General features: G+C 40.4%; 21 protein-coding genes and 4 long non-coding RNA genes across 39 annotated transcripts; 16 read left to right on the top strand and 9 right to left on the bottom strand.

Moving 5' to 3' along the window:
* Window positions 1-48,770: 48,770 nt before the first annotated feature.
* tmx1 (thioredoxin-related transmembrane protein 1) lies at window positions 48,771-59,637 on the bottom strand. Its single transcript, XM_049595689.1, has 8 exons — window positions 59,368-59,637; window positions 58,873-58,988; window positions 56,580-56,625; window positions 55,378-55,506; window positions 54,900-54,945; window positions 52,729-52,830; window positions 52,543-52,609; window positions 48,771-52,433 (listed from the first exon to the last, which is right to left on the bottom strand). Exons 1-8 carry the CDS (start codon window positions 59,568-59,570, stop codon window positions 52,186-52,188), a joined length of 957 nt encoding a protein of 318 aa, XP_049451646.1. The 5' UTR covers window positions 59,571-59,637; the 3' UTR covers window positions 48,771-52,185.
* Window positions 59,504-63,508, top strand: LOC125900605 (uncharacterized). Its single transcript, XR_007450866.1, has 3 exons — window positions 59,504-59,634; window positions 62,176-62,245; window positions 63,421-63,508. It is a non-coding gene; the product is annotated as an uncharacterized LOC125900605 (long non-coding RNA).
* Window positions 63,509-71,148: 7,640 nt separating this feature from the next.
* On the top strand, window positions 71,149-82,941 carry LOC125900606 (uncharacterized). The gene is made up of 3 exons (XR_007450867.1): window positions 71,149-71,308; window positions 82,694-82,764; window positions 82,849-82,941. It is a non-coding gene; the product is annotated as an uncharacterized LOC125900606 (long non-coding RNA).
* A 24,029-nt stretch (window positions 82,942-106,970) lies between these two features.
* Window positions 106,971-165,628, top strand: trim9 (tripartite motif containing 9). 2 transcript variants are annotated; one of them, XM_049595676.1, is made up of 11 exons: window positions 106,971-107,942; window positions 128,609-128,704; window positions 130,909-131,031; window positions 143,093-143,203; window positions 145,431-145,584; window positions 146,971-147,116; window positions 152,762-152,900; window positions 156,655-156,693; window positions 158,715-159,018; window positions 159,827-159,989; window positions 161,009-165,628. In XM_049595676.1, the coding sequence occupies exons 1-11, from the start codon at window positions 107,106-107,108 to the stop codon at window positions 161,084-161,086; spliced, it is 2,190 nt and encodes a 729-aa protein (XP_049451633.1). In that variant the 5' UTR covers window positions 106,971-107,105; the 3' UTR covers window positions 161,087-165,628. The 2 variants fall into 2 exon arrangements, with proteins under 2 accessions (XP_049451633.1, XP_049451634.1); XM_049595677.1 differs by lacking the exon at window positions 156,655-156,693.
* Window positions 165,629-167,762: 2,134 nt separating this feature from the next.
* pygl (phosphorylase, glycogen, liver) lies at window positions 167,763-184,903 on the top strand. Its single transcript, XM_049595923.1, has 20 exons — window positions 167,763-168,075; window positions 168,782-168,883; window positions 168,997-169,075; window positions 169,523-169,626; window positions 170,372-170,503; window positions 171,698-171,809; window positions 172,056-172,138; window positions 172,269-172,406; window positions 173,300-173,392; window positions 173,728-173,874; window positions 173,981-174,144; window positions 175,749-175,863; window positions 176,093-176,194; window positions 176,675-176,822; window positions 178,978-179,036; window positions 179,153-179,294; window positions 179,464-179,671; window positions 179,756-179,890; window positions 182,632-182,698; window positions 183,484-184,903. Exons 1-20 carry the CDS (start codon window positions 167,833-167,835, stop codon window positions 183,670-183,672), a joined length of 2,562 nt encoding a protein of 853 aa, XP_049451880.1. The 5' UTR covers window positions 167,763-167,832; the 3' UTR covers window positions 183,673-184,903.
* Window positions 184,904-188,515: 3,612 nt separating this feature from the next.
* LOC125901218 (lysophosphatidylserine lipase ABHD12-like) lies at window positions 188,516-199,589 on the bottom strand. Its single transcript, XM_049596775.1, has 12 exons — window positions 199,487-199,589; window positions 197,652-197,754; window positions 197,406-197,525; window positions 197,192-197,222; window positions 197,056-197,101; window positions 195,263-195,389; window positions 195,120-195,157; window positions 194,679-194,758; window positions 190,566-190,648; window positions 189,238-189,316; window positions 189,019-189,152; window positions 188,516-188,837 (listed from the first exon to the last, which is right to left on the bottom strand). Exons 1-12 carry the CDS (start codon window positions 199,587-199,589, stop codon window positions 188,816-188,818), a joined length of 966 nt encoding a protein of 321 aa, XP_049452732.1. The 3' UTR covers window positions 188,516-188,815.
* Window positions 199,590-201,307: 1,718 nt separating this feature from the next.
* Window positions 201,308-207,738, bottom strand: LOC125901391 (lysophosphatidylserine lipase ABHD12-like). Its single transcript, XM_049597080.1, has 12 exons — window positions 207,409-207,738; window positions 205,812-205,914; window positions 205,473-205,592; window positions 205,258-205,288; window positions 205,128-205,173; window positions 204,043-204,169; window positions 203,892-203,929; window positions 203,628-203,707; window positions 202,453-202,535; window positions 202,160-202,238; window positions 201,920-202,053; window positions 201,308-201,808 (listed from the first exon to the last, which is right to left on the bottom strand). The coding sequence occupies exons 1-12, from the start codon at window positions 207,509-207,511 to the stop codon at window positions 201,781-201,783; spliced, it is 972 nt and encodes a 323-aa protein (XP_049453037.1). The 5' UTR covers window positions 207,512-207,738; the 3' UTR covers window positions 201,308-201,780.
* Window positions 207,739-211,124: 3,386 nt separating this feature from the next.
* Window positions 211,125-246,255, top strand: nin (ninein (GSK3B interacting protein)). 3 transcript variants are annotated; one of them, XM_049596932.1, is made up of 29 exons: window positions 211,125-211,801; window positions 216,212-216,424; window positions 217,376-217,469; window positions 219,766-219,941; window positions 222,955-223,000; window positions 223,089-223,264; window positions 223,653-223,799; window positions 224,244-224,411; window positions 225,013-225,149; window positions 225,350-225,490; window positions 225,895-226,069; window positions 226,242-226,352; window positions 226,499-226,588; window positions 226,724-226,859; window positions 227,027-227,148; window positions 227,604-228,418; window positions 228,485-228,727; window positions 233,273-233,371; window positions 233,471-233,540; window positions 234,396-234,563; window positions 234,652-234,768; window positions 235,055-235,168; window positions 235,883-236,029; window positions 236,214-236,393; window positions 236,505-236,639; window positions 236,750-236,851; window positions 238,027-238,119; window positions 243,210-243,323; window positions 245,248-246,255. In XM_049596932.1, the coding sequence occupies exons 2-29, from the start codon at window positions 216,233-216,235 to the stop codon at window positions 245,461-245,463; spliced, it is 4,524 nt and encodes a 1,507-aa protein (XP_049452889.1). In that variant the 5' UTR covers window positions 211,125-211,801; window positions 216,212-216,232; the 3' UTR covers window positions 245,464-246,255. The 3 variants fall into 3 exon arrangements, with proteins under 3 accessions (XP_049452889.1, XP_049452888.1, XP_049452890.1); XM_049596931.1 differs by having other exon boundaries at window positions 227,604-228,727; XM_049596933.1 differs by lacking the exons at window positions 243,210-243,323; window positions 245,248-246,255 and adding an exon at window positions 241,082-241,873 and having other exon boundaries at window positions 227,604-228,727.
* Window positions 246,256-248,257: 2,002 nt separating this feature from the next.
* On the top strand, window positions 248,258-258,445 carry sav1 (salvador family WW domain containing protein 1). The gene is made up of 5 exons (XM_049596800.1): window positions 248,258-248,685; window positions 251,138-251,632; window positions 254,195-254,465; window positions 255,486-255,641; window positions 257,606-258,445. The coding sequence occupies exons 1-5, from the start codon at window positions 248,592-248,594 to the stop codon at window positions 257,817-257,819; spliced, it is 1,230 nt and encodes a 409-aa protein (XP_049452757.1). The 5' UTR covers window positions 248,258-248,591; the 3' UTR covers window positions 257,820-258,445.
* Window positions 258,446-262,371: 3,926 nt separating this feature from the next.
* On the bottom strand, window positions 262,372-279,000 carry atl1 (atlastin GTPase 1). Of its 2 annotated transcripts, none has more exons than XM_049596990.1 (14): window positions 278,484-279,000; window positions 276,640-276,890; window positions 274,276-274,410; window positions 273,564-273,668; window positions 271,535-271,585; window positions 271,223-271,279; window positions 270,845-270,937; window positions 270,558-270,696; window positions 268,808-268,935; window positions 267,006-267,062; window positions 266,815-266,886; window positions 266,295-266,726; window positions 265,588-265,602; window positions 262,372-263,406 (listed from the first exon to the last, which is right to left on the bottom strand). In XM_049596990.1, the coding sequence occupies exons 1-14, from the start codon at window positions 278,521-278,523 to the stop codon at window positions 263,290-263,292; spliced, it is 1,692 nt and encodes a 563-aa protein (XP_049452947.1). In that variant the 5' UTR covers window positions 278,524-279,000; the 3' UTR covers window positions 262,372-263,289. The 2 variants fall into 2 exon arrangements, with proteins under 2 accessions (XP_049452947.1, XP_049452948.1); XM_049596991.1 differs by having other exon boundaries at window positions 278,490-278,998.
* LOC125901336 (uncharacterized) lies at window positions 268,867-276,722 on the top strand. The gene is made up of 3 exons (XR_007450968.1): window positions 268,867-268,963; window positions 274,303-274,433; window positions 276,584-276,722. It is a non-coding gene; the product is annotated as an uncharacterized LOC125901336 (long non-coding RNA).
* Window positions 279,001-281,938: 2,938 nt separating the features above from the next.
* On the top strand, window positions 281,939-324,870 carry map4k5 (mitogen-activated protein kinase kinase kinase kinase 5). 4 transcript variants are annotated; one of them, XM_049595609.1, is made up of 35 exons: window positions 281,939-282,376; window positions 282,804-283,036; window positions 289,542-289,599; window positions 295,416-295,506; window positions 296,502-296,566; window positions 296,728-296,783; window positions 296,865-296,912; window positions 298,915-298,957; window positions 299,065-299,137; window positions 299,616-299,747; window positions 299,964-300,026; window positions 300,147-300,228; window positions 301,680-301,796; window positions 302,704-302,782; window positions 303,499-303,570; window positions 303,925-303,951; window positions 306,274-306,332; window positions 306,483-306,550; window positions 308,891-308,935; window positions 309,037-309,079; window positions 309,212-309,425; window positions 310,463-310,548; window positions 310,956-310,997; window positions 311,238-311,322; window positions 311,407-311,486; window positions 312,535-312,595; window positions 313,428-313,542; window positions 315,411-315,469; window positions 315,758-315,861; window positions 318,209-318,386; window positions 318,900-318,968; window positions 319,073-319,165; window positions 319,404-319,474; window positions 321,006-321,061; window positions 323,881-324,870. In XM_049595609.1, the coding sequence occupies exons 2-35, from the start codon at window positions 282,929-282,931 to the stop codon at window positions 323,966-323,968; spliced, it is 2,730 nt and encodes a 909-aa protein (XP_049451566.1). In that variant the 5' UTR covers window positions 281,939-282,376; window positions 282,804-282,928; the 3' UTR covers window positions 323,969-324,870. The 4 variants fall into 4 exon arrangements, with proteins under 4 accessions (XP_049451566.1, XP_049451568.1, XP_049451567.1 ...); XM_049595611.1 differs by lacking the exon at window positions 303,499-303,570; XM_049595610.1 differs by lacking the exon at window positions 303,925-303,951.
* A 566-nt stretch (window positions 324,871-325,436) lies between these two features.
* On the top strand, window positions 325,437-342,760 carry cdkl1 (cyclin-dependent kinase-like 1 (CDC2-related kinase)). Of its 2 annotated transcripts, XM_049596005.1 has the most exons (11): window positions 325,437-325,584; window positions 329,205-329,339; window positions 331,306-331,538; window positions 334,206-334,327; window positions 338,540-338,612; window positions 338,981-339,071; window positions 339,908-340,108; window positions 341,261-341,343; window positions 341,578-341,634; window positions 341,934-342,095; window positions 342,323-342,760. In XM_049596005.1, the coding sequence occupies exons 3-11, from the start codon at window positions 331,371-331,373 to the stop codon at window positions 342,422-342,424; spliced, it is 1,059 nt and encodes a 352-aa protein (XP_049451962.1). In that variant the 5' UTR covers window positions 325,437-325,584; window positions 329,205-329,339; window positions 331,306-331,370; the 3' UTR covers window positions 342,425-342,760. The 2 variants fall into 2 exon arrangements, with proteins under 2 accessions (XP_049451962.1, XP_049451961.1); XM_049596004.1 differs by lacking the exon at window positions 325,437-325,584 and having other exon boundaries at window positions 329,179-329,339.
* A 144-nt stretch (window positions 342,761-342,904) lies between these two features.
* On the bottom strand, window positions 342,905-350,379 carry dmac2l (distal membrane arm assembly component 2 like). Its single transcript, XM_049596006.1, has 5 exons — window positions 350,321-350,379; window positions 350,094-350,190; window positions 347,907-348,115; window positions 345,045-345,216; window positions 342,905-344,928 (listed from the first exon to the last, which is right to left on the bottom strand). Exons 2-5 carry the CDS (start codon window positions 350,186-350,188, stop codon window positions 344,814-344,816), a joined length of 591 nt encoding a protein of 196 aa, XP_049451963.1. The 5' UTR covers window positions 350,189-350,190; window positions 350,321-350,379; the 3' UTR covers window positions 342,905-344,813.
* Window positions 350,380-350,457: 78 nt separating this feature from the next.
* Window positions 350,458-362,636, top strand: l2hgdh (L-2-hydroxyglutarate dehydrogenase). Its single transcript, XM_049596457.1, has 10 exons — window positions 350,458-350,679; window positions 352,274-352,389; window positions 354,332-354,483; window positions 354,605-354,736; window positions 354,817-354,979; window positions 358,418-358,452; window positions 358,531-358,698; window positions 360,841-360,998; window positions 361,097-361,228; window positions 361,353-362,636. Exons 1-10 carry the CDS (start codon window positions 350,594-350,596, stop codon window positions 361,546-361,548), a joined length of 1,338 nt encoding a protein of 445 aa, XP_049452414.1. The 5' UTR covers window positions 350,458-350,593; the 3' UTR covers window positions 361,549-362,636.
* A 2,402-nt stretch (window positions 362,637-365,038) lies between these two features.
* sos2 (son of sevenless homolog 2 (Drosophila)) lies at window positions 365,039-418,727 on the top strand. The gene is made up of 23 exons (XM_049595495.1): window positions 365,039-365,940; window positions 386,281-386,406; window positions 386,589-386,720; window positions 387,131-387,295; window positions 387,413-387,619; window positions 394,126-394,269; window positions 396,042-396,152; window positions 403,608-403,706; window positions 403,978-404,105; window positions 404,369-405,024; window positions 405,154-405,235; window positions 405,372-405,494; window positions 408,549-408,661; window positions 409,261-409,483; window positions 409,634-409,753; window positions 409,856-410,018; window positions 412,236-412,353; window positions 412,500-412,672; window positions 412,764-412,880; window positions 414,018-414,282; window positions 414,639-414,680; window positions 414,866-414,969; window positions 415,580-418,727. Exons 1-23 carry the CDS (start codon window positions 365,857-365,859, stop codon window positions 416,081-416,083), a joined length of 3,999 nt encoding a protein of 1,332 aa, XP_049451452.1. The 5' UTR covers window positions 365,039-365,856; the 3' UTR covers window positions 416,084-418,727.
* Window positions 418,728-420,613: 1,886 nt separating this feature from the next.
* LOC125900481 (uncharacterized) lies at window positions 420,614-427,128 on the bottom strand. Its single transcript, XM_049595508.1, has 11 exons — window positions 427,014-427,128; window positions 426,529-426,668; window positions 425,789-425,909; window positions 425,478-425,616; window positions 425,305-425,400; window positions 425,120-425,209; window positions 423,758-423,903; window positions 423,507-423,608; window positions 422,466-423,138; window positions 421,094-421,197; window positions 420,614-420,962 (listed from the first exon to the last, which is right to left on the bottom strand). Exons 1-11 carry the CDS (start codon window positions 427,097-427,099, stop codon window positions 420,860-420,862), a joined length of 1,800 nt encoding a protein of 599 aa, XP_049451465.1. The 5' UTR covers window positions 427,100-427,128; the 3' UTR covers window positions 420,614-420,859.
* cdkn3 (cyclin-dependent kinase inhibitor 3) lies at window positions 426,594-436,418 on the top strand. Of its 3 annotated transcripts, none has more exons than XM_049595514.1 (10): window positions 426,594-426,704; window positions 427,079-427,134; window positions 427,245-427,349; window positions 431,264-431,360; window positions 431,495-431,550; window positions 431,653-431,697; window positions 431,917-432,139; window positions 433,324-433,355; window positions 433,532-433,635; window positions 435,124-436,418. In XM_049595514.1, exons 3-10 carry the CDS (start codon window positions 427,253-427,255, stop codon window positions 435,211-435,213), a joined length of 744 nt encoding a protein of 247 aa, XP_049451471.1. In that variant the 5' UTR covers window positions 426,594-426,704; window positions 427,079-427,134; window positions 427,245-427,252; the 3' UTR covers window positions 435,214-436,418. The 3 variants fall into 3 exon arrangements, with proteins under 3 accessions (XP_049451471.1, XP_049451472.1, XP_049451473.1); XM_049595515.1 differs by lacking the exon at window positions 426,594-426,704 and adding an exon at window positions 426,717-426,764; XM_049595516.1 differs by lacking the exons at window positions 426,594-426,704; window positions 427,079-427,134; window positions 427,245-427,349 and adding an exon at window positions 429,522-429,617.
* A 135-nt stretch (window positions 436,419-436,553) lies between these two features.
* cnih1 (cornichon family AMPA receptor auxiliary protein 1) lies at window positions 436,554-444,210 on the bottom strand. The gene is made up of 5 exons (XM_049595521.1): window positions 444,026-444,210; window positions 442,064-442,132; window positions 439,394-439,506; window positions 439,133-439,276; window positions 436,554-437,992 (listed from the first exon to the last, which is right to left on the bottom strand). Exons 1-5 carry the CDS (start codon window positions 444,104-444,106, stop codon window positions 437,965-437,967), a joined length of 435 nt encoding a protein of 144 aa, XP_049451478.1. The 5' UTR covers window positions 444,107-444,210; the 3' UTR covers window positions 436,554-437,964.
* Window positions 444,211-446,450: 2,240 nt separating this feature from the next.
* Window positions 446,451-459,604, bottom strand: gmfb (glia maturation factor, beta). The gene is made up of 7 exons (XM_049595522.1): window positions 459,515-459,604; window positions 454,773-454,869; window positions 453,182-453,231; window positions 452,269-452,318; window positions 451,867-451,949; window positions 451,695-451,768; window positions 446,451-450,343 (listed from the first exon to the last, which is right to left on the bottom strand). Exons 1-7 carry the CDS (start codon window positions 459,515-459,517, stop codon window positions 450,272-450,274), a joined length of 429 nt encoding a protein of 142 aa, XP_049451479.1. The 5' UTR covers window positions 459,518-459,604; the 3' UTR covers window positions 446,451-450,271.
* Window positions 459,605-462,384: 2,780 nt separating this feature from the next.
* Window positions 462,385-468,620, top strand: lgals3a (lectin, galactoside binding soluble 3a). Of its 2 annotated transcripts, XM_049595509.1 has the most exons (6): window positions 462,385-462,549; window positions 462,963-462,980; window positions 463,070-463,798; window positions 465,064-465,152; window positions 465,347-465,503; window positions 467,598-468,620. In XM_049595509.1, the coding sequence occupies exons 2-6, from the start codon at window positions 462,966-462,968 to the stop codon at window positions 467,751-467,753; spliced, it is 1,146 nt and encodes a 381-aa protein (XP_049451466.1). In that variant the 5' UTR covers window positions 462,385-462,549; window positions 462,963-462,965; the 3' UTR covers window positions 467,754-468,620. The 2 variants fall into 2 exon arrangements, with proteins under 2 accessions (XP_049451466.1, XP_049451468.1); XM_049595511.1 differs by lacking the exons at window positions 465,064-465,152; window positions 465,347-465,503; window positions 467,598-468,620 and adding an exon at window positions 464,248-464,980 and having other exon boundaries at window positions 462,386-462,549.
* Window positions 468,621-470,030: 1,410 nt separating this feature from the next.
* On the bottom strand, window positions 470,031-471,873 carry LOC125900492 (uncharacterized). Its single transcript, XR_007450860.1, has 3 exons — window positions 471,738-471,873; window positions 471,075-471,163; window positions 470,031-470,799 (listed from the first exon to the last, which is right to left on the bottom strand). It is a non-coding gene; the product is annotated as an uncharacterized LOC125900492 (long non-coding RNA).
* On the top strand, window positions 471,150-484,086 carry LOC125900487 (synaptojanin 2 binding protein). Its single transcript, XM_049595520.1, has 4 exons — window positions 471,150-471,340; window positions 471,932-472,068; window positions 475,116-475,211; window positions 481,006-484,086. The coding sequence occupies exons 1-4, from the start codon at window positions 471,277-471,279 to the stop codon at window positions 481,147-481,149; spliced, it is 441 nt and encodes a 146-aa protein (XP_049451477.1). The 5' UTR covers window positions 471,150-471,276; the 3' UTR covers window positions 481,150-484,086.
* A 989-nt stretch (window positions 484,087-485,075) lies between these two features.
* LOC125900485 (deubiquitinase DESI2) lies at window positions 485,076-503,276 on the top strand. Of its 3 annotated transcripts, XM_049595518.1 has the most exons (6): window positions 485,076-485,113; window positions 486,649-487,654; window positions 494,440-494,512; window positions 497,369-497,462; window positions 497,560-497,701; window positions 499,045-503,276. In XM_049595518.1, exons 2-6 carry the CDS (start codon window positions 487,616-487,618, stop codon window positions 499,282-499,284), a joined length of 588 nt encoding a protein of 195 aa, XP_049451475.1. In that variant the 5' UTR covers window positions 485,076-485,113; window positions 486,649-487,615; the 3' UTR covers window positions 499,285-503,276. The 3 variants fall into 3 exon arrangements, with proteins under 3 accessions (XP_049451475.1, XP_049451474.1, XP_049451476.1); XM_049595517.1 differs by lacking the exon at window positions 485,076-485,113 and having other exon boundaries at window positions 486,345-487,654; XM_049595519.1 differs by lacking the exons at window positions 485,076-485,113; window positions 486,649-487,654; window positions 494,440-494,512 and adding an exon at window positions 495,427-495,434.
* Window positions 503,277-504,293: 1,017 nt separating this feature from the next.
* On the top strand, window positions 504,294-512,063 carry srsf5a (serine and arginine rich splicing factor 5a). 2 transcript variants are annotated; one of them, XM_049595513.1, is made up of 8 exons: window positions 504,294-504,450; window positions 505,835-505,969; window positions 506,056-506,126; window positions 507,077-507,202; window positions 508,115-508,184; window positions 509,646-509,719; window positions 509,813-509,920; window positions 510,969-512,063. In XM_049595513.1, the coding sequence occupies exons 2-8, from the start codon at window positions 505,844-505,846 to the stop codon at window positions 511,267-511,269; spliced, it is 876 nt and encodes a 291-aa protein (XP_049451470.1). In that variant the 5' UTR covers window positions 504,294-504,450; window positions 505,835-505,843; the 3' UTR covers window positions 511,270-512,063. The 2 variants fall into 2 exon arrangements, with proteins under 2 accessions (XP_049451470.1, XP_049451469.1); XM_049595512.1 differs by having other exon boundaries at window positions 508,106-508,184.
* Window positions 512,064-518,104: the final 6,041 nt, after the last annotated feature.

Genomic DNA, 518,104 nt, shown 5'->3' with positions numbered 1-518,104 from the left:
ATAGCAGAACAAAATATTTCACCTTCTCAAGTTCATATGGCATACTTGTTGGCAAACAGTTGCCTGTTTACACCAGGGATGTATTACTAAGTGGTCATGGAAAACGAATGAATGAATGAATCAGAATGTAACCGGTTCCATGTTGGTAGAAAAGGGGTATGAGGGAAATATCTGGCTCTTAAGTGACTAAAATGCTCCACTTTGTTGACTAGCTAGTTGCTAACAGTGCGTGTTGGTCAAATAGCATTATTAGATTCTTGTCTTTGGCTGAAAACAGCTGCCTGCTGCTTCTGGAAACGACACTGATGAGTGCAGTGAGACTGACCGAAAGTTGTAGGAGCAAGAGGATGAAAGACGCTAAAACACTCCGAAGAGCGATGGGGAACTGCAGAGTCAGGTGACAGTTTTCTGTGGCTACATATATAACTACCATAGGTGTAGTAGTTAGTAGTGTGAAATGTGTGTAATCTGGATATTATCACTCATATTTCAGGTTATGAAAACAGCCATTTCATTGAGTATAATCCTGAAGCTATCACTGATGTTTTGCCTTTAGTGGTTAAATTTAACTGGTGATCTTTTCATTCAAGAATTTCTAAGGTAATCATTAAAAGACAGAGTTAAGGAGACGGTGATCTGAGGGACGTGTTCAGGTCAAAGATGAAAAGAAGAGACTGTGTTTTTTTCTATTCACATTACACTACATACGTCATGCATCAGAGCAGATCTGACACTTCCAGCTCTGGTGTGAATCTGTCTCGTTCTGTCTCATTCCCATCTGTCCCGTTGTCTTCCACAGCATCAAGCAAAGCTGACATGATCTGCACAGTATCAAAAAAGAAGCTTGAATCCTGTCATGTCGTCTTCCTATCATAACTCACTTACGCTGAGCAGAGAGCACAGGGTCACGGCTGGGGTACAATGACAGAAGATGTCAAGCGTCTCTCAGGGCACATCATCCTTGAGCAGCCGAGCTTTTATTATCTGTGCTGAGTCTAAATCAGAGTCCTTGACTGTATCCTGTAAACTAAAAACTTTAGTATAATGCAATCTGCACTACGGGACAAAACAGGATGAAATAGAGGACGTGTTTGGTAAATAGACAAATGAGCTGTGGAGAGAATGCTGTGTTGTGTTGAGGAAAAGGAAAGGGGCAAACTAAAGCAAATATTTACCCTCGCTGGAGAGGTGTTTGGGTTTCGGGCACCTCGTCCAAAGTCCAGAAACTTAACTTCCCCAAACTGTGTCTGCCAGTCGAAACCGAAACAGGCAATACCAGCGAGTGCAAACATAAATCCCTCAAAGTGAGAAGTGTGACCCCACAGGTGTTGTTTGACCTTGGATTCCAACATGCGTGTCGTTTTTGTTGCCGCTAGAATGAAGAAAGATATGAAGCCCTGAGTGTCTGCGCGGGGGGATTATAAATCCTGTAGACGCATGTCGCCAAAGCTGGGAAAGCTTCTCCACCATGCCCTGTCAGAAATACCACACTCACCGATACAGACAAACTCTCTGTCCTCCCACATGTTTGACTCGCTGTGTGTTGTGTCTCCACAGGCAGAGATAGCGGCAGTGCCAGCAGGATTAAATTCACTGAGACGAGGTTGGTGGGTGGGTGTGTGAAGTTTTCAAGGATTAGACAATGAATCAGCACAATTACTGATAAGAGGCAACTCTTAATGTTAATACCACCGTGCTGTATTTATATAACAGCTTTACTTGTCATGTTTATATGACACCTAAGTGGAAATATTTGTGCTTTTAATCCTCTGACTCGCTGCTATTCTTAGATGTACTAGACTCAAAACTCTGTGTGAACTTTTTTATTATAGTCTGTATTGTGTGAACAGTGTGCAGTATAATAGTTGGCAATGGTAATGCAGATACAGCACAGTAGTATCAGCACTTTTGAGGTCAACTGACCACCAAGAACTGCAGCTATTACTATGCCAGCAGTGTTGCCAGATTGGGTGATTTTGGGTTACATTTTGCAGGGTAGAATAGGCTTAGATGACTGGTTTACCATAGGTTGGGTTGGTTTGTCAATATTTTTATGTTTTTGGGTTGTGTGCTTTGCATTTCTTTTGGAATATAATTGTAAGGCAACAATTCTTGTGCAGCTCCTGAGTCCAAGACGAATTTCCCTATGGGGACAATAACATATATGATATCACATCGTATCATATCGTATCGTATCGTATTATATTGTACCACATCGTATCGTATCGTATCGAACCGTATTGTACCGCATCGTATCGTACCGTATCGTACCCTATCGTATCCTATCGTATCGATCGATCGTATTGTACCGTGCTCGTGTCGATCGTAGCATCGTAATGATTGCAGGTAAGGATAGAGCAGATACACATATTGTTCAATCTGTTTTCTAGTTTTACTCTGGCGTTCTGTGCAAAATGAAGAAAAAAACCCCACAATCCAACACTTTAAACGTATTGTTTCACCATAACTAAAACCCTTGCTGTTTCTGATTTTATTTAGCCTGGTTCCAGACCATAGACCCCGCCCACTCAACTGAGTAGGCTTGCATCTCTGGTCTGGCATACTGCAATGAATTTTCGATTTATCTCATCCAAATGATGGAAGGACCAATGAACGCTGGGGGTGGGGGCGGGTGTAGCGATTAGCCAATCAGCGCCACGCTGATGTCAAGCTGTGTGCCAGTGGGTAACTGGTGAGGATAGCAACAACGGCGACCGCTACAGATCCTACAGACCACATTAACGATGCTGTCGAGGTATTTCGCCACTATTCGCGTTAATGGAGGACCAAATTATGGAAGCTGCTAAACTGGATTTAACAGCGATGCAGCTGGGCGTGCACGACAATGGAGACATTTTAAACGGGCAATGCTTGCTTGTTTTCGGCACCCCCGAGGCATGGATACTAATGACGTCAGATTCTGGGTGAGTCGTTGATCTCTACTGATTGATTAGGGAAAAATCAAATTTCCTTCCCCTTGTAAATCGTCTTCAATGGAGGCAATGTCAAACTGAAGGTTCTGTGCGCTTCAGTCTGACACTGACAGGCTAGTTTTTATTATTATTCTTAGATGTTTTATCTGTAGCAGCAAAAATAATTTCATAGTGGGACAATACAATACATTACAAATCTGAACTGACCGGAACTGATACATCATTGGATACATCCTGTAATCAATAAAAGAAACACATGCATTTAATATGATTTTGACCAGTGTACACGTCTTGTCTCCTGTCTTGTACATTCTCTGTTTCAGATATTGAAAGGGAAGAAGACTTCACCCCCCCTTCCTTTGTGGAACAAAAACACAGCGTGCATGTTCTCTGTCGAGACATTGATTTAGTGCCAAGGGGACAGGAGCCGAGAGGTCAGGCTCTTTTAGGGACGTATTGAGTGAAGGGACCGTCCTGTTCTGTCGGCTCTTAGAGCATCATGTACTCACACAAAGGCTCAATGTTTGCATCTTATGCATCCCTCTAAATGCGTCCCACTGTCAGGAGAGGAGCTAAAAATAGCCCGGATGAAATGTTTCAAGGCCTTCGGGGTTGAGCGAGAGAAGCACATTGGTCCTGCTGAGCGCTCACTGTTAAAGGTTTAAAGGGTTGTACTATTTTTTCCATGTAACAGGAATAATGTGAGGAACGCTGTGTAGGACACGAATAAGGACAACAAAAAGAACAACTATACTGCTGAGGTGAGTGAAAACAACCAACCAGGAAATCATCCCGGGGTTCTTCATCCCCAACTAATAACAAATTGCATTTTCAGATTGATTTCCTTCCTTCCAGGCATTATTTTCTGTTAATGTAACTTCAGCATGAAATTAAATTTGAGACTTAATTAAGTGAGGTAATTCATTTAAGTAAACAATATTCTGCTTTAGTTATTTATGTTTTTGTTGCACGGTAATACAGCTGTGAGCAAGGACTGTTTCAAAATATCATCATTCTTAGTTTGTTCGAGGAGGCTTTGGTATGTCAGGAGACATTTCTTAAAAGATCAAACCGCAATGTGAAGATAATTAAATCCTCCATGATGTGTTTATACAATATATATTGATATAAATGGCTGAAATAAATGACAATAAAGGTTAGGTTTAGGCACAAAAACAACATGGTTATGGTTAGGAAAAGATCATGTTTTGGCTTTAGATACCTGGTTTTGCTGCCACTATCCTGGCAGGAAGTGCAACAATGTCTCGGTGAAAAGGCAATCACTTTTTGTAGCCCTATCCTCCATGGAAACAAAGCGACAGAGCCAGTGGTGTACGGATAGGCCCCAGTGCACTGGCTGCCCTCTCAGCTTTTGCAAAATCACACAGTGTCTTCCATTCCCTACAGTCGGCAGGGTGTCCATCTTTCTTTATGTAAACTTTTCTGCAGTCTTCTTTAGTAGTCTTTCAACTTCCTGGCATTTTCCAACACAGTCTTTGTCTGTTATGGTAAAAGTAATCACCAACAAATTTTCATCCCTTGGTTTCTCAAGCCTCACAATGTTTGCAGGAACAACACCAGGGCACTGTATCTCCACTAATACATCTTAAACATCAGCTGCATCTTTTTTCCAGCGTTTCTCTCCTTTTTTCTCTGCCACCCCTGTGAAGATACTCTCTCTCTCTCTGTCTTTGTTTTCCAGATTTTCAAGTGCACGTTGCTGGTGGGCTACAGCTGTCTGTGGACACTGCTTCAGAAAGTTGTTGCTTGAAGATCTCATTTTGAACTTCCTCGTCAAGAGACTCTTGTTTGGATTTCTCTCTGTCTGGGTGGACATTCAGAAAATCCAAAACCTCTCCCAGCTCAGACCTTAGTCTATCTTTTTTCCATGCATGGGGAATATTGCCACTTGTCAAACCTTCTCCTCTCGTTGACATGTTGCTTGTTCCAATAAAAAAAACAAAACTAATCTTCCAAAAAATGGCCGCGAATGATAGGTGATTTCCTACAAAAATGCTGTACACCATCAAATTATCACTGAATAGCAAACATTAAGGCAGATATTTGTCGGATTGGAGAACTGAATGAGGGAAAAATGGGCTGTCCGCCATTAACTGCTGCCTTCCATTTAGATACACCAGTTTCAGAGTGCTGTCCATGCCTTATACTTAAATTAAATGAGGCTACCATCAATGTAATTAATTCCACCTGCGCTTTTACACCTATGTCAAAACTAGGTCTAATCATTTGGTGGACTTCACATTTAGTGGATATATTATCTGGAGTAACTGACCCTGAGTTAAATAATAAGAAGGTTTCATTGTGTTGTCCAAAGACACATGACTGTGATGGACAACCGCTACTTGTTTCAGACACCGGGTCATCTGTGCTCACTAACTAAACACTCAGTGTGGTAAAGACTTGATGGTTTGTTACAGTCAGTAATTGTAGGCAGACCTGACATTGACAAAGTGCAGGGTCATTCATATCTGACATCAGGGAGTGGTGGCGGGGGTTAACGTTTACACTGTGGGTGCCCCGCCCCCCCTGCTGCCCATCAATTACATCACCATCTGATTACATCATCTCCCACTGGGACTGGTGAGACATCCCAGTGTCTCCTCATGATTGGCCCTCTGCGGTGGCGTCCTGTCCATACCACAGCGCAAGATGCTGTCAGATAAACAGTGGAGCTATTGTGAGACAGCAAAGACCTCACCCCCTGTTATTGTCTGTCTGTCCATCTCTCACTTTGTCCGCTATAATTCAACAGAACTGCGACGAGAGTTCAGTCAGAGTTAACAGCTTCACTTGCTCTGAGGCCGCCTTGAAAGCAGACAGTAATCTCAAGACTGACTGAGGCAGTGAAATACAAGTGTGGCCAAAGAAGCTCAGCTTTGATCGTGTGTCTCACATAGTTTAAAGCCTGTTATTACTCTGCAGGTAAGGTTTCACTCACTTAAGTGGGGTGTTACATAAACTCAGATCGACCCCTGAAGTGTTTCACAACGGCGACGCACAGGTAATCTGAGCACGACTAAAATCATTATCAGTGGTGCTGGTTTTTATCAATGCTTCTGAGTTTTGAAAGGTGTTTAGATATCAATGTTAATATCCTGATGTGTAGCAGATGTAATCTTAATCATGACTATCCTAATTTAGTATGTTCGTATACTAACAGACATGCTAGCACCTTTAGCAAGGTGTGGTGTGTTTAATTTGCACTGAGAAGTCGGAATGTCTGAGTTCTCAGTTGGCAGTTTCAACTGGAACTAGAAAATCAGGCAAACCTCAACAACCCCACCCTCAAAATCCAATATGGCTGCCGTGAGTATCAACAGTAATGAAAGCTGTAATCGAAACTCTGGTGCCGTAGCCCCCATGTCAAGAAAAAATGTTGTGTCCAAGACCACCCTACGGACTGTCTGCGGATGTCTACCTGCCACCCCGACAACCCAACTGTCCTTGCTGGTCTCATTCCAGCAGAGGTCAGACGAGAAGCAGCAACGCTGGCCCTCGCTCGAAAGGCACGGACGAGTGAATCCCACTTCCTCCACAAGATCACAACTGAGACACCACAGCGCTTGTGTCTCAAGTCCCAGTGCTCCTTTGCCACACACACCCAAGAACTGCTCCGTGCAACACCATCTAAAACCTCCGAGGCTGCCTGGGTCAAGGCAAGATGGAGGGACCGGTGGAAGTCAGCAGAACCATGACCCCACAGCAATGGACAACCCTCAACCGCCTGGAGAACATAATAACCAGCTGCCCCAAACACCGACCACTGAATGGCCACCGTGGTCTCATTGACCTGGACGATGAAACACTGGGCTGGCTTGCCTCAACAGAGTTGAAGGTCTAAAGACATATGCCAGAAGAAGAAGGCTGTCATAACAAACGGTTAAATAGCACTTCTGTCTTATTTGTGTCTCATTAAAACAGTCGTACACACACAGTCCTGTCCAACGTCTATCTATATACGTGCTGCTACGGTGTTTGTATGAGCAAAATACAACGGGATGTGTTGTTATCAACTGTATTTCAAACAGTGGCTTACCTGGCTAGAACTGGTATCGCTAACAGCATCTTGGTTTTGTGAATTGTCCTGGAGCACAATAAACTCGGGTGTGACATCATTCCAAACTCCGACCTCCGAGGTAAACGGAAGGCAGCCTTGTTATGGATCCCACAACTTTCCTTGGCAAGTGTCGGCATACTGCGCTGTGATTGTCCAGAACTCGTCACCATCTTTGGTGTGATTGGCTTATACCCGTCACATTGATGCTTCATCAATCAACGGTTACAGCAGGCTCCCAGGAAGGGCACTCACCCTTGCAGCACATTTCCCCTACAGTCCAAAAAGCATTTTCCCCATAGACCACTATTATAAAAGAGACATTTGTAAACATCGTATGAGCGGAGCGGGAACTACTACATATGTCGCGTGCCAGGTGAGCAACTCCATTATTTGGGGGCCATCTTGGCCCTACTACTAGCCTTTTTTAAAACATCAAATTACATATTTGTGACTTGTATTGATGGGTTTATGTCTTTCACAGGAACCACTGAGCTTAGGTCGAGTGCCTCAGACAGGATGGGAAGTCAGAAAGCACTGAGAGATGGACTCGTGCTTCGCTTGGGAACACCAACCTTATCGTTTAGACACACAACGTGCTGCAACACTAAGATTGTTTCCCCAGAGGACTAATTCTTGAATGGAGATGTACACAAGAGAGACAAGACTGTACCCCAGTGTTTGTCCCACTCCAACCATAATTAGTTTTTATTTTAATTAGAGAAACTAATGGCTTTTCCGGTATTGTCACAACAGCCTGGTGCACATATTATTAGGCCAAACAATGAAAAGGGGATTTTTGTAGGAACAGAATGTTGCATAAACAGGCACTTTGTATGCATCGAGTCAGACTGGGGCTCCACTGTTCAGCCAAACACTGCACTCGCTAATTGCGAGATTGCAGAGTTAAGTTATTCTGCTTTGAGCGGTTCAACAGCTTTGTCTGTTTGAGCAGAATATTTTAGGGCTGCATTCAGTGATATTTTCTGACTTCAGCTTCTTCTTCTGCATAACTTTTTTTTTCCTACTACAAAGATTTTCTGTTTTGTCGGCTTGACATTTTTGAGCAAATAAAACCATTCATCATTCTGTTTCGGCCGTTCAATTTGTTTTATACGGTTCAGTGTGGGCGGGTAATTGTGCACTAAATGTCATCAAACAATGAAATTACTTGAATCGGGAAATCGCTTTTTAAATTATTCATAGTCAGCTTTCAGAAGCCTCTTTAGCCCTCTTGGAAAAACAAAATGGAGGAGGCGCTGAGGAGACACAGGAAGGGGAACAGCACGCTTTTCTCTGTTCCAGACGGACTGTGTTTCTACGTGGGATGATGTTGTCGTCAGTAATTTCACCTGTCATTACCCTCACAAATAGAAATCCCCTGTTTAATCTGCATTTCCATCACCCGATGCTTCTATTAGGACAAAAAACTGGAGCTAATGATTGGAAAAGATTGGCTTTTCATTCATTTAGAGACACACACACTCACACACACACACACACACACACACACACACACACACACACTCTCTTCCTGCCGGAGAGTTCGTGATGTGCCTGTTCTGTCTTGTGGTTTTATCGCTGGTTTTGATCTTTATTTTCAGCCTTTGTTCATTGTAAAACACGTCTTGATGTTTGTTTAAAGTGCCTCAGAAATAAATCCGGACTTCATTTTCCACGCTGTTGCACGAGGTCGTACCCTCATCTTTACCCCGTTTACTCAAATTTCCCAAAAGGCCTGTTTGAAAGAAACTCAATGTCCCATCACATCAGACGATCCTCGCATTGATCGACTCGATCTAAGATGTTTTGTGCCTCGTGCAAATGAGCAACAGGCTTCAGAAGATGAGAGAGGAGACGCTCATGACAACAGAGCTCGATTAAGGAACTCATGAGTGGAAGTTTCCTGGCTGCTAGTCAGACGTAATGAGCAAAGTGAAGAGTTATGATTCTCCGAGTGAATGAAATGAGCGTTGTGTGACTCATGCTGTGACTCTTCCTCCCTCAGTGGAGCCAACAGGAGGCTCGCCCCGCACAGCAGCTGCTTGTCTCTCTGTCTAAACAACATCCATAACACTCTGTACATCAGCCACAAACTGCTTACGTTTTAAAATCTATCAGGAACATATTGTCAGCCTGCAGATTAGCTCCAACTTTCCAGTAACTCCTGGGAAGGGGAATTTTCATGTCGTCTTTTCATTTGAAGTTACATATTCATGTAACAGGCAAATTAAAATTGAGCAAGTATACACAGAGGATTTTTCAAAACCTCTTACTCAATCAAATCCAATGATTTCAACATCACGCAAATGGTGCAAAGACTCACTGTTCCCACTTAAATATCCCACTAAGTAAATTTAAACCTTGAAACAGTTGATATGGAAAGCTCGTTAGCAAACAGTTGCAATGTTAGCAATCCTTTTAAGTTGTGTTATAAGCTACCTGATGAATGTAAGTCAGCAGCTGCCAGAGGAAAATGTTGGCATTGGACATTTTTGCTAATCATGAATACATTACATTTGTACGTTTTATATGTATTGTATTAACAGTTCTAAAGCAATGTAGTATGTTGTCTGCACTTGGATGGGATGGTGGATGGTGTGACTGTCTGCCAAGTATTACGTCTCAGTTGCGACAATGCCCACTAGGGCTTGCCACTACTGTACATAACATGAAGAAAACAAAACAAAACCCCATAAAACACAGAGCCGGCTGGTGAACCAAGCAAAAGCAAACAGAGGCAGCTATGCTTACTGTTATGCAGTGTCATCGGTAGCGTCTGTTCCGAGAGCCCAAGCGCCGCTCTCCTGAGCCGCCAGCCCCGTCGTCGTCTGGATAGTTCAGTTTTTAGTTTTCTTCTTTTTTTTGATGGAGAGAGAGATATATATAAAAGGTATCGCTGTTTGTCTGTCGGGTCGTGCAGATACTGCTTCCACTCTCGCCGCGTCCTCACCAGCTTAATGCCATTTGTAATCAAAGGTCCCCGCCGCATGCCTGCGCACACAGCACCGTAACACCTGGGACCTGCCGCACTGGGATTTGTAGTTCATTGTCCCAAGGCATTGCACAACATACATAACAATAATAACATAGCTGTGACCTCAGGTTCATAACCAGCTCTGCATGGACCACAAAGAAAGAAAAAAGAAAGAAAGACCCAGACCGTGACTGTAACACAAGCTTCAAACCACTGCAGACAAGTTCAACACCAACAAAAGCCAGTGAGCCACCACTGCGTTTCCAGCTCAGATTGTACCATGAAAAGTGTTTTATTCAACACATTCTCACCTCGTCACATATCGATGTTTGGTCATGGTCCTTCCATGACCAGATGTGAAAGGTACCCTGGATGCATTTGTTGTTGATGTTCTGGGACGCCATGTCAAGTTCTGCCTGTTACATGTATTGTCTAATTTCAAAATACACTTCAGTTTTCACAGGAAATTAACTGTTTATGTACAGTCTCTTTCAAAATAACACCATGAATTGATGTTTTTTCTCCTTCAACAACAAACACAAGTGGTTGGGTTTAGGAAAAAGAACAGGGTCTGGCCGCTCTTACCTGCCCCACTCAGACTTCGTCGCTTAACTTTTGTTCTTGTCCTGTTGCATTTCCCCCTGCTGCTGCCGAGTGCCCTTAAACTATAATAGCAACCGGCTGTGTGTCATGCCGACATTAAAAGACAGGTTTTATTGGTGGTGTCTGACGCCGCAAGTCATTGCCCAAGTGCCGGATTTTGACGACTTCAGAGTGAGACCAGGTGATCGATTGCTTCTCCAGCTATGAATGTGCCCCCAAAAGCCGGATATTCTAAGCCAAGACAGGATCTTTTCCTAACCATAACCAAGTGGTTTTTGTGCCGAAACCTTACCACATGTTAATGAAATTGTTGTTGAGATGTTAAGTTCCAACGTATCTGCAAATGTTACATATCCATGGTTTGCAGAAAAGCGCAATGCCATTGCCAATTTTTTTTGTCCATTGGGTTAAAGTCCATCCATTTTCTAACCACTTATCCTCTTGAGGGTCGTGGGGGGGCTGGACCCTGGACAGGTCACCAGACTATCACAGGACTGACACATAGAGACAGACAACCATTCACACTCACATTCACACCTACGGACAATTTAGAGTCACCAATTAACCTGCATGTCTTTGGACTGTGGGAGGAAGCCGGAGTACCCGGAGAAAACCCACGCTGACACGGGGAGAACATACCTGGGTTGAAGTCACATTTATCAATCAATTTACTCTGTTTTAGCTCTGTTTTGGTCTCCACCCACTCTCTTCAGCTGCTAAATGCTCACCAGCTCATTGTTAACTTTGCTTTTTAATCTGTTGTGCTGAAAACTACTACTACTATTTCACTGACAATGTCCCTGATACGAGCGGTGAAACTGAACCAAAAATCACAGGCCGTACAACCAAAACATGAGCTAAAAGACACCTCAAAAGGCAGATCATTATATCTAATATGCAGTATATTATTTGGTTTTTCTGTGTAAACAAATTGTTAATGTGTTGAGTATCATTATTTACACATTTTCCTGTAATTCAGTCGGACATATTGAGGTATTTACAGACTCATGAAAAGAAAATGATAAAAACTTGACTAGAAGTCCTGTGAGTCTGAACAAAGCATGTCTACACAGAGCGGGAGAGCAGAGGTGAAAATGCCATCAACTGCTCATGTATTAATACCCTCTTGAGAGCCGTTTTTAGAGCACTAATCTCTGACATTCAGGCCTCCCAGAGGCCCCAAAATGGAGTTGATTACAGAAGTAAATCCTCATCTTTCTTATTAAAACAAGTCTACACTTTTGGACAGCCCTGGCACACGACTGAGTTATGTTAAAGCAAAACACAGAAGGGCAGTCCCTGTTTCAAAAAGAAAAACACACCTGAGGGTACATTCCCTGTACGTGATTAAGCAGCAACCTGGCGTTGAGTCAGCGCTGCAAGCTCGTCAGGTGTTCATCACTAAGAAGGAGTCCCTGGCTTCTGATTGGCGCTTTGTGTTTTTTGCTCCGGTGACGCAGCTTTGAGTGTCCTTCCTCAGACTGACATCAACATGACACGACATGAGACAGCAACACATTCTTGCTTCTGCTAAACATGAATCAGTAACTGCGTAGAATTCCTCTGAAGTTATGATTAAGCAGCACAACGTGATAAGAATGTTTACCTGCCCTGGTCTTGTTCGCACTTGCCATCTGATCAATTAACATCATATTTAAGCACCCAAAGTGCTTCCACACACAACAGACCCCAGTGTGACTGTGTGGCAGGCTGTAATTACAGTCCTGCTAACTGTTTATTCCCCTTTAAAGCCTTATTTTTTACAGCTTTGCCTTCCATCGTAAATGTGCTTTACGGTATCTGGCAGGATGGTTGTTGGTGGGATACAAAGATCAACAAAGGGAATTTTGTGAGCCATTAATCTTCTGCAGGTCGGCCTGTTTCTCTGTCACGCAGTAATGGGCTAATCAAGGGGAACAGTAACCCGTGGGAGCGCCACCCACCTTGTGTGCACCGTGCTGTGAACCATACCTGTTGTCTCTATTAGGATGTCAAGTTCAAAGACTTCTTTTTCTCGTGTTAATGACGAGGAACAAACTGCTCGGCCGGGTTTCAGAAAGAATCTTGTTTCATTATGAGCCAATAAGAAAAGATGATCTCAAAGTAGATGGGTTCATTATTGTTAATAAGCAGCAAACATTTTATATATAGAAACTATTAAGTGTACCTACTTTCTATTATGTTTCAGCAGTGCTTAATTTGTAAAATTAGAAGTAGGGGAACACTTTGGGCCTCTGAGAGAGCAGTGTTCCCCCACTCCCAAAACTTTTTTAAGCGGCACCCGAGCCGCCTCACTGCGCAACTCCAAATGGAATGGTTGTGACATCTAGTGTTGTCATGGTACCAAAATTGGGACCCATGGTATGATACCAGTGAAAGTATCATGGTTCTGAGTAGTATCAGGATACCACAGCGAAAATGAGGCAGATGTGTCTTTTGTCATTTATAAAAAGATAAATCACTTTTCTATAATACATCACTGATATTTCAATGGAATAAATTACTTATTGACTTATTCATGCTTCAAAAACGGCATCAATAAGTGATTAATATAGGGGGGATCAAAATAAAATAAATAAATAAAATAAAAATCAACCAAAAATCAACCAGCCACCCTCCTCCCCTGACAAGTCCCTTCATAAGTAAAGAACAGTCCCTTAAGTATGGTGAGGTTTGTGGACCGTTACCTGCCACAAAGAGAGAAATGTGAACGGCTCGTTTCTCCTCTGACACGCCACATACCTGTGTGCCGCCACAGCTCGGTTGTCCAGGTACTACTGGGCAGTCATGACGCCAACGAAAGAGGAAATTGCTGGACCTGAAATCAGACTTCTCTGTCGCCGGTAAGCCGTTATCTTGCGCCACGGAGCCGCCGTTGGCTATTTGACCACCGTATTCCTGTCTGTGACTCCCATTCAATCCACAACCGGCAGGATTCATCTTTTGTTTCTCCTGCTGGTTGAAATCTGGACTCGCACAGCGTGCTCCTGAATGATTTCTTTTGCTGGCACAAAACTATTTTTAGTCGCAAATGCAAGTAAAATGCTGGCATGTAGAGCTCTGTGGAAAACAAATCACTGCCGACAAGTAAAAAGAAATAAATAATAACTTTCACTGCTCAAAGATACTCACATGTCTGGAAAAGAAATCACCACAGCAGCATATTGAGTGCCAGGTGGCCAGCGTGCGCCGTTATTGGACAGCGCATGGACAGTCACCCTCTTGCAACTGGACTTTGAACTTATCCCACAGTAGTGGTACCTTAGGCACCGTAGTACTACGGCCCTCCACCCTGCAACACTACTGACATCAGCCAATACTGTATGTAGTTTTTAGATGTGAAAAGTTCTAGACCCATGCAAATTAGCTCCGGAACGCAAGGCCTTTTCTGAAAAGATCCTGGTATGCGTTCCAGTACATTCCGGCTCAAATTAAACACTGTATTTCAGTATAGACTTTATCTTGCACATAACTGTACATATTTGTTGTGTTTACTTGTATTCTATTCTTGTTTATTCTATTAATTTACATATGGTAGTTGAATGTCACACTTACAGCCTCAGTACAGTGATATATATATATATATATATATATATATATATATATATATATAATTTTTAATATTTTTATATAAGTATAAGTACTAGTGTTAAACACTGTAGCATAATGCATATTATATATATATATATTTTTTTTTTTTACTTAAATGAACTTTTTCATTTCTATTTATTTTATTACTTTATATTTACATACTCCTATTTCATATTCTTACTCTTACGTTTTATAATTCGTTAAATTGCAGCGACTGTAACGAATCAAAATTTTCCCTCGGAAATTGATCAAGTATTTCTGATTCTGATTCTGATGTTTAGTATTCTTTCCACTGAGCACTAACTTAAAATATTATTAGTAAATCACACTACAAGACATATTAATGAGATATTTAAGTTAAAATATGCATTTATTACATATTCAAGGGATGTTTTTTTGTGTGTTTAAATGGTTTTTAATAATTAAAGTAAAATGCAAATCATGACTTTGGAAGCTCATCCGTTAGTTTCCCAGAAGGTTCGTTAGTTAGTAAAAACATTTTATTATAAGCCAATATGGAGGGATAATCTCTGTTTAAAGGTCTTAATTAATGATAACTAGCAGCATCTGCAGCAACATTGTCACTTTAGTGTTATAATATTGGTAAAATCCATAGACTGTATAAAACAACAGACATAGCCACTGTGACGTCACCCACTGGTTTGTAGACTGCCGTTTTAAAGCCTTGAGTTTGGCCGTCCCCATCTTGGATTTTTGGAGCCAGAAGTGACCATATCTGGACAAACTGGTGGAGCTAACCCTAAGGCTAGCAGCTAGCTTGATTAGCATGGTGCATTCACAGCAATGGTTAACTGTGATAATGCTAATGCTAACTTTTTGCTAGTGAAAAACAGGCTCAAAACCATTACTACAAAATGTAATTACCAGAAAAACAAAATATCTGACTCCTTGGTTGTACTCTACTTAGAGTACAAACTCACACTGAACAAGACTTCCTCAGACTAAAGGGCCGCACACATGCTGTGTCATTAACCACCTGGAAGACACGAGGTTGGGCGCTGGGTGCTACTTTTGTGTCTTTTCTATACCAGCTTTCAAGAGTGCGGTGGCAGGTTGCGTCCGAAGTTGCTAAGTAACCTTAACAAGCACCATCATAGCCTGTTTACCTGAAAACCTGGGTGCAGAGCTGATCTTCTTCCAGGTGCTGCTTATAAGTGTGTAGGTTTATCGTCTGTGGGACAGATGTAAAGCTCTGGCAGCCCTGCACTAACATGATCAACTTCTCCATATTGACCCCAGACTGATATTTACTATATATATATATTTTATTCATAAGTTTAAGCCTTAATTTTTTCATTAAATGGGTGAATTATATAAAAATTCTCCCCCTGTACAGTCGTCATGAATGGGGAAATTAGCTACGGAGACCCAAACCTTTTTTGTACCAGGGGTACTTTTGGGGGTTATATTTCACTATCTATTCTTCTTCTCTAAACGTAAATCATTTCAGTGGCAAGTTTTAAAATCTTTTTTAAAATGTACTTTTCCATGTTGACTTTAACCAGAAGTGAATCTAAACACATGAGGTAACTCACAGAGCACCTTATCATTAGATGGGAGGACACCACGACATTTACTTGTGCTTCGTCACTCTCTTCACCCATATTTTTGGAAACTTCAAACACACACACACACACACACACACACACACACACACACACACACACACACTCACAGAACAGAAACTTCAGGGCCTGTTGTAGTTTCTCCTCTCTAAACACATTAGGCAATGATTAACTGGTGCCTTGTTTCCTCTCTGGGAGCCACTTCACCTCCGGCCGTCGCTGTGTGATCTTGTGCTGTGCGAATAGCCGACCACCCCCTCCTCCCTCCATCAATATAATACTTGAGTGATCAAACCCTGAAACCTTCAACAGTCAGCCAGTCAGCTTCAAAGCACCTGCAGACCGACTCCTCCCTCCTCATGACCATATTAGTCTGTCTGTCCCCACTGAAAACTGATTCTTACTGGCTGCCAGACTTTTTTTCTTCTAGCAGCGTGCAACGTGTGTATTAATGAAAGCCTTTGATGTCTGAGGAAACAACCCACCTACCTACTACAACACCTCACTGCTAAACACCAGCTAACAGGTCCATTTTGGCTGTTTTTGTTACCTCAGAATGAGCCACTTATATCTACATAGGGAGCAGGTCCTTGTCTACAGTAGCGCAGAATAGACAAACCAAATATTTGCTGGAAATCAATGATACATCTTTCAGTAACATTTTTAGAACCTTATACCTTTTTTTTTTGCGGTCACTGACGTTACTGGTGGGATTAAATGGGTTAATTGGAAGTTAACTACTTAAACAGTACATCTATTCTCTAAAGGAAGTCAGCTGTCACGTCATGTTGTCCTGTAGGAAACTTCCTAGAATCTATTAGAAAAGTACAGACCCATAAATAATCAGTTTAGCTGCTGTTGCCTGTAATGGTTCCTTCCAATCACACTGGCTCATAATATAGTTCAGAGTATTGTTTGTTTGCTTCAGGCTGCACGAGTCCACGTCTGCCTATGTTTCTCTCTCCAGCCCGTCTGGCACCAAATCTGCAGGCCACAGGGTTCTGTAAACAACCCTCGCCTGTAGATATGTTTACAGCTTTTCTTCGAAAAGCACACTTCATTGTATCCGTGCTGCTCCTGATAATCGGCCCGCGGGTCACAATGCTTGATCTGAAGCCGGCTGAGGTCATCCACTTCCTGCTAATTGTCAGGGAGATCAGTGTGGTAGTGGTGATAAAGTGGGCCAGGAAACTGGTGGATTGGGAGTGCTGAGTGGAGCTGGAGGCTAAAAGGGACTGGGAATATGGTTAGGCCTGGAGGTGGAGTTGGAAATGATGGTGGTACTCGCGTTGGGATGCTGTTTTCTCTATCCACACTTCACTCACTTCTCTTAAAAATAAAATTTACAGCTCTCTGTACAGCTCAGTAACTTTATGTTTTGGAGCAACGGATGTGTCATTCCTTCCACTTTCTATTTCAGGGCTTCAACAGTGCAATTTACTCCTCCTAAAACAAAAGCCTGCTTTTAGTGTTATCCGCTAGTGGTCCTGATTGCTTGGCTGAATAAGGAAATTCCCTGTCTAAATGCAAAGTGAAACCACCTGCCTTTACACCAAACACAACCACAACACAACAAGAAGAAACTGCAGACTGAAGGTAGAAGGGACAGGATCTTATCCGACGGTCAAGGATAGGGAGGATTAAACCCGTTTCAGCCTAGGCTCAGGGACAATCCTGCTTTAACTTTGCTATCTCATGGCTGAACTCCCGTCTTTGGGACCTCGCTGACTCTACAGACACGGGAACGCATTACAAACAGCCCCTGGAATGACGCGTGGAATAAACACTGCGCCTAAACAGAACCAGATGTTCCTCCAGCTATGAACTGGAGAACGCTGTGATCCCTCTCTGGGTTGGGCTGATCCCCAGCGTCACCGAGGCAAACCAGCTCCAGCTTTAGGCCTTAGCAAAACAGGTCTCTTCCTGTGCCTCACAGGAGCAACTATTCCTATCCCGAGGCCCTTTATTATGCAATGTATGCATTTCATTTGGAGAATATTAACACCATGAGCGACTGAAATGGAGTCTTTGAAGTGACGTGGTGACTACGGCGTCTGTTACTTAAGCAGAAGTGCGTAACAAGGTTTTAGCTTTATCCTTAAGGTGGCCTGAGCTGGATATTTGCTGGATGACAAACTCAGATTACAGCCAGCGTCCAAAGTGAAAGCACAAATAAAAAAACAAAGAGTCTACAGTCATGCTAGCAGCTCAGTGAGGCACAGCAAGGCCCCAAGAACGCCCACTCAGCCTTGCAGACAATTTTTCCAAGTGGCAACTCAAGGTATTGCAGCAAAAGAATTCCCTGCAGCCCTAAAAGCATTTTCCCCATAGACCACCATTATAAAAGACACGTCTGTAAACCTGTTAACAGGACACCTCAAACTGCAACAAGGTCAATTATGAATCCTTCTACTTTAAATTTTTGAGCCAGGAGCTCAAGCCGAGAAAAGTGCATCATAATCACCACAAACTATGAACCGAGCAGGAACCCATGGGTGCATACTGAACTTAAGTTCAGTTAAGACAGTATAAAATATGAATTTGACCCGCTTGTGGTTCTTAAAGAAGGGACAAAGTTATTACAATCCATCCTGAAGGATACATAAATATCTGAGCCAGAATTCCAACCCAGTCACCAGAATAAACGTTGGCATTGTATGTTTCTGCAAACCAAGGATATGTCACATTTGCACAGTAATTTGTAGCAAATACGCTGTGGTTAACATGCAGTTAGGTTTAGGCACAAAAACACTTGGTTATGGTTTGGAAAAGATCATTTTTGGGCTTAAAAACCCCACAACAACAGCTGGAGGAGCCGTCAATGTCTCTGTGGAAAAACAATGATGGGTCACTAAAAAACAACTGTTTACTCAACACATTCTCACTCTGACCTCGTCACGTACCGACATTTGGTCATGAACTTTCCACGTCCGGATACAACGTGAAAGATACCCTGGGTGTGTTGGTTGTTGGCGGTCTGGGACACCGTGTCAAGTTCTGCCTGTCAAATACATTGTCTTCTTTCAAAATACACCTGTTTTCACAGGAAATTTACTGTTTACATGCAGTCTCTTTCAAAATAAATGCAGTACAATAATTAACTTTTTTTTTTTCTTCAACAAATAATGCATGCTGTTGTGTTTAGGAAAAAAGAACAGAGTTTGGCTTAATAATCTTACGCCACTCTCCTGGGTGCAAGTAGGTGTTTGTTGGACCCATCCACCACCCCTCCCACACGCCCCTGTAGGACTTTTGCTGTCTTAACTTTTGTTCTTGCCCTGCCGTGTTTCACCCTGATGCCGTCAAGTGCCATTAAAGTATAATGGCGACTGGCAGAGTATCATGCCCATGTTAAGGGATGGCTTTTGTCGTCAGTGTCTGACAGTGCATGTCACTGCCCAAGCACCGCATTTTGACGAATTCAGAGTGAGACCCAGCTGGTTTACTTTTAGTTGCTGGTCTCAAAAAGTGGTCTGCAGCTTGGCTGGCGTCTCGCCCAGATGATGATTCATTTTTGTTTTTGATTATTTTTTTGTTTCTGATGATATCATTTTATATCACTCACTCGACTTTCTTTTTTTTATTCTCTTTATTAGGCTAATGTAATTCATTTAGCTACTGTGGCTGGTTAATGGATGCATATGTATAGCTATCTTTATGATATGTTTTGGTTGTTTGTCATATTTATGGTGTATTGTGTCATTTCATATTTGTGTTTTGTCTTGGTTTTGTTATTGCTGTTAATTTTGTATATTGTTTTGCAATATGTATTTCTGTTTGTAGGACCCCCTCGAAAACGAGGTGATCCACCTTAAGGGGTTTATCTGAATAAATAAACTTTTACATGTCACACCATCCACCATCCCCTCCACCTCTCAATGACAAAATCAGCTCATATAATACATCACTTTAAAAACATTGTCAGTATACATATGAAATGTATAAACATAACATATTCATGGCTTGTAGAAATGTACAATGTCAACATTTTCCTCTGGCAACTAGACTTAAATTTCATGGCAAATAATTGTTGAGATATTTCAGTCTGGACTGATTGGACTGACGCTGTTGTCAATAGAGCCACACCACACTGCTGAAAAACATGCTAACACCTAAAAATGTTATCTTTACAACATAATGTCTGCACCAAATTCCTATTTTAAAATAAATTTACCTGAAATGGGGAGGGTCAGGTTAGGAGTAAATGAAGAGCAACTTAAGCACATATTAGTGTTTGATAAGGATATCTGTACTGATATGACATTTCTGTAGGTTCCGACAATATTTAAGTTCACGCAACAGTTTCTGTGTTTTTTGAAGAGCAAATGGTAGAGGACTATACTGAAGTTATGTTTATATTTACCTTATTTATGTGTTAGAATACAGACATAAGATATTTACGCCAGGTGGGGTGCGGTAAACAGTTTAGTGCACATAACAGTAGGACACTGGACAACATGTGTAAAAGACAACATGAAGTTTGTGTTGGTTTGGCTTGCAAAAAGTTTTTGACCGTGTTATGCAGTGTTGAAGTATAATTACAGGAATACGATGAGAATATATAGAAAAAGGACATAGAGTCGCTAGTGGACTGGACAAGATGTAAGTTTGGAAGGACTTGGCCTGTTGTTTTGTTTTTCCTTTTTGGATTCTCAATAAACCTCGTTCAACTTTTTCCTGCCTCGTGTGAGTGCTGTAGATCTCCAGAAAAGGAACAGAAACTGAGACCACCACAATGTCTTTACAAAAACTAACACAAGATAGAAAAAAATCTTTATTAAACACTTCTGCAAAGTTACAAATTCTTCATACTGAAAGTATCTGCAAAATGTTCACTGATTACATGTTTAATTTATTTTCCATACAATATCTTCTTATAGCAACTGAAGCATTATTTACATTTTCATGGTCATATTTAGTTAACGTAGAATACTTTGAAAAGGTTAAGGGAGGATCGGCACTTTCTGGACTTGTTCCTCCACAACATACCTGGTAAAATCATTTAGTAGTATATAAATGTGATTTCTGGGAAACATTACTGGTAGAAGTTTGACATTTAGATTTGCGAAAGTAGACAACAAGTCCCTTGATATTTTGTAAGACTGTGAACCTGACGCACTAATGACAGTCCATAACTTTGGAGATGAAATCCTCGATGGCTGCCTTGGCAGGGAAGCTTGCTTTTGTTGTAACTCAAAACTTGGGCTGGGGAAGTTTGGAGAGGCAACAACTTTGTGGGATTAGTCTCCATGGCTCGTGTATATTTTCACTGAAAACAACAGATTTTCACATTCCGCTGCATCATTTATTCATCTGACAAGCATTATGGTTTCAGGCTGGCGTTATTAGATGATGCAAATATTTTCCTCTTGGGTGGAATCCGGCTCCTTTCTTTTTTTCTGCTCTCTATCTTTTCTTTTTTTTGTCTCCTCCCAGGCTGAAGTTTTGCAATGAAGCGAGCATCCAGTTCGCAGGGACTTCACTGGATCCACCCTCGTTCTTTGGGGAGGAAACCGCTTCCATTCCCTCCAAATTGAGCCTTAGAGCCGCAGCTCCGAGCCTGCTGTTACACAACCGGTGGGTTGGAGAGCAGCATACTCACATGCTGATGTTAACTACATACGCAGCACTTTCCGCGGGTCAAACCTCAGCCTCCAAACCCACAGACTATCTATTAGACTCAAAATGAAGCTGTTCATTTGTGCTTGTGGTACAGAATTCCATTTGAGTTAAAGTAAAAAAACTTTAGCTTTGTCATGGTACAGTAGATGATGAAGATTCAGTCCTTGGTAAAGGCCAAAGCCTGTGACTCATGCAGTATGGCTGGTACTTATTATGCACACTCACATGTGGCCATGCAGCACAAGCTATGGTGCGCTGTCTTTGAGTTTCTGATGTAAGTCTGTTCCTTTTTCTGTTTAGTACATTCTGTTTATGCCAAGCTCACAGCATATGGAGGGGAAAGATATTCCAAGTTCATGACTTTCAAGCATTTCAAACACAACTCAGTACAGATGTATGATCACAGAGTTGGCTCCGGTGAGTGCTAAAAATACTGTTCATTGCAATATAGCCCTTTAATACATATCCACCATCTTCAATTTGGGTTAAAAGTGAGGGAAGGCAGCTTATTTTAGAAGCATCTCTAATATTTGTTGAAATTTTCTTTACATCCCAATAGCAGTCAATAAATGAAATGCTCTGGGAAAACAAAAGAAAACAGTCAGGTATCTGTGGCTGTCGCAGGGCCTGTTACAAACCCGTTCAGACCTTCTGTTCTTGCAAAATGAAATGATAGGATGGCTTACCTGTCTGTCAGACAGAGGGAGTTGCTGTTGGCTGTTCTACAGATGCAGATATGCATGCACGTCCCTTTGGAGTGTAAAAGTCTGACTCGGTGGCGGAGAATCCTGCAGAGAAAGTCACTGTTCCAGGATTGGAAACACTGCAGAGCAAACCAAAAAAAGGAAGACGGACTAATTAAAAAGAGAGTCTGACAATAAATGAGATAAAACCTGTCAATATCGGCACAGTGTTTCAGAGATGGAAAGATGTTGCTATTTGTTTAGTCTTCTGCTAACCAGAGCCAAAGGCTCACAGCTGCATTATCAAGTTTATGTTTCTGTGGCTGCTACAGACCACCTCGACGGGAGGAGCGAGGGCAACAGGTCGGTACACGGACCCTAGTCAGAGGCTACAGCAGCCTGAATCCAGCCAGGGCAAACCCCAGCTCCAGGGCACTGGCAAGCCCCGACTCCCTACTGGAACAACAAACATGTTAGACCCCATGCTTCCGCTGGCCACCATCTCAGTGTAATGGTCAGCACTGGGCAGTTTGCAGTGGCCTGTCTCCTGAGCTGCAGCCCGCTCTCCTCCTGGGGGAACAGTCCATATTAGTGGAGAGCAAGGCAAGAGGACGACGGGGTGGCTAATGTCAGCTTGTTAATTCTTGTCTCATTTGTGGTCTAATAAACAGAAAAGGGAAAAATGGGCCAAGGAGGTACTGAGTCAATGAGCTGAGTGTAACTGGAGGCTACAATGAAATACGATTAAATAAACCAATATATGTATATAATGTATGTCATTCACTTATTTATTTAATCTTACTTAAAGGGAATCACTGGGTTACTGTATGAGGCATGTGCATGCCTTTGGTCGTCTGGCGGTGGCTTAGGACGGAAAGGAGAGAGCTGCAGGAGGATTTTTAATGTGAATGCTTTTTTTTTTCCAGATTTCTGCCTGCTCCAGCTTAAATCACCTTAAACGTCACATTTTGGCAATTGTGAAGCATATTCATTTGCTTTTTGACAATGCATTCATAATATTATAATGCCAAAATGTATTTATATTTTTCCCAAATATAATTACCACTTGAATGTTAACATGTTTTTTTTTTTTTTTTTTACAAGTCAAAAACTGGTAATTATGATTGCTCCAATATAACTTAAAACCAGCATCAGTAACAAACCTAGCTGGAGTGAGCCTATTTAAGTTCTATGGCGTGAGAAATAGCATTCTGTCTTTACAAATAAATACTTAAACAACATAGTTGTGCAGTTTTGCTGCAGCAGTCTTAATTGTTCAGGTATGACCAGTGGCTGCCAGGCCCCCAAGAAGTGTGCTTGACTTTGAGGCCAACTACCATAGCGGTCAGATGGTGGAATTACAGCTTCAGGGTACGTCACATGATGCCACTGGGCCCAAAAAGACTTTTCCCATAGACTTACAGTATATTGTGAAATTTGTGACATAGTGTCACAACCCTCAAAATCATGATTAAATAATTGTGTTGCTTTTTAAGTTAGCAGAAGGCTAAACCAAAAGTTAGCCGCTCAGCTGGCAAAGTTTCTAGTGCACTATGGCCCCTATGATGCGGAAGACCTGTATAATTTTACACCCAAAAAGTTTGGCTTCGTGTGGCACTGAGCAACTTTCATAGCAGTGAATGGGGCCCGGCATCCAACACTGTATCCAGGTCTCCTTATACATCTATGATGGCTCTGCTGGCTAATCTCAGTTTAACGTAACTATAAAACTGGTAATTAATATAACTCAGATACAAAGCGACATTAGAGACAAACTTGAATGGAATCTTTGTAAATCTTAAATGAGAAATAGTCGAGAAATAAAAGATGAAAACTTATAAACAATTAAAAAAAATTCACACCCTCAATTTGTAATTTTAACTTGCAACATCATAAACAGACTGACCAGACTTAGAGGGACAGTTAACCTAAAATCTTACCTGTAGTACTATTTATCTACCTAGATTTTTGGTGTGAGCTGCAGAGTGTTGGAGATATCAGCCTTAAGGCCCTGACACACCAAGCCTATGGCCAACTGTCAGTCAGTGTTGGGCTGTTGACGAGTTTCTGTCGCTGTAGTCTTTGCAGTGCGTCCCACACCAATGGCCCTCGTCAGCCCTTCTTTTAGCAGATTCAGCATGTTGAATCTGTGTTGGAGACAAAATACGTATTTACATAATACATATTCCATATTTTTCCTCTTACCTGTAGTGCTATTTATCAGTCTAGATTGTTTTGGTGTGAGTTGCTGAGTGTTGGAGATATCAGCTGTAGAGATGTCACTCAGCTTGTGGTGCTCAAAGTGGCAAAAAATACATTTAAAAAACTGAAAAGCAATATTTCTTTTTCAGAAACCATGACCCGGTTACTCAAGATAATCCACAGACCTTGTTGTGAGCAGTTTTCTTTCTACTGAACTACACCTACTAAACGCATCGCTGCGCAGAGGGACGTGTGCATCTACTACTAGCTCAACTAGCACCCCTGAGCTAGCTAACATTACGCCTCACCTGAGGAGAATGTCATCAGTGTTTACATCTCACGCTGTCACGAACATGAGCCTCTCACCCATGAGCAGATGCACACTTCCTTCTTTGTGATGTTACGCTAGTTACATTATATTATAGACAGTCTACAGCCGATATCTCCAAAACTCGGCAACTCACACCCCAAACAAATAATAGCAGTAAAAGTTAGAGGAAAATATGTATTTTTGATTTTGGGGTGAACTCTCCCTTTAAACTGACTTTACTGAAGTTGTGTATATTGTGCAGAGATTCCCAAACGAGAAAGACGTCTGGGTGACATGTGACAATTGAGAAGCTTTAAGAGTCTCCAGGAAGTGTGAAATTTGTTAGAAGTTTGACACCAAAGAAATGAAAGGGAAGGGAAAAGTGTGGTTATGGTTACTAGGAGGGAAATAAGCTTTTGATGGTGTATCTTGTGTCAAATAGAGTCTCCTATAAGCCGAGCTAGAAGTGCAGTAAAAGGAACGAGAGCCACCCTCAGTTTCCTCCCTGTCCTCCATTTGTCCTCGTCATGTTCTCCCCTCATCGTTAAGAGACAGACCACCAATAACAACGCTCAAGTAAATTCATACAGCTGCGGCAGGGCTGATACTGTGCATCGCCCACATCAAAACGGGTCACGAGTTTGTTCCCCGCCACAGCCAGTATGTCTGTCAACAGTCATGACTTAAACGGCCAAAATGCAAAATATGATTCCAAATAATTAGTCTTGTACAAATCCCACTGTGCTCTGATAAAGCTCAGCCCGAACTGGTTGGCGTAGAAATCTTCAAATAACCCTCCATTATCGTTCCACCGCGCTGGCATGGCCCACAGCACAACAAAAATAACAAGAGTCATTTGGCGCCCCAAACATCTCCAGCATCTGTCAAGCATGCTGAGGCTTTGATAGTTTCTGGGTCGCCCGCAGAGTAAACCAGATTCCTTTCCTCAAAATAACTGGCTGTTAAAGTAGATGATGTGTTTAAATTTGCGCTCTTATGAGGAGTTGCAAAAGAGGGAATTTCCCACTTGTCATTTAAAGTGGCAGTGAAGGGACACTGCACATAAACATATGACATTTGTGAAAACAAACCAGTCCAAGAGGTCAGAGAAGGGGGATTTCAGTTTTCTTTACAGTGTCAGAGTGATGTTAACACGGCTATGTGAACAGCATTTTCTCTGCAGCATTATTCAGAGGGGATATTTTACACGTAGAGCTCCTGTAATTAGATATTTTTACTCGTTTTGCCAGTTTAGGCTAATGCAGCAGTGAGGAGGGATAAGAATCTCTGCTGAGCTGATGCCCAAATTACTCGGGGTAGAACGGAGCATTAGTGATGCATAATTTACTATCCTCCTAAAACAAACTGTTGGAAGAACATTTTTGTTGTATGAATGGTAGACCCAGGCTGTGTTTAAAGGAAAAGTTCACCCCAAAATAAGAAATACATATTTTCCCTCTTACCTGTAGTACTGTTAATAAGTCTAGATTGTTTCGGTGTGAGTTGCAGAGTGTTGGAGATATCAGCCGAAGAGATGTCTGCCATCTCTCCAATATAATGGAACGAGATGGCGCTTGGTTTGTGGTGCTTAAAGCAGCAAAAGAAATCAGGCTTTTCATGCACTGTTGATACATATACCTACGAAATGTAATGCACCAGAAGTCGTATATAACCCAGGTAATCAGGAGGGCTGCATTAAGGTGACCAACGCACTTAAAGGAATGAAGATGTAAGTGGTATAAAGAGTGAAAGTCTGTAAGTTTGGGGTGCTGGATGGGTCAAACAAGCACAGGACTTTTCCCAGGAGATCATGTCCCGTGTAAAAACAAGTGAACTTAAAGTACGTTGTCACCATGATTCCTTTTCTAAACCTAACCTACGTAACTTTACTTGCATGTGTGTAATCTCCAAAACTGTACTTGCCTTAACTTAACCAATGTAAAGCCCCGTTTCCAAACATTTTCAGTATGGTACCTTTGGAACCAACAGTAACCCTTCAGACATGGTACCTAGACCCTAGTGTTTCCACTGCAAACTCTTAAATATGGGCGGGGTTGCTGTCACTCACTGCTCCGTCCAGCACTCACTGTATTTCTTCCTTTATCAGTCTGCACCTCGTTTATCGTCCACCGAATGAGGCTGCATGCCGACATTTTCAGAACAAAATAAAACAGGCTGCAGTGAGAGTCTCTCTCCTTGGGATATTTAAAAATAGCAGGTTTGTGCATTTAGTCCTTCTCAGACAAGCTCAGGGGTTTAGTGTTGCTGTAACCCACAGGAAGGAAACTCTGTGATGCTTTTTTTTTTTTTCTCTGAGTGAGGATAGAATATTTGCAGCTTGCATAATCTGGTCAAAATTAATACATATAAACACAGATCTACTCATTACTAAAAGTGTATGTCATATAAAAACTAAAGTAGTTGTCAAAGTTGTCACAGTGAAATTTAAGGTGTGTTGATGGATTCATGTCGTCAACTCATACATTGAGTAACATCACAAGTTAACATTCCACCTTAAAAGTCGCTGGCAGTCGGCCCAGTGAATGAAGTTATTGTTTCTCAGACTCTGGCTGCTGTGAGAGGCAGCAAAACATCATTTCATTTAATAGTTACAGTTAACTGATTAAACTCTCCACAGTATGAACAGTGGTCACATGAGCCTCAAAACCAGCCACAACTCAGCCCTGAGCAGAGTGACCGTCCTCTACTGACCAATCAGACTGCAGTGTTCACAGCTCCACCTTTTAGTACCAGATCTGTGTGCTAGGTACCCCAACAGAGGGGGGACCAAACATGGTGACAGTTCCATTGGTACCATCCACAACTTTTCACAGTGGAAACAGAAAAAAAGTGTAATGAACTGAACTGTACCGTACTGCTCAGTGGAAAAGCGGCTTTAATTTGTCTTGCCAAAACCTAACCTACTGTAACCTAACCTATGTAACTTGCTGCTAAGTACATAACTTTATATGGAATACTTAACATGGCAACGCCATTTATGGGGAGCTAATTCGTAACATATCATACAAACCGTTGTATACATTGAAATCATGACCCAGTTACAAAAGATATTCCACAGTACTTGATGTGAGGACTTCATGTGCACGTAGAATCTATTTTCTTTCTACTGAATTACACCTGTCAGCCATTACACTGTGCAGAAGGAAGAAGTGTGTATCTAGTTCCATTATAATGAAGAGAAGGCCGACATCTCTACGGCTGATATCTCCAGCACTCTGCAACTGACACCACAACAATGTAGATTGATACATAGCACTACAGGTAAGAGGGAAAATATGTATTTCCGATTCTGGGGGTGAACTGTCCCTTTAAGATTAACACTTGTGCAAAGACGTGAGAACTTCAAATAAAGCAAACGGTCACTGACACACATATAATATGGCTGATATTTGTCAAACAAACTGCTATTGTCAAAGTGCATCTTTCAAATGCAGCACAGTGTTTAAGATGTGTATCTGCTCGGCATGTCTGGACCTGCAGGTGACTCTTACTGAGGGAGTGCATACAGGCGCTCTGACAAACCTACAAAGAAGTGTCTCTGAGGTTTTGTCTCTGTTGTTTCTCTGCTTTGTAAACTACTCGGTTTGGGATTTGTCCAAGTAAAGCTCCTTTAAATACTTTTGGTGTTTACAAGTGCTTTTTTTTTTACAAGCGGGGGAAAGGTATGCTGAAGAACTAGTCACAATAAAAGATAACATGTCAAAGCCCAGCGGAGGTATTTATACGTTTTATACTTTTTGTGTGTGTGTGTGTGTGTAAAAAATAAAACCCAGGTTAGTGTGACCAGTGAAGAAAACAGAGCACAGGTGAGTGATTGGGTTACAGTGCTGTGAGGGCAGGAGCAGGATGTCAGGGGAGCCGTGAGCAGGTTACGGCCTGTCCTGCATTTAGAGAGCTGGATCTAAGCTGACATGAAGGAATGTGTCTGCATATAGAGCGTGAAATCTGTGCAATGCAATCTGCTCTGCATGCTCCAAAATGATGACTAAAGATAAAAAAAAAGTCTTGGTTTTTGTGGCGTGAAGAGGTCAAATTTGAAATACTGTAACTGTGGTGGTTGAATTGCAGGTATGTTGACAGAGGACAGTAAACAGACGGCAGTGTGAGGATGTGAACAGATGTTTCTCAAATATTCAGGCTGGGGTTGATTAGAGTTATAGTTTGATGGATGTCTTCACGTTATGTTCTTTTACGCTTTGATTTATTCATTTGCTGTTTTCATTATGATGCAATTAAAACATGAAAATATCAAATATTCCACTTAAGCGTTCACAGTTTTACAGGCGTATGTTATTGTGCAAGTCACTATTTTATATACACAGTGTTTAATCACATAAATAATACATACAAGGTAACGGTTACATCGGCTTTCATTTAAAAAACTCACCTCTGGATGAACTTTAAATGTTTTCTGCAAGTGAGAGGAGGAGCATCATGTGTTGTACTCCACATCAGGCTTGCTCATCAATCAGGAGCTGCAGGTGTGAGATCAATCACTCCAATCATGTGGTCACAAGCTCCACATACATTATTCTAAAGTGAGGCTAAATTTTAACTGCATTGCACATATTTTTTTTTTACATTTATAAGACTAAATAGGGAGGCCACAGTTTTAAGATTGAAATAAATATAATTTTATCCACCCAAGAAAGGCACCTGTAATCCAAACGTTTGATAACATAAACTATCTAACAAAAAAAGGAAAATAAATAAATAAAAAATACAGTAATACATTCCACAGAATCTCATATAAATGTCAGATTAAACTAGGTGGGGAAGAGAAAGAAAGACAGACAAAAACACACTTGTAATATCCCATATAGAGCACAAAAAAACAAGAATTATGCAGTAAATACATAAACATACATATACACACTATATATGGATTTTGGTCCATATTGACATGATGACATCACACAGTTGCTGCAGGTTTGTCGGCTGCACATCCATGATGAGAATCTCCACCACATCCCAAAGCTGCTCTATTGGACTGAGATCTGGTGACTGTGGAGGCCATTGGAGTACAGTGAACTCATTGTCATGTTTGAGATGATGTGAGCTTTGTGACATGGTGCGTTATCCTGTTGGAAGTAGCCATCAGAAGATGGGTACACTGTGGTCATAAAGGGATGGACACGGTCAGCAACAATACTCAGGTAGGCTGTGGTGTTTAAACCATGCTCAGTTGGTACTAAGGGGCCCAAAGTGTGCCGAGAAAATATCCCCCACACCATTACGCCACCAGCAGCCTGAACCGTTGAAACCAAACATGCATGTATTTGTTGCCCTTTTTAGTTTTTATCTGTGATGGCCTAAAAATTCGATCCTGAAAAAAATGTGACAGCGGCACGCTGGAGACTGATTTGTTTGCCCATGGCAGGGCCGCGCTGCCACGTCCTTGATCTTCGGTTTTCCAGCGGACCATTCTCTGCTGCTAACACTGCTGCCAGGATACGGCTCATGAGGAGCCGGCTGCTAATGCTATGTACCAGGACACTGTTAATGCTGCTTGCCGTGCTGCTGTAGCTCAGTCGTAACTGTAACTGATGCTGAGACTCTACTGACTGCCTGACTGGTAGACGGCGGTGGGTGGCGCAACAGGCCAAAACACAAATTCAAAACATAAACATGATTTGACCGTAAAAAATTTTTTAAAATGCGAATATTCTGGCTGTACTATTGTTGTCGGTGAGATCAGTATGTTATATGAACACTATTCCTTAGTCTCTGTGACATATTAGGAGGATTTTGTGACTATTTGCTTTAGATTTCTTACATATAGCTCCTTTAAATATGCTAAATATGCTCCTCTGTGGCATCTTTTTGAACTCTATCGGAGTGAAACCAGCAGCTCAACTCACATTCTCCACCAGAGTCTGACGGCTGGCCAAGCATGATTTTTTTGATTAAAAATATTATTGTTTTTGAAGGAATTGGATTTTAAAGGGAGGTGGTATATGTCTCCTGTGAATGTTTTACCTCAACAGACAAAACATTCCATGAACAAAGCCAGAACAGCAGCGATAACAGATTAAGTGTTCAGTCCCGGAGTCGCTCTTTCCATCAGACAGGAAGGGAATTCTTTGAGGAGACGAACAGCAGTAATCATGGCGTGAACCCTCCCGACCTCGGCTGCCTGAGACTTGACCTCTCACCTCCTGACTGACCCTCACCGGCTGCTGTGTAGTAGATTGTGGCTGGAGGCGAGCCCCTTTAGTCAGGAGAGATGAATCTTCCACATGCTGCAGGAGGAATGTCATGGTCCAGACAGTCCGGAGTTGCCCCCTGGGAGTTCAGGAATTTGGGCACCTGTGAAATTTCCTTTAGTCTTTTTAAGGGAGGGGGGGGGGGGGGGGGTCAGTCCTTCTTAAGTGTATCTGCAGGCGCCTCGAGTAGAGAATAGGAAGATGCTTGATTTGTCTTGTGTGCCGGTGAAAGAAGAATCAGTGAGGTTTTTCATGTGTTTCAGCAGCTGTAAAAACACCTTCTCACTGCCATCTGTAGTTTTCTCTGTCAGCTCAAAATGCATGTGAATTACTTTCAGCAAACAGCAACATTAGAGTGGGACTAGGCCTGAATATAACCCAGGAAAGGATGAGATGGTAAACAAACAAGACTTATGATGTGTTCACACCTGGCGCAAAAAAAAAAAAAAATTGTGCCAGTGAATTACATGTAAAGTCAATGTAAAGACGCGATAAGACGCAAAGTCCGGTCAGGCGACGCCATGGACATGACGGAAAATGTGCAAATTAAGTGGCACAAATTAAGCAAGTATTGCGATTTCATTTCATACGCTTATTTGAGTTGAAATATCTGAACTTCAATGACCAATTTGCGCTGGATAGCCAATCAGCACTAAGATCTTCTGGAGACGTAAGACCCTGAGGACGTACCGATGGAAGTTCATTCATCGATTCAGCGATTTCACGCATGTATGTTGTGAGTTATTCGTGTGTATGAAGCCTATCAAGACAAAATATTCTAGTGTTCAAACTCTGAGTAACGCAACACGAAAATTCGCATCGCCCCTGGTGTGAACATAATGTAAAGTTCATTCAAAAAACTCAAACTTGCTGTGCGAAGGCCTTAATGCTAACAGTTCTGAGGCTGCACTTTTGCACAGTTGTGCTCTGAGCTAAACGCTAAAACCAGCACGCTAACGGGAACTGCCCACTGGTTCGACAGCCCACTGGTTCGACATCCCATTGTTCCGACCATATTAAACTCATTGTTCCAAAGTCCGTTCTGAAATCATCATGATGCCCTGTGGTTAAGGTCTGGTTAGGTTTAGGCACCACTTGGTTAGGGTCAGGAAAAGATCATGGTGTGGGTTAAAATGAAAAAGAAAGTGACAAACTCATAAGCCGTGAGCCTGCTCTGCCTCAAGCCGGTCGTGGCGCACCATACGCCCGCCGCGAGCCGTTCAGCACCGCGGACAGTCGGACTAATGGGATGTCGAACCAATGACATGGACCCCACACTAACATGCTCACAATGATGAAGCTAACATGCTGTTGTTTAGCAGACTTGTTAACAATATGCACCATTTTGTTTGGCATGTTATCATGCTAACATTAGCTAATTACCACTAAACACAAAAAATGAAGACGCTGAGGATGATGGGAATGTCATTAGTTTCACAGCTATTTGACCACAAATTTGGGGTATTAGAGGTTGACCTGGGCGGCATGGTGGTGCAGTGGTTAGCACTGTCGCCTCACAGCAAGAGGGTTCCTGGTTTGAACCTGCCTCTCTGTGCTGAGTTTTTTCGTGTTCTCCCTGTGTCAGCGTGGGTTTCCTCCAGGTACTCCAGCTTCCTTCCACAGTCCAAAGACATGCAGGTTAACTGGTGACTCTAAATTGTCCGTAGGTGTGAATGTGAGTGTGAATGGTTGTCTGTCTCCATGTGTCAGCCCTGTGATATTCTGGTGACCTGTCCAGGGTGTACCCCGCCTCTCACCTAATGTCAGCTGGGATAGGCTCCAGGCTCCCCAGTGACCCCCAACATGATAAGAGGAAAATGAATGAATGAAATTTTGACCTCATAAAGGCTCTCGTTGAAAAGTTAAGGGATCAACAAAGCTATTACAATTTTTCCTGAGGTGAACATGTTATGTCTGTAAAAGATGTCATGGCAATCCATCCAGTAGCCTTGTTGTTGAGATATTTTACCAAACACACAATATGGTGAAGGTGGGATTCATCCTCTGGGTCCATGAATGTGTGACAATCCATCCAAAAGTTGTTGAGATATTTCAGTCTGGACCAGAGTGATGGACCAACTTACTGTCGCTAGCACAACCAAAAACCACAAAATAATTCTTATTTTAAGCTGCTGAGAAGTATTTTCCTATATGCTTTAATATCTGTCTGGAACAGTTTATAAAGAGAATAAATGTAACTGTGTGTCCATAAATAAAATGTAAGTGGGTGTTAATAAATAAAGGTGTGAGACATGATGAAAGGCACAAGTTCTACCGAACTCTCAGGATCTGAGAAGTCAACATCTGACCCTTTTAAGAACCTTATAAATCACCTCAGACACCATCCGACATCAGAGCGCAGTTTTTTCACCAACTGCTTTGTTTTTTTTATTTAATGAAACAGTGGCTGGAATTTAAAGAGGAGAGTCTGTGAACTTCACAGGATGACAAAACTGGACTCTTTTGATGTGCAGCACAGTTGAATCAGTGTCAACAGAGCCTGCAGCCCAGACAACGTGTTGGTGTCACATTTCATAATCTCTCTGTGCAAAACCTTTGAAGCAGCGTGGCTGCAGTGCATGAATGACAACAGAGGAAGAAAAAGTCTCTGCAGCGCTCGAATACATCGAGCTGCCTGCAGAGAAAGAGCTCTAAAAGCCTGCTGTCCACAACCTGTTCACCGCCAAACAGCAGACAGACACACACAGTGGAGCATTAGCTGCTAAAAAGTCAGATATTTCACACAGGAGTTGGTGGAGAAACTATTTCATGTTCACCACACATAAGGTGACAATACACCAGTGTTTATAGCTTGTTGCATTTACCCCAAAGTAACCAAAATAATCAAATGGTGCAGGTTCAAATCTGGTGGAAACCTGCACCAAAAATATCCAGTTACACTCATCACCACATACAAATTACTGTGCAGTCGTGACGCTTTGTGCTGTGTGTTTATTTGCACATTTCGTGACAGTGTAAAAGTACAAAGATGAAAGAAACTGTAATCTAACAAAACCAGAAAAGGTGGTGGTGATAAACAGGAATAAAGAACGGTGGCTGTGGTGAGAGATGAAAGCAGCTGATGGGAGTGCGAACATTTAGACGCTGTTTAATTTAGCATCATAAATCACCACAAGACATGCACATAGACAAACAACCAGCAAAGTAAACAGACGTTTTTACAGCCGGAGAGTCACGTGAGCGCTTTGATCAGTGGCTGCACGGAAGGTTTAAGTGGCGAGAGTTCAGCCAGCAAGACTTTACATATCATATGGAAACTTATGCAAACTAAAAAAAATCTTTTGGTACTGCAGCCACAGCGTGTTCCCTATCTCTCTGCTGTAAGCACAGACTGTGCAGGATCCTATAATAGTGTTATATAATCCATCACACAAGGCAGTGATATCTTCCTGGAGCTGCACATACAGTTTTCATCAGTGGTGGAAAGTATTTACTTCACTACAGTTTTGAGATACTTGTACTTAATATGTATTACCCCACTACCTATATTTGACAGCTGGAATTACTCGTTGCTTTTCAGAGTAATACATAACATAAAAATATAATACATGATTAAAGAGTAAAATAGTGTCTCCCAGAATTTTTAACTTGTGACCTTTAACATTTAAACAGTTGTGGCTCCACGTGATGTTTCCAATGATCCATCGTTTCTAGCAAAGATACATTTCCTTTCTAAACATTTCACATGGTTTCATTTCAGCAACTGTTCATATAATCCAACAACACATTCTCACTCTGACCTCGTCACATATTGACATTTGGTCATGGCCTTTCCACGTTGAGGTATGACATGCAAGGTACCCTGGGTGCGTTGGCTGTTGACTGGGACGCAAACAAAACATGTAAATATCCATGAAACATTTCAGAGATGGAGAGAAAATGTTGCTAATAGTTTAGCTTTTTGCTTACCAGAGCCAGTGGCTCACGGCTGTGGCTTCAAGGTTCATTTTAGCTGACGTTAGCGAGAGCCTTAAATCACAGAGCATCTTCTGCCTCACTCTTCGCCACCACAGACTTATTTGCTAGGAGGAGGGTAAGCAACAGCTCTGGATACACACTCCCAGTCAGCGGTCGCAACAACCCCGAATCCAGCCAGTACAAACCCCAGCTCTGGGGGACTGGACAGCCTCAACTCTGCACCAGATCACCAAACTTTCTGTTGCTGCTGTTACACAGGTTAGACCAAGAGTTGTCGCTGACTACCAGCCCGTTGTGACACCCAGTGTTAGGAGGGTTGGCATTGGAGCGAAGGGGCGAAGGGGAGTGACTGTGGGGTGGCTTCCTAATTTTGGTCTCATTTGTGGTCTGATAAATAGAGCGAGAACTCCACATTGAAATATGGCTAAAAAAACCCCACAATATGGGAAACAGTGAAGTGCGTGCATATGTCCGTGGTCGTCTGGTGGGAGGAGCTGAGGACAGAGAGAAGAGAGGAAAGATTTTCAGATTTCGAGATTTCCACCTACCCTTGCTTTAAGAATCTGAACACTGCTTCCACCGCTGCTTGTCACAACTTTCAGAACATCACTGAATCTCCGGCTAACCACCACCTGAGCATTAATATCCTCCAGAGGACATCACCGTTCAGTTTGATACATGTGCTGACTTTATAACCGAGAAACATGGCGTCCTTCAGGGGACAAACACGACTCAAAAGATTTAAGGACGGCAGCGTGACAGGCTCTCGTGTTCACGCAGGGTTCAATACACACTTGATGGGTAGAGAGTAATGAACATGTCAAAAGACAGAATGAGTTCATTTTAATATTCATCAGCTGACCACAGACCGCTCGCCGTAGAGTTCAGACGACATGAAACATGAGCCTTTGATGAGTTCATTACTGAGGTGAGTTAAGGCTCGTGTTCGTCCTCTGAATTATAATCAGGCAGGTCATAAAATCTGTCCTCCCTCGTGGTCAGGGACGACCGAGTCCTGTGTCTTTTCCTTCCTCTGTGGACTCCAAACTCTTTACCAAGTCAAAGACGGTCTCAGCTGGTCGGCCAGTGGACATTTTAAAATAATATTACTGTCATCATATTTCATCCTTTGTAGTCTAAACATCCTCACAGTGTCTGCTCAGACTCACCAGGACTCCTGTGCAGCTCACACATCAGACTTTATTGTGTCTTTAGTTTGGAAGTTGGAAGCAATGTTGGATTTAGTCTTAAGTCCAGTTCAGACCAACAATTCACGACGACACATTGCAGAGAAAAGGTGGAGATGGTGTCACCTGCAACTCAGCTGGTCAAGTCACTGGCGGCTGGTTTTAGAACATAAAGCTTGTCGCCTGTTTCAACAGCCAATCAGCTTGTAGTGAAGTCCGCTGGTCAAGTCCAAATGACCAGAGACGACGTGTTCACTTGCTGCAGCAGGTGCTCCGCCCTGAGTGTGAATAGGCGATGGTGTGTGGGGTGTTACATTGTAATTTATTCTGATTTCTGACCAGTCAGCTGACAGCAGTTTGTGTTGCTGTCGAGTCACCCAACATCAACAGTCTCTGGACTCTTTATGCATGAGTGCCTCAGCAGTTAATTACATTATCTGACCTCAGATCTGCCGACTATCTGCTAAATCATCACTGTAAAGACACAAGTGACACAGCCAGTGTCTTCTGACTCGCGGGGGTCGACAAGTTATGGATTCTAACCCCTCTATTATTCCTGAGCCTTCCCCTAAAAATACATGTTGACAAACACCAGAGACCTGCAATTAAAAGGCCTCGGAGACCCGGTGAATGCTGCTGACGAAGTTCGGTAAATGTTCCCCTGTCATATAAACCTTGTAATTACCTCATGGTGATGGAGGCATCTTCTCCCTGCAAGGCTGTCAGGACGGTACAGAAATAGTCCGTCCTCCTCCTCCTCCCCCAGCAGCTGCAGCTCTCCAGAGAAACACCGGAGTCATAATCCCGCTCTGTGCCTCTGGCTCTTTTCCTGACACTTTGTCTCAAATATAAACAGGAAGTTGGAACTGCATGGCAGAAATGGTGTCAGGAAGTATGTCGCAGAGAAGTAAGGGAAGAGTCGAGGCCACCTTGATGATGCTGAGATCAGAGGATTCAACTGTTCTTACATGGTGGATAAGTGGGTAATAGATATGCTGTTATACTCTGTCATTATTTGAACATCAACAGAGACATGGAAATGAAAAAGAGACGTCTTCTGCACCTGCCTGATTGATATTTGTTGCAGCAGCAGCAGGTTACAGAGGAGGTTTTATATCTGGAGGTTGCCAGTTTGGACGCACTTAAAGATGCTGGCAGTGAAAAGAAATTCAAATATACATTAAATGAAATACATCTAAATGGAGATGAAGATGCTAACCGACAGTTAGCAAGCTCACTGGTCAAAGAACTGTTCTCCTGTTTGTATAACTCGGACATAAAGTCAGGATATTTCAGTCTCTGCATCATAGATTTTTGTTTTAATCTTTTTTTCGTGAGCACCACAACTTTATGAAAGTACAACACTTAATTGCCAGAGTACTCATTTATGCTTATATCCATGTCCCAGTAGTCGCCAGCTTCACATCATCTGTAAGAAATATTTCATATGAACAGCATATCTGATGTGTTTCAGATCTGGATTTAGATTTGTCCTTCCTAATTCGTCTAATAGTATTTTCCCAGAAATGGTTGGAGGTGCTTCACTGGGGAACTTTGTTGGCAATCTTTCTCTATAATAACATAATTTTGGGGGTGGATTTTCCTTGTCAGAGGTTTACAAAGTTAATGAAGTTCTCAGACTTCGGGATTGTGTTGTGTTTCCAGCGGACATGCTGTTAAACAGTTGCCCTCAGACACAGAGGTAAATGTAATGTTCCCGGCTAAAGGCCAAAACAACTTGTCACTACTGGTTAGAGGAAATGCTTTGATGCCTCATGTGACTGTGCAACCATAATAACGATGCATGCCGATTACACAAAGTGCTGCGGGGCATCGCCATCACCATTCCCCTCATTATGTAATCCCAGTATAAAGTGAGGACATGGACTGGAAGGTATGCTTCACCAGTCAGGAAAGATTTTCTGAGAACGGCCTCACTGGTGCTCATGAATAAGAAATATCCACACGCTGACATTTGGTTTCTGCAGCAGTGACGTAAGTTTGTTTTACCATATGATGACCTGCTTTACACAACTTAAACTCAACCTGAAAGGAAATATATTAACACTGACTTACAGCAGAGACTCGACCTTCACAGAAACATACCAGGCGTGCTGCTCCAGGCTCTGATCCGGTTCTTATCTGACTGTGTGAGAGCTGCTGTTCTTCAAGAGCCTCAGATGTCTGCTTTCTGTGGGTCACACATGCAGCTTCTGTCTAACTGACCCAGTGTCACTCTGTAAATCAGCTCTGAAAACCTGAGAGGACCTCACCAGAGATGGAGAGTAACTAACTGCCGCAGTACAGTTTTGAGGTATTTAACTCGACCTGAGTGTTTCTATTTTATGGCACATAATATTTTACATTTCAGAGGGAAATACTGGACTTTTTACTCTACTACAAATTATCTGAGAGTTACAATTTGTAGTTACGTAGCAGATTACAAATTTACAACCAGAGAATATACACTCACTGGCCACTTTATTAGGTACACCGTGCTAGTACCAGGTGGGACCCCTTTTGCCGTCCTAATTCTTTGTGGCATAGATTGAACAATGTGCTGGAAACACTCCTCAGAGATTTTGGTCTGTACTGACATGACAGCATCACACAGTTGCTGCCAATCAACTCTCTGAGTGACAGGTAGCCAGTGGAAGGATTTTAGAACCGGAGTAATTAGGTCATATTTCCTATTTTTTGTCAGGACACTACCAGCAGCATTCTGAATAAGTCTAAGTTGCTGAGCAGCTTGTTTTGAAAGGCCTTCAAGCAGACCGTTGCAGTAATCTAATCCACTGGAAATAAGCCTTTCAAGGTTTTGCTTTGACATTACTCCTCTGACTCTAGCAATGTTTTTTAAATGGTAGAAGGCAGACGAAGTGACGGATTTGATGTACTTGTGGAGGTTTACATTACAGCTCAAACCACAGGGACTTGTCTTGGGAACTGGAGGGTCACCGGCTCAAGTCCCCGTAAGCACCGAGTATGGAGTGTGAACTGGAAGCTGGAGAGGTGCCAGTTTGCAGAACTTCGCAGCCGGTGTGCAGACGATCCCATCTCTGAATCAAATGCTTTGAACATCACATACAGCCCCTTTAAGTAAGTTAGGATTGTGAATGCAGGATTTTTACTTGTATTGGAGTATTTTACATTAGTGTATTGGTACTTTTACATCAGTAAAGGATCTGTGTACTTCACATATGGACATTTGGTCATGGACTTTCCAGTTTTTTTTGGGCTTTATATTCATGAGGGAAGCAACACCGGCCTCCCAGGTGAAATTGGTGGTTGTTGGACGACTCCTGCCCACACTTCTCTGACTTTTGCCCCCTTACGTAGGTTGTTGTCTCGCCATGTTTCCCCTAAGGCTGCCGGGTTGTGTTACACAATAATGCCGACTGGTTGTATATCATTCCAACATGAACGGACGACTTTTTCACTACCCAAGCAGCAGTATTTGAAGACAAAACTGAAATCCAAAATGTCTAAACACACACACTCACTCCCACACTCACAGCCAGATTCTGCTCGTTCTGCTGAACTGTGGTAATGTTAAAACTGGTGGGAGTGTTTCACGTGTTAGTTTAGGGACTTTTCAGATGAACCAAGAGGACCAGATGTGTGCTTCGCCTCATGTGACGCACTCCAAAACAAACCGTCAGATCCATGGAAACGTCCGCACCACTCACTGAGTTCAGTTTTAAGATCTGAGTAAACATCAACCTCCTCTTGACCAGAGGATTTCTGTCTTCACACTAACGCACGCCACAAGACACATAAGGGAGTGTATCAACACCTCCACACTCAAATATTTATTCAACCATTTTACATCTTTTATAATAATGTTTTACAAATTCAATGTATCTCTAGCAATGAGGAATGTATTTATGAGGTTTCATTTATGGGCAGATCATGACTAAGCAAGCTGGGAAAGCTCCTTTTTATAGCTCATACATGCAGTTATCTTTAATTACGTTTCCATTTAAAGGTGGTGGTTTCAGAGGGTTTTATTAAACCAGAGGAAAACCCTTTAGGAGCAGCAGTTTCACGGTGTTTCCTTCTTGCATGAGTCAAAAATCTGTGAGTCAATTACATTTATTATTTCTTTAAATAGACCTCAGTGCGTTTCTTTCTGCATTGCCCTGCTGGGATCTCTCTCTGTGCTTCAACCCTTGTCCTGAACTGGCCGACACACTGCAAACCCAGCCAGTATATTTTCCTGTGTTTATACTCCAGGGAGCACAGGCTGCTATTTTAGTATCCCGCATACAGTGAGAGAAAGACGTTTGCATCCAGGCAAAGAGAAGAGGCAGGGTGGGTTTTCTCTCTGTCATGACCACAATGGTTTCCTGAAAATATACCTGCAGTCGGCTGGAGGGGAGACACAACAACAAACCTTTGTGTTGGTTCTTTATTTCTGTTTGAGCCACCATGTAATTATGTGACCTGCAGAGGAAGTGACAAACCACTCGCAGATGTAAATACAGGCGAGCAGAGGGCGGTGTTTGTGGAAGAAAAAATCATTTTGGTGGACTGTAATCACAGTGGAGAAATGATTAGTCACTAAACAGTCATACTGTCTGATGGATGTGTAACGGTGCAAAGGACGTATGTGGGCTGAACAAAGAGGGAGGTGTTACAGCTGCAATATGGCGCCCGTGCCCCAGACAAATTAGTCATGAAGGTTAGAAAAACAAAACATAGGTGACCTCAAAGGTGAAAAAATGTTGAAACAGTTTATTCTGCATCACTATGAGTGTGACTGAACTATTCTGCTAATTTGATGCACTCACATTTCCAATAAGAGGGCCAGGCTGTTCTCATCAACTGCCCATACATATAGTCTGAGGGCTGCTGTGAAACTGCGCCTACTTAGGGCAACAAAAAAGTCTGTCTTGGGTGCGAAATTACAATGGACAACCAAGGAAGGATGGCAGAGGAGATACCCACACACCAGTGCAACAGAAAAGGTCCACAGGCTGAGATCAATGCAAAAAAATTTAAATTTTTTAGAACATCCGTGCACAACAAGAAGGGTGCTCAAAGTGCAAAAAATAATGAAAAGTAAATGAAAACAGCAGCAAATGTTTCAGTCCTTGACTACCATCAGTGCAACTGACACGAGTGCTTCACAGAACAGATATAGAGGCTGTTTACACGTACACAGTGATTTTGATAAACGGAGACATCTTACTTCGTTTGTGCCCTTCGTTTACACGCAAACAGAGATTTCTCCTCTGAAAACGAGTCTTTCTAAAAACTCCAGCCAGAGTGGAGATTTTGGAAAACTCCGGTTGCGCGTTTGCATGTAAACTGAGATAAACGGAAATAAACGGAGTTATAGGCAGTTGATGTCACAGTATGTGCCAGAACTTGAGCTCCTCGTTACACTGCCACCTACAGGTTTGGCATGCTCTTGTGTATATATACACGGGTAAGTGTAAACGAAGATCTTTTTGAAAACGGAGACAGTGAAATGTCCGTTTATGAAAATAGCCGGCAACGTGTAAACGGCCTCATAGACACAGACAGATTCCTACAGGTGTGATGAATCAGTCAGCTGGTGCCACTTATTAATTAGAGACCAACCCTGAGGAGCAGAGGCCTGACTCCCAAATCACAATGACCTGTCCAGTGAGTCTTGTACTAATCAACATCCTCAGACATCAATGTATGATAGCACAACATATACAAATGGGCAAAACACACAATACACAGTAAATAAATAATTAAAAAAAAAAAAAAAAAAAAAAGAACAGAGAAACACACTGTTTAAAAACATTTTCTTCACTATGTTGATGATTTTTTTGTGCTTTTCTCATTAATTTTTTCTTCCTTTTATGTGATGAAATCTGCACAAAATTTAAATATTTGCTAAAATTTTGCAGTGTACTTGGAACTCATGGTTTAGTTTTTGTCCTGACATGCAGTGTGAATATTGGGACCTTAAATACATCCAATCAATTGTATCTGTCACAGGTGGACTCCAGTCAGGGTCTGAGCACATCTCAAGGGTAATTATAGCTGCTGTGCAGCGATGGGTCAGGTCTGGGCATTTTTAGGCAATTCTGAGCAACAAACAGAAGAATTGGAAGATATTTAGGAATTTAGCAACAGGAATTTTGCATCAGCTGAGGTTTGAACTCACAGCCTCTGAGAGTAAGAATCAATTTCTATCTCACTGAGCTAATTAGTCAGTGACAAAACATATCTTCACAAATTGACTAAAAAATGTTTAAGCCAGATGTGCAGGTTTAGCAGCCGTCCATGCATGGAAAAAAAACTGATGTTTAAAATTTTTACATTGACTCCAATTGTTCACATTAGAGCAAAATTCAAAATGAGAAAAAAAATTCTGAAATTTACCACACATCATCTTCCATGACTCTAGAATTTTGTCATTTTTTCATGAACATTGAAGATTTATTTGGCAAGAACTTGCATGTATATGTTTGCAGTACCGTTTACAGTCAAACATTTTGATGCACTGTAGGCTCAATTTTTGATAAATCAAAAATATGAGAAACATAGTTTTTGTAGGACAGTCTGAAGATGCTCTGTAGCAAGTTTGGTGTCAATTGAGCAAAAATTGTGGGAGGAGATAGGTTTAAGAAGTTTTACAGTTTTTGAAAATAACAGAGTGATGAACTTCATAATTTTAATAAGTTTAAATGCACAAAAGTTTATTCAGTATTGGGGCTACAGTTTGATGAAAGTTGTGAAGTTGTGATTTGTTATGAATTTTCAAAGTTTCGAACTTTAGACACTTGCTGTAGCGCCACCATCAGGACTATTGGCTTGAGTTTACAGCTGAGGATATCTGGCATGAGACTGGACCTTTGTGCAAAGTTTGGTGAGTTTTCACCCATGGGAAGTATGATTTCCTCGGAGGAAGAAAGAAGAAAGAAGAAGAATACCTAAGATTACAATAGTGTCCTGGCAGCTTAGCTGCCCGGACACTGATTAAAGCAAACAGGATGAACCTGACCACTTTTGGTGTGCCACAGCAAATGGTCTAAATGCTCATGTAGGCCTAAATGAGAGATTAAAGTCTTTAAGTAAAAAAAAATCTAAAAACATGTTTTCACAGCCCAGGTACAAAAAGAAAATGTCAGCATTGTATGTTTTTGCAAAGCACAAATATGTTACATTTGTATGTTTCTGGTAGCATATGAGCTGAGTTTGTCATCAAGAGGTGAAGGTGATGGTGGATGGTGTGTCACCGAAGTGAGATGGCTGCCAAGCTGCAGACCACTTTTCAAGACCAGCAAACAACAAAATCTTCCACTGGCGTTTTAGCCACCAAATGTGGGTGTTTTGTAGCGACCTGTTACTGTTTTTCCAGCTGCTTTTTAGCACGTGACAACCCTTCGAAAAGTGAAGCCAACACGGAAGAGCCAAAAACTTCAGTTCTCATGAGGCTGACTACAGAAATCAATTCCCGTAGACACCAGTGTTAAACAAACATGTTACAGCCTGGTCCAAAAATAATTCGTCTGTGCTTTTTATCCACAAAAACAGGTTATTTTTTATCCGAGACATCGCTGCTGCTTCTGCCAAGATCGTGTCCGTCAAAGAGTGGATCTTTAGCCAAAACATGATCTTTTCCCAGCCATAACCAGGTGGTTTCTGTGCCTAAACCTGACCACATTAACCACAGTGTATCCACCACATAATATCATGCAAATGTAACATATCTGTGGTTTGTATAAACGTACAACGCCAACAGATTTTCTGGTGATTGGCTTGGTTTTCACTCTGCCATTATGGGTTATTAGGTGAAGATTGATGGGCGAAAATGGCAATTTTATCCATTTAGATTTAAATCGACAAGACAATGAGGTGTTTAAAAAAGTTAAGGGGTCTGTATACTTTCAGAAACCACTGTATATTCACATAAAATAGGTAAAAATGAAGATAACGGTTATTTCAGCGTAGAGTTTTAGATTTTTTTTGCATGTAATAGGTGTGCTTTTTGTTTTCAAATTAAGCAGAGGGATTAGTCCAAGTCAAAGACTGGTGTACATCCATTCATCCATGTTCATCCACTTATCAGGGGCCGGGTTGCAGGGCAGCACATGTCCCTCTCCCCAGCAATGCTTTCCAGCTCCTCCTGGGGGACCCCAAGGAGTTCCCAGGCCAGATGAGATATGTAATCCCTCCAGTGTGTTCTGGGTCTGCCCGGGGCCTCCTACGCCCAAAACACCTCTAACAGGAGGCGCCCAGGAGGATCCTGATCAGATGCCTGAACCACCTCAACTGACCCCCTTTGACACGAAGGAGCAGCGGCTCTACTCAGAGCTCCCTCTGGATGTCCGAGCTCCTCACCCTATCTCTAAGGCTGAGCCCAGACACCCCACGGAGGAAGCTCATTTTAGCCGCTTGTATCCACGACTTCATTCTTTCGGTCACCACCCAGAGCTCATGACCATAGGTGAGAGATGGGACGCAGATGGACCAGTAAATTGAAAGCTTCACCTTGTTGCTCAGCTAAGAGTTGAAAGTTTATTTTTACAGATACGTTTGCAGTGCATGAAAGATTCTCCTAAGTTGAGCCTATGTTTTGAATCAGCTTGCTAACGTATGAAGGCTTGTTAGACTCCCAAGGTTTTGAACTTGTGACAGTTGTTAAAGCATCATCGTCTTCACAGACCGACTGGACTGATCTGCTCCTTTTCTACACGAGAAAGAAAGTTTTAGAAAGAAGGAGAGCAGACAGAACAAAAACCATTGTCTCATTCTCCTGATTATCGTCCACAGCATTTCAGATTGACGAATAAATCATCATTACAAGCCCAAACAGTGGAGTTTGAATCTCTTCATCTCCCGTATAGGTTTTAATGGTCTAACCACACAGAGGACAGTGGGGGGACACAGCAGCTCAGAGAACAAGTGCTGCCTTGTTGAACGCTCACACTCGCACCTCGCTGGCGTCCAGTAGCTGAGTGAGCGAGGCAGGATCATATAACACTGCCTTGTTTTTCTCATGGATTTTTGTGGTTTGAGCAAAAACCCTCCTGGCCACTGGCCCGGGGATTTAAATCCAAAAAAATAAAAAGGAGCTCAATCCAAAAAATGCCTCTGCCTCATCCTGCATACTGAAGAGCAGCTCCATTCTCATATAATGAAACTTTTAGACTCGAAGAGGCACTTTGCCAATCAATTTGGTGTAATTCATCATTTTGTGGAGTGCGCGCCCATTATCATTATGAGATTCGGCGAAAAATGGAGTCGCCAGAAATGAAAATTAAATTGATTTACGTTGAGAATCGGATGAATTTAGAGAGTGGAAACAGCAGAGGAGTGTGGGAAAGCAGACTGCTCACCACTGAGGTGGAAAAAGTGACTCAGGTTGGAGCCATGACGGCAGATAAAGAGACTCTCAGGTCAGTTCTCTGCCACAGACGGTGGTGGACAGGAAGCCAGTGCCCACAGATTAAAGGACCAGCACACCCACACAGGTGTTTTGAGTTACGTGTCTGATTAGACCTGCACAGGTACACTGTTAATGAGAGAAGAAAAAGGTGACACAGTATTTTACATTGCTGTATTGCTACTTTTACTTCACTAAAGGATCTGAACACTTCTTCCAGTCATTACTGTATAAATTATACTTGATAATCCAATGAGCTCCTCTGAAGACGTCTTCATCTTGGAGCCAAATATCTCCATCTCATTCAAACTAGGATTTAATATAACATTTTGTGAGTCAAAACAATGTTTAGCTGCACACGAGTTTGCTCAGTTGCTTTCAGAATAACATGCATTTTAGACATCCAAACAAAGTGCCATCAATCACACTCTCTCTGATCCCAACAAACCGGCTCAGTGTAAATAGTGAAATGTCAGCATGCAGCTACATTTTTCCATTCTGAGAGTCGACAGAGCGACAGCACATGATTGATGCGGATACAGACAGAAAGGTGAGTGAAGGTAAATAATGAAATCTAGCACTCCGTGAGATCATGTGCCAGTTGGCTCGAGACGGATCTGCAGCAGAAACAAATATATACATACCGGTATAGTTTACATAAACAGCTTGGTGTGTAGCAAGGATGGTGAGTGTGCTTAAACTGGACTTATATTTGTTGAATTTTACGCTTTTGTTTTTGTAAGTCAGTCATAGTGATCACTTTTCTATTCCCTCTTTAAACACATTTTTATCAGAGAGCCTTTCCTAATTTTAATTGAGTTTTATATTCATGGGCATGATTTCAGATGTCAGGTAAAGTTAAGCTAACAGTTTTTTGGACATTCTTACTCATCACAAATTTGTCAGCTAACATTGTTACCCCCCCCCCTCCGAAAAACTCTAAAAAAAATTACACCAAAAAACAGAAAAATAGCTGTTAGCTGTAGAGACCAAAAACATTTTTGTACCAGGCTGTAAACATGTTTATTTCTGCTGTAAAGTTGAGCATTTTAACATGGTGGGGATTTACTCTGTTATGGAGCCAGCTTCAAGTGGCCATTGGTAGAACTGCAGTTTTTGGCACTTCAGCATTGGCTTCATTTCTCAGCCTTTGAGGTCACTCCTTGAGTGGCACTAGAGTTCAAGTCAGAGGTTTGGCATCGTTGATTCATCATTTGGGAACCATTAATGTCTGTACAAAATTTTACAGCGACCCATCATATAGTCGTTGACATATTTCAGTTTGGACCAAAGTGGCTCATCAAATGATCGACATCCCTAGAGCCACCAGCATGGCTTCAAAGGAGGATAAAATTCCTTTATACAAATGAGAATTTATTGCTTATTAACACAGAAACCCAGACTTCCTTTGTTGCTGCAAACATTTAAAAAGTTTCCCGTCAAAGTGAAACAAGGACAATAGAACACCACATGGACCAGAGCGAACCAAATGAACAAGAGCAGAAACCACTAAAGCAGCAGCAGAGCCATCTGCGTTCAGTTTACATTGCAGAACATTAAAACAGCCGACTGCCCATCCAGCACAGAGGAATCTGTATGTGCCCAGATTAATCAAAGCCAGGCCGCTTTTATCAAGCATCTGCTTGGTGTTTTCCATGTGCACACATGCATTACAGTCTCACTGTGCTGAGACATCAGAGGGACCTGCAGCGGGTCTGAACAGCAGAGGGAATCCCTCCCAACACCTTCCACCTCCTCCACCCTCATGCAGAGGTTACACTCTGCTAAACAGAGCACATGCAGCTGCAATGACTGATTAGAGATCCACTCTAGAGACCTGCCTTCCTCTTAATCCAGGGGAGAGAAACAGCACTCAGGAGGGTGGATGTGACTCCCACATAAGATGGGGAGGAACAAATGAAGGGAAATGTAAGCTGTAGCTTTACGTTTGCTGGAACTCACATTAAGTGCTGCTGTATATCTCCTGTCACCTGCTGCCTACGGTATTGTGCTGTGATAAACTGGAAGCCATGTTTTTTAATCTTATATTCATCCTCTATTTTATTTCACCTTATATTCAAATGTATTTTTATACAGCCTCGTGTTTCTTTTCCTAATGCCTTTTACGTCCTGCTGTAAAACACTTTGTTGTTGAGAGGTGCTGCACAAATAAACTTCCCTATGAATGAACATAAAGTGCAAGAGTGACACCTGCTGGCAGAGACCACTCACTATGATATATTTCTATTTATTTTATTCTTCTATGATTTATTTTGCAATGATGAGTTGATGCCATGAAGCAGTGTACATATTGTGTATTGTATTGTTTCTTAAAAATTCGGAAGTCCCATAGTTTAGATAAAACTAATCCTTAATTTGAATGTGTTCAAAAACAACAGTATTTTGTTGATCTTTGTGATCAATTTGTCTCATTTCTCTGGCTGTGGCTCAGAACATGATGCAGATTTACGCTGTGCATAATATACTGTACAGTTTGATGCAAATGCTACGAAGCACACACTAAATGCAGAGGTAGAAAGTAACTGTACGGTAATGACGTAAACTTCAACTGGAGTATTTCTGTTTGAGGCTGTGTTATAAGTCTGCTAAACTATATTTTAGAGGGAAAACTAAACTTGTAAATGTTCTGTCTGTGACTCTGGAGAAAGATGGTTGATTGCTGAGTCTCATTCCCAGGTCATTAAACGCAGACACTTTGGTTTGCTTCTTGTACTGAATCACCAACCCGAGAATGAGACTCATCCATCAACTATCTTTCTCCAGAGTTACACAGAGCATGTTTTCTACTCATTTATTTCAGAGTTACAGTTACTGGCTTCTTTTCAGATTAAAGGTACAGTTCACCCCCAAATCAAAATACAAATTTTTCCTCTTAAGGCTCATTTATACCCAACAAAAAAGGCAACGATGCAGGTGGTCATAATAATGTTCCTTTGTCTGTGCAGCCATCATATGCACTCCAACATGTGGACAGACAATTCTTTTCACTGCACTACCCATTTATTCAGCACCACCACAATGATGCATCATTATTTAAACTCAAATGATGATACTGTAGCAGTCACAGGGGCAGACGCTGTACTTTTACTTTTCATACTTTTAAGTACATTTTCTGATGCCTTGGATTTGAATTCAGGGGTTTTATTTGTAGTGTTTATATGTTTCATGTTGTTGTACCAGTTCTTTTCTTCAGTTAACGATCTGAATACTTTTCCACTGCTGCTTCACTGTGTATTAACTTTCATGGTGAAATATTTTGGCGTGTGTTTCTCCAAATATTTGGTACTTGTTTGTTTTCCAGGATGTTCTCGGCACTGTTTGCAATTTAAATTTTTTCCAGCTGTGAGCGACTCCTCTATTTCCTGTGTGCATCACTGATGAATATAAATACTGGAGCTTCATATTAGTGCCAGATTGCTGTTGGAAGCAAAACAAAAGTGAGACAGTTTTTCCAGAGTTAACCCTTTATTCAAAAGAAATGTTCAAACAATAAAAGGAGCACAGGCGGCTCAGAGTAAAAGAGTGAATGCTACAAGCCGTTAAGAGTGGTCGGGTACAAAAACGCAACCTGTTTCAACCGTCACCAAAATAAGTAATCAGCTTACTTGGAATAAAATGCAACATAAAAATAAATCAAAGTCCTTACCAGTTGTTATAAGCCTAATCAAAACAAGAGTGAAATGTGTATTAAAAACACTGGTCGCACACACACTTCCCCTTTTTGATTTACAAGACTGAAGTAGATACAGGCTGAGCACAGAGTGGCATCAATATCTGAAAAATAAGCATCAGAGTGCCAATTTGTTCAAGATTTCAATGAAAAACCAACACACACAGTCACACTCTTTAGATAAATTAACCTCAGAAGTTTAATTTGATATTTAAGCCTAAAGAAGTCAAATTAAAAGTGATTAAAAGAAGATTACAGTAGGCTGAGTAATGCCTCCCTTTGTCGTGCAGAGAGCTTCATTCTGGTCCTCTTACTGTTCCCTAAAGCAGAGCAGCGTTAGGACGGATATGCCAGACTTCTCTCTGTATTTAACAACATATAAAAGGAGGTCTGAATCCCTAAACTGCTCCCACCTTTGTTTTTTACGGCATACAAATACTGTTCTGTAGACCTGCCGGCATATGGGTTCTTTAAGCCAACGGCCTTTAATAATTAGAGAACCACAAGTAAACATTGTAACACAAGACAAAGTAGCAAATCCCTCTGGTTGATTGTGTGATACATTATGGGGACATACAGTACAGAGAAACATTCACCAGGCCTTTTATTTGAAGTGAGTATGCTTCCTTTCTGTTTAAGCATCTACCTAATGTTTCTGCAAGCTAAAAGGACTGCAGCTCAGTCAGAGTCAACGTTTTAGTTTGACTGCTGAGCAAAGCACTAATGCCATATGAAGGGCTCCTGCCCCATAACATACCTGGACCAAGAGGAAAAGGAGGCACACTTAACACAGACTGAGGGAAATGACTGGGCTGAGATTTTAAGGTATAATCCTTTAGATTTTCATGAGAGCTATTCCCACTATTCATGCATTTTTCCTGCAATAGCCATTCAATGTATTTACAGTCAGTAACGACCTCTCTCGGTAGCAGTTTTCATGTTTGTGGCGGGGTCCGCCATTCCCAGGCTGGATTTCAATTCAGCCTCATGGTTTCTGATGCTGTGTTTACACTACGAGCGACGCAGCAACAGGCTTTTCTTTTTATCCACTGGCACTTTATGCTAGAAATAAACATTAGTTTATTTATAGCAGCCCACAACAATTAAAACATCTACTGCCACATTTTGATTTTCTATTTTTGGAGCTGGACTGTTCATTAGGTGCGCTGCTGGAATATATATACACCTTTCTGTTACTTATTGCTCCACACTCTCGGAGCACAGTGCAACTCTGGGCACAGATGGAGCGAAAACTTAATCATTCATTGCACTGGGTGTAAAAATTTGCTTTCACTCAACTCTGCAGCAGCCGCTCCTCTCATCCGTCAGTCTGATCCGCTCAGCTCTGATCATATCGACTCATCAATTATCCACCCTTTGACTCAAAACTCCATCAACTACTGCTGAGGAAAAAATGAACTCATGAAGACTTCTGCCTGCGCTGGGTACTAAAAAACAAAACAAAACAAAACAAAAAAACGCATGGCACTAGAAACTGACGCCCAACACTTGTTACGTGACGGGGATGGCAGCACTGCAATGATGCAGTGAAATGTGATGTTAAAATGGGGCTCTGACATTGATGAAAACTAGGGCTGGGCGACATGTCAGGAAAATTATGTCATGATTTAGGGCTATATCTCAATATACAATACATATCTCGATATTTTTAAATCTCCTCAAAAGCACTTCATCAATGCAAGGACTGGGAAACAAAAACGAACACAACAATAAGTCTGATCAGAGACCCTCTGTGATGCGACTAAGTTGTAGGGATGAGTCTGACCTCTGTTTGTTTGTTTATTTTTTCAGAAAATATTAATCATAATGTGAATATAACCAATAAGTGGGTTAAAGCAAGCGTTAAAACAAATAGAAAAGTCTGGTAAGTTGATACATTTATATCCCTTTACTGTCATGCAGCCTTTGAAATGAGGGAAAAACGCCATTTATGCCTTATCGCAATACAACAGCATCCAAAATCTATGACGATATGTTGTCTCATATCTCGATAATGATGTAATATCTTTACACCCAGCCCTAATGAAAACCATTTGACCCAATACAACTTTAGATGGCGCTCAGTCGCGGTGCTTTGTTGCAGGTAGCAGACACACACAAGCCCAGGATGACTTAACTGCACCAATGAGCGCTTGTGCAACACTTCAACAGCGACTTGGCAATACTGTAGCTGTTGCTTTGTCACTTGTAGTGTGAACGCAGAGCTGTATACAGCAACACTGTCTACTGCCGCTTCACATTAAATCAGTTCTGCCTTTCAATGCCCCTACATCCTTCACACTGGCCTTTAAAGCATTCAGCTGGAGAAACACAGGGTGGCTTCACTGTGAACGAGTCACAGGGAATGCCGTGTGCTTGTCGAGGTTAACACTGACGACTATTGTTCAAGAAAAATGCATCTACAAAACAAGATGACGATCACTTCCTTCATTATTCACCAGTACATCCTGCAATACCCTGCAATAGTAATGAAACAAGAAGTGAGCAGGAAGTGAGCTTGGTGTTGCCACGGTAACCACAGGTGTTGCCAAATCAACCAGGGGTGAAATCTTAAGGTTGCTAACAAACACTTTCGGCCTTTACTTTTCACTCTCTCCACCATTACAGACTGAAATGAGGAATGGTGTGTGAACATTAGGTCGAATCGTCAGGGTGGGTAAAATATACATGAAACATGAAGTAACTGCATGTATGCATTAGCAGAACAGAAATAAACTTCAACAGACTAAACCTCGAACACAAGCCTGGTATAATGATTCTGAGATAAGACATATAATAAACACACATATCTTTAAAAAACGATGCATAGCATAAACAACATTGCAAAATCCAGCTCTACCGCACTTCATACCTAAACCTCAGCCAGGCGACTGGTCTCCACGAGTGGAAACAGTTGTCGGGAGTGTTTTTGCTTTTTCCAGGTGGAGCCTGCTGCTCAGGCGGACAGAGAGTCTAAAGCGCTCCCGTTACAAAACAAGGGAAGGAGAAGAAAAGAAGCGAGGTGTTTCTGGGGACCCCGAGGAGGAGGAGGAGGAGGAGGGGAGGTTCAGGTGGGGTTGAGATTTAAGGACTCCCTGCTGTAAACACTGCTGCTCAGGACCAAAGCTCCTCCGACTCTGCCGACTCCATGACGCTCTTCTCAAAGTAGGAGTAGGAGCTGACTCTCTAGGTGTCCTCCTCCTCCTCCTCGTCTTCCTCCTCACGGTTGCCCACCGCCCTCTTCCTCAGAGTTTCATCAGAGAGACCCTGTCCTTTAGGTTCTGGGCGGCCCTCCGGGGACCCTCTCCTCCTCCTCCTCCAGACCTCATCCTGGTCTTCATCTTCGTCGTCTTCATCGTCATCTTCCTCGCCGTCAGCCTCGTGCTCGTCCTCTTGTCGCTGGATTAGCCTCGCCTGCTCCATTGTCTGTTTTTCTGCAGGATAACATTTAGAACAAGTCAGTGATGATTCAGAAATGATGATTTCTGTCGTTTATTTACATCAAATAAAGCAGTGTTTAGTTTAATCTCATAAAAAACTCACTTTGGTAGTAATCCGGAGAAGAGAAGCGCCGTGAGGGGAAAACATAATCTGCGATGAACACCAGTAACTGCAAAGACAAGACAGCAATAACCATTAATTCACTGGCAATTCACATGTTTGTTCTGAATGAACTGTGTAAGAGCATTCACTATAGTTATAAAAATCAAGTGTTACATAAGTACTCACCAGTCCCAGTGCAAGGCCAGAGAACAGAGTGGCCAAGCCAAAGATAACATAAGAACCCCAGACTGGGATCCCCAGGTGCTCTGTCATGTAGTTGTGACAACGCTGGAACACACAAAGACATTTTCACATGAGGCTGTGAACAGACAGTCAGTAACAGCTACAATATAGTACAGAATACAGCTGAACGTGGGCATCTCGGGAACCTTTAAGTAAAGGCAGGTGTGCTGAAGTGAGTGTGGTGCGTGAAAGACGCCACAGGGTTACAGTCTTTACCCGCAGCCTGTTTGGTTAATCTTAGTTTTTCATTGTTTGATACCCGATTGATTTGAACTTTGTTTTTGTAAGGCTTGTTTACTTAGGGAGCACTTGTTTGGGGATTTTTGTTTTCATTTCTTTTTTTAACGGGACAGTCAAGACAATAAATTCATAGCGTCATCCTGCAAATCAATCCACTCTTAAACCAACCGAAGCACCCTGGATCATCAAACACTGAGTAAAACTAAACCAAAGACAGCGAGTTTATCATATCTCCTGTAATGGCGTCTGTGTGCAGCTATTTTATTTTATTTTTTAACTTATTTGGAAGCTAAAATACATACACCTAGCCTGCAAATAATTTCCAATTTCCAAGGAGCATCAATAAGTGTTATAGACTGCTGCGGCAGATGTGAACAAACAAAGAGTGAAACCATCAAGTTATCTTTGGTGTTATTTAATAAAGTGATAAACAGAATAATAACAGTCAGTTTATCTATTTCAGCTGAAAGGTCAGAGCTCTGACACCTGGCATGTCCTTTGCAGGTCTGACCAAACACCACACATTCAGTCACATAATATAATTAAAAGAAGAAGTGCACAGCAGAAGGGAGGCAAAAGGAGGCCCCCAGTGAACTGATAACTGTCATGAGAACAGCAACACAGCAAGCTTCTCATACACAAATGAAACTCTCCAAGGACTCAGTCTACTTCAGGGACAATGACGCCTTATACACATGAGGAAGCAAAAACTACATGTCTATATATGATAATGATTCATTTTGTTCCTACAGAGACCAAAATGTCTCACACGAGGCGTGTAGCTCTTGTGTAGCATCAATATGTCTGTGCACCAGTGTTGCCTTTTTTCTAAAACAGTCTATCAACAGAAAGCTTCACCTCAGCTGCAGCCATCTTGGTTGTCTTTACTATGCTAGGCTTATGCCAGCTGCTGTGTCACCAGCACGAGGGTGCACGAGCCAAAAATGACATCATCTCATATTTTGCGTGAAGCGTGAAGGCTCTACAAGTTCTCAGTCATCGTATCAAACCTGCCTCGTATTAGATAAATGGTTGTGATGGGCCCGCATGAGGTGAAGTCAGGTGGAAGTCTGTTAGGGATTTGATCATCTGCCAGAGCCAATAAAACATGAGCGTGTAGATAAATCAGGTTTCCAGGCTACATATACAAACAGCGTCCAGCTGCCAGACATTCTCACTGGAGCACCAAATGTTAATACGCAGATGAAAATAGTCCCAAAAAAAATTCCTTCATTGAGAAATTTATGCTAAAAACTAAAAAAAAAACCCCACAAAATTAAAATATATACTTATGAACCATCTGTAAAGATTCAAATTTGTATAGGGTTGGGGCTGAGAGGCACAGGCAGGCTGGGAAAATCCCACTGACACTGCTGGTTTTTGTCTATTCATGGGATTTGTTGAGAGTTAAAGGAATGTGAAACAAAGCAAGCTTTATCCTTTAAGAGTGAAAATGACTAGTCATCTATCAGCAGAGGCTAGACTGGTTTCTGCTTTGTCAAAAATAATTAAAATTAAAAACCTGAGACACTGTACGGGATGATTTACTTCAGCACTGGGGTATGTTTCCTGTAAGTTCATCCTTCTGTGTAACAATATGTATTGTCTGTGCAACACGTGAGGTCGGAAACAGTTCCTCCTGTGTCTAATGTGTCTAATGTGTCGGCCCTGTTAAACTGGATTTGATTCTTTTTTTAAAAAAGACCCATTGTGTTTTGCAGATAGAAGCCGGTCTGATTCCCTGATGCAATTTCACACTGAGCAGCACATTCTTCTTCTGAATGGATTGTGGGAATTGAAATAAACACCGTCATATACAGAACAACCTACATGCTCGCAGTCGGCACAACCAAAGAGTGTAAACCCTCACTTACCCGGATAAACATGGAGAGCTTAAACAAAGCGGACATCGAATTCATCCTGCCAAGAGAGGAGGAAAAAGACAGCATGTAATTTAACACGGATTTGTCAAACTGCAACATCACAACAAAGCCTAAACATGAAAAAATAACAAGTAGGGGACGGGAGGGTGTGTGTGTGTGTGTGTGTGTGTGTCCAATTTTATACTGGCAACAGAGGAGACACTAATAATAGAGCTAACAGGGCAGGTGTCTGATGCTGTTTCTGTTTCAAAAAGAGTGATACAAAGCACTGGACTGGCACTGTGATGACAACTTCAAGGTTTCCTTAACTGTGTGTGTATCCTCACAGCTGGGTGATATCAATCTAAATACATCTCCCGATAACCAGAGGAGCTATTTTTGGTATTGGGGGGAACGGACAGTCAGCTCTATGTAACCCCATCACCACACTTTATCATCACCACGATTGTGTGGCGCTGTAGAAACTCACAGAAAGGAAGACGGCCCGAACCAAGAGGAAACTGGCTCCACTGATCTCCATTTCTGCTCATCGACGAAGCTGAGGAAGTCATCTTTAGTGCGAGCTCCCTGGTACTTCCTGAAGACACCATCTTTACAGCTGAAGCACAAAACGCAGATGCAAAACGATTTCAGTTTCATTGTGATGCATATTTTCTGTCATGAACATTTCATGGACTGACACATGAAAAAATGTGTGTTTAACTGGTGTATCCTGACATAGTGACAGCTGATGATGACTGACAGCCTGAAGGGTAAGACAGCGAAGATGGGCGACAGGCCAGTGGTATAACTGCCAAAATATCAGTGCAAATTTTCTCTGCAGTGAAGCGTTGGGGTCGACGATGCTGTGTGCCAAGTATACAGCTACAATCTGGAGCTTGCAAATGTGGGATTTTTAGACTAGAACATGCATTTTTAAGACTTAAAAAAATACTTTAACAATGAGATATAAAAAAGGAAACTCTGCCTTTACAGGGTCTGATAATAAAGCTGCCAGTGGTGGTTAAAAAGTGGTTTTCTGTATCTGATTATTGCTGGTGTTTCGTTTGGTGAGACTGATTTTGGTTGATAGTGAGAATTTAAATAGTGCCAAAACTATTATCAACAAAACCTGCAAAATTGTTGAGAATCAAATAAACAATTTCAGCCATCAATCAAGTGAAAATACTAATTTTTCACCAGTGCAACCTTCTCAACCTTCTCTGTTTTGTTAATTTAACCAGTAGTTAGATGATTTTTAATTCATAGAAGAAAATTAACAACTTCTGATCTGTTTTTTTTCTCCATTCATTTCTTGACAAGTTATAGAGTAAATGGTTAATTGGAGTAAATACTAGACAAATTAATTAATTAATCAACATTAGGTGCACCCTTTGTGTTGTCCCCAGTCCAATCGTTTAAATCTATGAATCAAGTTTTCTTCCCCTTACTAATGACTGTGTTAAACATATTCTGCAAACACCAAGCTATAGTCTGTTTAAAATGTGACCTCATAGATGTATTAAAGAGACTGATGACCTATGAGCACTAAACTAGTACTAAAAGAAACCAAACTTAGCTAAACCCACTAGATTATTTTCTTTCAAGATGGTGCACATCCACATTGCATACACTACAAGAAGGCAGACACAAGATGAAGCAAAAAAAAACACAGAATAACTAAGAACTTACTGGTAAATAGTTGGAAGTGAAGTGATGATGAATCGCCCACTCAGACCTTCAGAGAGAGGAGACAGAGGACAGTCAGCGTGCAGGAAGGAACAGTCTGACTCATAATTGAACTGAAAGTAATTTCAGACGGGCTGATACAATGTCTGACAGCAGCTCCACTGCACCACTGGCTAACATGAACACTAAGATTTCATATCACTTTGTTAAAGCTCATATTCAGGCTGTTATTTGTTATATTCATAACCAAAATAACCAGTCTTTCAGTCCATATTTAGAGAGTCTGCATGTTGCTGCCCACTGCTCCTTTTCAGCAGTGCAGTTTCCCTCTGGATAAGAATGCTGTCAGGAATTTTGAGACAATTCAACTTGCTAAATCACATACCTTTACACAAATGGAAACTGGTGCACTTACAAATCTGGTACCAGCTATCTGGTGTTTTTGTACCTTGACAACCTGCCTAACGTTGCCTTTGAAACTCATTTACAAATGGCCTCTAACACGTGACACATACTGAAGTTATACTGTGACACAATATACATATCTGTTGAGATTATGCTATAATATCAAGAAGACTGTGGTAAGGGTCCATGTGGTATTTCTGTTTTAGATCATTGTAGAAAGTGTTGCAAAATCGATGAGCAGGACTGTTTTTGGCATTATTTGATTCTTCTGATTTTTTTCTTTGGTGTAATAGGGGACCTTTGAGGCTTGAACGGTCTGGTATTCCACTTGCTAGACTTTCCTGACCAGTTATTCTATAAATAAACAGTCTATCAATAGATTTTCCAGAAAGTTTACATCAATATCATGTTACTAAATTACATTTACTGTAATAGAGGATTTTTATCTATGTAGCCCAGTCTTTGAACAGAATTTGTAACTGTAATACTAGGTTGTACATTAATTCCTGAATTGCTGGTGTATCTTAAACAAATACTGCCAAGTTACACTCAGTTGCCAGTTTATTATTTCCAAATCTATGCAGTAAATCCTACTTTCATGAAGGATCTAAAGAGGTTTTTTAATTAGTTTTAGAGAGGTGCTGACTCAAGTTTAAGGTCATTTTGGAGGCTGTAGTTTGTAGTGCAGTTGAACTGTGTTGCCATATACTGAGGTGTTTCTCATATGTAAATTATAATACTGGAAATAAACTAAACAAGCTCTGTGTCCTCATCAGTTTCCAACACGATATCAAGAATTGTATTATCCTTTCAACCAGGAGCCTCTTTTTCTATATGTCAATCCAACATAGGACAGGAGGAGGAGAGGTGTGGTTTACAGTGAACAAGAATTGGTGTGTCAGTGGGAATGTGAGGTGCTGTCCTGATCCTGCTGAGGATCACTGCTACATGCAGTGCAAAGCCGGCTGCAGAGCGTCACTGCCTGTGTTGAGGTGGTGCGACCATAAAGCCATCGAGATTGGGATGTGTGGACAGTTAAAACATTCCACAACCACAAACCATGGATTACCAGAACCATCTGGACACATGGACCATTATGTTGCAGCAGCCAACAATGTAAGAAGAGACTAAATTACAGTCCACAAGTTAAAGGAGCTGATGGGATCACATTTCACTGGAGTTGTACCTTGTATAATTCCATGTGATAAATAAATATATAAATGACTGACTGATTGAATATCTAGTCCAGTGGTTCCCATCCAGGGGTCCTTGAGGGAGCTCCAGGGGTCACCACAAAAATGGGGAACAGTTTAGTTCACTATTTATTTCACTATTGTAGTGAGCCCAATGTGAGTAGGAGTCATGAGAGTGAGTATTCTGATCATGGGTTTCACTTCCTCCATGAGTATCTCATCAGCTGCAGCTGATAACTACAGAATTCCGATCTAATCCATAACTAGCAACCACAATCTTTTCAGATAGAATTAAATTCTCATCAAATGGGAGTCTGTGATCGATTGTGTATTACTTTAGGGAATCACTGAGTCAGTCTGTGGTCATCGTCAGCAGAAACTGGGAGGACAAAGTATTATAAGCACCTCCTTTACCATACAGTTGAATGTTCTAGTACATTACGTAAGCAAGGTCTTATCTATAGTGGAATAGAGCCAAAATAAGCACAACTGAATCAACACCTCTCTGACACAGCCTCACCAAAACTGGACATAACAGGTCTCAGCTGACTGGTGTTTACTGCAGAGCTGCTGGGAGCTGTTTTGTCCTGCTGCTCAGCACAGTATGGACATGCTACACTGAGCTTCACAGCTCAGCTTTGTTATGCATGCAGCAGTCTCAGTGTAGCTGCCAGCTGGCAAAGGTTATTCAGGCTTACCGGGTTGTTCTGTCACATCCACTTTGGCTATGTTGACCCCCATGTCCTCCCCCCATTCCGCGAACTCCTTCCACGCCGGCTGGAGCTGCTGGCATGCTGGACACCAGGGTGCGTAGCTGAGGGGGATCAAGTGTCACAAGTAAAGCCTCAGATGAACTGAACAATCACACACATTAACCTTCATATAAACACCAAGTCCAGGCTGAAATGTACTGATGACCTGTGTATTTTAGCTTCTAACTTAGCAAACTGGCTAACATATAACTCTGTGGCAACCTGGTTAGCTAGCTACAGATGGTAGCTGTTAGCTTAGCTGGATATTTAGAGACTCGACAGCACTACATGGAGGCAGATTAGATAATAATCAGATAAGACAGCGCATTTAAGCTTGAATCTGACCGGAAATCAAGCTCGAGCTCAAAACAGCAAAGATAACTGACAAGCTAGCTAGCTAGCCGGTTAGCCGTTAGCACTAGCCGTTAGCAGGACACTGACAATTCAATCATCCATTCTCCTGTCAGGATTTCCTCCCAGGTCCCGTCGGTCACTTCTCTCAGGCTGTCCCGCTTTGCCGAGGCTGGCAGCGACGTTAACACCACCACCAGGAGCAAACAGCATATCCACGGGTGGGGTTTTGTTCTCCGTGTGGCAGAAAACATTGTGGAGCCTGTGTTGCTGTAAGCTAGCAGACACGCCATGTCTGATCTGTTTGACACAGCCTGCAGTGCTCACTTCCGCTCTGCGCCTTCACGTCCGAGTCAGGTGGGTAGTTCTTATCTGCTGAAAAAGTCTGAAATTATCTTTAGAAAATACAAATAATATGAACAGTTATCTGGTGTTGTTTGCTTAGTCGTGAAACAGCAAAGAAAGCAACGTTAGCGATGCAAATGTTAGCATGTAGCTAAGCTAACTGTTAAATAATGGCGGACATCTAAATGATCTTAGACAGATTTCCCTATTGAATGTTAAATTAAACCAACTAAAGGCAACACAGTTAAGCAGCCTGTCAAGTCCATAAAACTGAGACTACTTTAGTTCATTCGCATTTACTCTTTATCTCCAGCAGGTGGCGCCATTGCTCCTAAAATAACTCAAAGCTATGAGTGAGGCATGTGAGAGGAAATGGATGGATGTATGACAGACAGTGATTGAAGACGTATTCAGATCCTTTACTTTAGTGAAGTAGGAACACTGCAGTGTAAAAATACTCTACATCAGGGATACTCAACTTGCTTTGCTCAGGGGCCACTTGTGCAAAATGACAGGGGGCCAGGAGCCAGTCACAGCAGCCCTGCATAGCTCATATGTACATCACATTATCAGTGTTGTCACATATCAGTGGACTTTAGTGTCTTCATGTTCTGCACAAGGTGTCCTTTGGCGTCAGCACATGGTTTGTTTTAGGCCAGTGGTTCCCAACTGGTCCGCCCACAGGGTCCAGATTTCTCCTTAATCATTAGTTTGAGGTCCCACAATTAAATACAGTCAGCGTCATACTTGAGTTTGGCTATGTCGTTGAACTACTTTGCTGTCTCTGTCATGTAGGTGTCAATTAGTCACTCGCTCTACAGCAGAAAACAGCACTTGAATGTAAAAGCTCAGTCATGGAAATTCCGCCACCCACTAGTTCGGAACCACTGGTTTAGGCAACAAAAGCACAGTGGTAAGGATAAGGGAAAAAACATCATAGTTTGGCTCTACATTCATACAGGAAGCGAACACTGGCCTCCTGGGTGAAAGTCCAGGGTTTGTTGGACCCATCCACAAGCCCTCCCACCTGCCCTATGAGGACTGTCTAGCTCCTTACATTACATTGTCACTGGCAGCGTTTCCAGCTGCTGCAGTACAGTGGTGTGTCATACTAATGGGACCAGTACCATCTGACTGCGTTATGTACTGATTTCATCCATCCACGTATCATACTGCAGGGACAGGTGCCTTCTGGCCGACCGGCAGCATATCATAAGGTCGCGAAAGGTTCCGCCTGGCAAACTGATGCAGCATCATACCGCTGCGAAAAATAGCTTTTGGTGTCGGTGTTTGATGCCAAAATCACCGACAAAGTATTGTATTTGACCAGTCCAGAATGAAAATGGGCATTTCTATAATTCAAGGATGTTCAAGGCTTAACTCAGACCTCTGTTGGGGTTGTGGGGAGTCCTCCTCTGCTACTTTTTTTATGATAAACAAACTCTATTTTGATGCTTTTTGTGCACCCAGGAACAATATTTACTTTAGAAGAACAAAAAATAAAAAGTATTGTCATTGTGAATTAGAAAATGGTTGGGGGATCCGCACAGCACCCTATTGAGGAGAGATCAATGAATAAAGTGATGCTTTCAAACACATAAAATATATATTTTGTATTGTAACTGTCATCACTACTCAAGATATCCTCAATTTCTGAAGTATCTCGAGAAAACAGTGTGTTAACAAACCTCCTGAAAAATGAATATTCTATGGACATAATCAATGTGATACATTATAAGCTGATTGTATCACCAGAAAATCAAATTAGAGCAGTATTTTCATTTTCATTCTCCAAGTGACACTCAGACCCCCTGTCCATACCAATGCATAGATGTTTTTGAAAAATTCTTTAAGGGAAAGTTAAACACCTTTTATTTGATATTTTGAGGTGTATAAGTAGTATAACTTCTCATGTTTACTTTTAAAACTGTTTAAACACAAATTATATACTTTAACACAGACTGAGATGTGCCTTGTGCTTCCTCCTTGCCTCATTCAAATGTCCTAGGATAGCAAAGGAACAACCTACCCTGCGCTCCCCATGATTGGCTAGTACTTGTTGCCTTCATTGGTTGGATTGGTTGGGGCAAGAATGTCAAGGTAAGCCAATCAGAGGCAGAGAAAGGCAGGTCATTCCTTTTGTAATCCTATGATTTGCAAATTTGCAGCCATGCTTGTTAAAAAAGTGTGTGTGGCTCCACTGCGGTCCACTTTAGATGCTGTGTAACACTGTGATTGGCTTATGGTCATCCCATCAAATCAGTCTGTGTGCTTGGGTGTAGTCAGATGACAGTGATTGTAGATATAGACATCCTAGAAAAGTTATGTCCGTTGGAATGGACGGAGGGTCTGAACAGGTTAAGTAAAATTACACAAGTATTCGCATCAAGATATACTTTAAGTACCAAAGTAAAAGTAGAATATTATGCAGAATGGCCCATTTCAGAATACTGTATATGATATTACTGTGTTTAAATGGTGATGTATAAATCATCACTTGAATGTTGCAGCTGGTAAAGACGGAGCTAATTTTATGCACTTTATATACTGCAGGGCACTGGTGGACTAGAGGGGGATGTGTGAAAAGAAACGCTGCAAAAGAGCCCTCTTGGATGATCCTATGGTAGGTAAAACATGATAATGTGCCCTCCAGGGTGCACTCCCAGTGAAGGAAACAGGATGCAGTGCACTAATGGATGCCCTTAAATGGAGAAAATGGGATGAAGTGCCCTCTAGGTTTGCTTTAAAATTGAGGAAACATAATACAGTGCCACATATGTTGCCCTACATACTAGAAAAATACTAGAATACTAGAAAATAGTGTGCAGGTGCCCCACGGTATGGAGCTGGTGCCCTTTTTGTTTTTACGCCCCTGCTTCTCAGACAGCCTGAGTCCACCACTGCTGTGGGGTAGCTCATATCATGGTATAGATTAACGTAGCATGCTGTTGTTAGAGTGTATATTTGTGAAGAACAAGAGTGCAGCTGCAACTGAACACTTTAAAAACACGAAAAGTGCTTCTTACAACCTCTGATAGCCCAAACTGACATCATCAAATCTTCAGAAGTCTTCAAAAGACAGTCCCAAACCCAGAGATATTCACTTCACCCTGATATAAAACAGAGAAAAGCAGCAAATCCTCACTTGAGAAGCTGTAACTGGAGAATATTCTCAGTTTTTGCTCAAATAAACAAATCATATTTGAGCCCTAATCAATGTAAACAGAGGTTTTGAGGTGCAGATTAATAGGTTTAAGCTCCTGATGGATTCTGATAGCAAGTTGCAATCAATGTTTTGATCCAGGAGGAAGTGTGTCCTTCGCTCAGTATCTTCAAAGCTGCACGATCAAAGCGTTTTGCATTTTGCATCTGCACATGCAAAAGAAGCCCACAGAGAGCAGAGTGAAATCCATTTGATTTGACCCGGAGGTGAAGTGCAATCCTATTAAGACCCTGCCTTCTAAGTAGTGTCAGGCTATAATCTCAGTTTCTTTTTCATTCAACATTTTCATTTGTCTTAAAAAAAACTTTAATGTTAAGAAATTACTCTCACTGTCACATATTTAAATGTCCTGTTGCAGCCTGTTAGTTCAAATTGTTTGCTAGTTCCTCTCATAGTTGCACTTTGAGTCAGCTGAAATGTACATCTGTCACATCACATTTCTGGGCTGCCTGAACCACTTAAACTCATTTTAATATGAAGAAGCAGTAGTTCCACTCGTGCTTTTTCAAGATATGTGTTATATGATGTGGAGCAGGTGGACAGCAGGAGCTCAAATCTACCACGCTTTATTCCAGGGATACAGCAGCTGGACATCACACAACTAAATCAGGGATCCAACCAAGACTGAACTGAAAACCAGGACTCAAATACAAACTAGTGGAGGGGATGAAGTGCAGGTGGAGAAAAAGGGCGGAGAAGCTCAGGTGAGTGGAATAAGGCGATGATGCAGAAGAATGGGCAGGCAGCTGTTGGATGGGAACAAACTCAGGAGCACGGAAAGGCTGATGAGGCTGACGCAGGGCAGGTGTGTCTCTGGGCAAATGAGGGAAAGGCACTAATTGGAGGAGTGAGAACAGGTGAATGAAACTAATCAGGGCGGGACTGACAAATGCCCTGCGTTCCAATACCCATACTACCATACTGTTTAGTATGCCTGAAAAAGAATTAGTGTGTCCCAATACATAGTATGTCAGATGCAGTATGCCAAAAGTACCAGGATGTTCTACTACATCCGGTCATATTTCACAGTATGCATGTCAGCATGCTTCTTTGGCCATTCTGACCCACAATCCTTTGCGCAGCAGAAGTTACGTCGCACTGACTGAGCTGCGTGTACAACCAACACCCACACTTCCTTTCATACATGGTTTATTTAATTTGAGATACTAAGACACTACATATTAGGACGGCAATGATCTGATTATATACTGTCACATATCATACAGTTTTGCAACAACACGGTTACAACATTCAACTTTATTGTGATTATAGTATAATCAGTGTTAGGGTTCAACTATGACTACAATATAGAAGATTCTACCAGTATAGGCAGTGGTGTAAATAATGAATGAATATGACTAAATATGAATACACTATGGGCCAGGTATGAGCAGTAAAGACTAGTAAATATATAAATAGTAAAAGTCAAATACATATTAAGTAATGGAGTAAGAATGTGCAAGTATGTTACACTACAAATAAAAGTAATGTGAATGTAAGGCTGCTTCACGTGCAGACAGAATATAGTGCCTGCAGCTGCATAGCTGTAAATATATTTAACATCAAACATCTGCCAGCAACAGAGTGTGAAGGGGGTTAATGTGCCTACTGGTGACTAGTTCAATAGACAGGTCACTAATAATAGGCTTGGGACTGTTTACGTGAACATGTCAGTTTATTAGAAACAACAACATACTTTATGACATAACAGCAACACAGCTCTCCGGCACCTCCGACGGTATGCACGACTCTGGCGAGCTCGACGAGAGGAGATTTGCTGCATCTCCGAAGTACACCAACACAAAATATTCAAATGTGGCGCTACGGACGGCGGCAGAAGTGAGCAAGAGGGTCGGAGTTCAGGGAGCGATGTGATGGCGGATGTTGTGTGTCCCAATAGTGTGCATACTGCATGCATACTGCATACTACACTACATACTTTTTAAGGGCAGCTGCAGTACATACTAAAAGTATATAGTAGAAGTATACGATTTGGAACGCAGGGAGCGTGTTTCTCAAAGTCAAGGATCCTTCCTTGGTAGGACGAGTCCTTCCAAGAAGGCTCCTACAGAGACAAGGCAAGAGTCCTCCCTGGCAATCAGTGAACATACATTGGTTTCAGGAAACTGTGATAATTCTGACACTCTCTAATGTTGATATACAATTTGAACAAATGTAAGCAATATTTTCAAAGTCATGTAACTTTAAAGGGGAATTTATTTCTGGATTGTACATAAAAAAACAAACAGGTAGGCTAAATGAAACTTTTGTGGCACTAGCGCTCCATCTCTGCTGTGGATGATTTATTTAAAAACTTGGTGTAGGCAAATTGTGCACAAAGAATTGTGGGTACTTTATACCTGCTGAGGATACACACATGCATTGTTTAAAATTCTCTCAACGAAGGACTCTGGGTGTTTCTCAAAGTCAAACCCTGCTCCTCCCCAGTTACTTTTGACCCCAAAACCCAAGATGGCAACAGCCAAAATGCTTCAAAATGGACGTCCAGTATTTTGTTCAGTCTGCTGTTGGTCCCAGACACCCTGCAAAAGAAAACTTTGAATATTTAAATCCACAATGTCTTTTCTTTTGGTCACTACCCCAAGATCATGAACATAACTGACGGCTGAAACATTTAAACTGATTGTAAATCTCAGTCAGCTTCTGCAGGAGCGCCCTGGGGTGTTTTATTTTTGGAGAAAATACTCAGAGCAGATTTGAGTCAGAGCACAAAATTCTGCTTCCAAAACATGTTCTGTACAAATCTGTCCCTCACTCTCAAATCTCAACCTCCAGACTGACAGCTTGAATTAGTTTTTTTGTGCGCTCACTTAGTTTTTTTTCACTCGTGAACTTCCATATTTTGGTGCCAATATGCGTGTGTGTAAGAGATTGCAGGAGTCAATCAGCCTCTCTGCACATGAAGGTTTCAGTCTGAGTGAATCTGCAGAATGAGAGCAGTTATTATTGCCGGGAACCTGCAGGCAGATTGCAATGGCAGCCAGTTATCAGTGCACCTCACACTCTAAAAATACCCTCCAGATGACATCCTTTTGTGCCCCTACCATCGCCCCCTTTCTCCAGCCATCAACTCTGCTCCACTTACAGCACAAAATGAATCTCCTTCCTGCTCGGCAGTCATCTGCTCTCCTCCTTCAACTTGATATGGCACTGAGGAAGATAAGTGGCAGATCGGGGAGTTGCAGTGCTGTTGTGTGTTCTTTCAAACTATTACTGTGCTCAGGTCACTGCTGCTTTCAAACAGGAACACTGGTGTTTTCTCTTTTCTTTAGCCACGCTGTTTGGTCTAACACTTTACTCCAAAGTGAAAAATCTTGGCAGTCATTTAGCATAAACATTCACAGTCCTGAGTGAACTTTACATCAGTAATATCTTGACTTTATATCTAATTTTTTTATGCCTATAACACTAATGGGCCTTCACGTGTCAAGAGTTTATCTGAAGCTCCTGCTGATGTGATAAGGTGTCGCTCCCACCAACAAACAAACACTCGGCTGTGGGAGATTGTTCTAATTTTACATGTAATTTGCTGCTGATTAAACTGTTGATGGCTGGCCAGAGGCTGATTGTTGCCATGGTTACCGCTCTGCTACAGTGCAGCATGCGGATGCCAGTAACAGACAGTGATGCTAAAACTATTTTCCTGTTTGAATATTTTTCTCTGGGCATGTCTCAACCCACCATATGGACCTTGTGTTGTCAGCTGCTGTTTCTGAAGTCAAGAAGACTGAACTTTGCCCATCACTGTCAGATGCACTCAGGAAAATAAGACGGTTTGAACACCTACAACTCCATGACAATTAGTGAAGTCCACGTGCTGATGAAGATGACATGTGATATAATTGGACCCTTCAGGGGCAGCTGCAGGTTGCACCAGATGTTCTTAAGTTCAAATTGAGCCTCATTATATAAGTGTTTATGGAGTGGAGATCTTTGCATCACTGAGTCTGAAGGGTAGCTCTCAACTGCTACATAGCTAACTGAACCAACTGATAAAAGTAATGCTAGCTTGCTAACATATCAAACCAGTATTCAGTTTCAAATGTCTTTTCAAGTGAAGTGAAAATCATTTCTTTAGCCCACTACCACAAAGGACAAATCAACAACTCAGTTCCTGTTCCAGCTGGAGCTCTGCTAAAACTCTCCGCACAACAGGAAGGAAATGGTAGAAACTTCAGGAGAAGATAGAGCCCCTCTAGTAGAACATACAACAATGGATTTGTATCCTAACAACAGGATTACACTGCAGTTGGTCCAATGCTAACATAACAAATCCAACACAAGATGTTCAGTAAAATTAGTCCAAGAACAGAGTCCAGTAGATTAAGTCCAATGGAATAAGCCCACTTTATAAGTTCTGCTTTGGTGTGTCGCCATGACTGGGATACACACTGCAAAATAAAGTCTATCAGGGTGATTACTGTAGAGGCACGGAGAATCCCTGCAGCAGCACAAGTAGAGGACAGTACAAGATATTGTTGCACCTCGTCGACGCCTCAGCAGGTGTTTTCCATTAAAGGTCTTTGGTAACACACCTGTTGTGACGTCACTGATGAAGCTGCAGCCAGAATGCTTCAAAGTCTCAAACAGAGCAGTACAGCTGTGCTTTTATGCTAGTAGCATTGATTTGCATTTAAAGCAGGAACACTACATGGGTCTCCCAAGTGGATTCCACAATATCTGTTAACTTCAAACACCATTATAAAAAAAAAATCATAGGTCTACATTTGTACAGTATATATGCTAAATAACAAATCATGAAACAGTATGTGAAATCTTCTGAACATCACTGTGTGTGTGTGTGTGTGTGTGTGTGTGTGTGTGTGTGTGTGTGTGTGTGTGTGTGTGTGTGTGTGTGTTCACTGTGGGAAACACATGGGTGTTGAATTATTGATAGTTTATAATGTTAAAGGATTCAGCTCCCTTACAAAGATAATGTGCACAGTTGTATACTGGAGGTGAAGTTAATTTGCAACACTATTAGCGCCTTGAAAATTAGACTTTTACTTTAACATAGCGAGGGCTGTCGTGGTGAAGGAGTATCCCTGAGGTGATTAATGGTGGATCAACACAGCGATATGCAGTATTACAGACATTTTTTTTATTGTTTTTGCAAATTACTTCATTTATACTGATTTTAGTGCTTTGTAATTAAGCTTTATTGCTTGTGTAGGAGCCAGAATATGTAGCCTATTTGACCTCTGGTGTTTATTATTTGTTCAGGCTGCACATGTTATTTGGTTACTTTCACTTCAGGTAGCAATGGGCACAGGTGTGGTTTAATATTATTTTACCTGTTCATTCACACCTGGCGTGGAAGCTTTTAGACAAAGAGGGTGAGTTTTGGGTTCGATATTTTCTGTTGACTGCAATCACGTAATCACATCACATAGTATTTATTTCATCTTATTTAATGTGCTTTAGTTATCTCAGCTGTTAATTTAATAAATCATCATAAACACATCTTTGGACTTCAGTATAGATTTCTTTGAACAAGTCACAGTTGAGAGCCTACTCAGCCTCTTAGCAGATCTTTTCATTGATAGTACAGTAAGGTTATTTAAAGGCATATTGTTGCTTTATAAATAACAAAGATGAAATTGTTTTAATAGAAATTAAATAATTGTTCATTGGTTAATGCAGAGCACAGAAGGGCGATGAGGCACAATGAGGGATGCAACGTTTTTTCAGCTGAGACAACTTAAGTGTTGCTATGATACAGAATATCTGGTGAAGTAAAAATGTCAGAACAAGGTAGAGTAGTTGCTTTGGATGTTGTTGTTCAGCAATGTGATGGTTGGTCTTTGTGGTATTTGTCCAGCCCCTTCTCCACTGTGATTGGACGGCTGGGTAAAAAATGAAAATGGCGAGCGGCTGCAGTGTTTTACCCAAAGTTAATAATTTTTTATGTCTTGGCGACCCAAAAAAAACCAAGCAAACATGTAGGGCTCAGCGCAGAATAGATACTCAGCACCTCTACACACTGCTGGCATTTGAAGCAGAATAAATACTTAGTGCTCTCAGAAAAACATTTGAAAAAAACAATAGAGCCCTATGGGTATTGCAATGTTGCAGTTATCGTGACAGCCCTGCTGATTTTTTTCAGGCCACTTGTAAAGTTGTTATTGCAAATATGTTAGCAAACAGTTGCGTATTTACCCATTCAGCAGAGACAGCAACATTAACATTCATTTGGTTTAGTTTAACATGCAATCTTCTTTTAGCTCCGTTTTGGACTCCACCAGTGCTGCCTTCGAATGGGGTTATGTTTACCATGTTCATGAGAGAAGTCATACATATTGCCCCCTCTTATGTCATCACAACCTCATAAGTGGAAAGTTTCTCAATGCTTCAAATTCACAAGTGGCGTTGTATGGAGTACTTATCCATAGACAGTATATTACGTACAGCAGGAGCAGGCTGGTGTCCGACATGGAAGCAATGCACTGCTGTGGATGGGGGTCAGCAACAAAGCATATTTTAGCCACCCAAAAAAATCAGTATCAGTTTAAGGGTATGTTATATTGAGAGTATTTTCACTGCTGTACCTTTCCATTGGACAGTGATTTCCAACGGGAAAATGAAGCCATGATATCACTCTCTTCAGAGCCAGACTCCATTGAGAAAAACAGTGATTTAACATCAACATCACTGAAAATCCAAACTATCCCTTTTTCCCCAAACTTAACCACAGGCTTTTGTTGCCTAATCCTTAAGAACTAAATATTAAGTTTATTTTGAAAAGAGACTGTGTGCATTTAACGAGCTAATGTCTATATTTTGAAAAGACAAACATGTGTAACACGCACAAATTGACAAGACATCCCTGAGCATTCAAAACCTACACTGGGGGGCTACCTGGAACGTCATAGTTTGAGGTTCAGGGCCACTGACCAAGTGTCTGTATTTGACGAGTTGGGAGTGAGAACATGTCTGTAAAATGACAAACAAGCAGTAACTTAAAGACTATTAACCTCCTATAAAGGCTTCACTCTTTGCAGCACCAGCAGGAGTAGGTGCTTGTTTTTCTGCAGGCATAATACTTCCACATGTTCTTTTCCAATATTTCCAAGGTTACTTGGCTCACACAGCTCAGAGACCCAACACTCTTAGATACAGTAGGCCTGCAGCTGTATCTCTGCATGAATGTGAAGGCCATCCGTGGGCAGCGCTACACTTTATGTGCTGCTGTATTGTCACACAGCTCTCAGAGACTGTTAGGATCCACGTGACAGCTGATGGTAGTTTCAAGAGTGATGAGGGAGAAGTGGCACAGCGTGGGAGTGAGGAGGTAGAGCATGTACTCCAATCACAGAGGAGCCTCTCAAACAGTGACTGCACAATCAGTTTCTCTGGGGTTTCCACTTCTTTCTGTGCCCCAAATCTCTCCCTCAGACACACACACACTGTAGTTATGTTCAGTATAGAATCTAAAGCTTCTGTAAAGTCTGTCTCTCTTCATCTCGCTGTCGTTCTCTCTCACATACAGTTGCTTGTTCTTACCTTCCCTTTTTGTGGTAACCAAGTGATGAGATGCTCTCATTAACCTCGTCTCCAGCAGCAGCAGGCGGCTATTTTCAGCAGAGAAGCAGTCAGAATGTATGCAAGCTGTCCAGCAACAAACAGCAGACAGCAGTCAGGCAAGGTCAGTGACTTGCTGGTGAAAAAAGCTGAACATTGAAAAGTTTAACAGACAGTTATACAGTATATTTCTCAGGAGCTGGTGGAGACCAAAACAGAGCTAAAAGAAGAGTGAATTTTGGATCTATCCATCAGAAAGCCAGAAAGCTCCAATAGGATGCAAAGAGCAACTGCAACTGAAGTGCTTGTTGGATGCTTGAACAACACCCAAAACTGCAACCACCCACCTTTACGACTTTGAAATTGTGAGCATTTATACTTGTGCGGTGGTGTGTCTGTGTCACTCTGCAGTTACACCTCCAAAACACTAGTTGGCGGCGGGTTTCTGTGAAGTGCTGTAAAATTTAGTTGATTGATGGGGCTGCTTTATTTTTGTTGTTAAAATATTACGTTGCAACCAAGTACTGTATGGTTTTGACACTTTTCTAGCTTGTTAAAAAGGGACATACAGTTAAAAAAAAAAAAAAAAATCTGTAAAATTTTAGGGATGCTGGGATTCAATTTAGGGGTGCTTCCCCCAAAAATGGGCTAGAAACACCTGTGCTGTGAGCCAAAACTTGAGCATGTGCACAAGAAAGAGTCTGAGTGTGTTTGTTATTGTTCCCTCTTTAAAATGCTGTTGTGTCAGCAGAATCACAGGAGGAAGCTGAGTGACGAAGACACGATGTTTCCCAGCGGAGTGACAAAGCACACCAGACATACCTGAGAGCAGAAAAGCCTAGTGTGGCAATTACAACTGAACACCAGCTGTTCCAGGATCCCCGTCAACATCTGGAGCCACCAGAGCGTTCCTTATTACCTGTGAGATTTCTTTCTTTTTTCTTTTTTGCCCTGTGTCCTCTCATACATCTTACTCATCCTCACAATGAGGCCTTCCTGTGGTTCAGACTCTCCAGAGAGACTCACTGCCAACTGCTCGCACATTACAAGCTTCAGGCGGCGTGGTTACACTCCAGCTGTTGCTGTAACACACAGCATCAAAACAACATCAGTCAGTGTACCGTGGATAACTAAATGTGATATTAATTATGTGACATTATGTCTTGTAAGAGCAACTGTGCGTTGACTAATACATTTTTAAGTGCTGATTAATTTAAAGTCTTATTTTCTGGGACAGTTTTAATTAAAGCAGAAAAATCTGTAAATAATAATTAAAATCCACAACCTTAAAGACTTACAGAGAGAATTAGGGCCATATTGAGAAAATTAATAAATAAAACTGAGATTTTGAGAATAAATAAAATCGTTATTTCAAGAAAAATTGTGATATGACAAGAATGAAGTCGTAATGTAATGACAATAAAGTCATACTATTGCAAGAAAAAGACTGTAAAGTTTGAATTTCACAACAAAAAGTCATTATATTACATGAATAAACTTGTAATTTAATGGGAATTGAGTAAAACTATTTCAAGAAAAAAACTGCAATATTTCGCAAATATGGTTATAATATTTGAATAAACTCAGAAAGTTTATGAGTCACAATGTCACAGTGTGATATCATGACTCTTTTTGTGCCATAAAATTCCAACTTTATTGCATAATATTACAATTTTTTATTGTTAAATTTTGACGTATTTCGTGTAATAGTATGACCTAAGTCTTGAAATAATCCGACTTTATTCCCCTTAAATTACGACTTTATTCTCGTAATATTAGGCCTACAATTTTTTCTTACTTAACTGCTTAAAATTACAACTTTATTTGCGCATACTACAACTTTCTTTGAAATTATATGACTCTTTTCTCAAACTATAAGAATGAAGTCATACTATTTCAAGAAAAAAGTATATTATTAGACAAATCTCTAGTCCTAATTTTACGTGGAAAAAATGTCAAAATATTATGTAAATAAACTTCTAAAGTTCATGTGAAATTACGACTTATCATGTAAATTCAAACTTTATCATGTAATATTATGACTTTCTTGTTTAACTTTGACTTAATTCATGTAATATTGTGACTTCAATCTTGAAATAGTACGACTTTATTCCCCTAAAATTACAACTTTATTTTCGTAATATTAGACATACAATTTTTCCCCCCACAAAATTACAACTTTATTTGCGTATTCTACAACTTTTCCGTGAAGTAGTATGACCTTTTTGTCATACTGAGAATAAAATCATATGATTTCAACAATATGACAACATATGATTTTCCTTAACATTGCAGCTTTATCACATAATATTATGACTTTCTCGTTAAACTTTGACTTAATTCACGTAATATTGTGACATCAATCTTGAAATAATGCGACTTTAATACTCTTAAAGTATAACTTGATTCTTGTAATATTAGGCCTACAATTTTTTTCACCAAATTACAACTTTATCTGCGTATACTACAGCTTTTTCTTAAAATAGTTTGACTTGATTCCCATGAAATTACAACTTTATCCATGTAATGTTATGACTTGTTCTTGTAAAATTCAAACTTCTTCTTACAACTTTATTCTTACAATGTTAAATATTTATTTACAGATGTCCCAGTATTTCTCACAAAACAACTTAATTCACGTATACAACTTTTTTCTTGCAATAGTATGACTTTAGTCTTTTTAAATTACGACTTTATTCTCATAATGTTTTGATTTTTTTTCTCAGAAATTATGACTTTATTCCCGAGATCTCACTTTTTTAATGTCAGTTGATACTCCATCATAAAGACTAAATCCAGATATAGATTGAAGTTTTAAATTTAGTTTAAGAGGTCTTTTAAACTTTGCTAGCAAGATAGTGTGTGGTGATTTATTCTGCATGTATGAGGTTAATTTCTGCTGTGAAAGTTCTTTCAGTTTTTATTCTACATGGTTGTAAAAGGTGTTAAATCCCTTACACCTCCTAAAACCTGGAGACACTGAGTGACTGAGTCATTCACAATGCCATTAGTGAGTCATGTGTGTAACGGGAGCTGGGTGTAAGGATATAAAAATTTGATCTGAACAGAAATTTTCTGTATTTTATTGCTTTCTACCGACCCCCCCTCCTTTAACGTTACACTGTTATGAGTTTTGTCTCCTGTGTAAAATCCAAACTACAGTAATTGCCTTTGTAATAGAAGCAACACCTCCTCCTCGTCTCATGAAAACTATAAATCACTGCATCCCCAAACCACATTAGGGATTCTGCAACATAATGCCTTTCCTCATTTGTGAAGTCGGTACAAACAGTATCTACAGTCTTCAGCTCAGCAGCCCGCAGACGTGTCAGAGTGTCAAGCTATTGAACCCTCTGGCCACTGATTAATGAGTCTCTCTCCTCCCTCAGCCCTCTTAAAGGTGCCACTGAGTTGTCATTTGTTTTCTTGTCTGTGTCACCTGAGGGGACAATGTTGAATCCAACCCATATGCCACATTTGGATGTGTTGCACAGTGGATGATAAATGGTTTGTGTCTTGATGGTATGCATTAATTATGCTCCACAGATAGACACTTAGATAGTCACAACTAATTACCAAACACTTCTCTGGAAAACAGCCTTTGCTTATTAAATGAAGCAAATTGTAGAATTCATCAGTGCCAACATGGTTAACCCCTAAGAATTCTCTTGAAAGCAGCAAATGTATCAGTGTTTAAAGGGACAGTTCACCCCATAATCAAGAATACTTACTTTCCCTCTTAGCTGTAGTGCTGTTTATCAGTCTAGATTGTTTGAGTGTGAGTTGCAGAGTGTTGGAGATATCAGCTGTAGAGATGTCTGCCTTCTCTCCAGTATAACAGAACTAGATGGCACTCAGCTTGTGGTGCTCAAACCAGTTACTCAAGATAATCCACAGACCTTGATGTGAGAAGTTTCATACAGGAACAATTTTAACCCATTTAACAATCTAGACTGATTGATAGTACTACAGGTAAGAGGAAAAATATGTATTTTTCATTGGGAGAATATTAAAGGACCACTGTGTAGGATTTAGTGGCATCTAGCGATGATGTGATGAGGTTAGAGATTGCCTGCAGGCAATCCAAGCTTGTAATAGAAACTGTGATGGCCTTCAGGTGATGTAAAAATGTGAAAGGCCCTCTCTGGATCCAGTGTTTGGTTTGTCCATTTTGGGGCTACTATTGAAACATGGTGCAACATAGCAGACTGTGGAAGAGGGCCTGCTCCCTGTGTGAATATGAAGGGCTCATTCTAAGCTAACAAAAACACGATTCTTATTTTCAGGCGATCATAATTTATACACTAATGAAAACATATTTATGAATATTATATGGTTGGCTGTGGCTCAGAAGGTAGCGAGGTTCGTGTACTTATTGGAGGATCCCCAGCTCCTTTACCCTGAATGTCTAAGTATCCTTGAGCAAGATACTGAACCCCAAATTGCCCCTGGTGGCTGTTCCATTAGTGTGTGAGTGTGTTAAAAACTGAATAGCAGGTGGCATCTTGTATGGTGTGTGAATGGGTGAATGTGACTCATAGTGTAAAAAGCGCTTTGAGTGGTCAGAAGGCTAGAAAGGAGCTATACAAGTACAGTCCATTTACCATTTATATTCCATTTCAGCCAACAGAGTCACATAGATTCAACACACTGGACCTTTAAGTGTTTGTTTTGTGGCAGTTTTCCAACTTAGAGGTCTCAAAAATGGTTGTGGACTCTCTTTAGTAGGTAAAACAAACCTTAAGTTTTAAAGGTTCAGCCCAGTTCAGTCAGTCAGTTCTCTGAACCTAAATAGTATTCATAAAAAACTTAGGAAACTTAGGAAGGACTTGACACAAATGCTGGTGCAACCCAATCCTATATGGTGAAGAAACTGTTTCTAAAAATGATGTACGACCATAAATCAAGGAGCTAAACAACCATTAAAAATGGGGAATGCGCCCGTGCAATACGTGAAATAAATTCATATTACACTGCCAGGCACCCAGACACAGACAAGGATGGAGGAACCCACCACCTAAAGAGGATGAAAACAATGTTTTACCAACACTCACACATATTTTGGCTACAGTGAGATGAGATGAGAAAGCCTTTACTGTAGGTCACTGCCACAGCTGAGCACAGATCAGTATTAAATTTGATTTCCTTAATGGGTTTAGTGTAATCCTCCTCAGATGCATCTGTCTCATGGTGGAAAATGCAAGCTACATGCAATGGTTGGCTCATGACGCATTTTCTCACGTCACTGAATCTCCTTGAGGCTGTTTACACATGTGTTTTTGTCTATTGAAGCCCCTGTGTGTGTGTGTGTGTGTGTGTGTGTGTGTGTGTGTGTGTGTGTGTTTTTCCTACATTGTCATCCACTCATCATATGAATAGTGGTTTTATTCCTTATGTATACGTGAGTCCCGTGAGGCTCTGCAGTAAGTGATTCTCCCAGCTTGTCACTGCAGTGTTCTGAGGTTTATGGGCAGCACAGTGGCCGTGTCGCAGTGTGGCGTGCGAAGGAAAGCAAAGGGAGGGGTGATGCACTGAGTGACATAAGAGGATGAGGTGCGGTTGAAACTGGATCAGTCGGACAGTGGGTCACTGGGCCGGGGAACACCGCTGTTTCTGCTGAGCTCAGCTTATATTCCGACACCTTGACTGGAAAACAGTTTCCTGATCTTTATCGGCATTTTATGACTTCCACTGAGGCTGTGAAGGGCATGAATTACTGCGTCAGAGGTAATTAAATGTGTCAGTGGCTCAAGATTAACTCGCCAAGAGTTCTTTGGACACAATGAACTTTTATTCCATTGTGTTTGACTGCTTAAATCATCTGTGATGGGCACTTTCTGATGCAAGATAAACTTTCCCAGCTCTTTTCATTCAGCAGACTTTTTAAATAAACCTCCTTAATGTCTCCCTGCAATTACATTCCTGTTATAGTCTGGGACACAGAGCACAAGCGGTGCTAAAAAACACTTTACAGACACGACTAACAGGGGAGGAAAAGAGGTCATATTCAAACGACTTCATCTGTTGCTCTGCTTGTGTTTGTTTTATGTCACTGCGTTTAAAGTAAGCATGCTAAATTTAAGGAAAATCTGCAGCGGCGTCTCTTCATTTAATGGAAAACACACAAGTGCATGTGTTTGCATATTCTGTTTGTTTCTTGCAAAGCAGCAGGGACAGGTTCACCGGGGGTTTTGCATGCTGTCGATTAGTTCAGGAGCGTTCGTGGTTAATAGTGTGCTGCCTTGGATGCCTCTTTATGGGGCTCTGTAAATGTGTCAGGCAGCAGCAGGGGAAAGCCAACTCCTCTGGTCCCTCTAATTGGATTTACACGTGTGGAAGAAGGCCTGGATTCATTTGGAACAAAAGACTTTATTCTACTCATCCTACACAGTCCAACCTATTGTTCAACACTTTCACTTCTCTGACTTCCACGTTGGAGACAGACCAAAAGTGCAGCCAAGAATCGCCTCAGCTTGTTATGATGATAAACATGTTAGGAAGAGGACGGTGTGGTTTTAACAAACTCTGAAGAAAGAAATCAACATATAATAAATGCACTCCTCCTCTGTGCCAACAGCCAATATTAGAGATGGCTCTGACATTTGTAAGAATACAAGCTAAGCGTGTGTTCGCCACCCACAGTAAGTTTATATTATTAAGCGTGCGCATTCAGGATGAGAAACCCCCACGGTGCTGTGGAAGCTGTCAGAGCATCCCAATGCAATCAACACTGACACATTTTTATTGTGCTGGCTCTGAACGCCTGCATATTAATTTTAGAATGAAACAAGTGCAGAGTCTCTGCTTTAATTTGAAGGGGGGTTTCCACCTATGAGCACTGTAGAAACTGTAGCCACTTTAGCAATCAGGTTCAAGGGATGGCAGTGCCAGTAAGGTGGTCGGTCCACCGCTTTAGTCCAAACTGAAATATCTCAACAGCTATTGGATGAATTGGCACAAATTTTGGTTCCGATATTGATGTCCCTGTCAGGATTAATTGTATGTACTGAAAAAAAACCCAACAATGGATGAACTGAGGACTATTGGGATGTCCATTTGAAGATAAATCCTTGGACAGTTCAAGACTCTCAGCAGGTGATCGAGGCAGCAAAATAAATCCTCTGATGCTTCAGGGCAGAGCACTCGACCAACACAGCATCTGTCAGTGGAACGAAAATGTTACCGTCCTCAGCCGTCAAGAGACAGTCAACAAACCCTGAGGCTTCTTCTGGAGAGTGGAAAGTTTTAACAGTATTATTCACTGTGATCTAGAGGGAAGCAGGATAAATAATGGCATAGTCAGCCCCATCAGTGCTCTGAAGTCTCTTCCCTTCTTGGTCATAGTCCCAGCGTTTTTTCTGCATCACAGCGGCAAAATCAAAGAAGAAGTCAATCCTTGCTCCAGATGTCAGATGTCTTTAAGCCGTCTGGCAGCATCTATCACCCTTTGACGGTCACTGAAGTTGTGGAACCGCACTATCATTGCACAAGGGCACCTAGACATCTGGACACCCAGGATCCTGTGCGCTCTTTCTAGCTTAATGCGGCTGCCTTTAGTTTCCAACTGTAGAAGCTGAGAGATCTAGGACTCTGTGAACTTAACTGCATTCGTCCCTTCCAGTTTTTCCTGAAGGCCTACAATCCTTAGGTCTTTGCGTCGTCCTCTAATCTCATAATCCTGGAGACATTCTCTTAGTTGGTTTGCAGTTTTTTCTAAAGAGAGCAGACACTGTTCAGCATTCGTCGATGTGTTTTCCACCACTAGGATTCTCTGCTCCACCTCGCTAACTTGATGAGAAACCTTCTTTAACCCTCTTTTAAACTCTGAGATATATTCGCCAGAATGTTATAACATCTTCCCTAATTTTCTATCCATCATAGCAGCTAAATTCACCATCATTATCTCAAGAGCTTTGGACAGACTCGGGTCAACTTCCAAACTAAGTGTGTTAGCTGCTGGCAAAGCATCATCGTCTTGAGGGGAGGCTGCTGGTGACTCATGCTTTTAAGAAAGTTGTATAGGAGGCATTTTGGCCACAGGTTAATGGATCCAAGGACATGACCTGAAGTATATACACCACTCTGCTTTATATTTATCACCAGTAAGCATAATAAAGGCAGTATTGCAGGATAGCATGCCAAAGCTTCGACAAAACATGGCTAACCAGTTGCTTGCATTACCGGAAGTCAGGATGAATTGTAATAACTTTGGTGATCTCTAACTCTTTCTTAAGCACTACCAACAGGTGCAATACATTGTTTTATTACCAAAATACCTGAAAAACTAATGATATTCACATCAGCTGTACTTAAATTAGTGCTAATAGCAACTGTTAGCATGCTATGACACTACACTAAAGGACCCTGACACACCAAGCTGAGGGTCGGCTGTTGGTTAATGTCAGGCTGTCAGCCAGCATCTGTCGCCCTAGTTTTTACCATTGGCACTAGTCTGCCCTTGTTGCCTGTTTTTTGGCTGATTCAGCATGTTGAATCCATTTTGGCCACAATGGAGCCTGTCAGTGAGTCACTCTGACTGGCTATTCAGATCTGTCCTCAAGAAGAGATACAGAAGTAAGGAAAGCAAACAAAAGGACAAAGGACAAAGGACAAAGGTCAGAGTTTTTAGCTATTGAGCTCTTTAGAAGAAACAGCTTATTTGTGTTGTTTTCTGGCGCACGGTAAATATAGTTCAGTCAGGAACACTTTAGTCAAAGAAAACTTTATTCCCATCTGCAGTATTATATTTGGCAGTATGGCTCTATTCTGGGGCCTCTGTCTTTCCTCCGGCCACGCCGAAAGCCTTGTCCAAGTGCCTACGTGGAAGCAAACCTCTCTGCCCTTCCATGTGCATACATGGAAAGCCTAAGGCAGGGAGAGCAGCAGCAAAGACCCCTCTGGAACAAAACAGAGCAGCATCAATGACAAACAGAAATGACATTGATAAGTCAGACACAGCATGAAAAGGAGGAGCTGGGGTGGAGGCAGGTTGCAAAGCAGCTTGCAGAGGAAGCAGCAACAGTAGGCAGGCCAGAGCAGTTTAAATAGGGTGCCCCAAATGAGATTAGCCAATTGGTTGCATAGAAAGGAATCATGTGATCTATCAGCTGACTCCCTTCCATCAGTCAGCTGCTCCATCAGTTGATTGGGTTGTTTGAGATCGGCTGATGTAGCTGGAATATGAGCTGAGCTTGACATTGGTCCGTCCTGAACTAACGCTATGCTCAATTTTGTTCTTGCAACATCAGGTTGTGTTGTTAATGTGCTAACTGGCTAACAAGCGAAACTGTCCTGTTAGTCTCCTGGTTTCCCTTTATGAATGATGAATACAGACTACCACTGCCTGCTGGGATGGAGAGTTATTTCCTCTCATGCAGGCACAGAACATTCATGCTGGCTGGCCACTGGTTGTAGTCTTTGCAATGTCCTAAAGTGCGACTTTACTTTCACGTTTAATCAACTTGAGATGATGCAACAGTCCTGGGTATTTTAAGCCAGAACATGATCTTTTCCTGACCATAACCATGTGGTCTTTGTGTCTGAACATAACCATGATAACCAGGGTTGTAGGTGTAAGGAAACATACGTAAATATTTAACATACCTGCTGCATAAGAGCGTACAGATGTTACATGTTCGTGGTTTGCAGAATCACACAGTTCTGGCACAGGGTTGCTCAGTCTTTGTTATTTTGTCTTCCTCTTCTGTTTGAAAAAAACATTTTGATTCTCTCTCAGGATTGCACAGAACAAGACATTTTAAAAAAAACATACCACTCTCTTCTACTTTCCGGCTCCACATCAGAGCAAATACAGTAGGTTTTATTTTGTGGCTCCATTGATTCGTCGCTCCTCCACTTCACAGTTTCATATTTCAGTAAAAAGCAGTTTTTACCTGAACACGCTGTGATCCCCTGAGGAGACGTGCAACAAAACACCAAATAACCCCTCATCTGTGCTCACAATGTACCTGAACATTCATCCCATCTCATTTAAAAGCAGCAGCAATCTGTTTGTTTTGTTTTATTTGTGGCTCAATAATTCACCCTCATCCAAAAAAGAACACAGCTCCCCGCTGCTTTCACCCAAACTTCAGTTCAGATGCATTAACACTTAGAGCCCCGAGGAGGCCATTAACGTGCAGCACATGCTCACATTAGTGCCGACACTCCTACGTGCAGATCTGAAGGTGGAGTAGGCGAGAGGTGTTGAATCTGTGTGACATTAATAAACTGTGAAACAAATGGCATCTTCTGGTGTCTCATTTGCTGTCAATGGCATATTTAATGACGAGACATCTGAAACACACAGAAGTCTTTTTGGTGTGTGGAAGCCTAACGGAGCTGACAAACTCAGTCTCCTTCAAAATTAGGTTTAAGAAGAGATGCTGCTTTGTGTCTGGGAAGGATTACTGTTGTGGCTCCTGTGTATGTTTGGACTGGCCTCTAGTCTATTGATTTCTGCTCCTCTTGTCTGTCAGGTTATTTGATTGGTCCGACAGTAATGTCTGGATCTGTACGCACACGCTCTGGTGTCCTGGATCCAAATTAAATTTGTGGATGATATCTCCCAGATCCTGCAGTGACTCTGACTTCAAAGTTTATATGTCTGGAGGAATCAGTGATGGAAAGTAAACAAGTACATTTACTCAAGTAACTTGTTCTGCGGTATTGAGTTTAGATGACAGTGAAGAATGTGGAGCTGATAATATATCTACTGAACATCTAAAATATGTTATATGCTTATTTGTTGTCTGTGAGACTGACTCCATGGAGCCTGCCTGACTCTATTATTTCTGCATTATTAGTGCCCGTTATTGAAGACAAAGCTTGCACAATAAATAGCATGGAAAATAGGCAACCATTTTAAGAGAGGAGGAAATATTCTAACACCTATTTCCCTTATTAAACAGAAAGAATCCATGTTTCTCTCTGTCGCCCAACTAAGTTAGCTTCATTTTCTTATCTCATCATAAAACGCACTTCATTCAAACTTGACAGAAACCAAATAAAACTCACTAAACCATCTCAGTCAGTGTTGTTAGTCATCTAAAAATCACTGTCTTTGGTTCGGTTGAAATAAACCCTTAATTCACTGAGTTAGATGTGAAAATGTGCAGAGCCTTGTGTTGTTTATCCCCACGGTCTCTCAGTGCCTCTCAGCTGTTCACTGAGAAGCAGCTCTCACTTGTTCTTTGGAGGCAGCTACAGTGACAAAGCAGCATGTTTCAACAAACATGCAACTCATGGCAACAACAGAGGTCTTGAAGAGAAGATTGCACACACTTCACAGCTTCACAGTTTATTTCAATCAGGAGAGTCGTTCTGAGAGAAAAGAATATTTATTTACTTATTTGTTTATGTGCACATAAGTATGAGAAATGTGAAAAGTGTTTGGCGATTAGACATGATTATTTTCTTCTGCCGGTCATTAGGCATGGCTCGATTGTTAACTCTAATATCTCTGATACAACCTTAAAGAAGTGATTCCAGTAGTCGGACAGTTTTGAGCATGACCAGGACATGTGTGGGAGATTACAGGGTGATAATGAGTGTCTTTCACAGGAATCAGTAATCTCAGGGTATATCCTTGACAATCTGGATTTACTGTAGTGCCCCCTGTGCAAAATCTTGAACTGAATAAGCTGGAGATTTGGACAGGATGAGCAAGTGTTTATTTCTTTCAGTGTCTCTTCCAGTAATTTAACTTTTTATAGTAATTTGTAGCAACATAACTGTTGGAAATCAATTGTAAACAGAGGCTTTGACTGAAGTTTGATCCAGACCATCATAAAACTGAAAAGTAATAGATTGCTTGTTTGAAAATGTAATTAAATAACTGCTTAATTGTATTGCAAAACTACAGCGTTACAGACATTTCCTGTTACAAAAAAAAAAGTAATCTGAGTATTTACTATGGAACGCGTCAGTCCCAACACTGCCAATTATAAATACATCTATTCACTGTGCAAAGATGTCAATACCTTTGATCACGTAAAAGGCAGCAGTGGGCCAAAATGGAGGTCTTAAACTAGTGAGTGTGACAATGACTGTTGCCATTTTCTTCACCACACCAACTTGTGTATTTTTTCCTTTAAAGGAAACTTTAGACAAATACAATAGTCAGAACTCCACGTGTTTATGTATTGTATAGATTCAGAGGTCTAATTATAGAGCGACGCAGACACATTGCCACAGGAGTATATATGTTCATATGGCGTAGGCTACAGTGTAGGTGACGGTGTAGGCTCTGCTCAGAGCATACCCACAACTATAAATAAGCCTTTACTCTGTTTGTGCTCTCTGCAGGCCTGTGCTGCTGAAATCCCATCTATCCTGCCTTATTTTCATCCATGACCAGAATGGGACTCTTACATAAGGTGGATTTTCCTTGTTGCTTAAAATGCCCAATGCCCATGTAAGTAAAATCATTCATGACTCAGTGACAAGTGATGCTCACGCAGGCCTCCGCTGGTGTCTGAGAGGCAGGAAGGATTGTCGGAAGCTGTGGGAGGACAGGACAGAAAAGTGTGAGGGAACAGCCTGAATAGCAAGAGGTGGGAAGCACACAATGGCGTATCATTCACGGACAGACACCCACACAGACACGCACTCATCAGAACCCTCAAAAAATGTATTTACGTAACGAGCTTCCTGCCCGGAGCAAAATACATGAGTAAACCTTATTCCTTTACAAAAATAAACACGAAACAGTCGCCTCTTTCGGATGTGACGTGAAAGGTTTCTCTTGTCTCAATGTACCTCTCAGGATACTGAGCGTCAACATCACTGTCAAGACGCCAAACGCATTTACATGAGGTAATTCATTGATTCAGGAAGATGCCTCATTGAGCGATCAAAGACGTAGTCTGTAGGGAAGTAGTTAGGAGCCTGAAACATGTCCACCCACTTGCGTTATAGAAGATATTTATTTTTCTCCACAGAATTTCCAGAAAATCTTTAAAAAATAAGGACGTTAATGGTTTGAAATGAACCAACTTTCAAATCTTTCAAATAAATCATGAGCTCCAATCAAAAGACTCAGAAATAATTTATGAAATCCAGACAAGATTGCCAGTGCATCCCAACTCTGCTCCCTATACCTTCATTAACTCTGACATTAAGTCAAGACAGGCTTTTCACAATATCTTTATGGAACATTCAAACACACTCATTATACGTCACCCTCCATATGTCATCTGCAAAACACACTTTCCTTATTGGGCGGTCTATTTAAGCTGCAAAATCTTCCCAGCTGCCCTGCATCAGTGCGGGTGCTCGCTCTGTGAGCCCCACCTCCACCTCAGCATCCAGCTGCAGGCTCTGGCTAAGGGGGGAAATATTTAATCATCAGTCCCCAGTATCTCATGGAAACATATCTGCGAGGAACAAAGAGGCTCAAGTCTAGACTCCAAACTCTAACTACGGACTGTTGAAATAAATACTTAAAATGTGAGTTGTCTGACTGATATATTTGTATTATGATATATTCAGGGTAGGAGTTTAGCTTTTGTTTTTTCTGTCTTTAATATGAGTAATCCTATCTTACCTATGAAGTGTATTTTAATGGATTTTCTGCATGGTTTGAGGATTGTTTTAAGGGATAACAATCCATTAAGATGTTCTAAATAGTATTATGGTCTCCTCAAAACTTTCACCTTTATTAATAATAGCTGGTCAGCTCTGACCTATTCTGGTTCAGTTACTGACATTAACTCAAGACAGGCTTTCACAGTAAGAGACACCTTCATGAAACAGTCCTCTGAGGGTCGACAGAAGGAGAACGCAGACACTCCAGATGGGATTTGAACTCACAACCTTTAGACTGTGATGTTCTTTCTCCATCAGCTGAGGTGTCAGAACTCTGTGAGGGACTCTGAGTGTCACACAGTGAAGATCTAAACCTCAGTTTCTCTGCAAGACTCTGTATAAGTGTATATTCATTAATTTATTTGTTTATTAGGATCCCTGTTAGCTGTGCCCTGAAGTGCAGTGTGTCTTTCTGGGGTCCATATTTAAAGCATATATTAAATCTGTCAAAGGATCATTCTTATGAAGTGGAAAGTATGGAAGCTAAATTATTTTTGTTTAACTGCCTGGCTGAAGGATTTCATAGTCTTAATAATGATGGAGCGTGCAGCCTCAGCCCTACAGGTGCTTTATAGAGATGGTTTGGATGGACCATGGACACTCATCAGAGAATATATAAATAGAGGCATATATATCTGGTTTAAGGACTGTTTTGAATGCTAAAGATAAGCCGGTACTAGGAATAGGATTCTGAGGGCAGAAACCCTCTCAAGACAGAGTGGTGATATAATGGTCTACTGAGCACGTATCATTATTGATGTATTTTAGCCTGTGATCTCTGATGAACTGTCATTGTGTTGTGATTTTTGGTCAGTATTAAAATTAAATAAAAAAGCATATATTATTAGTAACAATAAACCATAAACCAAATTTGAAACCATACAGTCAGCACAAAGCAAAATACAAAACAGTTTTAAAGGATTTCAGTCTGAAGGCTGTAACTGAAGTTTCTGCTGCTTCAGTTTGATCGTCTTTGTCTCCTTGGTTCCTAGTGTTGATCCATGCCCGAGATGGTCCAGTGGGGAAGGACACTGCCCAGAGATGCAGGCTTGATCCCCACCAGAGGTAGGCCACAGGTTTCATTTGTCTGCCCCAAAGAAAAAAGAAAACTAAACTAAAAATTTCAAATGTTGCGATCACAAACGTCTGTTTCATGTCAATTCAATTTGCGGATTTCTGAATTTCATCATCGACTAACAAGAAGGAAACAGAGAACACAAGTCCATTTGACAGGTTGTGCGAGCTCAACACTGCACTACTGTTAAAAATACAATTTTTATCCACCCCTACAACAGGAAATACTTTTTCCCTAACCTGTTATAAAGTGTGAGCTGCACATGTGAGCATTTTTGATTTTCGCCTCCGTCCAGTCCTTTGGTCTTATCACATTTAACCATAGTTGTCTTTGTTTTTGTTGACGGGCAGTGGCGGCTGGTTTTGAGCCATGACTTCTTCTATTCTGCCTCCCAATAACACAACAAGATGTCATTTTAAGAGTCCTATGTAGCCTACAGCTCAGGAGTGGTGAGTCATGTTATGCCTCCAGCTAATGAAATGACGTCATTGTGACATCAGCCCTAAAATGGTCTTTACAGTAAACCTGCCTTATTCAGACTTTTTAATGGATCATCTGCGTGTTTCCAGTTAAAACTTGTACATTTTGATGGATGCAGTCGTAGAACCTTAGAACTTTCACTTCAATTTAAAATGTATTAAGGTATTTTTGAAGTTTAAACCCTCTGTAAAATGTAGGAAATAACATCACAGGTATCAGCTCCTTAATTTGTATGTTAAAGAGCTTGAAATTTTCAATTAAGATGCAAATATGAGTTTAATTAATGGTAATTAATGTAGATAATATATGACACTCATGCTGCTTTTTCTTTTCTTTTTTTTATCTGACAGCCTGAAATACTGTTTTCTTCAGTGGAAAAACATGAATTATACTGTGATCTGCTTCACAGTGTACAACTGTAGAGAAAGAGAAACGTTGGTGTTGGTAGGAATTCATTGGAAGATGTAGTTTTCAACCTATTTTCAACAATTTCTCAGCTTTGAGGCTTTAATAATATTATCACAACACAAGAAACATACACTGGGCTGGTTTCATTTTCAAAGGCTTATATTCCTTTCTTCATACTTGACATGCAGTGTTGCTTGTAGTCTACTCTTCAGTGCAGTTTGGTGGGGAAAAATCCATAATCCTTATTCAGAACAACAAAAAGCACCAAATGGTTGAGCCAAAGCCAACATGAAAGCTAACATGAAGCTGTGCTGCAGTCTGTCAGTGTTCTCTTTTTTCCCTCTTTGCTGCAATCGCTTGCAACCCCAGTTCATCACAGACACACAGACCTGAACTGTAAATTTTTAAAACATAAACTTTACCCATGTCAGACTGTGTTGTCAGGGAGGCTTTTGCTAAATCACTGGGCTTTTTGATGCTTGTGAATAAGGATTGCGGATTTGTCCCCTCATTAATAGTACTGAGCTCTAGAGAGAAAGCTGGAGCTGCCTGTACCGTATGAAGAAAAGGACAATATACATAAACAGGTGTTTATTATCCGCCCACTCACCAGAAGAAAATGTTGCCGTTGTATGTTTCTGCACACCACCAGTACATTACATTTGCATGTTTCATATATATCACATAAGTGTTTCTGAAGTGACGTAGTATATGAGCCATCGGGAGGTGGAGGGGGTGGTGGATGATGTAACACCTGTGAAGCGGTGCCCCTACAGAACACTGTTTGAGACCAACAAACAACAAAACAGGTTGCAGCTTTTTTTTCCCCCAAACATTGGTGTTTTTTAGCAACCGGATGCTGTTTTTCCAGCGGCATTTTAGCCCCCAGAAGTGGTAGTATTTCCTGAGACATTACTGCATTTCCTGTCAAAATAGCACCACAAAAAGTGCTTGTTTTTATCAAGACATTGTGCATTTACTGTCATGTTAGTGCCAAGGAGGCAGTTCAATCAGGCGAGACAAAAGAATGAAGTAAAGATAATATTTAACACAGAATACGAGTGTACAGATTAACAGATTTTTGTGCTGATTAAGATTTAACAGAAGTCTTTGGTGATTGGACACCAGAGGAGATATTTTGTGATCGAGGGACAGCTGAGCGGCAGAAGGATAAATCCCTCCATAGAGTCCAGGCACTGGTGATGGTGGTGGTGGTGGCTGATGACTCTGAGGCTGATGAATCCGTAAAGACTAGGTGGTGATGTGGAGGTGGAGGGTGTGCATGATGGCAGCGAGAAGGAAACTGAGGAGCAATAACATGATGGACTGACAGAGAAGGTGTGTCACTGTGCTATTGGTTGATTGTGAATCAGCCGATGACTCAAATGACAGACCCAGACAATGACACCTAAAGATAGTGAGTGAGCATATGTGCAAGGAGTGAATGGCAGGGTGAGAAAGAAAACTTACAACCTGAGCATGAAAAGAATTGTCTTCCTGACTGAACTTTTGATAGAGCTTCATTTGCTTTTTACCAAGACATCGCTGCATTTCCTGCAAGGTTAGTGCCAAGAGAGGCAGTTGTGTTTTTTACCAAGACATTGCTGTGCTTCCTGATGTTTGTGCCACGGACAGCGCATGTTTTTTACTGGGACATCACTGTGTTTCATGCTGAAAAGCATTTTTTTGTTTTGTTTTGGTTTTTTTACCGTGACATTGCTGCGTTTCCAGCTGACGTAGAGCCCCCCAAAGCAGTTATTTTAAGCCAAAACATGATCTTTTCCTGACCATAACTAAGTGGTTTTTGTGCCTAACAAACGTAACCGGTTGACTCTAGTAAAATGTCTGCATTATGTTGATATATGGCGATCTCCGTTTATTCCTGACAGCAAGTGGCAAAAACACAATCCTTCATCAAACACAACCATACAAACTCCAGCCCCTACACAAATTAAGCGACACAAGATTATGTTAGCATAAAATGAACTTATAAACGTAGCGCTAAAACGCAGAAATTACAACAAGAGAAATGTCGCTTACCTCTCCCACGGAACACAACAGCAAAAGGGGAGAGGCAAGGTGGGAGACACCCCTCTTTAGCTGGGGTAGCCTCAAAGGTGAAGGTAGAGTTACAGAAACTGAGTATCATAGTTCCACATATTGAGTACGGAGGCCTAAGTGCGTCAGGTAATAACAACTGAAACAAAAGCCCGTTTTACACTGCCAGATTTTCCGTGGATGTTGGGCTGTTGTGCCGGCCAGCTGCGAGTGTTTAGACGAGTTGATCCGAGGTTCCCAATTTTCCACCTCGTAGGGTAGTCACATTGGTGAAACCGTTTTAGTTTAAACAGACCGAGGCGGCCTTCCGCAACGGGAGGGGCTGTTGAAGACTTGTGGGAGGAGCTGTTGATGACGCCGCACGTGCGACCCACTGGTGGTGGATAAAAGGAAACAGCTGATAGCAGGAATTAGCGAGCAGCTAGTAGTAAGAGGGAAACACAAACCTGACAGACACTGTAAAGATGAGCAATTGGAGAGACAAGGAATTGCGCGTCCTCCTTGCCCACGCAAGTGAAGATGCCATTAATCGTCAGATGACGGGGACGGTGAAGAACGGGCCGACTTACGAGAGAATTGGCGAAGGACTGACCAGCCATGGCTTCCCTCCACATCACTGTTTACGTCACACGCTGAGCTACACATTTTGTTACTTGCTCACGCCCCCCATTGCCCTGAAAAAGGCACATTCTGTATAAACAAAAGTAGGTAGGCGGCATTTTGCTGCACTCCCCGATTTTGTTTTTACACTGCCAATGCTGAAAGAAGACTGATTGGGCTTTCCTGCAAATTTGCACAATTCCTGTTTAAAAAGGGCTAAACTTTGTGTAATTATAATACTTAATATTACAAATGTACATTTGACTTGTTACACATATTACTGCTGTATAATTGACCATTATACACAACCACATGTTAAACACAACATATCTGCAACATAATAATGTACACATGTAATGTATTCATGTTTCACAGAAATGGCAATTGTGCCATTATTAACTAGGAATTTCTGTGCATCTACACAAGCAAGCCAACAAAGTGTTTCTCTCCTCTGTTCTGTCTCACTAAGGACGAAAAGCTGATTCACATAAATAACAACACTGAAGTGAAACAAACATCTTAGCAGGAATGTAGGACAGCCGTAGAGGTACATATTTAATTGTTATTCTTTCTTATCCTTCAGTGTCTCCTTGTAGTACGGGCAGATCTAATATTAGTTCAGGGAGAGACCTACTGTACGATGACATTTAAAAGCTTTCAGTGATGGTCTGTGTTGTAGTTTGAAGTGCATTAACAGAGAGGCTCTCCAACAAACTCTGCAGCGTTTGGCCCATTTCAGCGTCTATTTTTGGACAGTTTGCCTCTCAAAACGGCCAAGAGTAGCACCTTGTCTTTAAAGGTAAGCTTGGCCCGTGTAGCTCAGTGTGTTAAAGGAACAGTCCAGTATTTTCCGACCTCTGTGATTCTCACTTTATATTGTTTAGACCGAATTTCTCAGGAGGAGAGTCAGAAAAGCTGTTGACATCAGGAGTAAGCAGCATAATGAATGAAAAAAAATAAGAACTCAGAAATACATGTGAAACATTAATTTGTCTTCATGCACTCAAACTGGGTTTTGTGTATTTGAATTTACATAAACCAAATGATTTATGTTTCCCACGAGACTCACTGCTCTCCAAGAAAAATATAAATTCAACCATTCAATCACGACCCTTCACCATGATTTATCCACCGGGGCCAATGCCCGGACATGACTGTCGGCTTTCTTATGTCCTTTACTGTCGGAGCACGGTGTTCACCGCCGAGCTTCTTATTGCTCCCCAGGGGTGCCGCTGCTGCTGAGATGGGGGGAGGCATCAATGAGCAAACCAGCGGTGGATCAATGGTCACCAAGCCAACCCCTCTGTCCTCATCTAGTGCCTGTGGGAGGTCAAGTCTCAGCGGCAGATATGAGGGATTTAAACGGAGACCTGGGCGTGGCTGGGGGAGGAATTTAAGGAGAGATGGGGGAAACAAAAGAACAAGGAAAAGGAAGGATAGAAGGACAAATAAATGAATGCACAGTATGTTAGAAGCCTGATATCATTTTCTATTTTCACTTAAAGGCTGACATTTTCCTTTGGGTCTCAATAGATTCCTTCAGATGCTTATCAATGACAGCTCCTCCTGTCCTGAAAAGCATGCTTTTAGCTGAACTATTTAGTCCAGCCAGCCTTATTGGTCTTTCTTCAGGCTGATTTTGGAGCAATGAAACACCTGGTGTTAACATGAGTCCTAGGTGATTGGATCCTAAGTAGACAGCTCTTTGTACAGGTGTGAATGCACCTGATGCATCCTCAATGCGTCTTGAGTTCTGATCACCACAATCCGAGGTGATCTGGGCCATGTACGACCTCATTCTTTTAGCAGTGTGTACACTAATTTGTCTTGGGCCACACTGACGGGCCATCTACTTAGCTAATGTCCTTCACATAGTCTTGCTCAGTAATGCTGCATTTCATTTCGCTTGGAAGTTGGGAATGACGTCACACCCAAACTGATAAAGTCCCAGTACAACAAAAACCAAGACGCTGTTAGCAGTACCACTTCTACGCTGTACCTTATGCATCAAACACATGTCCATAACGCGTCCACAGATGGAAATTGGACAGGACTGTATGTGTGACTTTATTGAGACACAACTGTTGATGTGTGGAGCAGCCATATTGGATTTTAAGGTCTGGGTCGGTGAGGTTCCTCCAGCTTTCAGAGTTGTAAATCTGACTTAAGAGGGCAGTTGAAATTCCCAACTGTGAACATAGACATTTCGACTTGCTGGTGCAAATGGAACGTACCATAAGCTACCCTTTATTTTAGCAGCTGAGGCTGCCTGCACATGTGATTTATGTACGGTATATGTATAACATTACAGCAGCGTATAAAATGTATTAAATTTAATGTTTATTTTTGTCTTGGTTTGTAGGTGTAGTCTGAGACGGGAAACCTAAGGTGCTTTCTCACCTGTAGTTGGGTTCATGTGGTCAGCTCTAGAGGGAAACTGTGATACATTGTTGTATTTTAGTTTTGGTTCAGTTCCTTTCCACACTGACTCTTTGCAAACAAACCAAGAGGAGAAAACATGAAGTTCTACCGACTGACAGGTAACTCGTTGATGGGACAGGTTTGGCGTTCGTCATCCTGCATCATCAGGACACATGTGGGGAAATCAAGTTCTGGTGACTAACATATGTTCATGCAGCAGCTCTTTAATGCTTCTAAAGTGGTTAGATTTATGTTCTTTGCTGTCACAGAAATCTCACAGAGAAATAACTGATTGTAACAAACCACGGGCTAATATTAGACTGCAAATCAATGGCATGTTGTGAATAATGACTAACACAGAGACAGGATGAAAAGAAGGCGTCTTGCACAGTAACAACTCAGGCCATAATCCTGTGGGATCACTGGCACACACTTTTTTAATGGACTTAATGAACGGGCAGAGTAGGCTACAGGGAATTCAATTTTCAATTCAGTTCAATTTCAATCAGGGAAAAGACCCACACTGACATGCATATGTGTTACCATGGTTACATGTATGCATTAGCAGAAATAGGTTGTGGGATACACATGGCCTTTGTCAGGATCAACTATGAGATCCTGTGAGAGAATCCTGTGGTCGGTTCGTTTTCTTTCACACCATAAACAAACCGCACCAGAAACTGTTTGGAAGGACCAAGACCTTTTCGAGCAGTCTCGGTTCAAACTCCGAGCCTGTTTATCATTATATCCATACCTTCGCTAGCTGTTCACTAGCATGCTCACCACTCATGTTAATGGTTGTGTCAGTACAGCTGTTGATAGCACTGTAAGCAGAATTCAACAAGTCTTTTCAATAGGGCAAAATGATGTAAGATCAGGCATCATTTTGTGCAACTGTTTTACCTGATCATGTTCTGTCACTCAAATCTATGTGCTTTTATGTAAAATGTATTTGTTAATTGTTGGAACTCTATGTTGCTGCTACCTTAAACCAGGTTTAAAAAAAAGAGGTCCGTGATCTCAATGGCACAAACTTGACCTTAACTCTTTAAAACCTGGAGCAACATCAGTTTTCTTGTGCTGCTTTCAGACACCTTTCGCAAATATTTAAACCCTTGAGCTTTGAGCAAATTCGTTTCTTAAAAAAAAAAAAAAAAAAAAAAGGGAAAAAAGGCAATGAGCATCTTGGTGGGAAAAAAAAATTGCAAAAAAGAAAAAAATGAAGAACTTTTTAAAAAAAAAAATATTAAAAAATACGGAAAAAAGAAAAAAGCTAGGGAAGAAACTAAATTATTTTACAGAATTATTATAATTTTATAATATTGTAAATATTATAATATATTTTCTATATATTATATATGTATATGTATAATACTTTTAATATTTTTTAGCATATTTTTATTATTTAATAATATTTAATTTTATTTTTTTATTACAATTTTTAGCACTCTTTCTGGGTCATTTTAACTTTATTTCATCCTGTCTTTCTTTCTTTTTTTTTTACTATTATTCTTGTTTTTAATTTTCTCTTTTTACTAATTTCTTGCCATTTTTTGGGTCATTTTTTTCTTTTGTTGCTCATTGCTTTCTTTCCATGTTTTAAGAGAAATTAAGCCAATTTGCTGTTTGCTCAGGTTTCAAAGGGTTAAATAAAGGCTAAGGAAAATAATAATAATAAAGTTAAAAAAGTTAATAAAGTTATGGAGCGCACTGTCACCAAAACAACCACCACGTCTTGGAGTGATGACCTAGTTCTTGTCAAGGACGTGTCAGGACACATTAGCGTTTACACTACAAAAGATAATGCGTCCCAGACCAACTCAGCAAGTGGTTTGAGTGATCGGATCACAGCAAGTCATGGTGGTTGTTTATATTTGTATGTAGCGCTATCCACTTGTGATCAGATCTTCCAAGACACATGTGAGCACCAGGAGTAAACAGGGCCAAAGTATCCAGCATGACAGTATTGTTTGGAGCCATGAATTTGTCGCAGTGATGGATCTGTGGACATGTTGGATTTTCCAAGTCCCACTTTTTGCAGCAAAGTTTTCCCCTTAGTGAGGAAAATACCAGAATGTTTCTTTAAAGATGAAATCTAGCAGCACAGATTGCGAAGTAATACAGCACAGTTTGGACTATATATTACATTACATGCTCAATAACTTTTCTTAAACAGAAACACTGCCTCTTGCATCACTCTGAGGTTTGAAATAACATCACTGGTTTATGTGTTAAAATCCCTGAGGCCGTACAGTGTGGAGATAGAGAGTCATATTTCACCAGCTGCTGTAAATGGCTCTTCATATTTGATAAAGGTGTTTAATGGGTTTAAGTCCTTTGGCTTCAGGCTGCAGCACGAGGGCTGTTCCCTCTGTTTCACAACCCCCAATGGACTTCCCGTGCTTTATATCCACTGATGGAATCTGCTATCAAACTTTTATTGGAGCAGAATGTATTTTTTTCCTCCTTCTCTGTCTTTTTTTAAACACAGTTTGTAAAAGCAGCATGCTGTACCTCCTCTAGTTACCTGGCAACTTTCTCCTCATGAGCACTCTCGTTGGCTGTAACATCATACAGTCTTTTTTTGTATCCTTGTGCTCCATTTTTCTGCACCTGTTCTGTTTTCGCTAAATTGGAGGTAAACAAAGGAGTCCTCGGGCCTCTAACAAAGCCTGCTGTAACAAGAGCTGACTCCATTAGAGGGGAGTCCCTGCTGGATGCTGGGTGGGGGTTGGGAGAGGGAGCCTGAATGTATAGATGGAGGCTTGTGAGGCACGCTGGAAGAGGGGGAACAATAAGTTACCCATCTGGGAATCAATTTGTGCATTGCCCACATGCCATAACTCTTAATTTTGTTGACATTTCTGGGTTATTGAAAGTATTTAGTCAGAGCAAGACCTTGGAGGAGAAGAGGAGAGTTGGATCTGGTCAATAAAAATGGCTCTAGACTCTGCACTGAAGCCTTGTTGAGCTACACAACTGTATTATTCAAATAAATGATCCCTGAGGACGCATTGATTTCAGCATGGCTCAACTAATTTCAAACTACATGCCACATAATTTGTGCTTTAGCCCACAGGAGCTCAGAAACATCTAAATTTGACTGATTGCAGCACTGGAAATAATCAATACTCTACATTTTACCAGGTTTCTCTGGGTTAGGAGGACATTGTGAGAGTCCCCGTGCAACAGGAGCACTGGATTTTAGCAGCAAATCCCCATCCTACTTAAAATAAAATCATTAGGCTATTAATTGCAGCACAGATTCCCTGCAGAGCGTGACTGGTGAGCACAGGAGATGTGGAAAGTGCCACTGCACGTGGAGGCCTTTCCCTGCTCACATGTCTCTTCAGGCAAGGCAGCCCACACATACAGTAAAATGACAATTACACTCTCGCTATAACGTCTCTCTCCATTAGCGATGCAGCAGAGCATTTTCGATTGCTTGTTATGTGGAAATTCACAATAACTCTGACCCTGGCCCCTCTTATAGCAAGGCTGTGTGCTGAGAGAAAAGTACCACCCAGCACACAATGGAGCACTTAAATGTCTTATTTCAGTCACAGTTTCAGCTTCTTTGGACGTTGTGTCTTGACTCACAACATGGCACTGAGAGGCAAAGAGCCAATCCAAGTCGGTGGCGAAGAAACACGTTATTATGGCATTCCTCTTGTGCACAAAACTGCAGTATTTAAACTCAGCATGCAACTGTACGAACAACCAGGCCAACTGGATCAATCATTCCCTGATGTAAGTAGCTCTGCATGTGTTGGCAGTCAGCATTAAAAATATGTTTTGAGAGTTCTCCAAAAGAACAGATGTGAATCTGTACTGTATGATCTTTGATTTTATTCTTATTTTGTTTGCATCAGAGCAGTGAAGAGACGACATGAAAGACTTGTGATCAAAAGGAAAATCTGAACAAGCTGATCTACAAATTGTAATTGTCATTCCACTCACTGATGTTTGCCAAGTTTTCTGAACTAATACGCACAACAAGCTGTAAAATGTTCCTCAATTCTTTTTGGATTAAGGTCAGACCAACGAGGTCTCACTCCGAAGTCGCTGAAATCTGGTACTTGGGCAGTGACTTGAGGCATCAGACACTGATGAAAAAGCTGAGCTTTAACGTCGGCATGATAGGTGGCCGGTCGCCGTCATAGTTTAATGGCGGTCCTTGGCGTCAGGGGGAAACGCAGCTAGACACGAACAGAACCAACACATTCTCACTCTGACCTTGTCACATATTGACGTTTTGGTCTTGGACTTTCCACATCCACGTACCCCATGCAAGGTACCCTGGGTGCGTTGGTTGTTGACATCCTGGGACACCTTGTCAAGTTCTCTTCTTTCAAGATACCCTTCCGTTTTCATGGGAAATTTAACGTTTACATACAGTCACTTTCAAACTGAACGCACTATGTCGGTAGAACGCAGCAAATTGATGTTTTTTTCCTTCAACAACAAACACACATGGTTAGGTTTAGGCAACAAAAATATCTGGTTAGATCTAGGAAAAAGGAACAGGGTTTGGCTTTCGAATCTTACGGGACGTCAACACCACTCTCGTGAGTCAAAGTCAGTGTTTGTTGGACCCATTCAACACCCCAGTCGGGGTTTCGCCACCTTAACTTTCGTCCTTGTCCTGCTGTGTTTCCCCCTGACGCCACTGGGCACCGTTAAACTATAATGGCAACCTGCCTCGAATCATGCAGATGTTCAAGAACGCCTTCTTTTGTTGGTTTCTGATGTCACAAGTCACTGCCCAAGCGTCGGATTTTGACGACTTCGGAGTGAGACAGGACTCACAGCAGTGGAGGCGACGAAGTTCCAAATTGGGCAGGCTGATAAGTCCAACAGACGCCAACTTTCACCCTGCTCTTTTTTCCTAAACCTAACCACGCAGGTTAGTTGTTGGAGGCAAAAAAAAAAAAGTCAATTTGCGTTGTTTTACCAATGTAGTGTGTTTATTTTGAAAGAGACTGTACGTAGACAGTAAATTTCCTGTGGAAATGGAAGTGTATTTTGAAAGAAGACAATGTATGTAACAGGCAGAACTTGACACGGCGTCCCAGCCTCATGGAAAATGTCTGTGCATTTTCCTTTAGGCCATGTTTGCGAACAGCCCAGTCACCGGAAGAAAATGTTTGCATGGCATGTTTCTGCAAACCACAAATACGCTACCATTCCATGTTTCATATGTATCATATCAGCATCTGTAAAGTGACGTAGTATATGAGCTGACTGGAATGATAGATGGTGTGTCAACTTAGCAAGATGCCTGCCTTTGTTGGAAAGGCCTTTGTTTGAAACCAACAAACAACACCAGTTGTCTTTTAGTGACCCTTCGCTGCATTTCCATCAGCAGTTGTGGCACCAAACCTGGGTGGTTTTTGAGGCACATCACAGCATTTCTCAGCAGAATTCGTGGCAAGGATATTCAGGTGTTTTTTTTACTAATACCTCTTAGCATTTACCAGCCGCGTTTGTGCCACCGTACCTGGGTGTTTTTCACCAACACATTGTGGTGTTTCCCAGCAGCATTGTGGCACCAAACCCGACTGTTTTTTATTGAACCTGGACGTTTTCAGTGGCATGTGGTAGCATTTCCTGGCAGCATTTTTTGCTCTAAACCTGGGTGGCTTTTTTGCTGAACCTGGGTGTTTTAGTGGCACATGGGGACATTTCCCAGCAGAGTTTGTTGCAATGACCCTAGGTGTTTTTACTGACAGATCATAGAATTTCCCGGCTGCATTTAAGCCATGAAACCTGGGTGCTTTTCATGGACACATTGCAGCATCTTCCAGCAGTGTTGTGGCACCCAGCCTGGGTGGTTTTTACTAAACCTGGATGTTTTTAGGGGCACATCACAGTGTTTCCAAGCGATGTTTGTGCCAGCACACATCTTCTTCAGGATATGTTTCAATCTTGAGATCAAAATTACACTTTAATAACCTCAGAAAAAACATCTGAATGTTCTGTTTACTGTCATTAATTCCGGAGCATATTGAGTTTAGAAATAATAATCAGAAATACAAGACAAGACTCCCACTTTCTCCCTGAAGGCCTAATTTACAAATATTGAATCAGGAAAACTCATTTTTCAGGTCACTGTGAAGGGCACAGATGGTGCTGAATGCATAAACATGAGTTCATTTAAGGTTGTCGAAGATGCTGCAGTGCACTGAGATGTCACCAAGTCAGCGCAGTGACTTTGGGCTTTTGTCCGCCAAGTTACTCGTTCTCCTACAAAGAGCCGTAATAGCAGATGGTGATAATGTGAGGGCTGTTGCATAAGGAAAGGTTACTGGAGGTGAATGTGCAAGTGATGTTCAGGCAGTTCCTTCATAAGTTTGTTTTTAGTACTCTCTGAAGGTTAGATAAAGTCATGAACTCTGTCAGCTGCAAATTCAGTATTTGAATGGACCAGTGTCCTTGGGGATTTTGTCCATATTGGACAATTCTGCACATCATCTATCCAATACCAAAGTTAAGTGTCAGCGCGGACGGTAGCAAAGCTAAAAGGTTAATAATTCTAATTTTAACCACATGCTTTAGTTTCCTAACCCTAACCTGAACTAGATTGAATTTGGAGACTGTCCTCCAAAAAAGAACGACAGCATCCAAAATGACAAATCTTTATATTCAATAGAGCAATTGTAGAGTGGTGAAGGAATCACATTTTTTTGTAGGCCAACCCGAACCATCACATGGCCCTGGTTCCCTCGTCAAACAGCCTATCAGCCTACAGATGGCTTGCAGAAAATAAGATTTGTGGCAAACAAACAATTACCATACTTCTACATTTTGTTCAGCAACATAATCACCTTCTTTTTAAATATATAATCTTTGTTTCACATGTATTAAATGTCCCCAAATAATCACTTTAAACATCAACAGGTCAGGCTGCAGAACGACTTGGTCATGTGCGGTTCTTGTTTGGGAATGGGTCTTGAAAACCAGATCCACGCAGGACTTTGCTGTCAAGCCATATATGGCGTGATGACATTTCGTGGTCTCATTTAGCCACTGGCTTGTGACTACTTTCTTGAAGACATGTAAGAGCTCCAAAATTCACAAGTATGGTAATTACTAATGTATTTCATGTCATAGAAAAAGCCATTAAAGTCTCTTAAGCTTGTGTTAACCAGACATTTTTTCCGGCTTCTACCAAAAAGCCCATTGACATTGAGATGAGGGGGCAGGAAGACCAATAAGCTAACTCATTCCTGCAGCACTCTATATGTACAGAGGAAAAGAGTACAAGTGTGTGGGTTGGGGTGGTTTATAGCTGTGTAGCAAGTCTGATATTCCGGGAGAGTTTTATTAACTGCACTCTGAAAAAAGTATTCACAGGGTTTGTGGATAACGCTTGTAATAAAGTTTTCAGCATAAAATCATTTGTCTGTTACATTAAAGTGTTTTAATTATTTGACAACTTATTTTAAGAAGTAGGTCAAAATCCAAAGCATTTATGAGTAGGATAGAATTGAAATAAATAAGTTATAATGTCTTAAATGAAATAATGTGACCTGTAAACATCACCAGAACTTTTGGATGAATATTAAGGTGGTCCAGTTTACATATGTTTTTTGAGGTCAAAGTAAATTGTGTTGGTTGTACGAAATTAGAGTTTGTCGGATTGTAAAAGACTCATTGGATTGACTCAATAATGCCAGGGTTGGAACAACTTAAAAAGATGCATGCACATTGTTAAATTAATTTTTTTAAAGTTGAACCTGTGGATTATTTTTTAGTGTGTAATCATGATCTTTTCCAAATCTTAACCGAGAGTTCAAGTTCCCCTTCCATAACATTCACCTTATTTAATCTGGAGACTCCTCTAATCTCTCCCAAGAAGAGCGACGGCATCACTTGTTTTAACAAGAACCCCAAAATGACACATTCAAGTACATAAACATGTACATACAAGACCTCTCGCAGTTGTGGTAAATTGGTAACGGGAGCAAGGGACAAATTCAGATGATGTCTTCACAGAGTGACAGAGTCCATGAGTGAGGAGGTCAGGGTGGATGGATGGGCCAACGAAACATCAGACTTCATCTCAAGAGACCTGTTTTTTCCTTTTCTAACCAACAGTCAAGGTTGTTTTTTTTTTTAGCTTTAATCACCATCACTCTCAAACCTTAATCACACGTTACTTTAATGACAAGTGTCTCCAAACCTTAGCAAAGTACCATGATCTTCCCCTTAACCTAACCTATTCTTTTATGCCAAAACATAACCACACCTTAACCTCAGTGTTGTCACATCATAGGACTGATTTATTTTAAGTTACTTTTCATGTTTGATCGGTATGTCAAAATACTTCAACATTATGTGTAGTTCAAGAGGGTATGGACGAACGTACAACAAAATTTGAAGGACTTGATCGTTTGCCATTAATCATACTGTAGTTGCAGATAGTGAGAATAACACTGGGCATAATCTCTTCTGCTAAAAACTAACATCCATTCTCACTAGTTCTCATTTACCACACTACAAAGCCACAGCAACTTAATTCACTTCTTTGTCTTTAACTCAGAACAAAAGAAACGTCAAAGCTTGTTTAGAAAGTACATTTTCTTCACTGTGTAATTTTGGACCCAGTATAACCCTCCATTCTCCAAAATTACAGTAGCTTCATCCTTTATGGAGTTATAAAACCACAACTTCTCCTAAACCAGAGCTCAGAAACAAAAACACTTTCTATTCATATCTTGACAATATCTCCACTGCGTCCCGTAGAGATTCCTATCTAGCCTGAGCCGTGTGCCGTGAAGCTCCTGCAGTCTGTGTACTTCTTTATACAGACGTCTTGATGCCTCTGGGGCTGCAGAGGGAGGCTACGCTGAGAAGAGTTAATAGACTCGGTGCAACACACAAAGGGGACTTTATCCCTTATCGATGGCGGGGAAGACTCCAATAAATTACGTGAGCTGAGAGCAGCACGACTGAAGTGTGGGTTGAATAAAGCTTTAACTGACAATGTGTTTTTTTTTCCTCTGGTGTGCAGGAGATCCAGGTATTGAAGGTGTTGTGATGCATTCAAGAGCCTTTCAGTTGCAAACATATCTGCAAATTGAAAGTTAAATCCTTTGTGAAATGTGACAGATTTGTTTACAGGTACATAGAAGGCAACTGACTGTTTCCTGAATCCCTCCCTTAAGCAGTGGCTGTCCAGTCATAGCCTAGCAACCGTAACGAGGCACAGCAAGTCTCTCAAAATTGTATTTCTCTGCACACTGAAGCGGTGAGCATGGAGTGACGATGGCTTTTTTTTCCCCTCGTCACCTTCTTTTTAAAAGAAGAATCGCAAACAGACGGTGGCGCATTATCGCCAACATTTTACAGCTATCTCTGCCCACACATAAACCAAACTTACACCATAATGTCTGTGCTGATTAAGATTTGCCACTGTAGCTTAGAGCAAGTAAGCTAGCTAGTGAATGCCAATGTTACCTAGCAAGCTAATGTTGGCACTAGCATTATTGTTAGCGGTACCAAAACATTAAAGAACCAACAAACATTACTGACCGCTTCTATTCGACAACAGTATTGGTACTTAGTGCAAAAAAACATGTATAACTTCTGTATAATGTAGCAGTGTTCAGTGTAGCCAACTCATGCTCCTTAGATGGCGACCATTGAGGCTGAGAAGTGTCCATCATTCCACACTTAACTTTTGGACCATTTTAAGTACACCAGTAGTACACTGTATTTTCCTGTACTACGCAAGTTAGTACATCATTATATGTTTTGTGGGGTTAGGTCACATGTAAAAAACACAACAAAACAAAACAAAAAAACCCACCTAGCACATTCAGTATGCGGTGGATGCTTCTAGTTTATTAAAGTGCAGGAAAACAGGAAAACATTAGTATTGCTAGTCTACTCTTTGTTGGAAATAGGGAAGTTTACACCCCAGATACTCCTGGTAACATACACAAACACATCCTGTAAGTCCTTTCTCTTGTAACATTAAAATTGATAACGATGTACTGATGTTCCCAACTGGTTCAACCACGGGGTCCAGATTTCTTGTTATTCATTAGTTCAAGGTCCACACAGTTTGATTAATTCAGCATCCTACTTGCCTTTTGCCATATCATCAAGCTAGTCAGCTGTCTCTGTTAAATAGCTGTCCATTCGTCTCTCACTCTACAACAGGAAATAGCACTTCAAAATGAAAGCTCTGTGCCGGAGATTCACTGTACTTCAAAATAAAGTGTTTTTTACAAACTTGACAAGATTGTGAGTCACTTGGGGGTCAATTCAGAATGGACCTGTGACCCACTTTTGGACCACAACCCACCAGTTGGGAACCACTGCACTGGAAGACTTTAAAAATACTTTTAAAAGACTAAAGTCTGACACCCTCTCACATCTGAACACAGCATGTGTTTTTTAGTCATAGCCTAACCTATAACATTTTGCATAGGGATATTGCAGGGTCACTATTTGCAAGTCTGTAACTAGATTCTTTTTTAGATGATTTCCCATCCTGCTCCTGGTGGAAAATATTACGCCAAACTCCCCAAAAGAAATATGACATATTACCAAGTCCTTGCCTGTCAGCAAAAACACATAACTCAATCTGTATCTGCGTACAAACATTACTTTATGGATTTTGACGCCTCCATTTGCTACCAGCTTCCGTTAGTTAGCTGCACTACTTTAGTGGGACACAGACAAAACACAGACAAATACTCTTGTTCACTCCACAACTCCACACACAGTTACTCCTCTTATTCCACAGTGCAAGAGAACAGAGACTTGTTGACCTTTTTACGCCTCCCCAGAGCCCCCTTAATGTCTACTGTCTCCACGGTTTGCTGCTTCTTGTTTGGTGAAGGAGACAGTGCAGCTATTGGTTGTTGACAGTGGCTACGGTTACATGATAGCTTCTCATTCGGAATGAAATAAATCTGAATGAAATCATTCGGAATTAAAGTGTTTCCAGGTAGTTTACATGGGAAATATTCATTCCGAATGAGGGTTTACATGGGAGATCAGTTCAATCGCCTTTATTCAGGTCTGCGCAAGGTTTGGGTCAGGGAAGGTTTCTGATTGGATAGGGGGCGGGGCGGATGTTACGTGTTTACGTTTACCGGAAGAAAACACTGTAGTCCTCACTCCGGATAACAAGATGCTTGACAACGCCGTTATTAGTGCCTTTTTCGGGCGTGTTTTGCTTATATTCTTAAAGCAGCAGTACGACTACAACCTTGTTCTGCTAATGCTTCATCTGTTGAGCAGGAGAAGGGAGGTAGAAGGTCGAAGAAGGGAGGCAGAAGACCGTGCTGTGGCGAATGGAAACCGGTGAGTGCAACGAGTCCGACTGCTCTAGCTCAGCCCGTTGCTACGCAGCCCGTTGCTATGCGCGCTATAAACGTCATCGCACCAGAAGGGCAAGGAAACGAGCATGCGCAGAAAGACCGGAATGAATTTAAAGAGGAATGAGTGTATACATGCACACAAAATTCTTTGATTCAGAATGACAAACGGAATAAACCACCCCCTTTAATCGGATTTAATTTTCAATCGGAATGACTGTTTACATGACCACTTTTAATCAGAATGGCCTTTCATTCCGATTAAAAGTGGAATTAAACTGTCCATGTAAACGTACTGACTGTTGATGTCCTTTAACTTCAGTACTTGCATGAGCCAAGACTAAAAACTTGTGATAATATTAAATATGTTTGACTTTATTGGAATGGCAAGACACAAAAAAGACTGACTAAGTTCTATGACCACTTACACTAAATGATCGAGATCACGGGGACACACATGAACTGAGGCAAAACGATCAGCAAGTATTCAGACCTTGGAAATCTGGGACCGTGAAATCATTTGTAAAGTAATTTTGTGTAGGCAGAAGTTGGCAAAACATGTCACGTTGCCTTTAATTTAACTTTGTTTGCTGACACTGTTGCCTTGTCACCAGCCCGTTAATCAGCAGCTATTTTACATTTGTCCTCATGATGCCTCTCCTATGTGAGTGCACACGAGGTCACTGATAAACAGCAGCTTTAAGCACAGACTTTGGGAGCATTCTGGGATGTGATCTCCGAAAAGTAAAAAAGAAATCTGTGAAGATTTTCTCCCGAAGCCGCCTGGTGTGTCTGTCCTGGCAGCAGGAGAGAGTTGGCACTGACACAAAAAGATGAAAAAGATGAAGATGCAGAAGAATTGGCCACTTTTCTACTCAAAGGCGGCGAACAGGAAAGATGCAGTGTGGCCCCAAACTGAGGAGATTACACAGAGAACAATGTCATCATACTGGAGGCGTCAGCAAGCACGCATCCAAAAATAGCCGAGCTGATGGTCTGGTTACAAACATTTGGTTTGGATCAACGGTGTATTTGGTGAAATCCGGGGAAATATTTACATGGATAAACTTGCCATTTGTTGTATATTTTCCTAAACCTTATGAATTATGAGCAGAAGCATTATCAGCACAGAAGGCGCTGACAGACATTAAAGAGCTTTAATAGTGTAACAGAAGTGAAAATCAAGAGTATAATTCCAGTTTATAGATGAGTGATATATATAAACTTTGGAAATACATGTCATGTTTTGATTTCTGTGTGTGTATTTGAATTGAATTAACACTATTACCAATCTGTATTTACATGTCTTTGATATGTTTATCAGTCAGGCTACAATCTGATGTGTTGGACACATTCCTGAGTGGCTGTCTTTATTAGACAAAGACGTCCATTTTAATGCTGTTTTCATTCTCAAACTGCTTCACAAAATATGCAAATGTAATCACACTGAGTGGCCCCACGTTGCCCTTTGTGGGTCTGAGAAAGCGTCCCGTAAAATGGGATTATTTCATTTAATTTACCCATCAACAGCCTCGCTGAGGACTAAAAAAAACGGGAGCTCATGTTGCCATGGATGTCTCGGAGATGACTGAGGTATTTGGCCATAGAAATGGAGAGGCTCTGGATACCGAAAGAAAAACCTCTTTTGAGAGCTGCCGCTTTATCTTATCTCGCAAGGTGTCAGTTTCCATGTTTTCAATCTCCTCCAGGAGTGATCTTTGCTCCCTCAGCAGCTGAGAGGAGAAGCTTTTCAAATAACAAACAGCCCTGAATCCTGCCAGTTTATACGCTGCAGCCGCCGTGCAAAGCTGCGTGGGTTTTATTATGCAGATCCTGGCTTAGGAAATCTTTAGATAGTTTGTCTTGTTGCTGTCAGTCACAAAAATCAGATGTGGAAAGTAACGAAGTACAGTTTGGATGACTGATGCCTTTTACTTTACATATTTCAGACAGAAATATGTCACTTTATTTATTCAGAATGAAGAAATACTTTATTAATATACTTTATGTTGTCATATACACACAGGCCTGAAATACACACACATGCACAAACAGGATGTGTACAAGCATTAGGGAGAGATATCAGAGCGATGGGGCTGCCCATGGACAAGTGCCTTGGGCAGTTGGGGGTTTGGTGCCTTGCTCAGGGCACCTCAGCAGTGCCCAGGAGGTGAACAGATCCTCTCCAGCTACCAGTCCACTCTCCATATTTGGTCCTTTGGACTTCAACCAGCGACCCTCCGGTTCCAAACCCAAGTCCTTATGGACTGAGCTACTGCCGCCCCATTTGACAGCTTGCTTAAATGCTGAGTCATTTGATGAATTGTCACTGTTGACAAGGGATGGGAACTGATAAGATTTTATTGCTATCAGTGCCATTATTGATTCTCTTTATTTGTCCAATTCCTTATCGATTCCTTTACTGATTCCTGATCAATTTTCTGTGTTGGGGAAAAAAGGTTTTCAGCACCAACACAGCTGTCTTATTATCTCTGAGTGTGAACACAGTGTAGATGAAATGAGCGAATATTTGCACAGCATTTGTTTTCATTTAGGTTTTCTTTGTCAAAGACGTAATCTGTTAAGCCTGCCTGTGTGGCGCTCGTGTTATTATTACAGGATATTTACCCTCAGTAACAGACAAGCTGCTCAGTTGGGAAGAGGTGGCACTCATGAGTGTGGATGTTTCTACATGTTGCTGGTGTTTCTGCTCTTACTGGACCTTTAAGATCATTTTTACGATGTTACAAGAAGCACTGTTGTCATCTTTCGGCGTGAAATGAAGCCACTCTTTAGACGTGTCTCCTGGTCCATCATGAGCCCTTTCCGGCAGCATAGACGCATGAGTTTTGCAATGCACAACAGTGTTTTGCAATGCAAAATGTGCTGCCACTGATAAAAATAACTGATAAACTCAGAGGTGTGTGATTCCAATGGGTTGAAGGATTTTGAACCAGTTCTTGATTCCCACCGCTGCTGTTGGTAAAAAGTTAACAATTTTGAAAATATGTAAATCATTAGTTCATTAATCAAACTAAAATGCCAAACATTACTGGCTCCAGTTTTTCAAATATCTCAAATATTGCTGCTTTTATCTCTTAAGTATCACATTTAAAGTTATTATTTGGTTTTTTGTCTTCTTGATCGTTGCACGAAAGAAATTTGAAGACGTCATACTGGGTTTTGAGCATGTGATGGTCAATTTCCATTATTGTTTTTACATTTCACTGACAAAACAATCAATTGATTAATCAATACTAATACAAAATCAATACAAAATAAAGTTGCACCTCTACTGCAGATCAAGTCACTTTGTTGATTAAAAATTGGCAGAAAACGTGTGAACCTATAAAATATGGTGCATTAAATGAACTAAAATAAATCAGTTCAAATGCTACTTACACATTAATGTATCAGTAAAAAATAATCCAATAATATTTCAATTTATTCATTAGGATCCCCATTAGCTGTAGCCAAAGCTTTTCATAATGGAGTCCACATAAATCACAATATTCTATACATGACAGTACATACTCACAAATACGTCTCATCATCACAACACCATACAAATACAACGCTACAGAGAACAGTAGCTCTAGTTAAATTTGTCTCTTTTGGTCAATTTGTGTGTCTCTGTGGTTGTTTTTGTCTCTTTGAGGTCTTTTGTGTCACTCTGAGTTCATTTTTTTGTCACTTTAAAGGTAATTTTGTGTCACTTTGTAGTCATTTTATGTCTTTTTGTTATTTTGTGTCGCTGTGTAGTCATGTTGTGTCTCTCTGCAGTTATTTTGTGTCTCTTTCAGGTCATTTTGTGTCACTTTGAGGTCATTTTGTGTCAGTATGTAGTCACGTTGTGTTTTCTGGTGGTTGTTTTTTGTCTGTTTGAGGTATTTTTGTGTCTCTGTGTGGTCACCTTGAGTTCCTGGTCGGCACGTGTTAATTTGAGTGACATTTTGCAAGTGAGGGCCAGGAGGGCCCCTGACACTTTGGGTCCCTGGGCCTGTGCCCTGTAGGTCCTTTAGTAATCCATCTATGATTGTAGTATATACTATATAAAGTTCTTTTGACTGTATATTATACTTTATATAGTCATGCAACATTCTGAAATCATGAGGAATTTCTTTTCACACTTGCTGGTGATACTTTACTTTTGCTTCAGTAACAGTTTGAATGCAGGAATTGTACTTATAATTGAATTTACATTGCTGAACTGCTGCTCTTTCTTAAGTAGGTTCCATCAGCAGACTAATCGGCTTAAGAGAGCATCTTCTAAAACAACACACTATTATCTGTGATTTGGTTTTCTTCATAGAGACATAAATGAGCTATTATATCCGCATTTAAAAGATGTCTCACATTGTTTTCCTTATAATCCCCTGAACAATTAGGTACATGTTCAGCAGTGTGTACAGACAGTGGTATCTGTTGTTGCATCTCGGGGTAAAGCTCATTAACGGACCCTCTCCACACTGACAGTTGACTTACCCAATGGTTGTGTGGAATCCACTGGTTATCCAATGGTTACCCAGTCTGAGCTGATGCTGGTTGCCTATTGGTGAGGAGTGTGTCGTATCGGTTAGTCTGCCTCCTCGCTGCTGATGCCTTTCCTCTGGTCAAGGTTGCACTTGCAGTAATCGCAGTAGGACGCGACTGGAGCTCCACTAACGCACAGACAGCGCAGCAGAGTGATCAGCTGCTGTAACTTCTCCTGTTTGCACACCACTGAGGAATCTCTCACCAAACACAAGCAGCCATGGATGAAATGGAGGAAGAGTTAAAATGCCCTGTTTGCGGCTCTTTTTTCCGGGAGCCCATCATCCTGCCGTGCTCCCACAACATTTGCCTGGCGTGTGCTCGGAATATTCTTGTGCAGACCCCCGACGCTGAGTCCCCACAGAGCAGCCGAGCCTCCGGATCCGGCGTCTCCGACTATGATTACCTGGATTTGGATAAAATGAGTTTGTACAGTGAGGCGGACAGTGGATACGGCTCCTACGGGGGCTTCGTCAGCGCTCCCACCACCCCTTGCCAAAAATCACCAAACGGGGTGCGGGTTTTCCCCCCGTCTGTCCCCCAGCCTCCACCGCAGCAGCACCTGCTACCGCAGCCCGGCTCTCTACCCCCGATCCCCCGCAACTCCTGCATCACATGCCCGCAGTGTCACCGCAGCCTCATCCTGGACGACCGGGGGCTCCGCGGATTCCCCAAGAACCGGGTGCTGGAGGGGGTGGTGGACAGGTATCAGCAGAGCAAAGCGGCTGCTCTCAAGTGTCAGCTGTGCGAGAAGAGTCCGAAGGAGGCAACCGTGATGTGCGAGCAGTGCGACGTCTTCTACTGCGACCCGTGCCGCCTCCGGTGCCATCCTCCCCGCGGTCCCCTCGCCAAGCATCGCCTGGTGCCGCCGGCGCAGGGACGGATAAGTCGCCGCGCCAGTCCACGCAAAATCTCCACTTGCACGGAGCACGAACTGGAGAATCTAAGCATGTACTGTGTACAGTGTAAGATGCCGGTGTGTTATCAGTGTTTGGAGGAAGGCAAACACGGCACACATGAAGTCAAAGCTTTGGGCGCAATGTGGAAACTGCACAAGGTACGTGCGTAAAAACATCAAGCGGTTAAATCTTTATTTGCTGTGCGTCTTTTCTCTGTATGTGTGTGTGCGCAGCGTTTATGATTCATCATTCTCTGAGCTGAGCAACAAGTCTGCCTTGAATTTGCGCTATCTTGTCAGTTCTGCTTAGCATCCAGCGGATGTACAGAGCTGTGGGAATGTTTGCTCTGTCACATTGAATTTAAGTGAATGCTTTACAATGCACTATAGAATAAGTGGATGAGTTTTCCTTCCTGACACACCTCCAGCTCACATTTCAGCCAGCTTAATGAAATGTGCATGTCTCCAAACTCTGCTGTCTTTGGTGCGCAAAGATGTCTATTTGAAATTCTGTTCACGAGTGGACAACCAGGAGCAGGGCCTCCTTAATAAACCGGAAACTGCTTCCAGATCTCCTTAAAATGATGATTTGGAGTCGCACAGTGATTCTGGCATGATTTCAGCTCTTGACCATTTGTCTCCGGAGCTTCCATACAGCAGATTCCTTCACTCTAAATATATGTTCCACTCCCCTTTGTGGTTGACAGCTCAACAGGCGCCCCTAGAGATCATTAGGCACGGCTAATATTGGAGCTATGCTTTAATGAGAGCCAGCAGTGAAGCACAGATGCAGGCCATGTGAGAGTGTGGACTGAGATGCTATTTTGGAAGCTGAGTTGTTGTGGGCAGGGAGGTGCAGAACTGAGTTTATCTACGCCTCTGCAGCTTCACCTCCACAATCTCAGCTCCCAGTGTCGAGGGAGGATGTGGAGCTGGATATAGACGCTCTCCAATACTCACTCATACACCCACACTCACAGAGGGAGGGTGATGTGTAGTGATGGTGTTGCCTGGTTTCCGTTAGAAAAACCAAAATGTGGTGAATGTATTGAGTTTTTGTGCACAGGAAACTCACACACACCTGATGATAAGCTGTCATTTACAGTTAAAATTGGTCTTGTATGTCTCCAAAATGGCCATTTAACCGGCCTCCAGTCCAATCATCACCTGTAGATGGTGGTGAAGATGGTGCATCACCTCAGATGTATGAGGCAATTGTAAAATTGATGGAAAAATCAGAGGGAGGTTGTTCATTTTGCTCACATCAAATTGCTATCACCTGAGAAGTTGCTGCTTCATCTTTCTTGGATCCAAACTGCCAAGGAAAAAGCTTGAAGGAGCATTTTTAGAAACCAATCGATGGCACCAGAGATATTTGTGCCAAAAATGCAGCGTGTCGCCCTCTTTCTGGCTTCTGTCGTGCACCTGTTTATTTCTGACCTGTTATCTGAAGCTGCTGCCTGCAGAACTGTTAACAGATGGCAGAGAGTTCGGAGCTGGCAGTGTCGAAAATGGGCATCTTTCAGAGCTTCAGGGTGTTCCTCACATGTTGTCAGGGGGAAAATGAAACTGTTTTCCATATCCTGCGGACATACTGTAGATTCTCATGTGTCACTGATGCATAATGCATATAGACTGTAGAAACTGGAGCCAAAGTGGTGGCACAATGGTGGCTTCCGCTGAAATCTGATTGGTCACTCCCCAGATTTTCTCACACGTTACTGGCTGTTAAAATGTGATTGGCATTGAAATGACCTGGAATATAAGGTTTTGCTGTCTTAAGTAGGGCTGCACCTACATTTTTTAAAATTAAAGCTTCTCAATTTCCAAAACCCAAGGTGACGTTCTCAAAAACCTTGTTGTATCTGTCCAGAACCCTCAAATATTAGCATATACAGTGCTCTAAATAAAGAAAAAAACAGCAATTTCTCACATTTCAGAAACTGGACGGGCTAACATCAGCTTCTCAATTAATCATTTAGTTGAGTCAACACTAGTTGGCAGACAGAGGATCCTCTACGTGTGAAACATGTTTGCATACTTTCATGTTTTTAAGATCTTTCACAGCACAGACGAGGATCTGGTTTTCCCTCAAGGAATCAGTAATCAAGATTTCACAAAATAATCTGGCCATTTCCAAATTTACTAGCCTCATGTTAGGCTCACATAATTAAGTCATAACAAATTATCCTGCATTGTATCTGCTTTTTATGACTAGTGTGCACATGCTGCAGTTTTAAGATACATGTTTTTGGTATGTCGGATGCCACATACTTCCTGTGCATCTTTAAAGCAGCTCATTTGCTTTGGCCACTTGAGGGCAGCGTGACAAGATGTAAACACACACACATTTTACCACCCTATAGAGTTATAGATTTATTAGCCAACAGTTGCTTATTTACAGATCCAGCTGACAGAGCAACATCAGCATTCCCTTGAAGTCGTTTTTTTAGGATACCTATGAATGTACGTCCAATACTCCTCTTCCTTTTAGCTCTGTTTTGGCCTCCACCAACTCTTAGGCAGGTAGTGTACACTGGATTTCTAGATTTTTTTGTTGTAAACAGCTGCCTGTTGCAGTTGGAAGTCAATAAGAGCGATGAGAGTGAATCAACACAGTAAGATTTTGGATTGCGAAACCAAAACAATGGGCTGAAAGACACTAAGGGTGCTTTCACACCTGCCCTGTTTGTCCATTCAATCAAACTCAAGTTGTCTGCCCCCTAAGTGCGGTTCATTTGGGCAGGTGTGAACACAGCGATCACACTCGGGTGCGCACCATATCATCCAGTTACAAACGAACTCTGGTTTGGTTCGTTTGTGGTGAGAACACTTTCCAACCTGGATCCGAACACATGACACATTGTTTGGGTTAAACATGAGCATGTTACAGTCCTGGAGGATTATTAAAGTGCACCTCCTCCTGTACTGCCTTAATGTGCACATTCAGCACATCCAATGCATCAAAACATTGTTTTCTAGTTGGAGTCACGCCTCGTTTTCAAACTGTATGGTTTGACTAAAATAAACAATGACAGCAATATAGTCCACGATGAGCAGCGCTAAAATCAACCTGCGTAGCTGTCCCTCCATTGTGACATTAGAAAGTGTCACATTGTTGCAAACATCCGGATCTGTTTTCCTCCAAACGTAGCAGCTACCAACAACATAGGACATTTTGCATTTTGTTTTCTACAGTTACTTTCCACTACTGGGGATTGTAACTGCAAAGAACTTAGAGTGATACTCTTTGGTAACTGGGGATAGCTACCAGGGAAAACAAAAGCGCTGTCCTCTTCCTGTTTTGGTGGAGCATTGGTTGATGCACTTCCTTTGTGCTGCAAACTGAGCCTTAATTTTCTTGAGAGATCAGGGTTGGCAGACAGAGTTGCATAGTGCAAGCAAGGGTTATAGAGAACTAGTCAACAATGAGTTACAACAAAAAAACTTGACCATTTCCACTTTAAACATGGTCAATCGATCCATCTTTTTATGAAATAAGACTAGTACAGCTTTAAGGTTTGACTTTGGCCACATGCAAAACCATCCAGTATTCAAATACACGTTCTCTCACCCATACAAGCACAAAAATGCACCAACAAACACACACTTTAACATCTAGCTATCCCCTCAAAACTGATCAAAGCTGTTGGCTGTTTGATCTTGCAACAGAGCTGTTTCAGCATCACTGACTAATGTTGATGTGGCAAGAACAACACTAAGAAACTTGAACTGTGTTACTTAGTGACAAAATCTTCAATCCACACCTGCAGCATTTACATTTCAGAGCTGAAAACATGCTTGCTTATATCATTTAATAAGATCTTTTCTTTTTTTCCAACTGGGATTTCTCTTCAACGTTTTTAATCTGCAGCATCATCGTCGATGTCCTCGTCTCGGTACGCTGGGACAAACTGTGCTCTCGCTCTCTCTATCTTTGTGAAACATTTCTCTCTGTATGGAGGCAGAGTTGAACCACCTGCCGCCATGGCAACCAAATCCCTCTTGATGTTGTGCAGAGCAGCAGAGGTCTCCAAGATACCGGACCCCACGAGGAATCCATCCCAGATGCTTTACAGCCTCTCCTCCCTCTACAGTACATGTGTTTCTAAATGAATGCGGCTACAGATTGTTACTTCCGCTCTTTGCTCCGACGTCCTCTCAACTTCTCCGCTGGTCTCACAGGCAATAAGATCCCACCACGTTTTATCCCCAACCCTCCCTTTTGGACTGCGTGACCGTGTCTAAACTGCGATGGTAATCAATTTCACGTCCCAAAGTCAATTCCAGTCACCAAAGATGAGTAGAAATTTAAGAGCTACAGAGTGCGACTCGCCCAGCTCTCATCTGCCTCTTCAGATTTGTGTCAGAGGGTTTTATGTTCTGACAGGATGTCTGCATTAATCTCTGTAAATCATATTAATAAAAGTAAAGAGGCATCGTCAGAGTGTTAAATCTCTACATGGCGAGTGGCCCTTGGCTCTTCATGGATGTCACAAGAGGTCGCGCAGGACCCCAAATGCAAACTAGGTCAAGCTCTGTCGACTCAGTGTGTTTAATAGCAATTAAAGGTGATTAATCACATGGAAGCTTAAGTACAAGAAGATGCGTGGGTGTGTAGAAAATAAGTAGCAGATTGTAGCAGAAAATTAGCAATTTGCCCTCTTGCCACAGGAGGAGAGATAATACAGAGGCAGCAGAGGAGATTTTAACCCAGGCAACCCTGAAAATTTCCCTTTGAGCTCTGCATGCAGGCGGGAAAAGGTTGTCGAAGTGAGGAATTTGAGGAATTCACAAGTAATTTAAAGGTCCAGTGTGTGTAGGATTTAAGGGGATATGTTTTCTTTAGTGTATAATCACCTGAAAATAAAAACTGTTGTGTTTTCGTTGCCTAAAAGTGAACCGTTTATATCTACACAGGGTTTTCATTTATGGAGATTGCCATGGTACACTGCCATGTTTCTACGGTAGCGCCTCCACAACAGGAGTGTTGGGTTAACGCCTTTTTTTAAAAACATGGAACTGCATTATTCAGTGTTTGTACAGTGTTTCAATTATTTGTTTTGGGGAGAAAGAGACCCACGTCCCCCAGAGTCAGTCTGCGACGCCAAGGATCAGCACGCCCGGGGCCCCACCCCTTCCTGCTGCCCGGCACACAATGCACCAAACCTCAACCTCCCCTCGAGGGAGTTCAAGAATCTTGACATCTTGTTCACAAGTGAGGGTAGAATGGAGCGTGAGATGGATTGGGGGTTTGGTGCGACTTCTGCAGTGATGCAAGCGCTGTGCCGGACCATCGTGGTGAAGAGAGAGCAGAGCCAGGAGGCGAAGCTTTCGATTTACTGGTCCTTCTACGTCCTAACGTTCACCTTTGATCATGAGCTCTGGGTAGTGACCAAAAGAATGAGGTCGTGGATACAAGTAGCCGAAATTAGTTCATCCATGCAGTAGCTGGGCTCACCCTTCGAGATAGGGTGAGGAGGGAGCTTGGAGTAGAGCCACTGCTCCTTTGCATCAAAAGGGGTCAGTTGAGGTGGTTTTGGGCATCTGATCAGGATCCTCCTGGGTGCCTCCTGTTAGAGGTGTTCCGGGCATGTCCCACTGGTAGGAGGCCCCGGGGCAGACCCATGCTGGAGGGAGTACAAATCTCATCTTACCTGGGAACACCTTGGGGTCCCCCAGGAGGCACTGGAAAGCGTTGCTGTGTAGAGGGACGTCTGGGGTGCTTTGCTTGGCCTGCTGCCCCCGCGACCCAGCCCTGGATAAGCAGATGAAATGAATGGATGGATAGGAGGAGACCTCTGCGAATGATTCTGCATCTGGATGTTAAGACACTCATTTTTAATGTGCTTTATTCATTCCTTTTTCCAAGTTTAAATCACCGGGTCCATTTGTTTTGGAGCGGAGGAGACCTCGGGGGATAATTGAGCTCACAGTAAAATCCTCCCGGATGTTTGAATCAGAGATAAGGTGAGCACACATTAAATTATCTGAGAAAATAGGCGAGCACACTTTAGCAGGTGCTGGGCTAGCGGCCTGTCTGCAGTGTGCCAAACAGCATAGGAGAGACACTGATTTTTTAAGGTGAAGCTGCTTTATTCAGTGTTTGTACCATTTTTAATCCCTGTGTCCTATGTTTCGGAGAGGAGGAGACCTCTACAGATAAGTCAGCTCCTGGTAAAAACCTCCTGAACTGTAAAGACTGAAGGAATTTTAACCGGGAGAAGTTTCAGCCGGGTGCAATCAGCAATCCTCGCCTATAGATGTCACTAAATCCCCCTACATCTTACACACTGCTCCTTTAAGGAATTCTTCCACCGAACACATGTGCTTCCCTTTAATGTCACTGTGTGTCTGATCCTAAGCCTCCTGACACAAGCAGACGGCCTGCATTCCCTGACAGAAAGCTAACACAGACGGATGCTCTGCAAGCCCTCATCCAAGATGCCCCAAAAAGCAGGCTAATGAGGACAGACAGAGCAGGTACTGGGACGAGTATTAAAAGACTCGTCTCAATCACGAGGTCGATGTTGTCAGCAGCAGTTGATTCGTGTCTGGATGAACGACCTTAGCTCTGCCTCAGCTCAGCGGGAGCCGGCAAGGAAAAGCCTTGAAGAGTCAGACACAGGCGGCGGGATTCCCGTCCTCCTCTGCTGCTTTAACTCCTGTCTGCTAATAGTAATGAGGCTGGCTGTCACTCTGGATCCATTGTATCCTCAGCCGGCCCTGCTGTGTGGCTGCTCAACGCTCAGGACATCCACACAAAGACCAGCATGAAACTGTCCCACACAGATGATTAATGGATCTTCATTAATTAAATGTGTCATGCATAACTAAGTCCAGATGCAAAATACAGTGTGACGGCTTTACCATAAATAGCTCCATGGCAACTATGAGTGTGAACAAATGTGTATCAGCTTCTTCAGCAACGTGAATATTTGGAGTTACGGTTCAGCTGCTGATTTATCCAAAAAAAATTGCAGTTACTGAGATTAGAAGTTGCCGACCAAAGTGATTCAGCTCATGTCAGATGTCCCCCAATTAACTACAACACCTAGTTGTCGTCTGGTCACGGGCTGCCACCACAGGCTCTTGCAGCTTTAATCGAAACAAAGAAGCGTGCAGCATCAATACTTTAATTGACCTGTTGTCAGTGACACAGATCTAATAAGCTGAATGTACAGCAGAGCAGCACATTTAGCAACCGGCTGGTGAACACAGTGAAGCATTTAGTAGCTAAAGAGTCAGATATTTACTAGACCAGAGCGATAAGGGGAGTTAATTATGGACTGCGTGGTATGTGTCAGTGTTGTGTTTACAGCTTGTCCCAAAGCGGCCAATAAATATATTAATACTGATTTAATATGCAGTATTTAAAACATGATATCAGTGAGCCTTCTTGATTGTTACAAATTACATTTTTTTAACTCATCTAGAAAAAATAGATAATAGAAAAATAGACATAAACCACTATAATATCAATATGTAGAGTCACATACACCTCTATGATGAGAAATGTAACGATATCTCTTTTCTATCACCTACACTGGCTAACTGTCGGCAAATGTCAGATATGCTTGTCCTGATTAATGACCAAAATATTATTCTGGGCTCTTTTTTGTGGCGTTTTTACCTTATTTGCAGAGGACAGTGTAGAAATTGAGGAGAGAGGGGTATGAAATGTCAACCCATTTTCATTACCCGGTCGTCAAATACCGACGCTTTTCCATGCCCCCTCTGCGTCTGATAGTGTCTCACAGGGTACTCTTTAGCGTCTCTGTGTGACGCACAATAAATATTGTTAGGTTAAGGCAACGCTACATGGTTAGGTTTCCAAAACACATCATGTTTTGGGTGAAAATGAGTATGTTGTTATGTAAAGTAATGTATGCGTGTAAAGTAACGTAACATAATGGTATGTAAAACTACATAACGTAATGTTAAAACAACACTGACTTTTAGTTTCACACAGGACGTAGGTAGACAAGTTAGGTAACATTATGTCTAAATAACATTGTCTTTTGGGTTAACGTGGGTCGTAGGTACGTGCTGTTAAGTTACATAATGTTATGTTAAAACAACAGTAACTTGGTATCACACAGGACACAAACTGTGGTCTCCTGGGTGAAAATCCAGTTTCGTTTGACTTGTCTACCTCCCCTACTTCCTGCCTTATATGGACTTTCTCGCTCTGTATCCTATGTTGCTCTCAGTATTGTTGACGATGGGTTTACAGTGCTCGACAGTGCGAGCGTTTCACTCGCATTTAAGACTAAAAATAGGTGTGTGTGAACTGTAAAAAATATTTAGGGGCGCATAAAAAAATCAGCCGAAGCAGCCTATATTTTTGTCAATAAAAAATTATGATAATCTAACCGCAAATGTTGGAGGAACTCCAGCCGCCTTCCCTCTTCCCTCTTCCCCGTGTGACACAGTTATGGGCGGTTTTCCAAGCCACTGTCGGCACAATGAATATAAGTCCCACTGTCAGCAGCTTGGAAATAAGTCAAAGTGTGGAGGAAGTGGCAGACCTCTGGGGAAGCCTGCTCCGTTCTCCCCGCAGTTAGGGACCGTTCGCCACGGTACCACTGCTGGGCAGGGTGGAAATAAATCCTGCAGAGTTTCAGAGGACCTGGAGAATGTTTTAGGATAGTAATAACATTATATAAGATAATCATATTGCAAAGATAATATATATGAGATAATAACATTAAAGACAAAATTAAATTGCAATACTTTTACCTTTCTGTACATTTTGTATACAAATTCATTAAATAATTTTGCTTGTAAATGTCTATTTGCGTCACGTTTATTACGGAAAACACATTATTTGATCAATTTACATTGTGCCCCTAAAGTTCTTTGTGCGCTCCTTACTTTTTCAACTTAGGAGCACATGTGCTCCTTGGGAAAAAAGTTAGCGTCAAGCCCTGGTTTACCTTGGAGTTAGTTGAAAGCCTAGTGTGTCTAAAGGCTGCCTTTGGCATCAATATTACACGCAGAGGGACTTGCCAAAGCATCAGTATTTGAGTACCTGGGAATGGGAATGTGTTGGAAATGCAACAAAGCTCTCAAGGTCAGAATCAAACCTGTTACATTGCGTTTATATGGCGTGCACTATAACCACTCGGCTATCAAGGTGCTCCAGGATTCTGCAGTGCTTTGACTTGACTGTGGGATATTTTGTTGGTTTAAATTCTAGTTTAATGTTGTTGGTTTTTGTTTGTATTCTCAGTTTAACAGAATTGGATTTCTACCATTTATTTGTTAAAAATGTTGTGACGAAATAAGCATGTTAACATACTGATATTGTCTCTAAATTGATACATTATGATATAGATATTTGGCCATATCACCCAACCATACTATACTGTAGTATAGTATGGTTGGGTGATATGGCCAACCATACTGTAGCAAGTCATAAAAACGTCCTGAGTGTCCTCCTGGGCCCTATAGTATTTACGACGAGTCAGTTAGCGGACTGTGCCAACGTGGACAAAATCGTTAAGTAGAGGTCGTCTTTACTGGAAGTGATTCTGTACAGATTAAAGGCACGTTTGCTCGATTGCTCATGCCAGCAGACTGTGATTTACTAATATGGGGGATGAGTCAGAGGACAAAGGCGGGACAGAGGTCTATAAAGAATGAATTTCACAGTTGCGGGGGGGGGCTTGGATGTCTCAAAGCCGTTAAGTTGACGCTGCTCCATTACAGGCGGTGATATTTACCTCTCAAGCTGCCATGTAAAGAGATTAGCTGTGTAAATGTTAATGAAAGAGGGAGATAAAGAACAGGAAAATGAGAGCAACAGAATGACCCAGAATGCCCGCAGACAGGAAGTGAATCAGAGACTGAGCAGGAAAGAGAGTGATGTTGAATGTCTTATCGAGTTTGACGAGAAACAGAATATTTCATGTCCAGCCTGGGTCATCTTGTCATCTCGGGTCCACACAGAAAACTTTGGCGCATGCACGAAAGGTATTTTTGTTTTGTCATATTTTTTATGTAACTTCTCGGTGGGAGCACGGACCGGCTGAATATTTCAACTGGCCCCAGGCGTGGAACTGGAGAGAGATAAATGCCTCAAAACTCCAATGTGCCAGTTTTCCTTTGTGGCACGACTGTGAAATAAAGACATGAAGGTTTTTTTTCTGTACCTAAATGAGTCTAAACCAAAAAAAGAGCTGTCAGTTTTTTAGGAGGATTTCAAAACAGAATAATTTATTATGCTTCGTCACATCTGGCTGCCCTAACACAGTCAGCCCACATTTAATGAGGACATCAGTTAGTTGCGTAAGAAAGTGAGCTCAACCTGAAAACTGCACAGTGGATGATCAGGCCAGGTTAAAACCTGCAGTGAACCCATTTCCATCATCGCTATAATTATCATCAGCATAATCATCATCAGTGACATTGTTTTGATTTTGGTGATAAGGTGACAAACTTTGAGGAGGAAGTGATGTAATGATCCTCAGTCTGTTATTTGAGTGTTGTGACTTAAAGACAATAAAGACTTTACAGAGCAGAAATCTGATTAGATGAACAGAAAGAGACGATCTGATTGGCTGGAGTTAGACGTGTGGTAGACCAGCGGTAGACCAGCAACTCCAGTGTCTTAAAAATATTTTCTTTCTCGATGGAGTCTGGTGGCTATGAGAAAGCATCTTCAGTTCCCTGTTGGAAAGTCCTCTCTGACAGCAAGGTAAAGCGATGAAAATATTTTATATATAGCATATAATTAAACTGATATTGACTTTTTTTAGGCAGGCTTCTTTCTGGGTGTCTAAAAACAAACTGATTGGGACAGTGTTTGCTCAGCAGTGTTTCATTTTTAATGTATGTAACGCTGGAGTTTACCACCCGGAAAAGCATTGCTCCTATCAAATTTGTCCTCAGCTCACCCTTTTAAATTAGACTGCAGGTTACCATAGTAACAATTCTGACACTGACACAGTACCATACAGGAAGCTCATCAACCATGGTAATTTAAAACACCTATGTGGGTGTACAGGGATTTTAAAACAGAAACTTGTTTGTTTAGGGACGGATGGACAAACAAATAGATTTATATCTTAATCATACATGACACAGAGATGAAAGAGGATTTTCTAGCGAAGCTGCATCAACAGAGGTTCAGAAGAGAAGATGAGGTTAGATGAGATTATAGACAGTGGGCAAGGTGCAGATCTCAAATGTTAAATCCTAGAAGTAGCAGAAACATGCTTTAAAATAAAATCTGGGGAGAATTTAATCTCTTCATTAGACAGCCGATTGCAGAGGTGAGGTCCTTGGCCAGGTGCAAAATGTTGCTCTTACCAGGTCACCTCAGGCACCCCATAATGGTACTTTTTATGATATAGTGCTCACCTATCAACAAATGTGCTTTAGTAAAAGAAGAGACCATCAGACATCAATGTGTTTTCATCCCAACTTGCTTCTCAGTGGACTTTCATGTCTTAATATGACGTGCTAAGTAAACATCTGCGTCTGTTGTTGACAAATGACTCCCAACAAGACAAAACCTTTTTAGAACGTTGCAGAGAACAGTTGCAGTGGTGTGAACTGGCCGGTCTGAGCTCGACTCAAGCTGGTTGATGGTGTCACCTGCAAGTCGTAAAGAACGTAAAGCACGTCACCTGCTTCAACAGCCAATCGGCTTGTGGTGAAGACGGTGGTCAAGTCAAAATGAACACAGATGGCATGTTTGCTTGCTGCAGCAGGTGCTCCGTCCCCGCCGAGCCGTCTGTTTCCATCCTCACGGTGTTGGACAGTGGGTCGCTGCTGCTGCTCGCTGTATGTGCTTATGCCTCCCCAAACACACATTCTCACTGACTAACTAGTTGTTCATATTTTAAGAAGCTACAAATTATATTCAGCCACAAAATAAGCCTGAAAAGCTGCAAATCAGAACAGAAATACACAGAGTTGTTGCATAGAGATGATACGCTGTCTCATTTAGTTGCATTGGTGTGAACCAGCAGGTTTTTAGAACTTTGCAGAAGAGTGCATTGCAAGTAGTTGCCTGTTTCAACCTATCTTGTTGCGATCTTTGGTCTGAACTGGGCTGTAGATGCAGAGTCTTTTTCAAAATATACTAACAACGTAGGTAAAACACCTTGTTTTCATTTCCTTGTGTAACAGAAGCATGTGGTTACATTTAGGCAATTTAGTTGAAAGTCTGGGGTTTGTTGAATCCATCCACCTCTTGTCCCGCTCCCCGCCCTATAGGGACTTACAGCTCTTTATATGAGGTAGTTGCCGGTAGCATTACAACCTGACACTGCCCACCAGCGTATCGTATTCCTGTGAAAGGTGCCTTTTGGCGAGTTGAGAATGAGAATGAGTTACCTGACAGGACCTTCCTCTACCCCAACCCCAACCTTTTTTCTCTCTGTATTTGATTGGTCCTTTCTGACACATTCAAACTAGATCAGCATGTATATGTGATTTGATCATGTGCAGAGGACGCCGCCCTCACGAGATAAATCCAGCGCTGACAAGAATAGATCACTTCTGCCCCATTTCCTGCTGTGCTGTCCCAGGTGTCCGTCAAATAAGGACTCTGTTTCTCACATGCAGAAACTGTGGCAACTTTTTTTTTCTAATCTGAGTTTCATGGCCTTTTTTTATGTGTGGATAGTTAACGACTTCTTCTGCATTATTGATGACGGCAGATATAAGCGATGAATAATGCACCAGCCACTTAGGTTCTGCTTGCGGAAGATGGGTTGCATATGGGATCTTGTTAAACACGGAGGAGTATCACAATCTGGCCAACTCTTAACTCTTCCAGCGTGCTGGAAGATGTAAGAGCTTAATTTTTAACAACAGAAAGGTTCCCAAGACGGTAAATATCATCAAGTCGCCTGCTTAATATTTCAAACTGTATTCTCTGAGGGCTGCGGCAGTGCATGTAAACAACTGCAACCTTTCATGTTGTAGTCTCTGGTTACTGATAACTGTAGGGGGAATCACAATCAGCAATCAAGCTGTGCGAAATTGCATTAATTTGCACTGTCTTTCATTGTAGGTTTTCAGTTTAAGTTGTTTATTTGGTGTTTTCTTTCACCAGTAGTTGACCTCACCCTTTGTTTATGCTTTTTTTACAGTGTGTTACCAAATGACTGTATTACACACAGGATTAAATGAGGCTAAAGAGACTGTTTAAAGAAAACACTTCACCCTGAATCTCTGAGAACGAGCAGGGCACTTAAAAATGTCTCTGGGAGGCAACACAGCTTTTTGAAAGTAGGTTACGGAAACTCAAAATATATCTTTACCGTGGAAACATTTTTATGGATATATGTGTATTTTAATTAGCTTGAAGAGTAATGCTCTCCTCTGCTATGGCTTTAGAGCTTAGCACTGACATTACACCTACCTCCTCCTTTACTTGCACTTCCCACTTCCTAGTGGGGGCTTTAATCCAAATTGGCTCTGACGCCTCTCTGACATCCGCGCTTTCCTGTGACAGATTGGCTAGTTCGCTCGGCCGCTGAGAGAAAATGAAACACGCCGAATGGCCCCGGAGCCACTTGTGAATTATTCATGCCATGCACGTGTTCCCACTCTGCTTAATTACGGAGATGATTAGTGCTCCAAAATAGCGGGGACATCCTAAACCCCCCCACCACCTTAACAAATCCTCTGTAGCTTATTGCAAACATTCCAACATCCTCTTCTCTACACTAATGTTGCATGATGCTTTTATTTCAACTGTCCCTGAACAATCTTGAAGTTGTGTTGCACTGATGTGAGTGGAGGACTGTTGAGCATGAACTCAAACTCCTATTGTTCTTATCAATCATTCTAGAGATGATCGAAATGTCTGTATGTTGCCCACAATTGATTGTTTAGTAGAGTTTGGATGGTGGTACCTATTTTTTAACCATAAAACATAACAGCAGTTGTTTGTTACAACGGTAGCTAACATTAGCTTTTTACATTGGGCGATTGTATTTAAGCTTCAAAAATTGTAAAAGGGGTGTTTATTTATGGAGATTATCTTGCTGAACAAAACTTGTATGTATCATAAACATTTGTTTGCCACAGAGCTTATTTTCCACACTTTGTTGTTGTTGTTGTTGTTGTTGTTGTTGCAAATGTTAGCATGCCCAGCTAACTAGTTCACCAACTACAGCATAACCAAGCAAAGCAAAGAGCGATATTAAAGAGTTTGGAGGGTCTTGTGTTTTTGGTCTGACCAAATCTTAAAACACAAGGGCAAACGTATAAATGGAAATGGATGAAACAATGTGTTTGTCTGCTGTAATGTAAGCTGCAGTTGTTAGCATGTCCGGCTAACTAGCTTACTATCTACAGCACTTAGCAGTAGGAGCTGTAGCTGAGTGATTATATACATATAAAGAGTTTTGAGGGTGATATTTTTTGTTGTTAGTGTTACCAAGTACAAAACTAAAAGAGCAAGATTTTAAAGAATGGATTAAACAACGTGTTTGTCTGCTAGAATGGCAGCTGCAATACTTAGCATGTGTGGCTAACTAGCATATAGCCTACAGCAGTTGTAGTAGGGGCTGTAGCCTAGTAAGAGAGATAATGTACATATTACAAGTTTGGAGGGTGGTATTTTTTGTTTTCAGTGCTACCAAAGAGCAAAACTGGACTAAATAATGTGTTTTTCTTCAATAACGGAAGCTGCAATCATTAGCATGTCCAGCTGACTAGCTTAATAGCCTACCTAAGGCAGTTGTAGAGCGGCTGTAGCCTAAGAGTGATAATGTACATATTATGAGTATGGAGGGTGGTCTTTTTTGTTTTTGGTGCTACCAAATACAAAAACAAAAGCGCAAAATGATAAGGAATGGATTAAATAATCTGTTTTTCTGCTGTAATGGAAGCTGCAGTTGTTAGCAAGTCCAGCTAACTAGCTGCTAGGCAGTTGCAGAGCAGCTAGCTGGATAAAAGCGATAATGTACATATTATGAGTTTGGAGAGTGGTGTTTTTGTTTTGTTTTTAGTGTTATTAAAAGCAAAAACAAATGTGCAAAAGTATAGGGAATGGATTAAACAATGTGTTTTCTGCTATAATGTAAGCTGCTCTTGTTAACAGGGCAGCTAACTAGCATTCTACCTACAGTAGCCTATAGCGTTACTACTAAAGCAAAGAAGCACATCAGTGGCTCACAACAATATTTTGTGGGGGCACCAGTTACACCAAAAAATATTTTTGCTCATAGAAGTACAGTATTCTAATACTGCAGCAAACTAGCTCTACTAAAGCTGATCCTTACTTATGTGTCCTTTGCATGGATCATCAGGTGAAAATGCGTACTTTTCACCTGGGAAATGATTTCGTATTGTTTTTTTTAGCATGATATTATGTAGGTATGTAGCTGCCATGTGCATATTTTTACAGGGTTCTTATTTTAAAGTAAATATGATGAAATAAACAGAAAAAAACCAAATGGTTGTAGAGTGAGTTTTCAGTTAACTAAACCATCAGTTCAGAAATTGCTAGTTTAGTGTCATATTGTCATTTCTAGTCAACACAATCAATCGTCAGCATAGATCTTTGTTTGAAATTAAGGGCTCAGTGGTAATTTTGAGTGTTAAATTTGCCATTGTTATCACTGTAAACTGTATGTGTTACGTGAGAAAAGAAAGTTTGCCAGAAACTACACTTCTCAAACTGTCACACTTGGATGTCAGACCCATAGTGCTCTTCCACCCATTTGCTGCTAAAGTCTGTCCATATGTGACCCGCCGACCATGACACTGTTGTCTTTACCGGGCAGGAAGTAGCCGTGAGCTGTGCTGAAATAAAACAGTGTCTGCTTTCATGGCACGTTTTGACCTGGTTTTGAGGACTGAGCTCTGCAGGCTCTCGAACAGACACTGCGGAAAAACGCCTCCAGACAATCAAGTGCTTTTCATTTCATCTGCTCTGTCACTGAACGCACGCTGACTGTTAACTGGGCGAGTCGAAGACAGGAGCTCCCTCAACGTCCATCACTGTATCACAGAGGAAAATGAGAAAGCTGAAAGAGAAAATGAACTCCAATTTAGGAGAAGCTGAAAGGGCAGGTGTGGGTGACCCGGCTGATGTGTAATGAAACCACCAGAGTCTGAGGGAACGTTTTGGATGGCAGGATCTTAAAAACGATAAAGTCAAATGGAGCTTGATATCAAAGACTCAGAAATAGTCTCATCTCAGAAAATGAGGCTGATCTGGAGGGATCCCAACACATCAGGAGCCAAGGATAGGAATGGTGTGCTTCTGTTTTTACTATTTTTGATGTTAATGTGCTCGTTTATTCTCTGCCAAACCAAGACATGTCCTCTATTCACACCTTTATCCTTTCTGGTAAAAGAAAAGTACCTTAAAGGAATACAGATGTTTGCCTTCTTACTGAGAGCGAGAACAAAACACACTTAAACAAATGTGATATAACGTGTTAATTAAAAAGATTTAGAGACCAAGTGGATTTTTTTTGTATTTGGACAGAACCAGGTTAGCTGTTCCCAGTCTTCATGCTAAACCATTGCTTCTGGCTGTAAACTTTAAAGTTAATAGCCAAATATGCAAGTGGTATTGATAAGGCTGTGACAGTATGGCAGTGAGGCTGTTAACTGCCAATGCCCCCCTCTGCTGCCTCCCAAAAATTATGGCCTGAGTGTTTTATTAGACTTTATAATACCTCTGCCCTATGCACAGAACACTATGCACATATGCATCATGAATGTTAATGTATAATTCCCTGCTTTTATCAGAGAAGTGTATATAATAACCTGCAGACTGGATTCTGACTCATATGTCAGCAGGCCAATCACATACTCATTGGCAGGTCTGCATTATAGGGCTGATGTATGAAATGTCTGTGTCATCACTGCACTGCATTTTTATAAACTACAATAATCTGGTCACGTCCTTTGCCAACATCCAGGTGCAGTCTCACTCCCTCCTCTTCTCCTTATATTTTCCTTTTCATACTCATCCAACTGAAGTAACATCCAGTTACCACAATTACTAACAGCAGAACGTTACCAGCGGAAACACTGTCCGTTTTTGTGATGTCAGTAGAGGAGATTGTGATGTTCATTATACCGTCAGTAATGAGTTAAATGACCACAGTTTTGCGGTGATATGGCTATCGTCACAGCCCTAAGTGGTACTGATCATCTCGTTTGTCACCTTGAGTGACACCTTGAGTTTGCATGTTCTCCCCGTGTCAGTGTGGGTTTTCTCCAGGTGCTCCAGCTTCCTCCCACAGTCCAAAGACATGCAGGTTAATTGGTGACTCTAAATTGTCCGTAGCTGTGAATGTGTCTCTATGTGTCAGCCCTGTGATAGTCTGGTGACCTGTCCAGGGTGTACCCTGCCTCTCACCCAATGTCAGCTGGGATAGGCTCCACCCACCCTGTGACCCCCATCAGGATAAGCAGCTATGGAAAATGAATGAATAAATGAGATTTGGTAATGTACTCTCTTACATATTGTTGTTCCCAGAAGTCAAAAAATGAGCTTCTGTGCTCAAAATTCGGTAATCAGTTAATCAATTAACCCATTTAGTGAGTCTAATTGCAAAATATTTCCTGTTTTCCTCTTGGGAAATCTGAGAATTTGCTGCACTTTGCTGTTTTATCTCATTTTGAATACCTTTTTAGTAAAACTAACCAACTATTGTCAGACAAAATAAGCACAAAAAAACATCACTTGTGGCTGTGGGAACTCGTAAAAGACATTTGTAATCATTTCTTTGATTATTTGATTATTTGATCATTAACTGCAGTTCTAAAATCCATCTCCTTAAAGGCCTCTAAAGTCTGTCTATACAGCATTTTGAGATATTTTTGATTCAAACTAACTAACTAACTAACATGGGAGAAAACATACAGTTCATGTATTTTCTTTCATGCAGGTCTCTTGAAATGTTGAAATATGAGTCCCAAGTTAACAAAGAGGAAGTTACTTGAAGTCCTCCACAATCGGGAAAGTTTACATTTCAGTCTTTGCTCAGCTGTTACCGGCTCAGACTGTCCCTTGGTGCAGTAGACTCATGTTAGCGGCAGCTGTCATGGTTTCCCAAACGCTGAGGTCAAAGGTCAGCTGCTGGCCCCCACAGATGGATTCCCATTCGACCGGCTAACGTCAGATGCCAGGATCTGCGTTGACACAGAGTTGTTTTCACAGTCTTTTTCACTGTATCAGCTACTTTCAGGTTTTATTGCTCTCTTCCGGAGCTGAAGTGATTTTTTTTCTTTTAGCTCAATAAAGCCCAATACCTTCTTTTCCTCCCAGAAGACAATACGCTCCCCAAGCTGATGGTTGCTCACTCAACCAAACGAGGTTCCCACAGGGTCAGGCCGCGTCCTCTCGCTCTGTCACCTCCTTGTTCACACAGCCTCGCTTCACATACATGAACACCATGTCTTTTTTCTATCCAAACAGGAGCATTTGTGTGTCATCGCACACATCCAAAGAACTGGTATTTCCCGTCACGTGCACAGAGCTCCGCTGTGACTGGGGACTATAATCCAATTATAAAACCATGCAACAGTCAAGTGCTTTATTGTACATAAATCATCTTAGTTTTAGTTGTAAATGTCATTTTGTCTGTGAGAATAAAGCTGACAGTTCTTTTTTTTCTCTGGGGTGAAAACTTTGACTCCTCAAAATGTCAGTTTCTCAGCAGTGGTGAAAAGCAGCTTTGTTTGTAAATTGAACATTTTGAGTTCATCCGAAGCTTCAGAACTGACAAGTTTAGAGTTAGCAGATTTTCACAGCATGACAGCTGTGTGTAGGTTGTTTATATGTCTAATACTTTGAACTGGACAGACCGCAGTGGCCTGAAAATCTGCAGCCAAAATAACTTTAGCTGCTTGGAATGTCATGCTGTGCAGCCTCCATGTGTCTTTCCTGTTGGTTGATTTATTTAGGGATGACTTTGAGAGTTGAAATGAAACTACAAACATCTCCACTTGCAAAGGATGGAAGGAAGAGAAGGAACCTGATACAATCTTGGGTGTAAATCTACATACAGTATGTTTGTAACTTTGGAGTAAAGGGCTGCAACTAACGATTATGTTTTGGATCAGTCGGTTAGTTTGATCTAAAATATGACATAAAATGGTAAAACATTTTGATCGTTGTTTCCCAAAGCCCAAGATGACATCCTTAAATGTCTGTGTCAGTCATAACTCAAATATATTCAGTTTACTGTCACAGAGCAGTAAAGACACTAGAAAATATTCAAATGTAAGAAGCTGGAAACTTTGACTTTTATCTTAAAAAACTTATTTGATTAATCAATTAACCGTTGCAGCTCTATTTGAATAAGATACAACTGCTGATAAATAATTTTGCTACACACTAAAAAATACTGGGGGAATTTTAACCCAATTCGAGTCAAACATGAAACCCATTGCTTTCGGTCAAAATAACCCAGTACCCTTGGGTATAAAACCACTGGGTCACCAATTATACCCAAATCACTAGATTATTTTGACCCAGTTTAAGTGTAATGTGTTTTATATCCACTGGGTTATTCAGCCATACCAAGATGTGGTTATATTGACCCAGTAACTGTGTCACATTTACATTACTGTTGGCTCATTATCAAACCAAAAAGGGTGGTTACTCTTACTGTAGGGCTGCAGTGATTGTTGTCATGAGGGATTCATTTGTAGATTATTTTCTTGATGGATTGACTGATTGATTGATTGCTCTAAAAAATGCCTACTTTAATTTTCTAAACAGTTTTTTCAAGCCGACTGTCCAGGCCCCAGACTTATTTAGTTTACCATTACACAAGCCAAAGAAAAGCAGTAAATCATCACAATTCAAATGCTGGAACTTCAGAATCTTTGACATTTTTGCTCGAGAAGAACCACTAAAATTGCTTTTCAAAATAGTAGCTAATCAATTAAATTCAAATCACTTTTATGGTATACTATGCAGGATGTTTGGCTCCTGTTTGTGAAAGTAAAAGCCAACCCCAGATTCACTCTGGTTTGGTGCTTCGCCTCGTTATATTTGCGTTTTTCGATGCTGTGTCTCTCAAATGTCTGCAGCTTACAGTCTGACACCTGGTCACTACCTTTTTATAAAGCCCTGACCTCACCTGAGTGAACACAGAGAATAGGAATGAAATGAGAAAGAACAGACAGAGGGCAGAGTCTCTGCAGAAAAATACAATGCCACACACTTTCAGTGGGTCATAAGTGATGAGAGGGGTTACTTCTGTATGAGTCTGAACATAGTTTTTTAGGGAAACTGTGCATAGCATACCTTTAAGGTTTCATATGATTAAATAGATTGACTGAATTGTCTCAAAAATAGGATTAGATTTTATTGTAGGCAAAGCATTTGTATATGCCCCTTGATAAAATAAGGAAAATATTATTTAAGATGTAACATACTTTTACAAAAAGAAAAGGATGAAAAAGGGGGATTTTTTGGATTCATCTTCAGGAGACAGCAGAACAGTTAACTCATAGATATGTGCTTATTACGTTGAAAAGCCATTATTCTAATTCTTTTGGTGTTTGGAATATGACACTTCCTCTTGGCTGTATTTTTGCATATCTGTACGTCACATAGCTGACTGTAACATTCTTGCCAGTTTGCATCCTGCAGGAGGCGTCCGCACAAAACATCCCTGCATGAGTGAATCCTTAAATTGGAGTTATGTCCTCCTGATAATTTTTTTGTGTTCTGGTCCTGAAGATTCAGCACCTATCTATATACAGTATATATTTATTAAAAAATGGAGTGTTGATTTACTGCTAATTGAATGCAGCACAGACCCATATATCTGCAGTACTGCTGCTGCATCTCTAATGTCCTCTCTCTGCGCTCTCCACAGGGTCAGCTGTCTCAGGCTCTCAACGGCCTGTCAGACCGAGCCACCGAGGCCAAAGAGTTCCTGGTCCAGCTGAGAAACATGGTGCAGCACATCCAGGTAATTTAATGCAGACAAGCACATGCAGACAACTGCTGCTTCACCCACTGCATCCTCCATCCTGGGAGCAATGCACTGACTTGTCTTGGCAGTTTGTTACCCATCTCTCATCCCCCGCTGTGATCCCAGACTGTCCACCACAGAAACAAAAAGGCTTATCGAATTATTTCACTGTCGACATTTTGTAATCCCTGGCTTGGAGTACGGTCGTTGTCCAGGCACGATGTTGCATATGACAGGTGCAAAATGACACTATTTCAGAGTAAGACATCAAAGCTCACACACAGCAACACTCCAAATCTGATTTCACGAATCACTTTAGTGGAAACCTTAGATGCTAAACGATCAAGTCAATGCAGAAGCACCAAAAACTGCAGTTCCTCTGATGGCCACTTGAAGCGAGTTAATCACTGTAGACCCTCATTTTAATAATGAGGCCCACATTCACAGTAGAACATGTTTATAGCCTGGTACAAAAAACAGTTTTGGTCTCTGTAGTTTATTTACCCGTTCATGACGACTGCACAGAGGGAATTTAGAGGGGCTGCTGGTCTACCACTGCCTTGATCAGTGTGGGTGCTTTCACACCTGTCCTGTTTGGTTCGGCTCAATCGAACTCAAGTTCGTTTGCCCCCTCAGTGCGGTTCATTTGGGCAGGTGTGAACACAGCAATCACACTCAGGTGCGCACCAAAACAACCAGACCTTCACCTTCTTGAAGAGGTGGTCTCAGTCCGGTTACAAACAAACTCTGGTGCGGTTCGTTTGTGGTGAGAACGTGTTCCGACCTCGATCTGAACCAACTGCAGTCACATGACACATTGTTTGGGTTAAACATGAGCATGTTACAGTCCTGGAGGATTATTAATGTGCACCTCCTCCTGTACTGCCTTAATATGCACATTCAGCACATCCAATGCATCAAAACATTGTTTTCTAGTTGGAGCCGCGCCTCGTTTTCAAACTGTGTGGTTTGACTAAAATGAACAATGACAGCAATATAGTCCACGATGAGCAGCGCTAAAATCAACCTGCGTAGTTGTCCCTCCATTGTGACATTAGAAAGTGTCACATTGCTCTTGCAAGTGTACTCTTCTTCAACGTTTGGTTTACTTCCTGGATTTTTCCCACATGGAAATTCTGACCAATCAAGAGCAGCTGTCTCACGCAAGACATTCGATGTGGTCTGCTTGTAAATGCTGCCGTGAGAACACAACTCAACTCTAGACAATTATACAGTTGTGTAATTAAATTAGTCCCTGATTCAGACCAAAGCAAGACAACTCTAGGTCTGCCTAACACCAAAGTAGGTATTGTTGTACAATCTATGGTTTACTCTCACTTTTCAATCTTTCGTCCTCTATTTTATGTGCGTGCCATTATTTTCAACACATCAAACGTTCAGTTAGAGCCAGTTAAGTAATGGATGTTTTTGCATTTAGCATGATGCACTCTTAAAATATATTTATGATGCCATGCTCTATATGTGGACACAGGCTGTCAGGATGTAAAGAACACTAAAATATATAAAGGCAGTGACATTCAGTGAGAGTGATGAATCACCATAGCAACAGCAGAGCATCTCTCTTCTACAGTTTTCAGTTGAGAATATTGATTTGAATGGAAATGTCCCTCCTTTTACATCCAGTGGCATCACACACACAGTACTTAGCGTAAGTACAATTTATTGACCAGGAATAGATTTAGATGCTGTGTGTGGAGACAAAGCTGTGGTCATCTTCAGAGGCTGACGAGAGGAGGAAGGTGTGATTACATGCCCTCATCGATTATCGTCACAGTCAGATGAAGCTCTGGGGAGACCCGTCAAGGTGGCAGATGCAGGATGGGAGAGGAAGGAAGTGAAGGAGGGGGAGGAGGAGTAGAACTTTAGAGTGTGTGAAAACAAACTCTACCAGGCATATTTGTTGGTACATTAGTCAGTGATTGCGTGATGCTGACGCTTCATGGTGATTTTATCCACCCACCTCGTATGATGGTGAGTTACTGGAGATGTGCGAATGAGGATGCATTTTTTAAATAAGTTTTCTCGAAGGAAGCTTTACGAGTATTTTAAAATGTATCGTATCTGTCATTTTCAACATTGCTTTTACTTTTATATACTGCATGTTTTGAATTAGAAGTTCCTTTATGTTTTCAGTCTTTTGGACGCTTTATTCTTTTCATCCTTCGTCTGTTGTGCTGCAGGAGAACGGAGTGGAGTTTGAGGCCTGTTTGGTGGCGCAGTGCGACGCCCTCATCGACGCCCTGAACCGACGCAAGGCCCAGCTGCTGGCTCGAGTCAACAAAGAGCACGAACACAAACTGAAGGTGAGTAAGCATGACGAGATAAAAAGCTTTTCAGAAATATATGAAGCGGTAGGTGCAAGAGTTCAAGTGCAAGAAACAGCATTTTGTCTCAAAATCTAACCAAGAAGGTCAGAAATAAGCAGGAGTGTAATGTGAATGTGGCTCTTTTTGCATTAAACGTCACCTGTTTGAGAAATGTAAAAACAATCTGCAACAACAACAGGCTCGACAAAAATAAATGCAACAATATTTGTGATGAATTTTGGTATTTCAGGCGTTGTTTTTAATGTCTGGAAGTTGACGTAGTGGCAACTCGTGGCATTCTGATCAGTAGGAGACTCACTTGTATAATGGAAGCAATTGCTGCCTGGAATGAGGAGAAATGAATCTGAATATTATTGGTATGGCTGTGATGTCAAATATATGAAACAACCTACAAATGCACATTTTTTAGATTTAACGTAAGCAGTTAAACTCGATTCTAGAGATTTCAGAGACACAAAGAGCCACATTTGTCTTTACACTGTCTGCAACACGTTGAACGGGGGACATAACTGAGAGATGGAGTCAACAGGAGGAGGAGGAGGGGGAGGAGGAGGGCGAGGGAGAGATACATTTGTGCTGTACAGCATCCAATTTCACGCTTGGACACTCTGTAGAATCAAGGTTTCACACGTGTAGGTGGTTTGAGAAACACAGCCTGTGCATGGCAACATGTGAGCGCGCTCATACACTGACACATATTTTTTTTCTCTCCTTTCTTAATATATGAAATATAAGGCATGTACAAAGATTAGCATTTCGCGGGAGGAGGTTATAAATCACTCGAAAGCTCGCTCATTTACATTCAGCAGAGTGAAGAATGTCTTTGAGGAGGAGCTGATGGGTCGTTTTCAGTACACTTGTCAACCTGCAGCACATATAGGAAAGGAAAGTAACAGCTGCTGCTAATTTGGAACACTTAGAAGCAATGAGTGTCTCAACTGACGACTGTTATAGCTGCTTTTTTTCTCTGTTTTTGAGGTTTATATTTGTCTTTTGAGGAGTTTTGTGTCTGAGTTTGCAAACTGGAAGTGGAGCTCCCCGAAACTTTGCATAGGGGTAGCTAGATGGGGCCAATGAAAATCTTTGGGTCACTCAGGAATTCAGCACATCATTTACATACCTACATATTAATTTGTTTCAATACCCATGCACTCAGTGGTTTAAATTCACATCAGTGTTGAATGGATCAATACCGAGGCTTAGGGCAACACTATCGTTATCTGACTGGCTGTCATCAATGAAGGCAGGTCAGAGACGTGGATGCTGCTCCTCAGGGTGCTCAATTTACGTTAAACTGTAGTGGCTATGGCAAGGGAAGCCAAAGGGGGAGGGGCACGGGCTCGTGCAGTCTTAAATACAGCCGTCGGCCATTACAGCAAGCTTTTAATTGAGAATTGATGCCATGCGCCAAATTTTAAATAACTAAAATAGAAGTATGAACAATAAATAACATAAAATGTCTTGAAAAAGGGCACGACTACTAGTCAGAGGCCAGAAGGGCAAGTGCTTGAGCACCACCTGCAATCTATATGTGCATGTGAGTGAGGAATCACACACTGATATACTTGATGTCTTATTTTACAATTAATACTACTAATTAACAGATGTGCATAAATTTATACTAGTACAGTTAAAATTTTGAGTTCAGTGACAACCTTGTTACAATGTGTTAATTTGTCTGTTTTTTCCACCATTTTAGTTCATTTTTAGTAACTCTTGTCGTATCGGCACTGCTTTTTGCTTCTGCTCCCTGAAAACACTTCCTGTATATTTTGCCAGATATTTTACACGCTGTTGTTTATAAAACTGGGCCCACTGAATGATCCTGACCCGGGGAACCCACTGGTTATCTGGCTGGTACTGGTTGTGAATCGTTAGAATCATGGTTACTGTACTGAGTGTTACTGTAATTTGAAGCATTCTCTGGCACAAGAATTTTCTTAAACAAATAAAGTTCTATTGAATTGAATTGAATTGAATTAAATACGCATGCATTAGGTGATTGATTCTTCAATTTATGTCTTTCCCTTAAAGAGACAAATATACAGCTTTAATTTAAAGGAGCACATACATTGTAAGGAACAAAACATTTACTGGGAAGAAACTTCAGAAGTTTAGGGGAGACTCATGGGTATCCATAGAACACATTTCTTAATTTAGGTATCTTTAGGTGAAAGTTCAAGGGACCCCTTTGAAAATGGTCATGCCAGTTGTTTCCTTGCCAAAATTTACCCTGACTTTAGAGCATTATTCAGCCCCCTTCCTGACAAACTATGCATGGCATCCATTTGTAAGCATCCATGGATGCCAGTGGGGGCCCAGTAATTGAATCAGGGACCACCCCTTGGTCTGTCACTAGGACAGTCATGGAGGACAAAGGACCCACAGTGACACACTGAGCAGTGTCGAGTCTTTCCAGGATTTAACTGCAAATGTACTTCGGTCAGCAAGACTTGTACATCTTGCAGGTTAGAAATTGTTACACTGATTGCCTGCAGTGTTACAAATGTCAAAATTACAGCAGCCTTTCCACTTTTTTTTGCCTGTAGTTGGAACACACTGCGACATGTTTACTGTACAGCTGCATTTCTAAACTGCCACTGTTGCTGCTTTTTTAGCCCACAGGCGACGCAGGTTGAACTGCAGCTGCAGGTCCTAAAACAGCAGCACTGCAGAGTATAAAATGTAAAATCTGTTCTGCTAAAGATTGATTGGCTGTTGAGTGATAGATGGATGTTTAACGTGTGCCGTCGGACACGTTCACACCTCCGAGACGGAGGAATTTTAATGTATCTGAGTGTGGATTTGATCCCTCCTGTCAGCCGACAGATCGGTGCCTCCATGTGGCGTTCGCTGAATCTTAATGCCAGAAAGACACATTTCTCCGTGACAGATGTGATATTCTTTATTCAGTGTAGATGTCTCATGTGAATCTGCGCTGCTCACTCACTCGAGGACACTGCTGCCATCACAGGAGTTTCCCACAGAGTCGGTGATGCAAGAATATCTCACTTTCACATGTTCTGTGTTTCTCATCTGCTCCTGGAGGGCAGCGTGGATCATTTGAGGTAAATACCAGCCGCAGTAAAGTGGGGAGGATCACTAGAGGCATCACTTGTTTTCTGGAGTCTACTTCCAGTAATTGGAGCCCCTCTGACATGGCCAGTCAATGGGATGCTTTCTGCTTCATTAGCATGTGGCTCAGTGGCAGAAGTCATCCTGCAGCCGTAATTAAATGAGACACATTTCTATCCCTGGTGCTCTCCTGGTGTTACTGTAGCCCTTTGTTTATTTTCATCTCAGATCGGATTTATTTATATGAAAAGCAGATTGCTGCATAAAACAAAATGCCAGCTATGCATTTTATATGTGTCCAATTAAGACGCTAATGAAGTGCCCTGATTAATCCTGCTGATTCAGTCACACGCAGCTCTCTTTATGAGGAGAAACCATAAAAACATTAAATCAATTAAAACCGATTGAAACTGCCGCAGCTGACTTGGCATCTCCGACAGAGCTTCCTGCTGCTGCCCTCTGGTCCTGCACGTTGATGCCAAAGCCTAGTCGCCATGGTGACCGGGTTGCGTTGAGCTTGTTGTTTGAGGCTGTAGAAGCAAGAGAAGTAGTTCTTAATAACATGAGTCAGACTCTTTTCTTTTTCCCCTGCACATCAGGAGGACTGACCCATGTGTTTGTTTAGGGAGACGGCAGAGGCGGAAGGTGGTTTTATGGCGGTTTGTCACACTGTGCAGTTACAAAAGCTCCTTCACTCAGTCTCAAACATCCATACAGTTCTGTTTTTGATTTACAGCCAGTGCAAACGACCAGAAACCTTTTCTGGGGACCCTGATACTAAATCTCTCTTTATATTCTAACTTAACTTTATATTTTGGGTGGAAAAACAATCAAAATGAAATGTTTTTAGCCTTAAAAACATCAGAATCAGCCTTAACAGTTGTGTAACAGTTGACACTCACTGTGCTTAGCTGACATATGTTGATGTATCATTATGATAATTGAGTCCTTTGACGAGGTGTGCACCTATTCTGGGACCAACAGCAGACAGAGTTAGCTTCTATCTTATAAATGTAGTGGAGCAATTTTCCCTCAGGGGTTAGTAAAGACCAAAAACCAAGCTTCAAGGCAGTGAATATTAGAGTCACATTCATCAGGTGGACACAAACCTGACTCCAAACAAATAAAAACTACTCTGGAACTTCTGGATGTGGTCTAGCTGACAATTTGACAGTTCTAGTTTCTTTGCAAAGTAAAAGTTTGGCACACCCACACAAGTGTCACTGGATCAGACCTCTGGTCAGTTGAACAGTTTTCTGAAAATAAAGTCAAATCAGATCAAATCAAAAACTGAAATGTGAAACCAAGTTGTGGTTTTAAACAATGGAGTATTATTCCTTGGCCAGGCTGAGTGACTCCGTTGGTTGGCTATCAAGGGTTTTGTATGGATTACACAAACAAGCTATAACTTGTTAATTAGTGCTGGTAGGCAGAATTTGTTTCCTTTGGACAAAGCTGTTTCCAGTCTTTACGCTAAGCTAAGCACCAGCACGGAGCTTTAATGTGGAAAATTTATGAAACATGATCAAACCGAGGCCTCTGCTGTCAGTCCTTTTCACTGTATTTCATCTGGGAGATCTGGGCTCACAGAGTCAGCAGTGAACTGATGAGCGATTCTTCCGAGGGCTGATTAGAGCAACACAAAGGGAATCAGAAACTATTCTGCAGAATCTGCCACCGGATGCTTTGTCCTCTGGACACCCAGCCGCGGTTGTTTAATGAGTACAGCTGCACTCAGGCTATTTTGATTTCCACTGTAGTGATTTACTGACCTCCCTGTTGACTCCTTGTCATCTGACTAAAGTGTGTTGCTCCTGGGGATCCCTGCTCTCTCCAAGGTCCCTGTCTTTCAAGCACTCAAACATGGGGAAGAGTTTAGACTGTACAGAGATGATCTCGGGAAACAGAAGCACTGGAGGCAAATATTGAATGATTAATTCTCTTACTGTGAACAACAGTTTTTTATCGCTGCGGTGGGATCTGAGCATGAAATATTAAAACTGCTGCTGAATTCAGCGTTGAGGGATTTTTCATCATTGGGCTTTTTTGTAAAGTACTTGCTTGTAGAGTCAACTCTCTGTTGCTCCTCAGAAAACTTGGCAACAATTTTTATGACTGCAGCTAGCGATAACTTTTTTTTATCATTGATTAATATTTAATCATTTAGTAAGGAAAATGTCAGGAAATAAAAATAGTGTCCATCCCAGTTTCCAAGAGGTAAGATGATGTCTTTAAATGTCTTGTTTTGTTGGACCAGCATTTCAAAACCCCAAAATATTCAATTTACAACAAAATAAATCAGATAAAAGCAGAAAAAATACAGGGATTTTTCTTGAAAAATGACTGAAAATAGTTGCTAATTTTGTTTTTAGACTATTGACTAATTAATTGATTGACTAATCAGTTTCAGTCATTTATTATGGAGCTAAAAAATGCAAAACAATCTTAAGTTCACACTTCTAAAATATGAGTATTTGCTGCTTTTCTTCACTTCATATTATTTTTAATAGAATATTTAGAATATATTTTGGACTGTTGTTCAAACTTGATAAGCATTTTCTGACATTTAATGGACTAATTGATTAAACAATTAATTAAAAAAATATTTTAAATAAAAGATGCAGGCAAACGAGTCAATGAAAATTGTCCAATATGTCATTTTGGCCCCTGTTCCTTTTTACCATTGAATGTCTTTTTGTGGGATTTTTACTTGAAAAATGACATTTTAGTTCCAGCTTCTAAAATGTGATAATTTGCTTCTTTTCTTCATTTCATATTATTGTTAATAGAATTATTTTGGATTTTGGACTGTTGGTTGAACTAAGTAGGTGTTTTCTGACATTTTATGGACTAAATAATTAAACATTTAAATGAAAAAATGATTGACAGATGAGTCAATGATAATAGTCCAGTATCTGTCATTTTGACCCCTATTACTTTATACCATTGAGTGTCTTTTTATGTTTGCATCAAGTTAGTAAATCTCATCTCTTCGTTGCGTTTCCCTGCATCTGTCTGAGTAAGAGACACATTAATGTCGAGCAGGAAGCGCCTCGATCCTTGCTGACAGCTGAGCGTCTGTGGAAGTGACACTTGTCACTTTCTCTGAGCGTCACTGCAGCGTGTAGCATATAGGAAGCAAAGCAGAACGTGACTTTAATCCCTTTACTCTTCATCCTTTCATCCTGTAACAGTTTAATTTGATGTTCACAATCCCTCTTGTCTCTCTTTTTACTTCCTCCTCTCCTCTCTCACTATTCCCCTTTTCCTGTCTTCTCTTTCCTCTTCTCCTCTGCCCTTCTGCCTCCGTCCATTTCCCCTCTCATCTCTCCCTTCACTTTCCTTTCCCTCTTTCACCTCACGTCAGTATCATTAAATCATCTTCATGCACTTCCATAAGGACAAACTGTCATAGATTTTATGTCAGGGTCCTGACTGACTGTACAGCAGCCTGTGCTAAGGGGACAGGTTAGGTTAGGAGACTGCTGCCACCGTATCTCACAAGGCCAAAAGTGCCGCAGTGGCCTAATAATTACAACAGAAACAGATTGAAGGAGGTAATTTATTTCTCGAAGAGGCTGCAGGTCCTGCAGATGCGCTCACAGTACAATATGTGCAGCTGATGTGATACTGGAAGATACTGGCCCATTTTTTTAAATATCCTGTTTGGTTGTAGTCGGTGTTGGTGCAAAGGCAGAGATCCCTGCAGAGAAGTTGCTATTCCAGCATTGGCAAGAATTGCCTATGCTGCAGAGCACCCCAAAAAGGAAGATGGACTCATCAGGCTAAGTCTAAAACAGAGTCTGGCAATAAATGAAACAAAACACAGGTTAATATCAGCAAAGTATTTCAGAGATGGAGAGAAAATGTTGCAAGTAGCGTAGCCATCTTCTAACGAGAGTCAAAGGCTCACAACTGTGGCTTCAAGTTTATGTTTGTGTATCTAGAGAGAGCCTCGAATCGCAGTGTATCCTCCACCTTACTCCCCGCTGCTGCAGGCAACCTCACTGGGAGCAGCAACCTGAATAAAGCCAGCTTAAACCCCAGCTCCCTACCAAATAAACAAACTTTCTGTTGCTGCCCATACACTGGCTAGACCTGGTACTGCTGCTGGCCACCAGCCCGCGCCGAGACCCTGTGCGGGGTCAGTTGTGTAAGCTGAAATCAAGCCACTACAGCCGAAGGTCTAAGGTCCGATACCAAAGGTCTGTCTCTTGAGCTGCCGCCTGCTCTCCTCCCATTAAAGGAGTCCACAGTAGCAGGGAGTGAGGCAAAGGGACCATGGGGTGGCTATCTAGCTAGCTTGTCTCATTTGTGTTCAGAGAAAAAGCTCTACAATGAAATAAGATCAAATAAATCAGTGTGTGGGAAAGGGAGAGAGCGTAGAGCTGCAGGAGGAGGGTGTACTTTTAGATTCTGTTGTTTTTTTGTTGCCTTCTCCAGATTCCTGCTTACCCCAGTTTTGAAATATAAATATAAAAATTCCCATTTTAGTATCTGTTGTCAGGTTATGTAAGCAGCTCCTTTAATAACAAGAGTAGTAACATGTTTTAATGAGTCTCATGGCAACAGAGCAATTCTCTCACTCGAGTCCTTGGATGAAGAAATGTAATGTTCCCAACATGAATAGTAAGTGGAAAGTGTATTTCAATGCTCTGAGCATCAGTTTGTATTCATATTGCCCTCTCGTTGTTTGGGATTGTTTTAGCAGCGCTGTCGAGCTGCTGCGACTCTGCGTGATGACGTGTTTAATCACCATGACAGCCACATATGTCTGAGAGGACAGAGGACGGAGTTTGTTTCCCCCCGTGAGCTCAGTTCATCTCTGCTGCTGCAGAAACTGTGGCCCACTTTCACAGCCCGCTCTGCCCTCTACCGCTGTCCTGCACTCACCCTGCTCTCCCTCTCCTAATTCATTACTCCCACATCCCTACTCAAGATGCTTAATTTCCTCCCACCTCAAGCTGCTGCTGTCCCTTCAGTTTGTGTTAAATTCAGATGAATGAATCTTCCCCGCACTGATTATCCGCTGATCAGCCAGCAGAGCGTTATTGTTGGTGGCAGATTTTATATCTTACTCCGAGGCTGATTTATAGCAGATTTCAGGAAAGATGACTGGAATGCTGAGAGAAGCTGTTCAGCAGTCAGTGAGCGTCGAATCTGAGAGAAAAAGCGAAAGGAAGGAGCAGGGAAAGGGACAAGATACGAAAAAACTTGTCTGCAAAATTCCCCCACATGTATTGTCCTCTGTGAATTAAGAGATTGTGATTCCAGCTGCGTACGGAGGAGTGACAGCAACTCTGATTGTTAAGCAGGCAGTGACAGCAGTGAGAAACTCCTCCTGGAGCTCTGCCAGGCCACTGCAGGGGTGTGGATGTTCCAGGCTTGACACAGCAGGGAGGGTTTGTCCCCCAGCCAGAGAAATATAGACCGAATCATCAGAGCTGGAATGAGATTTCCTCCCACTGTAAAGCAAGAGAGGTTAAACACGGTCCAGGAGAATAATTAGAATATGATTAACTGCATCTCTAAATATTTACTTACTTGAAAATATTCTTTAATATTTAATCCTCTTAGAGCGCAGTCAGACCTGCAATTTGTTTCATTTGGTCGGAACATCGGAGCAGAAGTTGTATTTTTATATTCGGTTCATTTACATTCTGTCTTCGGGCGAATGGACTGACGCTTTGCAAGTCATTTCTGCAGCCTTTTACCGCAGATATTTTGGCAGAGTGGTGGAGGTCAAAACAAACATGATTCCACACTCTGTAACTTTTGCAAAAATGTTTTGACTTGTGTGCAGATTTTGCTTAAGTTTACCTTCCCTGGTGTTTGCAGCAGATAAGAGTGCATGAGGCAACAGCTGAAAAAGAGGAGACAAGATGTTCTTCAGTGATTCACAACTAAAATCCACATTTTCAGGAGTTTCTTTCTGCAGTTTGTTTGAAGGCGCCTGCGGTCAGTTGAAATTGTTTTCAGCTGCCCAAACAAACCGAACTGGGAACAGAAGTTTTAAGTTCCCTGAGGTTTGAATAAAGCACAGCAAACATGGTGTGGTGCCGGTAACATGAAGACTGTCTAAATAACCTGTAAAAACAAAGTGATTATAAAACAATCATCCTCTTTGATCCCTCTGTTCTGCTCATGTGCAGCCTAACCAGATCAAATGAAATGAAAGGAACCTGGATGTCAAGTGGTTAAAACATTGATCATTTACTGTGCTTGTGACACTAGGAGCCTGAGGATGATTCTGCCATTTTGATCTTAGTCAGTATATTTAAAAAGTTGCACACATAGTGAAAGGGAAGGGTGATATGAAAATTTAACACAGATTTGTCAACCAGTAGAAACTTAGCTGGATATCTGTGGATGATGAGGCCATTCAGTATGCAGGATTGCTTTATAGAGATACGAATACTGTGGTCTGTCAGGTTTTTATTTCACCTAAAACTCTTTCCCAATTTATATTCCAGAAAAAATGAATGTATTACCGTAATGGATCCAACTGGTCCAGCATCAGGGTCCACATTTCTCCTTAGCCATTAGTTTAAGGTCCACACAGTTTAATATATTCAGCTTCATACTTGTGTTTGGCCATATTGTCAAGCTAGTTTGCTGTCTCTGTTAAGTAGCTGTAGGTTATTTACTCTCTACAGCAGGAAACCGCACTTCAAAATAAAAGCTCTGTGCAGGAAATTCACTGTACTTTAAAATAAAGTGTGTTTTTTACAAACTTTACACATACACGAGTCACTTGTGGTCCATTCAGAATGGACCTGCAACCCACTTTTGGACTGAAACCTACCAGTTGGGAACCACTGCATTATGGTTTAGTAATATAAATGTGGCACAATGTCTGATCCATGCTGTACACCCATATTTTTTATGCTCTGATTGCAGCATTGAAAAGAGGGCTGTGTTAAAGGGACAGTTCACTCCAAAAGCTAGATTACATATTTTTCCTCTTACCTGTAGTGCTGTTTATCAATCTAGATTGTTTTGGAATCTTGTGATACCGGCTGTCAAGATGTCTGCCTTCTCTCAAAGCACCAAAAAACTACATTTGAAAAACTCAACATCAATGTCTCTTTCCAGAAATCATAACTCAGCTACTCAAAATAATCCACAGACCTTGTTGTGAGCAGTTTCATGTAGGAACTATTTTCTTTCTACTGAGCTACATCCACCAACTGTATGACAGCGCAGAAGGAAGTGTGCATCTACTCATGGACAAGAGGCTCATGCTTGTCACAGCACAAGATGTAAACATAAATGGCGTCCTCCTGGCTGAGCTGTCATCTTAGCTAGCTCAATGGTGCTAGGTGAGCTAGCAGCAGTCCTTCTGCGTCGTGATACAGTTGGTGGGTGTAGTTTGGTAGAAAGAAATTAGTTCCTACATGAAACTGCTCACAACAAGGTCTGTGGATTATCTCGAGTAACCGGGTCAGTAACTTTGCAATAAGGCATTGCTGTTGATTTTTGAGCACCATAAGCTGGGTACCATCTAGTTCCATTATATTGGAGAGAAGACAGACATCTCTACAGCTGATATCTCCAACACTCGACAACTCACACCAAAATAATCTAAGTTAATTGAAAGCACTACAGGTAAGAGTAAAAATACGTATATTTTGATTTTGGGGTGAACTGTCCCTTTAAAGCACACTCTATGTGTTGTACATTAATGCTACATACTGTTAACTGAATTATCTCTGAGTGTATTAAAGTGTTTACTTTCCTGTGATGTGTCAGAGGTGCAGTACTTGCATACTGATGGGCTGCGACTGCAGTCATCAGTAAATCATCTTCATGTGTACTGTCGGTCTGCAGTGAGGATTTTCCTCTCCATTCAGCCTTGGAGCCCCTCAGATAGCAACAGTGAAGTTTCTGTTACCTAGCAACCCTCGGTCCAGCGCCTCCATTTATTTCACACTGTTGCGACGAGGCTCTGTGGACATCAGTAGTGTTGGCTGTGCAGGGGGAATCTCCCGGGTCTATCAAATATCCGATCAAATCAATCAGATATGTTGTTGTGTGTGTGATAAGGAGGGTTTCTTTTATTGATCTCAAAGTGCTCCCTTGAATTCAGGTCAAGTTAGGGGAAGATAAATTATGAATATGGATAGGGGAGAAATAAAAACTTAGTAAAGGTATAGATTTTTCTGTTTTCTGAGGCAAAAATCTATGATTGCGTACAGGGAATTAAAAATTTGTATATGTTGTGATTCTGTAGCAACTCAGAAAGACAAAGATCTTTCAGAGCAGTCTCATCTCTGATGTAATCGTTGATACTGACGACCGTTCACACGTACGAAGACCAAATGTCACTGTCCTTCCGTTAACGTCAATAACAGGATCAAGTCGCCGGTGTCCCGTCAGCCTCCTCTTCCTCCAGCGATCTGTGTGCGACTCTCAAGAGGAGAACAATTACTCAATCAATCACTTTGACAATCCTGCCGCTAATCTCATTATTGGTATTCCTCCTGGTCGTCTCATTCAGATTCTCTTGGTCCATTAACAGCCTTGTTTAATCAGCCTCCTCCCTCCATTCACCTCTTTTCTCTCTCTGTCCTTCCTCCTTTGATTGTCGCCATATTTTCTTGTCTCAAGCTCTCTGTGCATCCATCTTTCTTCTCCTTTACTCTTCTTTGTCTCTCCTCTTCCTTCATTCATCAACATTTCTGACACCATCTGCATATTTACTCCCCTTTAATTTCTCTAGATCTCCAGTCTTTCCCCATCTTTCCTGCCCTATTTACACTCCACAGCTCTCACACACTTTACTAAACCCTCTCTTTGCATTTTATTCATGTTGCACTCCAGAGTGATAACATGAAAAGGGTGATGATTAACATATGATTATCTTCCTTATGCTTGTTGTTGTTGCTGTAGAACTTTTCCCTCGTGGCTGCTTCTTATTTTCTCATCCCCCTCTTTTTTTTTATTACACCTTTGTTCCCAGGTGGTTCGGGATCAGATCTCCCACTGTACGGTGAAGCTGCGTCAGACCACAGGGCTGATGGAGTACTGTCTGGAGGTCATCAAAGAGAACGACCCCAGTGGTTTCCTGCAGGTAAGATGCACAACAGTACAAGTCTCTTTCTCCACTACAGCCCCAGCTTTTTCATGCTTGTTTACTTGTGTTTGCCTATGATCCCTCGTCACGGTTTGTATTCATCTGCGATTCATGATCAGTTCAGAAAAGAATGTTTTCTCTTGCAATCATGTTTTTTCTCTGAATAAGTGAAATTATTCTTGAATTCACAAAAAAGGGAAAGATTTGGGAAAAGTCAGGAAATTTTAGATAATGTTGTAGTTCCCCATGGCTCTGTTCTCAGTCCTCTTTTGTTCAACATCAATACGGGCTCCGATTATAGAAAACAAACTATTGTGCTATAACTATGCAGACGACACACATATTTATATAACAACATCACCAGGTGGCTGTGGTCTTATACAAACACTGTAAGTAAGTGCATTCAACAAATCAATGATTGGCTGTGCCAAAGTGTTCCTTGGCAGCATTTTTGGCAGAACATTGCTATCAGCCGATATTCTCCTTGTTGACTGTCATCAACTTAAGATGACATGCATCGATGGCAGTGACTGTTTTTCTGTTGTGTCACATTAATATTGCAACAAGAAACATGTTTGGGAAGAAAAGAGATCTTCTTCAGGAGGCATTCAGGACAAAAACTGACATGTCACGGGACGCCTCCTATTGTTACACGCTACAACAAATCCATGTTGAAATTGGCAGTAGGAGAGCTAGTTAACATTAGCTGTTAGCTGTTAGCAGCTGAAATTAACAGCTCATGGAGGTTGCATTGGGTTACATGATGATACATTCAAGCTCTAGTCAGTAAAAATAAGTATTGAGTGAATGTAAATTACAACATTGTCTTGATATGTTCAAATGTAATCTTGCAAAATGTAGTTTTTGGTGAGAAACTTGAGTAAATATAGTCATTTGAAGGAGAAATTTGTTGATGTTTTCACAGGATTATAAAATAGATGTTATCAAGGGAATAATAATAAATTATATGTCATTAAAACGACTTTTGAAGCAGTAAAAAAAGATGTTTTTCATGTGCTGAATGACTTTAAAACAGTTCAGGGTTTTTTTTTTTTCATAATGAAGATTTCTTTGTTTCCCCTGCACCAAAAGGGGAATGAAAAACAACAAAAAACAGCAGCAAAAAAACCCAAAAACGTGCGTATCAGCTATCAGACAAATTGCTATTTTAAATCTCAGTGTTGGCCCAGAATGGATGCATCCATATTCTCTAGTTAAACAAAAAAGGTAAAACTGAAATTACGGATTTGGATTATTATTTATTATTTTGGACCAAAATAACAAAAGTTTCAAAAGCGCTCAGCTTCAGTCAGTAACATTAAAGACCACAAATCAGAAGTCTTGATGGAGTCACCGACCCATATTTAGTAAAACCTCTCCATGCATTTATCTTTAACAGGCTTGACCACTGACTTTGTCTAAAAAGTTGACAGACGGCTGATTTAGAGTCCTCACTTAAACTGGGAGAGCCTTTAACATTCTTTTGTTTATTATCTTTGTCATTTGTTCTACTGGCTTTAAAAGTACTGAAAAGTTTAGAGCCAAAACACATTTCTGATCTGCTGCTCCATTACAAACCATCCAGACCTCTCAGATGCTCCGGGGCCAACACAGAGATGTGGCAAACTTCCAGAAAACTTGATGTAGAGTTAATGTAAAGTGGTGGTGATCTGTTTTGAATTTTGTGTTTTTAAAGCTGCAATTTTCAAACGTTTTGTTTCTTGAAGTGGTGAGTTTAGTGACATGGGTAGAAAACATGCTTTAAAAAGAGCAATTCAAAATCTGTAAATAACGAGCTGCAAATATGACTCAGACCAAATATATTTTTAGATAAAGCTGACTTTAGTTCAAAGTAAAAATAATAGATGCAGTAAAGTTACAGTTTGTTTCTTGCCTGGAGAAGTTTTTACTGGCTTCGCTGAGCAATTTCAGCCTGTTAAAATCAAACTTATTTGACATCTGTGATTTAAGTTCAACAGTTTTATGGCTGAAAAACATCAGTGTGGTGTTTTTGCAACTGAATCGGTTGAGATGACCAGCAAACACAGCGTCACAGTATAGTAATGTATGAGCTTGATATTGGCCTGTGTGGAGGGACCGTCTTAAATGAATGAACTGAAACTCAACATTAGAATTAAAATACAAAATGTAGTGTAGTGTTTTTTCTGGTCCCCAGTCCAGTAATGATGAGTGACACAACTGTGCATTAATTTGTTGTCCTCAGATCTCCGATGCTTTAATCCGGAGGGTCCTCATGACAGAGGGACAGTGGGGGAAGGGAACCCTCACCCCCAGGATGACCAGCGACTTCGACCTCACTCTGGACAGCGGACCCCTCCTGCAGACCATCCACCAGCTGGACTTTGTCCAGATGAAAGGTAAGAAGAGAGGAGATAATGGGCACAAACACCTGAAGGGTTATCCAAGAGTGTTTTCAGGATCATACTTATATGAACTTGTATTCAGCTGGAAACCAATGTATATGGGTGTTTAGTGGTGTTGTTGATGGATTCAGGTCCAAGTCTTGACACTTCAGTGCAAAATATTTTAATTCTGCATATTGAATTCAGTTATGTATCACAACTGCCCTCTACTGGTTGAAACCTGGCTATTGCAATGGAATTTTCCCATTGGCTGATCTGGTGGCAGGTAACATAATGGGTGGCAGCTTTCGTCAGATAAAACACCTTGCGCTAGAAAGCTGCTCTTGATTGGTCAGAATTTCCATGTGGGAAAAATCCAGGAAGTAAACCAAATGTTGAAGAAAAGTACACTTGCAAGATAAATGTGACACTTTCTAATGTCACAATGGAGGGACAACTACGCAGGTTGATTTTAGCTGAGACCACCTCTTCAAGAAGGTCTCAGGCTGGTTGTTTCGGTGTGCACCTGAGTGTGATTGCTGTGTTCACACCTGCCCAAACAAACCACACTTAGGGGGCAAATGAACTTGAGTTCACAGGGCAGGTGTGAAAGCACCTTTTGCTCACAGAGATTACTCATACATTTACTTTATTATTTGAAAATTTAAGCCACGTTTAACATGCGAGCTCATGTCTTCTCTGCTGAAGATGATAAGTCCCTACCAGCCATTCAAAAAGCTGTTCTGTACACAGACAGATTTCTGTCATGAAAAATCACTATCATATACTGGCAGTGTTTGCAGCATTGAATCCTGAGTTTATCGAAACTCATAATAATTTTACCTAGGCAAAAAATATTAATGAAAACCTAATTATACTGTGATGTTTCTGTTTGCTGTGTTTTTCTAAAATGTATTATTGACACTAATGAGTTTGTTTTTTTGGAAGAGAGTGCCCTCTTTTTCTGTGACACATTCCCTTGTGTTTGCAATTGCAATTTAGAGACAGTTTGTTCTAGCATATGACCTCTTTATTTTTTAAAAACACAAATTATTTTACAACTGAATGAGTTATTTGAGTCAGAGAAGTAGCTGGATGTGGGCTCAGACATTAGTGTGTGCTTCAAACAATATGATATCTCTGACACACAGCAGGTGTTTGCTAAAATATTCGGTAAATCACTCAGAAAGTGGAGAAAGTTTGGTGTGTTTATATTCATGATTCGGCAGCCTTTGATTAGTGTGTTATGGATTCATATATTCATTATAGAATTTATAAATGATAAATATTGAGCAGGTCTTCAGGCACTGCAGAATCATATTCAGTGTGTGTTCATGCACGTGCGGCCGACCTTTCATATCTCAGTTTGCTGTAATCTGGCCTGGTTTCTCCCCTCCTCAGTCCCAGCTGCTCCCATACTCCAGCTGGAGGAATGCTGCACTCAGAACAACAGTGCCACATTGTCATGGAAACAGCCACCGCTCTCCACCATCGCCGTGGACGGATACATCCTGGAGCTGGACGATGGAAACATGGGGCCGTTCAGGGTAGGTACCCCCCCTGCAGGTAGTCTTTCTTTCTCCGCCCACTAAGATTTATCTGACGACTTTAACAGAAGACAAACATTAGTTTTACTCATAAAGGCCCAACAGGGGAATCTTTGTTGGATTTACATTTAGATCACAAGACATGAAGTGAAAAACAGGACCAGTTAGAGTAATAATTCACCTTTACAGAACACCACCCGCTTCTCTCTCAACAAAGACCCCTTCATTTGGTGCCAGGGAGGACAGCAGCTCAGCCAGGGGGGATGTGAAAGCAATGCTTTGTTGCTGAAATCCCTCGATTGCTTTCTCGTACTGCACACACACTGAGTGATATGAGCACAGGTCATGTGACACACTGTAGCGTGGCGTTGAATGACACAATGTCAGGAGAAAGGGTCTGTAATGCAGCTGCCAGCTGGGATGATCCCACAGGAAGTGTGATCTGGGATCAAAGCAGTATTCATACCCTCTCAGAGGTTCACCATGTAATCCATCCAGCTAAGACCCTCCACTGCTACCTATACATTGAGGCTGCTGCTTTGTTATAATGGCAACTTAAACCTACTATACAATACAGTCAGGACAGTGGAGGAGAATATCAGTGTCTGACCTCTTAACTCGTAAAGAGTTCCACCATATAGTACGGTAGGCCTGTTGACTCTAATAACAATCAGTCTTTCCATTTTCTTACAGGTTAACTCAAATATTTTCCAACCTGGACTCCATTTTTCTATGTTTTTGTGTCTGAGTGACTAATGGGATCAACAGCTTTTGAAACTGGTCCAGTGAAAAGCGAGAGCTCGGATAAACAAGCTGCAATTTAACCTGTCAACATCAATGTACATCTACTAAAAGTGTTATTTTTGCCACTGACAGGCTCAGGTTATTATTATAATTGTCTGTCAGCATTATGGAAAGGATCCCGACAGAGACAGACCTTTCTGTGAAAGGGTGGGTTCCTTTTTGTTTATCCAGAAACAGCCCTGAAATCGCCGTCACCAAACCCACCAGACTCCATTTAAATAAACAATCATTTTATCGTTGTAAAACACACTTTATTTAGAATCTGCAGTAACAAAATAAAACTCATCCAAACCGTCTTGGTTTGTCTTCCTCTGTTCAAACAATCACCAACTCTGGTTTGGTTGAAATAGATCCTTAATTCATCCGGTTATATATGAAAATATGCTGGCTCTGTATATGCTAAAATAGTGGTGGCTTTGGTGACAGCAATATCCAGGCTGTTTCTGGTTAAACAAAAAGGATCTTACTCTAAAACAAAAAACGTCTATCTCTGAGGGGATCCTTTCCGTACTGTTCCCAGACACTTAAATAATCCGAGCCTGTCAGTTGCAAAGACAAGCACTCTCTCACTCAATGCTGTATAATAATAATTTCCAAAAAAATGTTTTTCCCATTAATCACTTTGACACAATAACAATAGTCTAAAATAGTCTCCAGGTTGAAAAATACCAAAGGTACAATTTAAAGCGATGTAAACTAAACTAAAGATATTTTTTATTGTTGCCAACCTGCTTTGTGAGTAGGAAATTAGTCCTGTTGCTATTTTTCGAGAAAATATCATAATATTTAACAAACACTTAAAGTAGAGATTTTACTTCACAGAGAAAAAGAAGAAACAAGACTTTTCTCATATTGTCAGAAACTAGTTTACTCTTTTCAAACTCTGGAGCAAAATTTAAATCATAAAAGACAACATCATTGCATTAGTGGGATCTTATCTAACCCAAAATATCCATCATCAGGATCAGGATTAATCGTTATTTAATTGATGAGCGAGTGTGTGTTTGTGCATGTGTAACATTTATATGCTGCTTAATGGATTGCTCCAAGGCAAGGCAAGGCAAGGCAAGGCAAGGCAATTTTAATTATATAGCACCATTCATACACAAGGCAATTCAATGTGCTTTACAAGAGAAATACATTAAAAACAATAGATCATTAAAAACAAGAGCTAAAGCAAGAAAATAAATAGTTAAAAACAGTGCAGAAAATGCATTTAAAAAGCAAACATAAAGCAAAAGCAACAGCAGACAAATATAAAAACAATAGCTACAGATTATCCTAACAATAAGTTACATATCTAGTTCACTGGTAAGCTGCAGTAAATACTAGTAATGTTTTAAGCCCTGATTTAAATGAGTTGACAGTTTCAGCCGACCTCAGATATCCTGGAAGTTTGTTCCACAGGAGGGGAGCATAGAAACTAAAGGCTGCTTCACCTTGTTTGGTTTTGATCCTGGGAACACTGAGTAAACCTGTTCCAGATGATCTGAGGGCTCTGGATGCTTCATAACGTACAAGTATATCAGAGATGTATTTAGTCCCAAGACTATTTAGTGCTTTATAGACAAGTAACAAAATTTTAAAGTCTATCCTTTGACACACAGGAAGCCAGTGCAGTGACTTAAGCACTGGTGTAATGTGCTCCACTCTCTTGGTGTTGGTGAGGACTCTGGCAGCAGCGTTCTGGACGAGCTGCAGTTGTCTGATTGATTTTTTACTCAGGCCTGTGAAGACACCGTTACAATAATCCAACCTGCTGAAAATGAAAGCATGAACAAGTTTTTCTGTATCTTGTTTAGACAGAAATTCTTTTATTCTTGCTATGTTTTAAGGTGGTAGTAGGCTGATTTAGTAATTGTCTTAATGTGACTGTTGAAATTTAGGTCTGAGCCCAGAACTACACCAAGATTTCTGGCTTGATTTGTAGGTTTTAGTGTCATGGCGTCAAGGTGAGCACTGACTATTGATCTTTGTTCTTTGGGGCCAAAAACAACTATCTCAGTTTTGTCTGTGTTTAGTTGTAGAAAATTCTGGCACATCCATGTATTGATTTCGTCAATGCACTTATTTAGCAGATGTAGGGGACTGTAGTCATCTGGTGACACTGTTATGTAAAGTTGTGTGTCATCTGCATAAGTATGGTAGGAGATGTTATGATGTTCCATAATCTGAGCAAGAGGGAGCATATAGATGTTGAACAGAAGAGGCCCAAGAATGGACCCTTGAGGAACTCCACATGTAATTTTTGTTCGCACAGATTCATAATTGCCAAGTGACACAAAGAAATCCCTGTCTTGTAAATAAGATTTAAACCAATTTAGCACGGTGCCAGAAAGTCCCACAAAACTTTTCTAGTCTGTCAAGTAGGATCTTATGGTTGACTGTGTCGAATGCAGCACTGAGGTCCAGTAATACCAGAACCAACAAAGTTTCATTGTATAACACACAATGATTGTACAGGATCTAACTATCTTATAGTGCAATATAATAATAACTTATTCTAGGCTGTATCAGCCCGACTGGATTTCCATCATACTTTAACTCTTTGGCCGGTATGATTGTGAATGATGGTATTAAATTTCATTATATGTGGTATTTAAAAGGTCATCACAGTACAAGCCACATATCAAACTAGAAAAGCACTCGGAGAACGCAGACCTCCGCCAAGCAGCTCGGATTTCCAGCCATTTTATTATTTTATCCACTTTGCTTCAACCGATCACCACTCAAATTTTATCATCTGTTCCTTGTCCCATTATCAACTTTTCCTGAAAATTTCATCAAAATCCGTTCAGAACTTTTTGAGTTATTTTGCAGACAAACAAACAGACAAACAGACCAACACCGGTGAAAACATAACCTCCTTGGTGGACGTAATGATGGTATTCCTTAAAACCACTAAAAAACATTCTTCAATTATATGTTGCCACAATGCAGTTAGCCTCTCAATAAAGAGACTAATAAGTTAAAACAGTCTTTAAACCATTTAAAGGTTTAAAGGAGCCATGAATCACACCTAAATCCTAATTTACCCCCCATATTTCAATGTCAGCCTTCTCTCCGACTGTTGCCACCCTCTTATGACTCCTTAAAAGCACAACATGTCTATCAGCTTCCTCTAAACAGCTGCTGCAGCATAATTAAAGTGGTTTGATTTGGTGTGAATGTTTTATTTGCACACAGTAAGGATCCTTCCACTCAAAGACCTCAAAACACAAGATAATAATCTAAATATTAGACTTTTTGTGACTCATGGTGTGCACAGTTTGCTCCTTAATCTGTTAACTCTCTCTGTAACTCTCTTATTGACTTTTACACATTTTTAGGACGTAAACAGACAACGGCGTCAACTCTGGTACTTTGTGAGGAGGCTGAAACTCCTCTAGACTCAGAGCACCAGCTAAACACTCTCCCTGTGTAATATGAATGCTGCAGCAGCTGTGTGTAGAGGCATCCTGCGTTTTTTAATTTACAAAAAGCAGCCATTGACCTCCAGTCATTTTGCTCTCCTCTGTAAAGCCAGCTGTCTGTTTGTACGAGCCTCCGTCCTTCTCTCTTAATTACAACTGTTGCATAAGAGGGTGATCATTTTCACCCAATCTGCCGACAGATTCACCAACTGCATCCGCTAACTGCTAATTGGTGGGCAGGCGGTGCCAAATTGTGCTGCAGCCTGGAGACATTTTAGCCTGAAATATACAGCAGAAATGTATGTAGACCATCTCAAAGCACATTTAGTTAAGCCGTTGGGGGAGGAGGGATATCTAGGCACAGGTTCAATAAATAGCTGGTTGAAAATCAACGAAATATCCCTTTAATTGTATAAATTAGCCTAGCGACTAGCGAACTTCTTTCTTCTCGTATAAAGCCAGGGACAACAGCAACATTTAACAAATGTAACGTTACAAAATTCAGCTCCATTTCAACTCACAAGGTTCACTGACAAAACAACTGTCTTATACTAAACACGTTTTCCAAACAAATATAACATGCTAACGTTACTAGCACAAGCCAGTGGCATTTTACATCGTATAAATTAGCGTAGCGATGAGCAGAGATTTCCTCTGCTCATATGAAGCCAGGATAAATCACATACAAAATGCTATTTTTGTGGAGGCTTTATTGTCTCCACAATTTATCGCTTTCTTATGTGTGAAATTAAGTAAATAAAAGTTTAGTTTCAGACTTGGATTATACTGCATGAGTTGTGTTTGTAAGTTTGTAAACAGATGTTGTGATATAGTTTTGCCTTGTTAAATGCTGACCCCTATGACTTTAATTCATCAAGATTTTTCTTTCACAAAATTGTTTAGAAAAACTGTTTTCTAAACAATTTAATGTAACACTGGGTGAGTTATTGATTTTCAAATGGTCTTTTGGGTGTTGAAGTGTACCTTTAAGTTTACTGTTTCACTCAAGTGTTTGTGTGTTTTAGATATCAATGTGTTGTTTTAGTCTTTAACTTGAACTCCGATCATTTTAAATCATACCTGTTTCTGCTGCTGCACTTTGCCAAACAATTATTTACATTCCGAATTGCGAAGGAAGTTTTCTTTTTCTTCTCTGACTCATTGAGCCTCGCCAACGCAGCTCCACACTGAGCTTGGCGAGTTGTGTGTCCCCATGTCTATTTATACACCCGTGTGGGCTGGCTCGCCCACGCTCAGTTGTACAAACTCACACTCTCGATTATTGCACTCACCGCCAAAAAATCCAAATAGGACGCTCCTTCAAAGGCAGAGCCGTCCGTGTCAAAAAGGAATCAGGACTCTCTGTGTCATAATTACGCATTTGATGTAATTGCCAGTTTGACAGGAAGCATTTGTGTGTCTTTACAGGAAGTGTATGTGGGGACGGAGACCATCTGCACTGTGGATGGGCTCCACTTCAACAGCACATACAAGTCCAGAGTGAAGGCCTTCAATGCCAGCGGAGTGGGCCAGTACAGCAAGACACTGATCATGCAGACCTCTGAAAGTACGTTCAGCATCATCATCCTCTCCTCTTCCTCCTCCTACTAACATGACTGTATATCTTTTAAGATAAAAATACACTCTCTTCAGTCAGTGTTTGGAGGGAAGTTGTCATTTTCTACAAAGTTAAAATCCAGAAAGAGCTCAAGACTCAAGTCTGTTTTTGCCAAAGGAAGAGGCTTATTAGTTATTAGTGGTATCAACTCAGCTGCCTTCATAGATTTGTTATTAATTAATCAGATTTATGGACAGTATTTATCTACACTTGTCAAAGCAGTTCATCTGAGGTAGATCTAGGCTGATTTATCTGCAGATAAGTGCCAAGAAATGCCAAAACAGTGTCATTTCAAGCTTTGAGTTTTATTTATTTAACCTTTATTTAACCAGGTCGTCCCATTGAGGTTGAAAATCTCTTTTACAAGAGAGACCTGGCCGAGGCAGCAGCTAATCCAATTAGCAATATGAATGGCTAAGTTTCACTTGTGTACTTTTGTCGGACCAAACTGAGAGCAGACAGGTCTCTTATTTACTCCATCCACGAGTGTCTTTATTATCTGTAAGCTTTCTTGCTAGAAGCTTATCTTGCTACCAGATAATGGCTGCTACCTCACTGGTTTGGAACAGCTGACGAAGTTGTTGTATGTGCACTGAAAACACAGTCGTTGAGTCAGTCACAATGTGTTCCTGACCACCTCTGGGGGCAGTTTGGCCGATCACAGTCTGTCCTCAGTTCATTTTGGGAACATTTCCACCTGTACCTTCAAACACTATGGGATTTCAATCCAATCACCTAAAATGCATTTTAATGCGGGGTGTAAAGAGGATCATAGGTCCCATATACATCCTGCATTAAAACGCATTTTAGATGATTGCACTCATGTAGTACTTGACCATGGACGTATAAGTGTTAATGCACCCAAAACACATTGTGGACGGATTGTGATCCAATCAACCAGACCACCTCTGGAGGTTGTCAGGGATGCACTGTGACCACACTGAACACAAGTGTAAATGCAACTGTATTTTAAATCCACATACAACAACTACTTGGGTGGAGAAATGTAGAAGGCCTAAGGGAGACTGTTCCAGATCACTGAGGTTCCCTCACCTGTTGCCGAAGCTGCAGGGCGCGTGGTGGTCTCTTTCTCATCTGATGCTAACACTGCTGTGGTGTAAGTGTCATCTGTGATGTATTCCACCTGTCAGTCACTGTCTTTACAGTCAGGTAGGCATGTTTCATCCTCGTCAACCTCGCTGTTTCCTTCTAAATCTTCCAGACTGGCTCAGACATATTTAACACAGAAAACTAAGGACTAGGAAATATTTGTTTTATTTTTACACTAATATTGTCTCTGAAAGTGCAGAAACTAATATGCTGTGCACCCTATATGAAATTGTAACTTAAGAACAATTTCTTAAAACAACATTTTTTAAAAGTTCTTATAATAGTTGTTGACAGGCGGGGGCGGGACTTGTTTTGATCTCAGTGTGGACACTGGAGACACATATTAATACCAGATATAAATGTAATCAGGTCATACCTAGATACAAGCTGGATATGAGAAACATTTTAATGCAAAGAGGGTCATAGTGTCCAAAAAGACCAGAGCAGGAAATAAGAAGGTGTATGCAAGTGAAGATGAAGTTATTTTGGTGCATTAACACCTCTACTTTCATGTGGACAAACACTATGGGATTGCAGTTCAATCACCTAAAATGCATTTTAATGCAGGGTGTATATGGGAACTATGATCCTCTTTACACTCTGTATTAAAATGCATTTTGGGTGATTGGATTCCCATCCCATAGTGTTTGACCACATGAAGGTACAGGTGGAAATGCACCCAAAACGCACTGAGGACAGATTGTGATCAGCCAAACTGCCCCAGAGGTGGTCAGGAACACACTGTGACCACACTGAATACAAGTATGAAAACAGTATTTTTTCTATTCACATATAACAACTTTGTATGTAACCATGCGCGGCTGTTGCAAACCAGGAAGGTAGCAACCGTTATGCGGTAATAAGCTACTAGCAAGAAAGCAGCAGCAGAGCTTATAGATATTCAAAGCACTTGTGGATGGAGTAAAAAAGAGACCTGTCTGCTCTCACTTCTGTCCGATGAAAGTATCCAGGTGAAACTTAGCAGTTCATATTGAAACCAAGCCATTTATGAAACAATGGCTACACAAATGGTGGAAAACAGCCACAACAGCTCTGTTGTTTGAGCTGGACAGTGCGATTGGATCTCAATGTGGACACTGGAGACTCATATTAATATCAGGTGTAAATGTAATCAGGTTAAATCATATCTAGATACAATCTGGATATGAGACCGTATATTCAAGTGAGGACACACAGTGTAAAAAAACAAAATATAAAGCTATAAGATGAAGAAAAAGCCACTGTGCACTGATTTGGCTTCTCTGCAGCTGTTCCAAAGTGAAGCAGAAGGATGTGATTAAATATACATCTCCACTGCCAACACTGACATCAGTTTGTCACAGTTATCTCTGCGTGTTTCATATTTTTAAGCACTAATGCTTCTCCAAATACCTGCCACATGTTTGTTACTGCGTCTCTGTGTTTCCCAGGTGTTGTAACACTTTTTTTCTCTCTTTGGTGTTGTTATCATGCCCAAATATTTTAGCTTGACACACTTTTTTTGCATGACTAGATTGATATCGTATTGGATTTATGACTGACCGTGACGTTGTGCTCTAGCAAACAGCTGGCAGGTATTTTATCGTCGGTCTATTAACAGTGATAATGTAGTGTGGTAGTTGTTGTCACATCATGAGATCACAGACCGGAGTCTCGGCTCAGTTTCCTTCTTCTTTTTGGGAGTGAAGCGTTCATTAACTGCAAATCAATTTTGACTGAACTCACAGAGATCTTAAGAATAATAAATTGTTGCTGCCAGACTAAAGCCTTGCATCTTCTGAAAGACAACTTCTTAGAAATTTACGGGGGAAGAGAACTTATTTAACCACTTCCTCTGCATTTTTTTTTCTCATTTCAGATTGAAAACCGTGCATTTTGACTTTTTAATTATGGGTTTCAAAGGGATTTCAAAGAGCCGAGGGCCATCAAACTTCCGCATCCTCTTTTATCCTTCATGTAACGCCAAAATAATAACAGTAAAAGCCTACAAAATATCACTCGCAAGGTTTTAACCCAAAAGCGGCAGCAGGATGTGGATTCTGTGAGAGGGTGTGTTTGAGCTTTTAAACCAGGTACATCCAGTAGCAGCTGCAATAATCCACCCATGTGCTTGCTTTCCCATTAGTTAAATGCTGCTCTGCACACAGGGAAGCTTGTCATCCATCAGTGGACCCGAAAGACCCTGACAGCCTCCCTATACCTGACAGACAGAGCGCTCAGCAGCTGTGACAAAGTGCACTAACCACTGAGTGTTTTTGCAGAGATCTGACGTCCTGCGCCCGGACCAGCTTTGATTTTGTCAGTTTTATTTCCCACATGAAAAGAAGCAACTATCAGAACTTTCTCTTTGCTTTCAGCTTGTTCTTTTATGTTTCTCCTAATCTGGTTCTAGGAACTCTTTGCTTTTGTTTTTGGGATCTCCTCTGTGGTGTTTGAACCAGCTTCCCTGATCAAACTTGCTTTCTACCCTCTCCTCCACCCCTCCCGACCCCTCTACACTCTCCGCTTCACTGCTTCGCGACACTCTCCCCTCTTTCCTTTCTCCCCTTTTTCCTTTCTTCCTCTCCTCCTTCCCTTTCATTCCACATTTCAGCTGGACTCCCTCCATGTGATATTCAGTCTATAGGCACAGGTATGGACGGCTCTCATTGCTGACCACTCTAATCCCGCCTGTTGCCATTTGTCATCAGTGCAGTGCTTCACTCTCAAACCAGCAGGTGGGCAGTTTGCTGCTCTGTGGGCTGCACTTATTAAACGTTTGATACAGTCTTCTAATAAACGTCTTTGTTTTATTTCCTTTGGGAAATAAAGCCATGCAATGAAACTTTAGTGCACATAGTGACACCTGTGAAAGATGGTGGACAAGCACGTCCAGTGGAGCCCATATAAAGCACAAACACCCATCTGTTAAACTCCCATAGTTCTCTCTGTAGAGTATAAATCTATGTTAATATAGTTTCAACCCTGAGTCAAACAGTTTGCAAAGTTGTTAGCGTTTGATTTAGCCTGCTTGGAGTGTAACGTGTAGCAAGAGCTCACTGAGAGTTAAAGGGTCAGCTCACCCAAATTACAAAAACAAAACAATCCTTATCATATCAGTCCATGCTAAGGTTTTAAATCTACATCAGTTACTCACCCTATGTTATGTTCAGTCGATAAAGAAAGGTTTGTTTTTCTTGCATGCCTCCATTGAAAATACTTCATGAGTTTAAGTCACATCTAACAACATCAAAACGACATAAAAACATCAGTTTATTAACTCTCACACAACTTGTGCAGCATGATCCAAGTCTAATTTATCCAGTCGTATGCTCAGTAACTCCCAAACAGACAGTCCTTACCGATGGGGAACTGAACTAAAAGTCAAACTCATCTATGCTCTCTTCAAAGCCAGATCCCATTGGAAAAAAAAAATAAGTTTACCTAACTGAACACAGGAGCTGCTGGTCTACTGCTGCCTCAATATAAGTTAGTTTCTTTGTGTTATTGTGTGACTTCAGTGAGTCCAAACTGACCCGTTAAAACACAGAAGTAGCACAATCACACAAACAAACAAAGTGATCGAGGCAGCAGTAGACCAGCAGCTCCTGTGTTCAGCTACATAAAATTACTGTTTTTGTCAATGGAGTCTGGCTTTGAAGAGAGCATTTATCAGTTACACTTTAGATTTCCCACTGGAAAGGTCTGTATGTTTAGGAAGTACTGAGCATACGACTGGATAAATGACACCTGAATTATACTGCACGAGTTGTGTGAGTTTGTAAATGTTTTGATGCCATTTTGCTGTTGTTAAATGTAGACTCCTATGACTCAAATTCATCAAGATCTTTCAGATTCTCAGTTCACGGTGGAGGCATGTGAGTAAAAACAAAGTTTTCTTCACAAATTCAAGGTAACACGGTCTGAGTAATTGATATACAGATAGTCATTGAGAGGGTGAAGTGTTCCTTTTGTTTTGTTTTGTTTTGTTTTGCCACTTGGGGGCAGCACAACATTGACATGTCATCCTGTAAAGTTCAGTTGGCTAACATTACCAGATAGTTACATATTGACACTTTTATCAGACACAGAACAATATTATCAGTCAGCTGGAGCCATGTTTCTGTTTACATGGTGAATGTGATCCATTATGACCGACCACTCCACTGATAAACACCAAAAGATGCAGCTTAAAGCTTCAGAAACTGTGAGTAATTTGGATTGAAGCTTTTAAAAAATTTCATTTTCATTTTGGGTGATCTGTCCCTTTATGATAATAGAGATAAATGATAAATGATAAATTACATTTAAAAAGTCCACTTACTGTTCTTTTTATCTGATTAACAATTAATTTAGTACCTGGATGTAATTAACTCCACCCGTCTGGTGTTCCAAGCTGGTCAAAACAAGCGCCAATTATCATTTTCAGACTGTCTGACGCAGGTGTGATATTATAGATATTATTAAGATTATTAGAATTAAGTTATTAGTTAAGTCATAGAGTATAATAAGAATTATAAATCATAAGTTTTTACAGTGTAACTTCACTTAATTTAACCTCCAGATTCATGTCACCTTTGTAAAGTCATCATCATCGCATCAGGTCCTGCAGTCACTGACGTTACTGATGCTGAACAACAGTGTGTGTGTAACTCTTCCTGTGTGTGTGCACAGTTGCCTGGTTCACCTTTGACCCTGCCTCCGCTCACCCGGACATCATCCTCTCCAACGACAACCTGACCGTGTCGTGCAACAGCTACGACGACAGGGTGGTCATGGGTACCTCTGCTTTCTCCCGCGGCGTTCACTACTGGGAAATGACCATCGATCGCTACGACAACCACCCTGACCCAGCCTTTGGGATCGCACGGGCCGACGTGCTGAAGGATGTGATGCTGGGGAAGGACGACAAGGCCTGGGCTATGTATGTGGACAACAACCGCTCCTGGTTCATGCACAACAACTCGCACACCAACAGGTAGGGGATCAGATTCAGATGCAGGCAGGTGTTTGGAAAAGTCATTATATAGATCAGTGGTTCCCAACTGGTGGGTCACGGTCCAAAAGTGGGTCGCAGGTCTATTCTGAATGGACCAAAAGTGACATGGAAATGTGTCATGTTTGTAAAAAAAAAATCAAATGAAAATAAACATTTGAAACATTTTAGACATTATGTACAGTAAGATGGATAAAAACAGTACATTATTACTGACATGAAAAACACTTTTAGCAGTAGAACAGCATTTTTAGTAACAATTTTAATTACCGAGTTTGTCCGGTCTATAAATTAGATGAGAGATCCATCCCTGGTGTCAGATTTCTCTCCTCTCACGTATGTCGAGGGTCAGGTTTAGCAAAATTTTGAGCAAAAACAGTTCAGATAAATATATCTCAATCAGGAGGGACTCCTTTTTATAGTGAAAAGAATATTTATTAAGAATGAAAACCGTGAAAAGTCTTTGGCGATTAGACCCCATCGAGTTTGTATGATTAAAGGAGGGTGATGAATCCAAAGTCAAATAGGAAACCCCCCCAAGGGTCGAGACGCCCCAATAGCATTTTTATAAGTGATCAGGGTCACAAAAATGTTGGGAACCACTGGTGTAATCTGAAACTTCTTAATATACTATCTTAATGTGAAAAGCAACAAGCTGTGAAATAAATTTCGTCGAGTAAGAAAAAACAGTGTTTGCCTCTGAAATCTTATGAAGCAGAAAGAAAGATTTACCACAAATGAACATCTGTCATATCTCCAGTTAATTTCTCTCTGTGCGACCTCTGTGCAGGACGGACGGTGGCATCGGTAAAGGAGCTACAATAGGAGTTCTGCTGGACTTCTCACGCGGGATCCTCATCTTCCTCATCAATGATGAGCAGCAGGGTCCTGTGGCTTTTGAATCCTTAGAGGGCATCTATTACCCCGCTCTCAGCCTCAACCGAAACGTCCAGGTACAGAATGATACTGTGGCAACATATCTGTGATTAATGTGGCAATTTAAAACCTTAAAGGGACAGTTCACCCCCAATGTAAAGTTTTTAATTTGGGGGTGAACTGTCCCTGTGATGATGTTCTCGTGCTGAGACAAATTTCTGGACCACAAAACATATTGCACATTATAAAATGATGATTACTTTATTCAAACACTACAAACTCCATAGCATATTAGTTTCATATACTGATGAGGTGCTAATTTAGAGGTGCACTTCCACAGAGTCAGGGGACTCATGAGAGTCTCCAAGCTAAAGCTGAGACTTTCTTAGACTTTAAAAAGATTGCTCCAGAGATATAAAAGATGTCATCCAACTGACTAACACGCCTTGTGATGAGTAAACTGAACTTCACATGTAAAATTGGTGGATTGCTCCTTTAAAATGTCCATGTTTGCTGCAAAATGTAAAATATTGGAAAAAAATGTGTCAGCATTAAGTATTTCAGTTAGGTCTTATTGCATTATTCAGCATCTTGAAATACATCACAGCTATTATTATCAGTAATAAAAACATTTTACCTTTATTTCACATTAAGTGGTCAGGAGCAGCTTTGTCGGCTCTAAAACAGCTCCTGAGGGTCTGTTTTACAGATTCACCATCCCCGAGCAGCGCTGCAGGCTACAACAGAGGTTTTTACTTGTAGGTCAACAAAGTATTGTACGACTACTGTTATTATTCATTAAAACTGCTTTCCCAAGTTTTACAAATGTGGGCTCAGAGGATTAAACCATGAAAGAGGAAGCTTCAAAGACTCAACAACAGTTAGTAGCTTTGAATTCCTTATTGCTCTCAGCCAGTTCTCTCATTTTTAATGCCGTCTCTGGGTGATGAAAGCAAAGCGCCTCCAAGACAAAAACACTTCACTCACTGAGGGAACAGTTTAACAGCTCCACCTGCAGGCAGGAAAATAAATCGAACCACTTTGCCTCTATGATTTATTAACCCGTATATTTGTGTGTAAATCTGTTTCTCTTCAGGTCACACTGCACACCGGTCTACCCATCCCTGATTTCTACACTCCCGGGGAGGCAGATCCCAACGGCTCTGTGTGCTGAAGACTCACCACCACCCTCACCGGCTGGGGAAAACTTCTTCAGGATTTCCCAGAATTCATCCTGCCAGTCAATAACTATGATCCAACCCTCCCCTACCCCGCCTCCTCTTGTCCCCCTGACCGACTGACCCCCTGACTCTCTGTAAGAGGCCCCATCCAGCGCTGAGCCATGCCTTTATCATGCCTAAACCTTGGACACTTGGACCATCTGCAGGACAAAAATGGACGTGCTTTGCAATGTGTACCTTGTATTTTGACGTGATACATATAATTGAAGAAGGTGATATACCGTTGGAAAATAATCTCAAGATGATGGACTTGGCCTGAAGGAGTAGTTTTGGAAAATACTCTTATGTGCTTTCTTGCAGAGAGTTAAATAAGAAGACACCACTATCACGTCTGTACGCTAAATAAGAAGCTACTGTTAGCAGTTGGTTAGCTTAGCTTAGCACAAAGACTGGAAACGGGGGGAAACAGCTAGCCTTGCTCATTATATCTCATTTGTTTAATATGTACAAAGACAGAAGTGTAAAAATAACATTTTGCGGTTTCATGGGCACAAAACATATTCTCGGCAAGAAAGGCAAATAAGCATATTTCCTAAAATATTGAACTATTCCTTTAATGGAAGGAGTTTGTTTTGTAAATGAGTCGACTTAGAAAAAGTAGCCCCCCTTCATGCATTCAACATACTCTTCATTCTTATCCTTCTTTCTTATAAAATATCTTGTATGTTACTTTTCCTGCCATCGATCATAAACATCCTCACACATCTTACACACCAGGGGGAGCATGAGAGGTCGTCTTTTGTGTGTCTTCGTGAACGTGCGGGAGGTGGACGGGTCAGCAGCTGCAATGATCCCTGGACGAGAGCAATAGTCCGACTGTCAGCCGCGTCACTGTTGTATCCTCATCCTTGTACATGAGGCGCTTTTCTTAGTGGCTTAGCTCATGTGATCCTTCTGTATCGTCTGTAAAAATGAAAAAAAAAATAGTGTATAAAATGCTCCTGGAAGTGAGGCCTTCATGCAGCCTTTCTCTGTGGTGCAGCTCTCAGAACAGGGGGGATGAATTTTGGTGTAATGTATCATAAAAGCGAGCGATTCTGTGCATTCAAGTGTGTTGAAAGTGGGTTAAAGATGATGACTGTGAAGCTCTTTGAATAAGGTGCTACAGCAGCTCGCTTCATTCTGGCTTTTTTTACTGTAAGTGACTGGATCCTGGTAGTTTTGTAATATTGTTATTGAAATGATCTATTACAAAGAGGTGTATAGCTAAATAAGTTATTGATGTTCAGAGTTTTTTCAATGAGAATTCATCATTGTTCCTTTATTTGATGTATAGTTATTACAGAAGGAAAGAAACTGAATCTTATTTGTCGCTTTAAAAATGTAGTTTGGAGTTTGCTCTCGAACTGAAGAGGCTTTTCAGTGATCATGAGAACCAGTTTATGTCCGACTAAAGCAACAGGAAAGGTGGTGATGTACTGGGACGTTCTTGTGGCATCACATTCAGGCAACAGTCTCCTCGACAGGCAACAACTACGCCATGCTAGCCGCTGTGTGATGCTGTACTTAGCCATGCTAAATGCTAATGCTAGCATGCTGACATGCTCACAAGACAATACTAACGTTGTTTTATAACAGCTATATTTTTACCATGTCCACCATCTAGTTTAGCATGCTAGCATGCTAACATTTCCTAATGTGCAGTATAAAGAAAGTACAGCTGAGGCTGATGGGGATGTCTTCAGTTTTGGAGGTATTTTATCATTATTAAAAGTAAAACATTAAAGTGATGGTGGGGCTGGAAACAAACATTAAGTAATCCCCAGGGTTATTACAATTTAACCTCTAAGGGACATGAATGTCTGCACCAAATTACATGGTAATCCATCCAAGAGTTGTTGAGATATTTCACTCAAAACCACAAACGTAGAACTCATGATGGCACCAGAAGAAAAGTTAGTGAATCACTAAAGTCATTAGGAATTATCCTCTGGGAATACTGAATGTCAGTACAAAATTTTGTGCCAATCCAACTGGTAAATATCAAGATGGCTCACAGGATAAGTAAGACAACTTCCACCAGCTGGTGGCACCAGAGGAAAAGTCAGGGGATCACAAAGGTCATTAGGATTCATCCTCTGAGGACAATGAATGTTGTACAAAATAATGTGCCAATCCAACTGGTAAAGTAGATTTGAGATATCTCACAAAGTACGTTAAAACCTGCTGGTGGCACCAGAGAAAAAGTGAGGGAATGTAGAGAAGTCTTCAGGGTTCATCCTCTGGAAACCGTGAGTGTCAGTACAACATTTTATGGCAATCCAACATACAGTTGTTGTTTTTTTTATATTTTGCCAAAACCACATATATGGACCTCATGGTGGCACTAGAGGAAAAGGTCAAGGGATCACCAAAGTCATTAGGGTTCATTCTCTGGGGACCATAAATGATTGTAAGATATTTGGTGTCAATCCAATTGGTAGATATTGAGATATCTAACAGAATAAGTGAGAACTTTGACAGAAAAGTCAGGAATGAAGAGAAGAATGTAGGGTTCATCCTCTGAGAACCACAAGTGTTAGTATGACATTTTATGGCAATCCAACCAAAAATTGTGGAAATATTTCACCCAAACCCACTTATGGAGGAAAAGTCAGGGGATCACCAACGTCATTAGGATGTATTCTCTGGGGACCATGAACGTCTGTAAAATATTTGGTGACAATCCAACTGGTCTATATTGAGATATTTCACAGTGCTCACAGTCTCAAAGACTCACAGATATCTCAGAGTTCTCACATAAGTGAAAACCTTGACCTTTCAGGGGTGCTAGAGCAAAAGTCAAGGATTAAGAGAAGTCTGTAAGGTTCGTCCTCTGAGAACCATGAGTATCCACATAAAATTCCATGGCAGCCCACCAAACGTTGTGAGATATTTCCCTCAAAACCACAAAAATGAAACTTGTGGTGGCATTAGAGGAAAGTACGATTCATCTTCTGGGGGCCATGAACATCTGTACAAAATGTTAAAGCAATCCCTCCAGGAGTTGTTGAGATATTTCCAGCCAAGCCACTAGCATGGCAAAAAAAAACTAACAGGATTCAAAATGTAGAGAGGTCACTGTAAGGAAACTGTTGCCCTTCAAGTTGCCCAGAAACATTTCCCTGTGCATTGTCGCCCTGAGACATACCGTACATGTCTAGCATACATATAAGGTGCTATCCTGTGTTTGAGCTTCATGGGTGTGCCTTTTCCCCTTTTCGATACCCATAAGATTTATGAAACTTTGCTACAAACTCGAGTCATTGCTTCGGCAGAGTCAACTGTAACATCTGTGATGCCTGACTTCACCTGCTGCTACATATTTTTTCTATCGGCAAAAAGGGCAAACTCAACAACAACCATTTTTGTTATGGATATAATAACCACAGTATTGAAGGGACTGCTACAGTCAGGTGTCTTTCTTATCTTTATACATCCTTTCTTTTCTCTATTCCCCTGGGGTAACACTGATTGTAAATTATCTGGGGCTGATACATGGCTGCTAAAACGGCTGCACAAATATAATTCTCAGTATGATATGTGCATGTGTGCTGGCAATGATCAACCAGACGACTGCAGCAATCAGCAAGTTGCACGGCCTTTGATGCGAGGCTGGATTCAAGCTTTGATTTATGCAATGTTTAATTGGCAGTTTTTCAAGGTAAGCCTTTTGTGCGGGCCGTAATTATAATAATACAAAACCAGCCCATTAAGCAGAGGGTCACTGAGTGGCGAGACCTTCTTCTGACTTGAACAGAGATAAATGCAGCCATTATTGCGGCATTACGCAACCTCAGATTCTGGGACAAGTAGACAAAAATGGCTTTAATTCAGCAAAACAGCTCATTGAAGGGATTTTCCTTATGTTCAGTAGGAGATGACACACACCTCTGTCACACTTCAACACAGATTATCTTCTCATGGAACATTTTCTGTCTTTGATTGACAACATAAATGTGTGTTTCTGTACTGAACAGGCTGTGGATGTTAAAAACTGTGTGATTGTAACATTTATTATTTCTAAACCAGCCAAATACACTTAAATGATGTTAAACTTAGACCCGGGGATGATTTAAAGTCATACAGCCTCCTCAAACTTTTATGAATAGTTAAAAATGTACGCACAGTCGCTGGGCGACACTGGGTGTTATATATCCAAATGTACATACATATGTGCGTGTGAGTGTGTGTGAGTGTGTGTTTCCTGCATTATAACCTCATTTTATCTCCAAAGTGATTCTTTACGCCCTGTTTGACCCGAGGTGAATGTCTTCACTCGATATTATTATTTACAGTGATGCTGAGATGTCTATGGAGAATTTTACGAATATGAAATGAACATTGTTCTTTTGATTTTAACACAGTATGATTATTATGATTGTTATGATTATATGTCCGTCATTACCATATTACTGCTATTATTATGATGATCTGAAGTGTAATATGAGCCTCTGTGTTTTTTTGTATGTGTTAATATTCAATAAATAGGTGTCAACGATGTCTCATGTTGCCTGGAATGGTCTGTCTGATGTTTTCATACTGCAGCAGTGAAACAAAGAAGATTAAATTCATTTTCAAATGACACCTATCGACCACACGCAGGTAGCCTCCATTTAACTAATTATGTAGCTGTACCAGTGATGATTTGGGTGTGTCCTATTAAAGGGTGTGAGATCTGTTTTTGCAGCCACAGTAAATCTACATTCACAGGGCACTTTATTAGGTACACCTTGCTAGTACCAGGTGGGACCCCTTTTGCCCCCAGAACTGCCTTAATTCTTGGTGTCACAGATTCAACAAGGTGCTGGAAACATTCCTCAGAGATTTTGGTCCATATTGACATGATGACATCACACAGTTGCTGCAGATTTGTCGGCTGCACATCCATGATGAGAATCTCCCGTTCCACCACATCCCAAAGGTGCTCTATTGGCCTGAGATCTGGTGACTGTGGAGGCCATTGGAGTACAGTTACCTCATTGTCATTTTCAAGAAACCAGTTTGAGATGATGTGAGCTTTGTGACATGGTGCATTATCCTGCTGGAAGTAGCCATCAGAAGATGGGTACACTGTGGTCATAAAGGGATGGACATGGTCAGCAACAATACTCAGGTAGGCTGTGGTGTTTAAACTATGCTCAGTTGGTACTAAGGGGCCCAAAGTGTGCCAAGAAAATATCCCCCACACCATTACGCCACCACCACCAGCCTGAACCGCTGATACAAGGTAGGATGGATCACGCAGGTTGATTTTAGCGCTGCTCATTGTGGACTATATTGCTGTCATTGTTCATTTTCGTCAAAGCATACAGTTTGAAAACGAGGCGCGGCTCCAACTAGAAAACAATGTTTTGATGCATTGGATGTGCTGAATGTGCATATTAAGGCAGTACAGGAGGAGGTGCACATTAATAATCCTCCAGGACTGTAACATGCTCATGTTTAACCCAAACAATGTGTCATGTGACTGCAGTTGGTTCAGATTGAAGTCGGAACACATTCTCACCACAAATGAACCGCACCAGAGTTTGTTTGTAACCAGACTGAGACCACCTCTTCAAGAAGGTCTCGGTCCAGTTGTTTTGGTGCACACCTGAGTGTGATTGCTGTGTTCACACCTGCCCAACCCTTGGGGGCAAATGAACTTGAGTTTGATTGAACCGAACCAAACAGGGCAGATGTGAAAGCACCCATGATATTGCCTCCACAACAAAGCTGCAAAACCATGTTTGGCGTAATGATGTTCTGCAGTCTCCTTTAGCCACTTGTTAGCAACTGCCCTTTTCAAGACAAAAAAGGCTTCAAAATCATGAGTGGGGTTTATACTGACATATTTTATGTTGTAGAACTAAATGTGAAAGCCTCTCAAACTTGTGTTAACCACAGACTTTATTTCAGGCATTTAACAGAACATCCATTCAGAAAACCCACTGACTTTGAGATGAGGGAACCGTGAGTGGTGAAATCCTGTCTCATTTCCTGGTCTTAGGACTTCCTGAGGCTCTACGCGGGTTAAATCTGCTTCTGGCACCTTTCCAGATTTTTTTCTTACTATCATGTGAAAAAACCACGTCAATCAAAATATTTGTATAAGTATGCTTTAAAAACATGCCAAACATGATGTTAAACATACAACATGAACACTTCTGTTTCTCTTTGCTTCATCTGACAGTGAGAGAAACAAACAGGAGAGGAAGGGCTGAGAGAAAAATACGTGCAGCAAAGCTCATCCTTGATGGTACACACTGTACTCTGGGCTTCTGTTCAACCCCCAAACATGAACACTTCTTCTTTTAATGAGCACTCAATCTAAAAATTAGGTAAAATATTAATAAGTCCACAAACAAACACTCATTTTATTCTCAGAATAATATTTTTTTCTTTTGTTTTTCATACAATTATCATCAGTTTGAATGAACTTAAGATAAAAAAAAGTACTTGTGAGTGCAAATAAAAGAGATTTACATCAACTTAGCCTCCACAAAACCTTCACTCCTCCTTATCTGTACTCCTTTTCCTGGTGCTCAGCTCTGCAGCCCAGCAGGGGCCGGCCAGGGGAAACACCCTCCCCCTGCTCTCACCAATAAAAAGCAGCAGAAGGAGGGGTCTGCTGCATGAAAACCTGCCACCATTTTACCTTTCAACTTCACTTTCAACCAGTAAAACCACTGCACAGGTCAGACCTGCTCATCCAAGCATGGCGACACCTCTCACCGACCAGGAGAAGCGCAAGCAGATCAGCATCAGGGGGATTGTGGGAGTGGAGAATGTTGCAGAGCTGAAGAAGGGCTTCAACCGTCACCTGCACTTCACCCTGGTGAAAGACAGGAACATTGCAACTCCCAGGGATTATTACTTTGCCCTGGCTCACACTGTGAGAGATCACCTGGTGGGGAGATGGATCAGGACACAGCAGTTTTACTATGAAGCAGACCCAAAGGTAAAGATCAGAAGTTACACTGTCAATGTGAAACCACACCTCCTACTGTAAATATACAGTCCACATATACTTCAGTGTTTGATTCAGCTGCAGCACATTATAAAACATCTCTACATGCAGGTGACAGTTGTCTAAAATATGCTTTAAATATGTTTGTGACACTAAAATCTTGCAACATACGCAGCAAAGAAAGTATGTCATACACACTTGAAACTAGGGTTTGATATATGCATCAGACTGTCCAGAAACTGAGCTAAATATATGTGTTGTACGTGCACAAAGTTTCCCTTAACTTCCTTAAAACACTCTCTATCTTAAAGTGAAAATAAAATATGCTCTGCTCACTCATTTTCCTGCAGACATGGTGTGTGTTTATCTTGGATGACTGACACAAACTTGTGCTGAGGAGCATATTCTTTGACATGCTTTTTCCATTTTTATGTGGAGCAGTTTTGTGCATGATTTTCTGTTGCGTAAATCTTTCCAGGTTTCCAGGAGCTGCAGTTGTTTTTAGCGTCATGTTGACACTGCTCGGAAAATGTTTGCTTGCTCCAGTCTTCATTCATTTGCTGCTCCGCTCTGCGCTGCATTTTCTGCTCGTTCAAGCCACAATCAAACAAGAGTGCAGCACAAATATTTATTCATAGTTAGACGTTGATTCATAGAGATATGTGCCAAGAAACATGTTTTTTCTTCACATGTCCAGAGGGTGTATTATCTGTCCCTGGAGTTCTACATGGGCAGGACACTCCAAAACACCATGATCAACTTGGGGCTGCAGAACGCCTGCGATGAAGCCATCTACCAGGTCAGACATAAGTTCACATGAAACAGAGCATGCATGACTGTGCTATTTGTGATTACTTCTGGATTTTTGATAAAAATCTGAACAGTGGGCTGTTGTGTTCCCCTCTGCTGCAGCTGGGCCTGGACATGGAGGAGCTGGAGGAGATGGAGGAGGATGCAGGTCTGGGGAATGGAGGCCTGGGGAGACTGGCAGGTAAAAAGCTCCAGATGTTTGACCTAAAGGGACACCAAGAGGAAGAAGATGCTTCGTGTACTATATACTATTAATCCCTGCCCGGAAATTCAATATTTGTTTATGAGAATGACAGGAAGGGTTTTTTAATATAGCAGGAAAACAGGAAACAGGAAAAAAGGCTTTCACTGGCTTTAAACGGTTCAAGGATTGTCAGCAGTGCATGCGAACAGTCTATCTCCAGCACAACAATGCTCCATTATAATTTCAGGCTGATCTTGGCAGTTGTCCATCAAATACCTCTGCCTGCCTGTTGAATGTTTGAAGCGACTTGCAGTCACAGAAATGTTGCAACAGAATGTGTAAACGAGCATTACAACATGAACTGTCATTTAGTGTCTCAGTTCAGCTCTGCAGAGTTTGTATTTTGATTTAATGTCCTATTATGAATGTTTTTTCTGCACACAGCATGTTTCCTGGATTCGATGGCCACCTTGGGTCTTGCAGCGTATGGTTATGGCATTCGATACGAATATGGAATCTTTAACCAGAAGATAAGAGACGGCTGGCAGGTGACTACAGCCGAACACTCTAAAGTCTTATTTTACCTAAACTGACGAGACATCACCCGACAGACACTCCAGTTTCTCTCACTGCAGTTCATAGAACCTTTCTTATCTTTCACTCTGAAATTCAGGACTCTGTTGTCAGCTCACGTTCATGCCGTCAGGAGTCAAAGTGGACCGGGGCCAAAGTAGACATGAATTAGGTCAGAAGAATACCTCACAAGCTAATCATTAACAGTAATTAACAGACACTGCAGTGGTGTAGGCTCCTGGCAGAAGCTGGTGTTGGTCGGTTTTAGATGAACAAAGAAAATATATATTGTGTATCTTGTGATAAGGAATCCCCAAACTGAAGGCGCTTGACCTTGTGCATTCTCGTGGTTGTTTGCTGTTCAAACCCTCAGTGTAAACATGTACTTCTGAACTGGATTGGAGCTCAGTGTAACCTCACTGGGGTGGATGAACCCATACGTTTAATCTCTGCTGCTAGTGGATAGTAAATGCAGTGAAAGGTGATGCATTTTATTGAAAATAATCTAATCTAATCATTGCACTTGATATAACATTAAAACAACTTGATCAATCACAGACAGGAAATCCTCTCTCCCCCTCAGTCTGCTGCATAAAGAGGTCAGCGGTCGGACGAGGTAGCTTCAGTGTCTTGCTCAATCACCCTTCTTTGACTCCTGCTACTCCAGCATGTTATATCATATTAAAGCTTGTTATCTTTGCCCTGTCTGACCTGTTGTAGGTGGAGGAGGCAGATGATTGGCTGAGGCATGGAAACCCCTGGGAGAAAGCACGTCCAGAGTACATGCTGCCAGTTCACTTCTACGGACGAGTAGAGGAGACGAGAGACGGGTCCAAATGGGTCGACACTCAGGTACTGAAGATGTGTTTAGATTACAGGAAGCACTGCTGGGCATAACCAGGGGTGGCTCTCCCATAGTAGTCAGTGGGTGATAGGTAGTTAGTATTATAGATGGATTACTGAACAAGTCTACAAGGCACAGGCCCAGGGGCCCCTGGAACAGAGCATCTGTATAAAGTGACTGTAAAAAAAAATCGTCTCGGGAGAAACAAAACAACAGTAAAGAGGTGCAGAGACACAGAATGACAATGAAGAGACATAAAACAACTACAAATAGATGCAAAATGACAACAAAGAGATGTAGACTGACTACAAAGAGACGCTAAAGGACTACAAAGAGATGCAGAATTACTACAACTACCGGTAGGTGCAAAATGACAAAGAGATTCAATGACTACAAGGAGACATAAAATGACAATAAAGGGATACAAAATGACTACAAAGAGACACCAAATAAACTACAAAGACATGCAAAATGACCCAAAAGCGACAGAAAATGAGGCAAAGTGACTTGAAACAACCACAAAAAACAAAATTACCACAGAGATGTGACTCTTCAGAAAACCAAAATGCAAAGAGACACAGAACAACTACAAAGAGACTCCAAATAACCACAGACAGAAAACAACTACAAGACACTTAAAATCACCACATAAAGGCACAAACTGACTGTAAAGACTTGCAAAACAACTACAAAGAGAGACAAAGAGAGACAAAAAGACTACAAAGAGACTCTAAAGGACTACAAAGAGATGCAAAATTACCAAAGAGAGAGGCACACAGCGTTTTCAGAAAAACAAAACACTGCAAAGAGACTCAGAACAACTACAAAGAGACTCAAAGTGACCACAAAGAGATGCAAAACAATGACTAAAAAGGTTTTAAAACGATGACTAAGATGCAAAACAGCCACATTTTACATGTCTGCGTCCAGGGGCCTGTTGTATGATGACAGGTCCCTGGCTTTATAGAGTTACAAATGGATATATAAACAGCTATTTATTGATATTATGTGTTAAAATGTTTAAGAATAGTTTATGTACTTATTGTTACGAGGCCCAGGGCTTTAGATGTGAGTATAACACATTCTTACTCTCTTTTTTTCACCCCATTGTCAGTCTCTAAACCTTCCCCTGGGTAAGATTACAGACTTTCAGTCTGCCCTGTCTTTCTGCTGACGCACTGTTGTCACTTTTATGTATGCAGGTTGTTTTGGCGATGCCCTACGACACGCCCATCCCCGGCTACATGAACAACACTGTAAACACCATGAGGCTGTGGTCCGCTCGTGCCCCCAACGACTTTAACTTGAGAGACTGTGAGTGCTGAAATGTAAAACCAATGTTTGCAAAACAGTCTCTGCATTTCCTTTAAGTTTTCAACAGAGACACTTACAGAGATAAAGAGGAAACTGCTGCAACACTGGCATCTTGCATAAAGGTGTCTGTGTTGCAAAATGCTGCAGTTTCTTCTCCTGCAGGGTTTAATCTTTGACTCTGGATTACTCTGTGATATAACATGTATACGGTATCACTTTAACTCAATGCACTTCACCTGTCTGTAGTTAATGTTGGAGATTACATCCAGGCTGTTCTGGACAGAAATCTGGCCGAGAATATCTCCCGTGTCCTCTACCCTAATGACAATGTAAGTTTAATATTTTGTCGTTGGTCACATGTTTTCTTGCATCACAAAATCATCTTCCTCCTCAGGAAAAGTCTAATTTCTTCTCTAGTGTTCAACACACTGATAATCTGTTCCTTCCTGTATGTTCTAGTTCTTTGAAGGAAAAGAACTTCGTCTGAAGCAGGAGTACTTTGTTGTGGCGGCCACACTCCAAGACATCATCCGCCGCTTCAAGACCACTAAGAAGGGCTGCCCTGGCCGAACCTCCTTCGAGAGCTTCCCAGACAAAGTAAGCTTCAAAATCAGTAATTTATTGTTTGATGTTAAGCCCTGTTTCCACCAAACACTTTCTCAGACTCCAGCTGCTGTGAGAGGCAGCAAAACATCATTTCATTTTATAGTCACAGTTTACTAATAAAACTCTCTACAGTATGAACAGTGGTTACATGAGCCTCAAAACCAGCCACAACTCAGCCCTGAGCAGAGTGACCGTCCTCTACTGACCAATCAGACTGCAGTGTTCACAGCTCCACCTTTTAGTACCAGATCTGTGTGCTAGGTACCCCAACAGAGGGGGAACCAAATATGGGGACGGTACAGTACGGTTCTATTAGTACCATCCACAACTTTTCACAGTGGAAATGGAAAAGAAGTGTACTGAACTGAGCTGTACTGTTCGAGGGAAACACTTCTTTTCTTAACCTCATCATGGCCAAAGATTATCAGGCTATTGCAACAAGATCTTGACAAGATCTTTGCATACAAAGTTGTGGCAAAGCTCATCTTCCTGATTTTAGGTGTGGGGAAAAAAAGGGTAAAACAGAGAACCAACAGAAACGTGCTGAAGACATAATGCATTACCATCAACAGCAATGTGATGTTTGCTCTGCTTTTGGCCTGAATTCCATTACATTGCATTACAGCAACAGGAGACACAGTGTTACCAAGTGAGAAATCTTTGCCAAGTGAGAAACCCTGCAGATATAATATTGTGTGCAGAGGCAGATCTAAAGCAATTTGTCTCTAATTCAAAAGTAATTACAGATATAAAGCACCTGCAGCCCAATGTTTCTCTTGTCAGTGTTTCACAGCTGCTTCTTTACTCTCCTGTTAATCAGAAACAGTTATAGGAGGTCAGCTCAGTGAGATGGATGTGTCAGTACAGAATGTCATGTTTTCCAGGTCGCCATCCAGTTGAATGACACTCATCCGGCCATGGCCATCCCCGAGTTGATGAGGATCTTTGTGGACATTGAGAAACTCGACTGGGACACGGTGAGTGAGTCAGATTTGGTCGATGAGAGTGACTCAGGTGCAACAGGATTAACTTAGGCAATCATAGCAAGTAACACAAAGGAGGTTAAAACCACAGAGCATGATAAATGAAAGAGATATTCCTGTGTTGCGTAATGTTCATGTGCAGCTGGGAAAGTTGTCAGCCAGGTCCAAACAACAGTTTGTAGATGATTTGTGATGTGCATATACAGATATGGAGGGAAGACGGGCAAGAAAGCAGGAGAGATTTAGACTTAGATTAGGTTGCAAGTAGTTGCAACGCTCAAATGTGATTTTTAATTGGAGAAAACTCCCCCTCTCCTCCTCCTCTGCAGGCCTGGGACCTCACCAGGCGCACTTTCGCCTACACCAACCACACAGTCCTCCCCGAGGCTCTGGAGCGCTGGCCTGTGGAGCTGCTGGAGACTCTCCTGCCCAGACACCTGCAGATCATCTACCAGATCAACCAGGCCCACCTCGACGTACGTACGGCGGCTCAGACTGCAAAAAGATTGTGTTTCATTGACCGAACACACCTGTGACAGGTGAATCTGATATCCTCAAGGTGTGTCTGTTTTGTTACTGCAGAAAATCGCAGCTCTCTTCCCAAAGGACATAGACAAACTGAGGAAGATGTCTCTGATTGAGGAAGACGGGGGCAAGAGGGTGAACATGGCTCACCTGTGCATCGTGGGATCTCACGCTGTCAACGGAGTCGCTGAGATACACTCCAGAATCATCAAGAATGAAGTGTAAGACATCACACACGCCTTCAAAATGTACACAAGTAAGAGCAGGCTGCAGCTCCACTGGTCATGAGAAAGTGAACATTTTTACACAACAAATTACAAAGAAACAGCAGTAAACGGCAGCAGAGCGAAGCAAAGATAGCTCAGACCACTAAACAAAAAGTTGCTAAACACCACATAAGCGTGTCCTCACAGAAAATCACTGGGTTGAATCATCTCTGTTACACACTCTGAACAATGACTGCACTTATTATCAAATAATAATCAAGTGTGTTGATAAGTCAGTTTTTAAGTGCATTTACTACACATTGCACATACACTCACTGGCCGCTTTATTAGGTACACCGTGCTAGTACCAGGTGGGACCCCTGTTGCCTTGAGAACTGCCTTAATTCGTGGTGTCATAGATTCAACAAGGTGCTGGAAACATTCCTCAGAGATTTTGGTCCATATTGACGTGATGACATCACACAGTTGCTGCAGATTTGTCGGCTGCACATCCATGATGTGAATCTCCCGTTCCACCACATCCCAAAGGGGCTCTATTGGACTGAGATCTGGTGACTGTGGAGGCCATTGGAGTACAGTGACCTCATTGTCATGTTCAAGAAACCAGTTTGAGATGATGTGAGCTTTGTGACATGGTGCATTATCCTGTTGGAAGTAGCCATCAGAAGATGGGTACACTGTGGTCATAAAGGGATGGACATGGTCAGTAACAATACTCAGGTAGGCTGTGGTGTTTAAACCATGCTCAGTTGGTACTAAGGGGCCCAAAGTGTGCCAAGAAAATATCCCCCACACCATTACACCATCAGCAGCAGCCTGAACCGTTGATACAAGGCAGGATCCATGCTTTCATGTTGTTTACACCAAATTCTGACCCTACCATCTGAATGTGGTAGCAGAAATCCAGACTCATCAGACCAGGCAACGTTTTTCCAATCTTCTATTGTCCAGTTTTGGTGAGCCTGTGTGAACTGTAGCCTCAGTTTCCTGTTGTTAGCTGACAGGAGTGGCACCTGGTGTGGTCTTCTGCTGCTGTAGCCCATCTGCTTCAAGGTTGGACAAGGTGTTGGTTCAGAGATGGTCTTCTCCACACCTTGGTTGTAACCAGTGGTTATTTGACTTCCTGTTGCCTTTCTATCATCTTGAACCAGTCTGGCCATTCTCCTCTTACCTCTGGCATCAACAAGGCATTTTGGCTCACTGGACGTTTTGTCTTTTTCAGACCATCCTCTGTAAACCCTACAGATGGTTGTGTGTGAAAATTCCAGTAGATCAGCAGTTTCTGAAATACTCAGACCAGCACCAACAACCATGCCACGTTCAAAGTCACTTAAATCACCTTTCTTCCCCATTCCGATGCTCAGTTTGAACTTAAGCAGGTCGTCTTCACCATGTCTCTATGTCTAAATGCATTGAGTTGCTGCCATGTGATTGGCTGATTAGCTATATGTGTTGATGAGCAGTTGAACAGGTGTACCTAATAAAGTGGCCAGTGAGTGAGGTTTAAAAGAAAATCAAAAATCTGCAAAACAAAATTGCATTCTCATTATTTTGTCACCGACAGACCCAATTAAGCATTTCCCATTTTTCCTCCACAGATTCCGTGATTTCAGTGACCTAGAATCAAGCAAGTTTCAGAACAAAACCAACGGCATCACTCCCAGACGCTGGCTGCTGCTCTGCAACCCTGGACTGGCTGAGCTCATCGCCGAGGTTTGTTTGAGCGATAAATAAATAAATGATCAAGTGTCGAGATGTAGTAGCGAGCGATGAAGACTCCTGAATCCTCAACAGTATATTCCCCAGCTGTCATGTGAGCGACACTTGGCCCTCGTGTTCTCTCCTGAGTGTTTTACAGCCCGTGTTATATGAGATGGAGTGTAGTAAACACTGTCAGTTTTTTTTGCACACATTTTATTGTGACCTTTAACGTCTCTCTCAGGTCATTGGGGAGGATTATGTGAAGGACCTCAGCCAGCTGCAGAAGCTGAATGACTTTGTTGATGACGCTGCCCTCATCCGTGACATCTCTAAAGTCAAACAGGTAAATAGGTACATTTTCCCTGTGTTGTACTGAAGTATAATTTTAAGGTACTTTTACTTCACTTGAGGATTCCCATTTTATGCTATGACATGAGAGTAGTTTAATTGCTTAAATAAAGTAAGTATTTCATGGCATAGTGGTTCCTGTTTTCATGTTACACAAATGATTGCATGATGTTGCCATGAATGCAAAGTGGTGGCTTTCCTCTAAATGTCCTGTTGCAACATTAATCAATTTTTTTCAACATGAAAAGTGTCAACTTTTACCCTATTTCTGTGTGCAGTAAATCCATCTCTCAGACACATTATTGCAGGGAGAGACATTACCATCTGATTTATTCGTGCATTGCAGCATTGCCTTCTACAGCCTTAAAGCCAGTACGTGTCCAGACAGGCCCCACCTGCGATTTAGCAATGTTCAGTGTTCCCTCAATGAACAACTTGTTTGTTGTCAGGTCACGTACTTACGCTTTTCTCTCAGGACAACAAGGTGAAATTCGCCCAGTACCTGGAGAAAGAGTACAGAGTGAAAATCAACCCGTCCTCCATGTTTGATGTCCACGTGAAGAGAATCCACGAGTACAAGCGCCAGCTCCTCAACTGCCTGCACATCATCACCATGTACAACCGTATGTGAAAGCATTCATTACTAAATGCCAGAGTGTTTCACAAGTGCCCACAAGATTCTGTGAGTGCTGAGTTACATCACAAAGTCTGACATGTCCTGATGTGGAAGATTGCCAGCCGACCACCGAGCATGTTACAACAGACACTAAGAATGAGAGGGAGCTGCCTTTTATATCAAGTGTGGGAACTTTCTCATGTGTATCATAGTGTGATTAACAGGAAATCACGTCTGATCTGTGCAACTTAAATGCTGACTTTCCCTGCATATAAACCCTGGGATACTCCAAGCAAATATGCCATTTAAGTCTATAGTACATCTCATAAAAAATGTAAATTAATTGTCTTTTAATTGCTTAAAAGACCAAAAGAAGAAGACATAAATTACTAAGAACAAATGCATCTCATAACAAGAGGCGACAGCCATGCTAGCAGCTCTGCACAGCTAAATCCTAACATTAGCATGCTAACAAGCTAATGTAAAGCAGGTGATGTTTGCAGCGTTTAGTTTAGCGTGTTAGCGTGCAAACATTTGCTAACAGTAACAAGGACAATGCACAGCTGAGGCTGATGGAGGTGTCATTACTTTTGAAGGTATTTGGTCATAAAAATATTAAACCTGATGATGTAGCCAAATGAGATGTTAAAGGAACAGTTCACCCCAAAATAAAAAAATCCCCTCAAAAGTCCCCTCTTACCTGTAGTGCTGTTTATCAGTCTAGATTGTTTTGGTGTGAGTGTTGGAAGTATCGGCCATAGAGATGTCTGCCTTCTCTCTAATATAATAGAACTAGATGGCACTCAGCTTTTGGTGACCAAAAAAATTTAAATTTAAAAAACTCAACAGCAATGTCTCTTTCCAGAAATCATGACCTGGTTACTCAAGATAATCCACAGACCTTGTTGTGAGCAGTTTCATGTAGGAACTGTTTTCTCTCTGCAGAACTACATCCACCAACTGTATCACCACACAGGGTGTTTTCACATGCTCTTCGTATGTTTTCCTCTAAATCGTACATATCCCACGTATTTTAAAGGGCTGCAATCACGTGATCAGAGTGTAGACTGGAGTAAATTAAGAAGCAGTCCCGAATGGTCTTCTAAGAGGGAAGGTTGGGGTGGTGGATGGGTAACAAAAATGCAGACCTTACCCTGAAGTCGCATGTCCAGAACTGTGTGAACTTTGAGTCATTTTAAGATACACCCTCATCAGCTTTCCTTTCCTGAACCCAACCTCAGTAACCTTACGTTGATTACGTAGGTGTACGTTAAGGACGTAACATTATTTGTGGGGCGCTAATTCATAGGCTATTGTACGAACCATTCTATGAGAATACATTGCACCACGTAGGATGATGCTGGCATCTACCTATGGATGAAAGGTTTGTGACAGATTGAGATGTAAACATTAAGCTGTAACATTAGCTAGCTCAGTGGTGCTAGGCGAGCTAGCAGTAGATGCACAATTCCTTCTGTGCGGTGATACAGTTGGTGAGTGTAGTTTGGTAGAAAGAAAATAGTTCCTACATGAAACTGCTCACAACAAGGTCTGTGGATTATCTTGAGTAACTACGTCATGATTTCTGGAAAGAGACATTGCTGTTGACTTTTTTTAAATGTACTTTTTAGGTCACCAAAAGCTGAATGCCATTATATTAGAGAGAAGGCAGACATCTCTATGGTCGATATCTCCAACACTCTGCAACTCACACCAAAACAGTCTAGATTGATTTTTGATTTTGGGGTGAATTGTCGCTTTAAGCCTTCCCAAAGTTAGTGTCTCCCTGAGGAGAACATGAATGTCCATGCTAATTTTTGTAGCTATCCATCTGACAGTTGTCAAGACATTTTACTCAAAACCACAAATATCAACCAGCAGGTGGTGCTAGAGGAAAAGTCTTATCCTCTGTAGACCATTTCCATCCTGAGAGCCACACCAGCAGCATGGCTAAAAACAAATAATATAAAACATATATAAAATGTGTTGTGCAACTTGCAGCTTCCTGTTTTTATTTATTTATTTTTTTTGTACTGGCTTTATGAAAAATTAGCAGGCACATCAAGTGTTTAAATCAGTTCTCTGACCAACTTGTGGTCAATGCAGAAACCTGACAAAATTGTAATGTGTTCCTATTTTTTTGTGTCTGTTTTTGTCATCAGGCATCAGAATGAGACCCAATGCACCTTTTGTACCACGAACGGTGATCATCGGAGGAAAGGTATAGATCAGCGACAGCAGATGTGACAAACAGCAGATGATATCCAATAAACACAGGCCAACAGTGGTGTAATGTTTTATTTTTATAGTAAGTCTGTCCTCTGTCGCCCACTGCAGGCTGCTCCTGGGTATCACATGGCGAAGCTGATCATCAGGCTGATCACTGCTGTGGCTGATGTGGTGAATAACGACCCTGTGATTGGAAGCAAGCTGAAGGTCATCTTCCTGGAGAACTACAGGGTCTCTCTAGCAGAGAAAGGTATCGTTCAGACACAATCACACGGTGTTGTCCCTTTTAAGAATTACTGTACAAAAAATCACACAAGTGCATGTGCAGAATTCTGACATGAAGAGTTTGATTATATTGTATGACTTATTTTGGAGGGATATTTTAGGGTAGTTCACCAGAATGATGTGCTCTTCCTCAGTGATCCCTGCCACAGATCTGTCCGAGCAGATCTCCACCGCCGGCACTGAAGCCTCAGGAACAGGAAACATGAAGTTCATGTTGAACGGAGCTCTGACCATCGGCACCATGGACGGAGCCAACGTGGAGATGGCCGAGGAGGCTGGAGAGGACAACCTGTTCATCTTCGGCATGAGGGTGGAGGACGTGGCTGAAATGGACAAAAAGGGGTGAAGGAGGGGTTCGCTTACACTTAGGTTTTTATAGCTCTTTTTCATGTCTTTAAAACAATACTAACTTTTGTCTTTTTACAGATACGATGCCATGTCGTACTACAAGAATATCCCAGAACTGAAACAAGTGATGGACCAGATCACCAGTGGATTCTTCAGCCCTAAAAATCCAGATCTTTTCAAAGACCTCACTGAAATGCTCTTTAAATATGATCGGTAAGCAACACTCACATTCTAGTTCCAGTTCAAGTTACTAAGTTATTTAATAATACCTCCAAGGCTCCAAAACACTTTTGTTTTTGTTCCCATTTTTTACAGGTTTAAGGCAAAGATCCAAAACTTTTTATGCACTCAAGAGATATATTTCTCTCAAATTGTGTTTATACGTTTGTTAAAATACATGTAAGCGAGCATCTCTCCTTTTCCAAGATAATCCATTGACCTGACAGGTCAACTTCAACTTTATTTTGTCCCTAGAGGGCAATTAGTTGCACACGAAGTAAAATCATACATAAAAAAGACACATGAGAACACATAAGAATATTAATACTCAACAAACGCGTGGAGGTGGAGGGAACCAAATACAGTGATCTGAAACAACAGTGGTCATCAACAACAACCATCAGTATCAACATCAACCTCTTCATCGACATCATCACCATTACTTCTCACATGATCATAACAAGAGTTACAACCAGCCAGGAGTAGCATCAGTACTTAGGGTGTTTTCACACTTCACACAGCCCTCTGAGCAGACTCAGAGTGGTGACTCAGCATTTTTTGCGCGTATGTGATCACTCCACCTCCCGCCACAGTGCTGCTCCCTTAACCTGTGCACTGTGAACACAAAGTGCTCCAGGTTGTTGCTCTTTGCCATTGTATTTAGCCCTCTGGATCACATGCTATTGCACCGGGACGCTTGAAAAAAACAGACTAAACCATGTCAGCCTGTAACGCTTGCAAGGACGCAAGACGAGGAGTAGTTTGGTTCATGGAAGATACTGCACGTCTCCAGATGTGGAATGTAGAATACATCCAATTTTAAGTTCATGTGAGAGTGAGGGGCTTCATAACTGCATTGCAGTGCCACGTCAAAGTAAAAACAAAACTACATCAGTATACATTAACTGAGTCACTTTACTGTTGGTCCAGTTTTTGGTGCACTTTAAGAGGACTGAGTTCAGTTTGTTTTATATGTGAAAACACCCCGAGTTTGACTCCTCCACTGCCCTGCATTCAAATGACAAATAGCAGTAGAAATGAAGGAGAACTTGTACTCTTAACAAAGGGAAATCTGATCCAAGAGCCAGAAGGCAAAAACTGTAACTTGGAGAAGGAGGGGTTGGGAGCTGTCAAAGGATTCCTTCCTTCCTATCTGTTGATGAAACAGGACAGATAACACACTCTGCTGAACTCCTAACATCTTGCTGCTTGTTTTCACTTTGCTACCTAGTGCATTTTTGAACTTGATGTTGAGATTCACAAACCAGCAGAGAAGAGAGAAGGTCAAGACAGATTCAATATAAGATCTGTAAAACAGGATCAGAAGAGACTTGTCAATGTGAAACTTAAACAGTTTCTTTGGGCAAGAAAGATGTTGCTTGCTTTTTTTGCACAACACAAATTTTAAAATGAATCTGTTGTTGTGCTTGCTGCAGCAGTTTTCGGTATACAGAGTGTAGAGGAGAGGGGAAAGAACGCAGCCTTGGGGAAACCCAGTGGATGATGTCAGTTCCCCCAACATGCATTAATTCACCCTCACACTTTGCATTCTGGAAGTTAGAAAATCAAGGATCCAGCCCACAATATCAAAATCTAAATTATTAGTAAATTTGTTGACTAAAATGTGGGACTGGATCGTGTTAAAAGCAAACAAGAAATCCACAAAAGTTGCTGTTTGCATAACAAATTTACCGTTGGGTACTAATAAAGAAACCTTGAACAAACAGCAGCTTTGCATGTGTTTTACATCCTTCAGGATGTTTAAAACAAGGTTCAGCAGGTGTGGCATCAAGACACTGATTAAACAGCATCATCACTACACAGGTGTGTGTCCTAAGTTTTAAGGGTGCATGTCATCAGCATGCTGACTGCAGTAATGTCTGCAAGAGCTGTTGCCCGTGACCTGAAAGTTCATTCACTAGCACAAGATATCTCCAGTGTCGTTTGGTGATTTTGGCAGTCCTCCTAACCAGCCTCACAACGGTTACAACAACAAACTGCAGTCTGTTTGGTGAGGATGATGAGCATGCTGATGAGCTTCACTGAGACGGTTTGTGACGGTGTGTGCAGAAATTCTTTGGTTGTGCAAACCATGTGTTGCATCAGCTGTTCAGGAGGCAGGCCTCAAATGATCTTGCAGGTGAAGAAGATGTAACAGACCTCAGCTGGTGTGGTTAGTGTTTGTGAGGCCAGTTGGATATACTGCCAAATTCAGGGGAACAACATTGGAGACATCTTGTGGTGGATAAATGAACATTCAGTTGAAGGCAACAGATCAAACTGCACATCATAGAGCGTCCTTTCACTGTGACAAACCTCAAGGCACACCTGTGTACTGATGATGCTGTTTCATCAGCATCTTGATTTGCCACACCTGTCAGGTGGATGGATTATCTTGGAAAAGGAGAAGTGTTCTCTAACATGGATTTTAACAAATTTGTGAACCACAGTTTGAGAGAAATATATCTATTTAAGTGTATAAAAATTCTAAGGTCTTTAGCTGAAACCTGTGAAAAGTGGGAGCAAAAACAAGTGTTGCATTAAAATTTTGTTAAGTGTATTTTATGTGGGAAGCAGAGGTCACCGATCGACTGATACTGTAATGACAACAATAAGTCTTTCGTAGCGGTTCTTGTCATGATGGCTGTCTTCTAATCTTCTGTACACTGTCTGACTTTTCTGTTGAGTTCAACTTGTCAGACTTCATGTATTTATTATTTTGTGTCTCTCTTCAGTTTCAAAGTGTTTGCAGACTATGAGGACTACACGAAATGCCAAGAGAAAGTCAGCAAGCTCTACCAGGTAACATTTCCTCCAACAGACGAGTGGCCTGTTTGTTTACAGCTGGCTTTTAGTTGTGCAGCGCTTATGTCATTCACTACTTTTTTGTTTTTGTTTTACTTTGTTTCTTTTTTTTCCTTTTAATTTTTCTTTTTATGTGCTGTCTTTTGTCTTTTCTTTGTTTTGTTGTACTTTGGTCTACAGATTTTTTGTTTTCTTTTTTTGTTTTCTTTTCTTTTGTTTCATTGTACTTTATTTATATTTTTCCTTTTTTGTTTTTTACTTTATTTTTGTGCTTTTCCTTTTTTTTCTGTTTCCATTCACTTTGTTTACTTTTCCCTTTTTGTTTTGTTGTAATTTATTTTCCGTTTACCTTTTTTCTGTTAATTTGCTTTCTTTTCTTTGTTTTGTTTTACTTTTGTCCACAGATTTTTTTGTTTTCTTTTTCCTTTTTCATTCTTTTACTTTTGCTGTTTTACTTTTCATTTGTTTTTACTTGTTTTTACTTTGCCTTGCTTTCCTTTTATCTTCTTTTTCTGATTTTGTTTTGTTTTCTTTAACTTAATTCTCTTCTTTCTTTTTGTTTTTCTTTTATAATAGTATGATATAACATTAAAAAATAATATCATTGAGAACTTTGAGAAAGGTATAGAAGAAGTGACTGTCAAAAGAAACGACAAGTAACAAGTCTAAAATGGTCAAGCAAGAATAAAAAAATATAATAAGTATCACAATTATCGCAAGGATAGCAAAGCTACAGAGGCAAAAATACAGTGCAATATGAATGTTTTATTTTTCTTCAAAAGAACCCAAAGGAGTGGACAAAGAAGGTGATTAGGAACATCGCTGCCACAGGAAAGTTCTCCAGCGACAGAACCATCACAGAATACGCCACCGAGGTGTGGGGCGTCGAGCCGACCGACCTGAAGATCCCTCCTCCAAGTGAGCCGAGGGAGGCCATCGAAGAAACAGCCAGAGCTCTGAAGAAAATGTGAGGCTGTTTCACAACCGAGGGGCTGCCTTTATGTTTACAGATCATTTACTGTTTTCTTTCCTTGTGCTCTTAACCTTCAAGTCTGAACTTTTTCAAGAACTGTGGGTGTCTCAAAAATGACATCTGCACGTTTTCATTTTCGTAACACTTTTTACTGTCAAACTACCTGAGTCAAAGAATTTGCATCACAGAATTGTCTGTTACAGACCTTTAGCATCAACAAACACATTAAACCAAGTGTCAGTGCAGAGACCACATTTATTGTTGTCGTTTGTGAATTCAAATGGCCCCCCGGGCAGGACAATGCACCATGCCACACCACAAAAACCGCTCAGGAATGATCTGAGAAATGGAAAAAGAGCTTTTTTGAGTCCTGTGAGTTGTGAGGTGGGGGACAAGTACATACCACAGATGTTTGATCAGATTGGGATACAGGGAATCTGGAGGCCAGTTTGACACCTTGAGCTCTTTGTCACATTCCTCAAGTCATTGCTGAGCAGTTTTCATGGTGTGGCATCACACTGTCATGCTGGGGGGGGGGGCGGGCACTGGTACTTGGGAGTGCTGCTGCCATAAGGGGGGGTACCTGGTCTGCACTGGTGTTTTGGTGGGTGGAGTGCGTCAGGTGGAAACCACATGAGTCAGAACCCTAGGTTTCCCAACAGAACATTGCATTGTAACAAGATGATCAGTGTTGTTCACGTCACCTGTCAGTGGTTTTAATGTTTTGGCTGATTGGTGTATACTTTACTACTTTTATTATGGACCCTACCTTACGACACCAGTTCCCCTCTCTGATCATCAATAAATTAAACTGTCAAACACCTTGATTGTAACGCAATGATATTCAGGCCTCACTAATTGTTTTTGAACACATAAATTCCTCTCAAATCATGTAAACTGTCTCATTTGAAACAACTTCTGGATACTATTAGGTAATATTTGATTTTTGCTCTGTTCGTGATTTGAACTGTTTTTGAAGTCGACCAGATCTTTGAATTTTAGTGCTTTAAATTTGATAAAGAGTGGGTTTATTGGTTCTCTGTAAGTGCTTTTGTTTACAGTTCTTATTGCTCTTTTTGTGAAGAATGAAGATTGGATTTGTGTTTGATTTCTATGTATTTCCGGCCACTTCCAAACAGTAAGTTATATATGGGACTAAAACCCTGATTCCAAAAAAGTTGGGGCACTGTGTAAAACGTTATTAAAAACAGAATGCAAAGATTTGCAAATCTTTTTTGACCTGTATTTCATTGATTAGATACAAGATATTTGATAACAATCACTGTTTTTCGTAGATATAAGCTCATTCTGAGTTTGATTTCTGAAACATGTTCCAAACATGTTGAGACAGACGCAACAAAAGACTGAAAGTTGTACAATGCTCAAAAAAACACCTGTTAACATGTTCCACAGGTAAACCACCTGTAGTCCAGACTGGTCTACCATTGTAAATGTGTGGCGCATTATGAGGTGCAAAATACATCAGCGGAGACCCAGGTATGTTTAGCAGCTGAAGTTGCATATCAAGCAAGAATGTGACAGAAATTCTCTTTAAAAACATCAACAATTAGTGTCTTCAGGTACCAAACACTTACTGAGTGAGTGTTGTTAAAAGAAAAGGTGTTGTAACACAGTGATAAACATGCCCCTATCCCAACTTTTTGGGCATCAAATTCAGAATGAGTGTCTTTGGACTGTATTCAATTAAAAAATAGGTCAAAAAGATTTGCAAGGCATTACATTCTGTTTTTATTTCAGTTTTACACAGCATCCCAGCTTTTGGGGAATTGGGGTTGTATAAAGAAACAGTATAAGATGACGTTTAATTTAGAAGATCTTTGACTTTATATAATAGTAGTTTATTAGTTATTATAATAGTTTATTGTCTATTAGAGTTAAAAAAAAAAATTTTTGGACACTCTTTCGGTTTCTACTTCATTTATCATGAGGTTCTTGTTTGTGTTAGTTAAATGATTCCCAAATATTATAAATTTCATTTTATTTAAATTCAGTGTTAGCATATTAGTTTGTTAGAATTAAAATAGCTCTTTGGCATTTTCCTTTATTTCCCTGCTGTATCCAAATGTTGTTCCAAGTCCTTACCACAACAAAATAAATCAGTATCATCTGTAAATAATGTTGTTTTCAGTATCTTGGAGACCTCACATATATCAATTATATAATTTAAGATAAACAACAATGGTCCCAATATGGAGCCCTGGGGAACTCCATAAGTAATATTTAGTAGTTGTGATTTGAAGTTATTTATTTGGACATACTGGTCCCTATTGTCCAGGTAGTGCTAACCCTCTCATGCTTATCTCATTTGTTTTTAATTTATTTAATAATAATTCATGGTCAACATTGTCAAATGCTTTTTTTCTTTCTAGAAATTTTCCTATTGCATATTCTTTCTTTTATATTGCATTTGTTATTTCCTCCACAAAATCCATTAGTGCAAATGAGACTGTCCTCTTAGCTCTTTACCCATGTTGCTGTTCACACAATATATTATGTTAGTGAGTAATTCATTTGATCTTTTATAGATTTTTCAGTATTTTTAAGTGTATAGAAACTGTGGAAGTAAGTGCAGTAGAATGTCAGTAACTGAGCACTGAACTAAACCAAATTGTAAGTCACATTCCTGCTTCATCTACTGTGTGACAACGCCTGTGTATCCTCCAGGCAGGAAATTTGTATGTGTCTGTGTCAATAAAACTTTGCTGAGGAAAGATAATAACCTGCGTCACTGTGATTTATATAATTTTGTCTGTGTTAAAATAGAAACTAATGTAACATGTTGAATCACTGTTTTTGTCTCGCACCACAAACACACATTTTGTGACAAATTTAACCCTGTAAAATCCACTGTTGCAAATTTACAACATCACTTTTAACAATTCTAAAAAAAGGCCTGCAAATGTTTTTTTTTCTCAAGACCACATTTACATAGTTAATGGATCCTATTGTTTGTCCTCACAATGCTAATGGATAGAAGAAATGTTTATAGGTCTGGTCATCTGGCCATGAACTCACTCTACCTGCAAACTTCCCGTTGAGCTCATCTCCTTTTTTTGCATGACTGGATTTGTCAGAATTAAAGTAAGTAAAATTCCTCAAATATTTTTTTGTGTTTATTACAATGTCTAGAACATGTACATATTTAGTTATTTTGGAAAACATTCATCAAATTTGATTTATAGCTTGTTATGTCTATGTTGTGATTCTACAACGTTGGGTCAGTGTGGTAGTCAAAATAGCCCGTGCTCCTTACACATTACATAAGGTCACTGCACATGGTCACAGATTGAAAAAAAATGTAGTAGAAATTTAAAGTATTAGATGATTCATTGTAACTAAGCTCTAAATGTGCTTTTCTGTTAAATTTTTACTTAGTTTAGCTTAGACCATAATTAAACACATGAATAAATTGTATGGGGTATTTGAAACTCCAGCATCTATAGCAGTATTTGAAACTCCCTGTATCTTTGTAGTTTTTTGTTTGTTTTTTAACTTATAAATGATCCTGAGCTGTTTTTCTCAGTGTTGCCCAAGCAGCAGTTTGTAGCATTAGGAGATCGAAAAACAGGTTCTGAATGTTCTGGATTTGTTGGGGGGATGCCTGTTGCATTGTTCAGGGACAGGTGCGAATGGTCTTGAATATGTGAACCTGTAAGTGCTCTGGGGGGATGCATGTGTTCCTTTTAGTATGATAAGTAGAGAGCATAATAGGCCAGCCAGACAGTATTATTTGAATGTACCACCAATAATAAAGAAATTGAGAAGATGCTTGGCATGTACCTGAAGATGGGCCTAATGCAAATGTCTGGAATCTGTATGTATTGGGAGACAGACACACGGTACACCCCTGTTTCTGATGTGATGTCCCACAACAGATTCCAATCTCTGTTGACTTCATTACACTTTATAAACAACTTGACTGTGTCAGAGATGGAAAAGAAGGACAAACTCTGGAAACTCAGACCATGCAGGTGGTACCCGAAGAGCACAGCTCTATGGATGAAATGATGATTCCTTTCAAGGGGAGATTCAGTAACATCAAGCAATATATGCGTGGCAAGCCACACCCATGGGGGTTCAAACTGTGGGTGAGAACTGGAATCTCTGACTTTGATGTGTACCAAGGGAGTGTTGATGGAATACGACAAGCCAAATCTGAACTTGGACTGTCAGATGATGTTTGCTGCCAAGTACAAGTTCCCCATGACATCCCACCGCTGGTACATGTACATCTTCTGGCACACCATCATCCTTGCTGTGATTAACGCCTGGCTCCTCTACAAGCGGGACTGTAAAGCTCTGAAGATGACCAAGAAAGAGATACTGAACAGGAGGCAGTTTCAGGTACAACTTGCATCCTCTCTCATCCTGGTGAACACACACAACACAACACCCAAGAGAGGGCGACCATCTTTAGGGAAGATGAACACATTCACACAGACGGTGACATCAGGGAGCCCTTTGGATCCTCAGAAGAGACCATCCTCAACAGATGTGAGTCCCCCAGCCAAGAGGTCATCGGACCACCCCCCACTGGATGTACACAAAGACATGATTGCACATTTCCCAAAAAAGACGAAGAGAGGACGCTGCAGACACTGCAATAATGGATACACAAACACACTGTGTAGCAAGTGCAATGTTCGCCTGTGCTTCACAGATGAAAAGAACTGTTTTAGGGACTATCACTGCAAGTGAACACAGACTTCATTCAAACCACATTGAAAGTGACGGAGGAAAAAGTTTTGTAAATACATTTTTTCCCAATATTTTTATTAATAAATGCTTATTCATAAAACTATGATTGTTGTGTGATTATTACTCATGATATATACTGTTATGGGGCTAAGTAAGCAATCAACCCTGCAAATGAATACTTAAATGTTCTGTATATCTGTTCAGACAAAGTGAGTATAAACACAGAAGTTCTGCTCCCAACTATGCCCAACATTACAAATTTACAACATTTCCCTAAAAAGTTACATCAGAGGCCTCCTAAAACAATATCTGAGAGGTCAAAAAAAATTGCTCATTTTTTTCTATGTCTGGGTCTTACAGGGTTAAATCGGTATGCTAGAATCTATTGCATCTTTTTTGAAGGTGGGAGAGGCGGTCTTCTTTTACAGGTTCCGTAGAAAATTCCTGAAAACAAAACAGATGAAATATTACATTTGTTTCCTGTTGCTTTCTGTTGTTTTATGGACACGGTTTACAAGGAAAATACAGCTAACTTAATGATAAACAGTTTTTTTTTCACTTGTTTTTCGATGTTGTTGCACATGAACAACTTGCTTTTTAAAATTCTGTTTTGACAAAAACTTACCTGACCACATCATTTAGATGGGGATCTAAATAGACAAAGCTGTGATCGTATTTAAGATCTGCACTGTAGGCGACCATTTTAACCGGAACATCTCTGTTACGTTCTTTCTTAGACTGGAGTGATATCCTGAACAGCTGGAGATGGAAAAAAAGCAAAATAATTCAGTAAAGAAGCAGCAACATAGAAAATGATCTAAACACACATGTAGGCCCACTGTACCTCCAGACCCATCGTGAAGGGAACAGTATCGTCATCCTCTGAATGCAAGATAAGGAGTGGACTTTCCAAGGCCTTCACACTGTGGTGACGTTGGAGAAAAATATATATTTACAGTCAGAGAGAGAAATATTAAGTTTATACAGCACTATTTTATCATATTCTTTTGTACACTGCCCTCTGCATTTATCAAAAAATGGCAAAGGTTGTAAACCCTGCAAAATTAGTAAACAACGTATTAGAATACGAGCCACAAATAGACCCTTTTACAGTTGGTAAACAGGATGATGTTTTTAGGTGGGTGGGGCTTAGCTGGAGGTAAAACAATAACATATTCTCACTCCGACCTCATCACAGATTAACGTTTTGGTCATGGACTTTCCACATCCACATACAACATGAAAGGTACCCTTGGTGCATTGGTTGTTGACATTCTGGCTGTGTCAAGTTCTGCCTGTTACATGCATTGTCTTCTTTCAAAATACTCTTCCGCTTTTACAGGAAATTTACGTTGGTGCACACTGCAACTTGACGTGATATGCACATACTTGGGTTTAGGCAACAAATGCACATGGTCAGGTTTAGGAAAAAAGAACATTCAGGACACAAACACCGCTCTCTCGGTGAAAGTTTGGTGAAAGTTGGTGTTTGTTGGACCCATCCACCACCTTAACTTTCATTCTTGTCCAGCTGTGTTTCCCCCTGATGCCGCCGGGCGCCGTTAAACTATAACAGCAACCAGCCGTGTATCATGCCGATGGTAAAGGACACCTCTTTCTATTGGTTTCTGACAGCGCAAGTCAATGCAAAATGCCGGATTTCGACGACTTCGGAGTGAGACCCCGCTTAAAACAATTCTCCACAGAGCAAGTTGTGCACTCAGAAATATTCATTCTGGGTGTTGCAACGCACTCTGGCACAAACTGGACCGTTTGTAAATTCAGAGTGGTGTCTGAATGTCTAACATTTAGTTATTCAGAGCACCGCACACCACACAAAGGAGGATGACACTTGAACAGTTTCCGCCACTTGGTTCTGTTATCGAAGCTACAGAGCGTTACAAGCGTTACAGAGAAATCTCTGATGATAGCCTCCACTCCTTTGTTTTTGTTGACGGGCAGTGACAGCTGGTATGTGATAAAATTTAAGTTTTGAGTCATGACTCCTCGTTTTCTGGCTCCCAATAACAACATGATGACATTTTAAGACTCCTATGTAGCCTACAGCCCTGTGGTGGAGAGTCATGTTTTGCCTCTAGCTAACAAACTGACGTCACTGTGACATCGGCCCTAAAAGGGTCCATAGACAATAAGAAAAAAAAAAGTACTTACTTTTCATTGTTTGCAAACTTAAGTTTGTTCTTTTGCAATGTCTTCCAAAGCAATTGCTTAAATCCTGGAAACGTCTTGTACACCTGGAAAAAACACATGGTACAAAATATTTAGTAATTTCCTGTGTATTGTGAGAGCAAAACCACAAATACTTTCAGAATACTTTAGGAAACAAAAAATCACACTGTTAAGACAGGGAAGAAAGCTCAGAGGAACCAGTGTATACATCAATGAACATCTGACCAAGAAAAATGCTGACATTGCAAGACAAGCACGCATCCTGAGAAAACAAAACAAAATCCAGTCAACATGGACATCTAACTGTAAGGTTTACATAAAACTGAAAGGATCACCGGAAGAATCCAAGGTTTTGGTCATCAAAGACAACACAACTGGACAAATGTTGCAGTTAAAAACTCAGACAGTTGCTACAAGCAATGACACAACTCATCCAATGAACTGACCCCATGACAAGTACTGATCCACCACCATCACCCTTAATGGAGCATGAATACCTGGGACTAAAAACATTTGAATACACAGAGCACAAATCACAAGATTTAGAATATGAAATTGATCCTGAAAACAATTTCTACATCAGCACCCATAATCACTGTTGTGAATACTATACAGACGAACAATTCAATCAGAACATAACAATGGATGAAACAATATCAGTTATACATTTCAACAGTAGGAGCCTCAATTGTAACTATTCCAAGATCAAAGCCTGCTTAGCACAGTTTAACAAAAACTTTACAGTTGTAGCCATTTCAGAGACTTGGCTAAATGAGGATCAAGTTGATATGGTTGGTATGGAGGGATATGACATGTACTACATAAACAGAAGTGGGAAAAAGGGAGGGGGGGTTGCCCTATATGTAGATAGGAACTACAATAGTAAAATTGTAAAAAGCATGTCACTAACACTGCACAACATCATGGAATGTATCACCACTGAAATTGAGATTGAAAAGTCAAAAAATATTCTTATTAGCTGTATCTACAGGACCCTTGGGTCATGTTTAAAAACCTTCATGGAGAAAATACTGCATCGTTTGATTCAATTACTAATAAGAAATGGTCCTCATCTGTGGAGACTTCAACATTGATCTCTTAAATCCACTTGAAAACACCACAGTTGCAGAATTTATCAACACTATGTATAGTATGAGTCTATATCCCTCAATTACTCGACCAACAAGAATAACCCTACACAGTGCTACACTAATAGACAATATATTTACAAATATTATTGACAGGAAAATAACTAGTGGGTTAATAATAAACGATGCAAGTGACCATCTATCAGTTTTTGCACTAGTACAGAGCTACATTAGGACCAACAGGGACACTCAAACAATAAAAACAATCAGACATAAAACACAAGATGCAATTAATTCCCTTAAGATGGACCTGCTAGACCAAGACTGGAACAAAATATATGTGAATGATGTAAATAAAGCAAATGGACATTTTCTGACCCTAACTACATCGCTCTATAACAAACACTGTCCACTAGTAAACAAAGTAATCAAACATAAATCTCCTGATAAACCATGGCTAACCATGGGACTACAAAATGCGTGTAAGAAAAAAAAAATCTATTATATAAAGAATTCTTAAAGAAACAAACAGCAGAAGCCGAACACTCTTATAAGAAATATAAAAATAAACTGATTAGAATTCTAAGATGCTGTAAAGAAAATTATTATAGCAAACTACTGGAAGACAACAAAAATAACATGAGAAATTCATGGAAAGTACTAAACAACTTAATAAAAAATGGAACTGGAAAACCAGGATATCCAAATTATTTTTTAGCACTGAATAATTCCATTACAAATAATATGAATCAAATTGCTGATGATTTTAATGACTACTTTGTCAGCGTTGGTCCTGGTTTGGCGAAAGAAACTGCAAAAACTGAAGGTGGAGAAATCTTTGAAAAAATCCTTGAAAATACAACCAAGAGTATTACCAAGTCAATGTTTATAAGGGGAACAGATGAGAAAGAAATTTTGGATACTGTCAAATCATTTCAGAGCAAGAAATCCACAGACTGCAACAACATTGATATGGATTAAAGAAATCATCGAGTGTGTGGTGAAACCGTTCACATATATCTGTAACCTATCTTTAAAAACTGGAGTTTTCCCTGACAAAATGAAAACAGCAAAAGTCGTACCAATATACAAAACTGGAGATAAACACATACTCACAAACTATAGACCCATATCATTACTCCCACAGTTCTCTGAGATACTGGAAAAAATATTTTACACAAGACTAAATGAATTCATCACAAAAAATAATATACTATGTGAACAGCAATATGGTTTCAGATCCAAAAGAACAACTGCCCATGCAATAATTGAATTTGTTGATTCAGTAACAACAGCAAGTTATTCAAATATGGAATTAGAGGGGTTGCTTTAACATGGGTAAGTAGTTACCTGAAAAATAGAAGTCAATATGTTCATATTTATAACGTCAACTCTAATCTGATGGATGTCACATGTGGGGTTCCACAGGGATCTGTTCTGGGACCATTGCTGTTTATATTATACATCAGTGAAATGTGTAATCTCCAAAGTAATGAAAACAATATTATTTGCAGATGACGCCAACTTATTGTGCTGTGGTAACAACTTGGAACGGCTTCTGGATGATGTGGAAAATGATTTAAAAAACTAAAGAGTTGGTTTGACTACAATAAACTAACACTGAACTTGAGCAAAACTAAATTCGTAATATTTGGAAATCGTGCAACCTCCACAAGCAAAAAAATCACAATAAATGATATAGAAATAGAAAGAGTATCTGAAATAAAATTTCTTGGAGTAATAATTGATAATAAACTATGTTGGAAACCACACATTAATTATATTAAAAATAAAATATCAAAATCAGTTGCAATCCTTTACAAAGTTAAAGATCTCTTGTGTCAAAGTCATTATACCTTCTGTACTGCTCATTTATACTACCATACATAACTTACTGTGTGGAGGTGTGGGGGAACACGTACAGTACCAACACCAAATCAATATTTACACTACAAAAAAAGCGATAAGAATAGTAAAACAAAACTACCTACAGTGAACCGTCAAACCCACTCTTTATCAAACTAAAAACACTCAAATTTAAGGATTTAGTCAACCTCAAAACTGCACAGATTATGTATAAAGCTAAAAATCAGTCATTGCCACAAAATATTCAGAATTTGTTCCGAGCAAGAGACAAGCACCATAACTTGAGAGGATCTGACATGTTCAATAAACCCCTGGTAAGAACTAATTCCAAATATCACAGCATCACAGTCAAAGGAGTCAAAACATGGACTTTATGCATGCACTTTAAACAAATTTAAAAGATTGTTCAAAAACAGTAGATTGCATGAATATGAAGCACAGCTGGCATAGTAAGTACCTTCCTTCCACAGGTATCCAATCCACATTACAACTAGGTTTTCTCATATCACTTACATATAGTTAGAACCAGAAGTATTCCAACTTGCATTTGTGATTGTATTTCTTTGATTATGTATGTATGCATACTATTATGCATCGCTGAATCTATATTTATTTGTAGCAACATTACTTGAAATAAGGGGTAGGTCAAGATAAGTGCATCACTTCTACCCACTTCTTTTCGAACGCTAAATATTTATTTACCTCTGTTACTATGATTGTTTTTTGTTTGTTTGTTTTTCTTGTATGACTGGTTACCTTATTGATCGCCTACATTTTGTTCTATTTTATCTATGTTCGAAATAAAGATTAAAAAAAAAAAAGAAGAAGAACAGAATTGATTATGTGGTTTAACATCAGTCAACTTGGTGGATGTTTTCAAGTATTGATGTAGAGAATAATTTGAAGATGATTCTTACTGAAGAAAGAAAAATATAGATATAGAATCACCAGTGGGATTTTTGTTTCATGATTTCAACATGGTAAATACCTCTTAATATTTGGATCTAAAAAAAAATACTTTAATTTGAAGCTTTATAAGGTTAAACATAGTCTAACTGTTGCTCTCTCAACCTCTGTACATTCTCAACTGTCTAATTAAAAATTCTGCAGTACAACAAAAAAATGTAACAATGGGCCTCACCTTATTGAGTGAATTGTTGCCTAGCAAGTCCATTATACTTGTGAACGGTGCATAAAGGACTACAGCGTCAGCAACAGACCCTGATAAAAAAGACAGTAACAAAAGGTCAATATTTATGGACTTCATAATGCCATACACAGTTTAAAGAATGATTTTTCAGAATAAAATGCAGGTTGTAGTTTGTGATTGTTAGTTTACTTTGTTATTTCCTGCAATCATTCATTTGAAGTCACTTGCCCTTTAAGGACCTGCACACCCACTCAGGTGTTGTGAGCTATTCTGGCTGATTAGGCATCCGCAAACTAACAGAAGAGTGACTGATGTCCATCAGTCTCTGCTTGCCCACACAGATTTGAGAAGAGGTCTAATCAGCCAAGACGATTGAAATCACCTGTGTGGGTTTAGTTTGTTAATGCAGGACCTTTAAAGAAATAAACCCACCTTGCTCTTGTATTTTCAATGCAGCATTTGTTGCCACCCTGCAAGAAAACAAATAACAAAAAAATAATAATGCATATTATACATTTCTTATACATCTGTTGTATCTCTTAATGTCATGGACAGTGGTAGTTAGAGAAACTGACCCACTGCCAAGCGAGTGTCCCCACAGATAGACGGGACCTGTGCTTTGTTTCTTCACCCAGTTGTACACGTAAAGGGCGTCATGGGTCACTCCAGCCTCACTTGGTGTCCCGGTGGAGTCTCCAAAACCTCAGGAGAAGACATGTAAACCGTCAAAATCACAATAGTAGCCACACTAGAGCCCCGTTTCCACCGAGCAGTACAGTACGGTTTACTTCAGTTAGGTATGCACTTTTTCTGTTTCCACTGTGATGGTGGAGTTGTGGATGGTGGAGACAGACAACCATTCACACTCACATTCACACCTACGGCCAATTTAGTCACCAGTTAACCTGCATGTCTTTGGACTGTGGTAGGAAGTACCACACCTGGAGAAAACCCACGCTGACACAGGGAGAACAAGCAAACTCCACACAGAAGGGCTCCCCCACCCTGGGATCGAACCTTTGTTCTGATGTCTTTATATGTGCTACATTGTAGCAGGAAATGTTGCTCTGTCTCCACCTGTCACTGAGGACAGAGCTGACACAGCCTGTCTTCTCTAGGCAGCCAGGTCTGACTGTGTCTACCAGTCTCTATGATCAGGCTCTGATCACTGAGTCTGTACATATTCAGTGTCTTTCTCAGTTTCTGATCTGTCACAGTGGTCATATAGGTTCCATCATGTACTGTCTGTCTCTTTCACCCCTCTTTCTCTCTCTTGCTTCTCTTTACCTGTCTTCCTCCTTCTGCAGGTGCACCACACCTGAGAGAGCAACAATAAAAGGTGAGGTGGGTGAGACAGACACACATGGGAGATGGTTTTTCTGCCTGAATCGTTCCCCAGCATGATGTAACATGTTTTTTTTTCTTATTTTTGTTTGGGTTGAAGCATGCAAATTGTTTTGTGGTCAGGGTTTTGTTTGGTTTGGTTTAGTTTCAAGTACATAGCCAAGGGAGATGAGCCGGGCGTGACAGCCAGCGGAGTGTCTGGTTAAGCAACCTCCCTTTTTTTGGCTGGGATCTCCAGCCCCAGGGTGGCATGATGGTGTGGTGGTTAGCACTGTCGCCTCACAGCAAGAGGGTTGCTGGTTCGATCCCAGGTGTGGGAGCTCTTCTGTGGGGAGTTTGCATGTTCTCCCCGTGTCAGCGTGGGTTCTCTCCGGGCACTCCGTGGGTTCTCTCCGGGCACTCCGGCTTCCTCCCACAGTCAGAAGACATGCAGATTGGGGACTAGGTTAACTGATAACTCTAAGTGGTCCATAGGTGTGAATGTGAGTGTGAATGGTTGTTTGTCTCGTATGTGTCAGCCCTGCGATAGTCTGGCGACCTGTCCAGGGTGTACCCTGCCTCTCGCCCGATGTAGCTGGGATAGGCTCCAGCCCCCCCCCCCGCGACCCTCAAGAGGATGAAGCGGTTAGCAAGCATGCTAATGCAGCAAGCATTTTTTTTCATTATCATCACCATCCACTAACTCCCTTTTAGACCTCTAAAGAGCAAACTAAAACTCCCATAACGTTAATAAATCCAAAGTAACTAATTTGGGATTTGGAGGAAATATTGCTGCCAAAAAACAGTAAGCAACAATCACAGATACAGAAATATGAAAGTTGATTGTATTTAACTATGTTTTACAGCTGAGGACTGTAGATGAACATGATGTGTCATTTTGTGTAGCAGAATTCCGAAACATGTCAATAGTTCAAAATCATAAGTTTATCAGTAAAACGGGGGGAAATCCTTGACTCTGAAAAGAAGATTAGAGGTTGTATTTAGCAGAAAATTATCACTTAAAAAGCAAAAATAAGCATCTTACCTCTGTAGTCAAAGGAGAAGACATGGTACCCTGCAGCACTGAGAACCTTCAACATACAAAAATCCCAATATCATCACAGGCTGAAAGTCAAAGCTATTCATTGAACTTGTAAAATCCTTTAAAACGGGCACCGTACCTTCACCAGCCCCACTCTGTAATTTAAGGCTCTGCAGAAATGACATGGGAGTAATGAATACAAACAAGCAAATGGTTTTCAGTCTCATTTACTCTGACCCACAGTCCCTTGTATTCATTGTGCCTGGGAGTAAACCCAGGGGCCTGAGCAGTCATGTGATATTAGACTCCATTAGAATCAGTAAAGGGTCCCTATCCTGCTACTGTCATCCCACCTGGTCCCTGAGTTGCCATGGAGATAGACAAAGACAGGACTGCCGTCTCGCAGTGTTTCCCGGTACCACTCCAGGCCTTTCCCCACAGCCCCCTCCCATTGGCTAGCAGGAAGTGTATGCCTGTGAAACACAAGGATAGAGAGCAAGAGAGGAGAAAGGCACCTGTACTAAATATGCACATGCTCATGGTATGTTCAGGAACTGGTGCACCTCAATGGACAAAACAGGAGCCCACAGATGACCTACCAGACACCCACTGTGACTCCCTTCTCTGTGTTGAGGTAGAAGTTGCATGTGTGGCTCAGTAAGGCTTCAGGTCGGCTGAGATCCACAAAGTATGGGATCCTCTCTGCAGCGGGCAAGAGCACACAAGGTCAGTATCATGTTTTAAAATCATATCCCGCCATATTGTATCACACCATGTTGCACTGCGCTATCATCACATTGTCTTGTATCATATTGTATTATATTGTTTCACATTGACTCACACTGGGCCTCATGTAGTGATATGTGCTTAGAAATGTTCTTCCACAGAGCCTATGTTAGTGGATCAGAATCATTCTAAATTGACAGGTGCTTGCTCGCTCTCTGCAGTCAGCATAACGCCATGCCTTTATTTCTTCATACAGGGAAATAGGTTTACCCATAGGTGTGTCATGGGAAAGGCACTGAAGCATTTGCACACACATATTAAGGCCCTGACGTACAGACTGTCAGCGAGCGTCTGTGAATGTGATGGCAGTTGAAAACAGCTCTTCAAAAATGTTCAGACATGTTTGACAACCCTTAAGGGCTTATATATGCTCAATGATGGATATGGATACAGACATAACCTTATTTCCGTACTCTGTGTTCATTTCGTACCCATTTGTGCAGTACCACCGGAGATCATAGAGGCAGTGTGGAATATTTCAAGTGAGTCAGCATCAGTGTCCACAATGCTGCCTCCATTTAAAGGTGCATTATTACGACCTCCTCCACCATCGCCATGTTTGTTGTGTGAAACTTTTGACTTTGTCTGTACTGCCATTTACTGGCTGCTACGTTTACACCATTTGAAACAAAACAGACATATCCATTTTTTGTACGTAAAGCGAGTATAAGTAAGCCTTAAGAGGATAAACAGTCACAGAAAATGGATGGATAGATGAATTGTCTTGTTTCACATCACACTGTATCAGTCCCATCCTATCCTATATTTCCTATCCTACCGTATTGTATCATGTCCTATTGCTGTATAACTTTCAGTGGAATCATATTGTAATGCTATTACTGTGTTGTTATTCTGTCATAATGATGACTGATTCCAAGAAAATTGTAATCTATAGTTGACAAAGTTTGACAACTTTTGTTTAAAGGGACAGTTCAACCCCAAATCAAAAATACACAATGTTCCCTCTATCTGTAGCGCTATTATCAATCTAGATTGTTTTGGTGTGCGTTCCTGAGTGTTGGAGATATAGAAGTTGTAGACTTGGAGTCGTAGAGATGTCTGCCTTCTCTCCAATGGATGACACTTGACTCGTGATGCTCGAAGCACCAAATAAATACATTTGAGGAAGTGATCAACAATGGCGCTTTCCAGACGCCATGACGCGGTTTCTCGAGATAATCCACATACCTTGCTGTTCTTTCCACTGAACTACACCCATCAGCTCAATCCACGCCCTAGCACCACTGAACTACATTGGGTCAGTCAAGGACTCCACCATTAATGTTTACATCTCTTGCTGAGCCTCTCATCCATCAGTAAATTTGTCGGTCTTGTATGTTTATTGAATCTTTACACATATAATTTTCATCACAAGAATGATGTCTGATGACATATTCCCACCGCAACATTTACACATCACTTGGTTAACCAGCTATTCCAGTTTATACACCATACATGTCTCTGCACGACTGTTAGAATACCTCAAGAATACTCTTTTAATACATTATTTTACTTTTACTGAGTAACTACAACACTGCATGACCCATTTGGCTACCTCTGCTTCAACAAACAGCCATGTGAGTTATAGTGATGGAACATGCACTGTACATCAGATGAGCACTCTGGACAAGTAAGGGACATCACTCACCCAAGTGAGAAAATATGACAAGGCTCAGTATCCCGGGGAACAGGTAGAGAATGACAGGCAGTGAGGTGTAGCCCACCATCACAACAAACAGAATTATCTTCATTCTTGCCTCAGGTGAAATTAATTCCTTTCTGCAGCAAAAAACCCCAAAACAAACTATTCTGTTCGCTGTTCCTTGATTCAATAGTGAAGTGGGAGAGAAACCAGCGAGGCTCTCCTCCAGGCGACAGGTGTGTTATGAGACGCAGAAAAAAAAGGTCAGCGTTTAAGTAAAACCAATCTACCCTGCTATTATTGGTTGACATTTTGTATAGTGATTCAAAGTATACAAAAAAACCCAAACACACCCAGCTGACAGGTTACTGTGTTGTAACACCCCCAGATTACACTGCAAGGCATTGTGGATGTTGACGTTCTTTGATGTAGCAGTAGTGGTAGTAAAAGTAGTGGAAGTAGGAGCTATACCACATTTAAGAGAGTCTGTTACAGGTGAAAGTCCTGCATTCAAAAGTTTACTTGAGCAAAAGCACATAAGCATTATTGAAAAATGTGCTTTAAATATTAAAAATGTAAATATTTTTAACCAAGTGTGTCATAGTTTTGAGCAGGGTTGGACATTAGCTTATTTGTCCATCTGCCTCCAGTCATTCAGATGGTCACTGAAGAAAAAAGAGAAAATGCAGTGGAGTATAAAGTGCACTGTTTACTTCTGAAATGTATGAGAGTCGAAGTATGAACGAGGATAAAGTGGAGACACTCGAGCAGATTACTGTAAAACAGCTGAAGAACAGTACTAAATGTACTCAGGGACGTGCCACCACTGGATTTAGGGCTTTATAGTAGCACCCTCTACAGACTAACCAGTGCACTTTGTGCCTAGCTCATTTGCAAACAGTGGTCGAGGGACCTAAAGAGGGAGGATGAAAAGCTTTACCAAAGACATGTCAGTGTTTTGCAGAGTGCATTATGCAAAGTGTACAAACACTGTGCTCTGACATACGAGATAACACCAATCAGCGTTGGAATGTTGCTACTCAAGTACTGTACATCAGTACAAAGTTGAGGTACCACTATGTCACTTCATTTTTCTTTTCATGCAACTTTATACTACTGCTCCACTTCAATTCAAAGAGAAATGTCATTGTTTTTTTTTACACCGCTACAATTATTTGACAGCTTTGGTATCCAGCAGAGCTCATCTCTAAACGACACAGAAAAAAATAAGTCAGTGTTTAAGTGAAACCAGTCTACCCTGCTATTATTGGTTGACACTTTATATGGTAATTCAAACAAAACAAACAACAAACACACCCAGCTTATAGGTTATTGTGTTGCAACTTCCCCGAATTACACTGCAAGGCATTGTGAGTGATGAGGGTCTTTGTCATAGCCGTAATGGTAGTCGTGATATTACATGTAAAAGTTTGGCAAGTCCAAAAATATCATTAAAAAATGTACTTTAAATATTAAAATATTCTGGTTTTTAATGGTGTTACATTATTATATATCATATTACTGGATTACAATTATTGATGCGTTGATACACAAGCAAAATGTTGATGTCACAGCAGGTGGAGGTGAAGTTAATTTCAAGTGCTTAATACTTCTGAGCAGGGTAGGACATTAACTCATCTGTCCTGAGAGAAGCGATTGAAGAAACAGCCAGAGCTCTGGAAAAAAATGTGAGGCTGTGTCACAACTGAGAGGCTGCCTATTATGTTTACAGATCACTGACTGCTTCGTCATGCTCTTAACCTTTAAGTCACACATCACTTAACCTTCTACAAGAATTGTGGGTGTCTCAGAAATCACATCTGCACGTTCTAATTTCCCGACCACTTTTTATTGTCAGAGCACTGAAGTCAAAGCACTTGCATTAAAAGAATCATCTGTTACAGTCTTTTCGCACCGACAGATAGTGAACCAGGAGTCAGCGTGGAGAGTGAGGTTAAATAATCATCTTCATGTCTGAAATGCTTTCCGACAGGATCAGTGGGAGTTTCTGCACGTCAGGAATTCAGTAGGAAGGCAGCAACAGAGCAGCTGACTAAACTGAATATTTAATCACCTTCCTACGACTTTATGCTTCAAGTACTGAGCTACAAATCCTGTCTATATTACAGGCAGAAGATTTATTAACTTATTTATTTATTTTACTTCAGTGTGAGTCACAGTATTGTTTCCAGTGTTAAAATAAAAACTTAGTGTGTAATATAACATGTTGAATCAGAGCTGTTGTTTTGTGATAAAAATAAATCTGTTGGGTCTTGTTTACATCTCTGGAGGATGGAGATCTACCGTCTCAGGTTTTGTAGAAATTTTCTGCAACAAAAACAGATGAAATGTCACACGTATTTTGGTTTATAGACAGGGTTTACGATGAAAGACACAGTTTTCTTGTTCTGTTTCTTATTCAGTTTTGACAAAACTTACCCGACAACATTTGACAGATTAGGATCTAAGTAGATCATGTTGTGGGCATATCCAAGATCTGCACTGTAGGTGATCATTTCAACCTGAACATCTCTGTCATACTCTTTCTTAGCCTGGAGTGATATCTCGTACAGCTGCGGACAAAAAAAAAAAAGCGAAGTAATTCAACAAAGATGCAGCAATATCCACAAGGAAATGATCTACACAGTAAAAGGAAGCATACATAAAGATGTAATGTACCTTCAGACCCATGTGATAAGGAACAATATGGTCATCTTCTGCATGCAGGATAAGGAGTGGGCTGTTCAAGACCTTTAAACTGAGGAGATGTTTTCACAGTCAGAGACGGATTCGTTAACTATATATTTAGGATTATTTTATCTTATTCTGTTGCACTCTGTTCTCAGCATTTATTACAAGATAAGGCAAAAGTTGCAAACCCTGCAAATCCAGTAAACCAAGAAGTGGAATAAGAACAACAAATGAGCACTTCAAAATAAATAAAACAAATAAATAATAAAAAGCATACTTACTTTTTGTCATTAGCAAACACAATGTTGTTCCTTTCCAATATGTTCCAAAACAAGCCCTCAAATCCTGGAAGGAACTTGTACATCTAGAAGAAAACAGGGTACAATCTGTGTAGAAATATTTTGCAATTTCCTGTGTACTGTAGTAATAAAAATACAAATACTCTCGGAATACAAATGAAGTAGAGGATAAATAAAAGTGAACCCAATACTGACCCCTGGGGGACACCCAGTGAAACAGCAGAACACCTTGACCCGTGGTTCCTCATCTGGAACCACAGGTCAAGGTGGTGACCTGTGTTACCAATTAAATTTTTTGTTTAGAGATTTTGACATTTCTAATATCTCTTGGATCTTAGATCTCATGAAATCTTTGGGTCTAATAAGAAATTCTTTAATTTGAGGCCTTATAAATTTAAACTGTCACCGACTGCTCTGTGTCTGGGGCTGCATTCAGCCCCAAAAAATCAGCAAAATGGTACATCTTGAATTTTACTGTGTTGGAGACCATGTTTATTTGAAACAATGTGCAACAAGCTTTGAGGTACATTTTCTCTCATTTGCTGGGTGTGACAGAGGTGTTTAAGTCCTGTTTTTCAGTTCAGTCTCTCTTGGATCCTGGGTTCATTATGTGATCTTCAGTTTTGCTTTTAACTGTTGAAGTTAAGTTAAAGTCCAACTGATTGTCACACACCTGAGTGTATAAAATTTGTTCTCCGCATTTGACCAATGGGAATCATGTGGTGATCTAACTGCTCAGACCTTTTATTAAAAAGTTCTATATTGGAGTACTTGTTGCCTGCTGCATTCTCCTGAGTTTGTGTCCACTTGCCCCCCACCACATGACATAAACTCAGTCTAACTGTTGCTCTCAGATGAAGCAGCAGAGCTCAGTAGTCTTGTCATATAAATACAATTTTATGGGTTCAAATCCAGTCGACTTTGTCCTTTATTGCACGTCATCCCTCCTCTTTCACCAGTGTTTCTTATCTCTTCAGCTCCTGTATGGTCTCAACTGTCTAATCAAAAATTCTCTTCTCATTTTCCTACAAATATTTGCGATAAAAAAAGCAGTAAAAAAAAAAGAAGCACATGGCATTCTTTTAAAACAAGATAAAAATTTGGATAACTGTGTTGAGGAGCTGCAGACTGACAAAAAACCTGCCAGCTAGTCTCACCTTAACGATCGGATGCTTGGCGACCATTTCTTCTATGCTTGTGAATGCTCCATCAAGGATTAAAGCATCAACCACAGACCCTGATAGCAAAGACAGTAACAAAAATGATTAAGAACATGATAAAAAAGGAACAAAAAATATGAATGGAGTATTATAGTTAAATTCCAAGGCTTGTAAAGTCAATATTTATCAATATTATGGTGTCAGACTGAATCGAGAAAAAGATTTAATCAATGAAATGGTCCTTTAAAGACATGAACTCACCTTGCTCTTGTATTTTCAATGCAGCATTTGTTGCCACCCTACAAGAAAACAAACAACAACAAAAATAACAATTCATATTATACATTTCTTATACATCTGTCGTATATATTAATGTCATGGACAGTGGTAGTTCATCGTTAGAGAAACTGACCCAGAGCCGAGCGAGTGTCCCCACAGATAGACAGGACCTCTGCTCTGTTTCTTTACCCAGTGGTACAGGTAGAGGGCGTCACTGGTCACTCCAGCTTCACTTGGCTCCCCACTGGAGTCTCCAAAACCTCAAGAGAAGACACAGAAACCTTCAAAATCATGAATGTATCTTTATAATGCCGTACAGTGAGTAACAGGACAATACATCAATAATATAATATGTTTAACACCTGAATAAACTACACAACTTTAACTCCTTTGTGTTTATTATACTGGGTTTACTTCCTCACTGATTTATGTATAATAATAATAATAATAATAATGAGTGTCAAATCAACCATTTTTCTTTTCTTCGGGCCAATACGTAGATACTGGGCTATAAATAGCCAGCAAGGAAGCTGAACAATGTACTGCTGAGAACGGCTGCTTATTTTAGCCACCCGAGAAAAGCTAAATCCGTTCAAGTGTACACCATATTGAGAGTATTTTTATCACTTTACCTTGCTGTCAGACAGCAATTTCTGACAGGGAAGCCATTAACGGCTTCAGTTGCCCATCTATGCTCTCATCAAAGCCACCAGACTCCATTTAGAAAAACAGTAATCTTAGCTCACTAAACACAGGAGCTGCTGGTATATCGCAGCCTCGATCAATTGGTTTGTTTGTGTTATTGTGTGACTTTGGTGAATCTGAACTAAAACTTTTAAATGGCAAAGTAATAAGTAAGTGATGAAGTGTTAAATCACGGTTTTCCTCAATGGAGTCTGGCTTTGAAAAGAGCTATATAACATCTTCGGTTCCTCGTTGGAAATAACTGTATGACGGCAACTAAAGCAATGAAAATATTCTAAATATAGTGTCCATTTATTAAGCTGATAGTGATTTTTTTTTAGGTGGCTAAAATACGTTTTCCTGCTGCCCCCATCCACTGCAGTACATTGCTTAGCTTATGTGTCATTACTCCTGTCTGCTTCTACAAACTGGGGGCGTGCTGACTGCTATCTATGCACTGACTATGGGTACGTATCTCATACAACCCCAGAAAGTCCAAACTATCCCTTTAAAGAGCAAAAATAAGCATCTTACCTCTGTAGTCTAAAGAGAAGACATGGTACCCTGCAGCACTAAAAACCTGCAACACACAAAAATCAGAATTTTATCTAAAGCAAAAAGTCAAAATTGCTCAATGTAAAAAGCTTTAAAACAGGCACTGTACCTTCACCAGCTCCACTCTGTGAATTAAGGCTCTGCAGAAATGACATGAGAGCAATGAATACAAACAAATGGTTTTCAGTCTCATTTACTGTGACCCACAATCCCTTGTGTTCATTGTGCCTGTGGATAAACCCAGGAGCCTGAGCAGTCATGTGATACCCACTAGACTCCATTAGAATCAATTCAAGGGTCCCTATAATGCTGCTCTCATCCCACCTGGTCCCTGCGTTGCCGTGGAGATAGATAATAACAGGACTGCCGTCTCCCAGCGTTTCCTGGTACCACTCAGGGCTTCTCCCCGCGGCCTTTTCCCATTGGCTGGCAGGGAGTGTATGCCTGTGAGACACAAAGATAGAGAGCTAGGGAGCAGAAAGACAAACAAATACGCCTGTGTTTTCAGTAGGGTTTTTGTTTTGAGTGGTCTCGTGCAGATAAATGAGTAAATTATGGTCCCATTCACTCAGGAGCCACCTGTAAAGAAGATGCATGTGCTCATGGTCTTTTCAAGAACTGGTGCACTTCATTGGACAAAACAGGAGCATACAAACGACCTACCAGACACCGACTGAGACATCCGCCTCTGTGTCCAGGTAGAAGTTGCATGTGTGGTTCAGCACGTCTTCAGGTCTGCTGAGATCCACAAAGAATGGAAACCTCACTGTGGAAGGCAAGAGCACTCAAGGTCAGTATAATGTTTATATGTTGCGTAGTATCTGATCATATCCTGTCATACTGTATTACATCATATTGCATTGTATTATCATATTGTAACGTACTGTATCAAATCATATACCATCGTTTTATATCACATAATATTGTGTTATTGTATTTATCATATTGTATCATATCGAATTGATTCATATCATATTGTAACGTATACATCTTATCCTAATATATTGTTCAAAGGTGTAGATTTCGAGGGGAACCTATCATATGTAATCTGTGCAATAAATTTGCATTGTATTTTTTTATTAGCATATTATTAGTGTATCCTCCTATAAAGGTTTGTATGATATCCAATGAATTAGCGCCAAGTTACGTAGGTTAGAATTCAGCATGTAAAATTATGTAAATTAGATTTAGGCAAGTGATGTCAGTTAGGTTTAGGAAAACAAACATGTTTAGGAACTGTCATGTCACGTACATAACATAATGCTACGTACTTAACATAAAGCTAAGTTTAGGCAAGTAAAGTTACATAAATTAGGTTTAAGAAAGTAAAGTTTTGTTGGCTAGGTTTAGGAAAGTTAAGTTACGTATGTTAGATTCAGGAAAGTAAAGTTCGTAGGTTCAGTTTAAGAGAGTAAAGTTACGTACCTTAGGTTTAGGAAAGTAAAGTTTTGTTGGCTAGGTTTAGGAAAGTAAAGTTACGGAAGTTAGGTTTACAAAAGTAAAGCTATGTAGGTTAGGTTTAGGAAAGTAAAGTTCGTAGGTTAGGTTTAGAAGAGTAAAGTCAGGTGGATTAGTTTAGGAAAATAAAGTTACATGGGTTAGGTTTAGGAAAGTAAAGTTCGTAGGTTAGGTTTAGAAGAGTAAAGTCAGGTGGATTAGTTTAGGAAAATAAAGTTACATGGGTTAGGTTTAGGAAAGTAAAGTTCGTAGGTTCAGTTTAGGAAAGTAAACTTACATGGGTTTAGGAAAGTTAAGTTATGTTAGGTTCAGGAAAGTAAATTTACGTATGTTAGGTTTAGGAAAGTTATGTTAGGTTTAGGAAAGTTAAGTTATGTTAGGTTTAGAAAAGAAAAGTTCATAGGTTAAGTTTAAGAAAGTAAAGTTATGTATGTTAGGTTTAGGAAAGTATTAAACCCCAGTTTACTTTATTTAGAATTCACATTTGGATCTTTGTAGATTTATGGATCTTGCATGTTTCTAAATAAGTAAAATTTTCATAATGAGAATGATGTGTAATGACATACAATAACATAATGCCCACTGTAATGTCAACACACAGCTATTTCAGTGTATAACTGTTAGAACACTGTATCATAATACATTATAACATAAACTAAAACACTGTGTATGACCCATTTGGTTATCTAAGCATTATGTTGCTATGACAAACAGCTGTTGTTAGATCACTATGAATCATGAACATGTAGCGACTGTACATCGGATAAACACAGAGATAAACAAAAAGAAACGTATTACTTACACAGGTGGGAAAATATAACATGTCCCAGTATCCAGGGGAACAGGTAGAGGATGACGGGCACTGAGGCGTAGACAGTAATCAAAAATAAGACAACTCTCTTCATTGCTGCTTCAAGTGACAGTATTTCCTGTCTGCAGCTCCAAAAACACAATGTCCCCTTTCCCCTGATTCAGTGGTGGAGTGAGGAAGGATCCAGCAGAGCTCTCCTCCAGACAACACGACTGTTTTACATGCAGACAGAAAAATAGGTCAATGTTCAACTGCAGCTAATCATTTCCTCTGCTGCTGATTGCTCACATTTGATACAGTGATTCAAACACTGCGAGCAACAAACACGCCCAGCTGACAGGTCATTGTGTTGCAACGTCACGACAGGGCACCGCAAGGCATTGTGGGTGTTGAAGTTTTTTTCACATAGCTAGACCACATGTAAAAATACTCTTGTTACAAGTGAAAGACCTGCATTCAAGAGTTACTTGAGTAAAAACAAAGAATTTATTATTTTTAAAAATTAATTTAGATATCAAAATGAATATCCAGAATGATCTGTAATGGTGTGTATTATTATTATTATTGTTATTATTATTATTATTAAATTTTATTTTATTATATTTTATTTTATTTTATGTTATTTTTCTATTAAGGGGTTTTTCTTAGGGAGTTTTTCCTTATCCGCCATGAGGGTCTAAAAATAAAGGGGTGTCGTATGTTGTAAAGCCCTCTGATTCTAATTGTAATTTGTGTTACTGGGCTTTATAAATAAGACTGAAATGAAATGATTTGTAATAATATATTTCTGGATTATAAATATTGATGCATATATAGGCAAAATGTTGATGTTACAGAAGGTGGGGGTGAATTTAATTTCAGGTTTTATATGATTTTGGGTAATTTCATCCATAGCAATGCATATTTGATTTGTTGATCTTATGTTTTGTGTGTAAAATCTTGATCTGCAAAGTATCTGCAGCTGTCAGCTCAATGTAGTGGAGAATAAAGTACATTTTTTCCTTCTAAAATGTAGGGGAGTGGAAGTATAAAGGAGCAGAAAATGGAAATACTTAAGAAGACTACCTTAAAACATCTTAAGTACAATACTAAGTGACACTTCAACACTGGCTGAATTTAGAGTTTTATTGTAGCGCCCCCCACAGACCAAGCAATACGCTTTGTGCCCAGGATCAGATGATAAGACTACATTTGCAAACAGTGGTCCAAAGTCCTAAAAATGACACTAAAGAGGGGAGATGAAAAGCTTTCTTAAAGTAGTGTTAGTTGTCCTGACCCAGATTATCAAACGCTTTACAGTAGGTTTTAATATTTTGAGTAAATAGCACACAGTTTTTTTGTACAGTATGTAATGTTTTGAGTAAACAGCCTACAGTGTTTTTGCAGAATACATTATGCAGAGTGTACAGACACTGTGCTCTGCCATATGAGACCACATATTTACCTTCCTTGTGCAAGAGTGTGCGAAAGACGGGGGTAGCTATCAGTGGTGGAATGCACAGTACTTAAGTATTGTACTTCAGTACAAATCTGAGGTACTACTTGAGTCTCTTCTTTTCATACTACTTTTTTTACTCTCTACTTCGCAGTAATTATAGTAGATATGACAAAAGTGGAAAAGCAGGCAATATCACTGTTGATTGTTATTTTTGTTAAAAAAAAAAAAAAGGCACTCAGTTATCAAAACTTTGAGAACCCCTGATCAGAGATTTTTGTTTCAAAATAGTTCAACGTGGTCAATTAAGCTGTTAAGAACTTCCAGTAAACCCTCGGGACAGTTGGGTCACAGAGGGTGTTGATTAAAAATGTTCCCACCCCCAAATGTAACCACAATTGGTGATTACCACCCTGCTTTACTTGAAGGAGGCTACATTTTCCTGATTATTCTTACATACTTAATACTACAAGTACCACTTTTAATGCAGGACTTTTACTTGTAATGGAGTATCTGATAGTGTGGTATGAGTACTTTTATTTGATATTAATTCACTTGTATAGCACCTTAAGTAAGGGACTGTTCTTTACTTTTTCCCAAAGGTGATACATATTTGTCCCCAAAAGTACAAATATTGTTCCTTGTGCCTTCCTGAGTAAGTGGCACAACTCTCCCTCTACCATAAATTAGTCATTAGATTTTTATTTTGCCCTAAGCCAGTGAGTGCCAAACTTTTTCCCTAAGGGACCCCTAAGTGACATATTTTAGGGATACTATATTAATTGCATAACGTTGACAGAAGAGACCAAGTGATAAAACGTACAATTAACCTAAATAGTGAACGCAGTAATTGCAGGAAGTTGCAGGAACTGCAGGAAATAAGCAATTTGGATGAATGATTGAACAGATTATGTCTGCATGTTGCAACAGAAATTAGTTTACTGATAAGAGTAGGAACTTTTTGTACAATTCTGTGTCTGTATTGTGTATTTATTTATTTTAACAATCATACACATTCAATAGGCTTCTTTGTTTGCCAAATTCAGTGTTTTCCTTTTCCTGATGTTTTTAGCTCTTCGGTTGTTTTACTGTGAACTTCACGGATGCAGGACAAGGCTGTTTAGCATACAGAGAAGGCTCTGTGAATATAGCTTGTGTTCAGGTCTTCATGTCATATTTTTTATGCCCTAAAATCCATTGTTTTCAATGTAGACATGTGGCAGACATGCTCAGAGTGATGCTGCTGCAACGAACACGTGCTCCTGACCGCCTATTTTTCAGGGTGCAACAGCAGCACCCTGAGATAAACTGAGTTCAACTTTTGGAACACAGCAGTGGGCACCGCATGTCATGTGACGAGGACCAACCAATCACAGCTGGCAGATATCTGTCCCTTCTTCCATAAAAATATTGATCTATTTTAAATACGAAGAAGTTGATCATTTTAATGCAGGGCTGCCAGAGCTTTTCATCTGTCCCATGGACGATAGGCCTACACACTTAAAGATCAGCACTGCACCCAAGATTTCAGGTAAATAGGTCATAATGTGGTGCTTATCAAGGTTGCTTAGCAACCTCAGAAGCAACCTGCCACTGCACTCTTGAAAGCTGGAACAAAAAAGGCACAAGAGTAGTGCCCAGTGCCCGACCTCGCGTTGTCCAGGCAGTTAAAGATGGCCCTTATCCTTTAAGATATGTACATTTTCTGACACCCCTTGAAATCAAGAAGGCCTCATGACCTCCCTTGAAGATTTGGCGACCCCTAGTGGGGGTCGGGACCCCCAGGTTTGGAACCAGTGCCCTAAACCAAAATTAAAAAAAAAAAATGAAATGTTCCAAAATGCATACTTTTGTCTTTTTACTTTCAGGAGGTACGGCAGCTGCCCTTAAAAACTTTGCACTATTGCATGCAGTATGCACACGATCAGGACATACAGCTTCCTCATAACCTTACGCCTTGAACTGTGACCATCTTGCTTATATATCTGTCACCTTGGAGATAAAACAAAAAAACGGTTCACAGACCTCACCAGAGACAGAGGTCAACCTGGACAGCTCTGATGTTATTTTGTAGATTCTAACACATTATATTCATGCCCTTTTGTTGTTGCTTATATTAATTAATGGTTATTTTATTCAATTAAACAAGAGGATTATGGGTCAGAACATTGCACACTGCAAAATCAGACCTGATGTAGTAGAACATCCTGATATTTTTGGCATACTGCATTTGACTGCATAAATCTTTCTTCTGGCATACTGTATAATGTGACAGTATGGACAGTGAAGTCCCTCCCCAGTGCTGAAAAAAATATTTGACGTCCACCTTTTTGCACCCCTCTCTCTTCCCTTATAAGTAACGAACAGTCCCTAAAGGATCTGAACACTGTTAGCTGTGTCCAAGCATGGGTGGATGCTATGGTTTGAACTTCCTCTGACAGCTACCAGCTAGCCAGGTGCCAAAAAGTCACAATATATGACGAACCATTGCTGAATTAAGATACAACAGTCAGATAATAACAGGAGCATTTCTTTGTCTTAAAGCAGTGGAGTTATATTAGTGTACCAGTGTTGCTTTGGTCCACAGGGGGCCGGCCTGTGACCAGTCAGCTCTCTGTCACCGCCCCTTCCTCTAGCAGCCGCTTTTCAAAATCCGCTAGCAGCCTGAGGAGGATGAGACACAGCCGAGGACACAAAGCGACCACCAACCTCTCCGATGCTGTGTGGACATAACAGAACAAGGAGCCCCATCAAACAACACACTGTATCTCCAAGCTAACAGCTCAGCTAACGTCTCTGTGTGGATAACATCATTCACACCTGAGGAGGAGCCGCCACGAGACACCCGGAGAAATGTTGTAAAACTTTATTTTATACCCGCGTTTTAACGGTAACCTCCAAAATTCAGCCGGACAAGGAGCCAACTGTCGTCCGAGTTCAGACACTTTGGTAAGCTAACAGTGTCCGCACTGTTTCTCTGCTTCCTCTTCTTTCTTTGACAGTTAACATGAACATTTTGGGATGAAGTTGGAGCCAACAGCAGTCCTGACCAAACCGTTTCCTCCTCCCAACATGCCTGCTGACAAATTAGCTTGTTAGCCTAGCTCATCACTTTACTATGGGAATCCTCTTTAGCTAGTTTAACTTGTTAGCTAAACTAACTTTAACAGCTAGTTAACGTGTGTTTCATGCTCATAACTAGCTTTAAAGTTTGACCAGGTGTAGTCATGATGTGTCCAGGCTTTACTAAGGCAATGTTTCCAATGAGGGATGCAAAATGGAGATTTATTCACTACATTTTGGCTGCAAAAAATAATAATTATCTTAATCTGATTTCATGCTTTCCACCATGAGGTGTTGCTGACAGTTTCATTCTGACAAACATTTATTATGTACTTTGGTGTATAAGATATATATATAATTAAAGTTCATTATATATATATATATATATAATGAACTTTCCTACTGAGGTGTTAGGCTAAAATTAAAACACCAGTATATTACATACCCTCCATCTAAGAAATAAGTCACAATAACATTCATACCACATTAGTTCATTCATTCATTTTACTCATAATAGAAATCCCCCAACCAATTCACACACCCCATCCACTTACACACAAACACATATTATAGTAGTTTTATGTTTTGTATACTCCACTGGATCTCCCCTTCCCTTCACAGTCATGCAAGCCATGTCTTTTTTCTTAAATGAGCATTATTATGATATGTTTTTATAAGTCTTTTAGGACCTTATAAATATTCTTCCATACTTGATTAAATTGCTTTGTTTTACTGGTGTCCTCAGACCATGTCTTCTCTACGGTCAGATAATGTCTCATCAGTTCGCTGCACTATCCTGTTAAGAGGTTCCGCATCTGACGTTAAAAATCCTTGAAAGTTTTGTTTTTTCTGAAGTTTCCACAAATGAAACGTGGCTTTCCAAGTTGTTTTAATATTGTTCGCATATCTCAAAGAGGACACTGTGATGGATATATGACTGTGAGGCAGTTAAAAAGTGATCCCACCATATTTTATTGATTTAAAAGGTTAGTAATTAATGAGACTTTTGTGGATTTGATTTGAAAACATGCAAATATTTCCCCCAATTTCATCAGCTTGGACTGTGAAAGTGTTGAAAATGAGTAGATGTGATTTGCAATGAATAAATAACAGCATGCTGTCTCATCGATTACCTTGTGCAATGCACTTTGCAAAAAACTGTACAAAGTTTAAAATTTTTGCAAATTTTTTTTAAATAAATTTGTACACCCCTCTCCTAAGCCAGTGGTTCCTAACCTTTTTTTTTAAGGGACCTCTTCACAATCATTAAGTAAATTGATGACCCCTGACTAAGTGACATATTTAATGGATATTTCATATTATAATCAATGCATAATATTAACAGAAGAGACAAAATGATAAGCTGCACATTAATCTAAATAGTGAATGCAGTAACTGCAGGAAGCGAGCGATTTGGATGAATTTTTCAGCAGATTATGTCGGCATATCGCAACAGAGATTTGTTTTCCTGATATCCTTGGGAAGTTTTTATGCAATTCTCTGTCTGCATTGTCATTTTGTTTTTGAATTTTGAACATTCATACATTCTTAAGAGGCTTTTCTTTGGACAAATTCAGTGTTTTGTTTTTCCTGAAGCTTTGCAATTGTTCTTTTGTTCGTTGTGCCCGTGCAAAGTAATGCAAACAATTGAATACATGCAGTATGATAGGAAATATGTTGCATGATGACAATTGATAGGGTTTTTGGGGGGTTCAAGCACAAAAAAAATGCACAGAAAGTCAGAAAAATAGCAAAAATAAAGCAAGTACAAAGCAGTATGGGTTTTACTCCTACAGTTGAAAATAAATATAGAATATTTGAATCAAATATTAGATAATTATACTTAATTATTCCAAAAATATTCTCCTGAAAACATTATTTTGTGAGCTTAATGTTTAGTTCTCCTTTAACAGTAACTTCAGATTATGAGGATGCAGTTGTATAACTGCCGCAGCGAATACAAGATATGATGTGATTCTGTCTGCACAGAGACAATAGTTTGTTTATAAAAAGGCAGGGAACTTCCTTTTCTATAGTCATTTTCTATCCCAAAATGGCCAACAGAAACATAGCACACCCATCAGTGTTTCACTAGGGTGATGTTATAGCAAGACAGTTCTGATTTTTTTTTTTTTTTTTTTTTTTTAACTTTCCCAGCTTTGACATCTGTTAGTGATAATTACCAGTGTCAGTGGATGCTGAGATGGTGTGAAGGATTAACCTCCTTCTTGTGACCTGGACTAGAGTGATTCTTTGGCTGCAGCAGCTGTCAAACCTCGGCCACCATGAGCCACTGTGGCCGAGCCGAGCAGGAGGGCTACCAGGATAATTGGCTCAGAGGCTGCTTGGAGAATACAAACTGATCAGTGCGACAACACAAGCAAAGTGTGTGGAGTGAAACTTGCATAGAAACTTACTTGGTGCATTTGTTTTTCTTTTTCATATATATACTTAATAGCTCATCACTCCAGCTGTAGACAAGCTGCCACAATGCTGAGCCATGATTTTCTTGCATTTCATAAGCTGCTCCAATGTGCAGATGCAGAATACTGATTTGGTTTTTGTCCCTATTGTCTGCGGTCAATGGGCACCCCGAGAATGGGGTGTGGGGGACACCTGGCTGAGCGCTTCATGATCTCAGTGAGAGCAGCTGGAAAAGCTGGGGTCAGGAGGCTCTTTGCATAGACATGTAGGCTCAAACTGGGAAGTTTCAACTGATTAGATAAAAAGTGGTGCGCTCTTCGTTTCAAACTTTATTCACAAGGTCACACACAGCATTTATTTGATGCTTAAAGAACAGAGTTGTCCCACAAGAGGAAATTATTTTTGCAGCAAGAAAAGCACATTAAAACATGGAACATAAACACAGTAGAAACACCCTGAAGACATCTGAATGTAGTAAAAGAGCAGTACTATGTAGACAGTTCAGAATAAAACAGAGTGTTTGATAAAAGCTATGACATAAAGATAAAGCTGTGCTGGGAACCAAAAGGCCGTAAGATGTGTTGTAAGTAGGTGAAAAAAAGATGATAATTTGTATAGCAAGAGATTTAAGTTGCTCCAACAACAGAAAAATGCAGGACTAAGCCAAGCAATAAAGGCACCTTGTGAACATACAGCTGGTGCCCAAAGTCCCAGCACTTATGTAGTGCGCAGAATTATGTTGCTACAGTCAGATGTACAATTTGTGGAAAGTAAAAATAGAAGCTAAAGAGATAAATGTTTATGCTGCTCAGCCTTACATTGCTATTTCCAGTCATGTTAACTGACATCATCTTGCTTAAGCTTCAGGTGGCTGACCTGGACTGTTGCGTCTATGAGTTATGTCATTGCTTAAGTTAGTCCGACTCCTTTCTTTTCTTTTATTCAATGCACAAATACGTCTTGCATTTGTTTCTCTTCAAAATGAAAGATAAGCCCCTTGAATTATGACACAAAGGGGGGACACAAAGCAGCCCTGCTCTCTGTCAAATGGTTGTCTTTGTTTTTCAATTACACCATGATGCATCCAAACAGAGCGTGTAACAACTTTGTCCATGTCTCTGTAACTGATGCTGCCAGCCGGTGAATGTTGGCTGGAGGCTTTTGATGTGACCTTCCCCAATTAGTTCCTGGTTGCTTGTTCCACTTGGTTCAGAGCCACTTTGCTGTCTTTGTCCTTTGTTTTTATCACCCGTGTGAAGTATTTGAAGAAGCATTTAGACTAAAGAACTTCAAACATGCTGCTTTTTAGCATTTTTATCATCAGTAACCCTCACGTTTTTATCAACAATACTAACATGCATTTAAACCACATCAAACTGTGTATACAAGGTGGATTTCCCCTTTCACCTGTGCCTCAGGTTGAATTACATGGGTTGTAAAACACCCAAGCTAAAGGCATTAGAAGAGAGTCATGGTCAGTGTCAGACTTGGCCGCGTCTATCAATTTACCTGATTGTCTAATCATTCTAATTGGATTAGCCAAAGCCTCCACCACAAATGACGCTGGAGCGGTTTGCTGGTGGCTCAGTTGCACAGCGGCACTGTCAGATGAAGGAGCTTTTAGGAACGCATGCTGTTGAGTTAGATGTTTCCACCCTGTTTGTGAGTGTCTCTTAGCAGTAATTGGATATATATGATGCTGGTAATTTAGACTGAAGATATTCTGACCTCCTGTTTTGTTGTTGTACCTCTTTAACAGTGATTTAAAGTTGAATTCTGTTCCTGTTCTTGCATGTGACTCTGAATAGATGCGTCAGCTTAAATGTGATGGACAGCGTGATGAAACCAGACTCTTCCCTCCTTGTCTTTCAGGGCAGGGTGCTGTCCTGTGGGATGGATGACACCCAAGAGCAGGACCACTACGAGGAGCGCCTAAAAGAAGTTTTTAACAGCTTTGATGCCAGCAGCTGTGGCTCACTGTGCCTGGAGGAACTCTCCGACCTCTGCCAGTCCCTGCACCTGGACGATGCCACGCCAGCTCTTCTCCAAACACTACTGCAGAGCCAGGACCGCCTCACTGCCAGGGTGAGTTTATTCCTCTGCCACTGAAATAAAGTGTTTGTTTCCCTCCTACAAGTACCGTGCAGTAATGTGCTTAGAAAGGTTGTTTTTGCAGGATTTATATTGATCTTTTTCTGATGCTCATGTGAGTCGTGGCCTTTTGGCGTCCCTGTGTATCCTTTGAATTTGGCAGACGCCTGCGTCGAGCCACTCCAGCTCTCAGGTCTTTGTGTCTCTGGGCTTTTTGGTGCTTTGTTAGCTGTCTTGTTGAGGAGAAAATGTGCCCCCATCAGCCCTGATCCCAGGTGTCTGTCGTCAGGACAACAGAGCTGACTAATCACCATTCATAGATGCATTTCTTTGAGGGTGCTCCATGTGGAAATGTAGAAAATAGAAAGGACACTGGTCTGATCTCTACAATTGGACCTCAGTTCGTCTCAAATTGATTGTGCACTTAAAGGATTTACAGTTTGTACTTTTCAGCTTAAGGATGAGACTGATCCAACTTGCTTACCTCCACACTTTTGCCTTAACTTGTGTTTCTACATAAGCGTGTGGACAGACGGATGGCTATTGTCTTGCATGTGTGGGTGCGTGTGGGCGGGGGTAGATGTTATAAGAGGGCGAGTGAACTGATTGCCTGCCCATGGCATACAACAATAAAGTCAAAAAAAAAAAAGAAAACCCCCGCGTAAAGCCGGCAGCCGCCAGCCTCGCTGCACAAAGAAAATCACCATATTCAGGGTTAGCAGCTGTTGATTCTTGAAGTGTGACCTCGCTGCTTCTGCTCAGCAAACCTTCCTCCACCCAGACACCCAGGGACACCCAGCCTCCACCCGACGCACTGGGAATATTACATCCAGTCTGAGGAATTTCATGAACTTTTGCTGTGATAATACTTGGCTCCACATTCTAAGCATCACTGGCATTTCCTCACATTTATGTAAGACTGTATTTCTTTTCTGTTTGTTGCAGGTTGACTTCGACCAGTTCAAGAATGCACTGATTCTGGTGTTGTCATCAACTATTGAGGCGCCACAAGCAGAACAGGAGACCTTGTCAAAACCAGGTAACATCTAGATTCTGCCTGAAAACAAGCACAAAGCTTGAGGCCATGTCATTAATCTAATATGTAACTTAGAATCAGTTTAATTTTGAACTTTAATGGGACTTTTTCCACTCAATGAGTCAACCAAGCGTAGAAGGTGACTGTGAAGGCTGAAGAGGTGGAGCACCCCACATGCTGATTCAGCTGTAAATCTACATACAGAGGCTCAGAGCCAAAAGCACAGGTTCAAAGCCAATTAACCGACAGTTGAACTGTTTGCTGGCATGGTGTATTTTATGGATGTAGTTAATGCAAATATTGGTTTTATACTAAGCTGTTTCTTGGTAACATTTGTTTATAGTCTCAAGTTGTGAATGAATACTTCATGTTTTCAGCCCAGTTATTTTATTTCTATAAGGTCCCACAAGGTGATCACAAACTGACTGTTAAGCCCATAGGTGTATTACCAGAACAAGTATTACTATATCATGCTTCCATATTGTGATACTTTTGTCTCAACTAGGCGTGTCACAGTACCAGAAATTTAGTCGTCGATACCAATACTAGTGAAATTCTAAAATTTGTAACACCCAATAAGATACCACGGTAAAAAACAAAACAGTAAATCCCATGTGTTTCATCATGCACCTCTTTATTTAAAACATTTAAATGAAATGCAGTTTAAATTTTATTTATCCCTGATGATCCATTTTAAGCGCAAAGCAATAGTCTCTGTGGGTTCATGAGATTTTGTGGACGAGGAAACATATTTACATAATGCTCACAGTATATTCACATATTTCTTCTCTATTGTTGTAGTTGTTCGTCACATCTCACATTCTAGTAGGCTAATTGTTCTGCCCCTTCCCCACTGTGACTGGACGACCAGGCAATATGAAGATATTATATCCTTATTGAGATATAAGACTATATATTGTCTTAGAGTTTTGATATTGTGTTGGTTTTTAAAGATTTTTTTTTTAGGGCATTTTGCCTTTAATGGACAGGACAGGTAAGCGTGAAGGGGGGAGAGAGAGGGGATGACATGCAGCAAAGGGCCACAAGCTAGATTTGAACCCGGGCCGCTGCGGCTACAGCCTTGTACATGGGGCGCCTGCTCTACCCACTAAGCCACCGACACCCCTATTGTGTTGGTTTTAAAGGCTGCATTGTAGTAAAGTGATGTAAATTTATCAACTTACCAGATGTTTTATTTGTTTTAACGCTTGCCTTAACCCACGTAGTTGTTATTGTGTTAATATTTTCTGAAAAATAAAAACAAAAAAACAAAACAGTAGTCATCCACACAACTTTTTTTTTTGCATCAGCGAGGGTATTGTTATGTTCGATTTTGTCTCCCAGTCCTAGCATTTATGAAGTGCTTTTGAGGAGATTTAAAAATATAGAGATCGACATATTACCCAGCCCTAATTGGACAGCTGGGTAAACAGTGAAAATTCTGAGTGCACTGTTCGCCAGGGTTGAATATTTTTCATCTTATGGTGATCAGAAAGAAAAAAAAACACCAAATGTGCAGCACTCAGTACAAAATAGACACTCAGTGTCTCATCACGCTGCTGGCTTTTACAGCATAGTGTAAATATGCGGCACTCCAATGGCAAAGACTTCAAATAATACACTGGACTCAGGAAAATACTTTCTCTTTCAACGAGTTGAGGCGGGACTGTTGCTGTAGTTGCATTTGTCACCATCTTCCAAGTGTTTTTGCTGTTGTTCTGTGCTGATGGGGGTTCTTCTTCTTCCTTTGGCATTTAACATTTTATTTAAGACTTTGGATGATGTACCATAAAGAATGCTCCATCAGGTCCAGAAGCTGTGCATCCCCGGGACCTACTTTACCCATGGTGCTGGAGAAAAACCCAAAACAGCTGGGAGCTTATAAACTAGTTGCTCTACTCTGAAACCTATTTAAGTTGCACTTTTATTTTCTACTTGTCCACGTGTCTCTAAAATGTAATCACGTTGTCAGAATTTTGGCATTAACTTGGGACCTAAGTGTCATCCATGTGACATCTCGACCCAAGATCATATGAAGTATGAAGTCATGTGAAAACTGTAGTTTCATGTCTGTTTCATTCAAACAAATGGGAACATGTGGCTTTTAAAGATTCTGAAGTTAGCACTTTTAGAGAAGTTGTCACTTTTGGGGAAGTAGCTGCTGAAGGCTGTGACATGTATTAGTCACTGAACATTTTTATTGCTGTATTTAATAATAACCTCTGTTGTGCAAACCTGACTATTATATTTTGTACAAGTGATCACAATCATGACTCCACTTATCATTGTGCCTCCTCAGAATCTCCTGAGATCGAACCAAAGTTTGTGAAGGGCAGTAAACGTTACGGCCGCCGCTCCACGCCAGAGTTCATCGAGCCTATTTCAGACTTCTCTGAGGTTACAAATGCAAACCCGGCTGAGGAGGAGGATGATCCTGAGGACAACTATGACTCAGCGGTTCCCCGGAAGCGTGAGGTAAAAGGCTAAGACTGATGTTCTGAGTTTTTTCCAGTACGGCTCTGTACCTCCAGACACTGGGATGCCATCCTTATCACCTCCTGTCCCTGTGTGTACTGTGTTTCTCGGCAGCCACAGGCCACCAGCGAGACGTTATTCTTAGCTAATCAGCTTAGTGGCATGCAGAGCAGATCCCGAAATGTAATATAGACACTCAAACACAGGATTCAGCAGGCACTGTTCATTGCATAACAACGCAGCACTGTCTGTAAATAACACTGTGAGTATAATTACTGTTAAACAAGCCTCCGGGAGTCGAGATGTTACCGCAGTGTTTGTGTAACGTCAAACAGGGTTATCAGTTTAACGTGTCGTGATGGGATTCTGTGTGAGTTAAACTGTGCTCAGTGTTGGGTTGAACTTTGCCCTGCGTGCATGTGCTGGCTGTGATGTGGTGGTCAAGGCAACAGCTCAGTGATTTAGAAATTTACACCATCATGTTCAAACAGATCAGTTTTATTTCAGCAGATACAGACAGAGACAGGAGCTGATTGTTGTATGTGTGGCCGTCAGTATTTGCCACGGCTGCTGTCAAGTTCTTTTTGTGTATTTAAGACTGACAATAGGTGCCTCCCTTCGTCTGCACCAAACAGTCGTGGCTTTAATGCAACATGCGTCTGTGTCACAGGGTTGTAAAGCATTCGTTCAGTCACAGCTGAACACTCTGCATGGTTCTCTGGTTGATCTTCCAGATCCTTTTCTTGGATTATCCTGCTCTCACTGCTGACATGGAGAGTTGTTTGACATATATACAGGGGTCTAAGCTCGTACTTTGTGACTGTGACCTGCAAGAGAAATGAGGGTGAGAAATCTACAGTAACACCAGCAGGAGGTCAAACTTTGTACTAAAAATCTATTTGGCTATAAAGAAGTATATTTGTCTCTGATTTAAAGCGTTTTAAACTGCATGTCTTTGAATTTTAGACTGTTTGGTTGCACAAAACAATTTGAAAACACCATCTTTCTAAGAAACTGTTGTCACTATTTTCTGACATCTTTAAGACTAAACGGTTCCACTATTATTCAGAATATGATCATATTTGATACTGGCCATGTAAACACAATTAGACCTTTTTCCGAATGTAGTATTTTCCAACAAGGATAAGTAAACCGAACTCCCTCTGCACAGCCAGTCTCAAGAATCAGGCGGTGGTCTGCCACAAAATAAAATCATCAACATAAACCACCGTTCACTGAACTGAATTACTGTGATTTTATTAAGAGCAAACAACGCGTTTCACCCCTGGCTTCTTCAGGTTCGCTTAACAACAGTAGTATTTTCCAATAAGGATGTGGGATATGCAAATATTATTTGAGTTTGAGGAGTATCGGCTCTGTGTTGTCATGGATGCGTTGTACACAAACCAACTCTGCAACAGTCTGCAAGGCTGTGAGGTAGAGATGCCGAAAAGAAAAGCCCAAGTTTCAGGTTTGAAGGACAAACAAACCTGCTTTTAAGATGACTTGGATATGCACAGTTATCGCAGTACTGACTTCTTCAAGAGGCTGGTTGAAGGAACGAAAGAGGGAGACTGTGTTTGGACAGTTGAACAAGTTCGCCACATGTGGATAACTCGAAAAAAAATCTTGTTGTGATGCAATACAAGCAAAATGACACAAGCGACTCCACTTTTCCATATTTTGACATGATAAACATGTTAGGGCATGTTAATCGGAGTTTGCACAGCTGCATGTAGAAGGGAATATTTGTGGAATATTCATTTTCCTTAGTCATGTTTATCTTTTTTGGAATAAGGGCAAAAACCTGCATATTTTGTGCGTGTGAACATAGTCGATAAAGTGTTTAGATGCAGCCCTGAGTTGAAGTTGTTCTATGTGTAAGATTTACTGACTGCCATGGCCTTTAGACACCAGGTTGATTTTTCATACCAATGAATGAGCTGCAGCCGAATAAATCACGACAAAGAAAAGTCCCCAACTGGTCACCAAAACGGTATAATGATGGCCACTTCAGCTTGTCCTCAGATGGATGTGTTAATATTCTGTGTATTGTCTGCGCTGCTGCCTGCCAGCGTCAAGACAAACACTGTTCGAGACATTGAACTGAAGCGTGTCTCGGTATTGACTAATCTACGCTGCAACAATGCTACAATGTCCGGCCCGGGGACCAGCAGATGGGCATGGGTCAGGGGGGCTCCGCCGCAGAGACTGCAGGCCCGGTGCTTTGGGAGGAGGAGGGTGTAGGGATGTGACAGAGGAACAATGAGCCCCCACTACCCCCACCCTCCTGGATGCCTATACACCATGTATCAGAACGCCACTCGCAGAATACCATCTGTTCTTCATTCCCTCACTATTTGCTTCCCAGACAATAGATGGTCACACTGGGAGTGGGGTGGAGCGCAGTGGGTCACACCCACATAAACCCCTCCTCCTTTTATATTTCTTGAGAAGCACAAAAAAGTTGCTGGATTAAAATGTTAATACTCAAATTAGGAGTTAAGATTTGAGACTGCATAATGTTCCAGGTTTTGGTTTCAAACTTTTAAAACATCTTTTCCCTGAGTGAGTGAGTGAGCGGTTCAGTTTCAGCATTAGTCTCTCTTATTTATTTAAGTTTTTAAATGTTGCACATTGGCATAGGTAATGCCCCATTAACATGCTTGAAAATGTAAAAGAAGAAGAAAGAAGTGTGTCCCTCCGTGACGCATTTTTTCTATTATTACCACCATTCCTGATTTGCACACTGACCGTCCCTGATGCCCTCGTGTCATCACAAAAGCTCTTTTGTGCTTTTTGTCAGACACTCCTGCCCCCCCTTTGCTCGCAGCCCCAACCTCGCCTCATTTAAAAACATGTTTGAACTAATAAACAGCTGATTGTCACATGAGAGAATCAGCCTGCAAAGATTTTAATGTGGTCATTTTTTCTCACAAATGACTTTCTATGATTTTGAACAAGACTAGCCTCTTGTGTTGTAGTAATCTGTGTGTGTTTTTGTGTCTAACAGCGCTGGAATGCTCACGAAACAAGCACAGAGGAGTACGAGGCAGAAGGTACGTCAAAGTCGCAGTATTTTCATTAAATCCACTCCGTAGATGTTTGTCACCAAATGCTCACAGTGTCCTCTAATCATGTATTTAGGTCAGATGCATCTCTGGAACCCCGATGAACCAAGCACACCTCGGGGATCCATCGTTCCTCTGCCGACCTGTGTAGAGGAGAGACTGCGTGAAGCTTGTGACGAGCTGCACATATCATGGGACGGGTGTGCCGGTCACACCGAACTGCTCGCTCTTTGTGAACACCTGGGCCTGGAGGTGAGATTAAAAGTTAATAGAGAAGCAGTTTGTTTCAGGGGAGCTTTTCAGATCTCATCAATACTGAGTTAAAAGTTTATACATCATCATCTCTTTGACCAAGCGACACAAAATGTAAATTACATCCTCACAGCAGAGGTCTGATGGCTCTAAATTAATCTTGTTGTAATTTATTGATGTTAAAATAGTCATACACTTCCATATTGTCTTGTTTTTGTTGTTCTTTCTATGATTAAATAACTCATTTAGACAATTCGAGTCCAATAAAAGTGTTTTCTGCCTTGAGAAATTTCTTTTTTACATTAGGAAAAGTATTATTGACACATATATTTGGCTGCAACTACTGATATCTGACTCTTTTCTCAATTAAACCATTAATCGTTTCCAGATAAATGCGGATATACTCCAGAGTCTAACCAGCGATGGCATAATGAGTGTTCAGGAGTTTGTTTCCAGGGTTGTAAACCACAACAAACCCCCCACACCATCCGCTTCCACGCCCTACAGACAACTGAAGCGACACCTTTCCACTCAGGTACTTGTTTGTTTAGCTCTTACGAGGTGGTAAAATGAAGGGTAAATCCCCTGTTGTTCTTTTCTCTTAGGTCATTATTTATTGTTATCTGTTCTTGCTTTATTAGAGAGGGTTTTTTACACAGCCAATTATCTATCATTTAAAAAAGATGTCTAAAACAAAGTGTAGGTTGACAAAATCATTTTTCTTTTCTAGCTCCTCTGTAATAGTCATTCAAAGCTAGATTTCAGATTGCATTTGGTCCCCCTGAAAGCATTAAGTGGAATTTTGGAGATATTAGAGCAGTCCACACCATGAACAATAACTATAATGATAATGATCCACAGTGATGAACAGTAACGCTCTATAAACAGCAGCACCAAGCACATACTGCACACTCCAGCTGTGTCGGCAGCTCAGGGAAATCTTTCTCCAGTAAAGAGACACAATTTTCCCCCTGTACAGCCCTTTGATGAAGGAGGCAGGAGGATAGCAACCCCCTCTGCCCTGACCAGCACCATCGGCATGCGTCTCTTCTCCAACCTCGACGATGGTACCGGTTTCACTCCAGTTGAATACCTCCTGGATGCCTGGATAGATGAGGGAATAGAAAACAGCACTGAGATCCTGCAGGTACTTGTTCCTCTAACTATGACTGTGACCATCAGTGTTAGTTATTATCAGTATTTTGAATTTGTGCATTTAAATAATTTGTATGTTTTGAAACAGACTAATTTGATTAGGTCATCCATAGCAGGCATAATACATAGCAAGTGGTTGTGTCTGTGGTGTGATGAGGTTGACCCAGCCTTGCACATTGAAGTAATATGGTGCCTTAACATATATGCATATCTTTCCAAGTTCTTTTTGTGTTAAATATATGATTGTAATCTCAGAGAATTTTTTTTTCTCTCTATATTTGTGAGTTTCTTCTCATAAATTTACCAACGTAGTCTTGGAGAATATTAAAGATTTTATCTCATCAATTTACGATTTTAATTTGGAGTGTTTTCTTGTAATTTTACCCCTTTCCCCTGGCTCTGTATTTTTAAAATATATTTATTTGTTTATTTATTTACTTACAATAGCTCCAATACACTGTCGTAGATAGCTGATGACATAAAGGAAGTCAGACACTTTTTGTATTTACTCCATGATTTAAAAAAGTCAAGGATTTTCTAAAATATTCCCCAAAAGGACAAATGTATAATTTTTATTATTATTTCCTTTGCAGGCTTTGAATTTTAACCTCGATGGAAAACTGAGTCTGAGCGATCTCACCCTGGCACTTGAGAATGAGCTCCTCGTTACTAAGAATGGGATCCACCAAGCGGCACTTGCAAGCTTCAAAGCTGAGATCAGATATCTCCTGTGAGTATGAGTCATCACTATGATGCAGCTCATTCAGACATTAATACTGTTTGATTATATTTGATAAATATATCTGGAATCATTTTGAGCCTGTTAGTCTGAAATAAAACCCGCAGGATGATTGCTGGTTTGTGTCTGTTGTCATGTGTCATGGCTACATCTTTGTACAATTATTGTCCCTGTTGTTTTTCTCTCATCAGAGAGCGCGTGGACAGAGAATTAAGGGAGAAAGAGAAGATACGATCTGACCTGGAGAAAGCAGAGAAACTGAAAACTCAGCTCGCCACTGAGGTGGATGAGCGTCACTCTGCGATCGAGCAGATGAATAACCTCAATCTCAGGTAATTTATACAGTGGCTCAGGTTACACCAGTTTGCTGTTGGTTCTCCAGTTTTATCACAGCAAGAGGCCTCCATCCATTTCAGGTTTACAGAATAATTTTATAGATTTATGCTTGATTGTGCCGTCTTCTTCCCTCCATCTCGGCCTCATTCCTGGGATTAAAATACTGTGGGCTTATAGTTGTCACTCTTTATTCCTTTATCCAGGCTGTTCATAAAGACTGCAGCTGATCATAATTAGTTTTAGATACTTTAGCTTTACATTTGATAGATGTTGTACAATGTATTTATTTTAACCACAATAACCTGCTAAACTCAAAGTCATCCATTCAACTGAATCCAGCCTCCTCTTAACATTTGTCACAGTCAGTGTTACATTCTGTTTTCTGTGCGCCTGTCCACAGGAAGCTTGAACAGGAGCACAAAGAGAAGCTCGCAGCAGCACGATCAGAGCTGATGAAGGAGATGGACCAGATGCAGCAGCAGGCCGACGCACAGCGCAAGGAACTGGAGGCAGAGGTGGAGAAGATCAAAGAGGATGAATCTTTTCTCAGGGACCACCTCTCCATCTCTGTGAAGGTACCAGACAGACTCCCTTTGCGTCAGTTTGCTGTTTTTATATGGTCTATTGATGCACAAAACACTCATTGATGAGCTTCAATTTCCTCAGTAAACATTACAATATCATCTGCGTATTAAATTTTTTTTAAATTACTGTTAATGTATGTTGTTTGGGTCTTTTATTTTTTAGGAAAACAGACGCCTTGAAATGGAGCTGCTGGACGCCACAGAAAAACTAGTGGAGGCACAGAGCCAAAATACAAAACTCCAGACAAGTTTGGACAACGTTATGAAAGAACGGGTACAGACATATTTTATGGCTCTCCATAACTTCAATACTGACTTTCTCTATTTAAACACCACATTCATTATCTTTGTTTTTGTGTTGTTTTTTGCTTGCATAACCCCTTCTGTGTCCCTTCTCCCCTTTTGCCTTCATTTCTTTAGTTTGGGGACTTGGACCCCAGCAGTGCAGACTTTCTTCTCCAGGAGGAACGCATCAAGGACCTACGCAGTGGCTACGAAGCTCAGTACAGGGTAACTGCAACAAAATCATAAAAAATGCCCACCTTTTCTTGAGTGCTCTCTTTGCATGGTTGCACATGCAGTGGTATTTTCATTACAGACTTGATGTTAGATGCGTGTTTAGCTCATTGTGCTTTCATTTGGTAGGAGCTGCAGGATCGTATTGATGAGCTGCAGTCAGAGTTGCAGGAGTTTCATAGTCTCGGAAGAGTTCATCAACCCTGCCACAAACCTCTCTCCGAAGAGCTGGAGAGTAAAAGCCCCGGCATGGAGTCTGATCCAGGTAATGAATACTTACACAACACATATATGAACATATAGTCCCTGGAGAGCTAATTACAGAGCCCTGACTACATCTCTTTATGTCAACAGTCAGTATGTAAACATTTTGCATAGAAACAAGAAAACACTGTGTTAAATGTCACCAACTTCTGACATGACTTTTTGCAGGTATCGGTTCAGATGAGGTTCAGCCCTTCAGCATGAGCCTTGAGGCAGAGATGATGTTAGAGCAGCTGAAGGAGCAGCACCTTCAGGAAATGGAGGATCTGCGAAACCAGCTGGAAAGCAAGGTTAGTTTAGCACATACCTTTTTATATTTCACAGTGTTAGATGAACATGTGTTATAAAGATTAGAGGTGGAAAGAGCAGGGAGACATATTGATGTAATATCAATCTTGTGAATTGACACGAGATACTGTAGGGCATTTTGGCCATTGATATGTGCTTGAATTGGTCTTTAACTCAAATTACTGGCTTCATCACAGGTTATATTATATATACTTTATTAATCCCCGAGGGGAAATTCAATCCAACTTAACCATCAAGATAAGTGAAATGAAAAATTAACTCCTGTAGGGCTACAACTGAGTATTATTTTTATTATCAGTTGATCTGATGATTACTTCTGGATTAATTGTTTGGTCTATCAGATGTCAATAAATAATGGAAAATGTCCATCCCAACTTCTCAAAGTCCAAGATGATGTCTAATATAATTCCTCTGTTTCCTCTTTTTATTGCAACAGATCAATGAATTTGATAAGATGGTGGGAAAGCAGAGGGCGACTCATGAGGACCAGAAGGCTGCCTTAACCCTCCAGTACCAGCAGGAGGTCCAGGCTCTGAGGGAGGAGATGGACAGCATTCAGAGTCACAAACAGGAGCTCCAGAGCCAGCTGGAACAGGCCGAGCTTGAGCGGACTTCTCTGGAGCAGAAGCAGGCCGAGGAGAGGGCAGAGCTGGAGAATCTGCAAGAGGAGGAAGTGGGAACTCTGAGACAACAACTGCTAGAGGCCCACACCTACACTGCAGACCTGGAGGAGCAGCTGAAGACACTTGAAGCCCAGCAGACCGAGCTGGATGGCAACCTCGCCAATGAGATAGATGAGCTGAGGAAACAACATGCTGCTGAGTTGAATAAACTGGACGAAGAGCATGAGGAGCTTCTTGAAGCCAGACTGGACGAGGAGAGAAAGAAACTGCAGGAAGAAAAGGCTGAGTTTGAGAAGAGATTGTTAGATGATAGCAAGAGGGAGAAGGAGCTGTTGCAGCAAAGCCATGAGGATGAACTGAAGGCCAGACTAGAGGAGGCAAAGGTTAGGTTTGAGGAGGAGCGTGATGAGATTGTGCAGAGGCTGACAGAGCAGTGGCAGACAGAGAGGGCTCAGCTGGATGAACAGAATAATGAGTCCCTGCAGGTGGTGCTGGAGGAAGAGATGTTGAGACTTGTCAGGGAGCAAGAGGAGAAGGAGGCCAAGCTCAGGGAGCAGTGGGAGAGCGAACGAACCCAGCTTCAGGAGCGTCAGGAGGAGGCTCTGCTCGATAGAGTGCTTCAAGAGAGGTTGCAGGTACAGGAGATGTTTGAGCAGAGGGAGAAAAAGCTGAAGGAGGAGTGGGAGAGGGAGAGACTGCAGCTGGAGGAGGATTACGAAGGGATGGTACAGGACAGGCTGAATGAAGAGAGGCAGAAGCTTGAGACTGAGAGAGAGGAGGACGAGAAGAGACTAGAACACTTACTGGCAGAGGAGAGGGCTCGTCTAGAGGAAAGCCACCGAGAGGCCCTGAAGGAGCTGACTGACAAACACAGTGAAGAGAGGGAGGCTCTCAGCACCATGTTGGGCAAACTACAGGATGACATCGCTCAAGAGAGGTGAGATGTTTTTAATTGTTTGGGTTATAGTAACTTCTTTATTGATTAAACTTTTTTGTCCTGAACATTCGTCCTTTTCAAACGGCCTGTCACGATAATTACGTTACTAACTTAACTTCCGATAAGTGACCAACATTTTAGCCAACGTGATGCCAGAATAAACAGCAGGGTTTTTCCAACCATTATTAGAATTGAGCGCATCAACTCCGTCTTTCTTTTTCCTCTCTACCCCTACTACTTGGGTGAGTCTTAAGAAATATAACACATGAGAGACACCACCTCATAACGTACCTGCCTTACTTGCCTGCAGCTGCACTTTTGGAGTGGAAGAGGCACAGTCCTGATAGTCATTAGCTTACCAACCCTTTGTAATTGGCCAAAACATAAGTCTTTGTAGTTTTACTCTCCAACAACTTCGTCCTCCACTCCATGAAACCACTTTCAAAACGCCCGGCTCCCAGACTGTCCATCCCTGGCAGCACATCAGTTGAATGATGGAGATAGCTGCGGTGTTCCCGGAGCTTCACCAAGCGTCTCTATTATACTCTTTTCCCAACAAAATAAGCATGTATATGCAGGTTTTTGTAAACACGGGAAAACCCTCTAAAAATAGTAGATGGATGCCTTTCCTATCGCCATTAGACTTTAGCTGTGTACATGGCTCTGTAATAGACGTAGTGTGTAATATTCTGCGTCCCAAATGTGCCAGAAAACAGGTTAGTCCAATGAAAATGTTGGACCAATAAAATGTGATGGTTCTCACTTCTTTTTTTATATCTGTTTCATATTCAATCCTTCTGTCATACTTGGTGCAGACCAATTTTGGATGATGTTTGTGTCCTGCTTGGATGGAGATAGGCGGGATTTTGTGCTGGCCTATCATTGCATTGTGCTGAAAAAGGGACGAAAAGTAGCGCGCCCACCTGGATGTTGTTTTACCATTACTGCCAATCGATGCCAGTTGGCACTGGAGCTGATTATTACCCCTCATTACTGCAGATTCATATGTGCCACCATGAAATGCAGATTGTAACCTTTCCCATTAATAATACAAAACTAGATGTTAATGGGTTTTTAGTTGGGTGGGAAAAGGGCTTTAGTTGCAAGAGGCATCACGTTTGTGTTCAAGGTCCAGTGTGTGGGACTTAGGGGGAGATATTGACAGAAATGGAATATAATATTCATAACCCTGTTATGAATGTTAGTTTATAATCACCTGAAAATAAGAATAGTTGTGTTTTTGTTACCACAGAATGAGCCATTTATGTCTACGTACGGAGCAGGTCATCTTGAGGTCTGCCATGTTGTTTCACCATAGCCCAGAACAGACAATCAAACAAAGGCTCCAGATAGGGCCATTTGCATTTTTGCATCAGCCACCATAGTTTTTCTACACGCTTGGTGAATGGCAGAAGTATCAGTTGTGTAACCTTGCGGCCAGATTCCACTAAATTCTACACACTGGACCATTAATTCTCAAACTGAGTAATTTTAGGCTATTCCTAAAAAGGTACTAAAAATTTTTATGTACTTTCTTGAATATATTGTTAATTACTTTTTTTTTTTTTTTAAAGATATGTTCATTTTTTTCATATTTTAATTCCAATATCTAAATATTCTTAAGCATTAACAGTTAATTGCTCTTTAAAATGGTGCATTTGCATTATTATGCTATTGTATTTTCAGTATATCATTGGCAAAAAAATGGTCTCAAAATGAAAATGATATTGTTTATCGTAATTATTTCTGGGCAATATATTGTACAACAAAAGTAGTTATTGTGACAGGCCTAATGTTCTGCTAAAAAAAAAAAGTACTTTAGCTAAAAAATGCTAAAGGATTTTGCTTTTAATTATTTCAAGTTGTACTATAAAGAGTTCAAAACTGTTGCTGTAACAATCATTAAATAACCGTGTGCAGGAGGGAAATCGAGATCAGCTTCACCCAAAGAATCAACGAAGTGGAAAGCCGTTTCTCAGGTGATCAAGAATCTGTCGCAGAGCGTTTTCAGGCCGATGTTTTGAGGCTTGAACAGCACTACCAAAGTGAGTTGAAGGCTCTCTCTGAAAGACATGTCGAGCAGAAGCTCCACTGGGAGGCGCAGATACAGGAGGCCCTTGAGAACGCCGAGGGACAAAGAAGATTGATGGAGGAGGCAATGGAGCAAGAAAGAGAGAGTCTGAATCAAGAGTGGGCAAAAGAAAAACATGAGCTTGAAATTCTTCATAGAGAGGAAATGGAAGAACTTTTAATGAAAAACCAGCAGCTTCAAAAGGAGCTAGATGACTCCATTAGTTTGGCTCAGACTAAAGAGATAGAGCTGAGCAGGCAGCTGAATGACCTCCACAACCGACTTCAAGGAAGCCTTGAAATTAAAGACGAGCTTCTGTCTCAGTCCGAGAAGAAAGCACTCGACACCGAGCTCCTGCTAAATCAAACTGTGGAAGATTTTAAACAGGAGAGGGAAGAACTTCTGAGCACCCAGGTGGAGCTTGAGGCAAAATACAATGAGATGTTTGCCATCTCTGAGAGGCAGATTACCGAGAGGATTGATTTGTTGACTGAGCGGGACGATTTGAAGATGAAGATCGAGGAGGTGGAGATGCTGCTCAAACAGGCAGCAGAGGACTTTGAGCTTGAGAGGAAGGAGCTGCAGGAACATGCATCTAGTCTTGAGGAAAAGTTAAAAGACAATCGAGAGGATGACAGAGAAGAGCTCATAGCAGAAATAGATAGGCTTAAAATCAGAATAAAAGAGTTAGAAATGGAATTAAATCAGCTTTCTTCTTCTGTGGAAAAGGCTAAGGAAGAAGAAATGGAAGAATCAAAGGAAATTAATACTTTAATGGAGGAAGAATGTGTTTCTTTCTCTGATGAAGAACAGGAAACAGACGGAGGTCCGGAAAATACCAAAAATATTGATAATGAAGATGATGAAAACATCCCTGCTACCAGTGATGATCAAGAAGACAACATGCCAGGAGTAAATCAGGTTGTTGCTGTTCCAGAAGATCACCAAAATAGAGACTCAAGCCCCGAGGAAGTTGACAGAGACCCCGAAGGAGGCTGTTCTTCTGCAGAAATTAGACACAAAGACCCTGAATCGACATCCTGTGAAAACAATTCAACTGTTGAACCCAAAAATGAAGCCCCAGAGATGCCATGTGAGGCAGTCTCATCCCCTGAGGCGTTTGAAGGTGTAGATGAAGATGCAACAGACGGTGGGAATGAAGTTGCTCTTGAATCATGTGAGGAGGAGAACAAACCTCAAGATGTGCAAACCTCAGACAATGAGAGCTCTTTCCGTGAAGATGAGCCTTGTCATGAGACTGCGGTCGATCCCTCAGTGCTGGAGGAGACAGGTGACCCAGATGTACTGTGTCTGGTGGATGCTGCGGTTAGGTGTTTACCAAATAACTCTCACAGCTGTAGACAGGAAGTTGAAGTAGAGTCAGACTGGGAACATTTAACCACCAAAACAAAGGATGAATGCGCAGATGATTGTCTGGGAAATCTGGATGAAGATTGTGAGGACAGAGATCGTTCTTTCTTTAAGCTACAGGCTTTGCAGAACACCGCCACCGAGGAGAACGTCCTCCTACATGAGAAGATTTCTCTGCTTCAACAGAAGACAGAAATACTGGAGAATCTTCTGGCTCATAACACTGAAAAGGTCAAAACTGGCCACCATATATTGGAGGAAAACTATGGCCTCAAAGTGAAAGTGCTGCTCTTAATGGAGCACATCAAAGAGCTGGAGGTTAAGGCCTTAAAGATGACAGATCTTCAGATTAGATATGAAGATTGCATGTGTGAAAATGCCAAACTGAAAGACCAAAACAGTGAACTCGAGAAGAGAGTTTGGAGCCTTGAAAGCAGGATGAATGTTTTCCATGATTTCAAAGATCAGCAGGTCGTACTGGTGGATGAGATCGGAAGGATGAGAGAAGAGAACCGAAAGCTCTCGGAGTTGTTAAGTGAATTGGAGTGGCCGGATGAGATACTATCAGCCATACACCCGGACGCTGGACGATCAGAGAGCCCCACAGAGGAGTCTCTTCTTCAGGCAGATCTGGAGGACAGCTGTGAGGAGTTTGAGAAGCAGAACACCATACTTCGCAGAGCCATCACAGAGCTACAGGACGAGTCGCAGTCGTTAAATGAAACCACACAGGCTCATAGGTAACGTGGAGAAAAACTAGGAACCTGTCTCCTGTGGCTTCTCCATGTCCCATCCCTGTGGTGCTTTGATTCTGAAGAGTGCTCCTCCTTTTGTTCCCAAACACAACATAGTGCAGTTTTCCTACCCGTGATAACGTTCCTAAACCCTTTGTGCGATGCAACAGATCTTCAACACTTGTGCTGCTTTGATCCCTGTAGAGTTGAAAAGCAAACGCAAGTTCAATATGTGCAAATGGTAGAATAGGATGCTTTTAATCAATGTGTAGCAAGAGACTCCTCATACATCATCCACTGAATTATTAATGTGAATTCTGACATGTACAGTTTTATTAGAATCTTAAATGTGGTTTTGTTTATCTGTAGATCTGAGGCGAGTCGTCTTGCTGAAGAAAACGTCATCCTCAAGCAGAAGATTGCAGCGTTGAAGGAAGAGGACATGAAAGTACTTCAGGAAGAGCTGGTGTAAGAAACACATTTAATATAAATATATATTTAGTAATAACCTCTATTCATGTTTGTTTTGTCATGTAAATTAACATGTTCAAATGTTCTTGATTCTAGGCAAACAATGGAGCAGTTGCAGAAAGGGAACCTTGCAGCTCAAAAGGAAGCAGAGAACTTCGAGAAACAGGTACTGAAGTAACTTGATAAAACATGAGTCTAAAGTCAAGCCAGCAGCTCTGTGAGGCCAAACTTGGGCAGTGGTGCTTTGAGCTAAATGCTAGTGTATGTAGTGTATGAAGGCCGTTGCACACTGAGTCAGTTCTTTTGTCTCGAATTGTAACACGTCTAAAAATGGATACGACCTTACGTTGTTACGTTACGTTTTTCGCATTTGTCAGAAGCTTTTAGAGATGTCCAAGAATCAGTGAAGGAATTGTGGCAGTGGGACACAGCTGTGACAAGACAGAGAGGCAAAGGAGGAAATGTGTCTCTTAATTTTGTCAGGTATTGTGAAATTTCACAACAAACAGAACAATGAAACACATCTGAATCGATGTGCAAGGTTTCTTTGCATAATGATTTTTTTTTTCTGGATGACGGATGAAAAAGATGCATCAGAAAAAAACTTACTCAGTGTACACAAGCCTTAAGAAGGGGACAGTCGGCGGTGCTCTACTGTTACAGAGGATGTGACTGTAAATGCCATCCAACATGCTAACACACATTCAATGGCATCACCCAGGTGTGCCAATAACCAGGATGAGTAAAAGACAAACCAGAGCCCAGCGCGTTATCCCGCTGCTGTCAAGCAGGCTTTCAGCACAAAAGCAGAACTGGAAACATAGACACTGTAATTATGGGGATTGGAACACACTAAACATGCTAACACACATTCAGCAGCATCAGGTGTACCTCATGGTGGCGCTACAGGAAAAGTCAGGGGATCTGCAAAGTCATAAGGATTCATCTTCTGGGGACCAAGAGTGTCTGTACCAATTCATTCAGAAGCCGTTATTAAGATGTTGATGTATCTTCACTGCAGATTTCAGAGCTGCGTTTGCAGAGCCAATCACTGGAGGACGAGAACGGGCTGCTGTCAGAGAAAAATACCCAAAATATTTCTGATATGGAGAATCTACGCCAGCAGCTGGCAGAGCTGATAAATGAAAACGAGAGGAGGGAGGTGTTCACTGCTGAGGAGAAAAACAAGGTAAACAGAGTTTTATTGACAGACTGATGGTCGTTGTGGTGTCATGGTGGTCGTAGTGGGTAGTTAATTGGTGGCTGTTTTGTGTTAGCTGGCAGCTTGTGTGTCGGCTCTGGAGGCAGAGCTGACCAAAGCTCTGGAGGACACTGCACAGCTGGAGCAGAGGAATACCCAGCTGTCACAGCAGCTCTCTGACCTCAGAGAGAAGGTGAGCATCAGGCCGAGGGCACTTTGATGGGGTTAATGAGCACCACACAGACACAAAGTGATAAAGCACTATCACCACCTAGTCATGCCATGAAATGACTCACACAGTCTAAGTGATCACAACTATCTATAAATAATTTCACCCTTAATAACAAAAGTACAAACGAAAAGGCTAAAGAAATGTTTTCTGTGATCTGCTGAGATGTTGTGGTGTGATCGAGCTTTGGCTGTAAAGTGGTACATAAGGGATTGTTTAATTATAACTGTAGTTGTCTTCTGGTTTTCAGGCGGTTAAAGTAGACTTAATGGAGAGTCAGCTCAGCCACCTGGTGGAGGAGCGGAGAAGCGCGGATAAGGAGACCCAGGGCCTCTGCAACCAGTTACCCAAAGCTCAAGAGAAGGTAGGAGTCTGCTGTAACCCACAGAATCATCCGTATCAATCAGTCGCTGTGTAGTATTATTTCAAAGCATTTTACAATAAGATTCATAGTAATTAAACAGATTTGTGAGTCAAGTTGAACCCTGAAATCTGTGTTAAGCTGAAAACACACTGCCGCTGCAGCACTGCAGTGCATCATATGACATGTCAAGTTCCGCGCCTAGTGCTATTAGGAAGTGTCATTCTGCAGCACGTCAACAGGAGACCACACAGTTGTCACTACTATAATAGATCTTTACCACTTCCACCTTTGCATTAGCTTCAATTTCTGTATGGACACCCACTAACTGAACTTGATTGCACACCTGAAGAGCCACCCTCATTCTTTGACAAGAGGTGAGGAGAGAACTCGAACTGCCAAGGAAGCAGAAAAGAGCTGTTCTATATAATACTATTGGAGCTGGGATGTACAAGCAGGTGGGCAAGTGGGGGAAAGTTGTGGTTGTCTTCAGAGGCAGTGAGGCTTGATATAGGACGGACCTTGGCATGAAGTGTTGCAGTGTGGCGCAAAGCTGCTCCTTTTTTGGAACCATCGCAGAGTCTGTAATAATTGTGCTTGCAGCATGTGGGGTTGCATATAGAAAACAAAAGGGGCAGCTGTTTTGACGCATGCAGTTTGGCCGTGGTATGTTTCGGCCTTTACCAAGGACTTAATATATTCTTTTCTCTACTCTAGGTCAAGACAGTGGATGAAACTCTTCAGGCTGTGAGCAATCAAAGCGCTCGTCTTAAGTCAGACCTTCGAGTTTTGCAGCAGGAGAGGGATTCCCTCAAACAGGAAGTTGCAGTGCTTCACAAACAGCTGCAAAATGTCAGCGAAAAGGTAAGAAATTTTTCTGTTTTTCATGTAGCAGACTAAACAAATTAGCACATTAAGTTCAAAAATTGTGAAAAAGCATAAAATTATCTGACTTATTTTGCAAGTGATGCTTAAAGATCAAATTTACAAACAAGGGAGTGCAATTTTGGTGCATTTTCACAGTAGTCTTGACCTTTGTTCATCACAGAACCACATTTTGGAGAAGACCTTGCGCTCGAGTGGCGTCCACAGTCCGAGCAAGAAGCTGTACAGAGACGAGATGTCTCGGCTGGCGGACCAGGAGCGGCAGCTGCTGAGGCAGGAGAACGACAGGCTTCAGGCTGAAGTGCGTAATGTCAAAGGAGACCTGGTGCAGTCCAAAGAAAAGGTGAGCTGAGGACCACAGCAAACTGATGAACGTGTAAAACCTGCAGTCATATCAGTGTTCCATTTTCTCACTCTGTCATTAATCCATAAGTCATTTATTTTCTGTCCGCAGGTCCGCCAGCTGGATGCCACCATCGTGTCCCTGAAGCAGCACAAACAGCAGAGTCAGTCCTCGCTGGTGAAGGCCTTGGAGCAGGAGAACGCCTCTCTGAGGCAGGAGCTCGAGGCACAAAAGGAGCTCACCAAGGTACAAACTGCATGAATCTAATCAGATAACCTTTGTTACTTTTTTTTTTTCTCCAAAGCATGTTGATGATATGGTTTAAATTCTTATGATGTGTGCTTTTTGTGTTTCAGGGCTGTGAATCAGGACAAGGACACACAGAGCCAGAGAGCCTTCAACAAGAAAATGATGCACTCAAGGCCCAAATGGCTCAACTGTCTACACAGCTGCTAGAGGTGAGTCATGCTAACAACGTCTTTGCTCCTATTTTAATGCTTTTAAGATCAAATGGATTGATTTGCACCTGTTGTTCAAATTGGGTATAGTGTTTATACACTGGTTCTCTTTCCTCACTGCGTTACCACCTCCCAAAATATTAAGCTCTCCTCTGTGACCAGTGTTCAAATACAGCAACACCCCAAAGTGTCCATACCTATGGTCTTCCTCACTACTACTTTTAATTTGCACTGTATTTTCTTTAATCAAGAATATTTTTATTCAATTTAAACAGGATTACTCATGCATACTCACAACTGGTATCAAACTTAAAGCATATATATATGACGGGAACAAAGCATCAAATCCAATCACAATCCTCCCTATTCCACGCACCCCTAATAACAGACGGAATATCATCAACAGGACAGTCCTCCATCTCCTGAATAGTACCAAAAAAAATATACAGATTTGCTGAAAGTCAGGCTCAATATTAAAAGAGAGGGGGAGAGATGCCTGTGTATAAGGCAGGTTCAGAATAATGGGGTACTTAATCAGAGTATACACGGACAGAAAGCACCAACAACAAGAAACAAACACAAAATCATTAACATACAACTAAACCCAAACCTTTTTGAATTTTCTTATTTGAGTTACAAATTGTGTAGCGTATTTTTTTTTTTTATAGATTAAGGCAGGACATAATGTCCCTCAGCCACTGGGCATAACTTGCACTGCATTTAGGAGATGGAGTATTGTGCATTATCATGGAAATGTTATTGTGGGTTCTTGAAAAGTCATGGAGAGTTTTGAAATTTTGTCCATAAAAATGCGAACCCTACATTTAAAATTACATTTCAGGCATCTCCTAGTTCCAAGTATTTTAATTTAAAATATAGCATTGTATATGTATTTAAATTGTTGTACCGGTATTTAATTTTGTAAAAATATTTTAGAGATTCCTCCTTGTTCCACTAGGGGGAGCTCATGCATCACTACCATAGTATGGAGCATACTTCTTTCTGCTTGTATTCACTGTTTGTGATTGTAATTTTTTCACTTGCATTCAATCTACTTTTTATCCAGTTTCTTTTGAAAGAATGGGATCATTGTTGTGATTAGATTATTGTTAGATAAAGTGACCTCATGCTGTGCATATTTCATCTTCTCTTACTTATCATTCTACTTTGTCCAGGCATTTCAGGCTCAGCTGGTCGGACTTCTGCCTCCATCACCTCACAGGATGCCCAGGGGACAGCATCGTGGTGAAGATCCGGACAACATGCAGGTACAGTACAACCTAAATCTTCCCTGACAGCAGACTCTGGCAAATACGTGCACGTGAAACTATTATGAAACATAATCTAAATGAGAGCTGCATGTCTACATTCACCTTTAGTAGGCTTGCAATTTAAATAATCACTCACAGGATGCACAAATGAATCCTTTACAAAATATGTTTTTTCCAGAGTCTGCTTTGAAACTTTACACAGAGCAAAAAACTTGAACAAGCAGTTTAATACTTGGAGTTTTAGTGCTGTTGCATCATTGCACCGTTTGGTTTTATATTCATCTTCATTCATCATTTTCTTTTGTCACATTATGGCCATCTGTTGTCTCAGTTATCATGAATTCATCATTAATGGCTCTAAGATGGAGCTACGTCACATGTTGGGAATGTTTGGGGATATAATGGGAGTTAATGCAAACACGCCCATTGTATTTCTGTCACTGTCACTTTGCTGTAGAAAATAAATCACTCAGTTCAGGTGCTGATATTTGTTTTTTTTTTAATTTGGCTGGAAATTCAAACACATAACTAAAATGTTCAACATCAAAGCAACCATTATATTTGCTTTTCAAAGTGAGTCATGTCACCTGAGCTGAGTGTCATCACGTTGTTGTGATAATCCTCATTTATTTTTATTTTCCATGACGTTTTTGTTTGAACGCTGACTTTGCAGTGCTCCTTGTTTTGGTGCTCGTCACAGCTCCATGTCAGCACCTGTCTGTCGTCACCTCCTTATGTCGTGTGTTTGTGCTGTTTACTTTGTGGGTTTGGTGTTTAGTCTGTGGTGCCTGTGTGTTTCTGAACTCACCGTCTTTGTTTGAGTTTCCGTCTCGGGACCGAAGTAGCTGCAGTGGTGTGATCGTCTGGGTGTGGTCCTGGAGGGTGTTTTTTTCCATTTGTCACCTTGTGTCACAGTCATGTTGCACAAATTTCTGTCTCTCCTCGACTAGATAGCTGTAGTTCATCCAGGTCCATCTGTAAATGCTGTCATCCCACTTTTATTTTAATAGTATCTGACTTTTTGTTGTCATTTTTATCTAGTAGTTGTCACTAGGTCACCATGAATGTAGAGGAAGGAAAAAGGATCCAATCTTACATAATAATTGTGTATACTACATGTTTACTTTGTTATTGATCATATACCTACCAGATCTAACGGCACAATATATTGACCTCATACAAAATCTAATTTCTAATTATATTATAATCTAATTTTATTTCACGGTAACAGTTTATATCACGATGCAATGATCGTTCTGAATTCTGTTCTAAATTAAGAAATTGTTTAAGAGAACCATACCATACTTCATCGATTGAGACAGTACGAGTTAAAAACAGTAAAACTAAAAAGTCTAAAAATTGAAGCTTCGTGGCGCCCAGTAGCTCAGTAGGCAGGGTGGGCATCCCATAAACAAAGTCAATGTGCGTGCTGCAGTGGCTGCAGGTTTGAGTCCTTTCTGTGGCCCTCTGCTGCATATCATCCCCTCTCTCCCCCCTTTCACGCTTAATCTGTTCTGTTGAATAATGGCAAAAGCCAAAAAAAATATCTTAAAAAAAGGAAGCTTCAAGGTTCCTGAAAACAATCATATCAAGTGTGACAGGTTCCTGTATTTACAGCTTCACTCTCCTGCTACATGTCTGCCCAAATCACATTACCTTGCAAGGAGGATGCATAACAGTAACTCGATTTGGGACCCACAGTGGAGTCCCTCGCCTGGAGCATACTCCTAAAAAATAATTTTCTGGCTTCTGGGTATTTGAATATGTGCAGTAGTTTTTCTCTTGCTGGCCCCGCCGCAAGTTCTCGATCAGCTCTTAGAGTGATGACTCAACTATAATGACGCCACACATTTTTTAATCACTTTTCTCAGCTTAAAAAGGAAAGTTTTACAAATATGAAACTTGCATGGATCAAAAATTCATAATAAAAAGACTCATAATTGACCTTGCTCGCATTTCGAGGTTTCTTTTAACAGTTTTACAGACGTCTCTTTTATAATAGTCGTTTAGGGGGAAGATTCTTCCATTTGGGGGAGTTTTTCCTTATCCACTGTGAGGGTCCAACGACAGAGGGATGTCGTATATTGTAAAGCCCTCTGAGGCAAATTGTGATTTGTAATATTGGGCTTTATAAATCAAATTAAAATTAAATTACACTGAGAATGCTTTTTGGGCTGCAAGGGATTTTTTTGGCTACAGTACAGCAAGTAGTCAATAAAAAAATTGTCTGCAAGGCTGAGCAGTGTTCCTGGGGGCCTGGAGGTGGCTAAATTTGCATGATCACATGGGAATCCAGCCCTGATTTGCCACGTAGCCTGCTCCTGCAGCAGAAACGATGGTGCCCAATTTCCACCAGGGGACACATTTATACCATCATACAGAATATACCGTCATATCGCCCAGTCCTGCCAGAGTATCTCAACTTTTAGTTGCTAGTATGGGTCACACTCCAAAAACACTAAGTCTTTTCACATGCTGCACATGCTAAACTGAACTGAAATGTCCCTTTTCAGTAATATAAATGTGTAGTATACACAGCTGTTATATAAAATGGGATCTTATGAAGGAAAAATAATTTCTGCAGGAACACAGGAACTGATTTGTGTCAGTGTTCATGGTGGTTTTTACCAGATTTTTCAAAGTCAGCTCATCATGTGGTTGGCTGTCCATTCGTTCTGGCCATAGCAACAGCTAATAACATAACTAGTTCTTTGTTGTATTTCATAATACCACTTCTCATCACAGTCACTGGGGGAAATGGTGTGTTGAAATGTTCTTGTTAAGAGAAGCAGATTTAAAATAATGAGCTGAGTTTCACAGTTTTATGGTTATATTTGTTTATGTTTATTCGCCATGAAAGCCTGTGTGAAGGCGTGTTAACTGACCAGGCCTGTGTAGGATTTTAGGATCAGAGGAGAGGGTAGAGCCGTGGTGAAGTGTACCTGCCTTCTCTCTCCAGGGGCCGATGCCGGAGCAGCGGGCGGCTCACGCAGACAGCTACCGGCGGATCGGTGGATTGTAACACCAGCGTCTTTCCCTGCTCTTCACTTTAGCCTCTTTGCTTCCCCTCCAAGACTGCTCCTTTTTCTCAGTCCTGCTCTTCCTCTGCCGTGTCTGGAGCCAAAATCTGACTGTGGCACGTGATGCCGTCCTTTCTGCGTCCTTATAGGAGAATGTGAACTAACGTGGTGCCTGATTCAAAGGGCATAGATGTGTATTTGTATTTCCCTGCTGCTAGGTGGCAGGAAAACACAGAGGAGGGTACTGAGGTTTTTCCCAATGGGATTTTATAAAATAGCGACACGACGAAATTTAACATCTACAAACACAAGACTTTGTTACGAGGGTCCGATCCTGTTTTGTGCTTTTTGTAGTTTGAATACAGGGAATGTTTTTAACACAGGGTGTATTTCTTGTTATGCACTTGTACCATTTATCATCATGTGAGACAGGGTATATTTACATCCTCAGAGGCTCACTCTTGTGTGACAGCTTGGCTTACCATCATCGAGGAGTGTTAAGTTGAGGCGAGGTTAGTGCCTAACAGCTTCCTGAGCCTTTTCCAACAATCAAGCAACCTGTAACTGTCAGGTGATGTTACTGTCTGTGTCCAGTATGAGATTTCTCTGTGAATGTTTTCACTGTTTGTCCTTTGTTGTTTATGCCTGTATTTCTTATCTGACGCTACACATAGCTGAATGTTTCTTCAAGCTACCTGTTTGTGTTCTGAGACTGTGTGTGTGTGTGTGTGTGTGTGTGTGTGTGTGTGTGTGTGTGTGTGTGTGTGTGTGCTGCTGCACAACCAAAGTGAATTGCATCTTTCTGGGTTTTTTTTTTTGTTTTGTTTTTCTTGTTCAAACACATCAAACAACTTTGAATGTTTATCTGGTATTTATGATTAGAAACCAAATCATTGTTTGTCCCCAGTAGTGATGTGTTAATGTTGTATCTGTGTTTTGAGTCACTTGGTGAGTCTTTACTTTTGGACCATGTATAGATTTAAATGGATTTTATTGTTTTGTTTTATTTATTTTAAAGGCATAGTTCGGGTTTTTTGAAGTGGGCTTATATGAGATACTTATTCATAGTCTGTGTATTACATACAGTAGATGGCTGTAGGCATGCTCCCAGTTTGGAGAAGCAGGTAGATGTACTGACACAGAAGCTAAGCAATGTCCTGCAATAAAACGTATTTTAGCCTCCTAAAAAAATCTATAAATGTTTAAGTGTACGCTGTATTCAAACTATTTTCATCCCTTTACCTTTTCGATAGACAGCCCTATCCAACAGGGAAGTCGTTTGCAGCTTTATGCTCTCGTCAAATCCACCAGACTCCATTGACAAAAACAGCAATTTTAGCTCACTGAACACGGCAACTCTGTTGCTGCTTCAATCTGCAATTAGTTTGAGTTATTGAGTGACTTTGGTGAATCTGAACTAACCCTTTTAAACACCAAAGTCACACAATAATGCAAAAAAACTAGCTGATCGAGGCAGTGGTAGACCTGTGTTCAGCAGTGTTAAATCACTGGTTTTCTCAATGGAGTCTGGCTTTGTGGAGAGTGATATAATGGCTTTAGTTCCCTGTCTCACAAAAATGTAAAATTGAAAATATTCTAAATGTAGTGTACACTTAAACTATAGTGATCTCTTTAAGCAACTAAAATACATTTTGCTGCTGTCCCCATCCACAACAGTACAATGCTTCACTCCAGTGTCCGTACTCCTGCTGCTACCTCATAAAACCCCACTACAAAAGATCCCAACTACTCCTTCAATAGAAATATGTTAGGATTTATATTTTATTTATGCATTAAATTATTTTTGTAGATGTATCTGGAATACATGGCATAATTTTATACCTATTTATATTTTATTTATTTTTTTAGCACGTTGTCTCCTCTCCTTTAGAAATGTACCAGAGATCATTTAATGCTGAAATCAAAATAAAACATCTAGCTCATTAGAGCGTGGTCTGTCAAGTTTCTCAGTTTGCATCACCTCAAAGGGAAGAAGATTTAAATTTTCATCATCCTCTTATTACATCTGCAGCAATGTGTTGATATGGCTCACTGTCTTCTTACCAGGATGACAGGGAGAGGAAGATGAGGAATATGGAGGAGCGTATGAGGGAAATTGAGCTGTCGCTGCATAACGTCAAGCTGCTGCTCAAAGAGAAGGTTGCTCAGCTCAAAGACCAGGTCAGTTCAAAGAGCTCGTCATCATCAGAATTAAGTCACTGTTGTCTCTTTAAAACAAATCCTACATATATATATTTTTAAATAGTGCCAAAATCATGAACTATCTTGCATAAATGTCCACATAGATTTTTTTTATTTAATATCCAAGTGAAAAATAACAGTATGGAGTTGAGTTTTCTCAGTGAAGTTGTTTTTTTTTTTTGTTGTTTTTTTTTTTTTTTTTACAGTATTACAGTCACAGTACTGTATTTTTTTAAGGCTGATACTGATATTTGAGTGTTATAAAATCGATAATATATGGACCAATATTAATTTTTTTTATAGACTGTCATCAGAGTTCATGAGAGACACAACACTTCAGTCATGGACCATTATCAGGCATCAGATTCACAGTGTGAATTAGGGCTTCACAATATGGGGAAAATACACAAAATGCTGTAACACTGAATATTTAATTAACGATCCTATTTGAGATAATTAAATGGATATTAAATGTGTGCTCAGTTTTCTGCTGCTTTCAGTACAAAGATGAAATACAAGGAATTTCTTGTTTAATTTAAAACCCTTAATGGAAATTCTTTCCAACGTTCTTTTATTAAACAAAGTAATCATTGAACTTGATATAAAAAGCACTTTTTTTTCTTTTTTTTAAGTGATAGTTACATTTTCAAGTGAAGTTTTTAGTGATACTTTCTTTCAGCTAAATCAGAAAAATCCCTGAGTGCAATATTGCAGTCTCTCGTCATGTGTTTATCGTGCTTTATCATGATGACAAGTGTAAAAAAAAAAGCTATGTTATCGTGCCCTTGTGTGAATAAACACATCGTAGTACTAAAGCTACAGGTCATATTACTTAATTCGACAAAAAGAGAAACCAAATCTCAGAATGCCTGACACATCAGTGATCCATAAAATCATCCTTATAAAACAAATCAGATTTGTCAAAATATCAAACCTAAGAAAATGATCACAGTATATTATATAGAAAACACTGTTAGAAATGAGGTCTTTAAAAGAAGCAACCAAATTAAACAAGGAAAACACAACAACATTGAGACGTCAAAGCATCATAAGAAATATCAAGTTATCTGAGTAAAGTGTAGAACTTGTACGTTGCCTTTCTTTTGAGAAGTCGGTCATGGTTGCCGTCTCATATTTAACTATTTCAGTAAGCCTTATTAGCATGAATGTTAACATTTTGAAGCCCATCTGCTGTCAGGCTAAAGATGATTAAGTTTCTAAATGTAATGTCCTGCCAATATTTCAGGGGCTCCGGTGTAGCCAGCGAATATTCGAGCTAAGACTTCCTCTACCATGCAGCAGTAATTACAGTCTGATTAGCAACCTGAGGCGTGAGAACAGAGATAGAGTTGAGAGATGACTTGTCACTATGAATAGATACCTGCATATTAATGTTAGTAAATTAAAAATAAATCCAATAAAAAGCTGAATCGTCATCAGATGATAGTTGATGGGTTCTGAGATTGCATTACGGCCTTCTCTGCTCTCAACACAGACTTTTTACCTGCTGCTCAAACATGACTGGTCAATGCTAGACTACAGACAGAAACCAGGATGCTTCCGATACATCTCGTGTGCAGTTACCTACAGATTCTGCACTCATATAAAGATATCTGTTTATAGAGATTATTAGAGTTGCATTATTGCCAAAGCTTAATTACATATCATTTAGTAATAACAGTTTATAGAAGAAAACAAAATGGATAATCACAAGATAATAAATGCACTTTAATCAGTGCAACCAGTCAGAACATAGAGGCAAAATGGCAGCATGTAGCTCTCTTGTTATAAACTCCCTCATAAACCGTCCTAACTTTCATTTCCAGTCTGGGTTACATTACATACATTAAGTAATAAATGAATGATCAAAGTCTTTACCATCGACTGTCTCCGACTTTTCTAGTTGCACAAGAATGGCAAAGCAGACGTGTTGATCAAAGACCTGTACGAGGAGAACACGCAGCTGCTGAGAGCTCTGGAGAAGACTGAGCAGCGGCACAAGATTGCCGAGAAGAAGAACTACCTGCTGGAGGAGAAGATCTCCAGCCTGAACAAGATAGTGCGAGACCTGAACCCCTCGCCCCTCCTCTCACTGCCTTACCACTACAAATGCACATAACCTACAGGAGGAGCTTGGGATGTGAACAGCACTTGCCATGCCAAATGGAAGTGTCCAAAGTCAACCATGAAGTGCACTGGTTATTATTTAAAAATGCTTTTTAAACATATTTTTTATTGCTTGAATACTTGTGCAACAGATGCAGCCAAATGCACAAGAAAGCCTAAATTTTTACAGTTAATTATGCAGTATTTTTAATTGAAGCAATAATGAGCTCATGTTGAACCAAATGTGAGGTTCAAAGAAAACTGTAATTTATAATTTGTTAAATATTTTTCAAAGCAGTAGCTGTTAATAGTACATAAGTAAATATTGTACCATGACACTATATTTCTCTTTTAAAGAGAGAGTGAAGCAATACTGAGGTGCACTTTTTATATAAGTGTTCTTTTGTCTGTGTTGTCAAAGAGATGAACGTGTTAATCTGTCTCCTCTTTCCGTCTCAAGCCTTTATGTAAAGAAGAAACAGACCTATCAGTGGTGAAATCATGTCAGCAGAACAGTCAAATAATCCGGTGACCTCTCCCAGGTGTTAGCTTTCATGTACTGTTGCCTGAAGTTACATCAAGTGAATGTCAAGTGGCAGTGCAGGTTATTTAAATACATCTGATTCAGATCCTGTTAACTGATGCAATATGTAAAGTTTAATGTGTAAAGCTGTGCCATTATGAATGTGTTAGATACATGTGAAGGACTTTGTCTTTATAATGAAGCAGAAGCACTAAAGTTGAGAGCAGGGTAAAGTTTTGTGTTACAGGTTTAAATAAAATACACGGATCATGTCTGGTTTGATTTATCACTGGATTCATTTTTGCTTAAGTGTATTTGAGTGTCATTTTAACGCCTCCACGCCAGGGATAGCCGTGGCCAGAGGCATTATGTTTTCGGGTCGTCCGTCTGTTTGTTCCATTCTCATGAACACTAAATCTCAAGAATGCCTCGAGGGAATTTCTTCAAATTTAGCACAAACGTCCCCTTGGACTCATTGATGAACTGATTAGATTTTGGTGGTCAAAGGTCAAGCTCACTGTGACCTTGTATCCGTCTGATTCTCATACACATGATATCTCAACAACACCTTGAGGAAGTTTCCTTAAATTTGGTAAAAATGTCCATTCAGACTCAACAATGAACTGATTAGAAGCTCACTGTGACCTCACAAAACATGTTATTAGCCATAACTCGATAAGTCATATGCTTATGACAAAATTGAACTCAAATGTCTTGTAGGATGAAGTGATGGCATTTTGTATCCAAAATGTCAAAGGTGAACTTCACTGTGACGTCATAATGTTCTGTATAAATCACTTTTCTGGCCATTACTCAATGCCGTATCTCAGGATCAGAAGGGGAGACATTTGGTCAGATACTGAATTGGTGACTCTTGTCTTGGGTGTCCATCTTGACACTGTGCTGATTGTGACTGTACTTCAACTCCACTACATTATAAAAGTACGAAATTTACTTTTCACTCCACTACATTTATTGAAAAGCAATTGTTCCTAATTATTTTGACAATATTTAACACATGTATAAAATATGCCAACTCAATCAACTACAACATTAACGTTTGCTTACATGTGTGTGTGAAAAGTAATGATCTAATCCTACAAAGTGTGTACTTTTACTTTCAATACTTTAACTACCTTCTGTTTCTAATATTCATGTACTTCGGTGTGGTATTATTGACACTTATTACTTGCCTGTTTCTTTTTTTATGCTACATTATATTTCAGATGTAAAAATTGTATTTTTTTTACTCCACTACATGCATTTATTGTTCACATTGTTTTACATACATACTGTATACTTCCTTATATGATACCCAGCCCCACCTTGGCCATTAACAACTTAAAGTTTTGCTTACATGTAAATGCATTAATAATAATAATAATAATAATAATGTAAGTATATATACATCTTCATTTTTTCCACAATATTTTACACACATAAGCTACTGTATATTATCAGATATGATACTCAGCTTGACTTCTACCATCTGCTTGTCTATAAATACGTGAATAATAACTATATAAATACATTTATAATCATTACTAAGAGCCATTCTGCAAGGTCTGTACTTTTACTTTGACACCTTTGATACATTCTGTTCCTAGTTATTATTACAACTACTACTTCAGTGTGGTATTATGCAACTATGGCTGCATGTATTTTATATTTTATGTCACTTTATACTTTTACACCACTTAATTCTAGATGTAGACATTGTATTTTTACTCCGCTACGTTTGTTTGGTTTTTTTTTTCCCCCACAATATTTTACATACATACTGTGCATGTATGAAATATGAGTCAGTCATCTACATTATTGTTCTGCTTACATGTAAATGCATGAACAATAATTATATAAATATATTTATACACTACTAACAAGGGACATTCAATGTGTGCAGTTTTGATACTTTAAATACCTTCTGTTTCTAACATTTAGATACTTAAGTGTATGAAAACTATGAAACGTAAGCTATGTAACTTTCAGAAGTAGAAATTGTACTTTTTAATCCACTAATTACTTTTCACAATAATATTTTACACATACTGTTGATTATAAGCATTCTGCAAAGTGTGTACTTTTATTTTTGATACTATTATTTCATGCTGTTTCTAATATTTAAGGACTTTTACTTGTGTGCTGATGCAACTTTTAATACTTCTTCAACTTCAGCAACACATTTTTCTCTACCTTGACTACAAAGGTTGGATCTGCTGTTCTCACTGTAGAGTCACAACACATGAACATGTTGTCACTGTTTCTGTCAGCTGTGAGTCACACCGATGAATGAGCAGTGCAGCTAGTTGACAACAGTCTAAGGTTGTCACCAGTGTGTGTATGTGCTCGCAGAGGGAGAGTTCCCAAGTGGTGGGCAGGACTGTACAGTAACCATTCCCAGTGAGGAGCAGTGGTGGGAGTGGATCCCAGCTCAGAGCGGACTGGACCACTGGAGGAAACACTCATCCAGTCGCTCGAGTTAGCTGGCTAACTTGCTGCTAGCTAATCTAACGCTTCTAAAATGTCTACTTTCTGCGCTTTGCAAACTGAACGGGATGGTTGCAGGGTCGAAGGGTTGTGCCATGACATTTGCTGTTGATGTTCCCGAGGCTTGAGTTATGCTCTCACGAAAGAAAAGTAAAAACGAAGCGTCGAAACCAGCCGAGGTACACGGGAAATATGTGAAGAAGGAAACGTCGCCGCTCCTGAGAAGTAAGCGCAACAAGTTAGCCAGCTAGCTCCAAGTTAGCTCCAGTTAGCATGCTAGCGTAAGTTAACTTTAGAGCCAGTAAGCAGCGAGCTAACATTAGCAAACAGGCTAAAGTTAATGTGTGGAAACTTAATGCCACTTTAATGCGACTAACAAGCTTGTAACCAGCTGTTTGGTCGTGTTTTGAAACATCGTAAACAAATTGCTAACTTGATAGTTAAAGTGCTAGCTAGCTAAATCAGCAGTTAAGTTAGCTACATTAACGTCAGCTGCAGTGTCAAAGGAAAGTTGAGAAGTAACGGTAACTTCTCGGATTGACAGCAAGAATACAAAACTGCTCAATGAAAGTGTAACGAGTATTTTACCGTTAGTACCTTAATTTATAACTGTTTCCTGACGCTGTATTCAGTGTTTCATATTGGTTTACTGAAAGTCAGATTTGGGGCTAGTTAGCTTATATATATCCATTGGTGTAAGTTGAGTAAGTGTTGTCATCTTTAGCTGAGTTGTCCTCTAAAGATGAATTGACTGTTAGTAAAAACATAAAGTGCCATTTATCTGACATGGTTTGCATTATATTAGTATTATTACTTTGTACCTATAAGCAGTGGTGGATTAAGTAGAGGAGCATTCAGTGACTATGCTGTAAATACTGGGTGGCCAGCAAAGATCCTGCGCTTTAAATTTTAAATTAGCAGGTAAACTGTTGAACTACAATCAGCTTAATTTAAGTAAAAATGCTCATTTGACTGACAGTATGGCCCCTGTCAGTGTAATAATATGTTGTAATGTGTTGTCATTATTATTGGTGCATTAATACTGTAGTTGCTCAACGTGGAGCTAATTTTAACCTCTTTACCATATGCACTATTAGGTAGTGAAATCTACACTATAATTAGATTTTTTGCTGATATTTCACATGCCAATATGTAACAACTCATTTGACTGATAAACAAAACCAATATCAATATATCCACTTTTTTCCCCACCTAATTCCTGTGACCATCAAGTCTCTTCTGTTGTGGAACTTCATATTATATATGCATACTCTTATCATGGCTCACTAGCAGATGTAGACATGAAATACAAGACTTTTCAATGTATGTAATATTCATTCGTTGTGCAAAATAAGAAAAAAGCATGTTGGCTGATTCTGATATTTCATTTTAAAGTCAATATTGGCTGAACCAACAATGTGCCAATATTATCGTGCATCCCTTTATATAACTACAACAATAAGTTAGGTTTTCTAACAATTATTTATTTGAATGTTAAATTTGTAGTTGCCGAAGGTATAGGAGTAAAGAGTGGGGCTGCACGATAAGCAATACATACATACATACATACATACATACATACATATCTATCTACACACATATATATATATATATATATATATATATATATAAGGATAGATAGATAATTTATTTTGATAGGTACTGCAATGAGTCACAATTTTAGTGGGAATGGTCATTTTTGCATTTCATTTTCACTGAAAAACAGTGGAAAAATAACGATTATGTTCAAAACAAGCATGTTTTCCATCAGTGCTTCATTTACAGTGGTATGTCATCAAAAAATTGCAGCTCCTGCATTTTGATTATTGCACTTGCTCATATTCCAGTTTCAGTAATATTTCAATTAATTGTGCAGCCCTTATTAAAACTCAACTCAACTTTATTCATATAGCACTTTTCATACAAACATGCAGCCCAAAGTGCTTTCCACAGCACAATTGGAGTGACACAGACAAAATTTAAAGATAACACAAACAACTATACATAAAGTTTTGCAAGACTAGAAAATTGCAGCAAGAAAACAGAACAAAACAAAACAGAACAAACTAACAAAAAAAGGTGATTAAAAGTCCATGGAATAAAAAGAAAGTGAAAGTACAGTATTTCACTCTGAAATGGAGGGGACAGGGTCACAATGGTATGATAACCATCTCAGAAGATATTTTGGTTACATGGTATTACGGTATGACAGAATTATTATTATTATTATTGTTATCAGTCAGAATTAAGTATTTCCTTCGAGATCAATTAGGTATTTATCTGTCTATCTAGAATGACCCTCAAAGGATTGAAAATGGGAGTTTTTTTGTTTGAATAAATGTTTCATCACTATAATTGAAACTTGAAACCATTTTTCATGGAAGTATGTGTAAAAAGTCTCCCCTTTAAGAATAATTAGATAGATAAGCAAATGTACACAGTATGATAATTCAATTTTCAAACCACGGTATACCTTGAAACCAGTGTACCACTGCAACCCGAGTAGGGGAGTAAGTAAATACTTTACTACTATACAAGTACATTTTAAACTGTATGTAAGTTAGACACATGAGTAAGTGTTCTTCTTTAAATCCTTCCACTGCCTATTGGTTCTACTACTGTGTTCTCATGTTGACTGATACTGACAAATGCACTTGTCTTATTTACCTGGTTGCAGATCTTATGCCCTCTTTCATCCGTCATGGACCCACTATACCCAGACGCACAGAGGTCCCTCTGCCAGATATGGGGCCCTCTGCCTACCCTGTGGCACCCACCCGGGAGCCCGTGGTGTCCCGCAACAAGAGCTTTCTCCGCAACCCCGTGCAGAGGCCTCCTCACGAGGTGGCCCGCAGAGAGAGCCACCGCATGTCAGCACCTCCATACCTGCCCCGCAGCCTGGGAGACCTGCCTCATGAGTACGGAGGCTCCTCACAGTCCTTCCTCACAGACGTGAGCCCCATGTCGGAGAATGGAGACGCTGCGCGGTATTATTACCCCTCTGAACCTTACTATGACAACCAGCAGCACCAACAGCAGCATCAGCAGCGCCAGCCCAGGAGGGTCCCGGACCGCTTTCCTGAGGACTATAGATATTATGAGCACAATGAACACAACTTCCAAAGACTCCCACGACAACATACTCCCCCAGCTCCCAGCAGACCTCCTTCAGGTAAAAATGAAATGTGTTTTTCAGCTCACTTTATACAGTGCTGCTTTAGATATTTTTTACAGGAAGTAAACAAGAGGCAGAGACCAGAAATTGGCAGCACAGACAGAATTTAAAATGTGACAAAGATCAGGAATTGCATTCTTGAACTGCACAAATGGTTTTGGAAAGTACATGGCAGCCGGTCATAGTCTCTTGAGGGAATAAAGCTCGTCTTTTTATGGCTTTTTGTCTGCAAATTCTGAGGCGTGAAAGCTGAGCAGTCACATTTTAGGATGTGTGAAATCATACCAGTAAGTCTCCAACTTTTACGATTTGCCATTTGGGAAAACTTTTGAGAAAACATTGTCAGCTTTTAAGTCCAAAGAAAATGTTGAAGCTGACGTAAAGTAGCTGCATGATGTCTGTTTTGAAAGGGCAAAGTATTATGGATGGGTTTTGGATCATACAAAGGCCACTGTGAGAGGAATGCAAGCATTTTGTTGTCACTGAAGAGCTCAAAGAGCAGTTTTATTTCAGTTTTCCCGAGGGATCAAATATTTTTAAAATTACTGCTCTACATTGTAAACATTAGCATGATGTAAGCGTGTAATTTCCATGAGATTAAATGTTTAGGGGGTCGCAGGAATTTTCCAACCCACTCCAAACGACAGAGAACCTTTTATCATGTGGCCAACTTGTCAATGGCATGTATATGGTTTAGTATTATGTCAGGCCCGCCTATCGCATATCACGGAGCCTTGTTTGGAGTGAGGTTAAACAAGCATTAGGGGCTCTGCATTTTTCACCTCTCTGTTTGCTGATCCTTTCTGTCGACAAACTAGCAATTTGCAGACCGCCCCCTGTCAAATGTCTCAGCCTCAGACTGCTCACTTACATGAATCATCTGTGAATGTAGGTATTAGTGTATGTACAGTGACATTGCACACGTAAGGTTAATGCACTGAGTAAACAGAGTTGTTTTGGAGGAGTCATCTACTTCAAATCAGCTGACGCTTTTTTTAACTGGAACATTATTTTTTATTGTCAATATTTATTTTTCATGTAGAAAATCTGGCTTTTACTGGTGTTTAATTTGAATCGAAGTGGAGAAACATTGACTAATAATCAATGAAAAATCTGAATAAAAACTATATTATACAAACACCTTTGGGCACCATGTAGTTTAACCATTTGTTATTCTTTATTTTCAATCACATGTAATCCTCCTGAGCATATATGATACATGATTAGCATCTCAATTGTGCAGTCTCCTGCATTTTCCTTCTGCTTTCTATTACCGGAAACTTTTTTTTAAATGGGCAAATTGCAAAAGTACCTACGTTTCTGGAAACTGCAGGGAGAAACATTTTCCTGCAGCAGAAATTACTCCAACTGATGGATGCAGGGAAACAGAAAATCTGTACAGGTGTTTTTCACACTGATCTGCCCCTTAAAAAATGGTATTTTTCTGGAAAAAGTTGGTGGAAATTTAAAATCAGTGAACAAGTTTTATTATGAATGATTAGTAAAGATGGAGTTGTTGGTGACTCATACTTCAGAGGATCACTGACTCAGTTTCAGTGAGGTTACCCACTGCATTTCTTTAGTACAACTACTGCGTGACCAGCTGTAAATATAGTAGTTTACTCTTGAGCATATCCAGTGAAATTCCTGCGATGCATTAAGCTTTAGGTCTGCAGCGAGTGTGGCACTCTGCCATATTTCTGAGGAAAAGGGCAGAGATGATGATGATGATGATGAGGTGGAGAAGGAGGAGGAGGAGTGCATTTCTGCGGAGCGCTCGCACATTCCGTCCCTTCACTCAGCAGCTGGCAAAGAGCTCCAGCTCTGTTGCTGTCACTCTCGTGCAGAATTTATCAGATTGTAGCCGCCATTTTGCTGAGATACTTCATTCCCCGCACATTCTGCCATTCTTTCAGCCTTTCCTCGGTCCCTCCAGGCTCGTTTGGTTTTGAGTCACGACAGCGCTCGCTCAGTCCAACTCATCCGCGCACAGCTGTTGGCTCGACATTCCTCACTGACATTATTCACCAATTAAAGTACAGGACCTGTTGAATGAAACCACTCTGCTGTCTGCTCTAACAGAGAGTGTTTGGGAGTTCAGTGGTTTGTTCTCTTCCGGTGAAAGCTCCCGTGTGTGTCTGGCCATGCAGAGATCTCGGCCTTCCTCTCCAAACCTAACAACACTCCCATTTCCTACTATTCATCAATGATGTCGCTCAGAATAAGATGCTCTGTCAGAGGCAGAGGGATCAAGGACCTCTCTCCACAATCACTGCAACACTCAGAAACTGCACTGGTCATCCTTTTAGTTTTGATTCATTGCATTCCTCTCTTATCCCAACCTATGTCCAGTTGCCACACCACGGTGACCTCTTCACATGCTGCACATCCCTCTCCTTTAAATGACATTTTCCCACACATGATGTTTTTAAGAAATTCCCCCAAATATTTAGTCTTTCCCAGTGGCGCTGTTAGCTGGCAGCTGCTCCGCTGTCTGTTTGGTCAGATATCTCTCCCTCTCCCTCTAGGTTTCTAAAAAGAAATGTTTGTTTTCCTCAGGCATAGGTCGAATACAGGCCAAGTCCCTCGGGAACCTCTCCAGTCTAGGGGGAGAGGACCTCCCCCTTCCGGCCGGCTGGACCGTTGACTGGACCATCCGTGGCAGGAAGTACTACATCGACCACAACACAAACACTACACACTGGAGCCACCCTCTGGAGAGGGAAGGGCTCCCTCCAGGCTGGGAAAAGGTGGAGTCTGCAGAGTTTGGGGTTTACTATGTGGATCACATCAACAAGAGGGCACAGTATCGACACCCGTGTGCTCCGAGGTACGTCGTCAGAATGAAAAGTGAAGGATACTGGGTTTTTATGGTGACATATTTTTCTCACTTCCATTTATTTTTTATAATTTTTGATCCCTTCCTCACAGCTCCTAATGCTACCATTTCTTGGAACAATATATGGAAAAAGATCCTACAAGTCATTATAATGACAGACTTTTTCAAAATAAATACATAGAATCTCAAAGTAAGGACTTGCTCATCTCAAAATAATGAATTATTATCTCAAAATAATGAATTGGTAGCTTTGAATAATGAAAATCTGTCTCAAAGTAATGATAAACTTTATATAAATAATGAGAAACTCACCAAAATAGGGACTTTGTATCTCAAAATAATGAGACACCTTCTCAAAACCATGAGAGACTTTCTCAAAACGATGACTCAGTATCTCAAAACAATAAGAAACATTCTGAAACTAATGGGAATCTTTCTCAAAATAAAGACTCAGTATCTCAAAATAATGAAAAACTTTCTTGAAATAAGTTAATGTATCACAATAATGAGAAATTATCATGAAATAATGAGAAACTCCTCAAAATAGTGACTTAATCTCAAAATAATGAGACACTTTCTTAAAATAATGACTCAATATCTCAAAACAATCAGAAATATTCTGAAACTAATGGGAATCTCCCTCAAAGTAATGACTTTGTAGCTATAAATAATGAAAAACTGTCTTAAAATAATGATAAACATTCTAAAAAATAATGAGAAACTCACAAAAATAATGACTTATGTCTAAATAATGAGAAACTTTATTAAATGAAGTGAGAAAGTTCCTCATTATAATGACTTAAAGGATCTTTTTTTCCCACCACATTGGCAGAAATGGGCTTTCCTAACAATAAACTCACTTAAAAATGAACAAGTTTTTACCAGTTGGATTTTTTTCCCCATCCATAGAAGGTTTAACCTGGGTTAACAGCACAGTTTTGTGAATCACCCACATTGGTTTGACACAGGTGATATACAGTATAAATACTATATAACCTCTGTGTGTTCCAGTGTGCCTCGCTATGATCAGCCTCCACCATTACCGCCTCCTGTGACCTATCAGCCACGTCCTGCAGAGAGGAACCAGCCGGTGCTGGTGCCAGCTAACCCGTACCACACAGCGGAGATCCCAGACTGGCTGCAGGTGTACGCTCGCGCCCCGCTCAAGTGAGTACTACTGTGGCAGTCATTAATAACATCATTATTTTTATTATATCAATATCATTTTAATCATCAATCAGTCTTCTCTGCTTTGAGACACTGAGGGCGTGTACGCTGAATGAGCTGAAATGAAGAATGATCGAATGAATTTTAATTGTAGTATTTACACCTGTGCCTTTCCTACCACCCATTAAAATGTTTTCTGTTGAAGTTATTTTGTCCTACATCATAGTCCTATAAAGCACCAATACACCAGGTGTGAGTCACGAGCTGACCTTTCTACATCATTCTTTGGCTCATGCCTCACCTGTTCAATGGTGACAGTACCCAGTGGAGGTTTCATCGTTAAAATCTCACCCAAATACAGAGCACAGTGTGTCTATTTTTAAGACCTTGAATGCGTTGAATGTGTTTACTGCTTTATAAAACCGTTGTAACTCTCCTCTGTGTACTCCAGCATGTGTTCCTCTCCTCCTCCCATGTAATGGTATGCTATGTTTGCCAACTAATATTAATATGCGTCACCACCCTCTGAAGTCAGTTGAAATATGTTTAATGTGCGTGGCGTACATCGGCTTCCTTTTGTGGGTTTTGGTAGAACAGCTAGACCGATATATCGACCAATATTAGCTTATTGCATAATGTTGGTATTAGTGTCTTTGTCATTGGATGACTTAAAGCCTTTGCACATCAAGTCAATATCTGATAAAACTTGATACGCACAGAAACCGTGCACACTGAGTGTGATGCGTTTATTGTTCTATTCATTGCGAAAATACACGATAGAGACAAAATGTAAAGATACATTTGCCCCCTTGCTTCTTTCCACTGGAGTTACCGTCCTGCCTGTCACCATTCTCTGACACATCCTGCATTTTGTGCGGTGGCCATTCACGTTATAAAAGGATACTGTGTGGCTATTACACTGCACTGGCAGTAAGCATCATCATTGTTGTTGTGCATTTCTGGATGGGCTGATGTTATCTTCTCTTTGTAGTCGAAGATTTCAAGGGCATTGCTTCCATATATTTGCACTTATTTGTCTCGCTGGCCTGCTGTGCACCTCTGTCCTGTTCCTCTATCTTGTTGCCGATATTTGTGTCGTGCAGGTTACTCCGCTGTTTCTTCACTGCTTATTGGTCTAACAACTGTTTGACAGATGCGAAAAATGCCGTTCATCAAACCTTTTCTGGAAACATTCACAACAGATGAAAGTTTTGGAGACAGTGCACAAACATGATTGATATGCTGTGAGGTCATATTTATTTTAAAACCCATGGCAATTAGGCATAGGGGTGGGTAATCACCACAAGATTTTAAATTGGTTGCAATATGCTGAGTACTGCAATAAAATATATTGCGATTTATTCCCTTTTTCCACTGTAAAATATGTCTCCAAAGAAAAACTTTGTCACCATCTGTTTTATTTAATAAGATAAAGTTTTCAGTCTGTTCATCTCACTTCAGCCATTTTTTTCCAGCAGCAAAATATATCTGATGGACTGAAAAAGTAATTGATTTTTATTATTCTTGTAGGCGACCTAAAGTTTAATTTGTATTTGTCATATTAATAATTTATGTAATAAAAAAAATTGATACTCTGCACTGTGTGACGATATGATAATGCCCCACAAAAATATTGCAAAACTGTTCTGTATCGATTTCTTCCCCACCCCTAATAGAGCACAGACAAGTTTATTTGACGTTAAAATGTCGCACTCAGTATGTATCCTGGTGGTAATGGTAAAAACAAATATAAGGAATCCATATCTGTCTAAAAATAGTATCACCAGCTATGTGCTTAACGTATTTTTTAACTTTAATACATCACTTCCAGCTTCAGAAATCTAGTAAATGTCAGGCTATAGTTAATAGACTGAGAGGTACAAATAATACAGGGCGCTATTGACGCCCAACACTTCGTAAAGTACGTTTTTAAAGTACTATAAATATCTTCCCTTTGACATCAGGTATGACCACATCTTGAAGTGGGAGTTGTTCCAGCTGGCAGACTTGGACACGTATCAGGGCATGCTGAAGCTGCTCTTCATGAAGGAGCTGGAACACATCGTCAAATCCTACGAGGCGTACCGGCAGGCGCTGCTGTCTGAGGTGGAGGCACGCAAGCAGCGGCAGCAGTGGTACGCCCAGCAGCCCAACAAGAACTTCATTGGGAACATGTGATGTGTGTGTGCGCAGCGGGGACGTCTCAGTGCCACGCCTCTCTGAGGTTTCCACAGTTTGGGAGTGGTCAGGGTTTCCTTTGAAATCATGATCGACTCTTAATTGCCTCTTTACCAAACACATCTGTGCCTTCGCTTGATCCAAATATATCAGCCAGGATGTCGAGACTCACATTGGCTGGGGCCCCCGTCCCCCCCATGTGACACTCAATTTATGAATGACCATGTGACTGAAAAACACTCCAATGAAGACGAGCCTATAATGTGCCACATGTGGGGAGACTGCTTCTGGTGCCATATACAGCCGCTGCCCTGGGAACTGAATCGCTGTATGGATTTCTGTTTTTAAGACTGAGGAGAACAGAGTCCGAGACACTGCGTATATTTGTTCCAAACCATCCTGAGATTGTGCCTTTAAATACAATAAAACGCAGCATTTTTACGATGTCTGCTTACGTCTCGTATACACCAGTGACTCCGTCATTTTTTTCCTGCGGGACAAAATGACTGGCAGCTCCTTCTAATTTGTTTCTATATGAAATACTTCATGAGTATTTTTTCCTTTGCTTTGAAACCCTCGTAAACTGAAACCACACTCTTTTACATTAAAGTGTGCATTTCCCTTCCTTTTTTTGTATGACATATCCTTTCTACGACAATCCACCAAAACTTTCACGGATATTTAAGTTTTGATATGAAACACGTCTTTATTTAAAGACCTTTTGTTGGATGAAGCATCACATTTGATGCAGTGGTTTGAGCATCTCTTGGCTCTCGGCATTACTGTAAGTCAGGAATATTCTCGTGTGTGTGTGTGTATAATGAAACATAAATAAGCTACTGGAACTTTATAAATCAGAAGACACACTAAGTTTGCCAAACAAGTGCAATTCAGCTTCTTCCTTGTTTCATTCTTCCTGGATATTTCTCGCCTTGGTAATGCCTTATTTTTATGGACTGACACGTCTCTTGTGTGGAAGAAGTGCGGGTTCTTTTGATCTTATTCTATTGATCGCTGACCAGTCAGCTTAAACCCCTCTGAAGATACTCAGAAACTTTTTTTTTTTTCATGCTGGAGGCCTGTGTAGTACAGGCTGGTGCTAGCTTCTAATCAATTCACTCATTACGTAAAGTGAATTTTCAAGAGTGATTACAAATCCAAACATTTCTGAGTATCTTACAGGCTGTCTGATTAGCAAACAGTGGAATAGGTTTGTTTTGAACCTCTCTTCAATGAGACCTTCACTATGCAACAAGGTCTCAGTCACATCTTGTCAGAACGGTGTCATCAGTTTGTACATATCTGATTTTGTGGATTGCAAATACAGGACATAAGCAATAAAGTCTGCAGTGAAGAAAAATATCCTCGTGATTGTACAGCTGTTGCCTCTTGTTGCGTTTTCACTTTCACATGGAGCCTTTACCGCGAATAAGTTTAAGACTTGTCTAATGTAAAACTGAAAAATCCTGTTTTTAAAAACCCAATCACCTGAAAAAACTGTTGGCATTGTACCTTTCTGTAAACCATGGTGACTTTACATTTGTACATTATTATGTAGCGGCCAAGTAAGTTTCAACAAAACAGTGGTTAACGTGGGGTAAGGTGTAGGCACAGACAACAGTGGCCCATTGCTGTGTGTCATGCCCTGACTCTCCCTCTTTCCTGTTGTTCTCTGGATCAGTGGTTTTAAAGTTCTTATGCCCAATGCACACCCAAGGGCAAAACAAAACCTCAAGGCACACCTGTATTTATATCTGTGCACTATAGCCTCTATAAAGCACCATAAAAATACTACCCTTTGCACAATAGCTTCTATAATGTGTGTTATCGCTCTTACCATAAGACCATAAACATAAGACAAGTAAATTTTGTGATGCCGTCTACTGACAGTTTTTTCTCTTTTCTTTCAGTGGTAGGTCGTCTTCACTGGTGCTTTGTTGTAATTTGCTCTGTACAGTAAATCGATCCATTGTCCCACTCGCAGCTTTCTTCTTTTAAATGTTATCATCCCTCACACCGGCTGCAAATAAGGGGTTTTGATGTGTCACACATTTATAATTCACATGTGCAAACCGCAACACATAGGTTTCTGTGAGGATTTTTTAAAATTAAATTAAATTTTTTTATTATTTCTTTATTAGGACATGGGTGCATGCAACATTCTGATACAGCCAATTAAAAATTAATAATTTTTTGATTAGGTCCAGCTGAATATTGCAATACTAATGTGTGGTTATCTGCTGCGGCACGCCATTTGAGAACGACTGCTCTAGCTGCTCTATAATAAAGGCACTAAAAGCCTTTTAAAAAAGGAAAAGATTATGTTTGGGCTTTGAAAACCCGATGTTCATGGCACTATCCCGTCTAGAAACACAGTGATGTCTTGGTAAAAAAAACAAAACAAAAAAAACAACTGCTTTTCAGAGCAATATCCCAGATGGAAAAATGGCAACAGCTCGCTAAACCACACCCACCTTTGGTGATTAAAAAGTTGCTGGAAACAGCAATGACTCCCTTAAAAAACTACGAGTTTTGTTATTGGTTGGTCTTGAACAGTGGCAGGCATCTTGCCATCCTCCACCTATAGTAAAGGCACTAAAAGCCCTTCAAAAAAGGAAAATTTGGGCCTGGAAAACCCAATTTTTGTGGCACTATCCTGTCTAAAAACACAGTGATGTCTGTAAAAAAAAAAACAACAACCTTTTTTGTGTCATTATCTCCAATGGAAAAACAGCAAGGGCTAGTGAAAAGACACCCATGTTTGGTGACTAAAAAGCTGCTGGAAACAGCAATGACTCACTGGAAAAACAACCAGTTTTGTAATTTGTTGGTCTCAAACAGTGGTCAGCGTCTTGCCATCCACCATCAATAATAATGGCACTAAAAGCCCTTTAAAAAAAAAAAAAGCCGCTGGAAACAGCAATGACTCAGTGAAAAACAACCAGTTTTGTTATTTGTTGGTCTCAAACAGTGGTACAGTAGGTGTCCCACCATCTATAATAAAGGCAAAAAAAGCCCTTTAAAATAAGGAAAAGTTTCAGCTTGTAAAACCCAATTTTCATGGCACTATCCTGTTTCGAAACACAGTGATATCTTTGTTAATAAAAACCCCAACTGCTTTTCGTGGCAATATATACCTGCTGGAAAAACAGCAACGGCTAACTAAATGATTCGCTAAAAACACCCAGTTTTGTTATTTGTTGGTCTCAAACAGTGGCAGACGTCTCACCATCCACCACCCCCTTCTCCGCCTAATGACAGTCAGCTCATATACTTCACTTTAGAAACGCTGATATGAAAGATATGAAACATACAAATACATTTGTGGTTTGCAGAAACGAACAATGCCAACATTTCCTTGGCGATTGGGTTGCCAGTAAAGCATAAATCTCACCTTTATGTGACGATGTATTTTTGAGAATTTTCGTTTAACTCTTGTGTGAAAAAACAAACAAATGTATTTTTGTGTTGAAACATGTCCGGAGTGAATCTTCAAAGAAATAACTCAAGTCTAGTTTTCATTAATTTGGTCCAACTTTATTAGTTATTTCTTGTAACTGAAATTTTGCTATGCGTGTGCGGAAACGTAGCAGTGTCGACTTGGAAGAGGTTGATTCATTTGACCTTTCAGTACACTGAGGCTCCCACGATATCCGGAGATGATTTAAGTGTCGATGGGGGCGGCTTCAGGAATGAATTGTTAAATCCAAGAATAATATGTTGTGATACATTTTTTACATATTCTTTAACAGATAAAATCTTTTTTACTATGATTTAATTTGGGAACACAATGTAAACAAATGCTACTTCTCTGACTCATGAATGAACGTGAAGAAATGGGATTTTCAAACCTCACGAATCTTAAACTGGACTTAGATGGGTCTTTGTGTGAAGGCCTCACTGATGCTGATTATACATTGTGGAAGACTCAAGAAGCCACTCTGCTGCAGTGCCTTTAAATTTCCAACCCTTGAGGTCAAACCTCAGTATAAACTTGCTAAATATGCATGACAGTGTTCCTGTACTGTCGGTGACCAGAGAGAGAAAGAAAAAACAAAAAGCTTGAATGCTGCAGCTGTGTGTGATGCAGACGTTTTACAGTGAGCTCTGTGATTCGGGGGTTACTCTGTGAGCTAAAAACAATAACCACACAAATGTACAGTAACAGTCTACGAAGCCAACGAATTCAAACACCAAAAAGTGCTGTCACCAATACAAGCCTTTTGTTTACACACACACACACACACACACACACACACACACACACACACAAAGTCGGGGCCTGGCTTCTTTCACCATGCAACAGTTTTTTCACAGATGATTCAACTTAAGTGTGTGAAGATGATGAAAGAGATGTGGAATGAGGATCCTTTTCTTTTTTTTTTTTTTTTTTTCCAAAGCAGGCCTGCTGTCGCCCCGCCTAATAACAACTAGCTTTGATTCCTCAGTGGCCACAGAATAGCTACATTCCTCGGATTTGCTCGAACATTCAGAGAGAAACACAACAATGGTTTTCACCCACCACCTCTACATCACAATAGAAACGCCCCACCCCCAACCTCAAAGACCAAACACATATAGAGTGAGGATCACTGCGTAATTACAAAACTGCAAGCAGACTACAAAGTGAGAGATAATGTCGGCTATGTTGTGTAAACTTTGAACTATTTTTGTCTTCCCACCCGGTGCTGCTGTTATTTGAAAGCACAAAGCGACTCCCTGATGCAGAAATCAACCTCCAGGACAAAAACTGTATACAACTAATAAATGTGCCGTTGAGTGTCTGCATGTAGCCACGCTGCAGCAGATGTGAAACCATTTTTTTTTTTTTACATGTTATGGCACAATAACCACTTTGTCACAACTATTAAAACTTTTTATAAAGTATACCTGGATTTAGAGCTTAAAGATGACAGACATTAACCACTTACCATGCTGATGATGCTTGTAACGCGTCATTATTTAACATACAGTACATATTTTGGCTTTCAAACATCGCAGGTCGATAGATATTGTTTCTTATAAACAGCACTAAACTTCAAAGAACAGAACAATTGTCACAAATGAGGGTTTCACAGATTTGGCTATACTTTTGAAAATCATCAAATGGTGACAAATGATGGAGGGGAAAAAAAAAAAAAAAAAAACATCATATGTGAAATCAACAGGTGACCGGAGGTTGCCGTGGGCTCCTGCGGGAGACAGTATCTGTACAGGTGATGTTTTATCACAGACGAAAAGTGAGACACTGATAAATGGCATCCATCGTTTTGAGAGCAGGCGCCCACTGAGAGGATGCTCTGCCGATACATGAACATTATACAGTCTGTTATTAGGTTTAGAGTAGTGGGTGTATTGGTGGACAGCACCAGCCAATACCAGGATAAAAGAGTGCCTGATGGGTGAGGATGTCCCTCCTCCTCCTCCTGTCCATCACCAGGAAGTCCCTGCTGTCCTCTGTCTTATCTAATCAGTCCCTCTTCTTGTCCTGCTCCTCTGCAACCTCCTCCACCTGAGGCCCGCCGGGGAAGGCGTGGTGATACAGGTGCCTGTGATTGGCTGCTACATTGTACAGCTTGTAGAGAGCCTGGTGGAGCAGAGACAAGAGAGAGAGAGGCGGTTAAAGGTGGAGAACAGAGAGAGGTCTGCCTTCTCTCCAATATAATGGAACTAGATGGCACTCAGCTTGTGGTGCTCGAAGTGCCAAAAAATATATTTGAAAAACTCAACATCAATGTCTCTTTCTAGAAATCATGACCCAGTTACTCAAGATAATCCACAGACCTTGTTGTGAGCAGTTTCATATAGGAACTATTTTCTCTCTACTGAACAACACCCATCAACTGTATCACTGCGCAAAAGGAAGCGTGCATCTACTCATGGATGAGAGGCTCATGACAATGTGAGATGTAAATGTTAATGGTGTCCTCCTTGGCTGAACATTAACCAAGATTATAGTCAACTAAAACTAAACTAAAAACTAAAACTAGGTGTGGAAAATAAAACATTTTATTTAACTGAAATAAAAACCAAACTACACTGCGCAGAAGGATGTGTGCATCTACTGCTAGCTCAGCAAACTAACGTTACAGAGTCAGAGTTATTAGAGTTTTGTAATTTTCATTTGGTTTTATTTTTATTTCACTTCTTGAGTTCAGTTCACTTTAGTTTCAGTTAGTTTCCAGAGTGGGTTTTATTGTTTTACTTTAATTTTCATTGTTTAAAAATGCTGAAGTTTTAGTTTCATTTTATTAGTTTCAATGTTAGTTGTAGGGTTTTTTTGTTATACTTTGGGGGCTACTTCTCAGGGGCAAGATTTAAAAAGTTCATTATAGGTATTACAATACAAGCACAACACTTTGTCAAGGTGATTGACTCACCGTCTTGTAGATATCTGCCCCTGAATGAACATATCAGTGCCTCCTCCTGCTTGTTTTGTGACAGATTTGATCAAATTGACTGAGAATAAAACTTACCTTTATTTTAGTTAGTTATGTAAACATATTGTTTTAGTTTTCAGTTTTTATTTCAGCAACCTAAAATGTTTTTAGTTCTAGTTTTTAGTTTAGTTTTAGTTAACTATAATCTTGGTTACAGCTCAGCAAAGGAGAACACCATTAATGTTCACATCTTGCGCTGTCACCAGCCTCTCGTCCCTGAGTAGATGCACGCTTCCCTCTGGGCAGTGATACAGTTGGTAAGTGTAGTTCGGTAGAAAGAAAATAATTCCTACATGAAACTGCTCAAAACAAGGTCTGTGGATTATCTTGACTAACTGGGTCATGAATTCTGGAAAGAGCAACACATTCTCCCCCCAGCTCATCTAATACCAACACAGTGGCTGTACACATCAAACTATGACACTCTGGTTTCCTTCCAGCATTTTTCCACAGAAAATGTACAGGTTTCATTCATAGATGCATACAGACTCTTTTCAAAACTTATAACTTAAGTAAAAAAGGTTTCTTAGATTTACTTCCTGAAGTTTAGGCAACAAAAGAGCATGGCTAGTTTTAGAAAAAACATCATGGCTTGGCTTAAAATAAGTATGTTTGTTTATAATGTAATATCATGTGATATACGTCCCCTGCATAACCTGACATACGTCACTAGAATAGTATACCACACATAGTAGCATATTACGTTTTTATTGAAATAACTCGACTGACTTTTGGTTTCACACAAGACACAAACAGCCGTCCTCTGGGTAAAAGGACAGAGTTTGTTGCATCACAAAAATGCTGCCGCCCGGTGTGTCTCATTCAGCCACTGGAAGGTGCCTCAGTGTGAAAGTATTTGAGAAGTGGGAGTGAAAGTTAGACAGAGACATTGCTCTTGAGTTTTTCAAATGTATTTCTCCGGCGCTCTGAGCACCACAAGCTGAGTGCCATCTAGTTTCATTATATTTGAGAGAAAGCAGACATCTCTGCGGCTGATATCTCCAACACACAGCAACTCACACCAAAACAATCTGGACTGATGAATAGCACTACGGGTAAGAGGAAAAATATGTATTTTTGATTTTGGAGTGAACTGTCCCTTTAAGATGATATCAGGGTAGTGATATAGTAGAGCAAGTTTGGGAGCAATGTGGATAGTGACAAAAAGCCGACAAAGAGACCCATGAAAGTTAAAAAAAAGTGTGTACTATTGTATTTATTTGTATATGTTGCTATGAGGATGTAAATGACATTAGCTCATCAATACTCTCCCAAAAGAAGCCTCTGTTATCCTTTGTAAATATTCCCACGTGGATTGCTTCACTTACCTCATTTGTGCTCCCCTGCAGAGGCATTAATAAGAAAAGAAATATATAGTGTGAGCACAAACATGTATATACACAACATAAATCATGTTTCAATAACAGTTCACTATTACTGTAAATGGATCTGGCCTCAGTCTCTCGGTCACTGATTTAAAGGTGACTGTCGCCCTCTGGTGGTGTAAAGAGACTTGATTATGTCACAGATAAACAGTGCATGTGCACTTGACTGTGCAGCATGTGTCTCTGCTGTACATGGTGTATTCCAGATTATTCTCTTAGTTGATTAACTTTTAGGTCAATTAACAGAAAATCTATCCATTTTAATAGCGGTTTTAATAACAGAACATTTTAAAGCATAAAATAGCAAAGATTTACTTCTTCCAGCCTCTAAAGTAACGTTTGTAGTTTGATATGGCAACAAATTTGACCAATTTCAGCAACAAGCTAAGACACTGTTAAGTAGGAAGTACTCATTTTAGGACATGGGACTTTACTGTTGTGATGTGTGTTAACTTAATTCATGTTTGGTTTGTCTGTGTCTGTGCACATATGAAGAAGTTTTTATCTTCCTGTCCAGTTTGCAAAATCTTGCTGAGGATTCTGCATAATTAATAAGTGAACTTAAACATGGTGAGTATTGATTCAAATATTGATTAAGTAAGACAGATTTATTCCTAACTTCATTAATGTTTATGCTTTCATTGAATTACCTGGTCCCACAGTGCACCAGCCACCTGGTCGATGACGGCACCGAGTTCTCGGTATTCCCCGGAGTACCGGATGTAGGCCCAGGTGCAGAGAGTGATCAGTGCCAGGCCCAGGATCATGTTACACAAGCTGGCAATGATGTCCACACCCACAAAGCCTGTGATGCCCGCAGCCACGTACATGACAAAGATGACCACAAACAGGGTGGCCGGCGTCCGGGCTGCGTGGAAAATGTTCTTGGAGTCATTGTGCTTGATGTACTGGACAAACACCTCGTCGATCTCTCCCTCCAGCTGCTGCAGGTAGCGGCGGCTGAACTCCTCGCCTCCCATCTTCTTCACGCCCCGAAACACCTGCAGGGCCTCCTCTCTGATGTTGCTGTGTCGAGCCTGCAGCTCACTGGGGGCCAGGAAGGGCCGGTCACCGCCGCAGACCTGAGAACGGTACAGAGTAGGGACAGTGAGAGGATTAGACAGCCGGGAGACAAATAGGGATCTATCTGAAAATCCTGTTTTCACCTACCTCCTCCATTTTCTTGTTGTACAGATCCTTTGCAGCCGCGACTGCTGCCAAATTATTCGCCTCTGCTGTGGCCTGAGAGGAAGCAGATAAAAAAAATAGTCATCATTTATTTTAAGGTTATATAAGATAAAATATAAGTAAATAACTTTAAAAACTTGCAATAAAATATTCAGACGATGGAGAAAATGTACCTGCAGCATGGACTTCGGATGTGGCAGCTCCTCACCTTGGTAGATTTTGATGTACGCCTGAAACAAACAAAGGGATGACAAAAGCATTAGAAGTAACAGAACTGGTTAATTTAAAGGGTAACTTAAGTATTTTTCAACCCAAACCCTATTTTCCTACATTTTTGTGTCTAAGTGACTCATGGGATCAATAATTTTTGAAACTGGTCCAGTGCAGAGCGAGAGTGCTGCAGCTGACAGTGGTGGAACAGGCTGCAGTGTAATCACTTAGGGCATTTGTGCTTCGCCAATTTACATCCACTTTAAGTCCACTTTTTTAATACTGACAGGCTCAGCTTGTTACTCTAAAGGCCAAAAAAATACGCCCCTATTATTTTCAAAGTGCAATTCCACACTGGTGGCGGCAAGACGCACATTAAGCACTGCTTGATGCACCACCCCATGACACTTTACGCCACTGTCCTATTTCCAGCCTCGCCACCCCTGGAATTAAAAGCTTTTTCCCTGCACTCGCTCTCTACTCTCCTCTCCTCAGCACTGATGTATAAAGAGAATTCTGTAGCTGTTGCTACAGAGTTAAGATGTCGAGAAATATCCCAAGCTAAATGACCCATAATCCCGTCATTATAAAGACAATGGCCAAAAGATATTGCTAAGCAAGTCTAGTTTTGGGGATTGAATCTTCAGGTGAAAAATCAACTTGAATTGGGGGTTCTCCACACATGATTTTAAGCCCATGCAAAGGTGGAGGAAGTATAGATCTTTCAATAAAAGTACTAATAACTTTGCATGGTCATCTGTTGACAGGCTGCAGCATGACGGGGTCCAGTGTGTGCTAGGGGTGGTACTTGATGCGTGTCACATGTTGCACTGTGCTGTGGCCAGCTGGTGAATTTTCAGTGTGTCTGTCAACATCATGGAAGGATCCCAGTAGAGACAGACCTTTTTGTTTAAGAGTAAGATCCTTTTTGTTTATCGCCATCATCAAACCCACCAAACTCTATTTCAATAAACTGTATTTTTATCATTACTAAACATACTTAATTCAAAGTCAACAGAAACAAAATAAAACTCACAAAAGCTAACTTGGCATGTCTTTCCACTGTTTCAACAATAACTAACTCTGGTTTTGGTGAAATAAACCCTTCATTCACACAGTTAGATGTGACAATATGTTGCCTCTATACATGCTAAAATGACTGTTTATTTAAGTGGAGTTTGGTGGGTTTGGCCATTGTTATTTCGAGCTGTTTCTGGTTAAACAAAAATGATCTTATTCTTTAATAAAAAGGTATATCTCTGTAGGGATCCTTTCATAATGTACTCAGACACTTAGAATAACAATCTGAGCCTGTCAGTGGCAAAAACAAGCACTTTTAGAGAACATAAATTAACCGTGCACAAATGCCCCTAAGGGTTACATTGCAGCCTGTTTAGTGGCTGCAGGCTCCCGCTCAGTACTGGACCAGTTTCAAAAGCTGTTGTTACCATTAGTCATTTAGGCACAGAAACATGTGAAATTAGGGGCCAGGTTAAAAAAATACTGAAGTTACCCTTTAACTAATATTGATAGGTTGAATTTATTCACAGTCGTGCAGAAACATACTCTTTATTAGTTATCAACATACATAATAAAGGACAATATGACTTAATGTCCAGTAGAGGGGATAGAACGAACAGTTTGATTTTATCTGATAATTTAAATGTAAAGTTTTAGTCTTAAGATTAAAAAACATAATCAGTATTGAAAAGAAAGTATAGTGTTGGTTTGTGTGTTTCATATTAACACTGTTCTGTGCTCTGACCTTGAAGTACTCCAGCAGGCCTCTGCAGGTGATCTTGCTGCCGTTGATCTCCTTCACGTCGATGTTACGAGGACTGAGAAGCCACGGGACCAGAACCTTCAGGTTGTTTATGAACTCACCGTCGATCTCTAGACGGGGGAGGAGAGGCAACGCCTGGTGAGTGTGTGCAGTATATGAGCTGAAATTCAACATTGTTTGCTCTGTTATATTCCGTTCCTGGTGGTATGTGTGGTAGTCCGAGAAATGTGGGAGAGATTTAACAATTCAGAGCAGCAAACAGTGTTTTTTCCCCCTGAGCAATATTTCTCAATAACTCCAGTGCACCACCTGCTCCTGTACATATTTACACCTGTTTCACCTCCAAAAACTAAGGTATTGGACATGTTAAAGCTGGAGTGCAGGACATATACTGTAAATGACGGTTCGTCACAGCCCTTGCATAATGAGTTCACACAATTCTAATTAATCCTATCACTGCCAGGAAAAGCTATGTTTATCTGTATTTTGCAGCATACTGGAGTTGTGGTGTCTGTGGCGACTTTGCCGTGCTGGTGCATCAGAAGCAATGCTTTTTACGTTAACCAGTCAGAGCTAAAGGAAGCAGGAATGGGGGAGGGACCATAGTAACAGAGCAGCAGCTGGTAGTATGGTGAAAGCTACAGCAGAAAATCCAAAAGGCATCCAAGAAAAGTTTCTAAAGGGGATGCTTCCGATAAAAAAAGAAACTTGGCTTTTAGAGGAAGGATTAAAGTTTAAAAAAAAAAGACTTAATAAAGCACTCCTGGGGGCAGAGGCGTTACGGCGAGCCCACCTGCAGGCATAGCTCATAAGCACACGTCGACAGTGTTTGTGTAATTACTCCCACTACCAGAGGGGGGAGACAAAAGCTCTACACTCCAGCTTCAAAATTTTGACCCAGTAGAGTGCCCCAGGAATGAGTCCTAAGACCTGGAAATGAGTCAGCATTTTACCACTCATGGTTCCCTTGTCTCAAAGTCAATGGATTTTTGAATGGGTTTTTGTTTGGAAGCCTGAAATAAGGTCTGTGGTTCACATATGCTTAAGAGACTTTTATTTTTTGTTCTACAAGATAAAATATGTCACTAAATACCACACTCTGAAGCTTCTATGTGTCTTAAAAAAAGGCGGTTGCTAACAAGTGGCTAAATGAGACTACAGAAAGTCATCACACTGCGCCGCGCCAAACACAGCTTTACGATCTTGTTATGGCAGTGACGTTAGGTCATGCGACCACAGCGTAGTTCTTTTATAGCTTAACGTTAGCTTATCACTTGGCAACTGCATTTAGACGTCGGTGATCATGAAAGTGGTGTTCATTTCTGGACGTGTAAGCATCATAAACATTTGTTTATTTTCAGCAATAATCCAAAATCCAATGGAAAAATCCCACATGTAGTGCAATGCTAATTTCGGCGTCGGCCTACAGAAAAACGTCAACCCTGGGGCACTTTATGATAGATGAAAAGACAGAGGATTACCAAAGTTAATATAGTTTATCCTTAAAAGGAACATTAATGTATGTGCCAACTGTCATTGCAATTATTCCGAGACATTTCCCTGAGACATTTAACAAAAACAAAAATGTCAATGTCAAGCACTGAAAGAAAAGTCCAAGGATCAACAAAATCTGTATGAAGTATCATGGCAGACCACCAAAAGTTGTCACGATATGTCAGTGAACCAAAGTGGTAGACGTGTGTTCATGAGACACTGAATAAAAAAAGTGTACCTATAATTCGTCCATCAAAGTGTGGGTTGGTGGCCACCTTGAGGCCGGGGTGAGGCATCAGGAAACAGGAGATGTTGGTGAAGCAGGAGTGGATGTGTTTGCGCACGTTCTGCAGCTCCTCATGCTGGTTCTCTGAGATCTAAACCCCAAACACCACAACATGTGTCAAGTTTCAGAAGTGCATTAGTTTGGTTTAGCAAGCCTCACTTAGATCAGAGCAGCAATCATTCAAAATTGAACAATGTCAGTGAGACGTTCAACATCAAAGCAGGGTGGGTGACACTGACCTTAAGTCTCTTCTCGAGGAACTTCATGCCCCCCTCCTGTCCGTAAGGAAACTCATAAGGAAAGCTCCAGTCTCGAACGAGGAAGATCATTGACTAAGACCAAAAACAAACTGACATGGGCATCTTGTAGTGCACATTATGTTCAAATAGTAAATACAAATAAGTCCCTGCATTTTTTGAGTGACAGACACTTTCGAATCCTTTTTAACTGATTATCTAAACTTTCCATTGCTCAGTTAATTTCCTTCCAAACAAACCTCAATCCAATATTTCAAGATGCTTAAAGCAAACACCAATAATAATTTGTAAATGTCATTTCCTGACATTTGGATGCAATCAGCAAATCCATTCAGCGAGGAAAGAAATGATTTACAGTACCTGGAATGGTTTGAGGAAAGTCTCCTCCATAGCTAGTCTGCCGTACTCAGTGAAAAGCTGAAATAAGACAACATGAGTGGGGATGTGAAATGTTGAGTTTAAGTACCGTATTCATTAAATAAAAGAGCAACAGGAATGTCTGAACCACTAGAATGCTTAAGAAATACTATGGGAACGCATTCATTCAGACTATGGCTTCAGTGGTATACTAATACTAATATGCATCATGTCTGGTTGGAAAAAGGTTTCAAATCTGTACTTTGCTCTTTGTGCACTCAGTTATGCATTAATGTCAACACTTATAAGCGTTACCTGCAGGTGCTGAAGGTCGTCCTCTTGTACATTCTGAGAGATGTTGTAAACCTGAAATAGATCATTCATTTACAGTGTAATTTCTATAAAAGTGAAGTATAGAGTACATTTATCTTATAAAATCATGTTGGTGTGTGAAACCAAAGGAACAGTCAAAGAACAAACAAGACCAACAGTCTACAGCCGAGCTAACGGCTCTGCAAGCAGCTGTTTTCAGCTAAATACTGACATCAACATGCTGATAATCTCACAGTGACAATGCTAACATGCTGATGTTTAGTAGGTTTCATGTGTTCACCATCTAGGTTTAGGGCATTGGTTCCCAAACTGTGGGGTGCACCCCTTAGGGGGAGTCCGTTGTTATAAAAGGAGAGCACGGCGAGGCTAAATATAAATGATGGATGAAATTTTTATCCAACCTGCCACTTTGATTTGAGTTTCTGATGTATGAATTAGCTTAACCGGGTCAGTTTAAAGACAAAAATAACATACAGAAAACATGATGACTCTGACTCAAGAAAACTTGACTAAAGTGTGACTAAAACTAATAAGCATTTTTCGTCTCAAGACTAAGACTACATCTAAAATAGCTGTCAAAATTAACCCTGTCAAGTTTGCAAAAAACACCTTTTTTGTAAGTACAGTGAATTTCCGACACAAAGCTTTTTACTTTGAATTGCTTTTTCCTGCTGTAGAGTGAGTGACTAACAGACAGCTACTTGGCAGAGACAACAAACTAACTACACAACATGGCCAAAAGCAAGTATGATGCTGAATATATTAAACTGTGTGGACCTTGAACTGACGACTAAGGGGAAGTTTGGACCCCATGGCTGAACCAGTTGGGAACCGCTGCCCTAACCCATGTTATATTAAGCAAATACAGCACTGGGGAACATAATTTTCAGGTTCATATTATGTGCTATATAGAGCTGGGGACCACTGGACCCTGGGAGAGTAGGATCTTGGAAACATAGGAATGACCCCCATTTAGGGAGTTAGCATGCTAACATTTGCCATAAACACAATGTACAGCTTAGGCTAACAGGGACATAATTTGTTTTTCAGATATGTGGTCATAAACAAGTATTGAACAAATCAAATTTTGACTTGATGATTGCACTTAACAAAAACATTAAAGAGATTCAAATCCCAGCCATTTCTGGTTACTTCCGGTGTTCCTCAAGGTTGTGTCTTGGGTCCCCTTCTGGTTATCATCTACTCACTTCCTCTCTGCTACATTCTCTGCAAATTTAACATCCATTTTCATTGCTATGCAGATGACACCCAGCTCTATCTGCCCACCAAACCTACCTCCCCACAGGTTAAGAGTCTGGGTGTCATCCTCGACAGCACTATGTCATTCCAAGCTCACATTAATAATGTCACTTGGTCTGCGTACTTCCATCTACACAACATTAACTGCCTTCACCCGTCCCTCACACCACACAGTGCTGCCATTCTTGTTCACACCCTTGGTACATCCCGTAATGATTACTGTACCTCACTCCTTTTTGGTCTTCCTCTCAAGTCTATCCTCAAACAAAAGCCCGCCTCAAAACTCACCTCTTTCAAATAACCTATTCAGTCTGACTCCCGTCCATCTCGTCACACATATTCTCTATTCACCCTGAACTTTATTCACTGTAAACTTGATTTGCTGATTATTTGTTTGTTTTTATGTTATTATTTATTTATTTATTTATTTATTTAATGTTACTATATTCCTTATCTCGATGACTTTTTTAATCTGCTGTTATTTTCTCTATCTTTGCCTGTAAGGTGAAAGGTTGTGAAAGGCGCCTATTAATAAAATGTATTATTATTATTATTTTTATAATAACCAGAGTGATTACAGTTTATCCTAAAGGGGGGCGTGAATGTCTCTCAATAGCTGTTGAGATATTTTAGTCTGGACTAAAGCGGCTATACATATATATATAAACATACATATTCTTTAATTTACATAAATATGCACATATGTCTTTACTGAATCAAAGCTGGGTCACACGGGTGAAAGTCACCGTACCTGCATGGAGCTTATCATCGTGCTGAGTGCAAACACAGTGGCTGAATCCCTCAGTGTCGACTGGCTGTCAAACGTGCCTTGTGTGTCCATTAGTAACACAGCAACCTGTGAAACGAGACAGATGAAGACACTGACATGTGCTGCAAGATAATCTTAACGCTTCTCTCGCCTCCTCTGCACTGTGGAGAGGGAGTTGTAATAGTGTGTGGGGGGGATTAGAGAGTCTGTTACAGGCAGGGAAAATGAGTGAGGAAGCAGTCAGCTGGTTTGAATGGAGATTTAAATGGAGAGAAGATCATGAAAGGGACCAGCCCTACTCTGATTTGAAAAAATAACACAAGTACAATAATTTAGGAGGAAATTTAAAGCTGACAAACAGTAGTATTTTGGTTTTTGCTGCTGCCGTCTGTGCAGACTAAAGATAGGAGACATTTGGCTGATGTAAGTGTAAACACAGCTAGTTAGAAGTGTCTAAATTCAGAAATGGCTTCCTTCTAGTGTGGTTTTCCTGAGCAGCTTGTACGTGTGAATGCGTGTAACTGTATGAATATAAAGGTGAGGAGCAGACCTGTTGCCAAGATGAATAAAAATATTTAAAAAGGTAGCAAAGAAGAAGGTTAATGAAGTATCAGTGTCATGTTTAATTATGCCTCATTATACCTTGCTGCATTATAGTAATCTCTAGAGAATGGTGTACAGTCAAGGGCATCACCTTTCTGCCATCTGGCTTGTCCACCAGGAAGACCTCGCTCCAGATCTGGATCCCGGTGGTCTCCCTCTCTGAGCCCCCCCTCCAGGAGAAACCAGTCAGAGGCTCCTCTGGATCTCCGAGCCAGCCTTCAGATGCCTGAGCACAGCGGGATCACAAGCGTTAGTTCAAGTGTTTAAATATCTTTTATCCTTTTTAATGAAGAGTGGGATTTCTGGTCAGTATGTGCTCTGCTGTTTTTCTTTTATTGCATCTGCCTTGTTTATACAGCAGTCACAATAACTACAAACAATATAGTATATACACAATATATATTACAGCTGTGGTTCCCAACTAGTCCAGCCACGGGGTCCAGAGTTCTCCTTAGTCATTAGTTGAAGGTCCACACAGTTTAATACATTCAGCGTCATTTTTGCGTTTGGCCACGTCGTTGTGCTACTTTGCTGTCTCTGTGAAGTAGCTGTCTGTAGCTGTTGAGCAGGAAATGGCACTTCAAAATAAAAGCTATGTGCTGGAAATTCACTGTACTTCAAAATAAGTGTGTTATTACAATCTTGACACGTTTGCGAGTCACTTGCAGTGCAATCGACCACGACCCACACATTACTTTGGACTGTGGGAGGAAGCCGGAGAAAACCCACACTGACACGGAGAGAACATGCAAACTCATAGCTTTAAAAAATGAGCTTGTCACAGCCTCTTAAAGAAAGTAGTACATCCAATTATTTTTTACCACGGGGGCCATGGCCTCCCCTGGCTCCTCTTGGGAGCACCACTGCATCCAAGCCAATAGTCTGAGGGACATCCCTGTAGCTTCACCGAAAAAGTGCAAAACCTTACTTTTTTTTCCATTTCTCTTTTTATTTCCAAACTTTTTTCAGATTTTCTTACCTATCCTTTTATGAATTTATTTACATCCATTTATGTGCTGCATCCTATTATGTTCTTGCCACCCTTTCAAAATTTAATTCACTGAAAAAATGTAATAAGTCTGAGTCAAAATGCATTTTTAAAACGTCCAGTAATCTACTCATTTGCTGTGTTATACTTAGTAAGAATACCTGAAACTGTCCCCCACAAAGATAAATAGTTATTAAAGATACTTTTGGCAAGTAACGCCATAATTTGCAAATGGCTGCAAGTTGATCCTCCAACATTGGCCCAATGGCTGGGGATTATAAACCAAATTTACTGTATGGAAAGACTTATTTTCATTTTAAGGCTTGAGATGGAAAAATGAACAAAATATTGGGAGAAATTGATAAATTGATTGTGTATAAACGCTGTTGAGAAAAGTGTGATACTGTACACCAGGATGTATGTGAAAAATGTACTCTGATTTGATCTCGTAACATCCATGACGACCTCATGTTCTTTGTTTCTTAAATAAAAAAAGTCAGTAATGTTCATAAGCTAAATCACACCTTTCAACGGTGACGAAACTGAATTTCTAGGACAAAGGAATTAGACAAACTAGAGTATCAGCAAAATATCTGATATTGGCAGACTCACAGCAGATTCGTTTTAGCCCAACGTCAATATACAAAAGTCAGAACCAATCTTTTAAACATGCGGTTGTCGCATTTACCTTCGAAAAGCAGGAAAAAAATGTGTGTGTTAGATTTTTTAAGGTAGGAGGACCACACTCCAGGATCTGACACTCCAGATTCAAAAGCTAAACCCCATCCATGGATGTGTTACTAAACAGGCCTACGTGGCACAAGTTCAGGGGCCTCAAAATGCCAGTGGGTCCCCTGGCCCTCAGCTGCATAATGTTACTCATATTAAGATGTACTGATGAGGAAGACACTCAAAATGACCACAAAAAGATAAAATAAGACCGCAAACAAACACAAAATAACTACAGAGAGGGCAAAACAACTACAAATAAGGAGAAAACAACTAAAAAAAGACACAAAATAAAAACCTAAAGGCGCAAAACAACCACCAAGAGACACTAAATTACCTCAAAAAGACACAAAATGGCTACAAAGAGGGATGATGCTACAAAAAAAGAGGCAAAACCACCACAAAGTCTGTGTTTCTCTCTCCTATGTAGGAGAGATACGTAGGTAGCAGTCGCTTAGTCCATAAGAACTTGGGTTGGGAAAGACACCGAACCCCCAACTGATCGAGGTGCCTGTCCATGGGCAGCACTCTCGCTCTGACACCTCTTCATGTAATACATGTACAGGTCCTGTTTGTGCATGTGTGTGTATTTCGGGGCTGTGTGTGTATGACAACAGTGAAAAAATTTAATTTCCCCTCTGGGATTAATAAAGTATATCTTCTCCTTCATATCTGCACCCAGGGGCCCCATTGTTTTACAACCTGCCCGTGACCGCCATCGCCCGCGCAGTCACTTACATGGTTGTACATGTATCGCAGCATGAAGTCCATGAGGAAGGACTTGCCCTTGCGGAAAGCTCCAGCCACAGAGATGGCCACCACCTCACGGTCTCTGACCTCCTCCGCCAGCAGGATGCGACTCAGCGCCGCCTCGTCCAGCTCGAAGGTGTGGTCATCTTTGACCAGCAGCACCTGCACTGGCCGGGCCCGTCCGTCCGGCTCCTCCTCCTCTGAGCTCCAGTCGTAGACATTTTTGTCACTGAGGGACCCTGGAGGAGAAGACAGAGGGGGAGAGAGCCCAGTAATGGAGAAGTAGTGAAGGAAAAACACATTTTTAATTTATTTAAACATGGTTGCATGCACAGAAATGATCATGTTGATGCTGCTGATATTTTCCGTCTTGTAACGAACCCTGAAAAGTCGACTAAAATGTTATTATAAAAGTGAGTGATGGGCCAGGACGTATCCACAGCGACGATAAGCAAACTTAGTGGTCCATTAAGGGGAGGAAACAGGAGAGTTGAGTCCATTACTCCTTCCTGTTAGCATCAGATCAATAGCATCGCCTGCAAGCTTGTTAATACTAATAATGAATCACGCCATGCTATCCATCCCATCTGTTTGTGTCCAATGAGATCATGTGCATTCAGAGCTTTTTCTGGCGCTTTCCTGGCAGTGACTCAGTGTGTTTCCAATCTCTGCTGTCTCATATAGAGCGTGCGAGCTGCATGACCGTCCTGATGCAAACACTGTGGGAGTCTCAGCTTCCAGATCCCATTCATGTAATATACCACTAACTAGTGTCTGACCCTGTGAGCACAGAAGCACGAAAATACACACACACATATACGTCATTCGGTCCAATCTGTGTGGCTGTGATGTTCATTTCAAGGATGTAATTGCACATTAAGCATGCCTATGAGTGTTACAATGACACTGTGGCAGATTAAGGCGTAGCGAGCAAAATTTGGGAGCATGCTGAAAGATTAATGCCGGGTGCCAAGAATGCACGGTGAATAATTGAAGCAGGAATCAGCCAAGGTTTCCTCTCAGGCCCTGAAGAAGACTGTCAGTTCGACTCCACGTCTTTCTGCAAAGGCCTCAGCCCAGGCCTGGCTCCAGCCTGTGCCTGGTTAACCTGATCATGTTGCTGCTGCTCTTAAAACCAACCGAAGACGTCAGAAGCTCTGTCTGCTTAAAGTGGGTCAAACCAGATAAACTCACTAATGACAAACAGCATTCTCCCCCTCTTTTCCCTCAACCTTGATCCAGTCCTCTTTCCTCTCTCCTCTCACAGGCCTGTATTTAAAGTTGAGTGATGTCAGTACATATTAGGATGCTGGTTGTCATTACAATCATGGTGGTGCAGGGTGATAATGATGATAGCAGTGAAGCTGGGTATAAAGATGATGCTGATAATCATGACAAGCTATTTACTGATGCAACATTACATAATTTCATGGCAGATGCACCACAGAGCATCATAGGAGGCTCAATGTGACAAACACAATGAGATCATAGGGTTATTTTCAGGCCTTTTGGGAGCCTGGACACAGCATTTCCTCATATTGTACACATTTTTTTCCCAAATGGTGACAATATGTGCTTGCTTATGCTTGACTGACCGACATCAATGCAGTGACAAATATAAAATAATGTGTATTTCTCATTATATATGATATTAGGATGAAAATAAAAACAGTGGTTGCAGTTTTAAGGCAACAAAAACAAGCCCACCATGGTGGAAAACAAACATCTAATTGGCTGCATTGCTTACACCCTCGCCTCGACAGTCAGGAGTAAGGAGGAAAAAAAATGTATGTGCGTCAATGAGAGCATGAAATATCAAATGGTGTACGTACACTCACCCCAGCTGTCTCTTTCTTTGCGGTGTTTGGCCATTATACTGTCCTTATATCCCCTCTGTTTGTCCGTTAATCAGCGGCCCTAGTCGGTAGTCATGAGTGTCGAAGGGTAGGGAGGATGCCCTAGCTCCACCGAAACGATGCTCGTATCGCAGGAGGATGATGGAGCTTTTCTTCCCTGCGTGATGCGGGGCCCGTGAACGCAGCCAGGGGGCGCTGTTGTCTGTTGTGGCCGCTCGGTGTGATGTAGCGGAGGAATAATGCGGAAAAAATGACTGTGGTTCAGCGGATATTGTGCTAGAATGAGCGAAACCACCGAGAATGTTAAGTATGGCTGTTGCAATTGATGTCGAGTCTCTTTCATTGAGAGTACTGTGAAGTTACATTGACAGCTTCCGCCGGAAGGTGGCGGCAGTTACACAGAGAATGGAGCTCACGCTGCCTTCGCGGAGCGTCGTAAATAACCAGTACAGAAACAAATCTACTGTGCAGAAATGAACCTACTGTACAAAAAATTAACCTACATACTGGATATGACGTGCAGTGGTGGTAGAAGTGCTCAGATCCATTAATTAGAGGTAGAAATCATGAATTCAAAATGTTATACAAGTAAAAGTGCATTTGTATTACCAGCAGCTGGTGTTGCAATGTTATTGTTAACATGGAAATACTGCCTCTAATGCTTTTAAAATTGTATGTCCTCAGGTTTTAGCACTGAATCGAGAATTTTATGATCATTACATTCTTGTTACTGAAAAATCCTGTTAAAATCATGTTTTGTTGATGTATTCAAAGTCTTTTATACTCTTTTTTAAAAAAAAATTATTTTGTGGTCTGCTTTTTTGTGTTTTGCTGTATTTTAGGTAGCCTTGTGTAACATTTTGGCCAAGGGACTATAGATGACAAATAGCCTTTTGTCTAATTCTGGCATTTTTATACCATGTGTATTTATTAATTTGCACTGTCCCTTCCTTTAAAAAAAAAATAATAATATTTTTATTGGTTTTTAAACAACATATAAACTGCTATACAGCATTATGAAAGAAACAGAAAAAGGGATATACATATGCACATGTACACATATGCATATATATATATATATATATATATATATATATATATATATATATATATACATAACAAGATATGCACAAAACCTTCAAAAGAACAGGCAGTTGCAGAAGATGAAGGCCTAAGATGGCTACAAGATGTAATAAATAAATAAAGTAATTAAGCACTGTCCCTTCTTAAATAAACTAAACTAAGCAAAATGCACTTTAAAGTATCACAGGTTAAAGAGCTCAGTATGCAGATAAAGTGTTATAGAGTGTTATTTTATCACAAGCAAATATATGTGAGGGCATTTTAATTTAATAGATCAATCATCAATGTGCAAATTAATCATTAATATAGTGTAGAGCTTCTGCATATTCACTTCTAAAAGTTCATTTAGCTGTTCATACTTTTGAACTATTATTTACGTAACATTTTGATTGCAAGACTATTTTTTGATGATGCTCTACTGTTGCTTGTTGCTTTGCATGGCTTCTGTTCTCTCTTGCTGTCTTTATGTTGTCTTTGTTTTGTGAATTGTCCTGTGATTTTTTTTTTTTATCCCTTTATTGGTTTCAAAACATCTTGCCAAAGGACTGCAGCTGGCTCACACTGGCACATTTACAGAAATGTTGATTAATGTGTGTTGTCCTTATAAATAAATACATCTAAATCTGATTTTACAGTTATTTTACATCAGTTAAATTCCCCATTACTTTCTCAACCAATCAGTAAAAGTAAAATACCACAAATAAGTTAGAAGTGAAAGCCCTGCAGTCAATATTTACATATGTAAACATACAGAAGAAGTACCTTCATGCAGGCAAAAACAGTCTGTGATGAAGTTATAGTACACAACAGGATCACTATAACATGTGAGCAGCATTTTAATGTTGTAGCAAGCCACAGTGGAGCTGACTGTAGCTGTTTTATGTACTTTTTACTGTATGACAATGCACTATATTTAAGATCTCAAGGTGCAAATTAACTAGTCACTACAGCTGAGTAAAGAATACAGTATTTTGCTGTTAAATGTGGTGAATTCAAAGTACTATGTTGTAGAACATTAAGATATCTAAGTAAAGTACAAGTACTTGAGACTTGCATTTAGTTACAGAACTTGAGTAAATGCAAGCCTGCTTAGTCACTGGGGATGTCAGAACTTTCCCCAATACTCTTGAAATGTATGGGCTGAAACACAAAATGCTATCAATCACAGTAGCCGGTGCAAAACAAGTTACTGCAAAATAACTTGCAATAAAGTAAATCTTTGTTGTGCTGCAGCCAAACTACAAAGCAATTAAGATAACATAAGATAAGATAAGACGTTTTTATTGCACTCTTTGGTTCCTCTGGGCCTTTCAAAGCATTGCTGCAGGATTTTTGTACACAGTCTTCTGTATGCCAAAGTCACGGTGTGTCTTAGCTGGTCTTTGTAATCACGTAAAGATGCCATTTTTGCATTTTTATTGTTCGTTATTAGTATATATTACCATACTTTGTGGCTTTTCTTTGTAGTAATCTTATTTTGTGTTTTATATATGCTTGCTTTAGAGCTTTACATTTTTATTCTGTATTTTTCTTCTATGTTGTCTGTCTGTAACTCATGTTGCTGCCTGTCTCGACCAGGACACTCTTGAAAAAGAGATTTTAATCTCAAGAGGTTTTTCTGGTTAAATAAAGGTTTCATAAATAAATAAATTAGAGAGAAGAGTCAGGCGTTGCAGCAGCACCAAGACAGACATAAATACAGATAAATAGAGAAGTAAGAAATAAAAAATAAAATAAATAAATAAATAAGAGGTGTATACAAGCAGTATAAGAGTAGAAGTAAAAAAAAAAACCGAATTATTTAAGAGCAATTAAAGACAGTGTTACAAGGTAAAGTGACACTGTATGATTAATAGCAGCTGTATTCTATTAAAAAAGTGTACACAAGAATGATATATATAGTGGAAAAGTCATGATACTTGGTGTTGTCTGTATTGATATAGCAAATAGAAATGTAATGTAGTATATGATGTGGTAAAACCAAAAAAGTATACTATGATATAGCACAGTAAAGTATAGTATGAGGTATTAGATGTTATATAAGGGGCAATATAATAATAGTAAATAGTTTTTAATCTGTTGCTGTTGCATTTTAATCATTGTTGCTGTATTTTAATGTATGGGGCTGCTGTGATGACTTAATTTTCCTGTGGGGATAATAAAGTAAACTACCTTTGTATTGATATAATAAAAAATGATTAAAAAAATTGAATCTGATTTTTTTTTTCCAATTTTGTTGTTGTTTTGTTTGTTTTTTTGTTTGTCTTTTGTTTCTTAGTTTGTTTGTTGTTTTTTTTTAAACATTGTATTGATTTTTCTGTTGAGCAGATCGATTTTACGAGGAGCTCCTGAACGCAGCACCAGGATCCTGTAACTGCGACTCCACAGAGATTAGCACCAACACACTGTTGCTTTTTTCGGCTGAATTTTTTGGGAGAATAAATTGAAGACTATCACTTGACTTTATTGACGTGTTTTATCGTTAATCTTTCATATACGAGTGTGAGCCTTCTCTTAAACTGTCAGCGGGGGGAAATGACATGTCAACGGCCAAACTTGACGCCTGCGAGGACCGAACTCGACTGTAACGTCTGCGCTGCCGTTGGACCAAAGGAGACGGAGTGAACAGCAACAGCCAACTCAAGTTTATTACTGTTTCCTCGATAACAAAGGGGGACCCTTTCCTCCTCTTTTGGTGCTGTTATTCGACGCCATAGTGCCGCTAAAGGACTGTGACAGATTTAAAATGCAAGGCGTACTCGTCCACGGTGTTTGCATTGTTAAAGGTAGGCACGGCCGAAGTTGGAAGCAGCGGCGAAGCTAACTTAACGTTTGCTAGCTAGCTTTAGCTGTTAGCTGACTTGGATGCTAAGCCCCCCCTAACTCACCCCATCCAGTAGTCATGTTAGACCTGGCTCTGGCTATTTGCTGGGGTGACCACAGTGTCCATGCTAACGTTACACATATGCTAATATTGTTTTAGTGGTCAGGAGGGGGTTTAAGTAACTTTAATTTGAGTGGTAGCGTGAGAGGAATTAAATACCTAGGTTAGGCTGTTTGACAAATGTCACGGTATGTGACTAAAATATCTTTTCTGCTGCTATTGACGCACATAAATTAGATGCTTGTCAACTTTGTGCTGCCATTACAACCCTTTTCATACTCCTTTCTTTACACCTTTCCTCTAAAACTTCTCTCATGTCTCTGTATCAGGACATGGAGCACGGAGAAGGACAGTTTGAGCAACAGTGATTAACTCATCAGGACCTCAGCTTCATCGAGCCACCGCCGCCAGATTGGATCAACTAAATGTAAAGGATCGTTTGGTTCGAGCCACCATGGATATCTTTCCCCGGCCGAGCGGTGAGATCCAGAGGAGGAACCCTCAGCATGACTTCGAGCTCATTCAGAGGGTGGGAAGTGGCACATATGGGGACGTGTACAAGGTACAGTGAAATTCCCACAGCCTGTCATTAGCGCTGCAGATAGCTTGGTCCACCATCACATGACTAGTCGACTTAATTGAAGGCAGAGTGTTGTTTGTTTTGTATGAAATGCTAACATGTGGCCAACACATTTGACAGGAGCTGTTGAATCAGGGCCAAGCTCTGCATCCCTTGTGATAGTCTTCATCAGCCACTAAAATACACTTATTAGGAATAACTGCAGTTCAGGGTGGCAATCGTACTGTAACTCACCATACAGTAGTTGTAGTAGTAATTAAGTAGATGCACAGCACGCAGGAGGGCTGAATTACTTCTTCTTTTAATTTAATCTTCATTTTAAACGTGCCAAATGAAGATCAAATTAAAAGAAGCAAGTCAGCTCTCTTGTGTGCAGTGCATCTACTTCTTTACTATCAATCTGATGTTTCCTGCCATCACCTGCACCAAGTCAGGAGGACTGACAGCGTGTGCTTTCTAATTGATAAGTTTGTTTCTTCATTAAGATCCCCATTAGCTTTTGCATTGCAGCAGTTACTCTCTATGGGTTGTGCCCAGTTACATGGTGACAGCACAAAAAATACACAATCACGCTAGGGTTTCAATGGTATGAGATTTCATGGCACGATAATCGTCTCAGATAATATCACGATTTCATGGTATCAAAGTATTATTGAAGTTATATTATCACAGGTCAGAATGACTCTTAAAGAAATAAAAATGGAACGGTTATAATGGTTGAAACTTGAAACCATTTTGTTAATGGAAGTTTGTGTAAAAAGTGTCTTTTTTAAAAAAAAAAAACTAAAATAAAGGTGAGCTAGATAAGCAAATGCACATGGTATGGTAACTGGCAACTTTTATATGATGGTATACTTGAAAGCTGGTAAAGCGCTGCAACCCTAATTCACATTATACAGCATAATATGCTATCATAATGCATCATAATGTGCAGCTGCTGTAAATTAAAAAACAGCAATTAACATAGTTTACAAAACACAAAGAAAATAGACCAGCTCTAACTGAATTCATCATGATCTTACAGATTAGTATCATCATTTAACATATAATTAAAACACCAAAGAATGCTCGATAATTACAAAAGTTTCTTCTAAAGAAGTGCTCTTTTTGAATTATTTTATTTTGTTGTGTAATATGATCTAGAGGTGAATGCCCTTCTTGCGTTGCTCTGTATATTATGTTATTATGTTATTAGATCTATTGACTAGAAGTAGATTAAACAAAAAAAAGAATATGCCATGATGGATAAATTGATTCAGTGAAATGACAAATATTTGCTGGTTCCACCTTCTCAAACATGAGGATTAACTACTTCCTGTTTTCTTCCATGATAGTAAGTGAAATATCTGTTTAACTGTAGATCATTCAACTTAAACTAAGTATAAAGTCTGCAGAATAATCTATAATACAAATAGTAGTTGCAGCCCTATTATTGTTTTCTTACTTATGCAAGCTGCATCATGGTGAACTGAAACAATTTCCCGAACTTGTTTTTGACTGTGCTAAGTGAGGCAAACCGTGGATGCTTGTACCTGCTTGTCCATTTTATTCACATCACTTTTTCTTCTTCTGTGGAGACCATGTTACCCATTGTGAGTAGCATGTATGAAAACAGGGTGAGTCATTCCCCAAAACTGATATTGACCTATCAGTGATTGAATAGAATTACTGATATTTTACCTAAATAATTGTAAAGAATCTTAGATGATGGCATGATGCATGATGGAGCAGTATTTCTGCCATGATTATAGATACTGTTATGATTAAGGTGGAGAAAGAAGGAACCATTCATGCGCTAAATTTATTTGCTGCCTTTAAAAGCCCTTCTACTTTCATCCAAATATTTTTAGTTTACACTGATGAAATTGTGCAAGAGTGCAGTCTTTCACTCACAGACAGCACCATGTACACATTTGCAATCATTTCAGAGTCCACAGGCAGACTCGACTGCCAAAACAGGACTGTCCCAGAGTCAAAACCTTTCAAAGTATGCAGAAAAAATCTCAAATTAACAAATTATTACAAGAGAGTTACAAATGACTGCATAAAATCTAAAGAAAATGTTGCTTTATGGCAGTATTGGTATCAAATGGATACAGTTTTGGAGGAGAGTTACTGCAGGAATGATTAATGAGATATGAGAAAAATGAATGAAGTCTACACAGAAACCGTCTAGCTAAACAAGATAATTTATCCACATTTTTCCCCACTATCAGCTGGCTGTAGGGAGGTGTGTTTTGCAGGAGAATTTCTCGTGTTTATCCATCTGCCACAGATAAACAGACGACCCATCTGATCCAGAGTGTGATAGCTCAGACAGCCTGTCATGGTCCCTCTCCATACAAAGCCTCTCTGGCCAGCCCCCACCCCCAGACAGGCCACCGGTGGAATGCTGCGCCTGGTATTCTCCCACAGCTCGCAGGCCAAGGGCTGCAGCGGGCTGAAATATGATCAGGCCCCTGTCTAAACATGCGTTTCACTATGGGTGTGTTCTGGGCCGCACTGACAGCAGAAACACCTTTGGGGAAAAAAGTCCTCCTTCGGCCTGCTGTGACTTTTATTGGGCACAGAATTCCATGCCGCAGATGATTCATTACATCTGATTATATTAATTTGAGAATCAGATATTGTTGGTGATAATGATTCATTTATCATCATTATAATGTCATAGCATTGGTTCTCAGTGTAGTGTGTTGCCACAGTATCCTTTTATATGCTGGAATTTTCTCTAGAATCAGTACTTTTTATATATTTTTCTGTAAGGATCGGCACACAAATGGTCAGTAATGTAGGGGATTGGAGTATCGATACTTGAGTAGCTCTGCCTCTGTCAGCATTCGTGTCAAATGTGGATGACAAAGAAGGAACCTTAAAGTCCTACACATTGTCAGTCACTTGTCTTGACTACATTAGCAGTGTTTTGGTAGTTTAAAGAATTTTTTGAAACCTCAATAAGCCTTTTGTGGTGTGCAAGAACTTTAAGCTGTTTGAATTTGGATGTAAGGAACAATGACTACATTCACATGCACATTCAAGTATTTTGTTTTTTTGTCCTTACTCTGAAAATGAGCTGTTTACATGGCCTTGGTAAATGGACCTGCATTTGTGTAACGCCTTTCTAGTCTTCTGACCATTCAAAGCGTTGTTTTTTTTATATTATAGCCCTTTTTAAACAGGAATTGTGCAAATTTGCAGGAAAGCCCAATCAGTCTTCTTTCAGCATTGGCAGTATAAAAACAAAATCGGGGAGTGCAGCAAAATGCCGCCTACCTACTTTTGTTTATACAGAATGTGCCTTTTTCGGGGCAATGGGGGGGCGTGAGCAAGTAACAAAATGTGTAGCTCAGCATGTGACATAAACAGTGACATGGAGGGAAGCCGCAGCTGGTCAGTCCTTCGGTGATTCTCCCGTAAGTCGGCCCGTTCTTCACCGTCCCCGGTTAATGGCCTTTTCATTTGCGAGGACAAGGAGGGCGCGCAATTCTTTGTTTCCTCAGTTGCTCATCTTTACAGTGTCTGTCAGGTTTGTGTTTCACTCTTGCTATTAGCTGCTCACTAATTCCTGCTATTAGCTGTTTCCTGTTTATCCACCGTCAGTGACTCACACGTGCGGCGTCATCAATAGCTCCTCCCACAAGTTTTCATCAGCCCCTCCCGTTGCGGAAGGCCGCCTCGGTCAATTTAAACTAAAAGGGTTACTCCAATATGACTACCCTACGAGGCGGAAAATTGGGCACCTCAGATCAACTCGCCAATCCGGCTCTGTGCGTCTAAACGGCCCAACATTTGTGGAAAATCTGTCAGTGTCAAAAATGGGCTTATGAGTCATATTCAGCCATTCACACACACATTCATTCACTGGTGGCTACCGAACAACGTGCCACCTGCTACTCTTTTAACACACTCACGCTCCAATGGAACAGCCACCGGGAGTAAACTGGGGTTTGGTATCTTGCTCAAGGATACTTTGACATGTGGACTGGAGGAGCCAGGGATCAAACCGCTGATCTTCTGATTAGTGGACGACCTGCTCTACCTCTGAGCCACAGCCGCCTGTTTACACAGCTAATGAAGATTAATATTCCACTAGAATTCCTGTTTACATGCGACAGTGCCTACTCTGGTTAATGTGCAGCAACAACTTCTTTATCGCATTAAAATATTTGCCCCAGCCATTCAAACTGTTGCCTAGTTAGTTTGTGTACAACACATTCATGACAGCGCATAAAGCTGACCGTAAACAGGCAAGACGCAGTAGAATAATACTCTTATATCCCACATGTCTCAACTGGAAAATGCTTCATTCAGAAACAGGTCTAACTGAAAAGATCCAAACAGAACATGCATGTGAAATACCAGTGTGCATTCAAACATAGTCACTGTTCAGCGTCTACATTCTCACTACAGTACGCTGAGCCTTAGGTCTATGTAGACACCAGGCACACCTGTTTGGTTTGACATGATGATTGATCTTCTGTCAGTTCTGGTCTCTTTAGAGGTCTGCTACATGCCAGACTGCTCCTTCCTCCAGTCAAAGGTTGTGCGAAGTTGTTAAAGCTCGTGGCGTCTGCTGCATCACACATTTGAACAGTCAGTCCAGAACTTCCCTTTTCTTGGTTTAGTTCTCAGGTTGACTTAAGCTGCTCCAGGAAATGTAAAGATAGATGCAGGTTGTAAGCAAGTATTTGCTCATTACTTGAATTGTGTTAAAGCAGAAGAGTCACTGACTTCTACTGAACAAATGTGTCATAACACATGACAGGAACATTTTTTTTGCACAATAGTTTCCCTGTTATTTGTTTATGTGTATGCACTTGTGGTGTCAGCTGCAGAACACATATAAGCTGTGTGTGGTATTCTGTTTATCTGTGTGAATCAGCAGCACATTCCCTGTGTTGAAAGGTGGCTGTGCTGAAGGGTTTTATGGTTTACGGTTGATTTAGCTGCTCGTCCCATCACTTCACTCCCACGGATTAGGGAGCATCCCGTCTTGACCTGGATTTGAAGTCAGTGCAGCCTACTTTAAGATGGAAATTTCACATACCAAGGATAGATGGATGTATTTTAAATATAAAGCCATTGAGAACTTGCCATTGGCTTAACAAAGTACCAAAATATGAAGATGTTACTGTACAAATATAAAGAAGAACAAAAAGTAATATCACAAGTGAAAGAAAGTATGCTACTGTGAGACTGACTAAATCTTAAATCGTCTACAGCAGGGATATTTAAAGGTTTACACTGACTTTAGGTTTGGTTTTAGTAAGTTTAGAGTTTGGCATTACTTAAGAGTATAATGATGTTGAATTTGTCAGATGGAGGGCTGCCATTTGTATCCTGCAGTCGACTGTTTTCACTCCACTTGTCACAGAGTCAAGGGGATCATCCAAATGACATTTGCTGGTTAGACGCTTATGTAGGTCAAAGCTGTAACTGACCAGAATGGAGTATCCTGTTATGTAATGTTCAGGATGGCAAGTAACAATTATTTTGATCAGTTTTTATCTGTTGTTTGTCTTTTAAATTAATCGTTTAGGTTTAAAAATAATAGTGGAAAACAATCACAAGTTTTAAGAGTTCATCAGCAAATTGCTTGAATTGTCTGACCGACAGTCCCAAACCTTCTGGTTAGTGATACACGATATCAGCATGCCATTATTATTGGCAGATAAAGGCTTTAAAAGGAAGTATTGGCATCGGCAAGAAGTGAACATTTCCATTGATAAGATGACGCTTTAATTATGCAAGTTTAATTAGTTGTAATAGTTAAGATTTAGTCCTGGTTGTGGCGATTGTTTTGTTTAGAAATGTTGCATACAAATAAATATGGCGTATTTTACATGTAACCTAAGTCAAAGTACGTTTTTAATTTTGCCCAGTGAATGTATACATTTTGAAATACCTTATATTTTGATATACATCTGCCAGTGGGCCATCAAGATAAGAGTAGGAGTAATAATAAGTTAATTTTACTGCTGGAGAGACTTGATGTTGTCTGCAGTTAGGTGGAAAAAATTAAGTGCATTTATCAGTGTTGACAGTCTGCCAGAATGAGTTGGATAATATCGGCTTATCAGATGTCGTCAGATAATCTAATATGCATCCCTGCTGTCAGAAAATTGTGAAAATTGTCCTACTGTGATTCCCTCAAGCCTACAGTGATGTCATCAAATGTCTTGTTTTGTCCAACCAACTCTCCAGGACCTAAAAATATTTAATTTACTATCAAATACGCCAAACAATAAATGACATGCCCTCACGTTTGAGTAGCTGGAGCTCAGGAATGTTGTTATTTGGCTTTTTTTTTAATGGAAAACTCGCTTAAATAAATTATCAAAACAGTTACGAATTGTTTTTCTGCAGGTCAACGAATCAGACTTCTTGCTTTGACATGAACATTTGGAAAACAAGTTCTGATTAAATCAATAATGGCAACTGTATTGTGATATTTGCAGTCTAGTGACCATCGTGCTGTCGTGTCTTTCAGGCTCGAAACATACAAACTGGAGAGCTTGCTGCTGTGAAGATCATAAAGTTGGAACCAGGTAAGAATGTCCTCTTCATTATGTCAGTTTGTCTTGTCACAGCGAGTGATGAGAAAAGTAATTTTATATCAGAGCTGAAAAATGTGGAGAAGTCTGGAAAATAAGTCTGGTATTGTCAGGGGTTTTGAATGGAATGCACAATGAATACTAAAAAGACTGAAAATGAAAATATTAATGTGCAGTGCCAATACTCAAAATATGTGTGCTACTAGACCCAGTGTTGTTTTACATATTTCAGTATTTTTTATGAAACAGTTGCCTGTAGTAAATAGATAGCAACACCCCTAAACTTTAATGCTGTTTTAGATATCTGGAAAAAGTAAATGACTTCTGTGAAAGAACATTTAGTCTAAACTCTTTTATAAGTGATGTGATAGTCAGTCTTTCCTATAAAAAAGGAGAGGACGTGTGACAGTGCTCAGCTTTGGTGTCTGTGCTGGTGATGACCTAGTGACAGAGTTAGTGCGATCCAGATTAGTGGGATTACGAAGACAGCTTTGTGCAGCCAGCAACCAGACTGAGCTCAGATGATTACCAGTCAGTGAAGGAAGAGATTCACTCCTGTTTGTTTTCTCTTTTCATTCACCATGTCACTGTTTGTGTTTGGCCGCAAATGAGAGGATTTGGGTGTATTTTCATCCGACGTTTACACGTGTTGTTTTTCTCAGGTGTTGTCTCGGCCTTTATTTGAGCTGTAATTTCCAAACAATCGCTCTGAATTTATTTTTAGCTTATTAAGAAATCTATAGAGGTCTTGAGCTTTTATTCATGGCATACACATATTCTGTTTGAGGACAGGAGGAGGTAGGATCAGTGTGTGTGTGTGTGTGAGAAGCAGAGGATCAGGAGGTTTAGCTGTGACTTGGAAGAGTAGGCAGAAGAAGGAAAGGACTTACTGTCATGACTTCTGACTTTTGAGACTGGAAATAAATCCTGTAAATTCTATAAAGAATAGAAATAACTAAAAATAACAGGGCTGCAATTTACAATTTTCATTCCTAATTAGTCTGATTATTTTCTTGTTTAATCAATCAGTTATTTTGTCTTTGAAATGTCAGAAAATAAAGAGCCCAAGGCTATGTCTTAAAATGTTTCTTTTGTCAAAGCAATGGTCCAAAATGCAAATATATTTAAATGTAGAATGATTAAAGAAAGGCAGCACATCCTCACACTTGAGAAGTTGCATGAGTATTTTTGGCTTTTTCCATTCCAATGTTTAAGTTGAGTAAAAATAGTTTAAAACAGTGTAGTACTGTGGTAGTACAGTTCAACACAGAGGAATTTCTAGTCAGAAATTGTCCTCTGTTTTTCTACTGTGTGTCAGGTGCATGGCCCTGGGCAGGTAATCCCATAAGCATGTTTAAACACCATTCATACTGTATCTGCTCTGTCCATATTTGCTTCTTTCTTTTTCTTTTGCATGAAACAAGAATCAACCCAACTTAGGTCATCCTGTTAAAGCAGGAGTCTCTTTCCTTTACCCCCCTCCTTTCTGCAAGAGTCACTCCTCTCTGTGCTTCAGGTAAACAGCTTTGGGCGGACCACAGAATCAAACAGGTTTGACCAGGAGGAGTGACGTTGCAGTGAAGTCAGGGGCAGACAGAGAAAGGAAACAGGAGTGGTGAAGCCCTCTGGCTGCAGGGGCTGTAGGGTGCAGAACAGGTTAATCTGATAAGTTGGATGGTAAACAACTATTTAAGACCAAATTAGTGCTGGTTTTTACTCCCAGAGCATTAAGGGGGGAGGATGGAGAATGGAGAGAGAGTTTTTTCTTTCCCTCCTTTCCTCCCGGAGAGTCTTTTCCTCTTATGACAAGACTTTTTTGTGTGTCGTGTCGTTGCTGTCCCTGAGAAGTTGGCACCAACTGTCTGGCAGTTTCCATTAGAAATTCAGCTGCATGTCGTTTGGGTGTGGAACAATGTCTCATCTCTGCACGCAGTTAAATTTGTTTTTCTGAAGGCTGTTATGTCAGAACAGAAGCAGTTATCGTTTAAAAAGTCCATCCATCAAATCATATTGGTGTGAAACTTAACAATGAACACACTGAACTGAAACTTGGAGCGATGAGTGAGGGTGTGTATATTCAGAGAGCAGAGGGAAGCGCTCAGTCTGAGAGGAAGTGGCTTCACTCTTAGGCCTCAACTCACCAAGAAGAGAAGATTGTCTTCTTTTTTTGTAGGGGGACCAAGCTCAAAGTCATGTCACTGAAATTACACTTGCTGACATTTTTGTGGCTCCTTGCGCCGTTTTCTCTCTGTCAACAAATGCTGAAAATGTTTGTGATCAACTGTTCTCCCTCGTGTGAAGTGACACTAATTAAAGACTGTAATTATGAATGCAATAATATGTAGTTGTGAACTAATTAAAATGTTGCCAAAAATGTGACCTTTTTCTGGCATTAGTACACCCTTGTTATGGCACATAAAAGTAATAAGCAGAACTTAAATTTTACAGATAGAAGAGAGGTTCAGACTAAATGATCAGCACTTCATAGCCTCAGTTGACATTCCTGTGCATACGTACTTTATTCCTGTTACAGACTTGTCAAGCATCTGTAACAAGATTAATAAAAAAGACACGGACAAGATTAGCTTGTAGGAATAAATCACCGAGGCCAGCTCTCAAACATGCAGAGACAGGACTGTTGCAAGGTGCAGAACAAGTAAGAGAACTCCCATGAAGAGGATTTAAGTTGAAAGCTTGAGTCAAGTCTTTTAAAGTCAAAATAATAGCAGCATCCCAGGCTGCTATGTAAAACTAGATGGATGTATGCACCGCTCAGTCTTTCAGTGTACATGACATGTTCATAGTACATCTCCCACTGGTGACTTCCTTTTGCAACTTAGTGGTGTAAAAGTTAAAAAAAAAAACATTTTGTGACTTCTTCTTCTCCCCTGATTAAAGTGTAGTTAGTTATATTCTGTATTTTTGCTACTGCTACTAGTTAGTAGGTTCAATTCATTGCTGTGTTTTTTTTCCCCCATGCAATTTGCTGACAATAAGATGTTTCCAGCCTTATGGGGAGCTTAAGTATTTTTGAACCTGGACCCTATTCTCCAATGTTTTTGTGTCTAATTGAGAAAACAATTTTTGAAAAATTGGTCTAGTATTGAGCAGTGTAACAGGGTGCAGTGTAATACCTACGAGCAATTTAGCACTGTCCTTTTACATCCACTAAAAGTGCTTTTTTTGCCACTGACAGGCTCAGATTATTATTACAGTTGTCTGATAACATTATGGAAAAGATCCCTTCAGAGAAAGGAACCTTTTTCCATACCTTTCACTGATCTGGTCTCTGTTTTTTAGTGTGTGTGACCAAGTCATTCAAGTTCCAAGGAGAAGTCTTGTTCTGGAATTTTAGCAACTTTTCCACTTTGACGAAATCAGCTAAATATTTACACATGACACTGAAAGTCTTTTAGATATCACTAAGCTATGCTTTCTGTACTCCAACACAACAAACTCCTCCCGGCACTCATCTCTCCAACTCTTAGTAATGTCTCTGTCATTGTTTTTCCTGCAACACGTCACCTCTTACAAGATTTCAGAAGAAGACTGCTCTTTGAGCGAGACTTTGTCACAATAACAAAACAGTGAACGGTATGAAAAATTATGAAGTTTCTCTTTAAGGTATTTGCTGTAATGTTATCAGATCTTTCTTTTAAGATTATTTGCAGGGCTTTTTGCCTGTATTACAGTGCAGGTGTTGAGTGACAGGAAAGGAGGGAGAGGGAGGGGGGACGACTTGCAGCAAAGAGCCATGGGTTTGAATCGAACCCAAGCTGCCTATATGGGGTCCACACTCTACCAGGTCAGCTAGAGCAGTGGTTCCAACGTGGTGGGTCGCGGTCCAAAAGTGGTTCGAGGGTCCATTATAATGCACCACAAGTGACTTGCCCATGTGTCAAGTTTGTGAAGAACACATTTACACTTTATTACAGTGAATTCCAGCACGGAGCTTTCATTTTGAAGTGTCGTTTCCTGCTGTAGAGTGAGTGACTAACAGACAGCTGTGAAGCAGAAACCGAAACTGTGTGGACCTTGAACTAATGTCTAAGGAGAAATCTGGACCCTGTGGCTGCAGTTGGGAACCACTGAGCCTGAGGTCGTCCCAGTCAGACGCTTCTAAAAACAATCTAAGCGTGAGTGGCAAAAACAAGCACTTGTAGTGGGCATAAACTGATTGGCGCACAATTGCTCATAGGGTTTACACTGAACCCTATTTTGCTGCTGTGACGGCAGCACTCTGTCTGAATCCGAAACCAATTTAAAAAATTACTCACTTAGAGACAAAAACATGGAAAAAATAGGGTCCAGGCTGAAAAATACCAAGGTTTCCCTTTAAGGCCTTCATCTTTGCTTCATGATTGAACAAGATCTGTTTGTGAGACAAAGTGATACCACCTGGCACTTAGATTGAGTCTGTTTCATTAAAAAAGAAATGTGATGTTTGTAATAAACACATCTCCACAGTCACGAGGGATGCAAGTACACAGTTGTTGTTCCTTATGTAGTTTAGACATCTAATAGTTATGTTATCTCAAGTCTTCTGATGTCACTAAATACCCAAATTAGTAGCTGAGGGTAAGATTAAAGCTAATGTAAGTTCACTTGTTTGTTGTTTATCAGCTGGGTAGTTTTGTGTAGCACGTGTTGGCATTCCAACCAGACTTTAATTCAGACGCTCACGTGAGAGAGCCTAACCCCTCCCAGGCAGACTGAAAACAGGACTGCTCTTTGCACTGGGTAAAAACTTTGTTTGTGTGCTTGAAAAATGCTTCTGTGGTCCAGGATGTATCTCCAGAGATGTTTTCTTCCAGAGTTGAAATGTCCCTGTATCATTCTAATTTGGCCAGACCACAAGCCACCGGTACAGCGTCTGCCGCTATATATTGTAGTAAAGTGCAGGTCAAGGACTTATTTTTGTCCTCAGGCCACAGCTGATGGCAACTGCCAAAACTTGCTAGATACTTTAGTATTTTGACAGCTGATTTTTATGACCATTAAGAAAATGTTGTTTACATGCAGCCTTGGTGAGCAGAAGTGACACACTTGACCACATGCGAAAATAATTAAAAGCTGGTTTGTTGACAGCAGTTTCCACCACAAGCAGTGTGTAGTTTTTTTCTGGCACAGAGATTTTATCCATGAAATGATCTTAATCTGGGCAGATGACTTCGATGACAGTCTGTTGATAGAGTGCTGGAGCTGGCATTGTCTGGTAGCTCTTAACCCCCTGTTAATGTATTCCAGGAGCATGTCTCTGCACAATTGGGAGCAGCTGGGCTTACATATTTTAGTCTTCGTACTTCCTACTGGTCGGATGTGTTAGAGTGCTTTGCTGAACTGGAAAGCAGCCTGGATATCAGCCTATACCACATAAACTTTAAAAGTACAAGGTGTTCCCTCTATTGTTATTGGCTGTTTTATAATCTGCTGTATTTACACAGAGATGAAATATTGAACCGTGCAGTCAGAGGGAAATATGGGGAGAGTTTGTTCTGTGGTTTTGAGTTTGGCAAACCAAATGAAAAGATTAAAGTGTTTTCTGAAACCTAATGTTTAGGGCGTGCGCAAGCTTTGTATCATCTGAAATGCTTTGAGTGGTTATTTCTGGTTTGTTTCAGTGTCAAAAACAGAAATTTTATTCTGTAGATTTTGTAGATTAATCCACATTTCATGCCCACAATCATTTTGTGAGGTGTTTATTTCCGAATGGAAAACATCTCATTTTAAAATGAAACTGTTCCCCGAGCAGAAAATGAAAAAAGAACTTTTTGTCCATGTGTCTGTGTGATTTCTCCCTCTGTTTCCAGGGGATGACTTTTCCATCATACAGCAGGAAATCTTCATGGTGAAGGAATGCATGCACCACAATATTGTGGCCTACTTTGGGAGCTACCTCTGGTAAGAGCCAGCTTAAAATACTCCTGCTTTGTCATTTTATACTCAGTATTTTCTCCTCTCTCTCAGCCAGTCCAAGGTATAACATTTGAGGAATTCATATGTTACTGTCAGAGGGATTTAACAGGCCACTGCCTGAAACTCACATGACGTATTTAATTACTTAGTCACACCTGTGTGTGAAAGTGTGACTCAACCCTTTCAACTGACTGGTGCTGACTAGGCCCTTCAGTGTCAGGATGCAGCTCTTGTGTTTTAATGGAGCCAATGTTTTGTGGCTGGTATCTGAGAGGAAGTAGGGCCAGTCCGCCCACCGCTGCTTTAGACTTCCAGCAGGTTTAACTGGAATATGAGCGTCTGATCTGTTTTATTTGGCTGTTATTCCACAGAGCTGCATGTCTTATCACAGCAGGCATGTGAAGTACAGTCTCGCCACATAGAGCACGAATGGTTACTGTAAAATGTTAATGAGCAACCCACCATGCGTTAATTATTATCGAACTAGATTAATTGTATTAGAGGAACCAAAATTTTATTTGGGGAAATTCAAGTTTCCGTTCAGGGCTGTTTCCTGACCTAAAATCCTTTCCATGTCCAGCTGACACGTGTGAAAAGTAGCACGGTTGTGATTGAGTATCTGGGGCAGTGCACAATACCATCGCCTCAACTGTCACAGTGTGATCACAGTCACACACTAGTCTTATATTTAGCTTTTTGTCAGAGCGTTGACATAATTTTTCTTCACACCCCTCTCACATCAGATATCCAGTTTTACTTACAGAAGCACCAACATTTGTTTATTTTACACCTTTCTGTATAGGCATTTAACCTTGTTTGTTAACGTGCTTTGGTACATTTGTGTCAGGAACATTTTCTGAATTGCACAGCTTAACTTATTCAAGATTTTAGAAGGCTTGTACTGCTTTATTATGTCTTGCTTTAAGTGTAACTAGCCAATTGGCAAAGCAGCAGTTGATGATTTTCTCTCATTTCATCAGTCGAGAGAAGCTTTGGATATGTATGGAGTACTGTGGTGGAGGATCTCTGCAGGACATATATCATGGTGAGCTTCTCTATTATTCGATACTAGTAAGTATCGAATAATACTAATAATAAAACTAGTAAGTAAGTAGAAATGTTTTGAAATACTGTGCATACATTGTAAAACCTGTCTCTGCCTCACTGCTTACCCTGCAAACATGGAATGAAATTGTGTTGTTACAGTGACAGGACCTCTCTCGGAGCTTCAGATAGCATACGTCTGCAGAGAGACCTTACAGGTAAATAAATATTTAAAAGAATAAGTCAGTTTATGGAATTTCAGTTAAACTAATAACTAAATATTTTAATTTCCTTTGCAGGGTTTGGGATATCTGCACACCAAGGGCAAGATGCACCGTGACATCAAGGTATCGTATCTTTTCTGTTTTGTTTCGTTGTTTCTAGCATTCATTGTATCCAGGTCAGGCCTATTCTTATATGCCACACAAAGACACTTTGGCCCAATCCCATTTCATATTTTCACCCCTACCCTTCGCTTTCGAGTGCCACCTTGCCACCAGGGAACAGAGTTACAAGCAGTTAGTGGTTGAGGACTTCACCAGTGTTTCGGAGAACTTTAAGACCCTGATACATCATCAATATGGTATTTATGTCAACAGATAAGAGGAGTGTTGCCGGACATTGCAAATATGCTGTTTTCTGTAGTGGTAGTTTTTCTTGCACACACTACAGGCAGCCTCTTGCAGTTGGCAGGTCGCTTGTGATTAGTTCACAAGTTAAGTTTCACACTATCAATCGATCAAACAAGGCATCAAATTAAAAAGCACTGCTTCATTACCAGACCACTAGCCCTTCTCTGTATGCTAACGTAAGCAACCCATGCTGCTATCCTGCCAGTCGACTCGGCACTGATATAAGAGGAGCCGTAACAAGTGCAGCAACTTGGAAATATGGCAGTGCTGGACTGTCATGCACAAATCAGCAATAACAAAAGGCTAGCTAGTTAGCTACAAAGACATCACCATACTAGCTAACCCATTAGGGCTGCAACGATTAGTCGACTAATCTATGACTAATCGACTATTAAAATAATCAGTGGCTTTTTTAGTAGTTGACTTATCGGTTTCAGTAATTTTTCATAGCAAAGTACTATAAAAGTACTCCTCAAAATACTCAAAATACTCTTCTTGCAGCTTCTTATGTTCAAATATTGGCAGCTTTACACACTCTCCCATGATGGTGAACTAAAAACCTTTGGCGTGAGTACGAAACAAGACATTAGATGACATAATTTTGGGGTTTGGGAGAGACAGACCGACATTTTTCAACATTTTAACACATTTTTCAATAAAATGATTAGTCGACTAATCGAAGAAATAATCGACAGATTAATCGACAATGAAAATAATCGTTAGTTGCAGCCTTATATTGCATACATTGGTTGGTTTTCTTTTGTAGCTTGTGCTGCCATCTTGGCAATGATTTCTCATCAACACTTGGTTTGAAGTGTGCCTCTTGAAAACTTTTGTTTGCAGGGCCATGTAGCCCTGAAACTTCGCTGTGCACCTCTGTCCCAACAAAAACTGGGACATGCTACCCCTGTATGTACATGTGCAAAACGTAGGGATAAGGCGTAAGTAGTAGGGCCAATAGGTGTATTGGGATTGGGCCTTTGTCTCACACCAACACAGATTACCAATAAAATCTTTTAGCAATAAATCTCAAACCAGAAAACGCAAAAAAAAAAAGTAGAGGAGTGAGATTTACAAAAGAAGCAGTAGAGTTGCACAGCTCTAAAACAACTAATGTCACTGAAAGTGCATCTGTCTGGCCCTTAAGCAGTCAAGAGATCCGACCTCTCTCTGACGCAGCAGCATTGCAGAGGTGTGAACTGAAGTCACAGGAAAAGTGCTCACTCAGGAGCATGTGACCAATGGTGTCACTTTCAGCGGTTTTGGTTGAGCTGAAGTTGATCACGCCTGGTGCATTCACACAGACTGGAGCCTCAGTCTCATGCGTTATCACACAAGGTCAGGGCTGGACCTATTATCTTTACTCAGCTCTACGCTGTGAGCACTTCCTGTTTCCTCTACTCTCACCGCAGGATGCCACCAGAGAGACTGTCAGTCACAGCCAACAGAAACAATTTCAGTAGAACTGTCAAAAAGCTGTGATACTAGTGCAGCTTTACAGGCAGTCAGATCAGTAACAGAACAGCAGTTAATGCTTTAACTAAACCAGATGTTAGTGAGAAAGTTCAACACGTGATTGGCACCGTGTTATGAACCAGTTGGGCAACACATGAGCTCAGTATTTTCAACCTCAGTCTCATGATACTAGAACATTACTATGATTTCCTAGTATTTCCTCAAAGTAAAATAAATGTTGATGGGATTTCTTTTTTAACAGGGTGCCAACATACTTCTTACAGACAACGGAGATGTGAAGTTAGGTAAGTTGCTCCTAAGCATCTTAATTCTGAAGGACTTGAGCTCTTCTGTATCTTCCAGTCGTATGTGGATTACATAATCTGAAAAGCCGTGTCAAACCTTGTTACAGCTGACTTTGGAGTTGCAGCCAAAATAACAGCCACCATTGCCAAAAGGAAGTCTTTCATTGGAACACCTTATTGGTGAGTGTGTCACCCTCATCGAATGAATCATTGGACCCCTGACAGGCTTTGTTGAACAAGGTTTTTTTGTCTGGAGTCACTTTGAATACTATCAGTCAGATATGTTTCCAGTCAACTGTCTCTGTCACCAAACTTATTTATCTAACATAAATTAGCTTGTGTAGACATGTTGTACATGTAATCAGATAGATGCTTCCATCAAAAGATAGATGTTCAAGTTCCCACAGCAGCTGATGTGTTTTTGGGTAAGACATTATGTCCTTGTCGACTCCAGGGCCTTTGTTCTGTCACTGACCCTGACCTCTAAACATACCATCAAAGGGGACAAAGTAAACATCAGTTTCCTGCGCATATGAACAGGGTATCTCATTATTTGTGTCAGCATTGGTTTTCACATCAAGGAAGACTCTCTAACCAACCTTAGTTTTTCCTTACTATCAGAGAGTCGTCACTGAATTGTTGTTCTGAATTTGTGCAGGATGGCTCCAGAAGTAGCAGCAGTAGAGAAGAACGGTGGCTACAATCAGCTCTGTGATATCTGGGCTGTCGGCATCACGTCCATAGAGCTGGCCGAGCTTCAGCCTCCGATGTTTGACCTACACCCCATGAGGTATGTTTAACTCTCGTCAGAAATGATCAGTCAGAGCTACTTTCTCCTTTTCTGTAACAGTAATGTTTCATCATGTTCAATCCTGTTTAGTTCAAAATACGTTTAGGATATTATTAGAAGAGGTGGCAGGCTTACTTGGGTCACCTTAACTAAGTATATTTCTCTCTCTAAGTCTGTCTAAACCACTCTTAATCCATGTTTTTTGTTTTTCCCAAGGGCCTTGTTTTTGATGTCGAAGAGCAGCTTCCAGCCTCCGAAGCTAAAAGACAAAAACAAATGGTGAGCGCCCCAGAAAATTCCATGTGCTACTCTGGGATGACATTGTGATACTTTACTTTTTGGTATGAGAAGATAAAAGTGATGATCATTGCACTAAAACAAACTCATCTTGTTCCCCAGGTCCACCGCTTTCCATAACTTTGTCAAAGTGTCTCTGACAAAGAACCCAAAGAAGAGGCCCACGGCAGAAAAACTGCTATCGGTAATACTTGTTATTGCCCTCTTAGACATGTGGTAGACATTACATAGTAGGAGGCCTACATGTTTACAATGAATGTAGTCAAGTTTTTTAGTCTGAAAACATTCACAGTGGATGTGCTGCATGTTAGCCAAGTCTCATAAGTCATGTCAGTGTCCTGTCTGTTACAATTTCTTCCTTTAGTTGAGATTAGAAACTGCAGTTGTTGGATGTGTGAATCCTGAAGACCAGACAAAGAAGGAGAGGATCTCAGATGGCCCAATGAGTTTCTCTGTTGTTTGGCTGAAATTCTAGCTGTGTGGGTCAGAGTCAGATGATGGTCCTAAACTCCCAAACTACAGCATATTTATTAAAGAAAAGTTATTAGCAGTCACATTCTTAAGAAGGCTGAAGCCTGATTTATGGTAGGGTGCATGACACTTTTGATAAGTATCATTTGACAGAAATTAAACAGTCGCGTGTCAATTTCAATTTAGACTTCAGTGAAAGGTTTGAAGTTGTCTTCATGGTAATCAGAGACACCCTGCATTATTTACTGTCCAAGTGTATTTTGGTTATGTTTTGAAGCATTATCTGTACAGACAGCTGTTCAGATTTTAACCAATAACCTGCTGTATATTTGTTTTAAATTGAACAGTATTTACATTGATTGATCAGCTCCCAGTCTGTCTGTGAGCGGCAGATTCCCCTCACTCACTGCGGTGAGCTGAGAAAGAAAATAAATGAATCCATAAATTCAAACATTGTTGATTGCTGTCTGTGGCGCTGACATGAAAATTATTTTGGTTCAGTAACATCTGCTGTCAGTCAGCCTGGTGATGGCACCGTGGCCGGCTGCTGTCCTCTTAGCTCCTCAGGAGCAGCTGCTGACAGATGGCTGCTTCAGAGGTGCTGAATGCAAGTCACAGTTGCTGTAAAGTGAAAACTGTCATCTCCGCGGCGACAATAGTAACACTATCAATTGCATTGAGTGTCAAAATATGATATAACAAAGTTCTTGAGGTGTACGACATGAAAGAAAAGTGTCGAGCAACACTTTTTTCTGCTGGCAATACGTCATGTCTGTCGAGCAACACTTATCAAAAGTGTCGAGCACCCCACCATAAATTAGGCTTGAGGTTCCAGCCTGTGTCTATGCACCAAGAAGAACCATCTTTTAAGAAGCAGACAGTTCTGCTGCCACTTAAAGAATATGTTTCATTATTAACACAGTGCACGTCTCTGAGGAAAGGTGTCTCATCCTAATGGTCCAGGAATGATTAAAGCAGGTGGTTTAATTACTCTGCTACAGTGAAACTTGGACTTTGATATGCAGTTCTGTAGGGATTTTGATGTCCCGGTTAGCAAGGACCTTGTGTTTGAGATTACTGGGTGCCAGACCGCTACTATAAGCCGTTATTCTCACATTATGCACCAGTTTGTGATAACTTGAAATCCTGTCTTGTGTCCTGCAGCATGTGTACGTGTCCCAGACGGGTTTGACTAGGAGGCTCGCTGTTGACCTCTTGGATAAGATGAACAACCCAGACAACCACCAGCATTACAGTGAGGTGGACGACGATGACCTTGAGGTAATGCCGTATTCTGTTGCACATAAACATAGCAACAAGGCTGTGGGAAGTTCACCTTTGATTTGAGAAATTCAGAAGGAAATTTAAAGTCCTTTCAGCCCACAAAGAAGTGATCAAACATAACAACACATTGACATCTTTTTTGAACACATATACTCGTAAATATGAATATTTGATTGTTTTTGAATGTCTTGTTGCAGGAAAGTTATTTAAAAAATGGCAAAATGGTTTAAAAAAGCAACCATTCTTTGTCAGATTTGACAGAATCTTGCAGTCAAACAGACTTCCATGCAAACACTGACAGACAGACTATTAGCAGTGAATGTAAATATTAGCACAGCATGTTTTTTCAGCAACTAGTCAAAAAAAGATCAAAGGTGAGCTTTTCTGAAGTTTGTTTTCAGGTTTCATGAAGCTTCCCTTCCCCCTCTTCTTGATTCTCTCCATTGACATTATTATTCCAACTGGAATCAACATCACATCTATGTGGCAGCCAAAGAGGTGGTACCAGTGCCTTTTAAAAGACCATTGTGCTTCTCCCCCCCCTGACAGCAGTAGCACTGTCTTGGCCACCGTGAATGAAAAAACCCTGAAGGCTATTGACTGCAAGCAATGGAGCTTGTTGCAAACAAACAGCCTCTGGGATGCATAATAATGTGATGATGCATAGACACAGCACAAAAAGTAGCTCTTAGTTCTCCCCTAACTTGACATGCAAGTTTCACAATTTGTGTCTATAGATAAATCAAAAGATAATGGTGCTAAATGACTCAAGGGGATGCAGCGTCTACGTTACATAATTTGATAACACTTTACCCTACTCTACGCTTGTCTAGTCAAGTGCTGCTCTCACTGTGAAAACATACTTCCTGATCTTTAATAATCTCTCACTCTTTGCTTCACGCAGCCTCTCTCTGCAGTCAGACACACCATCCGCTCCACCAACAAACAAGCCAGAGCTGAGAGGACACGTTCAGAGATAAACTGTAAGTGAACAAAAAGCCCAAACGCATCACTGAGACTAAGGCCAGCCCCCCTGTCGTGAATCTGACCTGCCATTGGTCAGCATGTCAGTCAGCCGGGTTGTGTAGGTTGATTGAGGTCCGCCGGCTTGTCTGAGGGTCATCCCACTAATCCTGCAACCCTGGCTGGCACTTTTCCAAACCACAGCATGTGGTAGTGTGTATAATAATAGCCTGGGGATTCATGGAAGAGAAAGTGGATGTAGTAGAGTCCATTAAGTTAACTGTCCCTGTCATTTTTTAACTCAGTGAATATTGTGAATAGCTTGTCTGAAGGGGTCGTAAAGGTTTCTAGAGGAATTTGGTGTTTAGTCAACAAGTGCTGATACTGAATTTGGCAGAGGATCTATTTAAATAGATTGTGTCAGTATATAATTTTTCAACCCTTCAGGGAAGTTGTTGAGTGTCTGTGCTGTCATCAGTAGCTGTAGATAAGTTGAACGCTGTGTTGTGCCTGTCGCATCAGACTCTCATTTCATCATTTTGGCTCGATGTAGTAACAGTCCCTTGGTGAGATATGTGTTATCATTGGATGTTCTGTCATATTTATCTGTAACGATTCGTGCCGTGCTTCATTGTGTCTTGTGCTTTGTTCGTACTGTGATTGTACCAGATGCACTTCCTGTTTAGTTTTATCTTTATTTCTCACAATCACGTCTGACTTTCCCTCCTACATAAAGCAAACAATGGGACAGACCAAGGAGGGCCATGCTCAAGTCCTAGCTTCACTGAGGGACACAGGGGGGACGCAGGTCAGTGACAGTGTAGTGAGTCACTGTGTGTTTGCATAATTCCGGAGCTCACTCCCAAGACTTCCTGAGAAATAGGATGGTAAAGCGGATCGTTGTGTTTGAGATTTAAGTGGCATTAATAATGTGAGTTCCTCTGCATGGGGTGGTTTCTTACAGGTTATTTAGCTTCGATTGAGACGTGTTTGTTCCTGTCAGACTCACTGAAATAAAATAACACTGTAGATGACTAATCAGATCCTAACAAGGAAATTTGTCAAGTGACATTTAACATATGTACATGTTGGGCAGCGCTTTCTAAACAATAAAAATGGCATAACATGGCAATAACCATCATTTACCCTCTCTGTTATGTAGCGGTTGATCTCGTCCCCTGCTCAGAGGGTAAGGAGCTCCTGGAACTCATTACGTTTAAGTTAGCTAATAACTGCTGCTAGCTGCTTTTTAAATATTCCTGTGGTGGGTCGCACACATGTCGCACCCATCCCGTCCTGCTTGGTCACTCTTTTGCACAGATGTCGATTTGGCGCTATTACTACCTCTGCTGCCAGCTTAAAGACAAGGCCATTCCGTGATCCTAACTTTTTACGGCACAGTCACACATGAGCATCTGCAGGCAAGTGACCATCGCTTGCTGAGGTGATATTCATGCTGAATGTGGACAGTGACGGATTTGATGCACACAGAAAGCTAATGTTAAATGTTAAATGTTAATGTTAATGTTAAAGCAAATTAATATGTCAAATCGTGATGTTATTGGTACATTTTCAATTTTCTTACGTTCCAGACCTGTCTCCTGACTCACTGCCAGCCAGGCAGCAGCTGTGTCTCAATTCAGGGGCTGCAGCCTTCAAAGGTTGCATTTGAAGACCGATTGCGTTACATCGGCGCGACCAAGGCTGTCCCATTTCGAAGGCTCTTTCTTTTTTTTTTTATACTCAATTTTTATTAATTTTAAACATAAAACAACAAAAAGTCATAGATAGTGTCAGTAGAAAACACAGCTTCTTGATGCAATATCTATGCTTCTCAGGTTTCAATCAGGGTCTCCAGTGGTGTCTCTGTTGTGAGACTTATATGTTGTCCATTTGTCCGATTTCGTGTTGAATTCTCAAAGGCTCTTTCAAATGCGGTCGAGATATGCAGCCTACTTTCCCAAAACTTTGAGGATGCAACGGATGAATCCTTCGTGGCCCAGCCTATCCCAAGATGTATTGCGTGCCGACGGCTATTATGTATTAAATTAAGATAACTAACAGTTGTTAACTAATTTAAGTCTACCTGAAAATGGTCCATCAGCCTGAAATGTGTCAAACGCCAGATTCTCCAGCGGTGAATCATCTCCTAAATTAGATTTTTTTAAAAAATATATATACTAACAGTCTCTGGGTCCATGATTTAGGGCTAACTAACTTACTATCTTACTCCTTCTTTTGTCAAGCACAGCTGGTTGCTAGGTAACAGGAATAGCAACGGGTCAGGGCGAGAACAACCAGTGATGCAACCAGGAAATCCTCCGCAGACCAGACCATCTCATTTCGGAGACCGTTCGGTTTAGCTGATGTGGTCTTCAAAAGACGTGACCGACATAGATCACAAAGGGCGTGTCCTTTAGAGGGTGCGGCCCCTGAATTGAAACACAGCTACTATCTGTCATGTGGGGCAGGTTTTATTTTTCATGACCAGTAATATACATTAACAGCTTGTTAAACGTGGCAACAATCACTGTCTCCTCCACACCTCCTTGGTATTGGTTGAAGCTAAAACTTCGCTGGATAAAGTCCACCAAAGTTGAACTCCAGGCAATGCGAAAGTGCAGATTTGCTTTGCCACTAGAAGCAAATTTATCCACCTTTTTGGAAGTGAACAGGAGGTGAATATATGACAGTGGTTATCATACTGCTCTGAAACAAAATGGTGGGGCAGAACAACGGTGCAACATTCAACAGGCTGTGTAAAAGGGGCTTCAGCTTCACTTTCTCAAACGTATCGCTGTATGTTGGTTTCATAAGTCTGTTAGTGACTCACCTCCTCGCTGTTATCTGTGTTCTAAAAACTGCAGCACCTCCACATTATCAGCATACCTCAAGAAGAGAAACACACCAGGAAGAAAATAATCTGTGGTCTGAATTCTTGAATACAGAGTTTCTTTGTTAATGAGAAGCTGATTATGTGGGAGAATTTATTGGCAGGTTGGTTGGTTGCTTTCTCCTTCACAACTACAGCAGGATCACATCATGTTTATACTGGACACTAAACCAGTCTCCTCTATGGGATCAACTGTTTGACAGAATGTGACCTCAAATCTAAACTCAGTGGAATCTGTTCCATGATTTATTTGTATTTCTTTCTCTCTCACCAATATTTCCACAAAGTGAACAGATCTGGTTAACGTCAAGTGTAATCTGTGTTTGTCTTTGATGACCGACTAGTCTTTGGGCTCTCGACCAAACATTCACGTAGTAGCATAATAAATCAGTGAACGATCTCTGTGGTGTTTTGGCAGGTACAATGTAATGGAATTTGTTGATCTGCTGTTGGTTCATTCTTACACGTGATTTTCTTCTGTCACTGCTACTAATGCACAAGAGTACTACTCCCAGGGCTTTGTGTGTGTTGAAGTGTTGGGCACTGATGCCCTCTAGTGCCAAAGATGTGTGCAAGGGAAAAACAAACAAAACTGAAATTTTTTTTTGTACTTTACAGTTGACAAGCTCCAGTTTGAACCACCACTCCGGAAGGAAACTGAGGCTCATTCTGAAATGGTAATAATCATGTTCAGTTTAATCAATACTAATATTCAAGCTCTGCGTTCTGTTTCTGATGAATTGGTCTAAGGGCATGCAGAAGAATAACATCTGCAAATGAAAGAATGCAGGTTTTTAAGTATTCTATTTTTGTCTGTGTTTCCACAGGATGTGAGTAAAGATAATGACTTCCCTTCACCCTGGAGTCCCTTTGCAGAGGGAGGAATAACAACCAGGTAATCCATGGAAACTGTTGTCACGGGAACTGCTCCTACCTCCCACTTTCTCTCTTTCTCTCCTGGCTTACTTAATAGATGGATGCGCTCTTGAGATTCATCCAGAGAAAGTAAACACACATGCAGTTAAAGTGTATTTTACTTCTTTGGAGTCTGTTCATATTAAAAAGAAAATACAGAAATATTTGCAGTAGTGGTAGTGTTGACTAATAAAGACTAGTTTTAGAAAGCAAGACTTTTTATGATGAAAAGACTCAATAAGGCCCGATCAGACAGAGTGTGCTTTACAGGTTGCAAAATGTGAGGCGCACTGCACTGCTTTTTGTTTGTGCATGTGTGTGTGTGTGTGTGTGTTAAAGCCTGCCCCAGTCTGACAGAGCGCTTTTTGCAGCATACTGCGTCTTTTTTATTTGTTGCTAGGCAACCAATGAACCACCTGTCCTTAGCTTAACCACCATTTTGCTGTGAAGTAAACTCACAAAACTGTACCTTAAAATCTGCGTAGAAATTTTAAACACAGGGGGCACTTGGGGGCGGGACACAGGGAAACGGAGATTCATGTGGGTACATGAGACCCTCAGGATGAGCAGAAATCACATGGACTGTAAAAATAAAGGACGTAGCTTCCGTGGCGTCACCCATTAGTTTGTGGTCTTCTGTGTTGAAGCCTCGAGTTCGGCATATATGCTGTTGACATCTTGGTTTCCGGAGACAGAAGTGACCATAGTTGGGCGAGGGGCTGGCACTGTGGAGGAATGACCAGTGGATCTGACCGAGAAGCCGAGGATACTATCGCAGACAGCTTGTCACTCAAAGCTGCCCTGCGTAACTTTAAACCTTAATAAAATGTCTAAGGGTGAGTTGTACAGTTGTCATGAAGGGGAATGTAAGCCATTGAGACCAAAACCGTTTTTTGTACCAGGCTGTAAACATTTTTATTTCTGCTTTTAAGTTGTGAATTTTACCATTGGTGTACATGGGGATTAACTGGCTTCTGGAGCCAGCCTCAAGTGGCCGTTCAAAGAACTGCAGTTTTTGGCACTTTCTGTGTTGGCTTCATTTTGTCAGCCCCAGACGCTGCCACCAGCTGGTCCAGGAGCTTTGCCTGGCTGATTGTTGGCTCATGGGGACAGTTTAAAAATCTACTGTCAATTGTCAGGTCTAATTATGATTTGTAAAACATCAGCAGGTGGTTAAGGCTGCAATCCTTAAGATACGTCTTGCAGCTTCCCCAGTAGGGCAACAATGAAAGAGAGTTAATGGTAGCTTAACACAAACCATGTAATAGCTACTCTATCAGTTGTCGTCATTGCTACTACAGACTACAGAGTTTTTCAACTCAAGGTGTTCAGGGTGTTCCTGCAAAAATACGAGGTGCATAGAGTGAAAAAACACAAGGTGCTCAGCAATGCAAAAGCAGCGAGCATAACGTGTCACTATCATTGAAAACACTTAGAAAAAGCTGCCCCAGGCTGGTTAAACATGCTCTGTCTGAGCGGGGCCCAAAGGATATTTGTAATTATGCTCTGTGGTCTAATATCCATTGTTGACACTGAGTGAAAATTGATTTTCTTGGGGATGCTCCTCACTGTCTCTCATTACCCTGCTTGTTCACTGGAGCTAACCCGTGTCTGTGCATGAACTCACTCTCTCCACCTGCAGTTTGAAATGTTACTTTGGCCTGTAAGCCCCATCTCTCACTTGTTCACGTGCTTTAAATGTGTTTCTCCTTCCACTTCTCTCTGTCCTCTCTTTGCTGTCGGTTTTTCTCCCATCCCAAGAAGGAGCCTCCTCAAAAGCGTTGAGGACGAATTGTTCCAACGGTAACACTAACACTGCGTGTGCTGTAGTGCCCCACCTACGTCATCCACCCCACCCCTCGCTTGGTTCCCATCCTCTCTGCAGTGAGGTTTAGCACCACCATGTTCACAGATCACCCTCCCTGACACTCATTCAGCATGTGTGGTGTGATAATAGCTGTAGATCCAAACTAAACATACTGCTGCAGGCATGATTCTGAGACAAGCAGGCAGGTAGAACACTGTGATGCAGAGAGACACCTGACCTTAATGGATGGATAAAATTCTGAACGTTGTCTGTAGGCCTTATTTTCATCTCAGTTTTAATTTTCAAACAAACATAGTAGATAATGGTTTAAAGTATAAACACAGCTCTGTAAAAGTATCTTCTTGTGGTTTCCATCCCATGATGCCCCCCCCCCCTTACACTCATACTCTCTTTATCTCTAAGGAGATCTCTAAACATTTGCACCATTAACACCCCTCCTGAGCTCTGATGAGTCTTATTTTCCACACTGATCACTGTGTTTGTCTCCTGCAGGGGACACGTCGCCCATCTCGAAGATGCCTTTGAAGAAATGGAGCTGTGAGTGATGTCATTACATTAAGATTTCATCATGGACACAAAAACATCAATTGCAGTCGTTTACATCATTAAAAAAAAATAAAAATAAACTTTTATTTCAGGTCAACCCTCAAGCCAGGTGTTCCTCCTCCTCTGCCCCCGAAGGTGGGATGCAAAATTCTAAAATATTTTTTCCTGTGTGGATTTTTGCAATTTTGATATAGTTATGTATTGTATGTATGTTTCTTAAAAATCTAATTAAGTGTAACCAAACTGTCTTCTCTGTGTCCCTCTCAGCCACGATTAAACAGCTCATCAGAAGAGCTAGGCCTTAACGACGAGAGGTCTCTGACGGTTCGGAGGTTCCCCAACTCTGAGAACGGACCGAGCCAGGTGGTTCGCAGACAGAGCACACCTGAGCACCTGGGCAACAAGGCGGAGAACTCGTCTCCAGATTTCCTCTCTGTCAGCGTCAGCAGCCCCGGACTTTTGTCTCATGCCTCTGATCCTGGTGAGTCTCAGCATCTGAATTTATGTTCAGTAACTTGTTCATATGTCTTTCATATATTTTGACTACTGTCTGTCCTCTTGAAAATTGGTTTCTAAATGAGACTTAATTTGTTTTTTACAAGCTCTCAGTAAATCAGAATATAAAGGTAAGGGAGTCTGATGTAAATGTGTCTGATCTTTGGGTTTAGATTCCACGTGTTTGACAGTACAAATAATATTCATGCAGCTAGTGTTAATTTAAATTAGCTGGGGATTTTTTTGTTTATTTTTAGTCCTGTGTCAAATTTCCTTGTTAGTTTTTATCATATTTAGGCCCTGTCTATACAAACACAAAAGTATTTTTTAAGATAATTTCCTCCTCTGTTCAACTGGATCTTGTAGTTTTTTGTTTGTTTGTTTTGTTTTTTAAGTCAAGTCTTAGTTGACTTGACTCTTAGCCAAAGAAAACGCTAACTGTTTTCGTCTAGTTTTAGTCCATGAATGCTGTTGTCATTTTTCACTCATCATATTGAATATTTCACTCAAACTAGTCAAGCCAAAGCCAATAATTTTCTAATTATAGTCAAACTTGTTTCACATAAGATTTTATTTCATCATTACTTGATGAAAAACACAGGTTAAATGATTAAGAATGCAGCTTTGCACAAAGGGTCTGGACAAAAGGTCTGATGGTATCAGTTTAAGTAATACATTCAGACAGCCCTGTCGTTGTCATTGTTATTTTAACTCAAGTGAGTAAGTTAGTCCAAGTCCTCAAAGCACAGGAAATGGAACTACTGCATTAAAAAAAAAAAAACGCTGTCTCCTCTTTTTTGTCAGTGAAAATAAAGAGAGATGCTTGTAGTTCTTATTTTTTAAACTACATTTAATCATGTCTATTTTCATCAACTACATTGCATGTTGATCAGTCACAGAGTTTGATGACATTGTTGCTATCTCATCATCGTTAAAAAAAAATATTCAGTCAGTGTTTTTGTTTACAAGATTAACACTGTGTGATACAAATGTAATTTTCATCTCCCTGCTCTCTGATGACAGATAATGATTCAGATGAGTGTGTGAATGGAGGCAGCCCCAAACAGCCACCCAACCGACAGCACCGGAAGGAGAAAAAGGAATTCCCTGTGAGTTTGAAGATGATCCACAATATTACATTGCAGTGTGTTTTTCAATCATGACAGCCACATTTCTTTTGTAGTTTCAAGGGGTTTTAGGATGTAAATGTCATCTGTGGTCTAAGAGCCTATGTTTTATATGGGAGGTGTCTCCAACTAGCTGGCTAGCCTTGCACCGAAACCTCAAATATGGTGTTTTTCCTTCATCAGATCCAAACACTAACAGCTAAAGAGGGAATTTTGGCATCAGCTCATGTTGAACATTTAATTGACTTTGACAGAACAAAAGAAAACAGACCATATTGTTTTCTGTTTGGCTCATTGTTGACACTGGAGCTAAATTAAGCTGCTAAATTGTCTGTGTGCTCTTCATCTATGTTATCTTATGGTTTGTTTTTTCCTCTGCTCCTCCTTAGAAACCAGCCATCAACGGTCTTCCACCCACTCCCAAAGTGCTGGTGAGTGAATCCTCTGCATTGTCCCTCACAGTCTCCGCTCTTCCCTGCTGGCCTGGTTTCATAGGCACTGTTATTAAACTGTTGTCTGAGCTGCTGCTGTACATTCTGTAGATATTTGGGGTCCTCAGAGCGTTCTGCTTTGTGGTTTCCTCTGCTCAGCTCCAGCTCATTAAACCCTGGCTGACATTTTAGCGCTTCACTGAGCCAGCCCTTTATAAGCCACGCTGCTTTTCATTTCAGATGGGAGCCTGTTTCTCTAAAGTGTTTGATGGCTGTCCACTGAAGATCAACTGTGCCACATCATGGATTCATCCTGACACCAAAGGTGCAGCTTCATGCAACAAGCGCTCCACATAAACATGGTTTATTACAGCCAACATATTTATATTTTTCAATGTTTTCCTTCTAGATCAGTACCTAATCTTTGGGACAGAGGATGGCATCTATACGCTGAATCTTAATGAGCTGCATGAAGCCACAATGGAGCAGGTAACAGCAGCTAAAATCAATCTAAAAAACATTAATTATAACCAGTATTAGTTAAAAGAATTAAGTAGTGAATGAGCTAGGAGTACATTGGACTTTTTTTTTGAACATAAGCTGTAATCCCACAAAATAATGTGGTTAGCTAAAGGGGAACTTAAATGCTCATTTTCAGATTCATTTTTGCATTTTGGGTTCTACTAGAACATGTTGGCATATTTAATGGTTGAAAAACACTTTATTTTCCTCATACTGTCTGTGCAGGAACACCTGTATTCACCCTTTTTCTCAGATGCATCCTTTTAGCACCCATCTCTTTTTAGCCCCCCTCCTAAAAAAGCCCAGTCTGTTCTGATTGGTTAGCGTTTTCGGGTCTTACACATACTTTTTTAATGCCTTCACACCGGCAGTAGGAGCTGCTGAAGGCATTATGTTTTTGGGTTGTCTGTGCGGGTGGATGGTCCATCTCATTCTCTTGAACTCAGCATCTCAAGAACACCTCAAGGGAATTTCCTAAAATTTGGCACAAACATGCCAGATGTTGGCATGTAGCCTCATGTACGTTAGCAGTGTACTTAGAAGAAGAGTATTCAGAACGGTCTGAAGCCTGAGGTATTTGCTCACAGGGATTTCTTTTACAGACATTTACCTCATAATCTGAAACCTTGGCCACATTTAATAAGAACATCTGACATTGTAACACTATATATGACAGAATATAAGGTCTTGAAAGTAACTCTGTTACTACTGTAGGTAGTAGGACAGTTAGCAGGGCATGCTAATGATTGCAGTTTGTGTCAGAAGAGATAACCTCACTATTTAATCCATTCATTACACTTCTAAGCTCTTGGTTTGAAACTGCTAGAAAATGAAGACACAACCCTCCTGACTCTTTGGATACAGATTACTGCTCGCACTACAAAGTGCCTCGACTGTAACTGCACAAAGAAGCTGAGCTGTGATTTGACAGTTAAGCAAATAGATCAGCACTTCTTACTCCCTCCTTTTAGAACTGTGTGGTGATGGTATCATCTTTGTTTAATTCCCTCTTTAGCTGTTCCCGAGGAAGTGTACATGGCTGTATGTTATCAACAACAACCTGATGTCTTTATCTGGTAAGTGATGGACTTATCACAGCATCCTGCTTCACTGGCCACTGTCATAACCTGCTGCTTCTTTGTCCTGTTATCTGACTGCCCCTGAGGGCAAGACAGCCACTCCATATCTGCAGCCCTGAAATAACTGTTTCTTTTGTTTGCCGTAAGAGAGCCTCTGTGGGAACTGCGTCCTTGTAGCACAGTGACTCATGAGTGACACATCTGGCTTTACAGCCTGGTCCACTCAGACATATTGGTCTCTGTAGGTTCCAGCGTATAGTAGCTACAAAAGCAAGTGTAGTGCTTTTTAATATATTGAAACAGACATTTTATCTGTTGTCAGAAAGCTCAAATCATCTATCACTTGAAACCAAACTGTCTGTGTTTGGCTGCCTTACTCGCTGAAGCCTTTTCTCGGCTTAACAGTCGAGGATGGGATTACAAAGTGCGAGGTCTACTTTCGATTTTACCTTCAGCAGTTTGCCCCTTGGTATACTTAACCTCTGTTCTCTTCTCCTCTTCCCTTGGACATTGTCCATCCTCCTCTCGCCTGGCTTGATTTGATATTCTACTAACTGGCTTCATCAGAAGGTAATCATGCTTCACATCATCGTCACACTTCTGTTTTTACCCCTGTTCACGTCTAACATTTCTACACGTGAAAGCTGCACTATAGGATCCAGAGTTTGAGGCAACTCAAAAATTAGGGTTAAAAATCATTTCAATGTGAAGGAAAGTTTACTCAGCTCTTGTCTGTCATATTTAACATGAGTATATTTTAACAACTGGCTTTAATTACTCAACTGAATGTTTTTACTCATGAAGCTAATGACTGAATATTCCACTGTAGGGAAAACCTTCCAGCTGTACTCCCATAATCTCATCGGGCTGTTCGAGCAGCTGAAGAAGCCCGGCCTCGCTGCTCAGTTCCAGACTCACCGCTTCCCAGACAAAATCCTACCCAGGTGAGACCAACATGTCCGGGTTTTTATGCCTCTGCACCACCAACAGCTGTGGCTGGAGGCATTATGTTTTTGGATTGTCTATCTAATTCTCATGAATGCAATATTTTGGAATATGTCCCTTGAGGGAATTTCATTACATCTGGCACAAACATCCACTTGGACTTAAGGATTAAATGATAAGAACTTTGGTGGTCAAAGGTCACTGTGAGCTAACAGAACACCTTTTGGACCATAACTCAAGAATTAATTGACTGAGTGTGGCAAAATGTCACACTGATGGATGAATGGATGACATTTTATATCCAAAAGGTCAAACATCATTATTACTGTGACATCATAATATTCTTCACTTGTTTTGCGGTTATTGAGGCCTGACATGCCTGATTTCACTGCAGCTTCTCAAAAAAAAATTGCGGTGCATGTGATAATGTTTGTAGGTGTTTTTTTGGAATAAACAAAGAAGTAGAACAAGTAAAACTTGCAAAAAGTAGTTTTAACACTGTCTCATATTCTGAGTCTATTATTATGAGCATTTAGTGTTTACCACAGAATTACAATATATTTGTGATGGTAGTGGGGTGGAATGGGGGGCAGCAACTGGCATTGGAAGCAGCACTGAAAAATTGTCTATGTAAGCTGCTCATCTTCCGCTCTCTCTGCTCAGTTAGCTTGAGCTAGCAAGCAGCTGCAGCTAACATCCAACATCGAGCCATTTAAGAGTCCTAACAATTTCACATTGATACTGAAGCAGCTCAACTCTGACATTAAACTCGTTAATAAATGTTGAGTAACGTTAGGCCTGTGATGCTAACAGTTAGCCCTGTTAATGTGTGTTAGTGTCTCAGTCCTCCCAGGTCCAGAGCTCACACTCCTGCATCAGTACTCTAAAGATAAACAGAGAGAGTGGGAAAGGGGCAAGTAGAGGCTAAGTGAATCAATCCGCTGCATGCAGCCTTACAATGAAGTGAGATTTTACCAAAGACTGTATAAGTAGTCAAATTAGCAATAAAGTTGCAGTGATTGGACAAAATTGCAAAGTTGCACAGAATCAGGCCCACTGTCGGGAGGGGTCAAAGGGTACAGATGACCCTGGCCCAAAGCCAAGGGGGGCACCATGGAAAGGTCTATGGTTAGCCCTTAACTGGGATAAAGTACAGTAGATATAAGTACAAGTAGATACAAGATACATGTGGTAATATTTGCAGGAAGTATAAAGATGTATAAGCCACCACCACCCTGCACGTTGGGTGTGAAAGAGGGGCCCACTCTTGAAAATTTTGTCCCCCTGCCCATATTTCCTCATGGCTGGCCTGCACAGAATTCATGGGAATTGGCTGAACTTGTATTAATGATTGCAATCGCAGCATCCTGGAGGGAGTCACTGAATTGGTGACACACCTTGAAAACTATGCTGACTGTGTGGATCTTCTGTGCTGCCAGGTTGGGGATGTGTGTGAAGCATCCATGTTTTAGAATTTGTAGCGACACTGATATTTGAAGCATAGTCTATTGTCATGGTAACAAATGAGTCTGGACAGAAATGGATGTAAATTGCAACTTGACTGATTGGCGGAGGCAACCAACCACAAGCCGGTAACTATAGGTTTGTCCTAATCCTGTCTCGTGTGTGACATTCTCAGCAACACTCCTGTCACTTGTGTGGTAAGGTCACAACTCTGCTTTTGTAACTTAAAGCATGTTGCTTCACTCATGCTGTGCAGTCTTTTTGTTCCTCACCGTCTACCATCGTGACAAACGGCTGCAGTGGTAGGAAAAAAGGAGAACCACTGGCCAACTTCCCCGATTCTAGACGTCATCAGCTCTTTTAAGACTGTCGTCACAACAACTTCACTGTTTTCTCTCCTCAGGAGGTTTGCCTTGACAACTAAGATCCCCGACACAAAGGGCTGTCACAAATGCTGCATTGGTGAGTGGCCTCTCCCTCCCAACCACTTTGTTATATTTACTCACCCTTCCATCATATTAAACTGTGTCGATACATCAGGGACATCTCTGTTTTGGGCATGCCCCCTTTACTTTGCTGCAGTGTTGTTTTTCTTTAAGCCCTCATGAAGTTTAATATAATGCATTTATGTAATTGGGGTTTTGAATAGATTAAATTTTCCAGATTATTCATTACTGTGTGTTTTCGCTCCCCATATGCTGCTGATAATCTGTTATAAATGACCTTCATACAATCTTTTCTGTTTTACAGTGAGAAATCCATATACTGGCCACAAGTACCTGTGTGGAGCACTGCAGTCTGGGATTGTCCTGCTGCAGTGGTATGAGCCCATGCAGAGGTTTATGCTCATCAAGGTGAGTGGATGGTTTTCTTTTGTCATCACAAACATCGCTGTTCCTCCACAAATGTTCCAGTAAAGGGGGATTTATACTTGTGCGGCAGATCTTACACCGTAGCCTACGCACGTGGCCAACCCCGTTGTGAGCATTCATACTTGTGCAGTGGTGTGTCTGTGTCACTCTGCAGTTACACCTCCAAAACACTGGTCGGTGGCGGAGGTTTCTATGAAATGTTGAGTTTAGTTGATCCAAAACACACATTAAACACACATTAAACATGGCTTAATAGAGATGGCATTATTGACATAACATTATTAGCATAAGCCTATGGCAGTTTACATTGTATAAATTAGCCTAGTGGCTAGTAGGGGTGTAACGATACATCGATCCACATCGATACATCGATTCATTGATTAACGATCCAATTATATTGATGCAAAATGAAAACATCGATCCGTATCGTCATCTTAAAGATACACATTTATATTGAAATTCACATAGCACGTCTGTGTCACCATTTCTGGGCAAGAGCGCCTCCGCTCAAACAACAAACAGAACTCAGAAATAAAATGGTCAAATCATATTCTAGTTGTTATTGTGAGTTGATGTAAGTGATTGTGTTAGATGGGCATATGATATCGCGTCATATTGATCGCAGGCTCCTGAATCGAATCGAATCAAAATCGTATCGTGACAGACTTTGTGATATTGGCAAACATCGTATCGTCATCCAAACAAATCGATACAATATTGTATCCTGGTGAAGCTGGTGATTTACACCCCTAGTGGCTAGCAGAAGTTTCCTCTACTCATATGAAGCCAGGGACAACAGCAATATTTAACAAAGGTAACGTTACAAAATTTGGCTCTGATACAACTCACAAGGTTCATTGACAAAACAACTGTCTTATACTAAACACATTTTCCAAATAAATATAGCATGCTAACATTATTAGCACAAGCCTATGGCATTTTACATTGTATAAATTAGCCTTGCAACAAGCGGAGATGTCCTCTGCTCATATGAAGCCAGGATAAATCACACACAAGACTTCAAATGCTATTTTTGCGGAGGCTTCATTGTCTTCACAATTTGTTTCTTATCTGTGAAATTAAAGTAAGGGCAGTAGCTCAGTCCATAGGGACTTGGGTTCGGAACCGGAGGGTTTCCTGTTCAATTCCCCGTCTGGACCAAAATATGGAGCGTGGACTGGTAGCTGGAGAGGTGCCAGTTCACCTCCTGGGTACTGCCAAGGTGCCCTTGAGCAAGGCACCAAACCCCACCGAACCCCCCCACCGCTCGAAGCGCCTGTCATGGGCAGCCCCACTCTGACATCCCTCCACCTAGTGCATGTATAGGTCCTGGCTGTGCATGTGTGTGTTTGGACCTGTGTGTAATTGACAACAGAGTGAAAAAAATGAATTTTATAAAGTATATCAAATTAAGATTAAAAAAAATAAATAAAAGCTTCGTTTGCACTGAGGGACATGGTTTCATTTTACAAAAGTAGACAGGAGGTCTGTGTTGCCGCAACATCTAGTTACATTTCTGGGGAGGTGCACGTCAGGCTACGGCGTAGGCTCTGCGTTGACGTTTTAAGCATAACACTTAAGTGCCACCAGCTTTGCTCTACAAAATAAATTCTAAGCATCATTGAGGGTTCCTACACAGTTTGGAAGAGTTCTGGATAAGTATGGAAAAAAGATTTTTTTTTTTATGTTTTCAGACTATTTCCCCTATTCTGTTGTATCTTACAAGCAGAGTTTCTTTCATGACATTTAAAGCAGGCAGTTAGTGCAGCCAAAATATTTACCACTGTATGACAGAGCGTGGACCAGAGCGAGCTTGATGTCTTTGAAAGCAAAGCAAGAAGTACAGCTGCATCTGAGCACACACTCCTACACAGCGCTGCCTCTACATCTGTGTGTCAAAGACTGCAAAAACCGCTCTGCTCTAAGTGTCCTCTAACTGAATCAAATGCTGACAACTATGACCAAATATGTTTGAAAGAAAATGTGGCAACATCTTTGAACTGCAAATATCACAAATAACTAAATATGACGTTTGTCTAAACATTTATGAGTTATGTAGTTATCAGGAACGTAAACAGACTATCCTTTCTATGTTGGGAAACTGTGCTTTTATAGCTGCGTTCAAAGACGTTTCCATGGACACAGTGAATAAACAAGGCTGCACAGACGCCATGAAAATCAAATTATATAACTTTTCCAAGTGATTCTACATATTTTTATTCATATGTCAAATATGAAATATCTACAAAGAAGTGTAGGAACCCTCATCATTAAACATCAGCACAGCATTGACACCAACCTCCATGTTTTCTCTCTCTCCCTACGGCAGCACTTTGACTTCCCTCTTCCCAGCCCACTGAAGGTGTTTGAGATGCTGGTGGTCCCGGAGCAGGAGTATCCTCTGGTGTGCGTGGCCATCAGCCAGGGCACCGAGCCGAGCCAGGTGGTCCGCTTTGAGACCATCAACCTCAACTCCTGCTCCTCCTGGTTCACAGAGATGGGAACAAGTAAGTCCAACACGTGCTTGGATGTAAAGACGAATACTATAATATCAATAATAAGGCATATCATGTTTTGTGGAGACCTGGTGGAATGGACGTCTTCTGCAGAAACAAATCTGTCTATCTCCAATGCAGCACATCTTTGTGGATTCAACATTGGTATCATGTGAGATACAGCATCCTCTTCAAGGGCTTTTGTGAAGTTTTGAACGACCAGGGACAGCATGTGATAAAAGGCTGTCTGTTTACTTTCACATATTGAGACCTAACATACTGTGCTACTGCTTCCTCTGCACATGAACAGCAGTTTAGAAGAAAAATTCAGTAGTGAGGTGAAACAGACTGGTGAAAAGTGTAGCTACTAAACTACAGTATTTAATAATAAAATAACTAATACAGTAATGGAGAACTAATTTACATGAAACAATTGAAGATGTTATGAGTTACCACAAATAAACGGTACATTGCCGAGGATGTTGGAGAACAGGATTGGTAATCTTTGAGCTTTCCTTCCCACAGCTCATCAGCAAGTGGACGCAATCCATGTCACCCAGCTGGAGAGAGACACAGTGTTGGTGTGTTTGGACCGTAAGTTTCTCTTTTCATCAGCTTCAACTTGTTTTATAGTCCAGATGTAGTTATCGGTGTTCTGTGACATTATTCTCACAGCCTCTTATTGTTTCTCTCCCCAGAAAATTTGAAGATTGTTAATCTCCAGGGCCGACTGAAGTCCAACAAGAAGCTGGCATCTGAGCTCAGCTTCGACTTCTGCATTGGATCTGTTGGTAAGCTTCTCTCAATTCTCTCAAGGGAAATATATAAAAACTCCCAGCATGACGAGCTGGCAAGTGTACAGTAGGGGCTGGCTGTATATCCAGCAAGCTTGTTTGTTACATCTACAAAAGGGCTTTTTGTGAAGTCAAAATGAATTGCATTGTTCCTCTTAATCAAGTTGGCAGTCTTTCAGTGGCTACCTTGACCGTTGTGCACTTACACACGGCCTTTTCCTTTGTCTTCTGACAGTGTGCCTTCAGGACAGCGTTCTGGCCTTCTGGAAACACGGCATGCAGGGAAAGAGCTTCAAGTCTAATGAGGTAAAATATCTCATGACCATGACAGCTGGGTGGCTGTGACATTGATGCACAAATTCACAAAGTTAATTTTGATAAAGTACTTTGGATTTGTTCAAGTGAAGATGCCTATCGACTCTGAAAACTCACCATTAAATCAATATTCATACTATAATATATGTGTCACTTTTAATGGGTTCTCGGTGACTGCAGAGTAGAAACTCTTGTTTGTCACATCCCTGCAGTGAACACAGGCTTGTTTGTTCAGTACATGAACAGACACCTCCGGCTCTTGTCAACAAAGACCCTGAGTGCTGGCAGTTCATATGCATGGCTACATGCTGTAGGTGATCCCAGGAGATTAGACCTCAGGTGGAGCAACACAAGGTGTCTTTGTTTCGGGCCGAGGTAATGAATTTGTCCTCCTTTCACGGAGGGATTCCATGTTAACCTGATCACGAGTCGCGCTCAGCAGCAGAATAAAAGTTCAAGAGATCGCGGGGAGGTGAAGCATTCTGTTTTTATGAAAAGTGATACAGCGATAGGGGCCACGCTTTTGAAAGCTTGCCGTGTCAGACGTGGCCCCGTGGCACTCGGATGAAACAGAAGGTCTGTTTGCCGAGTCTGCACCCAGCCCAGCTTGACGGTTCTCCCACAGCAAGGATTTTTGAAATGTCAGCGGCCATGCAAAATTCATGCTCAATCATAAACGAAACCCGTCACACAACAGGGAGCAGCACTAAATAATTCAGCCTTTGTCTCGTTATGATTCCTCTCAAAAGCGGAGGCATTCAAGGGGGGCAGGCTTATTGATCCGTGTTTGCTCCGGTGGGTGCCTCTCTGAACACCCGAGACCTTGTTCTCGTTTAGACTTAAACAGATCAGATCTCTCCCGAGGCCAAGGACTTACACCTAGCAGGTGTCACACGTCGACTATCTCGCATCTGTCGACAAGTTTTCATGACATGTCAACACGTGAGAGTGTGTTTTGAAGGGGCCCCAGTCTTTTACACTGCAAAGTGTCAGGCTACATCTTGTGACTAGAACAGGAGAGCGACAGAACAGTACACAGTTACACAGAGTCCCTAGAGACAGACCCACAGAGTCACCTACAGACTGTTAAAAAATATATAGACATCTTGTTGTTAAAGGTACAATAAGTGATCCACATGTAAACAGTCACCCTGCCACCAAAATTCAAACACTGCATGGGAAATTGATTGACAGGTGTGTCAGTACGCAGACAAAATTACAGTTAATTAATAGTAATGTTTTGTGAAGCATAGAAGTCAAACGTGTTGGCTGCAATTTAAAATGTGCAGAGCGAGTTAATGTAACATACAAGATCCATCAAAGTGTATTGTCTCTGCACAGCTCAAGACAGGAGCCGCCCATGCTCAATATTTTTATGTATGGGTTTGTGAACTCTAAGGGGCTCTGGTGAATCCATCCTATAAAATTCATGTGTTTCAAAGCTCTCACTGCACCACCAGTACTTCAGATACACAGAAAACCAGCTGTCAGTTAAAGTCACTTGTGTGTCTTTGCTCCTCAGGTGACCCAGGAGATCTGTGATCCAAGCAGAGTCTTCCGCCTGCTCGGATCTGACAGGTTGGTACAGAGATATTTCCATCTTTAGCTACATCAGTGCAGATGAGTGATCAAACACACCGAGTGGAGGAGCACGTACAACAAAAATCCCAGAGGCCTTAGAAAACACATCACCTCATAAAAACAAACAGGCTCTCACTCTCTCTTTCCTCACTTATCCTGTTTGTTTGTGTTGTTAATAATACTACTGTGGGGATAGTTTATCAGCCCCATGACCACCATAATACCAGACTGGTGTTATGGCTGTCCTCCCTCAGGTCTTATTACCTGGAAACCAGCAAACAGCCTGCTCCCCTTCCGTGCTGTGAGGCCACAGCTCTCATCTCCTGCTGCCTCTGCTACATCTCTCACTGTGCTGCTGGTCTCACCTGCCTCTTATCTATTTTCAACGGAACTCAAAACAACTTTCTTCATCTGTCTGTTCTTAGATTATATTTTCTGTACTTTCTGATTATTCTTCTGATGACTCTAAACCCTGCTGCCCCTGAATGCCCCCCTGACATTACCCTTGGATGCCCTTTTGACTCTGTTTCATTTTTATTGCTTCATATGCTCTGATAGCTGAGACATGAAAGCTGAGCGAAATGTTAGACACCTCACTAATGGTCATAAAGATGTTATTTTAAATAGTTATTTTTAGATATGTCAATAAATCATTTTGTTGCTATTTACCTAGAAAATGTCAAAAACAGGTGAGAAATGCTCGTCCTTAGTTCATCAGAGCCCAAAGTGATGTCTTGAAATTGCTTCAAAACCCAAAGGTTTTTAAATTGAAATCACATAAATAATTATAGCAGGGTTTTTGTTTCTTTTTGTTTTTTGCAAATTGTATAACCTTTAAGCATATTGTAATTTAAGTGGACTTAGAGAAAACTAGAGTCCTGCACCTTGGTTCTGTTTCCAAGCTTTAGAAAAACTAGCCTGTGACGAAAGACTTTGGCCAATCACGTCGATTTCAGAGAGATGGTGTTACTGCTTACTCTGCAAAGCAACCCAAAAAAAGGAGGACAGACTTATCACTTAGAGTCTAAAAGAGAGTCCGACAATAAACAATATAAAACACGTCAGTATCGGCAAAATGTTTCAGAGATGCAAAGAAAATGTTGCTAACAGTTTGGCCTCCTGCTAAACTCAAGTTCAGCTAATTCACGTTCATGTTTATATAACTTCCGTTAGCTAGAGCCTGGAATCAGTTTGTCATCTCAAAGGGCTTTACAGGACGGTAATTCTCATAGAATCGCCACTACATAACAACATCGGGATCACAGTTATGATCAGGATGGTTGAAATGAATGAGTATTCGTACAGGTTCATGTGTGAAGTGCATGCACACACCTGTGTTCGTCTGGTGGGAGGGGCTTAAGACAGAGAGGGGAGACCTGCAAAAGGAGGGCTGTACTTTCAAATTCTGCCATTTATTTTGCATGTTATATAAAACTGCCTACCCCAGCTTTAATCTATTCATGATACAAAACAGAAAAACTGTAAAGTCTCACATTTGAGAAACCAAGGCCCCCTAATGTTTGGTAACTAAATGGCCCAAATGAAGTAACGACTGTTCAGATAGTTGTTTCAGCTCTAGACTGATGTCAGCACAGTTGGTTTCAGCTGCAGACACAGCAGGGTTTGATTTAACTCCACACACACACACACACACACACACACACACACGCACACACACACAGTAGCTTACAGAGAGCCTGCTCAGTGAGGGAGACTCTCCCAGTGCTCCTGATGAAGCCGCCCTGCCTGTGGCACCGGAGCGAGGCCTCTCTCTGCCCAGCCCCCCATGTTTTATTCACCGCCGCCTGGGCACTGCCAGCCTGGTTTGAGTGTCTCTCCATGCCTCTGTAATTTCATCTGATGGAACGGACAGTATGGACTGTAGCTTCCCTGCTCATCTGTCACCACCACATGGCATCTGAAGATGCACCTACTGACGTCCTGATCTGACTGTGACCGATACATCAGGATGCTAAATGTGCCGTTTACTATAAACTGGTAGTGCACTCTCCCCCGAGTGTATCGATACCACTAACATGATGCTTTGAGTTTTGTCATTAATGCATTAGCAGGAGTTTTTAGCTCTGATACATTAACCTCAGTGTTTTCCAACATTTTCTCAGTTTTCAATGTCATTGTTTTCCATTCCTTTACATACAAAGTTAGCTAACCAAAGAAATAGCACTGACTTTACTTCCACCACACAGACACGAGTGGTATCAATCATCTCATATAACGCTCAGTAAGACAGCAAATAAATGTTAAAAGATTACTTCATGTAGAAATAGACAAGTTGTTTTGATTTCACTAATCAAAATATTGGTGGTTCGATCCCCGGCTCGTCCAGTCCACATGTCAAAGTATCCTTGGCCAAGATACTGAACCCCAAATTGCTCCCAGTGGCTGTTCCATCAGTGTGTGAGTCCATTTATCATTTACCATTTATTTTCCAACGTCTATACAATGGGTAGCAGGATGCGAGTTTAGCTGGTGCTCATTTTTCTCCACTTTTTCCTAGATGTTAACTGATGTTTACATTTAAAAACATCAGCCAGTTTACAGACTGGTGAGTCAATTTCCACATACCGATGAGTGACTTGCAGCCACATGCGACCACCGTCCAATACCAAACCACAAAAAGCACCACTTGCAGATTTGCAAAATAGAAATAAGAGCAGGATTTCAGTTTTAAAGTTGCCAGATTGACATGAAACTTTTTTATTACAGCTTCGGTTTAACGTTCTCCAGGTACCATGAGCAGCATCCTCCTGTATTTCTGTGTGATGCTCTAACCGTGTTGTCTTCTTCTTTTGCAGGGTGGTGGTTTTGGAGAGCCGACCCACAGACAACCCCACAGCCCTGAGCAACCTCTACATCTTAGCAGGTCACGAGAACAGTTACTGAGCCTCTCCTCGGAGAAAAGCGGTCAACATGCCTCCGTGTTTGGGAGAAAACTCCAGACTCTCACCTGTGCAGGGAAGCGTCTGGTTTAAAACAGTTATTGGGAGCTTTTGTTACTGATCACAGGATGGACAGGTCAGTGATAAGAGGAGCCTCATCAGCGTGGATTCATGAGTAGCCTTACATCAGTTTACTGTAGCTCCGCTCATCACAAACTGTCGACGAGCAGACAGTGGAGAAACAATAAAAGCTCAGATGAACATTGTTACTTAGCATTTTCTCACTCTTCTGTACTGTGGACTGAGTTACAAGTTATCTAGAGGTATTATTGACAAAAGTGCCATTAAGATTCACAAGAATTTGTGATTGTATTAGCGAAACAGTGGGAGATTTATTGTGTTATTATCGTCTGTAACATGTCGCTCATAATCATCGCCAGAGGCAAACGCTAGTCGGCTTGAGAGGAGATTTTACCAACTCTGTAGTCAAACTAATAGCTCAGTTTAAACAGAAACCCACGAGCATTGTGGGTTATTTAAGCAATATTTATTAACCTCCTGATAAGTGATAGGGTATGTTTGATTTACAGACCGTGTTAGCAGACAGTGACAGAGCGGTCCTGCTGTGTGAGGATTAACTACCTAGTGAACAGCTCCTGAGCAGCTTTGGGTTATTTTTACTGCTAATGTAATATAGTCGCTTCTCTCCTGCTCTGCTGCGTTTTTAGAAGTTGGATATAATGTACATTGTTTTTCCTCTTTACCTTCCTCTTTTATAGACCTTTTACTTCTCATTATTTGCACCATGTAAGCACTTTTGTACATTTTTTTATTTAAAATAAAATGACAAAATGAGGGACGATGCTAGGTTTTTGTTAACATCTTTGCATTCCCCTTCGCAAAATGTTTAATGTATGCTGTTTTTTTTTTGTAATAAAAAAAAAAGCTGTTGTTAACAAGATGACACAAACGGACTGGGGTTTATTTTTGTGTTGTTTTGTGAGACTGGTGTGATGTAACAGAGCGGATGATGAGTTACTCTTCGCTGATGATGAGTCTCTGATGGGAGGAACGGGGGAATACGGGTGTGTATTAGTTTCCATTATTTTCCTGTTTAGTCTGTCACTTCTTGTGTCTTCTCCCACCCGCGCTAATTAGTCTCACTGCGACAGGAAAACACGTCAGAGTTAAATTTTCCTCTTGCGGAATGATGTCAGATTCGGATACTCTGATCATCACCAAAAAAACCACGACTCTGAAGAGCAAGAAATTAATCCTAGAATGATAAAACTAGTTTACTACAAATAAAAGTGATTCAGATTCAGGTTTTCAAAGGACAGGAGCATCAGTGAGATCAGACTGGGCTGTTTATCTGTATGGATGTTTTCCCACTTGTTTACCTGCCTCTTTATTTTTAAACTGATCTGTGACTCTGACTGTCAGGTGTGAAAATCTACAAATCAACATAAAAACCCACAGGAGCCTCTTTTCCTTTTTTCCCTGTGGAGGTGGAGTCAGTCAGCTGTTCCTATGGGAACTGGAGAGGAAAGAGGAGAAATGTGTCAAGTGGAGTCGGTGGATGATACCGGAAGTGAGATGATGTCACCTTCAAAATAAGATGTGAGAATGTGCTCAACTTCTCCCCTTTGTGCTTTGACTTTATAACAACGCCCCCCAGCTATCCTAAATTGTAAAGACCAATTAAATAACAAATTAATACCACCAGTTTTGCTCTCTGATACATGATCAGAAGGTTATATTATTTATACAAGTCTGTACTTTTATTTCTTCTCTCATTACCCCTTTTCCTTTGAGTTAGTCTCTACATCTGTATTCTGTGAAGGACTGCACAAAAAGAGGAAAATATACAACAGGCAATGTTACATATTTCAAAAACTGTACTCGTGATTTAAAGGGAGCAGACAAAAACAATGAATGCTAAAGGGTACAGTCGAAGACAAAATTATTAGCCCCCCTATGAAATTTGAAGTTTCTTCAAGATTTTCCCAAGTACTTTTTTAACAGAGCAAGGAATTTTCAACATAGCATTTCTGAACATACTAGTTTTCTCTAGAAGGCACAAATTATTTATATTTGCACACCAAAACAGAATTATTTAAGAAAAAACTAAAATGACCAGGGACATTATTATTAGCCCCCTTTAAGAAATGATCATTTATTAAGTCATTGCACAAACCACTTTTGTGCAATGATGTGCTTTCACTTCACAGGTGATGTACTTAAAGGTGATCAGGTGAATCAGGTGATTTCACTCAACAATTAAGTTAAAACATGGTATAAAAGCCTCAGTATGGGTCATTGAGCTGTCAGTTGAGAAAGCACCATGCCGAAAACTAAAGAAATCAGTTTGGACTTGAGAAAAAGAATTATTGATGCACACAAAGCAGGAGGATATACAAAGCTATCCAAGCGTTTCCAAGTGTCAAGAACTGGAGTGAGAAGTATAATCCAGAAATTCAAAGACAGCCACACAGTACAGAACAAGCCTGGCAGAGGTAGGAAGCGAAAGATTTCAAAGACCCTGGAAAGAAAACTAGTGAGAGATGTGTCTAAAGACCCCAGAACAACTGCCAAGACACTGGTGAATGACTTGGACACATCAGGAATCGTAGTCTCTAAGAAGACAGTCACTAGAGCTCTGCACAGGAATGGACTGTGAGGTTGCAGACCAAGAAAAACACCACTTTTGAAGAAGAGACACCTTCAAGCCAGACTCAAGTATGCTCAGGACAACCTGGAGAAAGATTATGCATACTGGAAGCGTGTCCTATGGTCTGATGAGACTAAACTAGAGCTCTTTGGCCATAGAGACACTGCTTATGTTTGGAGAAAAAAGGGAGAGGCATATAACCCAAAGAACACCGTCCCCACAGTGAAACACGGTGGTGGGAGTATTATGCTGTGGGGATGCTTCAGTGCATCTGGAATTGGAAATCTTGTCAAGGTGGAAGGAATCATGAACAAAGAAAGATATGTGGAGATTTTGAAAGAAAACCTTAAGCAGTCAGCAGTAAAACTGGGTCTAGGTCGTCGCTTCGTTTTCCAACATGACAACGATCCAAAACATACGTCTCTCTTGGTGAAGAACTATCTCCAGAAGACCAAAGTGATGTGGGTGTGACCTAAAGAAGAACGTCCATGCCAGAAGGCCATCAAATCTGGAGGAGCTTGAGAGATTAGCCAAAGAAGAATGGGCTGGGATTCCTCAGAAGAAGTGTCAGAGACTTGTTGAAAACAAACGACTGCAGGCTGTTATCCAGCAAAAAGGATACACAACTGACTATTAGGATCTGGGGGGCTAATAATTTTGACCCTGGTATTTTTTGTTTTTTGTGGAATATTTTCATTTCTGTGTGCAAACTAAAATAATGTAAGCATCCAAAATAAAACTAGGTTGTCTTAAAAAGCTGTGTTAAAAGTGTGTTGCTTTGTTTAAAAGCACTTGGGAAATACTTTTAAAACAATGACATTTTTGTAGGGGGGCTAATAATTTTGTCCTCAACTGCAGGTGTAATAAGCTAAGGCTTTAGCCTATATGTTTTCTGTCCTGTTTTGTTTTTGTGTTTACCTTTTGTTTTTTTATGTTAATTAAATAATTAACTTTATGTTTATTTATTGTCTGTCTATTTGTATATCTATATCAATGTATTTATCTACCAGTAAATGACTAAGCCAAGCTAAACTAAGCTAAGTTAAATTAAGATAAACTAAACTAAGATAACTCAAACTAAGATAAGCTAATCTAAGATAAGCTAAACTAAATGAAGCTAAACTAAGCTAAACCAAGCTAAAATAAGATAATCCAAGATAAACTAATCTACACAAAGGTAAGCTAAACTAAACTAAATTAAGGTAACTCAAACTAAGATAAGATAATCTAAGATAAGATAAACTAAATGAAGCTAAACTAAGATAAACCAAGCTAAAATAAGATAATGTAAGATAAAATAATCTATACTAAACTAAACTAAGATAAGCTAAACTAAACTAAAGGAAACTAAACTAAGTTAACTTAACCTAAACTAAGCCAAGCTAATCTAAGATAAGATAAACAATTTAAGATAAACTTATCTAATCTAAACAAAGCTAAGCTAAAGTAAGCTAAACTAAACTAAAATTATGAAAATGAATAATGAATGAACAGATATTAAAGTGTGCTTAGTTTTGCCTTTCTGCTGCTTCCAGTTAGCTGTTAAAATACAACAAATTGCAATAATATCAAACAAAATTAACTGAACACAAAAGGCTCTAATAATAAAAATAATGGTGCCATTTCAAAGTGGAGTTTTCTACTGAGACTCTCAATTATCTCAGAAATTGACATTGTGATGATGATATTTAAAAACAAAACAAAACAAAAAAAAAAAACCAAACATATTGTGCAACCCAAATTCTGTGTTAATCTTAATTTAAGCATAAAGTGGTTTAACACTGTACCCTAGTTTTGTAAATTTAAAGCTTCTGAACTATGTTGTAAATTAAACATATTTTGGCTTATTTGTATGTTCGTGTCTTTTTTGTTTTGTTTTTACATGTTCAAAATAAATATCAGTTTCAAATATCAATCATCCCTTAGTTATTATTGTTTGTTGTATTTTTGTGTGTGAATTTTATTTATTTATTTTTTTCTTCACGATATCAGTGGTACTGTGTGCTGAAAAGCAAAGTAATGTATAAAATAAATAAAGAAACAAATTTAAAAAGATGCTCCATATATACCATCTACAACACTGCAGTGATGAACACATTATTGCAATATTAATTATTATCTAATAATTGTATTATTATGACACAGGCCTGTCATAATGTGTGCTTTTACTTTTGGTACTTAAAGTATATTTTGATTGTAATATTTTTGTGTTTTTACTCAAAGAAAATCTTGAATGCAGGACTGTTTTTATATATATTGTTATTTTCATATATATAATGTATTTGTGTACTGAATTTAATTATTTATTTTTTACTTTTTATTTTGATTTTTATTTATTTATTCATTTATTTTTACTTGTATGTGTATTTGTATGTATTTATTGTATTATATATTTATTTTTAGGAGGCCTGTTGTTAGTGGGTCAATTCCATTATCTGTTATTTATCCACAGAACATCTAACTACTAAATGGTGCTTATGCTGTAATTTATTTTGAAGGGCCCGGCCGGATGTCCAGGTTTACTTTATGACAGTGACTCTTATAAACGTGACGCTGCTGGTGTCTGCAGGGACAGATGAGTTGTGATCGTCCACCTGGTTGTGTTTGGAGGAAGAAGAAGAGGAAGAAGCAGCAGCAGCAGCTCATCACTGAGTGTGACTCTCTGACTGACCAACACCTGCGAGCACTTTCAACTCAAACCAAAGTAAGTTTTTATATTTACATTTTCTGACAAACAGGAAGCGTTTCTACTGAGATATTGCGCCTAGAAATATCAAAATGCCTGTACTTCGATGATCAGCTGGTGTCACGAGGCAACTTTTCTCAACCTCAAGAATTTTAGTGCAGCATGCAGCCTTCACACCAACAGTCATAAAGCTGCAGCAGCCTGAGCTGTTCATACATGTAACTGTAATATAATGTGCAGGTCAGTGCAGCACTTTGATTGTACTCCCTCTGGCTGTTCACTCTCTGTGTGTTATCTGTTTTCGCTCTGGATCCACCCTCTGGGGAATGACCTAATATACTTTGCATTGCAAATGTTTGGTTACGCAATCTAACTGTTGGGAGACAGGTGTAATGTTGCCTCCAAGCAATTAAATCTGTCGTTTGGAGGCAGTTGGAGAGGTTTTTCTTAACATCATGACCAACAGGTTGAACACAATCTGAGCCTGCATAGAGCTTAGTATTGTCTAGATTAAATGTACATTCCTAAATATGCCTTTCAGTGTATTTTAGTAATTATGCATGACGTGTTTCTCTGCAGCCAGCTGTTTTTCACCATAGTTGATGCAGAAGTAAAAATAAAATCTGATGTCAAAGCATGAAAAAACTAAAATGAATTCAGTATTTTATAAAAGCATTATTTTATTCATATAATTAATTTTTTTCTTGATTTTGGTTAGGTTGTCACATGACAGTTCTACACGTTAAATGAGATGTTAAAAAAATAAAAATAAAAGATAAAAATAAAAAATCCGTACATGAGGGTGCACAGCACCAGTCCCAGTCCACCTAAAAACAATCAAATAATGAATTTAAATTTTAATAAATAAACACAATAAAATAAATAGTGATAGTATTTATTTTTTTAAAAGGAATAAAAAATAAAATAAAATAGGCAGGGCAAGGCAAAACAAAATTCACTCGGACCATGCAAAATAATTCCAAAAATCCCCCCAGATTGGTCCTTGAGCACCGTTAGTCATCCCAGGCAGCATGGATTCATAAGAGGCAGTTTTTATCATACAGTCAACCCATTCTTTTATTTCAGGGGGTTCGTTCACTTTCAGTACCTGACTTTTATTCCAGTCACTGTAGTGACTCCAGCCATAACAACTGAGAATTCATCCTTTGACATATTTTTGTGATCTGTCCCCGCATGGACACAGTCCTGGAGACACTGGTAGTGTCTTTTTATAAAAGCATTATTGTAGCTTGTCCAGTAAGCATTAAGATTTGACTTAGCTTTGATCCTTAATATGAAGTTATTCCAGCTTTTGTAAAATCAAATTTTAGATTTTTATCTCACAAATTTGATTCAGCAAGTCAAACTCTGAGATAGTACATAAAAACTTATGAGGCAGTATATACAGTTTTAGCTTATTAAATCAAAATTATGAGAGAAATTTGATATTCTAAGTCAAAATGAGGTGATAATGAGTCTAATGTACATTATTAATGTTTTATTGAGTTGAAAATGTGAGATGATACGTCAAAATAATTATTTGATGAGTCAAAATTTTTTAGAAAAAGAAGTAAAAATTTAGATTTACTGAATCAAGATTATGAGAGCAAATACAAAAGTATGAGATTAAAAACTCATAATTCTGACTTTTTATCTCTTAATTCAAGTCAAATTTTAGATTTTTGTCTCACAAATTTGACTCAGCAGGTCAAAAGTCTGAGAAAGTACAAAAAAGTTATGAGACAGTGTCAAATTTTGTTTTATTAAGTCAAAAGTACAAGAGAAAATGTCAAAAAAATAGATAAAAATTAAAGTTTTGATGCACTAAGTCAAAATTAGAAGGTAGGGAGTCAAAGGTTTGTATTATTATTGTATTTTAAGCTAAAGTTATGAGATGGTACATCAAAATAAGTCGAAATTTGGCTGAATTTGATCAAATGAGCCTCACTCTTCTTCTCTGAACCCTTCCTGTGTCTCCTCTCAGACAGCTCCACCTCCTCGGACCGTCCTGGTAAAGAGTTGTCACCTTTGGATGTCTGTAGCCTGACGATGGAGAAGTACGAGAAGATAGGAAAGATCGGAGAGGGCTCCTATGGCGTCGTCTTCAAGTGCAGGAACAGAGACACGGGGCAGATCGTCGCCATCAAGAAGTTTGTGGAGTCAGAGGACGATCCCATCATCAAGAAGATTGCACTGAGGGAGATCAGGATGCTCAAGGTGACGGCACGTTAATGTCCTTCATACCTTCTGTTTCTGCTCTCAGAAACTCCCCAGCTGATGTTAAACTGATGTAACAACAGTTACAGATTTATCTGTGTATGGAGGCCCAGTGCTGCCTGGAAAAGTTTAGTCAGGATTAAATACAAATTCTAATATCTCACAATTATGAAATTTGACTCAGTAAGTCCAAAGTATGAGATATCACATCAAACCTAGAAGACAGTTTATCAAACATGGCTTATTAATGTCAAAAATGATGATACACGGTGAATTTGTCAAACCTAGGAGATAATGAGTCAAATGTGTACATTATTAATGTTTTATTGAGTTGACATTGTGAGATTGTACATCAAAAGTTTGACTTAAGTTACAATTATTAGAGGAAAATAGAGTAAATGAAAAGTATGTCATTAAACTCACCATTTTGACTTTTTTAGCTCCTTATTTTAGTCAGTTTTTAGATTTTTATGTTGAAAATTGGACTCAGCAAGTCAAAAGTCTGAGATATCACATCAACTCTAGAATACAGTATGTCAGATTTTGTCTTACTAAATCAAAATTATGAGAGAAAATGTCAAAAATGAGATTAAAGAGTGAAAAAGTTGATTCTCTAAGTCAAGATTAGGAGATAATGAGTAAAATGTGTCCAACATTCATGTGTTGCTGAGTTAAAATTGTGAGGTGGTACACCAAAATAATGATTTAGTAAGTCAAAATCAAAATGACTTAAGTCACAATTATATATGGAAAAAATAAAACAACTTTTATTTACCAAATCAAGATTATGAGAGTAACTCAGTAACTCAAAATTTTGACTTTTTATCTCTTAAGTCAAGTTTTTAGATTTTTATTTAAAAAAAATCAAAAGTCTGAGATATCACATCAAACCTAGAAGACAGTATGTCAAATATGGCTTATTAAATCAAAATTATGAGAGAAAATTTAAGTCAAAATTAGGAGATAGGGAGTCAAACATCTGTGTTATTATTGCATTTTTAAGTTAAAATTATGAGATAGTTCATCAAAATAATGATTTAGTAAGTCAAAATTTGACTTAAGTCACAATAATAAGAGGAAAAAGTAAAAAAAAAATAAATAAATTGCCAAAGCAAGATTATGAGAGTAAATCAAAAGTATGAGATTAAAACTGTAAAAATATTTTTATCTCACAAATTTGACAAAGCAAGTGAAAAGTTGATAGATAGAGTATGTTATTTTTTTGGTTTATGAGTCAATTTCAAGAGAGAAAATGTCCAAAAACTTCGCTAAAATATATTAAAAAAAAGAATCAAATTTAGGATATAATGAGTCAAATGTTTATGTTGTTATTATTGTACTTTTAAGTTGAAATTATGAGAGAGGACATCAAAATAATAATTTAAGGATTTTGATTTACTGAATCAAGATTATGAGAGTATATCAAAAGATGACATTAATAATGAAAACATTTTACTTTTAAGCTCACAGTTTTGACTTAGTAAATCCAAATTTTCTCTTATGAAAAGCATTTTCACTTTTTTGTCTTTTCCTGGCCTCTGTACCCATTTGTAATGATACTTCAAATGCATGAAAAATAAATAAATAAATATCAACAAATTTGGTATTATATTGACTCACATTATGTCTTTCTTCATCAAAGAAGCTACAGCTTTACATGTACAATATAGTTGACTCCCATCTCACCATAATATGGTAGGTAGATGGTAGAAAGTATATATAAATAAACTAGTGATCAGAGTTTGGTCTATTATTTTTTTCTTCCCTATTACTTTAAATTCTATCCTGGACATAAAATAAAATCCTGCACAGTCAAAAAAAAAGCAACCCTGTGATGCAACACTTTAATCTAAAGTCTGATTTGACCTTCTAAAGATGCAAATCCTGTTTTTAGTGTCTCTGCTGAGCCGAGCGGCCAGCAGGAGGGACAGCATGCAGTTAATTCTGCAGACAGAGGGGAAGCGTTTTTGTAGCTGCTGCACAGAGAAAAGAGCAGCGTTCAAAAGAAGTTTAGAGCACTGTAATCAAACAGGAAAAACCCTGCAGGGTCGAGGCTGACGGCAGTACTTAAATCAGGATGTGAAATGACTGTGAAAATTATTTTAATAACAGGAAATGAGAAATTAAAAGGCTTAAGTACAAAGTGTGGAGCACTGTTCACTTAATCAAAGTCTGATTTTACTTAAAATGTTAATTTAATCAATTAAACCTAAACCATTAAGTGATTAGTGCTGCCTGGCAACAGAGACTTTATCAATGTGGAAATAAACGACAAAACTTCAACAGCATCTGCCTCTTAGTCTCCTCCTTGGACAAAAATAAAAATATAAAGGCTATTCTGTTTTGTAAGTTTTGTTTTGTTGAAGCTGAAACCTGCTTGTGTTTTGTTGCATCCTAATTATCAAAGCTGCTCCGCTACAATTGTCAGAGGTTTAATTAGTCATGCTGTGGGTGGGTGTGTGAGGCTGCTGGACATCAGGAGCTCATAAATAGGACAGGACGAAGACGGGTTGTCAGGGGCAACAGCATGTTTATGACCATCTGTTAACAGTTTAGTCTGTTTGATAAAAGCAAACCACAGCTGGTGCACTTCTCTCACCAGTTTACTCTACTGGTTTACTGGTTTTATTGAGCGGTATTTGTCTTCTGTGTTTTATATCTCTGCAGCAACTGAAACACGCCAACCTGGTGAACCTGATCGAGGTGTTTCGACGTAAACGGAAGCTTCACCTGGTGTTCGAGTACTGCGACCACACGGTCCTCAACGAGCTGGACCGCCATCCCAGAGGGTGGGTGTGTCTCCAGACTCTTCACTGAAAGCAAGCAAAACCTTATTTATACAGAACATTTAATTTGTGCTGCACAGTGTGTGAGCTGCCACAGAAGCTGTAGCCATAAACACTATGTGCACAGTGTAAAGACAAAACTTGAGACAGACATAAACACAGTTAAAACAGATGCATAAACGTGAAGAAGTAGGAATATAAATTAAAATAATTAAGATTAGCAACCATCCACGAAGAATAAATAAGACATTAAAACCATGAAAAAATAGTAAGAATTAAATTAAATTAAAAAAAAATTAAGACCAACAGTTTGCCAAAAAAACAGACACCTGAGTTAATAAAAAAGACAGAAGAATAAGATAAAAATAAAATAATAAAAATAATTATCGAGATCGGCAAGCCACATTACTGAAAGGTGCAGCCTAAAAGGACTGTTTTCAGTTTAGTTTCAAAGGAGGATAGCACGCCATAGTCACCAGTTAACCTGCATGTGTTTGGACTGTGGGAGGACGCTGGAGTACCTGGAGAAACGTCAGCATAAGTATCCCACAATGCAGTGCGGTTTACAATAACATTTATAACAAACAGAGATCAACAGCTCTGTACTCTTCAGTTCAAGTGTAAGCATGTAATAAGTGTAAGATTTCACTTATTATAATTTTCAAACTATTTTTAAAATTGGCATGGGTTACCATGGTGTCTTAAAAGATACACACTACAATTTGTGTTTGTAAAATGGTGGGTTAAAAACTGATACAGCTAAGAATTGCGATATTTTTGTGCGACAATATCGTATTGTCACACAGTGCCAAGTATCAATTTTTGTAAATATATATTAAATATATATATATATATATATATATATATATAAATGATCAATATGAGAAATACCAATCAAACTTTAGGTGGCCTACTAGAATAATACAATCCGTTGCTCTTTCAGTTCACTGGATTCATTTTGCTGCAAAAACAAAATGGCTGAAGTGACATGAAGAGGCTGAAAACTTTGTCATTAGACAAAACAGATGTTGACAAAGTTCTCCTTTGGGGACAGAATTTACAGTTGAAAAAAGGTAATATATTGCAAAAAATGTTATCGCAACATATTGAAAATCGCAATAATATTGTATCATGACTTAAATATTGTGGTAATGTTGTGTCATGGATCCTGTGGTGATTCAATGTAGTGCCCGATATGTGCTTTGCAACACAGTGTCAGACTGTTCAGTGGAATCATATCATGACAAGATAAACAAGGCAATATACAAAATTCTGATCCAAATACTTTGTGAACAAAAACTAACAAAGTGACTAAAATATTATTTTTTTTTTTACCTTCATGGAGGTTGATAAAATCTCACCACAAGGTCAGTTCAGTGGCTGTTTTTGAATCACATGATCGTCTTCAGCGGATGGAGTTTGCCCAGTTTTCACAGAAATGTGTCAATTTTTACTCAAAATTTCAGGACTTCTCGTCCATGCCGGTCGACTTTAAGACTGTTATCTGTTGAAGATCATGTGATACAGTCAACAGCTCCAGAAGAGCTACTGGATGGACATGGAGGTGACATTGTTTTTTGTTTAACTTCTGTTTTCAAGGTCAAAAATAAACATTTTAAGTCTTGAAAGTGTCAAATATATACATGATTTTACACATGTTGCTCACAGTATAAAATATGTTGGTTTTGGTTTCATTTTTAGTCCGAAAACCAAAATTATTCCAAATAAAATATTCACCAAAAAACAAGACATAGAAATAAAGAAAGAAAAAATGAAACCAACTATAAACAGCATATAACACAAGCGTTTATACATAAAGTGAAGCATGACTTTTCCAAAAATCTTAAGGTTAAAATAAATTGATATTGATGTAAAAATATCCTTTAAAGATTTATCCTCGGCCCTGTGTGTGTGTGTAAAGCGATAAACCTTTAGAAACGTGTATTAGTGATGCAATAAAAAGAAAATATTTCTTTATTGAGGATCGTTTTTTCTGAGTTATATGAAAGGAGCACACAGCTCAGTTTACTGTACTGACATAACTCTGTCACTCTGAGATACTGCGAGCATAAATCTGAGCATGGCGGCTTTTGATTCAACAGAGTGCTGTGTACTTTCTATTATCTCTACATTACATATACACCACACCGTACACCCAGCTTTGTCCCACTGTGACGGGCGCGTCGCTCGTCTCCCGGGAAGCTGACCTGCCCACTGTGGAATGTTTACAGTGATGCTCTCCCAGAATGCATTGCTGGTGTGGAGCTGTCTGGACTCTTTAGGCTGGGCCACATTTTATACGGAGTGTTTTGGCTGTCTGGTTGTCTCCCTCTGCTGCTGGCCCGTAGCCTCCTGGACACAGAGGGTTCAAAAGAAGGGGAAACAAAGTGGGGTAGAAGGGGCGGAGACTGTTATTAATTGCCAGTCACAAGGCTCGATTTAGCCATTTCCACGGCAACACTGATGGATGATGGTCTCTGAACCAACAAAGGCTCAGTGTTGGACGTCCAGACGAACAGTGGAAACAGCTCACTGTCCGCTGCAGAGCCGTATGAGGGATCAGGGACGAAGACAGAGCTGGACAGGCGAAAACTAGAGATGATGGCAAAAAATAGACAAAAGATGCTTTCAGATAATCTAAAAAACAAAGTTATCCATCTATTCATGCTTCTGTTATTAGATTCATTTTTTGGTGTCTGTGTCACTCTGCAGTTACACCTCCAAAATGCTAGTCAGCGGCGGGGTTTCTGTGAAGTGCTGTAAACTTTAGTTGATCCAAAACACACATTAAACATGACTTAATAGAGACAATTTCAAACACAAGTGCACAAATCAGCTTCACTATAACTCGCAGCATTCACAGACAAACACTTGCCTTTATCTGGACACATTTTCCCCACAAATACAACATGCTAATGTTTTTAGCACAAGCCTATGGCATTTTACATTGTATAAATTATCCTAGCAACAAACAGAGATTTCCTCTGCTCATATGAAGCCAGGATAAATTACATGCAAGACATAAAATGTTTTTTATGGAGGCTTTATTGTCTTCACAATATATTGTTTCTTGTCTGTGAAATTAAAGTAAATAAAAGCTTTGTTTCCACTGAGGGAAATGGTTTCAGCTTACAGAAATAAACAGGAGGTCTGTGTCACGTGTATTTAAATTCTAGGGAGGTGCACGTCAGGCCACAGTGTAGGGTACGGTGTCAACGCAGACGTATAAATCCCTCATCAGACAGAGGGTGAATACAGGTGTTCCTTCACAGATAGTACGGTATGAGGAAAATAAAGTATTTTTTGACAACTAAAGCATGAAAACATGTTCTAGTAGAAACCCAAAATACAAGCATGAGCCTGCAAATGAGAAAAATAGGTCCTCTTTAAGGTTAATCCTCTGGGGAGCATGACTGTCTGTACATGAGGCGAACAAAAGGTGATGTTAGCGCCTGTCTCTTTAAGCCCCTCAGCTGAAAAGCCCAGTCTGCTCTGATTGGTCAGGGTTCAAGTCTCTTGGGGTTTTGTTTACAAGTGAGGGTAGAATGGAGGTGGTTCGGGCATCTGATCAGGATGCCTCCTGGGTGCCTCCCATTGGAGGTGTTCTGGTCATGTCTCACTGGTAGGAGGCCCCGGGCAGACCCAGAACACACTGCAGGGACTACATATCCTATCAGGCCTGGGAACGCCTTGAGGTCTCCCAGGAGGAGCTGGAAAGCGTTGCTGGGGAGAGGGACGTCTGGGGTGCTTTGCTCAGCCTGATGCCCCCACGACCTGAACCGATGAACATGGATAGAGCTTCCTGGAGCTTTCAGCCAAGTGTTATGACCTTCATCTCCAGGGGTCTCATTTGTAAAACAATGTGTAGGATCCATACTAAAAATGTATGTACAGACAAGAAACAAAAATGTTGTGCACCAAAAAAACATTCGACAACGTTTAAAACCAGGCGTCCACCTCACCATCTGCGTCACCAATTTCCTGTCTCCAAAATGTCTGTAAGCATCGGTCACAGTTTCTCACATCAAGTCTGTTTTTATTCATCACAACTTTTCCATGGGGAAGTGGTGTACGCCTCTTTCAGGCCTTGTTTTGTGCGTATGCAGTGTTTTTAAAAGAGACCCCAGATCTTGTTTGCTCAGTTGTCGAGTAGGATTATTAGTTTAGTGATTAATGAGCTAATCCTGACATGTTGGTTTCCTTCTTGTCTTACAGAGTTCCTGAGCACCTTGTAAAAAGTATAACCTGGCAGACTCTTCAAGCGGTCAACTTCTGTCACAAACAAAATGTAAGTGACTCGTACTCTGTCTTTTCCTAGTCCTACTCCCACCTGTCTCTTCATGTCGTACACACAGTGTGTGTTTGAGTCGTCAAAGCTTCCCTTCAGCTTGTTTTTGAATTCCTCTGGTCTCCTCCCACCCTGCCTTCTGCTTTATGGCTCTTTTTTTTTTTAACAAGAATTCCTTCCCCTTGGCCGACCAGCAGTTAATGTATCACCTAGACACAACAAGACCTACAAGGGCCCCCATTTAACAGCAGCACTGTCTCTCCCTCCTCCTACTGATACTCACACAGACCCCTCTCTATTCTCTGCATCTCACACCACACAGTACCTGAACACGTTATAGTGATTTTAATTTGTTTCTGCTCCTGCAGTGCATCCATCGAGACGTCAAGCCAGAAAATATCCTCATCACCAAACACCAAGTCATCAAACTGTGTGACTTTGGGTTCGCCAGGATTCTCAGTAAGTTTGAAGTCTGTGTAAACAGCTGTTACATCTTTGACACTGCCACCTGGTGGACACTTTGTGTTGCATTCAGTGGTGCTGGCTTTGTAGTATTTCAAGGCTTCAGTCATTAAATGCTGTTGTGTTTCAGGCAGCGGTGGAAGACATATTCAGATTCTCAGTAAAAGTACGAATACAACCACACTACAAGTAAAAGTCCTCCATTAAAAACCTTACTTAAGTAAAAGTATCTAAGTATTAACTGCAAAATGTCCTTAAAGTATGACTGCTCACTGTGCAGTAAAATGTTGCCCCTCACTGCTTTACTATTCTATATGATGTTTTTGGATTAATATCACTGCTGCAATAATGTGTACGTTGCATGTTCCTGCTAAAGATGTTTTAGGTTGTTATAGTTTCCCAGCTGATCCAAGAGAGTATCTTTAAGAGTTTATTGAGCTGTAAGAAGTATGAGACTTTCCTGAACACACACCCAAACACTCCATCTTTTAATTTATCAGAAATATTCAAAATCAAATCTGGAGAAACATGGTTTTTACTGGACAGGAAGGGGATGAAAAACTGTAATGTGAAACCTTGATTGTGGTTATTAGAGTCATAGACAGGATCAAACTGTAACATATCTACAAACTTTTGGACAAACACTAAATAACTCCAGCATAAATATTTGATAACATAAAGCCAGTATATTAAACTAATCTCTGTTTCTTCAACACAAAAGTGAACATCGTGGTTGTGTGATCCATAAAAAAAGTCCTTCATCTTTCACGATGACCTGATAGCTTATTCTGAACAAACCTCACATCATGTGTTTCTGTGTTTTGTATCACCAGCTGGTCCGTGTGATTACTACACAGACTACGTGGCGACTCGTTGGTACCGTGCCCCTGAGCTGCTGGTGGGAGACACTCAGTACGGCCCCCCGGTGGACGTGTGGGCGATTGGTTGTGTGTTCGCTGAGCTGCTGTCGGGGATCCCTCTGTGGCCCGGGAAGTCTGACATGGACCAACTGTACCTGATCAGGAAGACTCTGGGTAAAAAATCAGTCCGCTGCTGCAGGAGTTAAACAATACTGTGTAGAAGGGAGTTGTGATGTGTTTGGCTGAGGATGAATAACATGGACATTAACTGTCTTTTGTAATTAAGATTAAACAGAAAAAGCAAATTCAAAATTTTCACAAAGCTCTGAAACAAACAGGAAACAGGGCTTTATTGTTATATAAAGTTATATACAATTCACTTTAATGCAATGAACATAATCACAAAGCATAAAATTCTGCATCACATACTGTAGAAAATGGTGACAGATATATTAAATATGTGAATTTTAGGATTAATTACAAGGATTATCAGGATATCATTAATCCTCCAAGACCCACAGAGGCCCATTTTTGTCTTTTCAAGGGGGGGACAGGGGAACTTTTGGGGGGAGAGCAAGTCAACAGTACATGCCACATAGAGGTGGTATATATCACCTGAAAGCATGCAACCTGAAGATTAATTTGAGATACAGCTCAGCACTGTGTCCAGTGTTTCTAGTCATAAACCTGTAATAAACATTTTGTTTTAGTTAGGTACTATTCAAATTTTAAAGGAGTGTATAGGGCTTAGAACATTATGATCAAAGTATATGGCAGGCATTCCCATGCTCATTTGTATCTAATAAGTTGTTGCAGCAATTTTGGGGTTGATACCATTTGTGACCCAGTTTGTGTGCCAAATTTAAGCATGTTTTACCACTTAAAATTGATCAAAATGGTCAAATATTCCACCAGAATACCACATAAAGACACCAAGACCTTGAGCAACACCAAACAAAATATAATGCTGTGATTTGAAATCAAAAACTTTCTGTAATAACTGCATTTTTCGGTAATTAGATGGTGAGCATTTCTGTTCTGGAAACTGTTGGGACACCCTGTTATTGTCAATATACCTGTGAGCACCATCCATCCTCTGAATGTCTGAGGTCTCTAGTTTGTGGCTGTTTCATGAGCCTGTGCTTATCCTAGAGGTCACTGTAGGTCACCAGTGAGAGCTTTTGTATTTTACATACCTGAACCCATGTGTTTTTAATATTTATTTTTATATATAAATATGTGGGGAAAAAAAAACATCTTTTCACCATCACAGAAGTAATTTGAGACCTATTATGATGTAAGTAATATTATTCTTGTCCTCTGCAGGCGACCTGATCCCTCGACACCAGCAGGTCTTCAGCAACAACCAGTTCTTCTGTGGAGTTTCAATCCCAGAGCCACAAGAGATGGTGAGACACACAGATGTGCCCACAAAAGTGGATGTTGTTGCTTTTTTTAATCAATATTGGTTGTACTCAGATGATTCTTTGTATATTTTTGGTTTTCAGCTGCCCTAAATGCAGCACACAAAGGTTAAATAAAGAAAAGTCAACTGCGGAAAGACGAGAGAAAGTGAAATCTGGACTTTGCCAGACATATTCAAAGCAGTAAAATTACAAAACAGAAATTCTGTCTTTTTGTAGGAACCTTTGGAGCAGAAATATCCAAATCTGTCACATCAAGCTCTGAGTCTCATGAAGGTAAAGATGTCATGACGATGATCTTATGATCTGTTTCATGTTTTTCAGCCTGTTTTAATACACTTAAGATATGTACAAGCTTTGTATAATAAAGATTGGGTTTTTATCCAATGTTCATGTTATACAACATTTCAGAAAAACTATGACTTAAATTCTGAAACTGAACAACGAATCATAAACCATGTGCAAAGTGCAGTGTGTTCCCAAATATACAGAGTAAACACTCCATCATCTTGACTCTTAACTCTCATCTTAAGCCACCTGTGCCTGACCTCAACTGTCTTTTATTGATGGTTTAGGGTTGTCTGAGGATGGACCCGTCTGAGCGTCTGACCTGTGAGCAGCTGCTCCAACACCCGTACTTTGACAGCCTGCGAGAGAAGAGCGAGAGCACCTCTCGAGAGCAGGACCGCTCCAGCAACAAGAGGACACGTTTACCTCGCAAGCACCTTCCTCCTGGGGTCAGTAGCCTTCTGCAGGAAAATAATGATTGGACCTGAAACACCAAAATGCTACTGTATAGAGGGCTAATGTCAGTTTTAAATATTGCATCCAACATCTGTGAAATCTGCGAGAAAAGTTGTTTTCTTTAGGAGAAATCCTGGGAGGAATAATGCATGCATGTGTGCATTTTTTGCTTGGTCTGAAAATCATCCCTGAAATATTTATGTATGTTTTCTCTTTGCAGTATTTGCCGCAGCTGACCAGCAGCAGCATCTTCCCAGCGTTGGACAATAAGAAGTACTACAACAACCTGCGCAAGTTCAACTATCACCTACCGAACATCTGAACACGAGCTGAATGAAACTCGACACCATCAGCGAGCAGCGTTTTCTGAAGACTCAGGAGACAAAGCACAATCTGGTCACACCTCCGTTTTTTTAAACAAGAGGGTTCAACCACTTTTTAAAGTTTATGTTTCATCACTTGGGGTGTGTCGGGTGGCTCTTGATACTGATGTCAGTCTATGCACTATTCCCCCGACATGTGGACTCGACGCATGTTGGTTTTACGTACGTTGCCTACGTTTCAAGCTGTTTCTGTTGTATTTTGTAGACGTGTGAAGACAAGGAGCGATGTGCTGCTCTGCTCGTAGTCGCTGAGTAGACTGAAGGTAAAACTACCACGTACTGCCTTGCCTGGTTTGCCAAATGTATTTTTTATAATATAATGATGGACTCTTTAAAAAAGTTTGACATGTTTTTGGTAGTGAGTTTTATGTCTCGAGTAACTTATAATGTAGGACACAAACTTTTTTTGTCACGACTCATGAGCATTTCTGAAACTATTTATTGACGTCAGGAGTGGATATTCCTTTAACCAACATTTAGTAGCATGTAGCAGTAACAATACACACATCGTACTCATTATCTGTGGAACTTTGGTGCTAAGGATGTTCACAGCCATCTGTCTGTCCTCAGATATTGTACACATGCCAAATTAATCTAAAGGGAATTTATTCAAAAGGTTTTTCTCTTTGTACCCACATATGGAGTAATATTTTGAATGTTGAGAATATAATAAACTACAGAATAGTTCCATCTATCAAAAAAGTGTCAACAATATAAAGTGCTTTAACTTTGTTCATTGCTGTTTTCTTTAAATGGACAGTTCACCGCAAAATCAAAAATACGTATTTTTCCTCTTACCTGTACTGTTATTTATCAGTCTAGATAGTTTTGGTGTGAGTTGAAGAGTGTTGGAGATATCAGCCGTAGAGATGTCTGCCTTCTCTCCAATATAATGGAGCTAGATGGCACTCAGCTTGTGGTGCTCAAAGCGCCAAAAAATACATTCAAAAAACTCAACAGCAATGTCTCTTTCCAGAAATCATGACCTGGTTACTCAAGATAATCCCGTAAACTGTATTACTGTGCAGAAGGAAGCGTGCATCTACTGTTAGCTCACCTAGCACCCCTGGGCTAGCTAACGTTAATACCCAGACATGCCAAGCAAACACAGAGCTAGTGGTGGCGAACTGTTGTGTCTCCTTACGTTGTCTGTGCCTCGACCAAAAAGCTCCACTTGAACACATCGTAAAGACTACGGCCAATGACCAACTAGCACATATGTTCTGCATCTGCGTGTAGTCTGTATTCGTCATTCAAAAATGGAATCGGAAGACCAATAGGACTGATTCAAGATGCTAGTTAGCCAGTTAGCACATTAACAACACACCCTGATATTGAAAGAATGAAAGATATATATACTGTGTGCCAGCAAAAAAACCACAAACCATTATGAACCATATCTGCTGAAGAGCTCAAAGACTAAAAAATAGCCCCTACCTAATATAACAAGTTTGTTTGAGTCTCATGCCCTCTTTACTGTAGTCTGTTGTTTACTTTCCTCACTTCCATTCCTCTTCATGTGCACTGAGCTGAGCTACCAATCAGAGTGATTTCCCTCATCGATGGGCTCTGCCAGCTTTGACGCCGATTCAACATTCTGAATGAGCTGAAAAAGGCTGAGAAGTGCCAACAGTGTGGTGCACTGACCAACAGCAGACCGTCAGCTTCGTGTGTCAGGGTCCTTACAGCTCTGTTGAAGAAGACGCCTGTGATGTTTACACCTCGTGCTGTCAGGAGCTCGAGTCTCTCATCCATGAGTAGTTGTTGGGTGTAGTCTTGTAGGAAGAAAATACTTCCTACATGAAACTGCTCACAACAAGGTCTGTGGATTATCTTGATTAACCGGGTCGTGATTTCTGGAAAGAGACATTGATGTTGAGTTTTTTTAACTGTGTATTTTTTCATGGCGCTTTGAGCACCACAAGCCGAGTGCCATCTAGCTCCATTATATTGGAGAGAAGGCAGACATCTCTACGGCCGATATCTCCAACACTCGGCAACTCACACCAGAACAATCGAGACTGATAAATAGCACTACATGTAAGACTAAATATGTATTTTTGATTTTAGGATGAGCTGTCCCTTTAAAGCTTGATTATACTTCAAGCTGAAAGGTGACACATCAACCTGAATATTTTCTCTGCACGACTTAATGATTCACATGAAAATACACTTAACATTTTAGCTGAAGGATCTCCGTGCTGCACACTATAAGCCCCTCAGTCTGTCCTATGTCAAGACTGGCTCTTTTACTTTGGAAACCTTAAAAATAGTGCCCTTATTTTTAAATGATAACAGTCTCTTCTAAACAGGACGTTTTTTCTGATATCATTCCAGGTCCAGTGCTAGGTCCAGATGTGGGAGCGCTGTCTGTAGTCTGTTAACTGTTGTTTCTTTGTCTTTGATCCCGGGAAGATCACTGAGAAAAAGATACTCCAGGTTCCTGTGTGGAATTATTATAATATATAATAAGGGAACTAAATCAGAAAAAATGATTTAACATTTTAATAATGTTTGTAACATTAATTCAACTTTTTTTTTAAGATAACAAACACTTACTTTAGTTTGTGCAGAGCGATGATGCCCTTATCGGTTACATTTCCACACGACACCACCTCCATCATGTACAAACTCTGCTGCAGATTCTCTATAGAGCTCAGCCTCTCCAGGCAGCTGTCCTCAATGTACATACACTTGTTGAACTTGATTTCCTCCACATGTTTCAAACCATCTAGAAAAACAAACACAAAATTAGCACACTCTTTATGGATTAAACTTACATAGGCAAGGATTAACACTTGAGAAAAAAAAAAAATCTGCTCTTGTTTTTTGGATTAACAAGATGAAAACTTTTCTCATATTTCTGAGATACTGATCTCGTTAATTCAGAAAAAGAAGGCATCCGTACAGAGGACTTTACACCAAAATAAATCAGTGTGGACTCTGGCACCAAAGTGTGTGTGAGTGCAGCAGCCAACCAGGTCAGAGCTGATGCACTGTGTGTGCCTGCTCAGTGTAAAACATCCTGGCCACTTGCGTCACTTTTGGATAATCAGTCTGGGAGAGATGCACTTTCACCGTCGCCTTTCCTTTCTTGTTAACAAAGAGGGGAATCACTTTCAGGTCAACGGTGGAGGTCAAGCTCATGTTAACGTAGTTGATGCAAAATTTACACTTTCTGAACATAGCTTTAATCTTTGATTTGAGCAGGCTCTTAAGCCTGTTAATCCAACACTGACAGGCCCGGGTATCGAAACTTAATACCTTTTTGGTGCTGACTGAGTATCAAAAGCTGGCGTCAAATGTCTGGTCAAACTGATATTCTTTGTTTCATTAATCAAATAGTTCTCATTTCAAATCAACATTTTGCCATTTTAAGACTATTTTTTAGGTTAAACAGCTGCTTCCATTGAGACAACATTTAACAAGTCAGACGTTTGGCTTCTTTTGTTAAATGAAAAAAGGATTTTGTAGATAAACACTCTCATAGATCTTAAAGTAAGGCATTAAAATGTGTTATGGTGTTATATCCAAACTAAGGTAATGCCACTGTGGCAACACTAGTATGAAAAAAATATTAAATTGTACTCCATGATAAACCATAAAACTCATATCTGAATTTGCCCCAGCTAGCTGTATTTTTAAATTAAGATTAACATAAAGTACTGTTAACGTTAGCATGTTATACTGACATGCTAAATGTTAACAAGTCTTTTTATAAGCCTACTAACTTGATGCACGCTAAATCCTGACATGTTAAATTTCTAACAATAGATTGATAATCTTGTTTCCTTATTCTTTGATTAATAATTCTTAATACAAATCGACATTTTGCCAATTTTTTACTATTTTTACAGTTGCTTGTATTTAGATAACAGAAGAAGACAACAGAAGTCTGGCTTCTTTTGTGAAATGAAAATGGGATTTTGTAGATAAATATTCTCATTAATCTTGACGTAAGGCATCAATAAAACAGTAGAGTATGCTACAGTGTCATATTGAAAAACAGACACCACTGTAGCGGTACTAGTATCAAAAAATGTCAAAATTATATTTCATTTGAAACCATAAAAACTGTCTGAATTTGCCCCAGCTAGCTGTATTTTTTAATTAAAGAGTAACATAGAGTGCTGCTAATGTTAGCATGTTATACTGACATGCTTTCGTTAGCATATTATACTGACATGCTAACATTTGCATCTTATACTGACATGCAAACGTCAGCATCTTACACAGACACGTTAATGTTAGCATGTTATACCGAAATGCTAAATGTAAATAAGTTTCGTTGGCATGTTAACAAGCTAACAATAGCATGCTAATTTGCTAAATATAACATGCTAGCGGCCAGTCCTCAAATTTCAAACATTAATGTTGTCAAACAACAGACTCTCAATATAAATATTTAAATTTATATATTTTATTTTTTTTAGTGGTAGCATGTTTAGATGCTAAACACACAGACAAGCCTTGCTAAAGAAGCTACATTTAACTGAATAAGTGGACCCGAGGCTAACACAGTAGATCTAAGACATCTTAAAGCTGATGTAAATCTAACTGTAAGGTTAGTAGGGCTGTACTGAATGTTGTTATTTATTTAATTTAATTACTAATTTATTTATTCACATTCAAAGCATCTATAAAGGTTTTCGAATGCAGCTTTGAATGTCTGTCATCATATTTTCTGACGCCATCGCCCTCGTTTAAACAAAATCCTCATTTTGGATTAATCGGATTAAATGAGTTAGTCTGTTTTTTTCTTTTTGTTAAATCAGCTTTCTTAAATGAATAAATGTAATTTGCAGTGCTGTTAGATTGCTGCTTGACCACCCCACTAATACAGGTGCATGCCTCGGAGAGCAAACTTTTTTTTAACTGCAGTGAAAAGCTAAACATCACGAATATGGATTAACGCAGAATATTTCATTAGATTAAAAACATGTTGTGAATTTTGCAAAAATACATCTGTTGTTTTGGGGGGTTTTTTCCAATGAATTTTGACTTTTTGGGCAATCCTATGCAGCGAATCCAATTCTACAAATAGTATAATGCTAATAAAATTAATGTAGCCTAATCTTTAATCTGCCCTTGTGTAGAAATACCAGGTTTAAACAGCATAAATGGAAATGCTGAAGAAAAAAAAATTAAAAAGCTGCGCAGCATTTGAATGTTGATTTGGAATTCGAATGTCGATGCTACGACTGAAGCTTCAAAGCTGTGAACTGTTCAGTAGAGCCCTAAATGTTATTATCTGAAATGTCAAGTTTTCTGTAAATTTTTCATTAGTCCTTTAATTTTGTGTTTGTGTTTCTGGTTTTAGTCTTGTTAAATCGATCCATGACCATATGGAGTGAAATGGAAACGAGAGCAGGACAATCCACAAGGACAAGAACATAATATTCTCCACATTGTAACACTGACCCAGGTGGTCAAACCCTCTGTGCATGATGCAGGATTCAGTAGCGTCTATCGCCTGGATCTTGTATCTGCCCAGAGCCCCAGTTGGCAGCGCGTTGTAGTCGTGTTGCCAGCGATCGAAACCTTCAAACCTCACTTTGGCACCGCATCTCAGCAGCCACTCTGCTGCAGCTCTGTCTGGACCAACGGCTTTTATCCTCTCATAGTCCACCCTGAGTAAACACCAACAAACACTCAATGTACCAAACAGGCTGATGTCATGAAATGTGACAGTGTGTGCTGAGAGGGCAGAGTAGAGGTGTCAAAGGGGTTACAAACGCGACAAATGTCAACCTACCCACCAGGACAAATCTCTTAAACTGAACAAATCTGCCACTGTTTATTTATATGGTTAATTATAAAGTAAAATACCATATTTGCAGGTTATTATATTGTAAAAATTGAGCATTTGCCTGTTTGTTTTTTTACCTGAATAGTTTGTGGACTGTTGGTCAAACTAAATAAACAAAACCACAGGGAACACTGGACTATGACAACTTGTGAAAGGCACTGTCGTCATTTTGACATTTTTATAGACTCATGTGTTCAATAAAAAAGAGGAAATACATTATAGAAATAACTGTCAGTTTCAGCCTTAATATTTTGAGAGATTAGGTCACAAAAAACCTGTACATTTCTGACAATAATATATTTTATCAACACTGAGCTGAACAAGATATCAGTAATGTTAATATCAGATTATGGTTATATTAACATAATATTACCAGAATGTCATTTTACTGGTTGTAAAGGCAACAAACAGTGGTACGGTGGTACAATTTCCTGACCATATGGCAGAGTCACATGATTAATATGTTCTCTGCTGTATGTTTGTCTACCATTCTAATTACTAATGATTATTTAGCAACATTTTGCCTTTAAATCATCCCCAAAATATCACCAAATTATCACTATTAAGGTAACTGGTCTTGATTTTCAAGTTAAAGTTATACAACTATCTAAATCACAGGGGAAATTAGGTACTGTTTCTTCTAGATCAAGCTATACACACTGAAAAAGAAAAAGAAGCGAAGCACCAAAATATTAGAAACACTATTCAGTATAACACAGTGCACTTCAACAGCCTCCTTATGACAATACAGTTGAGTCAACACTAGGGGTGGGGGAAAATCGATACAGCTTAATATTGCAATATTTTTGTGTGGCAATATCGTGTTGTCACACAGTGCCAAGTATTTTTTAATAGAAATTATTAATATTTCTAATACAAAATAAACTTTAGGTAGCCTACAGTATATGCTTTTAATATAATCAATTACTATTACATTTTGCTGTTAAAAAAAAAAAAAAAAAAAGAGGCTGAACTGAGATGAACAGACTTAAAACTTCACCTTATTAGATAAAACAGATGTTAAAGTTTTCCTTTCAGGACATAATTTACAGTTGACAAGATAATAAAGCACAATATTTCTCTGTATATTTCATCATGATAGTCAGCATATCGCAACGTATTTAAAACCACAATTATATTTTATTGTGACTCAAGCATTGTGATATCACTTAATGCTTTAAGGCTATCATTGCAATTTATTTTCAACCATTTACATTTAATCATACTACCTTTATTTTATTAACACTACTTGTATTTATACTTTTCTATTATTGCACTGTATGTATGTCTTGTATCTTGTTGTGTACCTGTTTTTATATCTTCTTGTTTGCACCTTCTGCTCATTCATTTATCAATTAATTTACTTTATACCAGGAACAGGGAAACAATTTCGTTGCTCCATGTTCTCTACAACAATAAATATAGATAGATAATAAATAATAAAATACTAAAATTAATATAGAGGGACAATAAAATCTCCCTTATCTCTTTTAAAACAGTTTTAACAATAACTGAACTTTATAATCTTAATGGAGATATGATTTATTGCTGGACTGTTGTATTAGACTTCATTAGCTTTAGCTAGGTGTACCTAATAAACTGGCAACTGAGTGTAAACAGTGACCTTTACAAATATGAAGATATGCAGACGAGGTAATTTGTGTGTTTGAGTTATATGAGGTGTATGTTAAGTGCTTTGCCGTTTTATTGATTATTATTAATCAGTGTGTCCATGCATTGCTGTGTAGCCATTAGCTAACACACGTAGCTTTATCACGATTCCATTAATAATGTCTCACTTGTTGAAGACTGCATTGAGCCAGCCCCAGAAGTGTCTGCGGCTCCACTCCCTCTGACCCACAGCACACTGCACTGCCCTCGATAACAGACTCATATCTGAAACACACATAGAAAATAAAGTAAATTATTACACTGTTGTTAAATTAGTGCTGTTAAACTAATGTTTGAGTCACTTAAACAAACAACTGAAACTGCGACACAGCTGAATCCGATAAAACAATCTCACCTGCCCTCCAACACACACGACTGTTTACATTTCAGACGCGTCCATCGCTGTGTCCTTTGACCCAGGGACGTAAAGTAAACGTGCCCTCCCATTGGCTGAGAGCGGTGCGACGCAGGGGGCGTGGTCACGTGTCTAGTTTTAGGATAGAGCAGCAGGATGGGACGCTAGCAGCGGTAACAGGGCGGAGGAAACACAAAAACAGAGCTCAGGGAAGTCTTTCTGACACTTATACAATGAAAAAGAGGCAGTGAGGAGCTGGTGAACGTTGCGACCATGATCCGGACACTCAGCGGGGCGACGTTTAGGGCTGCCGTGGCAGCGCAGCCGATAAAGGACGTAACAACCAGGCGGCTCCACAGGTAAGACTGACATTACAGAGAACAGAGCAAGGCTTCTTCTCACTGTGTGGGAGTGTAGTGTAATTACACGTGAGGAGTTAGACCTTTTCACGTGTCTCTAGTGAGATCCACTAGTTAAATTCACTCATAACAGACATGTAAGTCAAGAAAAGGGGCAAAGAAGCCTCAGCCTGATTGCTTAACTTAACTTAAAATTGATCTCAGTCATGGCCAAGGACATTCAACACCAAGAACCAGCTTGCATAACGTTTCTGTTCTCTGCAGAACCTGATCTGCACACCCCCACCACATTGTTTATACACACAAAACATCTGAGTCTGCATTGTGCCTCTCAAACCAGTCCTGCTCCATCAACATGTGCATGACTTTAAGGGGTGAAAACATTTGAACAAACTGAGATTTTGGCCTATTTTGCCTCCAAATGTCTTCTTTCAGATTTGCAGGTGTGTAATTAGATCAGATTTCTGTTCTGGAAATGTATGCAAATCAGTGCATATTTAATTAGATACACCCTATTTGCATATTCAAACATAACACCCCTAAAACTTTGGTTTTGTAACTTCAGAAGTACACACATTTTTTTGGTCAGTGTCGTACAGGAAGTCAGTAGAAGAAGGCGTGTCTGCACCATGTGTTTCACATCAGACCTACAGAAAACCTATAGGCAGCTCCGGGGCCATGGCACGCATGTTATGTAATGGGGCCCCTCACTCGTCTTCTTTAAGTAAACTGTGAAATACATATGTTGTACCATAAAGATATTGATTTGTAACTCTTAGGTAACGTCTCTTGGCTAAGTGAGACTAGCATGATATGAGAACACCGGTTTCATCACAGGTTAGTTAATGGATTAAATGTTATTCCGGTTTAAGCAAGAACAGCTGCCAGCGTTTTTACAAGTTCAGGCAGCCCCTCTTCGACTTAACTAACTGCAAACTCAGGAAAATCCTTCAAGGGACATTTTGTCACTGAACATATGAACTTTTAGCACCTTTAAACCCACCTATAGGTGCAGATAGTTGGGCTGTGATGCGCCCAAACACTCAACACCCAAATGTTTTCTCCAGTCAGTTCTCTCGGTTCCTCCCCTTGTGGAGTTTTATAGCACTTTGCCTGGTTCTAATTTTGAAAAATGAACACAAGATGTTGACTGTTCTCCGTGTCCTTTGTATTTGAGAGGGCATGGTGATTTAAAATGTCCCCAGGCTTGAACATTATGTTCTTCCAGCTCTCTGCAAATACTTAATTATGTGAGATTTGTGGTGGATTGTGGACAAGTTAGATATTCCAGAACTGTTGCTTACGCTCTGAGCCCACACGCTGCATGATCTGTGGTAATTATGTTTTACTTGATGTAGCCTTGTGACAGAGCTGGATAGTATCTAAACAGCCTGTTAGCTGGCATGGGTTTCCCCACTGATGAGTATCAAAGGTCTATCGACTGCTCCTACAGCCATGTACAGTTGGACATTGAACCAGTGACCTAAATATTCTGTTCTGCTCTCTAACTTTTGCAACCCGTAAAGCTCGTTTCTTTATCAGTAACCATCTTAAATTTGTACTGTCAGTAACCTCACTGTCGTCTGTATTGCAGCACATATGACGTGGCCGTGGTGGGGGCAGGCATCGTGGGCCTGGCGACAGTCAGAGAGCTCATTCTGCGACACCCGTCGCTCAGCTTCGTCCTACTGGAGAAAGAAAAAGAGCTCGGTGGGTTGAGTCATAAAAGTTGTTGTGGCGAAAGAAGACACTGTGTTCCGAAGAGAAAAATGTTTTTCATGTCTCAGTAATTAAATCCAGTTACACAAAGCAGACAATGAGTACTTGGAAAGTGAGATAGTTTTTATGGCGCTGGCTCTGAACTCCAGCACATCTGAACTTGAACAATGACTACGAGGTTAAAGTGCCAAGTTTTACCTTTGGGTATCGGATTAACAGTTAAAGGGTTAAAACCCTGCCATTGTGCTGCACTGTGAACACCTGCATACAACCTCAGACCTGAAAGACAGCCATGACACCTTGGTGCAATGCTAAAAGAAAATTGCAAGCAGAAAGGGATTTATAGTAACTTAAATATCCTGCTGTCCAGGTGAAGGTTATTGTTTTTTAAAGAGAGTTTTTCCTCTATGTAAAAAAACACAGCTTGTCGTCTTTAACTGTTAGTTATTATACATACAAACCAAACGAGGTGAGTGACTTAGTGACATGCTGGTAGGCAGATTTTATTACCTTCAGGCAGAGTCAGGCTTGCTGTAACTCCCTGTTTTCAGTCTTTATGCTAACATAAGCTAACCAGCTGTAGCTTCAGATTTTGCATACAGACACAAGAGTGTTGTCTCTTGTAACTCTTGGCAAAAAAGCAAATACGTATATTTCCTAAAATCTGACTAAACAAAGACAATAATACATGATAGTTAACTAGAACTCTGCACAGCCAGTATCAAGGATCAGGTGTTGGTTGGCCGCAGGAACATCTCAGATAAAATCCTAAACATAAACCAACACACTGAACTGAATTACTGTGATTTTATTAAGTGCGATGATACGTTTCGCCCGTGACTTCCTCAAGTTCTCCCAATGACTTTTCTTTTTCAGTATTTTTTCTTTCACATTCTTAAGAAATGTTTACAAAAGATAATTTTCAATTCATCCAAGAAGCGTAATACATGTTACAAAGAGTTACAAGAATAATATGTGATTTAACCACATCCCATTAAGTAGATGACTGAGAAGAAGATTTTATAAAGAAATATAGACTGCAGGTCCTGCTTCTGTCTCTCTGCACTGTTAGCATGAATGCATGAATGTGAGAAGAGACCTAGTGGCTCACCTCTCCCTTTGGATCTAAATTACCTGTGGAGGGAGATATAGGTTAATATTTATATCACAGAAAAGGACTCAAATCTTGTGTTTCATTAAGTCTCAAGTGTATTCAATTCATGGATTCAAAATGCGTCCCTTCGAAAAAAGTTGGATGATCAAATGGGGTTGGGTTGTACAATAATGCATAATGTTAACACTTACATTTGAGCTGCAATGATTAATCAATTAGTTATCAACTATTACATTAATTGCCAATTAATTTAATAATCGATAAATCGGTTTTAGTAATTTTTTAAGAAAAATAAAGTCACACTTCTCTGATTCCAGCTTCTTAAATGTGAATATGTTCTGGTTTCTTTCCTCCTCTGTGACTGTAAACTGACTATCTTTGAGTTGTAGACAAAACAAGACATTTTGAGGACGTCATCTTGACCTTTGGGAAACAATGCTCGTCATTTTTCAGCATTTTCTGACATTTTAGAGACCAAACAACTAATCAGTAAATCAAGGAAATAATCGTTAGCTGCAGTTGCTGCAACTGAGTTAACTGCAGATTAGTATCTGCTCTCTAAACATAAGTGACAGACATCAGGTTTTAATGAGTTTGTCATGATTTTGCATCAGTGTGAAACAGGAGCAAAGCACATCTTTGCATAGTTTGAGAGTCACTTGGATGAATCTGACTGAAAAATCTTTCATGATCATATTGACTGTTACAGGAACATGATACACAGTGGAACAGTCTGATGATTAACCTTTCAAAGCCTCATTTTCTGTCTTACTTCTTCATCTTGTTCTTTTATTTCTCGTCACTTTTCTTACTCACCAGCTATGCACCAGAGTGGGCACAACAGTGGGGTCATTCACAGCGGGATCTACTACACGCCGGGCTCGCTGAAGGCCCGTCTGTGTGTGCGAGGAGCCACTTTAGCCTACGAGTACTGTGAGAAGAAAGGACTCCCTTACAACAAATGTGGAAAGGTCTGCCTCCATGTTTTAACCAGATAAAATAAAAACCAACATGCATGTAATACAAACTCTGCTGGGCTGTATGGATCGTTGTGTTGAGTCTGCCTCTGTATTGATTGGTGTATTTCTGCAGCTTATCGTGGCTGTGGAGCAGGAGGAGATACCCAGGCTGAAAGCTTTATATGAACGCGGCATGAAGAACAATGTGCGTGACCTCAGTATAGTCGACGCCAAGGGAATCCGAGAACGCGAGCCGTACTGCAGGGTAAGAGTCTCAGAGACACTGTTGTTGTTCCTACAGATGAAAAGATGGCAGTGCGGGTCTATAGTGTGTCGTCTCTGCAGGGTATCATGGCCTTGGATTCGCCCTACACTGGCATCGTGGACTGGAGGATGGTGGCTCTCAGGTACGGCCAAGACTTTGTGGAGGCTGGCGGCAAGGTGATAACTGATTCTGAGATTAATGACATTTCCATGGTCAAGGAGAGCCCAGCTGGGAGCACGGAAGGTAATAAACAGGATCTGTACATCAATGTGTCAGCGGGTGGTGGAAAGTTGCTCAGTACATTGACTCAGAGTTTTGTACTTAAGGGGATACTTCACCCACAAAATGATGACTCATACACTGTCGTCTTCGCTCCAGCCAGCGAGTAGTGATACATTTGATAGCTGCAGTTAATAGAATCTGGAGAAGTCAAGTATGTGCCCGACCTTCAATACCGTCTGGTATTAATCCAAGTAGAGCTACCATGGGGTCCCTGGTCAAGTCCGTACCAAAAACATCCCTAAGCGTTAGATATATGCTGTCCCAATAGATGGTAAGCTTTTGACATGCCCAGAATATGTGGACATAGTTAGCTGACACCTCTCTGCATGCCCTCCAGCAAACACCAGACGCAGAAGCATCAAATTTACATGTTATATGAGGTGTTTTCACGAAGCGTACAATAAGTTTCCATCTGAATTCTCTCCTTGTGTTTGAGCTGATGACCATGTGAGACCCTGAACAAATCTTATGTCAGGTCTCCATGGGAATTGGTTCTTCCCATTTGGATTTAAAATAGTGGGAGTCAGTCTTATCCATAGTCAGAAATGCACTGTACATACTGGAGATAATATTTCCCATTGAGTTATTAATTTGTAGATTAGTCGACAACCTTTCAATCCCTTGGGAGCTTGAATCTTAATAAAGTCATCTTTTTTGTGTAGGAAATGTCTTACTTGTAAATATTTATTAAGATTAAATTATTTTCTTATTTGTTTAAAAGACTTCATATTTTGAACTAACGGATTAAAAAGCTGATGTACATAAATCAACCCAAATCTTGACCTAAATTTCCAAAAGCTAATGTCCACGTGAGAGGGGATAAACATCAATGGCGTCCTCCTCGGCTGAGATGTAACGTTAGCTAGCTCAGTGGTGCTAGGTAAGCTAGCAGTAGATGCACTCTTCCTTCTGTGCAGTGATATGGTTGGCAGGTGTAGTTCAGTAGAAAGAAAATAGTTGCAGATAGATTAATTAAAAAGTAGGACTAGGACAGAAATAGACAATTACAAAAAATAAAAGGATAAAAAGTAAATAAAAAAATAAAAATGAATAAATAAAAAAATAGATGAGAGGAACACGGGCACATCAGTCAGGTAATAGTAAACTGCAATAGAGATAGCAACAGACATCCCATGTCAGAGTAGCGGCATATAACCCTCATCACAACGGAAACAACATATCTACAAGTCTCTCTAAGCAGCTTCAGTCGTGTCAGTCAGGGGTGAGTGGAAGATCTGTCTTCTTAACGAATTGAAGGAATGGGCCCCATAATTTCCCAAATTTACTAGAGCAGCCAGTTAAAGACAGTCTGATTTTCTCCAGCTTAAGAAAATAAAGGGTGTCTCTAATCCAGCGGGCATGACAGGGCGGTATTGTTGATTTCCAATTTATTACAATTAATCTTCTGGCTAGCAGGGTAGCAAAAGCAAGTACATCCTTTTTAGACTTAGTGAGGGAAGGGGGGGCAACCCCAAATAGTGCACTCAGAGCATTTGGCTTTATTTTTTCCCCAACTACCTCTGACAGGGTATTAAAAATCTCAGTCCAATAATTATATAGGGATGGACAATTCCAGAGTGTGTGTTTGCAGGAGATTGCTGACACCTATCACAAGTTGGAGTTACACCATCATAAATCTTAGCCAGTCGAGCCTTAGTATAGTCGGTACGGTGTACAACTTTGCACCGAATAAGACTGTGTCTTGCACAAATAGAAGATGTATGTACCAGTGTCAAGATCTCTGTCCAGACTTCCTCTGATATCGCGACCCCCAGGTCCTCCTCCCAGAGTGACTTAATTAAGCCTAGGGGCTCTGAATGTAAAAGATTAATTTGATTATAGATATATGAGATAGAGCAGGGATTGGTGTCAGGAAACTATCCAAAGCTGAGTCACAGGGCAAATTAGAAAAACTAGGAAATGTGTCATGAACAAAGCTGCAGACTTGTAAATATCTAAAGAAATGTTGCTTAGGAAGTGAGAATTTATCTGAAAGTTGCTGAAAAGAAGCAAAGACTTTATTAATATACAGGTCTTTAAAGTTATGAATACCGAAATTTGTCCACCTTAAGAAAACACTGTCTATGAGGGAAGGAGGAAAAGCATGGTTAGCTGCTAGTGGTGCATAAATAGAGAAAGTCTGTAGGCCAAAGTAGCGCTTAAACTGGACCCAGATCCTAAGTGAGGTCTTAACAATAACATTTTTGGTGTAGGGAAAAGAGGAGGAGTGGATAGGGGAGTGCACTAAGGCTTTCAGGGAGACTGGATTTGCTGAACTTGCCTCCATAACCAGCCATGCTGGGGGAGGATCAAAAGCCTCATATTGAAGCCATTACTTAAGAATTCTGATATTGGTGGCCCAATAATAGAACCTAAGATTAGGCAGAGCCAGCCCTCCCAGTGACTTCGGTCTTTGCAAATATTGTTTGCGCAGCCTAGGAACTTTCTTATTCCAGATGAATTCTGAAATCAGGCTATCTAGTTTACGGAAAAAGGACTGAGGGAGGAAGAGTGGTATGCACTGGAACAAGTAGGTAGAGCCTTGGGAGTATATTCAATTTAACAGAGTTGACACGTGCAATCAAAGACAGATTAAGCAGAGACCATCGTTCAAAGTCTTTCTGTATTCGGGTCAACAGAGGGGCAAAGTTAGCTTTGTAGAGGTCTTCAAATTTGTGTGTAACATGGACTCCAAGATATACAAAACTATCATGGGCAACTATAAAGGGGAAATTTTCCAGGGGATACATCACAGCAGCTGGGTTAATGGGAAATATCTCACTTTTGTTTAAATTTAATTTGCATCCAGATATTTGACCAAATTAATGAAGGGTCGCAAGAGCAGTGGGAACTGAGACAGGCAAGTTGGAAACATATAAAAGGAGGTCGTCTGCATAAAGGGAAACTCTCAGCTGAGTATCATTTCTAAATATGCCTGTAATAAAGGGGTTCGTCCGAAGGGCTATCGAAAGAGGTTCAATAGCGAACGCGAATAATAGGGGGCTCAAAGGGCAGCCCTGTCTAGTAGAGCGATAGAGGTGAAAATACTCTGATTGGATATTGTTCGTCCTGACTGAAGCTTGAGGGGCCAAATAAAGCAACTTAATCCATGAAATAAAATTATTCTTAAAACCAAATTTAGAAGGCTAACATTTCTGCAGCAGATATCTCCAACACCCAGCGACTCACACCAAAACAATCTAGAGTGATAAATAGCACTACAGGTAAAAGGAAAAATATGTGTTTTTGATTTTGGGGTGAACTGTCCCTTTTAAGTAAAAGAAAAAAAAAAGATATCCAAGAGTTCTTCTTCCACAGTTGTTGTCACCACAGTCACAATAAAACAAGCGCTGTTGAGTAATTTAAATTTCACCTCGGTGTGTCTAATTCTGTTTGCAGGAATGAAATATCCGATCGCAGTCAAAGACAAAAAGGTAAGACACACACAGATAAAAGCATCAGAAAGTTTAGATTGTGTTCTGTTGTTTTTAATGCCTGTATTGTTTTCACAGGGTAACGAGGTGCGGTGCCGTTATGTCCTGACCTGTGGAGGCCTGTACTCAGACCGCCTGTCGCAGATATCAGGATGCAGTCGAGAGCCTCGGATCGTCCCCTTCAGAGGAGATTATCTTGTCCTGAAGCCAGAGAAACACTATCTGGTCAAGGGAAACATCTACCCTGTAAGTCTGCTGAAGAATCATATGTCCATATATCCATATATCTTTAAGTTATGTAATCCACACATATCATTTGATCTGCAGATGTGTCTCATTGAATGTGACTTCCAGTCTCTTACAGCTGTGTTCTGTCACTTCAAACTGTAGCGGAAAGAGATGATTATTTGAATGTGAAAAGTTTTGATGGAATTTACAACCTAGAAATTGTGTAACATGAGATCAGAGAGCCACAGCCTTTCTATTTCTATTTTTTTCTTTCATTATTGGTACGTAGAGGTGGAGATTAAATCCCATAGGTGGATGGTTATTGAGTCCAGCTTTCTCTAGTGATAGCACCCATTCTCTGCTTTTTAGAACAAGTCTGGATCCCTCCTAAGTTGATCCATCACTCCAAGTGTGTTAGAGTTCCTCTCCTGGTGTTGATTAAACCCCTAAAACTATTTTTTCATGTATAAAAAATCCCTTCATGCCTAAAAGAATGGTCTACATGTACATCTACACTTTTGTCTCATTTAGTATGTTGCCTGCAGCTTGAGCATACATGCCTACCTTTGACTCTGCTTATCAAACACACAAACTTCTGCTTTAAACAGGAATCAATAACACGAGCTGTCGGCTTGACGACATTATCATGCAGTTAATATTGTGTCACTAATGTTTCATAAACCATCCTGATCGCCTTGTCTGATAAGTTCTGTTCTGTTTTCAGTGGAACGCTGCCCACTTCCTTTTGGCACCCATGTTAACCAGTCGGGCTGTTAACACACGGCCCCGAGCTTCACAGATAGTTTATGATCTGCAGCGATACTCTAACAATATCAAGGATATATTAGATATGATATGAATAATTTGATCATGATAAGTGATTAAAATATGCATCCAATGCTTCCACATATTGTCAGTTGTGTCTAAAAAAAGGAAAGCATGAGATAAGGGGACACACACCCACAGGCAGACACAGACAGCTCTAAGTGTGATTAGGACAGAGCAGAGGTGCAGAATCGCTGCAGATCGGCGCAGAGAAATCTCACTCATATTTTGTAGCATACAAAAACACCATGTAAGTTAACAAGGTTAAAAACTTGATTTTCCTTGGAGGCACTCCAGATTTACAAGCACTTCCCATAGCTAAAAAAAAATGAAGGAAGTGTTGTGTTTATAACATTTTCAGCCTTACTTTGTGATTGAGGCTGCAGATTAAACCCTTTAATGTTTACGAGGTCATCAAATCCAAACCTTGGACCTTGCCTGGGGATTACAGGTTGCTGGGCTCGCTGCTACGAGCCATCCGTTCCGTCCCTACTCTCACCTATGGTCACGAGCTCTGTGTAGTGACCCAAAGAATGAGATTGCGGATACAAGCTGCCGAAATGAGTTTCCTACATAGGGTGGCTGGGCTCAGCCTTAGGGACCGGGTGAGGAGCTCAGACATCAGGGGAGCTCGGAGTAGAGCCGCTGCTCCTTCGCGTCGAAAGGCGTCAGTTGAGGTGGTTCGGGCATGTGATCAGGATGCCTCCTTGGTGCCTCCTGCTGGAGGTGTTTCAGGCATGTCCCACTTGTAGCAGGCCCCGGGGCAGACCCAGAACACGCTGGAGGAATTACATATCCCATCTGGCCTGGGAACACCTTGGGGTCCCCTAGGAGGAGCTGGGAAGTGTTGCTGGGGAGAGGAACGTCTGGGGTGCTTTGCTTGGCCTGCTGCCCCCGCAACCTGAAATATTAGACAATACTGTTCTTATAAGAGTTGAGTTACTTCAGAGAAAGTTTGAGGTATATTTCCAGTTTCAAGCTTTTGGTTTTACTTTAAAATCACCATCAAAAGCAGACAGAGGCTAGAACTGAGGTTGTTTACATGATGTTAAGAGCATTGAGTTTTGGTATGTATCTGTGTTCAATTTTACAGACCCCCCCCCCCAACTGATGCAACTGAGCAATCAGCGTGCACATCTGGTATTTATTAGTTGTTGTTCCCTATCATCTCCTCATGCTCCTGATTATGTTTTTTTAAAGTAAAACCGAAAGCCTGAAACTACAAAAATGCCTCTGTCTTCTCAATCAATCTCCTGATTTTATTAGATTGATTCAATACTGCACACATATTTCACTGTTGCTACTTCATTTTGTTTCTATAAAACTGATTTATAGGTCCCTGACCCTCGTTTCCCTTTCCTCGGAGTTCACTTCACCCCGAGGATGGATGGAAGTGTTTGGCTCGGCCCCAACGCCGTCCTCGCCTTCAAAAGAGAGGGATACAAAATTTACGACTTCAATGTCCGAGACTTTGCAGATGCGCTCTCATTCAGGTACAACAGGAAATTTTTCTCATCTTATTTTCTTCTTTGTCTGTGTATTGTCCATTGTTGCAGGAGTATTTAATCTGAATCTTTTTTTCGTTCTCCAGGGGCCTTCAGAAGCTGGTATTGAGGAACATTACGTACGGAATTGGAGAGATGTATCGAGGGATTAACATTAATGCACAGGTTAAACTCCTGCAGAAGTACATCCCTGAAATCTCGCCAAGTGACGTGCTCAGGTAGAGAAAAATGCAAGCCCTATGCGTGCACATTGCAGTATATACAGTTTGTTACCAGGACAAGATGGAAGAGGAATGATATGATTCTGTTTTCAACAACAACCCTGGTTTGTTTCCTCCGCAGGGGGCCAGCAGGAGTTCGAGCTCAGGCTCTCGACCGAGACGGAAACCTTGTAGACGACTTTGTGTTTGACGGCGGGGTCGGGGACGTGGGTAGTCGGGTGCTCCACGTGCGTAACGCTCCCTCCCCAGCGGCCACCTCCTCCCTCGCCATCGCTGAAATGATCGCAGATGAGGTGGAGAGTCGCTTCTCTCTGTAGAGCAACACAGTGATCACAGACGTAAAAACAGCAAACTAAAAATCATCCAGCTTGAGGTTGCAAAATGAAACTATGTTGTGTCAAGCTGTCACTACCTCAGCATCACTGTCATCAGAGCGGAGACGTTTTCATTACAGGTCAAGCCTTAATTTAGCGCAGAAAGTCACGTATATGTGACTTGATTACATTTTAAGACTGTTTTATGTACGTAGTGCTGTTTCAGGTCGCGCAGTATGTTTACTCCACTACATTTCAAGTTAAAATTAATTTTTCTGCACTACATCTCTGTCTAAAACAAAAGTGCATCATGAGTTACACTTAGTGGAAATTTTAAGTATTAAAAAAAACAGTTCAGCTTCAGTAATATTATCAACTTGAACATGCTGTCTGGAATGTAAATATAACCTTTTTGGGAGATTGATCATTTTAAGATTAGAGAGTGTGAATCTGCCTTGGATTTTTTTCTTTTACTTTTGGATATATTGTGTATTTTATCGTCTGTATGTTTTTTTCTATTATATAACCATTTTTGGGAGAAAAGAAAAAAAATCCCAGAAGTTAATTTGATTTAAAAAAAAAAAGAAAAAAAAGGAGGATTCTGAATATTTTTATCATTGAATATAAAAATACGATGATGCCTAGTTTTCTGCCGACAATATAAGAAGGTTGGGTGTAATTTTTGAACAGTAGTTGAAACTGTAACGCAATTAACGCACAGTCGAACCTGCAGAACGCACAGTTTGGAAGACAGACGGGTTGTTTTTGGGGCATTTTGTCTTCCAAAATAATTTTATGACATTAAAAGAAATTGAAATCATGTCAGCTTTAAATCATTTAGTGTTATGTCATATTTACTTTGATGTAAACTGAGAACACTTGGATGTTTTATAAGTTTTATATGTGCTGGGGGTGGTGATTTCATATGATTCTGCTCAGATTTTCTCATTATTCGAGTCTCAGAGGCTTTACATATTGCAAAAATTTGTCCAGATAGCTTTCTTATAAAATTGCTGTCATTGCATGCCATTTATTGACAAATGAATGTGAGTATTTTTACCATAAATACATATTTTTGCATTGCAAATGTACTGATTTGTTGTGTGGTTTGTGCCATATGACTTGTGAATATATGCAACATACTCATAGATACTTTTTCAAAATTACAACTTCTTTGAAGAAAGATATTCGCATATCCAACTGTCTCAGATGTAGGAGCGTCTATATGGGACAGGCCTTTAATTCCTCTCACAAAACTGTTGTGCAGCAAAGATGGCAAACATGAACAAGTTGCTTATTTGAACCATTATGAAAATTACTTGTAAAAAAAATTAGGCTTCGAATAACATACATGACAGCTTCAGAAGCAGGAAGCCACCACTTGTTTTTTTGTCATGCCGGTAAATCCAAATGAATTACAGTCTTCTCTGGTGCTCATGGTCTCAGTAAAATAAAATCAACCAAGCTAACATTTAAACATTTATATTTTTTGCATGATCTAAACAGCTTACTAATGATAGCTCAAGTGGGTAGTCAACAATCTGCTTTTATACATCCAAAGAACTTCTAAAAAAATGAACAATTTGGCAACCAGACCAGGCCTCTATTTGAGACAGCCCTTTATTTGTCAAAATGTTGCACCTGCAGTTTTTAGGTTTTTCTGTGTTTTTCTTGTTCCCTTTTGTTTGTGAGGTGATAGATGCAACACAGGTTGTTGTAAATTACTGAGGAACACACCCACAGCTGATTATTTCCCCCACACCTGTGCACACAAAATGGTTGGAACAGTTCAAGCTCAATGTTGTAAATAATGGTGTTGAACACTCTTGATGAAGGTCCAGTAGGACTGAAATGTTAGTCTTACTAATAAATTGCGAAGCTGAGCGAGAGCAGTGTGCAGGTTTTTCTGTTCAAAGCCTCAAGTAATATTACAACCTCATTTTATCAGAGTCAGGTTCATTGCCAAGTAGGTTTCCACATACAAGAAATTTGCCTTGGTGTTGTGGTGCAAGAGAAAATAAAAAATAGTACTGCAAAGTAAAAAAAAACCCAACAACAACCAAACAAACAAATCAGATATGTTTACAATGACCTGATTAGACCCTGTGTCCTCATAGGAGGACATCACATTTTGGGTTTACTTGACCTTATACTTCATTCTGCTTAACTCAGACCTGATGTCCTCATCTGTGGACACTTCTTTGTGTCATCTAGTGGCATTAAGAGCACAATACACTAATCCATATAAAAACAAGATGGCAGCCATCTCTACCAAGTCAGTCTGCAGCCGATCCTGACACAAAAGTGGACAAGGTCCAAAACCTGATCACATTTAATGGTTAAAACTTGTAAATTTATGATTCATAATGTTTGTAGTTTGATATGGCAACAAAATTTGGCCAATTAAGACACTGTTAATTACAAAGTACTCATTTGAAGACAGAAGGAATTTGTTATCATCTCGTTGAAGGACATTAGGGCTTTTGTTATCGTCTCTTTTAAAGACATTGAGACTTTATTGTTGTCTCGTTTGAGGATACAGGGACTTTCATATTGTTGACAATATTTAGTTTTTTATACTTATTGGGTCCTACTGATCCCAAATTGAAAGGAGAAATAAAAAATGCGAACCAAACAAAAGTTTGGGTCTCAGGAGGATAAAGTTCTGAAAATATACTATGAAAAATGTACTGTATATCTGATTTAAAGTCAAAGAGCTGCACAGTTATGTGCATGCATCCATCCATTTTCATCCACCTATCCGGGGCCAGGTCACAGGGGCAGCAGGCCGAGCAAAGCACCCCAGACATCCCTCTCCCCAACAACACTTTCCAGCTCCTCCTGGAGGACCCCAAGGTGTTCCCAGGCCTGATGAGATATGTAATCCCTGCAGCATGTTCTGGGTCTGCCCCGGGGCAAATATATTGTCCAAGGAACATTAAAAAGTTTATATAATACAGTATGTGCAATGTACAGAGATGATAATCAATTGGAAATGCATGGAGAAGGATATAGGAATTGTGAGCAGAAACTTTATATTCAAGCTTGACCCCCTACTTTTTGGTTTGCAGCAGCTTCTGGATGAAGCACTTACTGAGTTTGTCCACAAGGAGGCGGAATCACAGCAACAAACACAGTGTATGAGCCCCAGTGTGAACACAAAATGTGTATATATTTAATGCTATTTCTCCAGATGGCTGTTTTTAATGAATGCTTGTGTAATAAGATGGAAATAAAGGGGATTTTTTCGCATTTAATTGTCTTATAAAATGCATTTTGTCTAACTATGTTGTGTAAGCAGTAACAGTAAAGTCAATTAATAAAGCTTGATTTCATATGATTTATTTAAATGATAAAAAAAAATGTTATTTTCTTTTGTCTGCCAACATGGGACTCCCAGTCTGTAATGACACAGAAGTCCAGCCTTGTTTTTTTCCTCTGTCCAATAAAATGTGATATTACGCAGCGTGCGTGCCTGACAGCGGACGCGCGTCGCAGAGAGCAGCAGCAGCAGACAGACAGGCAGCGGAGTTGGTACGAACATCTTCGACTTCTCAAACCAAAAACACCTCGACTGCTCTTCAGCTGCCCCGCTCCGCAGACATGCCTCGGACCCACCGCTGCTCTCTGGGGGATTTACGTTGGATTTTAAGCGCCTGATCACCCCGGAAAAAGATGCCTAAACGTGAAGCAAACAGCGCAGGAGAAAGTGTGCCTTGTTTGGAGCTGAACGGGTCGTGTGCCACAACATAAAACTCGGGAGCGCATCAAGGCCAGCAGCAGCCTGTAGCACCAGCTAGCTAGTCGGCTAACGCTAGCCTGCTAACGTTACAGGTGTTTAGGCAGCAAATAACCAAACGTAACTTGTAGCTGTAGTTAGCTGGCGGCAAGCTGAGCTCCCATGTCGTGACTTAACGTTGAACTAAATGTGCCTATTATAAGCTTTCAAGCGAACCCCAAGTAGCAAGTATAACACTTAGCAACATTGTTATTAGCCGTTAGCTTCTTAGTTAGCCGCTGTTTACAGCAGCAGCAGCAGCAGCGGGCTAGCCTCACTAGCCACCAAGCTAGCGAGTTAACTTTATAGCTACATGTGCTTATTTTATGTTGTAGCTAGTTTTTCGCTCTTTAACCCGACTCGACTACGGACTTGCAGTGTGGTTTTGTGATACTCTTCATATTTGCAAGCCAGACTGGTTGACTTTTTCCGCCGTGCCTGCCCTGGACTGACCCACCCACAAGGACTATCTATCCGGGGCCGATGCTGACAGTTCAGCCCGGATCACGGCAACGCCAGGAGCCGCTACAGCAATGCAGCCCCAGCAGATATACGACTTTTCAAGTGACGAGAACAGTCACAAATGGAGAGGCCTCTTCGTGCAAGCTTTACGGAAGGTAACATTGTGATTACTACACTTGATAATCTTCGCAAAGTCACTAAACTGCCTTTCATAACACGTATTCTCATGCTGGAGATTCAGTGGTGCTGGGTTAAAGGTACTTGTTACCTCACCAGCCCAAACTTTTGCCACAAGTTGTCAACTTAGTCTTATAAACAGCCAAAAAATACGAATACTACAATGAGCTATACAAGTAAATGTACATGCACCAGCAGTAAGTCACCCCGTTAAAAGTATTTAATTGAAAGTATGTAATGTTTTGATGATCAGCAGTCATTTGTCAGTGTTTAAACTGCTGTCCTCATCCTCTGTGGCTGTTGACGTGTCTAAAGTGTGTTTATTCAGAAAAATCTCTCACCCAAGTTCCCCATAATGACTTTTTTTCCCACCGTGTTTTTGAAGAAGTTGTTCAAATTTGACCAGTTTGTACAGTGCCTTGATGTGTTGCTACTAGTTTTGAGTGTAAACAGGCCACACTAATAACATGCAGGGTGCTGATGTTACCTCCAAGCTAAATACCAGTGAAGCTGTCCTGGGACTGCTGCCTTGTAGCTGCAAGGCTCTGTCAAACATCATTTGACATGGTGTGTTGCTGCCAGCCTCTTTTTTATTTGTTCCTCATTTGGTGTAACAGCAAAGATGTCTCATCCTTGCAGAGCGGAGACACTCTGCAGCTGTTGTATGATGCTTTCATGTGAAGTTTCCCTCCTTTTTCTGAAGAAATGCAAGCTAATTCTCATAAACCTAATTCAAACTTCCAAGACAGGAAACATTTTAATTTTAATGTCCTTGGTCAGCAGGACTAACCCGTATCAGTTCCTTCTTGACTGTCCCTCTCTTTCTCTTTTCTTGCATCATCTTGGCTTCTCCCTGTCATCACCAGGTTTATTTTCTGTTTTCTGACCTCCGCCTGCTTCCCTCAGTCTTTGTGCTCAGACTTGCAAACTCATGACAGTCTGGTACTCAGTGCTAACTGAGAACACTAAGTTATTGAGGCTCTTTTTGTTTCACTGTCAACTCTTTTGACTTGCTGTTCCATTATGTTGTGCGCAGAGCCACACTGTTTAGATACTGGAGGATGCACAAAGCTCTGCGTGCTGCTGGCCCCTTTTGAAATGGGTCTGTGTGCAAACCCACAAGGTCCTGTCAAGAGCCTTTCATATGTTTATGGTGCCTGATGTGGTTTGAGCTCAAAAGAGTTGCTAATGGGTTAAAAGAGGGACGTAAACTGTTGTGGAAAAGCTGTGTTGTCATGCAAAGTAGTGTCACGATACTGGAATTATTAACTTCATTACACTACCTTTAAAATAATCTATTCAATACTTAAGGGAAAAATTTACTTTGAGGGCATAACATTTTAAATTTTAACAACAGGTAAATATAACGAAGCTATAACATGACAACAGCGATTTTTCTCTTCTTGGTTGGTAGCAGAGACCAGCAAATTTACCATAGTAGGCATTAATAATAAGTGGGAAATGCTTGAAACCATTTCTAATATTCAGAAACGATATGCATCTATGAGTCAACTATTTTGGCAACAGTAATGCAAAGCAGAGACAGTACATGATTTTCTAAGTTTTTATATTCTTGAGCTACCTGTGCTGTGCTTTGAGCAACAGTAATACAAGCTTGTGATCGGGGTTGTAACTAACTTTCTTGTCGATTCCAATATATACCAGCCACTCAGTAGATTATTGTTGTTTTTTATGGCTGATGAGTGAAGAAAATCTAGCAGCCACTTGCACGTTTTACCAGCACTTGGCTGGAGGGCGGTGCTAACCTCCAGGCCTGCTTGTGATGCAGTGGTACATCAGGATGGCACAGTAAAAGTTGTTGCTCACCTTGGTAACCTGTAGGAGGTTTGACGTCACCCAAACATCAACCACTTCTGACCTGCAGCTTGTCATCCAACCAGTTCATTGTTGATGTTTTTCCATTACTGACGCATCCTTTCAAACTTTAAAGTCACCCCCAGACAAAGGACAAAGTTGTTGAACTCAAAACTAAAACTAAGACTTGACTTGAGACAAGGGCTAGGTATTGTTTAAATATTCCGATACCAGTAACCTACCAATACCAGTCCCCTTAAAGTGACACTGATGCCAATAAAGTCCTTAATTTGAAGCCTTTTTCGTACTTCATTCAGTACCCATGATGTGAATTGAAGCATTTGATTACTTTAATTACTTACAAACATTTTAGTGACATCTTGGCACACTGAACTGCCAGCTCCGTCAACCTCACCATGCTCATCTTCACCATACCACAGACTGTATGCACTGTAGCTGCAACGGTAGTGTCCCAATCATATGTTGAATTAAATCAAAGAACGCTTGCGGTGATTGGCTGCAAGCAAAACTGTACAAATCATTTTCATTCTAGATCTGAGTACAGAAAGTATTGAATGCAGGTATAGTTTGAGTAGAGAAGTTTCAATACTAATTGTTCACGGGTTATTTCAGTTGATACCTCAATGGTATCAAATAACGATACCCAGCCTTACTTCAGACTACATGTGGTTTACTTTGACACAGAGTTACTACAATTGAAACTTCACAGCGTGTGGACTTATTTGGAAAGATATGAATGGTTAAAGAGGAACTATGCCCATGTAAAAAATTCCTGTATTATTCCTGTGGTCTTAAACAGTCCAAAAATATTAGTAAACATGAAATACTCCCCCCTAAATTCAAAAACTACAGTGTTAAAACTCAAATTTGTGATGTCATAGTGTATAAAGTCTGGAGCTGCTCCAAAGACAACGAATTGGGAATTATATTAAAGATGATACTGAGAGCACTGAGGTGAATTTTCAGAGTATATAAGAACATTTTCTGTTTCAGGACTGAGAACACTACAACAGAATTAAGCTCATCTGGGTATAAAAAAAATCAAACAAACATTCTGTGGGTCAGAAAAAACAGTCTTCCATTCATCGTCTATGGAGCAGCTCCAGACTTTAAACTTGATCACATCACAATTTGAGACTAGCTCAGAGAGGAGCTCATGTTCTCATAAACTGGTATTTCTTTGGTCGTGTTCCCTTTTTAAAATACTGAAATATTTGAGTTCCTGGAAGAGATGAAAGTACTGCACTTTAAGCACTGCGAGTTTATTTTGTAAAGCATGAAAGACACATTTCTGTTCTAGGAAACAGATTCTCAGTGTTACTATCTTTTTGTGCTGTGTTTTGATGTAACTACCCTCTTTGTTTAAAGTGCAGCTAATCGAGTGTCTACTTCAGACTTTTGCTCTGAGATCAGTTATTGGCACACGCAATCTACTCTTCCTTCCCTTTTTTTAATGCAAAGTAACATTCAAACAATCAAAATGACTCCAGAAACTTTTATTTGGCAATTCATGATCAAAAGTTTTGATTCGTCCATTTGGGCAGCAAGGCCCTGAACCTGCTAAGGCAGGGACTTTATCAAAGTATGGCACTGACTTTTAATGCATTAATTTTAGTAACACACAGTGCCTAGATAAACCTGCCGTGGATTAGCCATGTAGCAACAACATGTTTATAAATAACACAACCCTTTTTGTGTCAGTTATCCGTAGCACAGTGGAGATGATGTGATGAATCAGGTGAAACTGAGTGAGCAGGTGGTGGACCGTGGTGCCGCGGTTTCATTGTCTCAACTTGTTACACAACTGCCGGAGGGAAAGCCTGTCAGAGATTGACGCAAGAGAGGTTTGTTATGGTTTTGACAGACTGTGACTCGCTGTTTTTCACAGCTGTCCTCCGGAGGGTTTCCTTGTCAGAAGGAGCCATGGTGGATGACTCCACCCCTGAGAATGATTTAGATTATTGTTTAGAGGACAGATGTAAGAAAACCTGTTGATAGACAGAAACTGCTTCGAGCTGGAGCAGGGAAGTGACTCTGTGATCAACCAGGGAGGTAGTTTGAGAAGTGTCGCCTTCAGCTGGTGGGAGATCTCTTGGAGAATTACCTCATGAATGAGACAGACTTATCCGGCTACAGCCTGTGTTTACTGACACTTTACAGATTGCTGTGGAATCAGGTGGATGGAAGTAGGGTTGAAACAATTAAGTGATTGACTTAGATTTAATCAGCAGCTATTTTGATAATCATTTAAGTAATTAATCAAGCAAAAATTCTAATATTTTTGTATTTAGGACTGTTGGACAGAAAATTTGAAGTTTGAACACGTCACCTTGAGCTCTGGGAATTTAGGGTGCTTTCACATCTGCCTTGTTTGATTCGGTTCAGTTGAACTCAAGTTCATTTGCCCCGTTTGCCCCCCCGTTTCTAGTTGGAGCCGCGCCTCGTTTTCAAACTGTATGGTTTGACTAAAATGAACAATGACAGCAATATAGTCCACGATGAGCAGCGCTAAAATCAACCTGCGTAGTTGTCCCTCCATTGTGACATTAGAAAGTGTCACATTTATCTTGCAAGTGTACTCTTCTTCAACATTTGGTTTACTTCCTGGATTTTTCCCACATGGAAATTCTGACCAATCAAGAGCAGCTGTCTCGTGCAAGGCATTTGATCTGGTCCGCTTGTAAATGCTGCCGTGAGAACACGAACCAACTCTAGGCAGTTATGAAAGCAAGTATTAATTGCAGGTCTGAATAATAGTACTTAAAGAGATAGTTCTGATTTTTTGAAATGGGATTGTGTGAGGAGCTTATCCATAGTCAATGAATTACATACAATAGATACAGTACATTGCTTAGCTTCCATTTCAGCACTCCTGCTGCTTCTCCAAACTGGGGGCGTGCTGACATCTACTGTATGTAACACACTGACTTTGCATAAGTACCTCACACAACCCCACTTCAAAAAATCTTAACTATCCCTTGAAGCACCATGAGCGCTGTGATCTCTCTTGAGGCTACACTTATAAATGCAAGCTTAACTGCACACCCTGGAGTGATGAGGGGCCTGGTAAAGGTGTGAGGTGCCTGAGACTTGAAGTTGTAGCTTTAGGTTTTAACTGCTCTGGGGATGAAACACCGACCATGAACTGCAACGACCCCGGTTTGAATCAGGCTGTAGACCTTTCTCTCTCTTGTTTCCTGTCATCTCTTGAGTACGCATAAAGCACACAAATAATAATAATAATAAAAAAGGTTTATATTGTCCACATAGAAATGAGTAAGTCAGTTTTGTCTAAAGTAAATGGGAAAACACTACATGCTAACACATGTGCAGCCGTCTGTGTTTCTGTCTGTGTCGTTGACATTTCAGCATATAGGAGTCCAGTGTTTGTCTCCCCGCAGCGTCTGAGTGTCCTGGCTATTCTTGATCACTGCGGCTCGTGCCCGGTGCTATGCAAGAGCGTCATTTAGCCTCCAACATGCCGGTGTTGATAATAACTGTGCATTCCCCGGGTCTGCTGTTTCACTGGCATCAAGAGAAAGGCCAGAGCTTCGCTGGGTACAGTTTCATTCCATTGCCATGTTGAGTTAGCGCAGCACGATGCTGCTGACTTCACGGGGCTTCACAGGCCAACATTTAAAGCTGTGATTGGTCGGGTTACAAACATGCTTTGTGTGTGTGTGTGTGTGTGTTGCCTCTTTTATCCTCTCAGCTTGAGTAGTTGGTTAAAATCTGACAGGGTGACTTCACAACAGGTTAAAACTCATACCTCAGGTCTTTCTATTTTTACTTTAGTCAGTTATGCTGCCAGGCTAGACAGAGATGTTGTCACTAACTACAAGCCTCCACTCTGGTGCACCACTGTGTGAGTCCAAATATCCAAATCCAATCCAAATATAACAGATACTGCTCAAGAGTTGCCAAAGATCTAGAGTCTAGACTTCATAAAGTATTTCTAACTATGACAATAAGACAAATACAAAGTGCCTTGTCCCATAAAGAGGTCAGGTCTTGTTTATTTATGTGTCAGTCTATTTTTAGCACCTCATATCTATCTCATCTGTCGTCAAGCTGGGTAAAAAAAAAAACTTTCACTTTAGCGACTCTGCTGTCTGAGCTCACTTGGCAGTATTATACACAAAAAGAAATTTGTCTGTGCAACTCCATGTGTTCATTAAATTAGATCCCTGTAAGATAAAGGAGGTTATAACTACTTCAGTAGAGCTACTGGTAGAGCTGTGTTGGATATTTTGGGAATGTGTTTTTGTGTGTAAAGGTGTAAATTAAGATAGATTTTAGGCATTTAATGTCTTTATTATCAAGTAGACAGAAGTGAGATGACAGGAAGTGAGTGGATGAAGAGATAAGGAATTATGTTATGCCACAAAGGTCCTCTGCTACACTTCAGCTGGAGACGTTGCAGTTCATGGTTGGCGCTTTCACCCCAAATGGAACCATTTCATTTTTTAAGTTTTTATTTGATCATAGTCAGGGCTTGTGATGTGATCTGCAGGGACAAGGGTTGAGAATAAGCATGAACTAAATCAGGCTGCAAAGCTAATCACAGTATTATCGAAATCGCAATATGGCCAGGTGCAAAATTCAAATCTCAGTAGCTGCAATTTTTGATAAAGGTAAAACATTTCACAATGTACTGTTACAAATGAAGCATTATGGTGCTGCCCCCGACTAAGAATTTTCCTAGTCGATCAATAGTCGTCATTTAGGGCCATTCGTCGACTAGTCGCCCGCATGTTTACCATATTAATTTGATAATTAAAGTATATATTTTGGGCGGGGCAACACAATGGTTTGAGTTGAAGGTGTGAGAAAGAATAGTATCAGTAACATTGTTAACACTGTGCTACATTACAGAGAAATACAAAACCGTACTAATGAACCTTCATTAATATAGGCCTGTATTATATCTCCAAGTGCACGTCACACACTGAGCGAGCTGCCTGTTAATGACACTGTGGGCTAATGGGCATGTAGCTACTTCCATGTTTCAGATGATACGTCATGTTTGTAGTCGACCAATGAAGATGAGTTTACATATCACCTTGTGTTCGTCCTTCACCTTCTCAAAATGATCCCACACTTTGGATTTCCTGCCCGACATGTTATTAACTAGCCTGTGGAATAACCGCAGGTACCAGCCCTGGAAATTAACCTGACTCTTGTCTGACTGCTGAGCGTGGACACTTCCTGTGTCTGTCCTTTCAAATTAAATTCCCACATGGTCCAGTCATATAGGTGTTGATTTATTTTGACAAGGTGCAGCTCCTAATACAGTTTCACGTGTTTTTGTTTTGTTTTGTTTTTCTGCGACTAAGTGACCAATGAAATACTGTCGACTAATGAGCTTTCTGGCCGACTAACGTTTGGTCAACTATTTAGGGGCAGCCCTACTCTGTATGCAGTATTCACTTTGGAGAGTTGATGGCCATTTTGACAATTTACTTTCACATTTACTGATATTTGGTCCTCTGCAGATTTTAATTCCTAAATCCTGGGCATGTGGATCGGTTTTTTTTTGGCTGTGCTGCAAAAAACTAAGGAATAAAAACAAGGGGAAAAAAGCAAAGCAGCGAGTGACCGCTATAGAGCTCCACCATAAGCAGTTGTCACCTCTTCAATTAAAGCTGACTTAAAAATATTACAGAGTAAGTGACACACTCTAAACCCTGTCACTCTCATGCATCACGTTGTCATGTCCTCTGGATGAGTTTTGTGTGTTGATTGGACAGGATGCTCCTCGTAACAGGTTGCACTTCCTGCGCACCAGCCCCGGGCCGTCCACAGAGTCGGGCTGATTAATACACATGTTCTCCACCCTTCCCAGATTATTGAATCAAGCCAGTGAACATCACTTCATTCTCAGATGGGGTTCAGACGGAGGATGGGTGAATGCAGGCAGGCAGGGGTCACTGGGTCGGGTCAGACTGGGGTCACAGCGAGGCCACATGCTGTCGACGGCACGTCCACCAGCCATTGTCTAGATGATGTGAATGTGAAGAGGGTTAGCTAAATGTCAGGAGTGTGTGTGAGTGTGTGTGTGGTTGTGAATTTTTATTTCCTGGTTGTGGACATGTGTGTGTTTGTTTTGTCGTCTACAGTGTGTCTTGGCGCATGTGTCTGTGCTTCTGTTTGTGTTTATGTCTCTTTGTCTTTGTGTGTGTCTTGTATGTCTGCGCCATGCGTGTTATGTGTGTGTGGGTGTGTGTTTGTGTGTTTTTAATGTGTGTGTGTGTGTGTGTGTGTGTGTGTGCGCCTGTTGTCTCAGAGTTGATCTCTGCCCTATGGTTCCCCAGACAGTCTGGTTGTAATGGCAGATGATGTCATGGCATGAATCACAAACAGTGACACATACTCGGGTATAATAACAAGCCCCACCCCCACCTCTCCACCCCACACACACACACACACACACACACACACACACACACTAGCCACATTACCTGCAACCTGAGCCTGATGCAGCCCTGTATACACAGCCAGGAGAATAATCAATTGAATTAGAAATGTTAACCCTGTATTAACACCGTCCAGCCTCTATTATTACCTCCAACTTCTGTTCTTTTGCCACCAGCACACACAACAACACCTGATCCCTCTGCGTGTGTGCGTTGAGTCATGCATGGTTTTTTTTGTTGTTTTTTTTACCACGGTGCAAGCTGAGTAAAAAGGTGACCTGCATCTTTACATTGAGTTACTGCACAGAATCTGAGCTGCTTTTTGTTTCTTGTGTGCGTGTATCAGCTCCTCGCTACGTCAGCTTGGCAGCGACTAACGTGTCAGTTTCCACGTCTAATACTTTTGATGATGTCGCACTTTCGGGGTAATAAAATCTTCTTTTGAGGTAAAAACGTCTGTGGTTCGAAGAGATTTGGAGAAACGCTGTGTGTACTTTTTCCACTTGAACGATCAGATTTTCCCCCCCCTAACTTTCACTTGTGAGCGACACAGTCTGCTCCATTGTTTTCTGTCAGGTCTCATTATGTCAGCGTGGTGTGGCAGAGCATGTTCACAGCGTTGGTTATAAGATACTCTGTGAATGTACAGTATGTAACTAACACACTTATTTCATGACCCTGTTTGCAACAGACGCCTTGAGGTGATGATGCCAACAGATTCAAAAAAGGAGTTAATAAACATGCTAAAAATTGCATGAAATTAAGTGGTCTTTTACGCAGACAGTCTGTCTGTCTGGTCCTGCACTGTTATCCCTCTGACAGTTGAGTTAATTCTTGGATCTGTTTTAGAAAAATAATATTAGACCACTTCTGCTCCGTGTGTGGTCTGGGTCTTCTGCACACTTATATAAGGCTGCAATTCAATTTTCATTATTGATTTATTCTGTTGATTGTTTTTTTTTTACTTCAAAAATTCGGTTTGTAGTTTTGTCCTTTTCCTGGAAATATAAAAAAAATGGATATAACAGTGGTGAAGTCTTCAAATTGCTTGTTTTGTCTGATCATCAATCAAAAGCGTAAATTATTTTAATTTATAATAATATAAAACAGAAGAAAATTTCAAATTAAAACTGCAACAAGTAGTTGATTATTTCATTGGCAACTATTTTGATAATCCATTAACTGTTTTAAGTTATTTTTCAAGCAAAAATACTAATAATTTTTGAGTTAAAGCCTTTCCAGTTATGAGATTTGGGTATTTTCTCTGTTTTATATTACAAACTTAATTTTTTTTTGGTTTGGTTTTGGACTATTTGTTGGATTTTACACAAAAGGAACAAACAGAAAACGATAAAAAGTGATAAATGAATACAGGAATTATGAAAATCGAAAGTTGGCTTTGGATTTCCTTGTAATAGACTATTTTCTGACATTTTATTAACTAAACGATTAATAAATTAAGTCAGAAAATAAATTTTATTTTTAAATTTGTTTCATTTTATTCACTAATTTGACAGAGACAACACACATTTTTTTATTTTCTTCCATTTTAATAAAAAATGCAACCAGTGGAATGTACACAGGACTTCTAGCCATAGCTAATTTGCAGATCTTGTGTCTGGTTACGCTTTTAAGGGATAAAACATGCAAGAAAACACTTTAATATTTGCAGTAATAAAACAAACTAAGGCTGGAGAAAATGAAATATCACAACTTTTTTTTTAACAAATGATAATGATATTGCAACAATATTGAAGGGCTGATTTTTTTTGTGCTGTCCTGAAATATTTACACAATCAGATCTCCATTAATCATCAGTAATATTGATGTAATGAGTGGGTAAAGGCAAATAAAAGAACAGCCAGAACAGTCTTGTAAGTTCAATGACATCACTTAACTGTAATGCAGCCTTTAAAACCAGGAGAAGATGACGCTTACGCTAAAATTATATTAAAAATCTAAGCTGATATCTAGTCTCATGCCGTGATATTGAAACGATATCAACATATTGCCTAGCCGTACTATTTTCTGACATGTTACAGACGAAACAATGGATTAATTAAAAGAGAAAATAGTTTTAAATGTTGGCAGTCATAGCTAATTTGCAGACCTTGGTTAGGGTTTTAATATATAAAACATATAAGAAAACACTGTAATACAAGCAAACAGTAATCAACCATTGACAAACAACCACTATAAATAAACCTGCACATTATTCCACAATGGAATAATGATAAGTTACAGCCCTATATCTGATGTGCACGAATTTCAAAGCTATAACTGAAGTTGTCATCAGCAGATCAAATACTTTGCCTATCGTCTCAGCACTGGTTTAATGATGCTGCAGTTCTGGTGATGGTGCAGAGCCATCAGTCTGTTTTTTAAGGACAATCCTGTGTGTAATTAACCTGACAGTGGCATTTAGAGCACATCCATGGATCAGTTTCCTGCTCACTGTGTGGTCTGATATTTGCACCGTAGCTAGAGATGGATGTTGCCGTCAGACTCTGTGGATGAAACACCGACCAGTTGGATTTTTCCTGGTAGTTTTTGTCTGTGTGTGAATCCTGGTTGTCTCTCTCCTGTTATTGGCTCTGATCCAGTTTGTGTGTAGTATGAGCCTGCTGAAGCTGCCGCTGCTGCTGCCTCCTCGTACACGCACATCAATACCTCTCAGTCTGCTGCTATGATCTGCTCTCCCCCGGGGGCTTCGCTCTGTGTGGGTAGAGAACAAGGCAGGAGGAGGGTGGAGGGGGGTTTGTGGACGGCGAAAGGGAGAGTGGGAGAGTGAGTGAGCGCTGGGACTTCCTGTACACTAGCCTTTCCCTTCTTAATGGAGCTGACCCATGAAACTGAACACCTTAACATGGCACAGGAGGATGTGCATCAAAGCTTTACGTATGATCCAGATACTGATCGTTTTAATGTCTCTGCCTACATGTAGTGTTCAAAGAGAAGTAACTCTGCAACTGAGTATTATATTGATTCATCCGTAGACTATTATTTTGTTATTAATTGACTATTGTTTCATCTATAAAATGTCACAATCTAATAGCCCAGGTGACATCTTGAAATGGTTTAGACAAACAGTCAAATAAAACCTTAAGATACTAAATTAAGGAGGTAGTGACAGTATATGCCATGAGATAATATACATTTCGACAGTTCGTTTATGATCAATTAACCTGCCCATTATTTTCTTGATTAATCATTTTGTCAATAATATATCAGAAAATAGTGAAACGTGCTGACTGGTGACGTCTTCAAATGATATGTTTTATCCGACCAACAGTCCAAAAATTCAAAGCTTTCAGTTTATTATCATGTAAGTCAAAGAAAAGCATCAAATTATCACGTTTACTAACCCAGGGTAGGGGTTCGAACCCCATTCTGTGCGGAGTTTGCATGTTCTTCCCATGTCGGTGTGGGTTTTCTCTGGGTACTCCAGCTTCCTCCCACAGTCCAAAGACATGCAGGTTAACTGGTGACTCTAAATTACCAGTAGGTGTGAATGTGAGTGTGAATGGTTGTCTGTCTCTATAGGCCCGTTTCCACTGAAGAAGTTCCTGGTACTATTTGGGGGGCAGAAACTACTACAGGAATGTCCTCTCGCTCGGCCCTCTCAACCGCCGTGTCTCCACTGAGAGAGCGGAGTAGGAGGAAGGTTCCTGTAAAGTTACCGGGCTCTGGATGTGATGTAATCATTGCGCGACCATTTTGACCGGGGCGACGTAGTGGCGTAGGGACGCTGTTAGCTGTTAGCCGATAGCGGTGTCATGTTTCATGTCGTATCCGACAACGGGAGGCTTTTAACAGATGACGTCCTGATGTTAGCTTTGCTGCTGCTGTTAGCTGTCCCTGTCAGCTGATGCTTTCTAGACATCGTGATTTCCCAAAACTGAATAAATACCACACACAGCAACACAAAACTGCTTTGCTAGCTCAATCATGTTGTAACTAAGATATCCGCCGGAAAAAAATATGTTTTTCATGGACCGGTTCTTGAGTTTGTTTACATGGCGGTGGAACTATGAACGAGCTAACTCTCGTCTGCTGAGTTTTAAAAATGCCGGCTATTTTGTTGCTTTCTGTTGACGTCACGTTCCGCCTTGAGTATATCCAATCAGCACCAAGTAATCCCCAAGCCCCGGCCAGGAGTTTTTCGGGGCTGTTCTGAGTACCTACTCCGAGGCAGGGACTTGTTTAGCCCCTGTAAAAGTTCCGGAACTCTGACCTTCGGGGGTGGTTCCTGCGGTGGAGACACGCACCAACGGCCCTGGCCCCGTAAAATTACCCCGAAGTTCCTGCGGTAGAAACGGGCCTTAAGTGTCAGCCCTGTGATAGTCTGGTGACCTGTCCAGGGTGTACCCTGCCTTTCACCCAATGTCAGCTGGGATAGGCTCCAGCAAATCATATTTGAGCAGCTAGAACGAGCAAATATTTGGCATTTGGCACAATTATTTAGTGATCAAAACAGTTGCTGATTACGTCTCAACACATCAGTTTATCGACGTACGGTTTCAGGTAACTATGTCTTTAACATCTGTGTGTGTATTAAATCAATGTAGATGTGTGTTGTAAATCAATGAGTGCTTTGTGTTTTTGCATCAATTTGAAGAGGTGCTCTGATATTCCAGGTGTTAAAATTGCCCAAAACGTACATTTCGTATAGTTATTATTCATTCAAAATTCTATCTTGATTCCCAGGTAATTTGACTTTGTGAAGATGTATATCAATTTAGTGTTATACAATTGCAGCAAGCTGTCAATTATTTAGTTAGTTGATTGCCAGATATTTTGTCAACAATACTTTTGATACTCCATTAATCAATTATGTATTTTGTTTTGTGTTTCCAAGCAAAAAAAGTAAAAAAAATTGCTTGTTTTAGCTTCTCAATTGTCAACATTTTCTGGTGTTGTTAGTCTTCTGTGATAAGAAAGTAAACGCATGGGTGCCGAACATTGTGAGAACTGCCTGTCACAAATTCCTGACATTTTGAACATCGAACAATGAATTGAGAAACTAATGGACAGAAAAATCAATGCTAAAAATAATTAGCTGCCCTTACTATGATAGAAGATTTTACTGCCAATGAACCCAACTGCCCAACATCTTCACAATAACGTAGAACAGAATGATAGAAAAAACTCACATTTGAGTAAATAAGTGATGTCTTGCTTGATAAATTACAATTAATGGATTATCAGGTTCGTTTAATTTTCTGTTGATTGACTTATTTGAATTGTTATTGATTGCCTAATTGTTTCAGCGCTGGACAAGCTCATTTTGCAGTGCATAAAATGGGTGGTAATTACACAAAATTCCTCTGAATCTGTCTTCAGTCAGATTTCAGTTTCAAAGTAATGAAGGAGGATGTTCTGAGGTGCTTCTGCAAGAGAATAGTTTAAAAAACAGCACCTTGTCTCTGATGTTTCGAGTGCTTTTCAAATTCAGGAGTTCCCCTGATATTTTTTTCCCCCACTCACTTGCTTTCACTTTGCTCGTGCTTACTTCAGTGTCCGCTGCCAACTATATTAGACCATGTTGCATCCATCACCCATTAGGATCGAGTTTCAGTGGTACTGTAAATACTCTGAGCCGCAGTCATACCTGCACATGGCCCAGCTCTGCTTTCAGGCCTCAACTTAGACGTCGTCATTGAGCAGAACTGACAGATTCACAGATAGCAGCTCGCTCAGAAGATATCTTAAAGTGTAAAGTTTTCCACTAACTTAATATCTGAGCAGGTAGGGTGGCAACTAATGATTATTTTCCCATCAATAAGGCTGCTGATTATTTTCTCACTTTATCATTTGGTCTAGAAAATGGACAAATGCCCATTTACAATTTCCAAAAGTCAAAAGTAAATAATTGTTTTGTTATCTCCACCAACAGTCCAAAGATATTCAGGTAATTATCTTATAAGATTGGGGCGTCGCAGTATACCTGTGCTGACGATAACTGTGATCTTTAAGAATTAAAAATAATATCATGGTAATAATAAATGTATGAAAATAATCCAGAGCCTCTTAAATTATCGAGGTTTTTTTTGGGTTTTTTTGTTGTTTTTTTTTTGCTCTTACTTTTTCTTCCTCCCCTAATGCCATCTGAATTCTTTTTCAGTAAATATTATGTGTAATTGCTCTTTTTGTACGATTTTGTACAGTTATGGTACAAATCCACCTCCCTAAACTCAGGTAAACTATTTGCTACAAAAGAACCAAAATGCATAATTAACAAAGTTGAAGATGAATTTGATTAATAGCATTTTTTGGGTCAGATTTTAGTGCCAGTCCCAGTATAAATTAAGGACACTATAATACATTTGAGAAGCTGGAAGTATAAAATCTTTTGTCGCTTTAACAAAAAAAATTGGTTAAGTGTTCATCAAAATTTTGGCAGATGGATCCAAATCCTAAAGATAGTCAGTTTGTTCGTACAGAAAAACTAAAAAATCCGGAAAAATTATTCCGATTTGTGAAACTGGAATCAGTGACTTTTGGGCAGCGAACTCACTACTTTTAAGTGTTTCGGCTGAATTATGTTGGTACTACCGAGAAACAATTCACGTTAAATCAGTTGGTGCCAAATTTCCGTACTCGAGAGCGCATCTTGGTTAGAACGCTAAGTTTAGACTAGAGGCAGATGTGTAGCGAAGCGCTACGAAGCCTGGAAGCCAGCCATTGGAGCTATGTTGCTGTCGGGTTCATTTTTAGGCAGGAGGCGGATACTCCTTAAAGGTGAAGCTGGTAGATGCTCTGTCAGCGAGCCAAGACTTTCGCTGCAGTGCCAGTCCTCCCTGAGTTTCGGCGTCTGGTCTATTTTCTTTTCTGTATTATTTTAGGAATAGTCGAGTATCACTGCTAGATAAACAGATACGCACACACACAGAGAGAGACCCATAAGATTGGCTCTGTGTGTGATTAGACAAGATCAGAGGAGCAGAATTGCATTTTAGTCTTTTACGTCACCCGTGCAGCCAAAGATTTGCAGCTTAGTAGTATTGAAACCATGAAATCCAACAAATGTTCACATTTCAGGAGCTGGAACCAGTGAATTTGGGCCTTTTTACTTGAAAACTAAAAAAAAGAAAATGTTGCAAATTAATTTTCTGTTAATTGACGTATTGCTTCGGCTTTATAAGCAGGAAGATATTTCAGATTTTTACGATGCACTTTGTTTTGTTGTACAACAATACAATACAGCTGCTCCATTTGATTCCCTCTAACAGTGCTACAGTTACATGAGTTTTATTTGAATTCACTTTCTGTTATGTTTTTATTCAAATTATATTGAGATTTGTGTATTTTTGTTTCTGTGCGTCCTATCCTGACATTGTTGGAGATAGACAACACTTGTTGGATGTGGGCCTCCCAGAAACGGGCCAACTATTCTGTGAATGGAGTCAGGGGAAACCCCCGTAGTTTCAGTGTGGTGACTCACAGCTCCTGGTGTCCTGTGGAATTTGGTGAAGTGCCTATTTGTGGTCCAGAGGATATATCTCATAACCTACTTCTGCTTTGATATATATTTTTTCCGAGTTGAGTTTATACTTGTGGCTTATTTTTAACTGTTAAGTCTTGTGAGTGTGCATCAAAACAGAAATGACGTAGAGAAACGTAAACGGGGCCAGAGCCGGGGCTTCAGATTTTCCAGCTCCTCTTGTTTTAAGAAGCATCTGAATGTGGTTAATGAATCAGTATTTGAATCCAGAACAGATCTAGGAGAACAAGGGGGTCTTTTACAACCCCCCCACGAGTGAGAATGTCACCTTCAAATTCAACAACTGAACTCTAACTTGAGACGGAGGGGACATCCTGCCTGTCGCTGCATCTCTGTTAAGTCAGAGCACAAGAATGCATGAAGCTCGGTCTGCGCTGACCTTTTAACTCTCCTCTCACATTCCTTCAACCGGGGGCAATGTTTTGTCATCATAATGCCCCACTTTACTATATGCCAGGGTAATTCCATCACTAGCATGTGAACAGGCCTGGCTTTTGTGAGCGGAGAGTAAATGTTAGGCTGTCTCTTCTATCCACCTCTCTCTCTCTCCTTCTCTCCCACAGCCTTTTTTTCTCCCCCTCTACGTCTGCTTTGGGTGCTATAATAGTATCTCAACTGACAGCATTCCTGCAAGAGGGCACGGCCCGAATGACGACAACTTTTGGGAGGTTGCAGGGTTGCTGGGAGGGGGTAGGGGTGTTCTTCTCCTTCCAGCAGTAGACCTGATGAAGCCACACCTTCTCTGCTGTCTGCACCTAAAACCACACCTTCTGTCAGGCTGGTTCCACCCTCAGGAGTCCCGCTGCTGAGAATGACTTCATAAATCAGCAGAGGAGACCTTTTTAAATGTGTGTCTCCCCCCCTCTTTTTAAGGAGATGGTATCTGTTGACAGATTTATTGTTTTGAAATGTCTCGTAGCTTAATTTGAGGCTGAATAATTGCCTTGATGGAGAGTGGATTGCTGTTTTATGCTGCCAGATTTTACACAAAGATGCTGGTGGATTTGTGTGCTTTGGCCCAAAGTGACAAATCTTGTATGCTTCACGTTACTGCAGACGAAGCATTTCATGTGTTTCATATGTTTTCGATTGGTTTCCTACATTCCAGGCTGCCAGTAAAAAAAACCAAAAAGAACATCCGTACTTGAAACTTGCTTGAGAGAGACAGTGTTCACAGTGAACAATTAGTTGCCTTCGAATTAATTCATTTAGTTTTATGGTAGTAGAGACAGTTTTGAAAACTCTGCCGTGGTGCATTCAAGGACCCGCTAACATCAAAGAGATGTTCTCAGATGTCCACAATCAGCTTTGCATTCATAGAAAGTGTTCAGTCCAGTCCTGAAGTAACAGTTGTTGCATTTACATATACCCTAGTATTCACTAATAGTTCAAATCATTGCCCAGTCAAAATAAAAATGTCTCATGTAACCACCACAACTGGAAGAGACAAGTCGGATTTAGCTTGATTGAGTTGAGAGGGTTGGTGTGAACTTTTGAAAATCTGATCGCATAATCTGTTTTTTTCTCTCTGGTTGGTTCTGTGCATATTTCCCCCATGTTGGGGAAACATCAGGTGACATAACTGGTTGTGTTCTGCACACGAAATGCTGCAACAGCTGCTTCTATGAGCATCCCTCTGAGAATAGTTCATAAAGTTAAAAAATATTTAGCACTTCACTAGTGCTGCTTTCTTTTGTGAGTGCTGTGATCAATAAATATATGATTTGATGTTGAAATGGTAGCCCTGTGTAACGTTGCTATAGGCTGAATTGTGCCATTGTTGGACATAATGATTGTCTATCGCTCTCCGTAGCACTAGCATGCATATGAGACGTTCATGGAACACCAGTACATTGTAATTAAGATCAATAGTCTGCATATAGGGGCGGGAATCACCAGAAGTGCCCTGATACGATATCACCATACTGGGGTCATGATGCAGTATTATTGCGATTTTAAATGTTTCGCAATATGCAAAGGAACATATTTGCGATTTATGACCTTTTTTCAACTCCAAATAAGGACAACTTTTGAAACTTTATCATGTTAGATAAAAACAGGTGTTGACAATCTGTTCATCTCACCTCAGTCAATTTTATTGCAGCAACATGTGTCTTGTGGACTGAAAAAGCAGTTGATTTTACAATTCTAGTAGACTACTATGAGTTTAATTTGTATTTCCAACATTAATAATTTGTATGATGAAATATCGATAGGTTGGTGCACAAAATATTGCAGTACTACACTGTATTGATGTTTTCTCCAACCCCTTTCTGCGCGTGACATCTTTAGGGGGACCTCTGTAATTTTCAGCTGCAGAAAATAACCTGGGTTACACTTATGTTACCGCTAAATTGTATAAACTGGCGGAACAACTTTTGCTCTTTCCAAACTTAAGAATGAATTGGACTTTCTCAATAAGGTTAAAAAAAACCCCTTCCTTTTCCTTCTGTTATATTAGACGCTTCACAGCAGGCGGAACTGCTTTAAGAAAGTCAGCTTTATATTCTGATTAAATGCTTTGGGGCATGTAAACACACATCTTACCAGATCACTTTATTTAACATCCATGGAAACAGTTAAGTTGGAATCTGTAATCAGAACGATTTAAGATATACTTTCCATGTAACCGCAGCTAATGCCAAAGTGGGAATATGGTTGTTTTCTGTCGTTAAAGTCATCGTGAAATGCAGTTAAAGTGTGTCAGTTGTCCGTGATGCATCTCCCAGTGAAACATGATATGGGGGTAGAGTATAGTTACCAGAGGGGTCCAAATACCATTAGCTTGCTCAAAAGTGGGCAGCAAATACAGTGCCGTACAGAGCTGTAGAGGACTGTTTGCCTCCTTCACACCTTCGTTACCTGTGATGTTGGCTCAGGAGAGAAATCAATCATTTAAACCTCAACCTCTTTTGAGTTCTAAACAAGCTCTTTACCAGCTGACATCCAAACATACTGCTCCTACAAGATATCGCTCTGCTAGCTACAAAAAGCTAGAAGCTAAAGTTCAAGAGCAGTTTTACGTAATAGAAAGGGTTAGCTAGTTAGCTAAATTGCGTTTGATCGGATAAATTTGTCTATATATTCCCCCCCAATGTTCAGGATGAGTCATCTGAATCATTGTTTTTTTATGCCTCTGTGCTGGCAATAGCTGTGGCTGGGCGCACCATGTTTTTGGGTTGTCCACCCATCCGACCGTCCCATCCTTGTGAACATGGTATCTCAAGAACGCCAAATTTGGCACAAACATTCACTCGATCTCAACAATGATATGGTTGGATTTTGGTGCTCAAAGGTCAGGGTCACTGTGACCTTGCATCTGTCTCATTCTTTTGAATGTGATGTCTGAAGAACACCTCAGGGGAATTTCTTTAAATTTGGCACAAACGTCCACTTTGACATAAGAATAAACTGATTAGAATTTTGTGGTTAAAGGTTAAGGTCAGTGTGACCTCACAGAATTTGTCATTTGCCATAACTCAAGAATTCATACGCTAATTATGATAATAACAATGTCTAATAGGATAAAATAATGAAGTGATGACATTTAATATCCACAAGATCAAAGTTCAGCTTCACTGTGACATCATAATGTTCTGCATAAAACACTTTTCTGGCCATTACTCAATGTCATATCTCAGGAACAGAAGGGTAAACATTTGGTTGGATCCTGAATAGGTGACATGAATCTTGAAACTGTGCTGATTGCATAGATCTTCTGTACTGCTGGGGGAAGATGCGTGTGGAGCATCCTTTTTACAGACATGAGTGTAAAGGTGAGAGAAACTTGTCTGGTGTGCAGAGGCATACAACCATAGAGTTGTAATTGTAGTTTAAGAGGAAGAGAGCATTATTATATAAACACCCTAAAATGATTTTTGACATGTATGCGGTGTGTTTAAAAGAGAAATTGATCAATTAATACAGGGACACAGGAAAGAACTTGGATTTTTTTTTATTTACTGTGCCTTTTGAAAAGGTTGTTGTTTGATAGCAAATGTTTGGAGGTCTGAACTTCCTTGAAGCAACATTCCAACATGTGTTGTCTAAATGCTCCCTGCTGCAGTGAGTGTATTTCCAGGTAATAATGAAATGAAAGCAACCAAATGTTGACTGCGATGAATTGCTTAAATCACGCAGGTTTCATGCCTTTGCAAGTTGATTTCCACATTGTTGTGAAATAAATGGAATTACTGGTATACGTTGGAAAGTTACCATGAAATATTAAGGTATAATTTGTAGTTAATGGGCTGAAACATGCAAAAGCCACCTCTATGACCTGGCAGACCATGTGGTCTTTAATCAGTTGTTGTCTGTACTTGCTGTTTTGACGTCACTGAATGTGGCCGGAGCTTAACTGAGGTGCATCATACCAGGTGTTACCATCATTTTCACACATTACACAATTTCAGTTGACATCATGTGAGTGGTGCAGAACAAAGCGTCTTAGAAAACCAAAATCAAACCCTAAAAATACTCTGTCAATGATCTTGCTGTATCTGTCACTCATGGTTTTTTTTTTTGGTTTTTTTTTGTCCCCCACATTTGTCTCTAACTTCCAGGTACAGAAGCAGGTCCACCCAAACCTGACGGCGAAGGAGGATGCCCTGCAGCACATCGAGGAGCTGATCCTGCAGCTGCTCAACATGCTGTGTGTGGCCCAGCCTCGCTCCGTGCAGGATGTAGAGGTGAGGCACTCCACTCAGCATCTAATCATAAATTCATATGTTGTAAATTGACAGAATGCCGTTTGGAAACACGTGCAACCACAGCAGCGTTCCCTATAACCAACTAAATGTTTGCAGCTTTCAATCATCTTAATGCTTCCAAATTTATCAAGTGTTAAAGACAGTAATTTTCCTCTTTCCAGGAACGCGTCCAGAAAACCTTTCCCCACCCGATAGATAAGTGGGCGATTGCTGACGCCCAGTCAGCTATCGAGAAACGCAAGAGGAGAAACCCCTTACTTCTCCCTGTGGACAAGATACACCCACTGCTCAAGGTAAAGACTCCTGAAGAGCCAACAGTCTCTCCATCAATCACTTTACACTCCAGTATGATGCTTCTTTAATAACAACTCAGGATTTAACACTTGAGAAAGTCATGTAGTCTTACTAGAGTATTCAAGGTATGCTTCAATCCACATATTGTGGACTGTAGCAGTGTTCACATGCTCATAAGACATTGCCGGCTCTGACACAAGAGCCAGAAAGTTACAGCAGTTGCTGGGAAATATTTGTAATCCAATTTAGCTCTCTGTTTTGACAGCTTGGTTCAGACTAATCAAATTGTCCTGAACTGATCTGGTCCCTCATGCAGGTTCACACAGAGACTAAGAATCATATTGAAATGTTGTTTGACTCGTGTGTAATACTTAATATGTTTTTATTGTGCTTTTTGTTTCCTCAACAGGAGGTCTTGGGCTATAAAGTGGACTACCATGTTTCCTTGTACATCGTGGCTGTGCTTGAATACATATCAGCAGACATACTGAAGCTGGCGGGAAACTATGTTGGCAACATTCGGCACTATGAAATCAGCCAGCAGGACATCAAGGTGTCCATGTGCGCGGACAAGGTCAGAATTCTCTTAGGAAAGGGGAAGCTGTCACTAACACACAGCTCCCAGTTTGATAGATTCAGGTTCTGGGGATATGTGAAACACCACAAATGACAGTTGCTTTGTTGTTTCTAGGTGCTGATGGACATGTTTGACCAGGAGGAGGACATCGGCTTGATGTCTCAGTGCACAGAGGAGCCGTTGTCCTCTGGGGAGCTCACGTACGACGACCTGGTGAGGCTTGAAATCGCGGAGGAGCGGCAGTACCTGCGAGAGCTCGACCTCATCATCAAAGTGTTCCGCCAGCACTTCCTGTCCAACCCCAAAATCTTCACGCCACAGGTCAGGAGAACATGCACAGTTAAACACAAATGCCAGAGTGTATTTCCATAATTTCTATACATCAATTCACAATGTGGTCCCACGTCAGTGCTCCCATACTTAATATTTACCAGCACAGTGTCACAGTAGGAGCCCAGTTACTCTTTACTACACTAATCCATTACTGCACTAAGATAAAGATTATTTGTGAAGCTACTCTTGATAATAAACTGTTGTTGTTTTTAATGTGAAAGCAGAGACAGGCATTTACAGTGTAACAACCACAGGAAATGGTAATAATAGGTTGGCTAACAATAGCTTGACTTGTAACTCTGTAAAGTTTAAACAAAAAAAATTCTCAGCACCTTTTTATTGAAAATACTGAAACATCTTGTGAACTAAGCAGATTATTATCACCTCTTTAGCCTCTTTCACACAGGTACTGCGAACCTGAAATTATCTCGATATTACCCAGGGGGGCTATATGTGAGAACGCAAATGTCCGAATCAGTTGGACCAGACGTTAAACAGACTTTACCCTGCCAGCTCCCTAGTGCAAAATTTGTGTAATATCTGGTTGAGCCCTCGTGGGAATAGAGCACGTAATCATCCAGAGAATTCACAGCAAGCGAGTGGGTGTGTTGATGACGTTTCTACTATGTATCTTGGAAGCCGGGAGAAAACAAACATCTGAGGGTGAAGAAGACGGGTCATTTACACAAAGACAGCAATGAAAATGTCTAACTGGAGAGATGACAAGATTCAGGAATTTGTGTTGGTAATGGCCGACGCCAAAATGGTCAGACAAATTCAAAAAACAGCAAGCAAGTCTGTTGTTTATGACCACATTAAAACTGGCTACGGGGCTGCAATGGAATCCACATTACATTTTGCCTCCTGCACGCTTTATTCAGGCACTAATGTGTGCCTAAACCAAACAGAGTAAGTTTAAAACAATGGCTGCTCCATGGTGTTTTTATTAGATTAGATATTTGATAGAAAAGAAAATCAATAGTATCTTGTAAGACGACCCACCATCGCTCCCCAGTGGAGTTATTTACCCAATGAAAGGTACAAAGTTGTGCTCCAGCTCTTGTGCTGAATACAGTCACTGTGGCCAGCTCACTCTGAAGCCAGCTTATAACAAACAGTTAAGTTTCCAGCTAACTGTAAACCTAATTACAAAGCAATTTCAGCCAAATCCAGCGTAAGAACATTTAAAGATTACAGCTGAACCTCTGTAATCGGATAACTGGTATTTAGCATCAGGAGGCACTTTGAAATACCCAAACAGAACTCACAGTGTTGACTTATGTTATTAAACCTGAAGTAGAGACGGCATGACAGTTGTAATTTTTCTCTTTCCCTTTAATAATATTAATAAACTTTATTTATAGAGCACCTGTCACACAAGAAATGCAACACAAAGTGCATTACAATTAGGACAGTGCTTCACATGAAAATAGACATAATGGACATAAACAGACAAACAAGGCAATTCAATATAAAATGACACTTAAAATGAGTTTAAAACATGAATGAACTGATTCCTAAAATCATAGAATTGTAAAAGTATAAATCATAATATCAAGCAAGATTTTAAAAGAGTTTCAGACGTGTGTTAGGAAAGCCAGAGCTAGTTATAGGCTAAAATGGACAGATACGTTTTTTAACTTTCTTTAAAAAATAATTAGCGAGCTAGCTTCTCTGATATATATGTAGGTAGTGTGTTCCATAGCTTTGGGGCGTCACTGACAAAGGCTGCATCTTCTTCTTCTTCTTGCTGAGAACCTCCAATAAACCAGCAGCAGATGATTTGCAGTGTTCTTGGAGGCATATAGTTAACAAGGTTAGCAATAGTTAGCAATGTAGCGTGGCCCTGGTCCATGTCTGGTTTTGCATACTGAACCCAACTCAACTCAGCTTCATTTATACAACACCTTTTATACAAACATGCAGCCCAAAGTGCTTCACATGGCAAAATTGCGATGACACAGAGACAAAACATTAAGATATTAAAAAAGCAAACCAACCAAAACAGAACAAACTAACAAAAAAGATGATTAAAACTAGAATTAAGAGAGAGAGCAAGTAAATAAATTAATGAAATAGAATAAAAATGAACAGGAGAGATAAGAGAAGGTAAAAAACCAATGGTTAAAACTTAAAAATCAAGATTGTAATGTTACTCCACATTAAAAGCCAGATTAAAAAGATAGGTCTTGAATTTACATTTAGAAATACAGAGGTAACGACAAGTAAAGCAGTGGAGGGCCTTAGTGATCTGACTGGAACGTAAAATGAGAGAAAATCTCTGATGTATGGAGGGGCAAGGTCATTCAAAGCTTTATAAACAAGTAAAATAACTTGAAAATCATTTCTTAAAGATGCAGGTAGCCAGTGGAGTGTCGTCAGCAGTGGGGTAATGTGATCAACACTCTGGCTGTAGCATTCTGGACTAGCTGTAGTTTTCTTCATGACTTTTCAGGTAGTCCAGTGAGCAAATTGCAGTAGTCTAAACGGCTGGTATTAAAAGCGTGAGTGAGTGTTTCAGTATCATTCTGGGTTAGAGAAGGTCTGACCTTAGCAATGTTCTGAAGATGATAAAAGGATGTTTTGATGACCCTGTTAAAATGAGACTTAAAATTTAAATCTGAGTCTTAAAACCACTCCCAAGTTAGTTTTAAAATCAGTTTTAATATGCTTGCTGAGGCCACCAAAGGTCTCCCACCCTACGAGGAGAAGGAGCTTAAAATCAATTCTACATGTAACGGGAAGTCCGTACTAGGGATGCACCAAAATGAAAATTTGTGGCCGAAGCCAAATAATATTAAACGCTTGGCCAAATACCGAGTACCGAATACTGAATATCGTTGTTTAGTTTTTCATTAGTTTTTGCAGATGAACCCCTCCAGATTAGTGTTGTCACGGTACCAAAATTGGGACCCACTGTGCAATACCAATGAAAATATCATGGTTCCAAGTAGTATCACGATACGACAGCGAAAATGAGGCAGATGTGCCTTTTGTCATTTATGAAAAGATAAATCACTTTTCTATAATACATCAATGATCTTTCAATGGAATAAATTACTTATTGACTTATTCATACTTCAAAAACAGCATCAATAAGTGATTAACATAGGGGGGATCAAAATAAAATAAATAAATAAAATAAAAATCAACCAGCCACCCTCCTCCCCTGACAGTCCCTTCATAAGTAAAGAACAGTCCGTAAAGTGCGGTGAGGTTTGTGGACCATGAACGACTCGTTTCTCCTCTCACACGTCACATACCTGTGTTCGGCTGGCTCGGCTGTTCAGGTACTTTTGGGCAGTCATGACGCCAAGAGGAGGATATTATTGGAGCCGACTCCTCCGTCGCCGGTAAGCTGATGACCGCCGTATTTGACAGGAATACATTAGTGTCTGTGTCTGTGACCCCCGTTCAACCCACAATCGGTGGGATTGGCCTTTCATTTCTGCTGCTGGTTGAAATCTGTAGGCTGCTCGCACAGCTGAATGATTTAAGCCTATTTTGCTCGCTCAAAACTATTTTTAGTCGCAAATGCAAGTGCGGTCACGGGCGGATCGCCACACTGCCGACATTTTACTCCACCGGTCACGGCACGCTGTTTGATTGCGTTATCAAAACACGCCGCTATTATTCGGCCTTGCTTTTAACTTATTCCACCGAATACCGAATGTGTGGGTTTTTTTGCAATATTCGGCCAAATATATTCGGTTAACGAATATTCGGTGCATCCCTAGTCTGTACAGAGCAGCTCAGACTTCCCTGATGTGCTCTCTCCTCTGATGTTGTTTCGATGATGTTTTCGTCACATTTCGTCAACTGAAACCGCTCAGTTTGAGGTTTCCGTGCTGCATACAGAACAAATTACTTGTGAATTACCAGAGATTAAAGACATTTGTCTATTCTGATGGATGAGCGGACAGTCAGAGTAATCATCTTGTATGTAGTAGGCCATATACTTGAGTCTTGGAACAGTCAATATGTCCATGCCTGATAAAAAGGCTCCAACAATTTGGTATCATCTCCCGCGGCACCACCCATGTTCTCTGACCCCTCCAGTAAGCAGATGTTCATATCTGTCTCAGAGGGTTAACCAAAGAAACAAATTGTGTCTAATATGGCAATTATGTGCTCTGAGCTCTCTGAAAGAGAAAGAAAAAGTATAAGTAAGGAGTCGAACAGTGGGTCTTATGGGTTGAGAAGAAGTGAATGGAAAGTTGAGTTTAATGGGTCGCTGTGGCTTTGCATATTTTGGGTTGGGTAATTTGTGGTATCATTTGGGTGAGGAGGATAAGCCTTTGTGAGGCCCAGTGGAATGCAGAACATGTAATTATGTTGAGACAGGAACAACATCTGCAGCCCTCGCCAAAATAACCTCAATTATGTCTGTTGAAACGCAGCATAATCTGAAATTACTTGGGAGATGTCAAGAAAGTGTTACGGTCAAATAATGACAGGACTGAAGTTCTATTCAGACTTTAGCAGTCGATAATCACTCGCTGCTATTTTAGGGTTCTTCTTGTCTGCTTGACTAATGATTTCCTCTGGCAAATTGAGCCTGTTGTTGTTTAGAGCTCATTCTCACTACTGTTTTTTTTTAGCGTTTGTTTATCCAAGGGAGATAGGCCAAGAGTGGGAGCTCTTTCAGCAACACCCTGCGATACGCTCCTTTGGTTAAACACCTCCAGTGTGTTTACGTGCACTTAAGTAACCTGGTTATTGTTGGTTACCTGTGGTAAGATAATTTCTTAAACGCCATTTAAAGAAAACAGTTTCTTCTTTTATCACTCTGATTTAAATACTGATACGTTTAGGCAAATTGGCACCAATCTAAAGTGTGCCGAAATTGCAGCTCCTGTTTGCATTATACCCATGGATGTATAGACAGCTATTACTTAGTTATAAGAAAACTTAAAAACGAGATAATTCTCAGGCAAGTTCTGGAGTTTTAAAACAATTTTTCTTATGATTTCTAAGCAAATCTATGGACCTCATTCACCATTGATATTGGAGACAATGACACCCTCAGGAGGTGAGAGTCATATTGAATCTGAAAATATGTATACCGGGTCCGTCATTTCAGATTTTAGTGAGTTAATACACAAATTATTTAAATGGGTGCTGAAGGTTTTAAAGGTCTAGTGTGTAGGATTTTTGTCCACAAGCGGTAAGGTTTGCAGATTGTAACCAACTGAAACGTCTCTCTTGTGCCAAGGTTGTAGGACAAGGGTAGGCAACCTGCGTATGCTGAGCCACATGCGACCCCTCTCCAGTGGCTCCCCTTGGCTTTGACCAAAAATTGACCCTTTGCTAAGCCCCACCCCTTTGCATTAGTCCGTCAAGCTATCGGAGTAAGCATGGAGCCCTGTAACTGTAACTAACTGCACTCCCTGAAGAAACATTAACATATTTTTGGAAAACTGAACCAGTGATTCCAGAGAGAAGCAGACAGAGGGGTCTGCAGTCTGTGTTTGAAGGATATATCCAGGATGTCAAACTGACTCAGCAGCAACAACAGGTTAAAAAGACAAAGATAGTTAGAAGCTAAAGCCGAACTATAGGCTACAGATCACAGCGTAAAAGTGAACCACCACATCACTGCTGATCACCACACAAGACAATGAATATAAAGGGAAACTTTGCTGATATTGAACCAGCTGTGTGGCATCACAGTGTGTGCAGATGAACGGTGTTTGGCTTCACCCTGTGCTGCTGCCAGCACCCGGACCTCCCCTGCTGGATTGTCGGGAAGCTCTGGGGGAAGTCAAACATCATTCATCTGTGCACAATGTGATGACACACAGCTGGTTGAATATCAGCAAAGTTTCCCTGCTTCCCTAAACTGGTTCCTGTACAGCAGGGTCGGTCTTTGTTTCACTGTTATAATCATTAAAAAGCAAAAGCAGCATGTGTATACATTCAGTAGGCTATATCTTCAGTAGCTAGCTAGCTAACCCTACACTTTTCAGGGTTTGATTCTGGTTTTAGAACAGGGTAACGAGGTATACTCCAGGTAACGAGTATCATTAATACACGACGAGCCCCAGGCACAACATTTAGCTCCAAATCCACAAAACCAGCCTGAAAATGAAGGAAATCTGAAACGACTGCATTAGAGTCAATGGAGCACAGCTCAGTCACTTCATCGTTCCTCTTGGCGGTGTGAATGAAAACAGCAAAAAAGCCCCTAAAGATTTGCTTGTCATGTAGTCCCTTCAACTGTTTAGTCCAAAAACACCAACAAAGTCTCTAATAAGATAAAGCAGAACAAGAGGTTAAGTCTTTTTTATTCCATACTTCCTCGTCAAAACCTGGCACCTACATTATGCAGACTTTGATGTGTAAAATAGTGGAGTTCCCCTTTTAAAAGTAGAAGGAGGTAAGCAGGGTAATTAGTCCCTTTCTCTACAGCAGACTCTCCTGGTTTAGTGTAAGGATTCAGCCCTACCTCTCTAACCTTTAATTAACTTGTCTCTTGTTGTCATGTCGTGCAGGATGTGGAGGTGATTTTCAGTAACATCCTGGACATCCACGAGCTGACGGTGAAGCTGCTCGGACTGATCGAGGATGCCGTGGAGATGACAGCTGATGGCAGCCCTCATCCACTGGTGGGCAGCTGCTTTGAAGATTTAGCAGAGGTATGAAAACTTCAACCTTACCAGTTCAAGACTTGTGTTGCCAAATTTATCTGACCTCCCGCTAATCCTAATGTGAGATGCATGAATTGCAAAGTGTTTAAAGTGCATGGAAATTTGGTCTTGTAGTGATAGTGCAAAGAAATATTTACAAGAGTTGTAAAGAAGTATACAGGCACTTGGTTTCCACAGGTTTAATTAGCAGGACACCAAACTCTTGAGTGTTGAGAGTAGTGTTGTCACGTTACTGGAAGTTTTTATTTTCTGCTTGCTTTGCAAATATACCATCATTCCAGCAGAGTTTTCAGTCATTGCCAGCACACTGTTAAAAGGTAGAAATAATTAAGACATGTCATATTTATTATTCCTCTCTACTCCCTTTTATTCATGAAAAGATATTTGAGTTGGCAGCTCAGAGATAATTCTTCTACGAGACAAACTAAAATGTGGACAATTTGTGTTCAAACTGTCAAACAAGTGATGCTGCAACTCATACATGCACCAGGGTGATATTTAACAAGAGTCCCCTTTCCACCAAACACTTTCGCTATGGTACCTTTGGAACCAACAGTAACCCTTCAGACATGGTACCTAGACCCTAGCGTTTCCAAACAGTACTCTTAAATGTCGGCGGGATTGTCAATGCTCCGTCCAGCACTCACTGTATTTCCTCCTTTATCAGTCTGCACCTCGTTTATCGTCCACCGAATGAGGCTGCACGCCGACATTTTCTGAACAAAATAGAACAGGATGCAGTGAGAGTCTCTCTCCATGGGATATTTATAAATAGCAGGTTTGTGCATTTAGTCCTTCTCAGGCAAGCTCAGGGGTTTAGTGTTGCTGTAGCCCACAGGAACAATGCTTGAAGATCCACTCATTATTAGAAGTTTATGTCATCCAAGAGAGACAATAAAAACTAGTGGAATGGTCAAAGTTGTCACAGTGAAATTTAAGGTGTGTTGACTGAGTCATGTCATCAACTCCTGTATTGAGTAACATTACAAGTTAACGTTCCACCTTAAAAGTTGCCGGCAGTTGGCCCAGTGAATTAAGTTATTTTTTCTCAGACTCCAGCTGCTGCTGCATTGTATAGTTACAGTTTACTAATAAAACTCTCCACAGTATGAACAGTGGTTACATGAGCCTCAAAACCAGCCACAACTCAGCCCTGAGCAGAGTGACCGTCCTCTACTGACCAATCAGACTGCAGTGTTCACAGCTCCACCTTTTAGTACCAGATCTGTGTGCTAGGTACCCCAACAGAGGGGGGACCAAACATGGTGACGGTACGGAACGGTTCCACTGGTACCATCCACAACTTTTCACAGTGGAAACAGCAAAAAAGCAAATCGAACGGAACCTTAATGCTTGGTGGAGATGGGGCTATGGTGCCTCAGGCCTCGTATTTCTGCTAACCCCACATAAAACACCTACACACCCTACACATACATATTGAGAAAACATGTCCTCTGTTAATGTTATTTTTTGTTTACATCATCCTGGGACCTCTCATCAAGGTTATTCCGTAAAAACCTTTACTATGTTTGCAGAATTTACCGTCTGTAAACCTGCCGGAAAAGATTTTTTGATGTTAAATACTGTAAATCATAAGCTTGGTAACTGATTCTTCTTTAGACACACACACAGCTCATGTTTAGCATGTGATATTAACTTGTTTCTGTCATACTGCTTCTGTCCAACCATCCTTTATAGCCGTGTAGGAATATTGTCAGGTGTCGTCATTAACTCTTGAGTTATTCTCTCCACGTCCACAGGAGCAGGCGTTCGACCCCTACGAGACCTTGTCTCAGGATATCCTCAGCAAGGATTTCCACGAGCACTTCAACAACCTGATGGCACGGTCAACCGCCGGCCTCTACTTCCAGGTAAGATGTTCAAGACACGTTTGACACGTTCGCTTTTGAGGGGCTCATAGAAAATAAGATAATTACTTAATATGGATTATGTCTGGGCTTGTTTGGAATGTACTGTACAGAAAAGTGGGGAAAATAATAAAAAAAGAGGGACTCTGAAATATCCAAAAGAAAACTCAAACATTACTACTGTTTAGTTGTTGGTAATTATCGCTTCTCCTGTTAAATAAATGGTTGACATTAAGGTACTATAAACAGTATAATATTTAAGTATTTATGGCAGTGTCTTGGTCTCACTGATATATAAAATAAAACATTTAATTTCCATCCTCTAGGTTTAAAAATTCACTTTTCGCTGTAGCCCGTTACCTCTCCCACTCCTGTCTTTCCTGTCATTTTCAAATGTAAACTTTCTTATAAAGCCAAAATGCCTTAAACCTGAAAAGGAAAAAAAATGTTTGTTTTTAATCTGAAGGTACAAGTAGGTCATTTATGTGTTTACACCGAGCAAACAGTGCCTGAATATTTGTTCCTGTTTTGCTTTGAAGTGAACCTGGTGGAATTCCTCCCAATATCGTTTGAGGGCATGTCATGACATATTCAGCGTCCTGTGTACAGTTTATTCACTGCTGCCGCATTGTTTTATTTGGACATTCCTCACAAGAATAGCATTGAATTATGCTCAGTGGGGTGCAGTTTGGCAGCCTTTGAAGATGAAATATTTGCTGGTGTTTTCTCAGGCCAACGACCAGCGAGTCTGAGCATTCACATGAAGCTCACAACAGTATTTACAGTATGAGGTGGTTCTCCACTGCTCTTCTCAAGGTTTTAAACCCCAATCTGGCATGTTGTTGAATGAATATTAATATATATTACTGAACATCCTCACCTCTGTTAGCTTTTGTAGTTAAGTCTTAAGCGTTGCTGCTGACTGAGCGTCCTGCAGCCCTACTGTAGCTCAGGTTGAGGCCTTGCTGTGTTTACCCTCAAACCACCAGTGTAACCCCAGTTAGATCAACACCGATGGCACCGTCCTCTGATTACCCACACCCAGTGTTTATTTTCATATACTCGTTGTATGTATGAGTAGGGGAAAGGGCACAGGATTTAAAAATAAAGCTTTATTATTGCACAGTAGTGATAGCACCACAGTGGTCATTTAAAAACACCTTGCATTGTTTCACATGCTGTCTTTCTTTAAAACCATAGCAGTGACCTGAAAAGAGAATTGTTTCACCATGGCTCAGTATGCCTGGCTTTGACTGAAAATCATCAAAATAACTTTTTTTTTTTTAAAATTAATTCATCTTTATAGTAATTTTTTAAGCAACATTTCCTGGTTCCACTTTCTCAAACATGCAGATTTGCTGCTTTTATTTCTTATATATATTTCAAGTCATGTCACCATCACTTTTTATTTGTTACAGATATAACTTCTAGAAAATGACAGTGACTCTATAATATAGGGTATTTGTAACAAGGTGTCTGCAGGTCCTTTAAATGTCTTAAATTTGATGTTACAGCAATAAGGCCTTAAAAGTTATGTGTCTTAAACTTGAGTTTGTGACGTCTTAACTACTACAAACATTTTATCTAATTTCATTTATACATCTTTTAATTTCTTTTTGTGAAAATGAGCAAAGCTTTTTTATGTAAAAGTCCACATTTCTAATGTTACAGATCTTTCTAACAAACAATAATATTGTCATTTTACTTCATACTGTTGGCAAAATGTAGACTGATTTTAATAACCATATTCCTACATAACACCGACCTCTGCACAAGATCACATATATACTATTTACCTGCAATGCTTGAATAAGTAAAGGTTTCTTGAAATGGTCCAAGTATTAGATTTAACTGTCTGATACCTGTAAACACCCTGTGTAAAATTACAGTAGCTTATTAATTAAGTTTCAACAATTCAACTGTTTCACTTTGTCTGTAGATGTTTATAGAGATCCTGTGAAAATTTACTACATATTCTCACAATCATTTAATTGAACTTGAATTTTTAGCTCACCTCTTTGCAGCGTAGGTAAGTGAATAGCTCAAGTTAAACTAAATCATTCTGAGAATAAACAGTGGATTGTCACAGATATAATCTAAAGATAAACATCAATAGAATAAAGCCATTTGAATTGTTAAATCTCAACTAATAAGCTGTTGAAATGTTACAAATACTCTATAAACGATATGTAGGTGGACTATTCCAATAATATGTCACCTTTTTTTTTCCCGTCATTTCATAGACCAAAAAAAAAAAAAAAAAAAAGGATTAAATATTTGCCAGATGAATCAACAATGGAAATAAATGTTTGCTTAAGCCTTTTTTATTTTTATTTTATTTTATTTTATTTTATTTTAATTCAATTCAATATTTATTTTATTTTCATTTATTTTATTTTAAAACATCAAAATAAAATAAAGTATTAAACCTATTTGGCCCCTAAACCTGAAACTCTAGATAAAAATTCATGTTTTTGTCTTATCATTGAAACATGTTAATGATATTTATATGACACAGTTATTGTGGGAAATCCATGAAGACTGCAACTAACAATTTTTAGTATAAATTATTTTCTCATTTGCTCTGTAAAATGTCAGTGATAGACACTTTTCATCTTCGGATACCTTGTTTTTTCCGACCAGCAGTCCAAAAAACCCCAAAGGTTTACACTTATTTTTTTCATTATCAGGCGGGAAAATCTATTTCAGCGGACTTTTCAAAGAAATTCCTTTTTTAGTAAACAACTAAAAAAATCAAGACTTTGCTCACAAACTGCTAATACCAAACTAAAATGTGATTTCCATAAACATTTTGCATTAAAACTGTATCAATAAAGTGACGCAGTACCTCTGAAATGTCACAGTAAAAGCACAAGATGTCAATTTACTACCATACAGAACAGAGAACCAGCAGATATTTGAGAAGCTGGAACCACTGATTTTTTTGAAAAGCAAAATCATTTCAGATTAACTTCTATTGATCGACTAATCAGTTAGTTAACTAATTGGCTTTACAATCCACAGACTCTGATTTTGGCCTCGTCAATAGGTGATATTTATTGTAGCACTTTGCAAATCCATTTTGCTTTGCTGCTTTACCATCTGTGTGTGTGTGCGTGTGTGTGCGCGCGCGTGTGTGTGTGTGTGTGTGCGTGCGTGTGTGCGTGTGTGCGTGTGTGCGTGTGTGTGTGTGTGTGTGTGTGTGTGTGGTCATCAGTGGTGGTCCCAGGAGCAGATGGTGTAATGGTGTCTCACCACCAGCCTCCCCTCACACACACACCTTCCACCCCTTTTATCAAACTGCTCTGCCCCTGTCTCTGCACCGTTGGCTAATCTTATTTTAGCATCTCTCACTTCGTGTTTCATCTCTGACCTGACGGCTGTTCATCTCCTCGTCTCTCCGCCTCCTTTGTACGACCTCATATGCACGCCATCATCCACAGCACCTGGTATAGAGTCATACATATTACGACATTTGCTGTAATGCAGACCGAACCAGCGGCTGTATCATCATCAGCACTTCTGCTCTACCTCTTCAGCTTTTGTCTCGTTGCATGTACTTCATCTTTCTCACTCCATCCTTCCTGACTTCCTCCCTCCCTCCCTCCCTCCCTCCCCGCTCTCTGTCAGATAGATGTGTCTGTCGAGCACTCAGCCCCTGCACTCTGCAGCGTCTGGTATTGTGGGTAAATTACATCGCCTTTTTAAAAATAGAACAGGCAGCCACACTGCGGGCCATTTTTCTCCTGGGGAGGAGGAGGAGATAGTGGAGGAGGTGGAGGTGGAGGAGGAGGGGGCTGGTGGCCCAAGGCGCATTTCATGTTGAAAATAAGCTGTGAATTAAGACGGCAAAAGACCTGCAACATGGGTTCAAGAAGCCCTGTACCTCCTGTGAAATGGGAACATGTTGTTCTCATAGTCGTTCTGTACCGTAATCTCAGTGCACTCTGTGTTTATATTTAGGCTGCTGCCACAATGATGCACGCTCCTGTAGAGACTCGTTTTTACATGTTGTACAGCACAACATCAACTTTATTCCCAGGTTTTCAGATCAGATCAGATGTATAAGTAACCCTTCACATTGAGCTGAGATCACTTTTTGTGTAGTTGCACTTTTACTTACTGCTGAGTATTTATATCAATATTTAAACAAGTATTTCAGTGCTAAGAAGATGGTCTTCTCGTAAAAATAGGCTGTCTATTAAGCAAAAAGATGCAAATACTTTTGACATTGGTGCTGCATGACCAGAGCAAACAGAGAAAAAGGCTGTGGCTTTATCTCAAGGTCGAAAACCTACAACTACCAGAATACACTGCACCACACCGGACCAATAAACACTACTGCTGGTGGATGACATAATGTGAGTTAGATTCTGCTCATCCAAAAACAATATGGCGGGCAGCTGGTTAAAACCAATCTGGAATTACAGTTAAACTGTAAAATAGGCAACGCAGCAACAGAATCTTGGTTCAAGTTTGATCAGCACTGCGTAACTTTACCACGTCACCTCTGTTTTTTCAGCCTCCATTTTTACTAGACCAGAACCAGTATGGTGCCCACTTCCTGTTCATAAATTCTCGTATTACAGCCAAACAGGGCACTAAAATATGTTTCAGAAACATTTGAGTCAAGAAATAGGGAATAGAGTAACAGAATCTTGGTTCATATTTGTTCAGCCCTGCTTAGCTTTACTGTTTGATCTCAGTTTTTACAACACAGGAAACAGTATGGTGCCCAGGAATACAATCTGTAGTTTGAGCAAGGGCCCGAGAGCCAGCGAAATCCGCGAAACGTGTCATCCAGTGGATTTTCGCTGGCAAATGAGCAGGGAGGTCTGGGTGCTGTTAAGTTGGAGGGAAGTTTAGCGCAGTTATTTTACCCACATTGTTATGACACAAAGCTGGTTGAAATTTGAAATTAAAGAATATCTTTACGGGTAAAAAACATAAATCGGCTCATAATCAGGGATGGGATGATATATGATTTTATCAGAGATTACAATAAAAAACAAAAAAAAACAAAAACAGTAAGTTCACTTTGGTGAATTTCCATTATCGGGGTAATCATGAATATTTCATCCAGCAGCACCCAAAGAGACTGCTGGGCAAACAACAATAAAAGAGACTCAGGTTGCATATGCACCAGCCTCAAACAACGCAAAAGATCGTACTCAGATATTTCGTATCATAAGATATGATGCCATTTCAAATAGTTGAAAAGCCTGGTTGGATATTGTTCGATTGTTTATTTTTTATTAAAAAAAAAAAAAGACATGTTCTACATGTGATGCAGTTAAGTTATATATTTCTTAAAGATGTAAGGTAAAGTGATTCCAGTATGTTTTAGTGCCATTTTAAGTTTAGTTTTTAAGTTTATTTAAGTGTATGTAAGCATATTTTGATGATTATCGGAATAATGTCTTGAATCACAGTTATTTTGGCCAGGATAATTCTTACATTAATTTTTCTTATTGGCCCATACCTGCCCAGTTTGCACTGCTGTGCACATATGCACTACATAGCACCATTGCCAAGCATAACTCAACTTAAGCTGTAAAACACCTCTGGCACAGATGAGTGCTGTATGTGTTGGAATTTTGTTTTTTTTTCCCCCAGTTTGCTAACAAAACAACTTGCATATCAGATCTACATGACTACAACCAGAAGGCTTATCAGTCCTATCTTGTCCAATTCCACAGTCACAACTATTTTCCTCTGTTATATCTTAAGCGGGAAAAATACCAAGAATGTCAAAGCAAATCCCTGGTACATGAGAGCCTCCTTGGCAAAAAGACTGATTCTGAAAATTGTTTTGCTTTGCTGTTTTGACAGAAAGCCACCTTTACTTTCAAGTTATACCTCTTGTATTGTTCCACCAGGACTCTCGTTCAATGTTCAAATCCTAAAAGGAATCAAAAATATATGTTTTTCCTCTTACCCGTAGTGCCATTTATCATCCAGATTGTTTTGTTGTGAGTTGCTGTTGGAGATATCAGCTGTAGAGATGTCCGCCTGCTTTCTAATATAACAGAACTAGATGGCACTCAGCTTGTGGTGCTCAAAATGCCAAAAAATAAATTCGAAAAACTCAACAATAGAAATCATGACCCTGTTACTCAAGATAATCCACAGACCTTGTTGTGAGCAGTTTCATGTAGGAACTGTTTTCTTTCTACCAAACTACACCTGCCAACTGCATCACCACACAGAAGGAAGAGTGCATCTACTGCTAGCTCACCTAGCACTGCTGAGCTAGCTAATGTTACAGCTCAGCCAAGGAGGACGACGTTAATGTTTATGTCCTGCACTGTCGTAAGCACACTCCTCTCATTCATGAGTAGATGCACGCTTCCTTCTGTACTGTGATCCTGTTGGTGTGTAGTTTGGTATACAAGAGAAGCATTTCCAACACTCTGCAACTCACACCAAACAATTCAGATTGATAAATGGCACTACGGGTAACAGGGAAAATATCTTTTTTGATTTTGGGGTGAACTGTCCCTTTAAGCTTGAGTTAGCAGCTGGTTAGCTTAGCATAAAAACTGAAAGCAAAGTTTGCCTGCACAGTGGAAATTGTCTTACCTTCAACAACATTTTAGAAACGCTGTCAGGTTAATCTCAGCATGTTTGAAACTGACTCTTACTTTAGTCATGCAGGGAGTGCTTGATTTGTTGCACCAAAGCAAACCCTATAAATGCTTTGCGCCGGTGTTGCACCCAATCAAGCCAAATACATAACACTGATTATGATGCATCTAAACGTGAAGCCCTAATGCACGCAGACAATTTGTAAACCCGCAGGATGCTGACATATCAATAACATGATCTAAACTTAGGTCATTGTTCCCTGGGCTGTCCATCAGTGTGCGTCAGGCAGCTGATGTCTTTTCTTCCATGTACACAGACCCTCTTCATCTCCTCCCCTCTCCTCCCCTCCCCACACAGACACTGTGGCCGCTGCTGTGGAGTCTGAGTAGTAGCGTATTGATTCTGAGTCGTCTATCAGGGGAACGGGAGATTTAAATGGATACTATGACGATCTCCTCTCCGGTTACCCTGAAGCCTTTACTCGGTCAACCGCTTCTCCCCCCTCCATCCTCCATCCGCCATCCTCCATCTCTCGTCACCCTGCAGCCTCTCGGTCTCATTTATATTCTGAAACATGCACCCTTTTTAATCCTTGTCTTCATGGTCCTCTTCTTTTTATCATTTGTAGTCATTTGTAGTGAAATAGCAAATAATAAACAAGGGAGTTAGCACATTTAGGGCTTTGAATACAAGGAGTAAGACCTTTAGATAAATTCTGAATGTAACAGGAAGCCATATTTGACCACTTGTGCTTTTGTAAATCCCAATTCTGTTTTTTGTGAATAGGAACATTTTCTGAATGAGTCTCTTGATCACGTGCTGGTTGGTTCAGATCTGCTTATAGTTTCGTATATGTCTTTGTGTCTCCAGTCAGTTGCAGAAGGCTTCAAAGAAGCAGTCCAGTACGTCCTTCCACAGCTGATGATGGTCCCAGTATACCACTGTATGCACTACTTTGAGCTACTGCAGGTATGTCCCGACACATGGACGCTTCTAATCAAAGACAAGATTTGTTTTCACTTTGGTTTCAGGTTTCTAAAGAGTTTATGGCATGTTTTTGTTTGTTTTTGGTTTCTTTTTGTTTTGCTGATCAATTTTGCTGATTGTATTATGTAACTTTTGTATAGCCGTTTTTCACAGCATACATTTTAAACTGTCAACTGCTGTGAGAAACTATTGACTTGTGTATTATGAAATATAGCAACACATCTGACGTGTGTGTTTTCTCCCATTTTTACAGCAACTTCAGGAGCGCAGTCAAGACCAAGACGACAGAGAATGTCTGAAACAGGCGATCACAGCGCTGCTTAACCTTCAGTGTAGCGTGGAGCGCATCTATGCCAAGCACCAGCCTCGCCGTAAACCTGGGTACGCCTACTCTCCTAGTCTTTATGATACTTAATATTCATTTGGTCATTCTGTCGACATCTTATTGACCAAATGGTAGAAAATGTTTATATTTGCTGTGTTTGTTTTACAAGATGTAAATTCTCAGTTCAACAGTTGCATGCTGCACACAACGAAGATGCAGTTGCAGGGGGCCCAGACTCGTTGCACATAGTTGTTTAATGTTTGATTTATGCGTTGTGCTCTTCAGTTTTCTGACCCCAAGTTTCTCTCCCCCCTCACAGTGAGCCCATGTACCGCCTGTACAGCAGGCAGGTTCGTAGCAAACAACTCGCCATCAAACGCATGAACGAGATTCAGAAGAGCATCGACGGCTGGGAGGGAAAAGACATCGGTCAGTGCTGCAGCGAGTTCATCCTGGAGGGTCCGCTTTTACGAGCTGGCGCCAAGCACGAGAGACACAACTTCCTGTTTGACGGCCTGATGATAAGCTGCAAGGCCAATCAGAGCTCGCGGCTGCCAGGTGCTGGCAGCGGGGCGGAGTACCGCCTGAAGGAGAAGTTTGTGCTGAGGAAGATCCGCATTGTGGATCGCGAGGACTCTGCAGAGCTGCGGCACGCCTTTGAACTGATAGGAAAAGATGAAAACTGTGCGGTTTTCTGTGCACGGACAGCAGAGGAGAAGGCGGCGTGGATGGCGGGGCTGGTGACTCTGCAGTACCGCTCCACTTTGGATCGCATGTTGGACACTGTGCTGCAGCACGAGGAGCAGGAGCATCCTCTAAGACTGCCCTCCCCGGAGGTTTACCGCTTTGCTGTGCAGGACTCTGAGGAGAATATAGTGTTTGAGGACAAAGTGCAGAGCAAAACGGGGATCCCCATCATTAAAGCCGGCACAGTGGTCAAGCTCATAGAGAGGCTCACCTACCACATGTATGCTGGTAAGCTCCGTGTGGAGAGACACTTTAAATATTTCGGTTCACCTTGGCTGACTCATGGGTTTATTTAGCAAAGATGTATTATGATGTTAATTGCCAGTTTGTTATCTAATCTTTTTCATCTGTTTGTAGATCCTAACTTTGTGCGCACGTTTCTAACCACATACCGGTCATTCTGCAAACCACAAGAGCTTCTCACCTTGCTGATAGACAGGTACGGTTCAACCAGAACATTTCTGTGGTTGTTAATTGTATTCATATCTGAGTCATAAGAATAATCTCTCTTCACTTGGAAAATTTATCTAGCAGTGATGCAGCCTTGATATCTTGAAATATATTATTTTTCTCAGGATTGAGATCCCTGAGCCAGAACCGACTGAGGAGGACCGACAGGCTCTCTGGAACGGGGACCAGCCAATGGCGGCCGAGCTCCAGAGATTCAGGAGGGAATACGTGCAGCCAGTCCAACTCAGGTATAACAGCCATCCGATCACAGCTGAATCGGTCTATTAGTTTTCTGTAAGGGTCTCCAAAGACAAAGAGAAACAACTGAAAGAATGGCATAATATTGAATTTGTAAAGCTGGGGTAGGCAGAAATCTGTGTTGAATCAACGGCATACCCTGCACTGTAGCCTGACGTGCACCTCCCCAGAAATGTAACTATGGGTCGCAGCGATGCAGACTTCCTGTCTGTTTTTATAAGCTGAAACCATTTCCCTCAGCGAAGACGAAGCTTTTAATTTCTTTAATTCCACAGATAAGAAACAATAAATCATAAAGACAATAAAGCCTCCACAAAAATAGCATTTTAAGTCTTGTGTGTGATTTATCCTGACTTCATATGAGCAGAGGAAATCTCCGCTCATTGCTACACTAATTTATACAATGTAAAATGCCATAGGCTTGTGCTAATAACGTTAGCATGTTGTATTCGTTTGGAAAACGTGTTTAGTATAAGACAGTTGTTTTGTCAGTGAACCTTGTGAGTTGTAATGGAGCTGAATTTTGTAACATTACCTTTGTTAAATGTTGCTGTTGTCCCTGGTTTTATATGAGGAGAGGAAACGTATGCTAACCGCTAAGCTAATTTATACAATGTAAAATGCCATAGGCTTGTGCTAAAAACATTAGCGTGTTGTATTTGTGGGGAAAATGTGTCCTGATAAAGACAAGTGTTTGTCTGTGAATGCTGCGAGTTATAGTGAAGATGCTGAAGCCATGTTTGTTGTGTGTTTTGAATCAACTAAACTTTACAGCACTTCACAGAAATTTGAAATGTGTTTGGAAGTGTAACTGTAGAGACACAGACACACCACCACACAAGTATAAATGCTCACAACAGCGTAGGCTCTGAATAGAGCTCACGCACAGGTATAAATCCCGCTCGAGCCCCTCCACCAGACAACCACGGGCAGATGCAAGCCCTTCAACACCAACTTAAATTGTCAGATGTTCTACGAATTATAAAATCAGACTCTTATTGGTCCATTAATTACGTACCTTTTAGATAATCATGTTTTTTGTTTAAAAAATGAATTCCCTTGAGTTTCTAAACCTGTAGATGAAATGTAAAAAGTTGTCCCAGCATCTTGAGCTGCCTTCTTATATCTCCTGACAAGGCCTTTCAAAATGCCACAAAAGAGTTCGTGTCTCTTTGTCTGTTGTTGTTGTTCTGCTCTGACACGCTCTCCTGTTAAGGCCAGAACGTTCTCAGTGAGCCACAGAATCACTTTTGTATCAGACTTTGTATCCTTATAAGGAGCAACAGAGTCAAGAATAGTCCCGTAAGTACCATTAAAAACTGAGAGCTTCTCAGTATCAGAGCGCACCGCTGCTGTAGTTAAGAGCAGCTGCAATAAAATCCTTTAAACTTTAGTCATAGAGACACAAGTGGGCAGTCAGACATTGTGAGGTACAAGTGTTCTGGTCACACATGCAGTATGTACTCTGTATGTTGAGAAACATCAAGAGATGGCAGTAAGTCAGTATTTGCATATATTGGGACATTAGGACACTGTCTTGGAGTTTGGGTGGTCTATTGTTAAAAACACTGCCATGTGGTCAAACTGTTTACTTTAAAACCAGGATACTCAAAGTAAATGAAAATACCTCCTCAGGCACGACTTTGGTCCTTTAAAGCATAAAACCTTCCAGCTGTTTCTATTTTTGAGCTCCCACTCTTAAAAAAAAAACTGACCAGGGTAAAAAATACACACTGGCCTCCAGCCAAAAACTGCTCAATTAAGGACTTTGCTTACTAATATCTCTATTCTACCAACCTCTTTGTCAGGTACTGTGCTATTATTCAGATTCCTAGGTTGACATATTTCTTGGTAGTCATATGGTTGCAGAGCACGCCACGCACCTGCAACAGTTTGATCCTGGCCAGGCACCTGAGGCCTGTACTACGAAGCAGGATTTGGAGTTAGCGAGGTAACTTCAAGGTTAAATCTGGGTTTTCAATACTACGAAGCTGGTTCTCTTTTAAGCAGCATAAATCACCTCGGTAGCTCATGCTGAACAGCTAACCTACTCCGGAGCAAGTTAACTTCAGAGTATCGGTTCACAGCATGTCAACACCCCGACATCTGACCAATCAGATCACTGAAGAAAAAAGCATTTATGGACGAAAGTCCGGAGTCTCAGGTAAAAAAAAAAAAAAAAAAAAAGAGGAGGTCATTTCATTGTTTTAAGGCTAATAAATACAATAAATACAACATAAAAGAGCAATAATCGAGACCAAAAACCCGCAGTACTCTCGCATGCCGCCATGACACTCATGACAGCATGAGTTTTCTCCTGAAGGTAGGCTCAGCCTCAAAGATCCAAGAAAACCCGGAGTTGACTGAACTAGTTGATAACCAGCTTTGTAGTACCGGTTATTCAGACGTTGACGAATGTTAGGCTTAGTCAAGCCACATAACAAAGAGATAACCTGGATAAGTTGAACTGGCTTTGTAGTACAGGCCTACTTTTTTCTCTTCCCATGTTTACTGCCCGCCTCTGCACAATTGCTTTTCTAATAAAGGCAACACTGCCAAAAACATAATCTTTAAACAGTTGAGGTTAAACTGCAGTTCTAGCTGGGAGATGTGTTTGAGCAGAAACTTCAAATAAACAAAATAAACTCACGAAAGGAAAGGAAATACTCCCACACACATTTTCCTTAATAAGTAGACAAATACAACCATACACCAGTTCAAGTTTCTCTCTTTGACCAAACTAAGACAATCCTAATTGCCTTGTTAACTCATCATAAAACACACTTCATTTAAACTGAACAGAAACAAAATAAAACTGACCAAAACAATCTTAATTAACTTCAGTCCATTGTCCCAACAGTCATTATCTCTGGTTTGGTCGAAATAAACCCTAAATTTAACGAGTGTGATGTTAAAACATGCTGATCTGCACGCTCTGTGTCTCTCAGCTGTCCACTGAGCAGCGGCTCTCATTCGTTCTTTGGAGAAAGTTTTAGTAACCTTACATCATGTCGCATCATGTCAACCATGTCTTTGCTTCGCAGGGTTCTCAACGTTTTCCGTCAGTGGGTCGAGCATCATTTTTATGACTTCGAGAACGATCCGGAGCTGAGGAGTCGATTAGAGGAGTACATCACCAGCAAGATTCAGCTGCGAGGTCAGAACTGCGCTCAGTTTATTCTCAGCTTCCCTAAAAATAGACATTCAGTTTTGAAATGTCAGTATTCAAGTTGTGTTGGAATCATTTCAAGGCATCTCGTCTGTTTGTTTGTTGAAGCGTACTTTGCAAGAAGCCAAATTTGGAGCATGAAAGATGATTTTGTCACAAAGTTTGTTTGTAAAAGAAAAAAATAAAATGATGAAGAAAATGTTTCACAATAAGAGGTCAGGCCCTGTCAGTACAATCCTACAGGATGGCCACATGTAAGGCTTTTTTTTTTTCCTTCGTTCTGGTTTTTGCTTAGATTAATTTTGTCAGATATTTGTAGTTAATGATTGATCTTTATCCAGAGTCATTAGAAGTGTATCTTTTTTTTAAGCAACCAATTGCAGCATTAATTCTGACCTCCATCTTTTCCAAATTGAGCCTCTGTGAACATACGTGGCGCAAATCAGACTGAAGATGATTAAATCCTCTTTGTTTTTAGGTACTCTTTCATCTTTAAAACACGGTGACGTTTGGCTCGCAACTCGTGTTTGTGGACCAAAAAGCTTTCTTATACAACATACATTCTATAAACTGTGTTTCGTTTATAGGAAAGTCTATGAGAAAGTGGGTTGAGTCCATCAATAAGATCATTAGGAGGAAGCTCCAGACACAGTCAAACGGTGTCAGCCACAACATCACCTTCGAGAGCCCGCCCCCTCCCATCGAGTGGCACATCTGCAGAGTGGGACAGGTGGACTCGTTTGACCTCATGACCCTTCATCCTATAGAGATCGCCCGACAGCTGACTCTGCTCGAATCAGAGCTCTACAGGTCAGTCACTGTGACAGATCACTGTGTTTTTACAGAAAAAGAAGATGGAACTGATGGAGATGTTTTTATGACTCTTGCTAGAGTGAATCTATCACTGTAAATTGTTGTGTCCTTGCCTGATTGAAAAATAAAATCCCACTTCCTCCTCAGAGCTGTCCGGCCATCCGAGCTGGTCGGCAGCGTCTGGACCAAAGAGGACAAAGAGAAGAACTCGCCTAACCTGCTCCGCATGATCCGCCACACCACCAACCTCACACTGTGGTTCGAGAAGTGAGTCCAAGGATTCAGATATTTTTTCTCAAGAAGATACTGAATGTGTTACAGCACATCGTGGAATGAAAACAAATAACTGTGTGTGTCGGTCGTTTTCAGGTGTATTGTAGAGACCATGAACCTGGAGGAGAGGGTGGCGGTGTTGTCACGGGTCATAGAGATTCTGCAGGTGTTCCAGGAGCTCAACAACTTTAACGGCGTGCTGGAGGTGGTCAGTGCCATCAACTCTGTCCCAGTCTACAGGCTCGACCACACCTTTGAGGTGAGTCAGACTTTAGAGCAATCAGAAGGAACTCTTTGACTGGTTGAGTGTCTTCACCAGAGCAAAATAAAATTATGGTAGTTTTACTGATATATATTTTCACTTTATAGTAGCCTTTACTAAACTTTTAAACTCCAAAAGATGAACGAGAAAATTCCACCAATGACCAAAAGAGAAATCAGTTAATAGACACGAGGGTTAGGCTGTTTTTTAAACTGGTCTGATATCAATCCAAACACCGGACTGGACCAGTATACCGAATTTTACCACTTGACGTATCGTCACAGCTCAAAGTCCACACTGAATCCATTAAATATGCACTTCTGTTAGGCCATTTCAACAAGCCACATAAATATCAGCTGTGTGCTGAAGATCAGACTGGAGGGAGTCGCCTACTTGTGGTCTTCCTACGTTTGTAACGTTACATTTTATACAGAAAACACACACTGTATATTCTGAGTAGCCTAGCTTATTATTAGCGATGGTCATTTACCAAAAACTTTCAACTCCATGGTGACCTCCCGCCAGCCAGCAGCCACCTTACTGTGATTTTTGTCGTAACATACGGAGGCATCGTGTAGATGATTCCTCACTTCAACTTCATGAATCAGCGATTGGCCCCAAACTGAGATGGTTCGGCGGTTTGGTGCGTGCTACACTAGACTGTCATGGTGAGGAGAGAGCTGAGCTGGAAGGCAAAGCTTTCGATTTGCTGGTCCATCTACGTCCCAACTCTCACCTATGGTCATGAGCTCTGGGTAGTGACCAAAAGAATGAGATCGTGGATACAAGCAGCCGAAATGAGTTTCCTTCGTGGGGTGTCTGGGCTCAGCCTTAGAGATAGGGTGAGGAGCTCGGAGTAGAGCCGCTGCTTCTTCACATTGAAAGAGGTCAGTTGAGGTGGTTCAAGCATCTGATCAGGATCCTCCTGGGCGCCTCCTGTTAGAGGTGTTCTGGGCACGTCCCACTGGTAGGAGGCCCCGGGCAGACCCAGAACACGCTGGAGGGACTACATATCTCATCTGGCCTGGGAACACCTTGGGGTCCTCCAGGAGGAGCTGGAAAGTGTTGCTGTGTAGAGGGACATCTGGGGTGCTTTACTTGGCCTGCTGCCCCTGCGACCCAGCCCCAGATAAGCGGATGACAGCAGATGGATGGAATCAGCCATTCCTCATCCATTGTGGCATTTTTAAAGTGAGCAACAGAAATCAACAGAAACGGGGCATTTGAAAAAAGTTCAGCTCTAAACGGCACATTGGTCGATCATGGTTAGTTTGGATACATCTTTCACATCATTTATCAGCTTCATATCTAACATGTTGCCATATTTGGGCAATTTAAGTTTCCTGGAGTGGCTATATCTGCAGTGTCTCCACTCAGCACCCCAAAAAAACCACATGAATCTTAAAGTAAATAAACACAATGTGCGCCGCTCTTTCCAAACCATTCCTACTAAGGTTTAATCTCCTCATGTTGCCGGGCTCCGCTCACAGCTTATCAGACACAAATGTCTCCCTTAGTTTGTTAAAAAAAAAAACTCCTATTATAGTAATCACATTGTCATATCACTTGTTAAAAATCCAATACAAGTTGGATTCAGGGCAGTGACGCCGTCAGCACAGGTTGCTGATGTAGGCTACTTTTTAATTTGCCAGAGTCTGTTCGCAATTACAATTGCCCGCTCAGCCAGTTTGTCTGAAATTAAACTGGTTTTGAGCTCGTAGACTGGACCGGCAAAACTGGAAATCTACCGATTAGTGTAAGCAGGTTAACATGTTGACATTTAGCATGCTAATATACTCTCATTTCCAGAGTCAGCTGTGCATTTATTTAAATTAGATTTTGAACAGTTTAACAATCAGTTTATTTTCATTAAAACTGGGCAGTTTGATGTATGTGGTTTTACAGAGTCTGAGTCGTTATAAATAACTTTAAATGTAACAAAAACACCTTAATTTTTTTGTGAAATTTTAGTTTTTAGTTTTGCAAGTCTTATTTGATAGTTTGTATCCAGCTGCTGAATGATGTGTTTATGTTTGTTACTACATATTTAAAAAAAGAAACATGAACATTGTCAGCATGTGCCCAAAAAACCTGCCTCAGCGATTGGCCATTGAGAAACATCAGATGTTTGTTGTTTTGACGTGCATTTTCGTCTAATGCTGAACTGATGTTCACGGCGTAATTTATGAGATTTTACTCCCCCTGCACCTTCAGGCAATACCAGAGAGGAAGAAGAAAATCCTGGAAGAGGCTGTGGAGCTGAGCCAGGACCACTTTAAGAAATACTTGGCTAAACTCAAGTCAATAAACCCGCCCTGTGTGCCTTTCTTTGGTAAGTCTCCTGCAGTGTTACTACGGAGCCACAACATGTAAAGTATGAAACAACCTGAGACACAATAATGTGTATATGTAACTTTGATTTTTAGTTTTAGTTTGAAACTATGTTTTTCTCTTGACCACCATCATCTTCATCCTCAGGTATCTATTTAACCAACATCCTGAAGACGGAGGAAGGCAACCCAGACTTCCTCAAACGCCACAGCAAGGAGCTGATCAACTTCAGCAAGAGGAGGAAAGTGGCTGAAATCACAGGAGAGATACAGCAGTATCAGAACCAGCCCTACTGTCTGAAGGTGGAGCACGAAATCAGGGTGAGCGCTCGTTCTTCAATCTATTTTTCTCGTTCATCTTTCAACATGTTTCATAAATCCTGAACCTAAATTCTTTTTTTCTGTTGCACAGAGGTTTTTCGAGAACCTGAACCCGATGGGAAACAGGACTGAGACGGAGTTTGCCGACTACCTGTTCAAAATGTCTCTGGATATTGAGCCGCGGAACTGCAGACAGGCTCCCCGATTTGTAAGTGTCCAGACTGTGGGGTTTCAGTTGAAGTGAGGTTGCAGCAATGGTCGACAGAGTGAGTGATGAAGTTACATCATTGACCGGTAGGGTTGGCGTTTCCCCACTGGTGTTTCAGCTGAAAACATTTTTGCCACCAGTGAAAATAAAGTCACGAAAGGAAACAAAACATTTCACAATCAAACATATGAACATGGAAAGCCGATAAGGTCATTATTAAGGCCCTGACACACCAAGCAGACCATCGGCCATTGGTCAATGTTGGGTTGTCTGTGAGCGTTCGTTCGTCGTCCTAGTTTTTGCCAATTGAGCTTAACAGCTTAGCAGCAGCAGTTTAGCTTAGTGGACAACGAAAGATGGAAGTGATGAAAGCAATAGTTGGCCTTCATTGCCACTTGTTCTTTAATGTCTGTTCAGTGCGTCTGGGCCTTCAGGTGTAACAGTTTAAAAAATGTTCAGCCTTCAGTACCTTCAGTAGAACTACACTAAGTGAAATCTTTAAAATGAACTTGTGTTTTCAGCAGTTTTGACAGTTTTTTCTTTACCCCCAAACACTTTTTTTTTTCACATCAAGCCACGCAGATTGTTTTGTTTTGCTTTTTCCTCAACCCGCCCTGAGATTTGTGCCACATGACGGTGGAATTTGGTGCTCAGGAATTCAAAACATTAGGTACACTATCTCTTTCCAGAGACAGTATCCCATTTATCTAAATAATCCACACATCTCACTGAGATCAGTTTTCATGGGGAGTGTTTCTTTGGTATTTCAGTAGTAGTTCCAAGGGACAATTTGGGAAATGGAAAATATTTTAAACCAAGTTTCTCCTCACTTCTTGTGGACGGAGATGCAGATAAATCCAAAAACAGAATTTCATCTGGGCAAAAAGGGTGACTCTACAGGAACCTCTTCAGTAATTCAGCACGACCAGACAAACGGAAATATTTTTTAAATCTTGCCCTGCTGCAGTGTCGACCATTTGCCCCAAAATTCCTCAAGCCATTATTCGAGTTAAAACATTTTCCTTTATAGTAAAGACACATCTGCATGCCATAAGTTTCAGTGATCGCTTGGTTCTTTCTCAGAGACAGCGAGACAATAAAGTTCTCACTGTTGAATCTCTGTTTCGTCTCCTGCAGCCCAGGAAGACCATGTACACTCTGAAATCCCCGGGGATCCGGCCTGTGCGAACGTCTACCTCTGGCACCCTGAAGGGCCACCCCGTCCCCCTGGAGAGGGAGCCCCCGCATAAGATCACCTTCCGGAGCATTGCCGAGACCGAGCCAGAGACGCCGGCGTCAGCCTCAGTGCCCACTTCCCCGAACACGCCGACTCCTCCACAGTCGGCCTCCTCCGACCTCAGCTCAGTCTTCATGGAGCCCGACCTCAGCAGCTCCTACGGCGGTGAGTCCAGCCGACACTCGGGAAAGTTTTAGTGAAAGGGAAAGTTTACCAACATCTCTGTGGAAGTCAGTAAATATCTAAATTTATTTTTTGCTTTCAGTTTTAAAGATAGATTGCATTACATAACTTTGAGTTGCAGTGGGCTGCACATCAGTGAAGCTGTTTGACCCACTGACATTTCAATGAGGCTATTTTTATTATTGCAAAAAATAAACTTTAGCTCGAAAGATCTGGGGTCAGTGTAGAAGTAGAGGAGTTTGAAAATGAAAAATAAAGATTGGGCTTTAAACATGGTGAGAGCATGCACCTTCCTCTCATATGAAATCAATCATCTTCTCCCTCTTTAAATTTTACAGGTAGCAACTCCATATTTGCTCCTGTTCTTCTGCCGCCTTCAAGTGAGTGTGGGCTTTCCTGTTTTTCATCAAGTGGTTTTTACCTGATTGTTTTCTGCCTGACTTTCATTTGAATCGTTCTTATGGCACTTTGTGATTGGTGTTTTGTGATTGTGAGCAGGGTCAATTCTTAATCTTTGTCCATACTGTGTTTTTTAACTCTGTGAGTGGCTTTTTCTTTTTCTCAGAGTTCCAGTCCGTGTCTTGCGGCAGCCTCCACCAGCTCGGGGAGGAGCTGCTCAAGCCGCCTCCTCTGCCGCCAAGACGGAAAGACGCAATGTCTGAAGCCAAAGTAAGAGCAGGGAATCACTGTTCATCAAATATACTCTTAAATTCACAACACTTAAACTCAGTTTGAAAAGGTTGAACATATTTTATGTTAATTGCAACTTACTGCAACAATGAATTTGAGGGCTGAAAAATACACGGCATGTGTACGACTCCCAAGCAACCACCAAGACACATTGTGATCCCATCACTCAAACTACTTGCTGAAGTGGTCCTGGACGCATTTGACTGCATATCCTTTTTTAGCGTCAACACTAATGTGTCCTCATGTGTCCTTGACAAGTATGATGTCATCAGTGCAAGATGTGGTGGTTGTTTTGGTGACAGTACGCTAACACTCTTACACATTATATGCCCTATATAACACATTTTTCGACAAGTTGGACAAAGTGTTGAGCGGTCATCCATCGTTTTGCCCTGTTGAAACAGACTTGTTGAATTCTGCTAGCTGGAGACGCATGATAGACACAGGTGTGAACGGCGATGTGTCATGACTGTCCGCTTGTGTTCGGATCACCAAAACCCATGTTAATAGCAGTTGTAAATAGGTTCTACATCCTAAGCTGCGCTCTGCTTATCTCTGTTCTGATCTCCATGTTTTCTCTGTGTCTTAGCTGTCCATGTCCGACAGCCCCCCAGCCATCCCTCCCAGGCTGCCCCCTCCTCTGCCCAGGAACCAGCCTCGACCACCGGTCTACAACGGTCCCCCCATGGATGGCCCCCTGCCCAGCCCTCCTCCTCCGCCACCCCGTGACCCTCTGCCCGACACGCCTCCGCCTGTGCCCCAGCGGCCCCCGGAGATCTTCATCAACTACCCTGTCAACATGCAGCCTTCCCCCGTGGGCCGATACCACTGGGACTTTGGGAGCTCCCCCAGCTCCCCCAACACCCCGCCCAGTACGCCGTCGCCCCGCATCCCCAGGCGGAGCTGCCAGCTCAGCGCCAGCCAGAACAGCCTCTACCCTCTCCCTGTTCCCAATACCGCCCCACCTGTCCCCCCACGCCACAACTCCAGCCCACAACTCCCCAAACTCCCACCAAAGACATACAAAAGGGAGCTGCTGCAGCCGCCGCTACAAGGCCTCTCATTGGTGGAGAACACCGACAGCAGCCAGTGAGTCTGCGTTATTTCGGTTTTTTAAAAACACCTCGAGGTGATCTTGAAATGCAAACTTCAAACTGTCTCCTGCAAACTATGACACAGTGGACTCAAAGCTACTGATCAGAAAAAAATAACACTGCTCCACACTCTCTTAACTCCACCCACCCGCCCTCTGCATCGACCAATCACTACCCCCCGCTGTGCCTCTCAGGGGATCAGTAGCTCCGCCTTCATCACAAACCCTCTGTGCCAATGAGAAACCTTCACCGGTGTGCCAGCTAATAAAACAACAAGGAGTGTTTGTGTCTGTTTGTTCTGAGCGGAGCGGGACGGTCTGCTCCTGACAAAAGTTCTCACCCCTCCCACTCTTAACGTACACTTACCCCACGCCCCACTCCTCCGTTAGGATGGGGCCAATGTGGGGGGGCCTTGGACTTTGTAGCCTCAAATGTCATGCTTTGTTTCTTTGGGCATTGACATCATCTGGAGTCCTGCTGCAGCTCACAGATTTTTAAAACCTCTCTCCTCTTCAACGATCCACTTAGACGTAGCTCTTGGACAGTGGCTGTGAGCAGCAGACATTTCCATTGACTCGTTTTTCCTACGAACTGAGAAACAAACAGTTGCCAAAGTCTTATTTTATGCAGGGGGATAAGGGATTTCTTTTCTTTTTTTAAAAAAAAAACAGATGTGACATTAAAAGAAACGCATAAAGGCGGCGACACTGAATCCCCCACCTTGTATCTCAACTGTACACTGTGACTGTAAAAGACATGAGTCAAACTGTCTGACTGTTTTTTTGTATCCGAAGACAGGCCTCTCTGCAGCCACAAAATGTTGCCTTTAAAAATCCAACAGCGGTGACCTCTGACCCCAGGCTCCAGTCCTCTCGGCCCGGATGGGACAGCGAGAGCCGAGAACACTCCATTTGCACATCGAGTTTGGGCAAAGTCAGCAGGTTTCAATTAGAAAACCTCCCTCAGCAGCGTGCGACAGAGGGAGGTCTGCCACGATTTATCAAACAGCACCAATCCAGGACAAAGACGAGCAGAGAGTCATTCTCTCTCCAACTCTTCGAAAGCTGATGTCTTAACCGATCCCCTTACAGATGTGCGCTGCTGTCTTGACACTGTGCTCTTCTCCAAAAGCCCCCATTGACCAACTCTTCTTCAATGGTATTAAAACTCAGCACTGGAAGCACGCAGCCTCCCACCAGAGCTGGGTCAGCTCCCCCCAGTGGCTGCTCGAAATACCTAAAGAACCCATGAAAAAGAGGAACTTTTTAACTTCTTCTTTCTGTCTCTCTTTCTTTTTTTCTGCTTGAAAACATTTTTGTTTCACTTTGGAAAGACTGAAATAATCCATGCATCATGCTCAGATGTGCCTTTTATTTTGTTTTCTACTTTACAGAAATAAGCAAAATGGTGTCTAAAATGCTAAAAAATAAAGTTGCCTATGTAATGTTTAGAACAAAGCTATACACTATGAAATTGTACATGTTTGTGGATACTGTGTATAACATGTATACACTAACTAAATAATTTGTATAAAGTGACAAGTTTTTTTTTCTTTTCCCTGTTGTATTGTACCCTCATCCGCATCTGTTCAGTCGAATATTGCCTAATAATCCAATGCTGCTACAGTCGGATAAAAAAAACAAACTAAAAAAACAAAACCAGAAAAAAAACAGGTCACTGTCACTAACTTACTTACAGACAATCTCCAGTTGAAACACTGGGAGTATTAACTGAGGAAAGCCATTTTTTTCTTCCCTGCCCCGTAGCTGTTTTAAAGCAATGAAAAAAGAATACACAGTTCAATATGCCAAGCACTTAGACGTGTGCTTCACTTTGTACATCCTACTAATTGCCTTTTCTCCTTTTCAAAGATTTTTTAATGCTAACACTCATTAAACAGAGGTTGGAGTTGTATTAAAGTTGCAGTTGAATATACACACACATATATTCGGTTGCAAGTATTTGAGCATAGTGAAGAATTGGACTTTTTTTTTTTCTTCTGAGAAACACACTTTGTGCACTTTAGGCTGTACTGTTGAAGAGCCACAGTTGTTATAGGTCATGTTTGTAAAATGCAGTGGTCCTATGCAACTGTTCAAACTCACTTTCTACGTGGATCAGGGCAGAAAAACACGAGTCTACCACCTCACTTTGATCCCCATGATGTGTATAAACACCTGAGGATATCCGACACCACGAGCTGGATTGCAGCGAAATTTAAGAAAAATCACTCGTGCCCTTTTTCTTCTTCCTCCTCCTCGCGCTGTGTTTTGTGCACATGATGACGGATGATTAAACTTCTGATCAAACTAAGAGAGAAAAGAGGAGTTTTGGAGGATTTTTAATCGACAGCTTAAGTCAATTCACTTTACTGTCTTCACTCATGTTCTGTCCATTTCCTCGAGTTTCCCGAGCCAGTATTGGTGGGGTTGATTTAGCCAAATTTTTGTTCTCTGTTGGTTTGATTTGTGTGTTTTTTTTTAAATCCCAGCCCCAACAGAATAACAGATTGGTTTTCCTCCGGTGGCACTGTAACAGCTTGATTCAGCAGTCGGTTTATTTGATGGTATGTGGCCTTTTAACTGCTTTGTATTAATGGTCTTGATGAGATTAATAAATCACCCAGTCTTATTTTGTACTGAACTACTCATTTCTCTCCTCTTTTTTTACTTTTTTGCACAAGATTTTGGTGTTGGTAAGGGACTGTTATTTATGATAGGGGCATGTTAAATGATTTTTAAGCATTGGGGATGGACTTGTGTGTTTTATTGTGACTTGGGGCTTAAATGGTTGTATTGTGTGTTTGTTTTCAATACTCTCTGAACCTCCAAAACCACCCAGTGTAATTTAAAGACATGTTCTCTTTTCAAAATTGCACCATTTAACTTGAACAAAACCTGTAAAAACAGAAGATATTGTTGGATTTTCAAATTTTCCTACAGTTCTGGTGCACGTCATGCGACAAAAAAATAGTGATATTTCATCAAAATTTCTTTATTCTGCATGTTTCATTTAAAATTTCAAACTAAAACCTCAAAATAAAACCATTTGCATTAATCAAATGTGGTAAAATACATTAAAGACTGCGTATGTATGCATGACTAGTGAAAAACCAGGGCTTCTTCAACTCCAGAATTTCATTTTTTACTTTTCAACATCAAAGGGTATGGTTCTAAATTATAATAACGTCCAATGTGCCAAGTTACTGATATTAATCTGACACTTGCTGCCACTGTTGTAAACAGTTTATTTGGGAAAACGGTCAATATGCACGTTTCTAATGCCGGCTGTAATGCATGGGTGCGTGCATATGTAGGCTTACTGAATGGTGGCTGTCATCCATATTCTGGAGGTGCAGTTATGGCCTGCAATTTGTAAGGAGGATTTGCATTTTGCAGAAGAAACTAGCTGTTTGTTTTGATAATAACTCTCACTCCTTCTGTGCTGTTTGCTCATTCATTAGCTCCAATACCTACATTTGGTGTAAATGTAAAATTTATATATGGTTAGGGCCTATTTATGGTGGAGAGAGGGGTCATGCATTTTCCTCCAGCCATTTAGGGAGGCTCAAGGAAAAATATTTAAAGCTTTGGGGAGGGTCAAGAAAAAGAGAAATAAAAAAAAAGTCACATGTGAGCCGCCCTTCTCCTCTTACAAATAAAGAACAGTCCCTTATCTCCTGTAGCTGAAATATTCTTAGTTTAGTAAACACAGACTGAGAACAGCTAGTATGCCTTTGTTTAGATGTAACAAAATCCATTTATATGATATATAGATATATCATATATATACCTTGTTTAATTTGTTGTACAAAAACTGAAGTGTAAAAACGATAATTAGCCGGTTAACGGGCGGTACAGATACCGGACTACTTCTTGGCTCTGATTAGTTGCTTGGCAACCAGCTGAGACTCCATGAAATCAATGCGCATCAACAAGTAAAGGTAAGTTAAAACCGTTAAAACACCGCAAACGACTAATTTCTGCTTTTACCGCTCGGTTTTTGGACAAATTAACCAAATTAGATAAACCATATTTATTTAGCGAGTTGTAGAAGTGTCGGTAGGTTGATTTTGTTACTATTAAATAGAGCCAAATTAGCCGTTTCCCACTTTGTGCTAACATAGCTACAAGCTAACCGGCTGCTAGCTGTAGCCTCCTAGCATACAAACAGAAGAGTGGCAAATCTTCTAGCTAGTCAGCTAGCTTATTAGCCTTGAGCTAACCCTCCTCTAGAAAGGAAAATATGCGTATTTTTTCCTTTGATGCGTCTTTTAATATTAAAATCAGGTCCTTGAATTTTCAAGGTAGAATTATTTCTTATTTCTTAGTCACGTTTCTGTTGTTGCCACGCACTGACGTCACCATAAAACATCACCATCTCACCTCCAGTTAAAAACAATATGGCGTGGAAAATTGAATTTTTAAAAATGTTAATCTGCTAGGAAATGCTTCATTATTAAGTCTAACCTGTGTTTTTAGAAAATTACTATTTTCTCAGGTGTATGTTGCTCTCTTTTTTTAAATTGCATGTAATTGAACCAAAAAGCCAAACAAAATAATGTCTCTCATGTTCCGAGAAGGTTCAGCTTGATAGAGGAAAAAAAACTTTTTCAGGATCACTCATTCCTCATTCATGTATTTACGTTGCTGCCATGGCCTTTTGAGGGAAAATGTCATCATCTCAGAAGTCACAGCTTGGGCTCGCGTTGGATTGTAACTAAAAAGTTTTGTGTGCAACAGTTTTTAGTGATAGTCCTCGTGTTTGCAGAGGGGTCAAACAGTGCTGCAGGGTCCCTCGCTGTCCTCACTGTCGTCCCACAGTCCTCCACCACTCATGGCTGCTGCATGGTTGCCTCTCTGCTGGGACATGCCTGGTCTGAAGAGATGTAACAGGTAAAAATGTGTTGATGTGATGAATCTTGTTTTAATATCTATATTAATCTCATGTAGTACATGTAGCACACTTTGTATCACCAAATACTAATTCTACCAGTTGAAGGCTCTTACCTCAGATTTTCTCTGCTTGGGTTGAAATTCTGAAAGCTTTGCCTCGCCGGGGCTTGAATTGGTATGAAGCCTTGTCTGTTGTCTTTCTCTGGAGCTGAATCAGCCTGATATATGAAGTGATGTGGATACACAGAGAGAAGGTTTGAGAGTATAACTGACAGGAAAACAGGATCATTTAATTGAAGAAATACTCCAGCTATTCAAGTATTTCCATGTGAAGGTCATTTCATCAGTCATTGGTGGTTCTGCTAAGCCTGTGGACGGTTGTATAATGTCCTCAGTGTAATTACTGAAGTGCCCCTGTTACATGTTTTGTTACATCCTCCTGTCCTACAGTATTTTTTAATGTTTTCTAAGAAATTCTAAAAAACCTGTGAAAAGATTTAAGAGTGCTTTTGTTAAAAAAAAAAAAAAAAAAAAAAGATCAGACGAGAGACATTTTTGAACAGTTTCATTATTTTGTTAAAGGAATACTTCACCCACAAAACAATCATTTTACCCCTCTTAATGTTAAATTTGTAAAGAAAACTTTGTTTTTCTCTCATGCCTCCACCGAGAATGACGAATCCAAAAACTGTGAAAATTCTTGAAGAATTTAAGTAAAAGCGAGCTACGCTTAACAACAGCAAAACTATATCAAAACATCTGTTTATCAACTTTAAAACCTTACTATTTAAAACACTTTTGCATAAATGGACAGACAAGTACTGTGCCTGGGCAAGTGCATGCATTTGAACTCTGTTCAATGGAATGCAAGAGCAGGGTTCAAGCAAACGCACTTGTCCAGGCGCGCTACTCGCATATGAAAGTGTTTTTAATGGGAAGGTTTAAGTGAATATACATGTATGATTTTTCATTTGCCAAAGGCATTCCAGAAAAACAAGGTTTTCCTCACAAATTTAACATAACATTGGGTGAGAAATTGATATATGAAGTGTTATTCTGTGGGTGGAGTATTCCTTTAAAAACTAAAAAAAGTAATCTATCTATCCCATACCTGTCTGTAACTATGTGCAAATTAATGCTGATCTACATTAAATTTAAAATATTTTCTTTAAAGCCACTTTATGCAGCATAGTTATGCGCGAATAGTATATTTTAAATGTTCTGATGGCACATGTTTTGTGTCAATCTCGATGACAGTTGCAGCCTTTCTGTTGCGGTTCCAGTCTACCACAAGAGGGTGCCAAAGTCAAATGCAGTTCTACTCATAGTGGTTTTCATATTACAAATTTAGAGATCTGTGCAGCCTTGAGCAAGAGTATATGCTGCTTTAGTAATGTTAAATTCCACAGTGGCATTGTTTCATTCTGACCAAAAGAAGGCCCAGTGTTGGCAGAGCATGGTGCTTATGTAACAAAAAGCTAAATACCTGTTTGGATGGATCATCCCAGATGGGCCTGAAGGCACTTTTTGGATGTAGAGGAGGCGACCCCTTCCTGACACTGACTAGCCTCTTCCCGTAAGAGCTGACGAGGCACGGCGTAGGCCCATCCACACATGACCCTGCAGTGTTTCTCAGAGGAGGGTGAGGCGTTAATCTGGGAATCTGCCACCTCAGACACACAGTCCTCTCTCTGGGTGCCTCCTTCTGCTGTTGCTGGTTGTATGAGGGCTTCAACAGCACTGGCACCTGGCTGTCCTCTTCATCCTCCCCACTGTTGCTGCCCATCATCTCCCTGCGCAGGGTGCCGTCAGGGCTGCAGGAGGTGACAGAGGAGTAGTCGAAGGCTGAGGTGTCGTCAGGGTCTGTCTCGCAGTCCTCGAGGCTGTGGTTGGTGTGAGGTGCCTCCAGCCCATTGGTGCCTTTCCCAGTGGGCTGGCTGTAGGTGCCCTGGCCTGAGTCGCTGTTCTCTCCCCATGCTGCAGCGTCGGGGGTGAGGAGGGAGCAGTAGGCATGTCCACAGTCACGGGCCGGCTGGTTCAGGAGGGTCCGGTCTCTTCCACAGTCCTTCCTCCTCACTGGGCTGCAGGACCAACACTCCACACGCATTGAGTGACAACCATTGACTCCATTAGTGAGATTGACAGCCTGCTGGTCGTCTCTGTGGGACAGAGAGTGGAGGTTATTATACCAGGACTCACACATAAATGTTGCTTTGTTCCTACTTTCATTCCTTACTTTCTTCTTTTAGTGATCTAAAAATATGAAAATCCCTTAAACATGTGGGTTTCTCTTCTTTGATGTAAACACTTTTACTTTGGATGCTTTCCTGCCAATACTTCTTTTTGTGGACTTAATCCAAGGATTTGAGCACTCCATCCATAAATGTTTTGAAGGCAAATGTGCTATAAAATGTAATCCAGATCAGGCTACAGTGTGTTTGCACATAAATGTCCCTGAAAAAGTCACTTGTCTGAGCTTGACAACAGTATTTGGGCACTGCAGGGGCCAGCAGAGGGCGACACTCACCTCTGAGCTGCAGTGTTGGACTCCCGCTGAGACTCTCTGGTCTGTTGGCTCCTGGTGCAACAGTTTGCAGAGGATCCTCCAGCCACTGCGTCAGAGCAGCTGCTGTTCAAGTAAAGAATGAGGATACATTTTAATGTCTGAATTTGTTAATGAGCCAAAGACACAAACATAGGTAGTCAATATAAACATCTAATCTGATATAAGAGGCATCAACCTGAGTGTTTATACTCAAAGATCATGTGAGACTTGACCTTTGTCCAGCTCCTTCTCCTTCCTCCCATCGGACATCTTCCTCCAAGGTCACATGGCAGCGAGACAAAATGCTCCTCAGCGCTCGCTCAGTTCCCAGCAGGAGGCTGCAGTCAGGATGTTCTTTACCCGTCCACTGCAGCAAGTTCTAGAGAAGGAAAATAGAGAGAAATTAAGTAAATCAGTAATGATTACGAACAGTTTAACTCCAGCTTTTTAAAATCTTAAAATAAACCCCAGTCTGTCAACTAAATGTAGTTTTAAACTGTAGTACCTCCTAAAACTGTTACAAAAGCCTCTTTCACACATACTTCTCAGCAATGCCTGTGATTTTCATACATGCACTACATTCAGCAGCATTTCCGTTTTGCTCCTTTTCACACATGCCATTGCAGTGCTGGAAATAGACGAAGCAAGGGACAGTCCAGCAAATGGGGGTAATGCAACACAAGAAGAAGGTGGGGCAAAGCTAGCTGTACGTGTACATGGTGGCAGACGTCTTGTATTATTTCCAGGAACATGGCTGGCGAGGAGTTTTTGTCCGGTGCCAATGTTCTTGTAATGTATTTAATACTCACTAAGTTTGCAAGACAAGTAAAGAAGTTACGGATCAAATGCATTTTTTTTGCACTCTGAATGTAAATAAGATGCCAGAGTGCATTAAGAAAGCATCAAAACAGAGCTTACTCATAAAAAAAAGTGCCAGTGAAAAATCTCCCAGACCTCTCGACAAAGGTTCTGGCTAATGCCTGAATGTCCTCAAATCTTAGAACCACCCCTACGTACAGCAAACTTTGAAAGGTTGAAAACAGGCAATTAATTTCTTAAATTTACTGATAAATATTATTAGTGTTTGTTTATTAACTGGCCCCTGGCCTCCTGTCATTTTGCCGAAGTGGCTCCCAGGCAAGTTAAGTATCCCTGCTTTACATGCTCATCTCTGCAGTGTTACTGCTTTCATTCACAACACTAGGATTTTCCCTGGAACGTTACAAGGTCTTGAGGATTTGGAGGAAATTGGCGGTGCAGATTTCCCTGAATATCTGTCCTTGTGTCCATTCACACATGAACCTATGTTCCTGAACATCCCAGGGATTTCAGGGATAGACTGCATGTGTGAAAGGGACTTAAATCTATTTTGTGATCTAGTGATCTCTGGCCTTCTACTGTCCTTGGTGAAGCATCCTCATGGGTTTTATTTTCTGCTCTGAATCATTGTTGCTTTTGTTTTTCAGATGTTAAATGTCTCATTTTAGCCAAACCCAACTTAACCTCCTGAACTTCAGGTTCAGAGTTGACCTGCAGTGTCACATCTTGTGTAGCTTCCGCTCTATAAACTGGACTCCCTGTGGCTGCTGACTCACCTGAATGTGGCTCAGGTAGCTGTGTATGCGAGAGACAGGCGCCAACAGCAGGGAGAGCAGCTTCATCTCCTCTCTCTCCATCTGGCCACTCTGTTAAATGCAGTCAAAAAACAGACGTCAGCACTGTCGAGCTATTCAGGTACATTATGACTGAAACATGCTGACACTGTATTATTTTTAAATACCTGCATTTTCTCAGAATGATTGAGTCTGTTGAACTCCAGTGAGAGGAATGACGCCAGTGTAGTCGTGTATCCAAGGTACATGTCTGAAAAGGCTGTCTGGAAAGACCCAAATCAGAGCAATCATGAGTCAGTGTTTAGTATAATGAACTGAAAAAAAAAGAGCATCAACTTACATCATTTTGTCCGATTAGCTGTACCAGGATGTCTCCAACCAGAGATTTCCAGTGTTCAGCAGATAAACGCTCCTGCAGGGTGTTTCTGAAGAGCAGGTGTCGCTGCAACAGCTGCTCCACAAACTTTAGATATGTCTGACTGGATCACAACACAAAAAGCAAAAGAGATGATTTCAGTCATGTTTTTGCATCTTTGCAGTTCAATGGTTTTATGACATAACTTGCAGGAAGAATTTGTTGCTCTGTTTTAAACATGAAAACCCCTGAGCTGTTGCTTTTCTGTGAAGTCATATAAACTGTTTGGCACTCACTATGGCTCCACAGTCATCTGACGAGCTGGTGGCGTCTTGTATTTATCATATAGCTGGTTTAAGGTTGACACGTATTCCCACTCAGAATGCAGAAGTTGCATCGCCACCTGATGTCTTGCATCTGTCCAAAAAAAAAGGATATTAAACAACTACACAGGACTGCATTTCACTCGTTATGTGACAGTTTATGATGCCCTGCGGAGTCTTAGGGCTGCTGTGAAACTGCGCCTACTTGGGGCAACAAAAAAAGTTTATCTTGGGTGCATCGGTACTATGGACAACCAAGAAAGGACTTGAGGACACTTTTTGTGGACATCTGGCTTTTGAATCTGTTTTAAAATGTTGCACTGTTTCTAAAAAGCTTGGTGAGAAAATTTGTAACAGTTGAAAACATCTTCCTGACAGCAGGTGTTTTGTGGTAGCAGCTGTAATATTTTAATGTGCTTATTGTTGGTTGAATCAGGCCTTTCTCACAGCAGACATTTTGTGTTGTTAAAGTAGGGAAACCACAGGTGTTACTGCAAACACTAAAGATGGCTCTGTTCTATTCAAGTGATCCCGTGAGAGTGTCAGCAAGGAAGCATGCACAGTGTCAGCAACCTGAAATCAAAGCAGCTAAATGGACTTCAGCCATCATTAATGTCATCGCTTACACCTGTGCTTTTCCTACTGTGACCAGTCAGAACGTCCTTTGTGGAAAAGGCCCATTGTGTCATCGCAATCAGCTGTAAACGTCTCACCTGTGCCTTCACTCAGTCCTGCCTTGAGGCCCTGCAGGAAACAATGGAGGAGCAGTTTCCCTCTGGACAGACAGGCCGGCGCTGGAGCAGACGAACAGTCACACTGCCTCCGTTCACAAGCTGCTTCTGCTGGATCGCTGCTGCACGACAGTGGACAGATGGCAAAATGTCTCTCTGTAGGTTTTACACGGCTGTGACAAAAATGTTTCACCAGCAGTTACGACCACCTGCTGTAGGTGTGAACAGCTTCTTTTATGAGTAATTTGTGTGCCGTTTGCCACTGAAAATTATTACATATCAAACATGGATGTCCTGTAAACAAACAAAAACAAAATAAGGAAGCCCTTCATCTTCTAATCTGCATTTTACACTGTAGATTTGGCAGAAATTTGCAACACTGGATTTTCTATGACAAACCAGAAACAAAATACATATGAAATAGGGAAAATGCAAACCCTGTGGTTTATATTTGAGTTTTGGTTTACCTGTCTCTGTGTTTGGATGTGGAGCTCTTTCCATCCTGCTGAGGTCTTTGTCTGTTACTGTACAGCTGCAGGATCTGACACTGCATCACTCCAAGTTCTTCCTGTTAGACGACAAGATGTGGTGAGTATAATTTTATACTATCTGTAATGGATGGAGCAGTCAAATTTGTTTATTACTTTTTAAATCAATGTATGAATACAACACTTCTCATGTTTGTTTTTCCTCAACAGTTCAACTGATGGGAGTCCTCTCACCCTCAGAGACTCGACCAGAGCCTCCAGACGAAGAGCTTTCTTCTGACAGCTCCTCCTGTTCTCCTCCAGCTCCTCCCTCAGGTATGTGTCTCCATGTTGGATCTGACTGAGCTCCAGCAGAGCGCTGGTGAACCCCGTCTTCAGCTCCGAGACCATGCATTGTAACTGAGGGAGCAGCAGGCGTCATATCAGAAATAATATAAGATGCATTAACAAGGCACAACAGCATTGACCTTTAGATAAGAACATCACATGAATGTCTGTCTGAACTGTATTTTGGACTACTGGACTTCATCTGTTGCTTATTTTTTTAAGTGATAATGGCTTTAAATTAAAAGTGAACTGTCTCTTTAACAAAGCCAGGCTGGCTGATGAGAGAAGGTGCAGAATACCTTGGAGATTTCAGTAACAAGCTCTGCCTCCTGAGGCTTCATGACCTGCACAGAGACAGAGAGACACAAACAAGGCCGTTTGCAAACACTCAGTTAATAATGTGCAAAGCTCAGATGACCTGTTAGATATTTCTAGTTTGACAGACTGTAAAGAGTAAAGCTGAGTTGAGCCCGCCTTGCAGAGAAAAGCATGTTCTCCTGTGTGATTCACTCCAAACATATCAGATAGCATTCACACAATAGGGACAAAGCAGGGAAGTCAACCTGTTTTTTTTTCTCAGTGAGGTGAATCTTTAACCTCTTCCTAACCAAATGCAAGTATCTGCTGAGTATCTACATAGAGTCTAATTTGATTAGTTTTGGTTTTAAGCACAAAAACAATGTGAATTCTATTATTTATTCGTTTCCAACTAAATATCAAAGCCTATACATTTACAAGAGGAGTTATAAAAACATTTGTAACCTTATTTAATGTGTTTTCGTGCCTTTATTCTTGTTTGTTTGTGGTACCTGCTCGAGTGTTGCCCCTGCCAGCAGCCCCTCTGCTAAGGAAGTAGTGAGCCAGCCAAAGAGCTCAGCCCTGCAGGGGAAATGGCTGCAGGAGCCAAGAAACCTCCTTATAGGTCTGCTGACAGAAGGACGAGCAGGATCAGCAAAAAATTGGAAAATAGAATGTGCATTAGCCTTGTGGTTAAAATTGCAAATACACCATTTAAAAAAACACCTTTTAAACCCATTAATAACAAATATCCTTATTTTATATCACTTCTCTGGAATTAAAATATATAGAAATCACATTTTTATTAAAGGAAGCAAGACTGATATGCATGCCAGCAACTTAAAAGCATCTTGTAATATTTCTAAACATAATTATAATGTCACACTAGCCAAAAATCCACCAAAAAACGTAAGATAAAGACTGTGCTGATGCAGTAGATGTAAAAGAAAGCCACAGGAAACTCACCTCAGTTAAAGCTCCTCAGTGTTGCTCCTCCATACACGTGAAGAGATGCAGTAAATCCCAAAATGCTTAAAATTCCCCGTGCTTCCTCCTCTGTGGAGAAACTTGGTCAGTCATTTGCAGTGTTTGAAGGCGGGTGTGTGGTGTCGAGCTGCACGCTGCTCTGTGCGGACAGCAGATGTCCCGCATGACACTCAGTGAGCAGCTCTGTGATTAACTGAGGCAGTCAGCTCCACTGTGGACCATGGATATACTAATTTTGTGCAACTGTGCAAATATATTCTATTCCACTATTATTTTTATTTATTCCTATTTTTTTATTCTGTTCACGTAGCACTGTTGCTCATGGTGAGGGGGTTTATTTTATTTTTATAATATGGAAATACAAGAATTAAGATAAGACTCAACAAAACAGATGGAGAGCTATTTTATTAAGATAATAAAATTAAAAAAACATAATAAATTGATTAGAGATGACATTACATACAGTACAATGCATCAGATTATATAAATGAAAATATAGGGAAATAAGTACGCAAAACAAATCCTGAAATCAAGTAGGCATAGTGTGTGTACTATAGCCTACAAAATGTAAATAGAGGTGTCGATATAAAAAAATGAAATATACAAATAAAAATATTTAAACAAATAATGGATTGTGTTAATACTTTATGTATATTTTATTGTATGAAGTTACAAGCTTCAGCTAATTAATGTACGATTTAATTCCACTCATTAAACACGCTTAATTTAATGTAATGAACATATTATTTCACCGAGTCCTAAACAACGAAACGCTGTCATTTTTCCTTCACTCCGCCCGTCTGAGTCTCCCCGCAGAGTAAATAAAGCGCACACGTGCCCGCTTTGTTTTGTGGAGGGGCGTGGTCACGTGACAGTGCTTGGATCTGATTGGCTGTTGGGCTCAAGGAATTTTCAAATCGAAGCAGCAGCTGACGGAGCTGTCAAACAGCCGACAGGAGGAGAGCGTAACTGGTGAGGATTAACTACAGATATATTTTACATTTATCCACATATGTGTGTTTCTGTATACCACTCCGCTTTTTAATGTTCTCTGATAACTGTTACTTAAAGATTTTAATTTAACTGCACTCCGTTTTATGAATTTGACCTTACAGATCTGTGCTGCACAGCGAACGTTAGCTACCATCTGCAACTAATTACTCTCCGAGCAACATTATACATGTGTCAATGTTAAGTAATATGTTGTCTAAATATAGATCGTGTTGCCTCCTGGGTGGTGGAGATAAAGCTCTCTAATAGCTAGGCTATAGCGTGTTTAAGTCATAGTTTACATACAGCATGGTGTGTAGCTTAGCTACTTGCTGATACGTAGTTTATTTAAAGGACCATCCACCACCACCATGGCTTTAGCATGTTTTAGTCCACGTTCAGTCTCATATGACTGTGAACAGCACACCATGAAATACACACCTGCATAATGTAATACAGTAAACAATTAAAGTCTTGAAACAAATACTACTCTTTTTTTGTGAGGTATTTAAAGCAAAATGCTTTCACCCCAGACTTAAGTCGATATGTGACTGTTTCAGCCAAAACTGCACATTATAAGCTTTGCAATGCTAACATTTATAGGTGGGCTGTTTGTACTGTGCTATAATGTATAGTATAGTTTTGAATTTTGTTTTTACACCCTGCACTTTACACAACTGCCCATAGTTTCCAAAGTCCATCAAACATATTTTGGTGGGATTTTGAGTGAATTTCTGGTGTCTTTCCATTGAGTTCCACTAAAAATCAACCTGCAGAGACTTCATCACAGAATATATGATTTTTTTTTTCTTCTAAAATTACACACGAACTTTTGCAATTTAGAATGTAGCGTAGATTTCACTTATGAAATAATAAGCTCTGTAAAATGTATCCAGATATTAGTCCAGTGTGCAACCCTTGTGGGCAGTCACTGTCAGACGTCCTGGGTCGACCTGTGGATCCTGATCCACTGACTGCACTCTTTGGTATTAAAGGTTCTGATCTTGTGTTAACCAGCTCCCAGTGTAATATGATGTTATTTGTAACCCTACTAGAATGCAGATTGATGTTATTTAATTGAAAGCAAACACAGGCTCCTGCCCATTCTGCCCTCGTGAAGGATGTGATGCATCACCTGCATTTGGAAAAGATTAAATTTTCCAAAAGAGGGTGTGAAAAATTCTACCAGATCTGGCAACCCTTTATAGCTCACTTTAAGAAAGATGCACTGAGTTCTTCCCCTAACTAGCACAGTTTAAATGACGCAAAATATGGTCAGCCTGACAGCTGTTTATCTATTTTTCTTTTTTTATTGTTTTAAATAGAACGATAAACAGACCAACAATACGTTTTATTCATAAATATTATATTTTGTAAACTTGCCTTTTTCTATACATGTGTGACAAATCACCTTTAAGGGTATTTTTGATTTTTGACTTGTTTTTATTTTTTATATTTTTGCACCAGATAAGTCTGTTTTCACATTTATACTACTGCCACTGTTTGTTTAACTCTGAAAACCCCAACTAAAAATATTTCTGATATAGTTTTGAGTACTGTAAAAGTGCACAATGTAAAGTCAATAGGCCAGAAATGTAATGTCAGTGTCCTCCTTACTGTCTCTACAGTCTGCTTGGCTGAAGCCATGAGGACGACTGAGTTTGACTCCTCATCTGAAGAGGACGAGGTTGGAGAGGAGCAGCTGACGCCCTTTCACATCTCATGGTAAGTTTCACCTGTTTCAGAAGTGTGTGTGTGTGTGTGTGTGTGTGTGTCAGTGAAGGTCAGTTTGTTTTTAAATGGTGAGACATAAAACAAGCTTTATTGTTTTCATGTATATCATTGTTATTTGCTTATAGGTTACCTCTGTCTATAGTGGAGTGCTCGCAGTTTCTTGGCATATGTGCACTACCAGGTGAAGTCATAATTTATCATTTTGAATATGTATGTTTTTACTTAATTGTGAAGTTTTGAGCAATTGTTCGTAAAAAAATAAGTTTCCTTCGTCTGACTTCAGGCTGCAGATACAAAGAGATCCGCAGGAATCTGGAAAGAGATGTTGGTAAGACGATCATTGAACATTGGATAAACAATCATTAACATTCGCAAGTAGATCTTAACTTTCCTTTACCATTGCTGCAACACCTCATACCAGTAGATTTGATAAATCTAGTCTGATAGAATTGTTGTGTACGATAACATGCTGTAATGTTAACTCGGCTCACTTTTTGAGTTTGTACGTTTTGTTGTCTTTACATCTTGGCTTCCTTCTTGTTAACAGAGGAGCTCCAGAACCAGGGCGTGCAGGACGTGTTTGTTTTCTGCACCAGAGGCGAGCTTCACAAGTACAGAGTTCCCTCCCTGCTGGAGGTCTACTGGCAGCGAGGCTTCACAGTTCACCACATGCCCTTCCCAGATGGAGATGCTCCTGAGCTGGAGCAGTGCTGCCAGATTCTCGAGGAGCTGCAGGTCAGCCTCGAGGACAACAAGAGGACTGTGATCCAGTAAGTCAACCCATGAGATTCATTCAAGAAAGAAAAAGAACTTCTAAAGTTGCACCAGTATCCCCAGTTTATCTCCTTCTTCTGGATAACAACGTAACAGAAAATAACTTCCAACACTGAAGCATTCAAAGTGTGTTTGATTTATTTTACCTGGCAGTCTCAAGCTGCTGACAAAATACGTTTTACAAGTTGTCATGTTGACTGTTGATGACTGTTGATGATGATCCTTTTTTTTTCTGGTTACATTTTCATATAATAGAGCCCATTCGTGCTTGCAGTACATGGATTCAACTAGTGAACAGAAGGCTTATCTTCTGTTTGTTAACCCTGAATATTAAACTCCTTGTTCCAAAGATGGGTTTCCTTAGCAAGGTGCAAAAATGGTTGAGAAAGGGTTCACAAATAACAAGGAAACTTAACTCAAGCAGGTCTGGATGAACAGAAAGTTATGATCCTTGTTGTTCAAATGAGATATGGCAGCAGGTTTCTCATTTTGTGTCGACTATTTTCTTTTAAAATTGAATAGTTTATCTAGAAACAATGAGGAAATATGCCACGTTAAAAACTGAGCTTTTTTTCCTCCAAATTCAAATCAAAGCATTTACATAAAGCTTTTTTCTTATTCTGATTAAGCTCTTATTCTCACTGGAATAAAAGGCTCCATGTAAACAGAGCTACTGACGTCAGCCTCAACAGACCAGACCAGACCAGAAAAAGGAGGGTTGCTACATCGTGTGTGAATTTGTAAAACAAAGACATGTAAAATCAGCTGAGAGGCTCTAACATTTCAGTGAGCTGATGAAGCTGCTCACCAGGCAGCAGGAACAAACTGGTCGTACTGGACTCTCCTAATGTATGAGACAGTTAAACTATGTAAACGTGAAGCAGGGTATTCAACCCAAGCATGTAAACATAAAGAGCCGGAGAGCGAGGGTTAAAAATAGATATCGATGCAGCCAGACTTTCTGTGATGGATCTCCCCTTTGTGTTTTTTTTTTTTTTAATATTTGAAGTATTTTTAAACCTTTGAAGTGCCTAGAGAACCACAGTACATCTCATCCCACAAAGACATCTATTTTCTGTAGCAGTTACCTTCGGGATGCCTCTTGTTACACAACTGAACAATTTGCCTCCAGCTTTTAGCATTTGACTGGATTTTGTGCCTTTCTACCCCCCCCCCTCAGCTGCTATGGAGGCCTGGGACGCTCTGGATTAAGTAAGAATATTTTACTCATCTTTTAACTTTGAAAGTTCCTCTTTGTGTCGTTGATCATGTCAACAAAGATCAGTGTGTCAGTTTATATTGAAACGTTTGACCTTTGCTGAAATGTTAAATGCTCTCTAGTCAGATAGCTTCACTGCTCTGATTACTCGGCTGTCTCATGTTTTCAGTTGCTGCCTGTCTGCTGCTTCAGCTCTCTCTGACAATGACAGCAAACAAAGCCATTGAAATCCTCAGGGAGCACCGAGGAGGAGGAGCGATACAAACTGTGAAGGTGAGGGGTTACGTTTCTTTCTCTCTGACTCTGTGGTATTTAAGGATTTATAGCCTACTGCAGCTTTTTCATGTTTACCCTGTCAAATGGCACATATTTGTTCTGGTTGGTTTCTTTGTAAACACAAGCTTTAGAGACTTTTACGTTTTTGCTCTACGAAATAAAATACGTCAGTAAATACCCCACTCGGGAATTTTGAAGCTTTTATGTATCTTACAAAATGCGGTTGCTAACAAGTAGTTAAATGAGACTACAGAACATCATCACATTGAACACGGCTTTACAGACTCATTGTGGTAGAGATGTTAAGTCATGCGACCGTACTGTATTTTCTTTATAGTCTACTGTTAACTTTTTATTTCTACTTGCATTTAGGCAAAACGTGTAAGTACCTTAAATGTTTGTTTGCCATAGACCTTATTTTCTGCAATAATGGATTACCTGTTGAAGACCAAATTAAACAACTGAAACGTAACCATATGTTTGATATAATTCACAAAAGGGCCCCAGAATATATGAACATTCAAATTTACATGGTTGGAAGTCAACATAATTTCATTACAAGAGCAAGTATTGTGTCATGCAGTGTTCTTATGTTAATGGTAAAATAGCAGGAAGATAATTTTTCTATACTGGGCTCTCCCAATGGAAAAACGTGCCAGTGAATATTAAACAAAGGCAATTTTTAAAGGAGCAATTGTGGGGAGGGTTGATGGGTTACCTCTGTAAATGTGAATGTTCTTATGTATGGTTTTGCTCTCTCCACCAAAGACCACTTTGGAAATAAGTGTTTTAATAATGCTTTTAATCGCTATACTCTGGGATTTTGTTTTTTATTTTTTATGTCATGCTACTCCTGTGAGTCATTGTGCTTTTTTTAAAAAAAAAAAAAAAAAAAAAAATCTATCTAAAATCCAGTGGAAAACTTACACTGGCTTTTTGTGGTGGAAACCAGGACAGCACTAACTTCTGCGTTGTCCTACTGAAAAAAGTCATCCCTGGAGCACTTTATTACACAAAGCAAGGATGGACATACACGAATTGAGAAGATGTCATTGTTTCCCAAACCCTCCGTTTTCCATGTCCACACAGATACACAGAAAATGGAGTTTTTAAAAAGTCTGCTCTTTCGAGGGTGTTATAAATAATCTCCGTGTTAGTGACCTAAAACAGACTTTGAGTGTGGATGAGGGGCAAAAACGTAGACATAAATATCGGTTTTAAAAAATATCTGTATACTTGCCATACTAAACTGGCTGCCCATGAGGTGGGAATATAAAATAAAACTGACGTGTTTCGGAAAATGGTCAGCAGCAGTAATGTGAAATGTATTTATTTGGTTGAAACATGTAAAACCATGAGTGTTGTCCTTTGTAATGTTTTTGTAACCTGTGTGTTTATTGCTGCTTATTCTTTATGACTTGAGGCTTTTTGCTGTAATATTTCAGTAACAAACATGCTAACTAACTTATTTTGACTTTTCCATAGCAATACAACTTCCTCCATGAGTTTCGGGAAAGGTACGCGGCCTACCAAGAAAGCAGAGAGGTTTGCAGAGAGCGCTCAGTGTCTCGATGATCAGTTCTCCTCCCATCAGTGAACCGGGAAAATATCGATCTCTTCAGACTCTCATTTCTCAGCGATTGTTTTCTGATTGTGTGTGAATTAAATGTATTCTCTGATGATTGCACTTTAACAGAATACTCTAATATATTGCTTTTTTTATCCTCATTACAATCAAATTAAAGGCTTGGTGAAGAAAGGACTTTGAATAGTATACTTACCATTAAGCTAGATGGGGGGGGGGCTTACCATATTTGAACTTTATAGGAGCTCTATACGACATTCATAGCCTTTCTATGAGTCAGAGGTTGTCTGCATCCAGCTCAACATGAAGCTGGCTAAGCTAGCAGCTATCAGCTAACGGTGCTAACACATGAACAGTGTTAACAATGGCAACACTGCAGAAACAGGTCCTCAGAAAGTGGGCCGGGTTTTGAAGCCAATTATCGTATTGGTCCAACGGTGGGATTACAGCATCCAGGTCCGTCACATGATTTCACCATGCGCCCCAAAAGACTTTCTTCCCGAGAGATTAACATTATGAAAGAGGCATCTGCATTTCGGATACTTTTCTGTCTTTTTTTTTGCATCAAAACAACTCACTTTTTGGGATTTGAGCCATTCGGTCTGACAATATTTAGAAAATCTTTTTATTCCCATTCAAGTTAGCAGAGGGCTAAACCGGAAGTTAGCCACGCGGCCGGCAAAGTTTCTTGTGCGATTGCGCTATGGGTCCAATGATGCGTAACATCTGGCTAATTGTATACACTGGAAGTTGAACTTTTTTGGCTTCACGCACCACTGAGCAACTTGGACAGGAATGAACGGGACCCCGCCTCCAACGCTGTATCCAGTTTACTTTGTACATGGGCGTGCTGACAGAGCTAATGGTGTTAACTCAGTGGTAACTGCCATATAAGCGTCATGTAGAGCGCTGGAGATTAGCAAGCCAGTTGGATACACTCACAGGGACTACCACGCACTACATGCAGACTGTTTGCCACAACAAAGAACCGAGAAGCTCAGATTACAACACAAAGAGGAAGCGTGACTATATTCTCTGCTCATGACACCATTACACCACCATCTTTACACAGCTAATAGCTGTTAGCTGCTATATAAGGCTCTGAATGTCATATACAGCACCTTAACTTTTTATAAACATGTATTCAATGAGCTGCATTTTCTGTCAACCCTCTCTAAATCTGCAGCACTGCAAACCCATACTGTCTAGCATCTTGTTTTTCCTGGTAGCATTTTATTAGCCACTAGCATGGCTAACAAAACTCTGAATTTTGCCCGCTCATGAACTCACTTCCTTTTAAGGTGTGGAGTTGAAACAACATTCCAGTCCATAAGAGTGGGATAGTTTTTATTTAGATTCAAATAAACTCAAGTTGTCATTGCCTAGATGTGACAGGATGGGATCTAATACATAAAAATGTTCAATGTTACCTGTGTCAGATGTCCAAAGACCATCCCTTTCCCTGATAAATGTACACATTTGAAAATGGCAATAAATACTCCAGTATTTCTGAAAACTTTTGTCTAATGGCCTTGACTCTAAAAAAACAACAAACATTTCTCCAGATTTGATTTCTGGAAGTGAGTCGACACTGCGAGGAGTGTTTGATATCTTGGAGACACTGAAAAGTAAAAACATTGAATAAATAAACACTGGTGTTCCTAATGCTGTGGAATATTTGGTGCTTAAATGAACAAAATGCACAGACGACAAAAACAGTTAAGGAATTTGAAAAGGTACATTCAACAGTATGGCACATCAGCAGAGTCCTACTAAAGCTCAAACGCAGAATAACAAGGTGCTGTTGCTCCCTTATGCTGAGTTTATTATTGTACTGTTGAGTCTACCTTTTTAATTTATCGATAGCTGCGGGGGCGATTCTACAGAAATACAGGTCACGTACACATCGCTGCCTACTCTGAAGTCACACTTAAGAAAACAAAAATTGCCATTGATTTCAACAGGGATTACATGACGTCAATGTGATGATAGATAAGTCTGAAGTATGGAAACAATACATCAGAGAGTTTGAAAACTGATGTCGTGACAACCAGATAATGATTGTCCCTGTGCAACACGTTTCACTAAGTGATAATAACCCATGCACTTCAGCCCTCGCTGTACAAAACTGCACCTTCAAGTCCCCAAACATCCATTTAAAGACCTTTAGCATCTGTGAGCAATAACAGAAGTCTAGTTTGCATTTGACTGTTTGTTTTTAGTGATGATGATGAGTCACGTTGCAGGTATAAATTTGCCGTCAAAGCCCAGAGTCTAATTCACAGGAAAAGCTAATGCAGTTCAGCACACAGCTCAGATTCTCACAGATAATGCACACCTGAAAATGTCTACCTAAACTTGTAAACACTCAAAAGTTGGGAAACAAGATGAAAAAAAAAAACTTTATTTAAATCCCAAGCGTCAAAAATCACACGATTAAAAATAAAAAAAAGAGAAAAGAAAAACAAAACTTGTCCATTCAGGTTTGTCCTCGTTTTCCATAAAATTTAAACTATAGTGCTATGAGAAGAACGCTGCGACCGAGATATTCTCTTTAAACGGGCTAAATGTTTCCGAAATGACACTCTGCGCTGTGTGTGTGGGGGTCGAGAGTTCGTCCGCTAGAAATGGCGTCTTGTGTTGCTGAACGATGGTCTCCAGCAGGTTCAGTGTTCCAGCACTAAGATCATAGTGTCTGGTCGTCTACGGTTCATGCAGGTCCTTTTCCTTCATCATCTGGTTTAAGAGCTCACAAGAACATAAATCATCCTGTTGGAGAAACGAGAAAGAGGACAAAGTTAAATACTTATGTTTCATGATAACACACATTGCTATGTTAGGTTTTTTTTTTTTGTTTTTTTTTTTAAACACGGTTTTACAGCTTCTTTGCTAGTTTTGTTAAACAGCTACAGTTAAAAAAAAGGGAAACATTTTGGCTTTCTTGAGAGTTTGATGAGAATCAATACCACTCTCGTATCTGTATGGTAAATATGAAGTTAGAACCAGGAGACTGTTAGCTTAGCTTAGCAGTAACAGCTAGCATAGATCTGTTCCATCACAAATTGTAGTTTTACACTGTTTTTTTATACAAACTAAACAAATCAACATACAGTATAATGTGTTAATTAGTGAGGTGCCAGCAGGAGGATTTTGTTTTGGACCACGCCAGACTAGCATTTCCCCCACATCCAGTTTTTTACGCTAAGATAAGCTAGCTAGCTATAGCTTCGTATTAATGAGTTTTCAGCCAAATGGCTGGACATTGAAACATTTCCAGCTGATTGTTTTTTTAACGTCATCTTTTAACCCAATAAGGATTGTAGTCACAGGATGTCTGAACTTGAAGTTATCAGAGAAACAAGCTGAGGCTGAAGTCCCCTCAAATATTCTGTGTCAACCCAAGAGCGTCAGAGACACCCTGATTTTTAATGTGAAATTCCTTTCTTCAGTGTTTTTACTGGTTTTAATTACCACGTCAGTTTGTCTTGGAGACGAGTAGACCTGTCTCCTGTTTAAAAAACACTGTGAACTATAAACACCTAAAAAGCTGAGCTTAAGTTTGAAAAACACTAACAAGAAAATATGGTGGTATAGATCCTCTCATCTAACTCTTGGCAAAAAAGCGAATGAGCAGATTTTCTAAAATTCAGAAGTTTTCCATAAGTAAGAAATAATCTATGATCTTGACATTTAATTAGAAAAATTTATTTGCCCGAGAGTTTAACTTCACAAATTAGAAATGTGATAGATTTGCACAGGATGAAGTTAACCATCTACCCTATTGTTACAAACTGGACGTCATAAAATTATACATAAAAATCCTGTGCAAATTAAAAATAAATTTTTAAACATACAACTAAAACATGAGCGCTCACAACAAAGAAACAAGGCATAAAAAATGTTCTGTACCCGTAGAGATAGTAGAAGAATGACAGCAGGTAGAAAGCCAGTTTGCACCAGCCTTCTTTTTGACAGAACGCCAGGATGTCAGCATTCATGATGGTTGTTGGGTCGTAGAGTCCTGGACAGCTCATCACAGGTCTGCTCATATACCTGCGTCACAGTAATGAAGTGGTGTGTATGTGTTAAATCAGATGATACAGTATTTAATGGTGCTTAATTTTACCTATGAATGAGTAGACTATAGATTTCTTTCTGTGAGACACTCACCTCCAGACATGATAAGCCAGCAGTGGTAAGTTGAGACAGAGGGTGAGCCACTCGGCCGCGCAAAAGAACATCACGCAGAAGAAGAAATGGATGAGATACTCTGGGAGCACCAGCTGAAAAGAGAAATAATAGAGACCATGTCACAATCCAAATACAGTGAATCCAACTCCCTTGTTCCTGTAAGCCTGTTTGCTGATTTACTGTCAGTATTATGTTTAATTTAATGTTTAATTAGTTTGGAGCCAGTCAGAGGACAATACAGTGTGAAGTTACAGAGCCTCAAAGGCAAAGAGGAAGCTGAGCTATTTAAAGAGTCAGAAATCTAAAAATTCCAGTCAGCTCCACAGAGAGTCAAAGCCAGGAGTGAAATACTAATGAGCTACAGTGAGATGCTTATTTTAACAATGCATTTATTACATCTTAAGTTTCTGTGTCGTTCAGATCCAGTTTTATGTTCTTTTAATACACTTTTACATGTGCAGAGAATGTAACGTGTGCTGTCGGTAAAGTACATGAACAGTGCGTTATCATGCACTGATCTGCCACACATCCGCAACACAGTAAACAGGGTGGAAAATTAAAACCTGCCACCTGCAAAACTGGAGCGACATGTTATCTCAAACTGAGGAAAAAAGACCCCAATTGGCCGACTTCAAACTCCCACAGTGAGGCTTCTGTGTTACCTTCAAAAGTCCTCTGTCTAACGTGTCAGGACAATGTGTGACTGTTTTTAGCCGTGCAGCCAAATCATGTTTAATTTCATCTTCACCACTGACTTCTACTTGATGTAAATCATGTGAGGAGAATTTAGAAATCTACAAGATGTTGCAAGTGGATAGAAACGGTTAATTTCCCACCCTGATTATATGTCATGCATCGTCAAGTCTGACCACATAAAAAAGGGGAAACCCATCAACAACTTGCTCTAGAGAACATTTGTGCGTCTTTTGCAGCGAGGGCAAACCGACAGATCATCCCACTTCCTGACAAATGGAGCGGGGCGACACACTGGAGTGGGACCATGCCGAGAACACAAGCAGTGTTGATGCAGCAGCCTGCCTCAGGTTGACAGAGTTCGATGTGGTGCGGGGGTTCACGGGGGCAGATGGAGGCACCACATGGAAGCCATGCATTCAAAAAGAGCAGAGGGCAGGCGGGTGGACGGGCGGGCAGGGGCAACCGACAGCCCACAGATGGAAAGGTGAGGGGCGTGTAGGAAGAGGAAGGTGCAGAAAAAGAGGGGGAGGGAGGGGGGACTATAATGTGAAATCCTGCACTGTGCTGCCAAATACAAAACAACTGATCACGGCACAAAAAGATGTGCCGACTGAGCTGACAATCCACACGCAAAAAGACTGGTCAAAACTGCACATAGTACTGTGGAGTGCATCGTGGATTAGACATGGAGGAATCTGTTTTTGCCTAAAATAGCTCCTCCTACTACTGAAATCACTGACCAATCAGCAGCCCCAAATATTGCTGAGCTGGAGAGTGTTGGGATTCTGCAGCCATCTGTTCTGAACCACAGGTGATGTAGGTTCAAGCCAACACTGACCTCATATACGGCAGCTTAATTCTCCTAATTGCTAAATCAAACGACAGCCTGCACCTCATAGAAAAGTGACATGTTTAATTTAAAGCCGGAATATTAAATCCGTTTCCTCCGACATCAATCAAGCATCACCCTTTACCCTCATCCACAGCTTTGCTACCAAATCCAATTACCTGATCTGACTTAATTACTACAAACGCTAATTTAAAAGCTCTGTCATGACCTGGTGTCACGTCACTGTTGTGTCAAACTTAAGATCCACAGCGTTCTGCGTTTTCCTGAGAATTTACTGCACCAGTAACTGTACCACTATTAGCAAACAAAGGGTAGGTTGTAATAAAGATCATGCAAGTTTTGAGCATTTGCAAGTCTTTTCAGTTAACAGCTACACTTAAATAATCAGTAACACTGGATATTCCACTACTACACACACCGTGGCTCCTAAATCTAAATTAGCATCTTAACACAGTCAATTTCAGTGGTTAGATAAGGTATAAAAAGAACAATAGAGGGCACAATACATTATTTCAGTTAATGCACAAACCCTTAAAAGGTCATGAAGAACTAATCCATACCAGCCAAAAATGCTCACAAAAATACTTAAATAAAAGTTAAATAATCTACCACATGACAGAAAAAAACAGAAACCTGCGGCACAGGTGGCACGTTGTCTAATCCCGAGTTAAACTCTGCCCTCCACTCTGAGATTAGTTAACTGAAAAGACGTTTGCAAACACTTCTCCGTGCAAAATGACAAGACTGCAGACTGAGTTGAACTGAGCGGGCATTTTAAAGATTGGTACAAACCTTTATTGCAATTTTGACTCTTTTAATCTTTTTGACCTTTTCAACTGTCTTTTTGCCGTTAAAGTGTTAAAAAAAAAAAAAAGCAGATTAGGAAAAACAAAAACAACAAAAGGCGTTAGAGTTTGACAGCTGACAAGATCACTGAATTCATAACAGGCAGGTTATTTAGCATAACAGTGCAGAGAAATTATTTGAAAAAAGACAAAGGCGGAAAAAGTTATCCTAAAATAAATGAAAGACCTCGAGAGCATTTTTTTGCATGCAGTCAAAGAGGCAAAGGAAGACGTGTCAGAAAGGGAGGTGTCACTTACCGGATTTAAAGTGTTACACTGATCTATAGGATTCTTGTAGTCAGTCTTCAGCTCATCAAATGCTATTATCTGTGGGGGGACAAGATGATTGTGATGTAACGGTGTAACAGAGCAGCTCAACAGAAAGGCACATTTGATAAACAAGCAAAACATTCAATTTGAAATCAGATGACTTTGACTTTAAATCAGAAAGATCGAACACTTAGGGCTACAGTGTGTTGCATCAATATATAATTTAATTGTGTAATATTTCAAATAAAGTGTTTACAGTATATTACTCTCTTACAGAATTAAATCCTTCTCTTTTGTATTGTTACCCTGCCTTTTTACTAATTGGCCTGCAACTACTGATTATTATCAACTGATCTGTCAATTTTTTCAATTAATTATCATCTATTCTACAAAATGTGAAAACAAAATAATTAAGTGTCTCTTACAGGGTGCCTACAGGTCATTAAATAGTCTTAAAATGTTCTTAATATAGCCTTGAAGAGCCTTAAATCATCTTAAATTCAGATTTGATGGGTCTCAAATATTTTCGGTCACATTACAGTGAAACTTTCTCCAGCCTGAGGGACCCAGTGACTGTTTACAATCACTGGACAGACCAAATAATTACAGTAATAAATATCAGCTATGACAGCGATGAGATTTTGCTTTCTTTTTACTTTTAACACATTAAACTTAAACTTACCCAACTGTTGTTATTTTAACTTACTGTTCATTTTAAACTGACATCAGTGTGTTTACTTGGAAAGAGTACTTACACGTGTGTCACACATACAAGTATATATACAATGTGCATTTGTACTGCAGGTTTGGTCTTAAATTTCATATAAGGTGGTATTAAAAAGGTCTTAAAAAGCCTTATTATTTCACTTGCTTATATCTGTAGACACCCTGAACTAACCCCACCCTGTATTATGTCCCCAGAGCCAAAGGAGCTTTCAACTTGTAAGTTTATATTTACTGTTTACAAAATGATAGAGAAAAGCAGCAAAAAGATTTAAAAGGCTGAAACCAAATAATGTTTAAAAAAGATTATTGAAACTGACTAATCACTACCTTATTCAGCAGTCATAGCAATGTTACTGTAGGTCACTCGGCATTATTTTTGATTAACTATTCATGTTGTTTACCCCTTAAACTTTTACTGTTAGACACCAACACAATGACATTACAGTTAATTATCTGCTCAGTTTCATTTTGTGTTATTTTTATTATTCCCACCGACACATTGCTATAGAACTTTGACTCTAGCTATGATGTAAACACGAGTGACGTTGACGATGTAACTTTGAGTCATGGACACGTTAACGTTACCTAAAAGTTTACAATAGGCACTGCTAATGTTATTTTTTCACAATAAAACTAACAGTATTACAAAACGAAGAAACGTGACATGTTGGGAGAAAAAGGGGAAGCTCGAGGAAAACAAGTGACAGCAGCATCACAGTGTGGGTTGTCGTTGTAGGATTGGACGTTAACGTTAGCTAAGCCTGCTATCAAGCTAGCTAGCTACTAGCTAAACTGTAATCATTTGACAAGCCTGGTCAGCCATTTGACGTTTACTGTAATCAGACTGTGGTTAATAAAAAGGTGACAACGTGAGGGGGTAGCGACAACGCCACAAAATAGTATTTATTGGTGGTGTTTGAAGTGCTAGCTAACTTTAGCAGCTAGCCAACGGCTGGGTGTGTTCCATTCATTCCAGTGTTCCATGTCACGTATACAGCACAGTGAGCGCGCGGCAGCTCCTATGGAGTTGGATACGTTCTGTCAGACGTTGCCAAGATCCACGGCGAGCGACGTAAAACCCCCCAAAAACGTCCCGGCTTTGTAGCCTCAAAGCTGGCCTAGCGTTAGCCCGGCCTGGCTTTACCAGCCTTCCTCGCTCTTTCACCCACTTCTATCAGCGGAGGGCCAACGGTCCTATCGGAACTGGTTCAAATGTGTACTCACGTGCCAGATAGCGAAGAAGATAAGCGCCGCCGTGAGCAGCAGAGCGAGCATGTAACAAAAGGCCGCGAATGTGAACGCCATTTTTTTCCTCCGGTTCTGCTCGGCGGTTCCTGGCTCGGTCGGCGGATGATGCAGGCAGCTTCGCCACCGATCTGAGATTTGTCAGCGTGTCTTCTTCTTCACTGAGTGTTTAGCTAGCTGGTGTCTGTATCGTTGCATTACCGCCATCTTGTGGAGTAATTTATGTCTGTCAGTGTGGGAGTGTGTGTTCACAGGGTCCTATGTTCCTCGGCTCAGTGCTTTTTCATACCACATTAAAGCTACAGTAGGCAACTTTTATAAATTTAACTTTATGTAATATGTGCTTAAACTATACTACTATACAAAGTAGGCAAGGCAGCTTTATTTGTATGGCACATTTCACACACCAGGGCATGGGCATCCAGGGATGACATTTTCCTGTAGCTTCACCCTGGTTCCCTCGAAAAATCTACAGGCCAAAACACGCTGGTGGTGAACAGCGCAGGTCAAAAATTACACCTCTGTTATTGTCAACCCCACACTGCTGGCTGCCAGACATGCGTTGGCGCTCCTGGATGTGCCGCCCCACAGCACTTCACGTAGTAGGGAAGAGTGAATGATTTCAGCTCGGTTTTTTCCAACATGGCGGCTGGGCCACAAACGTTCTCATGGTACAGCTAAACAGTTCACTAAAGTTGTTTCTGTAAACAACTGAGGTCAGAAATAAACAATGCAGTAATATAACCTTTATTCATATTTGATCAGTGCTGTCTAGTTTGACAGTTTTACAGCAGGACATGAGCACTGATTGACAGTATTTGTTGTTTTTATTATTATTATTATTTTTTTAAGATTTTTTTTGGCCATTTTGCCTTTAACGGACAGGACAGGTGGGTGTGTAGCAAAGGGCCACAGGCTGGATTCGAACCCCGGGCCGCTGCAGCAACAGCCTTGTACATGGGGCGCCTGCTCTACCACTAAGCCACCGAGGCCCCTATTTTTGTTATTGACCGTAGATTGCCACTGGAAGCACTACAATGACAAGGAGGAACAGGATTCTTTTTCACAGATCTTCTGTTTGGTACTTGTGTGTGGATATGGTGAGTTTCAGCAAATATGACAAAAAATTTTCATTTTTTATAAAAGTTACTAACTTTAAGACCTTTTAAAATGGTTTTATGTTCCCAGCAATGTTTTTTCCCTAGGTCAAATGTTCAGTCAGTTGTGTTAGGTAGTCATGATGGGCCCCAGACTATTATGACGGGCCCTAATGCCCGCTATCATGCGCATATTGTTCCATCACATGATCAGAGACTTGACACTGGATAACATCAGCAAACATATCATCCAACAATCATCATTATGTATCTGTATATTACAAAAAAAACAAAGTTAAATTATTAATTTATTTTTAACAATTTTAATAGTTTATTATAGTTTATCAGGAATAATAAAAAGAAGACAAAAACACATGACGAAGATGGTTTTGCCTTTTTGTTCAAGGGTATATATAGCAAATGGAACTGTTTTTAGTTTACTGAGAGTTCTTCTTTGAACACAGGCACATTTCCAAGTTGGCAGTCACTCACAGGAGCCTATTCTTCACCTAACACGTTGTTGGAGGGCCCAGGGTCCGTCTATGGGCCCCAGTGCAACCTCACTGCATGCACTGTCTTTATTTACACCCGTGTCCCATGTATACTTCCCTGAGTCAGCATGTTGAAATTGCCCAACTACAGCTTACAGCCTACTGATGTCATATTCCTTGAAACCTACGCCCTCTGAATTACAGGCAAGACAATTTTCTTGACTATAGACACTCATCTCCACAGTGGCTGGCTAGATTTTTACCATTTAATCTGCCCTAAATGCCCAACCTCCTTTTGTGCGTTTGAAATTTGATCTACAAGGATAGTCCTTACCAATTTCTGACAATGTTTACATCGAGAGACATGTTTATAAATCTTTTAAATCACTTGGAAAACATGTTAAGTGTTTCTTGTGTTAAATTAAGGGCATATAGAGCTGGGGAGCGTAGGGGTGACCCCCTTCAGTCATACTTTGAGTCTTTCCATCAGTGCTGTTCCCGTGACGGTACCAACTTTCCTACAATTCCTGACAGCAAGTTATATTGTGGTATACCCTTTCCACTTCAAAGCTAGACCAAAATATCTACTGTACCTGCAAATTATACAGTGTAATAGACAAATTTAAAGCAGGCTATACGCCTAAGCAAGCCGTTTGTACTGTACATAGACGTGTATACAAAAACAATCTCATTATTTTTTATTCAGCAAAATCACGTTGGTTTCTCCACATCTGGTCAGCCCTGGAACAAATCTGATAAACACATAAACTCATCACATGTCAGTTTGAAAACAGCAGTCTCCAGAAACCAGAGGGGTAAACATCACTGTCATTTTTATTTGGACAATAGGACAATAGACACTTTATAAAGTATGGGAAAAATACAAATATCTCAAGTTTCACGGATGCCATGAGGCAGCTGGTAATGATACATGTCTCAGGTGTTTTTATTACAAAGGAAAGAAAAAAGGATCGTAAGCATTTGATCAGAGGACACCAAGAGCTGAACAAAGAGGCCAAATATACAACAGGTTCACCACATAGGAGGGAAAGCTACTAGATCCACAGGACATAACCAGATACATGGCTCAAAACCAAAGGGAGCTCTGAGTTAAGAAGAAAACATACTGGGGAGATTGATTTTGATACATGATCAGCGGACAGTTTATTACAACCCATTTTCATGAAAAGTAGCAGTAGCAGAAGGTTTCATCAAAGGAAGTTCTGTCAGTGTAAATATTTCAGAGCACAGCTGAGACCAGATGTTTGAGATGCAAGTTTCGCCCCCTTTTTTAAAGACTCTTTTAAGAATCGCAAATAAATCCAGTTTAATCAAATAAAGTTAATAATTTGAAGCGCATGCAAAAGAGCAGCACATTCTTAGAAATGTTGACTTATGAAAACTGTTCAGATAAACATTAAATCATGCACTTCTTTCACAGTAGCTCTCCAAATTTTAGATGTTTAAAGAGCTGAATTTTAAAGACAGCTAAGTATTTCTTTCATAGTCTCCGTAAAAAGGGTTTTGCAGGTCGTATTGTCATAAAACTTCCTTTATCCACGGAGGACAGCGAACGACTTAAGCTCAAGTACGAACAGAAATGATTAACCATGAGAATCAGTCACGCTGGAGTTTCATTCTGCTACAGCAGCATAATAATGGTTAACGTCAAGCTGACAGTGTAGATCTTAGCGTTGATGGGATCAGTGAGCAGCAAAACAAATGGTTTCAGTTATACCCCGTTATTCCTGTTGGATCAAACCCTGTCCTGTAACGTGAATCACAAATGGTTTTGATGTCAAACTTTAGACACGAGTCATATTTTACATGACATGGTGTGATTGTGTGTACACCTTTTGAGCCAGATCTCTGGAAAAAGAAACCGTTTCCATTATTTATTAGAACAAAAATCACACATAAATAGAAAAAAAGATTATTTCTTTTTGGATTTTGCAGAATATAAAGTTAGAAAAACATGAATCCCCCGACAAAATGTTTCATATTTGTTTCATTTTAGCCTCAATATTTTATCAAGAGACGTAAATATGCAAAATAAAAAATTAAGACAAGGCATTGGTATGGTAGATTTAGCAGTATGACATCATACATTACTGTAGGTGGGGAATTCCTGCGTTGGGGCTTCAAATCAGCCACAACACTCCCTTAACCATCTCCAGAGTAGGAGTTTCTCAATAAGAGACGACACTGATGAGCAAACATGTGGAGTTAATTTATGCCTGTTATTCTTTGTAAGTGTCAGACCAATACACAGAGCTGATACTCAGCCTTCAGTAGTGTTCAGAAATCTGCCACTCGAGTCATCTACCACCGGTATAACGGAGGTTTCTCTCCAGCCTGTAGCACCCGCAATATGATTTTTATTTTAATTGCAAATTTTAAGTACATAGCTTTAGCTATCTGCAGCCGGTCGCCCTGCTGTTAAGAGCCGCTAATCCTTTAAGCAACTTCGGGGGGTTTAGTGTGTTGCATTGGTTTTAATGCTGTTTTAGAGGATCTTCAGCGGGCAACAAGGAAGAGCTGCCATTTTGGGGCATGAAAAATAGCCAAATACATATAATAGAGTCTGTAAGTGTTTGGAAAGTGACATATTTTGTGTTGTTTTAACTCTGTACTCCTGAACATTGGATTTAAAATGTTCTAAAAGCTATAATTTGACATGTTGGCTAAGCTTGGGTGGTATCAGGGTATTAGAGTATACCAAGGTATTTAGAAATCCTGAATCAAAATAATCTGAATCAAAAGATGCTGGATTGAGGCGATGTATTGTAGTACACAACATGCACCACCAGAGGTCAGTCTCTACTGGTGAACAGGCAGCTACGCTGAGATGACGAGGGGTGGGGATAACATTACAGGACTAGTAAAGAAAAATGCCTCTGCCCCTGTTCAAGAGTATTGCCACATATAACTTTATCTTGAGATTCAGGCTGTCAAGCAATTTTAAAAAATGTATCTAATTACATGCTCTGTGATTAATTGATCTACATTAATCACATTCATCAGTTTTTCTGTTAAAGTTTTTAGGAAATGTCAACCACTGGGTTGGACAATGTCATACATGCTACAACGTGTACCTCCGTGGAAAAAAAAAGATACTACCCAGGCCTAATGTTGACTTCACTCTGTGTTTCATTTGTAACCCAACATGATGGAGTACAGAGACAAGCAACAAAAAAATCTAACTGTATTTGCTTACAGACTGCACAGTAGATGTTGGATATTGGCACCAAATATGAGCTGCTTGCACATTCATTACACAAACATTAACATCAGCCTCCACAAAGCTATATTGGTCGAACCCTGTTCTGTATGAAAAATGTAAATCGAAGCAGTCCTTTACCTACCAAGTCTAAATATTAAGCACAACTGGCATTTGGAGGAATCGCAGCCGCCATTCTCAAGGCTGCGACTACCACTAAGCGATCGACGTGGCTTTACATCAGAATGAAGCACAACATTCATTAACACTAAGAACAGCAATAGCTATAATGCACAATATTAGCTAACAATCTCCCCTAAAGACACAGTGACCCACTTATACAGAGGAGCCCAGTTGATTAAAAAGAGGGCCGCTAATGCCCCCCCTCTGTGTGTGTGTGTGTGTGCAGTGTTTTCAAGACTGTCATGGTCGCCAGAGACGGAGGTTTGTTGTAGGTAATAAACTGGAATGTTTCAGTGAAAATATTGTCGTCAGGAGTGTGATGTAACAAACATGCAGGTCAAAGGCAGAATACAGCTTTACCCATGAGTCTGTTTTTCTCTAAACAGATGAAACAATCTGAGGATGGACTTACGGACGAGCCTGCAGCTTGATGAGCACCACTAGAGGGCTTCTGCCTGCTTGTGTGTGAGCACAGGAGAAGGTACGACACATCACATATAAGTCTCAGGAATGGTCTTAGTGTTATTGTCCTTTGTAGACTGGAGTGATTACACTTTGCTACCTAAATTATAATTTAAATGCCCTTAAATGAATACTGAAGGAGAGACTAAACTTAACTCTATACTGTAACTATGATTGTTCGTAAGTTCTGGCAGGAAGTCTGTCATGGAAAAGGAGATTACTGCTATAAAGTATATGCTTACATTACCCTACATATGCCAGAAAATAAACTAAAAAAGTCAAAGTAAGACTCCCTAAAGTTAAGGAATATTATTAAACATAAAAAGGTGAAAATGCTGAGTGTAAACTACCAAAGGAAACAGAAACTGTTGTTAAAATGCCTTTAAATTCTCCTGAATGATCATGCTTAGGAAGGGCGGATGAGTACTATTAATTTCTGACCATTAAGAGCTATAACGGGAGTGTTAATTCAACACAGACACATAACTGGCACATGGAGAGATTGTATGGGAGACAAGAGAAGACCTGCGTCAAATAGTGTTCTTACTTTTAGGCTGCCAGATGGGTGAGGTTTAGTTAGTTTCACACTGAATAGTAATATCCAGTTAACGCTGCCAAAGAGGACCAAAACTGAGCACAGAAAGTATTTGCAAACACTGTTTGAATCAGGTCCGGTACAAAGAGGAGGGAAACATTAACTGTGACGTGTTCTCTCCAAGAGATTGTGCAATCTGGATCCTCCTCACATCCCAGACCACTGGATGAGATTAGTTTAGCCGAAGAACCCCAGTTTCTCTCTGAGCCATTCCTCTGTTAGGTCTTCTGTTTGTCTGATCTCAAACACCTGGGAAAACAACAACACGGAGCCTGAATATGAATTTTATCTTGATGCAGTTTAATGCAAAGAATGGTAACAGCTAATCATGTCTATTATTATTAATTAGCAAGACTAACAGTATACAGACATGCCTCTGTTAGGGCCAGGATACATGCCACGTCTTCAACCTCCTGGAAAACACACGCTCAGTCACTGGGTGTTATTCATGCGCCTACTATAGCCCCATTTCCACTGAGCAGCTCAGTACAGTTCAGTTCAGTTCAGTTCGGTACGTTTTTTTTTGTCAATTTCCACAGTGAAAAGTTGTGGATGGTACCAATGTTGAAAAATAACTTACTTCACTGGGCCGACTGCCGGCAACTTTTAAGGTGGGACATTAACTTGTAATGTTACTCAATGCATGAGGTGACAACATGAATCTATCAACACAGCTTAAATATTGCATATGACAACTTTGACCATTACTTTACTCAATTACTTTGAATGGATCTTCAAGCCTTCATATATATTAATTTCGACCAGATTATGTGAACTGCATATATTCTAATCCTCACTCGGAGGAAAAAAAATGCGTCGCGGAGCGTCATTCTGTGGGCTACAGCAACACTAAACCCCTGAGCTTGCCTGAGAAGGACTAAATGCACAAACCTGCTATTTTTAAATATCCCATGGAGAGAGACTCTCACTGCAGCCTGTTTTATTTTAGTCAGAAAATGTCGGCGTGCAGCCTCGTTCTGTGGACGATAAACAAGGTGCAAACTGATAAAGGAGGAAAAACAGTGAGTGCTGGACGGAGCAGTGAGTGACAGCAACCCCACCCACATTTAAGAGGACTGTTTGCAGTGGAAACACTAGAGTCTAGGTACCATGTCTGAAGGGTTACTGTTGGTTCCAAAGGTACCATCCCGAAAGTGTTCGGTAGAAATGGGGCTTACAGTATGTGCCAACTTTCAGGAGTGTGGTGGCAGGCTGCTTTAAAGTTCTTGAGCAACCATATTTTAACCTACAAACCAGAAATCCTGAGTTCAGAACTTTTTCCAGGTGTTGGGGTGGCAGGAACCCAGAAAAAGAGGCCTCTATTATTTAGCCAGCTTTGCTATGTAGTTATATTGTTGTGGCCTTGTTCAATATTTCAGAATAATCGTAATAATAGCATTAGTAAAAATAGTAAAAGATAAACATTTTGATTTTTTTTTTCTTCCCCTATTTGTGATGCCCCCTGTGGATGACAGCGCCTTGAGCATATACTGTCTGTGCCACAGGCTGGCACTGGGTTGTTCCTTGTCCAAAGTTGATATAGTGTTTATCTCAGGGTGCAGCTGTGCACCAACTGTAGTTTTAAAGGCGGCTCACTAACCTTGGACAGGTCAACAGTTTGCACCAGTTTGTTTTTGCTCCCTGCGTACATCATCTGCTGCTCTGGTTTGCAACCTGCCAAAAACAACCATGCCAACATTAACAAAAGTTATAGACTGATGATAGAAAAATATGCACCATTTATTCAAAAGTAACTCCAGAGGTGTTCTTACCCACTGGACTGGAGAAGATGAAGCAGAGAGGATAGGAAACACGTCCGTCATCATGTTGGTATTTGTAACTGTAGACAATAAATGTGTCTGGTGCTAAGGACCATTCACATATGTCATGTCAGGACTCGTTCAAATGTAGCAGGACTTGACTTCTAATTCATTTAACAAGAGTAAACAGAAAGTATTAATTAAAATGATCTATTTCAAGTAAAAATCTACCTTAAAACCATTTAAAAAATGGCCATGCTGCAGGAAAAATATATGATGATGCTTAATCCTTAAGTTTAATAACTGCTGGCGTGCATTAACATCACAGACTGATTATATGTAACAGAGTCAAGGTAAGCAGGGGATATCTTTTAAATACTGTTACGTAAGACAGGTCACATATTCAAAGGATATCTTGGCTGTCTCTCAGGGAGTTCATCCTTTAGATCATCAGGAGAAATATCCTAGAAAATGACAAATATGCAGTGAGCAGTTCAGTGAGGCATTTTGTCTCTTAGTTACACTTTATCTAGAAAAGCAGTTTTTCATTAATATTAAACAACTGTGAGGCCAAAGAAAGTGTAAAGGAATAGTTCGCCCCCCTAAATGACCATTTGTATATTAACTACTCAGCCCATGTTGTGTTGAATTTGTCTAGCAAACTGATTTTCTCTCATGTGTGTGGTGAACGGAGAATGCAAAAATAGGACAGTCTTGATGAATTGAAGACGTAACGGGACGCACAACAACACAAACAAACTAACAGATCGAGGCAGTGGTAGAGCAGCAGCTCCTGTGTTAAGTGAGGTAAAATTACTGTTTTTCCAATGGAGTCTGGCTTTGAAGAGATCATAGACAAGTTTCACTTTTAATTCAGTTCCCCATTGGAAAAGGCTGTCTGTTTGGGAAGTACTGAGCATATGGGTGTATAAATGAGACTTGGATTATACTGCATGAGTTATGTAAGAGTTTGTAATATTTTGATGCTTTATTGAGTTTTGCTGTTGATAAATGCAGACCCCTATGACTTAAATTCTTTAAGAAATTTCCAGGTTTTTGGATTCTTTGTCCACCAGAGGCATGCCAGAAAAAGTTTACTTCACAAATCCAGCCTAACAAAGGATGAGTCACTGATATACAAATGGTAATTCGAGAGGGTGAAGTATTCCTTCAACTGCACAAAGAAACAAATTCATTATCACTTTTTTAATGTGATGTAAGGTAGTGTGTATTTTTGAAGTTTGATACCTTTAGACTTCAGTTCAAAATGCGGATGTTTTATGTGCAGACACAAGATTGAAGTGCATCATATTAATTGCTAACGTACCTCATGTTCCTCTTCGAGAATCACCAGCTGCTTGTCTTTATCGATCTTCACTGAGGGGTAAATAAAAAGAAAGCATTAATTCAGCAGCTGCATGGAAACCATTGTATGTGTAGAAGCTGCAGTATGAAGAATAAAACACCAAGAGAAAGACTTTTAACACGGTAAACAAAATATAAACTAGTTATGATGTTTTTGCTCTAAAATCCTGTTACAGATACTTGTGTGAAAGGTGTGTTTGACTTTGAGTCAGAGTCCATGCCATGCAAACACAATCCTAATCCAATTTAGTGGCGATGACATTTTGATCCAGAGATAGTGCAGGATAAAGCTTAAGCTGAGTTTGATACTCGAATAGATGCAACACTACACTGTCTGTCTCACCACCTGCTGTATTTGGAGGCAACTCTTCCCTCTGTGCTCCACATATATACTGTAGCTGCAGCGCATCTCCCAATCCAATATCATGTTAGCTATTTCTGTAGTTACGAAGCCTGCCAAGGACTTCAATGGGGCAAAAACAAATATTATTGTAATAACACAAAAACAACAGTGGCACTTTCATAATGATTGAATAATATTTCTACGACAGGCTCCTCACATCATCGTCCCTATCATTTTGACCAAAAACACATTATCAAAAACACAGGAGAAGAAATTCATGACATTAAAGGGTAACTTTGGTATTTTCCAACCTGGACCCTGTTTTCCCACATTTGTGTCCGAGTGACTATTGGGAACAACAATTTTTTAGACTGGTCCAGTATTGAGCAGGAAAGCTTGGTCAGCAGCAGCGATACAGGCTGCAATGTAATCCCTTGGGGCATTTGTGCACCCTCAGTGTACGTCCACTGAAAGTGTTTGATTTTGTCACTGACATGCTCAGATTATTTTAACTGTGTGGCAACATTAAAAAGATCCCTACAGAGGTCGACCGTTTTGTTGAAGAGTAAGATACCTTTTGTTTAACTAGCAACAGCCCCGAAATCACCATCACCCAACTCACTAGACTCCATTCAAATAATCAGTAATTTTAGCATGTACAGAGTCAGTATATTTTTACATGTAACTGGGTGAATTAAGGGTTTAATTCAACTTAATCAGAGTTGGTGATTGTTGGAACAGTGGAAAAATGAACCAAGACAGCTTTTTGAGTTTTATTTGGTTTTTGTGGACTTCTAATGAAGTGTGTTTAATGATGGTAAAATTACTGATTATTTAAATGGAGTCTGGTGGGTTTGGCAATGGCAATTTTGCGGCTGTTTCTGGTTTAACAAAAAGGATTTTACTCTTTACAAAAAGGTCTCTCTCTGTAGGGATCCTTTCCATAATGCTGTCAGACACTTACAAAAACAATCTGAGCCTGTCAGTGGCAAAACCACTTTTAGTGGACGTAAACTGATGATGCACCATTGCCCCAAGTGGTTACACTGCAGTCTGATTCACCACTGCCAGCTAGAGCAGTCTCGCTTAATACTACACCAATTTCAAAATCAGTTGTTACCATTCGTCACTTAAACACAAAAACATAAGAAAATTGAGCCAAGGTTGAAAAATACCAAAGATACCCTTTAAACGTGTTGCCAATACTCACTAACGATGGCCGCATTGTTGGTCTCCTTCCGGAAACGGAACTGCCTCAGTTTTTTGACCAGATCTTCGTCCACATCACACACCACCAGTGATTCACTCTGATAAAAACATTAAAAAAAAAACCATGCAATTTCATTCACATCGTCACTTAGATGTAAGATTTATAAACAAAAGGCAGTGACAGTGTACACAGATCAAACTTTTCTATATTTATTTTTCATGTTCTTCTTTGTGTTTCTGTACATAGTTAACAAACCACGGCCTTGATCTTTGGATGTGAAACTAAAAATGACACCACACAGAGATCATACTGTAGCATTCATGTGTATGATCTATAAATAATATGTTTGTAACAGTCTCTACAACACATGTTTGTTCCTCTGCATTTTAGCCAGTAGTCACACTGCATCTGCGTCACAAAGTGCATCCTCACATCCATTAACTCCAATTACTCATGGCAGCCTCCATCATTTATATCAGCTATATGATGCTCTGACATCTGATACGAGAGGAAGCAATGACTTGATGCCTTTTCTTCTGTGTCATATAAAGCTTACTGAGTCTATGAGAAGTTCATATAGTCAAATCAAATCAAAATGTAATCAGATTTATTTATAAAGGACGTTGAAAAACAACCCGTTGATGGAAGTGCTGTACAATAAAATGAAATAAATAAAATAACATAACATGGTAACAGCAAAAAATAGTAACATCTGAGGATAAAATATGAAAGATAAAACAGAACCTCAAGGACATTCAAAGGCCTTAGAGAACATGAAGGTCTTCAGCTTCATATACGTCAAGATTTTTCACTCCCGCCCCCTCAACATACACAAGTACGTTTCAAAAACTTCTGCATAACACACTGAAAGAAAGATGTGAAAACTCTTGCAGAGATCGGAAGTATTTTTGCGCTCCTCATCCCACATTAACATTATTCATCTTTACATAGAACATGGTTCTCTGCCGGAAACCGGTGGATTGCTCCCACTGGGTTGGGAGAGAGTTACTGCCTCAAGCGAGGGAGTTCAAGTATCTTGGGATCTTGCTCACGCATGAGGTTAGAATGGAGCGTGAGATGGATTTGATGGCTAAGGGCGCTGTAATCCATAGGAGACGCCACAAATGGGGGAAGGAAAAAAAATCAGAATGTTTATCTTTTACTATTATTTACTGATACTATTAAAACAATTATTTTCAAATATTACTTAAGGCCATGAAAACATGACTACACAGTAAGGCCATCTACATAATAGAGGGGCCTTTTTCCTCCCTACACAGCTCATTACACTTTACCTGCTCTCTAGGGGAGATGGGCGAGTTATCCAACATCACATGAACCCGAAAATAGGCTGTATCATTATCATGTCAAAATGACAAAAGCTCTCTGGTGCCCACTCAACTACCACCACGCTACAGTGAGCAGTGGATGTGCAGAGATAGAACATGAAGGCTCACCTAGGGCACCTGAATGCTCTGCACAACACCATCTGATACCTTAAAGGCTGTCTGGGTCAAGGCAAGACGGAGGGACCAGTGGAAGTCAGCAGAACCACGACCCCACAGATGTTCCCGGACGGCACCTGCCCTGACAGCGATGGACAACCCTCAACCACCTGAGGACAGGCGTAGGACGCTTCGGGGCAGCAATGCAAAAATGGACTGCCCCAAACACTGGCCACCAAATGGCTATAATGGTCTGGTTGACCTGGATGCTTAAACACTGGACTGGCTTGCCTAAACGGAGCTGGAAGTCTAGGACATACACCAGAAGAAGAACCTCAGGCACCAAATGTGCTTGGGCTGACCCACTGCCCACAGGCCAGGGTTGGACATTAACACCACCCACCAGCTAAATGCTGCTAAAATATGCAAGTGGCTGCAAGATCTGCTTCACTCACCAGCCAAAACACAATGGTAATCTAATGTGTGGCTGGCAGATTTTTTGGAGTCCATCAGCCACAGCTGCAGGTGGACAGAAAGTTAATTTCCACCTCTGCCACAGGCTGTGTTCACTAACACAATACACCAGCCTGAACAGGATTGTATCGGTCTGAACCTCTGTCACGTCCACACACAGCGTTACATAACTCCAGCACAAAGACATAAACTCTTTAAGAGTCTCTGCAGAGTCTCTGAATTCTATAATTACACCTTCCTGAACAGATGGCTGGTGGGAGTCAGGATTTCACTGAGCTCAGGCAGAGATCTTTACAGATTAAGGAGAGACTGGAGTGTCTGTGATTGGGACTGAGGGAGTTGGGAAAACAGGATGCACAGGAAGATGAAAAGGGGAGAGGAGGCACGACAATAAAAGCCGGAGGTGGCCAGAGGTTGACTTCTGGTTTAAATTCCTCCAGCCTCTGACAGCTAGCTGGCTGCTGCTGCTGCTGCTCTGGCTGCCAGGAAATGAGAGCCTGCTAACTTAAACCATCCTGGGAATTTAATGTATCACGTGCAGAGACAAATTAGACAAATGTTGGTTGATACTGAGACAGTCGAGCCGTCATGACACGCAGTCAGATACAACTACCCGGAGGGAAAGAATGTTCATGATAAGAGGGCGAGCTAACACTAGGGAAGCTCCTCTCAGCCAGACGTGTTGGAACAAATCAATGCTGTGAGAAGCTAACCACACACAGCAACACTGCTATAGGAAGCCAGCAAACTGAGGCTTCAAAATAAAAGCATGCACTAAGTCTAGAAAATTCCATAAGTGGAGCAAGAATCATATCAGCTGAAATCATGAGGCTATTGGTCCATCAAAAGAAACTAATTCAGGAACAGTTGTTCAGAATCTGTTAAGCATTTTAAAATCAAAAATCAAACCAAGTCTCTGGTGTGGTGACTCGTTGCTTTTCTTTGTCACATAGCAAACCCATTACTTACTAATTTACAGAATTTTATTTTTACTTAGCTATAAGCCAAACTGGCCCACTACATTCATCCATTCAACTGTCTAAAACCTGGAGAGACATCAGTTCGCTGGTGCTGCCTTTACACGCCCTTCACAAGTGTTCAAATCTTTGAAACCTGAGCAAATTGGTTTGGTTTCTTTGAAAATGTGCTGAAGAGACTATGAGCAACTTGGCAAGAAATGTCTTGCAAATTGCAAGAAAATAGTAAAACATTACAAGAAAAATAAACTGGAAAAAGAAAAGAAAGAAAAAGGGGAAATTATTAGAGAATGATTTTTAAAAAAAATGCAGTTAAAATGTATTTATAATTATTATAATTGTATTTTTTAAAATTATAATACAGAAAAAATGCCTCTCTATGTGTATTTAGCACTTTTGGGGGGTAATTTCCTTGTTTGTTTGTTTTACTTTTTTTTTAAAATTATTTGTCAGGAAATTTTCCTCTAACTTTTACCAATTTCTTGCTCACGTTTTCTTATAAAGCTGCTTGTTGCCTTTGTTGTGTGTTCTTGACTGAAATCAGGCCAATTTGCTCAGGTTTTAAAGAATTAAAAGCTAACTGGTGTGTTTACATGCATAGATATAAATATAAAACAGTTAAGCACATGGTAAATCTTCAGAATACATCTATTTCCTATTAGCAGAAGCTCCAATGCTCTTGGACAGTTATACAGCATGTTTATTAAACTAAATTATACTTTTAATTCTTATTTTACTTTAAGAATCATAAATTCCTTATTGAGGGGAAATTGTGATTTGTTACACTCACTCCAATGTAGAAAAATAGCAAATGAGAAGTCAGAATGGGTGTATGAAATAGAAGTATGTAAATTTAAGTAATAAAATAGAAATAAATGTCAATGTGTATTTTGCAACAACATGGAAAGTAGGACTTAAAATGTTAAGGAGAAATTTGTGCTCTGTTAGTGTGTAAAAACATACAAATATGTGCACTGTGCTACATCACTCTGTTTAACTAGTGTTACTTTACATTTAAATACTATTACTATTTAACTATTTATTTTTTTAAATACTATTACTATTTATCAAAGCTGCATTTTATTTCCTGTTATTTGTAGTAAGTGATGAAATGGCTGTTACATACTCTGTTATGGTGAACATTTGTTGGTCAGTTAGTTAGTTATTAGCAGTTTATTTTGAACATGTACGAAGCAAATAAACAAAATGATCATAAAGTAGTTGCCAAACATTTAAAAAAAATAGGTCACTAAAGGAGGCATTAAAAGTGAAAGCAACATGTAATGACTTGATTGACACGTCCAAAAAGGATGTTATAATATCCTTCTACATAACTTAATAATAGTCTTTTATGTAGCTTCCCATCAGTATAAAGCTGTACAACAATAAATTCTCCTGGACCTGTTCTAATATATTAAATTCATTACCAATAATATTTATCTTACAGCAAAATACAAAATCATTATAAATATACTTGTGGGAATTCTTTTATTTTTCTTTTCTTTTTACAGTACAGATTTTTTTGCAAAATGCTATAGCAATTAAATTATTAAATATATTTACTATTTTTTTTCCCCCTCATCTCATCAACGTTTCTTTCCCCCGTAGTGGTTTTACTTTGAAATCCGTAACCGGAAATGCAACGCCTCCATTTTGTGTGGCTTCACACTGATACCATAGACAGAGGGTGGAACTCATGCTAGGCTAACAGGCTAACGGTAGCCAACCAGCTACCTCACTTTTCCTCAACAGTCCGCGGAACTTCACATTTGATACGAACACACGGTTAAACAGCAGAAAGAGGGAAATACCGACAGCTCTGTCGCTACAGTTAGAAACTACTTACCATTGTTGAGGAGTTAGAAATTCCCTGAAGCTGCAGCTGCTGCTCTGAATGGCAGAGACGCTTTCAATGTTTTTTTTTTTTTTATTTCACAGCTCATCTTGTGACTGGGTTGACCAATCCCAAACAGGCTTCCCCCCTCCTTCAAAAGTTGGTCATAAATCTCTCCTCACTGCTGTCCGACAGACTCACTACTTTATTTAAATGAATGTAGTCTCATTAAACTCTCTATTATCATTTCATTATCCTCCAGGCAGCATAAGGCTTTAGTTACTAGTAAGTTAGCAGTTATTTTACAGAGGAGGATTTGAACGATTATAATTTATTTTTATAATTTTGTATAAAAAAAATATAACAACTATGCAATGTTAATTTTAATTTTAAATTTTAAGGATAATTTTAATAGATTTTTATTTTAATAATTTTCTTTTTTCAATTCATGGGTTAAACGATAGACATGGTTAGATGTGCCCATAAAGGTTTTTTTTTTTTTTTTTCAAATACAGGCAAATAATAATACACAAAGCACTGATCACAACATGACATGACAATATGGTCTCACAAAGAAAAACAAAAACAAAACGTTAGACATACAAAGACCAAAGACGATAAAAGAAAAGACATATAAAAGTTAGTAGGACCAAATCAGTAATTAATGGTACTGGTAAAAACAAACAAACAAAAAAACAACAACTAAGAAATTAATTAAATGTATAATTTTTAGTGTAATAATAATTCTATATAGTTCCACTTTTTGCCAGCAAATTTTCTCCCATTTTATGCTGTGCTACTTTGCAATAGTTTGTAGCAATATTTTTTTTGGAACCCTTGATAAATATTGAAAGCAAACAACTAAAGATTGACAAACTTTTTACATGTCCATTTACTAAAAACATGAGAGCAAATAATTTTGTCATAAATAGCACCTTAAATCATGGAATTAAAATAAAGAATATATTAGGAGTATGAAGTAATAGAAAGCTTTGGATTAATGTGTCAATAAAATCCAAAATGCGGGGCTCAGCTGGGACACTAGGAGTACAGGGGGAATTAAATATTTATCAGATATAATTCTACATAATAAGGTCCAATCATTTACAGAACTTTAGGATGAATTCATATTGACTAACCAGGTTTTTTGTTTGTTTGTTTTTTATAGATACAACTAAAAAAACTGAAAAAGTTTATTTACACTATGAGTTGATGCCAGGACATTTTGAGGACTTCCTGTTTAAAGAAGGAAAATGGAAACAATGAATTAGCAGATTATCCAGCATGCTGCTAAAGGAACAATCTAAACAATACTCACTGCAAAAGATGTATGTTGATGAATGTAAGAAAGATCTTAACGACAAAGATGCCAACACAAAGTGGAAGAAAGGCTTAAATCTTACTAACAGCAATACGACAAATGAAATCTACAGTTACTACAATATAAACTGACGACTAGAATATATTACACTAGAGATAAAACTTTAATCCAGACTCTTCTGATAGCTGTGTGAAGTAAACAAAGTTGTATTTGTAAAAAATATATGCCCTTTCAATAATAACATAAGATGGGCTACAATAGATTGTTGTAGATGAAACTACCCACCAAAATTAGGTCTAAAATTAGCTACTTGCACATTAATGCTGCAATGGCAATTTTATTTCTATAGCACATTTCATTACACAAAGTGCTTTACATTGAAAGACAACAGATAGAAGAAAGTATGTGAACATAAGTAGCATAAGCATATATAACCATACAGTATGGGCATGGGTTATTTACATCACCATAATAGTTTCTGTATTACCATTAATCGGTGACGTAAGATGGTCATGATGGGCCCAAGTGTATGTTACTATGACAGGCCCTAGTGCCAGATTTTGTGTCTAAACTAGCTACCGTAGCATCTTTCATACAAGAAATGCATACAAACAAGGCAATTCAATATCATAGGACATTTAAAACAGTTTAAAATATGGAAAAACCATAAATCTTCAAATTGTGAAGAAATCATAGGATTAAAAAAAATTCATAAAAAGTCAAAAAATCATGACATCATAAAATCATGGAATCGTAAAATCAAGTAAGATAAATTTTTGAAAGCGCTGCAGCATCGTAAAGCGTAAAAAGATGGCGTGTCAGACCCGTATGAGCAAAGTCAGAGCTAGTGAAAGGCTGAAGTGAACAGATATTTTTTAGCTTTCTTTTAAATATATTTAGTGAGCCAGCTTCTCTGTTATCTATAGGTAGTGTGTTCCATAGCTTTGGGGCACTGACAATCTTCTTCCTGTTTCCGGGAATCTCCAGTAAACCAGCTGCAGATGATCGCAGTGTTCTTGGAGGCAAATAGTTTGATGGCCACCACTGCAACTTTTCTCTTCTTCTAACAGTTTCCTCTCGTCACAAATCTTCGGTCTATACACTTCACCTTTAAGACCTTTACTAGCTTATGTCAGTTGGTAATATGCCAGGGTGCATATACTTCAATAAATTTCTGTTTTATCACATTATATTTGTATACACTATACATTTATAAACTATAGATATCACAAAAAGAGTGGAGGGTTGATAGGTGCCCAAGGCTCATTTTTGTTGCCCAGGGGCCACATAGGAAGTTAGTCCGGCCCTGACCTTGCAGATTAAAGATATAATTTTAGGTTTAATAAAACATAAAAATCACATTAATGGTCATTTTATAAATGTCCAGTTGATGCACAGGGTAGTTTCGTTTGTAATTTATCACTTTAACAAATTTCTGTCACAGGGTCTTCACGTTATTTTCTTTATATAACTTGTTTTTAGATTCTTTGGGCGTGTGTATGTGCGCGCGTGAGCTCCGGAACGCGCCCACCCTTCAGAATACGTCATCACCGAAGCGCGTGTGCGTCCTTCCTTGTCCAGAGTTGTAGTTGTGAGAGCAGGACCAACGTTAGCTTGTAGTTTTAAGCCTCAGCAGGCTACATTAGCTGGCTAACTGGCTCCTACAGCTGGATAATTCATCGCTGTTAAACTCATATCACCTGAGAGCGGCTCACCTTCTGCCGAGGTAACGTTAGCATGAATATATGTGTTCATTACTTGTTGTTTTACGACACCGAGGAGCTAAAATAAACACACGAGCTAACCATCCTAACGATAACTAACAGTTAGCTGCTGTTAGCTAGCTCGTTAGCCAACTATGTAACACCAGTTAACTTGATATTTTTAAACTATATCTCCGTTAATAGGCAGCTAAAGTCAACGTAGCGTCTGTGTAGGTTGTCGTAATGATATTTTATTTTAGTCAAGCTGTTTCCACCGTGCCCAAATGGATTCTGTTGATCCCCAGTTCGGGGATGGAAACATTTACTGTGCTATTACTCAGAGCCTGTGTGTGACAAGCCTCCAGTGTTTGACAGCTTCTTACACCCTATTGTTACAACTTCCTAATGAAAGTTCTCATCTTGTTTTGTATTTTAGATCATGGCAGATTTCTCGGTGAGTTCAAATGATTGCACCATAACGTGGTTAAGCGGTTGTTTTAGTGTATACAGAGAGAGTCACTTTCCATTTCTCTTTGGCTTCAGCTGTCAGATGCCTTAGGAGACGACACCCCGAGCTCTGCAAAGAAAATAGGGAACACTAACCCGACTGCCCCTGCCAGTAACCCCCCACCTCCTGCAAACCCAGGATGGCCAGGTTCAGCCCCAGGAGCGCCCACCCAGCCCTCTGCTCCGGGTGACTATTCTGGTGGATCATCTGGCCCAGGGGCGCCAGGGCAGTTCCCATTTCCCTCTGGTCCTGGAGCACCAGGGCAATACCCCGGACCTCCTTCAGCACCTGGTGGGTTCCCCCCTGGTCCTGGGATTCCTGGACAATACCCACCTGCGCCAGGAGCTCCAGGGCAGTTCCCCTCCAGCCCCGGGGCCCCTGGGCAGTTTCCTGGGCAGTACCCCGGGCAGTACCCACCTGAAGGAGCTCCAGGACAGCTACCTGGAGGCCCTGTTTCTTACCCAACTGGACCATTTCCTTCAGGGCCTGGAGCCCCGCCTGGGCCGTATCCAAATATGCCTTACCCAGGAAGTCAGCCAGGAGGAGGCAATGGGATGTACGGACCAGGTGGTCCAGGTGCGTTCCCCCCTCCAGCTGGCCCTGGCTCTTTCCCTGCATACCCTGTTGGTGGCTTTCCTCCAATACCCCCTGGGTCATGGGGAGCACCTGCGGGTGGAGGCTTTCCTCCTGCCCCTGGCCCCTTTGGTCCTGGCCCTGGGCCTATGGGTCCATACGGTGGGCCTTCAGCTCCAGGAGGCATGCTGGTGAGTACAAACACTGTTTACAAATAACTTTGCTTGCTTGCTGCATTTCTTTTCTGATGTGGTTTTGTTCTGGTGTTTGTCTCTCTTGGGGTGGCAGGCTTTGAGATTCAGGGTAGGATATTATTACCAGCCAAGTGTACATCTACACTGTCGGCCACTTTAGCAGGTCACCTATATCATATAATTAGATATTTCATTCTACTTGAGTTACCAGGTTTCCTCTAGAATTTACAGTGTGACTAATGTGGTGTTGGCCGTGACTGGTGCTGGTGGAAGTTAGTTAGTTTCCTGCCTTGTTGGGATTGACTGCAGGACGGCACAGTTTCAGCGAGGGCTGCATTGGATTATTTCTTCTGTATCTTGGGCTCTGCTGGGGTGCAAAACAAAACATAAAGCAGCATCAAGAGATATTCAAAAGTAGTCATCAAAAATGTATTTTTCTCTTTCAGCCCAGATATAATCCACCATATAATTGAAAGCAATGAACTCAACTTTTCATTCGGACATGGACGTCACTTCCAGCATCAACATATGGTTTGATTAGGCTACATGAAAGTGTGGCAAAGACTACATGCACAGTATTTGGGTTTATTAAGGGGTTTTGTTCAACCTGCCTGGGGAATGTTTTGATTAAAATGAAGTGCAATATAATTTAGTGGTAAATATTTACACAGTTCATGTTTACTATTCACGTGTGCCAATGTTTAATGTAGTAAGACACATATATTCTCTGATAAAATCACAGTTTCATTAAAATTTGTATGCTCCACATTACCCTGTCACTTTTGTACATGGTTTCACTTCAAAGGTATTTTTGTCTGCTGTCATTTCTATCAGAAGTCAGTTTGTACAATGAATGGCTTGTTGTAGTAAAAAATGTTGAAAAGTGATTTGACTATACTTGGACTTTTTCTGTCGTCGTCTCAACTAGTCATTGTGAATTGCGTAAGAGTGCTGAGCTAAATGGAGTAGATGTGTGACTCATTGGGGTGTTGCATTAGGAATGTGGGCAGGGTCAACATTTTGAATAATGTTTAACTAAAAAAATCCCCTCACTACTTTAACACTTCAGGATATAAGTGATGGAATGTGATTCAACTTCTGCTCCTGGGGATATTTAAAACAAGATGAACACTGTTTCTATTTGTGTATTTCTGCTTAATAAACAATTTTCTCAAACAATTTCTCTTTCAGCATTTCTTAATTTGTAAACAGGGCATGGTAAATGTTTTGGTGTGATTTTAAAACCTAAGTATTTCTTACAGATGGTGCCGTATGATCTCCCACTTCATGCTGGGATTATGCCACGACTTGTAATCACAATAGATGCGGAGCCTGTTCACGGTGCAGACAGGTATGACCAACATTCATCCTCTAATTCAGCTGTCAGTGATGCTTTGTGTTTGAGAGACATCACTGGATGTCTGATAATTAACCTTCATTCATTTTAATCCTCCAGAACATGGCGGTGTTGTCATTTCATTAATTGAACAGTGGAAGAATAATTAGTTGGCAGCAGCGCTCAGTCTCAATTTCTTGTTCTTTCAGGTTCCAAGTTGACTTTATCAAAGGCCCAGATGTCGTCTTTCACTTCAATCCTCGATTTCATGAGCAAACAATTGTCAGAAACTCCAACCTGGGTGGATGTTGGGGGCCGGAGGAGCGGGAAGGAGGCTTTCCGTTTGTTCAGGGACGCCGTTTTGAGGTAAAGTGATTAGGAAATGGACCTGTAGCAAAGATTTTAAAATGCAGAAGTTCAGAGCAACCTCTGGCTCAACAAGTAGAGTGATCACCCCATGTAGGCTGAGTCCTGATTCCACCTTGTGGCACTTTGCTGAGTGTCATCCCCTTTCCTGTCAGTTTCGAGCTGTGCCGTAATAAAGGCAAAACTCCCTAAAAATCATCTTAAAAAGAAAACACAAATGTCCATATTTTATACATAATTGAGCCTTTCAGTGTCACACCTTGGTGTTTTTACTTTGTGCTTGATTGGCCCTCTGCTGTGCGTGTACTGACAACTTGAATGACATGTTTTTTTTGGCAGATGATATTTGCACCAAGGTGTCTGTTGCCAACAATGAACCCACTAGCTATGTACACCCATGGTGTACATAGCTAATGTGGCTATTTATAGCCTGGGTGTATATTCCTGGGCCTGTTAGCGTTGTCAAATTTTGTTGTTAATGAAAACAGGTCCATTCAGATATTCTGCTAAAGTTTATGGACAAAGTTTGCATTCAGCAGCTTTAAACATCCTAAAAAACTTAAAAAGTCAACTAAGTCTATAAATAACAAGCCAGCATGGACTCACAGGCCATGTAGCCACACTCAGCAGTCAGACAGGAGTCAGGTTAATTTCCAGGGCTGGTACCTGCAGTTATTCCACAGGCTAGTTAATAACATGTCTGGCAGGAAATCCAAAGTGTGGGATCATTTTGAGAAGGTGAAGGACGAACCCAAGGTGATATGTAAACTCATCTTCATTGGTCGACTACAAACATGACGTATCATCTGAAACATGGAAGTAGCTACATGCCCATTAGCCCACAGTGTCATTAACAGGCGGCTCGCTCAGTGTGTGACGTGCACTTGGAGATAAAATATAGGCCTATATTAATGAAGGTTCATTAGTATGGTTTTGTATTTCTTTGTAATGTAGCACAGTGTTAACAATGTTACTGATACTATTCTTTCTCACACCACCAAAGTATATAATTTAATAATTAAATAAATATCGTAAACATGCGGGCAACTAGTTGACCAATGACACTAAAAGAGGACTGTTGGTGGACTAAGAATATTCTTGTGACATGTTCAGCATATTTAATCTGTGTCACGTTGACTTAAAAAGTGTTCAGAAGCAGTGTTATAGGTCTGTAAACTCTTGGCTAAACCATTCATATCAGTGACAAGGTCAAGCCTTTAGTTCAGTATGACAGGAGTGTCAGTCTTCCAGGTGTGATACCTGTGTAACAGCTTAAACTGCACAAAGAATGACATTTTTTTTTGATATTTTGTGTCGACATTTTCCTGCAGTGTTCTGTCAGTTAAAATCAAGAGTCTTATATTAGCTTTATGTCGACAAGTTACATTCTGGGCTCCAACCAACAGTTCTTGTCATCATCGATTAACCAGCAGATTATGTTCTAAATTATGATCTATAAAGTATCAGAAAGTAGTTAAAAAATATGCAGATAATATTCTCCAGGAGCCGGAGATAATGTCCTAAGATTGCTTGTTTGGATTGTTGATTGCTTGATGGTTTGAAAAACTCAACAGCAGTGACACTTTCCAGAAATAATGACCCAGTTACTCAAGATAATCCACAGACCTTGTTGTGAGTTACATGTAGGAACTATTTTCTTTCTACCGAACTACACCCTCCAAATGTGTCACTGCTCAGAATGAAGAGTGCATCTACTGCTAGCTCACCTAGCATCACTGAGCTAGCTAACGTTACAGCTCAGCTGAGGAGGACTCCATTAAATATCTGCTGCTGTCACAAGCATGTGTCTGTTATCTGTGAGTAGATGCACTCTTCCTTCTGCGTGGTGATACAGTCGGTGGGTGCAGTTTGATAAAAAGAAAATAGTTCCTTCGTGAAATTTCTCACAACAAGGTCTGTGGATTATCTTGAGTAACTGGCTCATGATTTCTGTGAAGAGACATTGCTGTTGAAATGTATTGATTTGAGGGTGAACTGTCTTTAAAAATGTTTCTGACTAATTGTTTCAGCTCTACTTTCAGTACTCTCTGTAACGTGGCTTGAGTGTCAAAGTTTTTATTCCTCTCCCTGCAGCTGAAGATCCTCGTTGAGGAGGACTCGTTTAAAGTGGCGGTGGACGGCACCCACCTGATGGAGTACGAGCACAGAGTCGGCGGGCTGGAGGAAGTGACCCTGCTGCGAGTGACTGGTGACATCGTCCTCCACAGTGCAGCGCCGAGCATGATCTGAGTCTCAGAGCTGCTAAAGCACGTGCTGTAGAGGAGACCTGGGTCACACTTTACCATCGTATTTGAATCCCTTTCAAATACCATGATGGAGTTTTTGTGGCACAATAGTCAGCGAGGTGCAATCTTTACCCACCTGGCACTTGGTCATTTATTACAGAGCAGATGGCAGATTAACCCAGGTTTGCACACTATAATCCTTTCTGTTTTTTTCTGGATGATATCTCTTTCTTTTATGCCACTCACAATCCAATATATTTTATGACATAACAGTATCAAAGTAGTGAATGAGACAAACAGGCGTTTTATGGAAGTACTAATTTATACCTGATGAAAAGATTGTAGGCCAAGTGGAACATATTTCCATTAGTATGCTGTATTTTGTTTACAGTACGTGTATGTTTATTATTTCATCCTTATATCAAGATCTTGATAAGCCTTTGTAATGCATGAGAGTGTGATGCTGAAATCAACTTCCCCTTCTTATTCAGTGCTGTCCGACCCCCCCGCCCTCAGGACTCACTGGCCTGTTAACATACAGTCGGCTAATGATGAGGTTTGTTAAACGTAATGATACACAGACAGCATTAATCCTCCTGAGCTCTCAGACTGGAAGGTTGCGATACAAATTATTGATTTCATGTTGAAGTCAAATCAAGTGAGGCTCACATTAAAATGTTGGTAAAGGGGCGAGACGGGGGATCTTATTTGTTGCCAAAGATACCAGTGGTACATTATTTTGAGATTATAGACTGATTATTACATAAAGGGCAACAAACAAATGACTGATGAAACTGTTTGATTCAGAATGTTGTACTGTTTTCATGAGCTGCCTGCCTGTGCACATAATAAATACTAGTTTCCCTGGTCACATTCTTTATATCACTCCAACACGGAGGAAGCCAATCCTTTCTTGGCCCTCTGAATGTTGGTTTCACATTGTGTTCCCCTGATCTATTACAGCGATAGAATGTGTGTCATCTATAGGGCTGGGTGATATGGACAAAAACTCATATCTTGTTATTTACAGGCTGACTGGTGATACACGATACATATCCCAGTATTTTCTGTGATATTGGCCACAGGTTTTCAGTTACAGGTTTCTGTGAAGTGCTGTAAAACACACATTAAACATGGCTTAATAGAGGCAATTTCAAACACAAGCATGCAAATCAGCCTCGCTATAACTCGCAGCATTCATAGACAAACACTTGTCTTTTTCTGGACACAAGTAGAATTTTGAATGTAAGATTTCATTATGGGAGTAATTTTAGAATAGAATGGTAAAATATTCAACTCCATTTTACAATGTATATTAAAAACACTAAAAGGAATAAAAATGAATTATATTTACAGGGAAGATAAACAGTTATGTGTGTATACTGTACACAGAGTAAAAACCTATACACAGACAATGTACAATCAGATATTTAAATCAGGATACAATAAAATAAAATGGCACTACTACAGAATAAAGTACATAAAAATAGCAATCAGGGAAGGAATAAAACAGGAAACTAAATGACATTTACCGGGAATATATACAGTTTTGTATATATATTTATGTAAACCTATACAGGTACACACAGAAAATATGTAGAGTTTGTGCAATAACTAATATGAACGATGTAAGTTATATTACAAATAGTAAACTTTGGTTTTTGTTTTTTAAGGATTGTTATTAGGTATATAAAATCAAGTAAAATAATACAAATATGGAATAAGATAACCAAAAATAATGTAAGATAAAAAAAAACCATTAATGAAACTGATAAGACTTGCTGGAAATAAAATGCAGTGCTACCATTAGAAAAATGTACAGATGCAGTGCGGTGTTACAGTCCAGTGTGCAACACGAATAAGACACGTTTTATTGCCAAGTAGGTTTACACAAACATGACACAGAAAAATGTATAATAGAAAATATGAAAATATATAAGAAATGCATAAAATATATGTCTCAAAGTGGAAGCGCTGTAGAGTTTTGTGCAGACGTGCAAACTATTGACCAGGGCATGTGCAAAAGTTCATGAGATAAGATAAAGCTTAACTTATCCTGAGGGAATTTGGTGCAGCAGCTGCAATACAAAGTTGGAGTGCAGATACAAAGCATGCAATAACAAGGACTATAATGACAAAATAAAAAGCAATGTAAAGCCAATACACAATACAATAAACAAGCTAACAGTAAGGTTCAAATATAGAATATAAAAACCAGCAGCAGTAAGCAGTAAGGTAGAAACTATAAACTTAAGTAAGATGCAAAATATTAGAACTAACTCTATCTCTCTCACACACACACAGAGCTTGCTTCACATGGTAAAGTGCAAATGATATGTGCATGTGGGGAGAGAGTCATCTCAAGACATCTAGAGCTGAGCATTTAACTCAGTCCCGTAAGGTAGTTACTATGGATCACAGTGCACACTATCATGCACATATTGTCTTGTCACATGATCAGTGACTTGATTTTGGATTACATCAACATACATATTACCCAGCAATCATCATTACATAACTGTAGTTAACAAAAATATCAAAGAAATTGTTTATTTAATAATTTATTTATAGCCATAGAATATTTGATTTGAAGTTGATTTACAGTAATAGAAGAAGCATATAATTTTGTTTCAGATGCTTTTGACTCTTTTACAAAAAAGAAAAAATAAACACAATGGAGATGGGCACTGTTTTTAATTAATGACAATTCTTCTTTGAACACAGGCATATTTACAAGCTGGCAATCACTCATAAGGGCCCATTCTCCACCCAACACTTCATTGGAGGGCCTACTCCCTCTGCAGTAGCTCAGTCCATAGGGACTTGGGTTGGGAACCGGTGGGTCGCCGGTTCGAGTCCCTGTCTGGACCAAAATATGTAGCGTGGACTGGTGGCTGGAGAGGTGCCAGTTCAACTCCTGGGCACCGGAGCAAGGCACCGAACCCCCCAACCGCTCAGGGCGCCTCACCAAGGGCACCCCCCCCCACTCTGACATCGCTCCAATTTGTGCATGTATAGGTCCTGTTTGTGCATGTGTGTGTCTTTCGGACCTGTGTGTAATTGACAAGCAAGAGTGAAAACATTGAATTTCCCCTCAGGGGGATTAATAAAGGAAATAAACTTAAAGCTCTCAGGGCCCCCCACCTCACAGGCCCTAGTGCAGCCACACTGTGTGCACTGTCTATATTTACGCCCCTGATTTAACAATAGTTCAAGTATAGAAAATACAGGAAAAGAAATTAAAAGTTAAAACATTGTGCAGGAGAGGTTAGAAGCCAAAAATGACGTATAAAGAGTAAATGACATGATGCAGTGTCTCACTTACCCTCATCCACCTCCCTGCTGTGTAATTCAAAGGTCGGCCTGCAGTCCCGCCTCTGTCCATCAGGGGGCAGCACAACCACAACCCACCGCCTGCAGTGCACCGAAGGAAGCAAATCGAAACTCCTCAATGAGTTCACCTTCAGATAAATAGTTTGTCCCCCTTTCTCTCAACTCTTATTTTAACCAACTGGTGCCCCGACAAAATGAATGGCTCTCTGCACTCCTCACCCGACGTGGTGGACATTAAGCTGAAGCGAGGACCCGCAGGTAAGAGCACCGGACAACTTGACGCACAGTTAGCATGTAGCCGTGACGCTGCTAGCTAGTTAGCTACGTAGCAGCAAAAATCAACGCTGTCAGGCTAGTGTGTGTATCCTGAAGCTAACGGCTAATTTGCGTACCAAAAATAACAAAAACTCACTCAACCATGTGTTATCATGTAGTACAAGTTAGGGTATAGAGCTGTGGGGGCTGACTGAGCTCTTATGAGTTAGTTTAATTAAGAAATAATCATTTAATTATGAACTTTGACGCTGTTAAAATCTTTAAAAGTAACGTTGCTGCTCGGCCTGTCAGATTGTAACAGGCTGTCTGTGTGGAGGAGCTGGACACTTAGGAAGGTTTATTTAACTTCATTAGAGACTAATGTCAGATTTATACTTACGTAACATTTAGTGAAGTGGCGTTTCTTTGAGCAGCAGCACAGAGCTGGATTGACTCCTCTTGTACTTTGATCCACTGACATACATGTTATGATTGAATCGACAACCTCTGCCCAGGTAAACAGCTGTGGAGTTGTCTTTATTGGATTTCACTGCAATACATCTGTCTCATGACAGTGTCTGTGTTTTTTTGCAGGCTTGGGATTCAATATAGTTGGAGGCGTGGACCAGCAGTATGTGATGAATGACAGTGGCATATATGTGTCCAAAATTAAAGACGATGGAGCTGCAGCTGTGGACGGAAGACTCCAAGAGGGGGACAAGATCCTGGCGGTAATAAACTCAGACTTTTATCAAGGGTGGAGGAGCTTAGAGTGAACCACAACTACGTGAAGAAAATTGTCACCGCATGAACACGAAAACCTTTTGAGCATGAACAAACAAAAATTGGATCAATATATAAACAGATATTTACATGTATAGACAACTGGAGAGTAGTAGTGACACTGGGATGTGTCCCTGTTGCACATTTACACAAATTCAGGTCCAAAGTTTGAGGCGTGCACTTTGTATTTTAGCCTGTTCTCAATAATCCTTCTTGGCTCTCAAAAGTAATTAAGCTCGTTCGAGATGAATTGCACCACGCCTTGAAAGTGGACGAGATCAGGTGGCTGCAGCAGGAGGTGGTGACAAAAAGCTGTGTTCAAGTCGGACAGTTTCCTGACAGTTTCCAGCAGCTTTCAGTCTGTACAGGAAGTCACAGAAACACTAACATCCTGTTAGATCTAATGCTGATTCTTTAAAATGTTATGAGACTTATATATCAGTTTGTTTTCAGTCTTCAGTTTCAATTCAATTTCGGTTATGACAGAGTAGCCTCTTAAAATGCTTTAGAAGCAATCTGTAATTCATGTTCATGGTTCAATCTCCATTTCACATGACTTCTCATGTAAATTAGTATCATATCAGTTTGCTGCTGCAGAGCAGATCTGTCCCCTCAACTACACAGGCTAGATAAATCGTGTCTGACTATTAGGTAAATGTAATTTAAAAAAAATACAAGACAACAGCTTTCATGAAAGATCAGTCAGATACAGTCAGGGCTTCACATCTGTACAGATGAATCCTCACATATTACCGACCACAAGTCTCTGTGACGCTAAATACTTAAAAAATAAAACAAGTCGACAACTGCAGCAACTGGATCTAAAAACTGCAGCTGCCTCAACCTTGCGAGATTACCGTTGTCCACTTTTGTATGATGTCAGAGCAGGTCGGGATGAACACAAAACAGAATGGACACAAAACTAACCATCATGCATTGTGTGGTGATCACCGGTGATCGAATCTGTGCAAGCCTGGCTCATCTTGAATGAGCCTATTCCCTCCGTCACATAAATATTGTATACCAACTCAGTCCTTTCACAAACACTAGTCATAGTTCTCGACAAATATTTACCCTTGATTCTCCATTCAAGTTCCTCCAGTCTAATCAGGTACATCAGCTCAAGGCTAAAAATTATTTTGGTTAAAAAGATGCCATTAATTACAGTCCAAAATAAAGCCATAGAGGGACAGCTCCAAAATATATGAAAATGATTAACATCTGCGTTTGCATGAGATCCCACAGTCAGTTTGATTTGAATAAAATTTCTTTTGGGCAGGAGTACAGAAATAACAAAGGACGTTCTTCAAGCTAAATTATCTCCAGCTTGGAGAGCTTGTTGTTTTCCAGTGTGGTCTAAATATCTCTTCACATTTCTGTTGTGTGATTGTCAAATTACTGTACTCTCTGTTTCCCACCTTATTTTGACTTAAACACAGTTTCTTTATTAAGTTACTGGAGGCTACGGTGTGATTTTGAAATAACCTTTTTATAAGGTTTGTCCTTGAGGAGGGTATTGTTGATATTATGTGTCATTGTTAAAACCTCTTTGGTTCCTGTCTTGAAAGGCATTAAATTTATTTCAGTCCTTAACTGGTATTAAAAACTAGACTTAATACCAAGCAACAGCCAGAAGAAGATTGTGGATGCAGCCTTTGTCAGTAACACCCCAAAGCTATGGAACACACTACCTATAGATATCAAGGAAGCCAGCTCACTAGATATCTTTATAAGAAAGCTAAAAACGTATCTGTTCACTTTAGACTTTAGCTAGCTTTGACTTCCTGATACAGGTCTGAAACTCTTTCTACGCTTTTACTTTCTTTTTGCGTTTCACGCTGCTGCAACTCCTTTAAAATCTTACTTGAGTTTAAGATTTATAGTCTTACAAGTTAATGATTTTATGAATCAGTTAATCCATGCTTATACTGTTTTAAATGTCGTTTTATATTGAATCGCCATTATGTCCATTATGTCTATTTTTATGTGAAGCACTCAGCGCTTATACTGCCCTTATTGTAAAGCACTTTGTGCTGCACTTCTTGTATAAAAGGTGCTGTATAGATAAAGTTTATTATTATTATTATTATTATTAGCATTATTATCATTTAGCTAGCTAGCTGTTACTGTACCCTGGATGACATTGGGAAGTGCAACTTCAGCAAAACCGTTTAACCAAATTTTTACTGCATTTTTGCCACAAGGCAATGCATTTGAGGCAGGGTGTGTTTTATGCAGAAAGTTTTTAAAACTTGACATGATGGGAATTCAAGGCAGTGAAAACCCACATGCAGAGTGAGAATCACAAAATCATCAAGTCATGTTTTATGTCACAAGAAACGTGTGCAAAATTGTCCCTAATTCAGAGTAATGGATGTCGGTTTATGTTTTTCTTTGTGTTTACTTTTTCAGTTTTGGTTATTGTAAAATACTTTTTAAATGTCATTCCAACTGGTATAAAATAGTCTTAAAAAGTCTTTGGTCTAACTTGCCTTCAGCTGCAAGAACCCTGTTAAAACATTATTGTGCAGCCGCCCACCGCCACTTAAATGGCACTATTTTATTTACACAGGTGGGAGAGCTTTAATGTTGCAGCGGTTAAAGGTGGGGCTAATTTACATCCTGCTTGGTAGCTTCACTGTCATCTTTAATTACTTGGTTATACTTTGTTCTACTAATCTGACTCTGAAGTAAATAAAGCTTTCAGGTAAAAGTTTTGAGTACAAAGTGCAATATTTGCCTCCAAAATGTGGTGGAACCTAAATATAAAGTAGCATAAAATGGAAATAAAATTGTACTTGAGTTAATGTATTTAGTTACTTTCCACCACTGTTGATTTTTTCCCTGATTGAAATGAATATTAAAGTTAGAAGATAAAGTAGCAACTATTTTGACGATCCATTAATTGTTTGAGTCATTTTTCAAACCAAAATAATTATATCCATTCCCTTGTTTCAGCCTCTCTCATTGTTTTTGTTTCTTCTGGGTTTTGTAGATCAACGGAGTCAAGCTCGAGGATCTGACACACAGAGCTACGGTGGATCTGTTCAGGACAGCAGGCGAGGACGTGGAGCTCCGTGTAATGAAAAAGGTAAGAAACAAAACAAAAAACAAACATGCAACAGCACCTTTAATAAGGCGAAGCAGCCGTTCAGAGACACATTTCAGGCTGACTGGCTCAGCATATAACGTTATCCATGATTCAGAATGAAATGAGCTGCTCGATTTGTAAAACGTGCGGTGCTGCGCCTTTGACCAGCTGATGTTACCAAAGGTCAACTGTAAGTCGCCGCTCAGATGGCGTTTCTCATTGCGAAAGGAAAAGAAAAAAGCATGGAGGCAGGAGAGAAGAGGGAGCCACCGAAAGAAAGGTGTAAGGACACTGATGCAGCTCAGAGAGATGACCAGTGGAGGAGAAGAAGAGAAAGTGACATCAAAGTACAGAATTGTATATAGTTCAGAGGAGAGCAACAAAATGCAGTGTGAGGCAAGAGTAACTCCAGGTTGTGGTGAGTGTAGTTTAGCCCCCAAAAATCCCCCTATGCGAAGCGTTTAAAGCCCAGTTCAGACCAAAGATTCGCAACAAGATGAGTTGAAACAAACGTGCCGTTCTGCAGCGTTCTAAAAACCTGTCAGTGAGACGGTGTATCATCTCTATGCAACAACTCTCTGTGCCTCTGTTCTGATTTGCAGCTTTTCAGGTTTATTTTGTGGCTGAATATAATTTGTAGCGTCTTAAAATATGAATGAGGACAATGATAGGGAGGTACTGGCTACAGCTGCATTTGTAGTAGTGATGAAACGGCAAAAAACAAACACAACAAGCATCAGATGGACTGTATTCATAATAAATACGCCACAATAATATAAACCAGCGCCAATTAATCAGTCAGGGAGAATGTGTGTGTGGGGGGGGCATAAGCACATAGAGCGAGCAGCAGCAGTGGCCCACTGTCTGACACTGGCACACTGTGGGGACGGAGCACCTGCTACAGCCAGCAAGCACGTCGTCTGCGGTCATTTTGACTTCACTACAAGCTGATTGGCTGTAGACACAGGTGACGTGCTTAACATGTAAAAACCAGCTGAGTTGCAGGTGAAGCTCAGGCGGACCAGTTCACACGGCTGCAACTTTTCTCTGCAACGTTCTAAAACGGTTTTGTCTCCTTGTGAATCTTTGGTCTGAGCTGGGTCATGCCTGTCTCTTTCCCTGTCCATAGACAAGTCACAACTAGTAAAGGGAAAAACAAATTCAGCTTTAAAACATTAATAGCTAAATGTTTTCTTCAATTCAAAATGAAACAATGGCCTACACAATAGCCAAACCTAATTAAATGGATATTGCTGACTAGGGGAGCGCGGGGAACCTCCAGACGTGGGGTAAATTGTAACACAGACTTTTAGTAGTTACACAGGGTCAATCCTTTCATGCTTCTGGCCATTTGACCACAACACCACCAAACAGTGGCTCACAATATTCCACCGAGACTGGACTTGTTTCAGCTAAGTTCACTGACAAAGAGTGTTTTTGGCTGATTTAAGTTAATTTCTTTCTTTCTTCTATTCTGTAAGTCACCGAATCCAGCCATGTATCATCTTATTAACTGTCTTCTTGTCTAAAACTTAGCACTGTTTTGAAGTATGTAACCAACTCCCAGCAAGTGTTAGCTAGACTTAATAACATTTCCATAGAGCAGGGTTAGTTATAACGCTGTGTTCCAACTAAGCCTCCTACAGCGTATTTTTGCACTTCAAACTTATGTTGACTTATGTCCTTAATTAAATGAGATATACTTTGCATTTTTTAATTTGTCAGATATCTTATTGACACACAGTCTCACAGTCTTAATATTCATAAATCCAATACTCCTATTTTGATGTATGGATCTAGGTTATCCAACCTATGTACATCTATGGGTCCAACCATGATCAATGATAGACGAACAGATGGATGAATACCTGTACGGATACCTATTCTTCCACTGATGTAGATGGAGCAATAGGTATCTACAAGAATGTGTCCATCAATCTATCACAGATGATAAGAGTGAAATATATAATATCCACACATACTACGTATCCATCTATGTGTTGATCTGCATTCATGAAACAGTGGTGGTCACATGAGGGATGTACAGATGTTTGGATACGTAGCATAGATACATCCTTAAATGTTATCAACCTATAGTATATAGATATAATTGTATTGAATTAATTGTGTTGTTCCAGTTGACCCCACCCACGAGGTACATTTTAACATTTCACTTCTGCCATTTCTCTGCAAGTGTAGAAGAAAGGTAAGCTCTAGAAAAGTAAAACAACTGTTCATGTGTAGCAGAGATGTGTTTGTTGTTAAGGGAAAAAAAAAGATCTTAAACAGTTTTAATAACATGTAGCCAAAACTTAAACGTGTTAGGTTGAACCCCGCTCCGCTCTCCCCTACCTGAAATTGCACTTCTATTCCTTTTCCCTTAAGGTTAATATTTCATAAAAGTGTAGTCATTGTTGTTAGTGGAGGTGGTCTTTATTTAAGGAGAGGTTTCCACCTCTGCTTTAAACACAATGGTGAAGCCTGAAGAAGTCACGTAATGTGATATGAGTGAACTGTGTCCTACTGAGGATTAGAGGTAATGCAACACCCAGCTCTACTTTCGATATCACTGTAGTTCCTCCCCCTACATCCTACCTCCTACATCCTGGAGTTCCCCTGATCGACGTTTCCTCAAGAAAATGAAAAATAAATCCCCAGTAACACCTGATATTTGTTCACAGCTGGCACACTGTGAGCAAATATACACTCTGACACTTAGGCTGTGAGACCTCTGAGACTGGTCTGAGACAGAAGACGTGTGTGACGTAGTTTTGACTGTTAGAAAATGTGATATATATGTAGTGTTTTTATTCTGTTGATAGGAATACATGCATTAATGGTCTGAAATATACTGTTGTTACTTCAGATGAAATTAATGCTTCTTGTGCTTTCATTGGGTTCACTAGTGTTGTGTCAGAAGATGTCACCAGTAGCAGGGGAGTTTATCTCTACTCACATTGTAATTAGTGGAATGAATGAAACACTTTCAGTTGAGCCTCACTTCTGCTTTGCAGTTCTGGTTTTCACCCTCAAAGCCAGACCAGGGGTTTTACTTGTTTTAGTCATTAAAAAGTGTGTATATACAGTTGCAATCAAAATTATTCAACCCCCATTGCATATTAGACCTATTGGCAAAATATACGATTTCTCTGCTGTTTGCAATAAACAAATTACACAAGAACTGTTTAAGTAGTTCAATGAAACTAATATTACAAGGGTTTTGATCCAAATTCAACACAAAATGCTACTTTTAATGACTACTGCAGTCTCAAAATTATTCAACCCCCTCATGACAAGCATCTTCAGTACTTAGTAGAACACCCTTTTGCTGTTATGACCTGCTGCAAACGTGATGCATAGCCAGACACCAGCAGTTTAGTAATATTCTTGGGTGTGCGTTTTGCAACCACATTCTTCAAATCCCACTAGAGATTTTCTATGGGGTTCAAGTCAGGCGACTGTGACGGCCACTCTAGAATCTTCCATTTCTTCTTCTGAAACCAAGCCTTGGTGGACTTTGAGGTATGCTTGGGATCATTGTAGGGTGTTCTTTTCAGCATATGCTGAAAAGATAGTAGTGATAGTGCTGATAGTAGAGATACTAAAAACATAAGAAGAGACAAACTAAACAAAAAAAACCAACACAGACAGAAAGAAATATTTAAATTAAATATATACAGAGAGGATGTACTAAAATGCAATGTTAGAACATTTAATGTACAAACATGTATTAATAAGTTCACAAATGGATCCAAATTGATCAAAGTCGGGAAAGAAACATAAGATGTTGTTCAGCATCAACCTCCCAACCCTTTATTGTTCTCTATTTTGGTCATTTATGAATATGACAGACTAAAAAACGATTTTTTTTAAATCAAATTACATTTTTAGCTAGAGTTGCCTCTTTATCAGGAAACGGGTGAACGCAACATACTGGTACAGTCAATTAAAGATTCATTTATAACTTAGCTGCAGCTGACAACTTTTTAAACTCTCCAAAACCAATAATGTGACATAAATGCAAAGCTGTTTTGAATCCCTCCCTCAGGCTCTCTTGTTATCTGTCTTTACCCATTTACTTCCTGGACTCATTGTGTGTGCAAACATACAAAACTATGTGTAAATGCCTTCCAGGAAAGACTGTCAACAAGCATGTGTCATTATTCCTATTGAAACAATTCATGCCTCTAACCCCTCTTTATGACTTGAGATGTGGTCAGATGATACTTTGAGTACAACTCAGTCGTTAAACCAGGGACACTCAACCTGCTTTACCTGGGGGCCACTTTTGCAAAATGACAGGAGGCCAGTTAACAAACAACCATTAATCATATTTATCAGTATAGGTAATAAATTAAGTGCATCTTTTCATCCTTTCAATGTTTGCCGTACCTAATCATCTTTGACAAGAGGCAAATCCAGTCGCAGCAGCCCTGCACAGGTCCGGTGTGGTGCACACAGAGGTGTTTCTAGATTTAGGGACATTCAGGGCTTAGTCTGGACCTCTGTTTGGGGGGATCGTCCCCTGGCACTTTTTTATGGATAAACATCCTCTATTTCGATGCTTTTTATTCACTCTGACACCGTATTTACATTTAAAGTACCAAAAAATCCCAGTGTGAATCAGTTTATTTTCATTGTGAATTAAAAAATTGTTGTGGGCCAACTAGCACCCCACTGCGAACCACTGTAAGTTGAGTTTCACTGCTTTAGACTGTGCTGCTAAATAGTGACTGTGTTAAGGCCCTGATCATACAGAAAGTGTTTCAGCAGCTGGAAGCAGCTTTTTGTAATTGTTTTTGATGAAAACGAAGCTTTTTGCCCGCTGTTTTTTGTGTTGCGATGTGCCTCACATTTTTGAAAAAACTTCAGCTGAGAGCAGAAAAGCGCCCTACATAATCTCTTTTTTTCCCCATTGTTCAATCAAATGAGTTGAGAGGCGGGCCTTCTGTGGTGGTCTCAACAAGTTTACAGCTGATAATCAATGGAGGAGAAACTGGTGGTAGTGGATGCTGGATACCCAGAGCTGTATGGCGCGACGATACACAGCAGGTTGTCAAACTGCCCCTGAGTCATCCTAAAATATGTCTGGAAACAGCCATCATGGAGGAGAAGCTCCTGGACCAACTGGTGGTACTCCCCATGATCCACCCTCTTTTTAGGGTCTCATGTACCCACACAGATCTCTGTGTCTCTGCTGACAGCCTCTCACCCTCAACCAGAGCTACAGAAAGTACTCTCTGCCTCAACATATCAGGAACTAGATACTGATTTCTGTCAAATAAATAAAATAAAAAACTGGTAGATTGATTACACAGGAACTTACTAGTGGCATTCAGTTAAAAAGGCGTTTCCCTGTCTGTGTGATCAGAGCCTAATGCAACAAGTTATGAAATTCAAGTTTGCTCTAATCCAGTGAGCGATGTTGCTTATTAGTCATTACATTTGAAAGATTTAGCAGAAAATAAATCCAACTGAATGAGTGTGTCAAGTATGTGCAAGCTGATGCCAGTGCCACACTGGGATTAAATTATATCAGTCAGACAACATATGCTTTGGAGAACGGCCAACAATCAACATCAAGTAAGTTTTAAGTGAAGTGATGAATCATACACAAAGATTCCTGAACCTGAAAGTGTGTTCAACACCAGTACGTGCAGTAATCCAAACACAGAGTAGCTGACTCCTCTCTGTCTACACTTGTGATTTAAACAGTAACAGGTGCATTTCTATATAAAATAACCTCCAGTGCAGCTTTAACATGTACCCTTGTTTTTATATCTGTGTCTTACAGTTGCCCCATCACATGAACGGACCCACAGGCTCACAACCCGAGCACAAATCCTCCATGTCTTCTCTGGGAATACTGCTCACTCTAGCGGGAGCCGCCTCCATCTTCGCATTCATTTACATGCGGCACTTCAGAAAGCAATTTTAACGAAGCCGACGTTGTCTGTATATTATTTTTAAGATCCAAAACTTTGCAAAAGGCCAAAGAAAAGAAAGAGGGAACAAACTCTGAGCAGTAGACGATATTTTTTTGATTAGTAGCTGTTTGGTGTCACTGATGAGTTTCTCCATGTTCATGTGTATAATGTGATTAATGGTAGCTTCTTGACATCTTTTCCTATGCAAACAGATGCTCTCTTACCACAGAGATTACTTTGAATAGGTAACTTTGTGATTGTAAAGAGTAGAAGGAGGATGTGACATTCCTGCTGCTGGGCTGAGCTCAGGCAGAGACAAACACCTGCCCGTACACAGAAGTTGTATGCAGAATACTATTAAATCCTCGGGTCAGGTCAGACTGGCTCGAGCGTCAGGGTCCACTTACAAACTGAAAGACAGTGTTGTGTTCAGTCGCTCGTTGGCCTCTCTGTACCTCCATCTCTGAATGGCAGATCTGTGTGAGGGCCGACGTGAGAGGAACTCACTGTGCTTTCAGTTTGTCAGTGTTTAAAAATTAATGGGGTTGATTTTCATTTTGCGCTGTTGCACAGAATCATGGGAGGAGTGGCATCCTGCAGTTAATGTGATAAATTATGTCTGGTAATGGACTTCAGAGTGCCTTTTTCTGCCTATTCTAAGTAATGGTGGTGTTTGCTGCTCCTGATCTTGATCAAAATGAAAATCAACCCACAGCGTCCATTAATACATTAGATTAAAGGATGGTGATAATCTCTATTTTCTAAATGTCAACAAATCCCATAATAAGAACCAAACCACAGTGGTTTAGCCCGTCTCTTAATACTTTCTGACTTCCTCGCTCTCTCTGTTGCGCTCAGCCTCAAGTACATTTGTTCCGAACGTAAATCTTTAAGAATACGTCATGAACATGGATGGTGTTTTTGGACCGGAGGGACTTTTTACAGTCCTAAGAATCCTCCTTTTTGTTGTATCTGCACCGCAAGAACAAACTGGTCTCACTCCAAGAATGTCAAAATATGCTGCTTAGGCATCTATGTAAGACGCACTGAGCCTTCCAACAACACCTCAGAGCAACAGATGTAGTTTAAAGAGCATAAAAGTCCGCTCAGGTGTGGTGGGAGGGGAGGTGGACGGATCCAGAAATTGCCAGACACTGACCCAGGACACCGGCGTTCAAGTTGCAGCATTTGTGCAACTCAAAGCTGGCTGGTTTTTAGTGACACACTGCCTTTCTGGCCACGTTTGAGCCACTGCACTGGGTAGTTTTGTAGCCTTAACCTAATTGCAAACCCTTACTGCATCAAGATAGAACGGAAAAGGCTGCCTCTTGTGTCATCTTAGTCACACCCAGAGCTCCTGCCCAAGTGCCAAAGTATGATCAGTAGGGATGAGATCCCGTTGGCAAGAACCAGGAATGATCGTAGTTCTTAGAACGCAGTTTTGAGGGACTTTTGTAGCACCTATACTCTTCCAGCACAAGAGGAACCTCGAGCGAAGAAAGTGCACTGTGATCGTTCCAGATGCAAGAGTACGTTGATTGGTCGAACGCAGCCAATGCAATATTGGCAAACCCCATTTTTAAAAAATCATTAGCCGAGTAAGACGGCGCAAAACTATAACTAAAAACAAAAAAAATATAACGTGCTTTTGACTCAATGTGAAAGTGAAGTTGCTGCACCAGCTGCTAGCTAGATTACATTATGTCACTTTAGCGTTACTATTGGTGGTGCGAATGCGAACAGAAAAAAAGCCTTTGAATGTGTGTTTGTTTGAAGGAGCTCCTCAGTGGGTAGTTAGAATCATTTTCAAAAATGACTCGGTTGATTCCTTAAACAGGTGGGCACTGTAGGTTTTAGCTAACGTTACTCAAACAGGAGAAAGTGTTGAATTTGTTGGGGACTATTTTTAGCTGCGGATTAATACACATTTGGTGCACTAGTGAGTGTTTACAGCAGCAGAAAGGTGTTTATGTGACTGACTTCGAATACACTACTATGTACATATCCATCATATTAAAGGATCCGGTCCAACAGTGCAGCTCATTGATGTGTTTTTAATAGTTTTTGGACGATGACGGAGCGCTATGGCACAGAGCAAGAAGATATATCAGACTGTTGTTGGTTTTGATCTTCCAATGGGGTTTGTTGACAATGTGAATACATATTATAACCAGATTTATCCTTTAAAGCAAAATACACTTGTTCAAAGTATCGCCAAGTAGTTTCACTTTGAAGAGTTTATTATAAAGTGTCACACGGTCACTCAGGGTGAGCCATCAGATCTTTATCTAAGAAATAAATCATGCCGCAAACATACATCATGTCGTGAGCGGTTCATTTTTTTAACACTCAGTCACAGACACTCTAAGAGACACTGCCATGTTTGTGTCGTGTGTCACCGCCATTTCAGACATTCTCCTAATTTTGCATGGAGGCCAGTGCTTATAATCACACCGCACCTTCTGCTAAGTGACTGATGAAAATGGGAGTAGGTTGTGACGGAGGATATTTGTGTTCATTTGTGTGAAGGATCAACAGCTTAATACTGAAAAGCAGCTTGAGCCAGCTCTATGTAAAGGAGAGGGTTTCTTTTTTTCTTTTTTGTTAAGAAATGAGTTGCTGTCAACAATGTAAAATGTTTTTTTGCACTAGCCACAATCATGGAACTTCTTCAGTAACTTCCATAGAACAGATGAATAAGTGAATTGTGTGTGCTGGGTGTATTTGTCCATATTTGTCAGTCTGCAGCGCATCTATCATGCAGTTATCTCTGACCGTATGTGGCTGTCGTCGTCTGTAAATACATTTCATGTCGCTCTGCTGAGTGGGATTGTGAATATGTGCAGTTTGCCAGAAAAAAACACAGATCAGAAGCACTAATAAATTATGCAAAATACTTTGTGTTTTACATCCAAGCACCTACTGTATTAAAATACATGTTGAATTCACCTGCTGTTGGCTGTTTGGATTTTTATTTAATGGCATGAAATACAGAATGTTTCACATCAATCTGGAAATACGAGGGGTGGGACTCACCAGTTGCCCATGATACAATATTATCATGATAGAATATTATTGCCATTTTGAATATGTTGTGATATGCTGAGTATTGGGATAAACTATATTGTGATTAATTGCCTTTTTTAGCTGTAAATTATGTCAAAAATTTGTCAACATCTGTTTATCTAACAAGATAAAGTTTTGAGTCTGTTCATCTCACTTTAATCATTTTTACTGCAGTAAAATGTATCTAATAGACTGAAAGAGCAACTAGTTATGTTCAACAAGTAGGTTACCGAAAGTTTTATTTGTTTCTGTGATATTAATAATTTATATAGTAAAAAATGGACATTTGGCGCCCATGTAACAATACCATATAGCCACACAAAAATATCATGATACTATGCTGTATCGATTTCTTTCCCACCCTTAGTAAATACCACTGTTTTTGATGAACAAACATTTAAAATTTTGGAAAGACAAAAAAAAAAAACCTCCAGGGTCCAAAGTCAAAACATGTTTTAATTTTAATTTTCTACATATTAGGTTTAATAGTCAAATTTTGTGAGGTCTTTAAGGGAGATTTATACTTGTACGTCAGCTCTATGCAGAGCCTACGCATGTGGCCTACGCCGTTGTGAGCATTTATACTTGTGCAGTGGTGTGTCTGTGTCACTCTGCAGGTACACCTCCAAAACACTAGTCAGCGGCGGAGGTTTCTGTGAAGTGCTGTAAAGTTAAGTTGAGACAATTTCGTACACAAATCAGCTTCACTATAACTCCCAGCACTCAAAGACAAACACTTGCCTTTATCTGAACACATTTTTCCCTACAAATACAGCATGCTAATGTTTTTAGCACAAGCCTATGGTATTTTACATTGTATAAATTAGCCTAGCAGCTAATTACATTTCTAGGGAGGTGCACGTCAGGCTACGGCGTAGGCTCTACATCCACAGAGAGCCCACGGTAACAGTAAGTAGGTGATTTAATGTATTATAATTATGATTTAATACTAATTTAATAACAAATCCTAATAGATTCTAATAGACTTGGCTAAATCTAAATCTATAAAGTTAGCTAACGATAGCGTAACAACCTGATGTTGTCGATTACCTTCAACATTAGAAAGTAATTTACCATATCAAAACTGCTTCACATGTTTTTGACTGTAAGTCAAAATTTTGACTTAATATCTCATAATTATGATTTAATTCATCTCATAGCTATAATTTGAACAAATTCTAATATATTTTATGGATTATTTGTAGTTTTTGCTGAAGCTACCGGTAAATCAAGAAAGTTAGTTAAGGCAGAGATATTGGATAAAGTTTATTTATTATTATTTTATTATTTATCCAACATCTCTGGTTAACGTTAGCATAATAACCGGATGCTGTCAATTACCTTCAAAGTAAAAGTGGATGTTATTGCAAAATAAAACTCCTTTTTGAATACAGTGTTCCCATATGCATTAAACTACTTGTTATTAGCATAATGCAGTGGGGAAAAACATACATTAATGGCAAATAACTGAACTAAGATCAATTATGACGTAGATCGGGAAGTAAATTTACCAAATCAAAATTAGCCTATGTCTAATCATGTTTTTGACCACAAGGCAAAATTCTTATTTAATATCTTATTCGTAATATTTAAACATGATATGATTTAATATATCTCGTTACTCTAATTTTGAACAAAACAAATTTTATAAAATAGTTCAAGATTGGGCTAAAGCTAAATATGTAAAGTTAGCTAACGATAGGGTAACAACCAGATGTTGTCAGGTACCTTCAAAGTAAAAGTAGATGAAATAAAACTATGAATAGAGTTAATATTGCCATATGTATAATATTGCTTTTTATTAACATAATACAATGGATAAGACATACATGAATGATAAATAACTCTAATATTGAACCAATTTTAATATATTCTATAGAATAACTCTAGTTTTGGCTAAATCTAAATCTATAAAGTTAGCTAACGATAGCGTAACAACCGGATGTTGTTAATTACCTTCAAAATAAAAGATATATTGCGAAATAAAACTCCTTTATAAATACAGTCAAATATTGCTATATGCATAATAATGCTTTTTATTAGCCTAGGGAAAAACAACCATTAAATGATTAATAACTGAACAACTAAAATGAATTATGGTTACATTAGCATAATTTTTTTTTAGCTAATTTGATATCGTTAAATAATCCACGAAATTGTTGTATAGTTGCATTATATATACATTTTGATAATTTTCACTTACCCATTTGAGAGGTAGTCGGATAAAAAGGGACTTTGAGAAACTAAACAAACACATTTTACGCCAACGGATCTGAAAGTTAAACGTGTCCTAACGGTTTTTAACGGTCGGTTTGAGCAGCCGTTAAAACAGCAGAGAACAGAGAGGTGGAAATAAAGCGTGTGATACAGCAGGGCCGTGTTTGACAGAAATAGTAAAGTGGTAGTGTCTTTTGTAACAAAATGTGCTCCTGTACACCCACCAGCAGCTCCGTCTCTCATCAGCTGTTGGAGGATGTTGCCTCGGAGGCAGATATGATGTAATCCAAAGCTCCAGTCCCGACCAGCAGAGAGAGGGAGAGACAGCAGGATAACAGCCGCACCATACGGATGGATCTCTGCTGCTTTGGCACTTTGTGAAACACATCTGAAAAACCCTTCATCGGAGCGGATCGACTCAGCGGTTCCCTGGTTGGTAAAGGAGTCATGTCGCGGAGGTTTTGCCCCTCCAGACGAAGAGGATGCTGGATGCGGACCAGCAGTAGGAGCAGCACCGGCCGGGGATGCTGCTGCTGCTGGTGAACTTGGCTCCCCCTCCACATCAGCTGTAATTAACCACCATGGCTCAGGAGTCCTCTCCCGCAGCTGCTCCGACATCCTCTGTGTGAAAATGGCCCGCACTCCGCCTCCATCGTCGACATCGGTCCGCCCTAGCTGTCGCCTTTTCGCCCGTGCTGACAGGAGGGCGCCTGCCTCAGATCTCCACACTTGCAGGCCCTTTGTGTCCGCTGCTCTGGATCACATTATCACCTATGATAGGAGCATCTGAGCTGCTGTGGGTGCTTGTATTCCGCTAATTCACCTCTTACCAGCATCGATTTTTCTCTTACAACAGATATTTTTGCAGGAAATGGGCCGCGTCCACTGGTGCACCTGCCCTGCTGGGGTCTGAGTTTGATGCTTTCCTGACCCTGCATGCCACTATGGCTCTGTAACTAAGCTATACTCTTTCTTTTGGGACATTTTCCTGGCTTTGCTCGCCTCTGCACAGCTCCATGCAGTAGTTGCCCTGCGGGGGGGAATGAGCAGCCTCCATCCCTCCAGCAGACGCCTGCCCGCCGCTGCTGCTGCTGTCCACCGTGTGGCCCTGTGACTTCACACGGGTGTGGAGGTCCTGACAACCATAAAACGTGGAGGGTGGGGACGTTTGCCTTTCCAGCTCAGGTTTAAACCATGGCCAATGAACCTGTCATCCTTAACGTGTATGATATGGTAAGAATCCCACTCACACACACTTTCTTATTCAGTTTTATTTTCTGCTTCTGGCAGGGGCCATTTGTAATCTGACACCAGCAGAGGAAGTGAATGCACCACTAGAAATAACCAACCCACTACACACCTGTTTCACAAGTGCACTTCACAGCTATTTTAACGTTGGAAGGAGTCCAGCTCAAATATGACATGCAAAACAGGCAGTTTGTGCCTGCAGCAGGAGACTGTTTATATAACTCCACAGTTGTGAATGAATCATTTTCGCAATGCTATAACAAATGCTACTGTAACTCCTAAAAACTGTAAATTAAAAGAATATTCAATGGACTTTAGTGAGCACAGGCACACCCAGGCTGAAGAAAAGCCATCTGCCCAGTGCACATGTCCTTCTCTGGCTCACTGCAGACAACATGCATTGTGTTGTCAAGCTGAATTCTGATCTGTAATGCTGTGATTGTCTTGTGAAACACTGTAACAACAAAAGATAAGAAAGCAGATAAGAAATTCAGTTACACACTTGAACCTAAAGCGAATGAAACAAGAGCTTCCCTCAACCCTCTGACCTCTGTCACTGTGCCCACAGCTCACATGATGCACATGTACACACACGCACACACCAGTAAAGGACAAGGGTCTTCATTCAGACATGTGCCCACTGCCTGGTCTTTTCAGTCTGCAGTGCTCAACGGCCTCCTGTGTGGACATTATGCAACATGTTGCTGTAAATCCACAACTACTCGGTGAACACCAAAACAGCTGTGAAGTGTTTTACTAACTCAGCTCCTTGAATTTAGGATGCAGCATATATATAACACACTATAATGTAGCTGTAAGCAGATACACACATGCTACAAGTGTTTATTAATGTATTTGTCAATGATTAAAACTTCCGCCCAATAAATAGTTAATGAATGATATAACACAGCTGTAATAATTAATGATACACACGATGACACCCTCTGCTGTGTGTTATAAAACATGTATTAAACTGTTTATACCTAAGAACATGTTGAGCCTCAAGTTTCATTCTTGACCTTGAAAATATCAGTTTGACAATAACTTCCGTACTCAAGGTCACTTTACGAGATTTCCTCACAAGCTTTCTTGTCATGAGAGTGATGTATTTCATAATGAAGACATATTCATAATACCTATCATTATAATAAGAATTGAATGGACAAGTGTTCAAGTACTTCATGTTCATGCCACTCAAATCCTGTGAATGGCGGACCCCGCCACTGAAAATGAAAACTTATTATAAAGCAGTGGTTCTTGTTCCTGGATCAACATTGCCATCAACCAATCACAATCCTCTGACATCATCTCTGTGCTGCTCCTGTCCTTCTTTAAAAATCCTTTAAGCTTCCTCTGAGCTAGTTTTCCAAATTGAAGTTAGTAAAATGAAACAAAATATTCAGTAACATTGAACAAAACCCTTATGAGCTGCTGCAGGGTTAGCGTGCTAGCTTGGTTAGTAAGTAGGCTGGGAAAATGTGTTAACAGCAGGTATTTGCAACTGAAAATACTATTATCCTTAATCTTTGTTTGTTAACAATAATCAAGCCTATTTGCAAGTTTACTCAATAGCATAGCCTACCTAGTTAGCAAGCTAACACGCTAAAATTGTAGCCTATTGGCAAGTTTACTTGTTAGCATAGCCAACCTAGTTAGCAAGCTAACACACTAACCCTGCAGTAGCTCATAAGGATTTTGTTCAATGTTATGTAGGATGCTGAGCTGATGTGGAATTATATTTTCTTTCACACAAATGCAGAACGTGCGTGCTAAAGCACTCAGTGGCCAAAGAAAAATAATCTTACCTTATATAACAAGGTTGTTTTGGTTTCACTTCCTCTCGACTTTAGCCCTTTCATTTCCTTACATCCGTTTCTGTTCTCGTACACTGAGCTTAACTGCCAGTCAGAGTGATTTCATTCACCAATGGGCTCCACAGTCGCCTATGCCGATTCAAAATGCTGAATTTGCTGAACAAAAGCTGACTAGTGCAGACGAGGGCCACAGACGCTCACTGACGACCTAACATGGAGCGATGGCTGACTGTCGGCTTGGTGTGTCAGGTCCTTTAAAGTTTTTTTCTGTCACACCTAACAATAATATTTGTTATTATAACAACAATAATTGTGGAAGAAACTAAAACAAAAGGATCCACATTGAATTTTTGTGACATAAAAAATTTCATACATAAGTCATATTCATTCAACTTTGTTTAATTCTGTATTTTTCCTCTGGTCATCCACACCCCTCCTGCTGTGGCTTAATACACCCCACAGTTTGAGAACCAACCCGGTCTCACTCCGAAGTCGTTGAAATCCAGTGCTTGGGCATTGACTTGCGGCGTCAGACACTGACCAAAAAGCCATGCTTTAACATCGGCATGATACGCTGTCGGTCGCCATTATAGTTTCGTGGCACTCTGTGGCGTCAGGGGGAAATGCAGTGGGACACAAACAAAAGTTAAGGTGACGAAAGTCCATGTAGGGCATGTGGAAGTTTTGGTGGTAGTTGGTGGTTGTTGGGTCCAACAGACACCAACTTCCACCCGCGAGAGCGGTGTATGCATCCGGTAAGATTCTAAAGCCAAACCCTGTTCTTTTTTCCTAAACCTAACCACATGCTTTTGTTGCCTAAACCCAACCACGTATGATAGTTGTTGGAGGCAGAAAAATGTCAATTTGCTTTGTTGTACTGACGTAGTGCATTTATTTTGAAAGAGGCTGTATGTCAACTGTGAATTTCCGGTAAAAACAGAACTGTATTTTGAAAGAAGACAATGCATGTATCAGGCAAAACTTGACAAGGTGTCCTAGAACATCATCAACCAACACACCCAGGGTACCTTTCACATCGTATCTGGATGTGGAAAGTCCATGACCAAACGTCGATATGTGACAAGGTCGGCGCAAGAATGTTTTGCGAGAACCCCTGCTATATTGAGGGGAACCTAATGAGTACAAATACATTTAGTGGCCACAGCAAAGAGGGAATAGAGAGTGGAAGTGAATCCATAACTTTTTGGCTCTGTTTCATCAGGAAGAAAACCTCATTCGAAACCCCCCTGACATTTGTAATAATTAAAATACAGCCATGGAACAGAGCCTTTCTCAACAGTATGTCATGTTGCTTGATTTATATGTTTAGATAAAGATGGTAGTTCTCTGAAAAATGATCTAATGTCATTGTTTATTCCATATTTCTGTTTTTAGCAGCCTTAAACAAACACACCTCCCCTGTTTATATGGTTACAACTGTTTCATGTTGTCAATCACACGTTATCTGCTTATGAGAGGAGTTATAGTTGTTGACAAGTACATGAGTAAACACTGGAAATGTCCCCATATGTGCTTAAAAGTATCCTGTGGTGTATTTAAAATAGTTTATTAATTAGATTTATAAATGCTGAAATGGTGGGTGGTGATTGAGATAAAGTGTTCCCCATGAAATATTGAAAATAATTATAGGAAATCTGCAGTTGACAATCAAATAAAACTCTGCAGAGATTTAGAAATGATCAACTTATCACAATTATTTTTAGTCACTTGCATGTTATGAAGCTGAATTCTCCAAATGCCTTTTTTTTTTTTTTTGCTCACCTGTAGTCAAGTATTTCAACAAGTGCCCTCATCTGCTAGCTTCCTAGATGTGAGTAAACTGTACAGATGTAAAACAACAGCACCATATATGCACATTGCCAACAATGAGACTGAACACTCACACATATAAATGTATGTTCACACAGTCTGACACAAAGCCAGGTGCAGTGTTCAGACTCTCAGCCCTCTCTTGGTTTCTTGAAGTCGTCTCACAGATGAGGACCTCGGTCGGGCCAGGAGTGACAGCTGCTCAAACAGCTGATCTAATTCCAGTGTGTGGACTTAACAGGTCACACAGGGTCTGTTGAGGAGGGAGAAAGTGATCACGAGGGCGATGACAGTCAGAGTCCGCCTTAAATACTTTTTGCCGAGAATTAAACACGAAAGAAGGCGGTAAGATGAGCCTGAGAGTGAATCATACGAGGAGGGAGGATGATGAATCGATCGCCTTCAATGTGAAATCAATGTGACTGGTGGATGTGTGCAGCGGTGGATGCTGCATCTGCATAGGGAGGGTCGCTGCAGCAGTGCTGGCATGCAACAAGAGAGTTGAGGCATCAGAGACGTGTGATTTATATCAGCAGAACAATGACTGAATACGCTTCATTAATGTTGGCAGGACTCACAAAGTCGCATTATTTGATAGTCAGCTTGTCACAATCTCTTTTCACTTAGCTGGAAGAATTCGTCCTTTTGGATTGACTCCTTCCAGGAAGCTGAAGGCTGGTTTAAAGATTTCCATCAGTGTTCCTGGTGTGAAATGGTAAAAGCTAGAGAGCTAAAAGGGGTAAAGTCACAGCAGAAACATGAGAAGACCCTGTTGACACAAAATAAAGAGGTGGATATGCTTTTATTGTATCACTCTGAGCCCGGAAACATGTTCTATTATTAATAGGGGACAGCTGGGGCAGTGTGGATAGCTCTTAGCATGTTTCCTCAGGGGTGTCTCAGGGTGTGGGAGTGTCAGTGGGCTTTGGGGGTAGTGAGCTGTGGTCCTGCCATAAATTATCTCTTGATTGTCTGTAGTAAGGGGCAGCAAGGTGGCTCATAGATCACCAGGATCATTTCTAAGTGTAATTTTCCGCCATCTAAAGACTGGCAGGTCACATAGATCAGAGAGTCTCTGTGTGATTGATTTAATATCTGCCTTTGAGGTGGATCAGTCCAGGGTGTCTCCAACTCCAGCCAGAATAAATGTTGGCCTTGTACATTTCTGAGAACCACAGATACGTTACATTTGTACATTATTATGTAATGGCTACGTTAAAACTTAAAGTGGTTAACTTGTGGTTAGGATTAAGCACAAAAACCTCTTGGTTATGGTTAGGAAAACACTACGTTTTGGTTTAAAATACCAGTTTATGGTGGTGGCCCTGGTAGAAATGCAGTGATGTCTTTAAGAAAACACTGCTGGAAACACAGCAATGTCTCTGTAAAAAATTGCTTTTGGTAGTGCATTTCCCTGTGGAAATGTCAGCGATCTCTCTGGAATAAACACCTGCCTATGGTGGCACAATTTTTTAGATGATGGAAATACAGCGATGTCTTAATTTTAAACAAAAAAAAAAACCTTTTGATGTCAAAACTGCTGCTGGAAAAACAGCAATGTCTCTGTAAAAAATTCCCTGTTGGAAACACAGGGGTATCTTGGTAAAAAAAACCAATTGCTTTTGTTGGCACATTCCCCGGTGGAAATGTAGCGATCTCTTGGGAATAAACAACTGCTTCTGGTGGTGCATGTCTTGATTTAAAAAAATAAATAAATTTAAAAAATTGTTGGCTAAAACGCCGCTGCAGACACAGAGATTCATCTGTTAAAAACAACCATTTTTAGTTGCACAATCCCCAGTGGAAATGCAGCAATGTATCAGTAAAAAACAACTGCTTTGGTGGCAAAACGCTGCTGGAAATGCAGTGATGTCTCGGTCAAAAAAAAAAAACAACAACTTTTGTTGGCCAGTGCCCGGTGGAAATACAGTGATGTCTTGAAAAAAACACAACTGCTTTTGGTGGCAAAAATGCTGCTTGAAACCACACAGGGATGTCTCTGTAAAAAAAAAACAACCACTTTGGAAATGCAGTGATGTCTTGGAAAAAGAACGCTTTTTGTTGCACATTCCCAGGTTGAAATGCAGCAAACTCTCTGAATAAACTACCACTTGTCAGGTCACAATCTTTGGTGAAATGCAGTGATGTCTTGATAAAAACGCGACCGCTTTTGTTGGCAAAAATGCCCCTGGAAACACAGGGATGCATCTGTAAAACAACAACTGTATTTTGTATAAATTCCACAATGGAAATGCAGCAATCTCTCTGTGTAAACAACCACTTTTGGTGGCACAATCCCTTACGGTGGTGTAAACAAAGAGATGTCTTGATTAAAAAAAACAGCAGCCTTTGTTGGCAAAAACACATGGGGAAACACAGGGATAGGTCTATAAAAAAACAACCACTTTTGGTTGCACAGTGAGTGGTGTCTGTGGTTTGCTGACCAATCTAATAGCATCATCAACTGTACATAAGAGTGTCCACAGGAAGAGAAGAGGAAATAATTTCAGAATGATTTAACTTTAGATAGGTGGGTCAAGTGTAGATATAATCTGGATTAATAATATTTAATTTTATTCAAAAATTATCTCCAGTAGCCGTAAGATGTGACCAAGATGTTGATATGACAAGGCTGACATTTGAATATTATCTTTTTAATATTAGAAAAGTCATAAATCACAGTGTTAGCTTGTCTTTTGGTCTGTAGTGGCTTCTGGTTGTATTGTAGCACATTATCAGATGGAGTTCTTTAAGGAATAGTTTGACATTTGACATCAGTCTTCTCATTTAACTCTCGACAAGGCGGAGTGTATTTCCTTAAAGGTCAAACTGTTCCTCTCACTTAAAAACAGCTCACGTTCTTTAAATTAAATTGAGCTGAATAGCAGCAGTGCAGTGACGTCATTGTGATCCTGAACTTATTTTTTCCTCACAGTCATGTGTCAGAATAATTACTAAGTGTTTTTCTGAGACTGAGTACAGTATGATGAGCTGTTTAAGGCTACAGTGTCATAATATTTCCTGTAGAGCTGCTGCACTGTTTATGTCCTGATACAACACAAAATAACTCTTGCTATCGATCCCTCTTCTTCACTCCTCACTCTTCCTCCCTCTCATTCTCTGCAGTACTGGATAAACGAATACACTTCCAATCTGGGGATTGGAGTCTTCCACTCAGGCATTGAGATTTATGGCAGAGGTAAGACCTTTGCTTCATTTCCTTTATGTCTGGGAGAAATCCCATTACAGCTTGTCAGAGCGGAATCACAGCAGGATGGACTCAGGCCTGTGCATCACTGTCTGATGGTGAGGTCTGTGCGAGGCTGCTTTCACAGACGCAGATGAAGTCTGGTTTTAAAAATGGAATGTGGAATTGTGTTCCTAATAACATGACCCCATTTCTCTGGGTTGAGTCACCACTGACTCACTCTGCATTGTGTGTGTATGTGTGTGTGTTTTTAAAAAAAGAGAGGCAGAAACCAGCGTGAAACTAGATCACTGGGAATTCCATTATGCCCTTGCAACGAGAAATATTGTCTCTGTGCACGGTGAAATGTGATGATAGTAAAAATCCTCACAGGGCCGGAAGTCGCTCGTTTTCATGGAATTTCTGCACATTTTTTTGTGCTTACAGCATATATTTGCATAATGACGGAATGAATTTAATCATGTTTAATGTATCACTGTCAGATTAAAAGCAACTCGAAATAGATGTCAGTTTTTTTAAAGAGTTATATTTGAAATGTGGATTTAATTAAAAGGCTTTAGTACTGAGTTTATTCAGATGTTAAGGGATCTATAAATGAGTTTGCATTAATTCCATAACTCACAGACAGTGGTGGGATGTAACTAAATACATTTTACTTAGGTACAGTAGTGAAGTAAAATTTTGAGGTATTTGTACCTTAGGTGAGCACTTTATTTTATGCTATTTTATACTTTTACTCCACTACATTTTAGACACAAATATTGTACTTTTTACTCCATTACATGTATTTGACATCTAATAAAAATTTCACATGCAAACATGTAATCATTTTCTAAAATATGATTATTATAGATTAAAGCAGTGGTTCCTAACCAGTGGGCAGTGGTCCAAAAGTGACTCGCGAACATGTCAGGTTTGTAAAAAACACACTGTATTGCAAGTACAGTGAATATTTGGCACAGAGCTTTTATTTTGAAGTGCCGTTTCCTGCCGTAGAGTGAGTCAATAACAGACAGATACTAAACAGAGACAGAAAATGAGCATGACAGCACAGCCTAACGCAGGTATGACGCCGAAAATTTTAACCTGTGTGGATCTTGAACTAATGACTAAGGACAAATCTGGACCCTGTGGCTGGACCAGTTGGGAACCACTGGATTAAAGGGACAGTTCACCCCCAAATCAAAAATACATATTTTGCCTCTTACCTGTAGCGCTATTTATCAGTCTGGATTGTTTTGGTGTGAGTTGCAGAGTGTTGAAGATATCAACTGTAGAGATGTCTGCCTTCTCTCCAATATAATGGAACTAGATGGCACTTGGCATGTGGAGCTCAGAGTGCCAAAAAATAAATTCGAAAAACTCAACAGCAGTGTCTCTTTCCAGAAATCATGACCCAGTTACTCAAGATAATCCACAGACCTTGTCGTGAGCAGCTTCATGTAGGAACTATTTTCTTTCTACAGAACTACACCTACCAACTGTATCACTGCACAGAAGGACGTGTGCATCTACTCATGAACGAGAGGCTCATGCTCATGACAGCACCAGATGTAAACATTAATGGCGTCCTCCTCGGCTGAGTTGTAACGTTACCTAGCTCAGTGGTGGTAGGAGAGCGAGCTAACTGCTAGCTAGCTGTCACAAGCCTCTCGTCCATTTGTTTGGTCAAAAGAAATTCGTTTTTCAAATGTATTTTTTGGCACTTTGAGCACCACAAACCGAGTGCCATCTAGTTCCATTATGCAGGAGAGAAGGCAGACATCTCTATGGCTGATATCTCCAACACTCTGCAACTTACACCTGAACAATCTAGACTGATAAATAGCACTACAGGTAAGAGGGAAAATATGTGTTTTTAATTTTGGGGTGCACTGTCCCTTTAACCAACCGAACAGAATATAAAGTTGTAGTCTGTAACAGCGCATCCCATTTCATAATATCAGGATATGCTGAATGTGTCAAATGTTTCTTTGTATAGTAACTAATAGCTAAAACTATCAAATAAATGTACTGGAATAAAAATGACAATATTTCCCTCTGGATTGTAGTGGAGAAGAAGACAAAAAGACTCAAGTAAAGTGGAAGTACCCTGCCTAATGTACACTGAAAAAAACACTTTGTCTTTGCTCTGATGTTTCACAGGTTTATGTTAAAGATCCAAGACTTCGCTGTGCACTCAACAGATACATTCTCTCAAATTTTGGTCACAGATTTGTTAAAATCCATGTAAATGAGCAGATAATCCATCCACCTAACAGGTGTGACAAATTTGCGACTGAAATTTGAGAGAAATACTATATATCCATTGCGTGCATGAAAAAAAGTCTCAGATCTTTAATTTAAACCGGTGAAAATGGGACCAAAAACAAAAGTGATGTGTTCAGTGTACTTGGTTTCTTTCCACCACTAGTTTTTATGTGGCAACAATGAAATCTTAATATATCTAAGCATAATAATTTCTTTAACATGTTGTATATAAAATAACTTTGTATACTTACCTCATACTCACTGACTTGTCTCCCCACACTAGTGTATTTGTAGCTGTATGCCAGCCATATGGCTGAAACAGCTGTGTGTGTTGTTAAAATGTATAAATTCAAATGAAAGTCAAAGGATACAAAGCCGACAGTGTCAGGTACTCTGTTCAGTATGCTGTGCCCTCAGTGTTCATCAGTGTTTTCCATTATACTGCTGTAAATACAGTGCAGGGCGGCCTGTAATTAGCCCGGCCTAATCATTTAAGCACAGTGCGTCAGTGAATAATTGCTGGCTTCTGTCTAATTACAGTTGTTTGGTGCCTCCATTCAAAGAGTTAACCTGTGTTTTGTATCTTTGTCCACACAGAGTTTGCATACGGGGGCCATCCATACCCTTTCAGCGGCATCTTTGAAATCAATCCCGGGAACGCCGCTGAATTGGGAGAGACATTCAAATTCAAGTGAGCACGCTCCATATTAGCATACAGTACGCTGAGGGGGTGTTCATGTTAATGTTGGAGATAAGTGTGCTGATGTGTGTTTTCTGCTCACACACAGGGAGGCCATTGTTTTGGGTACGACAGACTTCACAGAGGAGGACATAGATAAAATCATGGAGGAGCTGGGTAAAGAGTTTAAAGGCAACGCCTACCATCTAATGCACAAGAACTGCAACCACTTCTCCTCCTCGCTGTCTGAGGTCAGTCTGATCCCGTTTTTACTGCCAAATGTTTGTTTTGTTCCTACATGTACGTATTGTTGAGAAACTATACAGAACAGTGCTCAGTAACAGCTATAAATAAGTGAGTTAAGTAAGTTACTTGTCCTACATTTCTATATGTTCACCAAGAAGCAGCTTCAGATACGACCTCACAGTTAAACTTGGTTATATTTTTGGCCTTTGGATATTTGTTTACTGTTTTTTTTTTATACTTCCACCTTTATATTTGCACCCTTTCTCACTTTTAAATGCAACTGCTGCACAAAAATGTTCTTTAATATAAAAAAGATCTATGAAAGTGTGTTAACAGACATACCTTTAAAGGGACACCCCATCAAATTTGCACATGAAGGTTCAGGTTAGTTGTCATGATAAGGAAGATAAGATGAAATAAGACTTTATTAATCCAACACCAGGAAAAATTCACATGCTACAGCAGCTAAAGAGTCAGAGGCAAGAGAAAAAAGGAACAGTAACTGGATATTAAAAACTGAGCAAAATACGACAGAAATAAAAGTCAGATAAAATAAGAATTACATAAAATCTATGTGCACTATATGCATCTTTCACATAGTACGATTCAGCCTTTAAAAACAGTTGTATAATGTCTTCTGTCGCTCTGAAGGGAGTTTTCTCAAGTATGGAAAAATAAATCTGTTGACATCATCAGAGTTTTATCAGCCTGGGCTTCAGCTCGACACATTTTTAGCTGCATGGCTCAAATGTACATTGGGTCTACCAGTTTGGTCTGGACAAAAATGCTTCAACAGCTACTGGATGGATTGGCTTTGTTACATTTATGTCCTCCTCAGGGTGAATTGTAATGAGTTAGCTGATCTCTTAACTTTTCATTTAGTTTAATTTACCTTGGTTTATGAGAAGTACCTGCAAAACTGGAGACATTCCCATCAGCATCAGCTGCACTGTGTATTTAACGGTAAATAGTTGTAAATATGTTACTATGTTAAAATGATAAACAAAGATGGTGATTGTGATCAGAATCAGATCAGAATGCCTTTTATTGTCATTGTATCCTTTAAAAAAAACGCAACGAAATTAGGAGTGCTACTCTGTAAGGTGCTGACAATTAACACCACATCCTCCATACATTCAACGATCCAATCCTCACACTATTAAATAATAGACAATAAATAACTGTAAAAGGTATGAAAACTACACATAGTACGACTGAATATTGCACATTCTCCTGATTATAATTACTTTTTTTGTAATGAGAATATTTTTAGTAAAGGATCTAAATATTTGCACCACCGATGAATATAACCGTATGTTTCACATCAGCATATTCCGACTTTTTTCAGTTGCTGTGTGGACGGGAAATCCCTCGCTGGGTCAACAGACTGGCGTACTTCAGCTCCTGCATCCCTTTCCTGCAGAGCTGCCTACCCAAGGAGTGGTTAACCCCGGCCGCCCTGCAGAGCCACATCAGCCTCGGCCTCCACAAAGAGGAACACAACGAGTCCAGTGACGAGGACCCTTCGTCACCGCCCGGAGCGGCCGCCACCGGCTCCTCCCACAGCTGTCGCCACACGAGGGTGTGAACTGCCCAAAATACACTGACCTCTGGACCTCCCTGCCATCTCTGCTAGTGGCTCAAGTGGCATTAGTAGGCTTGAACAACCAGCTGACCTCATACTGTTTGTCCTCTGAGTAAAGAGGCAGGAAAAGAAGACTTCACCTCTTCATGAAACGAGCTGCTGCCAGAGACTTCAGACCTACAGAGACCCTGCCCGTCCTTTCTACAGGCGTCAGTACGACGAACTTTGACGTGAGCTCTGAAGTGTGGCTCAGACTCCATAACAACCACTTGTAGATCTGAAGTTTGTAGTACGTTATTATTAGTCTTTTCCATGAACTTTTAAACCTTTGTCAGCCTTGTTCCCTGCCCTGCCTTCAGAGCTGCTTTTGTAGAATAACTAGACACCTGAGGCTACTTATAGTGACGTTACCAGGAAAACCGCTAACCTGCTCAACTTCAACAAGTTCTCGTTCAATAACCTCTCTGTGGCCTTCAGTTGATATCATTGACTCTGCTTCATTGTGTGGAACTGTAGTAGTTAACTCTGGCCATTTTAGAGGGTTTAAAGAGGATTTGATTGTTCCTCGAGTTCAGTCCGAACTCCTAAAAATGTTGCATGTCGAAAGAACAGAAGCTAAGCTGAGACTCCACACTTCTTATCAATCAAGTATTCCTCCTCCTTTTCCTTTTGTAAAACAACCGATCCAACCTGGGACTCGTCTTAAACCGTAAACTGGCTGCCAGCATAACCAGTTCCTAACAAACAATCAAGGGCAAATACTGTTCAGTTTAAATAGTCGCTGTTCATACAGCTGCTGGCAGCCCACTCACAATCTGTGAACATCTCAGAGACACAAACACAAAGAAAGCAAAGCTGCTACACTGACAATTATTGACTTTGTGACCCACTACAATTTTTGTCTACGCTTTTATATCCAAATGGTCTTTATATGATAATGGTGCGATAACTTCCAGGCTTGGAAATGTACATTTACACCCGGAGAATGTTCCTCTGTGATACTGGTCTTATCATCTTTTTCAACATTTAAACCAATCACGACTGAGCAGCCATGAGAAGGGAAAGCAGAAAATCAGTATTCTCCTTTAAAGTACGGTCCTTAAAGCAATAGTTTCTACATTTTGGGAAATGTACTTATTTGCTTTCTTGCAGAAAGTTAGATAAAAAGATCAGTACCATTTTAACAACCACAGAATAGGTCGATTTCCACTGACTTCAAAAACAACATATATGACGTCCCAATGGTTCCGGCTTTAAACATGTACTTAACATTATGAAACGATCACAGTTACGTTATGAAACAATGTTAGGTGGGTTTAGGCAACAAAGCTATGTGATTAGGTGTGGAAAAACCGTCATGGTATAGCTTTGAATAAGTACTTTTGTCACATCACATATGTCACGAGCGTAGTTTGCTACACACACTGGCATAATACGCTACGTCGTCATTAAAAGAAGTCAACGCTGATTCCTGGTTGAAAGTCCCGTGCTTGCTTGACCAATCCGCCACCAATCCCGTCTACGCTACAGGAACTTCCTCTTTTTTTTCACAAGATTACGCAGACTTTGAGGCTTTTTATGCTACGTCACCTTACTTACACCTCCATTCCCGTAATAATAATTACTACAGCCACTAGAGGGCGCCATCTTACAATAAACTTAACTCATGCTGCAATTATGTTCTCCTTGGATGGTCCCATTTCCAGAGCTGGCAAGACGTTCTTCCGAATTTGGTTATTCACGAGTCTAAAGCCCAGTTCAAAGCAAAGATTCACAAAGAGACGAAACCATTTTAGAACATTTCAGAGAAAAGTTGCGGCGGTGTGAAGCGGCTGTCTGAACTCGACTAAAGTCGGCTGACGGTGTCACCTGCAACTCAGCTGGTCAAATCACTGGCAAGTGGTTTTAGAACGTAAGGATCGTCACCACTTTCAACAGCCAATTGGCTTGCTACGTTCTCCCTGACTGATTAATTGACGCTGGTTATTTATATTATTGTGGCATATTTATCATGGATACAGTCCATCTGATGCTCATTTTGTTTCTGTTTTTCACTGTTTCATCACTACTACAAATGCAGCTGTAGCCAGTATCTCACTGTCACTATCTTCATTCATATTGTAAGAATCTACAAATTATATTCAGCCACAAAATAAACCCGAAAAGCTGGAAATCAGAACAGAGGTACAGAGTTGTCGCATAGAGATGACACACCATCTCATCTAGTTGCATTGGTGTGAACCGGCAGGTTTTTAGGACGTTGCAGAACGGTGCATTGGAAGTAGTTGCCTTTTTCAACTCATCTCGTCATGAATCTTTGGTCTGAACTGGGCTTTAAGTCATAATGTGAAAACAATATGGACGCCACACAGAAGATGTGTACAAAGTGATTTCATCCCAGACTTGTTGCTGCACCAGTATGTCCCCTTAAACTACTTAAATATTGCTTTACCTGACTAATGCTAATGCATAACTCTTCTGACTGATCTAGGTCAGTCTAGATCTACAGGAACTGTCAGTTACAACCTGATACCATATTGCAAATTACATGTGAGCAAATATTAATGTGCAACATGTGAATTGATTAAGTTTATTACGATAAACCAAACATTTACTTTTGTTCACCATGTTTTTTGCGTGATATGACATCAATCTGGCAACTTGGGTACCAAAATTTTCGCCTAGTTTATGAGTTGTTGTTCTGACTTGGGGGGCGTTCACATGAATTTATCCATTTTCCCGATTATTCCAACGTCACAATAATGCAAGGTAGGAGTTGTAATAAGCGGCTTGCACAGTCAACCTATATGAACATTTTTTCAGCAAAAGTGGGCAGCATTTTAACGTCCATTCAGTAAATATGAAACTACAGCCACCAGTTGCTAGCTTAGCTTAGCATGAAGACTAGAAGCAGGGGGAACAGCTAGCCTGGCTCTGTCCAAAGGTAACAAAATCCTACCAGCACACTGACAGTTCACCATTTAACACCTCAAATCTCGTTTGAAAATTAAGTGTAAAAACAACAATTTGACAGATGATTGTTTTTTTATCTTTGGACAGAGCAGAGCTCGCTAGTTCCCTATGTCCAGGCTAAGCTAAGCTAACTGACTGCTACGTGAAGCTTCATATTTATCCAACAGGCATGGATGGTATCAAAATTCTCATCTAACTCTCAGCAAGAAAACAAGTGAAAGTATTTCCTCAAAAATCTAACTTTTCCTTTAAGACAGTATTCTTATGTTTGGTTTATTTCAACTGTGAACTGAACTGTGATGTGTTTACAGATACGAAGCATTTTAATCATCGTTAACAGACCTTTTTAAGAAGTGACTTCTGAGGTTTTGTTGCAGTGAGAATGTTAGATACTCATAAAGGGAAAATATGATGTCATAAAGTTATTGTGGTTTTAGGTTAAACGCAGGTAAACAACCCCATTAATGACTATTTCCCCTCTGCTATCGATGATGGTGGTGATTATAATGATTATAATGACAAACATCAGCTCCTGGTTACTCATTTAAATTCATGTCACTTGCTTTTTTTAAAATGCAAAGCTCAGTGAACATGTGATTTAATCTTGTCCCATCCCTCCTGCTGTAGTGTGTTCATGGACAGCTCCCCTTTCTCAGGAAGGAAATCACATGACTTGTAACAGTGACCGCCATCTCACTCCTGCTGAACACTTTGTTAAACGGAGTTGAAAGTGCAAATGAATCATTTGACTTCATCGTCATGTTCTTAAATAAGCTACATTCTTATTTATTTTCGGTGTAGTCTTACATTTCACCACGTGTGCTGTGTTCAGACTCTTTGGTATATTTTGAGTTGACAGGAGCTGTACAGTGATCAGTAATCCATGCTCAAAAGTCTCCGGCAGTCTGCAGAGCAGACCAGACAGGTATTTTTTTCTATTGTTCTGTATCAACCATAACCCTGTATTTCCTTTTCCTAACCCAAGACAATTTCAAGAATGAAGATATAGTACTAGAATAAAGAGACAGAATAACACAGGAGTGTTTTGTTTCTTCTGTTGTAGAATATGGGTAATTTTAGACAATATAAATTTGTCAACCATTACAGATTTTGCCATGGTTTTATACGCCATGATTAACATCTCTGGGTGTATTAGGCTATACTGGATTTTATATGACTTTCAGCATAAATATGATGAAGACAGATATTTAATTACACTTTCACTGATTAACCAAATACAAAAATAAATAAAAATATAATAATAATAATTTTAGACATTAACAATTTATAGATAAAAAGAACTTGGCAGATATATCAATGGAGCCAATAAAATGTATAATATAATATAGTATAGCAATATAATACAATTTTTTAATTGATTTAAATTTATATACTTTATTAATCCCCGAGGTGAAATTCAATTTTTTGTCATATAATATAATTATAGGCTATTTGAAATAATACAATAGTAGGCCATTAGCAGGACTTTTAGTATTTTATTTATTATTTTACTTTTAAATTTTATATGATAAATTATAGTTATATGATATATAAATATATATATTTATAAGCACCAGTATTATTAAGTATTTTTACTTTGATGTGTCAGGTATTGAACTTCACTCTTATTGGACAAGCCACAAAAACAAAAAAAAAGCAAACAAACAAAAACCTTTTCAAAAAAAAGGAAGAAAAAAATAACATTTTCTAAATTAATAGAACGGGACAGACATATCAACTAATACACTACAATATAATATAATATAATATAATATAATATAATATAATATAGCAATGCAAACTGTGAAGTGGGTTGCCAAATCCGTTCTGAATCCCCCTTTGATGATTGAAGAAATTTAACTGTTAATCTTATTATTTCACGATTAAAAATATTATGATGTAATTTAACTAAAGACGCTGTTGTTTATTTCACTGAGATAAGTCAACACAGTCGGTCTAATACTAACAAAAAGGGCAAAGTCGTCGACTGTACCTGCGTTAAGGATTAACCGCGGTAGTTCATGAGCAACCCCACACACTGGCAACCTGACGGCAGCAGCATTTCCTGTTCCCTGCTCTTTGGACTCGTGCGCCATTTTAAAGAAGTCGAGCAGAGCAGAGAGACGGCTCAGTCAAAGTTGTAGCTTACCAGCGACGTAAACAACCAAACCAGAGACGCTCAGAGAAAACAAATAGGTGAGAATCAAAGTGAATCGATGTAGAATATTTGTATTAACTGGTTGTTGTTGTATTTAAGCTAATTTTGGTGTTTATGTGTTCAGAGCAGTTGATAATGTATTTGTAGCTAACGGTTGGTTGCTAGCTCGCCTTAGCTAACTGAAGTCGACCTCGAGGCGAGCTAACAACCGTTATGGACTAACCGAGCAAGAGGCGAAATTATTTTTAAGCAATGTAATGATGCGTACGTTAGCTTAATATTGGACAGCTGAAACAGGATTGTATTTGTTAGTTTTTATCTAACTGACTTAGTATTTCTTCATTTCAACGACGCACGAATTTAAGGCGTTAACGTTAACTCGGAGAAATTTTAGACGGTAACATGGCAACAGTATCTCGGTGTGTCCTCGTAGTAAGAGCTAGCTTTATGTTGCTGTAACGTTAGCAGGCTGCAGTTGGGCCTATCATGTGACGACCGAGAGTCCTTACTCTGTACGGATTGTTTGTTGGCTAAGGGTAGATGTATTAAAAATACTTTCGTTAGACAGTTGACTAATTTAACATTACGTGATTCCGCTTTATGGAGGCACAAAATTAACTTAATAAGCATCTTGAGCCCGTGGCGTGAGTTTATGGTGCTACTCAATCATATTGTGTTATACTGAGATGTGCTTTCAACATTTCGCCCACCTTATCAATATAAATTACTACTTAGAGTGTAGGTCAGTTCACCTCAAATAACAGTTCAATCTTCTAAACTAACACCTCTCCAACGCAGGTCCATCAAAATTGAGCATTAGCTAGGGTTGGAAATTAACTTTTTCTATCCATCTGCCACTGTGGCTGCATGGTTTAAAAATCTACTAGCCCCTTAATAGATAACCATTGTTTTTTGGGGGGGGCTGATGACTAAAGCAGATCAAGCAGCCACTTGCATATATTACCAGAACCCTGGCTATAGCCTTGGTGAAGGCATCAATGTGTGAGGTGAAACTGGTTAGACCAGAGCTGGCTTATCTGATTCAAGTCTGATGAGTTTCACTTGAGTCGTTTTCAGTCTGGGTCTAGTTTTATGTGACACTACTTTGACCTTTTTCATGGATTAAAAACAAAGTTTCGTTCTGGATGCAAATTTTGAACCTTCAGCTAAGTTGAATGGTGATGCACAACTTTAAAAGTCATGAGCACGTCGTCTGCCATCTGGTCTGCAGTTCTCATCAGTAGCAGATCTGTTACTCATCAAGCTTGTAACCTGCACATACTGTAAAATGTCTATAATTAACTTTGGGCCAAGTGAGGTCAACACGCTGAGCTTGAAGCCTCAAATATTAAGCTATATTTACTCCACTTTGCCTCCTCCTCTGGCTTGATGTTTACCCGTTCTTGTGTTTTCTCATTTCAGCAGATAAAAATGAATGGTTGTCGTGTCTTCATCGGCCGTTTGAGCCCGCACGCCAGAGAGAGAGACGTGGAGAAGTTTTTCAAGGGATATGGACGGATTAGGGAAATCAACCTGAAGAATGGATTTGGCTTTGTGGTGAGTATCACTGACCACTTTGTGTGAATGAGTTCTGATCGAGTTTTCCTACTTCTAACTAATCTTTTGTTTTTGTCTCTTCTCAGGAATTTGATGACCACAGAGATGCAGATGACGCTGTGTACGAGTTGAATGGCAAAGAATTGTGCAGTGAAAGGTAAGAATCGAAACTTGCATGGTGTCTTTGTTTTGAGCCTCTTAATCTGGCACGTTCACACAGACTAAATGGTGGATCTGTTGCCAAAAAGAAAGAGGGCAGAATTAAGTCACAATGAGTATATACAAGTATACTACTGTTATTTTGATGCACTATATTCTTTTAGCTGTCAACTATCTTACAGTATTGTCCATGTCAAATTTAATGTGGATTATATCAAATGGTGCAGTGATTTTGTTTTTGGCAGCAAATCATCCAGTTTGCCTGTGGAAAAAAAGGCTGAATTTAATTTGTTTTCCAAAAAAGAAGAGATAAATCAGTAAGAACAACCCTGTTCAAAGTTTAACCATTGACATTGAATCACTGACCGAATCTGTGGCTACACACAGTATTTGTTTGAGATCATTTGTCCAGATTTCAACTGCCCATTTCACAGTCAAATCACCAGCCTGTGTGCTGCTGGTGCTTTGGCAGTTGTTATTCACTATCAATGCTTTGCCTCTAGATGACATCACAACAGACTTTCTAGTTTGTTCCTATTAATTATTTGAGTCAGCCCACACAGTATTATTTGAATATCAACCGCACTGTACTACTGAGTGCTTTTACATGGACATGAAAAATTCATTCATGATCAGGCTTTTGGAGTATCTCGTTAATTTGTCTGAGCATTACCATATTCTGTTCATGAGAACCCCGGATGTGCTAGCTGGAGTACTCTGAAAGAAACTGTGATGTGTATGGGGAACTGGAATATCCTGGTTTCTCTGTGCTCATGTAAACACTATATCCTGAATATAATCTTAGATGGGATAAACCTCATAAATGGGATTTTCATGTCCATGTTATCACACTCTATCATGGACATATTAGTAGACATATTAGAAACATGTAGCTTGTTTTACTTATCTGACTGTATTATCCTAAGAATTTCTTGCTCTTCTTCTCAGGGTCACTATCGAGCATGCACGCTCCAGAAGAGGAAGAGGTGGCGGCCCTGGAGGAATGGGACGTTTCGGTGGTGGCGGCAGCAGTGGCGGTGGCGGCTATCGCCAGTCTCGCAGCAGTGGATCCAGGTACACTTGCTATAACAAACAGATCTAGTTACCTCAAGTGTCCACTAATAAGTTTTGTCAAATTTCTAGTCCAGAAAAACCAATGTTACAGGTTTCTTATCGCATCATTGTTCCCTGGTGTTTGAATATTTCATTCTCTAAATATTTTCACATATACAGTCATGTGAAATCTTGGGTTTGATATATAACTACCAGGAGAAAACCTTGTTTAAATGATGCTGTATTATATATCAGTATGGATCACTTACAAATAAATTGTGAAGGGACTGTTTTCTAAGAAATTAGCAGTGCTGTATCTTTTAAAATATATTTCTGAGTAAATACAATGATTAAATTTCAAAACATCCTATCGTTTCTTGCCCATATTAGAAGAACACAAGTTATTTTACTTATCATTTGGTTCTGATTAGTCATCATACACTTGATTGTAAAGTGAGGGTGTACAGTGCATCCTCTTTCATTTGATCTGGGTGTACCAAAGTCAAATAAAGCACGGTGAACTGTGATGGCAGGGCACAACAATACACAAATAATAAAAATCGATTAGAAAAAAAAGAGAGCGGCTCAGGCTCATTCACGTGGAAGAAAACGCCTGTACAAAAAGATGTTTCCCTCATTTGAGCAGCATTAACAGAGATAAAATCAGACGATTTAATGTGAACCGGTTTTTCCACCTCTGAATCAAATTCAAATATTGACAGAGCTTTTAGGCCGATAGAGGGTAAACACAACGACAGCAAAGCTGTCTGTGCCATGAGAATAAATCCAGGTGAATTTTACTGCCTGTATTTAATACTGATTGCTTTCCAGAGGGGTCTGGGTACAGTTACAGCTTCCACGGTAAAACATTTGTCCTCTTTTTACTGACGATGTTGTATTAAAGTCATCTTTTGGTTTGTGTTGATCGGACAGGTATGGCCCTCCAGTACGGACAGACCACAGGCTCATTGTGGAGAACCTCTCTTCACGGATTAGCTGGCAGGTAAGAGATTACTGAGCTTCCTTATGTATCGTACAGCACAAGCTTTAGAAAAAAATTTATTTATCACCCTGTAATGACATATTTTAAAAATGAAGCAGCATTCATTTGATCAGGCTGGGTCAATTTGTCTCTAGTCAGACAACATTAGACATCAAAAAAATAAAAACATTAGTCATTCGGCCAATCACACTAGAAAGCCCCCAGTATTTTTTTTTTTTTTTTTTTTTAAGTTAAACTTAACTTCAATCTACATTTTCTTTTTTTCAAACAGAAGCACATTATAGCTGCTGATTTCTAACCAAAAGCCTTTAACTGTTTTTTAACAGCTGCTCTGATATGGTTTCCTTTTATATCAGAGGTGAATGCACATCCTCCATGGAGGTGCCAAGAAGTGTGTAGCGCCCTCTCCTGGTTGTTTTTCTGAATAGTGTCCATTTGGTGCCTCTCCTTACACGCAGTTGCCGCCGGTCTAAAGTCTTGGCTGGGCCCCGTAGCGGGTGAAAGTGGTCTAGCGCAGGATACGGTAGCCTTAGGAGGTCCGTAGCCACAGTCTGGAGGTTCTGTGGGCTGGCACCCCCGACTGCTGTAACCCCCCTCAAATCCACGGTCCCTACACTCTCCCGTTTGGGTCTTTTTCTGTTGCTGATGGAGCTGGGGGGGTGTTGAGTCGGGCGCACACCCCTCCCCCTACTTGCTCTCTGGTGGTTCCTTACTTGTGGAGGCCGGATGCTGAGTCAAGGCCGAGGTCGTTTCTCAAGGGCTTAACACTGCATTGGTTCCCATTTGCTATTTGGACAAGTGGCTCTATGCTAATATCTTCCTGGGTATGGAGCGGTAAGTAGCATAAAACTCATGTGATTGGGTTTGTTCAGGTTGGGTGGTGAAGGGGTGTAGAGTTACAGTCTCAAATGGGAGGGAGCAGTTTTAGTCTGTAAACACTTAAAGACTTGTGAGCCAAATAATTTTTAAAGGTCATATGAACAAAACATTGTCCACCTACCAGGGTACTATTCTCATTTACCACCAATAAATACACAGGTTTATCTCACACACTCAAAATTCAACGTTACCTTGCACAAAAGAAAAGCATAAAGTCTGAAACCTGAATTCATTAAAACCTAAACTGATGTGTTACCTGTCAAGTGTCTCACTATGGAGCTGAATTTGTTTATTTGCTGACGCCAATTCATGGAGCCATTTAATGGGGCTTTTAACACTGAGTAAAGGCAACACTCGTCTACACAAAGTATTTTTTTCAGTGGCTCTTTTGTTTACATGCCTTCCACTGAAATGAGATCTTATCACAGAGTGACAAACGTCAGCATTAGATAACCCAAGTTTCAGTGTGTGCTGGTTTCTTGCTGCCTGCTCATTTCTCTCCCTCCAGGTCTGAAAAGGCTCTCACTGCCACCTCGTGTTTTGTCATTTGTCACTGATCTTAACTTTTATGCTTTGAAACAGGACCTGAAAGACCTGATGAGAAAAGCAGGTGAAGTTACCTTTGTGGACGCTCACAGGCCCAACAAAAATGAAGGGTGAGTAGCACCTCTGTGTGTCAAACTTCTCAACATTCAAACAGTCTTTGTCTCCAGAGTTTGGTCCTAATGAATGTTTCTGCTTTTACACAGAGTGGTTGAGTTTGCATCCCGCAGTGATATGAAGAACGCTATCTCCAAGCTGGATGGGACAGAGCTGAATGGACGCAAGCTGAAGATCTTTGAGGACAGCAGAAGAAGGTGAGTTGGTTTTTACTATTTTTCTATGAGACTCATGCTAAAATGGTGCCACATGTGTTTGCACATTTGTGCCCCCCAATCATAGAAGTAGGGCTGGAGTAATTTGACTTAATCAACATCATTGATTACAGAAGTACGTCAATTTGCAGAGAATGAGCTGCAGCTTAAAACCTCGCCTACAAAGTGAAAATGATATCTCATAGGAGTGCAACCGCAGCACACAGATACTCTTAAGTGAAGCATCATGGATCACTTTGTTAAGATGGACAGACAACACCATCCTGTTCTGTATTTATCTCCATCCAGGCATGATAGTCTACGTTAGTAATCACAAACTGTCGGCACCACCCCTCACATTACAGCATGCATCAGTAAACTGGACACACTCCACGCTTTTTTGGGACTGGCACAGAAATATTTCAAACAGTTTGGGAAATTTTCCTAAGATGTTTTTAGTGGGGTCTCTGCCATGTGTCAGATGTAGAATATCTACCATGACCCTCCTTCACATGCCCTGGAGCTTTCAGGTCCTCAAGGCTTTTTCGGCAAAATGTGATCAGTTATTTCTGAAATCTCATATTGACTTTGATCTTAAGGTTTAGGTACTGGGTGATGTCAGCTCCTTCAGCATGACTCATCGTGTGAAGTACTTAAGCCTGTCTGCAAGCACTGCAGCAAAAAACATATACTCAACAACTGGAAATCTGAAAATTCCCCAGCTCTGAAAGATATAATCAGTGGACTTGTATTCTGGAATACTCCTGATAAAATACTGCAGTCTGTCAGGAAATAACACAAACTATCTGGTCTTTCTTGAGAATCTCACAACAATTAGAGTGTCAGCTTACTTTTATTATGTCTGGACAGAATAATTTTTTTACCTATTTATTGTACATCATATTTCTACCTTTATTAATACCGCACGATTTGAATGATATTGCAAATGTATGATTGTCATGTTTTAGTTTCTAGCATTGTTACTGGAGACATATTCAAACTGTATAATGCCACGGGATGTATCCTAAAAATGACTTTCCTCTTCCAACAGTCGCAGCAAGAGCCGCTCCCGCAGCTACTCCCGCTCAAGGAGTCGTTCCAGGAGCCGCAACCGTTCCAGGAGCCGCTCCAGGTCCGCAAGCCGTACCCCGGAGAAGAAGACGTCAGGAGGGGGCAGGGCCGCCGACAGATCCCCCTCCAGGTCAAAGTCTCGCTCCAAGTCCCGCTCCAGGTCTCGCTCCCGTTCACCCGCTCCCGCTCAGAACAAACAGTCCCGCTCCCGCTCTCGATCCCGATCCCGCTCTCGTTCCCGCTCACGTTCCCGCTCTGCGTCTGCAGACAGCAAACATTGAGATTGACACACCTGTAGGCCGTCTTATAGACTGTATGGTGGCATGTGATGGTTTTTTCTTTTTCTTTTTTAAATTGAAGGGGAGGAAATCACCTTTTTACATGGCTTCTTTTGAAACAAGATCTTCAGTCATTGGCTTTGATTTGTTTTTTGTTAGTTTGGATGTGCTTCCACAGGAAAATTATTTGTGTGTTCTTATTACTTCATGATTTCCCTCTTTTAAAATCCCCTTCACAATTTGATGAAACACCAAGTGATGCAAAATATTTTGATCTGTGATGATTCTCATCACCACCCTGCGGCCTGTGCAAGCTGTCTGCCATGTCATGATTCCATCCACTCCCCGTGTGCTTCACCCGAGTGTTCACAGCAGTTCAAGATTAGGTGGGAATGATCTTCATTCCCCAAAATGTCGATAGGTATGTTGTTGTTTTTTGTTTGTTTGTAACGCAAGCTCCTGGCATTGCCGTGAAACTGTGATTCTGCTTCTGACGATATGTTGCTTTCACTGCCCTGATATGTGAACATAAACATGCAAGCATCTCAGTTGGTGGTTTATTTCAGCTTTCTTGTGTGATAATGTTTGAGTCTGGCATTAATTTAGTTTATCACTGCTGCTGTATCATGACCTCGTCTCGTGTTGATTTATTTTTCATTTTGGTTTTGTATTTTATCAGCAGCCTCAGCCGGAGGGGTGCTCTGTCTCTTAACACACGTGTCTGTTTCAGCGGGAAGATATGTCTCAAAATAAGTTTATTAATTTGATACTAATAAAACACTTAATGCATACTGTCATTTAATTTTTTTAGTAATGTCCAGAAAGAACAGTGTTTTTTTTTTTTTTTTTTTATAATTTGTGAATGTCGGTATAGAGACCCATCGTCTCTGCAGTTTAAATGAATAAAGCTTTCACAAACTGTTGAGTCTGTCGGCCAACCTTGAGTCTGTCCTGCAGTGATCACAGCATACATTTCCACATTACCGATATAGTATACACCAATCAGCCATGACATTTAAGCCACTGACAGGAAGTGAACAACTGTGATTATTTTGTTGCAATGCAATGATGTGTTGAGAAACCTGGAGTCTCATTTATAAAACAATGAGTGGGATCCATTCTAAAAATGTATGTACAGACAGAAGCCAAAAAAAGGCTTCCACCTTATCTGCGTCGCCAATTTCCCATCTCCAAAACGTCCGTAAGCTTCTCCCATGGCATCTGAAGGACATACCTGTATCCCAGAGGTCCTGTGTCCATGCCTCTACAGGTCGGAGCCAAGTCTAGTCCACAGTGGGGCCACTGACATGTCGAGGCATGGACACAGGACCTCTGGAGGGCTCCTGTAGTCTCTAGAACTACAGGGCACTGGTGGCAGATCCATTGAGTCCTGAAGGTTGTGAGGTGGGGTACCAGCAAGTCCCATGGATGCTGGTTCAGACTGGAATCTAGGGTCTCATTTATAAATATGGTGTACGCACAAAATTAGGCCTGAAAGAAGCGTACCCACACAAAAAGTTGTGATGAATTAAAACAGATTTTATGGGAGAAACCTTGACCGATGCTTACGAACATTTTTGAGACAGGAAGTTGGCGCTGTAGATGGTGATGTGGAGACTGACTGAGCTCATCATCATGTTCCTGAGGCCATTCCTGAGCAGTTTTTGCGGTGTGACATGGATCATTGTCCTGCTTAGGGGCACTGCCATCAGGGAGCGCTGCCACCATGACAGGCAGTACTTGTTCTGTAGTGGTGCTTGGTTGGGAGGGTGGTGCATGTCAAGTTGCATCCACATGAATACCAGGACCCAGGGTTCCCCAGCAGAACACTGCATTGTACCAAGATGACCAGTGTTACTCAATTCGCCTGTCAGTGGATTTTACAATGAGGCTGATGGTTGCATACTGTCACTCTGCTCCAACAGTGCAAATCAAGTGTGTAAAAATCCTAATAGATACATGGTTTTACCTGAGAAAGATGGTAAACTTCATCTCTGTATTTATCTTTAGTTGTTTCCATTTCACAAGACACATTAAAATGTCTGTGGTTATAGAATAATTCTGTAATTGTAGGTTGTATTTAAAGTCTGATGAAAGAATTTAAATATTCTGTGGATGTGACAGATGACTGAGAGACTGACCACAAATCCAGCACAGTGCACAAAACTCAACTGTTAATCTTAAAACTGACTGGATAAAGATTTATATAGACTATAAAACAGGCAGGGCAGGATATGAAAAAGAACAGTGAGTTATTGTCCGTTGATGTGTTCAGGTGATATACATTTTAATATCCTGCAAAGGTGGATCATCCATATATCCGTATTTTCACCGCTTTACCTTAATGCCAGACAGTGATTTGCAACAGCAAAATGAAGCCGTTATATCGCTCTATTCAAAGCCAGACTCCATTGAGAAAAACAGTGATTTAACATTGCTGAACACAGGAGCTGCTGGTCTACTACTGCCTCGTTCAGTTGGTTGGTTTGTCTTATTGTGTGACTTTGGTGTTTCAGAGGGTTAGTTCAGATTCACCACTGTCTCATAATAACAGAAACTAACTTCCTGATCGAAGCAGTAGCAGACCAGCAGCTCCTGTGTTCATAGAGCCAAAATTACTGTTTTACTCAATGGAGTCTGGTGGCTTCGACAAGAGCATAGACGAGGGACTGAAGCTATTAACAGCTTCCCTGCCAAAGCGGAAAAGGAAGGGCAGTGAAAATACTCTCAATATAGCGTACACTTAATTTGATATTGATTTTTTTTAGGTGGAACTTTTTTCAGTGGCTGAAATACATGTTGCTGCTGATGCGTCCACAGCAGTACACTGCTTAGCTTCCATATCAGACCCCAGCCTGTTTCTCCAAACTGGGGGCGTGCTGATTGACATCTACTGTACGTAATATACTGACTGCGGATAAGTACCCCATACAACCCCACTTCAAAAAGTCTGAAATATCCCTTTAAGTACAAATTTAGTGTACCTGAGTGTTTTCATGCCTATTTATACTTCCACTCCACTGCATTTCAGAAGCACATATACCTTTTACTCCACTACATGCAGCGGTGGAGTAGTTGATTAGTCAGGAGTACTACTAAGTAGATGGGTAGGCTACGAGGAGGAAGTGTGTATACTCTCCTTCATATTCCAGGTGGGGATACTGTGAAAGAGGTGGCTACACCACATACTGTGTATACCCTCCACAACACCACTGACTACATGTAACTGACAGCCTTTGTTACCAGTTACCTTATAGATTAAGATACATGCACACAAAATATATGAAGATTTTATGAAATATGGACTGAACAAGATTGAGCACTTTGACTTGTAATACTTTAGATTACTTGGATTCACACTGGGGATTTTTTTGTACTTTGACTGTAAATAAGGTGCCAGAGTGCATGACAAAGCATCAAAGTCGAGCTTGTATATACCAAGGGAGGATCCCCTGGACCCTTGGACAGAGGTTGGGGCTAAAACCCCAATGTCCTCAAATCCCAAAAGCGCCCCTACATACACCTGGGCTGTATTCACAAACATTCTGAGAGTACTCTCAGAGAGCTCCTGAGAGATGTGTGCACATCTCTAATGCGATTAACCAAACATTATCCCTGCATGATCTAATCTGTAGCATTTCATTTACTCACTGTCGTCCAGCGTATATGTCTCTGAACTCTTTGTCTTTCCACCATTTTCTCCTCTTCATTAGAAACTCTTAAACACCTTCAAAGTCCTCCCCTGCTCCCAACAGATTTTCACCTGAGGAGCTCTTTTAAAGTCTAAAATGCTCTGTGAATATCTTTTATCTTTACAAGGACTTAGTCTTAACTTTAAGGGGGAAGTTATATGTAATATTTTATCTGATAATCATTATTAGTGTTTGGTAGTGTACTGGCCTGGCGTCATTTTTGGGCAAAGCAGGTTGAGTGTGAATATACATACTTCTATTTTTACTTAATAAATAACTTTTGCAATGCAGGACTTTTACTCATAGTAGAGAATTTTCATGGCGTGGCATCAACACTTTTACTTAAGTAGAGGATCTGAATACTTCTTCCACCAGTGGAAATAAATCAGTAGGCACACTACCCAGCCAACATCTGTATGTGGGGTGCCAAGTGGGTAGTAAATGGGTTGACAAATGGGCCCCTACATGGGATTGTTCATGAGTTCCATGAGGCCAATTATCAATTGCCCACACACTGCCTTTACCCAAGTGGGACTCACATGGTTATGCTTGGGCTACCTGGGTACAAAGTGGATATCTTATCTTTGGCCCACTTGGGTAAACCTTTCCATGTGGGCAATTGGCACCAATATGGAACCCATGAACAGTCCCTTTTTAATGCCCATTTTTTCAGCCTGTTTACTACCCATATGACACCCCACATACAGATGTTGGCTGGGTTTTTATGATATTTGGAGTCGGGATGCACGATATTGGATTTTTTTGCCGATATCCGATATGCTGACGTGTAGCAACTTATTTGCCTGATAATCGATAAACTAATTTTAGTGATCATCAAGTCTCTTCTGTAGTGGAATTAACATCATATAATGCATGCTTACTCATCATGATGGCCCACCAGAAATACAATACTTTTAAATGTATGTAATATTCATTCATTGTGCAAAATGAGAAAAAGCATGCTGGCCGATTCTAAGAGTTCATTTTAAAGCCAATATCTGCCGATACAGATGACGTACCGATATTATCACGCATCCCTAATTTTGGCTGTAAATTAAACATTAATTTAAATTCCTATGTGACTTAAAGAAACACGTGTGTTACAGAGGAGACGACCACAAACAGTATGAGAGAGGAGAGTCCGCTGATACAACAGACAAGCTACTTACAGCCAGGCTATCCATGGATTAATATGACAACAGCTTATCCTGCAGATCATATTAATCCTTAAAGTGACCAAGTCCGCATCACACAGTCCCTGAAAACCTGGATGCTGAATGGCTCCAATAAAGAAGGCATGTCTCCAAACAGGAGAGAATTAATTAAATAAAACTGTGTACTTGAGAAACTTGAGGGTCATTGAGTCCATGTGCTGCAGCCACACTGATCACCACATGGTGGCAGCACCTGCTCATCAGACTGGAGAATAGCCCACATCACTGTGTGTGCATAATGAATACGATCAGTAGTTATTATAATAAATATTAATTCACTCATTCATAATTGGAAAATTGTGATGTGGTCAGAGGATCATCAGGGGAGAAAATGAAACTCCTACCCTTCCTTTTCTGTGAGGATTGAACCTTTGACAAGCAGCACAGTGACATGTGAAGGTGAGTGTGCAGCAGTGCTCCTGTGCTCCTGTGTGTCTGAACACCCTGCACTGACAGTTATGGGGGAATCGATCTCGTGTCCACGGATCCGCCCCAGACCTGCACCGGGTGCACCTGCCAGGGAAGTGGACAAAATGCAGCTTGGAAAGACCTTCAATGACGTTTTTTTTTCATCTTGGGGAAATGTATAGAGGGTGTTTAGTGCCAGAGACAAGAAGACTCAGAGCAGTGATACTGAAGGAGAATTAGTGCCACCATTAGAGAAATACCTGCTCAGTTTCTGGTTAAAAAGAGAAAATCTTGTAATAACAGGATGTTTTTCTGACACATTAAAATGCAGGTCTTATCTCTGGATACCACTGTTGTTTTACTGTTTTACTATTTTATATTGTTTTTACTATTTTAACCTGCAAGCATACATCTCAGGTGTGCAGACTCAGGGACTGTATATAGTGATATTTATGCCACATCTTGATCCCCTTGCATAGAGATGTTTGGTAAAATGTAGTAAAATGGATTGGTTGATTAATATGGTGAAGCTGTGCCCGACCATCATGGTGAAGCGGGAGCTGAGCCAGAAAGGTGAAGCTTTCGATTTATTGGTCCGTCTAACCCTCACCTATGGTCATGAGCTCTGGGTAGTGACCGAAAGCATGAACTCATGGATACAAGTGGCTGAAATGAGTTTCCTCCGGAGGGTGGCTGGGCTCAGCCTTAGAGATAGGTTGAGGAGCTCAGAGATCCAGAGGGAGCTAGGGTAAAAGCAGAAGGGGCACACCTGGGACACCAGGTGTTGTTGGCCCCATTAACGAAACACAAATGAAGAAAGGTGCCCACCTGATGACCACAATGAATTCCCCCATTCCCACTCAAGACATGAGACACCAGGCAAGTGCTGACTACTCAGGGATTGTAACAACAGGTCCTATAAGCTCAACAAAATGGCTGTTTTGATAGTTAACATTTCTGAACTCTGGTGAAGGTGAAAAAAGCAAACACTTTGATGTTGCAGTTTTGTTTCTGTGACTTTCCAACACATTCTCAGTTTGACCTCACCACATATAGACGTTTGGTCATGGACCTTCCATGTCCACATTCAATGTGTAAAGTACTCTGGGTGTGTTGGTTGTTGATGTTGTGGGACACCATGTCAAGTTCTGCCTGTTACATGAATTGTCTTCTTTCAAAATACACTTCTGTTTTCACAGGAAATTTACCATTTACAAACAGTCTCTTTCAAAATAAACGCCCTACATTAGTACAACACTGCGAACTGACGTTTACATAACGACCATGTTTCACATAACGACCACAAGGAGACATTAAATAACAACATCGGTCTTTGTTGGACCCGTCCACCACCCCTACCACCTGCCCTACTCAGACTTTTGCTGTCTTAACTTTCATTTGTGTCCCACCATGTTTCCCCCTACGCTGCCGAGTGCTGTTAAACTATAACGATGACAGGCCACGTATCATGCTGACATTAAAGGATGGCTATTTTTTTGTCAGTGTCTGACGCCACAAGTCACT

Source organism: Epinephelus fuscoguttatus, linkage group LG14 (genome assembly GCF_011397635.1).
Source record: "Epinephelus fuscoguttatus linkage group LG14, E.fuscoguttatus.final_Chr_v1".
Taxonomy (NCBI): domain Eukaryota; kingdom Metazoa; phylum Chordata; class Actinopteri; order Perciformes; family Serranidae; genus Epinephelus; species Epinephelus fuscoguttatus.
Note: the sequence above shows the minus strand (reverse complement) of the source record. Positions and strands in the feature narration are given on the sequence as shown.

Coding starts and splice junctions, on each gene's coding strand:
- LOC125900481 (XM_049595508.1), bottom strand. CDS start 427,099: ATGCAGTGTCAGATCCTGCAGCTGTACAGTAACAGACAAAGACCTCAG. Junction 425,617..425,788: donor CAGATGACTGTGGAGCCATA/GTGAGTGCCAAA, acceptor GTTGTGATCCAG/TCAGACATATCTAAAGTTTG. Junction 423,904..425,119: donor GCTACCTGAGCCACATTCAG/GTGAGTCAGCAG, acceptor TTCCTTCTCTAG/AACTTGCTGCAGTGGACGGG.
- dmac2l (XM_049596006.1), bottom strand. CDS start 350,188: ATGAGTCTGTTATCGAGGGCAGTGCAGTGTGCTGTGGGTCAGAGGGAG. Junction 348,116..350,093: donor CTCAATGCAGTCTTCAACAA/GTGAGACATTAT, acceptor GTGTTTACTCAG/GGTGGACTATGAGAGGATAA. Junction 345,217..347,906: donor CAGAGGGTTTGACCACCTGG/GTCAGTGTTACA, acceptor TTGTTTTTCTAG/ATGGTTTGAAACATGTGGAG.
- cdkn3 (XM_049595514.1), top strand. CDS start 427,253: ATGGGAGTCCTCTCACCCTCAGAGACTCGACCAGAGCCTCCAGACGAA. Junction 427,350..431,263: donor TCCTCCAGCTCCTCCCTCAG/GTATGTGTCTCC, acceptor CTGTCTCTACAG/TCTGCTTGGCTGAAGCCATG. Junction 433,356..433,531: donor CCTGGGACGCTCTGGATTAA/GTAAGAATATTT, acceptor TCATGTTTTCAG/TTGCTGCCTGTCTGCTGCTT.
- nin (XM_049596931.1), top strand. CDS start 216,233: ATGGATGACACCCAAGAGCAGGACCACTACGAGGAGCGCCTAAAAGAA. Junction 236,852..238,026: donor TGTCTACACAGCTGCTAGAG/GTGAGTCATGCT, acceptor TACTTTGTCCAG/GCATTTCAGGCTCAGCTGGT. Junction 243,324..245,247: donor TTGCTCAGCTCAAAGACCAG/GTCAGTTCAAAG, acceptor CGACTTTTCTAG/TTGCACAAGAATGGCAAAGC.
- LOC125900485 (XM_049595518.1), top strand. CDS start 487,616: ATGGCCAATGAACCTGTCATCCTTAACGTGTATGATATG. Junction 494,513..497,368: donor CATTGAGATTTATGGCAGAG/GTAAGACCTTTG, acceptor TTGTCCACACAG/AGTTTGCATACGGGGGCCAT. Junction 497,702..499,044: donor TCTCCTCCTCGCTGTCTGAG/GTCAGTCTGATC, acceptor GACTTTTTTCAG/TTGCTGTGTGGACGGGAAAT.
- trim9 (XM_049595676.1), top strand. CDS start 107,106: ATGGATGAAATGGAGGAAGAGTTAAAATGCCCTGTTTGCGGCTCTTTT. Junction 145,585..146,970: donor GGACTTTGTCCAGATGAAAG/GTAAGAAGAGAG, acceptor TCCCCTCCTCAG/TCCCAGCTGCTCCCATACTC. Junction 159,019..159,826: donor AACAACTCGCACACCAACAG/GTAGGGGATCAG, acceptor ACCTCTGTGCAG/GACGGACGGTGGCATCGGTA.
- LOC125900487 (XM_049595520.1), top strand. CDS start 471,277: ATGAATGGCTCTCTGCACTCCTCACCCGACGTGGTGGACATTAAGCTG. Junction 471,341..471,931: donor GCTGAAGCGAGGACCCGCAG/GTAAGAGCACCG, acceptor GTTTTTTTGCAG/GCTTGGGATTCAATATAGTT. Junction 475,212..481,005: donor AGCTCCGTGTAATGAAAAAG/GTAAGAAACAAA, acceptor TGTGTCTTACAG/TTGCCCCATCACATGAACGG.
- sav1 (XM_049596800.1), top strand. CDS start 248,592: ATGCTCTCACGAAAGAAAAGTAAAAACGAAGCGTCGAAACCAGCCGAG. Junction 248,686..251,137: donor AACGTCGCCGCTCCTGAGAA/GTAAGCGCAACA, acceptor ACCTGGTTGCAG/ATCTTATGCCCTCTTTCATC. Junction 254,466..255,485: donor CGACACCCGTGTGCTCCGAG/GTACGTCGTCAG, acceptor TGTGTGTTCCAG/TGTGCCTCGCTATGATCAGC.
- gmfb (XM_049595522.1), bottom strand. Junction 452,319..453,181: donor TTCTCGAAGAGGAACATGAG/GTACGTTAGCAA, acceptor GTCATTTTCTAG/GATATTTCTCCTGATGATCT. Junction 451,950..452,268: donor CTCCCTGAGAGACAGCCAAG/ATATCCTTTGAA, acceptor AGCACCAGACAC/ATTTATTGTCTACAGTTACA.
- map4k5 (XM_049595609.1), top strand. CDS start 282,929: ATGGATATCTTTCCCCGGCCGAGCGGTGAGATCCAGAGGAGGAACCCT. Junction 296,567..296,727: donor TCTGCAGGACATATATCATG/GTGAGCTTCTCT, acceptor GTGTTGTTACAG/TGACAGGACCTCTCTCGGAG. Junction 301,797..302,703: donor TGGACGACGATGACCTTGAG/GTAATGCCGTAT, acceptor TGCTTCACGCAG/CCTCTCTCTGCAGTCAGACA.
- cdkl1 (XM_049596005.1), top strand. CDS start 331,371: ATGGAGAAGTACGAGAAGATAGGAAAGATCGGAGAGGGCTCCTATGGC. Junction 331,539..334,205: donor GGGAGATCAGGATGCTCAAG/GTGACGGCACGT, acceptor ATATCTCTGCAG/CAACTGAAACACGCCAACCT. Junction 341,344..341,577: donor TCCCAGAGCCACAAGAGATG/GTGAGACACACA, acceptor GTCTTTTTGTAG/GAACCTTTGGAGCAGAAATA.
- srsf5a (XM_049595512.1), top strand. CDS start 505,844: ATGAATGGTTGTCGTGTCTTCATCGGCCGTTTGAGCCCGCACGCCAGA. Junction 505,970..506,055: donor AGAATGGATTTGGCTTTGTG/GTGAGTATCACT, acceptor GTCTCTTCTCAG/GAATTTGATGACCACAGAGA. Junction 506,127..507,076: donor AAAGAATTGTGCAGTGAAAG/GTAAGAATCGAA, acceptor TCTTCTTCTCAG/GGTCACTATCGAGCATGCAC.
- tmx1 (XM_049595689.1), bottom strand. CDS start 59,570: ATGGCGTGTCTGCTAGCTTACAGCAACACAGGCTCCACAATGTTTTCT. Junction 58,989..59,367: donor GGAGAATGGATGATTGAATT/GTCAGTGTCCTG, acceptor GATCCCCCTCAG/CTACGCACCCTGGTGTCCAG. Junction 54,946..55,377: donor TTCGGGCCGTCTTCCTTTCT/GTGAGTTTCTAC, acceptor CTCTCTTGGCAG/GATGAATTCGATGTCCGCTT.
- pygl (XM_049595923.1), top strand. CDS start 167,833: ATGGCGACACCTCTCACCGACCAGGAGAAGCGCAAGCAGATCAGCATC. Junction 173,393..173,727: donor AGAAACTCGACTGGGACACG/GTGAGTGAGTCA, acceptor CCTCCTCTGCAG/GCCTGGGACCTCACCAGGCG. Junction 176,823..178,977: donor CATCATCACCATGTACAACC/GTATGTGAAAGC, acceptor TTTTGTCATCAG/GCATCAGAATGAGACCCAAT.
- sos2 (XM_049595495.1), top strand. CDS start 365,857: ATGCAGCCCCAGCAGATATACGACTTTTCAAGTGACGAGAACAGTCAC. Junction 405,236..405,371: donor CTCACCTTGCTGATAGACAG/GTACGGTTCAAC, acceptor TATTTTTCTCAG/GATTGAGATCCCTGAGCCAG. Junction 412,354..412,499: donor GCCCTGTGTGCCTTTCTTTG/GTAAGTCTCCTG, acceptor CTTCATCCTCAG/GTATCTATTTAACCAACATC.
- LOC125901391 (XM_049597080.1), bottom strand. CDS start 207,511: ATGAAGAGAGTTGTCTTATTTTTGATTACTGTCTACGCCTCAGTGCCC. Junction 202,054..202,159: donor CTTATCACATGGGTCTGAAG/GTACATTACATC, acceptor TTTTGTCCGCAG/CTGTACGAGATATCACTCCA. Junction 201,809..201,919: donor AATCTGTCAAATGTTGTCGG/GTAAGTTTTGTC, acceptor TTTTTGTTGCAG/AAAATTTCTACAAAACCTGA.
- l2hgdh (XM_049596457.1), top strand. CDS start 350,594: ATGATCCGGACACTCAGCGGGGCGACGTTTAGGGCTGCCGTGGCAGCG. Junction 354,484..354,604: donor CTTACAACAAATGTGGAAAG/GTCTGCCTCCAT, acceptor GTATTTCTGCAG/CTTATCGTGGCTGTGGAGCA. Junction 361,229..361,352: donor TCGCCAAGTGACGTGCTCAG/GTAGAGAAAAAT, acceptor TTTCCTCCGCAG/GGGGCCAGCAGGAGTTCGAG.
- lgals3a (XM_049595509.1), top strand. Junction 465,153..465,346: donor CCTGTTCACGGTGCAGACAG/GTATGACCAACA, acceptor TTGTTCTTTCAG/GTTCCAAGTTGACTTTATCA. Junction 465,504..467,597: donor TTCAGGGACGCCGTTTTGAG/GTAAAGTGATTA, acceptor CTCTCCCTGCAG/CTGAAGATCCTCGTTGAGGA.
- LOC125901218 (XM_049596775.1), bottom strand. CDS start 199,589: ATGAAGATAATTCTGTTTGTTGTGATGGTGGGCTACACCTCACTGCCT. Junction 189,317..190,565: donor AAGTTTGCAAACAATGAAAA/GTAAGTACTTTT, acceptor ACGTCACCACAG/TGTGAAGGCCTTGGAAAGTC. Junction 189,153..189,237: donor CCTTCACGATGGGTCTGGAG/GTACAGTGGGCC, acceptor TTCCATCTCCAG/CTGTTCAGGATATCACTCCA.
- cnih1 (XM_049595521.1), bottom strand. CDS start 444,106: ATGGCGTTCACATTCGCGGCCTTTTGTTACATGCTCGCTCTGCTGCTC. Junction 442,133..444,025: donor TCTTCTTCGCTATCTGGCAC/GTGAGTACACAT, acceptor GTCCCCCCACAG/ATAATAGCATTTGATGAGCT. Junction 439,507..442,063: donor AGTGTAACACTTTAAATCCG/GTAAGTGACACC, acceptor TTCTCTTTTCAG/CTGGTGCTCCCAGAGTATCT.
- atl1 (XM_049596990.1), bottom strand. CDS start 278,523: ATGGCCAAACACCGCAAAGAAAGAGACAGCTGGGGTGAGT. Junction 271,586..273,563: donor CGATGATAAGCTCCATGCAG/GTACGGTGACTT, acceptor GATCTATTTCAG/GTTTACAACATCTCTCAGAA. Junction 266,727..266,814: donor ACAACAAGAAAATGGAGGAG/GTAGGTGAAAAC, acceptor TACCGTTCTCAG/GTCTGCGGCGGTGACCGGCC.